This window comes from Mustela erminea, chromosome 19 (genome assembly GCF_009829155.1).
Source record: "Mustela erminea isolate mMusErm1 chromosome 19, mMusErm1.Pri, whole genome shotgun sequence".
NCBI classification, from domain to species: Eukaryota; Metazoa; Chordata; class Mammalia; order Carnivora; family Mustelidae; genus Mustela; species Mustela erminea.
This window is the reverse complement of record NC_045632.1, coordinates 37,684,722-38,261,437: the sequence shown is the minus strand read 5'-3', so window position 1 is coordinate 38,261,437 and position 576,716 is coordinate 37,684,722. Positions and strand designations below refer to the sequence as shown.

General features: G+C 38.9%; 1 protein-coding gene across 3 annotated transcripts; it reads left to right on the top strand.

Annotated features, from left to right (window-relative positions):
* The first annotated feature begins 166,908 nt into the window (after window positions 1–166,908).
* On the top strand, window positions 166,909–564,209 carry CDH8 (cadherin 8). Of its 3 annotated transcripts, none has more exons than XM_032325835.1 (12): window positions 166,909–166,997; window positions 183,430–183,880; window positions 302,682–302,976; window positions 344,992–345,111; window positions 380,588–380,755; window positions 384,312–384,499; window positions 387,890–388,143; window positions 409,792–409,928; window positions 482,122–482,243; window positions 495,669–495,786; window positions 561,706–561,957; window positions 563,345–564,209. In XM_032325835.1, the coding sequence occupies exons 2-12, from the start codon at window positions 183,629–183,631 to the stop codon at window positions 563,836–563,838; spliced, it is 2,400 nt and encodes a 799-aa protein (XP_032181726.1). In that variant the 5' UTR covers window positions 166,909–166,997; window positions 183,430–183,628; the 3' UTR covers window positions 563,839–564,209. The 3 variants fall into 3 exon arrangements, with proteins under 3 accessions (XP_032181726.1, XP_032181724.1, XP_032181727.1); XM_032325833.1 differs by lacking the exon at window positions 166,909–166,997 and adding an exon at window positions 167,713–167,823; XM_032325836.1 differs by lacking the exons at window positions 166,909–166,997; window positions 183,430–183,880; window positions 302,682–302,976; ... (3 more) ...; window positions 387,890–388,143; window positions 482,122–482,243 and having other exon boundaries at window positions 409,837–409,928.
* The last annotated feature ends 12,507 nt before the right edge of the window (window positions 564,210–576,716 follow it).

Sequence of the window (576,716 nt, the reverse complement as noted above, 5' to 3'; positions counted from 1 at the left end):
CAATGAACTAATGGCCTAGTGTATACTTTCCAAACTGTTTATCCATCACTCACTCACTTCCTGTAATTTCAGAGTTATTCTATTAATCATTCAACATTCATAAACACTTGTCGATAAAGTTGTGTTGATTGGAATTCATCTCCAGAGATTTGCAATCTTGAAGAATGTCTTGAAGAACTCTCTTTTCTTCTTATCTTTGCACCTGTGGATAAACTAGGAATGGAAGTCACATGAGTCTGGAAATTCCATTTCAAAGTAGCAGTAATCAAATGTCCTTAATACTACTAAAGCTTTCAGCTGTGCACTGCCACTATTTCACATCAAATCCACAAGCCTGATATGTAAATATCGTGCCTTTTATTATTATTTATTTAAATCTAATTTATTAGCAGGATGCATCTCTGTAGCCTTGGGGTATGAGTATCTTTAAGTTTAATTAAAAAGTCAATTTTGAGTAGTATCACTTCCAATCAAACATAGAAGACAGGAACATAAGTGGAAAACACACACATGGACAGAGATGTGAATCCACAGGAGATAACAGACCCCACCTACCAGCAAGCTGGCAAAACTGTAGGAACTCAGAAAAGATACATGAAAGGCGGCATCTAATTGGAATCCTAAAGCTTTTAATTTTTAAATGTATTTTAAATTGTAAGGGAGAGCCACATGGAAGATACACGCCACCATATAACGTGATTTGTGCATATGCATACCGTTTCTTCTACAAGCCATTTTGAAATCCCCAATGCAACAGAAATGTAGTTCCCCTTCTCATACACCCTGAGACATATTTCTTGATGTAGGAGTCAGCTCTGGCATTAAGCCAAATCCTTTCATCCAAGTATTGGAAAGAGAAAAGTAACCCTAAATTTGAAAAGGATAGATGATTCTTCTTTCCAGTATGCCGAAACAAAATTAAATTGTCAATATTAGGTGGTCGTTGTCAAGGTCATGGAGGGTGGCAAAGTGCGGTCCATTTTTTAATGCATGTCCAGTTTCAGGTTTCATTGAAAATAACAATAATCATCATCATATTATCAACAGCAGCATCATTACCATCACTCACTGCATTGATTTATATCATGCATTTTTGTTGAAGAGAACTTGATATTGGTTTTCTCAATTGGCAACAATAGAATATTTATAAATTTTTAGATGTACTTTTTTTTTAAATTTTTTATTTTTTATAAACATATATTTTTATCCCCAGGGGTACAGGTCTGTGAATCACCAGATTTACACACTTCACAGCACTCACCAAAACACATACCCTCCCCAATGTCCATAATCCCACCCCCTTCTCCCAAACCCCCTCCCCCCAGCAACCCTCAGTTTGTTTTGTGAGATTAAGAGTCACTTATGGTTTGTCTCCCTCCCAATCCCATCTTGTTTCATTTATTCTTCTCCTACCCACTTAAGCCCCCATGTTGCATCACCACTTCCTCATATCAGGGAGATCATATGATAGTTGTCTTTCTCTGCTTGACTTATTTCGCTAAGCATGATACGCTCTAGTTCCATCCATGTTGTCGCAAATGGCAAGATTTCATTTCTTTTGATGGCTGCATAGTATTCCATTGTGTATATATACCACATCTTCTTGATCCATTCATCTGTTGATGGACATTTAGATGTACTTTTAAATGTGAGCTGGAGGAAAATGATACATGCATAGTTTGAATTTATAAACTGCTTTTAATACATAGGACAATGTTAAGGACACGTCTACCTTTTAAAAAGGGTCTTCCAGTCTCTCATTTTACTTTATTATTCTGAATGGGAAGTAGAAGTTTTACTTTGCCAGCTCGGATACATTGCCTACGAGATGGGCCTGGGTCTGATCTTACAGTTATCACAGTGATTTTTTTTCTAGGGTATCATCAATCCATGTTTTGTTTTTTTTTTTAAGATTTTATTTATTTATTTGACAGACAGAGATCACAAGTAGGCAGAGAGGCAGGCAGAGAGAGAGGAGGAAGCAGGCTCCCTGCTGAGCAGAGAGCCCGGTGTGGGGCTCCATCCCAGAACGTTGGGATCATGACCTGAGCCGAAGGCAGAGGCTTTAACCCACTGAGCCACCCAGGCGCCCCATCAATCCATGTTTGATTTAACCCGCTTCTATTTTTGATTTCTTGCCAAACTCTGACCCATTATGACCCTCCAAAGCTTTCTGTATTTGGAGAAGCAGCGGTAAGATGGAATATATGTTCAAACATATATTTTTTACATATTATTTATAGTCAATCTTCAGTTTTCTTTATATCAGGAATCATAATAACAAAGTGCCAATAGACTAAAAAAAAAAAAAAAGAAAAAAAAAGAACATCTGTTTCATGTGTTTTCCATCATGAGGACATTTGAAGTGTGAGATTCTTTTTCTAAAAGATCAACACTTTGAAAATCCTTCTGATGACAAACTGTACCTACTTCCAGATCATGTGGCAGTAAAACACTATTACATAGCTCATCACACCCAGGATGAAGTGTCGGCTGTGAAACATTATGATTTATGTGTATATTCAACATTTGTTTTTGGAGCCAAACTGACTTCTCTCTTAATTTGTTGCGACTAAAATGATCCCTACTTAATTCTCGTTAATTAGCAATCCTTAAATCCATCTAATAATGCAGTTATACACAAAGCATTTGCTGCACCTTTTTTTTTTTTTCCCCTGCAAAAAATTCTCATCAGTGCCCTTCATTACCTCCTGACATCACTGTGTTGTGGTTGTGGACTTGCACACGTTACTGTGTACAGCATGGCTCATAAAGCCTAATGAGAATAAGTTCATTAAATTAATCCCAATAATTAACAAACTTGCTGCCTGCTTCTCAGATGTCTAATTTGTGACACAAACTTGGCAAATGTTTTCAACTGTGAAAACAGAATTGAATCCAAAAAACCTTTTTGAGAGAAGTTGAAATTCATCTTTATTAGAATTTCTTCATCAAGTACACAGTTCCTGGTTACATAGATATCAAGAGAGAGAGACATATCTGCAGTGAAAAATAAAACATGAAAATAAAAAAAAAATAGAAAATGTTGGCCAAGTGAGAGAGGGTTAATGATGGTGATATTTCCCCTCATGGAGTGTTCTTAAAGTGGAAAGAAATAATTTTGTTTTCACATGTCAGTAATTCCACTTCTATGTGCAAAGGCTTAATTCTTTTTCATTCCCAACTGCCACCTACTCCCCAAATTGCTGGTTCAAATGTTTTCCTAAAATGCTCCATTTATCCAAGTTACGTGTTGCTATGACCAGAGTATCGTGACTATGAGTATAATAACAGGTCATTAGTGGTTTCTGCATTCATAAATCAAGGGACAAATTCATTCCTCAAGTGACCCTAAGATTATAGATGTGTTATAGCCATAACCCACTCAAATGAAAAAGTACAAGTAAAAGGGTAGAATACAATATAACACTTCACTTCGTTGCTCTTACGCCTTGTTTTATTTATTTATTTTTTAATGGAAACAAGTCTTTATTAAGTGCCTTTTAATATCAGAAAAATAAAACTCGTAATTCTCTTTACAGCAAATATAGATTATCGAGGCTTTGGCTGTCTTAAGTAAAAGTCCCTTTATCATAAAATAGATGGTTTTAAAGTTTACTCATATTGAATTTATAATCCCTATAACTTCCCTACATATGCATAACACAAAAGTGTGGTAAAATTAGCAAATACTAAACTATATTGAGAACTTACCAGTCTTTGTGGTTTTTAGAAAGAGTACATGCACCTAAATGTGTTGGTTCTGTGGCTTATTAGTTGCAGTGTACAGTGCAGCAAAATACAAAATACATGCTTGGTGAACATTCACCCATATCTGTAAGATAGCATTTAAAAATTAGGTTTCAGTACTGACATTTAACTATTCTACAAGCAATTAGCATTACATCATAATATTGCCATCAAGGCAATTTTTATCCAGAAAATTTTTATCTGAATAAAAAAACACAAAACCATTACTTTTAAACTTCTATAGGAAATGTTATTCTTCAAGTGGAAATAAAAAGTAAAATTTGTCTATTTAGTATTCAATACACATAGGATTTTCAATTTTTTGTTATGATGAGAAAAAAGCTCTTTTGTTTGGGGAAAATAATGCTTCAAAAAATAATTTGTAGAAAAACCCACTTTATATTGTTTTGTCCTTTCGATGCCAGCACAGATTTGGAGAACATACTGAGGATGAGGTTATAGACATCTGCAGGTAGAACGTAAAAGCATATCTTAAGAAAATCTTTCCTTGTGATTGCAAATAGTTTTGAAATGAAGTAAACTGATTGAAGGTCATCGCAGCTGCTTTTGTAAATTATGCTAATGGCATTATTATCCCTCTTTATCTGCTCCTCCCCTAAATTATTAAAAAATAAAAATATATGTATAATGTGCAAGTTATGCCTTATTTTAAATTCTTGGGGTGTGGAACAGATTCTAGCCTATGGTAGTGCTCAACCGCATCAGCTGAATAAATTAGTAGGTAAATCCATAATTTTCTTAAAGATTTTATTTATTTATTGACAGAGAGAGAGATCACAAGTAGGCAGAGAGGCAGGCAGAGAGAGAGGGGGAAGCAGGCTCCCCGCTGAGCAGAGAGCCCGATGCAGGGCTCCATTCCAGGACCCTGAGATCATGACCTGGGCAGAAGGCAGAGGCTTAACCCACTGAGCCACCCAGGTGCCCCAATATTTTTTAAATGAGTTCTAACTACTCTGTTTTTTTTTTTTAATAAGTAATTTTTTCTTTCAATTATATATATACATTATATATGTTATATGTGTTACCATTCCCCAGAAATATACTGTCTCAGTAGTTACTAAACTGACAGTAAAATGTATTCAAATCTCTCCCGTTCAGCTTCTCCTCAGGAGTCCTCCTCTGAACTAATGCTCTTTGGGGTCGTAATTGTAATTGTGTTTGTTGGCAATCCTGTGGAGCCTCTTTCTTTCCTTTTTAAATTATTTTCATTTTTTGTACTCGGCAGGGATCTATATCAGACTTGTTCACATCAAGGAATACTTAGTGGGGCTCTGACTCAAGGAAGAACCCTATGACATAAATAAATAAGAATTATCAACTACTAGAGCAAAATAGAGACGTGGATGACAATGGCATATCTGTTTTAACTGTCTTTTAAAAGATAAAGCTGATGCCTTCATTTATTTATTTGTATCTGGAAGTCTGGATTGGAACAACTATTACGAACCCGGTATTCCTCAGGGGTCTTTGTATCTTTGTGGACTGACTTTGTATAAAAATTAGTCTAGGCACTTAAGAATATGGGCTTTGCCATCAAACAGGTCTCCGTTGGAATCCTGGTTCCTCCATGTGAGCTGTGTGACTTGTCCTTAACTCAGAATCCCAGATCACACAGCCATAAAATGGGGTTATGAATTCTACGGAGCTTGTGAGGTAGTAGAAGTTATTATCATGAATACTTATAAAAAGGTGTTCAATAAATGTAACCATGTTTAATATGACTGTTTAACCCTGAGTTGTGGTCTGTCTTAAAAGAATGGTGGAGGGAGGAACCTGGGGAGCTCAGTCATTTGAGTGGCTGCCTTTGGCTCCAGTCATGATCTCAGGGATCTCGGGGTGCTGGGATCAAGCCCCACATCGGGCTCCCTGCTTCTCTCTTGCTTTCCCTGCTTGAGCTCAATCTCTCTTTCTGTCAAATAAATAAATAAAATCTTAAAAAAAAAAATTAAAGAATGGTGGAACTGCTCCAATCCTATCGGATTGGGGATCCTACTGAAACCCCTATTGGGCAATCCCTATTGGGGAATCCTATTGAAAAAGGAAGAAAGGGTTATGTAGATTGTAAAAAACAAATCACAGTGCAAATCCTAGTTTCGTACTGAGCAGGAAGTCCCAAATTAAACCCCAACTCACGAAGCCCCAGAGTTTTATTAGACAAAAAGAAACTTACTTAAATAGAAGATATGAGAAAACAGGTGTGAAAATCAGCTTCAATTAATTCACGAAACATAGGCTGTGTAAACCAAGGGATATAGTGTAGCTGTATAAAACATGGTCTTTGAAGTCCCTGCAACCTGGATTAATATTCCAGATCTGCACTTAAAAGTCCATGTCCTTAGGCAAATTATTTGACATCTGAAAGCCCCAGATGTCTCATCCAGGGAATCAGAGTAGAATATGCCTCTTCCACTGAAATATTTGAAAGCAGTAAAAATAAATAAATAAATAAAAATTTTTAAAAAGACCTCCAAATAGAAGGAAAACTCTTATGTGGTAAGTGAGATCCATACTTTATTTCTGAATCAAAATTAAGCAACACCTAATTCTCAAAGTTGAAAACCACAAAATCGTGAGCAAAGTGTTTCCAAATAGACCTCACTTCATTTTATTCAAATGAAATTCTTTAAACTGGCATAGCGGTTCTCAACGGGGGGATATTTTGCCCCACCCTGGACACCTGGCAATTTCTGGAGAGATTTTTGGTGGTCGCACAGGGGGATACCATTGGCATCTTGTGAGTAGTAACCAGGGATGCCATTAAATATCCTACAGTGAATAGGGCAGCCCCTCACAACAAAGAACTACCCTGCCCAAAATGTCAATACTGCTGAAGTTGAGAAACAGTGACCTAGAAAAACCAGAATCATCTTCTTCTTCTTCTTTTTTTTTTTTTTCTTAAGGTAGGGGGTGGGGGCGTTGAGGCAGAGAAAGAGGGAGAGAGAGTATATCAACCAGGTTCCACATAAAGTTTCAGAGCCCAACATGGAGCTCAATCTCACAACCCTGAAATCATGACCTGAGCTGAAATCAGCAGTAAGACGGTTAACTGATTGAGCCACCGAGGTACCCCAAGAACAGGAATCTTGTACTGCAGTCTTGTCTGTTTGCAATAAAAATGTTTTCCTATTTCTTGTTTTCACTTTTTGTTTTTACATTAGCATCAGTCTAGCAAAAACAGAAACAACTCTTATTTCTTTAGGTCACCTGTCTGAACTGATTCCATCACTTATGTAGAAATATTTTTCCATTGGATTACTAAATATACATGGACAAATAATCGGACAGGTTACACTGATCTAAATTCTGATTATAGAATATTCATAATCAAGGGATAGTGGCTGTATTCTTCAGAATACTAATTAGTTACAAAAAAATAAAATATATTTAATACTAATTAATTTGCAGAAACTGTCTTCTTTATACATTTAACCCCAGCATCTATATTGATGTAGTTCCTAGCCAAAAATAGTGTTAAGGGGTAAGAGGAAGAAGACAATGAAATTTCAAATCCTGTAATATGTAAAGGACTGTTCAGTGAATATTCTGGACATCCAGGATCCTACCACCTGGATCACAGCCTTAAAATATCCATTTCTCCTCCTGCCAGATTGAATGGGTAGTTTTTGATCCTTTTTGATTCCTTGCACAGCTGTCAAACTGTTTGAGAAGCCATCTCTACCCAAGGAATCTTTCTCAAGTCTCTGTGTCTGTGGGAAGGTGCCTTCTAACTTTGACTCAAACTGGGGTTCACATTTTACTCTACTCTATGGTGATTATACACAATAGGAATGTAACCTAGGACCCGCTGGTCTCAAGGCTCTAAATCCTCTGGCTGGATTGTGACCACCTTTCAGTCTCCTTCACATGCTCCTAGCTCTCTTTCAACAGAGTCTATATGCCAAATCATGGCCCAAATGTTTATCATAAGATGAACACGCCTCATTTCCCCTCCCTGAATCACATTTGTTGGAGAAATGTTGAAGTGTTACTGAATGGTGACATACAGGTGGCTGTGATTTGTGACAGTAATCATATCAAACAGGAAAATGAGAGTAAAATTGTGACTTTTTAAAAACCTGGATTTGAGATAATACAAAGGAAAATGTTACGAGCTCTTTCAGGAGAGTCAGAAAAGGCAGAGCTGAGGAGAGGGTAAGATGTAGATCTCTAGGCAGAACATGGCAGAGGAAATTGTGTGTGTGCAAATGCACAAAACTTAAAAAAACAAAATGCACTGAAAGATTGGCAAAATACTTAAAATTGTTAAAGGGCAAACATAGGTCAGCTAGTTAGGGAAAAAAAAAATGAGACTTGGAAATATAAGAAGGAGAACCAATTCTGAATAGCTTGGTTTCATTCTGAAGGGGGAGTCATGGCACAGATTTTTAAAGGAGAGTTTATAGCACAAGACTGAATTTTCAAAAAAAAAAAAATATCTGATTTTTTTTTTTAAATATGTCTGATTTTTATATGAAGAATGGATTAGAGGGAAGTAAAGCCAGATCCTGGAAGACTAGTTAGTAAGGGAAAAACAGAAACAAAAATGCAGAGTTTTCATCAAGGATTCTTAGTAGGAAACAAAGAGAGAAATTTAAAATAAATAAATATGGAATAAATTAGTTTTAAATAATTTGGTGAATAGTCCTACTTTCTTAGTGTATCTGAGGGATTAGACTTGGCCATGGACATTAAAAAAAATTTTTTTAGTAATATCTGTTGACACTGTTGCTAAATCTCCAATACTAATACTGACGTTTCCCCCCAATATTCTATCTTTGTTTTAAAAGTAGTAACAAAACTTGCTCACAAAGATAGCCTAGACTCACCAGGTCTACTTTTCACAGATGGTCAGTGATACCAGGAGTGGCCATAGAAAGGAGAAAATAGGATGATGTGTCTGTATTTTGGCAAAGAAAGACAGCATTGATTAAATTCTTGTGGTTGAACAGAATACTAACAAAGATTCTCTGGCTCATTTGGAGAGGATAGGATTAATTCACGAATGAGAGGGTAGCTATCGGCAAGATTCCATGGACAGAGAGAGACAAAATGCAGATTATGGTTTAAAAAAAATTAACTAGTGAATGGGATGTTAACCTCCAACTGGGGAAGTAATTGTATTATAATGGTGATGAAAAAAAGCTATCAACCAAAGAAATGAACCTGAACTGAAAGGTTTCTAAATGGCAAGTAACTTTGGTTACCTTTTCAGTCTGTGTGTGTTCCATTGTGTATACTACTACTCTATGTTCTAAAACCTTTGTAAAGAGTAGAAACAGGAATTCTGCAAGATTCTAGCCTTTACTACCTAATAAAGCTTTGTCCCCAGACATCTTGCTTAAGCTCCAAACAGAATTCCACAAACAGGAAAATTCCTGCCTCCCATGTTGGTTTCCAACCAAAGCACCTCTCTTGACAGGTGGAAGGATCAGTGATAACTTTGAAATACTCTAGACATTGACTGACAAGTTGCAGGTTTTTCCAAGTCTGGTTCTTTTTCTACCATTCTGAGCGAGTGCAGGGTTACTTTAATTATGAATCTGAGAGAAAGGAGGAGACTTTGACAGCCAGTTCAAGAACATTCTGGGCCCTGGAGCTCGGTGACTCCACAGAGGTAGTGATTAGAAATAAGTAATGTCACTTCCTCTTTGGTTTCTGTCGTGACTACAGTACAGGAAAAATTGAGTGGTAGAGGCTTCCTGTAGAGCACACCTCTGGGTATCACTATTTAGGTGAGGTTCTCATGCCTTGAACTATAGAATGATTTATTGAGACCATAAACCATATTTTGAGGATAAATGTGTTTTTATTTGCTTTTCCAGTCCATGAAGTCAGCTATGCCCTTTGTCTTCTGGTCTACCAGGATTAGTGTTTAAGGACTTCAAGTTGAAGGAAACTTCAAATAAGACTATTTCTCATATATGGTTTTTCTCAGGAAATTATGCTGGTGTCTGCCACAGAGTAAGGTGAAATAGGTAAATTTCTTAATGGACTTTATTTTTTTTTTAGAGTGGCTTTAGTTTTATAGCAAAACTGAGTCAGAAGTTTCCATATTTCCCTGGGGCCACACAGGCATAACGTCCCCAAATATCAATATCCTGCTTTATATCAGTACCTCTATTTGCAATCAATGAACCTACACTGACACAGCGTTGTGTGTTGTTGTTGTTGTTGTTGTTTTAATGAAACAGAATTTTTAACTATGCTTTCTTTTGGTGTATAGCTCCATGAATTTTAATGCATGTGTGGATTCATGTTACCACCATCAAAATTCAGATAGAGGGTAGTTCCCAAAAATCTCCTTCTTACTACCCCCTCATAGTCACACCCTTCCCTTATTCCTAACCTCTGACAAGCATGGCTTTGTTCTCTGTAGCTATCATTTGCCTTTTCAAGAACGTCACATAAATGGAATCATGAAGTATGGAATCTTTTGTGACTAGCTTCTTTCACTCATCAGTGATGTCTTTGAGAGTCATACAGATTTTTATGTGTTTCACTCATTTGTTCTATTTAATTGCTGAACAGTATTTCATTTTATGGTTGTACCACAGTTTGTTTATTTCCCCCTGGAAGAACATTTGAATTATTTCCAGACTGGGGCAATTATGAGTAGAGGTGTGGTAGGCATTAGTTTACAAGTTTCTATGTGAACATTATATTCATTTCCTCTAGTTAAATACCTCAGGGTAAAGATTGCTAAGTCATATGGTAAGGATAAGTTTAACTTTTTTTTTTTTCCTAAAGATTTTATTTATTTAACAGAGAGAGAGAGGAGAAACACAACCAGGGAAATGGGAGAGGGAGAACCAGGCTTCCCGCCAAGCAGGGAGCCCTATGCTGGGTTTGATCCCAAGACTCTGGAATCATGACCTGAGCTGAAGGCAGCTGCTTAACAACTGAGTCACCCAGGTGCCCCATGGATATGTTTAACTTTATAAGAAACTACTAATCATTTTCCATACTGGCATTTCTGTTTTGCATTCCTGATAGCCAGAGATGAGAATCCCTAGTGCTTGGTCTTCTCAGTTTTTTATTGGTATGTTTGTTTGTTTCCAGCCACCCTAATGGATAGGTAGTGGTGTCTGTCATGCTTTTCATTTATATTTCTGGAGAATGATCTTGAACATATTTTCATATACTTATTTGCCATCTATTTGTACCATTGCCAATGTCTGTTCAAGGTTTTTATCCATTTTTTGTCTGTCTTCTTGGTGTATTGACTCTTATTCTTATGCAATATCCCTCTCTACTCAGTCATTCTCTGACTTCCAATTGAAATGTTGGACCGTTTGCATGTGATTACTAATGCATTTGGATTTGGGTTTAATGCTTAGTTTCTGTTTTCCTTTTCTTGCCTTCCTTGGGCTTTCTCCTTTCATAATACAGATAGTGGTTTGGGATCCAGCACACCAAGAGGACTCATGAGCTTCTCCCATTTATCAACTCTGGGAGGGTGAAGATTTCACAGAGTAATGGCTTTGGGTGTATTTTGAAAGGCTTATTCCTTTTAGTTAAGTTAGCAAATTTGAAGAAACTTCAACCATCAAAAAATACACTTTCTTCAGTTATGAACATATATCAGTGGTGGCTGGTTTGGAATAAAGACTCGAGATATTTCCCAAACATTCTGTATAAGAACCACTAGCTCTTCAAAGTACCCCAAAAGTCACAACAATCACTGACAACCAGATACATTTCTGGTACAAACAGCATAGATTGAAACCCATACCGACTATTCTTGCATAGTAAGAAGAAAAAAAAAAAAAAAGTGGTTCTGAGCAAAGCATTTAAAAAAAGAATGTTACCCTTTTGCCTTTTCTCTGTCTGGAAATAATTGTTCTGGTAATAAATTCTATCACTGGGATGTGACTATTTGTTAAGGATATTATTGTACTTTAAAAGAGGTGGGGGAAATCCTCTAAGATGTGCGGGTAGCAGGTTTTTGTTTGTTTCTCCAGCTCAATTTCATGATTTAGTTCAATTTAGAGAACATTTACAAATCTACTTTTATACTAGGGGTTTTGTCAAACACTAGAAGATAGGCATAAATGTGACATTTTCAGGATTTTAGAATCCTTAATAATTGAGAAGCACGTATTCACCGACTATTGTTTTGTTCTCTCCTGCAACAAAAACTTACGACCATCTCAAGTGAGTCTGGGTAAAAGTGGAATTCATGACTCACAGTCAAGGGGAAATTTGACTTGACTGTGCCTCAAACACTAATGGTTTAGGAGGAATGAATAAGATCACAGTTCTTTGTTTTCCCCATTTCCTGATACCCTTTGCTCTGTGGGGCTTCCGTCTCAAACCCACATCCCTCCTGTCAGGGGACATCATGGACAGTGACAGTGGTAGCGTCACACGGTACTTTAAGGGGTAGCTAATAAAAAAGAGTCTTGCCCAAAAGGTACTGAGAAGAACCAAACAGACCTGAATGAAGTCAAATAACCATCCCTCGAATTAGAGGAAATTGAATGAAGAAGCCATGGTTCCCCAACGAAAGAAATGCTCCTGATCAACTAATAAAACAAAATGCATTACAGATTTATTTTAAAGATTTGAGGGTATTATGGTCATGGTCCTGAATAATCCTTTACAAATTTCTTAAAAAAAGTTTCCACCCCCATATAATATCACCAAACAAAAGGGGGCACTCATCGTATCTTATAATGTGCTCCAACGAATAGTCCTTCCAGAAATTACAATTTTATTATTTTCTTCAACTTCATGATAGGGCAAATATATTTTTAAACACATAAGTTCCATATGTTCTATTCCAATATAGTAAGCTATAAGATACATCTGCACTTAGTGATAAACGCTAAAACTCTTCTTTCAGCTTTAGGCAGTTACTGCTTTTGCCTTGTTTATCTGACATTTTTAAAAAAATCTAAATCAGAGAACTTTATTTAGCAGCATGATTATTCTCAAAATCATGTCAGAGCAGTAACACTGATTCACCAGGTGCTATAAATTACTCCAAGAAGAACTACCTTCCAAATATAAGTCTGTCTTACGAGATGCAATCGTGAATCATGTGTGAATGTCAAAAGGGCAGTGATATTTTAATATGTCTGGGGTGGACAGGATTAATGCAGTGTATTATGTGGAGACTGCAAAGTCATTCCTTACCAGCCTGCTAGTTTGTCATGTGACAATGTCTCTTTTCCATGGTTAATATATTAATTTTTATATGGGATGTGTAAAATATTCAGAAGTGCTGAACTTTTTAATAAGATATTAATTGGTTAAATGAAAGCAATCTATTTAACTCCTTTACACTGTCTATGGAACATGGGACAAACACACACACACACTTCTAACCAGAAAAGAGAATGTAAGAACAATCCTGTGATAAGTGAATGCCTTAAAATCTATGAACAATCAAGAGAAAAAAATGAATTAATTTCCACATGAAACAGATGCATTAGGGTAATTAGTTGTCAATTATCAAATATGATCTTACACTCAACAAAATAGGGATTAAATACATTATGAACTAACAAATTGGTCTGTCGTTTCCCGAAAGTATGGCTAACAGAGAAGAGGGAGAGGGAGGCATAAATAACATTTGTTAATAGTTAAGCACATGACAAAGGAGTTGACATTATGATATACTTAAAGCTTTGTTTAGAATATTTGACTCATATATAAAGTTGTGTGTTTGTTTTTGTTTACTTGCAAATATTTAAGTATCTCTTCCCTGCAAGGTACTGTACTAATTATAGAAGATCAGCAGAGACCAGAGTTTTGCCCTCATAAAACTTACCATACAGTGCACAAATAAATTAAAGGTTAGCTTTGTAATTAAACACACACACACACATGCACATATTGTATATTTTTATTGACTTATAACTGACACATAGTATTCTATTAGTTTCAGTTGTACAACATAGTGATTTGACATTTGTATATATTATAGGATGTTCACAATAAGTCTAATTGCTCTTTGTGACCTTACAAAGTTAACGCGTTGTTACTGACTATATTCCACTTGCACTGCATTCCCATGACTTATTTTAAAGCTGGAAGTTTATACTTCTTCAATCCCTTTCAACCATTTCACAACGCCCAATCCCTCTTCCCTTTGGCAAAAACTAACCTGCTCTCTCTGAGTATAGGTTTTGTTGTGTTTTGTTTCAATTCCACTTGTAAGTGTGAGCGTGTGATTGTCTTTCCCTACCTGACATTTCATTTGTGTGAGATTTCTTTCTTTTTTTGATGGCTGAGCACTATTCCATTGTATTAAATAGACCACGCCTTCTTTATCCTCTCACCCATTAAATGGACGCTTAGATTGTTTTCACATCTTGGCTATTGTGTATTTTGTTTTCTTTACAATAGGTTTTAAAGGATTCTGAATGATCTTTCCTGAACAAGTGTTACTTGGTCTATACCGGAAGCCAGGTGAATGTGATCTCTCCCATTTAGCTACTATTCATTATTGGATGGCAACGAATGAGTTTTGAGATAGTGTTCTGGGGAAGCATTCAAAAGTCTCTCAAAAGCTTCTCCTAAGAACCCTCCTACACTGTTGGTGGGAATGCAAGCTGGTGCAATGACTCTGGAAAACAGCATGGAGGTTCCTCAAAAAGTTGAAAATAGAGCTACCCTATGACCCAGCAATTGCACTACTGGGTATTTACCCTAAAGATACAAATGTAGTGATCCGAAGCAGCACATGCACCCAAATGTTCATAGCAGCAATGTCCACAATAGCCAAACTATGGAAAGAACCCAGATGTCCATCAACAGATGAATGGATAAAGAAGATGCGGTATATATACACAATGGAATACTATGCAGCCATCAAAAGAAATGAAATCTTGCCATTTGCAACAACGTGGATGGAACTAGAGGGTATTATGCTTAGCAAAATAAGTCAATCGGAGAAAGACAACTATTGCATGAGCTCCCTGATATGAGGAAGTCAAGAAGCAACATGGGGGGTTTGAGGGGGTAAGAAAAGAATAAATGAAAGAAGATGGGATTGGGAGGGAGACAAACCATAAGAGACTCTTAATCTCACAAAACAAATTGAGGGTAGCCAGGGGGCAGGGGGTAGGGAAAGGGTGGTTGGGATATGGACACTGAGGAGGTTATGTGCTATGGTGAGTGCTGTGAAGTGTGTAAACCTGGTGATTCACAGACCTGTACCTCTGCAGCTAATAATACATTATATGTTAATTAAAAAAAAAAAAAAAAAAACTTCTCCTAAGATTCTAGACTCTTGTGAAATGATGTCTGCACCATGTTGTTGTACAGTGCTCAGCCCCTTCGATATCTGCTGTGACCTGAACAGCCTAGCCTGCAACCTTGAAGTTATTTCCCTTCCTCTTTCCTGTTGTATGAATGTTTCAGTTTATTTCTAAACTTCTTGTACTTTGTTAAATTCAAGAACAATGAAACAAATTAGTTCTAACTTCAGTAGAAAGCCTTGATATATCTATTTAAAAATATATTTAAAAATATGTATCACCATGAATATTAATAGATCTCCCTCTCTCTATCTCTAGCTCTCTCCTATTTATGTGTATATCTGAGGAAGAAAGGAAGGGAATAGTATCTTTTCATTAGATACTTTGCAAGTAGTGGTTAATTTTCATATACTTCAATCCATGATGCCAGAACAGCATCAAACGATTCCTGTGAGCATTGAATGCCATTCAAAATTTCACCCAAGTTCACTTAGCTAGAGAGTTGTTGAACAGGGACTGATTGAACTCCAGGATTTGAACTCAAGCATCCCGTGCCTGGATACACTCCAGACAAGTGTATCTTTCAGACATCTACAGATTGGTTTATCTTCATGAACTTAACACACCGTTTATCCAACCCCCTAGATCAAGGAACATGGTATTACTGGTCCTCCAAAAGACTCCCTTGTGCTTCCTTCCATCATTTCCCCCCACCCCACAACAGGGTTTTTTCCTAACTTCTAACAGCATCTGTAAGTTCTACAAGCTTTTGTACTTCACATAATTGGAATCATACAGTATCCAGCTCCTTTCACTGAACATTATAATTCCAAGAACCACCCGTATCATTGTGTAGTTGTACCATGTTTTTACTAATTGTTGTATTCCACTAAACATCTGTATGAATGCATTCAATATATGGATGAGGGCCATTTTGGGGGTTTACAACTTTTAACTATTATGGAATGGTGTTATGAACATTCTAGGAAATATTATTAAATAAGGAGTTCACATTTCCAAGGGGTGTATACCAAGGATTGGAACTGCTGTATCATAGAGCGAGCATATGTTCCTTTTTAGTAAATACTGTAAATGACTTTCTTTAGAATTGACTACTGTTGTGGAAAGATGACATATCTTTCAACTCTTCCTTCCTGCTTTGAATATGCCCGTTTTTCTAACATAACGCCTCTCCATAACATGTAATTCCTTCCCTGCTTGGTCAAGCTCATAGTTCTAGGCTCTTAGAAAGATTTTAGTCTCATTACAACCTATTCTGCTGAGTATCTTGCTGTTGTTGCTTTGGTTTTCTGTATGCATAAAGAATTTGTCTGCTCTCCCAATAAGGGACTATGAGTGGAAGGCATTGAATGGCTGAGCAAGAGAAATGAGACTGGAAAAACCTTGGTTATTGAATTACACTGTGTGGTTTTAAAAATTATATCCTACTTATTTTCCAGAATTTTCTTTGCACCTTAGTTCTTTGCTGATAGGCAGCGACTAAGCCTCAGAGGGAATACAGCTTGCTAGGTAAACCGCAAAATTGCATGCTGGGTTGTGTTTCTACAGACTGGGAAAAACTCTGTAAATATCAGCTACTTGAGTCTTCCTGCAATTGAACTTGAAAAAAAATGTGCTTAAAAACATGCAGTGAGGGGCAGCTGGTTGGAAGTCACCTTTCATCATGTTTAAGGAAAGGCTATATCACGGCAGGCGGGTAAAAGCATTGCAGAGTAAAATGTAAGCCAGTAAATTGCAAATATGCAGTAAATTGTAGCTTGCATTCCTTCTAATTCTCACTTCCTTCTACTCATATGCTAAGAATTAAAGACAAATACCATTATATAGCGTAGTGATCATAAATAATCTTGACGATTGATCTGAAGCTATCCTTAGATAAAGGGACACACTCAAGTTACTTAATTCAATTACATGGGTTTTTAAAAAGATTTTAATTTATTTTATTTTAGACAGAGAGATAGAAAGACAGAGCAGGGGGAGAGACAGAGGGAGAGGGAGAGAATCTCAGGCAGAGTCTGTGCTGAGCAGGGAGCCCAGTGTGGGACTATGTCCCATGACCCTGAGATCATGACCTGAAGGGAAGTTAAGAGTCAGACTCTCAACTGACTGAGCCACCTAGGTATTTGCATTTAATACATATAGTCATTTAATTCCAGAGAAAGTATATGTATACCTTGTGTTCTGCTCTCAATTGTTTGGGTTGCAAATTCAGTTCCTTTGATAGTTTAGCCTCTCTACTCTCAGTTTCCATAACAATCTGCCTATTAGACTGATGTTAAGTATTAAGTGAGGTAATCTGAGGGGTTTAGCACGGTGCTTTGCATGGACTCTTACTACAGCTGTTAATGACCACAGCAGCAGAGATGATAACAACTATCCAGATACGGGGCTGTTCAGATGCAAGGCCTTTTTTTGAAAAGCAGTGCTTAGCACACGGTAAGTGGTATATAAGAGTGCGGCATTGTTATTTCTATTATTGTCTTGATGTTGTTTTGTCATGACTATTACTTCTCTTACAATTTTTTTTTAAAGATTTTATTTATTTATTTGACAGACAAGTAGGCAAAGAGGCAGGCAGAGACAGAGAGAGGAGGAAGCAGGCCCCCAACTGAGCAGAGAGCCCGATGCGGGGCTCGATCCCAGGACCCTGAGATCATGACCTGAGCCGAAGGCAGAGGCTTTAACCCACTGAGCCACTCAGGCGCCCCTCTTCCAATTTTTGAAGTGTGACAACTACAGCCATAAGAGGAGACTCTTGGGCTATGGAGATAGTCTCCCCTCCACGGGGGTGAGCCGGGGAAATTCCTAGCATTCATCGCTTGGAGTTTTCTTTCCATAACCAGGATTCTGGCAATAATACTGCTGGGAAGACTTTGAATGGAGTTGCCTTTCTTTTTTTTTTTCCACCACTAATGTCTAGTGTACTCAATTAATCAAAGCACTGCCCTCATAGACAAATTACAATAATAGTGCAAACGAGGTTTTGAGCAACTTCCATGAGCTGGTATTTCACATTAAATGTTCCAGCTCTCCCATAGACGGGCAATGTTGGCACTATCTTCATTCCTCAGATGAAAAGTCTGAGGGTCACAGAGATTAAAAACTTGCCAAAGCATGAGATGAATCCGCATTGTTCACCGAGTATTTTTCCGTTAGATATACTAGAGTTTGCTTATCTGTTCACCAGGTGACATCTGGGTTGTTTCCAGTTTTTTGGCAATTATGGGTGATACTGCTATGAAAATACAAATATTTGAGTATTCGTAAAAAAACGAGTTTTCATTTTTTTTCCTTTGGTACACCTTTTTCTTTTTTTTTTTTTTTAAGGTTTTATTTATTTATTTGACAGGAAGAGAGATCACAAGTAGGCAGAGAGGCAGGCAGAGAGAGAGGAGGAAGCAGACTCCCTGCTGAGCAGAGAGCCCGATGCGGGACTCGATCCCAGGACGCGGGGATCATGACCCGAGCTGAAGGCAGAGGCTTTAACCCACTGAGCCACCCAAGTGCCCCTGGTATACCTTTTTTCTAAGTGAGAGATGCCAAACTCAGAGAGCTACATGTGGTTTAATTTAAATGACATTTTTGAGGGACACCTGCATGGCTCAGTTGGTAAACATTGGACTCTTGATTTCGGCTCAGGTCATGATCTCAGAGTCCTGGGATCCAGCACCACATCAGGCTCCATACCCAGTGGCAAGTCTTCTTGAGTGTCATTTTCTCTGCCCTTTCCTGCTTCTGCTCATGTATGTTCTCTCTCAAGAAAATGGATAAATCTTTTTTTAAGAAATAACATTTGGATGGATGGGAAAACAGATTATTGTGGGTCAGGGTCTGAGAGAGGCATTGAGTACAAAGAGGGCAGACAGGGTGGTATTTTTGGGTGATGAAACTTTCCTACGCCTCGACTGGTTGGTGGTGATGGTGATTAAGCCACACTTAATCAAAACTCATAGATGTGAACACAAAAGGGTGAATTTAACTGCATATAAATTTAAAGAACAGTGAAGAAATAAATAAACACTCTGCCAAAAGACACACCAGTTGGAAATGGCAGAGCCAGCAAGTGAACTCAGGAAGATTTGTCTCCATAACCCTGTCCATTCTGCTACTAATATAGTCCTTCTGTCGAATTTGCATTGCCTTATCAGGGATTATTACAAAATGAGTTATTATTAGAAGGTTCCTCTGTTTGTAGTATAACTACCAAAATGGAATATTTTATATATCATCAGATAGAATATGTCTTAATAAAAACACTGTATCCCTATTTCCATGTATAAATCCACTTTAAGGGTCATCTGGAGTACTACTTGTTTTTAACAGGGAACTGAATAAATTAATGCCTTAAATTTTTTTTTTTTTAGACTCAGAACTTTTTTTAACATTGAAAAATATTAATCAAATCTATTCCAGTATTCCCATCTGTTCCCCACATCAGATTCTAAGATAGCAATTATGACTCTAACTCTATAATACTTTCCTCTCCAAGAACACAGGTTGATGTATGCACCATCTCTTCTTCTAGTCCATTAATCAATAAGCATGCACAGGCACTTAAAGTAATAGTGATGGGGAGTCCTGTTAATACTAAAAAAGTTAATGGTCCTTTTCATCAAGTGCAGGTTAATCAGGAAATTATTTCCCCCCTCATAATTGACAACTATTATAATTCTCTAGAGATTTACTGACATTAACAGGTTGAAATCCCCCTATTATATTGAACAGCAATTTAGAAATCTAAATAGTAGAATAAAAACACAGGATCAGAATGTTGCAACGTTTCCTATCATAAATTGTTTAGTAAATGAACATGCAGATTATTCCAGGCTCACATTGCTTACTTGGATATTTAAAACCACTTAGAAATTCAGTACTTACAATTTATCTATAAATACATTAAACTCTCAAAGAACCTGCAGTATTAATTGTTGACTGGGGATTTCATCAAGCAAACAAATTATTCAGACAGAATAATGTGTGTCCTTGTTTGCTATATTTCCCCAGGAGGTAAAACAATAAATCCTAAACCTTAAAGCCACCAAATTTATTTATCTTCTGCAATAACTACTTTTTTTTTTCTCTTTGGCAATGAACCCAGATGAACCCTGCAAAAAGTAAAGTGCATTGAAATTTGTTGTTTTAAAAAGACAAAATCTTTTTAAAGATTCTAACTAGAATCTGAAGACTCTATCTCAAAGATACGGAGAGGGTCTTTTTTTTTTTTAATCAATGACTTATTTTATATGCCAGAATATTTGACCATGAACACAGAGGGATGAGAAAAAAAGTATTCTTTTGAAGATCTACTATAGGAAATATCACAAGTTTGTAATCAAGTCATTTATTTATTCTTTCTAAAGATATTTATTGAGCAAGAACCCACTATACAAATGATGCATTTAGGAGTCACAAATCTCCAAGACAACATGAGATAGAGACAGAGAAGTTTAGTAGGTAGTTTCCCAATATCTGGAGGTCAAAGATAATTAATGTCCAAGCCACTGAAAACCATTGTGGCAGCGCTTTTCCAGGAATTTCCCATAGTACCTAGATGCCGCAAATGGATTGATTTATTTCATTCAACAAATGACAGGTTCCATTGGAATTTAATGTATTTACTGGTTAATATGTTAAGTCCTATATTTCTGATTTGTTTTAAATATCTAGGCAAGCAACATCAGTCTTGACCAGACTAGAGAGACATTATTGCCAAGGGTAGGTGATTGAAGATTTGAAAGGAACACAATTTACAAAGAAACTTGAGAAGGACATTCTTACGCTGTCTAGCAATTTAGACTGTGTTGTGTTGAGAAAAGTGATAAGGCACTTGAATTAGACAATTCTTAATTTGAATCAAAGCTGTGAGATTTCGTACGGCTGTGAATTGAAGCAAATTACTCAATGCATATGTTCCAGTTTCTTTATCTGTAAAGTGGGATTAATAGAATAGTAAGAGTTCAGTAGGTGTTCTCTAATTTTTGTATTAGCCACAAGTAGAAACACCGTATATGCAACTGACACATGTTTGTGAGGTGGATAGTATTAGTACCTTTTTCCTTTTTTGCTACTTGTCTTTTTACCTTATTTACCTTGTTATCTTTTATCTTATTAACTTTACATTGTTGTTGTTGTTCAAACTAAGGCTTAGTGACATTCTCGAGATTATGTAGTTGTAGGGGCGTCTGGGTGGCTCAGTGGGTTAAGCCTCTGCCTTCAGCTTGGGTCATGATCTCAGGGTCTTGGGATCAAGCCCTGCATCGGGATCTCTGCTCAGCAGAGAGCCTACTTCCTCCACTCTCTCTGCCTGCCTCTGTGCCTACTTGTGATCTCTGTCAAATAAATAAGTAAAAATTTTTAAAAAGAATTATGTAGTTGTAAAGTGATAGAGGAAGGATTGGAACCTAAGCAGTCTGGGGCCACAGACTGCACTGCAGACCTTTATACAACACTACAGAACAGAGGGGGTTAAATGAGATCATTGGTAGGACTGCCTAGTAACCCCACTGGAATATGGCAGACATACAGTCCACTGTATAATATAACTAACAACGAAGGCAATAATCTGTATATGCTATGAATAAGAGACTGCAAAATCAGTTTGAGGAAGAATGATTATGGTATAAAACTGGCCCAAATGTTTAGGGACACCACAGATCCCTCTTTTTATCTATGCCAGAGGTTCCCAATGGTGAGCAAATCTGCCTTTTCCTCCAGGGGACATTTGGCAATGTCCAGAGATGTTTTTGGTTGTCATGACGAGGGAGATGCTATTAAAACTCGAATGGACAGAAGCCAGGGATAATGCAAATTATCCTACAGTGCACACATAGCAGCCATCAACCCTCAGGGCTAAAAAAAAAAAAAAAAAAAAAAAAAAAATTCCAGTCTAAAATATCAATTGTTTCACTGTTGAGAAACGCTGATATATGTCATCTTACAATTCTGATTTGTCATGCTAGGTTAGACACAGGCCCTGTATATAGAAAAGTTTATCAAATTTTTATGTTTACAGAATTATCTTAAAATTGTGTTCACACCAGGATTCCACCAGGGATTCTGATTTTAAAGACTTGGGTTCATCCTAGAAATTTACATTTTCAACAATTTTCACCTTCAGGTAGTTCTGATGGAGGTGTCTCACTGGCCCTGTTTTAGAAGGAAAATCTCCAGTAGTTAGTCTGCTCTCTCCAAACCGTGGGCTAGGAAGGGTAGAGGGTTCAGAAGTAGTCAGCCTAATAATAGCTATCAGCATCAACACCACGCTTCTGTTTTGCTACTACTCTGGTTCTTCTCAGCCAGCTTCCGTATTAGGCTAGCACCCTATCGTTGAAGAGCAAAGACATATTATAGGCAAGGATGTGTGAGCTGTGGTCTGACAAGGAGGTGCTAATAACTCCGCTGAAACTCAGAATTATTCCCTTCTCTCTGTGCTCAATGGGGAGGGGAGAGAGTGGAAACAGGTGTTAAAAGAATTCAGTGTGAAGCCAAAGTCTGTAGTAACGCCAAGACAATATGTGCTTAAGAAAGAAGGGACAGCAGCTGGCACAGGGAGTAGCATAGAAGGAGGCAGAATTGCAGAGAGTTTAAGAGTTTATAAGTGACAAGTATGGAGAGGGATTCCAGCTCTGTGCATTTGAAAAATTTCCCACAGGTTCCTTAAACTCCCTGAGGCAGTCGTTTTCTATGCCAGCGATAGGTTGGAATCACCTAGGGAGCTTTAAAATAAATACCAATATCTGGGCCCCACCATAGGCCGATTGAATGATGATCTCTGGAGATGGGTGCAGAGTATCAATATTCTTTTACTGTTCCCATAGTAATTGTAATATGCAACCAGGGTTGAAAACCACTGCTCGAAATGTTATTTTTGTTCTTGTGAGGAAACCACACAATCAGACAATGCACATGAAGATTTCAGCAAGAGATCTGGGGCTAAGCACACCAAATGTTCGTTGTTGTTGTTGCTATTTTTATGATTGTTATTATTGTTGCTGCTGATGCTATAGTTATCCTAGTACTGTTTCTTATTTTATGATCTTGAGGACCTTCTTCATGTTTGTGTCCTCATCTGTAAAATAGAAATAAGTAAGATTCATAGCCCAAAGTCGCTCTAAAAAATAATGTGATATGACAATTTATTTGATAGACAGTTCTCATAAATATTAGTTTTTTTTAAAACGACTGCATTAACTTGCAATAAAGGGAATTTGAAAATATCCCTAATAAAGATGATGTTCTAAGGTACCAAATGCACAATAACATCCTATGAGAGTAGACGGAAATATTTCCGTCTTTGTGTGTGTTTGTGTTTATCTTATTTAAATTTCCAAATAGTCTTATGATGCATTATGTTTCCATTTAATAAATGAAGAGGACTTCTATGCATCGTCATAGGATTAGAATTTGTACCAGTGTCTCTCATGCTGAATTATGTCCCATCACCAGTATCTTAGTCTGCAGGAGAACAATGGCCTGTGAGATAGAGTTGAATGTGCAACTGAGTGTATTATCATCCTTTTCTATAAGTGATTTGGCTTGGGGGCTGCCAGTCCCACCCTGCTCGGATAGAGTTCTGAGAAGTTGCATGAAGAACCCATTCTTTGTGCTTGTGGTGCATATAGCTATCAAGAAATGGCTGGAAACAATGCACCGAAGTATCAGAGAACACAGGGTCTGAAATTAGAAAGCAGATCACCCAGAGACATTCCCAAGGCCATGTGCAGGTACATTGGCAGTCTGCTATTGCCGTCATGGGTGCCTACGCCAAACTGAGTTAATGGAAAAGAAAAGAACAGGTGATAGAATTTAGTTAGCTTTATTTTTCTCAGACATGACATCTCTGCCTTTTATATGTCATGGTCACTGGCATGGCCCTTGGTTAATGGATTAAATCAGGAACTTCTGGTTCAGAGAAATTCTGAGTCTTATCTAAGATCTTTCAGTCAGCTGGTGTTCAAGAAACCGAGGATGACCTTCTTTGCTCTCTGACATGTAAGGTCCCAGGCTCTGGCTTACTTATCCCTTGCACTTAACTTTGAAACTTAACTTGGCACTTAACTGGGCAATATGCTATGTATCACAACCATGGGTAATATTAACTTAGTTTTAACTTGGGATAGGCACACGTGACCCTACTGCTTTTTTTTGTTTGTTTTAAAGAAATTCAGAGTATTGTCAAATATTTAGAGTATAGTCACCCAGATCTGTCCAAATTTAAGAAAATTTAAGATAGTATACTTCTACACTGTAATATTTCTTTTTTTTTCCTATTTATTTATTTATTTATTTGAGAGAGGAGAGAGAGCACATGAGCAGGGGCAGAGGGAGAGGGAGAAGCAGACTCCTAGCTGAGCAGGGAGCCCAACGCGAGGCTTGGCCCAAGGACCCTGGGATCATGAGCTGAGCAGAAGGCAGATACTTAGCAAACAATAGGCGCCCCTACACTGTAATACTTCTGAGGTCTAGAATAGTACTCTCATGTATATAATAGTAAAAGTGTTTTGATCCTTGAAATTACTATTGGAGGAGGAAAAGATCCCGATCCTCATTTTGCAGATAAAGGAAATTGAGGTTTCAAGAAGCTAAGTGACTTGTTTGAGGTTATTGGGCTTCATTAGAGGAAAGATAGGGTAAAAACAATAGTGTTTACTCCGTGTCTGGAAAGCTTGTCCTAGAAGCACAACTGGACGTGATATAGCAACGTTTTCTTAGTCATATAACAAAACACTAAGTACTGGTAACCAAGGTGTGTATATATATATTTTTTCTATTTAACAGGGAGGTTAGGGAGGTTACCTAGTTATATGCATATCAATTATTTATTTATTCTTGATTTTCCTTCAAAAAGAAGGATGGCACATTAGCCAAAATAAATAATAGCATGTGCCCAGACATGAGGAAGAGATATTAAGATATGGGTACTGCTATGTTGCAATTTCTCTGTGTCCACGTTTCACCTGCCCTTCTTTGACACACAGATGCCTAGAACTCTCTAGAACTCTCTCTCTGCTCTCTCGCTCTCTCTCCCTTTCTCTCTCTGTGTCTTTGACTACCACCATAAGTTAAGGAACACTCCTTGTTTCACAAACTTAAAAACTTTTTTTCCCCTTGTGGTGAGAACTTTTAAAATCTGCTCTCTGGGCAACTTTCATATACAATGTAGTATTGTAATTATAGTCACCGTACTGTACATTACATTTCCAGAATTTATCTTTTTTTTGGTCATCGAAGTATAGTTGACATGTAATGTTATATTAGTTTCAGGTGTATAGCACAGTGATTTGACAACTCTATACATTATGAAGTGCTCAGTGCGGCAAGTGTCGTCACCATCTGTCATCACACGAGGTTATTACGGTAGTACTGGCTATATTCCCCACGCTGTACTTGTTATCTTTGTAACTTCTTTTTTTTCTGACTGGCAGTTTGTTCCTCATCATCTCCTTCACCTTTTTCACGCATCCAGCCGCCCGTCTCATCTTTGGCAACCACCAAGTTGTCCTCTGTATTAGTGACTCTGTCTCTGTGTTTCGTTTGTTCCTTGTTTTATTTGTTTTGTTTTTGTTTTAGATAACATATTTAAGTATATGGTATCTGTCTTTATATGCCCGAATGACTTAGCATAATACCCTCTGGGTTCATCCAGGGTGGTACGAAAAGTTAAGATTTCATTCTTTTTAATATTTTTTAAAAGATTTTATTTATTTATTTGACAGACAGAGATCACAGGTAGGCAGAGAGGCAGGGGGAGAGAGAGGAGGAAGCAGGTTCCCTGCTGAACAGAGAGCCCGATGCGGGGCTCAATCCCAGGACCCTGGGATCATGACCCAAGCCGAAGGCAGAGGCTTTAACCCACTGAGCCACCCAGGTGCCCCAAGAATTCTTTTTTTTTTTTTTTTTTTTTTTATGGCTAAGTGTCTATGTGCCACATCTTCTTTTTTTTAACTTTTTAAAAATTTTTTTAAAATTTCTTTTCTGCGTAACAGTATTCATTGTTTTTGCACCACACCCAGTGCTCCATGCAATCCGTGCCCTCCCTAATACCCACCACCTTGTTCCCCCAACCTCCCACTGCCTGCCCCTTCAAGACCCTCAGGTTGTTTTTCAGAGTCCATAGTCTCTCATGGTTCATCTCCCCTTCCGATTTCCCTCAACTCCCTTCTCCTCTCCATCTCCCCATGTCCTCCATGCTATTTGTTATGCTCCGCAAATAAGTGAAACCATATGGTAATTGACTCTCTCTGCTTGACTTATTTCACTCAGCATAATCTCCTCCAGTCCCGTCCATGTTGCTACAAAAGTTGGGTATTCATCCTTTCTGCGGGAGGCATAATACTCCATAGTGTGTATAGACCACATCTTCCTTATCCATTCATCCGTCAAAGGGCATCTTGGTTCTTTCCACAGTTTGGCGACCCTGGCCATTGCTGCTATAAACATTGGGGTATAGATGGCCCTTCTTTTCACTACATCTGTATCTTTGGGGTAAATACGCAGTAGTGCAATTGCAGGGTCATAGGGAAGTTCTATTTTTAATTTCTTGAGGAATCTCCACACTGTTCTCCAAAGAGGCTGCACCAACTTGCCTTCCCACCACATCTTCTTTATCCATTCATCTACTGGTGGGCGTTTCACTTGCTTCCATGTGTTCTGTTGTCAGTAATGCTGCAGTACACATAGGGATGCGTGCATCTTTTCAAATTAGTGTTTTCATTTTCTTTGGGTACAAACCCATAAGTGGAATTACTGGATTACAGGATTACTGGATTGTATTTCTGTATTTTTAATTTTTTTAGGAACCTCCACACTATTTTTCATAATGGCTTTCCTCATGGTTTCACCAAATTTACATTCCCACCAATAGTACATGAGGATTCCCTTTTCCCCACGTCCTCAGATGCTTGCATTTTTAATCTTTTATGTTTTGGAAATGTTAGACCACAATAGCCATTTTAAACTGCCATAAGAAGTCTTTTAAATATATATATGTATATATCAAACCCACTTCTCTCATCTCTCACACTAGACCCAAGAAACACTTATACGCTTAATGGCGTCGATTTGCAAGGATGATAAATGGGCCCATCTGTCCATACCAACTGGTTGACAAAACGTAAGTGGGGAGTAAGAAAAATATAAAGGCTTTCAGGAGGCTATTGTTTCTACTTTTTGAACTTGGCAGACATTTTCAAGAGGGAGTCCCATATTACAACCAAATCTGACCCCTTTGAAGTATAATATAAGTGTTATGTCTTTTATGTGACTATTACAGCCCTATCTCCAAAATCTCAGAGAATTCTAAAAGTACTTTGGATGTGTTATCTCTTAACCCTTACAACAAACCTCCAAGGCAGCTGGTGTTATCATCTGTAATTTATAGAGGTTTTCATACAGGAAGTCCACAATAGTAGGTGAAATGTGGAATCTCTAATATAAATGGTCTTTGACCCTTAGGAGATAGGAACAGCTCACATGCCTCATGTTGTTATTTTCCACATATTTTATTTTACTTTTTAGCTCGTTTGTAATTTTTAATTCTCCCACAAAACTTTGAGGATACATGTCTGAGGCATGTCTATAGGAGGGAGAGTGGTCATACCCTACTTCAAAGATCATTTGAAAGGGCAGGAAGCATTTGAAGATGAGTCTCTATAGCCTTTTGTCTGTCTGTCAACCATAAAATATTTCCTGAATGTTCTTTACATACAAATCAAAATGCTGAGTCATGGTAAAAACTGACCCGATATAGTTTATAATGTCCTCATTATAGCAATCATCTGTGTGTGAAACATGGTAATGCAAGGAAGTCATTTATTTATTTAACCCACAGATTTTGAATGACTGCTTCATAGGTGACAATTGTAGGACTATAATTGTTATATTGGTTATACAGGGTAATCAGGGATGTTTCCTTCCCCAGAGGAGCTAGAGACATATTTTGTAGTGTGTGTATGCCTGTGTTTTAGGAAAGGGACTGAGATGTTCATACCTGAAACATTATATTTCACTATTATTTTTGGATTCATGGACCTAATTCCAAATATACCAGATTGGGGAGGGGGGGCTTCCCCACTTACCACCAAGCAGTTCCCAGACTCCTGTAATATGTCCGAGAATTCACCTCAGTTTTTACACTCTACCTGGAGACAGCATTATACCCCACAAGTTAAAGTCTCATTCCACAAAGCTACCCTCCACCCCACTCCAGAAGCCATTTGCAAGCCCAAGCTGTCACCTAGGATTCTGACCTGTGAGCTACAAACTGACAGTTCCAACAACTCCCTGATTTGTACTTTTGACCAACAGGCTATAACTCAGAGGTCCCTAGGACCCTGTCCTTGGTTGGATTAATTTGCTAGAGTGGCTCACAGAACTCTGAGAAACATTTTATTGACTAAATTAGTGGTTTATTAGAAGAAGATATAACTTGCAACAGCCAGTTGGAAGGTTCCTCTAGGGCAAGGTATGGGGAAGGGCCACAGAGCTTCCATGTCCTCTCCAGGTGTGCCATTCTCCCAAATCTTCACGTTTACCAACTTGGAAGCTCTCCAAACCCAGTCCTTTTGAGTTTTTATGGAGGTTTCATTATAAAGGCATGATGGATTAAATCATTGGCCACTCATGATTGAACTCAGTGTTTAACGCCTCTCTTTTCCCAGAAGGTTGGGGGATGGGACTGAAATTTCCAATCTTAATCATCATCATCTTCTTCTTCTTTTAAGATTTTTATTTATTTATTTATTTGACAGAGAGAGAGAGAGAGAGAGAGAGACAGTAAGAGAGGGAACATAAGCAGGGGGTTGGGAGAGGGAGAAGGAGGCTTCCAACCCGATGTGGGCCTCAATCCCAGGTCCCTGGGATCATGACCTGAGCCAAGGGCACACGCTTAACGCCTGAGCTACCCAGGTGCCCCAAAATTTCCAATCTTCTAATCACACATTAGAAGCCACTTGCGAACAGCTCCCATCCTTGGCTTTCCAAAATCACCTTATTTAACATAACAAAATGCACCTTTATCATTCTTAACACCTAGAAAATGTCAAGGGTTTTGGACATGACCAAAATGAGAGCAAAGACCAAATACATGTTTCTTATTCGAAATCACAATATCACAAGTATAATTATTTCTTTCTTAAAAGGTGATACAGAAATGTGGAAAGGGCATTTCAAGGAAATCAAACAGTGAGGGAAAAAAACAGAGGTACAGAGATATTGAGGGTCACAGAAGACTTTGGGGGAGAAAATAACTCTAAGCTGAGTCTTTGAATTCAAGTGGTCTGAATCTCAAAGTGTGGCCCGTCAGCAGCAGTGACATCTACTGGGAACTCATTAGAAATGCCAAGTCTTGGGTTCCACCCAGGACCTGTTGATTTTGAAAATTCTGGGAGTAGGTACTAGCAATCTGTGCATTAACATGTTCTACTAGTGATATGAATACAGAATAACATTTGAGAGCCCCTGGGACAGTAGATGTTCAAGAGGCAGGGAACATGTGACTATGCATTGGGTGTCCCCTCACATTCCTCATCTACAAAATAATACCATCTTATTTGGCTTTTGTTAGAGTGGAAGCTGATACTGTAAACAGAAGTCCTTGGTTCAGACCTTTCAAAATGATATTTCCATAAATACTATATTGGTAAATTATTTCATATGCATATTATTGCATATAGCATGCATACCATGTTTTATTATGTGGAGAAATACCCAAGAAAATATAACTATAGATAAATGAGCATATATCTGTGAAAATAGATATATTTATATATACACACATACATAGGTTACAAAGCAATCACCCAAATGAATATTGCCACCTTCAAAGAATAAACACCTAAGACTACCTACTTTTCTACTATAATTTTGTTGTCCAAAAACCTAGATAACTACAGAGCTATTTATGTAGGTGGGTAAGTAGGTAGATGGGTAGGTAGAGAGATAAATCAGTAGGTAGGTAGATAGGTAGGTAGACAGATAGATAAAACCACATATAACAAAATAAGACAAACTTTTGATTTAGTTGGTGGGCTGTGGATATTTTTTGGTAATTATTTCTGTATATTTGATGATTTTCATAAGAAAGTTTTAGAGAAGAAAAAAAAAGTCTATTGGCTTCACCTTTGTAAGCTATCTTCAGAGTGTTTTTCTATGATATAAAAATCAAATTCACTACCTCATTTTTTTTTCAGAGCTTTTAGGTATTGTCTAGTGGCAAAATATCCACATAAGTCATACAACCTAGTTACTTGGAACTTTTTTGCTTAAGACTTTATTTATTCATTTGAGAGAGTGAGAAAGCAAGAGAGGGAGAGAGCACAAGCAGAGGGGGAGGCAGAGAGAGAGGGAGAAGCAGACTCCCCACTGAGCTGAGAGCTCCACAGCGGGCTCAATCCCAGGGCCTGGAGATTATGACTGAAAACGAGAGCAGATGCTTAACCATCTGAGCCACCCAGGCGCCCCTCCTTGGGACTTCCAAGGGATGCATCCTAAACCATTGATAAAGCAGTGATTCTCAAACTTGACTTCATGTTAAACCACCAATTTTAAAAGTCACTGATGCTCCAATCCCACCCATAGAGATTCTAATACCGTCTGATGTGGAACTCAAGCATTGCTTCTTTTAACCTCCCCAAGTTACTCCAAAGTGTACTCAGTGTGGCAAAACATTGCTCTTAACACCGTCCAAAGGCTATTAACATACTTTAAAATAGAATGATTCAATTCAACACTAGGTTCTAGAGATAAATACTTCAAAACGAGTGTGAATGAGTGCTAATCAGAAGGAGAGTCGGTCAGGGGGTGGGATTATGGACACTGGGGAGGTTATGTGCTTTGGTGAGTGCTGTGAAGTGTGTAAACCTGGTGATTCACAGACCTGTACCCCTGGGGATAAAAACATATGTTTATAAAAAATAAAAAATTAAAAAAAAAAAAAAAAAAAAAGAAGGAGAGTCGGTCTGGCCAAGTGGAGTGAGGGAAGGAGACCATTCGTTTAAGACAGGTTATCAATTAAGTTGAAAAGCGTAGCCACTCCACATTATAGTTCTTCCTCTTTTGTATGAAACATGGAGTAGAACAAAAAATAGCTATAAAAGGAATTGTTATGTCATGAGCACAAAAAGCTTTAACAAGTCCTCTTGAAGCAATTAAGTTAAATACCTGAAGGAGGAAAGAAAAGTAATTGTTTAACATAGTTTCAATATATATACATATATATAAACATGTATATATACATATATATCTATATAGAGATGGAAATATATACGTGTGTGTGTGTATATATATATTATATATATATATATATATATATACATACATACATATGCCTCTTGGTTATGCTTTTTCTGGAGAAGCTTGATATACATACTTATTTAATTTTATATTTAGTTATATAAAGCATCAGCATTGACACCATAGACAGGTGAAAGCAAATGTGTGAACACCAGGATTTTTTTTTTTATTTTTTATTTTTCATAAACATATATTTTTATCCCCAGGGGTACAGGTCTGTGAATCACCAGGTTTACACACTTCACAGCACTCACCAAAGCACATACCCTCCCCAATGTCCATAACCCCACCCCCCTTCGCCCAACCCCCCTCCCCCCAGCAACCCTCAATTTGTTTTGTGAGATTAAGAGTCACTTATGGTTTGTCTCCCTCCCAATCCCATCTTGTTTCATTGATTCTTCTCCTACCCACTTAAGCCCCCATGTTGCTTCACCACTTCCTCATATCAGGGAGATCATATGACAGTTGTCTTTCTCTGCTTGACTTATTTCGCTAAGCATGATACCCTCTAGTTCCATCCACGTCATCGCAAATGGCAAGATTTCATTTCTTTTGATGGCTGCATAGTATTCCATTGTGTATATATACCACCTCTTCTTTATCCATTCATCTGTTGATGGACATCTAGGTTCTTTCCATAGTTTGGCTATTGTGGACATTGCTGCTATAAACATTCAGGTGCACGTGCCCCTTTGGATCACTACGTTTGTCTCTTTAGGGTAAATATCCAGTAGTGCAATTGTTGGGTCATAGGGCAGTTCTATTTTCAACATTTTGAGGAACCTCCATGCTGTTTTCCAGAGTGGTTGCACCAGCTTGCATTCTCACCAACAGTGTAGGAGGGTTCCCCTTTCTCCACATCCTCGCCAGCATCTGTCATTTCCTGACTTGATTTTAGCCATTCTGACTGAACACCAGGATTTTTTAACTGCTCCTCCAACTTAATATCAAAGACCAAAGAAAAGATGCACACACCCATTCTCAAAGTCCCCTTCCTTCTCACTGTCTCCTGTCTTTCACACACTCACATTCACACACACAAATATACTCCCTCTCTCTCTCCTTCTGACTTTCAAATGCATATATAAACACGAACACACTTGCCTACACCCCACCACCACATGCCAAAACAGACAAACATCAGTCTCCATGTAGAATAATAAATATTTCCATTTATTCTTTCAAATACTACTTTTGATTAAATCTTGACTCCCATCTGTATTTTTTTCCCTAAGATTTTACTTATTTATTTGTCAGAAAGAGAGCACAAGCAGGGGAGTGGCGGGCAGAGGGAGAAGCAGGCTCTGCACTGAGCAAAGGAGCCCAATGCAGGACTCGATCCCAGGACCCTGGGATCATGATCTGAGCCAAAGGCAGGCCCTTAATGGACTGAGCCTCCCAGGCATCCCTCCCATATGTATTAACATGAAAACATTGCTTTTAATATAGTTTTGATTCCAGATTCTTTGAAGCAAAGATCTAATTTATTAGTTCTTCTGGTTCAAAAATATTAACAGCCTGCTACAAGGACACACATCTGATTTTAAGTAATTGCTTGGCATATAATATGGCATTGGTTGTACATGTGCAATCTCTGTTCTCTCTCCTTATGTGTTTTTGGTTATATTCTTATTTCCCCTGAATCTGAAGATTCTGAACGGTCTTCAGTTGAAGCATATTTTAGTACTTTAGTGACATATTTTACCAAAATTATTAATACTTCATCAAAAATTAGCAAAAAGATACATCTTTGGGTAGTTTTTCTTTTCCTTTCTTTTTTTAACCAGTTATTCATACCTTCTGCTGAAGGATCACACTCCTGTAAGTTTGTTGACAGTAAAGATGTCCACCAGTGTTTAAACTACTTGCTGTAACATGGAAAGATAGAAGAAAATTTTTAAAAGAACAGAGAGATCACTTCCAAAAATATGACCATAGGGAACCATCCTAAGCAGTGCTTTCAGCTATTTCGGGAGAGACATGCTTTGGGAAATTAAAAGTAGAGGAGAGAGGAAAATGGAGTGTAGGTGAAGAAGGGGAGAGAATCATTGTTTTAAGAGGCAACAGAAAAATGTCGTCTTATTCATTCCTTCCTTCATTCATTCATTCATTCAAGATTATTGAGGACATTCTTTGTGAGACATTAAATTATGTGTTCTTGAAAGTTTGCCAAAATCATGTCTAATATCAGCCACAGGTCACATTCTTTTCATAAGTGTTTACTAAGCACCTACTATGTTTTAGGCAAAAGAAGGCAGAACATACTTGAACCCACACATGATATCTGAGAATTTTTGCTTTGATTAGGTATGCTATGAACCACCCCTAATTTTAAAGGTCACGGGCATTTTCAAAAGAGAAAGGCAGCCTAAAATTCTGAAATCCCACATTCCCCAAATCAATTAAGGAAGGACTATACACATGGAAAATGATCCCAAAAAAGTACTGATAAGTTCTGCCACTAACAATCTCTAGGAATAGGGTATGTTAAGTGACTCAGTCTTACATATAGTTGACTCACTCCCCTATTTTCCTAATCCTTTTCCCTGTCTTGATGTTCTTGCCACTGTAACATATCTATTTTTAATCTCAGCCTTCAGAAGGTTAAGAGGAAAAAAGAAATATGAGACTATTTCAGGGTAATTTTGCCTGTTGGAAGAATTTTTTTTTAATTTTTAATTTTTTATAAACATATAATATATTTTTATCCCCAGGGGTACAGCTCTGTGAATCGCCAGGTTTACACACTTCACAGCACTCACCATAGCACATACACTCCCCAATGTCCATAACCCAACCACTCTCCCCACCCCTCTCCCCCCAGCAACCCTCAGTTTATTTTGTGATATTAAGAATCATTTATGGTTTGTCTTCCTCCCAATCCCATCTTGTTTCATTGATTCTTCTCCTACCCCCTCAACCCCCCATGTTGCTTCTCCACTTACTCATATCAGGGAGATCATACGATAGTTTTCTTTCTCTGCTTGACTTATTTCGCTAAGCATGATACGCTCTAGTTCCATCCACGTCATCGCAAATGGCAAAATTTCATTTCTTTTGATGGTTGCATAGTATTCCATTGTGTATATATACCACCTCTTCTTTATCCATTCATCTGTTGATGGACATCTAGGTTCTTTCCATAGTTTGGCTATTGTGGACATTGCTGCTATAAACATTTGGGGGCACGTGCCCCTTCAGATCACTGTGTTTGCATCTTTGGGGTAAATACCCAGTAGTGCAATTGCTGGGTCATAGGGTAGCTCTATTTTCAACATTTTGAGGAACCTCCATGCTGTTTTCCAGAGTGGTTGCACCAGCTTGCATTCCCACCAGCCTGTTGGAAGAATTTTAACACCAAACTTTTAATCTTGATCCACTGAACAAATATTTTAATTATAATAATAGCTAACATTTAATATGTAGTTACTAAGTGTCATGCAATTTACATGCTATATTAGTTTTCTATCGCTGTGTAAAAAATTGCCATAAACTCAGTGGTTTAAAGAACACCCATGTATCAGCTCACTATTCTGTAGGTCGGAAGTCTGGGCAGACTCAGCTGGGTTTTCTACTCAGGATTCTTACAGGCTGAACTCAAACCCTAGGGAAGGATCCACTTCCACTTTCTTTCAGGCTGTTGGCCGACACCAGTTCTTTTCCACATGTCTGTTGATTTGAGGCCCCTACTTTCCTACACTGGCTTATGGCTGACGGCTTTGCTCCTGGAGGACTCCCAAAGTCTTCACTACAGAACCCTGTTCATCTTTCTGTCTTCAAAACCTTCAATAGGGTGTCAAACCCATGTCATGCCTCAGATCTGTCTGATTTCTCCTGCCAGCACCAGGAGAAAACTCTGCTTTTTAAAGAACTCATGTAAGTAGATCAGACTCTTCTCCCTACCCCCCAGTAATCTTCCTGTTTTAAGAACAACTCATTAGTAACCTTAATTACATCTGCAAAATCCCTTTGTCGTGTAGAGTAACATAATCACAGGGGTAACACCAGAGGGTAAAAGCCATATGGATTACTGAGAATCACAAGTACTTTAACTCTAGTCTTTATCACTATGCTATTAAATTAAGTATCACTATTCCCAATTTTCAGAATGATCCAAGGTCACATAATTATTAAGTACCATAGCACTAATTGACCCCAGGTCTTTTCAATTCTAATGCTACTGCTTTTTTTTTTTTTTCCACAATTGCACAATCAACAAAACCTTTATGAATACCTACCTATGCTGTACTATAATCTAAGCCTAAAGAAATGAATAATGCTTTTCCTTGCCCTCCAGGAGCAAAAAAATTAGCAGATTCCTCTTTACTTAATCAGTGATTAAATAATCCCTAATGCTTACTATGTGCTCTTTTAAGAGCTTTGCTCCCATTAATTTATTTAATCCTCACAATAACGTTGTGAAATAACTATTATTAAAATCCCCAAGGTCAACTCAATTGTTATACATGGCAAAGTTTTAATTCCATCACAGGCACTTGGGCTCCAGAGTTCATGTTTTTAACCAAAATATAGACTGCCTTGGAAGGATCCCTATTCAAGTTCTATATTTAGGTGCCAATCAGATAATACAAATGGATGTTCCACACACCACACTATGTTTTGTTTGCAATTTAAAAATCCATTTTTATGTTATATTTCAATGTAAAAGCTCCTTATTCTCGATATGGACTTAATGCTTAAGAATTGTCAATATTTGAAATATCTAAGGCTCTAACAACACCGTGCTCACATTCTTTCAGAGCTACAATCTACAAGGGCTGGATGGTTACCTCCTACCTACCCTTTGATCCAAATTTTAATTTTCCATAATCCCCGCCAATCTCTGTTGTCTCCCATATATTAAAAGAGCTTATTGCCATTAAATATCCCACTAAAACTGTTGTTTTCTTTTAGTAGAGATTTTTTTTCCCCTGTACTTACCAGAAGTGGGAAATCAAGAAGGAGAAATTGGTAACAGCAGACTTTTAAGTCCTCCTCCTTTGATTTTATTAGTTGCCTGATGACTTTAGACATTTACGTTGGTTGGCCACCTTATGTTTTACCTAAAGGCCATTCTTTAATTGGATTTAAGAACTCTCTACCATCAAGTCAAGGAAAATATCGGAATAAGCTCTGTGATTTTAGGGTTTAAGTGAGACAAAGGAGCTATTTCAATCTTAAATTCAGCCACTAGGAGGAGGAAAACTGCTTTCCAAATGTATGTTATTATTATATCTCCTTTTAAACTTAACTTTACATTTTAAATGTTAAATTTAAATTCACGAGTACTTACATCCTCTGAGTTCGTGGTGATGTTTATCATTTGTCTCTGCAATGTTTCTTTGGGAATTAGTCAATTCCCCTACATATCGTCCTTTATTTCTAACACTTATGTTTAATAATCTTTGCGTTGCTTTCCAGAAAGCATTTTGCCCATGAAATTTGAGCTGCATTCAGGGAAAACAGAGGTAGTAACCCAGTGGCAGAATCAGTAGGCTTTATGGCTGAGAAGCCCACGCATTTGTGTTAGATAAATGTCTCCCTACCTGGTTTTTGTTCAGCCATCCACCGATATAAAACCTCACAGCAGCCACATCTGTATTCAGCCACAACTCTTTGTGAAAGGGACAGCTTGAGAACCTATTAAAAATACATTGTTACTATGAGTATTTTGTTCCTCTTTGCTATATAAGCTGAAAACTACAGTAGGTGAGCATTCTATGGGGAAGACCGCTGTTCCTTTTATTGACTTTATAGCCACACAAACTAATAGAAAATGCATTTTATATCACACAGCTGAACTCAGTCACGCCGAACTCAACAGGATGGCATATTTTCCCCACACTTAAGTTGTAAATAGCAGGCTGGTTTACAGTAAATATCTGGGACAATAAAACGTCACTTCTTCATAGAGTTTTATTATTAAAAATACCTGTGTTGCAAATAATATTTAGAATTTTTTACCATGAAGCTAATGTTCATTATAGAAAACGTGAAAGTTCTTAAAAGTCAGTATATAGAAAATGGAAATTTATTTTCTCATATTGACTTTGCGTAAGCAATGATAGTTGTTGTTACTATTTTTTTAGTAATTTTCACTATTCATAAACATATGATTTAATGATTCACTAGCATAAATGTATCCAATACTTTTCCTACTGAAGACATTTAAAGTTTGTTTTTTATTTAATATTCTTTATTTAACCAGTACATCCAGAATAGCATTCCACCATGTACTAAACGTAAAAATAATAAAGGATATGTTTACATTCTTTATTTTACTTATTCTGTGCAATTAAATGGTCATGGAAATTGCAGAATCTTGTGTGAAAATGTGGGAGATATGATGTTAAGAAAAAATATAGGCACAGATGTAAATGTAGACTGACTATAACTATGTCAATCTATTTTTTATGCAAAGGGCAAAGAACTAAAATAGAAAATGGGCGAAAGGAGCAGTGATTTGTTGAGCTGCTAAGATTGTGAGGAATTTATTTTCTCCATTTCTAATGTGATAAAAAAAAAACTGCATAGCATAAAATTTACCACCTTAACAGATCAGCTGTGTTAACTCTACACACCTTGTTATGTCACAGATCTTCAATGTCTTTCATCTCACAAAACTGAAACTCTATATCCATTGAACAAAGACTCCCCGTCCACATCCAGAACATGGTAACCACAATTCTACTGCATGTCTTGGATTTTGACTTATGCTAGGTACCTCATATAAGTAGAATCATGCAGTACTGAGACTTTTAAAACTTTTTTACTAAATATCCCAATACATTCACTTTCTTCTCTCTCTCTTCTTTCTTATCATTTTCCCATCCTTTATTTTGTTTCCTTTAGAAAATATTCACTGTGATTCACATTCCCTCAGAAAATTCTTAGTGTGCTGCTCTGTTTTGTTCCTTCAATTAAAATTCTAGATATAGAGCTATATACTCCTGACTGTTACTACTTATGTTGCTGTTGTTTTGTTAGCAACAGTAGTATTGCTATTTATAACCATTTCAAAGGAAAAATGATTATTCCAAAGATAAATGTTGAATAAGGAACATAACTGTTAACTGATAATTCCTTCTGATTGAGATTCCCATGTATGTCTTTATATGTTTCATCTTCTCATTGGGGGCTTTAATAGCTATCTAAATACTCATATGTGTAGTTTTTACATCATATTTTTATCTTTTTTTTTAAGATTCTTATTTATTTATTTGACAGAGAGACACAGCTATAGAAGGAACACAGCAGAGGAAGTGGAGGAGGAAGAAGAAGCCCCCCACCCCCTCCCCGGCAGAGCAGGGAGCCCGATGCTGGGCTTGATCCCCTGACCCTGGGATTACGACCTGAGTGGAAGGCACATGCCCAATGACTGAGCCACCCAGGCGCCCCTACGCCCCTACACCATATTTAAGTCTACATCAAAACATTTCTGAAAAATCATTAAGATAGTTTCGTTAGGGTGATTACATAATTTATACTAGAAATTATGAGGGCAAGTGGACACTGTCATTAATTATACCAGAAAAATAGACATAAATCGGAACTATCTCAGGCAAACCATGAGGAATGATCTCCTTCACACTTGCCAAAAAACCCCTGTCATGACCTTTGCTTCCTGGTGTTGCCATTTATCAGTGTAAGAAAGCAAATAAATGAAAAGCCATAAAGGGTCATTTTGGCCACCCATTGACTCATTGCATTTCAAAAATACAGTAATACAGTCAGGATTTTTTTTAAATGAAAGGGATGCCTTTTAAGAGTTTTTAAAAGGGTTTTTAAAAGTTTTTAAACTTTTAAAATGCCTTTTAAAAGTTTTACATTCCCTCCAGCACCTGTTCTGAACAGTATTGCCCAATGAGTCAAGAGGAGCTGCAAAGGAAAAGGAAGATGGTCACACATTATAAACAATGAAGTGGGAATAACCACATCCATTATAATAATTTTTTAAAAATCTCTCATTATATGTTCATAGATGTGAGTCAAACATGGGACATTACATAGCAGGTGTGTTTCCAGGGTAGAGGAGGGAAATATTGTTAGGGAATATTGGCGTAGAATTGATAAAATTCCAAATTCAATAGTTTTTATCTAATGTCCTTCAAACTCCAGCCCCATCTATGTTTCTAAATTTGTCTCTCATTTTTCCAAATATAAGCCCCAAAGTAAGTATACATTCCCCTGCTTCTCATTTTATGCCTACTTCTCTTTCTATTTTTTTTTTAATTTGGAAAATCCAAGTTTTAGATGGAGATCACCTTCTCGATTGAACTTTACCCAATTTATTCCATTTTTTTATTGCACCCCTTGTCTCCTCACTTGTCCCACCAACATCCACTCTGATCATGTGAGAGATCTAAGACCTATTGTTCAGACACAACTGCAATTTCTAGAAGACATAATTGACATATGTATACAAGAAAAAATCTACAAAAAATAATTATCCTACTGTTGGAATTTAGGTTATTTATATTTTCTTTCTGTTAGAAAATGTTCCTGAATGAACAGAAGAATGGAGATTCCTACACTACAAAGGAGAAAACTTTACAGTTTCTCCCATAAAAAACTGAGATAGGATCTATATTTTAGATAGAATTACTTAGAAGTCCTGGCTTTGGTTTAAGTTCACATCTTCCATTGATTTAAAATAACTCTTTATGTCTTTTTCACTTTTAGACATAAACATACTCTGATAGGAACCGAGACCAGATACACAACCTTTTAGAACCAAGACTAAGATCTTGATTTCAAAGAGGCTGAGTATCCTCAAATAGTGCTTCTCTTTCACAGTAAAGTAATTAAGATAGGGCCCCAGGAAAGATGAACTATAACAATGTCCCACAGACTACCTTCTCCCCATAGATTTGACATAAATTTTATGATATAAAAGAAGGGGGAAAAGGGAAAATAAGAAATGGGTGGCTATTATTATTATTATATAAAATCATGTATTTTTCACATTTTTTATCCTTCTTTTTCAATGGCATTATATTCATTATATTCAATGGCATTATAGTCATTATTACTTCATTCTGGATTATCATTTATTCATACAGAAGTCCCTACCCTACTTTGGGGGTCTTGAATTGGACTCATCCCTCAGTTAGCTAGGTTAAACATTTCAATTATTTGTTCATTTGTTTATCTTTTTTTCTGGAACGTACATATTGATTAGGTTTTCTGAGTTTTTGAAGGGCTTAGAAATACCTTTGTATCACTATTGTATGTGAATTGAAAATTTCGCTAGGATGAAACTTGGAGTCCATATCTTTGTGCACCACGATAATCAAAATAGTTACTCCATTATATTGTGACATGTAGTGTTGCAGATGGAGAATCCGAGCCAAGATTTTTATTTTTTGATGTCTAATATTTTCTACCTAGCTGTTTTCAGGTAGTTTCTTCTACAAATGGGCAATTTTCCTTCAGAGATACACACTTAGGGTCACCTTGATGGCTCCGTCGGTTAGGCAACTGTCTCTTGGTTTTTGGCTCAGGTGATGATCTCCTGGGTTGTGGGATCTAGTCTGAGTGGGGCTCTGTGCTCAGTGGGGGTGTCTACTTGGGATTCTCTCTCCCCACAGTGGTGTGCGGACACAGGCGCTGGTGCACTTTCTTTTATCCTTCTCTCAAATAAATATTTTTTTTTTTAAGAGAGATACACTTAATGGTCTTGTTTCAATAGTGTTGCCAAATAGTGTGGGATCTTTCAGTCTGTCTATTTGAGTTTGCTGTAGCAAAGGATGATATTCTGTATAAACATTGGCTGGTCAAAACTACCCTTCCAAGGTTCCACTAACTACCTTTCCAAGCAGGGAGGGTTTTCTTTTTTAAATTTTTTTTTTTTTAATTTGAGTATCACTAACACACAACATTACATTACTTTCAGGTGTGCAACATAGTAATTCCACTTCTCTAGACTTACGTTATACTCACTACAAAGGTAGCTGCCCTGTGTTCAGTGAGTTAAGTGAGTTTATTTTATTCAATTAATAAGTGATATAAACTAAGAACTGTTTCTTCTGTTTTCATTTCTGATTATTTTCAGTGTATCTGAGATATTTCCTCAAACTTTTTCTCCATACTCCAAAATCCCTTATTTGTAAAATTTGTGCTGTTAATGTAGCTACCTGTTATAACGTGCTACCTGTAAATATACAGAAAATATATTTAATTCCTTGATGTCTTATTAATCTGTATACCTCTCATCAGCTCTTTTTAACCTCTACACAGTCTTACTGTATATTATCTTTATTTCAGTTAAACCATATTTTCTTTATATTTTATGGAGTAAACAAAACAGACATGGCTGAAATCCATTTCTATTCCCTGCAGACCTTTTTTTAGTGACTATATTTTTCTTCCACTTCTGGAACTCTATACTCATTTTTATGCTAAACATTTCTTTTTCCTTTTCTACATTGGAGTAAACCTTAGATCTTAGTGATCTAGAATGTTTAAGAAATAAAGAAACTTGGTGTGTTTTTAATCATTTCATCTCACTCGCATGCTGTTGGAGCATACTGAAGTCTTAGCTCTCAGAATAGAAATCTTATAAAATAAAGATGCCATGGATCTTGGGAAGCCAGCATGACTTATTACTTCTGAGTGTGTGTGTGTGTGTGTTTGGTTTGTTAATGTTTTTTTTATCATCATCATCATCTTCATATTTTCTGTGGATGGTTGAACTGCAACCATTAACAACTATCTAACTTGTATCTGGAATGAAATTGTACGTTGATATCCCATCAAAGAAATATCTTTTTTTATCTTTGCTGATGCTGTGATGTAGCATCATCTTTTTATGAATTCTTTGGGTCAAGTGTGTACTCAGGTGGCTAGTGATCTCTCCCGGTATTAGGGTAAAACTGCTCTTTCAGGTAACTTTAACGATATTCCAATTTAAAAATAGTTGCATAATTTCCCAGTTGTTCCTTCTAAAAGCACTATCACTTTGGCCATCATTCTAGCCGTGGTGGCAACCATATCTCTTTGAGAAACCACTTCCTCAGAGCCCTTGCCCCAAAGATGGCCTCCTTTTCCGAGTGGGATGCACATTTCAGCATGTCTTGGCTCGGCTCATTCCGGCAGCCACTCAGGTAAATAACATGCTCCCACAAGCCGTCCAGAGCAGTGAGCACAATGTCATAGCTCAATATGGTCATCCCACAGATTTCTAAGAACCATAATGACCGAAGGACATTCACACAGATATTAATCTTAAATCCTCACCTGTCGTCTTCACTTACCCACGGGTGGGTTCTCATAGCTTTCAGAAACCCTTCCATTTACATGTTAGCTGTCCAAGACTCTCTCTCTTTCTCATTCTTTTCAATCAAATACATTTGATACAGAACACTGAATAAGGTATATAACATGTTGATTTAATACATTTCTACATTTTAATACATTTATTGTCCTTATAATGTTAGCTAGCACTTCTGTGAAGTCACACAATTGAGGGTAATTTCCGAGTGGTTCTTTAATGGACTGATATAATCTGAATGCAGCTGAGCAGTGTATGGTTAGATAAATAAACCACTTCAGTTAGAATTGCTAACCGAGAAGGAGAGCAAAATTCAACCTTTAGTGATTTAGAGATTTTTTAAAGATCTGGTGTATATGTATGTGTATATCTATGAATATTTGTGCTTTCTTTCTGTGAGTTTGAAATTTTTTAAGATACTAGATTTTGGGGGCAAGTATTTTTTTTAAGATTTATTTATTTATTTGATGATAGAGATATCACAAGTAGGCAGAGAGAAAGGCAGAGAGACAGAGGGGGAAGCAGGTTCCCTGCTGAGCAGAGAGCCTGATGTGGAACTTGATCCCAGGACCCTGAGATCACTACCTGAGCCAAAGGCAGAGGCTTAACCCACTGAGCCACCCAGGTGCCTCAGGGGTAAGTATTCTATGCTGCTAGTGTTTTCTTTGCTTTTCTTGCTTCCAAAAAATAAGAAGCAAAACTTGTGTCTTAGTGCAATACACTCTGACATTCATTCTTGAAATCTGATATTCTTGGGGTTTTTATCATCCATTCTAATTATTTGTATCCCCTATTTGTGACTTTTTAAGTTGGTACATATAGATGTGGAACTGATTGTGTATATCATTAGACATCTTCAAATAACTTATGTAAAAGATGGGTCACAAATAGAAGAATATTACAAACAATTTGAAACATATTTTTATTAAAAAAAAATCTGTCCCTTAGATTCATAGATTGTTCCAAAAGGAGGATGCTTAAGTCATTCCTTTTAATTTCAACATAGATTCCCATTAAATAAATCAGAAACCTAAAGCCCAAAGAAGAGAAATACCTCCTCCATGTCTACTAACTTATAAATTGGAAGACATTAATCTTCACTACTGATTTATCATTCATTTTTATACCTGACATTAAAATGACTGTAGGAATTACAACAGCCAAATAAACTGCAGTATATATTATTGAAATATATGTGGTCATTAGGAGGAGACTCAGTAAACCTTTATACATAAATCCAGTGGAATGTTATGCAGATAAAAATAGATGCTATAGCTAGTTTCACCCTGATAATTTAAATCCAATTTATATTGTAGATTATATATAATCTATAAAATAGTATAAAATAGTACATTAGACTAACCCCATTTATGAGAATTTTGTGTTTTACACACACATACACACACACACACGCACACACACATGCACACACACACATGCACATACACATAGATAAATTCTGAGATTTTTGTATCCTTAACATTAGTTTTTCTGTAGTGGATATGAAAGAGAATAGTCTTCTCTCTGCTTTATTACTTAATTGTCTTTATGGTTTTCTTCTCTTTTAGAACATTTTAGGGATTGTCTTTCTTAGTTATCCCTGATCCACCACTGCTTGCATATGCTAATTTCAATATCTTTTTTGCATTGAATAAATATATATCAACTGAAAATAAAGTGTATATTTGGGAATTCTGTGTGCATACACACTCTGTCATCCAGTTTCTCAATTGCAGGTTAGAGTTTTTAATGAACCTCATTTTGGAAGGGAACATTAGGTTTGAATAAAAAAGTAATGTATAGCGTTTGTAGAAAGACGTAATTTATAGGGGAGGTGTGCTTATATCCCTACTTCTGCAGTTCTTAAGGAAAAAAAAACCAGAAGGAAGCGAGCTGAATTATTTTAAGTTTTATGTCATAAGCCATGCATTGGATTTACCCTGGAGATTAGCACTTGCCAATAACCATCGGTTTAAATTTATGAGTCCATAGAACTCCTGGCTTTGTATGTAGCAGGAGAAAACTCAATTTCCCCTCAATTGTGTCATCTTGTACTGTACTAAGTAATGTAAGTACCAGCTAAGCACTGCTGACAATTGAAAATCATAGAAAGTACCAAATCTGCTTTGTGTGTGTGTGTGTGTGTGTGTGTGTGTGTGTGTGTTTATGCATTTGTCTTATTCTTATATTAAATTATCTTCAACTTTAAATGGTTGTAAAATACAACTAATGAATTATACTGCCCAGATACTCCACAGTGATCATTTTTATTATTATAGCAACCTTTTCTATCATTTCCATTACTGTGCATGTTTCCCTCATATTTTATGCCAATTTTTTATCTATTGGAGATCACAGACCTTATCATCAGGAAACACTGACAATTACACAGAAGATTCACCAAAATATCAGATAATGACATCAGTTCTTCTTTTTTAAATTGTCTTACATTTTTATTGATCCTTGTACTAAAATATTATTTCAGTGTATTTTTCATTTTTATAGAGCTTTATGTATTACCAAGTATTTTCTTATATGGCATCAAGTTTAATCCTCAGAAACTGTAAGCTTAGTAGATCAGTACTACTGTTGAATTAATGAAGTTGTAAGAACTCAGAGTATGACTCAATGAAAGTCATTCAATTTACAAACTAGCAAAACTGGGACTACAGTCTGTGCTTTTCCATAATTAATAATCACCATTGTTGATGCAGTGCTTAACACTTACAAAGTCCTTGGCAAAGATTGTTTCATTTAGTTCAAAACCACCCTTTGAGGAAGGAATGATTAGCATTCCAAGTTCATAGTAACTGAGGCCAAAGTTGGAGGAGCAGCAGAAATCTTGCTTTCAGGGGCACCTGGGTGGCTCAGTGGGTTAAGCCTCTGCCTTCCCCTCAGGTCATGATCTCAGGGTCCTGGGATCGAGCCCTGCATCAGGCTCTCTGCGCAGCAGGGAGCCTGCTTCTCTCTCTCCCCCTGCCTGCCTCTCTGCTTACCTGTGCTCTCTCTCTCTCCAATAAATAAATAAAATCTTTTTAAAAAATTAAGAAAAAAAGAAATCCTGCTTTCAGAGTCTACTTTGCATAAACAAGAAACTATAAACCTAAACTTATATACTTCTCAGTACTCAATATTGATAATCGGTTAAAACAATAAATAAAGTTGTGGCAGTATACTACTCTGATTATAATATCATTTAAGAAATAAGCCAGTTACTGAAGTGAAGCATAAATACAGAGAAGTGCAAAAATCTTAAGTGTCTATCTTGGGAATGTTTCACAAAGGGGAAACATCTATATAAATATCACCCTGAACAAAAATCAGAATGTTATCATGCTCTACATCTCTCCTTCCCACCCCTAGTCATCATCACATCTCTTTAACAATAACTGTCTAACTACTAATACCATAAATTCTTTTTTTAAGATTTTATTTATTTATTTGACAGACAGAGATCACAAGTACGCAGAGAGGCAGGCAGAGAGAGAGGGAAGCAGACTCCCTGCTGAGCAGAGAGCCCGATGCAGGGCTCCATCTCAGGACCCTGAGATCATGACCTGAGCTGAAGGCAGAGGCTTTAACCCACTGAGCCACCCAGCTGCTCCAATTTTGACTTGATATCTATTGGACTAATACAGTACTTTTTTTGGCTTTGTCTTCTCTTCAGTTTTTTTATTAGACCTGTGCATATTATTGCAGAAAGCCATACTTTGTTCATTATCTTTCTTGTATAGTGTACCAGCATGTGAATATTCCATAATTAATATAACTGTTTAGTTGCTGATGGGCATTTTAGACATTTTTAGGTTAGGACTGTTATGAATAGTATGGCTATGTAAGTTTTGTAATAACATTTTTCACACATATAGTTATATTCCTAGCAATAGAAATACTGAGTCATATTGGATGTATATGTTCAATATCAGTAAATATTATCAAAAAGTTTTCTAGAATAGGTGTGCCAATTTATACTCCTACCTGTATTATGTGAGAGTTCTTTTTCACAGCATCATAATGCTTGGTATCTTCTAGTTTTTAATGTTATTATTTTAGCCATTCTTATTAACACACAATGTTATATTGTTGATGTTAGTGTGGAGTCTTTCTTCAAAATTGGTGGTTATTGGATATTATTTTGGGGAACTTGCCTATGGAAGTCATTTGCCAAGCTTTTTGTGGTTTTGTTTTGCTTTTTACTGAATTGTCTATTTTGTTTTATTGAAATGCAGTTCTTTATTATGGATATAAGAAGAATAAAAGTGGGGCACCTGGGTGGCTCAGTGGGTTAAAGCCCCTGCCTTCAGCTCAGGTCATGATCCCAGGGTCCTGAGTTCGAGCCCCCACATAGGGCTCTCTGCTCAGCAGGGAGTCTGCTTTCCTTCCTCTCTCTCTCTGCCTGCCTCTCTGCCTACTTGTGATCTCTGTCTGTCAAATAAATAAATAAAATCTTTAAAAAAAAAAAAAGAAGAAGAAGAAAAGTTCTGTGTGTGTTTTTATGTGTAGTGTTTTGTCTTACTCTTTGGGTCTTCTTTTTACTCTCTAGGTGGAATCTTTTTATAAGGTGGCGCTGTTAATGTAAATTCTGTACCATTTACTAATTAATCTTTACATTTTACTTAGTTCTTTTCATGTCTTATTTAAGAAATAGAAATCTTAGAACTCATGTTGTGTACATATAAAAATATATGGTGAATTCTCCATGACTATTGATTATAACAGTAATAACTACATTACTGTAATTATTATTATTATTCTCTTTAAAGCCAATAATCATGGAGATTTCACCATGTTTTAACTTTCTGTCTCTCTCCACTCTTCATGCATTTGCCTATGTCCCCACTTCTTGACTAAAGGATATCTCTTAGTATTACTTTCAGTTGTCTGACAATAAAATCTATGTTTTTCATATGCTTTGGAATTAAGAAAAAAAAGTTTTTCTTTTTGTGTGAAAGACATTTTCTCTATATACAGAATTGTAGTTGCTGGTTATTTTCCTTCAGTTCCTCAAAATATGGCATCCCGTTAAATGGTGGCTTTTGTTTTTCTATTTAAAAGTCAAATGTCAATCTTTTTATGACTCTACACATTTCTCTTGTCCTCCTTCCTGTACCACTTCTAAGATTTCCTCTTGGTCTTTGGTGCTCAACAGTAGGACGGTGGTGTGATGGAGAGTGTTTCCTCTCCTGTTTACTCTGCTTAGATTCTGAACCTATAAAGTGATTATCTTTAGTCAGTTATAGAAAATAGCAAGACCCTTACTTCTTTGAATAAAACTTCTGTTGAATTTTTTTAATCCCCCCAGATGGGCCTCCTATGACTTAATATATATTATGACTTTATTTTATTGTAGATATAAGATATAAGAAGATCATAAAAGATATGATATATGATATTTATTTATTGTAGATATAAGATATAAGAAGAAGATATGACATATTGTGTCATTATTTATGATCTAATATATATATTAGAACTTTTCACCATATGCCATAGCTATCTTACACACTTCTGGATATTTGCTTTTCCCCTTTTGCTCGCTCTCTCTCTCTCTCTCTCTCTCTCTCTGTGACCTTTATCCTAGGTATATTCTACCAGTTTTCTTTGTGTTCACTCATCTTCTCTTTACTTGGGCCCAGTATGCTGTAACTGATTTTGCTGTGGTGGTTCTTATTACTAATAATCATTTGTTCAGTTGTAAAAATTCAATCTGAGACTTTTTTTTTTTAAGACTCCAGTGCTTTGGTAAAATTCCCCCATCTTCTTTCCTCCTTGTCTTTAATATATTAATTAATCCCCTTTTACAGTTCGTGTGACAAGTCCATTATCTGGACCAGTTCGCCATCCATCTTTTTGTTATTGTTAAATCCTGGTCCTGTTTTCTTAAGCCTCATGAGTTGTGATCGAATGCCAGATATTATGTTTAAAATGTTGTGCAGGATTTGAATGTCATCTTTCTACAGAGGGTTTTATTATCCTTGACTATTCTCTTGTAAATAGTAAAGGGGAAATTAATACAGTCTAATGAGGGACTTAGCAGACGTACAGCAGTAATTCAAACTTAACAAAGAAAACACATCCATCAACCACTGATTCGTTCCCACTCCCAGTGCCTTTATCTGGATCCCCCTTCATTGACAGAACTTAAACTCCAGTGGTTGTCACAGCACACTGAGATCAACCAAGAACTCCATTGCATATTTCAGAGATTCTTGGCTTGGTTTCTATTCTTGCTGCAGAGCTCAGCTAAAGAATAAGAAAGGTCTCCAGGTGGAACCTGGTACAGAATGAATGACAGCGGTACAGCTGTTGTCTCTGTAAATCTCCTTTACCTCTTAAATATTCACCTGTCAAATTGTAGGGGTCCCCAGGGTCTTTTCACAGTCTTTCTTTAATCTGGTCTTTCACATTTTCCCAGTTGAAGTGTTGATCTTACCAGGTAGTCTACAGTAGACAAAGAAATCCATGGTATAGATATACCTTCCTTTTTTTTCCTTTTGTATTGAAATAATAATTGACATAACATTATATTTGTTTCAGGTATACAATGTAATGATTCAGTATTTGTATTTGTTATGAAATAATCTAAATAAGTCTAGTTAACATTGGTCATATGGTATAGCTTGAATTGCAAATCTTGTGCAATTCTTATACTTTATTTCATGTAATAAATGAGATAGCTATTATATATGCAAAAGATTGTCTTTATGGTTTGTGTTTGTTACTTTCCATACAAACATAAATTTCTTGTAGCCATGTTTGGCTATGTAAAAACCTATGATCTGTAAAATAATGTGTGGAGAAAAAAAAAGACCTATTAAGTTCTAAAGGAGGACTGAATTGGGGATTTTTGGAATGCCCAACTTCAGTTAAGCTCTAAGACACTGCCACTCTGTGGTAACTCAGAGACATAGCAGCATTCTCTCTATTTCTACGGACAAGGATGCCCAGCAAGTTGCTTCTTAATTCCCTTCCTCTATTGTTTAGGAAAGTAAAATATCCCCCATTCACTAGACTCACTTCCCTCCCAATCGACTGTTCCAAGTCTGGAGTCTAGCCCTTGAGGCCTCTTCTTTGCAGAAAAATGAACAGCGGAGTGTTACAGTACCTGAGTCATAGGAGTCCGCATTTAGGCTCTGGCCCCTATGAGTGGTATGGTCTTAGGCTCATTACTCACGCTCTCTCATCAATGTTGTTATATAAAAATATGAATTTTAGCAGGCATATTCACTTTGTGAAAATTCATTGAGCTCTGTGCTCTTGATGCGTGTGCTACATGGTAGCCGAATTAATTTTAAAAAGAGATTAATAATACATATGTGAATACATCTCTTAAAGAATTGGTCTCTGTATTTAAATGTATAACGTCACCTCCTCAGTGGGGTCTACACTGACTTTCCTTCTCAAAATTCCAATCTCCCCTCCCTGCTACTATCCATACATATCCACACATCCATTTCTTTTACTGTTCTGATTTCCATTTTTTTCTTACAACACTTAGCGTTGTCTAAAATGTATAATTGACATGTTGTGGATCTTTTCACATCCCTTTGTAGACTGTAGCTTCATAAAAGCATATTTTTTTCCTTGGTTTATGGTTTTTAAGTGCCTAAACAGTGTATCGCGCAGGACAGGAGCTCAAAAGTATTTGTTGAACACAGAAACAGGAGCTGAACATAATTATCAGCACCTACTGATAGCTCCTATTTAAAGAATTTTCATTATTATCAGGGCTTCTGATGGAGGTTTTTGTTCTCAGATTTTAAATATAGCTTGTGGATGAGAAAGGTGTTGATAAGCAGGTGTCACAGCTTCAGCTATGGAGAGGAAGGGACAGTTAAAACTAGTGAATTGTACACTTTGGAAGGGTAAACTTGATCCTTTGTAAATTTTATCTTAATAAAGCTGTTTTATTTTTAAGTAGAAATTTCTCTCGTCAGAGGGAGAAACATAGCTCCTCCTCCTGCACTAACTCCCTTTTTGACCTGAAAGAGGCATTTTCTCTAGGTCTTAATCTTCTCTGTATAAATTGAATGTGTCCATTAGCAGAAATTCTGAAATCGCCTCAGTTCTTACATGCTGCCCTTTAACAGATGCTGACTTCAGCAGAGATGGGGAGAAAAGAAGGTAAGGTGAATACCATACCACCACATTGCTCTGAACCTGAAGCATATACACTTTAGACAGCACAGAGTTTAGTGGGGAAGCTCCTTTTGGTATCCTTAAGCACACGTACAGACCTGCACAATGTATGTTTCCACCTGTGCCTATAAATATCTTATAATCTAATTTTCTCGGACAGGAAATAAGATAATGAGTACCAGTGTCCTGGTTTCCAAAAAACTTCCCCAGAAGCTGTTTTCCCAGCCCCCAAAAGTGGATGATGGATCACAAAGGCACTGATTCCTCTGCCTGCTTACCAGAGTGTACCTTGGGGGCCATCTGGTATCTCAACGCTTCGCAAAATTAGCTTGTTTTAATTTGAGTGAGTTAGAAAACTCTGTTGTCACAATGAGAGAATGTTCCCATTACCTAATTAACAGGGCTTATTGGAAGAGTGGTAACTACTGAAGTCCACTGAACACTCAGCCATATGGGCATATGAAGTGTGGATCAAACAGGTCTTTTTGTAATTACGTTAATAGTTACTCTTTTAGCTTTCCCTCATTTTCATCTAAGCCCAGTGCAAAACACATTTCCTGGGTTTTTAACAGAGTGTCAAAGAATAGGCACTGTAAATGGATTTGAATTATCAAGGCCACCATTTACTGGACACATGTCTGCTGCCCGGTGGCTAACCCCTTTGCCACTTCCCAGAATGTCCTTCTAGATGCCTCGTCTGAGACACCACAGGTCATCTGCTCTATTGCTGTGGCCTTCTCTCTGCCATATGGCTATGCTGCACCCAACTCCTCATGGTAATATGCTCCTTTGATATACCTTCAGCACAAAACCCCTTGCTAAATAGGAGAGTACAGCATGTATAATTTCCTCATTAAATCAATAGACAAGGTCACTCTGTGTTAAACGGAATAAGAAGCACATTCCCACACGTTATGTACTGGCAGGGAAATATGGTGCACTGACCTTTCAGAATCATCCAAAAGTCACTTCTTAGGCACTTGAACTGGAACAATAAATGGATGAATTTTAAATTTTAGCCCCACATATATTAAGGGACATGATATTCTTTCAGGTTCCCATGGTCTGAGGATGACTTGGTATCAATGGAAGCACAGACCCTTGGTTTTGCGCACAAAGAGTTCATCCTTCCCTGATACCCAGTCCCACAACCCAGTTGTAGATAAAAAGTATTTAAGATTTTTTACTTATTGATTTGACAGACAGAGATCTCAGGTAGGCAGAGAGGCAGGCAGAGAGAAAGGAGGGGAAGCAGGCTCCCTGCTGAGCAGAGAGCCTGATGTGGGGCTCGATCCCAGGACCCTGAGATCATGACCTGAGCCGAAGGCAGAGGCTTAACCCACTGAGCCACCCAGGCACCCCTATAAAAAGTATTTAATAACATGATCACGTATTTCCTCTTCCTAGGTAGTGTACAAAATGGTATGCATACTCCAGGGAACCTGGAAGTCAATCATGTTTCCCCCCCTCCCCATTTTAAAAGTGAGAGAACTGAGTCTGGCGCAGAAGGGAATTGATCTCAAGCCGGACACACTTTGGTGTCTTTTTAGGATTGTCAACATCCTGCAATCTAAGAATCAGCTTTATGCCTGGCAAACAGTAGAGATTCAATGAGTCAATGAATCTTTTTCGTGTTTTTTTTTTCAATGAATGTCTATGTAACACTTTTACATAGGTTAATCATTTATTCAGAGTGTTGACTTAACAAATAAATGTCTGATGAAGTCTGAGGGAGGGAAATCCTAATAGCTGAAAAGAAGATGAACTTACAATATAGATTTGTAATTAGAAAACACGTCTTCCTGCCCAATGCGTACATGCATGAGCTGTCAGTAAACTAAAAGGAGCGCAGGAAACAAGTATTTACAGTCCCTTGGGGCTACTGCTGTACACAAAAGGGAGAGAGAGTGAGAGAGAGAGACTGACTGGTTGATTCTTATCTATATAATTCAGATCCAAATACACTATTTCGTGAAATATTCAAAAATTGGGGATAGTGAGGAAATAACTCTCCTCACTCTTTTACGTGTAATATAGAGAACACATTTGCACATCTTCAGAAAATAGGATCCAAAAAGAGATTTAAAAATTTAAGTTCATATTTTCAAATTGAAAATCATAATATTAAATTCCAAATCCCTACGTATGTGTCTCTCTTGACCTGCGGATATCTCTCTCGCCCTACCTCTCTCCTGATGCCCAACCGAACCAGATCTGAATCCACTCTCCGCTCTCACACTGAAGCTCCTTCAGCCAGAACCGCTGTAAAGAGACCACTTTTTATAGTTAGTTCAGTATCAGCCGTCAATCAGATGCTACCTTCAGTCAAGCTGTCTGTGTGGCTGAAGTCTTCTTTTCCTCTGGTGGTTGACACGTATTCCAGTTACAGGATGCACTGACTGTAAGAAAATATTTAGGACCACACTCAAAGTTTGGGTGACTGAGTCATCATATTTGTCGAATAACCTCCCTTCATATTCCCCCGAAAAAGGGAAAATCTACATTTTTGAAAATGAAATACCCTGACTTATCTATTTGTGCTTTTGTCTCTAAAAAAAGATGTTTATAAGAAGACTCTGAAAAGGTGGGGCGCCTGGGTGGCTCAGTTGGTTAAGTGTCTGCCTTTGGCTCAGGTCATGATCCCAGAGTCTTGGGATTGAGCCCCATATTGGGCTCCCTGCTCAGTGGGGAGCCTGCTTCTCCTTCTCCTTCTGCCACTCCCCCTGCTCATGTTCTCTCTCTCTCTTTCTCTCTCAAGTAAATAAATAAAATCTTTTTTCAAAAATTCTGAAAATGAGAGATGAGAGCCTGCTGAATATCCAGATGGATCCTAAAGGGAAATATTTCTGCTTCTTAACAATCAGGATTGCCATGTGTATGCTTCCCTAGTCTAGGGGTCCCTGCTTATAGAATGGTACATTTATGACAACACTTTTAACAGATGATTATAAAAAATCTTGAGGGAGAGTCTTGGTTTATTTTTTACTAATTTCCATAAAGGACATGGTTTAGTTATTGCCAGAATTATTCTAAACCATATTTTTCCTCCCCAGATGGTGTTCCTGGATTACTCTTCTGTAATCCCATATCATTCCCCATATAGAATAAATATGCCTCCTGTAATTATTTGCTTAAAGATGTATCTCCTGAGGAGTTTCTTTACGTTAAAGACTATGTCAGATTCATCTCTAAATCTTCGATTCCTGCCCCCGATGGACATTGATACATGTTGAATGATTGAATAGGTTTTAATGAGTTAACTCACTTTGAAATTGACTTGACATAAATAAAATATCAACTAGCATTTGGTTTAGAAAAAGAAATGAGTCACAAGAAAATGTAAATTGAGTTAACAAAGTAAGCCTTCATTTGTTCATACCCACATCTGAACAAAACTATCTGTTCGGCCAATAATCAAGTGTATCTCTTCTCAAAATTCTAGCTTATTTAAGAATGTGATGCCTCATTGCACACCAATTTGATATGGCCCATACCCTTCAAAATGAAGGAAGGGCAATGTTATTATATTTATTTTAAATTATGTATACTTATTTTGGGAATAGATAAATTTAGATGGTTCAAAATCTGAAATGTACAAAGAGATACACCGTAAAAGTCACCTATCCTTATCTGTCTCCTGCCACTCAGTACTTGCTCCATAGAAAGAAATGTCCCCAATATATTTTGTATATTTATAGAAGTAGTCTGTGCAAATAAAAGCAAACATATGCATACATTTTTAATAGAGTTTATTCGTTTTCTATTGCTGCCATAACAAATAAAAACAAGGTTAAGACAACATCTATTTATTTTGTTACAGTTTCTTAGATCTAAGTTTGACACGGGGCACACTAAGCTAAAAGGAAGATGACTCCAGGCCTGTGCTCCTTTCTGAAGGCTCTGGGAAGCATCCATTTCATTGCCTTTTCAAGCTATTAGAGACCATCTGCATTCTAGATTTGTGGCCTCCTATCATCTTCAAAGCCAGCAATGCTGGGCTGAATCTTTCTCATGCAGTCATTTCTCTGGTTCTACGGCCAAGAAAGGCCCTCCTTTTAAGGATTTATATGATTTGATTGCACACTTCTAGATAATCCAAAATAATCTCCCCATCTCCTCACCTTATCACATCTGAAAGTTTCCTTCACTATGTAAAGTAACATATGCACCAGTTTCAAGAAGGATTAGAGTGTGGACAACCTTGGGGACTCTCATTCTGCCTGCCACAATGTTTCACGCATGCATACAGATACACAGTTTCATTTTTAATATGGAACAGCACACTGTAATGCTTTCTGCACTTTGCTTTTGTTATACATTATCATATACTGCGGATATTTTTCCATATTTCTACATAAAAGTGTCTCGTTCTTTTTCACAGCTGCATAGATTTTTTAACAAGTGAATATACCATAACTTATTTCACTAGCAACATACTGAAATTTTGGTGAATTTTAAAGTTCTTATTTCTTTAAATAAGTCTTCCTGGCCAGACAGTCACACTTGTGCAATAATTAGACCACTTACTAGCATTTCACTCACTAGAAATATCATCCTAGTAAATGCCTAAATGTTTTTATTAGTTATCATTATTCCTTTTTTAAATGTATAATGCTCTAGGCTCGTAACCCCTTGAAAGGACATCACCTGCCTTTTTCTATTTCTTTCAGGACTTCATTGTTTTTCACTGTGGATTCTTTTTACCCCAAAACCAATCTTACTGGGCTTGGGGAAATGTAGTGGGCATACAATCATCTTCCTTTTTCCTTTCTTTTCTCATTCTGGTTCCATGGGTCCCATCACACTCTTAAGGTCACTTACTTTATAATCTTCCTCTCTCCTTACAGGCCACAGTGGAAGCCATCATTGTTTTGACATTACTTCCTTCCTGAAATAGCAGGCATTGCCGAGTTACCTAAAGTTAACTCCGTCTAGTGCTTTGGGATCAAGGCTTCTAGTCATTCCCCACCAATAATATGATTGATTTCCTATCTGTTTACTTTATGTAATTTTCCTTTTTCAAAATGAGAAACTATATAGGAGCACAAAACAAATTCTTTCTATCATTGTGTAAAGAAGTTTGGGCATTAGCCACCAAATTTAATCACCCGATGAAATGTTATCATCTGGAATCTGTAGACATTTTCCAAGATACTATTTTTTCAAGGCTTCCTGATCTTTGCTAGATTTGACCTTTGATTATTATTTATGAGATCTATCTTTTCTACTGTTGCAGTTTTTTTTTTCCTTCTCTGTCATTTGTTCTCTGCATGCGACTATTTAAAAAGCAGTTATAGGGTTTTCTGAGTTCCTTTTTTAATAATGCAATAAAATAACACCTTCTTTGAATAAAAACTATAACAGGAACAGGGGAGAGAGAGACTTAAGGTTCAGGAGTAAAGAAGGTACCAATTATTTCAAATGTCCTTCTTAAACCATTATTTAATATGGGTAAAGGCTAAAGGGGTACCATAAAAAGTTAGACATTTTCATACATGACTATATACCTACTTCCAAATCATATCCAAAGTCTATATTCTTTTATTTGAAATTGCATTTAAGCAACATTGTATATTGAGCAAATACTATAAATCGAAAAAGACAGACTTGTGCTCTGAAAAAGAAAAATGGAATCCAACTAGAACATTAACTGCTCCGTAGGACACTGAGGTAACCTGGAATAAAGGAATTTGTTTAAAAGCCAACAACTGATACACAGCTACAGGATCTCTTCGCCGTAGATGTAGGGCTCATATTGTTTTCCCTTAACGCTGTTTGTTTTCAAACTGCATGAAGTCTGACTAGACCTAATCTTCAAATCCAAAACACGCATTTCTAACATATTGGTTCAGGTTGATCATATTTTGTTACCAGTGGGGAAAAAGCCTTCCATCTCTATGTGCAGTGAAATTGTGCCACAGGGGATGGCAGAATACAATTAAGGAAGCTAGCGTCAGTTGATACAAAAAGCTGAGGTGTCTCGGCCACCAGAGAGCTGGCAGGGGATTTACATCTCTGGAAGGGGCAGGATCTGTGCCCTTTCTAATCTAAGAGGTTAGCTCCCTCTTCACATACCTGTGTCCACGTCACCTGACACTTCGTGAATGCACCACGGCAGCGTGTGCAGGAGGGCATGTGGAGATGAGGAGATGACAACGTTCTGTCTTTAAAACAATGAGCCCCGCTTGGAAATAGTCTCAGAATTTGGTTCAACTAAGTATGAAAAAGTCCAAATTGAAGAGATTGTGTCATGTGCACTCGCTGCCTTCAGCATCCGAAAGCCGTTAGCTACTAAAAGTCTGACTACTTAGAATTCAAGCCCTATGCAACTAAGAAACTCCAAAAGAGGTAATGAACCATAAATTATTGCCGTTAGATATTTAATACTCAATCAGTATGTGCTCTCTCAAGCATATCCCACCGGCATTGCATTCATTCTGACAGTGTGGTACTGGTTCAATTACTTTGCTCATTTACAATAAAAGATTAATGAAAAGAGGTATATTTTAGTTCACAGAGATTAATTGCATCCCGTACTTTCCCTACACTAGAAATATTCAACCCATAATCCTGATAGCTTTTGCATCAACAAGTGCATGGAAAATTAATAGACTTTCTGCCACTGGAAATCTCAGAGGGTTTTCAGATAGAAATATCCAGGGAAAACAAGATTGAAAGTTGGCTTTGGGCTGCAAATGAATTAATTTACCTGCTTCTTTAAATTTACTTTTATGACATTTTGAATTAACCACCATAAAGATACGTGTACAGTATTTTGTATCTGCACCTTTTTTTTTTTTTGGTCAAGTATTTGCAAAGCAAATTCCCCTTTGAGATCTAATTCTACCAGAGAAAGCCAGGTATGTTGATACTTGGTAGATGTCCCAGCATTTGGGGAGATGTTGTCTATTAACATTTCACAATTTTTTTTTTCTTCAGAGAAAACAGATGCCAGCTATACCAGTACACTTATTTTGAATATTCTTTTAATATAAAGTTATTTGCCACTGGGAAATCCAGGTTTAAAATTTCAAAGTGTCTCTCTGGTAAATAATTCTTACATTTTTACACAAGCTTTGTAAGAGTGGCACTGTTTCTACCAGTGTCTTCAAAATAACAAACAAACATCCCTGCCTGGTGGAAACCTAGAATAGAAAAGGAATTTAAATCTATTGATTCTTATCTACTCTATACTAAGATGTTTTTTTTCAGATTTTATTCGCCTTGATCCTTGCAACAATTTGGTTGTATTGATGTTTCCATTTCTCAGAAAATAAACCGAGGCTTAAAGAAGTGAAGTCACCTGCCTGTGATGGCACAATGACCTTGTAGCTAAACCTGGAGTTGGGCCCTTGTCTTTCTGTCTCCCAATTCTGTATTATGTTGTATAAATCAGATGGAAAAAAAGAAAATTTCTATGGCCCGGTCATCTCTTCTCTAAGCCTACTTTTTTTTTTAATTTTTATTTTTTAAATTTCTTTTCAGTGTTCCAGAATTCATTGTTTATGCACCACACCCAGTGCTCCACGCAATACACACCCTCCTCAATACCCACCACCAGTTTCACCCAACCTCCCACCCTCCGCCCCTCCAAAACCCTCAGATTGTTTCTCAGAGTCCACAGTCTCTCATGGTTCATCTCCCCCTCCAATTTCCCTCCACTCCCTTCTCCTCTCCATCTCCCCATGTCCTCCACGTTATTCCTTATGCTCCACAAATAAGCGAAACCATATGATATACTAAGCCTACTTTTGTTCATGTTTCAAATGGTGATCGTAACATTTACTTGATACCAATATTTCGATGATGCGATAAGGCAATGATTACAGATGAATACTGGGAAAGCGAAAGTACTCTATGGACAGATGAAAATAAAACATGGATGGATTGGGGTTTGACCCTTCAGTCCTGGAGAAACTAGGGTCATGGGCATTGATAGGTCTGTGTGAGATGCTTCCTCCGGTCCAAAGGAACAGATGAGGGGCTCCTCTCTTCCTGTTTATAATGCACTTTATTAATCTATTTCTCAATCAGGGCTATTCAGAAAACGTACAATTGCCGAAATATCTAGTCTGTGTTTTCAGCAGATTGTTCTCCTTTGCTCCAGGAGAGGTGTGTTCCCGTCTACATACCTTGAAGTTTCTTTCTAGAGAAGGAGTCAGCCAAATTTCTGATCCCCATCTCTTATGTACTTTCCAGGAGCCCTACCCCAAAGTTTAGTGACATCATTCCTGAAAACTAAGCTGCTCAGCAGAACTTCCAAGTTTTTCAGTGGCTTGCAAGGAGGAAACTGGTGGACCAGAGATAAATCCACTACATCTGAAAACATGCATAAACATCATAAAAATTAAAGATGAACAAGACTGAATTAACTCAGAGCAACAATTCATCCTCTTTGTTTTAAAGAAAATGCTGCCTTTGTAGCGCCAACCAACCTATTTCTCTGATTTATTTCACTGAATTTATTTTGTTTCTTGGTAGTGGTTGTATTGTGTCAAAAAGAACTGAGCCCTTCCTTGTGTTTCCATGATGTAGGATATTTTGTAGCAGTTTTAAACCAAATTTGCTTCCTGATCTCCTAGGGGAGGAAAATGCATTTCATTTTAAGAAGGTAGCCTAGAAGCAGTGACCACAGAACAGGTGTTTTTATGTTTGTTTTCATACTTATGGGAGTTTGGGATGAGAAAGAACTGGTTGCTTCCCCGTAATTTTGTTGTGTGCTTTACAAATGATGATTACATTTTTATTCCACATAGAAGCTGCCGCGATTTTGAACTCCTTGCATGTTTTGCACCTGTACAAATAATTTGTCTTAATACAGACTTCGTGTATTGTCTTTTAGAACTTCCTATTTAACAGTCATTAGGTATAATACCCACCTGTGTAACCCTGGGCAAGTCTTTTTACCCTCTTGGACCTTAATTTCTTCATTTATGGAATAATGGAATTTGGGCAGACCATGAGCCAACAAACACTATACATCTATTAGGATGTGCTCCAAAGGACCTGGAGCTTAATACTTCATAAAACACAGACTGTGCCTTCAATAACCTGACCACATAGTGAGAGATGGGGGCAAACAAGAAGGACAAACAGAACAGTCATCATCACCACACTAGAGAGATGCACAAGATCCTTGTAGAATACGACGGACAATGCTCAGGTATGATAGATGCAAAAAGTCAGGAAGAGTGTCACCATAAAAGGGTCATACTTGACCTGCATCTTGAAGAATGACTAGTAGTTTGTGGGTCAGTGTGGGGGAAATAGATAATCTAGAAAAGGAAAGCAACAAAAACGGTGATGAAATGGGTTATTTGGGCACCCAGGTGGCTCAGTGGGTTAAAGCCTCTGCCTTTGGCTCAGGTCATGATCCCAGGGTCCTGGGATCGAGCCCCACATCAGACTCTCTGCTCAGCAGGAAGCCTGCTTCCCCCTCTCTCTCTGCCTGCCTCTCTGCCTACTTATGACCTCTCTTTCTCTCTCTCTGTCAAATAAATAAATAAAAATCTTTTAAAAATAAAAATAAATAAATAAAAATAAATGGTGAAGGATTGCATAATGCTATTAGGGGCTGGCAGTAAGCAAGAGGATGTGTTGGAGCAGTTAGGGATTCCAGAATAGGCCAAATCCTGTACTGGCCCTGGGCCTACTGGGATTTCTGAGTTTTATATCAAAATGAAAAGGAAATCACTGGTGAATATGAAGCTATTAGATATTAGATATTACCACAATTTAGTGAACACGTGTTGGTTCTAAAGATTTCTATGATATATTTGTGAACTACTGAATAAAAGTGAAAGCCAATTAAAAGCAAGAAAGAAGTGTGGTAACCACCCTTCAAAATGAGGGTTGTGCTCCAAATGTCTGCGATTTCACATTGATGTAAAATGATCTTACATCTTTTGAAATCTGCATTAGGTAACTTCATATTTGATTTGTAGCAAGTCCCTCAGTTGATGCATGATGAAAACCTGAAAAATTACTTGTATTTGGCCTGAAATCTTCTAAATCCTTGTGGTAGTATACAAAGAGTATTTACATAAATTGTGTTTTCTTATTATAATCTCTAGCCATTGAGTTTGGCTAAAAGTAAATTCATTGAATTTTGACGGGTTTTCTCTTATCTTCAGATTCCTGGGGCGAGTTATTTATTTTGTTTTCTAAGGAAGGTGACTTGCCTTCTTCAATTCTCAAAACTTGAGTCAGCTTCAGGCTTCCATTGCTTCCTAGTTCAGCAGAGAGCTGAAGGATTTCTCCACCTCAGTAACAATATCTCAGGTTATAGGCATTCTCTTGGTGCCTTGACTTTGCCATCGTAATCATTATCTTGGGGTTTCAAGTTACTTTTCTCTGCTCAAAATTTTCTCATCTTGGTATTTAGCATGGTTTCCTCTTTAACACGTATCTTTGTCTTTTCTCTCTGGTCTTCAGGAACCTACCTATGTTTTTAATTTATCTAATATGATACATAATAGGGACTGCTAAATATAGAACCACATGTTGTAGATATATCCTTCTTTTCCCTTTTACTTCCAATCAGTATTTGCTCTTCAGGTTTGACTCAATCATTGTCATTTACAGTGACTTTCAGTTTAAAAAAAAAAGACATTCTCTGGGCACCTAGATGGTGCAGTTGATAATGTATTTGACTCTTGTTTTTTGCTCCTGTCGTGGGCTCGGCGTCATGAGATCAAGCCCTGCATAGGGCTGGAGTCTGCTTAAGACTCTTTCTCCCCCTCAAAACAAATAAATAACCTTTTTAAAAAATCCTCTCTGTTTGTTGGAAATACATTGGTCAAATTGGTTTTTAAATGTATACAATCCCCATGATAAACTGAATGGGGCAAGACAGGAGATTAAGTATGGACAGCAAAAACTGCCCATTTTCTTAGGGGAAAGTTGTAAGGTTATGGAAAAAGCTTGGGAGCTCAACCCCAATTCTTTCATTTCTAATGAGTCTGTGACCTTAGGAAATTCAAATAATCTTTTAATGGAAATACCACTATAAATTTATTTTGTAAACAATTCAACAAAGATTTATTTTTGAGAGAATATGTTTAAAGGGATGAAAAAATATTTACAGAGTACCTTGAGCCCTTTGCTTGACACATATCAGGGAATTGATAATTGGAAGTTATAATTAATTATGTCTTCACTCCTCAGTTAAGTATCAATAGACATTCTTACTCTATAAAAGGAACAATGATATTTTTACCTGATCAAACTTGCAAACTGAAAAGTGAAAACCTGGTAGAAGGTTGAGGATTAAAATCAGGGAAATACTGTTTTAAAAATTGTTGATGGTTCTCTGGGTTCATAAAAGGAAAAGAATAGTTTGTAGAGACTTCAATTTGATAAGCCCTTTTGAAAACTCCCCAGAATATTGCTCTAAATGAAGAAAAAAAGAGAACTCAGAAGTTTGATAACGTGAAAAGATTAATGTCTGCGCACCCCAGTGTTGTTCGCATGGCGAGCTCAAATATCCTGCTCAATGCTTATCGAGCTCAGCATTGGTACATGTCCTTCAACCCTCCCCTGATTGCTCACATGTAATAGTGAATCCAAGTCTGAGTTGTGGTTAATAACAATATTTTAATGCCACCCAGCATGTTAGTATGCTATAGTCTCTAGAAGAAAATGAACCTTCATTATAATATAAATGTCTTTTATACACAGCCTCAACCAGATTCTTGACTACTATTTCAATACATTTATTTCAAGCATAATCAAATTCTGAGAAAATTGGTTGGTAGAGTGAGCAATGACTGAGTTATCCATCCTGTTGAATTTTAATTCATTGTCCTAAGTAAACCTGAAATAGGCGATATGATTAGAGCACAAAGTCAACCACTGAAATGAACATGTATAATTTGGAATTATTTCTATCACAGTGTCTCCCTAAGAACATTATGGACAAAGCAGTTACCAAAGGATTTCACTTTTAGAAGTATCTGAGTGTTAAGAGGGCTGTTGCATGAAGTTGATTTGTGTATCCATGTCAGGACATTGATTCAATTATTCTTTTTAATCATTTAATGAAATAAAAAAATAAGTAATTGCTATTATGTTATTCGTCTTAGTATGGCAATAACTTCTCATGCTTAATTATTCACAGTATGCTTGCAGATACATTATACCATTATAAAAATCCATGAGTAGAACAAATATGTTTATCTCCATTCACAGATAAGAAAATAGATACAGGGACACTTGGTTGGCTCAGTCGGTTAAGCCTCTGCCTTCGGCTCAGGTCATGATCCCAGAGTCCTGGGATCGAGCCCCGCATCGGGCTCTCTGCTCAGCAGGGACCCTGCTTCCCTTCCTCTCTCTCTGTCTGCCTCACTGCCTACTTGTGCACACACTCTCTCTCTGTGTCAAATAAATAAATAAAATCTTTAAAAAAATAAAAAGAAAATAGATACAGAGTAGTGATGACTTCTCTACCTTCTCAAAAGGGATTATTAGATTGGGTGATGCATGTCCCCAGAAATGGACAAATACTGATTTTTTTTTCCTTCTAATTGATGTATAGTTGACACACAATGTTACATTAGTTTCAGGTAGACAACATGTCGCAGGGATGAAGGGTTCTTGTCCCATGGAGTGGAAGAATGAATCTCACCCACATAAAAGGGTGAAATGAAGTGAAAGTTTATTAAATGAAGGTGATAACAGAAAGAAAAGAGAGCTCTCTAGAGGGAGAGGGGTCCAGAATGGGTTGCTACTGAGGGATTTTATGGTCAGTTTTGACCAGGGAACTTGGTAAATATCTCATCTGTAACATTTAAGACAAACAACATGGGTCTGTAACTATCATGTAACTACCTCAGCTATGTTTAGGACAAAGAAGGTAGATTTGAAAGCATCATGTAAATATCTTATCTATATTTAGGACAAACAAGATGGATTTTATGTTCCCTTCTCTCTGCTTACTATCTCCTCTTAACATTTTCCACATATGGGATTTCTGTGAGCCTGGTCCTGTAGCACCCCCGACCTGTCTCTTCCTACCTAGTCCTGTCTGTCCTTTACTCAAACACAGTGCCAACAAGTCTAAATGTTATTCTTTGCTCACCACAAGTATAGCTAACATCTGTCACCATACAACAAACACTGTTACACTATTTTCTCTATGCTATACCTTTCATCCTAGGACTTACTCATTCCATAATTGGAAACCTGGGTCTCCCATTCCCTTCACCCATTTTCCCCATCCCTCTCTCCTTCCCTCTGGCAACCATGAACTTGTCTCTGAAATATTAGCATATGCTTATAGGAAGTACTTGGTTCAAATCACTCTTCTTTGACGGAGACACTACTTGCAAATAACCACACCTGACTGGGAATTATCACTGTAGATAAAACAAAGCCAACATACCACTGAATGAAATGACTTTTAGATTGATTAGCACTCCATCTCCAGAAAGTTAAAATCAGGGCAATAAAAATGAAGTGGTAATATTACTAGAAAGAGAAAGAAAAAAGGACCCGTAAAAACAAATTGTTCCCACAATGGGCACAAGAATAATATGAATTAGAATACACAAAGTGACCTTAACAGGTCACCACACCACAGAAGTCCCGCATTATTGATGTTGGCATACACCATGTCTGAAAAAGAGGAGACATGTACATAGAGCATTCATCTCAACTCTTTGTGTGCATCTGGCCTCTAACAGTATAATTATCTATCAGTTTTGATGTTAGGTAGTTAGGTTAAGTGATTCAGTTCAGTATAGTGAGAATTAGAAACTTGTTTCTTTCCATGCTGGTGACAAAAGGGAAAAGACAGAGTCACCCTGTAAATTGCATGGGCATGGGGTGGGGTGGGGCAGGAGATACTGTGATATAATCAGAAGATTGAATCAAATGACCAAAAATGTTTTCTCATGAGAGATTTTATAAGAAATAAGAGATTTTTAACAGGTTGTAGTTTCTCAGAGTCTGTATTATGTCATTTATTTTATTTTTAAAGATTTTATTTATTTATTTGACAGAGATCACAAGTGGGCAGAGAGGCAGGCAGAGAGAGAGAGAGAAGCTGGCTCCCTGCTGAGCAGAGAGCCCGATGTGGGGCTCAATCCCAGACCTGGGGAATCATGATCTGAGCCAAAGGCAGAGGCTTTAACCCACTGAGCCACCCAGGCACCCTGTGTCATTTATTTTAGAAGAGTAAAGAAATTTTAAAAAATCTTTATGAAGAATTCTGCAACTAGAGAAAATTATAAAAAAGAAAAAAATAAATCCTGAGTTAACGGCTCTAATGCCCTGCCTCCCTGGCTATCTGTAGGTGGAAACTGAAAAGTATAGTAGATCTTGGAGTCAGGATACTTAGGTCAGCCTGGAAACTCAGGCATTTACTTGCAAACTTTTCTAACTTTGGGAAGCTTTACTAAACCCCATTGGGTCAGAATGTTCTTGTCTGCAAACTAGGGGTAATACCAGTGCGTACCTCATAGGACTGTTATAAAGGCTAAGTAAGCTAATATGTTTGAAACTTGGAACAGTGACAAGCATATTGTAAGAACGATAAAAAATATTTGCTGAATGTAATAAAAATAATGAAAATAATAGTAGATAGCAGATTAGGGTATCACTTCCAACTATTCTAAATATTCACTCCTGATTTTTTTTTTTTTTGAGATTTTATTTATTTACTTGACACAGAGAGAGAGAGAGAGAGAGAGATCACAAGCAGGCAGCAGGCAAGCAGAGAGAGAGGGGGAAGCAGGCTCCCTGCTGAGCAGAGAGCCCGATGCGGGGCTCGATCCCAGGACCCTGAGAGCATGACCTGAGCTGAAGGCAGAGGCTTAACCCACTGAACCACCCAGGTGCCCTTCACTCCTGATTTTGATACTAGTGTTATTCATCGCCTCTCCCTGCAATGTCCTTTCATATCTCCTGAGGGAAGGCAATGTTGCCCCACCCATCAGAACTTGTTTTGGCCAAAGAAACGTGAACAGGGCCTTGCAAGCCATTTACTCCAACTTTTAGGTACTTTTCCCTCTGCTGTGATAATGGCATGTCTAAGATAGGGGTGGCTACTATGAAAGTCCATTTCAGACAAAAATAAATATTTGTTCTTATACATCACTAAGATTTTTTTAACCCACTGAGCCACTCAGGTGCCCCCATCACTAAGATTTTTTAAAGACCTCAATTACTCCAGCAAAGTTGACTAATACAGTAATTAAAGAGATAAATAAGTGAATCAACAAATAATAAGCTCTATTAGCATTTATATAATTTTTAAATGTCACCCTTGATTATTTACATATTCAATTTCTGTAATAATCTTCGATTACTTATATGTATAATTGTTAACTTGCCTTTTTCTTTAAAACTTCGCTTATAAATACATTTTTCCCACATCGTAAATAGCCCTGCAAACCTTAGAACTGATAGATTAATTGAAACAGCCACCAGGAGTCTATAAGTAAAAAGAATAATAATAATTACATTAATAAGGTTATTCTCCGATAATGAAGCTACGAAATATGCATATGATACATTTAAACAAAGTCATGTCAAGCCATATTGTGTTGTGTTATGAGGGAACTGGTGACTCTCAGGTTAGTAAGATTTGATTATAATAATATCAAAAGTATTATTATAAATAAAGTAGGACAAGGGATGACACGGAGGCTGAAAATGATCAGTGCACAGACAAGAAATGTTCAGTGTTTATCTACTAGATCTGAGTATGATACTTTGACAATTTATACAAAGGATAAATTGTGTTATTTTGTTGTTATTGTGTTATCCTTTGGATAAATTGTGTGCATCTAAGAACAGTTCCTGAATATACAAACTAGCATATATCTGTGATATCAGTTAACATGGTACAGAAAAAAATGACTTGATAATTTTAAAGAGATAATAATCCATCATGGAATATTTACAAATTCCTGGTACTTTTTGATTCCTATTTTACCTATGTGAAAGTAGAGCATCTTATGATCATTCAGTATCTCCCAAATGTCATAATATTGACTGAAAGCATGGCATTAAGTACACCTCTTGCTATTAAATCAATATTTTTGTAGCATAGTCCATGAAACACTTATGTATAACCATGTGTGTGTATATATATATATATATATATGTATATGAAACTATATATATAACTATATTCATATATATAATTCTCTGAAACTGTGTGTATATATAACCACATGTATGAAACTGTATATATAACTATATACAACTGTATATAGAGAGAGGGGGGAAAGCACCAAAAAATGAAAAAAAAAATAGTAACAATGTATTGGGTTCCTACGGTATGATAGGCACTGTACATAATTATTTGATCTTCTGCCACCATCTTTGGAGTCAGCATTATCTCCACTGGCAAACGTATTAACTGAATCTTAGGGAGGTTAAACACCTTGACCACAATGCATCAAGGAACTGGTTTCATCAAAATTTGGACCTATTGTGTCAAAATACCCATAGCTTTTCCACTACACCTATAAATATGAGATTTATACATAATGGCAACCTGAGAGACATGTCTTTTCAAATCATCAAATCCAGTACATTAGTGTGGAACCACTTCCTAATAGGAAAGAGTGTGAGGTGCTGTGATCAGAAAGTGTACACATCCATTACAATCTGACTGTCACCTGCTTCTCCCAGTCAAACCATTTCATTAAAGTGAGTCATGATTCTAAGGATGTCTATTCCCATCGTTGAAGCAAGCAAAGAAATAACAAGCTGTGATGACCCAGGAACGCATTAGACCAAAAAAAAAAGAAAAAGAAATAAAAAGCTGATACAAAGATGGGGGATATGTATCCATTCTTCTATTTTAAAAAGATCCATTTGGTTTTTTAAAAAAATGTTCCAACAAATAATTATCATCAAAAGGCATGCTGAAAATATATTTGTGTTCATGCACAAAACACTTTAATTTAGAGGAAGAATATTCCCAGCTTCTCTTCTGAGGTGTAATGTAAGTACCCTGAAATTAATTCGTTGGAAGTGTATAATTCAGTGAATTTTAGTACATTTATACAACTGTACCACCCTAACAAGACTCCGGTTTTAAATATTTCTATAATCCCACAAGTTTTCCTTGCCGCCTTACAGTCTATACTCACTCATTCCCCAAGCCTCAGATAAGCATTGATGGACATTCTAGACATTTATTATAAGCTGAAACTTCTAGTATAGTGTTCCTTTACTGTCTGGCTTTTTCAGTTAGCTTGTTTCTGAAGTTCATCCATTTGTAGACTGTATTAGTAGCTTATTCCTTTGTATTCCAAATTGTATTCCATTGTATGAATACACCACATTATGTCTATCTAGTCTTTAGTTGGTGGATGTTTGGGTTGTTTCCATTTTTTGACTCTTAGGAATGATACTGCTATGAACCCTTGCCTACATGTCTTTGTGTGGATGTAAGTTTTTATTTCTCTTGGTTATAGCCTAAGCATGGAATTCTTGAGTCATCTGGTAAAAAATTATGTTTAACTTAAGAAGAAATACCAAACTCTTTTTCAAAGTGGTTGCACCATTTTACATTCTCAAAAGTCATGCGTGAAGGTTCGTTTCTCCACATCTTTACCAACACTTACTACTTGTACATATCAAATAAAGATTTTTGCATCTATGTCATTAGAAATATCAGTTTGTAGTTTAGTTGTGATGGCTTTGTCTGAATTTGATATCAGAATAACACTGGCCTCATAGAAGAGTACAGAGATGTTATTTCCTAAAATATTTAGTGAAGGGCTACTATTTATTTTTTCAGATGTTTGGAAGAACCCACCGGTGAAGCCATCCAGCCCAGACTTTTCTCTGTGAGTAGATAATGAATTCCTAATTCAGTTTCTTTACTTGTTACAGGTCTATTCAAAAGTAAAAGGGTATATGGAGGCATGAGAAGTTGAAGAGGGGTTTTCAAAAATAGGGTAAAATCATGTGCACCTGTATAGAGGCAAGACAGTACTTTACTGGGGGTTGGGTAGGGAGACGGTGGCTGGGTTATGGACATTGGGGAGGGTATATGCTATGGTGAGTGCTGTGAAGTGTGTAAACCTGGTGATTCACAGACCTGTATCCCTGGGGCTAATAATACATTATATGTTAATTTAAAAAAAAAAAAAAAGAAGAAGAAAGAAAGTGCTTTACCTGGATTTAGTATTCCAGATAGTTGGGTAGCCCATAAATGGGATAGAATAATCAGAATAAAGTAAGCCTGTTTTGTTCATCATCTAGATTAAAGGCATTAAAAAAATGTACTCAGTTATCTTCAGTCAATCAGCTAGGTCATTTACTGGTAAGAAATTTATAAGCAGACCATGATATCTGAAAAATCCAAACAAGAAATAAGATTATAAATTAATAAGTAATCATGTTATTGGTTTTTTGACAATGAGAATATTTAAAGGTGAAAATATGAATGGTAATCCAAAACATGAAGTTTTATTTCAGAAGTTGTGAAAGACAGAATAATGGTTTACAAAAGACACCTATGACCTAATCTCCAGAACCTCTAAATATGCTGTCTTACGTGGCATGAGGGACTTTACAGATGTGATTAAAGTTAAAGGTATGAAGTGGAAAAGATTATAATGGATGATCAAAATGAGCACAATGTAATCAAATGAATCCTTAAAATCAGAAAAACTTTCCTGGCTTTGGTCAGAGGTGGCTATGACTATAGACGAGTAAGAACAATCCAATTTTTAAGGTTTTCAAGATGAACAACAAGAGGAGGGGACCAAAGAATGTGGAAAAACTCTAAAAGCTAAAAAAGCAGAGAAATAGATTCTCCCCTAGAACCTCCAGAAAGGGGGTACCTGGGTAGCTCACTTGCTTAAGTGTCTGACTTCTGCTTGGATCATGATCTCAGGGTCCTGGGATAGAGCCCCACCCTGTCTACCTGTCTAGCCCCCTTTCCAGCCCTGCCCTCATCAGGGAGGCTCCTTGTCCCTTTCCCCCTGCTTGTGCTCTCTCTCTCTCTCTCTCTCTCTCAAGTAAATAAATAAAAATCAGAAAGAAGAACAAACGAAAGAAAGAAAGAACGAACGAACCTCCAGAAAGGAATACAGACACTTTGCGGACACTTTGACTTTAGCCAATCAAGACCTGTGCCAAATGTCTGATCTTTCAAACTATAAGATCATAAATTTGTGTTGTTTTAAGCCACTGATTTTGTAGTAATTTGTTACAATGGCAACAGAAAACTAATACAGTGCTATTTTAAAACACATAAAAATCAGTCAAGATGCTTCTAGATTTGTTGTTCAGCGTGGTATAACATACATATAAAACCTGTGATTACTCAAAATATCAAACACCATCAGTAGAATTTTTAGGATCCAGTCACATGAAGTCTTTGCCATCCACTCCCAAGAATACCCAGCAATGAAATTGTGAGTTCATCCATGTCTATGTAGATCTTTCATCTCTTCTGTTAGAGCAACATTTTGCTTTACTCCTTTCACAGACTCTCCTCCCTTGTTTTTCAAAAAAGACCCATTTTCTTTTCTCTGTATCTGTAGTGTGGATTTGAGAGTGGACTGTGTATCGGTGACCTGACCTGACTCTGAAATATCTTTTAAAGTCAGCTATAAGGGCGCCTGGGTGGCTTAGTGGGTTAATACGCTGCCTTTGGCTTGGGTCATGATCTCAGGGTCCTGGGATCGAGCCCCGCATCAGGCTCTCTGTTCAGCAGGGAGCCTGCTTCCCCCCCGCCCCCGCCTGCCTCTCTCCCTGCTTGTGATCTCTCTCTGTCTAATAAGTAAATAAAATCTTTTAAAGTCAGCTATAAGGTACACATCTTCTCATTTCAGTATTTCTTAATTTCTATTTCTTAATTTCTATTTTTTATTTAAGATACAGCTTCTTTGGTCAAATGGTGAGATACTGCCAAAACTATCAGTGATTTTCCCTAACACTAATCCCTGTACTGGTTTCTCGGATCCCCTTCTATTCTTTCTTTTTTCTTTCTTTCTTTAATGTAAAACTCCTCCTCTGGTATCCCTTCCTTATTTTTCTCTTGCTTCATCTTGACCCTACTACACTCAATTTAGCCTGTGGTCATTTACCTCCATATCCTGTCTAATAAGATCACCCAAGATACTTTTTTTCTTTTTAATTTTGCAATAAATTTATTTATTGGATGAGAGATGGGTCATACCATTCAAGCAGCTCAACCAATTTATTGTCTGTAATTCACATGTCAAATGAGAATCTCATATCTGCTAAATGCCTTTTGAACCCCTACCTTACAAAAGAAAAAAAAAAAAAACTTGGTATAATTTTTGCCACCTCTCCCCTACCCAATATGTACATGTCCAATATTGTTACCAGTTCAGTAATCTCTTGTTTTAGTTTCCTCAGGCTGCCCTAACAAGTTGCCACAAGTTGGGTAGCTGAAAACCACAGAAATTGATTCTATCACAGTTCTGGAGGCTGGAAGTCTGAAAGCAAGGTATTATCATGACATGGTTCCTCTGAAGGCTTTAGCCTCTAGCTGCTGGTGTTTGCCCACAACTCTTGGTATTCTATGACCTGCAATTCCAACACTCAAATCTCTGAGGCAGTTACCGTGGGGCCTTCTCCTCTCTGTCTCTTCTGTGTCTTCAAGTCACTCTTCTTACAAGGAAACCAGTCCTTGGATTTAGGGTCCACCTTTCTCTGGTACACCCTCATCTGAATACTGCAAAAAGTCTATTTCCAAATAAAATCACATTCATAGATCTTTAGGAATTAGGGTTTTTAATGATCTATCTTTGGGGGAGAAACAATTCAATCCAAAACACCCCTAGGAGAGAGCTTGGGATTACTCCATGAACTGTTACAAACAACAGCCTGAAGTCAATAGGGGATGGGCTATAGAATCACGTGTGTTCGGAAAGGCAGTATTGAGTGTTCAAAGCATGGATTCTGGAACGAGACTGCCTTGGTTAGAAGGCTGGTGGGACTTAAAAAGGTGTGTGACTTTGCAAAAGTTCCTAGCCTTTCAGTTTTTAGATGTCAGATATGCAAAATGAGGACCACTGTAGGCTCTTTCTCATAGGGTTGTGGAAATTAAATGAAATAAGCACTAAGTCTGACATACTAAATAATAAATATATGATGAGTATTATTAATTTTCCTGAAAATATCTTAGTTGGTTTATTCTTATAAAAAGTATTTGAGCTCTGACATATGATTAGTGTTGTGAAAAATATCAGAGTAATGAAAACAGCTTTGACTTTATCTCCTAAAAATATATCTAGTCCATATTATATACAAATTTAAAATCTACAAAAATTGAACTGTAGTGGCTTTTATTATTAAAGTAATAATTTCTCCAAAATATCCAACACAAATTTTTTTTTGGTGTTCTCCTTTGATCTACTTTTCTCTCTTTCTCTCTGTCACCATCGCTCTCTGTTGGTCGCTCTTACTTTCTCTCTCCCTCCCTTTCTCTCTTAATATGTGATTACATATTACATATATATTTTATAGATGCATATAATTACATTGTTTTATTAGATTGAGATCTGTACTATGCATGGTATTATATATAAGCATTTTTTCCCAGTCTTTACAAACTGGTGAAATGTAATTGTTGGAATTATGTAATACTCTATTAAGTGCACTTATTAAAATTCATTTAATTTTATAGTATATTCTGCACTATATTCTCTCCCATTTGAACACTACTTTAAAGTTAAAATATCTAACATCTTAAGAAAAAGAAAACTGCTATGTTTTTAAGATTAAGTAAAAAATATGACATAAAACCAAGTGAATAGTTAGAGAAAAAGTACTACTTAAGCACCGTCAAGTAACAGAAGTAATGGCTGCTAATTCTAGAGGCTTTGCACAGCAGATAAAGATCACATTTCACATGTAATAAGCAGTTGGGCTAAAGTTAAGCTCTTATAAAAATTTCTTTACATAGGTTTTAAAATGTGTGAATCCATACATTTTTTTTTTCTATGTAGCATGGGCTATTATATATTAGGTAAAAGAATAATGTTGGTTTTATTGCTGTTACATTAAATCAAGTTGCATTTGCACTTCCAGATTATTTTACTAGCGTCTGGATATATGGAAACATAGTATTTCTTTGGATAGCAGTAGAATAAGCAAGAGATACATCTGCAAATTCCTTCGGTTTTTTTTTTTTTCCAAATTTTAAATTACTTAGGCACTTTTATTCAAAACTGAGAGGGAAAGGCACTGATATTTATTTATTATTACTAAATTAAATGTGGTGATGCACAAAAGGAACTTGAAGGAGAGAAGGATCCTTCCTCCCTCTTTTACTCTCTTGTTTCGGTTTATATCCCCCCCACACACACACACCCTTCCCCGTGCCATGGAACCAGCCCTGGACATCAACATAGGAAAGGACCCCAACATAAGAAAAAGACATGTTATATTTAGATACAAATTATTAATCATGCAAGGGAAAAGAAAACTGTTCTATTATGGCAGATGGATACCATGAATTTTATGACTGACTCTATAATTCTGCTGTCAGTCATCTGACATGAAAACTTTACACTTGTCTCTCCTGCACCAAAATTATTGTTCAAGATTATTTTCCCTAAAAGAATGTTACGTGAACTCTTGTATATACTTAAAAATACTTCACCTGTAATTTTTCTAAGTATCATGAGAATGAGTAAGAAGGAAATGCATTGATTTATTGACTTCAACTTTATAGATGAACCTGTGTTTTAAAGAGTCAATGACACTTTTGCCCCTGGGGTGGGGATGGGGAGTTATTTTTATGCTTCTCCTTAACAGAAGCAGAATATGTGAAAGCAGCTGAGCATCTCTTGTCACCTGTTCCAGGTATTTAAATTTATGTTGCTCTTTTTTTCCCCCATGCATAATATATATTTATCCACCTTGGGTGAAAACAACATCAGAAGAAGGGGGGAAAAGAACCAGCAAACCAAATTAAACCAGCAGGATCAAGCCAAAATTTAGTTACACCCAGCTTGATCAGTGATGTTTTATTCATCAGTCACCTGCACTTACATTGAATTGTTTACGCACAGATCTCAAGCATAAATAGCAAATGTACCACTTCATTTTACGTGTGTAATCTCATGGATGAGTGTGGTGCCAGTGATTCTGTTAGATCCCCCTTCAGTGTTCAGGTGCTGCATAAAATTATTTCCTATTAGTTGTATTAAACTAACTTTCTTTCTTTCTTTCTTTCTTTCTTTCTTTCTTTCTTTCTTTCTTTCTTTCTTTTTTCCTGAACAAAGTGAAAAGAATTTTCAGGTGTTTTACATAATGAGGCAGATTATTTCAGTACTTAGGCTACATTAGGAAAGCAAGTTAAGCATGACTGGAAGGAGCATTAATGCATTTGTGTCACCGAAATATTACTGATGCAATTTATGGGCTGTTGTTTTTGGGTTTTGTTGTTGGTTTTTTATTTTCCCCCCAAACTTTTGTGTCTTGTAACCTAAGTATTTCCCAGTATTTCTCCAGTTTTTTTATGGAGCAATTAGAAGTCACAGGGTCAACTAAAAGTATGTGAGCAGCCCCCTTAAGACAGGCTAAGTTGATAAGACATCCATAAAGAAGGAATATTTAAGCAGGAATCTGCAAAGGAGTCAAGACTGCAGAGGTTGTAAGGGAAGAACATACCAGATACCAATAGAGGCATTATCAAGGGTATAGACCCTGAGTAGGGGACCAGGGTGGCATGTTCCCAGAACAGGACAAATACTGGACTATCATTTAACATATTCAGTCCTGCCACATTCCCAAACTGTGCTCTTTACACTACGCCAAGTTGCCTGGGGCCAGGCAGGTGGGGGAACAAAAACATGGAGACGCTATGAGTGCTCTTCCTTTTCCCAAGCAACTGCTTACTATTTTCTGAAGGTCCCTAACTCTCCACTGATCATAATTTTCTTTTCTTTCCAGGGCCTTCACCTACAAATGATACTCAGTTTTCCAGTCTAACATACACATTGCTCAATATTTAAAGGAAGAGAATATCCAGTTGATAATGTTTTATGGGAAATTTCATTTCTAGAAAGAATGGGTAGATAGATGGTAGGTCATCCTTGTTTTAAAACCCATTTTAAGAAATGCATGTCCAGGAATTTTATTCCTGACCACTACTAAGAAATTTAAGTTCACCAAGACTCTACATTATGCATTATTATGCATTATTCATTTCTTTAGTCATGACTAATAACCTCCATCACTGGTTTGATACATTGAGCCTATGAAACGTTTCCTCCTTATTATTACTATTATTAGCATGTTCAGTTGCTTGATTCGAGAATGGTACTATTCTTACCATTATTTGTGGTTTTTATAAAAAAAATACAATATACAGATAATAACATGAATCAATTTTGCTGTAAAAAGTAAGAGATCAGAAAACACATAATTGGAAATTTGTTGGTTATGAGATAGCTTGAAATATGCATTAAACAGCTTATTTTTAAAAATCTAAATGCATTTTAAAAGACTTTGAGGGGTGACAAAGTACAACATTCAGAAGAGTGATATTATAAAAGATTTGTTATTTTCCTTTTGTTCTGTGTTTCTTATCACTCTAAGTAATTTAAGCTATACTTGTAAGACATATTGATGTGTCTTTAGAAGCTGTCAAACTGCTTATTTGTTTACTTAAATAAAAATAAATAAAATCTCTTAGAGTAGCATTACACATTGAACCTATAATAACAACACTGTAGGTAAATTCTAGTACAAAGAGAAGCCACAAATGGAACAAATGCTTTTATATTGAAAGTACTGAGGGAAAAGGAACTTGGGATTAGAAGATCCATACCTTACCCATGAATAAGTAGATTGTATTGTGGCTCATCAGTTTTGCTCGCTATACATAATAACTTGATTTTTCCCCCTAATTTAAAAGACACAATACTATTCAAGTAATTTAAGGTGTAAAAAGAACATCCATGTGGCATTTGAGTATTCCTCTGTATTCTAGACATTGTTTTCAAATTAAGGAAAGTGAATGATATAAGCAGGTGATCTCTGAGATCCTTCCAATTGTGACATCCCCAGATTCTGTATCAAGCCACCCTCTCGAAGATACTGTCTCAAAGAATAAAGACCTTGTTTTGTTTTTGAGCTACTAATTGTTCCTTAGCCATACAACATGGCATGTAGAAGTGGGATACAGCAAAATGCCTTGGAAACGTATTGGGGCATTAGGGTCCTTAGCCCTGCCCTAACAACCCTCCTTATATTACATATCTCACAAAATTCTGCCAGCCCTCATTGAAAAACTGAGATGATTTCAAATTGTCATTCTCATAATATATTATAAATTGCATAAACAATAAATATTGGAACACTGAAAAAAATAAAGATGTTAAAATAAAAAAAATAATTATAAATTTTAATGAGAGATAAGTAAGTTGCTCTTACAATGAATCTTAACAATAATTATAGCCAACACAAAGTGAAAACATTCTCAGCAAACAAAAGGCTCTGTGAAGTCTTCAAATCTTGATTTGTTTTTTCCTTTTTGAAATGTGGAGTGAGTTATGATGGCCACTTGGCATACTTGAAGCCCTTCAAATTGTCAATTCTTTGCTCTTTCTAAAGCTCTGGAGGCCTGTTTTCTCAGAAATGTTTGTTTCTCTCAATTTGTAGCTCTCTGTAGGGTCCCACACTCAGAGCATAAACTAAAAAAATACAAAGAAAAGTGAATAATCTTACCCTAAATTTATTACAAATAGCAATTTAGAAGACTCATTATCACAGTATGAAACATTAAAAAAAGAAGAATCATAATCAAAGAATGTGAAAAAGTGTAGAAAATGTGTGGGTACATATCTATCTAGCTATCTCAACAACATCTGAATGCATGATGTTGTGCTGTTATGCGTGAATCGATAAATACATTTCTGTACTCATTTAACAGTGTGTTATTGAAATTAGGCTATAGTTATAAATACTAATTAGAATTAAATCATTAGAAATGAAATGTGCTCAGCATCTCCTGACAGGCTGCTGTAAATGAAAACACTTAAACTTGTTGAAATTCATCAATTTTTGTTCCATACTTTTATCAGGGTTTTATAAGACAAAAGTGTGGGGTGGGGGAAGGTCCCCGGGCTTCCAAAGACTATAAAATCACATTGAAGTAGATTTTCCTGCAAGTCAAATAAAAAGGAAAAAAAAAAAAAGCCCCTTGGTACTCATACACTGCTGAGTTGGTCGAATTGAGCCAATTCTAATTTTTCAGGGTTGTTGAACTCACCAGGGAGGACTTGAGCAGACAGACAAAGCAGAGTATACTCTATGCGCCAGCTTCAGCAGAATCTAAGTCATTTCTCAGCGTATAGTTTCAACCTCCACATCGTGGGTCTCAGTGTTCTTTTATGCTCTTCATGGGAGGACCTGTGGGCGTCACCGAGGCAGCCCCGTCTCCTTGATAGTAAGAGAGGGACATCAGCTCTGTCCAGCTCTGAGCTACTGAATCTCCGGCCAGAGAAAGACTGACCTTTGATTGATTGCAGCTTCTTCCAGGAAGATAGGAAGTGTTGGAGTTCAGAAACTCCGTGGAAGACTTCAGTGTCTTCCAGGATGGAAGTAGCCGCACAGGGAAACCAGAGAGAGCTGGGAAAAGCGAGGACAGGAGTCCGGGAAGAGGTATACATTAAAGCGTGAGGAGGTAGAATGTTGCTGGAAGAAGTTCGCCAGGCTCTGCCAGGGTTCCTCGGCCTCAGCTCTATTGACATGCTGGGGCAAGTCATTCTTCTCTGTATCTACGTAGTGTTGTTGCACGTGCGCACGCATGTGTGTGTGTGTGTGTGTGTGTGTGTGTGTGTGTTATAGGACATTTAGCAGCATCCCTGGCCTCTACCCACTAGATGCTAGTAGCACTCCTCCCAGGGTGCACAAATCAAAAATGTATCCAGACATAGCCAGACATTGCACACTGTGGGTGTGGGATGGAGGGAAAGGTGACAGACTCTCCAATGGTTTAGAAATCTCCTGTGCTGCCTTACCCACACCTGAGGTTTGGATTAACTACTTCATACTTTAACTTTTAATAATTATGCCCCTTCCTCCCAAAAGTTTTCCCTTACTCTCTGTGCAACTTCAGTGCTCACACCCATGCACATTTAATACCCTATTGTTGGTTCATTCAACAAAAGTGCATTGGACACCTACTAGGTACTATGTACATCCTAGAAATATGGTTGTCAATAAAATTGACTCGGCGCCTCTCCTGAGAAAGCTTCCATGTTTGAAGAGGCAAGAAGACAATCAAATGCATACCTCCAAATCAGTCAGATATTTGTGGTTGCTGGGAAGGAAATTAAGCAGTGATGTGATGAGATTATGACTTGGGAATTAAAGACATAATTTAACTTGAGTGGTCCTGAAAGCTGACAATTGAGCAGACACATGAGCTCAACCAAGCTGAGGAAGCAGAACACAGGAAGAATCTGGACTTATTTGAGGAAGTAAGGAAGGAACTAAGGAAGGCCGGTGGCTACAGTATAAGGGGAAAGGCAGACCCGAGATGAGTGAAAAGAGGAAGTCGAGGCCGGGTGACAGAGAGTCTAGCAAACAGTGGCCACGTGTTAGGTTTTACTTCAGTCGTCTATCATAGCTCTTAATATGCTGTCTGTCCTTGGGTGCCTGGGTGGCTCAGTTGGTTAAGCAACTGCCTTTGGCTCAGGTCAGGATCCTGGAGTCCCAGGATCGAGTCCCCTTGCCGCATTGGGCTCCCTGCTCAGCAGAGTCTGTTTCTCCCTCTGACCTCCTCCCCTCTCAAGCTCTCTCTCTGTCAAATAAATAAATAAAATCTTTTAAAAATGCATTTTATATATATAGATATATATATTAATATATATGTATATGTATATGTATATGTATATGTATATGTATATGTATATGTATATGTATATATATGTATACTCTCTGTCCTTGTCTAGAGACATTGATCTCTTTCCCTTTTTGTTCATGTGGCCCTAAACCATTCATTTTCCTAAAGCTATAAAATGGGTAGCACTCTTTGCTTCAAATAATGTAGGATTCAATAAAATGTTGTGATACTAGGAAGTGTTAATGAAATTGCAGTCACAGCATTACATGCACTGTATCTCTTAATCCTCACAATGTTCATTTTATTCCTACTGTGAGGATGGAGAAAAGACCTTTGAACTCAATGTCAAAGACCGAGTAGGGGACTGGACTGCAAAGAACATGACAAGAAAACAGAGCACTGTACAAAATGGGGCCATATGTGCAAAGCATGGTAATCAAAAATCCCGGAGTAGAGAGTGACGATGAGCAACTAGATATGGCTGGAGTGTCGGGGACATGGAGCAGGAGAAAATCCTAAAGAAATGCATTCTTCTTCTTTCTTTTTATTTTTTTATATTATGTGATCTTGCTGAAAGTAACTTTTTTCTTTGATCCTCAATTTCCTTGTGTATTAAAAGGGGGCAACAGTGCTTCCTCCATAGCATGATGGTGAGGAAGTGTAAGATAATATTCTGTCACAAAGTAAGTTTTAAAAATATTAGACGTGTAGCCAAGCCATATATCTAAAGGATGCTTATTAGTGCACCAGTGCCTTTCCAAGCTCATTTCCAGTGATAAGCCATTACTGTTCTCAGATCCTTTCCATTCTACATTTTGATGAAAGATTTGATTGAGACCACAGATCAGATTTTTTAGATTACCAAAGTTGGAATGGATAGTTAATATACCAAGTGACAAAAATCGTATTTGGACAGGCTGAAGTGATTAAATTTAACACAGATAAATGCATAGTCCTAAACTCCTATTCAGGGGGGGGAATTGCATCTCTTGAGAGGAGACAGATGTGGGTGAACAGCCATTCATATGAAATATCAAAGGGCATATTTGGGTGAATGCACGCTCGTATGAGGTAAGAATGTGATATATTTGCTCAAAAATGCAGATGCAATGGTATTTTAGTAGCATTCATGGAGGTACGTGTCCAGTATAAGGAGGTAATTATCGCACTTCAATAAAACCGAAGAAACTCATCGTAACGACAGAGAATGGTTGGCATGTACACGTTGTTTGAGTGATTGCGTCTTTGAAACTGATGACTACAGTGGTTAGTATATTAATGCTATAAATCTATCTCTAGTTAGTGTCCATTTAGAATGGGAAGTGTGAAAGATTCCCCAGAAGATGTGAAAAGCGGTGCCCTGAAAGGAAATGGAGCCCATGATACTGACCTTCATCCTTTCTTTTGATTCCTGTAATTCCACTCCTGTTAAGGAGGCCAGTAGACCAGTTGGCAGATCTTTTCAAGGAAGCTGACCCTGAATAGCTTGCTTTTGACATATGGCCAATGGAAAGTCAGACTGTAATTCATCTGGGGAGTCTGGTTGAAATGTGTAATGATGGGCATGACATGTACTCAGCAAGAGCGGCATGAACCATACAAGGGAACTGGAAGGCTTACAAAGAGGATGCTCCAAAAAAGAGGGTGCGGAGAAAAGCACAGCCCTCATTTGAAATATACTCTTAGTGAATTTCAAGAGACTGGAACATGTTTTAAGGAAATCTGGGCTTGCTTTCAAAAACAGGATCCATTTATAGTCTGAGGGGAAAGCCACAGGAGGCTCAGGGATGCTGGCTGAGATTTACTTTGAATTCCTTGATTTTCCAAATCTGAAGCTCAAAGTCCAGTTCAGGCCCTGCCAACTACTTGAACCATGACAGGAGTTAAAAGGTTTTTTTATAAGTCCTTGAAAAATGTAACTATAGCTTGATGACTTCAATTCTACAACATCAATAATGGTAACTGGGTTGGGTAATCCTTGTGATACTACTCAGTTTCACTCCCTGGTACAAACTGCATTTGTTTCTTGTTTTGGAAAGGTATTACTCACACAGGAATGATTGTGACGTGATTTATGTAAGACAGTTCTCTTGAAGTCCTGACAGTCATGACTCGCTTGCATTCTTGGGTTGGATTTGACCTTCTAGAGCCATGAGATTTTGCAGGAACACATTGAAACTCTTGTTAGAAGCAGGTACAGGAAATTCTACAGGAAAATGGTGAACACAGAATAAGGACAGGTGCACCACTGACAGTATCTTATCTGGATTCAAGAGATGATGGACGACAGAGAGATTAGGTAGATAGATACAGTCTTCATACTGGGTAGTGATTTTATTTACCAGCCCCTCCCTTTTTTTGGTAGAATTACCCCTTACATCACTCATCACTCATTTCCAGCGAATTCACACTTGCTTTCAATTTCAGAAAAGACTGTTTCTGACTAAACTGGTCTTATCAAAATACTTTTCAGTTCTTTTCCACATGTCAGTGCTCCTTGTTCTTCACTTTTACCCTTTTTATAACACTCCCTGTAATAAACCATATGGCCTGGATTATGGTCCTAATGATCCCCAAATCTTATTTGCATAACACTGTAAAATATATTTCAGAGGTATACCGTGTTATAGTTGCACCATCTGTGACATGAGTCACGGTGGCAGGGGAAGAGAAGGAATAAAGATTTGTGCAAAGGTGATTAAAACCTCCTTGTAGTAAGTGCCATAAATCAATTGCATTCATACGTCATGACTTGGAACCCACCCACCACCCGGCTATAGAGGAGTCATTGTTCAAACTTACATCTAATGGACTGAGACGTGATACCAGCGGATGGGACATACTAGCAAGAACAATTACCCAGGCTATTGAAGAAGTGGCAAGAAAGTAGTGAAGATAAGGATGACAGATCGAATGGCTGTTTTTAGGGAAAAAAAATGATATAACTGAATAAGATAACAATAGGCTAAGGATGAGTAATCAACAATTAAATGCCAAAGCATTGGGGAAAAAAGCAGTTTTCTTTCCTGTGTGTCTCCTTTGCTCTCATGTTACTATCACACCCGCAACACTCTGATACCAGATGTGTGCTGTTGTTGGGTCTTCCTTCCACCCCTACACCAGATAATCCTCTGCAACATCAGCTGGGTAGCCTACAAGAAAACTCAATTCTGACACTGTCTGCCTAGAGATATCACCAGTCGCCACAGATTAAGGGATCAGTCCCATGAGACTGTCCCCCATTACAGATTCAATAGCAAGTAGTAGATTCTCAAGTTACCCACAATTTCTGTCTGATTTGGCTACCAATAGGGGAGGTTTCCATGACCTTCTCCCCCTTATATTCAATTATTTCCTAGAACAGAACTTAGGGAACCACTTACTTATATTTTCTAGTTTATTATTAAAAGATATAATAAAGGATACTAATGAACAGCCAAATGAAAAGATGGATAGGGTGAGTTCTATGGAGGGATCTGAGCACAGGACCTTCTATCTCTATGGGGTTGGGATGTATCACCTCTTTGCACGTGGATAGATTCACCAACCTGGAAGTTCTCCAAATCCCATATTATTGGGATCTTACAGAGGCTTCATCACCTAGTGTTTCTTCCTCTTCACTTAAAGGTGACTTAAAAGACTTGCCTCACAAGAAAAAAATGCATTCCCTTAAGAATCCTCACCCACTTCCCATCTGACACCACCCATTAATCAGTCACAGTTGGTTTGGCTCAGTGTGTGTGTGTGTGTATGTGTGTGTGTGTTCCACTAGGACATTAACAGACATATTGAAAAAGCAGTCAAAATTTACCCTCCCAATGGATTAGCCTTCATGTAGGGCAATGTTTGGGGCCTGGGAAAACAATGATAGGAAAATCAAAGAGAGATCCAGGATATAGGCATATAGATGTATTTATGAAAAGTACAAATGAGAATATCTTTAGCTCCCATGTTAGTGTCCAATAGAATGTATCTACTTCTGCGATAGGCAGAATAATGCTCCCCCCCAATCCAAGATGTCTACCTCCTAATCCCTGGAATGTGTAAATATGTTACCTTATATGGCAAGAGGGACTTTGCACATGCAATTCAGTTAAGGATCTTGAGAAGGGGAGATTATCTTTGTTTATCTGGGTTGACCCAATGTAATCACAAGGCTCTTTATAATTGAAAGAGTAAGGCAGGAGAGTGACCACCAGAGGACTTGAATGAAAGAAGCAGTAATTGGAGTAATGTGATTGTTATCAGGTGGTCTTGAGTTTAAAAATTCTAGAAGCTGGAAAGGACTAGGAAATAGATTTGCTCCTCAATCTTCCAGAAAAAAAAACATGCTGACACTTCGATTTTAACCCCACGATTCCCATTTCAGACTTCTGACTTCCAAAACTGCAGGATACTAAAGTTGCATTATTTTAAGACAATTAGTTTGTGGCTATTTCTTACAGCAGCCATAAGAAACTGACCCAACCATGAAAGAGGCACTAAACAACAAAGTAGACAGCATGACTCACACAGTTGAACTTGGCCAGTTTCTATCATGAGCTATCCCAGTAGTAGAATAATGGTCTTGTGAATCTAGATATTATGGCAGAGACAGAAGTAACATATGGGCTCATTGACTCCCACTCATCAAAGTTTTCTGACTATCACCACAAAATATCTCTGGTGCCATTAACTGAGACCAGCACTAAGCCTTTAGTGTGGCCTTTGTCAGTCAGAACACCAACCAGCCACTTCGCTGCAAGTATTTATATCAAATCCTTCTCAACATGGAAGAGGTGGCAGTTCATCTTTCCTGAAGTTGGCAAATACTCCGAGTATGGGTTTCCCTTTCCTACTTGCAGAGCCTCAGCCAGCCCCATTGTCTAGAACATACAGAGGCTTTGTACCAACAACATGGAATTGCATAACATTGCATCCAACCAAGGAGCGCCTTTAAGAGGAAAAGTTACAGCAGTAGGCAAATACCTTAGGATCCACTGGTCCTGTTACATAGGCAAAATACAAATTATCAGAATACAAAATGAGAAGAATTACCGAAATAGACCTTAGAGATGATCCCTGAATATATAGGACAGCATCCATCAGTACACAGTAAATACCTTAAATCAATGACCATTGTATTTTTCCAGTGTACCAAAAAGACATACTATGTATGTCTGAGAAATATGAGTTGAAAGTAGGAGTGACCACACATATGACTCCCAGTGATGCACTTGGGAGATTTGTGCTTCCTATACTATATCTCTTGTATAGTATAGGATATACTATAGTATATAGTATAGTATAAACTATACTGTATGTCTTGACTTTATAGGTCTGGAAGTACTGATCATTTGCCAGAGGACACAGGCATCACTGCATTCAACTTTTAGCTATAGCTGCCATCTGGTTACTTCGGGATATGTATGCCAAGAAATCAACAATCAAAAAATGGAATTACTGACCTGGCTATGGTGATTGACTCTGATTATCAGGAGAAGATAGGGCTGCTTTGACACCATGAGGTAGCACAGTGTATGTGTGGCATCCAAGAGATCCATGGTCACATCTGTCAGTACCTCCTTGTCCAAATTTCATAGGAAATTGACAAGCAAAGCACCTGTGGCTTGAGAGGAGAATAGTGACTTGGAGATAAGACCCCCCTCAGGATGACAGTCTGGGTCACTTGATACCCAACAAGAAAAGGTGTTAGCCAAGACTGAGTGGGATCTACAATATGTAGTAAAGGAAGGAGATGGTGAATATCAGTTGTTGGCTCAAGATCAGCCACAGTGGTGGGCACCATAGTGCATCCACTCGTATTACTCTTGTAAATTTCCCTAGGAAGTTGGACCAACAAGAATCCTGGAGGAGCCATTTGCAGAACTCACTGTATGACAAAAGTAGATCTACTGGTGCAAGGTGGGCCACCCAGCTGTGTCCCCATCCTTGCACCCCCCAGTTCCCACTTTCAGGTCTGAATCACACACCCTTGAAGCTGCTGGAATTGTTGGTGGCTGAAGGCTCTCAGGGGAATCATTCTCTAGGAGTTTCCCTCAGAAGAAGAGAGCTATCTGACACAAACACATACCTATCCCTGAGATATGCCAACATACAGTGAATGTTCGAGAAGGAGGTGTAAATGTCTCAGCATAGAATAGTTATGAAGATCTGCCCCAACTCCAGTGATTCCCTTGGATTGTGATTACATGCATAGGTTAATGTCTCTTCCTATTCAGGGTTACCTCTTTACTGACTCTTAGATTTTGATCCAAAGCATAGTCCCTAATAAATTTCTTATACACAGACCTCCATCTCTGAGTCTATTGGGGTGAAAATCTGACCTAAGGCTATCTTTGTTCCAAAATCAGTGAGGCAGCTACTGTTTTTTCTTGTTTGTTTTGATTTGTTAATGTAGTTGTGTGAGTTGGAGCAAGAAGTGTGATATGATCAGACTTTAGGACCAGATCAGATGTCATTGTGAATAGACCTTTCTGCCTTCAGTGTAGAAGGAAGAGAAGGTGCATACTGAAAATGGGAGGAGCAAATACATAACTGTGAGGATACAGGTAGAAATCAGTGAGGAGGGACATCTAACCCAAACATGATGGTCATAGGTACCAGGTAGAGCTTCTCAGTAGAAAACAGGACTAAACAGATTGGGGAAAGCTATAAAATTGGAGATTTTCAGGTAGAGGAGAGAAAATGGAGTTTTCTAACAGACAGAAGATGTGTGAAAGCCTCTGATCAAGAGAGGGCAAGTTTTATCACTAGCACTATAACTTGATAGTTATGTATCATTGGGAACAGAAACACATGAGCTGCAGAATGAATGTCTAGGGCAGAGTTTAGACACTCCAGGAAAGGTCAAGTGGAACCATTGTACAGTATTAAGTAGCAGAGAGGTATGATCATAAGTCCCCTTTAAAAAGATCTCACTAAAAGCAACTTAAGAGAACAAAGATGAACTGAAAACCATAGCAAGATTCTCACATAGGTAGGAGGAGTCTGTCATCTGATTAGAGTTTCAAATCAGAAAGAATACTCTGTCAGCTGTATATAAGGGGAACTTACAGTGGAATAGGACATGGAGACTGATAACCAGAAGCAGAGAAATGATAACACAAGAAGCAGAGAAATGATAACACAAAGATGCTTTTATAGATCATCAAAAGATAAAGACTTCAGTGCGCAAGGTGGTAAGATGTACATGAAATCCTTGCCTCATCTGTCAATGCAATTTCCAAAGACTGTAACAAGTGTATCATTAGGGTACAGTGAGGTAGAGGAGGCTTCAGCTGATCCTAAAAAAGAGCTTTGAAACTGAGCTGGCCCTTCCAGATTGTCTCAATTTGAGGCGTGGTGGCTGGGTATCTATACTGCTACACAGATCACTCTTTGGATTTCAAGTTGTCCCCAGAAAGGAAGCAGACACTTGGAGAAGTGGTCAGGATTAGTTTCTTGGTGAGGGACTCAGTCTGGAAGCCATCAGCAGTCTACCCTCAGAGTCTCAGCAGCTGGAGACATTATTTCCTTGGCCCTTACTGGAGGACTTAGGTCTTGCAGTACAGCATCCATTAGAGAAAGCAATTCTGCAGACAATCCCTGGGAATCTCCCTTGAATTCTGCATGGGTTCCTGTTGCAACTTGCGCTCCGTGAGGACTTGCAAAGCTTTCAGTGAGTCAGCTGCTTCCCATTTTCTTTCTGATGTGTTTTGGATGTCGTTACTCAGGTGCTTAGGCACACTTTAGGCACAAACACATTTCCAGCTTCTAGGAAGAAAAGTCTCTATTAAGTATTGGATAAGTGTAATGTTCACTTCTTTACATAGACCCAGCAATTGAAGCTACCCCTTTATTTCCCTGCCCTTTTTCCTCTGCCTCTCGCTCTAAGGGAGAAACTTTTGTCAAAATAAAAAGCAATCTAACTGTAGAAAGCAGAGTTAGCCATAAAGATTTCTCATTGTTATGATACCCTGACCTTTTCCTTTTGCTGTCACTTACTTTTGCCCCTTCTACTTGCATCTAAGGTACAGAGAGAACCAACTCTTTGCACTTCAAGGAGAATGCCTTTCTTCCCAAATTATCACTTGAAGAGATAGAATGATCCCTCTCAGGCTTCAGGCTACTCAGTGGGTTTCAAATAGGAGAGAAGGCACAGGGTATGCCTTCCCAGGATTTTGGCACACCTGTGCACAAGTAACTGGAGGAGAAATGCAAAAAATCGTTGCTAATTAAAGGCATCTGGGAAGTATGTTGAGGTGAATTATCACTGATACTATTTTAAGTTCATAAGATTTTATCTTTAAGGAATTTTATTGAATATAGATTAAAAGGTTCAACTTTGGAGTCAGATCGTTGTGATCTCCAGTTGGACCTCCTTTAACGACTACCTGTATTATTTTGAGCAGATTAGCGAAAACACAGTGAACCTCAAATACGCCATTTGCGCAAGAGGGTTTATAGTAGGTAGCATGTTGTTGGTGTTCTATTCATCCTCTTCCTCTCTGACAGCAAACCCTCCTCCTGCTGCAGGTGTTGACTGCTCCTAGCACACACCTGCACTTTTCTCTAGAGGATTCCCCTTGACTTAGGAGGTCTACCAGGTACCCGGAAATGTTCCCACCCTCAACTCAAGTGAGTAATTGCTCCTGAGATGGGTCTATCCCATTTTGGCCAAAGGATCATAAAAAGTAATCTACTGGGAAAATTTGTCCTCATTAGGAAGATACGGTATATTTTTTTTTAATCATCTGTGTTGTTGTGCTTCCGTGTACTTCATAAAACATCTGCAGTTATTAGAACATATACTGACTGTGAAATAAATATTGAAGCTGTCAGAGCAGACGGAGGAAAAAAATCCTAAAGTTCTTGGTAACATTGTTGAATATTTGAAGCAAACATTCTGGAGACTTTTCTACCACGGTACTACCTACTATGTTAGCTAATGCATGTCATCACTATTTAGGAAGTTGTTTCAAGAGTTGTTTTGATTGCAAGTAAGAATTGTTAACAAATATACTCTTTGTGTATGTGTGTGTATGAGAGAGACAGACAGAGGGAATGGGAGAAAGGGGAGAAGGGGAAAAAGAGAGAGAGAGAGTAGAGGGAGGGATGTTGAGAGAGGAGAAAGAACAGAGGAGATGGGTGTCCTGGCATCCACCTTTTTTCCGTAGGCTTGGTCCCTGAGGACGCCTTGCATTCTTCCCCCGTACACTAATCAACTTTCTCTTTTACTTGAACTCCATTGAATTACGTTTCACTAAAGGGGACCTGAAAGTCTAATATTGATTCATTCATATTTCAAAGTGCTTTGAACAGTTCCAGTCCAATACAGACTCAATGACCATTAGCTATTTATAGCATCTTTAATTATCAAGATAATCATTATATTCTTTCATCTTATTATTCCTTGTGAAACCAAAGTGGGAGTTCTTAAAGCTAGTTTCACATTAGTATCACCTATAAGGCTTTTAAAAATGAACAACGTTCAAATTTTCCACTTCTGTAGTGGAGTAACTTATTCAGGTCCTCAATGTAAATAATTAGGAAACTAGAAAAAATATATAAAGCAACTTTGTCAGTACAATAAATGTATCTTTAGTCTTCACCTTTGGTTCCTGGCACACAGCTCCCAGAACACTTGAAATCTCTAGAGTGATAGGAACATGTTTTGTTCTGCTGAGGTGGCTCTTAACAGGGCCCTAGGTAGCTTCAGATTGGAATCTCGTTGCCAGAAAGACCAAGGCAAGATTAGAGAGTTGGAGCTTTCAGCCCTACCCTCTCATGTCCAAGGAGAGAAGAACTGGAGGTTGAGTTAATCACCAGTGGGCAATGATTTAACCAACAATGGCCAATCATTTAATCAATCATACACACTTAATGAAACCTCCCCCCAAGCCCTTAAATCACAGGCTCCAGAGTGGTTATGGGTTGCTGAATACATGGAAGTTCTCAAAGGACGGTATACCCACAGAGAGTATGCATTCTCTGTGTGTCTTCCTCCATTCCTTGCCCTATGTGTCTTCCCCATTTGGCTATTCCTAAGTTGTATATTTTATAATAAACCTATAAATAAGATGCTTTCTGAAGTTCTAGGAACCTTCAAGGAATTATCACACTTGAGGTGGGGATGTCGGTTCGTTGGTCAGAACTACAGATGGCCACCTCGGATTTGCAACTGGCATCTGAGCCATTTTAGGGACCGTGAGAACTCCCAGCCATTAGTGTCAGAATTAAACGGAATTGCGTGACATCTAGTCGGTGTCCAGAGAGTTGGAGAGCTGGTTGGTGTGGAGAGAAAAAAAAGTAGCTCACATCTTTGGTGTCAGAAATGTGAGTAAGAACACTTCAGTCAGACATTGTACAGCAGGCAACATTGGCCGATACCTGAGAGAAAGGAAATAAACAACTGCCCCAGTGTTTAGTGTTGAGGAAATCTGTAGACCTCATATGGAGAGAAGGAACCCAACAAATGAATATTTTTGATATTAGGAAGCAAATATCAGAGTTGACATAGTCTAAGCTAGCTGCTAGATTCAGAGTACTAGATAGGGTGTAGCTTTGCAGAAAAAGAGCTGTAGACATCTGCAAGAGGCCCCATGGGTCTGTGATTGAATCCAAAATTGCGCACGGGTGGGGGATGATTTCATAAACCCAGAGGTGTACTACCAGAAAAGCTATTAGGTAAACGATTATCAGAGTTCACATAAGTCTGACATGTATTGATTTCTGACCAGACATATTGGAGATTGTTCATTGAACACCAAAAATATCTGCTAGTAGTAGATGTTCTGTGCTTTAATAGTAGGGAAAACCTAGTTTCAGAACAAGAACTGCTATAGATCAACACTAACAAAGTTTAAAAAGAAGCAAGCCTGAGAAATCTCAGACTGACCCACCAGTAACTTCACTGCCATACAAAGCAAAATTCTGCATTTGTTTAAGAGGGCAGCAGAATCCAGATACTAATGTGATATTCACAATGCCTAATGCCTACTAAAAATTAGGCCTGATGGCTCAGTCAGTGAAGTGACTGACTCATGATTTGGGCTCAGGTCATGATCTCAGGGTCCTGGGATTGAGCCCTGTGTGGGGATGTGTCCTCAACACAGAGTCTGCTTGAGGATTCTCTCCTTTTTCTGCCCCTCCCCCTGCTCGTGCTCTCTCTGTCTCTAAATAAAGAAATAAATCTCTAAAAAAAAAAAGAAAAGAATTAAGCAGATAATTTTGGGTAGTCAAGACAATGTCAGGTAAGTGAATTTGATATGCACCCCCCCATGTTCTCCAACAAATTAACAATAAGGGACAGGAACAAATAAAATTATAGAAACTCAAGCTGTTAGCTTTACATGAAGATAGGGAACAACTAAAATTAAAATGCCTGTAACTAGAAAAATAAACACCAAATTCTGGCCAACTTTCTGTGTGTATCCTCCCACAAAAATTTGGAAATGCAAATACAGTTTGGAGAAAACTCTTTTAAAGAGAAAGTAGAGAAGCTATGTTTGGGTCCTTTTTTGTTTTTCTAAAGTCACATCAGAAAGAGAAAGTCCACCCTCTTTTGAACATGCTTAGAGCAAAGAAAGAAAAAAGAAAAAAGGGAAAAAAAGAAAAAAGAAAAAAGGCTTAGAGCATACAGGTAGATCAAAGCAGGAAAAAGGATAAAAATTTTTGTGTGGGCATGGGGAGGGGGAAGGGAGTGAAAAAAAAAGAGACATTCTTTGAAAGCACATGGGAAAGGAAGAAAAAGCAAAAGGAGGAGATTGAGGATTCTGCAAGATAGTTCATGCAACACCTCCTTACTTTCTCAGAAATAAACAAACAAACAAACAAACAAAAAAACCCATATACCTTTCTACTCTGACAGAAGAGGGCACTCTTGAACTAGCAATCTTATACACCAATATACACCAGCAGATCTGACCATAGAACTGCCAGGGGATGAACAACCTTCATCTACTGTGTGTGTGTGTGTGTGTGTGTGTGTGTGTGTTGTGTGTGTGTGTGTGTGTGAGCTTATCTCAAAAAAATAACCTATGTCACACAACGTTCAGAATCCAATTAATTATACTCAAGCCTTTAAGGATATGAAAAAACAATCTGAGTCAGAAATTTTAAAAGTACAAATAGATAAAAAGGAGAAGAATGAAATAGGAATGAATGATCTTTGGAAAGAAATATAAAAAAAAAAATACAGTCATCTTAGAAATTATGACCCAACTACAAAGCACTCAAGGGAAAAGAAAGTATTAAAAAGGCAAAAATCAGTGCAATGAATGAGTTGAATAACCAAAATTGTGTGAGAAAAGAAAATGGTTGAATTGAAGAAAATCAAAGAAAAAGTAACATCTGTATAATTGGAGTATCCAAGGAAGCTAAGGTAATGGAACAAAATTCATATTAAAACTGTGATACGGGGGGTGGGGCGCCTGGGTGGCTCAGTGGGTTAAAGCCTCTGCCTTCAGCTCAGATCATGATCTCAGGGTCCTGGGATGGAGTCCCGCATCGGGCTCTCTGCTTGGCAGGGAGCCTGCTTCCTCCTCTCTCTGCCTTCCTCTCTGCCTACTTCTGATCTGTCTCTGTCAAAGGAATAAATAAAATCTTAAAAAAAAAAAAAAACTGTGATACAGGGATACTTGGGTATCTCAGTCAGTTAAGCATCTGCTTTTGGCTCAGGTCATGATCTCAGGGTCCTAGAATCAAGTCCCACATCAGACTCCTTGCTCAGCAGAGATCCTGCTTCTTCCTCTCCTACCCATTCATTCTGTCTCTGTCTCTCTCAAATAAATAAATCTTTATAAATAAATAAACAACAAATAAAACAAACTGTGGCACAAGAACACTTCCAAAAATAAAATAAAATCCGTATCAACATAATTAAAGGGCCCATTATGTACCTGGAAAAAATGACCAGTGATGATCAACTCTATGATATATTCTAGTAAAAATTATAGTCTATAAAAATATTAAAATGACACTTAGGACTTTGAGCAAATGGATACAGTATCTCACAAGGAAAAAAGGATGAGAGTGACTTTAGACTCATCCAAAATAATATATATTTTTAGAAAAGGGCAAAATGGAGAACAATTTTCAACAAATTGAAGGGGGAAAAGCAGGAAACAAGACTTGTTCTCTTTTCCTTTTTTTCTTTAGTTATTACCAAGAAAGAAATAATATGACAGAATTGAGACCAAGCCTGTCAGTCTTATCAGTAAATGTGAAGGGACTCACTTATGTGTATTTTTTCATTTGATTTACTTATTCGACAGAGACAGAGGGAGAGAGAGATCAGAAGTAGACAAAGTAGCAGGCAGAGGGAGAAGGACAAGCAGGGTCCCTGCTGAGCAGGAAATGCGATGTGGGGTTAAATCTCAGGACCCTGGGATCATGAACTGAGCCAAAGGCAGACACTTAACTGACTGAGCCACCCAGGTGCCCACTTACTTTTTTTTTTTTTTTAAGATTTATTTATTTATTTATTTATTTGAGAGAAAGAGAACATGTGCTAGTGAGGGGAGGGGCAAAGGGAGAGAGAGCGAGGGAATCTCAGCAGACTACACTGAGCTCCAAGCCTGATATGGGGCTTGATATCAAGATGGAGAGATCATGACTTGAGCCAAAACCAAGAGTCAGACTTTGAACCAACTTAGGCCCCAGACACCCCCTAACTCACCAATTTAAAACAAAACAAAACAAACAAACAAACAACAACAACAACAAAAAAAAAAACAGCACCCTGGAGCTAATAATACTTTGTATGTTAATTTAAAATTTTTTTTAATTTAAAAAGAAAAAAAAACAATCTCAATCTGTTTCACAGAGACCCAACTACGTGCTTTTTACTAAGGCATGCTTAAAACAAAGTGAACACTAGGACTGAAAAATCCTACAAAGAAAGGGTTGAGTTGAGACATACCAGGCAGAACAGCCAAACAAAACAATAACAACAGAACAGTAAGAATGCAGCTGCAATAACAGTGATGTTTGTTAAGGAAGAATACAAATCTAAATATAGTGCACATGACAATGCATTTTGATGTAAACCGTCACAATTCACAATGATTAATTATAAATATCTATGTACCACATAACACAGAAACCATCTTTATATAGCAAAAATGAAGAATTGTGGGGATTCATAGATATAAACACCTAGTAATGAATCTTAATATAAACACCTAGTAATGAATCTCAATGTAAACACCTAGTAATGAATCTTAAATAAACTTTTTTCAGTATAAGACATATCATGTCAACTATAAAACAAAGCAAAAGCAGGAATGACCTGTATCAGCACAATCAATATGGATATTTCAATCATTATACCCTAACAATAAAGAATATCACTTCTCAAGGGTACATGGGACATTCATGAAAAGTTAACGTAATTAAAAATACAAAGCAACCAATAATTCCATAAGTGCAGATATTACTCTCTGATCATAATTAATAGTTAAAAATTATTGGGGGGGGGGGGAAACAGGAGAAATCAAGTAAGTTTTTGGTTTTCCAGAAAGTTCTATCAACTATTTGACATAATACAACTCTTCGTAATCTAAGCTTCGAATCAGATGTGCCCTGGCTCTAATTCAGCCTGAAATTATTGGTCAGATGCTGCATTAAGTGAGAGCCACAGCTCCTCTAGTTTTCCTTTATAACTCTGTTAGTCCAAATTTAGATGATTCAGCCTCTTTTAGTTGATTTTGTTATATTCCTTACATTATATAACACACAACAGCCCAATCATCAGTTTTACAACCCAACACTGAGATTCAAACTCGTAATGCTAAAAACATATAAGTGAAATCTCTGAATATGTACTTTTTGAACTGCCAGTTCATTGGAAGTCATCAGGAAGGAAGGCCTTTCTGCCCACTTCATTATGTTGTGGGGGGGAGGGCGGCGCAAGAGATTTTTTCTGAAATTAACTGAAAGGATACTCTAAATCATGCTTCCATTGATGAGAAACTGATATCATGACCTATTGATGTGTAGGTTAGATGGTCTCACCTTCCTTATAAGGAGGAGTCTTGCCAGAGCAGTGTATAGCACACTGAATACCCAGATGGAAAAATCTCATCAAATAACAGAAAATATATTGATCTGTCTAGTCATTCCATCATTCAGAAAAGTGTCTTTAACACTGGCTACACCGGAGGCAGTCTGATTAGTAGTGACCCACCCCCACCCCAATTTTATAAGACACAATTCTTGCCTTTCAATAAGTTATCATCCCACTGAGAGAAACAAATTCAGAGAGAAAGCACTTCAGGAAAATGTAATGGATATTATGGTGGACATATGGCAAACTGAGAGAAATGGTGTTGAGATGGACTGCTTCACAAAGCAGGGGAAATTGAATTTTGTGAGTTAAAAAACAGGGAGAGTCAAATCAAAACCACATTGAGATACCACCTTACACCAGTTAGAATGGCCAAAATTAGCAAGACAAGAAACAATGTGTGTTGGAGAGGATGTGGAGAAAGGGGAACCCTCTTACACCGTTGGTGAGAATGCAAGTTGGTACAGCCACTTTGGAGAACAGTGTGGAGATTCCTTAAGAAATTAAAAATAGAGCTTCCCTATGACCCTGCAATTGCACTATTGGGTATTTACACCAAAGATACAGATGTAGTGAAAAGAAAGGCCATCTGTTCACCAATGTTTATAGCAGCAATGGCCACGGTCGCCAAACTGTGGAAAGAACCAAGATGCCCTTCAACGGACGCATGGATAAGGAAGATGTGGTCCATATACACTATGGAGTATTATGCCTCCATCAGAAAGGATGAATACCCAACTTTTGTAGCAACATGGACAGGACTGGAAGAGATTCTGCTGAGTGAAATTAAGTCAAGCAAAGAGAGTCAATTATCATATGGTTTCACTTATTTGTGGAGCATAACAAATAACATGGAGGACATGGGGAGATGGAGAGGAGAAGGGAGTTGAGGGAAATTGGAAGGGGAGGTGAACCATGAGAGACTATGGACTCCGAAAAACAACCTGAGGGTTTTGAAGGGGCAGGTGGTGGGAGGTTGGGGGAGCCAGGTGGTGGGTATTATGGAGGGCACGGATTGCATGGAGCCTTGGGTGTGGTGCATAAACAATGAATTCTGTTATGCCAAAAAGAAATTAATAAAGAAGAAGAAGAAGAGGAAACAACATTAAAATAAATAAATAAATAAATAAATAAATAAAAATAATGAAGGAGGAAAAAAAGATTTGAGCAATGAATACTAACAATTACAAAGAGAATATTTTTATGCTTAAAAGGAATGGGATACATATTAGTATGTGTGACATATTAGTGTGACACTGAAGATGTCCTTCCGGAAAAAATAAAGATCCATAGAAGTATATGACTTACTGCTAACAGGCTAAATTATTAAAGGTATAATATTACCTGTGACTTTCCTATATATTATTCAAACGAAATTTCTTAATTGTCACATGATTATGTATTACTTTTTTAAACATTCTAGTATGTTGAATTGATGATCAACATTAAATTTTTTTTTAAATTTTTTATTTTTTATAAACATATATTTTTATCCCCAGGGGTACAGGTCTGTAGGAGAAGAATAAACATTAAAATTTAAAAAAAAAAAAACACAAAAAACAGTTTATTCAAATATAAAAAATTGGGAAGGGTATCTGTTAGCTGTTTCTGCAACACTGCTGCTTAACATGCAACCCCAAGTTCTCAGTGGCACACAACCACAAGCATCTATTACTTCCTGTGGACGTGGTTGGCCTGGGTCAAGTCTGATGACCTCAGCTGACTCACTGATACAGCTTCAGGTTGGCTGTGGGTGCTCAGGTCCTGGCTGGACCTGGATGAGTGCTTGGCTTCAAGCACCAGAGCCGGCCATATGTGGCTCTTCACTGGGTGATGTGTTTAAACCTCAGCTGAGTATTCACTCTGGGACTTATGCTAATGGACCCCTGAAGGGAAGCCCTTGCTTAACATGAACAAAAGGGCAAAAGATTGAGCAGAATACATGGTGCCTCTCGGGCTAAAAGGGGAGCCCAAAAATGCCATAGAGTCATGTCACTTCCTCCTAAAATGTATCTCTCCCCATTGGGAGTTTCTGGAAAGTGAACAGAGAGAGAAAACATATAATTCTTCTGTAGGGAGGAAATGAATAACTGAGAATAAATGATTCAATCTACAAGTGTACCCACGGCTGGTGTCATAGCATGAGCCAGAATTATTTTTAAAAACATATAATATGTAAAAATATATTAAATATGCAAATTATAAAGCTATATTAAAAAGATTACATATACCTGTTATTTTAGGGAACCGTTAGCAGTTCCATTAGGTTAAATGGCCTCGGGGGACACTGGCAAATGATAAAGAGAGAATCTGAGCTCTTTTTGCCCAAAACAACATTTAACTTTCTTTTGAATGAATGTTTGTTTAATGGTCAAATATGTTTTCCTTTTTATTTATTATCTCTCTTACCCACAATTACAAATAGGTCTTATTGTCTTCTTCATCAGTTTGACGTGCAGGAAACACAGACTGTGTTATAAGTTTTCAGTAGATGGTGAATCCTTGCCACATCCTAGTTAGCACTGAAATTATTCTTAATAAAAAAAACTGGTGCATATCGATTTGTACCTTATGAGATGCCATGGGGAAGACATGGACATAAATTGGAAATGGAATGAAGCACAATATTTAGGATTTAGACAACAAACCATTTCGAATATAGCAAACACCGCACACTGTTTCGTGAAATGAAAAACTCTGACATCTCTACCCTTCATGGGTTGGTTAAAAAAAATGACACATGAGGAATGCTGAAATATTTAAAACCAGGACAAATATTCTGTTTCTTTCCATTTCTAATGTGCACCAATATCTCTCCCTCTGTATTCTCTCAAAATGAAATTCTGAGTTTACCAACCTATGGAGAAAATTTTATTAACAGTACTGTTAACAGGAAGGAAAGAAAATATTAACTATTTGAGTCTGTGGGAAAGGAAGTAAACAGGACCCTGCAAGAGTCTTCTGTTTATTGTTTTTACATCAAAATATTTGTGTCCAGGGGCCCCTGGGTGGCTCAGTGGGTCAAAGCCTCTGCCTTCGGCAGGGAGCCTGCTTCCCCTCTCTCTCCCTCTCTGCCTACTTGTGATCTCTGTCTGTCAAATTAATAAGTAAAATCTTAATATATATATATATGTATATCTATATATATATACATATATATATGTGTCCAAATGGAACTACTATTCAAAATAGAATCTTACATTGTTGTTGTAGGAAAATCTCTTCATCTGTAATAATAACTTAGAGCTTTCCTATTTGAAGAACTTGAACTGTATATTTGGAAGCTGCTAACACATTTTTTTTTAATCATACGATTTACATAAGAAGTCCTCAAAAAAGTTAGGAAGGGGGCCTTCTGGCCTCCTTCATCTTCAAAATCAGTGACAGCTGGTCAGCCCCTTCCCATACCCTGAAACTCTCTTATCTGCCCTCAGTTTCATCTCTTCTGCCTTCCTCCTCGGGTTTTAAGGATCTGGGGGATTACATTGGGTCCAACCAGATAAGCCAGGATAATCTCTCTATTTTGAAGTCAGCTGACTAGTGACCTTAATTCCATCTCCAATTAGGAATCTTAATTCTATTTACAAAGCCCCTCCATAGCAGTAGCAAGATTAGTGTCTAAGACTGTGTGTTTTTTTTTTAAATAATTTTTTAATTTTTTATTTTTTATATAAACATATATTTTTATCCCCAGGGGTACAGGTCTGTGAATCACCAGGTTTACACACTTCACAGCACTCACCAAAACACATACCCTCTCCAATGTCCATAACCCCACCCCCCTTCTTCCAACCCCCCTCCCCCCAGCAACTCTGTTTGTTTTGTGAGATGAAGAGTCACTTAAGGTTTGTCTCCCTCCCAATCCCATTTTGTTTCATTGATTCTTCTCCTACCCACTTAAGCCCCCATGTTGCATCACCACTTCCTCATATCAGGGAGATCATATGATAGTTGTCTTTCTCCGCTTGACTTATTTTGCTAAGCATGATACACTCTAGTTCCATCCACGTCATTGCAAATGGCCAGATTTCATTTCTTTTGATGGCTGCATAGTATTCCATTGTGTGTATATACCACATCTTCTTGATCCATTCATCTGTTGATGGACATCTAGGTTCTTTCCATAGTTTGGCTATTGTGGACATTGCTGCTATAAACATTCGGGTGCACGTGCCCCTTCGGATCACTATGTTTGTATCTTTAGGGTAAATACCCAGTATAAGACTGTGTTTTTTTTTTTAAAGCAAAGAAGGTATCCTTAGATTCTATCTACCATACTGCTTCGCTGGGATCTTTGTGGATGAAATAAAAGAATGCATATGAAGAGCTTTGTATAGTGGCTGACACACCATAACATTCCATAAATAATAGCTGCCATCATTGCTGATTAATCAATAGAAAATCTGATGTTTGGGTACATTTGACATCAGTCATCTTATAAAGACTGAAAAAGGGGAGTTCAAATTTTGAGAGAACGGGTGTAGATTAAAATCGCTGGGATGATCAGAGTTGGTAATTCATATCAAATTTGGAGTAAAGCTCTTAATTTAGACTTTGAAATTCCAATGTGTCATTTTAAGAAAAGTGTTTCCATAAATAAAAGAAGGCTGCAGACCTTGTCTCCTCCATTTTTTGCCATGTGCCCCTTCCTCATCTCAGTGCTCAGGGATTTCAGCTATAAAATGGGCATGATAAAAACCTACCAACATTAAAAAATAAATAAATAAAGATAAGTACTATGATAGCTTCCAAACAATGAGTGCTCAATAAATGAGTTTCCTGTACCCTTCTCCCCATGTAAAAGAAAGGTTTTGGAATTAAGACAAAGAAACTGTTACTTTTGGTTCATTGATGAGCTTTCATTTTCTTAGGCTATAAAACGGCCATAATTGTTCTGACTTGATAGGGGCATTGGTAGATTAAATTAGAAAGCTCCGTGATTTAGTGCTTACTAAAGTTTCCCTTTAAAAGACTGAAGAATTTTAAAGCATTTCAAAACCTTTTAATTGACACATGTCCATCTGCCAGGTCACCCGTTAAATAATATTAGTGCTCCAATTACTATAATAAGACTGGTTGTGAGACAATTCTGCTCGGGAAATGTGCAGTTGTTACCACAGGGGATTTACCTCCTGTGCTTTTGTTAGAACACAGTCACCTGTAAGCCTTTAGTTGGCAAATCTGAAAAGGCAGTGGCTTGACCCTACTATTTATTAACATGTGTTATCTTTATTCTAAAAGGAATCTTCTATATCTGTGTACTTTGTGATCACTAACAATGTAGTAGGCAAGGTCATGGAAGATTATCTGGGATTTAATGTAATTTGATGTTTGACAATGATAATGAAATGTGTACTGTATTGAAACTTTGCTTGTTAAGCAGGGATAGTTTTTAATCTGGAAAGTTTATTCAAAAAATAATTACAATGCCAAACCCTAAAACCAGAACATTGAAAGAGAAAAATAAAATAAAATAAAATAAAGTAAAATAAAATAAAATAAAATAAAAATTTGTTACTTGATCTGTTGAAATATTTTACAACTTTAGAGAGTATATATATTCTCTTAATGGACTTAACTAACAGTGCTCTCACTTCAGCAGCACATATACTAAAACTGGACTTAACTAACAGTGTGTGTGTGTAATCATATAAATTATGTACCTATACAGAGTGCTATATATACATGTAGCATAGAATTAGTAATGACATATATAAATGATATATTATATGTCAGGAAATAACATAAAACAAATACACATAACTAGTTATAATATGTATAAATTATATATGTAAGTTTTATATATATATATATATACACACACACACAACAAATATGTGTGGGTGTGCATGACAAATATTTGCTATAAGATAATGCCTTGTTAACATGCTATTTCTAAGACTGCAAGTTCTTTGAGGAAGAAGAACTGTAGGAAAGCTTAATATATATTATATATGTTGTATATTATTATATATAAATATATAAATTATAAAATGTATTTCTATATAAATATATGTGGTCATTTCATATATATTTGTATCATTCATATGTGTGTGTATATATATATATATTTGGTCCTTTCAATTCAGGAGAAATTTTTTGAGCATCTGTAAAGGCCAATAAACTGTGCTCAGGTAGACAATAAGTTTCTCCTTAGTGAGGGAAGACAAAAGAAAACATGGACATCCCTAAAGATCCCTGCCATGTGCTCAATAGTTCAGTAGGTCCTTTCAGATGAAATTAACATATCTTCTTATTTACTATTCTTGCCAAAACACTGAGGTAAATACCATCCTGATCTGTCTGATTATACTAATAATTTCCATACTAAACTTACTGGGTCAAAGTGTGTGAACAATTATTTGTTTTTTATGTGCAATGATTTTTTTCAAGATTTATTTATTTGAGAGAGAGAGAGAGAGAGCATGAGTGGGGAGAGGGAAAGAGGAAGAGGGAGAGAGAGAGAATCTCAAACACACTCCCACTGAGTGGGAAGCCTGCGTCTCACATCCCTGAGATCATGACCTGAGCTGAAATCAGGAATCAGACTCTTAACCTACTGAGCCACCTAGGCACCCCCCTTAATTTTAGTAACTCCTGTAAAGGAAACAACAAAGATGTATTTCCAATGTGAATAAGGTTACCTAGTGCTCTTCATTTCAGTTTTGTATCCTTTAAAACCCTGTTGGGTAATATTGATTGATTTCTAGATAGCAAAGGGTCTTTTCCATTTGATTTAAAAAAAAAAAAAAGTTAGTTACTAGTCATTCTCCTTTTACTAGTAGATGTTGTCAAGGTAATAGGGTTTTATTGTATTTGGAGACACCTGTGGGTAATGGTTAGGATAGTATGCCATACAGAGATCACAGGCAATAAACTGGCTTCTGCCTGGGCTTTCAATCCAAGGACATCCCCATTTAATCTAACAACCTGCTGTGTAGAAACTGCTTCCTGAGGTATTCTCACTTAAATGTGGCATCCAAGAAATGTCTTTTTGAAGTACAGCACAGTTGTGTTTTCCTAAAATACTTCTCACAAGGGATGTGAATGTCAATAAATGAGAATATCATAAGAAAAAAAGAAAGGTCTTATTTTAGAAAAAAAAAAATTATTCATGCATTCAAAAAGCATTGTGTTCTAGACCTGTGCTGAGACCAGGGGTCCAGGATTGAAGAAATGAAGAAAATGTGGTCCCTTCCCTCAAGGAGCTTAAAATCTCATAAAAAAGAAATAGCACGTAAATAAGTCATTCTCATCTGGTGGTCAGCAGCATTTACGGCAGTGATTATGGTGTTCAGTAATCCTAATAGAAAGAGCAATCATTTACTAAGCCCATGACCTGTGCCACACCTTGAATTAAATACAAAATGACTCTCCTTGAATGCTCACAGCAGCAGGGTATAGTAGGTCTACTTTGATCATCCGTATTTTCCCGAGGATGAACTGGAGTTAGAGAGATTGACTTGCGCACCTGGAATAATGTGGAGAGGTGGTCGCTCAGTCAGGAACGGAGCCTTTCTGATGAGAGTCAGCGTTCCTCATCACTATGGTGTATGGCCTGAAGGAGGGTGAGATTCTGACTTTATTTAGTGGGGGTATGGGGGCGAGGTTGTTAGTGGTGGTGGCAACGGATGACGTTTAAGGATTCACAAAAGAGTGAGATATCAAGCAAACATTAAAAAAAAAAAAATGTAGGGACGCCTGGGTGGCTCAGTTGGTTAAGCAGCTGCCTTCGGCTCAGGTCATGATCCCAGCGTCCTGGGATCGAGTTCCGCATCGGGCTCCTTGCTCGGCGGGGAGCTTGCTTCTCCCTCTGCCTCTGCCTGCCATTCTGTCTGCCTGTGCTCTCTCTCTCTCTCTGATAAATAAATAAAATCTTAAAAAAAAAAAAATGTATATGTTGGGTGGCCTGGCAGGCTCATTAGGAAATACATGCAATTCTTGACCTCGGGGTTGTGAGTTCAAAGCCCACGTTGGGTGTGGTGATCACTATAAATAAATAAATACACTTTAAAAAATATATTTTTTTTCCAAGCCAACTTACATATGGGCAATTCCAGGTGGAGGAGACAACATGTGCACAGAGGGAGAAGCCTGAGAAATCATGGCAGGAAGAAGACAGACAGACAGTTCTTCACGGCTGGGGAAAGGCGGCAAAAAGAGTAGGTGACCTTACACGATTCTGGAAAGGTAGTCACGTGACATAGCTAAGGCTTTTACATTGGGAATTGTCTTTGGGTGCCATAGGAGAGGCTCAAGCAAAAGAATTCCAGGGTGATTAGGGTTTCAGAAAGAGCTCTTCATACTGATGGAGGTATCAGGCGGACAGAACCTGTGAAAGTGGCCATCCCAAGAAAAAGACCACTGAAAACATCTAGGACGAAATTTACACACGGTGGCAGTGGCATTGGGATGGAAAGGTCAGGCGAGATCAAGGAAGGCCTGATAGGATGTGGGGGGGCCCTGGGGAGCCAGGGATGAGGAAACGCCACATTTCTAACTCTGGAGTCTGGTTGAGAGAGGCTTGGCTATTGACGCAGGGGGGTTGGAAAGCAGGAAGAAGAAAAATGATGACATTTTATTTCTGTCTGACCTTATTAACGGCAAACTATGAGGTTACTTCCCCAGAATGAAAAATGAGAGCTTTCCATCCATTTTATTCCCAAATAAGGGGTAATAAACACCACAGCATAGTCATTTAGCAACCCTCCGAACTGTTGAACTATAACTGACAAGGCACATTTTATCTAAGCCCTGTCTCCTATTCCGTAGGTTGAGGAGCTGTACCTAAACCTGTAAGTTTGTTTACCATATTAGATGCTCAGAGGGATCAATGAAACAAACAAAAAACAGAAACAACAAATACCCCCCAAAGCACATTTGTATCTTTTCTTCACACCTCGATCTTATTGATGAATGACCTTCCTTTCTCAACGTGACCTCCATTTTTGAGAAAACTCCCCATCCACTCCTAGTATCCTCCGTTAGCTACTGGAGCTCTGCTCCTGGCTCCCATTCATCTTAATTCCCTTGACAGTGTTCTACCTGCCACCAAAAACTTCTTATACAAAAAATTTCTGAAGTTTATTAGGCATCAGTCTGCACATTGGCAGATACTATATTTACTGGTTGACACATTAGCTATGTAAAATATCCACTGGGTTTTGTTTTTGTTTTTGTTTTTGTTTTCCACCTGAAGACATTTTGTTGAGAAGTATTTGAAGTAGAAACCACAAGCTTCGTTAGGAATTAAAGATCCAGATAAAGGGTAAGAGTCATTGAGAATCCACTCGGTGCCAGGTGCTGTGTTTCTATAACCTTCTGTTCTCCTGACTCACACTACGAGATTGATATTTTATCCACATGTTTAAGGAGAGGGGCATAATGTTTAATGAGACTGAATGCCTGTTAAACATGCTACATCTTGCTGGGATTCAACTCATTCTTGTGAGAAGATGAAACATCGCCGCCAGGGTTTCAGGGGTGCCTGGATGGTTCAGTGGATTAAGCCCCTGCCTTCCGCTCAGGTTGTAATCTTGGGGTCCTGGGATCAAGCCCCACATCTGCCTCAGCATCCCTGCTGAGCAGAGAGCCTGCTTCCCCCTCTCTCTCTCTGCCTGACTCTCTGCCTACTTGTGATCTCTCTCTCTGTCAAATAAATGGAATCTTAGAGAATGCTAGAGATGACAAGGTAGAGACCTGTCCAAGATGCAATGATGACACTAAAATAAACATTGCTTGTCCCAAATCATTTTACTACTATTGTAAAATGATCATTTCTCCTGTGGTCTAAAAACGAGGCGAGTATTCATGTTGTCCTTTGTCATGGCTCCTGAGTCATAGTCCAGATATTTGTGGAAGAATTTAAAAAAAAATAAGTTTCAAGGGGTGCCTGGGTGGCTCAGTCTTTAAGCGTCTGCCTTCAGCTCAGGTCATGATTCCAGGGTTTTGGGATCGAGCCCTGCATTAGGCTCTCTGCTCTGCAGGAAGCCTGCTTCACCCTCTCCCACTCCTGCTGCTTGTGTTCCCTCTCTCGCTGTCTCTCTCTATATATATCAAATAAATAAATAGATAAGTTACAAATTTTTGAAATCTCTCCCTCACTCATTGTCAAAGGAAGAATGATTCTTTCATCGTATATTGCATGTCAACTACCTTGACATTTTTAATTGTATGGAATTCAGATATTGAGGTATGTGTGGAGACAAGAACATAGAAATACATATAGCAACTCGAATAATCCATATAACAAAATGTTGAGCCAGAAAGTGAAGGAAGAGAGACAAGAACACTGTGAGTTTGATTTAATGATATTTAGATATTTGGGGTAAAGGAAAGAAAAGTCTTCAGTGTGCAGAAAATACTGTGGGGAAATAGGGAAAGCCAATTTTCTGTGTTTAGAATCAGAGATAACTGTCTATCATTTAATTGTCTTTTAAGTATTTTTCATACAAGATTAACATTTCTTTGGTTAGCATCTTGTGAAAAGGTGCTCATTTATTTAGTAGGTGTTATTAATTATATTCTTATAAGATAGAATGAAGAAAAATGAGGGGGAAAATGATAATAAAACCCTTAGAGCCTAAATATTAATTCAGACTTTATTGTATTTTCTCTCTGTGATAAAAAAGAAAATATCTTATTCTCAGAGCTTCAATTTTCACAAAAGAGAGAAACAGAGAGAGAGAAGGAGGAGGAGGGAGGGAAGAAGAAGAGGAAGTGGAAAAGGAGGAGGAGGAGAAAGAGAAGGAATCCTGGCAAGGAAGAGCTATCATGGAGTTCATCAGTCCGGCGAAGTAACGTATTAAGCTGTCTGCCTTATAAATAAGACTTTTATTAAAATGCAGGCAAAATAGGAGAATGCAAATTGTAAATATTAGAATTACATTTTACTATGGCAATTCTATTTGAGAACTAACACATGATATTATATCACTGATTTTACCTTTCATTTTAGATACAGTCTTCAATAAGGTAACACTAGCTTTTCTTATAAGTTCCTTAATTTTGTTCCTTTGTTTCAAAATCAAACATTGATAACTGGCTTAAACTTAGTGAGTGTCCAATGAGCCCTGGGCAAGTGTTGTTTTTGATAGCCATTTTAATAGTTTCCATTACCCTTTAACGACTCTCCACGTATCACTGCTATGGGTACTTTCTTCGGTTTTCCACTGTCTTGTGTATCAGGCAAATCCAATAATATTCAAGTAGTTGCACAAACTGGCATGCTACAGATATGTCTGATGATAGCAAGTAGAAATACTGTGTTGGACATTGAAATGTCAATTATTCCACTGATGAGTAAAAGCCAAAATCTGGCATAAGAAGGGGAATTCAGAGTGCCAACATATAATATGCAAATGGCAAGGGTTTGAAAGTGGAATCTATAAAAATTAAAGATTAGATGATACTTCTGTATGCAGAGAAAATGAAGGCTAGGAGAAGAGATGAGAACTCTTCATGACAAGCTTTCCCAGAGAAGAAACACGTACAGTCAGGAAAGCTTTCCAAAACAAAGAGAATATACAGAAGAATTGCAGAGTTTTAGAAGTTAAAAGGGAGCAATTTCATCATGAAGGAAATTATCACAAAAGAGATGCAGAGGAAAGTTCTGATACACATTTCAAGAAAGTACCTACAAGCATCTGGATAAAGCATCATTTGAGAAAAAATGAGGATATCTACAAAAATAGTCAAAATTGAGGTGTAGTGTGTAGAAGATGAGGACAGAAAGATATTTTAGGGCCAGACAAGAAACATTTCCGTGCCCCCTAGGATAGTCTTCCTTTCCAACTCATTCAATTCTGTATGATCTGTAAGTTTCTTATTAGTGGAAACTTTGAATTACTTTTCAATACAAGAATATTCTAGTATCTCCTGGAATCAAAAAGCAATATGAAATGATTCTAAGATAAAACAAACAAAAGAAAAGCACTCTTTATTCAAGCCAACTTTGGATGGTATATCTCATAAAAACCATAGACTCTTACCTTCAAACTTCAAACTCTATCCCTCCCCCAACTCCACCAGTGAATTGTTGTTAAAGTTTTGCTGCTTGGCTTAGCCACTTCAGAGTCTCATTTTGCCTTTTCCCAAACTAAAATTTCAAGTCTCAAGTTTCCTGTTCAAATTAAAAAAAAAAAAAAATGTCATACCCCTTTCTAACATTTAAAAAAAAAAAACAAAAAACCCACATGTGAAAATATCAGCATCTTATTGTTACAGGGGAATTGAAAAAAAAGAGGCACAAAAATGAGAATTCTTTTTTTCTGTGTTCACTTTTGAGATAATTGAACATGGACACAATGGGAAAAGTAGTAAAAATTACATATACTGTTTCAGGTTTTGAAAGATTAAATTTTTCAATAGACCATCAATTGAACATGTTTAGCTAATTGTCTATGAACTCCCCCTATTGTATTTTTTTTTCCAAATTAGAAGTTCATCATTTCTTTGTTTACATTTTCTTTTTAACTTTTAGGTGATGCACATAAAGGGAAAAGCACTGGGAAGAAAATCAATAAAACTCCGTCACAGTTTTAAATGATCGAACTAATCTTGAGATTTTAAATAAACCACCCAATTCTCTGGCCATCAGTTTTCTAATCTATAATAAAAAAGAACTGGTCAATGCAGTAGTATGTAATTTTAAGGGGTAGTAACCTTATCTACCTCTATGGGGTCAAATATTGGAATTTTAAAAATACATGTGTTTCTCTGCTAGCTATGTCCACAAGTGGTAAATCTCTCTCCAATATACCTCTCCAGTGTACTGAGGAATCTCAGTGTCCCCAACTAAAATCTTAGATCATTCTTCGCTTCCTGTGGAGTTTTCCATATCAGCACACCGAAGATCATATATCTGAGCAAGCTGTGTCCAAGACTTAGACACAAAGTGCTGATAGTTGTAGCGGGTCCAGTGTATCTTCACTTGACTTGCAGGAGCCTCCTGTCCTGGCCTTTGCCCCTGGTGCACAGTAAATGTGTTCTTTTTCTCTTTTCCTCAACCCGGGAACTTAGGGTCTCTGTTCAGTTATCTGAGTCAACAGTGCTGATGTGCATCTGTTAACTGTATTCATTCTGTCAGTACATTCCTTTGGCTGTTTCCAACTCTCTGCTCTCGGGAATGGGCCTCTTGAGCAAGCCCACAAGTCACCACCAACAGGAAGAGTTACATAATTGAGTGAAACTTTAGTTACCAAGTGAACACTTAGTAGAAGAGATAGGCGTTCATCAGAGATGGTTAGCAGTGGACACCGGAGAACAGAAGGGGTTCTGTCTCTAGAAGGTTGGAGACCTGAGCAGTTCTTTTGTCTGCTTAACCAAGCATTGATGAGTAGCACACAAAGAAGCAAATCATCTAGCTGTTTGAGGTCTGAAACAGTGTGGCAGCAGCTACATTTTCCATTGTTTATGCCTTGCTATAAACTTGCTTTCACTGAGAAGCCGACTAATACATAGTCTGAATAGCTCCGTCTTTCTCATTTAGAATGGTTATTAAAGATACTTTTGTAGAATATTTTGAAATGGCAAGATTGATTCAATGAGCACAGGTTCCTAGGAAATCTATACAATTTTATGGCTCCACAAAATGTCATAGTCTGTGATCAGAAGAGAAAGCCAAGCTCTCCAAAACATACAAAGTATCATCAGAGATAATGATCTCACTTGCTGTTCTGAAAAATTAATACATGTGAGATTCTGGGATCGAGCTTCTCTCCCCCCATCAATTTATTGGCATTTAATGAACTGAGACAGCCTGTAAACAATTTTGGGGGGGGACATAGAGGGCTGACCCCACACACTCTGCTTTGAAGTCAGCAATATAGAACATGTAGTAGGAATACAGTAATTAAGATATATTAGTATATTAGATATATTAGTATATCTAAGATACACTAAAGACTGCCCTATCCTCTTTGAACTCTGTCTATCTTAATTATGGCTGATGGAAGAAAAAAGACTAATATATAGATAGAGCTAAGTTAAAACATTTCTTTTATTATTTTTTTAATCTGACAAAGTGAGGTTTACTCTTTGGAAACATGATAATATATTAATATATTTCACCATTTTGGGGGGGCTGGAAACTACACAATGTTAATGAAAGAAATCAAAGAATATATAAAATAAGGTACAAGGGACATAGAGTGCTCATCAATGGAATACACACTTTGTAAAGATGTCACTTCTCCCTGAGTTGGTATATAGATTTAACACAATTCATATCAAAATTCCAACAATTTTTTTGTGGCTATACACAAGATTGTTCCAAAATTTATATGTAAAGGCACAGGATCTATAATAGCAAATGCAGTTTTGACAAGAATACAGTACAAGGAAATCAGTCTACCCAATTTCAAGAATTATTGTATAACTATATTAGTCAAGACTAAGGGAATGGTAGAGTGATGGATATATAGTTCAGGGAGTAGAGAACCAAGACATAGATACATGCTATCTTAATAATCTAAATTAAAAGAAAACTGTTCCTGAATCACTCTGATGATGGTGGTCAATTGAGGAAGGAAAATTACACAAGGAGCAGCATTGGAAGTCAGGATTAGAGAAAGCAGGAAGATCAGAAACTTGGGGAGGTGAAGGGAGAGAAAGAGAATATGATTGATTTTTAGTTTCTGTAGGTTCCCCCATGCTTCTAGAGACTCCTCATTCCTTCCAATTCAATCCCCAAGCTAATTAAAAAGGTATCTTACCATTATTACTGTTGCCACTATCCCAGACTACTGGCAACCACTTAGAAAGACGGATGTACAACCTGAAAACAGTTCAAGAAGCTGAAGAGTAGAGGGTATGATATGAACTGAGGTTTGCTGAGAATTTCAGTGGTCCGGGCCAGGCTTTCACGTTTCCACGCAGAGAGTGAAAGAACAGTAATCTCCCCAGCCAATGTCAGAAGGCAAAAGTACATGACTTTCAGATTTAGAATGAAATTTAGAATTCTGAGATGGCATATATGAGGCAAGAAAACCAGTGCTTTATGGATAGGAGCAAGAGCGAGGGTCATAGATGCGTGAGAGTCTCCTTGACCAGGCCTGGACACCAGCTCTAAGATTCAGTCACCCTGGGCAAGTCACTTAACCTCCCCAACACTTAAAATGACTGTAACAATAACTCTTCTGCAGGACAACTGCAGCAATTAACATACGGCATAGCATTCCAAATGATATACTGAATATTCAAAAATACTTTAGTGATATTAACATAGTTGGGTCTTAATTTTTGTTATTTGTCATTTGGAGGACGTATTAGATGAAGACTTGGAATATCATTTGTAAAAGTGGCACAAAGGTGTGTCCAAATATACAAGATTTTCTTTGACACCTGAGTCACTTGAAGTCCATGAACTGGGGGGTGGGAGGGCGTGTTGGGCATCCCAAGTTTAAAATATCTCATGCTCATGTTTGAACTGTTTCAGTGATTTGCTCGATGCCAACTTTTCTGGATATGAAGTTATTAATATAAACACAGAAAGTAATGATTCGGCCCTCAGAGATGGATCATTGAGATGAATAAATATAAAGTATTTAGTGATTTCCAAAGTTTTAAATACTATATAAATATGTATGATTATTAGTCATATTTTTAGCTCCCTAAGGTGGTAGAAATGAGTTTGAAAGAAATTTGATTCTGGCAAACTAATAACTTTCTTCCACAATTGTTTGCAAAATGTAACTTCTTGGCAACCATTTGGTTTATAACATAAAATTTGCATTAGTAGAAGTAAGAACACAAGTTATTTCTATTTATTAAGTAGCTGTTTGCCAACTGGCTAAAGGAAACCTATGAATTTCAGAGTTTGAGGTAAGGAATCAAAATGCAGTGGCTCTCTTTGGAGGATGTAATTATTTAAAAAATATAACTATTGAAAGATACTCTGTTAAGTATTGTTAGACAGCAAGATACATGCAATTGTTTGTGAAACAGTTAATTAAATTAAGCGTAGCCATTTAACTTTCCTACCATGAGTCCCAAGAATGTGATGCAATTGAAATCAAGGTTTCGCTTTGTTACAGTTCACTGCTGTGAGCTTCCTTGCAATTTCTGCCAAACAAAATGAAATGAATAGAGGTTACATATTCAAGGCCCCTATCTTTTATTCCTTAAAGCTCATCAATATGTAAACCCCTGGGGAGTTAGCTTTCTCAGTTTGTACACCAGGCCTTCACTCATGTGGGGATCACAGTTCAGTGAGTTATGGAAAAGATCCCTGCCATCACTCCCTGCCGTACCCTTGCCACCAAAAAAAGATAAGCTGATAAAATGCTTAGGATATAAATGAGGGAATGGTGGGGGTAAAGCAAAAAGCAGGACAGAAAGCTTAAGATGTGGCAGAAAGTGTTAAGTGGGTAGGTGAGAAAGGTAGATAATTAGGATGTTGGGAATATTTTATATTAGAGATAAAATTCTATACCTTGGAAAAGAAATTACATCACTGTGGACTAAAACTGTTGTGGGAAAGGAGAGAACTTCATGAAGATTTTACATAAAATGTCAATAACTTTCTAGTCTCTTCTCAGTGATTCAAGCTATCTCCCCACCACTTGCTCAACTTCGTCATCCAGGTCCACACCTTGGATCCGAGGTCAACTCATCTTGTACCCTACATCCTAATTGTTATCCCGTCTGTAGGTACTGCAGGTCTAGTTTGCTCTTGCAATGCTCTCAGCCTGTAAAGGGGGTGGCATCCTGAGATAATACCTTATTCACATGTTAATATCCAGCATCTATTAAAGTGGTTAGGATTCTTTAGATGCTCAATGAAGATTTAGAATGAATGACTGAATAAACAAATTAATGGGTAAGAGATAAATGAATAGGTCGATAAATGGAATAAATGGATGGATAAATGGATGGATGGATGGATGGATGGATGGATGGATGGATGGATGGATAGATACATAAGCAGACGGTTGTTTGAGTTTTGGTCAAACAGAACAATCTGGTTGTCATAAAAAATCCAAACATAAAGCATTAAAAAGTAAATATCCAATACTCTAATTTTATTAAAGTCTTCTTCATCATCTACTTTGTTGTTCTTCAAATTCAGGATACTAGGATAAAACTTCTTTCTCCTTAAAATTATCAAAGAAAGAATTTGGGGGAAAACACTTTTTTTCTAATTCAAGAAATATTGAACATCCTACAAAGCCCCTATACTAAGAAAGAAGAAATCAATCGATGCTATCATCAGTGCATTTAAACATAGCTTTTAAAAATGAGACACTGATGAAAAGGAGTTTAAAAGCTGTTCTCTTTACACTATTCTGAAATAGTTGATGTTATTTCATTTTTTTTCTCCCCTGAGCTTTCAAAATACTCATGCTGAGATACTGAGATTGTATTCAGTTTGTGAAATTAGTGACATAAAGCTTCTCCAGCCACCCCTATTATCTAGCACAAAGATGCTAAAGCAGAATTGAAATCCTATTATATATATTGCATTAAATTGGTTCCCAGCGGGGCATCTTAATTAAGATGTGCTTATTACCTGGGTCCAGATTAAGTGGCATGGACTGTATCACAGTCTTTATAATCAGACAGAAAGCAGGGTTAGCCCAGGCCCTGATTTGCTAATGAAGGCTAATGGCCCGGCACCTTCAATGGTACAACTGTGGTGGGGGCTTTTCAATACCACACCAGACACTGTTTTAATTTAACGCTAAGAATGCACATAACCCTATTGCCCTTTCTTAAGTAAATACTTGTAGGTCTTTCAGCATTACTCTCCTAAAGAGAGATTTGCATTCAGATCCTCACTTTATGCTTTCGGGGGATAATACGGTTCTCATACAGAACCTGCAGAAACCGGCAGTTCTTTCTAGTTTGATTCCTCTTCTCTCCTTTCCGTTATACATCCACTCAAACACCCATGGCATCGTACTCCTCCTCACCCCATCTGACATGTCTTTACCTTCTTTTTTAATCTATGCAGAATCCACACAGCAACATATCTAGGATAGACCAAGAAGCGATTTATGATATTAGAGTCAGGATATAATTTCCAAGGTCCTAGTTGGCTAAGAGATTGAGTTTCAAAGTTCCAAGTGGATTTCATGTGTTGTCTGTGATATAGAGAGATATTTCCATGAGCCTATCCATACAACTATGTGGTTTTGCACGTTTTCCCTTTCCTTGTACTAGAAACTCATACCTTTTTATTCTGATATGCATCTGGATACAGATCAGGGGAAGCTCTCTCCCACCTGATTATAAAAAGCAGGAAAAGTAGCTGATGAAAGTAGCAAGGAGGCTTTCTCATCCAGGTGAACACCCTCTGGGTTCTCCTCATCGACCTGTGAGTAAAATCTTACTGACTGCTGTAGTGTTCTTCACTCTTGAGTGCCTAGGAAAACCACATATGAATTAAGTATTCAGCTGGGTAGCAGACATCCTAGGAAACAGTCCACCAAACACCTTTAAAATCAGCATTGCTAGAAGAATCAGCCTAGTTGCATAAATATTTGATGAAGGGGACGCAGTTAGCAGTGCTGCAATAATTATACAGATTGTAATGGTAATCCTCGCTATCAATAATACCTTTGGAGGTAACGGCATTATATACTTCACTCACAGAGAATAATAACAATATTAACACAGTCCTGACACTTGGCAAGCCAATATCTCCCAAGCTGGGCTCACTTGGCAATCAGGACAGCAAGGAACCTTAGCAAACACATATTTTTTTGGCTGTCATTCAGTTACTGGAGTGTCAGGGAATATTTGGCATTTAATGCTATGCAAAGTGTTGTTCCCGTTTGATTGTTGTATACTATATAAGCCTTGGAGCATGACATGAAGTAATTTAACAACTGGAATAACAGGCATTTGGGACAAAACTAATTTCATAGAAAGGCTGATCACACACACTTAACTTGTTCATAAAAATGTTACCTTGTCATATAATACAGAGTTGGAGATCAAGCTATGGGGGGAAAAAGCCAGTTGTGAGAAAATGTCCCTTAATTCTTGTGACAGGAACTCTGTTTTTCACTATGTTATCTTCGCTCTAAGTACTTGGTCTTTCTTGCAACATCTCTGTTCGGTTTCCAAGAAATGGGCAACTAAGTTAGTTAAGTTTGTGTTTTAATGAGCTCTGCTCTATGCTCTCATATAAGGCAGCTTTTTTTTTTTAATTAATTTATTTATTTGGCAGACAGAGATCACAGGTAGCCAGAGATGCAGGCAGGGGGTGGGGTGGGGGGAGGCAGGCTCCCTGCTGAGCAGAGAGCCCCATGCCGCGCTCTATCTCGGAACCCTGGGATTATGACCTGAGCCGAAGGCAGAGGCTTTAACCCACTGAGCCACCCAGGTGCCCCAGGACAGCTCTTTACTTCACTTGGCCTCCTATAAAAGTTACTGAAAATATTCTCCTCAATGTATGAGACACTGAACAAAGACAGAGGAGAACACAAGTAAATAGGCAGAGTATGGGCCACTTCTGAGGACGGGAGTCTACTTTCTTTTCCTGGACCATTTATACAGGTATGGTCTGGGAAGCCAATCTCCTTATCATCCTCATATTTCCAAAGTCACCTCATTTCAGTGTCTGTTGGGGGAGGTGAGGGTTCACCTGAGCCCGCCCAGATTTGCCCACTCTTCAGCACCATGCTGTCTCTCTACCAGCTGGGATGCTTGTCCCTGCCAGGGACTTTTCAGCATGGATGGAACAGTGACATTGATAGAATCCTGTATTTTCTGCCCAGAGTAGAGCAGAGGATTGCAAGTGAAGAAAAGCTACACTTCCCTTTATTGCTATCTTTTTTTGTTTTTTCTTCAAAGACCTGTCTAGGGTTTTAAAATTCAGTGAATCCTTAGAGCATCAAGACTGCAAGTTCCAACTCCCAGTAATATTCTCTATATACCCACTGCTCACCACACTCACTCACAACAACCTAACTCAGGCCATCCTCATCTCTCAGATGAATTACTGTGATAGAACTTCTCTTGGTCTTCTACTTCTCCTTATCCCTACTGTCCGTGATCCATCCCACGGCTGACGTGATCTGTAAAACAAATAAGCCACCCAAATATGTTTTAAAAATTATGTGTAGAATAAAATAAGTGCACATTTAAAATAAAAAAACCAATGATACATAATGTACGGATAGATACAGAACATATCTATCTCTCCCAATACAATGTACACATGAAGAAACAGAGACCAGGGTCTTGGTCTAACTTACTCATTTTTTATAATCCCCAGTAACTGGATCAGTCCTAGCATATTGTCGAATGGAATATACACTTGCTGAATGAATTCATTATAAAATATTCAGTATTCCTATCTGTGTTCTCTGATTTCATAGGAAGTTCTATGTATTATCCTCAGTATTTGGTTCCTGCCCTGTGTCCTGCTTCCTAGTCATGTTTCTCCCCATTGTGAATTTCAGCTAGTCCCCAAAACAAAAGAAAACAAAGCCAAAAACTCAGAGAGATCCCTCTTCTGGACAGTTCATTCTGGGTTTTAGCAATGCCTGCTCCTTCAGAAAACTGTACCATCAGTGTGAATGCTCTAGGTCTCCTGCTTTCCATGGGTAGTTGAATCACACATAGACACACTCCCATGTCAGTAATGATGGGAAGCTTACCTAAGTTCTTCTGAGAATCAGAAACACCTATAAAATGGAAACATTCATTGTGTTTCCCATAGAGAGAAGAGCCAGGTAACACTCTGAAACTAGGGCTTGGAGGAACCTTGTATTTTTAACCAGGGGCCATCTACTTCCCAAATTGAGTTAAAGAAAGAGGATGTTTGTTTCAATACCAAGGAGAATGTCAGTGTGCTATTGTCTGATGTTATCATATTTTAAGGGAGGTTCTGTGATTAAAATCAGGGAAAAGAAATGGTTCTTTAAAGGATATTCATTATATTTTGTCCAATTTTCTGTATGTCTTATATGTTTTGCCATCTTGCCTTGAACCACATGGATCTGGGGAGAGACCACCCCTCCCAGGGCTGGCTATTTGCTGGGAGAAGTGGATAGCTTGCCTGGGACATGCCTTTCATGTGCAGACTGGCTAATCAAGGCCATGCCCTCATCTACCTTCTCATCTAATTGTCACACACCAAGCCAGTATTTCCCCTGCGCTGAACACTCCAGGGGCAGGTACCAGACTACTAGGGACAGCCTCTGTACCCTAGAGCCCACAGAATTATTCAAACTAGCCAATCCTAAACTGTTTACCCTGCTATGCCTAACCTTTCCTGCAGAAACTCCAGAAAAGCCCCTGGCCTCATTTCTCTTTTGCTCCTGCTCCTGCGTGGACAGAATGGTCAGAAATACTTTTCCTTTTTCCCCCTCTTTTCCATGACACTTATCTGTCGGTGTTGGCATTCAGTCACCTCCATAAAAATGAATCACCTCCGTTAAAATCCCACTGGTGTAATTTTAATACAGGGTTCAATCTGGACTATAGTACCTGTTCAGAGCACATTTTCAGGAGTTCTTTAATGAATTAAGTCATATACATATAAGACCTGTGCATGACTTGACCAGGAAACTAAAACAGAGCCAGTCTGTTTGGAGTGGAATGTATGTTCCCTCTGCTGGGACCCTCAAGGAAAACTACTTTTCCAGAGGGGAAATGGGCATGTGATATTCACGTGTAATTCATAATATTGGTTTTCAGAAGTCTCTATTCTCACTTGCATTTGGGTCCCTTTAGGCAATATACCTTTACCAGGTACATAGAGAGTCAATTCCTGGTCTTGGGATCCTGAACTTCATTTCCTATGTCTCCTTTTTTTCTTGTAATAGCACCTTTTCTTGGCCCATTAATTCCACTTTTGACACCTTAACATAAGAGAAGAAAAAAAGCAAGAATTTAGTTCTCCTGCCTAGTCATCGAGTGTTTCACATGATTGATAGAAGGACAGAACTATTCATATGTGCCTGGCAGGAATCAGGTTTGTGCTCCAAGAATCAGGAGATTGAAAGTCAGGAAGGGCCTTGTGATTCATGACAGAGGGTGGTAGGTGTTTGGATGAGTGCTTTAAAAAAGTGGCAAAACATGGAAGCAGGGGGAGGGACTGGCACTGTGGTAATGTTAAAGATTAACCACTTACAAGAATATTAAATGCATTTGTTTAAAGTCATTACAAATAAAACACACTGCTAATATCATGGGACTTCTGTCAACCAGAATATTATTCATTGTTCGTTTGTAAAAGAAATAGAATTTAATTACACAAGAAGAACCATGTTTGGATAGCACTAAGCCTTTTCTTGTATTGCTGATGCTTCCTCCTCGTTTTAAAAAAAACTGCATGGCAATCTAGCTTGACAGATGTGCTAACAGAGATGGATGTGACATTACATTCTGGCTTTTGTTGGAGTCGCTATTTTGAATGAATACAAACGCTGTTCTCTGTGACTGATAGCCTCAACTTTTGGTGTTCCGTGATTTAGTAGATTTCATAGTAAGATAGACCCAATTTTATTTAAGATTTCCAGGCAGTTTGTCTTACTTTTTTCACCATGAATACGTAGTACAGAGATGCAAGTTGGAGCGTGGTCTTGACAACGGGCCAAGACCTGCAAAGTTAGGATTCAGCCAGACAGGCATAAGAAAAGGGGGGGGACCTGAGGCTTGACCCCACACCGACTTAGAATCAGTTCTCTGGGAAGAGACCCATGATGGAGAGTTGCATGCAGAAGGTTTACTGAGAAACACCTCAAGAGAAAATCTGTAGGAAAGTGACTGGAGGCAGAAGTGAGCAAAGAAAGAGGCTGACTGATAATTAACTTGCAACGGAGGTGTCAGAAGAACCCACATGGGGTTCTGAGGCTGGACTGGCCCTTTGGAACTGTCCCACAGTGATTCATGGTGTCTGGGCCCAGTGGGAATGAATTGTGAGCTGTTGGCAGCTCATACTGCGGGGACATAGGGACTGAATGCTTCTACCCAGAAGAGGGGTCTGGGCAGAGCACCATAGTGTCTACAACACTCAGCCTGGAAGTTTAAAGCCAAAGGAGTAGGGGAAGTCAGAAAGCATGCAGAACAATGAATTTCAAATGTGGGGATGTAAACTTCTGAATGAATGATGAATCCCAGATCGTCCTCCCGCAGGGATGATGAAATGCCAAGGTTTGGGAAGAAGAGAGATAGTACTCATGAAATCTTTACCAGGATGAAGGGAGGTGATTTATAAGGGGTGATAGCCTCACTGCAAGACTTTAAAATATCAATTTCTTAAAGGTATTTTATAGGGCTAATAGGGGATGCTGGAACAAAGCTGGGGTAAACAAAACAGATGTTTCATTCCTAAAGCAATGAAGGCTGATTTCATTTGTAGTGATACCAAAAAGCAAAAGATTTTTTTTTTCTTCCTGAGTAAGTATTCCCGACTTGAAACTGAAGTGTTTAAAAGAGGCAAACAGGATGGAGACAAACTTTGATCAAGGAAGCACAAAACCTTCTAGGGCATCAAAGCATTTTAAGCAGTCAGACCAAGGGTTCTTAATAGTGGCACTTACTGATGTTTTAGACCAGATAGATGATTCTCTGCACGAGGGCCTGTACCGTGCCTTGGAGGATGTTTAGCCCCAGCCTAACAGATGCCAGGAGCAATCACCCCTCCCCAAAAGTCTTGGTAACCAGAAATGTCTCTAGACATTATCAAGCGTCTGCTGGGTGTGAGGGGTTTGGGAGAGGCAAAACTGCCCCAGTTGAGAATCACTATCTAAATGCACTGCTCTTCTTTATTTTTGGTGAGGGTCGCCGACGATCCCAGTGTGCACAGAGCTGAGAGGTTTCTCCTGATGTGAGAATTTCAGGGCTAAAGCTAGGCAAATGCCAGGAAACCTCTTTGAGTTGGTCCCACTAAGTCGGCTCTGTTCTGGAGTGCAGGGTGCTGGAAGGAATACGTTGACACTGAAGCAGTACATACCTGAAGAAATACATTGTAATACCCATTTAAGTAAAAATAATATGCAGCAGGGGCGCCTGGGTGGTTCAGTGGGTTAAAGCCTCTGCCTTCGGCTCAGGTCATGATCTCAGGGTCCTGGGATCGAGCCCCGCATTGAGCTCTCTGCTCAGTGGGGAGCCTGCTTCCGCGCCCTCTCTCTGCCTGCCTCTCTGCCTACTTGTGATCACTGTCTGTCAAATAAATAAATAAAATCTTAAAAAAAAAAAAGATTAACATATTGGAAACACCTTTCTCCCCCCTCTCTTATGTAAAATGGTTTTAACTCCCTTGGAGTTGGGAGCAAGATATAGATGTTTAAAAGCCCAGTCTTGGGTCATACTATGTCAGTATTTTTCCATTGTTGTGAATGATAGTCCAACTTACCGAAGATTTGTATCTGAAGAGCCTGTCACAAAGTAGGAGTTAGAAAAACTTCATTTAAATGCTTAGACACATTCCATATCTTGATGCCTCTTCTTCATCCTTTGAATTGTAAATGACCCTTCCAGACAGAATCATTCAAGGGGTGCATGCAGCAGAACTGCCCACCAAGAATTGTCTTCTGCACCACAAATGAGATTCTTACTTCTCCAGGACCACTATAGGGGGACAGGACTGCATTTAACAAAGGTGAAGTCAATGTAATTTTACCTAATCTGGTATAAGATAGTTCACTAAAATTTGATCATATGTAAAAATGGATTTTTACTTGCAAAGAAACAATGTAGTCCATCTAAATAAAATATTTTGTTTATTTTTTATCTTTCTAGTATAGTTGACACACAACATTACATTATTTTTAGGTGTACAATGTAGTGTGATTCAACATCTCTCTACTTTAGGTTGTGCTCACCAGCGATGTAGGCTCCATCTATGATCACACCGTGCTAGTACAGTATCGTTGACTATCCCCTGTGCTGTGGCTTTCATTCCTGCAACTTTTCCACTCCATAACTTGAAGCCTGTATCTCTCACTCCCCTTCACCCATTGTGCCCAGCCCCTACCCCCTTCCCTTTGGCAACCATCAGTTGGTTCTCTATATTTGTAGGTCTGATTCTGCTTTTTGTTTATTCGTTTGTTTTGTTTTGCTTTGTTTTGTTTTTTAAGATTCCACATCTAGGTGAAATCCTATGGTATTTGGAAATGACATTCTATTTAAAAGTTCTTAAGAGAAAATGGCTTCTACAAATAGGTTTTAATGTTCAAAATTCAAACATTGAGGTAAGCCTAGTGATTTGTGACTGACTTTTCAGCAGGGATTTCCCAAATAAATCACATATTTATCCACTGCATTCATTTACCTCAGTAAATGGAGGACACTAAAGAGAAAATGATTTACTCCTGGGCATATGACTACCATGATGCTCTCAATATGTTGGCATTCTAAATATAGTAACAAAACTAACTGAAAACTTACTAGTGAGAGTAAAACTAGGTTAAATATCACTTCTGCTGCTGAAAATTGTTTAATCATTAAACAAACACTTATTGGGATCCTATTGTTTGCTAAGAACACTGTTCGCTGTTGAAAGGGAAAAATCCAATAATACTTGCCCCAGACGATAGCAAATTTGATGAGCACCAATAAATCGCTGATTGCTGCACATTGGGTTATGAGGAAAGATTAATAATAATAATAGCCTTTATTGATCACTATGTATCAAGCATTGTGCTCAATACATTTGCATTTTTATTAATCAAAATAGTCTTATAAAGTAGGTATGACTATTATTAGGTTTTAAATATTAATTTTATATGTGTGTATGTATGTGTGTGTGCATATATATATATATATATATATATCCTAAAATTTTATTTGTAACATGTCCAAGGTCACATGGTTTGCAAATGATAGATCCAGAATCTAACTCCAGAAACTATGCTTTTAACTTCCTTTCTGATTTTTGGCAAAATACCTCTATGATTTTATTTCTTTACTAGTTATAATCTGTTGATGTTTTAAATAGGCAACTGTATCATTGATTTCAACTATTATAGCAGTATGAAGTATATGCACAATAACCTTTCTTGTATTTTCAAAATAAGCCTTAATTTCAAATATTCTATATTGTTCTCAGATCTATTTCTTTATTTGTTATTCAAAAGGGGCGCCTGGGTGGCTCAGTAGGTTAAGCCTCTGCCTTCAGCTCAGGTCATGATCTCAGGGTCCTGGGATCCAGCCCTGCATTGGGCTCTCTGCTCAACAGGGAGCCTGCTTCTCCCTCTCTCTCTGCCTGCCTCTCTGCCTACATGTGATCTCTCTCTCTCTCTGTGTCAAATAAATAAATAAATTAAATCTTTAAAAAAAAATATGAGTAGTCTAAGAAGCATCAGTACTACTATTTGTAAGCTGATGAAAGAAGTTCAGAGCATGCACTTGCCCAAAGTCTCAGAGCTTGTGACTGGGAAATGTGGAATTAGAAGCAGGACATCCTACTCCAATGGGTACTTTATCAAGCCACTGCCTCATCAAGTTGTGAGGGGGAAGAGTAAATATAGCTTAAAAAAAGAGAGATTTGAGCTCACATTTGCCTAAAATTTTTCTTTTATGATTGTGTTAAAGATTCTAGATCTTTTTATGCTATCAATGGGAATGGCGTTGGGTACCAAGCAAAGAAAACCTTCTTGTGGGCAGGAAAATCCCTCTCCCCTTTTGTTCCTCACTAATCAGGGAAAGACATGCCCAAGGTATAGAAGCATGACAACCTTCCCAATGGCTTCCCTTCCTTCCCTGTTCTCTCACTATTAAAGTTCTCCATTGAGTATAAGACCCTATGGTCAGAAAATGTATTTGTTGCTTAAGTTTTATTTTATGTTCAAATAGAGATACTGTGTTAAATATCTGTTAAAATGACCTGGAATCAATTTTGCTTTCCACAAGTCCTCAGCCAGGTCTTCATAAGGGAGGGAGGGAAACAGATCCTCCTTCATGTTCCAAGAGTTCATGGTTCATGGAACACGTCTTCAGAAAAGACTATTAGATGCAGAGGTGAACAAGTCACTGTTTATCTTGTTTGACCACCCCTTGACCTAGCAGTTCGCTATTATATAGAGAGCAGAAATCCTCTTGTCAAACATCTGCTGGGATTTTTTTTTTTAATTTTATTTTGGTTATAGTACATTTTGAAAGCTAAACGAAGGGACCCGTCAAGGTTTTAGAGGACATAATTATGAGACCAGCAAGTGTATTGTTGCAAAAGTGCACTCTAGAGAGGTCAGGGGTTTGACTTATTGTGTGTCCAAAAATCTAGCAAAGTAATTGCCCCATGGTGACTGCTCAGCAAACTTCAGCTCTGTTAGATTGAAATGGGTTTCATGTATCACAGTCAAATCCATTGAATTATATACAGTTAAAAATACTATAGTTATAGTTATTATGTAACTACTATACTTATCGTGCTTTAAACCATATGTAACTGTATATATTACTATCTATCTACGCATTACCATGGTATTACTATATCTAGTACCATAACATAGTTCAGACAGTGATCAGAAGAACTTTGCATCTCTATTGGAAGGCATATTCCCTTTAATGAGTGACAGTGATATAGAGTGGAACAGACAGGGACTTGAGTTTCAGTGTCCAAGTTCTGACATTTACTAACTAAGTGAAGATGGCAACCCTTTTTGCCCAACTGCACTCCCGGTTCCACGCTTGTAAAATTTACCAGCAGACGTTTCTTTCCACATCTAAGGTCTTATAGTAGCTAACCTATGCTCATTTAGTTTTATGATGTGAAACCAGTCAGTCACTTTCCTGACTTGGGAGCTTTCAAGAAAATACTCTAAGCTCTTTATTTTGAGCATGTTGTAGATGAAAAAAAAAAAAAAAAAAGCAATCACCTCCATATTTTCCCCGAATTCTGAGCACTATTCTGCAGATGGCACCATATGTTCTATTTTATAAACTCTGTTTTATTTAGTTAAGGTGTTTTTGTTTAAATGCAAAGTAGTAATTGCTATCAGAGATCTTGAAAGATAAAGCCTCCTTTTTAATAGGGGCTTTGTATTTTCAAAATTAGGGAAGGGGATATATTGACAGGTATATCTAAAAATATAGAAAGAAAAAGAATGGGAAGAAAACAATCACTCATTACCCATATCTGCCACTGGATTTTTTTCCCCCCTCTTCTTAAGGCATTCCAGTCCTTCTGTCAACCTCCGTTAAAGTGGCTGTCCCTGTCAATTGTCTGTCACTGCTTCGTGTCATTCTTAAAAAGACTAGCAAACTTTCTGAGTGACATTGTAACTTCAATCAATTTGCATTTCTGCCACAGTGGAAATTATTTTTGAAAACTTATGCATCCTTCCTAGGCTCTTTGAGGCCTTAATTGCCTAGAATGTCACTTGATCTATAAACTTTAGGCAAGTGGTTCCGTCTGAAAGGAAGTCTGCATGAACGTGAGGAGCTTCTTCTTTCAAAAGATATTTTTAAACAAGTTCTAAAATCCTGCCTGGTACACCCTGTTATGAGACACTGACAACGACCTCTTGTCATGGTCTGTTGAATTATTTTCCGATATTCCAGAATTGGCAGACGCCTCACAGAACCCCATGGTAGGGGCCCCTGGGTTGCTCAGTTGGTTAAGCATCTGCCTTGGGTTCAGGTCGTGATCCTGGGGTCACGCCTGGGATGCCCCAGGAAGCCTGGGGCTCCCTGCTCAGGGGGTGGTCTGCTTCTCCCTCTCCCTCTGCTGCTCCTCCTGCTTGTACTCTGTCTCTCTCTCTCTCTCTGTCAAATAAAAAAATAAAATCTTTAAAAAAAAAAAAAAAAAAAGAACCCCCGGGTAGCCACTACACAGACTTGGAAGGCAAATGGGTTTACAATCATAGATTCCCTCTTCACCAGTCTTGTGACCCCAGGTGCTTCACATTAGCCCTGTTTTGTTTTGTTTTAAGATTTTATTTATTTATTTGACAGACAGAGATCACAAGTAGGCAGAGAGGCAGGCAGAGAGAGAGGGAGAAGCAGGTTCCCTGCTGAGCAGAGAGCCCAAATGCGGGCTTCGATCCCAGGACCCTGAGATCATGGCCTGAGCCAAAGGCAGAGGCTTTAACCCACTGAGCCATCCAGGCGCCCCACATCAGCCCTGTTAACCTGGGCTCCACTCTGCAGAACTGAGGAGTGGAAGTGCCTGACTGATAAGGTGACTGTGTTGAGTGCAATTGTATTTCATACTTGGAACACGGCGCTCAGTCCCTGGCCGCTTGACTCCCTTTGATGCCTGTCTCTGGGAGAACTTGAAGGGATACCTCCCAGGGAGCCCAAAACACGAAGTTCTGAGTACAAGTCATAGGTGCAGTGATGGAAAAAGAGCAACAAGAACAACAACAACGACAAACCCTGGCTATTGCTTCCGAGTCTTGATTTAAAAGATTCTGTTTGCTGTCTTTACCCAATAGGCATCCTTGTCAAACTACATATGCTTCCCTCTTGGTCTCTCTGTCTTCCTATCTCTTCCCACCCCCTTCCTTCTTCCATTCCTTCCTCCTGGCTTTCATGGGTGTGCTTCAGAAAGTAGGTACAGGGAACTGATATAAAGCCATAAACATATATATTGGTATTTACATTTTACAGATGAAGAAACTGAGATACAGAGACATTCAGCTAGAAGGTACCAGGATGTGGGCATAGCCAATAGGCCATTTCTGGCTGGTCTCTGTCACCACCGGGCATCGGTATCACAGCATTTCATGGCCATCCCATTAGTTTCTCTGATCGAATGACACTAAACCTGCACTTTTGTTTCCCTCTTAGGGAAGGGCTGGTTCCAAGCCTAATAGCAGCTATTAACATTCTCATACAAGGTCCTTTTAAAATGTGGGAATAGCTCTGAGATTAATTTCTTTTAAAGCAAACTTGAACTAGCTTTTCTATTGATGCTATGAAGAGGAAAATAGTCTTGCCCAAGGTCGATAAAGAATTGAAAAGTGAGGTTAATAATAAAAGCAGAATTAGAAGCAGTTTCAGTGGTGATATGTCATGTGTAAGCCTATAAAATAAATAACAATTATCACATTAGAAAAATGAGTCTCTTGGAAGGGGAACCGTTTCTGACAACTCTATCTATGTACAACTCTCCTCTGCCTCGCTCACTTTGGGACTTTTATTGACTAAACCAAGGCATGATACTCCCCAGCCCTGTACTTAAGAAGAAGGCTATTTTGTCCCATAAAAACTCAGCAACTAGAGACAAAACCATGCCATTCCAATACACCCCCTTACATACTAGCTTAATGTATTAGCAAATACTGTGTGTACTATGCTTAATTTTATATGAAAAAAAAAAACAGTACTTGCTTAAATATATATATATATGTATTTATAACATGTAACAATAAATTCTTACTAAATAATAGCAGATATTACATACAAGACAATACATAAGTGCTTGTTCTATGTTATATCTCTGAGTCCTTACAACAGGCCAGTTATTAATTATCATTATTGCATTTTACAGAGCAGAAATAGGAGATTGGCAAGGTGTAAAGACATGTTCGGCCTTATGGTGCTGTAGAGAGGTGGAGATAAAATTAAAACTTAGTTGTGTACAGATACCTAGAACTTAATACTAAGTATATATCACCTCCCTGAATTTAGCATGTAAAATATCCACATACAAATTATGTTATTCATTACCACTGGCAGAAAGTCACAATTGGTTTTTCCAAAGCTTGGAGGTGTTATTTCTGAATTTTTAATTAAGTAAGATAAATGTATATCTCAGTATAACTCAGTGATCTCCATTTCTAAGTCATTCCCGCCAAGCACAAAAATCCTGACTGCTTCCTGAGCCCCTTATAATGGGCCTGCTTCTTTGTTCCAGAGCTCATATGCAGTGGTAAACTTCATATCTGTAGTAAAACTGTAGTCCTCCAGTAGGGCAAGCCTCCTATTTTTTTTTAATTAATTAATTAATTTATTTATTTGACAGAGAGAGAGAGAGTGTGTGTGTGCACAAGCAAGGGGAGCATCAGACAGAGGGAGAAGCAGACTCCCCATTGAGTAAACAGCCCGATATGGGGCTCTCTCCCAGGACCCTGGGACCATGACCTGAGCTGAGCAGATGTTTAACTGGCTGAGCCACCCAGGTATCCCTGGCATGCCCCCTAGTAAAGAAAGTCATCTACCCCAAGCTCCTTTTCCACTAGATGTCACCTTTAATGGGCACCTTTAGATTCACGTGAGTGTTATTCGGATTTAAGCCTTCTTATGCATAATGTGACCCCACCAATGTCTCAAGGGCATATCATCAGCAAAGATAAAATGGTTTTTCAGTGCCCCAAATGTATCTGCTTAATTGACGATTTTCTACAGCTCAACTGGTTTGGCAGATGGTAGATGAGGACAGTGGAAGGGAAGTTTGGCAGTTGAACCTGTGAAAATGGCAGTTGTCATTATAAGTTGTATGTCCAGCTGGGTGGGTCTGGAAGCCATTGGAGCAGTCATACCTGTGACTTGATTATATGGTGGACCAAGAAGAATTTCTGGGAAAGCTCATTGAAGTGGAAGCAGTGGAGTCTAGAACAATGGTCTCAAAGTGCTATTCCCAGACCAACAACATCAGCATGACCTGTGTAGTCATTCAAGCCCAGTTCTCAGGCTCCGGTCAAGACCCGTTGAATCAGAAATCTGGGGAACTAGGCTTGGAAATCTGTTCAAATAAGCTCTCCTTGTGATGTTGCTGTGCACTAAACTTTAAGAACTAAGCTTAGTGCCTTGCTTCTCAAATATGGTTGTATTCTTAAATCACTTGGGGAGGTTTTAAAGTAATTACAATTAAGTGAAAATATCTGGAGACAGAGCACAGGGACTTACTTGGTTTTGTTTGTTTGCCCGAGACATTAATCCTGAACTGTCAGCCACCACCCTGTTTGTAGAATACCTAATATTTTTTGACCCACGGTATGAGTCAGACATGGAGTAATTGTTTTGCAAGCCTATCGCACCTTTATGACATAGATACTACCCTGTTTTGCAGATGAGGAAACTGAGGCACACACAAATTAAGTAGCTTTCTCAGAATCCCTGTGTGAGTAAGTGGTGGAGCCAATATTGGAACTGGACTTCGCGAGCTCAGAGCCTGAGCCCTGCACCACTCTTCGGCATCAATCGAGACGCACAGCAGGTAACCAACACAAATTGGTCCTTTTCCTCCCTGCCAACACATCAAGGTACATTGCTCTTCCTACTTTCTTGTTCTTTGGTGGAAAAACATTGAGCTGATGGATTTCCTTTGTGACTCGTCTTTGTAGGAACTAATCACTCCCTCCACCACCACCCACCCAGAAATGAAAGAGATTATTTTTAGAAGGAAAGGAAGGAGGAGAAGGGACCCTGTGATTTCGTGAAAGACCTTAGGGTTTCTGGATTTCAAATGTAAATGAAATTAAAAAAAAGAAAGAAAGAAACTTCGTTAGTATTCTATTCATTATATATACTGCCCTATAATCTTTTCTGTTTTTTTTCCCCTCCATTCCTCACTAACCTTTCTTTAAAATTTTTATTATGAAATATAACCATCATAATTTGCTGCTGGCAAACAGCCTTAATGTGAACAGAAAACTAGTACTCTATTTGGAAATATCTCTTTGATAACACTGTTAAGTAAGTAATCGGCAGCAGTGACAGCCCGATGAACATGGTGGTGTTTCTATCCTGCTCTGGCTGCACGTGTATTTTACCTTCAGGCTCCAGATGGCTACTGGGGCTCTGCCACTGAAGGGTTAGGACTGGGCTCAATAGAATTATTGAGGCTAATCTGAAAGAACAGGGTAAGGAAGAGGCAACCCTCTTTATGTTTATCCTAGAAAAACATAAAATTGATCGTATGCTCATCATGTGTGAGCCTCTGCCGCAAAGTGTCTAATTTGATCCCACTAAAGCACCATGAGGATAGTTATTATATACCCATTCTAAAGAAAGTGAAATAATTTCCCCAGGGTCATTCAGTAAGTGACAGAGGTAGGAGGTACACCCAAAGAGTTTGCCTTCAGAAACTGTGCTTTTGTCATCTTCTATATGGTATAGGCTTCTCGAATATAATTTTCTAGAAAACTCTGTTTTGTTTCTAATCTTTTTAAAAAAGTTTTTATTTATTTTTCAATTTCTTTTCCGTGTTCCAGAATTCATTGTTTAGGCACCACACCCAGTGCTCCATGAAATATGTGACCTCCATGATACCCACCACCAGGCTCACCCAACCTCCCACCCCTCACCCCTCCAAAACACTCAGTTTGTTTCTCAGTGTTCACAGTCTGTCATGGTTCGTCTCCCCTTCCAATTTCCCCCAACTCCCTTCTCCCTCTATCTCCCCATGTCCTCCGTGTTATTCCTTGTGCTCCACAAATAAGCGAAACCGTATGATAATTGACTCTCTCTGCTTGACTTATTTCACTCAGAATAATCTCCTCCAGTCCCGTCCATGTTGCTACAAAAGTTGGGTATTCATCCTTTCTGATGGAGGCATAATACTCTATAGTGTATATGGACCCCATCTTCCTAATCCATTCGTCCATTAATGGGCATCTTGGTTCTTTTCCACAATTTGGCGACTGTGGCCATTGCTGCTATGAACATTGGGGTATAGATGGACCTTCTTTTCACTCCATCTGTATCTTTGGGGTAGATACCCAGTAGTGCAATTGCAGGGTCATAGTGTTTCCAATCTTCTTCGCTTAATTAACAGTAGTTTTGCGGTATGTGTCCTGTGCTAGAGACTGCTGAAGATACTGGGAATTTAGGGGAAATTCATGGTTATACATATTTTGAAGGAATTCCTCACATTTCATTTAACCTACTGAAATTTGTCCTCTACCACACTGGAAATAACCTGTAAGTTATAGTTGGTGTGGAATACACATTTTTTTTTTTAAGATTTATTTATTTGACAGACAGAGTTCACAAGTAGGCAGAAAGGGAGGCAGAGAGAGAGGGGGAAGCAGGCTCCGTGCTGAGCAGAGAGACCAATGTGGGGCTCAATCCCAGGACCCTGAGATCATGACTTGAGCCGAAGGCAGAGGCTTTTACCCACTGAGCCACCCAGGCACCCCAAATACACATTTTTTTAATGACTGCATGTAGAAATGAATACAGGAAGCCAGCTTGGGAGCAATGGACATATAAACATACAACTACTAACACATATGCTAATGATCTCAGCACAGACTACTGTTTGTTCCCCCAAATCCATTCCTCTCCTCTTCCTTAGTAAAGGAATTCCTAATGTTTGCCTAAACTAGTGGTAACCAGGAATTCAATTAAATTTCCTACTCACCTGTAGAGTGAGGTATAGCCATGCAACTCCTTTCAGTTAAATTAATATTAAATGTAGTTGTATGAATAATTTCTAAGAGTTGTCATTCTAGAGAGATAGCTTAGTCTTCTTTATGTCTTCCTCCTCAATGCAGACGTGATGGCTAGAGTTCGAGGGGGCATCTTGGACTGTTAGGTGACATCACAAGATTGCAAAGCAGCAACCTGTAAGGATCCTGGTAGTCATGAAGCTCTCTAATCTCCTCTATGTGGGATTGTGTGAGAGAAATAAATGCCCATTTTGTTCAAGCCATAGCTGTCTGTGTTTTCCTGCCATAAGCAGTTAGCCTAATCTTAATGATTCAGAGTTAAGAAAAATATAGGCATAGTCTTGCAGGAAGACAGATCAGGGAGCACCTAACTTAAAAGATGGCTGAGAATTAGGAAGGATTTCCAAGAGGTGGGACAGAAACTTGAGGAATGAGTAGGAGTTTACCAGCATCCTGGGCGAGGATATTCTTTGAGGAACCAAGATCGTGTTCCTAGGATTCAGTAGTTATATCTGTCTCCAGGCTGCTTCCCAGTGGTGACTTTGGATGCACAGTATCCATTAAAGATTCATTCATTAAATATTTACTGGGCATCCAATGAAGCAGACACAGATTCCGCATTCAGCAGAAGCTCACTGTCCTTCACACACTGGGACCAGTCTACCTCTCTAACCTTGCATCCTGCTACTGAGATGATTTGCATTTTATATGTATTTAATGCATTAGGAGAATGAATTTTCATACATCATGCTTGTTTTGCATCCATGCTGTTATAGTTATCTGGAATTCAGACCAGACAGCAAGGTCTGCCTGCCTCTTTGCCTCCTCCTTTTCTTCCTCTTACCCTCTGCTTCTCTTCCCTTCCCAGATACTTCAGGTGTGAGGGAGGAAGGTAGGTGTGCATGCCAAGTCTAAGGTTGCTGTGTGGTCCAGAACAGTTTGTCACAGTCCACTCGGGTAGAGAAGGACATAAAAATGGGTCTGGGGCATCAAATTTCAGAAAGTAAAGAGTTACTAATGGATGTTGGGGCATTTCCAAAGAACACAGAAGTCTCATTGTGGGGGCTTTGACCCATCTGGGAAAACATGAAGTTCAAAATAGCTAATAATAATAACAAATTGCAGGGGCACCTGGGTGACTCAGTGGGTTAAGCCTCTGCCTTCCGCTCAGGTCATGATCTCAGGGTCCTGGGATCGAGCCCCGCATCAGGCTCTCTGCTCAGCGGGGAGCCTGCTACCCCCTCTGTCTCTGCCTGCTGCTCTGCCTGCTTGTGACCTCTCTCTCTGTGTCAAATAAATAAATAAAATCTTTAAAAATAATAATAATAATAACAAATTGCAGTCCATTGAATAAAATATGAAATTACCAATCTATACTCTTATTTAAATGAGTGAATATACTAAAAGTTTTATCAGAATTGGATGATATATATAGTTTCAAAGCAGCTCCCCATAAGATACTTGTCAGTTGTAAAGGAAAACTGAATACTTTACAATGGAAAATTCTGCTAGACACTGCTTATACCGAGCATTCCAAGTGTGAACATCAGTGCGCCGTGGGACAGAGAGAATCTGGGCATCATGTGATGAGGTGTAGTGAGAACGGGGCTGGCCAGTTTTGTAGGGGTCTTGCCACAGATGCCCAGGCTGAATCTGATCATAATAAATTATCGTATCCGCTCAGATTGAGGGACGTTCTCCAATGTAGTGATTGGAACCTTCAAAAGAAGTAAGGTCATCAAAGGGCAAGGGAAGATATAAGGATGCTTTTAGGTTAAAGGAAAATAAAGAGACACAAGAGATGAAGTCTAGATCCGGGGTGGGGGGTACCTTTGAATCCATGAGCAGAACTTGAAAGGCATCTAAGGACTCAGTGAAACTCATACATAAGTGTTAATTTTCTGGTGGACGCCACCATTCGTGCTCACGGAGAAAAATGCTTTTCTTGGAGGAAATATGCAGTACGGTGTGTGAGGCTGTTGGGGCGTCATCTCAGCAACTTACTCACACACAGTTTTAGGAAACAGAAAAAAATCCACAAAGCGTACATCCAGTTACTCTGCAAGTTCAACAATGTTTTAAAATACGCTGAATAAATACACTGAAAAATTAAGTGATTTCAAGTTTCCTCTGATTCTTTTTAACATACCCTGACACCGAACCCCTTCCTGCCTCAGTTCTCTGAGCCAGAGAAGAGCATGAGTTCTAAATTCAGGTTGAGAAGGGTTTTCATCTAAGACCCACACTATCTGTTTTATTTTCTGTGTGATTCCTGGCAACTTATTTACTTTCTTATCCTCAGTAACCACCTCTGCAAAAGAGAAAACATAGTAGTGTTTGCATTTTAGAGTTGCTCTGAGAATTAAATTAGCTATAGCGTGGCAAGCAGCTCACACAATGTCTGGCACAGAGCAAGCACCGAGTATCTGTTCACTTCTTTAACTGAGCTCGTAAGGTCCCCACATGTACACCCGGAACTCCAGCCACCTCACTGTTGTCTCGCCACCCACAGTAGCCAGCAAGGTACCCCTCAGAAATGCGACATCACTCAGCATCCTCTGATGTGACTCCTTTGATCTACCTCAAGCTTTGAAATTTCAGAGTGGCTGGTAGAAGGAGTACAGACCAGTAGCCAGAGTGCGTTTTTCATCCCAGAACTCATTTGATCCTTATATCCCTCTCTGGGACGTACCATTGTGTCCATTTTACAGCAGAGAAAGCCTCAGGGGCCACAGGTTGTTACCTGTACTTCTGACCAATGGACGATAAGCCCATCCCCCTGCCTGTTCCTCCCCAACCCCCCACCCATCTTTTTTGCCCTGTGACCCTGCAGGAGCCAGAAAACTAAATTAAGTAGGACAAGGGCAGAAAGAGGGAAGATTTGGATCATCTCTGATTCTACCCACACCAAGCTGGCCTAAATAATTAGAGAGATCAAGCTGGGTAAGGTTAGCAAACTTATTTTCAACTGGTGAAAGCAAACTTATTTTCAACTGGCGGAAAATCTTATTTTGTATTCTCCTGATTTGGACATTTACATATCTGTGGATGAATGAGAGGAAAAATAGTGGAATCTGCTTAATTCAATATCTATTGATTGTGTGACGGGGACAGAAGAGCATATTGAAAAACTGTGGCTAGAAAAAAAAAAGAGAATAAATGTTTCTTCCTTGTAACCATCACCCACCATTCATTCCTCTCATGTAGTTATTCTATGCATTAGTTTGCTAGGGCTGCTGTAACAAAAACACCAGGTTGGTTGCTTAAACAACAGAAATCTATTTGCCCACAGTTCTGGAGTCGGGAAGTCCAAGATCAAGGTGTTTATAGGTTTGGTTTCTTCTAAGAACTTCCCCCCTTGATTTACAGGTGACTGCCTTCTCCCTGTGTCTTCCTATGGCCTTTTCTCTGTCTTACACACATTCCTAGTATCTCCTTCTGTGTCTAAATGTCTTCTAATAAGGACTCCAGTCATACTGGATGCAAATCCACTCTGAGGGCTTCATTGTTAAAATGTAATCACCTCCTTAGAGGCCCTATCTCCAAATATAGTCACATACCAAAGTGCCGGAAGTCAGCATATGAATTTTGTGGTGATACAATTCAGCCCACAACCCTGTATTATTGAGTACTTTTTCTATATCCAAGAGTTGGCAAAGTCCTTTCCTAATCAGAGCAGGGTGACTGGCATCTCTGATGTTTTTCATAAAATTTAGCAAAGCACTTTACGTGCGTTACGTCATTTAGGTCCCACAAAGCACGTCTGGGTAAATCAATCATTACCTCTGTGTAGAGAGTGGAAAACAGCCCCAGAGATGTTAGGTAAATTCTCTAGGGTCTCACAATGAAGAAGGAATTCTAGCACAGATATTCATGTTTAAGCCAGCTTTCCTATATTTAGGATCTCATTTTTCATTGCATATGTCCAGAAGTGTGTGATAATCTACCTCGATACCTGGGCTTTGCAAATATCTCATTGATGAGAGATTTCCAGTTAATGTCATATGTTTGTAACTCTGCTCTTCTGGTATTTGATAAAAATATGTGTAAAACTACCGAAGAATAAATTACATATGGTCATATGTACATAAAGTTACAAATGCATATATCTTCAAACATATGGTGATATAATATGCGTATATTTATACATAAGAATTAGCTATTTTGTAAAATGACTAAATTCTTGTCACAGCACAGGACTTGTTCTTTTGGTGAATCTTATTGTTGCTTTTATGCAAAGGAATGAAAGAGCAACTGCAGTTATCACAAGAGAAGCCTATTACTAACTTTTATTAAGGGTTTTCTAAGTGCCTGGGTCTTTGAACATTTATTTGGTTTCATCCTCCCTACAAGTCTTGGAGAATAACACCTTACAGATAAGAAAATGGATTCCTGGAGAAATTAAGTCTGTGGCAGAGAACTTGACTGATATTTTCAGAATCTCCCAAGAGATCCAAAGTAAAGAGAGGAAGGAAGTTAGTCCCTAACAGAAGTGAGCTGGACAAGGACTTCCAACACCCCTGAAAACCTGTCTTCTGACATCTTCCCTGAAGAGGGCAGAACAGACCCCAGAATTAAAAGGGAGCTCTCCACTAAGTAAACAACCCACCAGAGGTGTTAAGATGTCAGTAGGCACAAGCCTGGTAGAGGTTGCAATTTCAGAACCTTTAGGTTACCAAACTATATGGTACATAGACATCAACAAAGAGGCTTATTAAAAAATATTTGTCCCCTGAGCACGTACTCTCAGAAATTCTGATTCAGTGAGTTTTGCTAGTGTCCAGGAATTAATATAGTTTATGAATTCCCCCAGGTTGTTACTGGGGTGGTTAGCCCAATTCTGGTTCATATTGCCAGTATGGTACATTTTGAGAAACATTTATTTGTATTAGTGGGTCTTTACTCTGGCCCCCTATTAGAATCAACTGAAGAGTTTTTCTTTCTTTCTTTTTTTTTTTTTTTTTTAAATTATCATTGCTGTGGACCATACCCAGATTCTCAGTTAATTGGTCTAGGATGAGGCTCAGGAATTAGGCTATATTTAAAGCTCCCTAAATGTTTCTAATGGTTGCCCAAGACGTAGGAGCTGACAGCAGTTTCCCAGATACAATGCAGTGGAGTCAGAAAGATCTCACAGACCACACTGATTCTCCCAAAGCAGGCATCCCAATTAAACCACTGTCACTGAAGATTCTTTTCTCCTGGTTAGGTGTTTTCTCCAACATCTAAAATATGATACTGTTATACTTAAAAATATCAAGTTAAAATTCTTACAATGCAAAATGTTACAGAAATATAGGGAGGTTTGGTGGTAGGCGTTGTTTTTTGTAGTTCTTGTTGTTTTTTCACTAAAAGGGAACTTGGTGAAAAGGGGCTTCAAACAAAGTGGAATTGTCCAGAGGAGATGATCACAGAAAATCACAGAAAAAGAGAAGAATGTGTGACATTTGGAGAAGTCCTACATTGAGCCAGATTCTATGGTAAACTGTTAATATACATCACAGTATTTAATCTTTACAATAATACTATGATATGTACACCATTATTGAATGCATTTTTTAAAAGATTTATTTATTTTAGAGATAGAGGATGAGTGGAAGGAGGGGCAGAGGGAGAGGGAGAGAAGCAGGCTCCCTGCTGAGGGGGCAGAGGGAGAGGGAGAGAAGCAGGCTCCCTGCTGAGCGCAGAGCCCAAAGCAGGGCTCAATCCCACAATCCTGAGATCAGGACCAGTGCCTAAATCAGGAGTCAGACCCTCAACTGACTGAGCCCCCCAGGCACCCCAACTGAATACATTTTTATAGCTAAGAAAACTGACCAAATTTACAGAAAATATAAAATGACCCAATGGGGCTAGAGCTCAAGACTCATGACGTCAGATCAATGGTTTTCCTATTCTAAGACACTACTATTACGGCACACTATTCCCAGATAAATGTGTAGGACGTTTCCACAGGAAAAGAGAGAGAGAGAGAGAGAATGAGTTGGGCTTTGAAATTCCAGTATGATGAAGAAATTCACAGGAATCCAAGTGACAGAAAAGAACTGATCCTGGAGATGCGAATCCCATGAACCAGGACCCTTGTCATGCAGATGGGAAACCCTTCTCCTCGACCCTAACCTCCTGGGAAGAACCAATCCCACTGGAGTCCACATTCTGGCAGGACATGTCCAAAATGTGTGGGTTTCCCCACCCTTGCTTTGTGTTTGTTCTAGATTCATTTGTTCCTTGGTGCAGCTTAAGTGTGCCAAGTACAATACTCCGTACTGGGAACATACAGGTGCCATCGTTACCCTTAGAGTCACCTCCTTCACCAAGAGGAATTGACAAATATGCTAAAGCAATGGAGTGTTTCTATTAAGGGCTATGAGTAAAATAATCTTTGCTCGGACGGGGGTGTGTGTGTGTGTGACAAAATTAGAGGGTGGAAGGAAAGAACAAAGGCGGCAAAGAGAGGAAGAGACAGGGAGAGAAACTGATGTCAGAAACAGTGGGCAAAACCCTGGGCAAAAACTATGGGCAAAAACCCTGCACACTGAAGGCAGGTGCTGAAATATTACACTTCCACAGAGAATCCCCCCATGATTTCCTCTTGACTTTTTGTCCTGCAAAGATAAAGAACCAATAGCTTTGTTAAGCCTTACTGATGACATATAGTGAACCTTCCCTTCTTCGTACATCCACTCAATCCTTCAGAAAATTCCCAATGGGTAAGGAGTGCTTTTTAAACCGCCTATTTTCCTCTGAGTGCTATTATCACAGGCCAATTTCTTTGAAACCATTTCCTAAAAAACATGATCTACCGACTGATAGGGACCTGTCGGTCAATAACAGAAGCTGTGTGGCGGCTATGGGCGAGGACTGCAGGTACACACTGCGTATGCATGTGTTTTTCTCTAGTCTGAATTATTTTGGGAAAATAGCAAAATGCATATAAAGACTCCTCCCCCCGGCCACCCCCTCCCTGCCCCCCGTCCGCCCCCCCAGGTCACTTGTGTAGCTCTCTTCTTCCATTCCAGGAAAACATTTTACTGGTTATTTCTGTTAGGTTGGGGTAATTGAAAGAGATGATAGGAAAAGTAGAAATTCTATTCTCCTTTAATCCATCCCAAAACTTCTGACATGGGGCACAAAGCCCCATAGTGTTTGCTATTCAGCTGTGTATGGTTCAGCAAATCTCCGAAAACATACATCTCTTTATACATCTTCTATTTCACTATATTTTCATTTTGATTGATTTTTATATTTCTTTCTGGACTTTATATCTTGGAGATAAAACAAGCTTGGCACTGACCACTTGATATTAAAGAATGTACTGAACACTTGCTCTTAACAGAAAATTGGATCCGTGATGTGACTATTTCTATTTAATGTCAGGTAGTCACAACTTGTTAAGACCTGCTTTTCTTAAAGCTCTGAAATTGCACTTATAATGAAAATGCATTTTCAGTGTTTGGTGTATGCTTACAGCAGGATTTCATCTGTAAATTACCTATAATTTTCTTTTACGAGGCCGATTCCTAACATAAAGTCCTGATACTGCAATATAGTTTACTTGAATTTATATCGATATGAATTAATAAAAAAAAAATAACAGTGACTGAATGATGTCTGTCGTGTAGCCAACAGTATCACACCAATGTCAAATTCCTGGCTTTGATACTGATAAGTTACATTAGAAGTTACCATCAGGGAAGCTGAGAGAAGGGTACAGGGAACTCTTTGCCCTAGTTGAGCAAATTTCTCTTAATCTATAATTATTTCAAATTTGAATGTAAACCAACAGTAAAAGGAGGAAACAGAGAGTCCTACAGAGTAACAGATACAGACTTTGAAAAAAATTAAATTTATGTTCCTGGCTCCATCATTTAAAAACTGATACTGGGATAATTCTTTGATCTCTCAAAGCCTGATTTTATTCATCTCTAAAATGATAGCCATAGTCTCAGTTGTAAAATTAAATAAAAGTTCTCCAATGAACTTTGTTTTGGAGAAACTGCTAAAAATGGGATGAGCCATGAGGGATACAAGATAAAATAAAAAATAACAACAAAATCTGTGCTAAATTTTTTATGTTTAAGTGTTTCTCTGTACAACGCACTCTGGGCCTTAGGCCAACCTTTAAGTAACCCAACCCTTAAGCCCTTCTATATCTTTGAAGTCCCTACCCATCTGAGTCCCTTCCTATGGCTTCTGGGTGATTGGAGAAGACATGACTAATGCCAAGAAGAGAAATGTAATCTGTCTTGGCTTCCTCTCTTCATCAGAATACCTCCCGGTTGACCACAGGGTCAAGACCCAGACATGTTGGCTAAATAGGTTACCACTCCAAGGCCTCTGATATTGTAAAGGATGCTCCTTTGAATGCCCTCTTTTACAATTAAAGCAGATAATCCATTGTAATTAAATAGTCCATTGGATATCATCTTTTGCGATGATAGTGATCACTGTAACTTCATAATCCTGAAGAGCTAAGAAGCCACAGTTTATTTTTTTCCCCTTGTAATGGTAGCATATAGATAGGATCATCAAACAGCAGTTGGAGAAGGAGGACATTGAAGCTTCCCAGGTTTTTTTGTTTGTTTGTTTGTTTTACTTATTTCTTATCTGGTATTGAATATGCCAGTGCATTTCTAATGAGTATCATGGACTTTTTTTTTAAGATTTTATTTATTTATTTGATAGACAGATTACAAGTAGTCAGAGAGGCAGACAGAGAGAGAGGAGGAAGCAGGTTCCCCACTGAGCAGAGAGTCTGATGTGGGGCTGGATCCCAGGACCCTGAGACCATGACCTGAGCTGAAGGCAGAGGCTTTAACCCACTGAGCCACCCAGGCCCCCCTCTGAGAAGTACTTCTGAAGCTGTATGTCATACTATCAAGGAAAAAAAAAAAAAAAAAGGAAAACCAGCTACAGTAAATACCTTAACATCTCTTCTGTAAATTACATTTTTAAACATTTTATGTACAATGCAAACATGTATAGCATCTTTAATTTCCTTTTTAAAGAAGTTATCCGTCGCGGAAGAATGGATCCCTGCCCTTCATCATCACAATGGACTTTTAGGTCTCTGTGTAGTATTTCCATGTCATTGTTTTCATCTTATCAAATCACCATCAGCTATGGACCAGTGGTTGAAAGTTGAAATTAATGTGACTCCAAAATGCATGTGTTTTTGTCAGTTACGTGGAGATCAATTCTAAATGCGTATTTTTGTCCTCGATTTCCGTAAGTTTTACACACATTGACAACTACCTTCTGAAGCTTTAACTGTGAAGAGTGTTGATGAATAAAATGATAGCTCCCACAAGAACAAAAGAATGCTGATGACATAATGTACGACCTGATGAACACTTGTGATCTTCTCAGTGGACTAGTAGAAGGCCAAGATTCCTGGAAAAAAAGACTATCAGGCACAAGACGCTAGTGCAAAAGTCTTATACAGTGATAAAGGAAAAAAAAAAAATCTTCTCTGATAACTAACAACTTTGACAGTATGAGAGAATCACATTTTTAAGATTATGCATAACTTTGACTTCTTTTGAATGAAGCAGACTAAATCACTAAGACATGGAAATCTACACTTTTACAACTATTTCCTGACTGGTCTCAAATAACTTATTTATCATATAAGTCCCCAGTTTCATCTGTAAAATGAAGGGAATGAAAACAGCTTTGCCAACTTTTGTGTGGGTGAAATGATACCACGTTTCAAAACTGTTCCATATTATGTATAGTATAAGTGAAGTTTTTCCCCCCCAAAAAATATTGAATTAGCTACCTGCTAAATTGATAAGAATATAGTGTCATTATCTTTCCTGTACCATCTCTTGTCTTTAGAGCCTAAAGATCATATAAGAACTTGAAGGGGCTTCAAGAGTTCAAACATCAGTCAGGTTCCTGTCTAAAGCTGTGTGGGTGGAAAGGAAAGATTCTGGGGCTATCAGCAAGTTTCTGTTGATGTTGTTTTTACGCCTCCATGCCACATGGTGTGCTGTTATATACAGTCAGCTGCTATGGCTTGTCTAAGCAATGATGGAGTCATTGTCTAAGCAGTGATGACCCAGATCCTGGGAAAATGTCTTAGAACCAGTGGGAATTGATTCTGCAGGTAACACTTTTTTTTTTTTTTTTAAGATTTTTTTATTTATTCGTGAGAGACAGAAAGGGAGGGGGAGAGGGAGAAGCAGGCTCTGATGTGGGACTCAATCCCAGGACCCTGGAATCACCACTTGAGCTGAAGGCAGATGCTTAACCAACTGAGCCACCCAGGCACCCCAGGGAACATCCTTTTATCAGTGTTTTCTTTGAATTAGCATGCCTCTCACCTTCACAGTTGGAGTGTCCTTCAATCTTCCCTCTCCCAGACCAGTGGTTTTATACCAGGCTGGCATGGCTGTCTGTCCTGGGTGACTCCATAATCATATTTGTATCCATAATTAACATCCATCTTTCCAGACACAGGGAGTCCTTTTCCAAATGTCAGTTTCTATTTTCCTGCTTCTTCCCCTTCTCCTCCTGCTCCTCCTCCTTCTCTCTCTAGAAACACAAATGCTTTCCTCCCTAACAATAGAGCTTTCAAGCTTCTTTTGGGGCCCTGGAACTCAGAAACACCATAGCATACTTGGATTGCAACCATCACAACTATAACTTAATTTAAGAGGTTGAGCTTAAACATCTAACTGAAAAACAGTTTTAAGGTTCCTATAGTGACCTATTTCTAATTTATTTATTTATTTTTTTAAGATTTTATTTATTTGAGAGACAGAGATCACAAGTAGGCAGAAAGGCAGGCAGAGAGAGAGAGAGGAGGAAGCAGGCCCCCTGCTGAGCAGAGAGCCTGATGCGGGGCTCGATCCCAGGACCCTGAGACCATGACCTGAGCTAAAGGCAGAGGCTTTAACCCACTGAGCCACCCAGGTGCCCCCCTTTTTCTAACTTGAAAGGAAAGACATATTTAAAATACCTATGATAAATAAATAAATAAATAAAATACCAACGATACCACCTTGCTTTCCTTTCTTTTGGTAACTGATTATAAGCTGATGGAAAAAGATTTAGGTGTGATGGTTGATTTTATGCGTCACCTTGGCTGGGCCACAGTGCCCAGATACTTGGTCAAACATTATTCTAGATGTTTCTGTGAGGTTTGTTGTCGGTGTTATTGTTGTTTCTAATGAGATTAACATTTAAATCAGTAGAGTGAGGCGGATCACCCTCATATCTTGGATGAGCCTCATCCAATAAATGGAAACCTTAATAGAAGAAAGACCTCCGCTGCACAAGAAGGAATTCTGCCAACAGACGGGCTTTGGATGCAAACCACAGCTCTTCCCTGAGTATGCAGCCTGCTTGCCTAGCAGCAGATTTTGATTTACTAAGTCTTCAAAATCATGTGAGCTAGCTCCCTAAAATCCATCTCGCTCTTTCTCGTTCTCCTCCTCCTCCTCTCAGTAAGTCGATGGATAGATCGATAGATCGATCCTATCAGTTCTGTTTCTTTGGAGAACCCACACTCACCAGAGCATATTTCCAAGCTCTTTATCCCCTAGACCAGATATTTTAAAAAAATCTGTACCTGGGCACATGGCAAAAGATGAAAAGTATATTTATGATAAAACTATCAGCAGCTATAAACTGTTGCTTCTTTTGTTTTTCATGTAGGATCACACACATGTTATGACCCAAGCACCTGGCTTCATATACATCTTGGGATTTCTTCTTACAGAGTACGGTTCAAACTCCTTATAAACATATGGTCTCATCACAACCTAGTCTCACATTGTCTTTGGAAACTTATTTTCCACGGACCTCCATACTGTAAGTGATGCTTCTCTCTCATCTTCTCATCTCTATATGTTCTTCTAGGAGCCCTAGGATTTATTCTCAAACTCTGCAGGTATAGAGTATAGGTGAGTGGGTGGGGATCAACTTTAGAAAAGTCCTACTATCATATGTCTTGGTTTTTACCTGTAATTTTAAATCACATGTGAAGAGAGAATGCTGCCATCTTTTACATGCGTACTGTGGAGAAGCTACCCAAACTGAACTGAAATGACAAAGTAAACGAATCTCTTTCTTCATTTGTTTACAAATTCATTTTCTGTTCTGCCATCTCCCAGTTTAACCCAATTCTTGAGTCTAAAGTATTTGTTGAGGGGCGCCTGGGTGGCTCAGTGGGTTAAGCCTCTACCTTCGGCTCAGGTCATGATCCCAGGGGCCTGGGATCGAGTCCCGCATAGGGCTCTCTGCTCAGCAGGGAGCCTGCTTCTCCTCATCTCTCTCTCTGTCTGTCTCTCTGCCTATTTGTGATCTCTCTCTCTGTCAAATAAATAAATAAAATCTTTAAAAAATAAATAAATAAAATAAAGTATTTGTTGAGTAAATTTTGTCCTATAGCCCCTTAGAATTAAAGTGGATTAGTTTAGGACACCTGGGTGGCTCAGCTGGTTAAGCATTTGCCTTTGACTCAGGTCATGATCCCAGAGTCCTGGGATCGAGTCCCGCATCAGGCTCTCTGCTCAGTGGTGAGCCTGCTTCTCCCTCTCCCTCTCCCTGCCAGCCTCCCTGTTTGCACTCTGTCTCTGTCGAATAAATAAGTAAATAAATAAAGTCTTCTAAAAAATGAAGTGGACTAGTCTATTCTAATTTGCATAGGTTTTCTGTTAACAAAAGAGGGATTTTCCTGACCGAAGTGACTGCAGAGCTCTAGGGAAGATGGCTCCCTACAGTATCAAATTCTACATGAAAAACAAAAGAAGCAACAGTTTATAGCTGCTGATAGTTTTATAATAAATATACTTTTCATACATCAATTTCCCCTAGCCTTATTGAGGCAGATCATAAGATTAGGAAAGTGTCCCTTCAGATATTAATTATAGTACATGGGAATCTCATGGATAATACTAAACTTATATGATGCTTGGATAGTTCAATATTTTCTTTCTCTATTTTTAAAAAATTTTTAACACTAGACTATTTAAACATACTATACTTAACCATAGTTTAGCCAAACTATAATATATATAATATTGATCACTGTCTTCATTGTTTAGCTAAAAAAAAAGAAGTTAAGAAAGCCAAATTTCTTGAAACATATATAACATTGTAATGTTTATTGAGTACTAATTGTGTATAAAGTGCCATGTAGTGAATTCTCCAGTGATACTTGCTTATAATTTCTCTGCACAGTAACTCTGCAAGAAACAAATGTTCTTCAAAGAGACAATTTTCATAGAAGTATTATAAAGTGGACATTCATTGATATAGTGGGCCTTCACTGAGTAACTTCTCCTTCTTGAAAATGCTTGACTTCATTTGACTTATTGAAAACCCTAGCAGATATATCCCAATATACCATTTTATAGATCAATAATCAAGGCTCAGAGAAGTTAAAAAGAACATTGATCATTCACACCTTCATTTAAACAATAATAGTGGGAAACTATTGTTTTTGCCTGGTAGTAATAGGCTTTGTTTTAGAACAGAAAGACAAGTGTCCAGACTTATAACCTTTAGAATCATGTGATTAAGTACTGGTGTTGATCAAGTATTCCTTGAAATAAAATTTGAAGAGTTGACCAACTTGCCATAAAGAAAAGGAACGGCACTGTATGAGAGTGATGAAAATGATCTTCGTGAAACTTGTGGCAGCTGGACGGCTCAGGCAGTTCAGCAACAGGCTCTTGATTTCAACTCAGGGTCTGATCTCAGGGTCAAGAGACTGAGCCTGCCTGCTTGGGATTCTCTGTCTCCCTCTCGCTCTGCCCCATGCTTTCTCTTGTGAACTCTCTCTCCCTCTCTCTTTCTCAAAAACAAAAATTAAAAAGTGATCTTAGTGGAACGTACCCAAACCTCTGTGGCCAGGGGAAGTTTTCCCGCCCAAAATAATATCACTAAAATCAGGCATTAAAAAATATGTAAATGTTAGGTTGAAAAATTTAGACTGGTTAGAGCCATGTCAAAGGTTTACTCTAAGTCATTAGAGAATATTGTATGGCTTTGGTAAACAAAACAAAGCAAGCGAGCAAAAAACTTAGCTGACCTTCATGGTCCACTTAGTTCTAAAAGAGATTGCTCATACTTTTAGATAGAGGAAACAAAACTCTAAAAAATTCAAAGGTTGAAGGCCAAAATTCTTTTCTAATCACATTTTAGAACACATAGGATCCCCATCCCACTTCCCACCAGTTAAGACCTCTGGGTAAAGTCAAATCCCACTAATTTCACCATAGCATATTTTTTCGTTTTCACTCATGTAATTGTGTTTTATTTTATTTATTTATTTAGCCACTTAGAATCTTAAGGCCATCTCATTTTCTAAGGGAGTACCTGGCACTCCATTTTCAAGTCTAGAACAAAGGAGATACATGTTGACATTTCGATGCTCATCAATAGTGTTACCAAAAATAGTCAAGATGTCTCTTCAAAACACCCTATGCCCTAAGCATCCCTGAAATGCCAACTTAATTGTTTCATTCTTTCTAAGCAAAACTATTCAAAAGGTTCAGGGCATCAGAATGGACTACTCGGGCCAAGCTCTGAAAAGCCAGCAGGAAATATAGGAGGTCAGAAAGAATAAAAGCAAGTTATTCACCATTGCCATAACCATCAACATGGTCCCCTGAGTTAACCTTTCTTGAGGTTCTGACCCTATTCTGCCTGGAGAAGATTCCTGTGCAAATGTACGCTACCTCTGATCCTGGTTGTAGCAATAGAGATATATCTTTGGGTAAGATCCAGGAGGTAATGAAATAAGGAATCATAAATTCCATGGGTGCTTATGCCTGCTAACAGAGAAAAATACTGGAGCCTCTGAGTGTTGCAACTGTTTCCATCTGTTCTCTTTATGTGTAACTGATGTAAGAAATTAGTGACTGCCAGAAGTCACTTGGTTTGCAATTACAGTGCTTCATGATATTAGTATAAACTAGGAAAATGAGCTACTCTATTCTAGAATGGAAAGCACAAATGAAGGTGAAAGCTACTTTTGAGTTCCTGTATCACTTACGACATTCTTTGTTATTACCTAAAGAAAGGAATATCTTCACTTTACTTGCAGAGCAGATGGAAAATCCCAAAGACCTGCTGATGAAATATGAAGGAAACTTAAAGAAGACCTCCTGACTTCTCATGAGGGGGTCAAAGGAGTGGCTTTATTTGTCTCTTATGAGTCAAGTGGGTAGGTGAAATAGAGCTTGAAAATTATAAAGCCAGTCCTGTTACAAATTAAACTTTGACCCCCTAGTGCTTGTTCTGCGTCAAAATGAGGTACAAGAATATTCATCCTTGTTTTTAGTCTGACTCTGGTAGGTCACACAATCTGAGGTTCTGGCGTTCATTAAGCTTCCCAGCCAGCAGTATAACCTTCATGTTGATTCAGTTCAACCCTGGGTAAGGCATTTCAGTAAAATGAGTCAGAAAAATGATCTGCAGAATGGGTTTATTAATCACTGTCCTGAATAATGCACAGCAATGATGCTACGGTGAGAAGACACAGAGGCTGAGAAGACTCTTGACAAACCAAACACTTGCAAATATAACTGGTCAGAAAACAAATACTGTGTCTCTTAGAGCACAAGTGCAATGCAGAGTTTTCTGTACAGAATATTCTTTAGTCAACAATGGAAGAAAAATAAAAATCCACAAGACAGGCAACTGTTTTAAATAAATATCTTATCTGTGGGTGGCAGTAGATTTTAGCAGAAAAATGTATGCATTTTGGAGAAAGATGGATATGAGTTTGAATGCCCAATCTGTCACTTACTAGCTCTATAACTAAACAAATCCCACAACTTCTCAAAGTCTAAAATTCCCAATTATAAAATGGAAGTCATCCCAACTATCTCATTAGACCACGGTGGAAATTATATGGATTAATGAATATAAATGCTGGCATGCAATAGGTGATTAATAAATGGTAGTCTGTTTCTTCAGACCATCCACACCTTATATTTTTGTAAGATTTATTGTTTGGAGGGGCCCTGAAATCTAACGGAAGCCGTAAAAATAGTAGGCAAATGCCACTTGCCATTAATTTCTGAAGTTTCACTGATGTCCTCCATAAGTTGTCCATGGACCCCTGGCTTACAAACGATTAATAGATACAAAGAAGGTGAAGGGCAGGGAGCACCTTTAGAGGGTTCTGAAAATTTCTGAGACAATTTAAGGAAAAACTAACAGAGTGTATTACATCAAAATACTTCAACAAAGTGTATTTCTTGGGCATCTAGTTATATGGCAGCTCTCTTTCCTTTTCTGAAATGAAAGACTAGGATGTAAGCTTGCAACAAAGAAACCAGATGCACACATTTGCAACACAACATTTTGTTCTGCTGCACTAAGGTTAGTGCTCTCAAGCTTATGATTGTGGGCTTGCATTCTCAAATGTAGCAACTGCCCAGCTTCTAAATGCACAGAGCATCTGGAAATGGTGGAGAACTGTGGGACCCTAAACTCAGACACTTGGGAAGTTCCTACTCTTGAACGCCTACACTAAAATATGGTGTTTCGTTAGTGTCTATAGATATAGTGTCTATAGATACCTTTTTAAAAATATATTTTAAATTTAATTTAATTTAATTTTTGTGTGTGTTCTAAAATTCATTGTTTATGCACCACACCCAGTGCTCCATGCAATATGTGCCCTCCTTAATACCCACCACCAGGCTCACCCAACCTCCCATCCCCCACCCTCCAAAACCCTCGGTTTGTTTCTCAGAGTCCACATTCTCTTATATTCATCTTTGAAGTCTCCAGACATTAAAAAAAAAATCTTACTGCATATGCTTCCTTATCAAGGGCAGGTAGGAATGTAAAAATTCCTACAACCATTGTTTTCTTTTGGGTTATTATGAAAACAAGTATGGGGGAAATAAGCCCATCTTTATATACAACCTAGTTTTGCATTTATTACAAGGAGTAATTATATTGTTAATAGCTATAATTTCCATAGTTTGCAAAAAGTATTAACTTGGGAATTTACAGAGGATTATTTATAACTATGCTTTTGAATAAAATGTTTCCAACTAAATATTTATCTTAAAATATTAAAATTATTCTTTCAGAGTTTCTAACACAGCTTTGATACTCCGTAAAAATCTCATAAATTCACGTATATATTGTAACATATGGTGGAACAAAAACAACCCCAAAAAAGTCCTTGGTAAAGAAAGACACGAATTCATTTCAGATGAGGTAAACCGGGTTCACACATAACAAATACAAGGACAATATGTCATGTAAATTGATGACATAAAAAAACACTCTTCGTCTTTACTCAGAAGCAGAATATAAAAGTTGAAATAATTTTGCTATCAAAGACCCAATTATTTGGTCGGGTTGGTTTTAAAAGATGCAGGGTGCATGGCTAGCTCAGACAACAGAGCTTGCTGACTCTTGAACTAGGGTTGCTAGAGCCCCATGCTGCGTGTACTTTAAAGAAATTAAAGAGAAAAGCTACTGTGTGCATGGTCCTGCTGCCTCTTTAAGAGTTGGTGGTAAGGCTGGGTGGTGAGAGACAGTAACTACACCCATCGCGGTGAGCACTGTGTAATGTGTAGAATTGTCCGGTCACTACATTGTACACCTATAGCTAATAACATTTACATCAACTGTACTTCAATGACAAAAATCTTTTTTTTTTAATGACAAAAATCTTTAAAAGGAGTTGGTAGCATATAGAATGGCACGTAGCAGCATATAGCATAACGCTGTAGCCCACAGATACTTTGACAAAGAGGTGTTTGCAGCTTAGTCATTTTTAACATGTGCTCCTCACCATGGTGGAGGTGTCGTGCTACAAAGGATCACTGAATGGAAAAAGCCAGTCCTCCCTGGAACGCCTAGTTCCCCACAGAGAAGTGAAGCCTCTCACCATACCTTTAGCCTCCCATGTTGTGGATGGCAGATTTTGTCCTGCACTGATCTTTGCAATTGCAAATAAGGGGCGCTTGGGTGGATCAGTGGGTTAAGCCTCTGCCTTCGGCTCAGGTCATGATTTCAGGGTCCTGGGATCGAGCCCTTATCAGGCTCTCTGCTCAGCAGGGAGCCTGCTTCCCCCTCCCCCCGCCCCGATTCTCTTCTACTTGTGATCTCTGTCAAATTAAAAAAAAAAAAATCTTAAAAAAAAAAAGAAATTGCAAATTAAATATATATGTGTGTCTCCCTAAGGGTGCAGAACCATTGCACCATTGAACCATTGTGGATGGGAGCTGTGTATTCCTTCTGAGGGCATGCATATGCTCCTCAGCAGGTAGGATCACAGATAGCAGGGATTAAAAGCAGTAAAAAAAAAAAAAAAAAGAAAAGAAAAAAATCCAATTGCACATGCCCCTCTCCCAAAAGAGTTCTGGAGAATTTGATGCCTCAGCATAATTCAGATGTGAAGGTTGGTGGGATGGAGGCTCCAAGCACTATGTTGACTATCTCTGCTCTTTCTCCAGCTTCAGCTGTATATGTCATCTGTTCATTGGTACATATTTATTCTGTTCATAGCATATATATTGAACACCTACTATATGTCAGGCACTTTGCTAAGAACTGTGGACTCAAGGATGGTTAAAGGAAAACTGCTGCTCATAAGGAAGTTACAGACTTCTGTTAGAAGACTTGCAAACAGATTTTCAGAGGCTGAGATGGTAATAGTTCTAATGGGAGAATTGCAATATAAACTCACGAAAGGGGCTCAATGACTCACCAAGGGAAAGAATAGGGTTTTGGAAGGTTTTTCAGTGGAAGTGAGTTATGAAATGACAGGCCTTCTCAGGAGATCCCCCTGGAAGATCCAACCAACATTGTCTATTCTGGAGAAATGTATTATCTCCACTGCCATCCATCACCATTCGAGAGACCATGATGATGGCAAAGGCACAGGAAACACATTAATTGCGAAGTTGGTGGTAATCTCTCTAATGACAGGCACAGAACATACAATATGCAACTGTCCATGGGGAAAGAGGGATTGTTAGAGAGAGCATCGTGGAATAGATTGTGTCTGAGTTAAATATTGAATAGGAATTGGCCAGATAAGAAAAAAAAAAAGGAAGTTCATTCCAGAAAGAAGCTCAAGAGACCTGGGCATGTCATATCTCTTTGGTTCCAGAAAGCGCAGCCAAAGTTGCATTTCTCTGCAGGGAAATGCCGATTCTAACCCGGCAGGGCTCGCTGAGGGTCAAGGCTGGGAATTGTCTCCATGAAAACAGCAGCTGGTTTTGGAAAAATGAAGAGATGTAACAGGAAAAACTCAGTGAGATGAGGATCTTTCTTTGGGATCTTTCTTTGGGAAGAGAGGAAATAAAGACATGATTCCCATCTCTATTGCAAGGGAAAGGTGAATCGTCTATAGCTCACAGGGTTTTCAGAAGGAATGAATTAGGTTGACTGGTTCTCCACATGCCTAGGAACTTATCAGCACTTACTAAAAACAGTTTCTCCTCTCCCTCACTCCTCTCCCAAACATTTTTTTTTTCCAGTGAATATGGTTTGAAGACCTCATTTATATGTCTGTAAACATCCTGAGAAAACATACAAAAACTTTGTCAGAAGAAAGATACTGACTGGAAGAGTAGGATGTTGCCTGGTGTAATATATTAGTTTCATTAAACTCATGGCCCTAAAAGCTGACTTATACCAGGCAAGGAAAAAAAACCCAAACCATGAATTTCTTCACTCTTCCTTAACTTTCATGCACGTGATACATAAATAATGTAAAAAGGTGACTTCTGTGCTGGCTCGTTCTCTCTCTTTCACTCATTTCCTCGTACCTTTTTAGAATTCTAAGAGCCTTGTCATTGTATCATGGAAAGAAAACCATGTTAATTGCATTTTCAGGATGGGTAAAAGCTTAACAGTAAGGCTAGTTGGAACCCACATAGTGTTTACCACATCTGGGAACTTTTAAAATGTATTAATTCAATCTGCATTACGACTCTGTGAGTTAACCTTTGTTACTATTTCCCTTTAAAGTTGCAATAAATGGGGGCGCCTGGGTGGCTCAGTGGGTTAAAGCCTCTGCCTTAGGCTCGGGTCATGATCCCGGGGTCCTGGGATCAAGCCCCGCATCAGGCTCTCTGCTCAGCGGGGAGCCTGAATCTCCACCCCCCACCCCCCACCTGCTTCTCTGCTTACTTGTGATCTCTGTCTGTCAAACAAATAAATAAAATCTTAAAAAAAAAAAAAAAGAAAAGTCACAACAAATGAGCAAGATAAGGTCACATATCAAGAAGACTGTGCAGTCAGCACTTGAGTCTCAGCCCCGAGGCTGTTGTGTCTGTGCTTCTAACATTCTCTAGGCATAGAGTCAGGAAAGGTAAGAGACTGGTGTGTGTGTGTGTGTGTGTGTGTGTGTGTGTGTGTGTGTGTGTGTATAAAGGTGGCTGCCTGTGCACTTGGGATGGAGATCAACTGAAGGTAAAATAGCAAACCTGTGTCCAGCCTTATCTCCTTTATCCCCTTCGGTAACCACACACATCTACAATGGAGATAGCGTCCTTCCCACTCTTCCGGTAAGGGATTGAGCTCAGTTTGTCTAGGAGACTTCTCCCAGGCGACAAAGTTGCACACAGCACATCCAGGGTTTGAGCGCAGTGTGTTTACACAGAAGGTGAGACAATAGTACGAGAGCATTGAACAGCAAGCATCACATTTGCTGGAAACGGGGTTCGATTCAGGGAAGGATTTTTTCAAAGAAAGAGTACGTGCATAGATCTCAATCTAAAGAATTAGAAGGGAGGAGCCGTGCTCCGGTCAGAGAGAAGAATCTGAGCAAAGGTAGCCCGGCTTGATGAGCAAGAGAGGGAAGTCCAGTATTTTTCAACACCGAGAAGAAGCAGGGGGCTGGTCCAAGACGAGGAGATGTAGGTAGGAACCAGACATTTGAGATCTTAAAGATACGATAGGGATGGCAATCTGTCCACTGAGAGCAAGAGGCAACCACACAGGACTCTGGAATGTGCTTTGAGCAGAGCGGGGAAGGCTGGGAGGAACAGCCATGCAGTGAACATGAACATATTTGCATTTCTGAAGGTTGACTCTACAGGGAGAGTATCTGGCCTGATGGATGTAGATAAAGCAGGTGGAGAACTCTTGTAATAATGTAGCCAAGAGATGGTGGACCATTAGAATAGAGCAAGGGTGACTGACACAAATGGATATATTTGAGAAATTATAAACACCAGCTGAACTTATGGAGAGATAAGATGGGTGGGTAGAGTGACCAAGAGTCCAGGCTTGGCTTCTGGATGGATGGACGGTGGCATCACCCCCTAAAAAAGAGAAGCCTGGATTAGAACCACCCATATGGCAGGAAATGTGGAATGTAGGAATTCTAGAGTGTCCTAAGAAAAGTATATTTAATCATATTCAAACATTTTGACACACACTCTTACAGGCATTCAAGAAGAGAAAAAGCATCACAAAACAAGCACAGTAAAATCTGGGTAACCTACACCTACTGCAGTCATACAATAGATATAAGAGAAATATTCACTTACTCCAGACTCTTAGCAGCTGATTCACTAACTGACCTGAAACTGAGATTCAGGAAGCATGAATGCTTAAATTCATTTGCACTGAGACAATGTAGACGCTCCCATGTCCGTGGCTCAATTTCCATGTGCAATACTGATCAAAGGGATCATTGTTACCACGAAGAGTCTTCCTACATGCCAGTTGTACAATGCACGTGTTCTTTTACACATGTGGACATTTAGAGGCAGAGGAGTAAAGATATTTCACCTAAAATATGGGGACTAAAAGCCAAGTCCTCCCTAACTTCATTCGATGAGTTTCCTCTTCTTCCCATTGTGCTGTGCCTGATATTGCTGTGGCCCCATCACCTAAGGGAGGAGGAAAATCTCTGAATAAAAAGGAGGGGAAAAGTGAATTAAGGGACAAAGGGAAAGCAAAAAGTGTATTGCAAAATTAAAAATAAGAAAGAACTCAAAGGAGAAAAAAAAAGTCTTGTCAAGAAAGATGAAAGGGAAGAAAGAAAGCAGGAAAGAAAATTAGAACAAAAGGCAAAGAAAACGATTGCAGACGAGCTGTGAGCCAGAAGGGAAGTATCAGAGATGGGATTTTGTGTGACAATGCAGAAGAGGAAAGAAGGAGCGAGAGGATTTGCTTGTATGCATGTTAAAATCTAACTGTTTCCCTTAAGGAGTGAGTATTAGTGTCTCTTTTGATCAGTAAGTCAATGTTTCAACTGTGTTATCACTGCCTTCCTTGTGGCTTTTAATAATCATTCTTGAAATAGAAGTGTTTTTGCCAACATATTGGGAGATGCTCTTCTCACTTGACTGATTATTTAATCCACCCTGAAGCTGTCTGTCTGTCGGTAGGACAAGGTGTTGGTGCAGATTGAAAGCCAAGAAAGCTAAGAACGGTGCTGACGTCTTAGAGCAAATTAACTTACATAATGGCCCTGTCAATCCACCCTCCCCTCAAATTCCATTTTGTTGGTTTAGACGAAACTCCATCAGTCTCTCGTTGGTTTTGCTTTCCTCCCCATGCATCAGTCAGTTATCCCAGCTTCCTCGAACCATACTCACCGCTAGGCATAGATGAGTAAGTAGCCTACGGAATATAAAGAACATTTCCACCCCAGCCCCACAGGAAGTGTACGAGTGTTTTTAGACCAAATGTTTCCGCCCTAGGCAAATCCACATGTTGGATGCCTAACTCCCAGTTAGGTATTTGGAGATGGGGTCTTTGGGAGGCTGTAGATGAGCTCATGAGGGCGGTGCCCGGATGCTATTACTGTCCTTACACAAAGAAGAGGAGACATGAGAATGCTGGCTTGCTCTCTCTAGATCTCTTTCTCTCTCACCTTTTACGGGCCCAGATGCGGGAAAGGCCCTGTAAGCACACAGAGTGATGGGAGCCCCCTGCGAGCTAGGAAGAGAGTCCTCTCCAAGGACCAAGTCTGCTGGCACCTTGATTTTGGACTTCCCAGCCTCTAGAACTGTGAGAAATAAATGTTTTTTTGTTTTGTTTTGGTTTTTTTGTTTGTTTTTTGGTTTAAGCAACACACTCTAAAGTCTTTTGTTATAGCAGCTGTAACTGACTAAGGCAGCACGTAACGTTAGACAAGAAGGTGGCTGTAAGCCAGGGAGCCAGACTGCAAACAAGGAGGTTTTTTTTCTCAGCACTGTAGGCCTGTACTCCGTTAGGACAGAGGGGACTCCTCACCCTGATTTGAGGACATCAAGGAAGGGTCCTAGAGGAAATGAAGTGGCAGAATTTCTCCAGATGAGCCTGGTGAAGCGGGACATCTTGAGCCAAAGGAAGCATGTAAGCTTCTTTGGCAAAGGAACTTAATCTAATTGTCCAATTCGGAATGATTTTCAGTGGCTGTCCTAAGTGCAACCCTGAGATAAGTCTTGGAAATGAGTCCACGCGCAGCCATGATGAATTAGATGTGGCCACCACGGTTACAGGATTTGAGGCGGTGTCTGTGTTAACTGCCATATTCGAAGAATTTACAGAATCTGGTGAGCCCAAGCACTAAGTTCCGAGTGGGTGGAGGGGGAGGTTTACACAGGGGGTACTGGAGATTGGTTAGTAAAGGGAATTGGGGGCAGATAAAAAAGACTGTGGATGTCAGGCTGAGGAAATTATACACTGTGAGAAAATTATACACTCATATATTAGGTACTCACTATATTATGTGTGAAAATCCAGTGGGACCGACTTCATTTGACTTAAGCCTATAGCGATTCCATCCGTACAATTTAGACGCTGTCAGTCACTTATCATTTCCCAAATGTTAACAGTCATTTCACACACTCTATTTTCCCTACTGCATACTGCCTTGTGTGCAGTCCATACTTCCCTAAATACTGTGTTCCCTGATTTCCCAGATCTTTTCTAAGTGTGACAGGGCAGGTATCAGAAATCTCTAAGATACTGCCATGTGCTCGAAATACAGCGGTCACAGTGGAGAGATCGCGGAGGCACAGAGATAGCATGGCCTTCTCACCATAGCTGCTTGTGACTGAGTTGGATCTCGGCGATCAGGCGAGATTTCCATATGTATAAACTGCCAGGGAGAGTGAAGAGGAAATTCTAGGCTAAAGCAAGCAATGATTCAGAGAGTGGGATGACAATGGTTGCTGCTGCCTGCTGGACAATACGTAGTCACGTGTTACCGTGAAATTGTACCCTTGGAATTACAAACAGGGCGTACTAAAGCCGCTGACCCCATCACTCCACTGCGGTGCATTTGATAAACAATTATGTGTACCTGCTATTTGCTGAGCACTGAAGTGGGCTCCATTAAAACATAATAAAAATAATAATAATAATACAATGGAATTTAGAGTGACTGTCCTGGAGCCTATGGCTCTAAAGAAAAAGGAGAAAAAAAAATGCAGTAGAAAGACAGCAGGTCCAAAATGTACAGTCAAATAAAAAGCAAATTTTTACAGTGCTTTAGCTTGGTTCAAGCCCTTCAATTTTCTTGCCTGGACTACTGCAGTATAATATCATGGCTAAGGGTAGGATCTCTGAAGCCAGACTCGTTGTGTGATCATGGGCAAGTTATTTAACTCTCTGTACCTCAGTTTTACAATCTGTGAAACATGAATCATAAGATTGCCTCTATCATAGGGATTTTATGGGCAGTGAAGGAGTTAAAGGCACTTGAGGCGCACTATTTTGTATTTACTATCGTTGGGTTAGTATCGCAGTTACCTCTTAACCGGTTTTCCTGCTTCCCCTTGTCTCTTAGGCCGTCTATACCTGCCCAACTTCCAGTGCTGTGTTTTTCCAGGGCTCTCATAGAGGTGATATACCTACACCTGCTGGAGAGTTTCAGCATGAGAGCAGTTGGATAGATGAATGTTCAGCTTTCTCAGTCTAACAGATAAGGCCCCATGAGCTAGTCAATTTAACTTTCTGGGCACATGACCCTGTAACTCTCCCCTTACATTCTCCCCATGGATCCTCTTCTCCAGTCACACCTGGGTACTTGTCAGAGGAATGAAGTGACTCCCAAGGTTTGAAGGTGACAAGGATCATCAGAGAGGTTAAGTGACATTTCCAAGGATGCTCTCCGACGCCTGAGCCTTCACTGTCTGCATCAGTCCATTCTGCGCGAGCTCTGGAGAGCTGTCGTAGTACCAGCGTCGCGTGCTCACATTGTCTGTCTGTGACACCTGACTGAGCTTTTGAGGACATCTTGTCTTACTCATCTCTGAATTATCTGCACCTGGTACTAAACAGGGAAACAACATGAGAATTAATGCATGCCTGTCGAAACCAGGTAGTCATGTAGACATAGTCATACATGGACTTATTTTTATATTAATAAGACCCTCTCTTCTAGTGCCTTAACGAACCTAAATACTATTACTGCTAAGCACGCATGTAATGCCTTAGCCATTGATGAGAAGTGCTCGTGGTGAAATTTTTTTTTTAATTGTTTTATTTGTACTTAGTTTTCTTTTTATTTTAAAGATTTTACTTATTTATTTGACAGAGATCACAAGTAGGCAGAGAGGCAGGCAGAGAGAGAGGGGGAAGCAGGCTCTCTGCTGAGCAGAGAGCCCGACGTGGGGTTCAATTTCAGGACCCCGGGATCACAACCGGAGCCGAAGGCAGAGGCTTTAACCCACTGAGCCACCCAGGTACCCTCGTGGTGAAATTTTTAAAGGGAATGGCAAGCTTGACAAGGATGTCCGCTAATGAGGGAGATTTGGGCCCTCGCACAAACGGTGTGGACTCTAGCCTTTCTATTTCTAATTATGGAAAAAGACAGATAACATATCAGACTTAAAATTTCACCAAGATAGAGAGTTCTTTGGCTTGTTTCTGGCTTTCGATCTCACACATTAATAAAAAAAGATCCTAACATTGTGTGTGTATTAAACACCATATTATCACATACATTTCATATCCTTAGATTTTTACGTCAAACCAGAAGAAAGATGAAGCAAGAGTTATTTCTCTCAAATTACTGATGAAAAGCTTGAGGTTCAGGGAGGTTGAATGAATAGTGGAGGTGGTAACTACGGAACAAAAAAAAAAGAGGTGAGAGGCGCCTGGGTGGGTCAGTTGATTAAGCATCTGCCTTTGGCTCAGGTCATGATCCCAGGGTCCTAGGTTCAAGCCCCATGTCAGGTTCCCCAGGGAGAATCGTCTTCTCCATCTACCTGCCCCCACCCCCGCTGTGCACACAAGCCTTTCTCTCTCTTTTTCAAATAAATACATATATAATCTAAAAAAAAGAGGTGAGAGTCTCTGCAGACATCTACGTGACATTGACAAGACCACCATAATAGATTAATATTCTCCTCTTTTCTGACTCAATGGGCGGGAAGAAATTCACAGGGCAGGTAGAGAAGAGAATGGGGAGGGTCCCGTTACAATTTATCAAGTTATGACTACCAGGACATCATTTTTTAAAGCCAAACACATGGAAACAACAAAAAAAAGCAATAGCTATTTCACTGTCTAAATGTCCTGCACCTAGTAAGTGACAGAGCCCAGAATATGTCCCAGATTTTCTGACTCCAAACTTGTACATTCTCAAAATGCTTTCCAGAATTGTGTGTTTTGCATCTGGCATCAAAAAGAGATGTGTATGTTTTAAAATTGTGAATATCCCCACAAGAGTACCCAAAACCTTAAGACCTGGCTCCACCACACAAACCCAAGAATCCAAGGGATACCAAACAGTATTTAGTATGTATTCCCTTTTCTATTTCTCTCAATCTCTGTATTTTTTTCTTTTTTTCTCTCCACTTCTCTTTGTCAAAGTGCTTTTTTTCCCCCTTCACACAGTAGAGTGCTAGTCAGTAATTCAAACAAAAGGAAAACATAAATGGTACTTCAGTATTAAGTCCTAGGGGACTTAAGTGATTTATATTCTCTTTCTTCAGCAATATTTGCTATAAAGCTACTGAAGGTAATATTTAGAGGAAGTGGATATTTTGCCACAATTTCACCTCTTAATCCTTAGAGCATTTCCCTGATATCTATCAGCAGTTCATAAAGACTTTAACACTTTATGAGCAGTCTGTTGACTTCCCTTTGCAACGGCAAGGAAAAAAAAAAAAAAATAAACTCTCATCGAAGAGGACTCCACGTCTCCTCAAATGAAATTGGGAGATAAACCAAATAAAATAGGCACAAAAAAATGGAAGTAAGTTTTCGTTGTTTTCACATACTCTGCTCCAAATTTGTACACGGGGAAAATTTATTTGATTTATTGAGTTCAGTCTTTTCTGAGAAAAAGAAATTCCACAGGGATTTTTATCAACCTATGTCGAGGATGTTAACCGAAGATGATGATTATTGTTTCAACATATTAGTGGGGGGAGGCAGAGAGAGATACAATAATATAATACTGTTTGTACCTGAAGACTAAAAGCATTTCTGCTATGTCCACTGGCATAGGTTATACTGTTCCAATTCTTTATAACTCCCAGACCTGACATTTATATTTTTAAGAGTTGATTTTATAGGAAATCAAAGTAGAGAAATCTGGAACATTTGATATTGAATAAAAACTTTAAGCTCAGAAATAGTACTTTAAATGTGTATACCTCCAAGTTTAAGGGGACAATTTACTTGCTAATAGTACATTGAAAGGCTGCTGATTTAATGCAGTGCAGTTTTTTTTTTTCTTCTCTCCAAGCTGCAGTCATTTATGTCATTCTGTGTCAGTTTTTTTTAATGTCTGTACACCATCTGTGTGATATAATTTTTCAATCAACTCCCTTCTTTAAGAATGTAAACATTTGTTTTGAAAGGGAACTTTGTATCTATACCCAAGACTAAGAAAATAATTTGCCCTTGCCATAAATACAAGGTAAGCTTAGAAATAAAATAAATGAATGCAAAAAAACAATGTTCTTACATTCTAACAAGGCACTTGGAGTCCGCTTAAGGCTCTGAGCCTGAGGCCAGCATTTTGCTTGTTAGAGGCCAGCAATGACAGGGAACTGAAACGTCCCCTCTGGACATAATGAGAGGGTTGAAAGAGAAGTGGAAAGCAAGTAACTTTCCCACCAAGTGATTCGGTTATTTATTCCCCATGCCTGTGTCCCGTCGGAATCACCACAGGGGCGCGCCACCTGTAGTAAGGCAAACACTGGGGTCTCCTAACAAGTCTGGTCTGGGCCGCCAAAGGTGCAATTCCTTTTGGAGTCTCACATTCTTCAACTGAAAAAGGGAGATCTTACCTGCCTTTCTGAATGGTAAATACCAATATGTACTGGTTGTTCACTTAGTTGTAGTTTCCGTCAGCCCTCAAAACGGATTACTTTTCCTTCTCTCCTACAAACACAAAGACTCCATTCATCCCTGTCCTCACGCTTTACATATCCTTTCTTCGTATAAAACTCTTCTTAAACTTGTGTAATTCACTCATTTTTGCTAGAAGATTCTGAGGCTTTTGTAGTCCTGAGGAAATCGAATCGTATATCCAGACAGATTCCATAAGGTTATCTGCCTGTTCTAGTGAAAGCTACACTGGGAAAATAAATAGAAAAATGGGACAAAAAATACTGGTAATATAATAAAATACACGTTAGCCATCTCTGTGTAGGGCAAAGTGGAAAGATTTGGAGAGCAAATGAGACTTTGAAATCAAAATGAGACTATGAATTCACATCATTTGGGTGTAAGATCATGGGGAAAAAAAAAATAAGTTCCTCTTCTTAAGGCAAAAACAGCTCTAAAGTCCCATTAGGCTCCTTTAAAAAGGCTTCTTGAACATCAAATATCTTTTCCAAAACACTTCATTGATTTAAGTGTAAATTAATCAGTAATGCATGGTTTCCATTTCCCTTAGAATACACAAGGATTTTTACATCAGATGCAAAATGTCTTTCCTGTTTTCCATCTCCTCAAAATTGGAAAGGGTGCTTTAGGTACTCAAAACTGACTGAAAAGTGCTAAGCCTTGCCCTTGATTCTTGCAAAGCCTAAGTGGTGATTTTGGCACGAGATTTCTTTGGTCGTCTATATGAATACTAAAGGAACAGGCTTTCTTAGAATTCCAAATGGAAAAGAAGTAATTAATAAGCCGTGCGACCTTGGTGATCTTTCCAGACAGCAGCAGAGCATCTCAGGAAAAGATCTTAGATTGGTTTCCCTGGCTTCAACTCTGACTGGATATTTCTGGTTTCCTCATCTGAAAAATGGGGGTACTGGACAGGGTCCATTTATCTTGCAGCTTGCTGTGGGATAGATTCGAGATGATAAATCAACAAAAAGTTATCGAGCATCTTTTCTGTGCTACTGGGGATTCAAAGATAAATGGACAGAATACTTGTCTGTGGTCTTCAAGGAACCTCCTAGCTCTGGAAGAAGAAAGCAGTCTGGGTATCTATGAGAGTTCTATCTTTGGGCTGGGATGACATGTGTGAGTCTAAAGGCTACAGAGACCGTGTACTCTGCCCAAAGGGTCACTAACTTCCTGAAAGGAAACTTGTCTTGTTGACACTCAGGTACTACATTATACAGCACAAGGAGCAGACAGATTCGCAGGAATACTCGATGCCATTATCATCATTATTACTGCTGGTATCTCTACTACTATTATGCAAATCAGCAGTTGGGATGGGAATTATTTCCTGATGTTCACTCTTAATCGTGTCAGTTGGAGGAAGGATTTTTCCCCCCAGTCGTTCAGCCTTAGTCTGTTACCTTCACTGTTCTATTTCTGCTCTAAGAGATTGAGTTTCCTGGTTTTGTTTTTCCTTTCACTGTGTTTTGCTCTCCCCTTTTCTCCCTCTCTCTTTTCCAGTGAAATCTGTTATCCTTGTTGAGCTCCACGTACCAGTCTGCTGAACCATCTGATTTTTCTAATTCCAAATCTGGGTCTATTTCTAGCTAACTGTTGACAATAAGGCCATAGTTATCTTTGCAGTCATATTCATTTATTCATTATCTTAAATAATACAGTTCTTGAACGTTGACTCTGTGTCAGGCTTTGGGCTAGGTTTGCATACACAGATAGGGATAATAGAGTCTCTGCTGTCAAGGAGCTCAGAACCAATCTAGTGAGCGAGGCAGACAAATAAACATAAAATGATAGGACAGTGGGTTTTGCCTCTAGGGGTGGGCAAAGAGGAGTAAAGGTGTATAAATGGGGACATGCATGAAGACTTAAGATTGTAAGTCATATCTGGGAAGAAAAGATCCACCTGGAAAGAAAAGATGGCTACTATTTGTTGAAACGCACCCTAAGAGGGGAAGAAAGCCATTTCTCCACGCTTAGGGTCTGTTCAACAAGCTAATTCCAATTGGATTGCCGGAGTATAGAACCAAGCCTAATGGCAGTTCCAAGCAGTGTCTCTGGGGAGCTTGGATTCCTTTATAATTACCAGAAGCACCTCAGGAACACATCTCCAAATAAACATGCAATCTATGTAGAAACAGTGTTCTTGCTGTGCAAATTCATGATTCATGCTCTAGGCAAGTGTCCTGAAGGAACCACACCATCTTACTCAGCCTGACTCCAACATTTCTGACCCCCGAGTTCTTCTCCTGAGACCTTTCCCCATATAAGGATCTTCAGGCTCTAGGGTCCAAACTCCATGGCTTCCAGATAGTTGAATCTATGAAAAGTCCCCAGAGTTCATCAATGAGGAAATGATTTGGGATTGTCCCACAATTTACAGGATGATTCTCCTCTGAAGCCCTCATCTGGCCAAGGACTCACCTACAAAATGTTCAGAACACTACTATGAAGACTAGTGGCCCATCCTTTTGCCTGTCTAAATTCTAATACTCTCCTGACTTAAAACAGCTTATTTCACCAGAGAAGTAGGCGAGCTCTCCTTCCATTAGGACATAGGCCCTGGCCCTTTCTTTCCTATCATTTATGCCTTGAGAACCCATTATTTCTTCTCTAGTTCATTAAATGCAAAAATATCAGTCCATATTTCTTTGCCAGATCATGAGATTGAAGCAGGCCTCTTTCTAACGTTAGCTGTCTTTCATCTTTTGTTAATTAGGGCAGGGGATGAAATAAGGGGAAAAAAGCCCCACAATTTTAATCTTCAAGAAGGAACACAGTTGCATGAACAAGGTATAAACTGTTTTAAAAAAATGGTGATTTGAAGATGAAAGGCTGATTTTCCTGGAGCTCAGAATGTGTTGGAGGACAGCGGATGATACTAAAGGACGAATTGAGGTCTGACTGAATGCCCTGTGCAGCCACGAGACAGAATTGTACAATTAAGAGTAGCCTCACTGTAGGGATCTTGGATGGATCTGTTCTCTGGCCATCTGCTCTTTTCAGGTAGGTATTGATAGGCTTGCCTGAGAGGCAACTAACATGTATGAGAACTAGACATTTTTTTTTCTTTCACTGCATCCTTTAATGCAACAACTCATCAAGCATGCAATACCTTATGCACAAAGGCACATAAGACTCAGAGTGGTTATAAAACTGGTTAACCAGCTAGCTGGTCTAATTCGCAGAAGCACTTCTGTGTTGAGCCAGGATTTGAAACCAGATCTATGACTCCAAATGTCTTGCTCTTTCTGGCAGGCTTCATACCTCCTAACCCTCAAGTTAACATTTTCAAAGGAACAAGGATTAGTTTCGCTAGTGCATAGACCAATAGATTGTGCTCTGAACTGATAGTGGAGAGATGAGCAAAGCCAATTGAGATTTAGAGAAGTGAAACACATTTCCCTTCACAGTTTCTTCATCTGAAAAATTAGGAGGTTATTGAAAATGATGCAATATATGCCTATCCAATCCCTAGAGTGCCCAGCAAGATATTAAATACTCACTCTAAGAACACTTAGCATAACTCCTAGCACCACTTATCACTTTCTATTGCAGAAAAGTGATTCTAGGTCTTATGTAATTTGGGGGAAGAAAACGACTGGATGAAAAATAAGGTGTTCCCTGCTCGGACACAATGAGATAATTTGGGGGAAGAAGGTCAAAAATATCATTTTGGGGGAAAAAAGAAGAAGAAGAAGAATGAGGACAAAATTTAATAGGCTCCTTCCTTTTAGCAAGTCACATGTATTTGTTTCCTCTGCTTTTGGAGAATGCAAGTCCGTCTTTTAAACCTGCGCTTGAAACGAGTTGTTTCTGTTTGGATTTCCTGCCAGAAGACACCAGAGGATGTTTTAGGGTGCATCCGAAAGTACGAGAGTACAATTATTATTTTTCTTAAGTTGTTGTTTTTATCTGATTCCCCAACAATCCTCATTCCAAAAATCGGCATCACACAAGAGCTGCTTTGAAGGGGCCTCTGGGGCTGCATCAGTGAGCTAAACTCCAGGGTGCTAAAGTAATTCAAACAAGACAAGACAGATTATTAGACTGAGCAGATATTAGGTGAAAGGAGTAAATGTAATCTCAACAGAAAATGAAAGTAGAACTTTATTGGACTGCATTAATTTGGATCTAAGTACCTGAAGTATTTGTTCCCCCCTGTCTTCCAACTTCCTATCTTGAAGATTATTCAGATTGTTAGCTTAATGCTTTTTCCCTGGGCCATATTTATAGGAACAAGTGACAACCTGTCAAACCCTTTAATGACCAAGGATGTAGGATCTGGTGTTGGTGTTTTTTTTTTTTTTTTCCAAGGATGAGAATATATATATTTCCATTATAATATATATATACACACACACACACATATATATAATATTGACATATATTATATATATAATATTTATATATTATATTACCTTAGGCTCATAAGTCAAAAGTCTTACCCAGTGCTTTTCCTATAAAATGAAGACATGGAACTAGATGGTCTCTAAAGGACCCTTTGGCTCGGAAAACATGTGACTCTATGAAACTGAGGATGAGGAAATAATACATCTTCTCACCTCGTAAGATTATTGTTGCAAGGATCAAATAAAAGAGCTGCTGTTTTTAGAAATATATGAAGGGCTATACAAATTTAAATAGTAATAGCAGAAGTGTGCCTTAACCTTGGACTCCAGTACTAAGGAGTAAGCAAGACTTCAGAGGCCATTTGGTTTCATTATTCTCCAAATAGTCTTCAGAATGGTGTTTGTTAGCTGAGCTGGAATCACCTTACTTGCTTTAAAAAACAACAACAAAAAAACCTTCACATTCTCAGGGTTCCTGGCTGGCTTAGGCAGAAAAGCATGTGACTCTTGATCTCAGGTTCATGAGCTCAAACCCCACTTTAAGTGCAGAGATTACTTAAATAAACTAAAAAAACAAAAACAAAACAAAACAATCCCAAAAAACAAACAAAACAAAAAAACACATAAAAAAAAACACATCCTCATTGGAAAGCCAGATTCAGTTGGTTAACCATGGAATCTGAGATCTATATTTACAAAACCACATGCAATTAAAGGTTCTGATTGGTTTGGGAGTGCATAATGTTAAGTTTATTTGATATTACAGTGTGCGTCCCTTCCATAATGAGGTGGTACATTATTTAAAAATAGTTTTAGTCACTTATTAGTATTTTAATACCGAGAGATAGTACTAAGCTATAATTTTGAAAACCCTGGGTTGAAATTGTACTGTTTAACTGTGTGACCTTGAGCAAAATACTTAACTTCTCTGAGCCTCTTTAAAGGATACCAACAATGCCCTTTTCATTCACAGTACCTTAATAAAAGAGACACCATATGTAAAGAAACAAATGGAATGTGTTATAATGTTAGCTCACCTTGCTCTTACCCTCTAAAATATCATAGCTATTAGGGGATTGGTAAAACACAGTGCTGCATAATAATCATACTATTAGTAAATAAATCTCCGAGTTACCTAACAGGTGTTTAGATATTCTACCATCTGAACGGATGCCAATGCATGTTTGTTTACAGGTATCTGCTTCTCTCTCCGAGACTAAGTGTTTAGTGGGTGGCGCTTGGGTGAGTAAAATTACCTTCTGTTATTGTTAGCTTATTTCAAAATTTAGGGAGATATGCCCAAATGTATGTCTTGTAGGAATTTCGCCTTACCATTTAGCTGTATTTATTCACACACAGGCATGTTTGCAAAAGCAAGTACATTTTTCTTCTCCAAATATTCTTTCCCATTTCCTACCATTCCAAGTCTCTGGAGCCAAGCCACTATTTACAATAGAGTTGTTTTAACGACATGTTTATGAAAATACAGATCCTGATCACAGTTTCCCTCTGGACGACCAAAGAGAATTTGAAACCCTGTTAGTAGATGTGAGATAAAAGGCGGGTTCAACTGGATATCATATTGTATCTGAGAAGCTGATATTGTTTTATAAACCTCAATTAGGCCTCATACTACCCCCCTGAGGCAAGAAAGAAGTATTATGCACTTTTATGGAGACACACACTGAAAACCCATGGAGAGGTTAATCAATTTGCATCACATATCTCAGAACTGGGCTGCAGTGAGTTAGGAACAAAACGGAATTTCTTCCTGGGGAGCAACTTACCTTCTTTTATTTGCCTGATTACTACAGTGTATGAAACTTCTGGAAAATTATGATGAATGTTCAAAAGAGACCCCTGAGAAAGGATTAGCATTTGTTTCCCAGTTTAGTAAATGAGTGATTTGTTTTTCATGCAAAAGCAACAGCACCTTTTTTGTTTTGCCAAACACTTTGGTGGAAATGACCCCTTGGAGGAAGGGGAAAAGGGAAAGCAGAGCAATGCAGGAATTAGGAAAGCAATTGGCAGAATATTTCTTTTTCTTTCTTCTTTCCACCTCTTTCGACATAGCAACCTGCGCAGATACTGCACGCTAGAGGGCACTTGAGGTAGAAGGAAAAAAGTCTCGACATTGCTCTAACAGGACCAGTTGCCTTTGCAAGCCGAAGCCGACAGCCTAAAAGCAGGGCTTCCTATTTTCTCCACCGCAGGCTGTTTCTGATAAACGAACGAACAACGACAACAAAAAAATCCTTAGATAGGACTATGCAGCTCAGACTCATCAATAAATTCTGTTCATATTCTTGGTCATGTAGTTTCGTTTCAACTTCTTGGAGCATTTGTCAAATGTATTCTTCTAATACCCAACTTGATCACAGCTCATTAGAACTATCAAATCCATTTGAGGCATAAGAAGAGATATGATGGGCTCCCAGCACCCCCTACCCTCACCCCATACTCCTGCCACCCCTATACAGGGGTCAGGAGATATAAGCCTAAAGGTGCAAATTACAAAGGACGGTAATCTAAACCAGTCTTAGGATCAATTAAATTTAAGTATTATATGTAATAGAGAGTACTGTCTGATAAACCAAACAGCTGTTACCCCATGGCTCCCACTTTCACAGAGGGGTCTGGAATCTTAATCTAGTGGTTGCTCAGTTTCAGAAAACAAAAATGAAAAGACAACACAACAAAAACAAACCAAAAATGCTAAGTGTATCATCTACAAAACCCGGGCTGGCGTATTTGTATAGCTTTGTTCCAGTCGCCTCAAATCTATCTACTGCCCCCTCCACCTTGTGTTTCTGTGCAGAAGCTGGATTGGAGCTTATCTCTTTTCTAGCACCTGGGAAGATGGGAGATAAGGCCATTTTGAACAACTTCTCCAAAATGCTTTCAGCACAGATGTGGTTTTCAGAAAGTGTTTACACCTCCATTTACGGAAAATATAACGGCAAGCTCATGATTAGTAATTACAGTCAATATTAAGAGATCCAGGCCTAATTTCAGGGACAGCTAAATCCAGGAGTCAAGAAACACAGAGCATCACACGTCTGAATACCAAGCTCAGTGATGATTTGACGCCAAGAATCCATCAACACTTCTAAAGAAATCAGTCTAGTTTTTCAGATCCTGTAATAAATAGTGGTGAAGGAATCACACGATTTAGTGTGCGTGCAATTTTCTTTGTTTTTTTTTAAGATAGTATTCTGTCTTAGAATATTCCAAGACAAAAACAATAAGTATTCATAAAATACACCACTTTATATTTATTCTTCTCTCTCTAAATATATATATATATATATATATATATATATATATATCACCTGAGAAAGGAAAAGCCTAAGGCAGTGGTTCTCAAAATATAGCAAGCAACAGAATCCCCTGGAGCGTTTCTTAAAACCCAGATTGCTGAGCCCCACCCAGATTCAGGGTATGAGAATTTGCATTTCTAACAAGCCTCTGAAGATGGGGAGGCAGTGTCTGGTCCAGAGATCAGTGTGAGAACCACTGTAATTGCTCACATTCACTTAATTTGAGCACTAATCACATCTTTTCATGATTTTAGTAAAGAGGCTGATTTAAAACAAACTCTTGAAGAAAAACTTTCCTACATTTACTCAAACATTTACAAACTTCTTAAAACTGCCTTCTTAATTTTTTTCATTCATGTGATTTACTCTCCAATATCAGAATTCAAATTAAGATTTCAAAGTTTCTTTTGCCTGATGCCACATTTGCTACATCACTTCTTACAACCCCTGCCCTCCCCTGCCCCCCCCCCCAAAAGAAGGCATGGTGGTTTTCAGATTTCTTCATTGGGATTTTGTAACATGAAATTTGGGAAAAGGACTCTGCATTCCTGGAAAATATATCAATTGGTTTTACATTTCTGTTTTGGCCTTCTTCATATTTCTTTCATTTAAATTTTTATTTTAAAATACCCCAGGCAGGAATTACATTGTGAAATATTTTCATTCATGGCATTTACACTTCTCAACCCTCCCAGGAGGAGGAAGTCCAGAAATTCATTAATTAATCTAAATTTAAAAGGAAGCCAAGAAACCTACAAGTTCTCACCATTATTCCATGGTAAACACCTGTTTTTGTGTTTGTTTGTTTTTTTTTAGTTTATTTCAGTTAATTATGCAGTCAAATGCTCTACCCCTGAGCTATACCCCCTATTTCAGTTAATTATGTACTGAAAAAATAGAAGAACAAAGGTTTGCATCTTAATGTAGCAAAGAATAGGTATGTTCCATTCTACCATTTTCTGCTCCAAGGAGAGAAGGTGGAGTCTCCTTATTTTTCCCACCTCTTGCCAGGGTTTGCTTCCTATAAGCCAGCCGATTCTTCACTCTCCAACTAGCCAGTCACTTGGTTTACTGTCTGCTTTAGTCACAATTATAACCCAAGGTCTACCATGGTGAAAAAGAAACACTGAGTTTCTCTCCACGTCATTCAACTGCAGTAGAGTCCTTGTCTGCCTGTCACTGAAATCCAGGCTGGAGACATCCTGCCTTATCCCACTCTGAGCCTCAGTCAGCCAAGGTTATTCTGAATGCCATCCTCCCCCCACACACACACACCATCGCCCCCCCCAGCCCCAACTCCTTCCCTGATTACACTCCTGCCCTATCAGATAACTCCTCACCCTTACTCCCCCGCAATGCTCCACAGCACAAGCAATTTCAGTCGCCATTCTAAAAAGCCTGTGTAGCACAGTCCTCTTCCTGCTGGAAGGCTGTAACCCTGGAGAGGATGTTGAAAAGAAAACACTTTCTTAAGGAGTTAGGCTCTCGCCATTGTGACATTACACTGCATCCTATTAAGTGTGGGTGGAATTGTTAAGGAGGCAAATTCCTTGTCTTTCAGCATCCCTGATTATTTTAGAAATATCCTTATAGGGCTTTTTAACATTATCCTAATCCTCTTTCACACTGCTTAATCACCCAGACCTCTCCTAAGAATTAGGAGAAAATTATTAGGAAATTCCTACTGCAGTGCTTTGAGCAGAGATTAGCACACATAGAGAGGGCTACCTTGAATTCTAGTTGCAAAAATCCAATGAAGACAATGTATGGAGCTGCTCTGGGAGTACGTGCAGATAAGGTGAGTCAAAATAAACTCATGTAAACCCTGGGTACCTAAAGCCACTGAATTTTGTCTTCACCTTGTCAAAATAGTTGCTGCTATTTAAAAAAATAAAAAATATATATAAATATATTAAAAAAATATTTTCCTTTAAGAAAATGAGATTTGGGGATACTGTCTAGGTCTACCATTGTGGCTTTCTTTTGAGATGAGTTTGTTAGTTGTGACGATTTCCAGTCTTCAGTTTTACTTTTTTTCAGTAAAAAAGTAAAACTTTTTTAGTTCTCATAAATTTAAGAAAGTTCCCCAAGGAAAGGCATGGACATTTGTGCAAACTGCAAATGAATGACTTAAGCACAACCCAAAATATGATCTGTTTCTTTTTTCCCCCTTGGGATTTCCTGGTCTACCAGCAGTTATAATATGATTGAGGTTTGACTGCTGTTCCTTTTTTCCTTTTTCCAAGATAGAATTAGCCAACTCCTGAATACAAGCAGACACAATCTGAGAATGAAGAGTTGCTTCCTGCTGTGTGTGTGTGTGGGGGGGGGGATACCTCCTGGTTGTCTTCACCTCTCCCTCTCTGAAATAATTCACAAAGTTTTTTTGCCCATAGAATGTGAAACAGACATGAGACTTATAGTCAATATTCTTTTAAGCATTTCACAATGGGATGTTAGATGCAACATACACACAAAAAAATGTCAAATCTGCATAAAACATTATAAGCATATTGTGCCTATTTTCTCATTCTGTTCACTCTGTCTCATTAATTTGAGCCAGACAGTACAAGCTCTACAGACCTTGCTTCTGGTTCTCTGCGCCCTTTCCCCCTCTGTTTCGGCTCTGTCCCCACATAGTAAAACCATTCCCCAGAGCTCACCTCAGGTGCACAGGGCACGGACTAAATCACGGTAGCCTGTGGAGGACAGTTAAACAAAACAAAACAAAAGGATTAGTTCTTCTTATTTTTCACTAATTTTATCAAAGGAAGATCATCCTGGCTGAATATTGCTATGTGTTAGCCTTTACAGGTGAGACGAAAACAAACCAGGATCTCCTCATTTATGATCCCTCCTTCCTGTACTGGTTCTACCCAGGATAGCTGTTTCTCAAGACCCGTGTGGAGTCCATCAGAGGGCTTGAAGGGGCCACAGACCACAGACAGGGCACCTCTTAGTGGTGGCAGAGGAACTGAAAAAAAAAAAAAAAATGGTGCCTGCGAGCAGATCTGGAGGCCAGGGCACACTGAGAAGACCTAGCAATCGCTCCCTTTATTTCCCAAGCAAGTTCTGCTGTTCTTTTCATGCCTACTTACTGCGCGCCCTTCCTGGCTGCCCCTGTGCCCTCCCCAGTCCCATTTCCCTGAAGGAGTGGAAGCCAGGGGTTGCCAGCAATGCGCTCCACCCACAAGACCACGGCACGCCACCTCGGAGCCGTAGCCTCTGAGTAGTAGGCAGCGGTCCGCCAAGCACCCCACTCGGTCCGCAAGAGGCTCTTGGAAATACGAGGTAAGCCGCCCACGCGCACCCCTTGGCCCCGCCGCCCACGGAAAACGGTTGTGGGTCACTGAGACGCTTTTCCAGGCAACGCTAGCCCCAGGGCTCAGGTGAGACTCGGGAGAGGCAGCTGGCGGGTTCCTCCTCCGCGCGCCTCTGATCCGCTGCCAGCTCTCTTCTCCCCGAGCTCGGCCCTCCGCGGGCTGCGCGCACCGCACGGAAGGGCGCATCTTCAGCCGGGGCTCCGGCGGCGGAGACGCGCGGGGCGTGCTCGGGAGCCAGGAGCGAAAAGTTGGGCGCCCACTTGGAGCGGGGAAGCGCGAGCAAGCGCGCGGCAGCCGAGAGGGGAAGGCAGGGAGGGGGCGGGGAGGGGGGGAACTGCTTACATGAATTTCCAAGTGGTAGACCTGCCTCTGCGCTCTGCCCAATGAGATCCGTCAGGGGAGGCACCCGGCTCACTTTTCCACATCACTTCACAGTTACATTTGGCAGGCAGGCGGGCTCGCACGCTGGAGCGCTCAGCCCACAATTAGTGGATTTATTCGGAATCTCCTTGCTTCCTCGAATCTCCTCCGCCGTCGCCGGTCTGTGCACAGACGGTCCCGCGCACGCACCCGCTCGCTGCACTTCGGGCTGCGGATAGCCGGAGCCCAGCGCGCCCGACCCGCGTCCCCACACCGAGCCCCGCAGCTCCGAGAGGCATGAACGGAATCCGGAGGCGTCTGCCCAGCGCGCGGGAACCGCTCGGTGCTCGCCGCTCTCGGGAGTCGACCCCGAGCCCCTGCAGCCGTTTGTGAGCCAGGAGGCTTGGCATTCGCCAGCGCGGAGACCCTCAAGAGTAAGTGGTTTCCCCCTGCCCCTCGTTTTCCTCCAAGCGCCGAGGACCCAGAAAGGACCGTTTCCTTTAAGAATCCCCCTACCCCTTCGGACACCTCGCGAGTCTCTAACCCGCCCCCCCCCGCCTCCCCCCTCCCACCTCCATGGTGGACGCGGGTTCCAAGCCCAGGCATGGGGGTGAGCTGCGTCTTCTTTCTTGATAGGCACAGCTGACGGGGCCACCTCCGGGCTCTGCCTGATGATTTGGCAAACTGCTCCTGACAGGAGATGCTAGGGAGTAGCAAGCAGGCTGTGCCTCTTTAGTTTTTCAGCGGGTCTCCCTCTCTGCGGTCGCCTGGCGATTTCGCCGCCTCGCCAGGCAGGCAGGCGACGCTGCAGCCGCGCGCCTTCACTGCGGGGTCCGTGCGGTGAATGGGAAACACCCGCCGCTGGTCCCGAGGAGGGTGCGAGCCCGAGAGGAAAGGAGGCGCAGGGGCCTGGTTGCCCCTTGGCTGCCTTGGTGTGTATCTCCCGATCCCCGAGGACAGGGAGGGCGACCCCCGCCTGGGGGCTGCGGGCCGCGCGACCCAGCCGCGCGAGCCCCAGCGCGAGGCTTTCCCACAAGTGGCTGCTCCAGCTGGCGAGGCGTGGTGCCCGCTGCAAACTTGCCGGCTCTCGAGCCGGTCTGCAGTCGCGGAGACGCTGGCCCGAACCCAGGCAGGACCCCACAGGCGGTGTCCTTCGCGAGCCCGCGAGGCAGCCCTCACCGAGGCGCCCTGAGCCGGGGACTCCGGACCCTCTCTGCCGGCGCCGGCCGAGCGGGCAGCTGCGCCGTCTGGCGTCTCCGCGCTCCCTCTCTGCGAGCACTCGGGGGGCGGGCCGCGCTCCCTGCCGGCAGAGAGGGCTCTCGCCCGGCTTCTGCCAGCGCGTAACAGGTTCGTAAGGGACCCACTCCCCTTCTGCCAGGTTCCAAGCAAGGCGGGGAGACGGCAGAGACCTGCCGCCGCCAACGCGGATGCCAACAGGTCCCCACAGCTTTTCCTCCGCTTCCCGTGTCTCCAAGACCAAAGCGTTTCCCACCCAATCTGGTAAAAGCCTTAAAGTTTTGTTCTTGTGGACCCTTCCCCGCAGGCCCTGAGGCGGCGGCTCGTGGAGGGGTAGCCGTTCGCCTCCGCGAGCGGAGATGGCAGCTGTTTGCTTGGGTTGCTCAATGCAAGAAATCAAACAGCATTAATTGTTTATTGTTGCAAACGCGCAACATTAGCCCGTAATGGAAACCCAGGCTGGCAGCTGCTCACTTCAGGTCCAGTTCAAGAACAGAGCTTATAACCAAGCCAGCGCGAGGAAGAAAAGGTCCTTCCTTGCAACTTTACCGCCCCTTCCTGAAGATTCCACAAGAGTTTCCTCTTTAAGAGGCACGATCCGACCATCCCTTAGCGCGCCCGAGCTGCTAATCAGATCAGCCGGCTGCTTGCTTTCACCTGGCTTCACGCTGTTTGCGGGCAGACGGCGGGGAGGCGGGGGCTTCGGAGAAGGTATGCGGGAGCTCTGCCCTCTCGGGTCGGGTGCCGTCGCCGAGCCGAGAGGAGGGACCCGGGGTCGGGTTGGGGCCGTTGTGAAGCGCCTGTCCTCTTCACAGTGCTCCTGACGGCCATCTCAATGGTTAACAACCCTCCCGGGGCTGTCACCTCCGGCTTCATTATGGGAGCTTTTCAACTGGAAAACTGTATGTGGGAAAGAGATATTTATGTAAGATTCGAGAGTGGGATTTTCCATCCATTCAACCTCGCCGCTGTACCTCACTGCATGCAAAATGAGCCCTGTCTTTCAGGCTCAACACAACTGAAATTTCTGCCCTGCTGTTGCCTTTCATCAGCTGTGTCCAGTTTTGCAGGCGTTTTTATCTGGGGTGCGCGTGTGTGTGTGTGTGTGTGTGTGTGTGATGTGTAACACAGAGAGGGAGAGAATTTTACCGAGAGGCCTGATACCTTTGAAGGATGTTCTTTAAGGGCTACATTTTTCCCCCCTCTCAAAGGGAGTTCTCCATAATCATCCTGTCCAGACATGTTTTCCACTTCCTTGAGCTCTGTGGCTGAAAGAAATTCTAGGTCTATCCCTCTTATTAAATAATAATACTCATAATAATAATCTAGAATTCTGCTTTAGCAGATTTGAAGATCCCCATTACATGGTCACTTCATGCTGGAGCTGTTGCATGATTTTAAACCACCTTTGGTATATATATATATATATATATATATATATTTTTTTTTTTTTTCCTGGACTCTGAAGAGCGCTTAGACTCTGTTTTCTCTGAAAACAGAGAAGAGCTTCTCCAGCAACTCCAGGGATTGCTTTATTGAGGGCTGCCCAGTGTAGTTCATCTTCTTCATTCCATCCCCCCCCCCCACCAGCCAAATGAGTGTCAGGGTATCCTGTGACCATCACAAATGGACCATATATTTTAGAGACGCTGGCTAATGTTCTCTGAAATTTGTGCTGTAATGCTGTCATTTAAACTTTTACTCTTTCTCTCCAGCAACCTGGATCTTGTATTTCCAATTATTATTACTATTATAAATCACTTCTGCTTTATAATCCACAGTCTCCCCAAACTCTCAAGATTTCATTTGGGTAAATCTCTCTATGCAAGCCTCTTACCGTTTTTTCCCCCCCCTACTGAGTTTTTGGTGCCTAGGATGCATTTTTTGAGTTCTTGAAGGCATTACGAGTTTTGCCAAACAATTTTACAGCAGCCCTCGCTAGAATAGCAGCTCCATTTGCTTGCTTTACGTATATCAACTCTAAAGGAAAGGAGGTCTTTAACCAGAAAGTAACTTTATTGGGGCATCATGGAGAACTCCGTCCAGACAATTCATCTAACGCAACCCCTTAGATCAGTACTGGGCACACTTTAGCCAATGGTGGTATGCTCAGTGTAAAAATAAACAACCCATAAAACATACTCAGCAGGACGGAACAGAGCACATGAGGCAACATTTGTAAAGGGTGTTGTTTGAGTGTACTCATGACACAACATTTCCTTGTAAACTGTGCACAAATTTAAGGTCTGATACTCCTGGCTAGCAGGGAATGTCGGATTTTGGAGCAAAGCAGGGAAACTCCAAAGAATGAGGGTATAAGGATTCTATTCAAGAATTTGTACTTTAGGGTTTTGCTCTCCTGGTTCCTCTCCTTGTTCATTGGTGAGGAGAAAGGAATGCTCGCATAGAGAAAAGTTGGAATCGATACTTCACCAACTGTTCAGAAAACCTCATAAGTAAATTAATGCTTTAAGAAAAAAAAAAAAATCCTTCCTTCTCCTACTCAAGGTGGCCCACCTCCGGCTTCATCAGCATCCCAATCTGAGCAAATTTTCCATGCAAAACGAGAAGCAGTTTTCAGGGATAAAATGGCATTCGGTTTATATTTCCCATCACATTTTTCTGGTCCATCAGCAAAGTTTTGTGTTTGACAAATCAAGGAACGGGCATAATCAGAGTAGCCTTTTAATTATGGATGTAGTCGAAAGTCTCAAGACTTTCTTTTGAAAATGTTGTGCTCAGTGATGCTGCTGATGGTGGCTTCAGTCATTTGATATTGCTTACAAAGTTATTCAGAGAAACAGAAAAAAAAGGCACAATTTTTTTTTTTTTTTTTGGTTTTGTTTTGTTTTCAGCACTGTTGAGTTCACAGCTGACATGGACTAATTTTGCTTTTCAGTTTAGGAAGAGACTCCTAACTTTGGTGTATTATACAACACCCACAGTGTCAGAATTAAACCACGGCTGGTCTTCATTGCTCTGTATTGTGTGTGGTCCACACTCACCCACAGATATGAACACACATGCACATAGATACAGGACATTTACTTCTACAAAACTTCAAAACGTACCTAGACAACTCACTCATTTAATGAGTCGAGTCTGAGAGTTTTATCATGATCCATTTGCCCTTTCGTCTGCCCTGGGTTATTTGATTTTCCCCTCCTGGCTTCTTAAATTTGTACATTGACCAGTGTCTTAAAAAAAAAAAAAAAATTCGGTGCTGGAATTTTTTTCACCAGAATCCCATAATTTTATATTTGGGAAATAGAACAATATTGTGATGGAACAAGGTTGTCCTCCGAATTGGTGGGCCTTAATTAACCAAAGAGCTATTAGTCTTTTCTCACTTAATTCCCATAGAAAGTTGCGATGAGCAGTATATTTCTGCTGAACTGTTGGTTCTTGCCTCTGGAACCGGCTTCAGATATAACCATGAGGAGAAAATTAGTTGAACCTGGCAACTTCAAAAGGTCAGAAAAGAAATAAGTTCAAGGGATGCCATTCAGCTGCTTCTCCCATGTGCTGCCTCTAGCTAAATCTCCCACGCCACTTCATGGCAAAGCAATAGGACCAATACTGTTTCCTTTCTCTGTCGTGTCCTGAGCTTTTATTTCCTGAGTTTTAAATGGCATAGGCTCTTCCTTATCATAAATACCCTCCACCTTCTTGCTTTTAGAAGTCTTGTTATTTTTTAAGTTCTGTTGCTATGTAGAAATATATAGATGTGGTTTTCTATATCTCTTTGGAAAGCATCATAAAAGAATAACCCTTGGGTTGAGAACCTTCAAACTTCCCCACCCTCTCTGCCAAAGACATGCTAAAATGATGGTTAGTTGAGGCTAAGCCCAGAGTTAGTGCTAAGTATACATTTATTTAACGCGTCGACAGTTGGCAAAGACTCTCCCTTCTCCCTTTACTAGGAGATTTTCACTAAAGGCGGGGGTGGGGTAATATCCAAAGTCTGGTATGGTGACTGTCTGCCTCGATTTTGTCCCAAGTTGATCTTCAGATAGAACTTTTCTCTTTTTTTAAATTGAGTTTTTCACGTTCCACAAAGCATAGTTTTCCTCCCTTGAAGTCACTTGTTAAATGCTATGGGAACATAAAAGCGTAATTCAGCTTTGTACAAAGGAGAATGCCTTCAAGACCAGACTTACATCAAGAATGCTATTAAACTGTGCGGGATGCAAGTTGGGTTTTATTGGAGAGAATACTCTAAATTATGGAAGTGTCACATGTGTACTTCCGTGTCCGTACGTAGAAAATAACCGAGGGAAGGACCTTTCTTTCTTTGCTCCTTCTCTCCCTCCTCTTTTGCTGCTCTTTAGTATATTTTCTATTTCAATGGAACAGTTCATGTTAACCTCATGTGAACTGCAAGTCAGAACATCTTAGAAGACAATTCTGTACTCCTCTCTGCCGAGTTATCAGCAGGACTTCTGGCACTCACATGTACACAGACGAAAATAATCTATTATCTGTGGTAAGGTCTTTCTGTGGATGTATTTATTCATATTTGAAGCATGTTGAATATATTGCAAAGGGATAGTACGTGGAATCTTATTCTATAGATGTCATTAAATGAAAATGTTATAGCACATCCATGTTTTATTACATGTTATAATGTAACATTTTCCATGCATTGCTTCTTTTTAGATGGGTTAATGTATAAAATATGATTATTTGATTCCTGATGTGACACAAATAACATAAGTAGGTGAAGCAGTGGTAGAAATGTCATAAGGGAATGCTTTTCTTACGCATGCAAATTCATCTCCAGAATTTGATATAAAGATTACAAGGACACATTCTCCTCCTTATTTCTCTATGGGTATTTCAGCTTGACAAACAATTTAATTTTCTCTGTTCAAGTATTTCCTTCTTCATATTGGGGATGCTCAAAATATGAAAAAGTTAATTTGTACTTATTTTGATTAGAATGGTAACACATATTTGTGTTTGTCTTATTTTTGAATTTCACTAAAATATAGTGGGTGAAGATGATATACCTAGTATACTATGTAGGAGAGCATACTGAAGGTAGTACACTTAGAATCCATATAAACACTTTGATTAATTTCAGGACCTAAGCATTCTACATTATATCTCAGTGTTATTTTTGTCAAATGATTGCTGGTACCCATTCCATCATCTGTGTCCATAGTTCATGGTAATAGTGTCAGTGGGTGGTTTTTAAGCTATAAAGTCTTTTAAACATGAAAGGATGACCGTAAGGTGCGCTCATAAGGGTGGTTCCCACACGGTATAATCTAATTGACAGAATCTTGACTTATTATGCTGGGATACTTGGCTGCATTTCAGGTTCAGTATTACAGACTCTATAGTCTTGGTTATGTGGTATAACTGATTTTAACCATTTCCCCATTATGTAAACGAAGGGAGAGCTTTTGATTTTTAGCCATCATCAGTCATGCCAACATTTACTAAAATAAATGGAAAACATTTGTTGAATACTTTTGGGAGAAGACACTATCTGAACCTAGTCTCTGCTCAGCATTATCTTCACTCAGCAAATTTCTGAATAGTGTTCAGAAATCATTTTGGCCTCACCTTTGAGTTAGTAGGGACTCCCCACTTGGGCCATTCTCCTAAGAAGGTAGATGATTATGAAATGCAACAGAATTTTTTTTTTTTTTTTGTAAAAGTACCTGGCCAATGAAATGTTTGCCATAGAGTGGTTAAAATTGGGTCATAGTGGAATTATACAATACGATGTAGCAGCCTGTGTTTTTCACTGAGTATTTATCAAGTGAATAGGTTCCATGTGAATGTTTAATGCTTGTGTGTTGTCCTCTCAGCAGAAAATAGTGAAAGACAATGCCCTGTGTTCAATGGAAAGAGCAGACATGGTTGGCTCTTGGGAAAGGGATAAAAATACTGCCCTTTAGAAGCTTAATAGATCTATGAAGTAACTAATTGTGTGTTAGCTGTGGGTAGGAAAAACTATTTGTAAAATGTTTAATTCATATCCAACATGGTTCCTTTCTCTCTCTCTCTCTCTTTAAAGAAGAATGGGAAATTCTTTTATTTGCTTGTCTAAATAGAATGCTGGGATTTCCCCCAGTGATATTCACAGCAAAAAATTGAAATGAAGTATTTAAATAAATCGAGTCTTTGTAAAGCACATGGAGTATTCAATAAATGGTGGCTATTACTGGACATTGATAGAGCTTTATATGATTTAGTTTTTCCACAGTCCCTCAAGTTAGAGAGTATGAAACCCAGAGCATCAGTTCCCTCATCAGCCGCAATTGAGATCCATTTCCCCATATCTTATGAATTAAAGGACAGTGATTCAGGGGCGCCTGGGTGGCTAAGTCGTTAAGGATCTGCCTTCCGCTCAAGTCATGATCTCAGGGTCCTGGGATCGAGCCCCACATTGGGCTCCTTGCTTAGCAGTAAGCTTGCTTCTCCCTCTCCCTCTGCTTCTCCCCCTGCTTGTATTTTGTATTCCCACTCTTGCTGTCTCTGTCGAATAAATAAAATCTTAAAAACAAAAAACAAAAAACAGGGATTCAAACTACTTTTGACTCCACACTCAATGTTTTCAACCACTGTGTCATGGAGCTTCCCTTGTTCAGCTCTATTACTAATAGACAAGGGTAAGGTTGATTTCTGTTGGTTACTGTGATTTAAAGCATTTTGGTTCACAACCTTGAGTGTGCCCAGAATGAACTCTGAAACTGGCCTCTGTACACAAAGGGCAAGGAGTGACCAAAGAAAGCAGAACAGTCCCGATTGATAGGTGGCAGTTCTAATACGCAAGGGAACTCACATATGAGGCTTTCTCTCAGGTTGTTGCAAGATGAGTGGATCTCCACAGCTCCCTGCTAGATTCATAAGATTTTATTTATTTTGTAAAGATTTTATTTGTTCATTTGACAGGAAGAGAGAGAAAAGCACAAACTGGGAGAGAGGCAGAGGGAGAGGGAGAAGCAGACACCCTCCTGAGCAGGGAGCCGGACATGGGGCTTGATTCCAGAACCTGGGGTCATGACCTGGACTGAAGGCAGATGCTTAACCAACTGAGCCATCCAGGTGCCCCGAATCTTAAGATATTATATAGCGATCTCCATGGGGTTTAGTCATGTGTTCAGTCCAGGTGGTCTCAACAATACCTTATGTCCTCAACGCTGAGTTCTTGAAGTGACTCCAGGGAGGGAACAGTGGGTAGGATTTAGTTCCAAGGACAGGGGAGTAGATAAGAAGACTTTGAACCCCTGGGCTAGCTCTCTGATCCATTAGCGGTCACATCCTCATGATGCCCTCTTCCAACAAAGGGCAAGCCCATTGTTTTCACTCCTTAGGTCTCTGACTGTTAAGTTTTGAACAGATGATTTAAAGGCAGCAAAGGATGTGTCTTTCAAATGGAGAAGAAGGGATTTAGATTGGTCCTGAAAAATCACTTTGTGGCATTAGTGTGTCTTTAACCAACAAGGGACTTTAATCAACAGTCATGGGACTTCTGTTCATCTTTTGAGACGATCTCAATCCAGTTCTGCCTTAAGAGAGTCTGACAGAAAAGAATCCTATCTTCAACAATTTAACTTCATGATTTCAAGAAAGTTTTTATGAATTAAGGCCGGGGTCTATAACACTAGAAAAGTGGCCTTATCGTGACCCTGTTTTAGTCACAGACCTGGTCATCCCAAGCTGAAATTTCTATAACAAATAGATTAGCTTCGAAGTTGAGAACAAGTTCTGACCCTTTGAAAAGGAGACAGCATTTATTTTGCAAGGGTAACCAATAATTGTGAAACTTTAAAGAGGAAGAGTAGCGTGTCAGTAACAGAGTAGAATTAGTTTGGCGGGTATTCTGGGTGGCAAAATAAACAAATGATATATGCTTTTGGATAGATAAATATCAGGATTAAGGATATGGTATGATACCAAGGGAAAATGACTAGAGGGCTGTGGCTGATGGGGAGATGAATACAGATAAACAACAAATCTAGAATCCTACTCTGTCTGCCAAGGGAATCTGCTCAGGGAATTCTGAAGGCTTTAGAAAAGAGAATTCTCTTGAATTGTATTTGGACACATGCAAGACTCATCCCTCTCTAAAACCCAAATATATCCCTGCCTGTTCTGTTCTCGTCATCCAGAGCTTGGCTTGAATTGCCTGGGCCACACACTGAATCAGGTAGCCGTCTGTGTTTCTGAAACACCACTTTGAATTCAGTGTGCATTTACCTGTTTTGAAGCAGCCTTCTAATGGTTCTAAATTCAAGGTCAGAAACATTTTTAATAGAAACTCTCTGGTCCTGTGTGTCATTTTTGCTTCTGTGAAATATTGTGGCCGCTAAGCTCAGTGGATAATAAAAGCATAATTTCCTGTCAACCACAATAATCTGCTGGATTGAATCCTAAAGTGTCTGTAAAAGCCCATTTTTATTTTTGACTTCACCTATCAGCGTGTGGCTTACCATTTGGAACTTTAATCTACGTTATTTACAAAATCGATGGTGCGATATATTTTTTTGCATAATAACTTAACATATCTGAGCACTGAGCTAGTTCACCTTAAAAAAATGTTGGGGTCAGCAGAGTAAGATCCAGGCTATAATTAGAACTATCTCTAAAATGCGTGTATGAATGAAAAGGCAGATTGCAAGTCTCTTACCCAAGAGAAGGTATTTTCTTAGGGGGAAAAGTCTAAAGACTTTTTTACTTGTAAGAATTCCAGAGAGGCTGTAAAATCTCTTCATCTCACTATCTGGGTGTAAATCAATGCAACAACATTATAATGAAGTGGATTGCTTGGCCAGACATACATACTGTGGTTGGAAAATCTAAAAATAAATTGATTTTTTTTTACCCAAGCTTTACAACCTTGCTCAATTTCTTCTTCCTTGTGTAGAGTTAAGCAGTTTATGTATGTAGTTACTGTTCACAATGTTTATTAATTCTGATAACAGGGACATAACATTTGGTTGCATCTCAGGAATTCCTATAAAGCTATTTTCTGATCACCAAAGAGGACGTAAGCTTTGCCTATGGCGCGGTGCAAGCAGTATGAATAGTATGGTTCTAACTGGCACAGCAGAATCTCGTTTGTCTCCAGGGGGCATCCTTTGCTGACATGAAGGCCAAGTCTCACCACCCCCTGATAGCGTGTATGTGTGTGGGAACAGTCCAGTTAGTGAGACAGTTTCACCAATCTATATGCATAGAGTTTGTACAGGGGAGGGGCGCCTGGGTGGCTCAGTGGGTTAAAGCCTCTGCCTCCGGCTCAGGTCATGATCCCAAGGTCCTGGGATTGGGCCCCCGCATCAGACTCTCTGCTCAGCGGGGAGCCTGCTTCCTCCTCTCTCTCTCTCTCTCTCTCTCTCTCTCTCTGCCTGCCCCCCACCCCCGCCTACTTGTGATTTCTGTCTGTCAAATAAATAAGTAAAATCTTAAAAAAAAAAAAAGTTTGTACAGGGGTGTGTGTGCTGGGGGTGTTATGACATCATGCAAAATCCTTTCTACTCATTCACACCACTAGGGCAAGGGTTCTCAAAGTCTGATGTATGTATGTCCTCCTCTGTCACAGGGATGGTCAGCCGTGCATGGGCGTGGAGGAAATGACTTGGTACCACACCAGTAAATCCTTTGTTATTTTAAGGAAAAGGTCAGAGTTGGGAAGTGATCTTATTTGCTCAAACCCTAGGCTTCTCAAACTGTGGTTCTCAAACCCACAGCATCTGCCCTCATGGGAGACAGGATTAGTAATACAAAGTCACCTGCCTCACCCTGGATTTACTGGGTCATAATCTGATTTGTATGCATATTATGGTTTGAGAAGCACCCCCAGGGCGGGGAGCCAAGGAAGGGACTCTTATGAGGGTTACCGGAGCTGATTGTTAAAGTTTCAGGAACTGCCAGAACTTGTTAGTGGCCACAGTGAGAGCTTAAAATTGGAGGAAGTATTTACATTATGGAAATGGAAAATCAAGGATTCTTTTTTTTCTTTCTGAGAGCCACTTAAATATTTAACAGCATACCCTTGTGTCTAACTGTTGCTGGCCTTCCCTTTTAACAGAGAAATGACCTCGGGCTTTGATAGTATTTAGTTAAGTGCAAATAAAACATTATTTAAAATAATAATCTCTCTGTGCTTTAGTTTGTGTATCCCTAAAATGGGAATGATGATAATAAAGTAATAATATTTACATTATGGTTATTTTGAAGAGGAGGTGTAGATACATGCATAGCTGTGTGTATTCATATAATGTGTGTGTATATAAATATGCATTTATATAATGTATATAATGAATATATACATACATGTATGTGTATATTTATACACAACTATATGTGTGTGTGTATATATATATACACATATACACACACACACATATATACACACACACACACATATATATAGTCTTTCCTGGTGATTTGCCATAGACCTACATATGTATGTGTGAGAGTTGACGATTTAATATTATCCAGACACTTCCTAAGTGTTCACTGTTCATCTTTTTCTAACAAACCATATTGGTTTTCCATTTTAAAATAGATACTAAAAAAATAACTAGGGCTGTTTCAATAAAACTCAAGTAATAGTACAAGTGACTTAATAATTCGGCAAAGTCTGGGGGCACCTGGGTGGCTCAGTGGTTTAAGCCTCTGTCTTCGGCTCAGGTCCTGGGATTGAGCCCAGCCTCGGTTGTTGGTCTCTCTCTGCACAGCGGGGAGTCTGCTTACCCACCCCCCCCACCGCCTGCCTCTCTGCCTAGTTGTGATCTCTCTCTATCAAATATATCAAAATATATATATATCAAAATATATATTTGATCTCTCTCTATCAAAATATAAATAAATAATTTTTATATTAAAAAAAGTTGGCAAAGTCTGGGGGGTGGGTATTGGAGGGCACTAGAAATTCTGTGTTGGGGAGGGTGGTGGAAATGATTAGTACGGATGAAGAAAGGTTTCCATAGAGTAGGGATAACTTCTTCCCAGAGTTCTGTCACCGTCTGCAGGACACTGACCAAATCATTCCTACTTTTTCTGAAAAATGTAGAGTTGGATTAGATTATCACTCATTTGTCTCCCCTACCCTGTCCATGGGATGGCACATATTTCTCTTCCCCCATGTCTTAGAGAAATCAAACATGCTCTTCTCATCACAAAGAACTGGCAGAAAAGAGGGTACCCTAATTGACAGGTACTCTGGAAACCATGAGTAGTTACGCATTCGGTGGGTAGTGAGCAGATGCTTAGAAGATGTAGCAAGTAATGCTGAGGTCCTGGATTAATTGGTGGTCTTATATCTTGTTCATTGCTTGACCTAAATGCCCTTTCACACCTACCTGCTCCCCAGTTGGGTCATTCTTCCTCAACATTCAGATGCCTCTTCCTCCAGGAAGCCTTCTTTAATGCTGCCAAGATGAGTGGCATACCTATCACTGTGTATTTCCCTAACCCTTCTCAGGCTGTATTTCAGTAAATATTGTTTCTGTTTCTTAGTCTGTACCCATTAGCCTCTTCGTTTCCTGAAGAGAAGAGCATTGGCATGTTTGACCCTCTCTAGTCCCTGACAGTTATTATACACGCATCAAATACTTATATAATGAGAGAAGGGGTTGTGTTAAGAAAGAGAATTTTTTTAAATAATTTTTAATTTTTTTTTAAAGATTTTATTTATTTATTTGACAGACAGGGATCACAAGTAGGCAGAGACACAGGCAGAGAGGGGGAAGCAGGCCCCCTGCTGATCAGAGAGCCCGATGTGGGGCTCGATCCCAGGACCCTGAGATCATGACCTGAGCCGAAGGCAGAGGATTAACCCACTGAGCCACCCAGGCGCCCCTAATTTTTTTTTTTAATAAAGAAAGAGAATTTTAGTATATGTGCTGCTGAAGCGAGCACAAGAAAGGGAATTTTAAAGTTAGATTACCTAGGGTCAAGTAATGGTCTGCTCTTTCCTGGAGGTGGGTTTTTTTTGGGGGGGGGGAGGGCAAGTCCTTTAATACTTCCATGCCTCAGTTTTGAACAAAACAGTGTGAGGCACAGTAAGCTTTATCTAACTGTAAGATATTGTGTTAATGGGTACTATTTTTGGCTATGCATATATTCCTTTATTAATACATCCTTTCTAACTAACAAAGCTATTGTATACAATTATTTATATAATTGGGTTTTTATCACTTTTCACCTGATTCTGGTAGGTTCATGTCCCATTCTGTCCTGGGTGCCCCTTTGGTGGCTTCTATCAAGGAAGTGTCTATTATGTGTTTAAAATGGGATTACATTTTCTTATCCCAGAATCATTAACAACAGAGCAGATGCCTGAATATACTTTCACAGTATTTGGCACAATTTAAAAATAACTGTACATTCTAGCCTTTCCTAATTGCCTTAACAAGATTACCTCTTTTCACCCTCAAAATAAACCAGTTAGGTATTATTATAGTTGTTGCTGTTACTGTTGGTGGTTGTCCCCCAGATATGAAACTGGTAAGTGCAGTTCTTTAACTAAAATTCAGTCCCCAGGCAGGCTGATGCTGGAGGAAACTCACAAACCGCTTAGGCTTCTCGTCTTTGTAGCCCTCGGTCCGAGAGAAGGGCATGTGTGGCTTTTGAGCATTCAGGGATGGCCTTCACGCAGAAGGTGAATTTGGAGAGACTCTGTGCCCTTTTTCTTGAGAAGTGTATAGACTGAGGCTACGTGGACAGGATCAGTCTCCCCTTCCTCCCCAGCCCCACCGATACCATCCCACATCTCACCTTCTGGAAGGTTTTGAGTGCCCTGTGTCACTCCTCCTGTAGAGGTCACACAGCTGAACCCTCTGCTCTTTCATTTGACTTTTTTTTTTTACCAAAGTCTCCCAGGGTCAGGGACCACATCAATAGCACCTTCATGGCCTCCCTTAAAAAACAATCACAGGAACCCCAGTTCAGTGAGGGCTTTTCGTAGGTTCCTGCTGCTTTGTAAGATGGTTGATTCTGACTCACTCTCCTGCCTGGAGGAATTATTACTGCCATTTTGCAGTAGAGAAGACTGAAGCTCATAGAACTTGAGTATTCCATCTGCCATGACAGAGACGGCAAGTGGGGGGGAGCTAGAGTTCAAACCCAGGCTTCTCTGCCTCCCCAGCGGAGTCAGGAGCCTACAATGGTGCTCCCCCGCAGTACCCCGGGCGCATGTCTAGGAGAGGGCAGGGTAACCGATGCCCGTGCAGTAGATGCTGGTTAAATAAATAAGCGGTTTGGCAATTCAGAAAGATACTAATACTTGGAGGTAGTTTTATTGAGAACTTTGACATTTTGTTTTAAATCTGAAGCCTGCAAAGGTCTGCTTTCAATGCTGGCACAGAGAGGCGGTCTTGGTGGAAATCTGCTTTCCAGGAAAGCTGGTCTTCCCTTGGTGTGCTGCAGTTCCAGGGAAGTAGAAGACATTGTTCTTGGGCTCTTGTTTTCCCTGAGCTGGTTTCCTGTGGAAAGCTTTTCTTCTCTTCAGTCTACAAAACAAGTGCTGTCTGCAATGGTTCCCCTAGGCACTCATCAGGGTGGGGCTCCTTGAGCTAAACAGTCCTGGAGTGGGAGCTGGGCCCCAGCAAAAGGTGACCAGCCGGTGATTCCTCTGGCCATTTTGTTCCATCAGATACAGCCTGTGTTTGCAGCAGAATGCGAGTCTGCCATTTCAGCTGGCTTCACGAAGGCCACTCACTGGCCCAGCCACTGTTAATGACTTTCTCGCTTTCCCATTCTGAGCCAGAATGGAACCAGGGACCTCGGGGTGAAAGGTTCCGTACCCCATTACGAATTCCCTGAGCCAAACCGATCCCGATGGTGTCTTGAGGAATTATTTTCCCATTTAATCTAATTCAGCAAGGCTTCTCTCCGGGATCTGCAGTGAACATTATTTCTTTAAAAATAATTTTTTTTGAGAGGGAAGAAACACATTTCGCCATGCTGAAGGTAAGCAAAAAAATGTATTTGACACCTCAGGTAATGGGGAATTTTTTGCCCATCCCTTTCAGAATCCCCTCAATTGAAAATTGTATTTTTACCATATTTCATTCCCAAAGGAGCTTTTCATAATTTAAATCTCCTGTCCAACTGTACATTTAGAATGGGAGCCCTGACACCGTCCTGATTACAGCATACATGCCGGACATTACAGAATTTCTCTCTGGGAACATTCTAATTTTATTCACTCATTATTAGCATCCTGGCAGAGAATTGCAGTCTGCACCCCGAACGGGACCGTCCCTTCTGATGCCCTGTGGCAGCTAAGACTGTAAAAATGGGAAATTTCCTTTCCCATTCTCATGTGTAAATTAAAAAAAAAAAATTGACCATTAGAGGCTAGTTTCTTCATACAGCTCAGCATAGAATGAACGAGAACTAACCTTTAAATCGGCAGAGAGAGAGAGAGGGAAGAAGGGAGGAAGGAAGAAAGGAAGGAGCATGCAGTCTCTTCTATGTACTATGTTGCACATGCCCCAACTTGCATTATTTAAAAAAAAAAAAAAAAAAGCGAGGGTTGGTGAGAGACAAGGAGTGAAGGAAGAGAGGGAAGGGGGGTGGGAGAAGGGAAAAAACTTCGGTTGCTTATGTAGTTTGTGGTAAGTGACATAGATACAAAGTAGATACAAAATAAATACTAACATCTTAAAAAAAATAAGAGGATCTATTCCTTCTGACTCCTCAGATCCCGGTTCTTAAGCTCCAAGAGTTTGGGAAATGTCTGCTGTGGTCCCTTTAGGTGCTTTTTAAAAGGCGGTGATTGTGTTCGAAGACCTGTTGCCCTGGACCTTGAGCTCTCTCGTTCTTTGTTTCCGCAGGCAGTTTCAAGGAAGAGGAACACCAATGGATGGTCGTCTTAGAAGAGCGGCTTAGACGATGTCTGTTTCCTGTGCTATAAACACGTGGCAGAGCTGTAAGTAAATGGTCCACACTGCATGATGAATTGGATGGCTGCAGACCGGAGGCAAAAAAAGTAATTGTCTCATTTTCGTGGTGATTTGCTTAACTGGTGGGACCATGCCAGAACGGCTAGCGGAAATGCTCTTGGATCTCTGGACTCCACTAATAATATTATGGATTACTCTTCCCCCTTGCATTTACATGGCTCCGATGAATCAGTCTCAAGTTTTAATGGGTGGATCCCCTTTGGAACTAAACAGGCTGACTGAAGAACAGCGGATTTTGAACCGCTCCAAGAGAGGCTGGGTTTGGAATCAAATGTTTGTCCTGGAAGAGTTTTCTGGACCTGAACCGATTCTCGTTGGCCGGGTAAGCTAAGCTTTTCAGATCCCACTTTCAGGATCTGTTTCTCTTTAGATCCTGAACATCAGACTCGTCAGGATGGTTGGCACACTTAGCTGTAGTTCTTTAGGCCAGATGGTTAGTTACCTATCGGTTTCCTCAGGAGCATGGATAATCCCAGCATAACAGTTTTAAATGTGCACAGACTGCTCTTCTGGTGAAGGCTGGTCTCCCCGACCCCTTCCACCCCATGGGGTACAGGAATACCCGTGGAGTGCACATGCATATACACTTCTCTCTCTCATTTTGTACAAGAAGTCTGCACGCCGAACTTTTTCCCTAGCTTAAGTGTTTGGAAGAGGTGTACTTTTTGCTCAGTTTGAATTTGTACGATCTCAATTCCTAAGGTGTTACTCATTTGGTTTTGTTTTGAGGCCACGTCTCTCTAGTTGCAGGTAGCTTTTTCTCCTTTTTTGTTTCAGTTTTGTGGTGGGTTTGTTGTTTCCGTCATTAACCGAGCAAGGATGGAGAAAGGGAAATTCTTGGTGGATGGTTCACAGTGCTTTGTGCTGTAATTCAGTAAAATTTGCTAGAGGAAACTAGTTCATTCATTGTCAGATGGGATCAAATGTACACAATCAGAATTTCAGACAGTGTCGTGCGTACCTTGTGTCTGCGGGTGGATTTCCATTTGTTTTGTTGTTGTTGGCAGGTTAGACAAATGTTCCTTGTGTAGATAAGTGTTTTCCAGAATGACACCGTTGGTTATGGAAGACGATACATGTTTTTCCCTCAGAAATGTTCATAGGCGTCACACATGGTCATCATAGGTAGAATTCCAATTATAAGCCTGCCAATGGTTGATTTTCCTAAGTCAGATTAAGAAGTGAAACATGCCCAACAGTATTCATTTCCCAAAAGCAGTGATTAAGAAGAAAATAGAATGAGAATGAATATTCATCTTTAAGACCCAGGTTAACTCTTTGTGTTTTCCTGGGAACTTCTGAGTGCATTTCTGCTTCTGCCTCATTGTCTGGCAAAGCGAATTGAGAGTCTCCAAAGATTATGTTTTCTCATTTCATATAGTTAGTCTACTTGGACAAAAGAAACCTGGAGGAGGAGATAGGACGAATCACTCAATATTTATGAAGCCCTTTCTATGTGTCTTACATTCTTTTAGGCACACAGGAGTGTATCAGTGAACAAATCCATGATCTCTGCCTTCAAGGGGCTCACACTCTGGCCAGTGTGGAGTGTGTATTAGGTATTGGCCACTAATATAAGAGCACTTTGTGGGCACAATCTTATTTGATTCTAACAATAGCTTTGCACCCATTTCCGTGCATATAAATGTATGTAATGTCTCTCTCTCTACACACACACACACACACACACACACACACACACAAACAATATGTAATACATCTACACACCTTTTTTTTCAAATGTCTAAAATATAAACATCTCCGAAAGTTTTTTTTTTTTTTTTTGTATGCCTGTTACGAACTCAGGTAGCAGAACTGACTTGAGGCTGTTTATAGTCATGAAGCATCTCATTACTGTGACTGTTGATGTACTCCTTGGGGGAAATGTTAATGTGCTTGACCACAGGGTGCTACCCAGACTCTACTCATGGTGCCACTTTCCATACAGTTTATGTGCCTTCATATGTTTCGAAATGTGAAAACTTCTGAATTTCCAGACACGCCTGGCCCAGTGGACTTTGAATATGGGCTTCTTGACCAGCATTATGTTTTTTTGTTTGTTTTGTAAATACAGAAACTGGGACCTAGAAGGGTTAATAAAACAATGTCATTGAAATTGGAAAAAATTCTGAGCTTTGATCAAGTTGGGGATTTCCAAGGCCATAATTTTACCCACCATAGCCTATCACATTTTAGTAACTAGCTGCCAAGTGTTTAAACCATCATTTGCACTTTAGAGTTCTTGAATACAGGGTGGCCTGGCTAGCTCAGTCAGTGGAGCAAGCAACTTTTGATCTCGGGGTTGTGAGTTTAAGCCCCATGTCAGGTGTATAAATTACTGAAAATCTTAAAAAAAAAAACAATAAACAATAAAATCTTTAATCTTTTTTTTTTTAAGGAGTTACTGAATATGGAGTGCAGAGTCCATAAAGTCCTATTTCCTGGGTGTTTAGAACTTTAGCCTGCCCTCAGGCAAGTCATTTTTCTGCCATAGGCAGTTCTGGGTCTACAAGCATGTGCATCTGTGTGTAATTGGCGAATATTTTTTCACCATGTGTATTAGTTATTTCTTTATGGAAGTACCAGTGTGATAGTATTTTATATAATATAAATAACCGAACATGCAATGCCCAGGAGAACTTTCCATACTTGTCTGAATAGGAAAAGTAATTAAATTGGGGCTTGTTCTGGATTCATAGGAGCCTGATGACTAACTTTAACTCCTTCTTTAAATTAAGTAATAGAGATAAAAGCAAACAGCCAGGCATTCAACATCGATCTGTGACTTCGTAATATTCGAGCAATTCCTTTTCCTTTGAATCACAGAAATGTCAGTAGTGAACCCGAAGATTTTGGAATGGCCAAAATGCTCCTGAGTCTTTATGACTGCTTTTATGGAATTAGCTCTTTCTCCCTCCTTTACCCCGGCCAGTTCACAAACAATTGTTAAATCAGAGTTAAACTTATTTCCTGAAGACATTGTCGCAAGCATTTCCAATCGTACGTATTTCCCCTTAAAGAACAATGCTCCCCCAAATACTGTAGCTTAGCCTTTGAGGCTCTTGGGTGGTAGCGAAGCCCAAACTACATTTCAGGTGACTGTGTCAGCTTATAAGTCAGGCTGAGCGTCGGGAAGATCTGTATCCAGGTGCCCGCCAGTGCTCTGCGGTGTTTTATCTCCGTGCATACCCTTCCACATCCAGCTTGAAACCACTTCATTGCTGAGTTTCTCCCTAGGAACTGGCTCTGGAGCATTAGTTACTTAGGAGCATCCTCGCTCTTTAAAAGACCCTCCTGGGGGTGCCTGGATGGCTCAGTGGGTTAAAGCCTCTGCCTTCAGCTCAGGTCATGTCAGGGTCCAGGGATTGAGCCCTATATCGGGCTCTCTGCTCAGCGGGGAGCCTGCTTCCTCCTCTCTGTCTCTGCCTGCCTCTCTGCCTGCTTGTGATCTCTGTCTGTCAAATAAATAAACAAAATCTTTAAAAAAAAAATAAAAAAGAAAGAAAGAAAGACCCTCCTGTGAGTCAGGATGACGGGGGGCCTCCACGATGCAGGCTGAGGTCATGCTCAAGGGCAGAGCCAGTTTTGGAGTGATTGGGTTTTCAGAGCTTCACACACAACCTCACATTGTCCGTTGTGTGTTTTTACTGTATTGCTAGACAGCCGGTGCGGAGAAAGAACAAGCCCTCAAACATGCGCTCTCCGGAAGTCTGAACTTTGGCTCTGCCACTTTCCGAGTGTTAGCCCTGGAGTAGTTACTAAAAATCTTCAAAGGCTTTCCAAATAAATAAAGTATGTAAGAGTCAATAAAATCATGTCCACATAGTCTCTACACATAGTAATTGTAGCCATATATATATATATTATATATATAATATATATATATGATTTATTATTTTAGAGGGGAAGGGCAGAGGGGGAGAGAGCTAAGCAGACTCCATACTGAGCACAGAGCCCCACGCAAGGCATGATCCCAGGACCCTGGGGTCATGACCTGAGGTGGAATCAAGAGTTGGATGCTTAACTGACTGAGCCACCCAGACGCCCCCATGATTGTATTCTTAATTGTACATGTTTGTAGTTGAAATGGTGGACAGACAGACAGTTACATCACCAGGTGAGCACAAGACATTGAGAGCCCAAAGAAGAATCCTTTCAGTTATCCCAGGTGGATTTATTTTACTTATTTATTTATTTTAAATGCTTTTTTTTTTAAAGATTTTATTTATTTATTGTCAGAGGGAGAAAGAGAAAGAGAGAGAGAGAGAGAGAGCACAGGCAGACAGAGGCAGAGGGAGAATCAGGCTCCCCGCCAAGCAAGGATCCCAATGTGGGACTCGATCCCAGGACGCTGGGATCCTGACTGAGCCGAAGGCAGCCGCTTAACCAACTGAGTCACCCCGGCGCCCCATCCCAGGTGGATTTAGATAGAGGTGATATTTAGGTGTGTTTGGCAAGATGAAGGATGACTTGTCACTTAGGCTGAGATGGGGTAGAGTGGAAACTTAGATATCTTAGTTGGGCAGAGGGTTTATGCTATGTCATGGGGATAGGGCAGGACTACTGAGGGTCCCCTAGTTAGAAGCAACACAGCTATATATTGTTGAATTAAAATGAGGTTGAAAGTCATAGTCACAGAGAAGCATTCCCTGTCCCCTTCTGTCTAAAAAAATACCTGTCCTCTCTCTAATATTTCATATCCTTTGTGCTTTATTTTTTCTTCTTCCTGAAGATCATTATTTCACATATTTTACACATATTCTATCCTTTGCCTGGTTTATGACTTGGCTCCCACTACAAAGCTCTACAAAGAAAAATGATTTTTGTTTCCTTTGTTTCCCACTATGTATCCCCAGAACCTAGAACGCTGCCTACGTGTAGGAAGTGCTCAGTAAATATTTTGCATGAATAAATGAATGAAGAGTTCCTTTATAGTTCACCTAAATAATGGGAGAATTTGCCAAAAAGTAGTATAAACCCAGTAAGATTTAATAAAAGTGGCAATTTTTAGTAAAGGAGACCTTACATTATGTTCATGTTCCCCTTTCATATCAGTATTTTCTAGACCAGCTAGGTAGTTTAAACATTGTTGCTAGTTGTGTCTATGGCCATACCACCCTGAAGGCACCCAATCTTGTCTGATCTGGGAAGCTAAGCAGGGTGGGGCTTTACTTCGCAGGACTGATGTCTGTTTTAAAGTGACATTTGTTTTCAGGACTCTCTTCCTAATGTCTGTCTCCCTGCAGTACTTGGATGGGAAACATTGTTGCTAGTCGTTCTTGGGGCTCCTGGTTGGCTCAGTTGATTAAGTATCCGACTCTTGGTTTTGGCTCAGATCATGATCTCATGGGTCCTGAGACTGAGTCCCACGCTGTGGGCACTGTGGGGGAGTCAGCTTTAAGATGGTCTCCCTCTGCCCCTCCCCCCACTCACGTGAGCTCTCCCTGTCAAATGAATAAACCTTTAAAAACAAATCAAAGTCTTTCTTTGAGTTAGTGATAATGGAAAGTTGTTACAACAACTCTTTCTGAGCAGACTGCCTGATCCCGGCCACAGAGGCTGTGCCCCATCCCAGTGGTGTGAGGCCGAGCAGATGTGATCCCACTGTATTCTAATCCATCTGTGCACTTAGGCTTGTGTTTATGGTACAAGGTACATCAGAACTCTTTTCTATGAATTTCTGAGAAACACATATTAGCCAAAGAGACTCCACTCCTGATACTAGTTCTTTGTGGAACAAGTGGGTCAGAGCCTGTTCTGCACATAAATAAATACTAAGCATTCTGCATTGCTCAAGACCTCCAGCTTTGACTTCCTCTGTCAGTTCCAACACAGAATAGGATAGTACATGGGACCCTGCATCCTATATGCTTATGTGTTCTTATCTTAGAAAAGAGACAAAGGGAAACAAACAAACAAACCCATGATGGCTTTCACAAATCTTGCAACTAAGACCAAAAAAAAAAAAAAAAAAATTATATCCTTTGGATGTAATGCCCATGAGGCAAACAGTTTGATGTCATCATGGGAGCTCTGTGTTGTGGGTCGATTGAGTCATTCTACAAATGTGTATTTTATTGAGCACATACTATCTCCTAAGCATTGTAGCTAGTCGATTCTCCGCTCTGAGCAAATACAAATCCACATGGAAGTAATGAGGTACTGCAGGGAGACAGACATTAGGAAGAGAGTCCTGAAAACAAATGTCACTTTAAAACAGACATCAGTCCTGTGAAGTAAAGGAATCTGATTCTGTGGAAGCACGTGGACGGGAAGCTGGTCTGTTCTATGGGATGTAGAGTCTCCCCTAAGGAAATAGTCTGTGAACTGAGACGCTGGAACCGGAGAAGCAGAGTGCAAGGATGAAAAGAGACAGCATTCCAGCAGAGGCGGCAGCCTGTTCAAGACTGCTGTAAGAGCTGAGGAGAGGGTCAGGGTAACTGAGACCGAGAACTAAGGTTGGAATCTTTGAAATGCGGCACAAAGATGGGCAGGATCTCTTGGAGAGCTGACTTCTTTCTTTTTCACCTTTGCTATGAAACAGCTGGAAGAGAACGTCACCTGGCCTTTCTTGGGCAGTTTCCTCACTTGTAATGGGATAGTGGATTATGAAATTATATTTAAGATACTAATCCCTATGGAACAGGAAAAGAAAGCAATATAAGAAAAACGAGTGTAGCATCTATTGATTTTCTGCCCAGGTTCCTTTAGCTCTTGTTCTGTGCTCTGTGAACCTCAGTTCCTCTTATTGCTTTATTTTGGGAAAAACCAGTTTGCTCTCCAGGTGGTCAGAGATCTAGCCTAAATCCTCTCTCTTACATAAACTCCTCTGCTCTCTTTCCTCCCTTTTCCCCTCCTACCTGGGCTTCTGAGCAGTGCCTTATTTGGATATAACTCTACTGCTGGTGATGCCACATCTATTTATAATTCTCTCCCTCCAAGGCACTGACTCATTTTCTCTCTTTAAATTTGACCTTCTAACCTTCCCTCTTCTCTCTAACTTGGAAATCGTTTGGGTGGTGCTTAGTATGAAGGACACGGGATGCCAAATAATTACACTGTATTACAGTTTACGGTGTCAGCGGCCGGCAAGAAAATTGCACTTGACATGCCATTATTTTTGCTGGCCGTTTGCATGTAAAGAGCACTGGGCTACGCAGCCACAGCCAAATTGTATCCTCGGCCTTGCGAGAACAATTCACTGTCGGTTCCGTGAAGCCTCTGCCTACTCAGACAGAGCCTGTGCACCAATAATTTGGCAGGAATGCAAGTCAGCGTCGCGGGTCTCAATCTGGCGAAACAATGAGAGTTGTCTGCGTCTTGCCCAGTGTCCCGACTTAGAAATAACAGGCGTCGCAGAGCTTTGGGAAGTCTTTTGGCACCGATATAAATAAGTGAAATAATATTAGTCCTGTAGGATCAGCAGAGCCTCTAAATGCACACCCATGCATTCAAATGCGTGCACAAACACACATGGACCTATTGGCTGAGTTCGTGCACGAGTCAAATCCCAAATCATCTCCTTATCCTTTCTCTGGGTAGCTCTAGACATTCACCCTGCTTGCTTCATTCCATGTCTCGAGACCGGGTGAGGGGATGGATAATTTGTGCTTCTCTCTGCAGATACCCCAAGAAGTATATTCACTCAGACTTCTTCAAAGAAGTCTCGAATATATCCTCAATCTTAAGGTCATCTCATTGGGGCAGGTATATTTTCCCCACTTGAAGCAAAGGATTATAGTCATAAGTTGATGGGTGAAAAGCAGATTATGTAATCCTATTTTATGAATAAATGACAACAAGGTAATCAGTATATATAAAAAAAAAAAAAACAGAGAAAAAGAAAAAGGCAAACATCATTGATTTCTACCACAAGTGTGAAGCTAAACCTCATAGGGAAACAAATGGCTGCAGAACCAAGAAGGCTTTCCTAGGATATTCACAGAGCAGAATACTCTGAATCACTAAAAATTATAAAGATTTATGACATGGGGACATGATTATAGCTGAATAAGTACCAGAAATCAGATATAAAATATGTATAGACTATAGTTTAAAAATGCATGTGTGATATGAACATAGTACCTGGCATATATCTATTAAGACATGCATGTGCACATGAAAAAATGTGCACCTGAAATAGTCATTTACAAAAATAATGAACCACTGTGTACTGGTCACTCTGATCATCCATATTTAGAAATGTTCAATATTTTGCTATTTGTTTTAAGTTACTCCCCTTTTGCCCCTGATAACAGCAATACTTTTGATTTTAAAAATTAATGTAGGGGCGCCTGGCTGGCTCAGTGGGTTAAAGCCTCTGCCTTCGGCTCGGGTCGTGATCCCGGGGTCCTGGGATTGAGCCCCGCATCGGGCTCTTTGCTCAGCAGGGAGCCTGCTTTCCCCTCTCTCTCTGCCTGCCTCTCTGCCTACTTGTGATCTCTGTCAAAGAAATAAATAAAATCTTTAAAAAAACGAATGTAGAAAGAATTCTAATCATATTTATAAGCACTACCCATTGTTTCTGACAAAAAGAATTCCCAAATTGAAAAAAAAAATACTAAATGATTGGTATGTAACCCACATAAACAATCAAATAAGTTAATTTGTGATACTGACTCATATTAGTAATACCAAATATTAATAAGGTGGAATCTGTAAGGAAATATACCAATATATTCAAAGATTTTTCCCCTAGTTTATGTGATTGGATTATCGGTTTCTTTTCTTTATAATTTTACCCATTTTATTTTCTAAGATGTGCTATTATTACATTATAAAACATTACAAAATAAAATGAGAGAAAGATAAATGGCAGCATTCAATCATTTGATTTTTCTTAAAATCAGTGCTATCTATTCATAACATATTCTTGGAGACCGTTACTTAGTTTGAATCTCATTTGGTAAATCTAATGGTATTTAAATACTTGGAAGGACAGTATCATCAATTAATAAATTAAAGAGCTAGAAATATTTAATCATTTTTACAATGCTAAGAAGAGAGAAAGCACACAGCCATAGCCTTGCTATATTCATAAATGTACTTAAATGACTTTCGTTACCATGGGATAGACCAAATACTAACCAGAAATCAAGGGTTTATATTTGAACTTGAAATGGGAAACTATGTTTGTAATGTTCAAGTATTATAGTCAGCCTGCATGGTGCTTGTAACTTTTCAATAAATAAGAATAACCTAGAAAAGATTCTTCTGGAATCCTTTTATTTAAGACAGATAAAAGCATTACAGCATTTACAGGGCGATGTGTGTTTTCTAGGCAGTAGTTTCTTTAATATTTTAGCGTTTTCCTTCCATACATATCATTAACCTTAAAAATAAAACTGTCAGATATTTCACCAGCAAAAGATGGGTTCATTCGGAAATAAAAGGGAATTGCAATCCGGGATAAGCAAACTGCGGCCTCACCATAGTGAGTCTGGAGAATAAAGGACAGGTAGCTCTTTTATAGAGGAGAGGGGAAAGCTAGAAAGGCCCTTAGAAACAAAAAGTCCATTGAAGTACACTGGGAGTTAAAGGTATGTATGGTGACTTTTCATTGGCTGCGTTGTGGCACTCCCTCACTGGCTGGGCTCTTGCTAGGACAGGAGGCAATAAGCCTTTCCTTCTTCTGGGGTAGTAAGATAGTGTCCAGGTTCAAGGCCCATCTCTTCCTGTTGATCTGATGTTCACCATGAGTCGCAGGGAGTAAGAGCTTTCCCTGCTGAGACTCCTGACTCCATTTTAGTGCACTTTCCTTTTACTAATTTTTGCAAAATCATTTCCATTATAGCTAACTTTAACTCACCCCCTATAGTCTCTCTCTCTCTCTCTCTCTCTCCCTCCCCCCTTCTCTTTCTTTCTCCCCCCCTCCTCCTTTGCTCATGTATGTTCCAGTCCCTAACTAAGTCTTCGAGTATTTTGAAATATAGTAAAGACAGTCTTGTCCATATTCAAATATTGGAATCTTTAGTTAAGATGTGGGCATGTTTTCTCATTAGCTATGACTTACTCACCTAACATTTCAATACACTGAGGAGTCCTCTTAGATCTTCCATCTGGGAAGAGAAATAAAATTCATGACATTCTTATGGCCAAAAGTGAGGATCTGCAGACCAGCAGCAGCACCTAGGGGCTAGTTAGAAATGCAGAATTCCATTCACCTCCTGTATACCTGATTTACTGAATCAAAATCTGCATTTTAACAGTTTCCCCAGGTAATTCCTGTGCATGTTAAACCTTCAAATCACACACACACACATACACACACACTCTCTCTCTCTCTCTCTCTCTCACACACACACACATTCAATCAATTGTCAGTCAGTCCCAGGATAGCTTGAATCATGCTTTTTGTCCTCTGTATTCAGCCTGAGTAAATTTGGAATACCACTTAATTAAAGAAATGGGTCATGGGGACTGATGTTTGGAAGAGCTCTAGGCAAGGTATTGGGAGGGGGCCACAGCTTCTCTCATTTGAACCCCATGTGGTAGGGGCCCTATGCTATAGGCTGTGACATCAGTTTGCAGCTGGAATTCTCCATAGCTCAGGTGAGGGCAGAGACAAAAGTCTGCACCCCTCACACTGGGTTAGTGAACAGGAACCGTCCCCCTGCTCAGACTCATGGAATCCTTTTCTTCTGCATGTATTTACCACAATGTGGCAGATGTGCTCTGAAATCTGCAGAGTATCAAATGTCACTGGGCTTCCACGGGAGACAATGGCAGAATCCAAATGAGCCTGATCAGAAGGGCTGAGGGATATTGGGAAACAGCAGGGAATCAAACACTAGATGCATATTTCTATTCCTCTCTAATCCTAAAATAGCCCAGCTGTGTTGCATGGATCTCTTTTTGGTGTGAATCTATGAGATTGATAACATGTTGTGGGGACACCAACGTGGGGGAAAAGAGGAGGTTTCTAAGTAACCAAAATACACGGGTCATATCTATTGAGTGTTTACTACATGGTAGACGCCCTAGAAAGTTTGCTTATTAGGGCCTCGCAAAACCCCCGAGGAAGGCATCATTATCCCCATTGCCAGATGGGGAGAGCTCAAGGGAAGAGTTATTTCTGTGAGCAGTTACAGGTTAGACACACAGTGAGTACGTGATGCAGCCAGGAGTCAAGCCTGGACGTGGTGACCCCAGAGCTTGTTCCTGTAACCATGGCAACACCTGGTCTCTTTTGAACCCCATGTGGGAGGTGCTCAGTGGGTTCAGCTGCCACCCCAATTTGCAGATGAGAAAAGTGAGTCTCACTGAAGATAATCAAGTTGTGGTCTCATGACTAGAATGTACAGTTTAGCAGGATTTGAATATATGTTTAGAGATGTCTAACTGACGGCAAAATCACTATACTGATTCATCAGCATGCATCTCTCTATGTTCTGCTCATGGTAGAGAGAGGCAGCATAAAGCCCCTGAGCAAAGAAAAATATCCTTGAGGCTTATGCATGTGGTGGCTCTGTTCTATTTCCTTTATAGAGAGGTGAAATTGCCAGTTTGGGTCTGAGCAGGGCTGGTGCCCCCTACAAAGTGATTTGTGGGTTAGTCTCCTAATACAGGGGAGTGCAATATCTGTCTTCTTTGCATTCTCATTTTTATATATACATTTATAATAATGAGGATAAGGAAGGAAGAGAACAATAATGGAGAGAGAGTAGCAGCAGAATATTTGTACTGACCACTTTAGGCATCTCGCTTAGTGATGTAAATGTATTTACAGATGTTATTCTCACATTTTGTAGATGAGAAGATTGAGACATTTGCATTGAATTAAATTTCCATTGGTTAGGTGATGGTGGTTGCAATGACTCTAGCTTTTTTTTTTTCCTGAGTTGGGCAGAGTTCTGCATGATTTGAGCTGTAGCATTCCATTAGAGAGCCCACTGGAAACGTTGACCATGACTGGGCAATTTTGTGGACTCTTCTTAAAGTGAGAATCACAAGACAGTGGAACAAAGAGTAGGATGGTTGAGTGGAATAAAAAATAAAATCGTGTACAGTAGACAAGAACTAAAAGAAGACAAAAAGCTTATACCCTCTAGCTGCTTGAACTAATTGTGTTAATGCTCAATAATTTATTAACAGTTCCCTGTACACTTGGAAACTGAGCTGATGGACAATATTACAAAGGCTCCAGAGGGGGGATCTATAATTTACTTTTGTCTCCACGGTGACTTCCCTGATTCCTCTTGCAACTGCAAGGGTCTTTCTCCAAATAGATATGGGCTTCTCTGTTTCCTCTTTACCTCCCAGCGTCTTACTATGGTGACCTTCCTCTAGACAGTACCGGTCATGTCCTTTCGCTACCCGTGCACTTTGGCCACTGAGAATAATTCCCTTGTGCCTTTAGCAGATTCTCTGAGGAGAAGTAATTTGGTGAGAAAGCAAACATGGCTATTAAAAATGACCAAATCCTGTAACTCCTTGAAGCAAGTCAGACTCCCTAGCCATTCAAGGGCTTTATTTAGAATGTGGCAAGGTTATTTATAGTGGAGTTTTCTTTGCTTTTATTATTTTTTTTATGTGCTTCTGGGAATCTGAAAGTATAAATGAATTTCTCGTTGCAGTTTGCTTTCTGTCATACTTGTGCGCGTGTGTGTGCTCATCGTGTGTGTGTGTGTGAGCCCTATTATGTTTCTCTTAGAGCAGTGTTGCTTTGCCAGAGCTCATCCTCTGATTGTGTCCCTGCCTTTGCAGGAACATTTACAATCAGCCTTGTGCGGTGTTTTCAGAAATCATTAGACATTTGGAATGGCTAGTTCTATTGATCATAGCCACTATTTCTCTCCTTTTCTCTGCTTTTCCTGTCATTAAACTCATATGTAAAGTTCTAGTTTTTTTGTTTTTTTGTTTGTTTGTTTGTTTTTTAAATAGCTGAAACCAAATTCCACATCCCAACTAGACTATGGGGAATGCATTTCAATGTTTGTGGCTTTTTCTCCATCGCACACGTTGAATGAGAGACCCAAGTTGAAGCCAGAAAAAACCAACAGTAAGCCCAGAGGAGCGCCCCCCTCCCACGGGCGCAGAAATACACACAAACAGAAGGAGATGATCTGATGGGTTCAGAGAGATACAAATGTAGAGCCACGCAGCAAACAGGGCATCGGACAGAATTCTGAATTACAGAGAAAGTCACATTACAAATGGTTCCAACCCAAGAAAAGAGCCTAGACAGAAAACAGAAACCGAGAGACTTTCACAGGAGCCAAGAATTTAAAACCACACCGAATCAGAAACAATGAGGAAAAAATACAATAGAGGGAAGGGGAAGAGGAAGAGAATCGGGCAAGAAGGATAGTGGAGAGAGAGAGGGGGGAAGGGAGACGGAGATGGAAAAAGAGAGAGTGAGGAAAGAGAAAAGGATTTTGGGTCCACTGAGTGATTTTTACTAGGAAGAGACTAATTTCTTTCAGCCCCTGGACAGATGGGCTTATGCATACTTTTATGGCACTTCTGATCACACAGGTCTGCTTTTTTTTTTTTTTTTGACAAGGAGTGTGTTTTCTTTCTGACACATGGCATTCGCTGAGTAACCATGGCTGGCAGGACCGGGGATGAAGTCAGAACAATTTGAGTGAACCAGCAAACACGATGATCTGCTTTCTAACCTCTCCCAGAAATGTCCTTTTGGCTTTTAAATTTATACACTTTCTAGCAATTGGTGCTAGAAACTGAATGGTGGCCATTTTACCTCAAATCAGATACACTAAATGAATAATGTCTTTAAATGAGATCATCACATAGTTTATTCTGATAATTTGTTCTTTTTTTTTTTTCCCTTAAAGATTTATTTATTTATTTATTTATTTGACAGACAGAGATCACAAGTAGGCAGAGAGGCAGGCAGAGAGAGAGAGGAGGAAGCAGGCTCCCTGCCGAGCAGAGAGCCCGATGCGGGGCTCGATCCCAGGACCCTGGGATCATGACCTGAGCCAAAGGCAGAGGCCCCCAACCCACTGGGCCACCCAGGCGCCCCCTGATAGTTTGTTCTGATATGCACTAGTTTACAAGAGAAGTGGGAGAGTGGGGACAGAACTAACAGATAAATCCTGGGACCAGTTTCATCTTCTGTAACTCTCTAAAATTATGGAGCGGGCTTCTGAAACATTGGAAGAAAAGAATATTTTATTAGAATTTTTTTTTTTTGAAGTTTTATTTATTTACTTCTACAGAGAGAGTGCACGATAGAGTCTGCGCTTGTAAAAGAGCATGACTGGGGGCTGGGCAATAGGAGAGGGAAGGGAAGGGTGTTAAAGCAGACTCCCCGCCGAGCCCACCATGGGTCTCGACTCCAGGACCCCGAGATCGTGACCCGAGCTGAAACCAAGAAGAGGATGCTTACCTGAGTGAGCCACCCAGGCACCCCTAGAATTTCTATGTCTAGTATAGAAATGATTTAACTTATGTATTTACCTTTAAATAATCTAAAATGTCCATGCAAGGAGCTATGTTTTCTCTCTCTGCTCCTTGACAAAGACCTTTGAATAATTATATTCTTCACAGCTTAAGAAAAAGTAGGCAAAGTGAAAGATAAAGGATGTGTGTTCCGTAGGACCAAGGAATATGACACCTGGTACCTACCTCATCCCTTCCAGGATCTACAGAATCATACTTAGCCTTCACTGAATCCTGTGAGATGGAGCTGTTAACACCCCTGCCTCTGCCTCCCACCCCCCCCCCCACCCCTTAACAGATAAAGAAATTCAAGTTCAGAGAGATTTCGTCACTGTCCCAGAATGGCCGGTACAGTGGGGAGAAACGGGTACTGGAATGCAGAACGAGCTGATTTCAAAACCCGGGCTGCTTTCTGCCTACCCTGTTCCACTCCTACCCTCCCTTTATTTGGTTCTTCCTTATGTTTCTTGGATGTGCGCTTACGGAATATGGAAAAGTTCTTATTTTGACACAGCACAGTTTGCTCTTACAAATATTTCTTTTGATCCATCCAGTAACCCAGGGGCCCAAGGAGGGGTGGCGGAGACAGCACAAGACCCACAGGAGAAACCAGGGCTTCTGACACTTTGCTCAGTATTTATTTATTTATTTCTTTTGCTCAGTATTTAATGCCACACTGCCTGCTCAGAGTCCTCGGTGAATCACTGAGCATTGGGGAACATGGTTGTTTTTGTATGGTAACTCTTCTCCACTGGAAAGTGGGCTAAGGGTCCATGCCACTGCCCTGAGGTAGGAGAAGGTCTGGATAGGATTATTATTATTTATTTATCTATTTATTTATTTATTTATTTATTAAGCATTCCAGCCAATCCTGTGGTTTATGTGGTCTCTTAAATCCAAGGACGACACTCTTTCCCTACTGGTGCCGGCAAATGGAAGACTGAGAACTCGCATGAGTCAGAGTCATCATCTCAGGGGGTATTACAGAAGGAGGCTCTCAAAAGCCTTCAGTGCCTTTTGATTTCCTATAGATTCACATCATTTCTGGATGATGCGTAGTCCAGGCCTGGAGACCAAGAATGTTGGATTCCTTTGTTAATGTTTGAGGAAGTCCTTGGCAGTGGAGTTTTTCTCTAGGAATATTCACCAGGCTTGGATTTGGGTGGGCGAAGGTAGGGCAGTTCTGTGTCCCTTGGCATTACAAACCCTGGGATACAGTTTGATCCCGTGACCTGGCCAAAAAAAAGCTTTGCTGTATTTACAAAGGAAATCAGCTTGCCTGGGAACTGCTGGCTAAGATGTGACAAGAAAGTGAAAGTCTGTATCTGAGGCTTGGATCTCTGGAGAGAACTTTTGAGGTAGCTGAAGAAAGCATGCCTACCTCGGAGTTGGAGACATCGAAAGAGTCCTTGCAAATGCAAAGTCCTCCTGTCTGTTCCTCTGTAAGTGCCACAAGGTTCTGGCCTTTTCTTTGAGACTTCATAAAAGTGTCAGCACAAGAAAAACTTCTCTAGCGCATGAAGGAAGGGGTTAATTCTTTGTTCATTCTCCCTCCAAAACTAAGCCTTAATGTGCCAAATGCAGATTTTTCAATTTGAACCTTCTTCCTCTTAAAGAACTAGTGTTTTCTTTCTTACAATTTACTTTTCAAGGTATATCGTTTCACCCAAGGCCTATTCTTTATGAGTTACAGGCTTGGCTTTGCAGCTCCAGGAGAAATAAACACTCACGCGAACGCAGAAACACGCGTTTAACACAAAATCAGGAAACAATGTTTACCACCAATTTCTGAAACCTCAAGCAGGTTTTCAGCACAACTTCTGTCTTTTTTGTTATAACCACAGTGGTTAGCCTGTTTTTCTCCCGTATTTATTCCTGAGATAAAGAGCTTTTTAATGGAACACTATACCTTGCAGTACCTTTGTGGAACTCTGCTAGTCCAACGTTGAGGCTTGTTTCTTTCCAAATGAGAAGCAAGCTAGCCTGGAGTATTGTGGTTAGGAGCTTCTGCTCTGAAGTCAGACAAAGTTGAGTTTCAAATCCTATTACAGCAGGCACACTCTGTTGTGTTAATTCTGTTAAGCCTCCGTTTCCTCATCTAACAAATTAGCTTGTAGGATTATTTTTTTTTCCCTCTAGGGATTCCCTAAGCAATGGGTGTGATATTTTGTTCACTTAGTGGGGACTGAGTATGATGGCAGTTGTGACTGTCCTAAGCATTTCACACCTTGGAATATTTTGTGTCATTAAAGCTCTAATTGCCATTGCCTAGAACTTTTTAAAGTACTGTCATTCTGTGCCCATATGTTACTCCACTGTAAAGTGACATGCGGTTCTGCAGTCCTCTCTAGAGCCCTCTGAAATCCAGTGTTTTATTTTTCCAAGTCTGAGTCACCTACACTGATGAAACACTGAACTTGAGGCAGGAAGAAATCTCGCCGAGTAGAAGGAAGAGTGGCTCTTTTTTTTTTTTTTTAATTAAAGATTTTATTTATTTATTTGATAGATCACAAGTAGAGAGGCAGAGGCAGGCAGAGAAAAAGGAAGAGGCAGGCTCCCCACCTAGCAGAGAGCCCGATGCGGGGCTTGATCCCAGCCCCCTGGGATCATGACCTGAGCCGAAGGCAGAGGTCTTAACCCACTGAGCCACCCAAGCGCCCTGGAAGAGTGGTTCTTTACCAAGAACACTTTGTCTTCCGAAGTCCTAGGTGAAAGGATGGGCGTAAATGTTACTTGCTATTCACTACACAGGAAGAAGAAAATTCAGAATGAAGTAATGGATACCAACATTTCATCATATTGCTAGGCAAACAAATGTAGTGCTTCCAAATGTCACAGTACCAACAAAGTGATTACTTTGAAGGTCGCGTGAGGGAACAGGTTAAAGATGTTCCCCAACTTGTGACTGTCAACACTCAGGAGCCCATGTAAGTGGAGAGTGATGTTTGATACGAGAGTGTTGAGTTTGGCCATGCGGCACACCATCCTGAGATGAGCACGGGTAGGAGGGACCATCTTCCTTTGAGCTGTGTAGGAATAAAAAATCATTCTATGCAAAAATACAGACAAGCATTACAGAATGTTGGCATACAAGTATAGAATCATCACCATCATAATAGTATGAATGGCAATATTACATCTATTACACCTGGATAGAAGGCCACATGAAAAGAAGTCTATTAAAACATAGGTGATAAAAACTATTACGTTGCAGTAACTTAGTGCTGTTCAGAGGCTGTATTCTTCCATAGAAAATTTTTAAAAGCCTCATTTTCGAACTCTTCAAAAGGTTACCAAAAAATCTCTACTATTAAATATCTGGGATTTATTGAAACAGAAGCTAGTCTACAATAGCACATTTTATAAATATTGAAGGGAAGGAACCTTTAGATTCATAATTAAATAAGCATTTTCTACCCTCCTACACTTGCGTGCTACCAAAACCTCTTATCTACTCAAATTATTAACTTTCCCAGTAGTAATTATTGTGCTGATATGTCTGATAAAGACATTTTTAGGGCAGTTAAATCTATGATCTAAGTGGTATTATAAATTCACCTAAGATTTGTACTGAGCGTTGTTTTTATGAAAACGAGATGTTTTATAAGAAGAAAGCCATCTTTAGACTAATAGTGTATCACATGTATTGCAATTTCCATTCTGTAGTTCTCTATCAAGGAAAATAGGAGATGTGACTGCTGTTAATAAAACTAATGACTCACATTTGAACACTTTCATGCTAGCACTAGAAAGAATACTATTTGATGCTCACAAAATCCTCATAAGGTATATACTGCAATATATTTCAATTTGTAGGCATAAACAGACTTAATGAGGTTGTATAATTTGCCTGCAGTCAGCCAGCTGAAAGTAGCTGAATCAGTTTTCAAACATGAATGTATTTACCATCAAATTTTGCCCCTGAATGTTTGATAGATAGTATCTTATAAAAAAGTGAAAGTTGTTAAAGTAGTCACATTATGTCATTTCATCAAACACCACACAAACACACCCAGAATTTAGAAACTAAGACATTCCACAGGTTTATTTACTTTTTACTTTCAAAATCAATACAGTTGATTAATGTGTGATTCTGCAGTGCTGACAAGTTATTGGGTAAAAGTAGATTAAAATATTTATTCAGCAGCATTTATTGGGGTCATACTATGTGCCAGGGCCTTTGCTGAAATGATTAAGACACAGGCAAGGACTCTGGATGACAGAAACATTCACTTTGAGAAACAAGATAGAAATATTCATCAGGGGGGCTATTTGCTCTTTAAAACAACTTTCCCTGTTTTTCCTGTAAGATCCACACATTTTCTTGCTGACCACATTGCTACCCATTCACCTAAATTAGCCAGATTTCACGTCACCTCTGGGAAAGAATTAGCAATCAAACCAGCTTGAAATAGGAAGAATTTCTGTCTTCCTGACTCTTAACAGAGCACATAGCTTGAAGCTAGTGCAACTTGCTAGTCAGGAAGAGAGAGGATCACTATGTAAATCATTATCACTGACAAGTTAAGCCTCCAGTCAGAAGCAGAACGTACAGTTTGTATCTTTTCCTCAGGCTATTTGTCTCCACAGGGTAGCTTTTTGAAAAGAAGTACTTAGGGCAGGTTGAGATGCACACACATCCACATAAACATACACACACACCGTGTTACTCTCATGTCACCTCAGATTAACTGAATTCCAAGGTTTAGCTTACTCTCAGGACTCTTGATACCCACCTCTCTATCGTAACCCAGAAATCCCAAGTCGATAAGATGAATTGAAAATTCCATTAGGAAAGAGTTGGAAATCATTTGCCTATAGGTGGTCACATCTTCTGTCCCAGCCTAACTTTTGTTTCATTCAACTGGATTTTGTACATTTCAATACTAGATCTTGTTGTCATCCTGAAAGTAAAATTTCTTTTTCTCTGTTGCCTATGTAAACGAGTACAGAATTTCTCTCTAGCTCAGTGAATACACAGTTACTATATATGACCTTGGGGGAGTCATTTAACCTTCCAGCTCTGTTGAAAACGTTGATTGAGTTCATAGGAAATTGGTAACATTTAGAATAGTGCATATTGGTGCTAATTGTTAACTATAATAATGATAGTAAAACAAATTATTCATATCTACCAACAAATAACTATTATTACAGTTACTACTAGAATTGCTATGATTGCTAATAAAAATACCTCAGAATTTGTATCTCCAGATATTACATAAGAAAAAAAAATATATTAACTTTGCTCAGCAACCATGTGATGAACTGAGCTCAGAGAAATGAGAAGATTTCAGCCAACTAATTCAACTAAAATGTGAGCCAAGGGCTGTATCTTTTTTCTGTACCATGACGACTGCCACAACCTCATTCGATTTTGGTTTTTGGCAGATTTTGGGTACACAGTAAAACTTGATTAATTGAAATATCTGTGTATCATTTTTGGTAGAACATAAAAAAATACGCAGCACTAGTAAATACTAAACAAATGCATTTTCTGTTTCCTTCTAGCTCTCTCTCTCTCATAACATTTTGAAAATTGATCTACTCTAAAGATGTGAAGCATGAACTGTCTTAAGCCATGTGTTTCCAAGATAAGGAGGGGGTTCCTTATGAGCTTGTTATTATTATTACTATTTTTGGAAAACATATTGAACTCATGTCCTCACAGTATGCCAACAATCACAATATGAACATCAGAAACACATGCAAAGCTTTATGTACGTACATTAGCTTTGTCCAGAGCCCTGTTAAAAAACAAATTCCAGCTGAGTAAATTTTAAAGATCATGAATTGGGCAGTATCCCATCTTGCAGATGGAAAGGAGCTCCAAGGAAGTATACAAAATGGAAGACTTTTATTGGCAGAAGAGAGTGGGACAAGGAAGTTACGTCAGTAAAATGTAGATTGGTGCTATCAACGCCACTTTCTGTTAGGGGATGGCAGGAGCCACTAGGACAGATTATTTCATTCGTGCTGACCAGGGATTCCTGATTGACAGGTTTAAGATTCCATTTTTGGGAGAAGCTGAAACTGTCATTAAGTCCCCGTTTGGTGACATGAGACTTAGCCTGACTCTATCATGGGTCTGTTGTCTTTTTTTTTTTTTTTTTAATAGTCCTTTAAAATCATGATATTTTCCTGCCACTTAACATAATTCTCGTAACAAACCTAAAAGTTAGGTGTTAATACTTTAATATATTCTTTGTGTCTGGGTGGCTTAGTCAGTTGAGTGTCTACCTTCGGGTCAGGTCATAATCCCAAAGTCCTGGGATGAGCCCCACATCAGGCTCCCTGCTCAGTGGGAAGCCTGCTTCTCTCCCTCTTCCACTCCCCCTGCTTATGTTCCCTCTCTTGCTCTCTCTCTCTCTCTGTCAAATAAATAAATAAATAAATCTTTAAAAAACACTTTAATACATTTTTAATGATAAGAAATGCATATACACCAAGAGGTTGGGTAAATATTCCAAAAAGGTGAAGACAGGTCTAGATCTGCTGATATCTGATATGCATCTGTCTATCTCCAAAGCTTTGGTTCAGTCATCATGCTGTTTATGCAGAATGAGCCTATAACTTCCATGATTTTCATGATCCTTTTACTCAGAGTTTCTGCCTCTGGATCTCAACCCTGTATTCGAATAACTCCCCATTGTTAGATGCACCAAGATTTTGGTGGAGTTGTGTCACACATCCAGACTCACCTGACCATGGAGAAGCTCATCCAGCCTCTCTGAGCTCAGTTGTTGGCTGTTGCTGTTTGTTCATTTTCCATCTATAAAATATTTGCTCGTTTTACATTTTGCACTAAATAAAGGTGCATAGGAGAAATGCTGGCAGCGTATCTTGTAAACAGTAGGCACTCGGTAAATGGTAGCTGCTCTTTTTCTTTTTTCCTCACTCTTCTGATTATTATTAATAATCAGATCATGTAGAGGCACCACTAATCATTACAAGTTTCATCCTTCTAAGGCTTTGCTTTGGTTCTGTTTGCTAATGAGACTCTTGGACTTAACTTAATTTATCTGCTTTGTCATGCCCCAGTATCTTAGTTTTAGTTCCACGTAATATTTTATCCTCCTGATTTCTTAGAACTAAATCTCCCCCCCCACCTTTATTGATTTCATTAAACCTTTCTGCACAATGAGTCATTAATTTAAAAGTTGTAGTCTTAGAGAAAACAGTCTTTGGAACCAGATACTCAAAGTTTCAGTCCTAAGATAAGGAGGAGGGTGCTGAAGGAAGCAGAGCCTTGAATTTCTTTCCCAGATGATAGGTAACTTTTTTGTCAGTCTCAGTGCTGCTATCCATCCCAGATGTCCTTTGATTTATGAACTAAGGTTTTGGTATCTCAGCCTTCTCGGTAATGTCAACCAGATGACGGGCATGATTCATTTATTTACAAGACGAGAGCTTACTGGGGGCTTGGAGGAAGCAAGAAAGGGCTACACTGCCATCTATACCCGCTTCTTCTGTGTCCAGGAATTGGAGGGGCTGGTTGAACACCACATGGTAGACCAGGAATTCTTCTATTTAGACAATTCTGGTTTAAAATGCTGATTCTGCCATTGTATCAGGACTACCCAGAGAAACAGAAGCCATAGGATGGGTTGAGGTATATAGAAAGGGATTTATTATGCAGTATTGGCTCATGTGGTTGTAGAAGCTGAGGAGTCCTGCTATCTGCTGTCTACAAGTTGGAAGCCCATGAGAGTCACTGGTGCAGTTCCAATATAAGCCCGAGGGCCTGAGAACCAAGGGAGTCAGTTGTGTAAATACTAGCTCAAGTCTGAAGTCCTGAGAGCCAAGAATGCTGCTATCCTGGGGCTGGAGAAGATGGATATCCCAATTTAAGCACAGAACAAATTTACCTCTCCTTCACCATTCTGTTCTTTCCAGACCTCCATGGATTGGGTGATGCCCAGCTACTTCTTCACTCAGTCTCTCCCAGAAATACTCTTCAAATACACCTAGAAATAATGTGGGGGGGGGGGTTTAGTTGTCTTTTTTTTTTTTTTTTTTTAAATCTGTAGGCCCTTATGGGGCTTGAACTCACGATCCTAAGATCAAGACTCTATGTTCTACTGACTGAGCCAGCCAGGCACCCCCAGAAATAATGTTTTACCTGCTCTCTGGGTAACTTAGTCAAGTTAACTGACTTTTTGGTAACTTAATCAAGTTCTCAAGTCAAATTAGCCATCAGGGCCACCAACTAGTCCTGTATTCTTATGCAAAAAATCTGATCTGTTTGAACTTCAGTTTACTTAACCTGTTGAATGAGATGACACCTTTGTAGAAATTTGATGTACGGTTATAGTTACGATTTGCCATAAAGGGCCACATTTTATTGTGATATAACTTCAACTTTGTTAGGAAAGTTGGAAGAATAATAAAAAGATCTCCCTTATGTTTACCAGTTGTTTACATTTTTGGTCCACTTATCATTTGTGATGTATCTACCTATGCATATTCTGTTTTTCTTCTGAATTATTTGGGAGTAATTTGGGGACATTTTTTCCATTACCTTAAAACATCTCAGTATATTTTCTAATCAAGGATGGTTATCACGATCAGGAAATATAACATTGGCACCAGATTATTATCCTATCCATAGCTATCAAAATTACAACATTAGTTTTCCCAACATTGTTCTTTTTTGGATATTTGTATTTCTTGGTCTAGGCCAAGATGATAAACTGTGGTTCCTTGTAATATCTTTTTTGTTTCTTTTGATCTGGTACCATTTTTCATTTTTTCCCTGGAATTTATATTCTTGAGGAATTATAGGTTACTCACTTTGTACAATGTTCTTCAATTTGTGGATCTGATATTCCCTTGTGAATACATACATGTTACGCATTTTTGGATGAAAACCCTGGAGAAGTGATATTGTGGTGTTCTTAGTGCATGGTATCACAACCTGTGTGATACTGATTTATCCCAATATTGATGATGCTGCTTTGCTCATCTGGTGAAATCTTTTCAAGTCAAGTTTCTCCCCTGGGAAGCTACTGTTTTCCTCTTAGTAATTAGTAATTTGTGGAGACATCCTGCATAAAAATTTTATTTCTCATCAGACTTTAATAGTTGTAGCATCATTGGCGATTTTGTATCTCCTTTGTTGTTTGCATATTTGTTAATTGGCATTCTACTCTAAAGAAGTTCATGATCATTTGACAGCTGTTCTCTATTAGAAGAAAAGCACAGTAGGAACAGGAGAAAATAAAGGGGTATAATAGTTCATAGGCCTTAAGTGCCTACATAAATAACTGGGATATGTGATTCTGACCAATTATTTTGATGGCATGTGTGACAGAATACAAGTAGGGCCTCAAAGAAATTTGCATTATATTCTCATTCCAATAGGATGTCTTCGTTTTACTTCAGAGGGCATACCACAGGGCAGGGTGGTAGAATAATGGGGAATCCTTGACAGTTGGCAAAGGAAACTCTAAGAGACTCTACATTGGAGAGGGTGGATTTAGTAGTAGAGATTTTATTCATTTATTTATTTGAAAGAGAGAGACTGCACGCAAGTGAGCAAGTATGAGCGGGGGGAGGGGCAGAGGTAAAATGAGAGAATCTCAGGCAGACGTCGAGCTGTGCGAGGCCCAGTGCAGGGCTTGATCTGAGATCGTGACCTGAGCCAAAATCAAGAGTCAGAAGCTAAACCGACTGAGCCATCCCAGTGCCCCTGGATTCAATATCAGAATTATGAATGGTTTTAGAAAAAACTGTATCTTAAGAGCAAAGAGATTAGACAATGACATTGTTTTTAAAAATATAAAAACCCTGGGGCACCTGGGGGGCTCAGTGGGTTAGAGCCTCTGCCTTCAGCTCAGGTCCTGATCCTGGGGTCCTGGGATCAAGCCCCACATCGGGCTCTCTGCTCAGTGGGGAGCCTGCTTTCTCCTCTCTTTCTGCCTGCTTCTCTGCCTACTTGTGATCTCTGTCAAATAAATAAATAAAATCTTAAAAAAATATATATATATATAAACCCTATGCTGATGAAATACTTGTTCGAAAAGTATTAACCTCATATGTGAAATAAAGCAAAGTGGGGATTAAACTTCCTAACATTTCAGGATTGTTTGAATTTTAGAACCCATTAGGGATCTAACAGACAACCTTCATTGCCATTGTATGGTTCAGTTTGTCTTTTGGAAATTATTTCACAAATTACCACCATACCATGGGTTTAAGTGAAAATATTCCTTATGTCTTGGCAATGATTTTATCTGGGTGTGTGTTTGAGGGAAACTTTCAGACTTTAGAATGAAAGCTGTTATAGCTTTAGGATATATTAATATTATATGACTTTATATATTCCCAAGGAAAAAACTATTATAGATGAGCGTTCTTAAATGTGTTGTCTTATGTCTCTTAGGAATATACTGTGGCTCTCTTAAGAAGGGAAAGTGCGAGCACCTGCCTTTGCTTCTCCTGGGCACAGGTTGACAAGAGTCTTTAAGTGTGGTCATTCTTGAGGAAAGCAAAATTTGCCTCCACATTCAGTGTTTGCCCCTTCCTGCAGAGGCAGTGGACGGACTGTGTTGTACAACTAGAAAGCCTGATTCTTCCATTCTGGGTTCTGCCTCAACCCTGATGCTGTTATTTTTATCCCTGCTTCTGGGGATTGGGTTTGGGTGATCTGTCAGGTCCCTTCTAGCTCAAATAGGCCCAAACTAAGAAATAGAGAACACACTAGTAAATATTTCCACAGGCCTTGAGTTTTGATGAATTTATCTACAAGGATGGATTAGGTTTATTTTTCTTTGTCTTGAGGCGAAGGAGACATATGTCTTTAAAGCTGCCTAGCTGGACTGTCTTTTCAGCATGATTTAAGAACACAGGAAACTTTCACATAGGATTAGGATCAGTATGAGCCTAGGATTTCATAAATTCTTTTTGGAAGGTGAGGAGATGAGAAGACCAAGGGTAGGTGGATTATGTCCACTGAGTTGGGCAGGTAGGATGAGCGCTTTTGAGAACTGAACGCGTGTTTTCCTCTGTCTTTCCTTATATATCTGTTCATTTTGATTGAACAATCGTGAGAAAACATATTGTTGAATATAATTATAGGCACTCATTCTGCCCAGCTGAAGGGGTTCTGTTCCAGTTTATCTGAAAGAAGAATGAGTCCTATAAAAAGTCAAAGGGAACTCCAGCGCGCCTTCCCCCAACAGAAGCCCATCTTGGTCCTTAGCATCTGAGAATTTGATGATCATTTGTGGGAAAACAGGAATTGCTTTGAGTAACCTCTAAACAATTGGTTTGATTTAGTTTTCCTTTTTTTTTTTTTTTTTTTCCTACTTTCTTTATTTTCGCTTTAGGTGAGTTCAAACCTGAAATGCTATCTCATTCATAATCATCTGTCACAAGAAGTGTTTCCAATGTCTTACAGAGCAGAAGTTTCTTTTGTATGTATACTAGACCTATTCCCTCTTTAATAAAACTTCACCCGTGAGTGCCTTGGCTGGGAACAAGAGAGCTAGCATGATTTCACATAGTAATCACCTTTTTTGAAACTTGGTTCATTTTTCTTAATCTCCCAGGGACCTAGGGTTAACCTTCAGACAGCTCTGTTTGCTGGAAGTAGGTATTGTGGGACACAATTAGAACTTCAATAAGACTGCAGAAGGAAACAAAAAGGGGAGAGGTGATATTTTGCTACTTTTCCCAATGGGTGGTTGGAATGTGAGAAGCAAAATGGTTGTAGGAAGATAGGTGATGTGAAAAATTGAGAAAAATACCTTAATACAGTGCTTCTGAAAGTAGAGTGAACCTCATACTTACATAGAGGGCTTGCAAAAGCAGAGCGGTGTGTCCCATCTTCAGAGTTTCAGAAGGTGGGCGGATACGAGGATCTGCCTTTCCAGTAAGTGCTTGCATAATGCTGATGGTGCTAGTCTGGGGATCACACTTCCAGGACTGGGGCTCTAATAGACTCATGAACAGACTGATTTCAGTAGCTTTTGTCTATAATAGAGCATTCAATTGGAGTCATCAAGCTTTGTGCATTTTATTAGTCATTCAGTGAATTTTCCTTGGCCTGTAATAGGTAAATTGTGGCTTATGCCCTGTGGATATAGAGATTAATAAGGCACAATCTTTGCATCCATGGAGACTGATAGTTAGCTAGGGGTGATAGTAAGGAAATCCACAATCTCAATACAGCATAGTAATCAGTCTAATGGAAGTTCGTACTGGTCACTGTAGAAACATACAGAAGCTGTGCCTGAATCAGTTTCCACCCAGGACCTGTGGTCCATGTAAGATTCTTGGGAGTAGACATCCAAAATGAGTTTTGAACACCATATAAAATCTGTTAGGTTGAAGTGCAATATTAGAAGCAAAAGAAAAGAATTAAAGGCACAAATGAATGAAATGACCATGCAATTTAATCACTTCCCACCCATGAGTTTTGCCTGGTTATTCTTATGGGTTTTCAATTTACTATGTGATAGACTTGGAGGGTGAAGTCAATCACTGAAGATAGTAAGCAAAGGAGTAGTAAACATAAATTTTTATAATGGATGACTAAATAAATTATGATAGTCCATTCTTTGGAATACTACACAGCTGTGCAAAAGGACATGGCAGTACTGTATATATTATGGACTGGTCTTTTAAACAAGATAGAGAATAATGTTCAAAGAAGAATGAAAGCAGTATCTGAGCTCATGTATCCTTGTGTGTGCTTTGTATATGGAAAGAGGTCCATACACAAATGTACAAAGTATGGCTTGTTATCAGTGGTTGCTTCTGGAGAGAGCAATTAGAGGACAGGGAACTGCATTGGGAAGGAGACTTGATGCTTTGCATGCATTTTTATGTTACCTATTTGACATAATTTTCACATGCACATTTCATTTTTGATATTACCTTATATAGTTATTACTAAAACATTTTTTTAAAAGATTTTATTTATTTAGCTGAGAGAGAGAGAGCGCACAAGCAGAGGGGAGAGGGAGAAGCAGGCTCCCTGATGAGCAGGGAGCCCGACATGGGGCTTGATCCCAGGACCCTGGAATCATAACCTGAGTTGACGGCAGATGCTGAACCCACAGAGCCAGCAAGGTGCCCTACTTCTACAACTACTAACAAATCATTTTAGAGTAAAAAGATCACTGTTATAAATGTTTTTAAGAAAGGATGCTAGGAAGAAAGGTTGAGAAGGACGAACAGTTGCTTCTTCTTTTCATTTATGCCTTAAGTATGTTTAAATTTTGAAATGACCTGGTGACAGGGTATATAGACAGGAAGAAATTGATTTGAGAAATTTATAAAACCCAGATGTTTTCTAGAGTCACTGTATACACATAAAAGTTTATTTTTGAACTGTGTGTATACACATTAAATAAAATCTGTCTTCCCCATCAGATGGTATGCAAACCGAGGGCAAGGGGTTTATTTTTCTTGTTCACTTCTATATCCCCAGTACCTCCTGGGTAGGGGCTCAGTGAGTATTGTTAGATGAATGACTCCCAGAGCTTTAATTCCTTGCCCTTATTGAATTTTTATCTCTGAACCAGAGATAAAACCTTACTTTGGGTTAGAGCCCAAAACTTAATATATTTCTTTCTATTGTAGAGCTCCAAACAGTATATTGCTTTATATAGGAATGTCTCCTTATCTGTGGGGGATATCTTCCAAAACCACCAGTCAGTGCCTAAAACTGCAGAGAGAACTGAACCCTATGTAAATTATGTTTTTTCATATATATGCACACATATGGTCAAGTTTAATTTATAGACCAGGCACAGTAAGATTAATAATAAAATAGAGTAATTACAACAATGTATTTTAATACAAGTTATGTGAATGTGTGGTCTCCCTCTCTCTGATATTCTTTTGCACCATATGCAAGCTTCTTCTTGTGATAATGTAAGATGAAAATGTCTACATGATGAGTTGAAGTGAGTGAATGATACACGCATTGTGACATAGCAATGGACGGCTATTGACCTGATCATAAGTATTGTCAGAAGGAAGATTATGTGCTTTGGACCTTGGTTGACTGCAGCTAACTGGGACCATGGAAAGCAAAACCATGGATTGGGGGACTATTGTATTTTGTTTCCTGCAAAGACGACCCTCACACAAAAAGGCTTTTTACATGTATTTTGCTGGAAGCAGGTGGTTGCAGAGATACGTTCAATATATTGACTGGCCAACAAGTTAGAAAAGCAAAGCATTAGGCACCCCAGTGTTTCTTAAGGGCAGCTTGCATCTCCAAAGTGGTAAATAAATTTTGGGATTGCAGTTTCAGGAATCAGATTACGTGAGAAAGTCAGAGAGAGTGTGTCTTGGATAACTCCCTGTTTTCTGACTTTTCTAAAATGGTTGAAAGGGCAAGAAAAAATAAAATAAGGTGCCCTACTTCTTTGTTGAGCAGCCCCTTTGTCCCTAACTTGGTGGCTTTGGGCAAAACTCTCATTCTCTTGGAAACTCTGTTGTCCTTGCCTGTAAAGTAAATGATGTTAGATCCTTCATCTGTCTCCCAATGTCAAAGTGATACATGTGAAAACATTCTGTACATACCCCCTCACGGCCCCCCTGTGCTGCAGAAATTTAAGTCACATCATTGTCTGCCTAAATTGAGTCTTTGCACATTTGCATTAGGTGTTAAGAGCCGCTCGAAGGTTATGATCACTTACGTGCCTGCTGCTTTGGGTTTCTGTGGGGGAAATGAGAGCAGAAGTTTACGAAAAGGAAAATGTGTAGTACAGACGGAGTGCACAAAAGCGCCTCACACTCCGCCGGGCAGATGGTGGTGCCTTAATAGATGTGTTTCCTTCCCTTCCGCCCCTGCTTACCTAAAATGTCTCAGAGATGCTAACTCTGGCGGTCGGAGAAAATTGGATTCTTGAATTTGCCAAGCTGGTTTAGGGTAGGAATATATGATTTTTATCGGAGTATTGTTAGTGGAGACATATTGTTAGTGAAGTCACAGAGGCAGGGAGTCAAGTCCCGACTCTATTTACGATTCTTCCGTGTATGTGTTACCTTCTTGCTTGACTCTCTGCTTTTTCTGTCTGCAAAACGTGAATACCTTCCACTTGATCAGAATGTTCAGAAGGGTTGAGCTAAGATATGTAAATTACTTGTTAAAGGATCTAGCGAATAATAGGTAAATTGACAAACAGAATACGTGGTATTAACACATATAACCTGGATTATGGCCCTTTTCCTAACTTGTGGTCATATCCGCTGATGATCACACCCATGTGGGAAGATTTGGATTACTGCTTCACCAGGCCACCGCGAAGTCTTTGTTTCCCTATCTTATGATGGAAGAATACTAGGACCCACCAGTGATTCTTGCAATTTAAAGAGATGGTATACACTGCTCCTAGTTAAAAAAGCCAGTAATTTCAAGTACACCAATGGACCTGTTCTTGTCCATCTCTGGAGACTTAGCTGGTGTCTAACTAGCATGAGTTTCTAAGAGCACTAGAAGAACAAAGAAGGCTGCATTCGGGATCCTCTCATTCTTGGACAGGTAGTATAATGTCCTTGGATCCTAAGTTTAAAACAGACAGCAAAAAAAAAAAAAAAAAAAAGCGTATCCTTAGCACAATCTCAGCGGAAAATGGGAAAGGCTTAATTAATGTTTATAGAGGGCTTCCTTGTTTGAACAGGAATACAAAGGAAGGAATGGAAACAAGCATGTGCTTTTCATTCCCTGAGCTCTAATGCAATTCAGTACAGTTAATTTATTTCAACATCTCCCTGTTCATCATAGGAGCCAAGGATGGCAGTCTGAACACAGCACTGATTTGTAGCTGCAGGGAGTGGGGCTTTTGGCTACACAAGCACATCTCTGAAAAAGATGTTCCCGGAGATTTGAGATGGGGCCCTTGGCACTGGTTTTATCTCTGGATGTGTATATTGCTCTCCCAGGATCCAGATGCTCTGCCTTCTTTAGGACATCTCGTGGAAGTTGCTGTGAATCTTAATATCTTCCCACATCTGAGGAGTTCACCATTCCATCAAAGCTGGCCGCCCAAACTCCAACATCAGCACGTTGCCACTTATCAACCTCCCTGTGCGGGGAGACTCATTTCAATCAATCATGGTATTGATTTATCTGGACTATTTTGAATTACTCTCTTCTTCTAAAAATAACAATGCATCAATTGCATGTATCTCCCCTTGCCAAAAGGGTTCATATGTGTGAAAATAAAGTTTTGGCTGCCCTTTTATTTTTCTTCTGTTTTATCTTTCTCCTTCCGACTTTAGAGATTAGAGCCAGTCCCTTTGCCAGTTCACTTCCAAGGGTTTGCAGAAATCTCCTGCTACTTGCAGGTCTCACTTAATCGAAGGACCTTTCCCTGTCTGTGAGCCCAAATACAGACCAAAGGAAGAATTGCTAGAGTGTTTTTAGGGAAGCTGTCCAAATCTTGTCTGTACCCTGACCTTTTTATTTTATTTTATTTTTTCTTGCCAAAAAAGCCAATTCGTTTTGGAATGAAATTTTACTGATGCGGTGATCTCATTTGTGAATATTATCGGCCTTAGCAGCTTTGTTGATGTTGCGACTCAGCCTAACGTTGGGTTTTCCTAGATCACATTTCAAAAATTTAAAGGGATTTGAACCACAGAGTTAAAAATTGCTGACAAATGATTGGTTGACAGCCTTCACTACTTGTTTAGATTAATAACGGAACATCATTTAAAAGCTTCCCATCAGGGCACCTGAGTGGCTCAGTCCCTGAAGTGTCTAACTCTTGGTTGTGGTTCAGGTCATGATCCCAGTGTCATGGGATCGGAGCCCCAAGTTGAGCTCTGTGCTCATCACAGAGTTTGCCTGAGATTCTCTCCCTCTTCTCTCTGCCCTTCCCCCACATAAATAAATGAACAAATAAATAAAATCTTATAAACAACAACAGCAACAACAGAGAACAACCGCTTCCCATCCAAACTGAAGAATTCCCATCGAATTGTGTTACAACTCTAAATTTTTTCACATGTAGTTCATTGTGTTTTGTGTGTTTTTTAAATTAACATATAATGGATTATTTGCCCCACAGGTACAGGTCTGTGAATCGTCAGGCTTACACATTTCACAGCACTCACCATAGTCCATACCCTCCCCAATGTGTGTTTTGTGTTTAATAGAAGATGGTCCATCCTCTGAAGTTGTACTTCATGAAGACAGGCCAGGGGTGGATGCTAGATTGTTACTAACTGCTACATGCTTTTGGGAGTGGTTTCATATTGTTATCACAAAAATATTTACAATTAAAATGCAGAACTTGGTTTAAAGAGCACCTGTTTAATCAAGGACCGAAGTCAGATTTTGTAGATGCCGCTCGGTGAATAGCTGCCTTGCATACCAATTCTGTATGGTGGCTCTGTTCTTATGGAGTTTTTTCTCATTAGAAGATAATTCTTTGTAGAACCAGGGATTAAAATTTTAGGACGGATATTTCTATACTGGTGGTTGTTCGGGCACTGAGTTAGGTATTTGTTTTAATATAACTTGTTATGGGTGAGCTCCTTTCTGCCTTTAAAAATAATTTTGGGGGAAGGGGGCAGGGAGAGGGTGGTGGGGTTATGGACATTCGGGAGGGTATGTGCTATGATGAGTGCTGTGAAGTGTGTAAACCCAGCGATTCACAGACCTGTACCCCTGAGGCTAATAATACATTAAATGTTAATAAAAAAATAAAATTAAAAAAAAATTTTGTTTGGAGACATCTTACCTAGAGGAACAAGAAGCAGGTAACAGCAATGTCCTGAAGCTCCTGCGTGTTGTGATGATGGGATGTTTTTGTTGATTGAGCAGTATTGTTTTCTAAGAATAAATATAGGGTAAATTGATCACACAGATCACAGCTCTGAATGTTAGGAAGTCAGAGAGACTTGGGCCATTTAGTAGCAATGTAAACTTAGGAAATTTACTAACTTAAATTTTCTCTATTTGGGAAGTTATGAAAATTATATTGCATACCTCACAGTGTTATTGAGAAAATTAAATGAGGCAATTCATACAAAGTGCCTGAAATGAAGTTAACACTCAGTAAACGCTAACTATTAGTGTTATGATTAATATCCAAACAAAAACTAAATAAGGGGAACAATTTTCAGAGACTGAGTATTTTTGCCAGTCTAAAACACCAGACCGATTAGAATCTGAGTAATAAGGAGATTCATGTTTTTGACATCCTATTGTAATGAGAGAAGCAGAAGACTGTAAAATTAAAAAAAAAAAAAAAGCTAGATAATATATATCTGAGTCTGAGCTCCACTATTTGCTAGCTAAGCTTTACTTTTCTACCTTACCCAATGGGGGTAACAATCCTTGTCTCTAATGCTTATGGTAAGGAAGAAGTGACATGATGTTTCCAAAGTGTGTGACCCATAGTGAAACCCAATCTATTGGTCTTTTAGGATTTTATTTATTTTTTATTAGAAAGAGAAGAAGAAAGCAGATATGGGGGAGGGGCAGAGAGAGAAGGAGAGAGAGAGCAGAAGACTCCCTGCTGAGCACAGAGCCGAACTTGGGCATTGATCTCACAACCCTGAGATCATCACCCAGACGACCAACTGACTGAGCCACCCAGGCAACGCAAACCCAATATATTTTCAACCCCTTATGCATTCTCCTATAAACTCCTTGTTATTAATTAGCACCACAGGTTAGATTAATACAATGGAAGGGCACCTGGGTGGCTCAGTGGGTTGAAGCCTCTGCCTTCGACTCAGGTCATGATCCCAGGGTCCTGGGATCAAGCACCATGTTGGGCTCTCTGCTCAGCAGGGAGCCTGCTTTCCCCACCCCCCTGCCTGCCTCTCTGCCTACTTGTGATCTCTGTCAAATAAATAAATAAATAAATAAATCAATCTTAAAAAAAAAAAAAAAGATTAACACAATGGAAACACCTTTCTCCCTCCTCTCTTATGTAACATGGCTTTAACTCCCTGGGAGTTGGGAGCAGGATATAGATGTTTAAAAGCCCAGTCTTGGGTCATAATATCTCAGTATTCTTCCATTATTGTGAATGATAGTCCCACTTACCTGAGATTTGTATCTGAAGAGACTGTCACAAAATAGGAGTTAGAAAAACTTCATTAAAATGCTTGGACACATTCCATATCTTGATGCCTCTTCTTCATCCTCCGAATTGTAAGTGGCTTTTCCAGACAAAATCATTCAAGGTGTGCTTGCAAGCTCTTCCTCAGCTAGTGGCCCATAGAATCCATGACTGGGCAAGAGCGCCTCCTACATTCCCTCATCTGACTTTCTAATCCGTCTTCACATACGCCTGGACTCCGGGCCTCAGGGCACACAGAAACTTCCCCTCTACTTCATGTAACCACCTCCAAACCCATTACTATGGTGACTCCGTTTGGACACACGTCTCCGGTTCTGGCTGTGAGTCAGTTCTCCTGATTTCAGGTTTGGGTCATGCAGCACTTTTTATCAAACCTGTTAAAGAACAAAATTCAACCGAGTAAACTGTAATGACCTCATGGGCTTTATTCAGTGATTTATGAATTGATCTTCCAATCCAGCAGACAGAAGGGAGCTCCAAGGAGTTGTACAATTCAGGAAGGTTTTCCAGCCCAAAGTGAGCAGGAAGAAGAAAGTTATACTGGGTATTTATGGGTGGATTAGAGCAGCATTACTCCTCTTATATGGAAAGGGAAGTCTTGGTGCCAGATTAGGTCATTTGTGCTAAGTAGGCAAGTGCTGATTGGTTGACCTGGGTTTCCTTTTTTTTGGCAGAGCAGAACATTAAAACTTAGTAAAGTTTTTGTTTGCTGAAGTAGGGCTTAGCATGGGTGACTCCATCTTGGGCCCAACCTCATTATTTTTAACACCTGAAATAGTCCATGTTCTTCCTTTTGTTTATAGGCATACAATAGACGTTCTGGTCATTTATAGCTATTGTAAGATGAATAAAGAGCCCAAGAAGATAATGAGTTTCTAATCATTAGGTGAATACAAAGATCACTTATCCTGCAAGTTACCCATGGATTCAAATATGAAGGGTAAAAAGACGTGAAAAATTTGCATATGGGAACTCTGAGGTGAGCTTGAACCCTTGAGGCTGTTGTGATTTTTTTTCTACTCAGTACACCTTTATTTTTTCAACCGTTTCTCTATTGGAATGAGGATAATTATATTTAGCAACAAAGAGATTACTTGTAGAGATTTTTCAAAAAATCCAAATGTAAAGGAAAAACACTGGAAATCAGGAGACCTTGCTAGGTTTATTTTCTTCAAAAGCAAATCGGCTATCTTTTGTCATTCTTTTGTCATTCTGTGTTAAGGGTCTGAAACAGGATCACCGGATAAAAGTTTCTGTGATGATGGAAATGTACTGTGCCTGTGTTTTCCAGTGTAGTGGCACTGACCACTTACAGTAGAGGTGGTGTAACTGAGTAACTGAGTATCCCTATTTAATTTTAATTAATATATAATTGTGCTCATGTGTCTAATGGCTACAGTATGGGTTAGTTGCAGGTCCAGAATGTAAAATGGCATTGTCAGAGAGATAGTAAACTCCCAAACAGTATTTCAGACTACCCCTGCAGAGAGACTGCAAGCTTGCCATTTATGGAGGATAGGGCAGAGATTGTTAAAAGTCTCCACATTGGAAAAGATAATCCTTCTTGGAGAAGAAAACAAGGTATGAGTGGTTGCACTGACACACATCAAGACTCGCAGTAAAAGGAATATAGATTGTGGCATTGGCTCAGTGATAGCGAAGTTGACAGTACGACTGGATTAAAGGGGCCAGAAGGAGACAGTGCTTATACCAAACCTTCCTGTATACAACAGAAATAGTGTTATAGGTCAGTGATCCAAGACGGGCCATACTTGATAAATAGCTCAGGGACAGTTAATTGTCCATATGGGGGAAAAAAGATGGTTTCCTATTTTAAACCATCTCCTCCCAAATTAATTTCTGGTGGATAAAGGCCTTAAGGATGAAAGGTATTTGTATTGGAAGAGAAAAGGGAAGATACCTATATGACCTTTTGGTAGGGAAGCGTTTATTAAGCAACAAATAACCTAGACCCTAAAGGGAAAAGTGAAAAATTTTCACTGCATTAAATTCAAGAACGTTGACTTGGGCATCATTAGGTCAGAACAAAGTGAATGGGACGAGGAAAGCTGTCTGTCACATGTGACTGACAAGGGTTTTCATCAAACTATGTACCCAGTACGGTTAATAAGTAAAAGAACAAATAAAAATGAGAAAAGATGCGGAGAAAGAAACATGCTACCTTTAAGCATCTTAGAAAATGTTCAGTTCACTAATCATCAAATTAAAAATTATAGCTAAGTCGGGGCACCTGGGTGGCTCAGTGGGTTGAGCCTCTGCCTTCAGTTCGGGTAGTGATCTCGGAGTCCTGGGATCGAGCCCCTCATCGGGCTCTCTGCTCAGCGGGGAGCCTGCTTTGCCCCGCCTCTCTCTCTGCCTACTTGTGATCTCTGTGTGTCAAATAAATAAATTAGGGGCGCCTGGGTGGCTCAGTGGGTTAAGCCGCTGCCTTCGGCTCAGGTCATGATCTCAGGGTCCTGGGATGGAGTCCCGCATTGGGCTCTCTGCTCAGCAGGGAGTCTGTTTCCTCCTCTCTCTCTCTCTGCCTGCCTCTCTGCCTACTTGTGATTTATCTCTGTCAAATAAATAAATAAAATCTTTAAAAAAAAATAAAAAAATTAAAAATAAATAAATAAATTAATTAAATCTTTAAAAAAAATAAAAAATAAAAATAAAAATTACAGCTAAGTAACATTGTGTACCAACAAATCGTAAGAATTAAAAGTTGAACAACATCAAGGGATGAGGATATAGAGCAGAATGAGTTCTCATAACTGATAGAGACTGTGGGAGCTCATGAAATTGTTTCATAAAACAATGTGTACTGTCTTGCATATTTTTTTTAAAGTAGGTTAAATTGAAGCAATGGATATGTTGCTATTACCTAGCCATTTTCTGGGTAAATGCCTTAGGAACTCTCTTTTACACATAGGCCTTGGAGTCTAAGGCAAAGGTATAAATCTGCATTGTTGATAATGTTAAAAAAAAAATGGGAAGAACCCAAATTTTCACCTACTGTGAAAAGGCTAGATTAGGTATTGTCTTTCCACAATTTGCCGGAAATGAATGAAAATGAGGGAAAGCATCAGCGTGAGTGAATCTCAGCAATAGAGCTGAGCAAAAAAGCAAGACACAGAAGCATTTATGGGTTAATCTTAAAAGAAAAGGCATGTTACATGCAGCATTCAAGGTATTAGTTATCTTTATTGTTGAGAGAAGGGCATGCTGTATTGTAGGTTCATATTTAAGGCTTCAAATATATTAGGACTGTTCCATTTTTTAAAAGATTTTATTTATTTGAGAGAGAGAGAATGCTTGTGTGAGTGGGGTGGGCAGGGAGCAGAGGAAGAGGGAGAAGCAAGCTTCCCCGCACTGAGAGCAGAGCCACAGCAGGTCCTACCCCAGGCCCCCTGGAGATCATGACCTGAGCCAAAATCAAGAGTTGGCTGCTTAACCCACTGAGCCACCCAGGTTCCCCAGGGTTGTTCTCTTTTTTCATCTGATTAATTCACGAATGCTTCTTTTAGTATTATTCTTTAACCTGACTTTATATATTATAATGTGCATGCAGTGAATTTATTTCACCATAAAAGTGAGCATTAAAAAAAACAAAAACAGGAAACGATTTTATGGTAGCATACATATTGCTTTATACACACACACATTACCAATTATAGAAAAGTTCTGGCCTCCCTCATTAGCGAAAGGTGTGCAGGTACAGGTTTTTTGTTTTGTTTTTGTTTTTGTTTTTATTTTTTCCACGTTTCGACTCTGAGTTCCTGGCACTCACATTTCTGTCTTAGTAAATCCATTAATTCTTGGATGTTACCAAACTTCAGGATCACGTAGGGATAGCTAAAATTGCTTGTGTTGTATAGAAATGAGGATGGTGTGTGTTCATGGAGTGCTTACTATGGATCTGACACTTTTTAAAGAGCTTAGCACATAGTAACTTACTGAGTCTTTACAATAGCTGGAAAGAGAGAAGAGAGCATTATTATTATTCGTCCACTTTTACTGGTAAGGAAGCTAAAACTCAGAGGTTTTTGTTTTTTTTTTTTAAGATTTTATTTATTTATTTGACAGACAGAGATCACAAGTAGGCAGAGAGGCAGGCAGAGAGAGAGAAGGAAGCAGGCTCCCCGCTGAGCAGAGAGCCCGATGTGGGGCTCGATCCCAGGACCCTGAGATCATGACCTGAGCCGAAGGCAGAGGCTTTAACCCAAAGAGCCACCCAGAAGCCCCTAAAACTCAGAGTTTTAAGAGCTTGCCCAATTTCCCTTAGCTGGGCGAAGAGAAAAGACTGCTTCTCTTGCAGGTGATATGATTTCCGGGGGGGGGGAACCTTCAGCTATTTACAATAAAAGGACTTACTGTACATACGCCTTGTGACTTTTGTATAAGGAGTGAATTTGACAATTTATCTGTTCAGTAAATATTTTTAAACTTTTACCATGTACCAGAAATTATTCTAGAATATGAGGGCACAGGGACAAGAATATTAAAAATAAGATAATACCCTTCTTTCCTGAAAGCCAGCAGTAGGGTCAGACAAAAGGAAGGGACAGAGAAGGGGATGGAGGGAGGGTGGAGAGGGAGAAAGAAAGAAAAACAAGGGATTATGAAGGAATTTTATGTTCATGTCACCAACAGAGGGTAATTAAACAACCTCAATAGGACAGACTAGGGCCTTTTATTTTCTGTTTCCTCATTACTCCAAAACCTGAGATTTTTTTTTTAAGACTTTATTTATTTATTTGACAGAGAGAGATCACAAATAGGCAGAGAGGCAGGCAGAGAGAGAGGAGGAAGCAGGCTCCCCGCTGAGCAGATGTGGGGCTCGATCCCAGGACCCTGAGATCATGACCTGAGCCGAAGGCAGAGGCTTAACCCACTGAGCCACTCAGGTGCCCCAACCTGAGATTCTTAACTTACTCTATTACTTTCCAGTTCCTGAGTCAGATATTCTTTATGCTGTCACTTCTGCCTGGAATAACTGAATAACTTTTTTCTTTGCCTTTCCATCCCCAGTGCACACACAGTCCCCACCACTACCACCACACCGCACAACCTTTTAAAACTTCAGCTCAAAATTTATGCCTTTTTCTTTTTCTTTTTCTTTTTCTTGAAGACTTTCCTGGCTTCCTTTAATCCCCGAGAAGAGTGGATGAGTTTCTCTGGTTCTTATTGTATTTAGAGATGGGGAGAGAGACAAACTGGCTCCCTATATTGTTCTAGAGTCCCTTTTTTTTTTTTTCATGGCCTCATTGATATTGTGGAAACCCCATGTTCAACTTTAGATTCCTACGGACCACTTCCTGGAAGCCCAGGGAACTAAGAAATTTAAGCCTTCTTGAGAAATAGAGGGAGGGAACAATATTGAATACGTTTGTTACAGTTATAAGACATGCTGAGGCAGCCTAATAAAGGCGATATCATGGACCATTATCACATGTTAAGTAGTGAGAGTGGCAGGTGCCTCGGTGGCTCTATTGATTAAGCATCTGCCTTCGGCTCAGGTCATGATCCCAGGGTCCTGGGATCAAGTCTCCCACATTGGGCTCCTTGCTCAGCAGGGAGCCTGCTTCTTCCTCTCCCGTTGCCCCCCCCCCCCCATCGCTGCTTGTGCGCTCTCTCTCGCTCTCTCTCTCTCTCCAGAACTCTCACTCTCGTTCTTTCAAATAAATAAATAAAATCTTTTAAAAAAAGTAGCAGTAGTGGTCATGCTACTACTGGCTACTGTTTGCCTTCCTCCTTAGACTTTACCAAATTCTTTCACTGCTTAAATAATTTTATATCTGTTGCCAGAAGGCATAAGCCATTGTAACTAATACTTCCTTAGTGCTTTCCACGTGCCAGGCTCTCTGCTACGTATTTTGGAAATAAGCTCTCATTTAATCTTCGGCTTAGGTAATATTATTATCCCTACTTACTGTATGGACAAAGAACTGAGCCACAGACAGATGAGGTAACTTGTTCAAGGTCACCCAACTAGTAAATGGCAGAACTGGTGTTTGAACACTGATCTTCCCAAATATAGCTTTTTTGGTTGTGCTTTTAGACATTTTAATATCTCGGAGGAGAGTATGTCGGTACGATATAATTTTCTGCTTTAATGTTTTCATAAAAATTTACATAACTTAGACACTGTTCTAGGCCAGGACTTAGGAGGTGGCCTACTTGTCTAGGAAGGGTTAAATAGTAAATACCATGGGCTCTGTTGCAACTAACTATTCAACTCTGCTGTTGTAGAGTGAAAGTAACCATAGACGTAATGTGAAGGAATGATTGTGCCTGTGTTCCAACACATCTTTTTTTCTTTTTTTAATTGTATTTATTTGATGTGCTCGCTTCGGCAGCACATATACTAAAATTAATTGTATTTATTTGAGAGAGGGAGTGTAGAAGCTCACTTGTGTGTGCCGCTGTGCACCAGTGTGGGGGAAGAGGGTGGGGGAGGGGCAGAGGGAAAAGCAGACTCCGCACTGAGTGCCTAGCTTGATTGCAGCTTGGGGTGGGGGTGGAGTGAGGCCTCAGTCCCAGGGATCATGACCTTAGTCAAAGGCAGGTACTCAGCTGCTCAACCTGAACCGACTGAGCCATCCAGATGCCCTCCAACAAACTTTTATAAACAATAGGTTTGGCAATAGTTGGCATGAGGGTAGTAGAATGTGGTCCTTGGTTTGAGGGGCTTTATAAATACTCCCATAACCCCTAAAAACAAAAACAAAACAAAACAAAAACCTGAAGTACCAATGATTCTTCAACAACATGGATTTGAGATGCATAGCACCCATTAATTACTAGTTTTTTCCAATAAATATGGTATAGTACTACAAATGCATTTTCTCTTCCTTGTGGTTTTTTTTTTTCTTTTTTTCTTAAAGTTCTTATTTGTTTACTTAATAGAGAGAGAGAGAGCACGCACAAGCAGGGGGAGCGGCAGGCAGAGGGAGAGGGAGAAGCCAACTTCCCACTGGGCAGAGGGCCCCATGTGGGGTTCCATCCCAGGACCCTGGGATCATGACCTGAAGTGAAGGCAGATGCTTTACCAACTGAGCCACCTAGGCGCCCTTCTTGTGATTTTTCTAAATAACATTTTCTTTTCTCTAGCTTACTTTGTTGTAAGAATGCAGTATCTAATACATATAATATACACAGTATGTGCTTATTATTTGTGTTATTGGTAATGCCTCCTATCAATAGTAGGCCATTAGTTCAGTTTTGGGGGAGTCAGAAATTAACTGTGGATTTTGTACTGCGTGGGTGCTTGTTGGTGCCCCTAAGTCCCATGTTGTTTGGGGTCAACTGTATTACTATTATGATGGCAATAATTTAAGGAACTGAGGTAAATGGAATGAAAGTGACTTGCCCAAAGTTACACATTTGGTAATCAACGGGAGGAGGTTACACAGTCAGGAGGACTGTTTTCTTCACTATGTATGTGATGCTACGGGCATTTTGACCCAGAGATTCCATATTCTGAATCCCTGAATTTAGGGAACAGTAAGAGTGACTCGTGAGTCACTCTCTAGTCCCAGGACACTTCCTTGGTTCCCTGTATGAAATCTTGATGCTGTGAGCCCTTCTAACATATATCCCTGTTTCTATCCTTGCCTTCTTCTCTTCCCTGGAGAGCCATGTGCTTTTCCCTCTAGTTCCTACAAGATTGCAACGCCTCATTATACGATCCTGAATGCCTTCTGCCACCTTTTAAGGCTCTTCTTTCTGGGTCTCTTCTCTAGTTCCTATTTTTGGGTTGTCTCTGGTTGGAGTGGATCAAATGGTGTACATCCTCTAAGTAAAATCTCTGTAGAGTTTAAAAGGAGAAGAAAGGCACATTCCTGGATGCTAGAGTTAACCATAAAGGAAGGTATAAACTGTAAATTACTCTGCCTTGAGGGTAGTATTTGACAAGATTCATCTCAATTTCTCCAGCAGGCGTTATGGGATCTAGTATGAGATAGATGCTTAATGCATATTTGTGGAATTAACAAATGGCTTAATGTCTTCTCTTATTTGGTAGTCTTAAAGCATTTCTGAAACCATGGGAGTAGTCATTGATTAGAACAGTGGCTGACTGTATGAGTACCTGTAATTAAATATTGGGGACCCTTGAGAAAGTCCCTTCTGTTTCCTCATTCTATCTAGCAGATGACTTCATCTCTCTCTTTTTTTTTTTTTTCATTTTTAACAGATTTGTCGGTATAATTAATATATAAAAACTGCCCATATTTAATGTATACAGTTTGATGAGTTTGGACATATGGACATATGCCTACACTTGTGAAACCATCACCATGATCAAGGTAATAAAAATATCAATCACCTCCCATAATGAATTGAAACAAAAGAAACCAAAGAACCATGACTGACGTTATAAAAGAACCTGAGGGTGAATAAAACAAGCAAATAAAAACAATGTAGTCATTCATATTCCCTGTTTTCTATTTTGGGGTTGGTACACACATTTTTTTTTTTTCTTTTGTGCCTATTCCAGTTGATTGGTAGAGGCTGCTTGGGATGTTAGGTTTAAAAGGATGTTTAGGCTCCTCCTGGCCCTGTGAGAACAGGTGCCTTGGTCAGTGAGGGATGTCTGCCTTGTGTGCATGATGGTAGGAGGCACCCATGCAAAGCATCTGTTGATCTTTTCTAAAATTTATGTTGTTCTGTAAATAAAGGTTTTTATTTTACTAATCAAAAAGAAAACCTTTTATTTAATGGCGTACCCTGTATGGAGCTGGGCTTTCATTGTGTTTGTCAAGTTCTTTTTTCACTCTGCTTATGTCCCTTGATCCCCAGGGGATGAAAGGAGCCTTTTATCCTAGTTCCAGAAGTTCTGTATAGTGTCCCATCTTTAAAATCTGAAATGTGTGTTGGCCCTAGCTGAGATTTATTGCAGTGCCTATCTTACTGAAGACATGTGTACTTTGGGTCCAGCGTTCCTGGCTCTGGCTTTGGACTGGGATTCTTTATTTCTCTCAGCTTTTTTTTTTCCTCCCCAGTCTAGAAGAAAATTGCTCTTCAAAAGTTTGAGGAGAAACCAGAGCAGTTTTGGATGGGTTAGAAATGGGGAAAATGGCTCATTTCATGAATAAATATTTGCCTGCGGTTTTCCACTTTGCAGACTCAAACAGGGATTAAAAGGTAAAGATTGGCAGGAGGGAGGTGAGGAGGCTTTTAGGCAAGAACCAGCATGTGTGCTCTAGCCCCACACACAGAGATTGCAATTTGCCCTTTGTTAAAGTAAAATCAGCTATAAGTAGCCCTTTGTAGCTACCACTGCAAAGGGCCAGTCTAGTGGTAAAAGCATAGGCTTTGAGCCAAAAATAGCTGAATTTGGATCACTTACAGGAGATGTGAGCTTGTGCAGGTGGCTTCTTGTCTCAGAATGTCAGTTTCCTCATCTGTAAAATGGGGACCAATACATGTAAAGTGCCATGTCCAGAGCCTGAAAGGCTGTAGATAATCGGCAGTAAAGCTTGGTTTTCTTATTTTTGCCATAAATTGATGGGCTATGGCTAATTCTAAGCTAATCGAAATTATTCAGTTTTAGAAGACTAGTTTGAAGCAAACCTCTTTGGGCATTTTATTGGATAGTGTGTTTGCTGTACAGAAACACTACCACCACCACCACCACCACCACCACCACCACCATCTCCATTGCCCCCATCACACCACCACCACCACCGTCTCCATTACTCCCATTACCACCATCACCACCACCACCATCTCCATTACCCCCATTACCATCACCACCACCAACACCGTCTCCATTACTCCCATTACTACCATCACCACCACCACCATCTCCATTACCCCCATTGCCACCATCACCACCAACACCACTGTCTCCATTACCCCCATTTCCATCACCAACACCACCACCATCTCCATTACCCCCATTACCATCATCACCAACACCATCTCTCTTACCACCATCACCACCACCACCATCTCCATTACCCTCATTACCACCATCACCACCACCAGCATCTCTATTACCCCCATTACCACCACCATGAACACCATCTCCATTACCCCCATTACCTCCACCACCACCACCACCACCACCACCATCTCCATTAGCCCCCTTACCTCCACCACCACCACCACCACTGTCTCCATTACCCCCATTACCATTACTATCACCACCATCTCCATTACCTCCATTACCATCACCATCACCACTATAAAGCAACAGCAGCAGCAGCAGCAAAACTTGACTGAGCAGGTATAGTCAGGGAGACAGGTCTTAGCTTTTTTTATTAAATTTTATAAATCAAGGAACTCATGATTTGGGCAGAGAGAAATTCACACACACACACACACACACACACACACACACAATATACATTATGAGAACATTATGTTTCAGAAATACTAGGCTGATATGCTCCCTCAAATGCTGGCATAGCTTTTGAAGTTGTATGAAGATTTTAATAGAAGAGCAGAAGAAAATTTGGGAGTAGGCAAAGATAGTATGGCTTCCTTGCCAAAAGAGAAAGAAATTATAAATCAATAGATTCTGGACTTAAACTGAGCATGGGTGTAGGTGGAAAATCTGTTTAACGTATTGGCACATTCTACATGATTCCGTGCTGCAGTGACAATTAAAGCAACAACGAATATAGCTATAATAAAAATAACAATCACTAAAGCCAGTATGTCCTGAGTACTTACTAGTGCCTGGCATGTGCCAAGCCCTTTAATAGGACTCTAAGAACCTATGTGTTGTGGTTATGCAAGAAAAAAAATGAGTTAATAAATACAGTTTGTCCATGGACATGGAGATCAGAGTCTGGTGGGTCCAGTTCAGATGTCATGCAGCAGTGTTAAAGACAAACGTAACCCTAAATCTTATTCTCCATTTCTGTAGCTTTAACCTTAGATAAGAGGAAACTTCTTCTTCTTTTTTTTTTTTTTAAGATTTTATGTATTTATTTGACAGAGAGAGAGAGAGAGAGAGAGAGAGAAAGAGAGATCACAAGTAGGCGGAAAGGCAGGCAAGTGAGAGAGGAAGGGAAGCAGGCTCCCTGCGGAGCAGAGACCCCCCCCGATTGTGGGGCTCAGTCCCAGGACCCTGACATCATGACCTGAGATCATGGCCTGAACTGAAGGCAGAGAGGCCCAACCCACTGAGCCACCCAGGTTCCCCAAGAGGAAACTTCTTAATCCATTCACTTAACCTTGCAAAATTTCTTATGGGGATCCTAGGGTATTTTTCTCACAAGGTGCATTGTTTGGTTTCAGACAAAGAAATGCTTTCATTACGGTTATTACATTTGAACTGATTTCAGTGACCCTTTACATCAAACTTAACTTTCTCATAGATAAATATTTGTCATCTCTACAGTTTAGCCATCATGTTTTTTGGAAAGTAAGGCTAGGGAAAGAGGCACTTTGAAGTTGTTGGGAAGAAGTCTTTGAGATGAACGGTCTTGGAGAGATGGAGAATAATACCTTCGTATTACGGTATTTTTTTCCCCCGTGTTTTTCAAGATTTGGCCTCCCTGGTTTCCTGCCTCTTGTTTTGTTTTGTTGCTTACACAGACATTATTGAGCATTTATTATGCTCTAGACACTGCTTGGGGCTGGAGAATCAAAAACAAAGTGTTCTTTCTTCCCTGGAGGAGCTACCATTCTAGCATTTTTCAGGTTAACTGTTGCACGAGTGGGAGAAGATAGTAGAATCCTCGAGAAGAATTTAAGTGACTATCCCACAGCAGTGAGAGTTCATTTTTTTTTTTCTTTTTTAAGATAAATGTTGCCTGAATGGCAACATTTGGCTGTGTGCTTTTTGTTACAATTCTGGCTTCTTATGATGTTCAAGAGCCCATTGATTGCATGTGCTGTTAGATGTTCTGGATTTATACTGGATGTCAGTATTCCAGACTATTTTCTCAAATGGGTTAGTGTGCTTTTTTTTTTTTTTTTGGTATGTATTTAATTGTTTGCTGAGTGAAGCTCCCCATGAAAAAAGACAGTTACCACTGGCTTGGATAATGAGGAATTATGCTTACAGGCCATTGAGTTGCTCACGCTCTCCTAACTCTGATTTGCAGTTAAGGTTTCCATCAGTGTCCGTTATGCAGTAGTTAGACCCTATTGTGTTCTTAATGTAATTGTCACCAAATTATAAGCTCTCATTCTCAATACTGTTTCTATTCTGGAATTCTGATTGATGACAAAGGAAAAATATTTTCCATTGGTTTCAGCAGGAATAATGGCAGATGATCAGGAAGTTCACAGAATCCGTGAGAAATCCATTGACTGTCATTCAGATAGCACATTGAGATCCTGACTGGTGCTCTTTATAACAGTCCTGCTACTCTCCCCCCAACACTCATTCCTGGAAGTCTGGAATTCATGAGTGGTGGTAGATTTCCAAGATATGAGGAGAAGGCTCAGAAACTGTGCAGCCTGAGAGAGAGAAAGAGAGAGACAGACAGACATAGAGAGACACAAGGTTAAAGAAAGAAAAAATGTGGATCTCCTGCAGAATCAATCTGGCCTCTTATATTACATACTACGGCCTTAGAACTATGAAGCACAGAGGGTCTATTACATATATAACGCTACAGAAAATTTGCAGAATGATTTTCACTCCTGTTTTACCAACCAGAGGATTTAAGCAACTTCCCTGGGTTTGTACAACTAATAAAAGGCTGAACTAGGTTTTAAATGTAGTATGTTTCAGCATGACCATCTGCCTGAGGAGCTTTCAGTCATGCCTTAAGCAAAGAATTAAGTAAGAGTGCCACCTTAGCAGGCAACTTGGAAAAGGGGTACTTGTGTTCAGGCACTGGAATGGACTGACTCTCACTTCAGTAAATGATGTTCACATGAATTCTGGTCTGCATTCATTAAAGGAAAACTACTGCTCTTTGAATTCATGTTCCCAGTTTCCCTCAGTCCTTATAGATCAGATATCTGCTGGAGCTCCTTCATTTTGCTGTCGTATACTCAATGGAACTGGGTTGGCATGAGGACTTGATGAGGGTCAGATGACATGGGCCAGATGTTCTCCTTCTACGTGCTAGCTCCATGACCTTCAGGAAATCAGTCTTCTACAGTCTCCTTATTTCCTCTATAAGTAGAAATAATACCTTTCAATGGAAAAAGCTTCATACATGCAGGGCCAGATCTAACTTCATGAATTGTGAATATTTAATGAATGAGAGAATGAGTGAACAAATGATGAATTCATTTGTTAATTCAGTTACTGGTGATGAAACTATTTACCTCACTAAAAGTGTTTTGAGAATTTTCTTTCTTTCTTTTTTTTTTTTTTAAGATTTTATTTATTTATTTGACAGATCACAAGTAGGCAGAGAAGCAGGCAGGGGTGGGGGGTGCGGGAAGCAGGCTCCCCGCCAAGCAGAGAGCCCAATAGAGGGCTCGATCCTAGGACCCCGAGATCATGATGTGAGCCAAAGGCAGAAGCTCAACCCAATGAGCCACCCAGGTGCCCCGAGAATTTTCAAGTGTCAAATGTCAAATGATAGATATTGTTTTCTGGTGTTGTATTCATGCTATTTGATCATTTTTTTTTTTTACATTTTTAGACATTTATTATGTTCACTGCTAGTGCTCCTTACAGATTGTCTATGACAGGCTGGTCCCTTTGTGTGGCATTACTGGAGCACGAGGAACAGAGAGTTCACTCACCTAGAAATTAGATGGAACTAGAATTTAAGTCCATCTTCTGTATTCATGGTCACTTTTATTTTTTCCTATCCTAGCATTCCATATCTGACAGTAAATGCCACAGTGGTATAGATTTTCTACTTTGGACTCGTAGCGTCAAAATGCTGAGCAGCCTTTTTCTTGTCAGGAGGGTGATCGCATTTTTTCCCCTTCTTTTTTTCTTTTTCTTTTTCTTCTTCTTTCTTTCTTTCTTTTTTTTTTTTCTAAATGACACTTTTCTAAATGACACTTTTTTTCTAAATGACACTTTCTACCCCACCCCACAGACCATCACAAAACCTTGATGATCTAAAGGAAGACAAAGAGATTTATGGCTTCTTGAGATTGTCTCCTGCTTCTCTGAGAATAAAATGAAATTCTTTGTACCACACTTCAATATACTTGACATCTTTTATTATTTTCAGGTCATACACATCTTTCTTCCTATAAAGAGAGTCATCCTACAAGCATTCATTCATTACTCTTAAGGTCATGTCAAAAAGAATCATAGACTTATTGTCAACACACTCAGTGTAAAAATACAAAATCTTTTTTTCTCCCCAAATCCTCTGTATGTTCTTATCAGGAAATCAATGTGCTGATGGGGCACTGAGGACTGGGAGACTTGGAGAAATTCAGTGCACTTTGCCATCTGCCCAAGCAGATGGAGTTGGGATTGAGTGCTCTCACTCTGATCTCAGATCTGCTGGGTATTATCATCTTGGATGTCGTAACTCTTAGACTTACTGCCCATGAAAAAGGTACCATTTAAGATGCTGGGGAAAAAAAAAAAATGTGCAGAGCATACTTTGCTGTTATATGGCTTCTATGTTTTCTATACAATTTAATTTATTGTGTGCTTTGGAATTTTGTTTATTTGTTTGTTTCATTTGAGTCTGGTTTTAGATGATCTACAGTTTCTTTCTTTTGGGTCAGGTTTTAGATTTCCCGAAAGTTTCATTACCAGCAATAACAGTGGCACATAATATTCTGAGTGGTTCAACACTTTTAGAACTGGGAGTCTTTGATGTCACCGTACTTATTACATCTTTCCCCATATTAGTTCTTGATGTATGTGAGCTGTATCCTGTACTGTGCATTGCCAGGCTTAACAGAGTGAAGGAGATGCTGTTATATACCCAGATCCTCATTCCTGACACAGGTTGGTACCCACCCCTGTTCTCATGGTAACACCAGCCTGGTTCAGAGAGGGGTATCTATGCACTTAATACAAAATTCCACTGTCTCCTGGGTGGCTGTTGTCAACCCAGTATATGCACCATCCATTTCCAAAACTGTTTAATTGAAAGCCAAATACATTTTCTCATTTCATGAATGCATTTCTTTATTTGGTTCTGCTGTTCCTAGCCTCTTGAATTATTATGTATAAGTGTCAGCTAGGCCCATTACTAGCTGCATTATTCAAGTTATTTACCCTCCCTAAACCTCAGATTGTTCAATTCAAAATGGGACTAATTATACCTACACCATAAAACTCTTGTGATGGTTAATACATGCAAATTGCTTACTGTATTTTAGGCACTGGGCTAGTGACTCACCAGATGATGAGTCTGAGAATTAGGCAAAACTGAAAGACGAGACTAAGGAGATATATGGCAACTATGGACTCTCCAAATACATGTGCTGGGGGCGTTAGGATATATGGATTTTTTAATATAAACAACTTAGAGAAGTGTCATGTAAGTGTGGAAGGGTTGGATTCAATGTACAAATTATAAATCTGAGGGCAATGTAATCTGCAACTTGAGACTGAGAAGTTAGATACTTTCCTCTAGATCACTTAGGAAGCATCTCTCCTTATTTAGTTTCATAGCATCATTTTCATAGACTACACTCCAGTTTCTTAGCAACCTATGTATAATTCCTCTGTATTTTTGCACATGTGACTTTATGAGGCCATGGGCTATGATTTGAAGAGGTGGGTAGGTTCTAGGGAATCTTATGTATATATGATTAACTCTTCCCTCAAAATCAGAAGACGGTAGGAAAAGTGATGTCCGTTATCACTGAGCATTCATGGCGTTCCATGGAAAGATTGCAGTCAACCTTGACTGGGTCATATTTCTGCTCACAGTAAAGTCTTATTGTCATAGAAAAGATATTCTGAACGTTCTAGGAACCAAACCCAATTAAAAAAAAAAAAACAAACAAACATAGAATGAAACATACACACAAAATATGTTTTCAGAAAAAGTACCATTTTTTTTTTTCTTTTTTTGCTACAGAGTGGGGGAGGCACAAATCTCCAGCTACACAGCTGACCTTGGCATCGCTCTCTACATCTTCACTAAGCCTTCCATGGTCTGTGGGAATAACATACGATGCTTATACTGTCCTACCCCAAACCAAATCACTATGCAAATAGAATATTCCTGCACAAACTCCTCACGGAGTTTGAACAAGTTGTGTTCATGTCCTCTTATGTTGATGCCTTCCATTCTTCTTGTTTCTTTCATGGTTCCAGGAAGTCTGCATTTTTCCAGTTGTTGCTGTTTTGTTCGTCATTTTTCTATGACTTCAGTAATCTCTCTTCAAATTCCATTTAGGGAAAGAGACATTCTCCAGTTTTGCCTGCTTGAATTCATTTTTTTCATCCTTCCCTTGAGTTTGGATTTCGCTTACGTCATGAAAATACCCAAATGCGCATCTTTAAACCAGATCTCACTTTTAAGTTCCTAAACTACATGACTAGTGGCTCCACCTAAACTTCCGCATCAGCATGTTGAGCTCAAATTATCTTGGTGCAATCAAAAGTACTTGAATTATGGTGTCTTCTGGACTTGGGAGAGAAGTCCAGCATCCTAAATTTAGTGATGGGGTGACCTCGTAGAAAATCATATGTATTGTGTAGCCTGCTTAAAATGGTGATGATAATACATGCCTTAAAGAAATACTTTGAAGATCAGAGATGCTGTGGATAAAATATTGAGCAGAGGGCCTGGCACAGAGTGTTAAAGGAGGTTATTGATATCACCCTTTCAGTACCATACATGCATCCTAGGGAAACAGCTTAACTGGAGGCTTTGAATCTCTGGGTCAAAACAGTGTTATCTGGAAGGTAGACCCACATCTGATTTATGGTCTCATATCAAAAGGCAGGAAGGTACTTCTATGCATTAGTTTTATATTCAGGCCATTGCATCTAAAAAAAATGTAATGTAGGGGTGCCGGAGTGGCTCAGTTGGTTAAGCATCTACCTTTGGCTTAGGTCATGATCCCAAGGTCCTGGGATCCAGCCCAGCATCAGGCTCCCTACTCAGCTGGGAGCCTGTTTCTCCCTCTCTGTTTCCTTCTGCTTTTTCTGCTGCTTGTGCATGCTCTCTCTCAAATAAATAAATAAAATCTTTCTTTTTTTAAAGAATGCAGTATATAATAATGGTGTCAGGAGTGATATCATACAAATCCTACCCAACCAATGTCCTGGTATGCATTATAGATTCAGTCAGTCTTTGTTAGTTAATAAATGCACTAGAAAACACATATATCTGGATTATTATCTGGCTCGCAAAAGTATAGGCTGTTACAGCTAGGAGAGAAATCAGAAGGTTATTCAATACATTCTGCAGATAAACCCATGTAGCATCTCTCTGCACTCTGGATATTCTTTACTGGATTTCAAAATAAAATGCAAACAATGTTTAAGGGACCTGCTACATGCTAAGACAGGCAATAGCTCCATTACCCAAAAACAGTGTATGATGACATTTCTCATTTAGCAGTGACTCAGAGTCATGGACATTGTGAGCAAAAACACACAGCCAGCAAGTGTCTAACTTGGGATTCAAACCCTTGCCCTCCGTATTATGTGCTATGAAATCTGTCTAGATTCACAATTTACGTTTTATCCTGCCACGTCACCCAGGTCAATTTTAACACTTCAAGTCCTTGAGGGAATATACAATCTACTCAGAAATCCATTCAGCGATGGTCCTGCTGCTGGAGCTCCCTTCATGTAGTGATTTTTTCCCCTGTGATTGTGTCTGGTTATGTCCGTAAGTTCTGAGAACTTTCTTGTCACCTGCCAGTCCTCACTTCATACCGTTCACTCTGCCACTAGGAAGTCTATTTATTGTGAGTCATTTGTATCATTACTGCACATTTGAGGGCGAGGGAAATAAGGCTCTTGACACAGAGGAAAACAATCACCTTCCTTTTTCTTTCTCCTTAAATATATAATGCCGTGTGAGGAGGTTAGCCCAGCTCCTTTTTGTGTAAATCCAAAGCCAAGCTTCGTGTTTGTCAAGAATCTTGGACTTGTGATGTACTACTGTGGTCTTTTGCCAGGAAAAATAGTCAATGTGTGGTACGGGGATATGCGCAGGTGTCCCTCATCCTTTCTTGGAGTGGTGGAGAGCTTGTTTGAGAGGAGCAGCCTGCCCCCTGGCAGGCCACATGCCGCTTTCTCAAGCAGCACTAGAAGAAACGAACTAGCGGTGGCTGACGTTTGGGATGGGCAGACTCCCTCCTGCCGCTCCGAATGGGAATGCGAGCAAAAGCTGTGGGGGCCCGGGCCAACCCTGACAGAAACAGGTTTTTAACAGCATGAATTTATGAATCCAGTCAATGCAAATGAGAGTTTATTATGCTTGGAGTCTAAAAAACGATGCCTCATTTATTAAATTAAGCTGCAGAAATTCTGTTCAGATAATGTTAAATGATAGTTTTTACTCTAAAAGCTAGGCTTTTCTTCCAGTGATTCTGTGTGTCTTACAGGGTTATTTTGTGCTGTGCTGAAGATGAAAGAGAGAGTCGGGATTTGGGGGTGGGGGGCCCTCTGTGACGGCGGCAGTTATGCCCTTCCCTGCTTTGGGTCTCACAGCCGTGGAGATACCCTTTGTCATCTTTTAAGTGGGTACAGTTACCAGAGCTGTACAGTGTGGCAAAAGAGACAAGGAAGGGAGATTATGACATGTCATTTAGTAGCCCAGTGTAAACAAGATGGGGAGAGAAGGCTTTAAGGTACATCTAGATAAGTGTTTCTCACAGAGCAGCTCTGGGCCATAAGCAAGAATTCCTATTCATTCATTCGTATATTCATTCATTCATTCATTCATTCATTCATATATTCATTCATTCATCATTCAGAGATTCGTTTACTTGTTGGGGAACTCATTAAATTAATCTGTGTAAAGCAGATTCTGCCAAGTAACCCTTATTCTAATTAAAGAACTGCTAATCTTAAAGTCCCGATCTCAGGGCACCTGGGTGGCTCGGGGGTTAAGCCTCTGTCTTTGGCTCAGGTCATGATCTCAGGGTCCTGGGATTGAGCCCCGGCATTGGACTCTCTGCTCAGTAGGGAGCCTGCTTCCTCCTCTCTCTGGCTGCCTCTCTGCCTACTTGCGATCTCTGTCAAATAAATAAAAAATCTTAAAAAAAAAAAAAAGTCACAGTCTCTATTTAAATCCAACTGTGATATAAGGAATATGAATATTTTAACCCCAGCATGAGAGTTCTCACTAGGTTACTAATGATCAGTATCAACATGTTAGGAGGGAATGTGGTGGGGTTAGAAATGGAAAGCTGAAGTCTGTATACACTCTTTGAGATTTTTTTGGCATGTTTATCTTTCACTGACTATATGACTCAGGCTAATATTTTATTTCTTCTGAGACTGGTTTCCTCCTCTCCAACTTGAAAAAGTCCTTATGTATTTGCATGATTGCTTCAATGACTAAATGAGATAATGCATGTAAAGATCCTAGCTCAGAACTTTGTACATGGTGGTTGCTTTAGAATGCCATTCTTCTCTCTACCTACGTCCTAAAAATTAATAATTGCTCATTGTTTATATCTACAGTTTGGAACATAATTGATTTGATTGACTTCGTTTTACTGGTTTGACTCAATGTCTTCTTAGTGTTCTTACCTGTCATGGATTTTATAGTGATAAGTTAATTATATACTTGGATTTTTAGGTACTCTGTGTGCGTGTGTGTGTTTCTGAATAACCACCCTGTTCTTCTTTTTTTTTCTCATTCCCAGATTATATCAGCATACAGGTTGCTTTGCTCTCAAATTACTACCATGCCATGTCTCTATAAAGGAATCATAAGAAATATGTGGACCAGGGCACTCTTTTATATTCCTCTTTTCAAAGCCCACATTTTCAGCGAAGAGGTTCAGCCTAATAAGGCCCTTTGTGATAAAGCCCATGAGCATGTGTTTTAATTGATCATTCTTCCTGAATTTTGCAAACATGGTTTTTCATCCTGGGAAGCCAATTTTGCTAACCCTTTAATAGTGTCACATATGTGATCAAGGCATAAGGTGTTCCAAGAACAATTAGCTGTTAGGATTCAGGTGTAAACAGAAGGATAATTCACAAATGCGTTCCCCATGCATGTTATGCTAAAGAGCCACTGCAAGTGAAAAGAATTAACATACGTTATGGCCCATTTTCATGAAAGTGCCCTCTTGCAAATTAGTAGACCTAGTCGGAAATGTACAGTCAGTGCTCCCCAAAGTGCACTAATACCACCTCTTACCCTTGTCGGCATGTTTCATCAGGAAGGCACATGGCTGTAAAGCGATCTTGTGTATATATTTGTTTAGTTCTTACTTTTGTTCTTTTGCATTTCTTTTACTTGGAATTAAGTATGTTTGTTAGCGGGAGGGAGGAGTTCCATGGTGCGGCATCCACCTCATGGGAGCTCATTTCAGAATTTTATATTTAGGTTTCCAAGAGCCATGACTTCAAGAAAATTGGGTAAATACTCAACTTAGGATAGTTTGCTGTTGTAAACTTTGGGAGTCATGAGTGGGTCTTTCATTGGAGACATATAATAAATATGTGGGAAACGAATGAGCTGTTCAGGCCTTGTGCTGGCTTTGGGGGTTCAACAGTGACCATATTGAAGTGACTCCAGCCTTTATAGAAAGGTAACTTGTTTTTGGTCTTGGTTCTCCTACGAGAATGTAAACATATTAATAAATTAAGCATCAGTATGAGAAGTCAGCTGAGAAGGAAGGAAACAGGGTACTGCCAGAAAATACCAAATGGGTAGGGAAAGTCTACTTGAGATGGCTTGGTCAAAAATTGACCACTTTTGACATTTAATTAAACCATGAAGCCCACTCAAGGGAATTTGCTTGTGTTATTTTTTCTATTTTGAACACTCTTGACCCCAACCCCAACTCCAAAAGCTAGAGAGAGAGAGAAGTGGACAGAAGTGGGGAATGGAAATTGTTTCACACATAAGGAACAACATGCAGCAAAGGCCTTGAGGAAGACAGAGGTGAGAAAGAACCAGGTATATAGGAGGTACTAAAAAACTGCTGTGGTAGAAGTCAAGATATGCAGGCCAAGTAGACCACTGTAAGGAGTTTGGACTGTATTTTCCTGACCAGGAAAGCCGTTAGAGGATTTTAGGCAAAAAAGGATGCAAATTAAGTTACAGTTAAAAAAAAAAAAAAAATCCATCTTCTCCAGAGCAGCAGTGTGGTATAAGGAACAGAAAGACAGCGTGTAGATCATCTGGAAGGTCAATATTTAATGCAGGGGAGAGCAGTGATGGTGTTTATAGAGAGGGTGAAGGCAGACATTGGGATCACTGTGTGTTTGGGGGCAAACTGAGACCCTCAGAGGGCAATAATTTGCCTAAGGCCACTGACCCAGTCAAGAGTTGGTCTAGGATTATAGCCAGGTATCCCCCCCCAAACCCCACCCAAATCTGTGCTCATTGTAAATAGGTGAGATTTGAAGGACTTTTTAGAGAAAAATGCCCAAGGGTTTTATTGTGTTGCCACTGGCTACCTCTTGTTTGGTAGAGATAAGCCAGACAGAAGGGCTGTAAGCAAGCTTAAAAGTGTGTTTCTAAGTACTCGTTTACACATGATTTGTTAGAAGATGCTCAGTTAAAGAAAACAACAAAATTTCAATGAACATTGATGGTATATGTGGTTCCTTGAATTTTAGAATCTGTGGGAGTTTGGGAAACACTTTGGACCTTGGGTGATTTGTTCTTTCCCAGGGCATTCCCTCTTAGTTTTTGTTTGTTTGTTGTATTGTTTTGTTTTCCCAATCCTTATCACAACGGAGTAGAAAGTCTCAGTTTATGGTTAGTCTTTAGTGAGTGTTTTGAGAGATTAACACCTCCCTGGGCCTGAGGCCCCTTTTCTCTTTCTTAGTGCCTTTGGCAGGCGGCAGCATCTAGACCGAATTTAATAACATTGCTTTGTTTTCATTGAATTTATTTTTATGATTACATTTATTTATGGCCTGTGATATAGGTTTTCTGTTAGAGTAGTGATATGAGTAAAAAGTCAATTTAAAGACAAAACCGAGAAACGTAATAGATGGTACACGTATGTCACAAACAATGAAAGAGTTTAGATGCCTTATGTCCACTACTTCCCTAATAGTTACGGTGACCTAGTGGGACCATGGAGGTGGGTATGCTAGGGGCCAGCTTCCTAGGTCTTCCCTGTCCCCCCATTCCTTTCCCACTCACGACTTTACCTTTCACTCTGGGAGATGAATCCATCTCCTTGAGTGCAAGGCTGAAACGACCCTGATCTTCAGAAACCCGTCTCTTTATGGGAGTGGCGAAGGGGGAGAGAAGGAAGACTTATTTTCATTTTGCACAATTTTATACAGGTGTCCCATTTTGCCACATCATACCATACTTTCTCTCTCACACACACAAACAGACAGCACACATTCCGTTTGGGGGGGAAATTACCGGTTTTAAGTCAAAGCCCTTTGTGTCCAATGGTATGTGAAGCCCTTGAGTACAGCAACCTCAGGCTAGCTGGTCTCGTCACAGACGTGCTCGGCCCTCTTCCTGGAATAGCAGGTCCTTGCTCATCACGTGATGGTAACAGGAGAAACTGCATGTGGCGTCATCTGGGGACATCCTCATGCTTGTTCCTCTCCCCACCTGCACGGAGGATTCAAGGCTCACCCACTCTTACCTGGTCACTTAGTACTTGCATTTTTCCCACTTTCAACGGTGACCTACTGAGTTTCTGCTCGTTTGCTCGGCACCGTTCCAGGTATAGGGATATGGAAGTGCGTGAGATTGTCTGACCTAATACGATTTTGGTGTGAAGGAGACCATTTCTGTTTGAATGGACGAGAACCATACTTATTTATGTCAGTACTCTGTATAAGGCAGGGTTGAGAGAGAAAGAGGGATGCAGTTCCTGGATCCTTCCGTGAAGCGGAAATATCATTGCAGAGACTGGAATGGAAGAGCTGTGGGATTCTTTCCCTGAGGTGGGAGGAGCTGGGCAGGTGTGAAGTGAAGGGCGAGCATGGCGTGGGATCATACAAGAGAGACAAGAAGAGAGAGGGGCAGGAAAAGCCCCAGAGGCAGAACCTCAGACTCCATGGAAAAAAGACTAAACTGGGAAGCGTGTGATAGGGGTTTGCTTCCACTGGAGATTTGCAGGGGGGAGAGGCCCGTGATCTGTTTTGTGGTTTTGAAGAGATCCTTCTGTCTTTTTCGAGGGGGATAGACTATAGGGGGAAGCAAGGGATAGAAGCAGGGAGCCCATTTAGGACACTGCCCTGATCGTCTTTGAACTTTCATCTTAGAACTGTAAGGAACGCAGATCTTCAGAGAATGTGCATAAGGAAGGAGAGCTAAGTGAGGTGGATGATGCTAAAGTTAGCACAGAGAGCTCTGGCAAAATATTTTTTAAAAATAAGGAATGCAGGGGCACCTGGGTGGCTCAGTGGGTTAAAGCCTCTGCCTTCGGCTCAGGTCATGATGCCAGGGTTCTGGGATCGAGCCCCGCATTGGGCTGTCTGCTCGGCGGAGAGCCTGCTTCCTCCTCTCTCTCTCTCTCTGCCTGCCTCTCTGCCTACTTGTGATCTCTGTCTGTCAAATAAATAAAATCTTAAAAATAAATAAATAAATAAGTAAGGAGTGCATTCCTCATCTCGGCCATAAGGATCTGTTCATTCAAGCCTGGGTCTGATGATGCATAGTAAAGAGGATGCAGGGAAGAAGGAAAACAGGCAAGCATACTCGATAAAAAAGGGGACAGCCGTCTGAATTAGCACGAATTTACCCATTTCTTCGGTTATTTATGTTGTGTTTTCTTTCAACGTTGGAGTATTTTTGAGCCCTAGGTTATAGGTTCAGTATCCCCCGTGCCGCCCGATTTAGAAAAAATACTCATTGAGTATGCTGAGTGAAATAAGTCAAGCAGAGAGAGTCAATTATCATATGGTTTCACTTATTTGTGGAGCATAACAAATAGCATGGAGGACATGGGGACTTAGAGTGGAGAAGGGAGTTGGGGGAAATTGGAAGGGGAGTTGAACCATGAGAGACTATGGACTCTGAAAAACAATCTGAGGGTTTTGAAGGGACGGGGGGTGGGAGGTTGGGGTACCAGGTGGTGGGTATTATAGAGGGCACGGATTGCATGGAGCACGGGGTGTGGTGCAAAAATAATGAATACTGTTATGCTGGAAATAAAAAAAAAAAATACTCATTGAACGTTTATTGTGTGATACGATGTGGTAGGCTCTGTGCTGAGGACAGAAAAAAAGGCAATATGGCTATTGAACCCCAGGAATTCATATTCTGCAGAGACGGGGCTGGCTCCGTATACATGCAAGTTGTGGAATTGCATGAGTCTCTGTTGAGCAAAAGAACCCTATGGCTGGATTATTTGCTTGGCCGTTGCTATCTTGAAATTCTTGATATTGGTACGTGAAATCCAGTGAGACAAAGGAACATGCAATGTAAGTGGAAGAGTTACACGGAAGAAAGGAAAATAATTTATCTTTTAGTACCTAAGTGACACTTTCTTCCTGCCCTTTTCCCCTACCTTTTCATTTTGCACCGGGCACCACGAATTAGATCGCTGATCTTGCAGCCAGGCATGTGGGTGTATAGGCCAATAGCTCTCGCAGACCATGACTTTTCCTACGTGAGAGATATCTGTGAGGAGGAACAGAGTAGAAGCTCTTAAGTCAGACAGAGGTGGGAGGTGCCAGTGGTGGAAGAAAAATGCTTAGGGACAAGTGAGAACATAATTGGTTCTCGAAGGAAAATCAGGCCAAACAAGAGAAAATGTAAGGGCCTATTCAGGCAGAGTGGCCCCACCCTTGTTGAACTGCCATTTTGCTGTTTATGCAGTAAAACTTAAACTGACCCTGCCCCCCCTTCCCAAGGGGAACTTAGTAACAAAGTCCAAATACAAGGGCGGGTCAGGCCAGGTGGAGACATCCAATCATTGGGGCACGCATACTGCCTCCCTAGCTACCAAGGAGTGTGGTCCCCGCCTATTGGGGGCCAATTCTTACCAAGGTGATAGGCTAGTGCAGGTGTCTACTATAGGGTGAATTGTAGTTCAATTGGCCACCCGTGTGTGACCTAGCATGACTGTGCAGCTTTCTCTGTGTATTGCAATCTCATTGGCCACCTGTGTGTGGCCAGGCTCAATGACATGGCCTTTGCTCTATAAAAGTTAGTCTGTGAGGCAGGGAGGGGTCGCCCTCTCTGTAAGGGGTGGCCCCGACTGGTCTGTTTGACGGTCGGTTTGATTCTTGATGCTTGGTGCAAATAAAGCTCTGCTTGACCTTCGCTTTGTATCAGTCTTGCTCCTTTGACCATGGACCCATTATTGGGGGGCCCAACATTGGGGACCCAACAAAAGGACTTCAGGCAGACAGAGCAAACAATGTGTATGAAGGCTAAGAGTTGTGAAGAACCTGTGCTTGGGGATTTACAGTTGTCATTAAGGATGGAGTCCAGGGAATAGGCCAGGGATTATATCGACTGGAGAGGCAGCTGGAGAGAAATGGTCAGACTCAGATCAGGGCAAGCCTCCTGAGTCACACTGTTAAGTAGGGAAGCAGATTGTCTCTGAGATACTGCTGTTGGTAGACAATCTCTGATGTCCACAGAGTATCAAAGGTTTTCGAGGAGAGTGACAATTGTTATTACGAAGTATTCTGTGGCACTCCTTGTGCAAATCTTTTCGTGTGCCTTTCCTGCCTTGACAAGATTGGTTTGAAGGTTGCTGTTCTCTATCCTGGATGAAGAAACTGGAGTTGAGTCTGAGTCACTCTTCCGACAGGTAGTCTTAAAGAGATTAAGGGAGAAACTGAGATTCATGTCAAGTATTTTGACTCCAGAGTCCATGCTTTTAACCTTTTATCTCCCATCCCTATGGAATGGTAAGTAAACAATGATGGTGGGAAAAGGCTTTGACAAATGGACAAAGTTTGACGTGAATTGTAAGGATCTTAGAATATTATTGTGTCGCTGTTATGGATGAATGTGACAACACTGTTTTCTTATAGTGATATAGCTCTGCTTTGTTCACCTGTTTTCCCACATATCACAGCACTCCTGTAGAGAGATTCAACTTTCAGATAGATCAAGAACTCTCATAACTTCAGACTTATGTACTTGGTTTTCTTTTGTCTGGAGAGCACTCTAAAGCACTCTTTTACTTAATGCAGTCTCTCAGGACTTACCTGAGCTCTCTCCAGCCTCTGGAATATCCCCGGCCTCATGCAGACTGGTTTAGTTTCCCTTTTCCAGATTTCTTTAATGTCCTGTCCTTTTCTGTCTCTTACCATCCACATAGTTTGCTCAGTTTTCTTATCCTTTCCCACTATACAGGAGTTTCCTGAGGCTAGAATCTGTTTTCTCCCTGCGTGCTCTACTCAGTCCCTAGAACAACCTGTAATATAGACAAGGAGTGATTACATTCTGGCAGGTGTTGTCTTCACTTACCCAAGCAGAGTTCCTCATCTAGTAGAGCACCCAATAGTAACAGGAAATTGTATTGAGTGCCTGTGATAAGGCAGACACTGTGCTAGTTTCCGGAACTTTCTAGGTGAAGGAAGAGACATGGTCAAATGAAGGGGAAGAAGAAGAAGAAATGATTTTAAATATGGCGGTCAGCAGAGGTGGGGTAATACTCCAGCTGTAGCCTGAAGGTCAAGGACCCCCACCCCCCATGTAAAGATTCACATGGAAAGTCTTTCATACACTGAGAAAATATCAAGTTGAAAGGATCTGAGTTACAAGAAAATTTGCCACACTCAGAAAGCCTGTGTGGCTAGAAAGAGCAAATGAATGTGTGTGCACGTGTGAGTGTGTGTGTGTGTGTTCAGGTATCTACATACAGTCTTTCACATGTATTTAAGTGAGTTTGTTCATTCCCATCCTTAAATCCTATGCTCTCCTCTTTTGTACCTGAACGGAATGGCTACTTAAATAGTTTGGAGTCTCTTGAAGTCACATTAACTGGTGTTCTTTTTCACAGAAATGGTGAACCTGACAGATAGGGAGGGTTTCCAATCTGTTCCTTTTAAACTACACTTAGCTGCTGCTAGTGGCTCTTAAATCGACATTCTTTCTGGCTTCCTTGAAGGGAACAATCAGATAGTCAGTAGGTGGTCTTGCTTAGACATTTGAAGCTTTATTCTTAGACAAATACTACCAGGATATGCTTTGATTCCTGAGAGCAGCTAGAACCTTTCAAGGGGTGTGTGTGTGTGTGTGGGTGTGGGTGGGTGTGTGTGTATCTATATGTCTAAGGGGTGGAGAAAAGGACTATTAACTTGGATCTCTTGAGTCTCTGATTGGGTAATTAAGAATCAATTGGCCAAAACCTAATTTTGAATGTCTAGCCACTTGCACTAACTTGCTTTTGCTGAAACGATAGGCCGGGCACTATTACATTAACACCTCATCTACTCTGAAAGTCAGAAATACTAAAATACCCAAGTACACCTCATGTTTTCCATGGAGGGTCTGTTGTATTAAACACATGCACTGACTCCTCCACACTTCCTAGCATGGGGACTGACCTAGGACCATGACTGTTTCGGCCGTAAGGGGAATGAAAGTGGATTGGAGAGACAATGCAGGTAATCATGTAATGTTCTGCCTTAAGGGTCCTCCAACCCCTGTGCAGGCTGGACCTCCTGCCTCAAGTACTTAAGTCCATTCCCATGGGTGCAGAGTGCAACAAATCAATCCCAATAAAAACACTATTGAAATTGGAATGAGTTGTCCAGAACTGAGCATTTCACTTCACTTTTATTCTTTTCCCTCTCCCTTCTTCTGTTTTTTACTTGAGAAGTAAAATAACTTCTTCTTGCCAAGGAAGTACAAACTTGGTAAGCGGCATCATAAAAATGCTGTTCAGGGACTTGGTATTTTTACTGTAAAAATAGATACTGCTTTGTGCTTATGCAAACTAGGCTTAATTTGCCCTCATAAAATAGAATTTGCATTACCTTGGGTCTGCTGTTTGGAAATTAGATAACATTAAAGTATATAATAAAACACAATGTAAATTTATCTCTTCTCCTTCCTTTTTCCAAGATGAATTTTACTAGAGTCTAGTGATTATTTGAGTCCGTTCCAGACATTTTCTCTAAGTTTACCTTAAGGTTTTGCTGTGCGTGGCTTCTTTTTCAAAGACTGTCTTGCCTGCTTTAGAGCAAAACAAACAAACACTTCTGCTGTTCAGGGAAGACTTTCAAGGAATAGGATCAAATGGGATCTACTGTTTTTAACTCTCAGCGTGTAGATATTTATAGTTAAAGGACATGCGCGTGTGGGTGAGTGTGTGTTTGCCTACGTGTATGTTTACGTATACTTTTTGGGGCCACTAATTTACAGAACTGATAACGTTAGTCTAATTAAAATACGCATTTGGACATCTATATTAGAGAAAGTTAAACACATTTTATCCATTTATTAGTGTTCACATATTTATGTGAACACTAATAAATTTAACTTAAGTGATCACGTACAATTATTCTTAAGCTTAATAATGGTGTTAGTGTAGAGGAAGGGGCTTAAATTCCCCTTCATATAGGACTCATTTCTACTCGTTGGTGGGTTTTTTTTTAATTTCTTATTTTTTTAAAGATTTTATTTATGTATCTGACAGAGATCTCAAGTAGGCAGAGAGGCAGGCAGAGAGAGAGGGAGGAGGAAGCAGGCTCCCCGCTGAGCAGAGAGCCCGATGTGGGGCTGGATCCCAAGACCTGGGGATCATGACCTGAGCTGAAGGCAGAGGCTTTAACCCACTGAGCCATCCAGGAGCCCCTACTTGTTGGTTTAAGTGTGAAATACCTTTTGTTCTGTCTCACGGGGCAGCATTGCTAATAGCACTATGTGTATTTGGGCACTTGTGGGTCAAACAGTACTTCCAGTATTTAAATATCTCCCAGGGAGTCAAATAGTTTTGAGTTTTCTAGGACCCTTGTGAGATACATTATTACAAGATATGAGGCATTGTAGTGGAGATGGTTTGATTTCCTAAGGAATATCAGGATACACTTCCTGCGAGGATTTTCCTGTTCCAAGTTATCCATAGGTTTTTGCTGTCACTTTGCCATCACCTTACGGTTAACTCTTTCTCCTGCATTGTCAGTCAAAAAGCAATAACCAAAAACCCAAAACCTGAACAACAGTAACAACAAAATAAAAGAAGACAAAATGAGAAAGTTGGTGAAGGCTATGTCTGTGTAGTACTAGGACATCTGAATGAAAAACAAGAATCCGCTTGATTCTATGAATGTGCATATTTTGCAGTGCAAGATAGCATGGTCTTTATTAGGTGGGATTCCATTTCTTAGTCACTGTGGACTTGGTTATGTAATTTCCCTGATTCTCTTTTAGTTCCTCATCTGCAAGAGGAAGCCAATAACTAGTTTGGAAAACTACGTTGAAATACAGTGAAAGTTATCGGTGAAATGCAGTTAGCCTTTAATACTATTACCCAGAAAAAGAGTGAATATTTATAAATGTGTACATTGTTGCTTTGATGTTTCCTTTCTCATAGTTCAAGATTGGGACTGAATTTATAACAAAATCAGTTAATTATGTGAGGTTAAACTGATTCTCCAAAGTATTTGTGTTCTGCACATTTGTTGAGAGCATTTATCATGATGCAAGTTTAGTCCTAAGGATTAGGGATACAAAGATTATTAAGGCTTTGTCCTGGTCCTCGTAGAAAGCACAGTATTGCAATCAGTATTTGCGCTGGAGCCGGGGGAATTTTTTTTTTTTTTTAAATTTTACTTATTGATTTGACAGAGAGAGACACAGCGAGAGAGGGAATACAAGCAGGGGGAGTAGAAGAGGGAGAAGCAGGCTTCCCGCCGAGCAGGGAGCCGGCTATGGGGCTAGATCCCAGGATGCTAGGATCAGGACCTGAGCCGAAGGCAGAGGCTTAACCCACTGAGCCACCCAGTCACCCCTGGGGGAATTGTTTTGACATGAATCTTGAGAAGAGGATGTATAACCAAGAAAGACAAACATCGTATCTTTTTTTCTTTTTTTTTGCCTTTTAATTTTAATTCCAGTGTAGTTAACATAGAGTGTTAAAATAGTTTCAGGTGTATAATATATTGATTCGACACTTCCATACAATGCCCTGTGCTCATCGTGAGGAGTGCCCTCCTGAATCCCCATCAACCTCTTTTACCCATCCCCCACCTCCCTTACCTTCTGGTAACTGTTTGTTTTTTATATGTAAGAGTCTGTTTCTTTGTCTCTCTCTTTTTTTCTGTACTCATTTCTTTTGTTTCTTAAATTCCACATACAAGTGAAACCGTGGTGGTATTTGGAATGGTATTTGTCTTTCTCTTACTTATTTTGCTCAGCATTATATTCTCTAGGCCCATTCATGTTGCTGCAAATGGCAAGATTTCATTTTTTTTTTTTTAAGATTTTATTTGAGAGCAGAAGCAGTGGGGAGGGTCAGAGGGAGAAGAAGCAGACTCCCTGCTGAGCAGGAAGCTTGATGTGGGGCTCCATCCCAGGACCCTGAGATCATGACCAGAGCCGAAGGCAAACGTTTTACAGACTGAGCCACCCCGGTGCCCCAAGATTTCATTCTTTTTATGGCTGAATGGTATTCTGTTGCATACATATAGCACATTGACTTTATCTGTTCATCAGTTGATAGGCACTTGTGTTGCTTCCATCATTTGGCTATTGTAAATAATGCTGCTGTAAACATAGCCGTGCATGTATTCTCTTGAATTAGCTTTTTTGTGTTCTTTGGGTAAATACCTAGTAGTGTGATTGCTGGGTCATAGGGAAGCTCTATTTTGAACTTCTTCTTCTTCTTCTTCTTCTTCTTTTTTTTTTTTTTTAAGACTTTGTTCCTTTATTTGACAGAGAGATAAACAGAGAGAGATTACATGTAGGCAAAGCGGCAGGGAGAGGGAGAGGGAGAAGCAGGCTCTCCACTGAGCAGGGAGCATGATATGAGGTTTGATCCCAGGACCCCGGGATCATGACCTGAACTGAAGACAGCCACCTAACTGACTGAGCCACCCAGGTGCCCCATTTTGAACTTTTTGAGGCACCTCTGTACTGTTTTCCATAGTGGGTGCAGCCATTGCATTCCCACCAACAGTGCAAGAGGCTTCCTTTATTCCCACATGCTCGCCAGCATGTGTTGTTCTTGACAAATACCTTTTTTCTCTTTCTTTCTTTCTTTCTTTCTTTCTTTCTTCCTTCCTTCCTTCCTTCCTTCCTTCCTTTTTTTTTTTTTAAGATTTATTTATTTATTTGACAGAAATCACAAGGAGGCAGAGAGGCAGGCTGAGAGAGAAGACAAAGCAGTCTCCCTGCTGAGCAGAGAGTCCGATGCAGGGCTCCATCCCAGGACCCTGAGATCATGACCTGAGCTGAAGGCAGAGGTTTTAACCCACTGAGCCACCCAGGCGTCCCTCTTTCTTTTTTTTTTTTAAACCTCCTTTCTCCATAGTAGATAGATGAGAGGTAGACAACCACCTTAGAATTGTGCCCTCCTGAGTTATGGGAAATCTGCTATGAAAAGATTTCAGCTTCGTGGAATCATTGAAAAGGTATTCCAGATTATTTCCTTGTGTCCGTTTGCCTCACGTCCCAGTCCGTACCTTATGCTTAATCATAGAGGTGGTGTGATTTGATTTGCATTTTGGGAAGACCATGCAAGACACTACACATCAGTTACTTTTCATTGTTTATAGGAGATTAAATCCTGAGGATCTGGTAGACATTGCCTGATTTTGCCCCTGTCTGATTGCATGATCAACCTTCTGTAGACCGTGAACCCTCCTTGGTGGTATCTCTGTCCCCGCCATACTGGCCTCCTTTCATTGCTAGTGTTTACATGGGTTGTTTTCTCTGTGTTTTTACATGGGCTGTTTCTCCTATGTTGAATTCACTTTCTATGTCATCCCAACTCCAGATTGTTAACTCCTAGCATTTATGAAAATCTCAGTTAAGTATTTATTTCACTTGAGAAGCCATCCCTAACACCCTTCCATGAAGCCAACTGTCTTTATTCATTTTCAGATGATATCCCATGCTTATCTTTTGTAATAGGTAGCAGTACAAATATCAAAAATAAACGCAAAGCTTGAGTAAAGCCGTAAGCCTGTCCCCCAAATCAAACTGTGCACTATTATTTTCTTGGTGTTCACCATTATGTCCTTCTACCTAACACAGTGAGGGAGCTCAAAATATATTTATTTTTGAATTAATTATTGAATGGAATTCCCCTGTGATATTCTTCAGCTGTGGTACTAGTATTTTATTTCTGTTTAAAAAGCTCATAACAGAAATTATAGTTTATTGGCTTATTTTAACTCGTATTAGTAAGAACAATTTTCACAAACTTCAAAAAAAGACCTTTTATTTCACCAGACACTTATTAAACATCGGCTCTCAAGAACTCTGCTTTGGAAGCCACACAGATGAACAAGAAGACATGGCCACTGCCTTCAGGGTGTCTAATAATATTCAGTAACTGATTTGGGGTTTATTCAATTTCTCTCTACATCAAAGGTTTCTACGAGGTTATGCAATGAATGAATTCCAGCAAAGTTGGCAAATTCCTGTGAAGCAAATCCCATTTCCCATCGACTTCCATTATTAAATTGGAAATGCATTTCCTCTTGTGAGGACCTGCTGTATTCTATTGCTTCGCACAGTGGCTCATTGGGAAATCGTATCCCTTTAAAAGAGTAAAGAGAAAAGGAGGAGCGATAGGCATGGTAGGAATTGTTAATGTCCTATAAAGGTGCCACAGTTAAAGGATAATGGTAGTTTATTTTTTTATTTTTTTTTTTTTAAAGATTTTTATTTATTTGTTATAGAGAGAGAGAGAGATACAGAGCGCAAGCACAGGCAGACAGAGTGGCAGGCTAGAGGCAGAGGGAGAAGCAGGCTCCCTGCCGAGCAAGGAGCCCGATGTGGGACTCGATCCCAGGACGCTGGGATCATGACCTGAGCCGAAGGCAGCTGCTTAACCAACTGAGCCACCCAGGCGTCCCAAGGATAATGGTAGTTTAGAAGCTCTTCCTGGCATTTAGCTTCAGTATAGTAAGATGTGAGGCTCAGGAGAGACGAGAAGCAGGACCTTTTGATTTTGGATCCCCGTTTTTCCACGCTAGTCGAATGATCGAAGGCAGTTTACTGAACTTCTTTGAGTTCCATATTTCTCAAGTGTGAAAAGACAATATGCAGTCTCTCATAGGTGTACTGAGAGGATTAAACTAAGCATATGTCTATTGCTTAGCATAATACCGTGTACAAAGGAAGCAGTCATTCAAATATATTTTCTGTTTATTTTAATAATAATTACTAAGACTGGAGTGTGGAGTGTTAGTGGCATAAAGATTTAAAGAACAAGAAATTATAGTTGAACTGGTGTTGGGGAAGAAAACAAGAAAAAAAAACATAGTCTCACATCTTGATGTTATATTTCTTTATATTATCATTTTTGGCACGAAGCCATTTGAATCAAAAGCAATAGGGGGGAACAGACACCCGGTTACACTCCCCATGGTACTCTGCACTCGTGTCATTTAATCTTTTCAACATCGATTCACTCAACAAACAAGTATTGAACTCCTATGCACATTTGCTAAATAGAGCAAGTCTAGCTCCCACCTGCAATATTTCCCTAAAGGTGTCTTTCTTATGAAGAGCTCCTTCTCAGCTAAAAATAGCCTATTCCCTGTCTTATCTTTACTACTTTCTCTCAACACAGAAGTCAAAGAGGAAAAGAAAAAATCCATTTGGGATCAAAAGGCCTCGCTTTCTGTATTACAACCTGTATCACTTACCAGGGAGTGTGCTGGGCTCAATCCTTTATAGACAGAAAGTGCTTCATCAATAATTTTGCTGTACAACCTCATTTACAGGTCCCGGCTGTCTCGGTTTTAGGATTATTCAGCCTGTACATGCTGTGAGAAACCAGGGAGCAGGAAACGTCAGTGTGATGTGGTTCACAGGGCTGAAGATGTCTTAACTCTAATGTGTACCCAACTGTATCCTGTGAGGTATTAGTAAGTGTCACATGAGATGGTCCCAGTGTTGGCCACAAAACCCATGAGTTAATTATATTTTAACATGTTCCTTTAACAAGCTGACTTGTGTACCTCCAGATCAGGGATAGCATATAAGGTGAAAATAGCAGACATTTTTTCCAAGATATATCGGATTACTTTTTGTATATGGCATTACTTTTAAAAATACCCATTTTATCCATGGAAGGAGTTTACGCCCCTGCCCCACTTTTTGTTAAAAATATCGAGAGGGGAGGGGTGCCTGGGTGGCTCAGTCGTTAAGTGTCTCCCTTCCGCTCAGGTCATGATCCCAGGGTCCTGGGATGGAGCCCCACATCCAGCCCTGCGTTGGGCTCCCTGCTCGGTGGGAAGCCTCCTTCTCCCTTTCCCACTCCTGTTTGTGTTCCCTCTTTCGCTGTGTCTCTATCAAATAAATAAGTAAAATCTTTAAAACAAAAAGAACAAAAAAAGACGTGAGGAGAAAGAATTTTTTTTTTTTTTTTTAGGATTCTATTAATTCATTTGACAGAGAGAGAAGTCACAAGTAGGCAGAGAGGCAGGCAGAGAGTGAGAGGAAGCAGGCTCCCTGCTGAGCAGAGAGCCCGATGCGGGGCTCGATCCCAGAACCCTGAGATCATGACCTGAGCCTAAGGCAGAGGCCTAACCCACTGAGCCACCCAGGCGCCTCAGAATTTTTTTTTAAAAGATACTATATTGAACAATAAGAACATACTTATCTGTAACATATTCTTGAGAAAGATTAAAAGTTATAGCATATTCTTGAGAGGGATTTTAAGTATGCATTTAATACCTATTGTTGGGCTGCTGATTATTTCAGTTAGCACAAGACAGGTTCTTTGACACTTGGAGCCCTGGTTGTATTATGGTTACACATTGGGAATATTTGGTGAAGAATAAATGAATAGCGTGTCTGCTGCTAGAGAGGCACGGTGCTAGATGTTAAGTTCTGGGTGTGTTCTAAACCCCTTTTGGGTGTTTCTTCCAATTTCAAGAATTTTCTAAACCTAAGTGATTTGATAGGAATCATCAGAAAACTAAGAGGTCAGAAATTCTGAGAAGCTAATTCTTACAGAAACACTTAATTTAACGCTTGTATGCATATCTAAATGTCTCCCTGTTTTATTACATTATTCTTTACAATGTCAGCTCTACCCAGACATCTTCTTAGGTCTTCCCCCAAAGTGGTGTTATGAAGTCTAGCTTAGTTGATAGTTAACTGATTTCCAGTTATTATCACATGGCTTTCTTTTCTTTTCCTTTTTTTTTTTTTTAAGATTGTATTTATTTATTAGAGGGTGAAAGAGAGAGCATGAGAGGGGTGAGTGTCAGAGGGAGAAGCAGACTCCCTGCTGAGCAAGGAGCCCAGTGTGGGACTCAGTGCCAGGACTCTGGGATCATGACCTAAGCGGAAAGCAGAAGCTTAATGGACTAAGTCATCCAGATGCCCCATCACGTGGCTTTCTCATTGACCAATAGCTTTCTCAGTTGACCAATAGCAATTCCACATTGAACTTTAAATACATTTTAATACTGTTTGACGTGTATCTTAAGCATAGACATAACTTGTAAGACTCCAGAGTAATGAGGAAAGCTTTTGCAAGAATGAATTGAAATAAATATGTAGAATGGGGGGGGAGTATATCCATATATTAAGTCTGAATAGGAGCATGTTATTTCATTTAGAGGAAAAATGTTCTATATTTTTTCTCAGATTTATGATACCTGAAAGTCCAATTCTATTCCACTTTTATTTTCTCCTGACTCATATATTTCAGGAGGAGAAAATTCAACCCAGAATGAGAACTCCTTGAAGGCAGGGTCCTTGTTTTATTCATCATCGCTCTATGTTAATTCCTCTGGAAAATAATAAGGACTGAAAATGTTTGTTGAGTCTGTATGACTGAAAAGGAGCTGAATCTGTCCTTGAATGATACAGTTACAAAAATACGTGCTTGGGGAATGATCAGCATTTTCCTTGACACATTCAATACACTTTTTATTCATACTGTTTAAATATTAAAAAAAAAAAAACCTCATTACCTTACAGAATAGCATTTGCCTGTTTCCTCATAATCATTGTAATAATAATCGTACTCAAGCCTAAAGTCAAATATACTTCAATTTAGAAATAATATCTACAATAATATTCCTGTTTGGGAAATAAATGATGGTTTGGAGTTGTTTTGATACTGTTTCTGAGTAATCCTGAAATTTATGGCTTTAAGAAACAAAGAGCTATTTCACAACCCCCTCAGCAAGAGAATATTCAGTAAACTAGTGGAAAGACTGCTTCGATCACTGTGGAATATTTCAGCCAGTTAATAGTGTTGAGCATGTATCTAGGAACTAGACAATGGGAGTTGGTCTGTTTTACCCTATAGTCCGATACCAGATTTCACCTAGATGGTCAGTCGCTTGTCTTCTTGTCTCTGAATTCTTGACGTAAGATTGTTCTGCACTGGGGTGCCTGGGTGGCTCAGTGGGTTAAAGCCTCTGCCTTCAGCTCAGGTCATGATCTCAGGGTCCTGGGATGGAGCCCCGCATTGGGCTCTCTGCTCAGCAGGAAGCCTGCTTCCTCCTCTCTATCTCTCTCTCTCTGCCTGCCTCTCTGTGTACTTGTGATCTCTATCTGTCAAATAAATAAAATGAAATCTTTAAAAAAAAAGGAAAAAAAAAAAAGATTGTTCTGCACCATCCAAGAGAAGAAGAGGTTTTACTTTTCAGTTCAGCTCATGTATATTAAGAAACCAAGTTGTCCAGATCTAGAGTCTGCGGATGATACTGTTAAGGGCTGTGCCTCCTTAGGCAAGTTCCTTAGTGGCACTGAGCTTTGGCAGAATCCTTGTTCTCCCTAAATTGCATCCTGTCTTCAGGACAAATAGGGCTAATGTGTGTGAGAGAGGGAAAGGTGGAAGAAAACCAGTATACTCTACATACTTACTGTGTACCAGAGAGTGTCCCTTTACAGACCTCACCTTCCTAATCCATTAAATGAGGATGCTGGTACCTACCTACTTCAAAGGAGAAAATAGATGCTTGGACAAGGAGCTCCTGTAATCTCTTCCAGAACCGTGAGGCAGGCCTTTGTGCTGGAGGGTGTTTCACTTCCCTGTGTGTGTGTGTGTGTGTGTGTGTACATGTGTGTGCAAGCCCACACATGTGAATACTGGGGGGGGGTGCCCCTTAGGTTGTGGGGGCTTCAGAGTAATAAAATGGGCTCACATTTTTGAGACGCCTTTGACAGGCAGTGTTTTTGAAGATGCCGAAATCCATTCTGCCCATGACTTATTAAAAGGAAGGGAAATCACAAAACATCCTTTGATTTAGTCACGTTTCTTTTCACATTTGCAGCCATTCACTCGACAGCCTTCCCAAGGATTTAGAAGAAAAATAGGAGGAAATAATGAAACAAAACAAAACAAAAACAAAATCACCATGTCTGCGAAAGCTGTTAGAAAAGCCTGGTTTTCTGTAAACAGCCCGCTCTACCACCTTTTAGCAAGAGTTCTCTGGATTCACACCAGCTGCTCATTTCTAGTCCCCCCCCCCCCCCCCGGGTCTCGGAATAGCTACTTTTCCTTGCAGTGAACTGCTCAGGCTTTGCAGATGACTCCCTGAGTTTGGAGTTTGGAATTCCCGAAGAAGGTGTGAGACCTCCTCGCCTTTCTGCTCTGCTCTGTGCCTCCTTCTCCGTTTCCTAACTCTTAGACAAATTTAGCCTTCATGGCTAACCTTTGAGGAGGATGTTCCCAGAGACTCCTGGCGCCTGGGAGTTTGGGTGACCTTTGAGAGTAAGCGTGAAGGCATAAGGGGGGTGGATAAACTTGAATCCCTGACTTTTATCATGCACCTAGGTACACAATGAAATTGACTTTTCAGCAGGAAGGATGGAGGCCCAAGTCTCCTGCCACCTACTGCCTGTCCCTGAGCAGTGACAACAGTTTTAATGGAGAAACTGACTGTGCCCGTTCAGATGAGAATTCTGTTAACAAAGTAGAACACATTTCTCATGTACTGTTGTGTTTAATCTTTATAAGGATCCTGTCAGGTGGGTATTTTCATGTCTTATTTAAAAGCAATTTAGAAAATGTTCAGAAAGCCTAAAAAGTTGCTAATATCCCATGGCTTATAGGAATAAAACCTCATTCCAACCCAGACTGTTAGACTCAAAAGCCAGATTGTCTCCCTAGTGGACAGTGGTGTCCGATCCTCTGTTGTAATAAATCTGATGAATTCACTGTTTTATGAAGCTGTTTTGTTTTGTTTTGTTTTTTAGTGGGGGGGGCATTTTTTGGGTCTTTCCTTTGCCGTTGGTAGAACTTTAATTTTATATATGTGAACTTAAATATAAATGTATATAAATACATAACTATATATGTTTATGTACATATAAAATATGTAATGTGTGTGTATGTACGCACACACACTTTTTACTTTCTTTCTTTTTTTTTTTTTTTTTTATTCTTGAAAGACTTCTGGAGTTTGAGAATCCTTCTTTAGGTAATGAGGAAGTCAGAACCATGCCTGGCACGTTTCTCCTATTTATTGTGCATTTAGAGATACCATTCTCTTTTAAAACGTCAATGCTGGATATAGATGGGATTCATTTAATATAATTAATTAATGTATTTAATATATTTAATCCTCACAACTTAATAAGTTAGCCACCAACCTCATTTTTGTTTTAAAAGGAGAAAGAGGAAACTTGAGTAATTTGGAAAAGGTGACACAGGTAGCGAGACATAGTCAAACCACCATTTCATGTATCAGATGTACAGCAGCCCCTCCTCCAGCAGTGTTTAGCAAGGAAAAACTGAACCCATGGAATAGAGGTTGATTTTTCTGTAGAAATATCTTAACCCAAAGTCAGCAGGAATTAGAAATTCTTGCTAATCAACAGTCAGCCTCTTTAGCTCATGTCTTGTCACTCTGTGCATTTCATTGGATGGTTGGTAACATTTACTGGTCACCATTATGGTAGAAAATGTGACCTTACATGCTTTATCCCCACTGTTATCTCATTCCAACCTCACAGCAGTCTTCTGACATAAGGGAAAATGCTCTCAAAGCTTTCATTATTCTTGTAATAGAAGAAGATGGTTAAGTAACTTTCCCAAAGACCTACAGTTCATGTATAGGGAAGCTGGAAGGCTGACCTCGTAGCCTGCCTTGCACAGCCTGATCTTAGAGCATCTCCTCTCCACCATCACACTAGGTTGTGTGTACTCTGTCTACTCCTATCTACTTACAGTATTCCTTCTCAGGCTTTGGTAGCACTCTTCTTTGGTTGACACTATCCCTGATTCAGTTTTCCTGGATTCTCATCTAACTATGTTGCTTTGACAATTAGATCAGGACTTCAGTTCTTCAAAAGAGACCCTCTCTGATGGTCCGCCTGTAGGCTGCATAATAGTTCCCATAATATAATTTCATTTTCAATGCTATATTATTAATATTCTGTTTATTATTCTGCTACTCCTGTTAGATTGTGTTACCTGAGAAAAGGGGCTGTGTTTTAATCATATTTATATTTTCCCTACTCAACACAGTACATGGGAGATACACTGTCATTCAGTAAACATCTGTGGAGTGCCTTGTATGTCGAATAAATCCAGTTCTGATCCTGGTAAAGTGAGAGATTATTTGGCATTCATGTGAACAACTGGGTTTTGTCTCAGAGTAGAATGACCACTCTATCAAAAGCTCTGTACCATTTTGACATGAAATTGATCTGTAGACACCCATCCTGAATCCCAAAGTAATGCAAAGAACAGAAGATATCCTCTGAATTTTACCTTTCTCATCTGGAATCTTGAAGATGGAAATACATCTTATTACCACCATGTTTGTTGCCAGTCACCTGTAATCTCATTCATCCATCCATTACCTGCACCTGATATTAGTAAGATGCTCTTCTAGATGCTGAAACAGAGTGATAAAGACAGAGAAGTCCTCTACTCTCATGAAGTTCATGTTGTAGTATTTGAGGTTGGGGAGTAAGAAAACAAACGAGATGAAGCAGTCATAAAATATGGAATGACTGGATGATTTAATTTTGGGGGTTGTTTGGAAAATCTTTGCTGTTGATGATTTTTCTAAAAAAATTAATTAAATGTAAGTGGCATACAATGTTCTATTAGTTTCAAACCCACAACATAATGACTTAGCAATTATATACATAGCTCATTGTTCACCATGGCAAGTATACTTACCTCTGTCATGGAACTGATGTGCGTTTTGTTGTTGTTGTTGTTGTTGTTTGTTTTGTTTTGTTTTTTAAGATTTTTATTTGAGTGAGAGAGAGAGAGAGAGAGAGAGCACATGCAGTGGGAGTGGCAGGGAGAGGGCGAGGGAGAAGCAGGCTCCCCGCAGAGCAGGGACTTGATCTTAGGACTGTGGAATCCTGACCTGAGCCAAAGGCAGTCACCTAACCAACTGAGCCACCCAGGTGCTCTGGAACTGGTGATTTTTTTTATTAATTATTTTTATTATCAAATAATGTATTATTTGCCCCATGGGTACAGGTTTGTGAATTGTCAACCTTACACACTTCACAGCACTCACCATATCACATACCCTCCCCAATGTCCATAACCCAACCACCCTCTCCACAAACCCCCGCAACCCTCAGTTTGTTTTGTGAGATTAAGAGTCTCTTATGGTTTGTCTCCCTCCCGATCCCATCTTGTTTCCTTCCCTACCCCCGACTCTGCCTCTCAAATTCCTCATATCAGAGAGATCATATGATAATTGTCTCTGTTTGGTTGACTTATTTCGTTCAGCATAATACCCTCTAGTTCCATCCACGTCGTTGCAAGTGGCAAGATTTCATTTCTTTTGATGGCTGCATAGTATTCCATTGTATATATGTATGTGTGTGTGTGTGTGTGTGTGTGTGTGTGTGTATCACATCTTCTTTATTCATTCAGCTGTTGGTGGACATCTAGGTTCTTTCCATAGTTTGACTATTGTAGACATTGTTGCAATAAATATTTGGGTGCACGTGTCCCTTTGCATCACTACATTTGTATCTAATTGCACTCAGTAGTGCAATTTCTGGGTCATAGGGTAGCTCTATTTTCAATTTTTTGAGGAACCTCCATGCTGTTTTCCAGAGTGGCTGCACCAGCTTGCATTCCCACCAATAGTGTAGGAGGGTTCCTCTTTCTCTGCATCCTCTCCAACATGTCATTTCCTGACTTTTTAATTTTGGCTGTTCTGACTGGTGTGAGGTGGTCTCATTGTGATTTTTATTTGTTGTATTTCCCTAATGCTGAGTGATATTGAGCATTTTTTCATGTGTCTGTTGGCCATCTGGATTTCTTCTTTGCAGAAATGTCTGTTCATGTCCTCTGTCCATTTCTTGATTGGATTATTTGTTCTTTGGGTGTTGAGTTTGAGAAGTTCTTTATAGATTTTGGATACTAACCCTTTATCTGATATGTCATTTGCAAATATCTTCTCCCATTCTCTGTGTTGTCTTTTGATTTTATGGACTGTTTCCTTTACTGTGCAAAAGCTTTTGATCTTGATGAAGTCCCAATAGTTCATTTTTGCCCTTGCTTCCCTTGCCTTTCGTGATTTTCTAGGAAGAAGTTGCTGTGGCTGAGGTCAAAGAGGTTGCTGCCTGTGTTCTCCTCAAGAATTTTGATGGATTCCTGTCTCACATTGAGGTCTTTTATCCATTTTGAGTCTATTTTTGTGTGTGGTGTAAGGAAATGGTCCAATTTCATTCTTCTGCAGGTGGCTGTCTAATTTTCCCAACACCATTTGCTGAAGAGGCTGTCTTTTTTCCATTGGACATTCTTTCAGACTTTGTTGAAGATTAGTTGACCATAGAGTTGAGGGTCTATTTCTGGGCTCTCTATTTTGTTCCATTGATCTATGTGTCTTTTTCTGTGCCAGTACCATACTGTCTTGATGATTACAGCCTTGTAATAGAGCTTGAAGCCTAGAATTGTGATGCTACCAACTTTGGCTTTCTTTTTCAGCATTCCTCTGGCTATTCTAGGTCTTTGCTGGTTATTTGTTCCATTTCTTTCAAAAAATGGATGGTATTTTGATAGGGATTGCATTAAATGTATAGATTGCTTTATGTACCATAGACATTTTCACAATATTTGTTCTTCCAATCCATGAGCATGGAACGTTTTTCCATTTCTTTGTGTCTTCCTCAATTTCTTTCATGAGTACTTTATAGTTTTCTGAGTACAAATTATTTGCCTCATTGGTTAGATTTATTCCTAGGTATCTTATGGTTGTGGGTGCAATTGTAAATGGGATTGCAACCTTCATTTCTCTTTCTTCTGTCTTGCTGTTGGTATATAGAAATGCAACTGATTTCTGTGCATTGATTTTATATCCTGGTACTTTACTGAATTCCTATATGAGTTCTAGCAGTTTTGGAGTGGAGTCTTTTGGGTTTTCCACCTAAAGTATCACATCTTATGCAAAGAGTGAGAGTTTGACTTCTTCGTGGTTTCAGATGCCTTTTATTTCTTTTTGTTGTCTGATTGTCAAGGCTAGCACTTCTAGTACTGTGTTGAATAGCAGTGGTGATAGTGGACATCCCTGCTGTTCCTGACCTTAGGGGAAAAGCTCTCAGTTTTTCCCCATTGAGGATGATATTTGTAGTGGGTTTTTAATAGACGGCTTTGATGATATTGAAGTATGTACCCTCTATCCCTACACTTTGAAGAGTTTTGATCAAGAAAGTATACTGTACTTTGTCAAATGCTTTTTCAGCATCTATTGAGAGTATCATATGGTTCTTGTTCTTTCTTTTATTAATGTATTGTATCACATTGATTGATTTGTGGATGTTGAACCAACCTTGCAGCCCAGGAATAAATCCCACTTGGTCCTGGTGAATAATCCTTTTAATGTATTGTCAGATCCTATTGGCTAGGATTTTGGTGAGAATTTTTGCATCTGTGTTCATCAAGGATAGTGGTCTGTGATTCTTCTTTTTGGTGGGGTTTTTGTCTGGGTTTGGAATCAAGGTAATGCTGGCCTCATAAAATGAGTTTGGAAGTTTTCCTTCTATTCCTACTTTTTGGAACAGTTTCAGGAGACTAGGTATTCATTCAGTGTTTGGTAGAATTCCCCTGGGAAGCCATCTGGCTTGGGTTCTTGTTCATTGGGAGATTTTTGATGACTGCTTCAATCTCCTTACTGGTTATGGGTCTGTTGAGGTTTTCTACTTCTTCCTGGTTCAGTTTTGGTTGTTTATATGTCTCTAGGAATGCATCCGTTTCTTCCAGATTGTTAAGTTTGCTGGCATATAGTTGCTCATAATATGTTCTTATAATTGTTTGTATTCCTTTGGTGTTGGTTGTCATCTCTCCTCTTTCATGCATGATTTTATTTATTTGGCTGCTTTCCCTTTTCTTTTTGATAAGTCTGGCCAGGGGTTTATCAATCTTATTAATTCTTTCAAAGAATGGAACTGGTGATTGTTTTAAGCTAAGATATGAATGACAAGAAGAAACCAGCCTTGGAATGATAAGAGGAATTAATGGAAATGCCTTTAGCAGGGAATACAGAGAATTTGCTAGGGGAACAGAAAAGAATTTAGGGTGGATGCAGAGTGGTGAGCTAGGAGTAGAGTGTATGAGATAAAGTTGGAGTATAAGACCAAGTTCAGGTTAACAGGTTCTCATGAATTGAGATAAAGGGATTTAGCTTATTTTCTAAATGTGATGGTTTGTGTTAAAGAGTTTTAAGTGAGGGAGGCACAACATGTTTATATATATTTCAAAATGATCACCCAGTTTACAATATGCAGAATGAACATTAGGGAAGTAAGAATAGAAGAGGGAGATCATTTAGGTGACTCTTATGTGGTCCAGTCAAGGGATGATATTTCATTGGTCTGAGGATTTGAGTCACAATGGAGATGAGAAAACCAGGATAGTATAGGGATAGGGATGTTGAGAGAACAAGCCAAAACTTCATTCTGTTTGGATGTAGGACTTATGAGAAGAGGAATCAAGGAAGACTTGTAGGTTTTTGCTTTGAACAATTGAGTAGATGATACTACCATTTACTAAAATGAGGAGCCAGATTATGGGCAGGGGTGCATTCAAGGGATTGAGAGTTCTGCTTAGGTCATGTTAGCATTGAGTTCCTTTGAAATATTCATGTGGGAATGTCAAGCAAAATGTCAGATATATGAGCTTGGGGTTGTAGAGGAAAGTCATTCATTAAACATGCACATTTTTCTGTCACTGACAATGAAGTTAGGATGAGATCATCTAAGAATAGTGTGTAAATAGAGATAGAAGATTGAGGAGACCACTGTGGGAACTTCATCCTTTTAAATTCTGGAAAAGGCAGGCTCATCAGCAGAGGAGAGGAGAAGCTTGAGCCTAGAATGTGAAATGCTCTAGACAGCAGGAAAAAGAAGGTGTTTCGAGAAGAGCATGACTCTTTGTTTTATTTGCTGTTATCAATATTTTAATTAGAATCATTTTGAGTCAAAGTTGAACCTATTTGAAAACAGTCTTTGAAGAAATCTTAATTTCCCAGAAGAGGGGAAAAAAAACATTAGCCACGTTCATGGGTCATGTCTCTGGAAGTTTCACCATATAACTGAATCTGTCTTTTAAATCTTCATATGCATAAGATGAGAACTAAAGATGAATGTAGTCTGCCTCAAATGCTTATTTTTCTTGTGGATTGTGGCATAATAATTTGAAAACAGTGTTGTAGTACTATCAAATTACTGCATATTTTTCTTCGTGTCAAGTTCAACTTGACTGAATTTTGTATGTCTTTAAAATGATGGAAGATTAGTATGCTCACTTTTGATTCCCATATCTTCCAACATTTTATCATTATTAACATTACTGTTATTTTTATGGTTATTGTTATGCATGTGCTTTGCTTGTCTTTAAGATGTGAGACTCCTTAAAACTTGAATTTGTAATTCTTGAAAGATCGACAAAGACGGGAAAGAGAGCATCTCTTGGGGTGTTCCATATGGCATCTTCTTGCCATGAAGTTGTTGTTGAATCAGCTTTGGTTACATTAGACCCAGGGAGGCTTCAGGGATTCCAGCATCCTGTGTTCTGGGCCTTTTTAAAGATAAAAGAACCCATTAGCACAGTTCTCCCCAGCAAGGCTGTAAACTCTGGCCCTGGTGAGGAGCACACATATTCAGAAGCCAATTCGGGCCAGTAATGAGATCTTTAATGTGCAAATAAATATTAGATAGGGCAGGGAGCACAGTATGATTCGATCCTGTGGTGACTCATTCATGTTGATGTGCACCATTTGACGTAAGAAAGATGTAAAAGGAGATAAGAGGGGCATGTTTTATTTTTAATAGATTCTTCATTTGTGTAAAAAATCCAGAAATTATTCAAGAAATATAAGTCAAAGACTGATTTTTATTTTCCCTTTGCTGTTTATTATTTTGGATGTGGTAAAATTGGTGAATGAGAAGCCAGGCTGAGTGAGGGGGGTGTACCCTTCTTATGTGAGGCTGGAAGAGAAGTATTGGGAGGAGGGACGATGGTTCGTGAGCCAGGCATTTCTGGCTTGAATCCTGGCCCCATCACATAAAGTCTGCGTGCTCTTCGGTAAGTTTCTGAGACTCTTTGAGAGTCAGCCTCTTATCCATGCAGTGCAACAAGTAATCCTTACGTCCCTGGACATGGCAGATATTTAGTAAGTGACAGTTATCTATTTTTTTTTTTAAAGATTTTATTTACTTATTTGTCAGAAAGAGAGAGAGAGAGAAAGCACAAAAACAGGCAGAGAGGCAGGCAGAGGCGGAGAGAGAGGCAGGCTCCTTGCTGAGCAACGAGCCCGATGTGGGACTTGATCCCAGGACCCCAGGATCATGACCTGAGCCGAAGGCAGCGGCCTAACCCACTGAGCCACCCAGGCGTCCCAAGTGACAGTTATCTTCAATATTGTTTCACATCTTTCTCCAAACCACTAACCGGTTAGCCTTTTCCTCTAACTTTACATGTAGCAGGAGAGGCAGATCTATTTGCATAGCCCATCATTTTCAGATTATAGTAGGGCTTGGTATTTAGTTCTTTGGTATTAAAGTCAATTACAATTGATTTATTAGCTACTAGAAAGGTGCAATATAAATAATAAACTTGAAGGTTATAGATAAATTATGTTTTTAATTGGCATGCTAATAAATTATAATGTCATGTTATGAGGTGAGTAGCTGAATTCTTCAGACATCAGAGTAAAAGTCACCTGGTGAAAATGTACCCAGCAATGGCATAAAATTAAACTTAGCTGTCTGAATAAAATATGCCGAAGAGGAAAAAATAATCCTTTCCCATCTCTATAGATAGTTTATTTGAATTTGGAATGATGTCTATGGATATATACTTTCATAAATCTGGAAGATCCAGAAATCATTCCCCCTTCCCCAGTTAGATAACAATAAACTTCCCCCTCAAAACTTTTTTTTTCTCTTGAAGTGAGTAAGCTATATTTTGTTTGCAAATATCTCCCGAAGTTGGAATGTGTGGCTTGAATCTTAGTAGAAGAACTTGAATTGTTATGATAAATGGAAGTATTTTTCCCCTACCTTTTCATGTTTCTGGATTCAATGCCAATATTCTTATTGAAGCATGATTCTAAGAAGTGCTTGGTATTTGACAAATAGCATCACCTCTGAGAATTGAGAAACTCTGAACCCAAAGAAGGGTTGAGTAGCTCATCCTGTCTGAGGCCTTGTCTAATTTCTTCACTTGCCTTTTTTTCTGAGTGACAGAAGGAAATATTTATACAGTACAGCTACCTATAATAGTATCCCGACTAACATTTATTAAATGCTGACCAAATAGCTTGCACAAGGCTAAACATTCACATATATTATCTCATTCAGTCTTCTCAAACAACCCCAGGAGATCTGAACTACCATCATCCCATTTTCAGAGGAGCAAATTGCTTGAGGTCCCACAGTAGATAGATAACAGAGCCAAGGATACAAGCAGTCTATTCCATGCTTAACCTCAATTCAAAACTTTGCTGCTTTTTGATGAAAACCCCTTGGGGATAATAATCTTTGGACATTTGAATGATTTTGCTCCCCTGTGATTGTCCAAAAGAGGTTACCAGGCAGAAGCACTTCATGTTTTTATTCCCAGTTTAGCTATTTGCTATTACCTTGCATTTTAATATTACTCTTCAGATGTATTATTTACTAACTGCAACCTTTAGGAGGTTTATTTGCAATTCTTAGAGAGGTGGCCAAGGTACAGAGCCTCTGGTTCTATATCATGCAGAGCAAACAGAAAACAGAGATATATATCTTCTTCTGCAGGCAGAGAGAGACGCCAACGGGAGTAGTGAGTTGAGGAAGAGGGCTCCTCATTAATATCTAACTGAAAGGAGTGAATACTTTTAATTTTATGGTATTCTTCTCCCTGAATGAGCTACTGCAGTTCTAAAATGACTAGTAGAACATGGAAATCATGTATATTGTAAAATAAGTATCATTTGGGATAACTGAGTAATTAATTCATTCCTCATCAGCTTGTCTGTAGCTACTGATGTATTACATAGATGTGCGCTTTATTAGGACTCGGTGAGATAGGCACTCAGTGAAATCATTTTATATATGATTAGGGAATTTTTTTAAAAGAAATTATGCATGACTTTATCTCGATGACGCAGTGTGAGGTGTTGTACTTTTCCAGGGCATCAGTGAAATACGGAATTGTACTATTTGTCTCTTTTAAACCAATTTAATTCCATTACATTTAATAATATTTAGTACTTATGGAGCATCATCTCCTTTCAAACGGAAACATGAACTGCTGTAATTAATTCTCCCAGCACTTCTTCAGGCTAAAAATATAAATAGACATAAAGAAAGCAATTAGGAACAGGTATGCCCTTGATAAAGGAAGGGAACACAATCGGAGGTTCGGCCTCTGACTCAGGACTCCTGGGTTCAGTTACTGCAGGTAGCAGGTTTTTTTCCTTCAGGGAGGAAGTAGTGTACTTCATAGAAATTGCAGCCCATACCTGAAGCCTGATTGGTTGTGAGACAATATCTGGGTCCCTTCTCTGTCATCAGTGAATGTTCGAAAGTAGGTGACATGGTGGTCTTGTCTCCATGCTGAAATGCTATGTTTTTTTTTTTTTTTAAACTCTGTGAAGAAGTGGATGACCAGGTATCTGCTGTTCACTGTCTCTTCTGGCTTATGCCCGTTTTTCAAGGTCTGAGAAGAAGTGTGTATGTGGGGTAAAGGGATATGGAAGCCATAGAGAGTTAAAAAAAAAAAAAAATGTTTCTTTGGTCACTTGGTGTCCTACCCTAAGAGTTATCATCTCTCAGGTAAACTCTAACTCAAATAAGTCAGTTTGATTCTATCTAAAAGATGAACCTGAACATTCCTAATTGTCCTTCAGTAGTTTCCTTCTGTCCTCAGGAAAAAAAAAAACAAAAAACAAACAAAAAACCATGCAAGATCCTTCTCATGGCATAAGACATGTCATAATAAACAACTCATTATTTTTAATTGCTGAGTTTTTGAGGACTGTAAGTCCAGAACTGTGGTTTAAAGTTTCAGAGATATATGTATACTAGTTAAAAATTCAGATTTCATAAAGACCACTCACTAATTAAAGTTGGGCAAGCAGTGCTCCAGCAAAAACCAGTGTAACATGATTTTCAACCCTGAATAAGCATTAAAATTACCTGGGTGGCTTTAAAAATATCAGTCCCTGGGTCCCACCATAATCTACTAATTTGGAATTTAGGGGAAGGGTACCTAGGCATTGATATTTTACAAAATCCCCTAGAGACAGATAACTTAAGGTTGCCTCCAAATTTTAAAACCACTTCAGTACAGTAAAGGGTAATTTTACTTAACAGTTAAAGATAAGGACTAGGGAATTAGACAACCCTGGGGTTTTTCATGTGTTCCTAAATGAATTTCTAGTTTAGTATTTGTTTGGAGACAGAGCAGGACATTGAAAATGATCACAAAAGTAGGAACCCTGGGGTAGACCTCAGGTTTGCCTTTTTGTCTTTTACAGTCTAGCTGCTGACCTCCACACTGTATCTCACTCAGCAAGACAAAAGCCTTCTGATTAACTGCCTTTTTCTTCCTTAGTTACCAATAAGGAAATAATCCATTAATACTTGAACATTCCTCTTTGGGAGGCGGATCCCAAGTGACTTCTCACATTACTCTTTCCAGGTATAAATATCCTCTTCCTGAAGGAATTGTGATAAATGTAGTGTTACCCATCTTGTTCCGAAAGCCAATGATATTTTGTCAGTGCTTCTCTAGTAGCCATAGTTATGAGGATTAAATAAAGCAACAGAAATACAGCATAATGTTAGACATTGTTAAATGTTAAATACACATTGGCTGTTGTCATTATTTTTATTTTCAGCACTGTATATCTAATTACCTGAGTGCCTCATAACTGATTCTCTTATTACTCATTATTTCTGAAATACCATATTCTCCTAGCACGGAAATATACAAAGTAAGAGCTAATGCACTCTAAGTATTTAGAATGAATTGGGCACTGCTTTAAGTCTCTCTATATATATGGCGTATTTAATTTTTATCCCTATGAGGTAAGTCTTACCCCCATTTTAGAAATAAAGGCACGAAGTCACTAAGAGGACGTGTACCTTTTTTTTAAGGTACAGCTAATATGGGGTGGGTTTAGGGTTTAAACTCAGGAACTCTGATTCCAGAGCTTGTGCTGTGAAACTTTACAAAACCTATTCTCTCATCCTTCTAAGATTTAGCTCCCAAGTATTATGACTAAATAAATGCATTATAGACATCTTCCACTTCTAAAGAACAATGATCCATTTTCTCCACTGTCTCTTATAATAACTAAAAATGTGTATATGATACTATACTGTGGGAATTCCTTTTTCAAGGAACACATAGTCCAGTGGAGGAGCACATATATGTTCTGAGTTGGGTGTGTTTGGTACACAGTAAAGTACCAGGCATATACTAGATGCTCAGCAAATGTTAACAATCGGGCCAAAGAGACACATGAACAGTGAACTCACAGGAAATAGAAATGATAAAAAGTCCAAGGAATAGGAGGTTTCTTCTAATTCTCTAATCAAAGGTGTTCAAGGATGAGTTGCTAGTCAGGATAGAGATGGAGGTGAGGAGATTTAAATGTATATTTTCCTTCTTTTTTTCTTAATGGAAGAATAGTTGATACATAATGTTACATTAGTTTCAGGTGTATAACAGAGGGATTGGACAACTGTGTGCTTTATGCCCTGCTCACCACACGTTAGCTACCATTTGTCATGAGACAAATTTGGTGTTTTCATTCTTGATGATGCATCACTAAAGTCCAGACCTAGTTCTAGTTATATATTTGCAGTGACACGCCACTGCCATTCATCACTTCTAAATTCCTCAGAATTCATCTACATAAAGCTGTATTTGGGCCTAATGGAATTTTAATGAAAACGTATACCTTACTTCATTTCATGAAAAGTAATACGACGACTGTATTTTTCTAGTTATGCCCCATACATACACATCTTAACGTTTACTGATGCATTTAAAATAGAATAATTATGTCCTGCTTCTACATTTGTCACACTAGCTTAAAGCATATAGACTGCAACTGTTTTGCTTTTGACTCTTCTGAAGTTAGCCTGCAGAATTTTGGCACACTGTCATCAATGACGTCATCCACGGGGAAATCCGTATGTAGTCATCTCCTCCCCTCTGATGTAAAGATGCCATTCCCTGTGGCCGTGGGATTTAATGCAAAGAAATGACTGGATACTTAATGACAGTGTTAACAAATTCAGCATGTTCCCAATAGGCATTCCTCCTGTCTGTTTCCTATCTAGACTGCGTACTGTGGACGTGGTGCGGGATCTAACGTTGGAATCATGTCCTGCAGTTGCAATTATCGTGCAGGAAGCTGAAGCTCACATTTTTATTTCTAAAAAGCTGCAGGTGACAATCAGACTTAAATTCTCTGGTGATCTTAGTGCTAAGGATCATCTGATAATTCTACAAGCATGTCTTGAATATCAACAATATGCTAAGTCTTGTATTCAGTGCCAGAGATACAAAGATGAGTGGGATGTGGATAGTTCATGTCCATTTTGGAGGAGGAAAAGAGTCATGGTACTCAGAGTCAGGGAATAGTAACTGTAGCTTCCCTTGAGTAATTGCTACATACTAGAATTTTACCACCCAGAGTTGATGGCAATGTGCCAAAATTCTGCAGTCTAACTTCAGATCCAGCCTGAGCACAGTTGATGATTTCTGCCCCAACATAAGCCATACTATCTCTACAGTCACAGGTTTTGATGTGTTCATTGCCCTTTCCATTCGGAGAAAAAAAGGAATCCATACATTTAAAAATTTTCCTCTCTATACAATTTAAAAATTAATTAGTGTATCTCTCTTTGGAAAACACAGACCTAATGCAAAATATGCTAGACCGTATAAAATCTTAAAGTAGGAGAAAAAAAATCCTAGAACTCTGTCCCTTTTGGTACATGCAGAAGTTGCAAAAAATAAATACAAAGCAAAACCCCAGGCATGTAAAGTTAATTAATATCCCCAATAATATTTTAGCTCAATAACTATTTCTTCAATTTTACCATGCCTCTCTATTTTTCCTGTCACCACCCTAAGCCACATTTCCATCCTCCTTTGCCTGATTTATTTCACAATTTTTAAAATTTAATTTCTAAAAATTTCTTCCCTGAGTTCAAGATCACACTCTTTCAATCAATTTTCCACAGTGAAGTCTGAGTGATATTGTTAAAACACGTATCTGGACATGTAGTCTCCTGCTGTAAATCCCTCATTAATTTCTCCAAACCCCTTTGGTTAAAAGTCTAGTATCCTTAATATGTCTAGAAGATGCCCACAAGCAAACCACTGCGTATAATTTCAGCCTCTCCTCTTGACACTTTCCTCATTATCCTCCGTTCCCCAACCATGCTGGACTTATTCAGGGTTCTTGAAACTATTCTACTAATGTTGATCCCTTTATTTTGGTACATGGTGGGGTTGATTGGAAAGAAAAAGAGCTTTAGTCCTAGATTTAAATTTGTCTGTACAATTTCTCTTTGTCTATATTGGTGTATATTTCAAATGGAGATGAAGAGGGTCTCACTCTTAGGGTCATTATGAGTAAGAAGGAAGACAACTTCCTTAATAAATGGAACATCCTTCTTCTAAAGGCAATTGTGTTTCATCTTCACCTTCCAAAGAAGAGACTCCTGCCTTGCCATTCTGAGTGTGTCTAATGGGTTCCTTAGATTATACCAGTGTCACCTGGGAGCTTTTTAGAAATGCAGAATCTCAGGCTCCATCACAAAATGTTGAACCCAAATCTGTATTTTGACAAGGTCCCCTAGATAATATGGGCACACACTGAGATCTTAGTTTCCTGCAGGAGATTATATTTCTTAGCTAGTGTTTTTTCTTTTGGAGAATTCAAATCAAGCCATCATGTCAAATAAAATATATGTCACTGAGGGCAGGAGATATCTCTGACTTATTCATTATTATATCCTCAGGGTTAGGAATAGTACAATCAATGACAGTTTTTAAAAAGCACGAGTAGTGGGGCCCAGAAAACTAGGACTCAGTTTTCACCACTGTGAACTACTGGTAGATCTTAATTCTGATAACTCTTAGTTATTATATAACAGTGGCATAATATTCAAGGACTCTGTATATATCAAAACTCAGATAATTCCAGATTGATTTTCCCCAGGACATAAATATGCTCCTGTATGGAGAATATTTTCAGAAGCACATATATACACATCTAATATATTTTTGGAGCACAAAATCCAAAACCCTTGAATTGTATTATCTGACTTCATAATGCCTTACTTATTTCTTTCTAGCATTCTCTCTAATAGATCCCAAGTGTTCTCTTCTAAATTAATAATATATTTTGCCATGGAGATATTTAGTACTTTTTCATTATATTTTGTAATATCTCCTTTTTTAAAAAGATTTTATTTATTTATTTGATAGACAGAGATCACAAGTAGGCAGAGAGGCAGGCAGAGAGAGAGAGAGAGAGAGAGAGAGAGGAGGAAGCGGGCTCCCTGCTAAGCAGAGAGCCTGATGCGGGGCTGGATCCCAGGACTCTGGGATCATGACCGGAGCCGAAGGCAGAGGCTTTAACCCACTGAGCCACCCAGGCGCCCCGTAATATCTCCTTTCTAACTTAGAATTTAGTTGATTAGATATGTATGTGTTGATTGCTTATTGGGGTATGTGTGTGTGTGTGTGTGTGTGTGTGTGTTCACCTCAAATCCCAGGACTGCACATTTAATACTAATGATTTTTTTAAAGTATATTTTATCATTGCAGGTTTCGTTTTTGTGCTATTTTTTATTTAGCATTTATTACTATTATCGTAAGCAAAATCCCTCGTGAACTTTTTGATGGATCCAAATGGTATTGTGGTTCACAGTTACTGATAGTGGAAAGTGAGTGCTTCTCCTACCCAGAAAAAAATTGCACAGCAGTGTGATGAGAGCCCAATACAGTTTGTCCCTTACCCAGCCTGCCCCCAAACTGGGTGATTCCCAATGAATGTCAGAAGTCCTCATTATTTCAACTTTTATTTTCATTTTAAGTGAGACACCATATATATATATATATTTCAAATTGGTATAATTGAACACAGAGAAAAATGCTGCAGTAAGTACTGTCTTTGATGTGAGTCCCAGCAACTTTAAAAAATTCAAAGGTGTGGTTAGATGTACATTTAGCAGGTAGCAAGTCAGGCCCAGCAGGTAGCAAATCAGGCTCTTTTGAAAGCTTGCAGTTTGTCTCTTGGGCTATTCAAGCTACGTGATGAAGAATAACATTAGGAATTTCATTGAGGGTGACATTTAGGGCCTTCTCTTTTGTTTTGTTTTGTTGCAGTCAAATACCTAGAGACCGCTTTTCTTAACTAGACAAAATTGTAGCTAGAAAATCCTTAATGGTCCATGGAGAAAGGAGTGATATAGTACAAAGTCTTGCTGTAGTTGTTATTTTAAATCTGAACATTATTTTACCAGGATCAGGAAAGAGTTTATGGTTTCTTTTTATGGAATATAAGGTCCACACAGTTCTCAATACATATTCTAAGCCCAAAGCAAGTGTCTCCTAAGGTTTGTGAATGATGAATCCAAAATTCCAAAGGTCAGTGCAGGGTTGTAAACATACATTCCTTTTGGCATTAGAGAAATAAGCTGGTTTTAAACATTTTTCAAAAGTGCATTGACGAATGGGCAATCTACATGTACCATAAGCAAAGGTCAGTGACTTAATGTGCTAATTACAAAGCATCTTAATCCTGATCTCAAATTGGAATAAGTCTTAGCAACAGTTGGTTAACTTGCATCTAGAGATGATATGCATTTGAGTGTAATAAAAATGAATTTCTCATTTAAAAATATATATGTAAAAATATATATGTGTGTAGTCTTCTCTCATTTTAGCTATTTCAAATTAGTGATTTTTACTTGCATTATTCACACTTTTTTTTTTAAACTTTTAACATTTCTCTTTATTCTCAGTTCTATGTAAAATCTAAGTAAGTGGTTGTTTTTTCAGCACTCATTTGTAATCACCACTGTGATATAATATGATTAATGACTGCCCTTCTGTTTAAAAACTAGGCCTATAGCGTATAGATATATAGTGACAGGGATGTGTTTTGTTATGGAACACAGCCACTCAGCAAAGGGCTTTGCAGATACCAAGCTGACTTATTATTACACTTTACTGCATTTCAGCTTTTGTCTGAGTCATATAATAGACATGGTTTTTTATGTATTAATCTAGTAATTGATGACCTTCTTGCTAAAATGAAGGAATCCTTTTGATTAGATCTTTCCTCTTGGTGGACTTACTGGAAAGCTTTATTGGGAAGCTCAATACAATAGGTTTCTTCCCAAGAATCTCCAGTCTCTGCAGGTGAACAACCCACTGAGTTGAAAATGAAAATACATAGCTTGGAAAGTTTTTGTTGTGGTCACTTGGTTAAGAACAGGAGTTTGGAATCAGGGTGGTAGACTTGATAATCAAGTCAACTAGATGTGTAACCTTAGCCTCACTATACCCATTTGGAAACTAAGGCTCAAGATGCTTGTATGAGTTTATACATATTACATAGCACACAGTACAGTAACTGGCAACAGGTAAAAATCTGAAAACCAAAAAGCAAAGCAAACAACAACAAAAAATCAACCTGTAAGCCCGGTTAGAGAATTCTCTGATATATATAGCTCCAAAAACTGTTCTGCTTCTTCATAGGTGTCTCTTTGCTAAATCTACCAGGTACCATATTGGCCCTACCTATGTCGGCATCTTACAGCATAGACAGAGAAAGTATATTTTGATGAAGTGACTTCTACAACAGCATCCATACTTTGAACCTCTTTAGAGAAGTCCTATCACAACCTTCGTAGAGTTTCTAAAATATAATGCTATTTCATTTGCTCATTCAAAGGGAGGCTCAACCTTTCCTATCGGCTGTTATTCGGTTCATTAATATTGGGGTGGGATCAGAGGATGGAGCCCCTCAGTGGGTATGTAGTCTGTCTTCAGTAGAGGTGGATAAGAGATAACAGGAAGTAATCGGGGGGGAGAGGTGTGTAGAACACAACAGATGGAGTTACGTGGAACAGTCAAGAGTCATAGTAAGAACAAGCTCTCTTACCAGTTTTTGAGCTGGCCAAGTTCCTTGAGGAAAGAAATAGAATTATCAGTGAAACGTTTGTGGTGGGTAGTAGCCTGTGCCTTTGGTGCATATGCATTTGAATACCTCAAAAGCAAGTTTACCATATTCACCCAAGCGTATTAAAGCTTAGCACAGATGAAAATACAAATCTATAAGAAATAAAACCAAAACATAACCTAAAAGCAATGACAGGCTTTCATAAACTAATCATAGTTGAGAACCAAGTCTTATTCAAAACAAATAGGAACAAAAGAGATCGTTTAGCCAATTTGTAAAATTGCAAATAGATTTCCTATATACATTTGTCAGTGGTGGGGCCAACAGGTTGACTCACGGCTGCCTGGCATCCATTATGAGGTATAGAAGCTGATTACCAGTACACATCAGAGTAGCCATAAGATAAAACAAACCAGTTCAGCTCAAGAAATTTGGTTACTGGCTCAGCATTGGGAATAGTTATTTACACCTCGCCATTTTCTCCCTGAAAGACATTAGGCAATGGCATGAGTAGCATCCCCAGCTCTAGCCAGGAAATAGCACACCGAGGTGTTTCATAAGGCTTTTAATTTCTAACATTCCTTAATGTAGGTCACGAAAGTGCAAATGTCGCATGTACAGTGCAGTTCACTGGAACTAACTAACTGTACTAAAGGGAAGGGGTGGTCTTGTGGAGCGCACTGCTTCCGAATGTCTCAGATGTTCCTCTGTAGTTTAGAGGAAAATCACAATCGTTCAGAGCAACGATTTTCAGATATTTTTAAATCGCCTTGCTTTCTTGTCAGACCACGTCTTACATCAAAAAGCATTTAAAATTGAAATTTTTGAGGCTCCCGCATTATGCTTGGGGCCCACGAAGGTCCACGGGGTTCCTCACGCTCCATCTCCTCAGGTGTCCTGACGTCGTGCCACGGACCCTGCCCCTGGCACAGGGTTGTGCTATATTTTTATAGATACGTAATGCCTGTGACTTAGCATGTGCATGTGTGTGTGCGCCGGCGAGCACGCACGTGTATGCTTGTGTCTAAAGAAAGATTGGTACAAGTAGAAGTACAAGAATGTTGGGTGAACCCAGACCTTCACCGGTACCTTCCACCCATACTGTTGTCAGTTAACAGATACCTATTTAATATAAATCTCACACAGACTCTGAGATACTATTGTTCCTGTTGTGATGTAGAAACTGAGGGTCAAATAAGTAAAATGATTTGCTTAAAGTCACACGATATTTAATCACAAAGCCAACGTTGGGGTTGAGGACTGACTTCAAAATCCATAACCTTTCTTCGATACCATGTTGTTGAATTGGATGGCGAGGCTAAATGCTGAGGCACTCAGACCACAGGTGCTCCTGCAATGCCTTCTAATGCATCTGTTGGTTTTTTTTCCCTTTATCCTTGAAATTGTCATAAAATGTATTAATGGCAGAGTTCAATGGCAGTAATTAGCCACTTGAAATAAAAAGTGCGTAACAGATAGGACCTTTGTAGCCATTTTCCTCTCCAATCTCACCGTTAACTCGGCACACCCTCGATGCCAGTTTCCAGTGTGTCTACTATAGTTGCTGTTACTATTAATGAGACTTACGGGAGTTCACAAAAGAAATAGTGGAATCTATTAAATGAAAATTATGGATCCTTTAATAATGCTTCCTTGTGAGTTAGCATACTGCATCCTGGTGGTGCCCTTTGCAGAGCCAACCATTGTTTAAATGCTGGGTCATTTGTGGGCATATGCTCCATCTGTCAGGCGTCACAGAAACCTAAGGACATAAAAAGTCCTTCTACCACCTAATGGTTTTCATCTGTTTGGTGAATTCAGGAGTTGACCCTTTAGAAGAGATAGCTAACAAGGACACAGATCAGGGTGTTAATTTGGAAGGTGTAACAAAGACAGGAAGCAAAACTGTGTATAAATTAGCATGAAGACTTTGGAAAGGAATGTGAACTTTTATTGGAAATTAATGGGCTGATATCAGGCATACTTGGGTTCAAATATCTGTTCTCCTGTTTGTTGTCTTCTGATTTAAATAATCTATCAAAGGATCAGTTTTCAATAAGGGTTCATTCTATTTCTTTCTCCTCATATTTAGGGCATAGATTTTTTTTTTCCTACTTCCAAGGAGGTATCAACAGATTTCAGAAGAAAAAATAAATAGAATACTTATTTGAAATGGAGAAAAATGTTTGGAAGGTGAAAAGTGATTGTTAAGAAATACACACACAGGAGGGTAGGAAAAGAATAAAGGAAACAAGATGGGATTGGGAAGGAGACAAAACAGAAGAGACCGTTACTGTCACGTAACAAACTGAGGGTGACCCGGGGGAGAGGGTAGAGAGAGGGGCGTGGAGTTATGGACACTGGGGAGGGTATGTGCTATGGTCAGTGCTGTGATGTAAACCTGGCAATTCACAGATCTGTACCCCTGGGGCTAATAATACATTATATGTTTATAAAAAAATAAAATTAAAAAAAAAAGAAACACACACACACACACACACACACACACAGGCACATGTAGCTTTGGAATTTTGGAATTGCAGACCAGAACTCCATGATTCTGCTTCTTACTAGCTTGTGTGTCCTGTAGTAGGTGATTTAACCACTCCATGTTTCAGAGTTCTCATCTATAAACTGTGAATAATAAAAACCATCATGGAGAGTAAGGATGAAAATGCATATGTTAATCACGGAAGAGTACACGGCACATGGTAGGTTCTGTGTATTCACCTGATTCTGCCATGATCTGACCCAATCCTCGTCATGGTAGTCACCTTTGAAATAATAATGTTAGTGATTTTGTGCTTCTTTGCAGCAAGCTTCCCCCTCGCCCCATACTCCATTGAGAATACTTCAAAAGCCAAATCATTTATGGGGTAAACAGTTATTTACTGTGAGACTTAATTCTAACATTTTATTTCATGACATCTCTCTGCTGAGGAACAATATATTGCACTTCTGTAGAAGAAAATCCTTTTAAAATTTATGTTTTATGGTGCTTTGAAATGCATGTGGGATAATTCTTCTGTAATTAGGCAAGATGCATTAATTATTTCCTAATGAGGTCAGATGAAGAAAAAATAAAAATAAAACAAAGGAAATGTAGTATCGCATTATTTTCTTTCTCTAACTAAAACCATCAAAAGCACATGCCTACCAAGGAGAAATAATTATTCTCCTCCAAATGGTGGCTTGGTTTGGCGAAAGGTGAGCCTTTTGATTTTGAGCTATTATTCAGTGTTGTCTATAATAATACATTATTCCATTGAGATGTGGTCCTTACTGGGATAAGGAGAAATTGTGAGTCTCCTGATTGCTATTAGCTTTTCTCGAGGTTCTATTAAAACAGCGAGAATAACAAAAAACTTCTCTGCTCTTTTTTGTGTTTTGTCTTGTTATTTAATCAGCCTGGCCGTGTCTGATAGGCATTTGACAGGGTTTCCACCCCATGGTCTCACCTGCTTTAATTGGACAGTGGCAGTTTTCAATTAGTGTAAGCTCAGCTCCTTGGACTGCCTTTGCAATTTCTGTCACACATATATTGTAATTATGTGTGTACCTCAATGTGTGAGACTATAAACATATGCTATATATTTGAATAAGAGTGCTGTCAACACTTTATTTTAGAAGTGTATTAATTATGACTGAATAATAATGTGGATACTAATGCAGAGCTGTATCCTGTTCCTGGTTGATATTTACATTACCAAATGCATCTCATTCTCAGAAGAATGAATTTTAAAGTAAGGAACAATTAGCAACTCTATGGAAATTGTATATTAAGAGTGCCTTACAAATAATCCTCCTCAAGACAGCTAACAGCTCTTTATTTTAAATTGTTTCTTTGCCAAAACAGGCAGCGATGTTAAAAATAGAAGGCTGAATTGTATTTAGAGTTGCAGCAACTGAAGATGAAATGGCTAGATAAGATTTTTAAGTGTGTAAAGCTCTTTTTTTAATGGAAACTAATACCCATTTATCTTGATTATATTGTTCCATCAATCACCAAGATTCTGTATATTTATGAGTGCAGTTTTTGAGAGTGATGCTCTTTGACCTTCACACGAGCACACACTGATGATGCCTGGGAAGGTGACTATTTTCAGCAACTTTCAGCAGTCAGGGTAGATGTCAGGGGTGGGAAAGGGATTCCTTCATTCAACATGCTAGGTAGGGGTGCCTGGGTGGCTCTGTGGGTTAAAGACTCTGCCTTCGGTTTGGGTCGTGCCCCGCATTGAGCCCTCTGCTCAGCGGGGAGACTGCTTCCCCCTTTCTCTCTGCCTGCCTCTCTGCCTACTTGTGATCTCTCTCTCTGTATGTCAAATAAACATATAAAATCTTTAAAAAAAAAAAATAAAAAATAAACATCCCAGGTACTTGTGTATCTAGGTGAGCCATTAAATTTGGCCTGATATTTAGTTCTGTAAGAACCATAAGAATCTGTTTCGTCCCATAACAAGAGGTTGGGATTGGAAACTGTGTTGGGCATACAGCAGAAACACTATAAATATTTGTTGGCTGTATTTGACAATAGACTATATGGACAAATATGAATACTCTATTTCTATGTAAATTAAGTGTTTTAATATTCAGGACATGGATGTCTGAATGACCCTAAAAAAATGCTTAGAACCTAACATTGATTATTCCTGGCAAAAACAACTTGAACCATTTATTAAAATTAGCATTGTCTTTATTGGATAAAACAATTCCACCTAGAATTTTTCAGGATTTAAAAGAAAATCACAGAAATACATTACTCTTTGATTTCTTAATCAATGCTTCTCAAAGTGTGCCTGGACCAATATTAGCACCCTGGAAGCTTTTTAGAAATACAGTTGCTTGGACCCCAACCCCAAATTGCTAAATAGCATCCTGAAATCTGTGTATTTACTTATGATTCCGATACTCAGTAATGTTTGCCCTGCTCAAGGCTATATCTGAAAATTTGTTCATACCTCTTTCCTCTAGCTATCTAGATAGATTGCCAGGGTTTTAGGATAACCCAATATATTATTAACCTGAAATTTCAGATGAGTGCCCCCTGTCTCAGAAGGATTGCTCTAATGTGGAAATTATCATTAAATTTGCTTCAAATAATGACATGTTGGGCAGGGAACTTGAATACGCTAGCTTTGTGGTTTGTATTTGATGTATATAGTATTTCATTTAATATTCACAAAATTTCACATAGTTCATTTCCCCATTTGTACGTGTCTTAAATTGAAACAAGATGAGTTTGCTTTTCCTGTGGTCGTATATTGCAACTTCCAAATCTAGGTTTTGTGATGTTAACCCTATAATTTTTTTTTAAAGACTATGTATTTATTTATTTATAAAACATTTTACTTATTTATTTGACAGAGAGAGAGAGAGAGTACACGCAGGGGAGCAGCAGAGGTTGCTGTGGAGGGAGAAAGAGAAGCCAGGTCCCCACTGAACAGGGCACCTGACTAGAGTGCAGTCCCAGGATCCTGGGATCATGATCTGAGCTGAGCCAAAAGTAGACTCTTAACTGACTGAGCCACTCAGGCGCCCCTATTTATTTATTTTATTTTATTTATTTTTTTTAAAAGATTTTATTTATTTATTTGACAGACAGAGATCACAAGTAGGCAGAGAGGCAGGCAGAGAGAGAGGAGGAAGCAGGCTCCCTGCTGAGCAGAGAGCCCGATGCGGGATTCGATCCCAGGACCCTGGGATCATGACCTGAGCCAAAGGCAGAGGCTTTTAATCCACTGAGCCACTCAGGCACCCCTCTTTATTTATTTTAGAAAGCAGGCAAGCAAGCAAGTGTGGGGAGGGGCAGAGGGAGAGAGAGGATGGGAAAGAGACTCCCTGCTGAGCATGGAGCCTCAACCTGGGGCTTCATCCCAGGACCTTGAGATTAGGACTTGAGCTGAAATGGAGAGTTGGCTACCTAACCTAAGGAGACTCCCAGGTGTCCCATATAATTTTTTTTTTTTTAATTTCCAATCAGCAACCTCTGTTTACATTACGTTTAGCCTATGTTTAACATAATTTAAAGTTATACTAGTTTTTCTTAAATAAACTTTATTAAGGTATAATTGTATTAAATTTAGCTAAGTGGTTCTCAAATTTCTTGGTCATAGGACATTTTTATATATATATTTTTTTAAAATTATTGAGGACTCCACAAAGCTTTGATTTATGTGAAGTGTGTTTATTATACTTGCATATTTGCCATTTTAGAAATTCACACTGAGAAAGTTTAAAGACTTAAATCACTTACAGATAAAAATGATAAACCTATAAGTAACATTTGAATGAAAATAACTACTTTTCAGCAAAGAATCCTGAGAAGACTCTTACTGTTTTACATTAAAAAATTCTCTTTGATTTCTGGGTTAATAGAAGATAGGTAGATTCTCCTATCTACTTCTTTTTTTTTTTTTTTTATTTAATTTATTTTTATTTCCAGCATAACAGTATTCATTATTTTTGCACCACACCCCGTGCTCCATGCAATCCGTGCCCTCTATAATACCCACCACCTGGTACCCCAACCTCCCACCCCCCGTCCCTTCAAAACCCTCAGATTGTTTTTCAGAGTCCATAGTCTCTCATGGTTCACCTCCCCTTCCAATTTCCCCCAACTCCCTTCTCCACTCTAAGTCCCCATGTCCTCCATACTATTTGTTATGCTCCACAAATAAGTGAAACCATATGATAGTTGACTCTCTCTGCTTGACTTATTTCACTCAGCATAATCTCTTCCAGTCCCGTCCATGTTGCTACAAAAGTTGGGTATTCATCCTTTCTGATGGAGGCATAATACTCTATCCCCAGGGGTACAGGTCTGTGAATCACCAGGTTTACACACTTCACAGCACTCACCAAAGCACATACCCTCCCCAATGTCCATAATCCCACCCCCTTCTCCCAAACCCCCTCCCCCCAGCAACCCTCAGTTTGTTTTGTGAGATTAAAAGTCACTTATGGTTTGTCTCCCTCCCAATCCCATCTTGTTTCATTGATTCTTCTCCTACCCACTTAAGCCCCCATGTTGCATCACCACTTCCTCATATCAGGGAGATCATATGATAGTTGTCTTTCTCTGCTTGACTTATTTCGCTAAGCATGATACGCTCTAGTTCCATCCATGTTGTCGCAAATGGCAAGATTTCATTTCTTTTGATGGCTGCATAGTATTCCATTGTGTATATATACCACATCTTCTTGATCCATTCATCTGTTGATGGACATCTAGGTTCTTTCCATAGTTTGGCTATTGTGGACATTGCTGCTATAAACATTCGGGTGCATGTGCCCCTTTGGATCACTACGTTTGTATCCTTAGGGTAAATACCCAATAGTGCAATTGCTGGGTCATAGGGCAGTTCTATTTTCAACATTTTGAGGAACCTCCATGCTGTTTTCCAGAGTGGCTGCACCAGCTTGCATTCCCACCAACAGTGTAGGAGGGTTCCCCTTTCTCCGCATCCTCGCCAGCATCTGTCATTTCCTGACTTGTTGATTTTAGCCATTCTGACTGGTGTGAGGTGATATCTCATTGTGGTTTTGATATGTATTTCCCTGATGCCGAGTGATATGGAGCACTTTTTCATGTGTCTGTTGGCCATCTGGATGTCTTCTTTGCAGAAATGTCTGTTCATGTCCTCTGCCCATTTCTTGATTGGATTATTTGTTCTTTGGGTGTTGAGTTTGCTAAGTTCTTTATAGATTCTGGACACTAGTCCTTTATCTGATATGTCGTTTGCAAATATCTTCTCCCATTCTGTCAGTTGTCTTTTGATTTTGTTAACTGTTTCCTTTGCTGTGCAAAAGCTTTTGATCTTGATGAAATCCCAATAGTTCATTTTTGCCCTTGCTTCCCTTGCCTTTTGCGTTGTTCCTAGGAAGATGTTGCTGCGGTTGAGGTCAAAGAGGTTGCTTCCCGTGTTCTCCTCAAGGATTTTGATGGATTCCTTTCGCACATTGAGGTCCTTCATCCATTTTGAGTCTATTTTTGTGTGTGGTGTAAGGAAATGGTCCAATTTCATTTTTCTGCATGTGGCTGTCCAATTTTCCCAGCACCATTTATTGAAGAGGCTTTTTGCCATTGGACATTCTTTCCTGCTTTGTCGAAGATTAGTTGACCATAGTGTTGAGGGTCTATTTCTGGGCTCTCTATTCTGTTCCATTGATCTATGTGTCTGTTTTTGTGCCAGTACCATGCTGTCTTGATGACGACAGCTTTGTAATAGAGCTTGAAGTCCGGAATTGTGATGCCACCAACGTTGGCTTTCTTTTTCAATATCCCTTTGGCTATTCGAGGTCTTTTCTGGTTCCATATAAATTTTAGCATTATTTGTTCCATTTCTTTGAAAAAGATGGATGGTACTTTGATAGGAATTGCATTAAATGTGTAGATTGCTTTAGGTAGCATAGACATTTTCACAATATTTATTCTTCCAATCCAGGAGCATGGAACATTTTTCCATTTCTTTGTGTCTTCCTCAATTTCTTTCATGAGTACTTTATAGTTTTCTGAGTATAGATTCTGTGTCTCTTTGGTTAGGTTTATTCCTAGGTATCTTATGGTTTTGGGTGCAATTGTAAATGGGATTGACTTCTTAATTTCTCTTTCTTCTGTCTTGCTGTTGGTGTAGAGAAATGCAACTGATTTCTGTGCATTGATTTTATATCCTGACACTTTACTGAATTCCTGTATAAGTTCTAGCAGTTTTGGAGTGGAGTCTTTTGGGTTTTCCACATATAGTATCATATCATCTGCGAAGAGTGATAATTTGACTTCTTCTTTGCCGATTTGGATGCCTTTAATTTCCTTTTGTTGTCTGATTGCTGAGGCTAGGACCTCTAGTACTATGTTGAATAGCAGTGGTGATAATGGACATCCCTGCCGTGTTCCTGACCTTAGCGGAAAAGCTTTCAGGTTTTCTCCATTGAGAATGATATTTGCGGTGGGTTTTTCATAGATGGCTTTGATGATATTGAGGTATGTGCCCTCTATCCCTACACTTTGAAGAGTTTTGATCAGGAAGGGATGCTGTACTTTATCAAATGCTTTTTCAGCATCTATTGAGAGTATCATATGGTTCTTGTTCTTTCTTTTATTGATGTGTTGTATCACATTGACTGATTTGCGGATGTTGAACCAACCTTGCAGCCCTGGAATAAATCCCACTTGGTCGTGGTGAATAATCTTTTTAATGTACTGTTGAATCCTATTGGCTAGTATTTTGTTGAGTATTTTCGCATCTGTGTTCATCAAGGATATCGGTCTATAGCTCTCTTTTTTGGTGGGATCCTTGTCTGGTTTTAGGATCAAGGTGATGCTGGCCTCATAAAATGAGTTTGGAAGTTTTCCTTCCATTTCTATTTTTTGGAACAGTTTCAGGAGAATAGGAATTAGTTCTTCTTTAAATGTTTGGTAGAATTCCCCCGGAAAGCCGTCTGGCCCTGGGCTTTTGTTTGTTTGGAGATTTTTAATGACTGTTTCAATCTCCTTACTGGTTATGGGTCTGTTCAGGCTTTCTATTACTTCCTGGTTCAGTTGTGGTAGTTTATATGTTTCTAGGAATGCATCCATTTCTTCCAGATTGTCAAATTTATTGGCGTAGAGTTGCTCATAGTATGTTCTTATAATAGTTTGTATTTCTTTGGTGTTAGTTGTGATCTCTCCTCTTTCATTCATGATTTTATTTATTTGGGTCCTTTCTCTTTTCTTTTTGATGAGTCGGGCCAGGGGTTTATCAATTTTATTAATTCTTTCAAAGAACCAGCTCCTAGTTTCGTTGATTTGTTCTATTGTTTTTTTGGTTTCTATTTCATTGATTTCTGCTCTGATCTTTATGATTTCTCTTCTCCTGCTGGGCTTAGGGTTTCTTTCTTGTTCTTTCTCCAGCTCCTTTAAGTGTAGGGTTAGGTTGTGTACCTGAGACCTTTCTTGTTTCTTGAGAAAGGCTTGTACCGCTATATATTTTCCTCTCAGGACTGCCTTTGTTGTGTCCCACAGATTTTGAACCGTTGTATTTTCATTATCATTTGTTTCCATGATTTTTTTCAATTCTTCTTTAATTTCCCGGTTGACCCATTCATTCTTTAGAAGGATGCTGTTTAGTCTCCATGTATTTGGGTTCTTTCCAAACTTCCTTTTGTGGTTGAGTTCTAGCTTTAGAGCATTGTGGTCTGAAAATATGCAGGGAATGATCCCAATCTTTTGATACCGGTTGAGTCCTGATTTAGGACCGAGGATGTGATCTATTCTGGAGAATGTTCCATGTGCACTAGAGAAGAATGTGTATTCTGTTGCTTTGGGATGAAATATTCTGAATATATCTGTGATGTCCATCTGGTCCAGTGTGTCGTTTAAGGCCTTTATTTCCTTGCTGATTTTTTGCTTGGATGATCTGTCCATTTCAGTGAGGGGAGTGTTAAAGTCCCCTACTATTATTGTATTATTGTTGATGTGTTTCTTTGATTTTGTTATTAATTGGTTTATATAGTTGGCTGCTCCCACGTTGGGGGCATAGATATTTAAAATTGTTAAATCTTCTTGTTGGACAGACCCTTTGAGTATGATATAGTGTCCTTCCTCATCTCTTATTATAGTCTTTGGCTTAAAATCTAATTGATCTGATATAAGGATTGCCACTCCTGCTTTCTTCTGATGTCCATTAGCATGGTAAATTCTTTTCCACCCCCTCACTTTAAATCTGGAGGTGTCTTCGGGCTTAAAATGAGTTTCTTGGAGGCAACATATAGATGGGTTTTGTTTTTTTATCCATTCTGATACCCTGTGTCTTTTGACAGGGGCATTTAGCCCATTAACATTCAGGGTAACTATTGAGAGATATGAATTTAGTGCCATTGTATTGCCTGTAAGTTGACTGTTACTGTATATGGTCTCTGTTACTTTCTGATCTACCACTTGTAGGCTCTCTCTTTGCTTAGAGGACCCCTTTCAATATTTCCTGTAGAGCTGGTTTGGTATTTGCAAATTCTTTCAGTTTTTGTTTGTCCTGGAAGCTTTTAATCTCTCCTTCTATTTTCAATGATAGCCTAGCTGGATATAGTATTCTTGGCTGCATGTTTTTCTCGTTTAGTGCTCTGAAAATATCATGCCAGCTCTTTCTGGCCTGCCAGGTCTCTGTGGATAAGTCAGCTGCCAATCTAATATTTTTACCATTGTATGTTACAGACTTCTTTTCCCGGGCTGCTTTCAGGATTTTCTCTTTGTCACTGAGACTTGTAAATTTTACTATTAGGTGACGGGGTGTGGGCCTATTCCTATTGATTTTGAGGGGCATTCTCTGAACCTCCTGAATTTTGATGCTCGTTCCCTTTGCCATATTGGGGAAATTCTCCCCAATAATTCTCTCCAGTATACCTTCTGCTCCCCTCTCTCTTTCCTCTTCTTCTGGAATCCCAATTATTCTAATATTGTTTCGTCTTATGGTGTCACTTATCTCTCGAATTCTCCCCTCGTGGTCCAGTAGCTGTTTGTCCCTCTTTTGCTCTGCTTCTTTATTCTCTGTCATTTGGTCTTCTATATCACTAATTCTTTCTTCTGCCTCATTTATCCTAGCAGTGAGAGCCTCCATTTTTGATTGCACTTCATTAATAGCTTTTTTGATTTCAACTTGGTTAGATTTTAGTTCTTTTATTTCTCCAGAAAGGGCTTTTATATCTCTCGAGAGGGTTTCTCTAATATCTTCCATGCCTTTTTCGAGCCCGGCTAGAACCTTGAGAATTGTCATTCTGAACTCTAGATCTGACATATTACCAATGTCTGTATTGATTAGGTCCCTAGCCTTCGGTACTGCCTCTTGTTCTTTTTTTTGTGTTGAATTTTTCCGTCTTGTCATTTTGTCCAGATAAGAGTATATGAAGGAGCAAGGAAAATACTAAAAGGGTGGCAACAACCCCAGAAAAATATGCTTTAACCAAATTAGAAGAGATCCCTAATTGTGAGGGGGGAGAAAAGGGATAAAAAGAGGTTCAAAAAGGAAGAAAGAACAAAAAGAAAAAAGAAAAGAAAAAAAGAAAAGAATTAAAAAAAATAAGAAAAATATAAAAAAGAAAAAATATATATATATTAGATAAACTAGTAAAAAATCGTTAAAAAAGAAAAAGGTAACAGTTAAAAAAAAAAAAATTTACCCGAAGGCGAGAAAAGAAAAAAACAAAAAAATGAAAAAGAAAAAAATTGAATTAACTACAAGACTAAAAAAAAAATCACAGGGAAAAAGCCATGAGTTCCGTGCTTGGCTTTCTCCTCCTCTGGAATTCTGCTGCTCTCCTTGGTATTGAAACCGCACTCCTTGGTAGGTGAACTTGGTCTTGGCTGGATTTCTTGTTGATCTTCTGGGGGAGGGGCCTGGTGTAGTGATTCTCAAGTGTCTTTGCCCCAGGCGGAATTACACCGCCCTTACCGGGGCCGGGGTGAGTAATCCGCTCGGGTTTGCATTCAGGAGCTTTTGTTCCCTGAGCGCTTTCCGTAGAGTTCCGGAGGATGGGAATACAAATGGCGGCCTCCTGGTCTCCGGCCCGGAGGAGTCGAGAGCCCAGGGCCGCACTCCTCAGTGCGCCCTCAGAGAACAGCGCCCAGTTACTCCCGTCTGCCTGACCTCCGGCCGCGCTCCGAGCTCTCCGAGCCTGCGACCAGTTCAAGGTAACACCGAGCTGTGAGCTTACTGTCGGCTCTGTCTCTGTAGCCGGCTTTCCCGTTCCAATACCCGCAAGGTCTGCGACACTCAGACACCCCTGATCCTTCTGTGACCCTGTGGGACCTGAGGCCACGCTGAACCCGCGTGGGCTTCGCCCCGGTTTAGCCTCTGGAGCGATGTCCCTCAGCGGAACAGACTTTTAAAAGTCCTGATTTTGTGCGCCGTTGCTCCGCCGCTTGCCGGGAGCCGGCCCCTCCCCCCGGGGTCTATCTTCCCGTCGCTTTGGATTCACTTCTCCGCCGGTCCTACCTTTCAGAAAGTGGTTGTTTTTCTGTTTCCAGAATTGCTGTTCTTCTTCTCTTCGATCTGCCGATGGATTTTCAGGTGTTTGCAATCTTTAGATAAGCTATCTAGCTGATCTCTGGCTAGCTGAAGCAGTCTCAGCCTGCTAATTCTCCGCCATCTTGACTCCTCCTCTCTCTCTCCTATCTACTTCTACATCCAGTCTGTTGCATTAAAATATATGGAGAAAAATCCAGCCTCAAACAAATATGTAGTTGGAAAGACATGGTTATTTGGATAATCTTTTCAGATAATTATAGATGTTTTTCTTTGATATCACACCAAAGTCTCCACAAATGGGAGTGTCTGAAAATTCAGTTTCAGTGTGGAATCTGAACCCATATCAATACATTTCTATTCTCTTCAACATTGTCTGTTGGTTTCCCTTAGGTTTAGAATGGATCTTGGCCTACTTATAATTTTCTTGCATTTGGAAAATATTGTTTCACTGAGCTATTATATAGATCATCCCAATTTTATTATAAAATAATAAAAAATTTATGTCAAAGAGTATCATCAGATCATTAATCTCACATAAAATCTTTAAGTATCTTGAAGCTTCAATCTCACAGAGGCTGATACAGATTTTCTTAAATTCACAGATTTGCTTTAAAGCTCAAAATCTTTCATGGACAACAGATACTCTTGGTTATCTTTGAAATAATAAGCTAATTTTGTTTATAAATTTTAAAATTATATTTTATAAATTATAAATCTTTAATAAAATATATGGTAAGTACTCAAGTCAAAATAATTTGTCTATCATCTGTTCACATAAAAAGTGGGGCTTTTCAGCTTGCAACTGAAGCAATCTATGTGATATTCTTTGAGTCCATGACCATACCTCAGCATGGAGCAGAAGTGCCTTATGGGTATTTCCCATTCCTTCACATAGAATACTAAAAATGTGTGCTCAGATTTGAGATTTAATAAAATTAATATTTTTGTACTGTTTCATCAAGGACATTTTTAAGTGAAACTGGCTTTTTTTTTTTTTTTTTAAATCCTTAGAGTATGTGGTAGTGAAGAGTTACCCTGCCTCTTAGCATAGATTGGTGCCGCTGTCTTGATGGGTGCTGATATGGCCAACAGTTTTTCTTCCATTATACTTATACTCTCCATATAGGTGTCAATACAGTAAAAAAAGCAAATAACTTTGACCACCTGGAAGGGGCTCAGAAATCCCCAGAGGTCTGTGGACCCAAACTTTGAGAACTTCTGCTCTAGCCCTTTCTGATTCTCAGGTTCAGAGTGCTGACGGAGGTGTTTCCTCTTGAGGTAGGAGAGATCTCACCAGTCTTGCACCTTTGCTTCTTCCCAGAATTTTTCTGGTACCTTGATGACAAACACTGGCCACTTTTAAATATAACTATAGGTGATTAAATCACCAGGACTACAGCTTTCATTCCAATCTACCCAGTTTCCCACCATTGCTCCAAAATTGACAGGTTACACACACACACACACACACACACACACACACACAGGGTAAATAATTTGTGCAATGCTGACCTATAAGAAATCTATTTCAGTACATAGTCTCTTTCAAAGAACCTTCACTCTTACATTCAAAGGTAATTAGAAAGCAACATATTTCTTTAATATAATCACTCTATAATATGCCAAAGTGAAATCTGTATTTTATTGTTAAATGAAACCACTTAGAAACCTGGTTTCCTTCTGGTATCTCTGAAAATCTTTCTCATAAGTTCTCATAAGTTCCCAAATCTCTTTTCTCAAATATACCAAAATTGAAAGTAAATAAATAATACACGAAAAAGCTAATCTTTTTTTCCAACCCCCACCAATGTAAACTCTTTGTCACTTTGATTCCCTCTCCTGTCCACATTTATTGCTTCTGTATTATTAGCTCTTGAACTTGTCATTGCAAATAAACCACCATATCTGATTAATAGGAAGAAGGTCAAAAGAACCATTTGATCTACTTTTAATGGCCTAAGACTCCACTAGGCCAGAAACACTTTTTCTCATGATCAAGAGGGTGAAGATGTTATGAATACATGTACTCATTATAGTTTCTTACCACAAATACATTAGAAATACTAGGAAGAAGAAATTAGGTGGGTTGGAACTTTTTCTTATATTCGAAATTACATAGCACCCATTATTATTATTTTTTTAAAGATTTTATTTATTTATTTGACTGAGAGAGAGGTCACAAGTACGCGGAGAAGCAGTCGGCAGGGGGGTGGAACAGGCTCCCCGCTGAGTAGAACCCGATGCGGGGCTTGATCCCAGGACCTTGAGATCATGACCTGAGCAGAAGGCAGAGGCCCAACCCACTGAGCCACCCAGGTGCCCCCATAGTACCCATTATGATGCTGTTGTGTTATCAGTGTTGTTGAATGTACAAAGGAAGGTTGGGGTTTTTGTTTGTTTGTTTGTTTTTGTTTTTGTTTTGTTTCTTAAGAGAGGTTTGGTTATATGGTCATTTGAGTAAATATTTCCCACTAGGAGATTCAGATTTGCAAAGTGTTATCTTATAATTCTCTAGCTTGACACTGTTACTTTGCAAACGCCCCATCTCACTTCCCTAGCTCTACCTCCTAGCCTTACTAGATTGTCCGAGAGCTAGGGCAAGTTCTCTCATTTCCTCTCCCTGGGGAGGTTTCTATCATTAGGCTCTTTCCCACAGGGGCTTTTGGGGACCTAGGACTCGGAGGTGTTCATTAGGTATCATAGGTTTCCAAGTTTATTCAGTCTAGGACTCTGTTTCCTACTCTGTATGTACCTCAGAATTGATGACCCCTACCTTGACCGCAGTTCTCATAAGCCTCTTCTTAAGCAAACAGGTAATATGTTAGGTGCCTGTTGTTAAAAAAAAAAAAAAAAAATCCTTAAACAGGTCTTCACTTTGTGAACAGTAAAGTCTTTGGTTTCTGATACTTTTATTTTTCTTCCCCCATGTTCGATTCTGGAATACAACATTAAAACAATAAAATGAACGTGAGCTTTTTCTGAAGAAGCAGATCGACTTGGATTCAAGTCTTTTCGCCACTGCTCACTATATATGACATTGAGCCATGACTTAATAATCAAATTTTCCCTTCCTTCCTTCCTTCCTTATTCCTTCCTTCCTTCTTTCAAGATTTTTATTTATTTATTTGACACAGAGAGAGAAAAACACAAGCAGGGGGAGTGGCAGGCAGAGGGAGAGGGAGAAGCAGGCTCTGCCCGGAGCAGGGAGCCTAATGTGGGGCTTGATCCAAGGACTCTGGGGTCATGACCCAAGCCGAAGGCAGACACTTAACCATCTGAGCCACGAAAGTGCCCCTAATTTTCAGTTTCTTAATCTGCAAAATGAAGAGTCCAGTATGTACTTCATAATATGTTGTAACACTTAAATGAAATAGGAAACAAATGTATCTAGTGGAAACTCATTGATGTTCTTCAAGACATAGCTGGATAAGTAAATGAATAGGTTTTCCCCTTATTTTATAAATTAAGGAAGGTATAATTAGAAGGGGCAAAGTCGGTAGACATATGATATGTAAACTTAACCAACATTTCAACAATTCTATAACTGCATTGATTGAAAATAAGGTGTTAGTGTTCTGTTGTTGCTGTGACAATTTGTCACAAACACAGGGGCTTAAAATAAATGAGTGTATTATCCTATATTTCTGTAGGTCAGAAGTTCAACCCAGATGTCACTGGGCTAAAATAAAGGTCCCTGACTGTGTTCCTTTCTGATACCTCTAGATCATCTTTTTCCTTGCCTTCTCAGTCTTCTAGAGATCACCCACATTTCCCGGTTAGTTTTCACAGGCAGCAGGCTTGAATCACTGACCCTTCTGCAGCCTTGTCTCCCTCTGACCATAGACAGAAAGGGTTCTTATCAAATTTTTTTTTTAAGATTCTATTTATTTATTTGACAGAGACACAACGAGAGAGGAAACACAAGCAGGGTGAGTGTCCGATGTGGGGTCGATCCCAGCACCCTGGGATCATGACCTGAGCCGAAGGCAGATGCTTAACGACTGAGCCACCCAGGTGTCCCAGGGTTCTTCTCTTTTAAAGATCCATGTAATTCGTTTGGGTTCACCTGAATAAACCAGAATCATCTTCCCATCTCGAGGACCCCAAATTAATCACATTTGCAAAGTCTCTTTTGACAGGTAAGGTAACATATTGATAGGATCTGAGAATTAAGATGTGGATATATCTGTGGCGACTTATTAGCGTTCCACAAATGGAATCACAGCCTACTAGGAGTACAATTGCAAGTCATAGCCACCATTTTACATAAGTAGGGTATCAAAGATAAGTGGCTAGGATGCCCAAGAAGGATGAATTAGTTTACTAGGGTTGCCAAAATAAAACAGAACATGCTGGGTGGCATAAACAACAGAAATTTACTTTTTCATAGTTATAGAAGCTAAAAGTTCAAGATCAAGGTTTTGGCAAGTTTGGTTTCTGCCGAGGCTTTTCTTCTTGGCTTGGTCATTATTCAAGGGTCCTGGGATCGAGCCCCATTTTGGGCTCTGCTCAGTGGAAGGCTGCTTCTGTGTGCCACTCTGCCTGCTTCTGTGCTCTCTTTCTCTCTCTCTTTCTGTCAAATAAATAAATAAAAGCTTTAAAAAAAATTTTAAAAAGAAAATGTGATAAACAAGGGTGCCTGGCTGCCTTAGTTGGTAAAGCATGTGACTCTTGGCCCTGGGGTTGTGAGTTGGAGCCCCACATTGGATGTAGAATTAACTTTTAAAAAATTGTAAAAAATGTAATAAACTATTTCCATAAAAATTTCCCATTATTATTATTATAGGAGACTTACAGATTTCCAACAGCTTTATAGATCCGTGGTATGAAATCTGAGGGCATCTTAGTTTTCAGATTTTCTTTTCAGGTTTTGTTGTTATTGCTGTTTGGTACTTTCTCAATTTCTAGGCTTTGTTAGTGGAATGGAGACAGATTAGAGAAACACACAGTCTGGCAATTTGATAGTATGTTGGGCTCCATTTTCAAATCTTTGCTATATGGATAATGGTACTTAGGAGAGTAATAGCTTAAAAAAGCCAAATTTCACATACATGCCATCCTTATAACAATCCGAGATAGTTTTTTTGGGGGGGGGATAATGTTGCTGTTCGTCTTATTACTATTTTAACAAGAGGAAACTAAAATAGAGAAAAAAAAATTTTGACAGCACGTGAGCAAGATAGAGGGAGACGAAGAGAGAGAATATTCTTTTTTCTTTTTTTTTTTAAAGATTTTATTTATTTATTTGACAGACAGAGATCACAAGTAGGCAGAGAGGCAGGCAGAGAGAGAGAGAGAGGAGGAAGCAGGTCCCTGCTGAGCAGAGAGCCGGATGCGGGACTTGATCCCAGTACCCTGGGATCATGACCTGAGCCGAAGGCAGAGGCTTAACCCACTGAGCCACCCAGGCGCCCCGAGAATCTTCTTTTTTTTAAAAGATTTATTTATTTACAAGAAAGAGAGAAGGTTGTGGGGAGAGAGGGAAAAAGAAAGAAAGAGAGAGAATCTCTCAAGCAGATTCCCCACAGAGTATGGAACCTGCCGAAGGGCTTGATCCCACAACTTGAGATCATGACCTGAGCTAAAATCAAAACTTGGATGTTGGGGCACTTAGGTGGCTCAGTTGGTTGGGCTGCTGCCTTCAGTTCAGGTCATGATCCCAGGGTCCTGGGCTCAAGCCCCGTATTGGGCTCCTTGCTCAACCAGAAGCTTGTTTTTCCCTCTCCCATTCCCCCTGATTGTGTTCCCTCTCTTGTTGTCTCTCTCTGTTAAATAAATAAACACACAAATAAATAAATAAAGTTGGATGTTTAATTGATTGAGTCAGCCAGGTGCCCCTAACAGAGAAAACTTAAATGACTTGTCCAAGATCGTATCTAGTATAGTAGTCCCCTCCTTATCCACCAGGATCCATTCCAAGTCCCCTAGTGGATGCCTGAAACCTTAGATAGTACCAAACCCTGCATCTACTGTTTGTTTCTGTACATACATACCTATGATAAAGTTTAATCTATAAAGTAGGCACACTAAGAGATTAACAACAGTAACAAATAATAAAATGGGACAGTTATAACAGTATGCTATAATAAAAGTTTTGTGAATGTGATCTCTCTCAAAATACATGGTACTGTGCTTACCCTTTATCTTATGATGATGCAGAAGGATGAAATGCCTACACAAAGTGAAATGAGTGGCGCAGGCGCTGTGATGTAGTTTTAGGCTGCTATTGAGGGTCTGATGATCGGTCAGAAAGAGGATCATGTGCTTCAAGACTCAGAGTAACAAACCAGGGAGAGGAAAATTGGGATGGGGGAACTACTGTATTGTGCTTCAGACTAGGTCTTTGGATTCTCATCTGTCTAAAAGGAATTTGTGAATATGTTCACTTGGCAGTCCTCTCATCCACTCTTTCATGCACCCCTACATTGTCCAATAAAACCATTTCCCTACCTTTCTTCTTTTAATTTTCAACACTTTTATCCATTCACTCATCCAGCCATCAGCCCATTCATCTACCCATTGAGTTGTCATGGGCGAGACTTGATATTGTGGCTATTTCTGTTAAATCTGGACTTTGATCACGATCCTCTGTTTTCTTAACAAGACTTTGAACGAGACAGTTTGCAAAAGCTCAAGGGATAATACTGGGCAACACAGCTCAGTTATTATTAGGCATTGTGATCACAGAAAAGGATGATCTGCCAATGTCACACCCTATTTTATGACCCAAACTAAACTCTAGGTTCATGTAGTTCCTTTTAAACTTCATTTGCAATGTTCTTCCAAGGTCACAGCATTTTGATTATCCCAGTCTCTTTATAAATACAGAATTTCAGAGAGAGGAGATGACTGTCATTTGGTTATCCACTGTGTTCTTTCCCACTGTGCTCTTGTCAGTTATTTGGATAACAAGATACATCCTGTTTAGCAAGTAATTGTAATTAGCACATCAGAAATCTAACTCGTATTTTTGACTCCTCTTAGTTCTCTGGTTAATCAAGTTCTTTTGAAACATAAAGAACATTGACATGACGTTTTTGTAAGATTTTCCCCTTTTTCCACAGTACAACTGAATGTTCCACTGTAAATTGATCTTTTGAAAATACCCTGGATACTTCAAATATCCATATTTGTTTAAGATCTACTTGTTTTTATGGCTAATAATCCTGTGTTTTTTTTTTAACTCTTATTCACCTTGCTTATATTGTGTATTATCACATTGTATAATTATTTGACACAAAAGTTCCCCCTTTCATATCTCTGTGTCTCTAGCCATCTATCCATCCATCCATCCATCTTTTCTTAAAACATTATTTATAGGGGCGCCTGGTTGACTCAGTGGGTTAATTCCTCTGCCTTCGGATCGGGTCATGATCCCGGGGTCCTGAGATCGAGCCCCACATCAGGCTCTCTGCTCAGCGGGGAGACTGCTTCCTCCTCTCTCTCTGCCTGCCTCTCTGCCTACTTGTGATCTCTGTCTGTCAAATAAATAAATAAAATCTTAAAAAAAAACAAAAAACAAAAACATATATATAAAATATATTTATGTATTTATTATGTATATTTATGTATATATACATTATATATATAAAACATATATATAATGTGTGTATATATATATATATATTTTTTTTTTTTAAGAGAGAGAGAGAGAGCATGAGTGGGGGAAAGGCAGAGGGAGAGAGAGAGTCTAAAGCAGACTCCAAGCTCAGTGAAGAGCCCAACTTAGGGCCCCCTCCCTCTCACAACCCTGAGAAGTTGATCTGAACTGAAATCAAGGGTCAGATGCTTAACTGTCTGAGCCACCCAAGCGTCCTCTACCCATCTTTCTAATTAAGATAGATAGATTTTTTCCAGAACATTAGTGGAGTGATTGTTAATTGTTGAAAATTAAGTATGTACCAATGATTTTCACATGAGAATCTCTTAGAGTTTGTAGTTGAACTTCTGAGGACTATGTCTTGTTTAGTGTAGGATGGGGAATAGTGCTCTGAGACAGAATAATTTATTATGATTTCCCAAAATCAATCTTTTAGTGAGAAGCTCTGTGGTCCTTCTAGACTGCCCACTCAGCAACATGTCCATCTGTTCCTTTATCCATTGGTGCATGGTATTTAATGTGTGTTGGAATCTAAATAGAAGATGGCTTAGACTCTTACTCAGCCTACCCTTTATTCTATTATTTCCTTTATCCATGAATTCTCCAATAAAACCATCTAGCTACGCATCCTCCTTTCTGTGATTATCCATCCATCCACTCGTTCATCTGTGCACCTAAATCTAGTTTTAGTAATTGGTCCACTATGACTATTCACCCACACTCTGGCTCACACTAGCATTTATTCAGTGATCCAATGCCTAGTGACTTCTGTCCCCCTAATTCTAGGCTTACAGTTATCAGGTAATAAAAACAAATCTTAAAATTTTATTTGTTGATTATACCTCAATAAATTTGGGGGAAAAAAAACTTCCAGATATATTGACTATCATTGCTTATTTAATGGGTGAGTAAGTATAAAAAATGTGATTTTCGAGTGCCTTGCCCAATGGATGAGTTTCGTCCCAGATCTCATTGTATTTAACTCAAGAGATAGCATTTTTCTTTAAAGATTTATTTATTTATTTATTTATTTATTTGGCTGACAGAGATCACAAGTAGGCAGAGAGGCAGGCAGAAAGAGAGGAAGGGAAGCAGGCTCCCCGCCTAGTAGAGAGCCTGACATGGGGCTTGATCCCAGGACCCTGAGATCATGACCTGAGCCGGTGGCAGAGGCTTTAACCCACTGAGCCACTCAGGCACCCCAAGAGATAGCATTCTTATTTTTATTATAAATCGATGTTGTCTGTTGAATTCTGACCAGAAATACAATAGACAATACCTACCATTGTAATTCTAAAATACTGTCTTCACAAGAATTGACCTTATATGCATTTTTACTTTGATATTTTAATTCCTTAAAGATATCATGCCTGTATCAGCATTAATTTTGTCACATTTTAGTCATTACAAAAACCCTAAAAGTAGGGTATTAAAACTATTATTAAAATCTTTTACAAATAAGAGAACTGAGTTTTGGGGATGTTAAGTAAATTCCTGAGTATTGTATAGTTTTTCCTAATCTAGCTCTGTTCCTCATCAGCCCCTTATTCTAGACTCTGCAATCTGAACTACTACTCTACAAATCTTTAGTTGCCTTACAGAAACATACTGACTTCCAAGCCTAAAAGATTTAATATATTCACCAGGCTGTTATCAGCATACATAAGAAAAAAAAATGTATCTAACAGAAGGGAAAAGGGGAGTCCAATGTTTTGTTTTGTTTTGTTTTCTTGTGATTACTTAAATGTTGGAGACTCCAACTCAGTACTTAAAGGGAAAGAGAAAATCTGAGAATGTAGAAGTTCAGTGTTCTTAGAGCATTTTTAAGACCATTTTGGAAGATGAGCTCAGTTAATAAGCTAGCTTTTATATGATATCATTACAAAATTAATCCATCTAATTCTTTCTCTGAATACTATCGGTAAGGATGATTTGACTCCTACTGTGTGTGGATCTTTATATAAAGGCAAATTTTACTCAACATGATAGCTTAAATATTTCAAATACTATTTATCATCAGCACATTGCTTTAAAAAATGGGAACCTTCTTTATTACGTTTTGACAAAGAGATATGGATTTACTGTGGCACTGACACTTCATGTTTCCAAACCTATGAAGTCTAGACTGAAGATGGAAATTTTGCCAAGGTCATGAATGTTGGCTTGGGAAGTCTCTTGGCAAAAAGCCTGCCAGCCTCCTGTTAATATTCTCCTTTTGCATTCCTCTTTAGTTGAGTATTCTGCCTTTCTGGGTCTATGTCTATTACATTTCAAACTTTTATAGGATGAATTAGTTCATAAACTGTGCCTGTCCTGTATGGTTTCTTACACATGGCTGCTAAATGTGTACATTCAATATTTTCATTCAGTAACAAACTGGTGAAGCTTTTCTGTTCTGTCTCCTTCTCTGCTAGGAAAATGGAAGGTACCCACCTAACTACTTACATGCTCCTGGAATGTAATGATCTCTCTGGAATTATGCTAAAATGTATATGTTCTAGAATCTGATTTACTGAGTTACATCTGGATCTATCACTGTCAATTATATGTGCTTGAGAAAGTCACATGAGCCCCTTATCCATGTAAAGTATTGCCAAAGTGCAGGATGTTAAGATAGGTCTTGTGTAGGACACCCGCCCGTGAAATTAGACTTTAATGAGCATTTACTATGTGTCAGGTGTGATGCTTGTTGCTGGGTACGATGTTGAATATTATATGTAGACATCCTTCCTGTGTGGAAATGATCGATCGATCTATCTATCTATCGTCTCAATTCAAATGAGTAGTTCAGGAAATGCATTTCATTTTCTGACTATATTTTTAGATCCTTACAGCCAAAGAAAGGAGTTCACTTGGACTTGCTTTTAATTTTCTGTTTCTCTAGACACCAGTTCCCATGGCCAGTGCAAGCTGTTCAATACTCATACCAGCAACTGACAGAAAATGCAAAGAACACATGTCTGAGATATAGATGGTATATCTTTGGCTGTGGTGGTGCTGTAGGAAAATAATATTTTGTGAAGAACACAGGGTGCTGTGTTTTGTTAGTTTAATCAGACTAACTGTTAGACTGTCTCTTCTTTAGCTTTTTTACCTCTTAAGACACGCTTAAGGGTAACTTGGTTTATATTGAGAATTACTTTGAAAACTGTTATTTCACTGAAAGCTTGTTTCCTCAGAGTGTGTGATCACAAGAGTGTTTGCCGACTTCATCTTAGGAAATGTTGGGGTGCTGTTCTGCCTATTACCTAACTTTAATCCCTGCTCCTTCTTGGTGGGGAGAAGTTTGGAGATATGAAAAGAACCCTTATGCCCTATTGCTCATTCTCTTTACCTGTCCTTTCAAGCTCCTAGCAGCCTAAATATGTTTCTGATTTCAATTCAAGTTCTGCATTCTTATTATCTTGGAGACTTAGGCCAAAAACTTATATTGTGTCAAAGTCCCTAATGCCATCTTTGATACAGAATGGTTGTGACCAGGATGAGATTATCAGTCTGCCCATAGCACAGTTTCTCCCTGACAGGCATGGTAGTAGATACAGAGAAGACAGTGCTAAGATGTAATTTGATTCAAGAGTGCTAAGCTTGCTATCTCCTCCAAATGTGAGCAGATTCATGAAAAACAAGGATCAGTAAGTGACAGTTTTATGCTTCATTGATCCCCGTTAACCTCTTCAGGTTCCGAATGATGATGATGCTTTCTTAGCTAGCAACTTGGATATTTCTCAAGAGCAAGATAGGAAAATGAGACACCCTTCCATGATGTCGTTCTGGATAGAGTAGAATTTCAAATGAAGCTCTGATGCCAGAGCTAACCGATTTTCAGTTGATGAGGAAGTGATGAAGAAGTAATTTCCCCTGTAGTTCGCTCGATTCATCTGTCATCACTCACTCTAGAGAAAAAGGTGGCAGGATGGTAATTAAATCATCCTCTGGCATTCAAATAGGCACTAAGAGAAGAATCCATCTTCTCTAGACTCTCTTGTCCCAAGAGGACTTCAGTGTTCTGAGGGGTCCTGTGTGAAAAGGTTGAAAAGTAATCTGAACTATTTTTTTGACAGCTGCCAAAGAGATGTGGTTGACATTGAAGACTGGGGTGGGATGGAGTGGGGGCTCTTGTTCTAAGAACAGTGAATTCTTCTATCACATAATTGTTATCTATTATCCATTTATTACTGATCTGCTACCCATCCGTCCACTCATCCTTCCATCCACATGCCCATCTACCATGTCTTAGTTCTTATGTTGGGTGCGAAAGGGGAATACATACTCCAGGGCTATGGATTTAGAGTAGATTTGATTTTAGATCACTGGACCTAATCGTCCTAAATTCCTTTCTCTCTCCTTTTCAATCATTGTTTTGAACGTTGAATGAGAAAATGTTATTTTCTCCTTTTCTTTCACATTGACTTTACTCCACAAAAACTTTCTGAGTTTCCGACAGTATGACAGACACCTTACTAGGCAGTGGAAATACAAAGGAAAATGCAAATGCAAATGCTTCTTCTTCCCTTGACTTTTGTAGTCTAAACTCATTTTAATTGGGGGGTATTATGCAAATATATGGAAGATGGTGAGGGTGTAATTATACTGATACTCACAATTCAGCTCAAGTATGTAGCTGTTCTATTATGATCCCTGAAATTGAAGACTTCATGTACAAGACTGGGATCACTCTTTGCACACCTGACACTCTCTGCTTCTGCAGCCGGCCTGTCAGACCAGAGGGATTAGAGTTTTGTCTGGCTGTAGACATGACAGGTTTTGGGTGTCAGGCTGAACTCGAGAATTAAGCTTTGTTAATTGGTGTCTAAGTTTTCTCTCTGACCGCTTCTCCCTCTGTTGCCTGCAAGACCTTTGCTTACAGGCACACACCAACCTCTGTAATGTGACTAAAACAAAATTATGATAATGTCAGGCTCTTTACCAAAACCTTGTGTCTATGGACTCTTGTTATTTTTATAGTCAAATCTAAACTCCATTTGTTTTCAAAACTCTGTGTAATCTGGCCCTTGCCTTGCCTTTTATTCTTATTTTTTGCCACATTTTCACTCCTTAACTCAGTGCTCTAGCCATATTAAATCATCTTTGCTTTCTCTAACAGTATGCTCTGTCTTTTCTCTGGATCTTTATCTATATTATTACCTGTGGCTGGCATGCATCTCCTCCCTTCTTGGAGATCGGAAGTTTTAATCATTACTTCTTTGGGGAGGCCTTTTCTGTCCCTCCACACTCCATGTTATGAGTTAAGTTAAATTTCTGTGTGCTTTCATAGCCCTCATATCATAGCCTTTAGAGCATGCATTTGAATCTAGGAAATTGACTCTAAAGCTTATGCTGTGAAGATTGCCACTTGCTGATAGTGCATTCTGTGGAAAAGTTGCCTAAAAATCTCTGAATCACAGTAGTTTCCTTGCTGAAATGGAGAAATGCCATCTAGTTTTCCTGTGAGAATAACATTGCATTTATACGTGTAAAATGTTTATCAGACAATAATAATTAGTAGCAGTATATCTACTTACCTTAAATTTTCTGTTTGTGTTTCTCTCCCACTAACCTATGGGTCTTTGAGAGCAGGAACCATATATGTGTTGTTTGTAAACATTCTCTGTTCATATTTAGTAAATGAATGAGTGAGATCTTTCTGTACCACGACCTGGCCAACAAGTCATACCTCTCAAGGAGGATTTGTAGGTGTCCCTTATCCTACGTGCTCTGGCCCTTGCAAGAAGTCCTCACACTTCCGATGATGCACAAAATGTGAAAATTTGAGGATATCTTTTGCACCATAATCTCACAGAGAGGGTCTTGGGGTGGATTAATCAGTAGGAACAGGGAGGCTGCATGGAAGTGAGCAGGTTCTGACAGACTTACGTGACGAACAACAAAGAAAACAGCTTGTCTTTGAGAACCTTGAGTTCTTTTGAGAGAAGTCCAGACGTAGAGTCTTAGGAACTTTTGCTGCCTGCAAATTACTAGTCTTGCATACCCACAAATCTTTTATTTGTAAAGTCAAGTTGGTAACTTGAATAACCATGTACCAGTATGTATGTGTGTGTGTGTGTGTGTGTGTGTGCACACGCGCACGCGCATGTGCGTGTGCGCTACAAGAATAGGATGAACAGACCTGGCGATTCACGGACCTGTACCCCTGGGGATAAAAATATATGTTTATAAAAAATAAAAAATTAAAAAAAAAAAGAATAGGATGAACAATGGGATGGACCAAATAAATAGAGAAACATAGTTTTCTGTGTTTCAGAAATACTATCAGCCAGGATCTGGATTTGACTGAGATTTGCTAAAAATGAATTTCCTGAAGAAAGAGGGAACAGTGTTTACAAAAGGTTTTTTGTTTGTTTGTTTTGCTTTTGTTTTGTTTAATTTTTCCCATTTTTTTTCAGGATAGAGTCTTGGGGAACTTACTTTCACTTGAGTTGCAACTAGGTTTCTAGCTGTGTTTTCAGAGAGTTGCAAATGGTTGAATGTGATATACAATTAGTTTTACTTACTGTACCCTTACTTTGTCTACTCCTTTTTCTCCATTTCTTGAAGAGATTATCTCAGATTCCAAAATCAAATCTGCAGAGTAGATGTTTTATCCCTAAATTATAGGCAAAGTAACTGAAGCTCAAATAAATGCATTCATCTCTCCCATTTCATACAGCTAGAGACCTAAATATTAGCTTTGTTTTACTCCTTCAGAAACCCATGCTTTCCCCTTCTTTTCCCTCAGTAACTTTTAAACACAAGGGACCATAAAAACCTGAATTAAGACTATATGCAACTTACTAATCAGAGTCTATTGATAAATGTAAAGAAAAATGTGGCACAGATAAGTTTCAACACAAATGATTACACCATTTTGAATGACTTGAGTTGTCGTAGCAAAAATGCTGTGTGCAAGAGTTCGCCATCCTGGGAGGCCTGGGTGGCTCAGTGGGTTAAAACCTCTGCCTTCAGCTCAGGTTATGATCTCAGGGTCCTGGGATTGAGCCCCGCATCGGGCTCTCTGCTCAGCAGGGAGCCTGCTTCCCCCCTCTCTCTCTGCCTATCTCTCTGCCTACTTGTGATCTTCCTCTCTCTGTCAAATAAATTTTAAAAAATATTTTAAAAATATTAAAAAAAAAAAAGAGTGATGCATCCCAATACCTCTGAGTCTCAGGATTGCCTTGCATGTGGATGGAAACCTCTATGAAGGATATATTATTCAAATATTCTTTTTTTAATAAAAATGCTAATGGAAATGTTAAAATGCACATAAATTAAAATGATCATAAATTAGGATTAATATCATATTAATGAATTATAATCCCACATTCATTAAGATAAAGTGGCATTTCAATATTTGCTCTTGTTAATAAATTTAACACAATAAATGATAGGGATACATTTGGAGATTCAATAAATATTTGATGTAATCATATGCTCTAACTTTTTAAAATATTCAAAAGTTAAGTAGGAGATCTAGATGCATTTGGATTCTTTGTTGCTATTTTATATCTTTTTTATATTCTTTTCTTTTCATTTATTGAAGCGCTAAATACAATTTAAATTGGTGAAGAAAGCAATAGAGCCTGTTCTGAATAAAAGTGATCCCAAGAGAACACAATGTCTTTTGAGTTTCTAGGAGTTTCTTACCACACAGGATTTTTTATTTTTTAAAGGAACAAGTATTTGAAATCTGAAATCTTACGGTGCAGTAACTGGACGCGCGCACACACACACACACACACACATACATACATACTGAAAATATGTGCATTAAGCACCATTTTACAACTATAGTTCAATGAATTTTTCTTTTAAAAGTGAAAACTAGAGTATGTATGTTTTTGTTTTATTTTAGTTTTTTAACAGGAGTCAACAGAGTATAAGGAAGATGTAACATGTGTCAGGTAGAGCAGGTGTTGAGTACATTTTTGTTGCCCTTGTAACTGAACTAACATGAGTTTGACCCTTGGTGAGTCACAGATAAAAATTACACCAGGTGATGTTGTCGCCCAAGTGAACTTTATTGTGGATGCCACAGGGAGTAACCAAAGCTGTGACTTCTTGAGCAAGGGTGAATGGGTTCCTTGTATTTAGGGTTAGGATGAATTTTTAGAAAAGGGAGTCTTGTCATCGGATATAGAGGTGAAACTTAGGTTGCACGCATACACCTTACAGAAACATGTATATCTATCTATACATGTATGTTACATAAATGTAAAAGTTACATAAAAGGTAACTGTCAGTCACTCTGTGGGTCTCTCCGTGGTCCACCTGTGCAGGAGTGCGTCAGGGGTTAGTTCATACTGGGATGGGTAGTCTCCATCCCCGGAAACCTCCTCCAGGCAGTTCTTATCGCTTGAGTGGTAATTTTGGTTTCCATCGTGGGATGTTATGCCCCTAAGGTCTTTTGCCTGAGTTAAGAGATGAGTTGGAAAGAGAATTTAAGGAAAAATATAGAACAAAGGTCAGCAAGCTGGGAAGCAGTAAAGGTCAGGTGTTGGAGTCTAGCTGGTCACACCTTGACCTGAGATGAATCTGTATTTCTCTTGTGAAGTTTTGATTGTCTACGTGGGTCCCTTGTTCTGGCCTCAGTGCTCTTCTCTGTAAAATGGGAATAATGTTCCTGGCCCAGAAGAAAAAAAAAAAAAAAAAAAAAAGAAGAATTATACAAATCAAGAAAAAAAAAAAAAGTCCTGGAGAATGTAGGATCTTAATATGCATCAGATTGAATTATTTTTGTTTTTATAAATGTAATAGGTAGATCTAAGTTGAATTCTGGGTCTACTGTGCTTGACTCCATCAAATACAAACCTTGGAAGGGTTATTATGTACCTTGTCAAAACTCACTTTTCTCGTGTTTCATGTGAAATATTTTAACTCATCAACTTTTGGAAAAATTAAGAGAATTATATAAGAAACAAATCCCATAGTTCTTGGCGCACAGAGAGTGTGATCTGTTAAAGGTAGATAAGATGAACTTTAAATAAATGTTTAATAAATGGATTTTAATATATGTGCTGCCAAAGTGAGCACTAAATAAATGTTTAATATATGGGAAAAATACATATATTTTTGTGTTTTCCTCTTGATCTTTTTATCATTCTAAATGCATGTCAATTTATACCAAACAGTTCCGAGTACTTTTAAAAATTGTTATGATGTATATAAATTTCATTGTATTTTCTTTTGATTGATGTGCATACAGTTTATAAACTCTGTGCACAACTACTGTTAGTCAAAGTTGATGAAGTTAAGATGAATGTAGAAAGAACCAACTTGATATTCAAATAGGAGGTAGTTAAGAAGTAACTTTGCAACAAAGTAACCAATGCCACTTTTCATTTTAGTTGCACACAGACCTGGATCCTGGGAGCAAAAAAATCAAGTATATCTTATCGGGTGATGGAGCTGGGACAATATTTCAAATAAATGATATAACAGGAGATATCCATGCTATAAAAAGACTTGACCGGGAGGAAAAGGCTGAGTATACTCTAACAGCACAGGCAGTGGACTGGGAGACGAACAAGCCTCTGGAGCCTCCTTCTGAATTTATTATTAAAGTTCAAGACATCAACGACAATGCGCCAGAGTTTCTTAATGGACCCTATCATGCTACAGTGCCAGAGATGTCCATTTTGGGTAAGTATGCTTCCAATTTCACTGAACTATTAAGAGTCATCTTTAAAATAGCTGCTGGCATCAGGGTTGGTGTGTTGCTGAATAAAAGACATTTATTACCGTCTTATCTCTCATTTGCATTTCCAAATCCCCTTTTTTGGCCTAAGTTCCACAGCTCAATAGCTTTAGTCCCTTAGTAATAGGAACTGACGAAGCAGTTTTATTAAAATATCTCTCCTTACAACGACAGTACCTCAATAGGCTGAATTTGTATTCCTCTCATAGACTTGTAGTTTGAGTATTGTTACTGAGATGGATTTATCAAGATTTGTTCCAACATGCCAGACTAATCCTATTGATATTTGCTTGATGTTTAATTATTTGTTTGTGTATATTCACATGCAGATGCAGTGCATAGAGAAATAGAAAATGGTCTAGATCTGTAGTGAGCCAGATATGGATTGAGCTGGTGGGTCAAGTCAAGAGTGAATTAGGAAATCACAGTTGCCAGAGACTTCTGTAACTGAACTTTTTGTAAGAACACTGCAGTCTCGGATGTCTCACTCTTACTTCTGCTGAGGCAGTGAAATGTACATTTTATTTTACAGAGCAGTGTATATTTCAAAACACGATTTTCTCCCTTTCTTTTTTCCTTTTGTGGATATGCTTATCTATCCTCAACCCCTGGCTTTGGTCTAGGAAAACCCCTGTTCCCAGACTTTATACTATAAGAGGAGGGGTTTTAGAGCTCTTCCTTATCTGACAAGAAGAGGCAAGATCCAAAATTCAGAATATAAGAGCACAAGAGTCATTCTTAGGTATGTAATATGTACCCTACTTTGTTTCAAATAGCATTTAGGACATCCTACAAGGTACATGTTGTGCGGCAAAGTCTAGTAAATTAGAAGCAGGGGAAATGATGAGACAAATAAAAAACACAAGTAGACATATAAGTTGAAGGCCAGAATCAGGTAAATAGGCTGGCTTTATTTGGTTTCTTTTCTTTTAACCTGCAGTATGACTTTGGTAAATATACCCATTGCAACAGCGAATGAGAATTGATTTCAGGTCTTCTTATCTTACCCATGTATTTCTCCTGCCAAGATTCCATCCACTTTGCCTATATCTTCTGCAAGGAATTCCAGATTTTTGTTTGTTTGTTTGTTTTTGTTTTTTTGTTTTTAATCAAAATCCAGTTGCTCTTCTACAGCTGGTTGAAATGACACTTTTTTGTAGGGAAACGTCTATGGCTTTGGAGCAGGCAGTAAACTTTCTGCCTTCACCATCCTAGCAGAAGAAACCCACAAATGAACAAAAACATCTCCATGTGTATGCTCCCTTGAGAGTCTGACAGGCAAACAGGAACTTTTTTCCCCCTCTCTTCCTTTTTTCTTTGATGAACTCATCTAGGGAACAGAGTTTCCCTAATTCATCTTTTTTTTTTTTTTTTTAAATCCAGATGAGACTAAGATGTTTTAAAGGACTATTGATACCTACAGTGCAAACAGAACACTTTATCTTGTCTGTAAACAATGAACTGTTGATTTCATCTCATCGTTGTGATTTCTGCATCATAATGGCCACATCTATATCTTTATTGTAAATGTGTCAGACACTTCCATTTCTATGTGATATGAGTCATATACCTGATAAATATGTTGAAAAAGAAAACCCCCCAAATTTCGCAGACTTCAAGATCGTTCAGCCAAGAAAAGGATATTAAAGATAGTACTAGCTAATGCTGTGTATAAGTATTTACCTGTAAATATATATGCATTTTCCCTCTATTTAAAAGATTTTTCTTGATAAGATAAGAGCAAAGGAAATAATCTATTCTAACATACACAGTTATTTAAAAAAAAAAAATGTGTAGCTCGTGACATCTCTTCTAAAAACCTGTGGTTTGTGCTACACTTGAAAGTGTGGTTTTTGAAGTTAGATAGATGGAGTTTTGAATCCTGGTTCCATCCCTTATTATCTGGTTGACTTTGAAGTTCGCGGAGGTTAAATTATTGCTTATTTTCCCGAGCAACAACGCAAAGAAAATAATTTCCATCTTGCTTTCATTGTGTGAGAGCATACAAGGAAAGGTAGGCCATAAAGTAACTAAGTGTTCAAAATTGGTTGTTGTTGTGGTTTTTAAAATTATTTTTATTAACCTATTTCCCATGTTACCTTTGGACCTTTCCTCTTGTATTGATTTTATGCATCGGGTGCCTGGTTTCTGTTTGACTTCAGCCTCTCTGGTTAAAGGAAGCAGAGGCAGCTGCACTATTTTATTGTCAACTGTGAATTATTCCCTTCATTTCTCATGAAGGTGAATATCAGGAGGAAGGTCAGTTACTATCTCCTTTCTCTCCCCATTACCACTGTTCTCTCTCAGCCTGTCTGTTCCCTCCCCTCCTTAGTTCTTTCATTTTTCTTCCTTTGCTACTGCAGAAATGCCAGCACTTGCACCTGTACGCCCTGAGGAATGCCAGCAAGGACTAGGGATTTCATTGTGCAGAAAGTGAAAAATAAAAATTCTAATTGAGAAATTTTACCAATATTAAATTGAAATGAATGTGATGTTCAAAAACTGTCTGCCAGTTGACAAGCTGTCAAGACAAAACACACATATATATTTGCCCAAATGGCAGCCAAATTATTTTAGAAATATCTTGGAGTCTGGAGACACAGCTCTTTTACATTCTACTGTGAATTTCAGAACTTGATGAGAATTCACTTTTATAGCAATACCACATAAAGAGTGGCATGTGAGCTTCTCTGATTTTTTTTTTTGAAGATTTTATTTATTTATTTGACAGACAGAGATCACAAGTAGGCAGAGAGGCAGGCAGAGAGAGAGAGAGGGAAGCAGGCTCCCTGCTGAGCAGAGATGCCCATATTGGGGCTCGATCCCAGGACCCCGGGATCATGACCTGAGACTAAGGCAGAGGCTTTAACCCACTGAGCCACCCAGGTGCCCCAGCTTCTCTGATTTTAACTGTGAATCCCACACTAGCATTGTTGAAGTTGGTTTTTGTTTTTTTTTTTTTTTAAGATTTTGTTTATTTATTTGACAGAGAGACAGCGAGAGAGGGAACACAAGCCGAGAGAGGGACAAGCAGGCTTCCCGCGGAACAGAGAGCCCGATGTGGGGCTTGATCCCAGGACTCTGGGATTGGGGCCGAGCCAAAGGCAGATGCTCAATAGCTGAGCCACCCAGGCACCCCTTGAAGTTGGTTTCTTAATGCACATTTGCCTACACATACTGAGTTCCAGACAAAATAGATATTTTTAATGCCGTTGTGCATTGGCATGAGGGGTGTTTAACCCTGGCCATATGCCTACACCTGTGTTCAGATAAAATAAACTTTTATTGAGTTGAAAACAGAATCTCTGGTTATTTGGCTGCAGATTTGCCTTCTATTTGTGTAAGTGACATAATCCTTATAAGCCTTACTTTATCTGTATGGTGTGCACAGTGATCGCTCCTTAAGTAAATACGTTTGGAAAAATTCAGTGATTATATTTGAAGTACTTGGCAGAGCATAGAGTTAGTGACCAACATGTATTAGTTTCTTTATAGCCATCCATTTGTGAATTACTTCTACTAGTAAGATTCAGTAAACTGATATGAATGGCTGAGTCAATGAAAAATTTCTCAGCAAGCCTTACCTTTATATTTCAAAAAGTGTGCATGTTGGAATGAACCCTGTTTTATTCAAAAGGGCATATTAGCAAAGGCAAGTGTGAAAGAATGAGAAGCCACATAGTGCTTAAGCTGGTAGGCATTACTGTGTTGTAGAGTACACAGTTGCTTAAAGGTAACGAGGTATTTTTAGTTTTCTCTGAGATTCGGGGCTTTTCTAATGATAATCAATGTATATTAAAAGGGTACTATATGCCAGAAGCTGTGTTAAATGCTTTTAATATCTGTGGCAACCCTGTAACATCAGTACTGATATTAACTTCCTTATATCTCATTATTTTTAATCAGAAAAATGGGGAAAATAATAGCTAATCCAAATCCAGATATTAAGTGGAGGAGCTGGGATTTAAATCCAGACATCTGGCTCTACCTCTCATGAGTTTAACCAGTATGCCGTACTAATCTTTGATAATATCTCCAGAGACTTTTGTTTATACGAGTACTGCGCTTCTGCTGCATATTTATAATAGTTAATATTTTTCCAAGGTGGAAGAGCACTTGAGGTCAACATACTTTGCAAATTAAATCAAAAACTAAGATGGCATTTGGAAAGGAAAAGTTTGTAAAGTATGACACAATTTTCAAGATAGGCACCTAGGCATTTGAAAAGTGTAACAACACTATATCACATAGAAATTCAAATAACAATAAAATTAATTAGGAGCCATGGGGTGAACACTGGCTCTTAATACAATAAAGATAAAGACTAAAGAGAGTGATTGAGATTGACTCTAGATTTCCTGGTTGTGAATGCAAAAGGAGAAGGAGCATTCCACAAAAAACATGTATCAAAATATTAGAAAAAAAGTTAAGTTCATTATCTTTGAATTGGAATGCATTTAATCTTAGAGAATATCTCTTGGTCTTAAAAAAAAAATAAAGTCAAACATTCATTCTTAGAGAAAAGGGGTAAATGGAGTTCCATAGAATTTATTTTTTCTTGAACAGTTTGAGATTGCGTTGTTGACTTGATACACCATCATCATGGAAAACCTTGGAAAGTCCTTTCCACATGAATGCTTTTTTCCACAGCCATCATGATCAGAAAATTTATATCAATATACCACTGCTCTTGAAAGCACAGACTTTGGTCAATTGTCTCCAATTTTTTTTTTAACATTAAAAAGATCAAATTCAGGACTGCACATGGATTACCATTGTTTCTAGAATGCTTCCATCTGGAATGATTCTTAAGTTGTTTCTTTTATGACCTTTATCCTTAGAGGTTATAGAAGAATTAATCTATAGAATTCCTTAGTTAGGATTTGTCTGATGTTTCCTTGAGATTAAATCTAGAATATGCATCTTTGGTAGTGCTATCACAGATCACATTGATTTGTATCAAGTGGAACAAGATTCTGATTTATTCCATTATTGGTGATAATAATTTTGATAATAATTTCATTAAGGTGTCACACAACTGTATGCATCCACTGTGAAGTTTTTTTCTTCTTCTTCTTTTTGTAACTAATGACAACTTTGTCAGCAGATACTTTGCACCTAGGTAAATATCTTATTCTTCATCAAATTACTACCCCTTCCCCAATTTTAGCATTCATTGAGGTTTCTTGGCTGAATTAATTATTACCATGACAGCTGCCACATGGTGGTTATACTAATTCCCTCATTCCATCTGCATTTATTACTTGACATTCTTCTCTAGGGAAAAGCTTGCTTTTCTTCCCATTTATTTGCTTGCATATTTATTTATATTAGTTTGGGCTTTTAGATTTCTGTGATAATAGTTATGAATATCACTTATACCAGACTTGGCCATGACATGCCCTTGAAGTTGATTCTATGCCCTATTGACATGCCTCTTCATCCTTTGGGTATAGTCTTATCACTGGCCAAAATGTTCTAGGCTTCTTTTGTACTCTCCCTGACCCAGCCCTGAAATTTGCCATTCATTCACTCATTCATCTATCTGTCTGTCTATCTATCTGGCTAGCTATCTGAAGGACAGCATGAGCAGAGGGAAGAGGCAGAGGGAGTGGGATTAAGCAGGCTCCCCACTGAGCATGGATTCAGGCACAGCACTGAGTCTCAGGACCCTGAGATCATGACCTGAGCCACAACTGCTTCAGATACTCAGCTGACTGAGTGTCCCATGGACTTTGCTAACTATACAGAGACACCAGGTTCCGTCTAAATGCGACTGGTATTATGGTGCCAGATTCAGGATATTGGTTGTATTTATTGCTACAAATGTGTTGCTACTCCCAAATATTCTCAGTGGACAGAATAAAGTAATGAATGGGGGCATGTGTATACACACACACACACACACACACACACACACACACACACACACACCGATCTCTTCAGAGTTGAATGGTGTTCCCGCTAAATTTTGTCTGCCCAGGACTTTAGATTAGGGTCTTTGCGGATGTACTTAGTTAAATGGAGTTAGATGGAGACAGAGACTGGAGGTGCGCTCCCCTAAGGAATACCACGAGTTACTAGTAACCGGAAGGGGCAAAGGGAACATCCTTCAGAAGCAACGTGGGCCGGTCAACACTTTGATTTTGGACTCCAGAACTGTGAGAGAATAAATTCTTGTTGTTTTTAGCAACCCAATTCGTGAGCATTTGTTATGGTAGCCAAAGGAAACTAAACTGCTATCTATCTTTTGAAAACCGTGAGTTCATCTCTTCACCTTCAATCTAAAGCGACACCAGAGGGTTCCTTTTATGTATGTATGTATGTGTGTGTGTGTGTGTGTGTCTGTGTGTGTGTGTGTGTATATATATATATATATGGTTTTTTTTCCTCCAACAATAGGAAACCCGAGTTTCTCTATCCTCAGTATATTTATTATTTGGGTCACCCTTCACATCCTGTAAAACAGGATTTCCATTTACTCTGCCGCTTAGCCCCCTTTCTCTCACACAGATGTTTACCTACTGTTGTATTCTCCCTCCATCTCCCTCCCCTTACACAGATTCTTCTCACCTACCCACACGTAATGGCTTTTGTACTAAATTGTGCAGTTGGCACACAGATAGGAATGGAGGCAGGATACCGTATAATACTCCTTACTTTTATTCTCCTATATACCTCGATTGTTTCTTATGGTATAATAGACCTGTGGCAACATTTTCCAATCTATATGCAAAATAAGTTTATGAAAAGGAAAAACAAATTCAATTGATAAACACTGAATTAAAGAAAAAGAAATACTTTTTGTGCTTCCGAGTCTTCAAAGTATTAATATATCATAATTTGATAAATTATGCTTTTATATGATCCCAGGAACTATTTTTTTTATAAATATGTTGCAGCACTAACATAGTTTTACACTACAAAAGCTTTACAAAGGCATGTCTGATGAGAAGATATTTTTGATTCTATGCAAGGCCACATGTTAGTTTAGCAGGTAGCTCAACAGTCAAATTTGCAATTTCTGAAGAGTGAATTAAAAATTATGATGACTGTAGCTTACATGGATTAACTTGTTATTCTTGTCATTGCCCAGTACTCATTTCAGTCACCCATAAAGAAGATCCCAAAGTAAGAGAGATTCATTTTCATATATTTTTTATTATTGAAGAAAATTTTTGTCACATAAGCTTCAAAGATCAAAGAATGTTCATACTAAAAACAGTCTCAAACCTCAGATTCTCCTTTCTTATAATTTAGAGGTCATAGATTTCTTTCTTTCTCTTGGCGAGATTTAAAAAAAAAATTGGTACCATATCTCTATTTTAAAGAAAAGATGCCGAATAAGGTGGAAATACGTATCTTGATGGATTTGATTATATTTTTTTGTCTTGTTTGATTCAGAGTGATGAACAAAACTGAAATTCTTTAGGAAAACATGGGTGAGAAATCATGGGGATTGAAATAAATACTCTCAAAAGAAATCCAGCTGCTCTCTACCTGATATAAATGCCTGTAACAGCTGTGGTTCCAAAACTCTAAGATGACGTGAGGATTGTGTAGTTTCTGTTTTGCATAAAGAAGCTAACCTTCATTGGGGATACATATTGGAAATACTGAAATATTCTTCAATCAGTAAGTCTGAACTTATCATAAGGAAATTTAAAATACTTCAAAAAAACTTTGTATTCTAGGTCAAGGGTTGAGAAACCAAGGTAGGGTTAAACCCAGATAATCTGATGATCCTGTTTGTTGTCTTCCTTGTCTCATTGCTCTCGTATGAGAATTAATATTTTAGGACTCAACATATTTATTGATTCCAGAGGCAAAAGGGCAAATCCTCCATAAGTTATTCAAGCCATGCTTGTGTCCAGAGCTCTGTGAATTAGCATCAACACCCACCGTTTGATGAGGTTTTTTTTTTGTTGTTGTTGTTACATTGACATTATAGGAAATCATGAATTAAAAGGGACCATAGAGCAAAAGCTTATCGAGTTCGGCCTTTGCCCACATTTGCCTGTTAGAGAAATGAAGCAGCTACATGTCAGGACAGCTCCGAAACACGCATTTGTGAAATTCTGAAGTCTTGGCCGAAAATGAATGTAGGACACCTCTGTCAATCTATTTTTGGTGTCAGCATGCTCTTCTCAGAGCCTTGCCTCTTGGAGCTGGTCCTGGGGATTCCTTAGTGTCTCTATGCAGGTATGAATATTATTTAACTTCGATATTTGTAGCGATGGGTTTAATAATAGTATTTCCTGGATTTACTGGACTTTAAAAATTACCATTTGATTTTTTTTTTTTTTAGGCCAAATGGCCTTTATTCCTTGGCTGATTAGCAATCACACTTTTATGAGATATGTGTTGTTTTTTTCCTATTCTCCTTACCAATAGCTTCACAGAGAGAAAAACAGTGAAATTTGTATGGCAGGATAGCTACATATATAGATCAGCACATAGAGTTATACATAAAATATGGTAGAGCTGTTAAAAGAAGTAAAGGATAAGGCTATTTAGATTTGTATAATGTAGACTGAATGCAAAAAGAGATAAAAGTGTGTATGTATGTGTGTGGGTACTTGATATATAATTAGATATAAAACAAGATAAAAAATAGTTACATATGAGACCGGAGATGAGAATATACTGATCATTTCAGAGATGTTGCCTGTTGCAAGAAAACAAGTTTTCATCCCCTGTGTCTGGATTTGAAGAGTTAAAATCTGTATAACCATATTTGTGCCACTGTTTAAGATGATTTTATTCATTTTCTTTTTGTCAGTGAGCATGACATCAAGGAGTCTTCCCTTTATAATCCTGTCAGATTTTTTGGTTCTCATCATTATCTAGCAATTATGAATCTTTGCAAGCCACAAGAGTCATCTGAGTTCAAGAACTACATTTGGGGTGGGAGAAGGATAGAGTGGGTTTGGAGAGAAAGACCGCAGAAGTGAAAGTGCTGTTTTCTTCACATGGTATCAAGAGAACCTACTATCAATAGGATTTATTCCTCTTCATGCTAAGCTTAGTCACCTGGCTGAGGTATTACTTGATCAGGGTGCCTACTGTAAAGTTAGTTTTCCCCTCCTTTCCACATTGTACCCTTTAGAAAAAAGTCTCAATGTGCAGCATGTATTTAAGGAGTGGGAAGTTATGCTTTCCCCTGCACACCGCATAATGACTCTACTCATGTGTATTTCTCATACACAGGGCATTTGTCTTCTTTCTTTCTTTCTTTTTTTAATATTTTTTATTTATTTTTTTAAAATATTTTATTTATTCATTTGACAGACAGAGATCACAAGTAGAGAGGCAGGCAGAGAGAGAAGGGGAAAGCAGGCTCCCCGCTGAGCAGAGAGCCCGATGTGAGGCTTGATCCCAGGACTTTGGGATCATGACCCAAGCCGAAGGTAGAGGCTTAACCCACTGAACCACCCAGGTGCCTCTTTTCTTTCTTTCTTTCTTTTTTCTTTCTCTCTTTCATTTAATCAATATATACTCAAGGGTTATTTATTTTACACTTTGGTTTATAATCCAATGCAGTTTTACTTTCTTGCCCAACTTATTTTTTCAGCTTTGTCAACTAGGAGACCTTTTAGTTGTCTCCTGGGTTCCTTTGACATCCATACATCCACCCATCCACCCATCCATCCATCCATCCATCCACCCATCCACCCATCCACCCATCCACCCACCCATCCATCCATCCGTCCATCCACCCATCCATCCACCCATCCACCCATCCACCCATCCACCCACCCATCCATCCATCCGTCCATCCACCCATCCACCTATCCATCCACCCATCCACCCATCCATCCATCCGTCCATCCACCCATCCATCCATCCATCCATCCACCCATCCATCCATCCTTCCACCCATCCATCCATCCATCCACCCATCCATCCATCCACCCACCCATCCATCCTTCCACCCATCCATCCACCCATCCACCCATCCACCCATCCATCCATCCACCCATCCACCCATCCACCCATCCATCCATCAGTCCATCCACCCATCCATCCATCCATCCACCCACCCACCACCCATCCACCCATCCATCCACCCATCCACCCACCCATCCATCTTTCCACCCATCCATCCACCCATCCACCCATCCACCCATCCATCCATCCACCCATCCACCCATCCACCCATCCACCCACCCATCCACCCACCCACCCTTCCACCCATCCACCCACTCATCCATCCATCTACCCACCCATCCACCCATCCACCCATCCACCCATCCACCCATCCACCCACCCATCCACCCATCCACCCATCCACCCACCCATCCACCCACCCACCCTTCCATCCATCTACCCACCCATCCACCCATCCACCCATCCACCCATCCACCCATCCATCCATCCACCCACCCACCACCCATCCACCCATCCATCCACCCATCCACCCATCCACCCATCCATCCATCCATCCACCCATCCATCCATCCACCCATCCATCCATCCATCCACTCATCCACCCATCCACCCATCCATCCATCCATCTACCCACCCATCCATCCATCCACCCATCCACCCATCCACCCATCCATCCACCCATCCACCCATCCACCCATCCATCCATCCACACATCCATCCATCCTTCCACCCATCCATCCATTCATCCATCCACTCATCCATCCATCCATCCACCCATCCATCCTTCCACCCATCCATCCACCCATCCACCCATCCACCCATCCATCCACCCATCTACCCATCCACCCATCAACCCATCCACCCATCCATCCATCCATCTACCCACCCATCCACCCATCCACCCATCCATCCATCCATCCATCCATCCATCCATCCACCCATCCATCCATCCACCCATCCACCCATCCACCCATCCACCCACCCATCCATCCATCCATCCATCCACCCACCCATCCATCCATCCACCCATCCATCCATCCATCCATCCATCCACCCATCCATCTATCCATCCATCCATCCATCCATCCATCCACCCACCCATCCACCCATCCATCCATCCGCCCATCCACCCATCCTTCCATTAACCCATCCATCCATCCAACCTCATCCTCTTCCTCCTCATCATCAGTATTTTGGTTCGGATTTTAGCACTTATTTACTTTCTTACTTTCTTGAACTTCATGGTGTTCCAGGCTTATCTTATATAATTATCACTGTAATTCTAGAATTAACTATTTCTCCAAGGAGTCCTGGTTCCTTTTGTTGAGGTCTCAGAAACCAAGAGGAGTGTTACTTCTAGGTTGCCTTTGCTTCTAGGCCCTCTCAGCTGGTACAGGGAGGACAAATAAATGTGGATACACTAATTTATACACTAAAACACACATATATATATACATACATATTGCACAAATATACATGAGTAGTATCTTAGAGTATATACTAATAGTATACTCATCTATGTATTAGAATATTAGTATGTTAGTGTGTTAGGGTGTGTGTGTTTATAGTGTACTTATACACACACACACGCACACACACATACACACACACACACACACTTAGGTCTGCTCCTTCCCCCCTACTACATTCAGTAAGTTTCAAAGTATGTATACAGTATAGTTGTATTATTTTGTCAAAGGTTTTGCATTTTATCCTGGGAAATGTGGTCATCCTAATTTTTTTTTTAAAGATTGTATTTATTTATTTGACAGACAGATCACAAGTAGGCAGAGAGGCAGGCAGAGAGAGAGGAGGAAGCAGGCTCCCTGCTGAGCAGAGAGCCCATGCGGGGCTCGATCCCAGGACCCTGAGATCATGACCTGAGCCGAAGGCAGAGGCTTTAACCCACTGAGCCACCCAGGCACCCCGCAGACATCCTAATTTTAAGCAAAAATTTGCATATATTGAGATTCACTTACTGTGCTATGAAGTCTAATGATTTTAACAAGTACATTGTGCCATGAGTCCATCATTACAGTATCATACAGAATAGCTTTAGTACCTTAAAAATATCCGTGGAGTTTTACCTATTAAACTTCTTCATTTCCTTACGTCCCAGCAGTCACCGATCTGTTCATTGACTCTATAATTTCATCTTTCCTAAAATATCATGTAAAGGAATAATATAGTTTGTAGACCTTTCCTTTAGTAATGTGCATTTACGATTCATCCACGTTTTTGCATGGCTTAAGAGTCCATTCCTTTTCATCACGAGGTAGGATTTTCTCGTATGGATTGCCATAATTTGTGTACCCATTTACTTATTGAAGGATATTTTGATTGTTTCCAGTTCTGCATGATTACAAATAAAGCTGTTATAAGTATTCAGATACAGGCTTTTGTTTAGAAGTAAGTTTTCAATTCAGTTGGATAAATATCTATGAGTGTGACTGCTTGATCATATGGTAAGCTCATATTTAATTTTGAAAGAAATTCTAATTGGTTTTGCCAAAATACCACAAAGCCCTATCTATAATCTATAAAACACTATAAAGATATTCCTCTTTGGTCATCAGACAGAACAATGGTAGACAAGCTAGAACAGAAAGCAATCAGTTAATATACAGATGAGCTTAAGGACTTGAATGAGTTCCAGGGATCACATTATAAGCAGGAACTATCTTAAAACGCTGTCAGACCTTTGGGAAAAGCTACCTAACAGAATTTCTTATCTTTCCTTTGGTCTGTTCAAAATGAGACCCCTGATTCTGTTCTTCAGCATTGTGTTCATGGGCACTGTTCCCTAGCTTGCCACTAACAGCCTTACTCTGCCTATTCTTGCTTTTGAAAACTTGTGCAGAAAAAGGAATGAGTACCTTATAGTCAGTAACCCCCTTTAGAGACCATACCTCTGTCAAGGCGGCAGTGAACACCCTGAGTGTATGCCTAACTGTGTTTTATTTATTCTCAACTAACTGTCCATCTCCCCAGTGACAGTATGGATAATTAGCAGTCAGTTTATATAAGGTTGTTTCCATTCTGGAACATAGGTAGACATTTGATCAGATCTAATTCAATTAGTCTCAACCCCAGGTATTTGCCATGAAGACAGAGAAGGTGTGGAAGTACTATCTTTCCCAGTAACTCAACATAGAGATAGGTGAAACCATGAGGCAGACGTCATCTTTTCATGGTATATTTAGAGAAATGGAAAAGCTACACTTCACAGTGCAGGGAAGTACATGAAACTGGTAACAAAGCAAGAGACTGTGAAACTTCTCATTGGATTCCTTAGTCCCTAGTTGTAGAAACATACTGAACCTTTGACAGTTCCCATCTCTGGCTTCCATGATATTCCATCCATCCATCCATGACACCCCCAAAATGGGAGGGTCATAATAATGTTTCTTAAAATCAATTGTCTCTTAAGAAGTAGAAAATTGTCCTTTGCAGGCTGTTTTTGCCTATGAAAAGAAGTAATTGGAAGGATACAGAAGCATTTTTTGTCCTGGATATGTAAATAGTGCCAAGAGATAATAAATATTTATGCCCACCCAAATGATACGCTGTTTTTTTTTTTTTCATTATATAGACCTAGAGAATAGACCATCGCTCTTGTGTCTTCCCCTTTGAAAGAACTTGGCTCTTCAGCACAAGGCATGGTATGAGTCATACATAGTGCTTATCTTCAATAATATAATAAAAGAGGAAGTTTTGTCTTTACCTGGCATCAACTGCTGTCCATGTAGAAATAATGAACTGAAATGTTATATTCTTGGGAACGTTTAAACCCGAATTGGGGATGGGCTATCCCTTCTGCCAGGCTTTTGAAAGGATCGTGCATCTCCTTCTCCTAGAGAGAAGGAATTGTTTCCGTTCAGTATGATAAAAGACTCTTGATGTCAAGCTCAATGTCACTTTTCCATCCATTTATATTCACAGATCCTATTAATGGATGTAAGATAACCTACAGTCTTCTGTGCTTTGTTCTTTTGAAAATTACTATTAAAGAAACACGGGATGATCAAGACTGAAAACAAAGGACAAAATTCATTCCCCAGTATGACTTTGTTGTCCTTTTTCTCACCTTGACAGAATCATCTGAATAATGTTAATCACCCCAGGATCCTTTTTTTTTTTTTTTTCCGTATTGTTATTCCTGTGTAATTATTAGGGCTGCTGATACCATTAGGTGACGATGAAATAATATTAAACAGTCCCCGCACATCTATGTATATGTAACAAGTTACAATGTTAAAACTGAATGAAAGAAGTGCCAGGATCCATCTTAGGACTCATTCTTGCAGTGTCCAACTGCTCCAGGAAATGTTGTGCAGGTGCCCTGTGAGCGCCGTGTAGGGGGAACCGCCCAGCAAGAAAAGTAAGACCCTGTGCTGTGAATCCAGCACGGTCTCCCCTGCTTCACTCTGCACTAAGGGCATCGGTAAGTCAGAATGCTTATAAGCATGGACAACAGTTCTTGTTCCTATTAGGCCTTTGCACATTCTCACCTTCTCTTGTCCCTGGTATGTATTTTTAAATTATGCATTAAGGTGTAATATCCGCAGAGTAAACTGCATATGTCATAAGAGCACATGCTCGCAAGCTGAACAGATTCATGTCATTAGCACCCCCGTTAAAAAATTGGAATAATACTTGCCTTGCAGAATTCATACTTCGGCTTCTTTCTGTCACTGTGCCCATAAGAGCAACCAGTATCCTCACTTCTAAAATTATAGCACTTTGCCTCTTTTGTACTTTATATAGGTGGACTCATACACTTGATTTTGTGTCTGGTTTCTTTCTTTCAATATGGGCTTAAAACCAGTTCTACCAAATTTATAAGCTACATGAATGAGTCAGTAAATATATTGATTTTTATATTCATTTATCCTGTTGATTCCTCTCCCCCTTCTCTTTTCTATTTTTATTCTGGTGTTAGAAGGTAACTGTACCTTTAGATATGTTATTTTGGGTCTCCTTTTGTTATGTACCCCGCTCAAGGCAGCCAAGGGGGAATTTCCATATCAGGACCAGAGTTGGTTTAGTCTGCATCTCTAGGACAAAGAAGAGGTCTCTCAAGTGCCTGAAACAGATTTCACTTATTTCCAAAAGGAATTTATTTAGTAAAACTACCTTTATCCCAGGGGTACCTGGCTGGTTCATTTAGTGGAACAGGCAACTCCTGATCTTGGAGTCGTGGCTTTGAGCCCCATGTTGGGTATGGAGATTACTTAAGAAAAATAAAAATAAAAATAAATAAATCTTTAAAACTATCTTATCCCAAAGGGAGTGGGGGGGAATGGACATTCTGTTCTTTTTTTTTAAAAAAACTCACCCCCATTTCTCTATTTTCTCTAATGTTATCATCAGATGCATTTAACAAACGTTTATCGAGTGCCTTCATTTATAGACTGTGAAGTCACAGCAATCAAACTGAGTGCAGATATTAAGAACAAGTGGTAAGAGTTCACTCTCTGGAGTTAGCAGGCCGGGTTGCACATCGTTGGTAGTTTCATTAGAGCACCAAGCTTGCCTTTAGTCCTTTGAAATTCGCCTGTATCAAATATTATATTCACCTACATGGAACATGTCATGTTAGAGAAAAGTATTATAATTTTATTTATTGATATAAATTATCATTTAAAAAGGAAACTTTCTTGGGGCACCTGGGTGGCTCTGTTGGTTAAGCGACTGCCTTCGGATCAAGTCACGATCCTAGAGTCCCAGGATCGAGTCCCGCCTCGGGCTCTCTGCTCACCAGGGAGTCTGCTTCTCCCTCTGACCCTCTCCCCTCTCATGCTCTCTCTGTCACTCTCTCTCTAAGTAAATAAACAAAACCTTAAAAAAATAAATAAAAAGGAAACATTCTTTCCACTATATCATGTGACATAAATGCTAGATAAATATAATACTAGATAGATATAATGAAATAGATGCCTAATATTAGGTAGCTACAACATAAGCTATATGTAAATATATTAAAGTCAGTAGCTATTGTATAGACATTGTTGCCTGCCAAAGGCTTTTATATCTTTTTTTTTTAAGGATTTTTATTTATTTACTTGACAGATCACAAGTAGGCAGAGAGGCAGGCAGAGAGAGCGGGAGGGAAGCAGGCTCCCTGCTGAGCAGAGAGCCAGATGCGGGACTCGATCCCAGGATTCTGGGATCATGACCCAAGCCGAAGGCAGAGGCTTTAACCCACTGAGCCACCCAGGTGCCCCCAAAGGCTTTTATTTCTAAGCCTTCTTGCTCCTTGGTATATAGAGGGATATTTGCAAATATCCGAAAGCTGTCAAATGCATACTAGCATAAAACTGAGATATCCATCAGCATAAAAGGAGAATGCAAGGATGTACATCTGTCACTGTGGATTTGAAATTAATTAATGCTGATTCCTTGCATACTTAGAGTGCCCTGCTGGAATGCTCCTCATATTTTGGAGAGCAACGTGTCATGCAAAAATGCATGTGCACATTTTGATATATGCCAAACCAAGGACATATATGATAAATGTTCTCTCTTAACCATGCCTGCCTTCAAGGGGCACCTAATTTGGCAGGGAAGGTAACCTGCTTTCTCTGAAGGCTTGCCAAAGATGAGTGGAAGGAGTTTCATAGCGAAACCATGGAGGAGGAGGACCCAGAGATGTTAGGAGAGATTAGCAGGAATTTTTTGTTCGCCTGAGATTTGCATGGTAGGGTATCCACTAAAATTTCATGTTGGCTTGTGACTCAGAGGAGCTGCAGCCATTTCTTAAGATCTTTGGACCTGATGAGAAATAGGCACATGATATCATCTGCTCAGAGTAGGTTAGAGTCTGGGCTGGTAGGACTTGTAGGCTCTGCTGAAATATCCATTCCTACAAAATGGAAAACATTTTAGCATCATGTCTGCATTCGTAGGCCTAAAAAATCCAGTGCCTACAAGCCATTAATATTGCACTCAGTGAGCAAGCCCCTGGATGAATTTAAAGTATGTGATTGTTTTAAATATTTGGTGGGATCTTTTACCTTATAACCGTCAAGTAAAACACACCCGATCAGAAGATATTTCAAGATATCATGATAAAAGTGAGCTATTGCTGTGCTGTCAGCAATAGTGAAAAAGGTCGTTTTGAAGCTGCCTTATCCCCCACCTCAGAGACAAGAGTCATGTTAGATTTTGAAGGGACGTCCTCGTTCTAACACATTAGACTTGGCACTTTGCTTTGAACAGAAAAGACATTCCTGATTAACTTTAAGATTTGCCTGATTCTTTAGATGTATCCATAGCTCTTTAAGGTCTACAGAACTTCTGATACCATAGAAGCCAATTTGAGCTGGGTGGGGACTGCTTAGATATGTCGGATTCAAGGTTAGGCTTAGGTGTGCTTAAAGAATATAAAAATGTGCTTCCCTGTGTCTGATGGAATGCTTCCTTGAAATGTTCAAAGGTAAATGCTCAGGCTTTGAAGCCAGACGGTGTTTGAATTGTGGATCTTCTCCTAACCACTAGATGACCATGGGAAGGGAAATTTCCTCTCTGACTCTGGATTCTTTTTCTTTAAAATGGGATTTAAGAAGGAAAAATCATATGAAGGATAAAATAGTCTTATTGGCATGTAGCAAGTGTCAGTTGGCCCAAGCTCTGAGGCATAATTCCATGTTATGATAGTCACCCTGATTGGCCTTCTAAGTCAACATGCTCCTGAATTCTCTGAGATCAGCATCCCTAAAGTTGAGTCTTCTTCCATATTTATGGTTTAGGTTATATTTTGAGAATTAAGCTAGTTTATTTGTTTAAATAATTATTCTATTACCTTTTTTGCAGGCCATATCTTCACCGTTTCTGTGATGCTTCCTACCCATAAAAGAATTTTTGACATCTAATTTCTAAGTTTTCTGCTGAGTTCCAGGCCTGTAACTGAAACTGCCCATGTGACATGGATATATGGGATTGAGGGGCATTTTTAACGACCAGCACATTCAAAACTAACTTAATGGGCTTTTAACAGTGGTAACTTATTATCTCATATAGCCTGTGAGTCAGGATCCATGTGGGAGATCCAAAAGTCCTTTTAGAACCTTATAGAGTTGCATTCAATGTTTCAGCCAGGTCTGAGATCTCATCTGAGGCTCAACTGGGCAAGCATCCCAATTCCAAGGTCTCATGGTTGGTTATTGGCAGTGATGAGATCCTTGAGGGTCTCAGTTTCTTTCCTATCCAGTGACCATCCTCCTCTCCTGGCTGCATGGCCTTCCCATGTGGCAGTTCAGAGCAGAGCGTGGCAACTTCCTTCTTCATAGTCAGCAAGAGAGTCTCTGGCATAACAGCGGTTACAGTCTCTTGTAACATCATCTTCCTCTGCGCCCATCACCTTCGCTGTATTTTATTGGTGAGAAGGAAATCACAGGTGCTATTTGTTATTGATCTCCTCCTCTGTGGTTCTACGGTAGAAGAGTGATTATTTCTAAAACAGGGCTTTGAGCATAGCCATCCCTTACCACATACCCTTGTGTGTCCTCCCACTGCTCTTAGAAATAAATGTGGGTGGATTTTAACCATTTTTACAGTGAAGAAAGGTCACCTTCTACTTTTCCACTCTTGCATCTTCTCTCACCATCCTAGTCCAAGGAACTATTATATATCACTCAGACTTCTGTCTGGCTTCCATACTGCTTGCTTGTCTGCATTCACTATTCTGTGACTGCGAATGCATTCTCTGATTGTGACATATTCCTGCTTACTAAGCTTCAGTGTTTCTCCATTGCACTGTAGAGCTAGTTCAAAGTTTATAACACAGGGCGCTTGGGTGGCTCAGTGGGTTAAGCCTCTGCCTTCGGCTCAGGTCATGATCTCAGGGTCCTGGGATCGAGTCCCGCATCGGGCTCTCTGCTCAGCAGAGAGCCTGCTTCCTCCTCTCTCTCTCTGCCTGCCTCTTTGCCTACTTGTGATCTCTCTCTGTCAAATAAATAATAAATAAAATCTTTAAAATAAAAGTTTATAACATAAACTGATAATGCTCAGCACAATTTTACTCTGCCTACATCCCCATGTTTTTGAGCTGTTGACTCTGCCTTATAGCCTAGTTTTTGTCCCTCATGTGTGATGGCCTCAGAGTCTCCACACACAACCTTGATTTTGCCTAGGAGGGTCTGTCTTTCAGTTTCACATAATCCTCACTTCCTCCAAGCGTGTTAAAGACTTCCTACCATTCTGTCTTTTCTTTCATTCAATTATAATTTATTAATTACTTGTGTAGTTATCTGTGTTAATCATAAGATGGAGCCTTTGTTTCTAAGTTCACTGTTATCTTCCTGTGCCTAGCAAGACTTAAACACAGGTATCTCAGAAAATATGTATTAAGCCGAAAAAGGAAGATAGGACCAAAATGAGAAGCAATGTTCTCTCTGAATATTTCAATTGCAATTAGGGAAACAGACCAAAGACCTTCCTGCACGGAGGTCAAGGGTGACAGAGAGATGTGTTGTCCTGGTCTGTGGAGCTAAGAGATGTAGTGGACGAGTCTGGGACAGGCTCAATAAGGACCAGACACAGTATGTTCCTGAGAAGGTAAGGAGCTGTTACAACTGATAGCACTCTAGGAATCCTGTATCTTCGAGAAACATGAGGCATTTTGGTATTGGAATGTTATCAAGATCTGTAGTGCCTCTCAGAGTGACAAGGCAGTTGATCTTGAAATGTGACAAAGAGGGAATTTCTTTCACATGATACTGTGTCTTCGATCTTCCTGTATAAACCAAACTGATATAGAAGTGAGGAAAGTGCTTTCTGTTTAAAAGAGAGGATGCTCATGGCCTCCTTCATTGGTTTTTCTTTTGCTATTCAAGTTTCTCTCTCCTATTTTTTTTAAGCTTTTATTTATTTATTTGCAGACAGAGATCAGAAGTAGGCGAAGAGGGAGGCAGAGACAGAGAGGGAAGCAGGCTCCCTGCTGAGCAGAGATTTCCCCAGGCGGGGCTTGATCCTAGGACCCTGGGATCGTGCCCTGAGCTGAAGGCAGAGGCTTTAACCCACTGAGCCACCCACGCGCCCCTTCTCCCTCCTATTTAAAAGAAATCCATCTTAAACTGTAACATTCTTTCCCTTAGTGATTCAATATAAATGAAGTTTATTTATTATTTTCTTTTTCTTTTTTACTTTCAGATTTATTTATTTTAGAGGGAGAGAGAGTGTGTGCGTGGGGGGGAGGGGGCAGAGAGAGAGAGGGAGAGAATCCAAGCAGACTCGCTGCTGAGTGTGGAGCCTGAGACAGGGCTCTGTCTCACAACCTCGAGATCACAACCTCGAGATCACGACCTGAGCCTAGATCAGGAGTGGGACACGTAAACCACTGAGCCACCCAGGTGTCCCGATTTATTACTTTCTTTTGGTTTCTGGTCATTGGAGGTAAGGGTATTGTGGAGAGCTGGGGAATAATGATTTAACAGTCTACTATCGAGGAAACTCATTTGTGTGGGATTTAGACAATGAAATATAAGAGACACTCTGTCATCTTTTATTTTTCCCTGGCTTTAGGAACTCAGGCAGGACATGGAGGTGAATATATTAATCTTATTCACGTATAAGGGATCAAAATCTTCAGATGGCAACTAAGATAGCCTCTTATCAAATAGGATTTAATGTACAACACGAGATGCTACCTAGAGATTCAAATGAGGGGGGCAGGGGACATGAGAACTCTGGAGAGAAGGTGGTTGATCTGGGAGACCGCTCATGAAACATGCAGATTTGGATGTATTCTTTCTCTTCTCTGCACATCCAGTTTGTAATTTTTGTTTTTAAGATTTTATTTATTTATTTGACAGACAGAGATCACAAGCAGGCAGAGAGAGAGGAGGAAGCAGGCTTCCCGCTAAGCAGAGAGCCTGATGCGGGACTCGATCCCAGGATCCTGAGATCATGACCTGAACTGAAGGCAGAGGCTTTAACCCACTGAGCCACCCAGGCACCCCCAGTCTGTCATTTTTAAAATGATATTCTTTCACTCTTCATTAGAAAACTAATGTATGTGGAGTAATGACACTTGGGAGACCTTCAGTAACTGTTTGTTAAGAAATAAGAGTATCACCTACAAAATTCCTGGGCTCGTGTCTTAAACACACTGGGTGCTCAGTGAATCTGTGGTGTGGACGTCATTGTTATCAATATCCTTATCATTACTGCTGCTGAAGACCGACACTACTCTAGGCAGTTTCACCTGATTTGACATGCACACACATCTATGAGGCACTTTTTTTTTTTTTTTGTATCAAGTAAAGACAATACAGCAATTGGCTAAGAGTCTTACAGCAAATATGCAGTGAGTTTGGGATTTTATTCTTTACAGTCTTACCACAAACCCCCTAATCTAACTAAAACATTCTGTATGCCCCACTGGAGTACAATGTTGTATGTTAAATATATAGGTCTATATATGTATATATATATATACATATATATATAGTGTGTGTGTGTGTGTGTGTGTGTGTGTGTGTGTGTGTGTATTTAGCAGAATAACGGCTGCTTTTAAGGTAGGTATGGGTTCATTCACTTCCTGCTGTCCCCAGACTAAGGCCTTTGCAATTATTTTAAATACCTAAATCCTGGGACGCCTGGGTAGTTCAGTGAGTTGATCCTTTGCCTTCTTCAGCTCACGTCCCAATTCCAGGGTCCTGGGATCAAGTTCTTCATTGGGGTCAGTGCTCAACATAGAACCTGCTTCTCCCTCTGCCTGCTGCTCCCCTTGCTTGTGCTCTTTCTCACTGACAAATAAATAAATCTTAAATTAAAAAAAAGAAGAAGGAAAAAATAAATACAGAAATCCAGGTGAGGAAGTCCGAAGTATTTCTTCCATTTGGGCATAATTTATTCGGGGTGCTCTTTGAACATCTTTTTCAGGGTATTTTTTTCTAGGAGTAGAAAATGAAACTCATTGCTCAGTCTTTCATCCTTCATGAATGCACATAAAAATATATTCAAAGAAAGATCCAAATTCTTCTAATACATGACCAGGTAGTCAGTTATGTGAGGGCATGATGGTTGCTCGCACACTAACACGTTGCGAGAGTGATTTCTACACAGAAAGCACGAAAACATATTTTGGTTTGCAATTATTTTATTTTTTTTTAAAGATTTTATTTATTTATTTGACAGAGAGAAATCACAAGTAGACGGAGAGGCAGGCAGAGAGAGAGAGAGAGGGAAGCAGACTCCCTGCTGAGCAGAGAGCCCGATGCGGGACTCGATTTCAGGACCCTGAGATCATGACCCGAGCCGAAGGCAGTGGCTTAACCCACTGAGCCACCGAGGCGCCTCTGCAATTATTTTTTTTAACTGTGACAAAACCTTCATTCTAATCCCCCTTCTTCATAGTTTTTAACTTAACTGTTTATGAATTGTAGGTTAATGCCGTGTCTAAAAAAATGTTCTCATAATCCTTGAAGGAAGCAAGAATCTCTAATATTTTACCTCTTTTTTGCACACATTCTGCTTCCACCTCCCTCTCTCTGTCACTCCCTCTCGTACTCTCTCGTTCTGTCTCTCACACACACACGCGCTCCTTCACCCTTCACTCTGTCTATATGTTCCAGTGTGTGTGTTTGTGTGTGGATTTGTGTGATATATACTGTCTGAGTTGGAGGGAAAATGCTGCTTTCTTTCCAAATCAAAGAGAAAAATGCGTCGAGTCTGGAACAGCAACAAAAATAGCTGGCTTGACTCACAGTCTCTCTACTCTGAAATATAAATTCTATCCTGAAGGGAATTCTCTTCTCTGTCTAGTGCATTCTACTCTCCATATATACACCCATAGTGAAATATGTGCAGATTCGAAAAGTCTTCATAGGAACATGAGAGATCATTAATTTTGTATTACCTTGGTAAAATTGGGGGCGAGAAATTATTTATATTATGGGCTCTGATTCAAGGTAGTTCAAGTTCCAAAGGATTTGAGTTTTAGCAAATGCTTACGAAGCCTCTGTTTTAAGAATTCCACATTACTGGGCACCTGGGTGGGTCAGTGGGTTAAGTCTCTGCCTTCGGCTCAGGTCTTGATCTCAGGGTCCTGGGATCGAGCCCTGCATTGGAATCTCTGCTCAGCAGGGAGCCTGCTTCCCCTTCTCTCTCTCTCTCTGCCTGCCTCTCTGCCTACTTGTGATCTCTCTCTCTGTCAAATAGATAAATAAAATCTTAAAAAAAAAAAAAAGAATTCCACATTACTCCCATTTACTTCTTTATGAGTTTGTCAGTTCCAACAGCAATATATGGCACTGGGTACTCTTGTTCTAAGAAGATGATGAAATTATTTCTTTATGGTGGTGCTTAAAATAATTGTGTTTGATTTCAGTGGGTTTTATAAATGTAGTAAAAAAGGTGTCTGAAATGGCACATCATTCTAATGACAGAGGGAGAGGTTTAGATATAAGAGAACTGATGCTGACTATGTAAATATGTATTACAACTATCTTTGGGGATGCCTCAATGTTTGTGTGAGATTTTCACCTGTTGTGCAATAGCCTTGTCCATCTCTCCGATCCCACTGGTTCTCCATGATAGTACAGTCATGTAAATAAAGCAGGTAAGTATAGTAGACTCAGAGATTTATGATTTGCCTCAAGTCTGCCTGTTCCAGCTCTTATTCTTTATCAGCCCCACAGAAGCAGCTTCTCTCTGCCAGATGGAATTTCCGTGTGCTTTCCACCAAATCTAGGATAATGCTTGGATCAGAAATGAGGGGCAAGGGGACAGACACAAATGGAAAGTTGAAGCTAACTTGCTGTTGGTGGCTGGTCAGCACATATTCATTTACTAAAGAGAGAGGAGAACATCTTTACCTTGACTACATGTGTAATGAGGCACCTGGGAGGCTCAGTGGGTTAAAGCCTCTGCCTTCGGCTCAGGTCATGATCCCAGGGTCTTGGGATCGAGCCCTACATTGGGGTCTCTGCTCAGTGGGGAGCCTGCTTCCTCCTCTCTCTCTGCCTGCCTTTCTGCCTACTTGTGATCTCTGTCAAATAAATAAATAAAATATTTATTAAAAAAAAGAATACATGTGTAAGAGGGTTCTTTTTCTATGATCAACATTTCTTAGTCCTTGCTTCTTCTTTCGTTGCCTGAACAACTGTGTACAGAGAAATGAGCTAGACACAAGCGAGCAGGGGCCATTTCCCTGACAGTGGATTCAAGCACGCCTAGACCTAGTTTTGAAAGTTCTTTGAAAATTCTCATAAAAGCAAAATGTCTAGGATTCTTAGTCAGTCTAAAGCCCTGAAGTGGGTGGGTGCCTTGGGTAATGAATGGAGACCACCAGGAAGTTGTCATTGAGACCCTGAAGTCTTTTAAGATAACGTGGGAGCTAGGAGAGCAGCAATTTTCGTTTCTTAAGGGATTTGTGAAATTGCGTGCCTGGAAATTTATGCTTATTTAATTCTTGTTCAACAGCTTTCACAAAGTATATAATTTTAATGACTGCGCTTAGCTGTATTATATTAATTTTACAGAAAAAAAAGTATAATTAACATGAACACTATACTGCATCCTGTATTTTTTAATTTGCCATCTTAAAAAAATGTGGCTATTCTGATCACGACACCCTACCATTTGGTGGTAAGATACCATAATTACTGGAAATCATTGGATGAAAACAGGAGATTCATGACTTTATCCTTACTGACACTAACTAAAAATGGATCACATATTAAAAGATTAAAAAGTATGCTTAGATGTATTCCCAGTTTTGGTATTTCCTGGACAACCTTTGAATGCAAGGAGGTTCGGGGAATTTCTCAGTCTAATTTTCTATAAAATTAGAATCTTCATAATTGTCTTACATTACTCAGAAGGTTGTAAAGTTATAAAAAGAAGTTAAAGCATTATGAACACATTATATTAGTGGCTTATTTTTTCTTTTTCAAGATCAGAGATGTTGATCTGGTGTAATAGTACTGGCTTCCGTAATTTGTGCATCAGAAGAACTTGGGGAATTAGTTAAAATAGTTTCACAGCTTCACCCTCAGAGTCTATGATTCAGTACATTTGGAATGAAGCTGAAAATTTACATGTCTAACAAGTTCTGGAGGAGGCTAAAGCTGCTGGTCTGGAGACCACACTTTGAAAACCACTTGCTCCGTGGGTGACTCTAATGCCAGATTTCTCAGCTTGGTGTCCCCGGTAGTGTGCAGGGAGATTCTGAAAACAAAATAAGAGAGGTATGACACATCTTTCCGAGGTGCTACCAGAACATTTGCAAAGCTATTTCATATCCTAAAGAAACAATGTTGATGTATTAGGGAATGAACCACAGAAACAGCATGACATAGTCTGAGAAAAACACTAAGCCTCCGACTTGTTCCAAGTTTATAATTGCCTGCTTCTACCTGTGAAAGCTGTCACCTGATATGACTGCCCACCTTCCTAGAGATTTTTCAAACATGTCCACCCAGACATCGTAAAATTAGGGGTTTCCGCAGGGCAAGTGCTGTGTCTTATTTATCTAACCTTGAATCCCTAGGTTCTAGTGTCATGTCTGGCAAAAACAGAGGCTCCCACGATCTGTGTGGTCTTAGGCAAGATTTCTTGCAAACTGTCTTGTGTTTAGTTGCCCCGTAAGGAAAATAAGAACAACGGGGAGATAATATTTTAAGTTGGGCCTGTAATATTGATTCAAGACAATATTTGATATTTATGTATATATTTAATATTATGTATTTATTATTTATTATTTAATATTACAGATTTAATATTATGTATTTATTATTTAATATTTAATATTAAATATTTAATATTATGTATTTATTATTGTGTATTTATTATTTATCAAATATATAGTAAATCTACTGAGAACTTACTGTGTACCACCCAAGCATTTAATTACCATAAATAGGCAAGTTGATGTAAGCCATTCCATATGAAATTCTTTGGGGGGACCTGAGAATTTCACATATACCAGTTTGTAGTTCACTTCTTAATTAACTGTGTGGCTCACAGTTCAGAAAACACTGCTACAGAGGTTTTTATTCCTTTCAGAGGCAATGCCCGCCTGGGGGATATGCCAGCCAATAAAGGTAGGGTGAAGCATCCAGCCTACTTCAGGATTCTTTGTGGAAATTAAAGAGTCTAGTGGATGCTTAGGATTGTCTAAATAACTAATCTTTTGGTATTTATATAGCAGCAACTGTATTCATTATTGATTTCCATTAATAAAAGCACACATTCATACAAGCTACACTCTAATTAGAGAGAGAATTAGAAGTGCCTAATGCCTTAGTCCTACCAAAAAATTACAATATATGGGTTTAAATATTTACAAAAGTAAAGTGTAAGCTGTTATCTTTGGCAGTTCTGCGGGCTCTCCTGGAGGCTGTTCACGGGGTTTGACCCCCTCTCGGTCCTACATTGTACTCACTGCTCCTTAGAATGCAGGTGCTAATTAACTTCTTAACACTTTTTGCACAGTACTAAAAGCCCAGCCTTCTTACATCTGTGCCTTCTAAGGTGTCTCTTTGAGTTACCTACTAAAAAGAGGAGCACTGCCCACGGGGAGTAGGTATTACTTTTGTAATTAAAAACTTGAAATAACATATAACTTTCAAAAGGGCATAAGCCCCTCTTCCTCTTCCCAACTCACAAACAGCTCTTTTCCGCGGGGCTCGTGTGTGGTGAGGTGGGTTCCTTGTTCTCTCCTCTCATTCTGAGTTGGTTTCCAAGGGGTAGGACCTAAGCCTCTCTCTGCATCTTAAACACTACTTCTCTGGGGATTCTGGCTCTGATGAAGGAATCATTCACCCAGAGCAGGATTCTTCTCAAACTGGACACCTTTCTCTGTTTTCTGACATACTGTGCTTTGTTTGATAGTTTCAAAATATGTCCAGTGAGTGTCTCTCCACATTCTGATTCTCAAATAGCAGCTAAGTTCTGGATTTTTTTTTAAGTCCTATAGGAATAATATAGTACATATCACATAGTGCATAGTACATAGTATGGTACATATTCCGCAGTACCTAGGGCATGAATCACTCGAGAGTGCATCATTCCTGCCATCTGCTGCCAGTCAGAGTCAGCTTAGGATTGTTAAATCCCACATCTCTTGATTATGGGAACCCATGGCAGTGACCTAAACATTTTAGTTTTGTTCTTTTCTTTTCATTTCCCTTTTTCTTCTTCTCTTTTTTCCTTTCCTTTCCTTTCTTCTTTTCTTTCTTTTTTGAAACAGTATTTTCCTTTGTTTGTTTTCATTTTGTATAGCCAATTTTATCTTCTTTTTCTTTTTTTCTATTTTAAGGTTTGCTATTATAACTATTACCAATGATATTGTAAATGTTTTTGTTTATCATTCATTTATTCATTTGTGTATTTATTTACTTGTGTGTGTGTGTGTATTTATTTTTGAGTGAGAGAGCAAGCAAGGATGGAGAAGCAGAGGGAGAGGGAGAGAAAATCTTAAACAGGCTCCATGTCCACTGTGGAGCCCAACACAGAGCTTGATCTAAGGATGCTGAGATCATGACCTGAGTCAAAATCACGAGTTGGACGCCCAACCGACTGAGCCACCCAAGTGCTCCTCTAAATGTTTTTTAAATAGGTATTCATTTATTCTGTCAGCATGTAGGAAAAAAAAAAAACACAAACAAACAAAAAAAACTTGCTCATGTTTTGGATTCTTTCTCTAAGATAACTTGAAAGAGGTGGAATTACTAAATCAGATGTTTGACTACATCTATATATCTAATCTACATTTATGTATCTACTTACCAATTATCTATCTCCCTACTTATCTCTGTATTAATAATTTATTCCCCTTAGTATACTAACTACGGGGGTAGTTGCTATTTTAATTACGTAACAAATGTCCATATGGAAAACATCTGTAATTGAGCAGATGAATGAATTGAAAACAAACATTTATTGGGTACCTATTTATTCTTATCCTTTCTCAGGAAGCTAGAAGTCATTTAAATATAAGTTTTAGGGTCTGTGTGAAACCTAAATGAGATAATCCAATCAAGTAAATACTTGGGCCAGAAATATAGTGGTTTCTTTATATTTGATGGTAATGATCATTATCTAACTAAAAGGAAAGACGAATATTTGGAAGTAAGAAAGGGCCAATGACAACGAATGGGAAATACAGAAGTTAAAATGATGTGGAATTCTCTAGAAATTCATGGATTTTCCCCTTTATGCTTTTCTTTTGAAGGAATGTCATGATGAAGTTTGTATTTAATGACCATCCAGATTCCTAATTATTTTCCTGGGGAATCTGGAGAGCCACTATAGGTAGCTGCACATTCTATATGAAATAGTGTTTTGAAAATATTTCTCTGGAGAATTTAAAAACAAGAAAAGCTCAGATTCCACTGTTTTTAGACATATCCCAGTGCTCCTCATTTCACATATTTATACTCAAACATGTACAAAATCCTTGCTGCCACATTTTTCTTTCTGCCTAGAGAACAGCTGTAAAGATATTAATTGTGCTTCAGTTATAAATGGATTGCCAGAAGGGACAGAACGGGTTGTGTATCTCATCAGCATGCCCTGTCTGGTATAAATAATGAGACAGGAACTTGGTAAATTGGAAATTTGTGATAAAAACGAGATGTGATATTATAAAGTCCCACCAGTTCCTTCTTTGAACACATTGATTTTTAAGGCATTCTGCAGGACTGCTAAATCAATGATCGCCTGTCACAAAATGTTGGTTAAAGGGGCTCTATTACTGGGGTCAACTACAAATTAGCCCAAAGGGTAAACACAAAGGTAGTATAAATGTTAAAAAGAAAAAAAAAAGTCACAGAGATTGTAAAACAGAGTTGGAAAGGCACAGCTGTAAGAAAATGTATAGTTATTTCTCCCATTCTACCTAAAATTTTTAACTATGCTAAGTAGGAAGCACTGAAGAGTGGAAATATAACTGAATTGAATGAGGTACATTATCACTTCAGTTATTTTTGAAACAGAGTTGGGATTTTCTTTGATGTTTCTTCAAATTCTCTGTGTCTTTCAAATCTGCTGATTTTCACATTTATCTTTTGTGAGCACCTCACAAAGCTACTATTTCCCAGCACGATATCATGATTAAAATTTAAACAAGCCTAAGAAAAAATATTGATATTTCCAAATGTCTTATACAAAAAAATTGATGCAATTTGACTTGTTTCTTAAATAAAACCCAATTTTGGAAGAGTTCTTAATTTAATGTGATAAAAATCTGGGAATAGAATAAAAAAAAAATCACCTAACTTAAGGTCAATATTCTGAAATCACAAAATACACTTGTCGTCGAGCTACCAGTCGTGTCATGTCATTAGGGGAGGTTGCATTTCCATACCTCCAGTCTGCCTTACACCTTTCACTAGGAGCCAGTCTTCTCTGCACACACACTACTTCTTGACCTAAATTATAGCCTGTGCAGTGAAGTTTCTTCCTGTGACTCTCCTCATTAGACTGTGAGCCCTCTTCAAAGACCATGGAAGACCTGTATTCATTTTTGAAATCTCAGGGCCAAGCATGGTTTGATGGTGTCCAACAACCAATAAACATCAACAGAGTAAGGAAAAGGAACTAAGGAAGGAAGAATAAAGAGAGAGAAGGATACAAACAAAAAGAGAATAATACGAAAAATTAATTCGGTTTCCTCCTACTGTTTTGTTGGACTATTTAAAGGTATGGTCCATGTCAGATTCAGCATTTCATCTTCAGGGCTAGAAGCATAGAAGCATAATCGGTTTTTCTCTGTCTCCCCCTCTCTCCCTTTTTGTTCCTCTTTCCATTCTCTCAGTTTGAAAAATACTCAAGATGTTGGCAGATTCTTAATCATTTTTTTGTAAACTCAATGCCTAGTCTTTCACATATTCTTTTATTTTTGCCAAGACTTTAATTAAGGCAGGTAGAATTTTTGATACATTTTTTCCCCCAGCTCTCTCCGGGCATGCATGTATCAAGGTCTCCCTACATTCTTCTAGTATTTGTGTTTCCGTGCTATAGTCTGCTTATTTCATGTGACCACATTTAACTTCTTCATGTACAACTGTAGAAATCTATTTTTTTCTCACACATCTTTTAATATGACCTGGAGGAAAGAAAACAGGCTCTTAACTACCATCCAAGAGTTCCTTCGTTCAGGAATGAGCTGATAGCACCAGATCTACAAAGGATATGGTTAGGAATTGACCTGGGTTGACTGGATTTCAAGTCTGATATTTAATTTTCTTTAAGGTGAAGTCTTCTTGCCAAGGCTGGTTATTTGTAAGGATCATATGTGTGTGAATTTCTTACTTGTATGGTTAGGTTTCCGACCTATGGATAATCTTGACTATTTCTGTTAAGGTGTTGGAATTTCATTGTTGAGCTGTCTGGGTTTAAGGAAAGAAAAAAAGTGAGTTAGAATAGTATCTCTTCACTTACTGACTCTATGCCTTAACACATGTATTTAGCTTTGTTGAGTGCTGGTCCCCACACTTTTGAGTGTCTTGGAGTCAACAGTATCAGCATAAGTATATCTGGAGTGTAAAAATGAGTGAGGAACAGTAAAGGACACTGCGTAGAAAGCATGTAGCTCCCAGTTGCAGATAATTTAAAGTCTCACTGTCCTTGTCCCAACTGGAATATGAAAATAGGACCAGTGATAGCTTATTTATTTATTTATTTGTCTAACTCTGTTAGATTGAAAGTCGATGTGTTTATAAAAAGTAAAATTTAATTTAAAATATACTACTACCAGAATATAGGTATGCCCCCCCCCCCTTTTTAATACAGTAAAAGAAGTGATGGTTTTGGGTCAGGTAGAACTGGACCTGAATGTCCACTTCTTAAATTAAGAAATGGTGATATTCTGTGTCTTAATCAGTCAGGGCTGATATATCAAATTATCACAGACCAGGTAATAATTAGCGCTTATTTCTCATAGTTCTGTAGGCTGGGAAGTCCAAGATCATGGTGCCAGCAGATGCAGTATCTGGTGAGAACCTGCTTCCTAGTTTGCAAGTGGCTGCCTTCTTGCCATGTCTTCACAAAGTGGAAAACAGAGAGAGAGAGAGAGGTTGAGACAGAGGAGCCAGCTCTTTTGTTTCTTACGAGGACACTAATCCCATTATGAAGGGCCACCATCATGACCTGATTACTTCCCAAAAGTCCCATCTCCTAATACTATGCCACTGGGGGTTAGGATTTCTGCATATAAATTTGGGAGGAACACAAAAATGAAGTTCACAGTAGCTTGTTGGTGACTTTTTTCTCCCATAGGGATTAAAGAACTTCTCTATTTAATGGTAGTGGATCATCAAGCAAGAGTGGCTCAGGTTCAAGAAATGCTTTCTTGAGTCATTTTCTTAGAGTAGAATTTCCTTAAACACCTTCTGGCAAGATAGGTAGAGAGTCCTTGTTCTTTGTGAATCATAGGGAAATCCAGAAAGATTTACTCATAAGAGAGAAAGGTCTACCAGACTTCCAGCTCCAGCAGCATGAAAGGAGAGGTTAGCTTTCCTCCACCTTCTTCCATCCTCTCCCCTCACCCATCTCTCCAACCGTGGCCACTGCTGCTGCTTTTTACTGTCAGATGATTTTGTTGATTCATGCTTGAATTGAATCTCCTAGTCCAGTTCTTTGCCCAGAACTATGCTTGCCCAGCCCAGAATGTAGCTTTGGGGCTACTCATTCCCTCCATGATGAGCTAGACTTTGATGCCCGATTTTGAGACCTGATCTCTTAGAGATTTGCTTTCATGGTTGTGACAGCAGCCTTCCTCGATGAAGGACTGTTAAACCCAAAGAGGCTTCACTTTGTCACCCATAGAACGTTGCATCATTGCCCTTCCTCCTTTTCCCTGGTAAAAACACTTTCCACCGTCTTGCCCCTCAAATGAAGTCTTCAGACCATCGGTACTTCTACAGGAAATTTTCTTGAACTCATATAAGGGTTTGATGTCATACTAACTTTTGTTTATAGCCACAGGAGTGGGCCGATCTTTGGGAAGAAAAGAGCCTGACTTCTCTCCTAAGAGGAGGAAAAATCCCTACTGTTTCTTTTCTAATAAATTTAAAATATGAAAATAAGACAAAACAATGAAAGCAACAAATCGCTCAAAATATCAGCAGATCAACCTACTCTTAATCTTTGAATGTGTCTTCCTAAAGAAAATAACCATGCATTCAATTAGTCATTTATCTATTTGACAAATATTTATATCACTTTCTGAGATGCTGGAGAGAAAAATAAAAACATTAGGCTGTGTTCTTTGCAGTTGAAGATCTAAAATGCAGAAACAGTGAAAGAGATACGAAGGCGGGAAACCTCCATCACTGGTTTTAAATACAGGTTTTATCCCTTTTTGTTTGAATGGAGATCATCTTTACAGATGCTCAAAGGCTTGTTGCAAAGATTAAAAGAATGAATATTTTATACCAGGCATTGTTCTTAGTGCTTGTACCATTAGGAAATGTAGAGGTATGCCTATGCTATGAACTAAGGATGAGGCCACATTACAGAGGAATGGGTTAATTCTGGAGAGGTGGATTAGATGGGAAAGTTGAGAGAATAAGAATGAATATTGTTTTCAAGCAGCTTTCACTCTGCAAGGGAAAAATCTGTACCCACCGTACTTTATATATGAGGGAAGTAATGCCCCCAGAGAAGTCAAATGAAATATTTTTAGAGTGCAGAAGCGGTAACAATTCAGCTTGGGGACCACTAATTCTTGAACCCGAGTGTGAATGAGATAGGTAGATATGTTGGGGAGTCATAGGAATGTACTTACTTGAATTGGGGGGAGACAAAAAAAACGTTGGGAGAATTAGAAACCTTTGGTGTAAAAGAATGTGTAAACCCTATTCTAACATTCTGTTTTCCTGAGATAAGCTCTGAATTTATCAACCTCTTTCATGGGGATTTCTTGATCTGTGGCCCTCCCTCTGAACTTTGACTCAGCATCAGCCTTGTTCTTAAATGTAATCTTAATATTTATGCCCCCTCCTCCCAGAAGCCTTGCTTTCTCTATGTAGCTGCCCCTCCCATGTTACTCACCACCATTCTTTCCCCACAGCACTGGATCACATCATTTGTCACTCATCCCATCATTTTCTGGCCTCCCACTGCTCTGCCCTTCAAATAAGCAAGAATCTTCTAACTGTAAAGTCTCTTGGGTACCTAAAAGAAGGCTTGGCACTTAGTAGAAGCTCAGTAAAAATATACTGTGATAACCAAGGGCCCAAATAGGCAGTAAACCCAACTGTTTTCCATTTTAACTACAGATTTCATGGATAGTGGCACATATAGAATGACATATTTTGGGTAACTTAATGCATATCTTTTTAAAACTATTCTTGAAACCAAAGGTCTCTAATGATTGCCCAGTTAAGCCTGTTTTTGTCTAAGACTTTGCCTTCTCAATAGCTCAATTCATTTGACCAGGTATGACATTTGATAAGAGAGTTAAGCATTTTGTCTTTCAGTTGGGGGGCGGGGAAGTAACCATGTGAGGTGATGGATGTCTTGATTAATTTCATTGTAGTAACCATTTCACAATGTCTGCAGATATCAAACCATCATGTTGTGGACCAATTTAAATATGTTACAATTTTTTTGTCAGTTACATGTCAGCAAAGGTTGAGGGGGTGGAAAGGAAGGGGTTGTAGTCACAACCACAGTACTGCCATTTTTAAGTGTCTTGGCTTTTAACTAGAGAATTCAGCTCCTTCTACAAGAATAAAAAAATGAGCGAGCAGCCACTGGAGTGGTTATAATTTTATTCTCATGCCTCTTAAACTCAAATTCATCCTTCATCAAACATACATAAAGTAGCGTGCCGTAGAAAGCTAGAGGTGCAGCTCAACACAGTGTCCCCCACCCAGGGACTACTGACCATCATCCACAGGGAGCAGACTCAGAATATGAAATGGGTGGTATTCCCTTTCTTATATTAGGAAACCGAGTCTCATAGGTGTTGAGGAAAAAAAAAATCCTTGGAGTGTAAGAGTGACATGTCATTAACGTAGAGTATGGATCTCAGTCTGATAATAAGAGGATGTGAACAACACTTCTGACATTATGAGTGTAGCATATACCTGTTTTCCACTACATCATGCCGACGACTTCTGGAAATACATTTAACAAAGGTTTGCAGTTTCCTGCAGTACAGTGAAACCATGTGAAAATGTGCCAAAATGAACTTCAAACACTCTTGGGACAGAAACTCTGACTGCTGCACTTTCTTGTGCCCTCCAAGTCTAACTTGGAGCTCAGCCCACAGTACCTACTATGCTAATAGCCTTTGTGTGAGTGAATGAATGAGTTCATGTAATAAAATACAATGAAGGAAGCCTCCACCTACTGCGGTCCTGACACTTTGTAGAAGGCATCTGTGGAACCCCTGGTAGCTTAATTTTGCAAGGTCAGGATGGAAATAGCCGGCGGTCTAAAGCATAATGATACCCGTTTACTTCTTAGGTATTTATAGGATTTCATTCCATAGGTAACGGATTAGCAAAGGCTTGATCGCTGGGAATAGGCAGCTTAAGGAAAAAAAAATATACTTTTTTGGGTCCCATTGTGTTATAAGAGTTATTCTGATTCTGAAAAGGTTTATTTATGCACACAGAACTGTAAAACAGACAGCTTATTAGTTTTCACAACCAGACTTCCAATCGTCCTCATTATCTGTTTGCAAAAGCAGTGGGTAGGCCACCATCCTGCTCCTGTTTGTGAGAAATGCAGAAGGTACTTTTCTCCCGTGCATAGTAAACATGGCTGAGATTTTACAGTTACACGTTTTCATACAATATTTTTCACTTCTGTCACACGACGCACATTACAGATGTTCACTGGAATGATGCAGGGGTGAATGGAAGACATCTGTGCGCTCGCGCATTTTCTGAAGTGTTTAATTGTTCCAGAAAGTTTCGGGCTCCTTTTATAAACACAATGTTAAGTGTGTATGGATGTTTCATTAAGTTACAAAACTGTTTATACCTCTAAATGCTCCAGAATAAAATATGGAAATGGAATTTTATTTCCCCAGTTTATGTCCCGAATCGTAGAGCCAGAGAAATGACAGGATGCATTTCCGTGTGGTCCGTCCGCCTGACTGCAGTTAAGAATCTGTCCCTGTTCCTGTAATAAATTCAATTTGGAGCATGTAGAATTTGGCAGCAACATTTTACTACAGGCTGAGAGCTGGCACATGAGAAGAACACCCAGTGAGCAATGGTTAGGCCTTTGCAAAAGAGGATGGAGGGGAAAGAGATTGTTTAGGATTTCATTGTGTGGTATATGTCTTAAAGACTGGTTTGTGAAATGAAATGGCAAACCCAGGCTGCCTTTGCCTCCTGCTAATTGGCTTCTATAAATTGCAGGATTGGGCACCAAAAAAGAGAAGGGTTTCATCTTCTGTTGTCACCCTGCCTATAGCTTCCCTAGTTAACCAATAGTTGTTCAGAGCAGCAGTTCTTAGAAGGAAGTAAAATCCTGTCTTCCTGCTTACACATGGTATATTTCACTGTTTCCCTCAGAAGTTGGTTGAGAAAGAATTCTCCATATATAGGGTTAAAAAACGCAAGCCATACATTCTACTGATCCACGGTTAACCCTCCTCAACCTCCAAAGATCCCCGGAGGCGTCCCTTCGAGGTTTGGATACTTGACCTGTGTCTTCTATAACGAAACAGCAAAGCTGAACAACGAAAATACCTACCGGTAGGAGTTAGGATATCTTTGCACTGGGAGGATTTGCCTGAGGCCCTTCAGGAGTGAGTAGGGTGGATGGTCCATTGGGAAGATGTCAGGAAAACTACACTGGCTGCCTGCAATTATTCTGAGCTTTTCTGTAAGCATGTCAGGTCTGTGTTCTGTTGTTACTTGGGGGTGGGTGGGGGTTGAGGGACAAAAAAAAAAAAAAAAACAAAAAAACCCTCTAGAAGTTGCATCCCAGTCATGCACAGAGGCATCCCAGAACATGTTTCCATAAAAGTAAAAAATAATGGATTTGGCATGACACACTTAAAACATCCAGGGCCAGATGCTTCGGCTTCTAGTAAGCGATAATTTAAACATCAACAAGTTATGCGGGCCTTAAGAAATTATTACTCGGCTAGTCAACAACCAAAAAAGGTTGTCATGGCAACACCTGTGTCCCCACTACCTCTTGCGTTGCCTAGGACTTGGGAGAATGAGCCAGGAGGATGAGGGAAGGTGGGCTGAGGGTTTAGTTTTATTAAAATAACGAATGCATGCTGCATCATTGCTGTGACCCCTTAGGCCTCTGATCTTTGGAATGTGTGAATGTTTGAGACATTTGGGGATGATAATGCCAGATACTCTGTCCACAGATGGTACACACTGAACTTGGATCAGGGTAGCCAGAAGGTCAAATCAAAAGTTGGAAGATGGTAGCAAGAGGCCAAGAACATAGGCCTTTGAATTTCAGTGATTGCAAAGGTTCTGCTGCTTTATTTTCCCACCTGCTAAGAGAATGCTTATTCTCTGAGAATGTATTGCAAATGACTCTTTGCAAATGGGGTTTGTGTTCTTCTCATCATAAGAGTTTTAGCTTTTCCAGTGTGCACATTTTCACGCTGCACCAAACCTTTGTTTTGCTGCTCAGGGTGTCAGCACCAGCATTTTTCTTTCTGAATAATGTGCAGAATTGGTGTGCTGACTTGCTCATAAAAAAGTATAGTCTAGCTAACAGAGCTGCACTACCTAAACCCAACATCTTATTTTCCCGAAGGCCTTTCATCTTAGTTTGTCAGCAAACTGGAACCTCTAACCTGACAGTGTAAAATTTTTGATGGTTAATATTGCTTGTAGTGTTTGCTGTCATTATAGGGGGAAGATGTGTGGGTCCTGCTGCTAATGGGAGGGAACCTTCAGGTGTGGCAGGAGGCAAATGATACCACAAGCCCTCTGTTAATTAAAATCCAAGCACACACTGGCGAATCTCACTTAACCAAGAAACTAAACGCAGAATAATGGGCTTATTAAAAGCAGAATTCACCTTGGAATTGACGTATTCCTACTTGAATTGATACTAGCAGGATGCATTGTGGTGACAGGGATCATTTTTGTTGACAACAGCTGGAAATACAACAGCTATATTATTATAATTAGGATCAGCATCAAGTTGGATCATAATAGGGGCTTTCTTAGAGAAATGGCACAGTGTCAAATTTATAGTCACTAGCTAAATGAGTCTCTTGTATCCTCGACAAAGGGACAAAAACAGTTCCAAATGAAAACACAAACAGAGAATCCTGTTGTTATATTTCCTGGGTATTACGCAGGGCCCTATTTATCACACACCAACACTTGCCGCTTTGAAGAAACATTATCCTGCAAGGTTTACACTTTTCAATTTGCCTCTGTGGTCTGCATTCTGCATGCATTTCCATGGAGAAGCCTACACCACAGCTTGACTAGAAATCTTTTCTGCTGCAAGATTAACCTCAAAGTATCCATTTTTCCCCCCTCTGGGTAATCACTTGACAAATGCATGCACAAACCCTCTGCACACATCTATTCCAGGGTACAGGTGCATCAACAGCCTTGAATCACTATTAGGAGAAATATTGTCCTTGACGGGAAGTAGTACTGCCTTTTCATTTCCAGATGTCTCGAGTTGAAGGATGCGGATTTCCCGGGAAGCCAAGCATCAGGCAGAAAGATCATGGATGAGGTTGTGGGTAAAAGCTTGCCTTCGCTGTGCTGCATTGCCTGGCAGAGTAGTTCATCTTGGCAGCAGTGCGGGATTTGCATGGGCTGAGAGATATGGCATTCATTAGAATGACACCTACCCAAATAACATCGAGGAACTTGTGCTGGTGACTTGCCCAGTGCCTGGCCTTGTGCTTGCTACATCAAAGCCCATTTTATTTTTGAGCCCACAGCAAATTTATACCACAGAGGAAACTGACAGGAGATGAACTAGATGGGAGAAAGTGAGATTCTGTGTGTGTGTGTGTATTTGTGTATTTTCTAATACACATAATATGCATATAAATACAGGGATAGTAAGCTCCCAGAAGTATCAAATGTCAATGACTCTTCATTAATTTTTCTATAACTTATTATATTTCACTATGTCAACAAGCCTAGGAGTTAGCAGTTACTATCACTTTCCTTTTTACAGGTTAGAAAACCAAAGCTTAGAAAAGTATTGTTACTTTGGCCAAGGACATAGGACTCATAGAAGTTGAAGATGGATATAAAACAAGTGCCCTAGGGTTGCCTGGGTAGCTCAGTCAGTCGAGTGTCTGACTCTTAATTTCAGCCTGGGTCGGCTCAGGTTGTGATCAAGGTTCTGGGTAGAATTGGGCCCCACATTGGGTTCTGTGCTCTGTGCAGTATCTTCTTGTCCCTCTCACTCTGCTGCCCTGCCACGATAAATAAATAAATAAAATTTAAAAAATAATAATACAAGTGTCCTGGTTAAAGACAATATGACTCCAAACATATCTTCTTAGTCATTTGTCTCTACTTAATGTTATCTCATTTGATTCTTACACAGAACTTGAAGATGTGCAAAATAAAAAATGATTGTCTTTGTATGTGTTAAAAAAAAAAAAAAGAAAAAAAGAAAAAAGCTGAATCACAGAGCCTGGAAATGATGGAAACCTGGCCCATGACTCCTGCCTCAGTTTTGTAATGTCGTAGGACAATAACATCAAGTTACAGTAATCGGTGACCATAGGATCATCGTCAGTCTTGTAAGCTTCCTAGGATATACCCCCAACTTCCATTTAAGGCGTAATCCCCATGGGCGTTTATACAATTTGAATAGTTGAAAGAAAAAAAATGCTTCATATATAAACAAATCTGACGAACTCTTCAAAGTAATTAATGTTTCTGGGGGGGAAGTGTGAAGTGAAAAGTTAACACTGTCCAGGACCTGCTACGGTTGTTCTGAACTTTGGCTTTGACTAAGAGTTGCCTGAGAAGATTTTTAAAAATACTCCCATCCCCGTCTTGCCACCCTGTAGATCGGACAGATTCCCCGAAGATACTGATATTCATCAACCTAGATTCTAAAACGTAGGCAGAGTTGATGTCATAGGCTTCAGACGTGGTCATTTGTGTGCTAAACCTCTGCGTATGTTGTTTGGTTTAACCCTCACAATAATTCGGATATGTATTGTAGATTTGAAGTTGGAGGCTAAGGCCGGTTAAATGATCAGCCCAGAGAGATGGGTAATTAATTGTTTCAGCGTAGGTTGGAAGCATTCCATCTGCAAAATGGTGACCCACGCGTTCCTCTGCCCAATCATACCCACGGCGCACATATACGCAGTGATTCTGTCATTCAGAAATCTGTTTGATTTATTTATTTTGTCTCTGTGAAGTCATTTCTCAATTTAAGTTACCCACTAGCAGATAATTTTTGTGATGATAGGAATCTCCATTTGTTCACCTCTTTGTCTCCAGGGCCTAGGTAGGGAGTGACTAGAACAGAATACTCACCCTCATTACCTTAACATCACACTTGACTTTATTTTTCTGAAAATGTGTTATCTCGTTATGGGGGGAAGATGTTTCTCCTAAAAAAACGTTAAACATGCAAATCAGCTCAATCGAGCAAAACAGATGTGTTGTGCTCATCTCCAAGGAAGAGTTCACCCTTTCTCACCAGTCTCTGAACTATGAGCTCTCAGAAACTCCTGAGTCGTTTTCTTACTCTTCATTCTTTTTTTCTTTAACTTTATCTTTTTCAGAAAAATTGCAGAGAGTTATGTATACCCCTCACCCAGTTTACTGGCTTTTGAACATCTTATGGAACCTAAGTGCCAGGATGAAAACAAGAAAATGAGCCTTATTGTTAAGGTTTTATCACCCCCTAACTGGACTACTGCTGTAACATCTTAACAATCTGATCTAACCCTCAGTGTCTCTGGCTCCACTTAAATCTGGGGGCACTGATAGAGGAGAGCCCACAGCATGGGCTTGGGTCTCTAACTGAAATATCATCTCTGTTTCCTGCAGGTTAAGCCAACACTCCCCATCTTGGGATTCAAATGACTCCTGCATTTTGTGCTCCAAAGTTAGCTTGATGATTGATTTTTCCAGTCATTATCTCCTCTTAATATTTACTTATTTCCCTTTCTTCCTCATACTTGGAAGGTTTTCCTCCAATTCTTCTCATTCCCACATGATATTCAAATAACTCCAAATATTGTACTTTCCTGTGTGCATCTCTACCAGCTAGCTGACGAGTTATTTGTAAGAGCGAGTCTTTCTTTTTTTCTTTGACATTGTTCCCAGTGTCTGATGGAATGTGGAATGTATTATACAACTGACATTTCTTTCTTTCTTTCTTTCTTTCTTTCTTTCTTTCTTTTTCTAACTGTAGATTTTGTAGAACCTCTGAATCATCCTTCTGAGTAGAAATTTCCAATTTTACAAAACTGTCAGCTTCTCAACCAACATTATTACTACATTTTCCTGTATAGTGACCATAATTCAAACCCTTGAAAGTATTTTGATTGGCACGATCTTGCAAAAGCTCTATCCTACTTCGGTAGACAAGGAGGTCTGTGGCTCAGACCCACCCCTACCTCCATGCTCTTTGGGTTGAAAAACACTCTTCCCCTGTGCTGCTTGAGAGTGCTGATTGTTGGCATCTCAGGGCTGACGATCACCCAGCCGAGGAGAGCTGCCTGGCCCAAGGCCAAGGCTCTATTCTTAGAGGGGTTCCTACATCCAGTAACTGGTCAGTACTGGATCTAACGGTCTGGCACCATTTCCTCAGTGACCATCCCATTGGTAGGTTGTGCAGTGGAGTCTGCGACTGCAAAATGAATCACAGCCCACAGCTCCTTCTGCCCAATATGGACCTGTTCGCCCCCCATATCATTTAAAGAGAACTCCCCAAAAAAAATTCTGCAAGAAATCTATGTCAGAGTCTACTTGTTAGGGAACTCATCTCTGACACTTACTGTTTGTCATTCAATCATCAGATTATTCGCGTGCCCATTCACTCAGTCATTAATATGTTTGATAATCATTATGTATCTGACACTTACTGGATGAGGGACACTGCCTCTGCCCTCACAGACCTTGAAGCCTGTTACCGCACCAGACATATCCAGTTTCTCCCAGTTTCAGCATATCCCAGAATTTCACACAGTCTCTCAGACTACTTTGCCTTTACTTATGCTTGACTTATTGCTTGGAATTCCTTCCCTGCCCTTTCTCCTGGTTAAACTCTACCTGTCTTTAATAATGTAACTCAAATGCAGTGTCTCTCAGGAAGTGGTCCCTGACCCCACCCTGTCTGCGGAGTAAATGAGAGATCCAAACATGGCGCTATGGCATTCAGCTGATTTCTGTATGCGTGTGTGTCTGTCCCCTCCTCTAACCTTCCACCACCAAATGGTACACTTCCCAAATGTAGATTTTATCTTCGTATATATACTTCACATCAGGCGAGCTATATGTGGACAATGGCTGAATGGATGAGTGAATAACAAATGGAAAATGAATCTGAAAATAAAGGTTTGACTCTGTTATCCATAAGGCCTAATTTCCTAAACATGCAGATTAATTGGTGGTTCCAATCACAATTTATATTCTGAGGAATTAGATGAAATGGATAAAATATTCCTCTGATATTTTTGTGCAGTTTTTTCAGCAGCCATTTTTTTTTTCAGGTATATTGTAGTTGTATTTCGGCAAAACTTAAATGCTACATATTGTATCATATTATTAACCTGGTGTTTCTTGTTTCTTTGATATGTTTCCTTTTCATATTCTCCAAGCCCACATGAGTCTGAAAGGTATCTTTAAAATGAAAACTACAAAGGATTCTTGAGTAATATAGATTCTAAAAGGGTTATCTTTATATAGTACTCCAACCTGGCAGTACTCTTCTTTTTAAAGACTTGGATATTTTTGAAGTTATGACAGAGTAGTTTATCTCCACATTTTTTAAGAGATTTCTTTTTTTTTTTTCTTTATTCCCACACATGGATTTCTGTATGATATGCTTGGCAAAATTTAGCTCTTGGCAAAGAATAATGTGTTAATTATTATCTTTTTCTCTCCCTCTTCTTTCTTTTCTTTTCTCTTTCTTTCTCTCTCTCTATCTCTCTCTCTCTTTTTTAGGTACGTCTGTCACTAATGTAACAGCTACTGATGCTGATGACCCAGTTTATGGAAACAGTGCAAAGTTGGTTTATAGTATCTTGGAAGGGCAGCCTTATTTTTCCATTGAGCCTGAGACAGGTTTGTGGCCTAAATTTTGAATTCTATTTACCATGTTATTGCTTCAGGGAAACGCTTTTCTTGGGATTTGGATTATGAAATGTTATGGTTAAGTACTTCACTGCCTGTATCAATAATATTTGAATGTGTTATTTCTGTGCAGTGTGTGGTACATGGCAAGCCCAACAATCATTTTGATACCGATTACAACAAATCGAAGACCCTTTGTAGAATATCACCTGTTTAACAGATGGCCTGGCACCATTTTTCATCCTGGGGCAGGGCAGCGGGGAAGGCACTTATACATCAGGCACACTGAAATACCGGATTTAAGAATATAGTCAGTTGCTTATTGGCTGTGTGATGCTTGGCAAGTGACATTTATAAATCTTTTTAAGTTTCAACTCCTCTGTTTATAAACTGGGTATGGTATCTATTTGCTAGAATTATGATGAAGATTAATCAAGTAATAAACATCAACCATATATAGTCTATGACATGTGGTAATCTTTCAATGGACAGATACCACTAGATTTGCTATTAGATTCCTTACTCATAAATCAGGATCCTGGGACGCCTGGGTGGCTCAGTTGGTTAAGTGGCTGCCTTCGGCTCAGGTCATGATCCTAGCGTACTGGGATCGAGTCCCACATCGGGCTCCTTGCTTGGCGGAAAGCCTGCTTCTCCCTCTGCCTCTGCCTACCACTCTGTCTGCCTGTGCTGGCATGTGCTCTCTCTCGCTCTCTCTCTCTCTCTCTGACAAATAAATAAATAAAATATTCAATAAATAAATAAATAAATCAGGATCCTGATGTCTACCCACTAGAGTTCTTTATGGAGATCGTAGTAATAGTAGTAATAGTAGTAGTAGTATTGCCAGTATTAAACACAGTCAATGTCCTGAATCTGGTGGTATAGACTTTAGAAATCATTAAGTTATTTAAAGGAAAAAAAACAAAAACTTTTTTTTAACTGATGAGGAAGATAATTTCATAAAATTATAGTTTTTGCAAGTTTTCTTCTTATTGTTTAACAATGTATTAAAAGAGTAAGGCCACTTTCCCAGACTTTCTATAATCCTGTGGGATTTTTGGTGGTACATATTGAAAAATATGAATTTTTATTTTGTATCTCTCGTTTAGTTTGCAGATTTCCAAATTGAAAAATTCAGTAAACAGCTGCATATACATATAAGTTCTTCAATTTATGAGTTTTCAGTATTATTGAGATAAATTTCCATGTCTTACCATTAAGTCAATTATTAATTAAATTAAAAATTTAAAGCCTCTCTTTGCTTTTTTTAATTCAAAGAGTAAAATCCTCATGCATTTAAAAGTGAGAAAAAGTACGTTTATATATAAATAGGTCATGGCTTGAAATTGAATTTAGATTTAGAAACAGGAAAGAACACTTCTAAAACACATTAATTAGGGGCATAATTACATATTCTTCCTCAGTGAAGAAGGAAATCTGTCATAAACTTCATCTCCTTTGGGTCCCTTGATGACCCTAGGGGAAGTGACAGAGAAGATAGTCAGCTAAGAGAGAGAGACAGAGAGAGACAGAGAGAAGTCTGGACATGTCCTCTTGGCTAACATCACAGTGACCGAATTGGGAACAGACATGGGACTCATATCTTGGTCCTTAATTTCAAAGTTGTCTTTGAACCTCACTCTCCCTAGGTAATAACTATGGTATAAGGGCTTATGTAAAACAGAAATTGTTGATTGCTTAAGTGGAGTTAAATCATTTTCTTCTTTGCTCTTTGCCTATTTCTTCACTTGTATCTTTTTGTTCACCAGGCCCAGTGTAATCCAGCAAAAATTAACTCAGCATTCACTGTGTTCTAGGCATTGAATTAAATATAAGGAGAAAAATTCACAAAGGCTAATGTCAGCCTGCGAATATCTCAAAATCCATTTTAGAAGACAGGCTTTTGCTTTCAACATAGGCACAAGGAAGCATGGTGATACCATTTAAATAATTGATATATCAAAAATAAATTGCTTTGAGGTGTAGATAATAAAAACCCCCTACTACGTCAGAGAATTTGGGTACTTGAAAATATCTCATTGACATGTACGTCAATATATGTTTCATTGACATATATTGCCATTTGCTTAATCAAATGTCAGCCACATTTAATATTTGCATTTTTACCCAGCATCATGAGTATCTGTCTCAACATACATTTATTTGAGCTTTATCATTTCTAATATGAAAGATACAAAATTATATGGTTTATATTTTAGGAGGTGAATTCTGATATTATTGTGGGAAATGTAATAGGGAGAAATGATATGATACTTGAAGAATATATGTAGTAATTGTTTAAATATTGGTTGAGTGAAGTTGTGATTTTTAGTTAAAGCAGATACAGTGCAAGGAAATAGAGGTTAAATTAAAAAATCAAAAATCAGCCTAAGTTCTTTTTTTGTAACATAAATATGGACAAGTGAATTATAAATATTTTTGTGTAAATGACTTCATAATTATACTTGTGTGTGTTGAAATGGAAGCAGTGTAAGTTGTTCCTAAAGAATCTAAATTTTACTCTATCTGTGAGGACTTTTTTTTCTCTCTCTCTTTTTAAAGATTTTATTTATTTATTTGAGAGAGACAGTGTGAGAGAGAGAGCATGAGAGGGGAAAGGGTCAAAAGAAGTAGCAGACTCCCCACTGAGTGGGAAGCCTGATGTAGGGCTTGATCCTAGGGTTCTGGGATCATGACCTGACCTGAAGGCATATGCTTCACTGATTGAGCCACCCAGGAACCTCAACTTTTCTCTTTTAAAAAAATTTTTTTTTGAGACCAGTATGAGTGTGTGTGTGTGTGTGTGTGTGTGTGTGTGTGTGTGTGTGGTAGAGAAGGGCATAAGTGTTATGCAGAAACAGATTAAGAACAGTTTAAAAATTTTTTATATTGAAAAATATAGAAAAAAATGCAAAGATCAGGGAGCATTTGGTTTTTTTTTTTTATTTTGTAAGCAAATGGAAAATAAATACACTTTCTGGTGACCAAAAGATGTGTATCCATTACCGTGTCCTCTGAAAGACATTGAGACAGAGTTAGGAGAGCGAGTGGCTTAGCAGGTAAGAACTATAAAAGATAAAAGAAGCACTGTCTTAGTTCTGGCTGCTATAACAAAATACCTTAAACTGGGTGGCTTATAAGAAACAGAAATTTGTTTCTCACAGCTCTTGAGGCTGGAAGTCTGAGCTCAGGGTGTCTGCATGTTAGAATTCCAGTGAGTGCCAGCTTCTAGACTGTAGAGGGCTGACTCTCTATATCCATGTGGAAAGAGAGTGAGCTAGCTTGCTGGCTTCGTTGAATATGAGCACTAATACTATTTTTGAGGGATTTACTCTCACAATCGCAGTGTCTGTTAAAGCCACTGTCCCCAATTACCATCACATTGGGAATTATATTTCAACCTGTGAATTATGAGAGGGACATAAATAACCACTCCATAAGGGGCATGCAACAGAATCAGGTGGGGAAACACATCTCACTGTGATGCAGACCTGATAGCCAAGCAAGTTAAGGGGAAAGGAAGCTGGATAAGGCAATGCGTATTGACAGCATCTTGACCAAACCCTTGGGTATTCCTGGAGCAAAGGTTTCTCTTAGAAGATGTCCCATATGTTATGTACATGGCCAGGTTTGAATACAGTCTTAATCACTCTTTGTCTCTGATGTGCCTGGGAAGAGTAGTCCTCAGCTCAAATACTAAAACTAATCCTAAAGATGATTCAGCTGGAAGATGTCAGCTAACTGCACTCTTCGGCAAATTCTTTGAGACCCCAAGCACAGTGGGTCTCTGTGGCTGTTGCAACATGTGGCAAACACAAAAGAGTAAATAAATTTTTGTCCTAGCAAGTCAGTGAGTGTGAGGTTTCAAACAGTAATATGCAAGATTAGTAGGTGTTTGGTAAATTATTTAGTCAAAACCCAATAGTAAGAGTATTAAGGAGTGCACTTATTTATTTTTTAAAAAAGATTTTATTTATTTATTTGACACAGAGAGAGCGAGGGGGAGAGAGAGAGAGAGAGAGCAAGCGCAAGTTGGGGGGGATAGCAGGCAAAGGAGAAGAAGGCTCCCCACTGAGCAGCTTTTAATCAAGTCTCTCTTGTCAGTTTGATCATCAATTTTGCCTTGGCCATTGTATCTAAAAAGTCATTGCCAAATGCAAGGTCATATAGGCTTTCTCCTATGTTCTAGGAATTTTATTGTCCTGTGTCTAAGAAGATTTAGGTCTGTGATCCATTTTGAGTTAGTATTTATGAAGGATTTAATGCCCATATTTAAGTTCTGTTTTGTTCTGTTTTGTTTTTGCATGTGGATACCCAGCATCATTTGTTGAAAGGATTATCTTTGCTATACTGTTTTGCCTTTGCTCCTCTGTCAAAGGTCAGTTGACCTTATTTATGTGATCCCATTCTGGGTTTTCTGTTCAGTTTCATTGATCTTTTTTTTCTGTCCTTTCACCAGGATCCCACTGTCTTGATTACTGTAGCTCTGTGGTAAGTCTTGAAGTCAGGAAGCATCTGTCTTTCCAAGTTTTTCTCCTTCAGTATTGTGTTGGCTATTCTAGATCTTTTACCTCTCCATACAAACTTTGGACTCCGTTTGTTGATATTCATAAAATAATTTGCTGATATTTTAATTGGGATTGCATTGTGTCTATAGATCAAGCTAAGAAGAACTGACATCCAAATGTCATTGAGTCTTCCTATCCATGAACATAAACTCTCTCTCCATTTATTTATTTATTCTTTATTTCATTCATCAGAAGTTTGCTGTTTTTCTCATATAAATCTTGTATATACTTGTTAGATTTAAATTTAAGTATTTCAGTTTTGGGAGGTACTAATATAAAAGGTATAAGGTTTTTAATTTCAAATATATCATTGTTACATAGGAAAGCATTGCCTTTTGTATGCTGCAGCCTTGCTGTATTTGCTTATGAATTCCAGAAGGTTTTGTTGTTGTTATTTATGTCAGTTATTTTGGATCTCCTGCATAGATGATCATGCCATCTGTGAACAAAGAGTTTTATATCTTCCCCCCCAATCTATATACCTTTTATTTCCTTTCCTTGTCTTATTGTGTTAGTAGGGACTTTGACAATGATATTGAAAAGAAGTGGTGAGAAGATACATTCTTGTCTTGGACCTGATCTTAATAAGAAAGCTTTAAGCTTATCATCTTTATGTATGATATTTTTAGGGTTTTTATGCATAGTCTTGATGGAATTGAGAAAGTCCTCTTCTCTTTATAAATTTTTAAAGATTTGTTTATTTATTTTAGAGGGAGAGGGAGAGAAGGAGTGTGTCCCAAGGAGACTCTGTGCCAAGTGCAGGGCCTGGCATGAGGTTAGATCTCATGACTCTGAGATCATGACCTGAGCTGAAGCCAAGGGTCTGGTGCCTAACTGATTACGCCACCCAGACACCCTTCTTCTGTTTCTGTTTTATTAAGAGTTTTAAATCATGAATAGGTGTTGGATATTGTTAACTGCTGTTTCTTTGTCTGTTGATATGATCACCTGATTTCTCTTTTTTAATCTGTCAATGTGATGAATTTCATTAATTCATTTTTGCCTGTTGAACCAACTTGGCATATCTGGAATAAATCTCACTTAGTCATGACATCTAACTCCTCTACATTTTTGGGATTCAGCTTGCTGATATCATATTGAAGGTTTTGCATCTGTGTTCTTTAGAGATAGATATTGGTCTGTTATTATTATTTCTTGGAATGTCATCTGACTGTGGTATTACAGTAATGGTGGCCTCATAGAATGAGTTAAGAAGCAATTTCTCTGCTTCTGTCCTGTATAAGAGATTGTAGAGTATTGGTATAATTTCTTTATTAAGTGTTGGTAGAATTTACCAGTGAACCCATCTGGGCCTTTCCTCAGTTCATTTTTATGTGAGGATTTTGGCCTTACCAGTAACAGTCAGACTCATAGCTGTAATGATCAATATTGTGACAGTGAACATTCTCTCAGCAGGCTATGGGACTTGAACATATTTATGATATTTATAAAAAAAGATTGCCCATTGGCAACTGTCATCAAGTTCTTGATACTAGAATATTTTTAATAAAAAGAAACCAGAGCATAGGAGAGCAAAAAAAAAAAAAAAAAATCCCACATGTGTCTTATTTTATCCTCAAAAGAATGCTAAGAACAGAACTGTGGACTTTGGAACAGATAAGTTCTTCCATCCCCTTACTTGTTACATTTCAGCCTAATAGAATTATTTTTTGTTGCCATAACACATCAATCTCTTTACCTCAGGGAGAGCTCCTTCTCTTGTTTCAGATATAAACTTAAGATTGCAGAGAGATTTGCTATTTGTTCTACGTATTATCTTCTTTGAGCTTATCATAGCCAGTAATTATCTTACACATTGACTTGTTTGTATTTTTAAGTTCTACTGCTGGAATGGAAAGTCTGTGAAGGAATGGAGCTTGTCAGATTTGTTCATTTGTACATCCCTATGCCTAACAGAATTTTGGACACATAGAAGTCCTTCTGTAAGTATTTTAAATATGAATGTAAGAAAGACAAGGAAAGGAAAAGAAGCATGGAATGAGGAGGCAGGAAGGAGTGGATTAGGAGAGAACAAGAAAAAGCTCGCCATGACTCACAGAGCTGTGTCACGAACCAGGTAGGGAATCCAGCTTGGTTTCCGCTCTATATTCCTTCTGTGTGTTCCTGTGGTGGGAATAACCCTGCTGTAACCTCAGATGTAGCTTTGTTGTGGTGGTTTGTGAGAGTCACTTAGAGCTAAAATTCATGCCATTTCCACGTCTCACATTATATCTTAAGTGTATAGCCAACACAATGCGATGCTTAAACTTGCAAAAATGAGCCTTGGGACGGTGATGAACTCTCACTCAGATTTAGTTCTAGATCACATGTTGAGATAGAAAAGTTAATGGCCAACACACAAGGAAAGAATGGTTATAACCTATCTTCCTACTCCAGAGGTCACTGTGATAATAATAATAACAGCAGCAGCAACAGCAACAACAAAAACGAGCGAAAGGAAACTATTTTTGTGTTTCTAGAGTTCTTTAGCTTTGACAGAGCACTAAACCGAACTGTAGAGGGAAGAATTTCTTCTCCACTCCGCAAATGACAGAACTGTGGTTCAGAGAGAGTGTAAGGTAAAATGCTTTCTCCATCTACAAATAAAATTTCCTGTCACATTACAACAACAACAGGAAGAAAAACAACAACAAGAATATAAACAAAAACAACCCTAATTTATTGAATACTCATTATGTTGTTGACATTTTGCTAACTGGGTTTGCATGTATTATCAAATTTAATTTATTGCATACAATATTTTGAGATAGTTTCTCATGTCATCTCAGTTTTACTTCTGAGAGAACAGAGGGTCAGAATTGATAGCTTTCTTACACAAGGTGCTTGAAGCAAGATTCAAAGTGAGTCTGTCTGATATCAAGTTCCAGTTTTTCAACAGTCTCCTATACACCCACTTCACTACCAAGTATTGTAGCTAATCCCTGGGGCTATCATTGGTTTAGAAAGGGACTTATAAAACTTTGAAGCAGGTCCAGGTATACAACATACCTAGACATGGGAGGCAGTTTAATGTCAGAGAAGATGTGAGCAGTAGTAATTGCAAAATGAATTGGCATTTTTTAATGAATAGCTTCAAAAGGCTGAAAATAGCTAATTTGTATTTTGTTTCCCCCTCGATGCTACCTCCAATACCATGTTTTCTTGCAACATTTTGGACATAGGGAGGAATGTGGCATTCATTTAAAAAAGCATTAATTTGAGGACAACCATGAGAACACACTTGCAGTCCATCCTAAGTGATTGAAGATGGAAAGTCTAAATGAAATGCAAGGAAAGTGAATAATAAATGCTTAATTATCCAGAGAAACCAGGGTAAAGTTGCAGGATAGTCTAAACTTTGCTCCAGGCAAGAAAAAGTATGAAAAATGACCTGCTTAAAAATAAACTAACTTAATTCATTGACCTTTTTTTTTTCTTTTGAAACTCAGAACATTGTTCCTTATTGGATACAAATAACATTTGTCTCAGTAGAACCTGTACAAGTGAGCTAAGGAAAAAATACTCTTTGGGGGAAAAAAAATCCAAGTAATGGATGGTTCTCTTTTAGAAAAATCAAGATAATACATGGAGTCTTCATGGAATGTCTTCATGGAATTGAGTCATTTTTATGCACTCTGAATCGAAGTGATAAATTGCAAACATACAGGATGTCTTTTTTAAAAAAAAATCAGTATTGCATGGATTATCATTTTTCCTGCCAAGGGGACTGGCCAAAGAATATTCTTAATGCAGATCTTTGAGAAGAAATATTCAGATAAATTCAAGCAGACCAATAATTCTAGAATATGCACTGATAAGTGAGAATGTCTTTGCAATTCACATCAATCAATGGACCGTTACTCAACCACCAAAAAAAAAAAACTCTTACCATTTGTAATGACCTGGATGGAACAAGAGGGTGTTATGCTAAGGAAATAAGTCAATCAGAGAAAGATAGTTATCATACAATTTCAGTCATATGTGGAATTTAAGGAACAAAACAGGATCATAGGGGAAAGGAGAAAAATAAGACAAAATCAGAGAGGGAGAGAAACCATAAGAGACTCTTAACTCTAGTAAACACACAGGATTGCCAGAGGGGCGGTGGTTGGGGGAATGGGGTAACCGGATGAAGGGCATTAAGAAGGACACGTGATGTAATGATGAATCACTGCACTGTACCTCTTAAACTAATATTTTACTATATTTTAATTGAGTTTAAATACAATTAAGTTACATTTTTTAAAAAGTTGCTAAAATTATTAAAAATATATATTTAGTCAATGTCAACACTGATAGGTCATGTGCTAGGCATCAAGGGTGCCATGTTGTGTATGATAAATCCTAAAAGGAGATATATATGGGTAACTTAAATGGTCTGATAACATAGAACACATGCCAGATTTTATGATATAGGAATGAAATGCTAACTAAGTAAATGTGAAGAAAAAAGAACAATGGAGACTTTTTAAGGGCAATGACACCAAAAGCCATGTTCTAGAAAAATGCACATTTTTTTTCAATGACTGTCTTTTCTTTTTTTTTTTTTAAATATATTCAATTAACCACTATATAGTAAACAATTAGTCCTTGATGCAGTGTTCAGTGATTCATTAGTTAAGTGTAACAGTCAGTGCTCATCACAGCATGTGCCCTCCTCCATACCCATCACCTTGTTGCCCCCTCCCCCCACCCTCATTCCTTCTGAAACCCCCAGATTGTTTCTTAGGGTCTGTATTTTGTCATGGTTCATCTTTCTCTCTGATTTTTCCTCCTTTGAATTTCCCTCCTTTCCCCTGTGGTCCTCTGAGCTATTGCTTATGTTCTACATATGAGTGAAACCATGTGATAATTGTCTTTCTCTGTTTGATGAACTTCACTTAACAAAATCCCCTCCAGTTCTACCCATGTTGATACAAACGCTGGGTATTCATTGTTTTCTAATGGCTGAATAATATTCCATTATGTATATGTACCACATCTTCTTTATCCATCCATCTGTTGAAGGGGATCTTGGCTCTTTCCACAGTTTGGCTGATGTGGACATTGCTGCTGTGAACATTGGGGTGCATGTACCTCTTCTTTTCACTACATCTGTATCTTTGGTAAATACCCAATTGTACAATTGTCATAGGGTAGCTCTATTCTTAATATCTTGGAGGAACCTCCACACTGTTTTCCAGAGTGGCTGTACCAGATTGCATTCCCACCAACAGTGTAAGAGGTTTCTCCTTTCTGCACATCCTCGCCAACATTTGTTGTCTCCTGTTTTGTTAATATTTGCCATTCTAACTGGGGTAAAGGGATATCTTATTGTGGTTTTGATTTATATTTCCCTGATGGCTAGTGATAGTGAACATTTTTTCATGTGTATGTTAGCCATTTGTATGTCTTTTTTAGAGAGTGTCTATTCATGTCATCTGCCCATTTTTTGACTGGGTTATTTTTTTGAGTGTGGAGTTTGAGAAGTTCTTTATAGATCTTGGATATCAGCCCTTTATCTGTAATAAAAATACACAATTTAACAAGCGATTGATGTGGGATAGGGGAAACTTACATACAGCCTTACAACAGGAGGAAATGAAAGGGATATGAGGCTATAAAAAATGGATTTTGGGGTGATATTGAGAAATTAAGTAGTTTTCACTTACTGGCATCAGTTTAGTATTTGTTTTTCCTTTAAGAGCTTATCATGTATAAAATAAACTTCAATTAGAATTTAAAAATTGAAGCTCCCACTAATTTTCTGCATGAATTTGGATGAGTACTATCCTCTTGGGACTAAGTATCAATCTTAAAAAACAGTGATATAAAGGCCTTTTCCAGTCATTAATAATATTGAAGGGAGGGAAGCATATATTCCATACTTCATCTTAGATCTTTGCAAACTAAGAACATCTTTAATTACTATTAATTTTTATTTTTATTGAATCAGGCAAAATACACTTTTTTTTGATAGGACATTTCCACTTAAAACAACCCAAAGGGTTTGTTTGCATTAATGGTAGATAGAGGAATACCTCAGCAATATTAAATACAAGACACATTTCTATTAAAGCTGCTGGATTTCTGAAACTAATAATATACTATATGTTAATTAACTGAATTTAAGTAAAAAAATATATATATATATACACACACACAAAATTAAGAAAAAAATACCTGCTGGATTTAGAGTTAAAATTTTGACTGCAAGATAGGAGTGCCATGGAAAGGAGGGAAGCTTGTGCGTCCCATTGTCTAGGGAAGTTATATCATGAGGGATAAAGATTTGTTCCTAAGCGCTGGCCAAAACCTGAGGCATCTCCACCCATCACACAGCCGAATTGCTTCTAAAAACTCCAGAATACTCTAGATCACACCTTCCCATGAAGTTGGTGGCCAGTTAGCAGGGAAGGGGAAGACCAGCTTCTTCTTCTTCTTCTTCTTTTTTCTTTTTAAGATTTTATTGATTTATTTGAGAGAGAGAGAGAGAGCATGAGAGGGGGGAGGTCAGAGGGAGAAGCAGACACCCTGCCAAGCAGGGAGCCCAATGTGGGACTGGATCCCAGGACTCCAGGATCATGACCTGAACCAAAGGCAGTTGCTTAACCAACTGAGCCACCCAGGTGCCCCCAGACTGGCTTCCTATGTAACATATGGAGTCTCTTCTCAGTCTCCTGGAAGGACATGGGGCTCTCCCTGGAGAAGTCAGGCATGAAGCCAATAGATAGGAGGATTAGAACAGGAGCCAGAGAGTAGTTTTCTCACCTGTGGGGATATCCACCTGTTGCACTCTTCATTCAGTTTATGTATTCTTTAACAGTGGAGTGCATAGATTTCTATAATTTTGGAGAAAAGAACACATGCAGAGAGACTTCCCTTTTCAAACATAATGCACATGTGCACACGCACATGCACACACACAGATATACACATTCAGAGCAACTAAAGAGGGAGGAAAGTATCAGCTTGTGAGTCTGATTGTTTTGGTACAAAAGAGAGTAGAGAGAAAAATAGCAGCCTTTCTTATGTTCCTTCTACATTTCTGGTAGGAGAACCACCAGTCGATCCCGAGTAGGGATTACAGGCAGCAACAAACTATATGCCAGGGTCTTCACTCGTTAATTTAATTCCTGTATCATGTAATGTAGCTATTCTAAGATAAATTGCTAATTTATCTTAATTATATTTGAGGATTTTGAGATTTAATGGTATGCCAAAGTCAGACAGGAAATAAGTGTTTGGTACACATAGTTCACAAAAAATATTTTTTGGACAAATAGATGGATGAATAAATCAAAGTGTGTCATTCTACCTGTACCTAAATTTAAACATCACTGGGTTGATAATGATGACACAATTTTAATTTTAAATATCCAATAGATCATTAATCAAATCTAATCAATATTTAATTTTAAATATCCAGTAGATCATTATTCAAATCCTAGCCTTCCTCAGTTTCACTGGTGATTAAATTCTCATATCCCTGTGAGTGTGACTGCTGGTGCTTGCATGCACTAACTTAACAATCATTTATTTTCCTTCTTAGAATCTCCTGTGAGAGGTAAAGTAGGTTGAGTAAGTATTGTGGTCAGATTAATTGTTTTATGATTACTAAAAATAATCTCTTTATGTAAGCACAGAGAACAATTAAATATATTTGGCTAAATTTTTTAAAAGATTTTATTTAATTATTTGACAGAGATCACAAGTAGGCAGAGAGGCAGGCAGAGAGAGAGGAAGGGAAGCAGGCTCCCCACTGAGTAGAGAGCCAGATAAGGCGCTCAATCCCAGGACCCTGGGATCATGACCTGAGCCGAAGGCAGAGGCTTTAACCCACTGAGCCACCCAGGCGTCCCATATTTGGGTAAATTGAGAGTAATGTTGTATCATGTTACTTATACCTTCGGACAGTTTTTAAGTCCAGAGGGAGCTGTCCAGTGCTGACCATAACTGAGGTTGAAGGGATGCATTTTTAGAGGAACCATGGCCTTTGAATGTGCACAGAGACAGAAGGACTATGAGCCACACAGACTCCTCCACATGTAACTCCTGCTGTCACACTGGGGTGCTTTGGGATGGATTTAGGTGGAAACCAAAACAAATGCTTATTCCCATTGACATCCATTCAACTTGACCAACCAGCTAACATCAAGGATTTTCCCCAGCTTACTATGTATCATGTCCCTATTGAATTAAATTGTAACTTCTATCTCTTTGGTGATATTATTTTTGTCCTTTGAAATATAGCTTTGAGTTTTATTTGGACTAGTTCAAAATGACTTGATGAAGGACAAAGCTGTGTTTGCACTCATATTATAGGAAAGAATGGTTTATCTATGAGTGTCAAAGATTAATCAGTATCCAAGAGGAGTACATTTTGACAACCCTTATATTAAAAGTACACATATATACATGTATGTATGTATATATATATATATATATATATATTTCATATCTGGTGTTTTTGTGTAAGGGTAGCAGTAAGGTTTTATTTATAGTACGGATTTATGTGTATATTCTAATTCTACCCCCCATCCTTTTGGCCTAACTCTGTATCTATAACACAGTATTTAAGATTACCTAAGACTATACTAAACATATCACAAACGTTCAATAATTATTTTTAAATATTGTGGTAAATACAACTTTAGATATAGCTCCCTTCAAAAGGATCATTTAATGTTGAAATGTCCCTTCAAAAGGATCATTTAATGTTGAAATGTCCTAGTTTAGAAAACAGAGCTACACATCATAAAATTTTGTCTATAATTATAGATATATATGTATTTACATTATATAATTAAATGTAGTTAATAATGACAGCTCTCTCATTTAAGGCAAAAGTAGCCTCTGACATAGATTCTGATGCATGAATAAGAATTCACTAAGTGTCTGGAGGAGAAAGAGGAATATACAAATACTCCGTTTCCTTGTAAGTCATATTTCAGAGACATCCCTGTGGAAATGATTTCCTCTGGGCTAAAACAGGGGAGATCATTTTTTTTTTTTTTGAGAAAAGCAGTTAAATAAAGAAGAATTTCAGGCATGTATGTGAGGATCCTGTCTAGTATTCACCACACATCCTCGTTCCTAGCACTATGCCTGCCTCACGATAGCTGCTCAAGAACATATTACAAATGAACCAATAAATGTAGAAGATGAAGTCAAGGATGAGCATACTTATAAAATGGGCATCTTCAGGAGGATTTTGGTATTGTCAGTTTTGGACTACGGGGTATCTGGAGTTTGAAAAATGGCAACTTTTAAGAAGCTTCTATCGCTGTGCTCTCTTCTCGCATCTACCATCTATCAGCATCTAGTCATCGGATTCCTTAAGAACAGTAGGTATGACATTGCTGATAACAGACCAGTACAAAAGGATGTGCCTGTAGATACTACCTAAGAAAACCCCACACCACCAATGCATCCTTTTTAGATAATTTGTGCCTCCCCTTCCAGAAGTAGTGACCTTGGACTCATTATAGTGGCACATATCTCTGGACATTGTAGTCTGTTCAGAAAATCAAATGGGGGCCCTTGGGTGGCTCAGTGGGTTAAAGTCTCTGCCTTCAGCTCAGGTCATGATCTCAGGGTCCTGGGATCAAATCCCCCATCGGGCTCTCTGCTCAGTAGGGAGACTGCTTCCCCCTCCTCTCTCTCTGCCTGCCTCTCTGCCTACTTGTGATCTCTGTCTGTCAAATAAATAAATAAAATCTTTGAAAAAAAAAAGAAAGAAAATCAAATGGAAGAAGGTACCATTTATTGGTCATCTGGTTTATCCATTTCTCATAGCCATCTTCGTACCCATGTGAAGTGGGTGCCATGAACCTTACTTTACATAAAGGAAATAAAAGCTCTAAGCAAATTAATTTCTGGAAGATACCCAGGTAGTAAAAGTCAGAGCTTATTTCCTGACCTCATCTGTCTGATTTAAAACTCTGCTGCATTAGGCTTTCTATCTCCTAAATAGAGAGGGTTAAGGTAGAGGGTGGGGCAGGGAATGATGAAAAGTCAATGTGTTCAGAAAAAAAAAAAAGAGAAAGAAAGGAAAAGAAGAGAGAGACTATAGTTTCATGCCCTCTTTTAGATTAACATTTAAATTCAGTAAATAAATATTTATTGATCACCTCCACTCTCAGGGACAAAATGATGTATGAGGTAGACATGGCCCTGACTTCATGGAGCTTATGGAACAACTAGAGAGATGTCAACATAAATAATTATGTTATAAATACATCAATTGGATATTTTCTTATTCATTGTCCAAAGTGTCATGAAAAAAAAATATGTAAGGGAATGAGATAATTGATTTATTATTGTTGTTGTTGTTGTTGTTGTAGTAATTTGAAAGATAGGCTGAATTTCATGAAAGGGAAGTGGAAAAAGAGCATTCTTGAATAATGAAAATAATTGTTTTTTTTTTTTTAAATAATTGGTTTATATGAATATGATTGTGGATGGTTCTGGAATATTGGATAAGGAGTTTATTTATTTTTTTTAAAGATTTATTTATTTATTTGACAGACAGAGATCACAATTAGGCAGAGAGGCAGGCAGAGAGAGAGAGGAGGAAGCAGGCTCCCCACTGAGCAGAGAGCCCCATGTGGGGCTGGATCCCAGGACCCTGGGATCGTGAACTGAGCTGAAGGCAGAAGCTTAAGCCCACTGAGCCATCAACGTACCCCTGGATAAGGAGTTTAAATAGAGCTACTTGCAAAAAATCAGTCTCGGGGCGCCTGGGTGGCTCAGTAGGTTAGAGCCTCTGACTTCAGCTCAGGTCATGATCTCAGGGGCCTGGGATCGAGTCCCACATCCGGCTCTCTGCTCAGCAGGGAGCTTGCTTCCTCCTCTCTCTCTGCCTGCCTCTCTGCCTACTTGTGATCTCTGTCTGTCAAATAAATAAATAAAATCTTAAAAAAAAAATCAGTTTCAAGAGAATCAGTCTTTAAAACCAGGGGGACTTTCCACTTGGGGCAAAACACTGATTCAGAAGGAATTTTGAGTATAAGTAGTGGTCTTTATTCCCTTACAGTTAGAAAATTTTGTGGCCATAATTTGGAAATAAATGGGTACTTCTACCCATCCACATTTAATGAATATTTATAGAGTAAGTGGATTTTTCAAATTTGTATATCCTTGACACTGTGCTTAGATCAAGTGAAAAAGATAGGAGTTTTGAGTTTTCATAGGCAGGGACTGAGGAGCATGTGGGACTATATAAATAAAGGGAAAATAAACATTTTTAATGGTTTTAAAGTTATACTAGAGTCACTTCACAATTTGTGATTATGTATAATTTCCCATTTATTATGAGCCAGGCTGTTTTATATGACCACAAGGAGCAGCAATATGGAATTCAGTAAATTAGTGATTTTAGTGTTCATAAGGTTAACAGGGTTGAACTGGTTCGTAAATGTAAGGATAGCCATAATTAGATTTTTTTTTTATTTTTTTTTACATCTGGAGAGTTTCTTTAAAAGTAGTTTCCATGAGTGGTAAAATTTTATTGCGTGTGACAGAGTACTATTGGAACTTTCTTTTCCATCCCATTAACTTTAATAATGTTGCTGTGGTATTATCTCTCTTAACAGCTACCTTTGCACTCTGACACCTGTGGATCTCTCAAAGACGGGAATTGAGATTGCCTAATTGTGCTATTTAATAACAAATACATTCAAGGGCTATACATGGAAATGATAATAATGACCATATTTACACGATGGAACAAAATGCAAATTAGATTCCCTTGCTCTCATTCTCAGCAGAGTATAAATTAGCAACCCCAGACACAAATAGTAATCATGGAAAACACTATGTACTAGACCTTGGATAATAAAGCTAGGCTATTTAGCAGCTGAAAGAGTTGGGATCAAACCTCACTGGTCCTTAGTTCCTTTTTTTACAAAAATGGGGTCAAGCAAAGAGGTAACCCTATATAGTTCTTATAGGAACTTATAGGAACTTCAGAAACTTAAAATTTCTTACAGGAACTCTCTTACAACTTCAGTCAAGTCATCTGTGTTTAGATGACTCCACACCAAAGTAACAATCTTAGCTACCAACTTCATAACTTCCAAGTCCTATTTTTAAAAATCTTTTCCCTTATGAAGTAATGGTTGGAGCAAGGATTTGTGAATAATCAGATATCAAGGAAATGTTTACAAGTATGGTACTAGTTGTGTCCTTTTTCTCACGATGTGTCTACCTATCTACAGTTACTCTATGATAGTCAGAAGGAAGCAACCTCACCCACCACCATGTACCATTTTCTGCCCACCAAGGGTACCAAATTGCAGTAATAAAATATTAGAATTGTCATAATGGAATCTATTCTGAGATGACATCACTTCTTTCTGTCACATTTAAAAATAGATATGGGGGGAAAACACATTTAAAAACAGCATTTGTCTTATTTACATTTCATATGAACTCTAAAGTAATGTGCCTCCTACACTCTGAAAGATAGTTATTGAAGGCTGTCATCTAAAGCAACTGAAAAATATGCTGAAAGGAAGCCAAAAGACAAACAAAATCTTGGTATTACGTATAAACATTTATTTATAACAAAGCTGAGCCTCCAAAAGGTCATCGTGTTTCTGGGAAAAAGAGGTTCGAGGTGGTAACAATCTGTTTTAGAATTTCAGGGGAGACAGCATGGTGTATGAAGTCCTGAAAGTGAATTTGGAGTCAGAGTTAAGTTCCACTGCAGTCTCCAACCTTTAGTACTTTATGACCATAATGAAGATATTTTATATCCTTGAGACCCTATTCTTTATGCCTTAAGGGTGAATGATTGTAACTACTTTTAGATGTGTTTGAAGATTCACCTTGAGATAATATCTGTAGTGTGCACAGCACACAATTTCTATTGAACTCTTCAAGTTCCCTTACCTGACCCAGTTAGAATTCTCATTAAAATGCAGTTACCCAAATACCACCCCCTTGGATCTTGCATTTATCCATATTGGGTCATACCAACTAAAACTTTTTGGTAATGTGGGCCATTGACTTGAGAATGGATTTGGGTAGAAAAATGAGGTTTGTTCATGTTTGAACACACACACACACGCATATATCCTTCCCTTATTATCTTGGTGGAGAAGCCCTAGAATGCAGGTCCAGGAGGCTCAGATACATGTTCAGATCCCTGAGCAACTGATGAGGAAATGGCATCTTCAGAGCCACTTACATGAGGGCCTATCTTTTCCATATTTTTTCCTCCACTCGTGGTTGCTGCATTGACAAAGGATTGTCTGCCTTTGTGCTTGACTACCAACACCTGTCTCTTAGTCAATTTGCCTCATTCCTCCATGCAACTATTTCAATAAATGTCAGGGTGCTGAATTTTTACATGTGCAAATATTTATGTAAGAGGGAGAACAAGCACAACAGTAATTTGATCCTAAGGTATTCAGAATGTTTCCAGGCCTACATTAATTACACCATGCAGCTCCGTGTTAAGTAGAACAGTACTCTTCTGGCTTTTGAGCTTTCTGTGGCCAGAATTTTCCACAACAGAAAGGGAGACGCGGAGAAAATCAGTTCTCAACTAGGCCTCCGCACATCTTCAGAAGAGGTCCTCAGATAATAATTTACTTGGATGTGTCGACTTTTATATGGGATTCCTCACAAGTTCACATGGGGAAGAAATCATTCATGCGTTGGCTCATTGAAAAATGCTAAAATATATTGAGAGACTCCTACCTGTCAGGTACTGTTGTAGAGGCTGATAAACATCAATAAACAAGACAAGTCCATTGGTTTATTTTCTGCTCCCACTGGAATGCATGTGGGCAGAGACTGATAGCTAGGTAAGGAAGAAAGGGTGTGTCAGCCAAGAGTGGTGATTGTTTTGTAATGTCTGGACAGGAAAACCTCACTGATAATTTGACACTTGAGTGGAGATCTCACAAACATGTTTTTACAAAGAGAGGGTCAAAGAGATGAAGTGACTTGCCCATGGTCCTACTACCTATGGTGTGCACCTGGAATATAATTGTGATGAAAATGACTTCTATCTGGACTTATGGTTTTTATCAAAGTGTTCAGGGGACTAAACAAGGGATTCATCATATACATTTTGGAATGAAAAAGATTAGAGTAGAAATACTTTTTACAGAAAATAGAATGCTTAAAATCTCAGTCCATTTGACAGAGGGGCAGGTCAGTTAGACATTTATTGAAAGCAAATTTGTTGCATCATGTGTTATGATAGAGAGATAAAGTGATAGCAGTGTTCAGAATAGAAGCGGATGAATTTGCATTTTATAAACATTTGATCATGCCTGCCTTTTCTTTTGGGTTTTGGACTATTCCAGTCTGGAGAACTGTACCTCCTTTATCTTTGTGTTTCCAGAGCCCAGGACAGTATCTGTTTTCTTAGGGGTGCTCTCTCAATGGCCATTGTTTGAATGACATCATCTACAATTTTGCAAAGATGAGGAATTAAGAGAGTGGGAGTTTGAGGCCTGGCTTCTTTACTCTGGCTCTGCTGCGGGCTTGCTAAGAAATTAAAGTTAAGTTGGAGAGTCTTTTTTACAGAGTTAACATAAGTGTGGAAGACGAATCAGGAAGAAAGAAAGGTTGATTTTATTTATCATCTTCCTGATCCTCTTACATGAGGCTTCTTTGGAAATTAATACCACTCACACCAGAAATGGACCCTTGGAATTTCCTCCTAATAACAGATCATTTGCATATATGAATCTCGTGCGGGTTATGAAATTTTATTCAAAGTCACCTAAAACATAAATGTCAGATTTGAAGACAAATTTATCCCTGCGTCCTAGTCCAAAAAGGTTTTCTGTATCATGTGATTTCTCTTAAATACATTGTACTTGTTCACACCCAGAGGTTACTTCTAGAGATGTTATTTTATTTAGTATAACCCTGCATAAAATGATCTCATGCCAATAGTGATGGTAAGTTTCTCAGAATCAGTGGCTTGTGTTCTTTGTGTTTTTGGAAGATCAAAACCAAATAAACATACAAACCTCAGTTTCTTTAGTTACCATAAGCAACTGGTTGAGAGTTTGAAAGGAGTTATCTTTCACCTACTCTGTGAACATCTTCTGCAGAGAATCTCAGTGCAGGCCCTTTGACCAAGCCTCGTGCTTAGCAGGTAGGAGGTCATCAATGAGTGCGTATTGAATCAAACTGTAGGAAGTAGACATCTAGAGAAGGTAAAGCTTCAACATTCATTCATTTATGCATTCATACCAAATATATATTCCCATAATATGTATCTTCACTTAGATTTGTGGGAGCAAAGCCATTAAAAAGAACACATACGGCCACAAGGGAGGAAAAAATGGAAAACAAGAAGTGATTGATAGGAACCAGGAAGAGAAAGAGAAGGAGTGTCATGTAATTGTTAAAAATGTAGAGCAGGAAAAGAAGATGTACTTATTAGTTACAGTTTTTTTTTTTTAATTTTAATATGGAGAATAAAAATCATGAGCCACTTAACGTATTTGAAGAAACAGGTCTGATATAACAACTGTCACAAAAGGAACACTAGATCCATAAAAATCTGCTCTTACTAATCCTCTGTATGGTAACTCTATTAACTAGAACATCTACTTCGCTTTCCATTTCGAGTGGTTTTGCCTCTGGCTTGCCTCCTAGGGAGGTCAGACAGCCTCCAGTTAATACAAGTCTAATTATCTCTGTCCTGGAGGGACATAGAGATCCATTCCCCTCTGCTTGCTTCTGTATGATGGGGCATAATCATACCTAGATTTCAATATTCACAAATGTTCTGACTAATCATTGTTAAACTATGGCCTATGTATATGAGCACTGCTGATAAGAGCTCTTACAGGTGACGTATGTCTGTCTCATTTTTTTTTTTCCTCCTGTAAGGTAAATTTCACTGCCCCAGCTTCTTACAAATTAAAAGACTGAGGCTCAGAAAGCCAATGAGTTGTGAGCCTGATTGCCCTGTTTTGTGTAGCTCTGCAAATGGCAATGCATTGCCCAGCTTTTGCACTTAGAATGCAGGAGTTGTGAAGTTCGCCTGCTTATCTGTGTTCTCCACCGTATTCATAATACCTGAAAGAGTGTTTGATGTATAGGAGGTCCTGGAGAAACATTTGTGTAATGACAGATTTTTTTTTTTCCTTGTCTATTACTTTGCCACACTATTTCTTCTCCCTATTCAATGCAGAATCGTGCCCAGGGCATTTTGTGCCACCTGCTTTCTTAGGTCTATGAATGGGAGCTGAAAGGTATTGACTTGAGTGCAAATAATTTTGGGTGGGGAAAGAAATTTACATGAAAATAATAAAGCCCAGGATAATAAACAAGAGTGAGAAGGTGAGGTGAGTATTACTTACGCCAGTGGAAGGGGCTGATGCTGCCTCTTGCACAGACTCTGATCTGATTAAGAGGGAATCACGCAGCAGCATTGTTCATGAAGACACAGGAGGGGAGGAGGAGGAGAAGAATTCTATTTTGAGAGAGAATGTGAAGGCAAAGAGAGAAGTCACTCTGCTGGGAAGAAAGAGCCTGCATCCCCAAAGAAGAAGGTAGGAGGATTTCAAAAGCAGAACTTGGCGGAATGCAACAAAGAGGTCAAGGAGAATGTCGGATTGAAAGGCACAAAAGGAATGGTGGGAAGATTATCCAGGGATAGTTGTGAGAACTGTGCCCTTCGAATGATTTTAAACAAATCCAGTTGTCAGACTCTTGAGTGATTCTAATACGTATCTCCCCTAGGTACTGGAACACTTTTCAGTTCTGTACATCCCAGTTTTTTTTTTTATCAGTCTTTGACTGACAAGAAAAATGTAGCAGAAGCTCAACAGTGGTAGGAAACCCTACAGTATTTCTTTTAAGCCCAATCTGGTTCCTGATTCTTACTTTAAAGGAAATTGAGGCAAGTTCTAGGCATATTTTACGCCCATTGTGACAGCCACCATAAATAAAGGAAGACCCTGTCTTCCTGGTCAGACCCCTTTCATTGATGTCTCTGCCCTATGGTAAGGTAGTGGAACCAGATTGTTGCCTTATGTTTCTGAAGTCTTGGGTTCTGATTTGTTGAGTAGGAACCTTAGTCACTCACACCTAGAGATCATGCAGTGTCATTTGTTGCTGAAAATGCAATGACCTATGGGGCAAAGGCTTGGTTTATGAATGACAAATTTCTGTAACAATTTGAGTTGGAGGATTTAGTTAATCGGGAAATTTTATTAGCAAAGGCCAGTGTCTTGCTGTCTGTATTGTACAGATCCTTCAAATCAAGGTTAATGGGTCACTGGAAATTCCCTGAGTGAGGTCAGAGTTGGTTTAGCATGTCTGGGTGAGGCATTATGAGAAGAGGAACAGCAGTGAGTATCCCTCAAAGCCACCAGGCAGACTTACCAAGCAGATCACTCTGAAGTTAGCAGTTAGTGACCATCTAGAACCTCCAAAGTGTAGGACAGACAGGTTGGTATAATGGAACAGTGGGTCTATCACTGTTTCAAACACATTGAAATTCATGGAATATAGATAGTTTAACTGAGACCACAGAGGTTCATGTTTCTTCATGTTTAGGGGGAACCGTAATAGTTACCTAACTGGATGGTCATGAAATATAAGGAGGAGGTGATGATAATTACTGTAATAGCTAAGCAGGTGACTGTGTACTCTTTCTCGGTCAGTGCACTAAGCACTGTATCTACGCATGTATCCAGCACAAAGAAGGCTCAATAAGATACAAAGTATAGCTATTTTTGTTATGAGTGATCGTCACAATCATTCTGCGACAGTGTGGTATTGCTGGTAGTAATAATACTAGGGGTAGTAGTAGTGATCAGCTAATTACTATTTTATTATTGGCCTAATATTTTACATGCCTTATCTGCCTTCATAATCATCTTAAGGAAAGAAAACAACAACAACAACAACAAAAACCCATGGGGTAAGCACTATCTCTAAGTACCATAAGGGAAAACAAGAGCTCCAAGATGTTAAGAAATTGCTTGGGTTACTTACCACAGTAAGGGAAGGGGCCAGAAATCAAACCCATTGTCTGATATCAAATCCTGGGCTCTAAAAATGCCCCGTTCTCCTTGCCTCTGTTGCCAGACCTGGAGCCGTACCACATCAAGTATCTGACTGAGTTCTGGGGCCAGAAAGTTCCAAGGGAGCATGAGTGGAATCAGGGCCATTTTGGCATTGGAGGATGATATCATTTCAATTCAATTTTGTTTTCAGTGTCTGCTATGGTCCGTGAACAATGTTAGATGTCATTACATGTAATGTCTGTTAGGTGTTTCTGTCTCTGTGTCATAGACAAAGAGACTGACGTTCTGGATGGAAGAGAGAGTTGCTTCACTTTACTGAGACTCAGGTGTCAGTCCTGGCCCCATGTCTACCAGGCAACGGTACAGCTTGTGCTTTATCCACCGCACAACCCTGGCTTTCTCATCTGCTTAAGTTCTCAATTGCTAGGAGAAAGCATCCAATTTTTTAGTGACTTTCACTTTGCTTTTTTAAACCACCCATACTTATTATACGTATAATTAGTTATTGGAATTATGGCTTAAGGAAAGAATAGTGCCATCATGCTCTTCACAGAAATAATTCCACTTGATTGAGGAGTCCCTGGAAGTGTTTTCATTTAGGGGGAAAGAAATTTCACCTTAATTCTGAATAGGAATAATTGCAAGTATTTCAGTGTAACTCAGAATTGGCAATTTGAGTAGCATCATTTATTGGCTAGCCATGTGTTGATGCTATAAATGGTGGCCTGTGCAGAATTATTTAATAGAAGAATCCAGGAGCGACAGAAAGGACAGTCCCTATGCTGAAGTCCCTCTGCACAGTGGGTGTAAAAATACAGAGACAGGATATCATCGTTAATTCACATACAGCTATTTTATATGTTCTTCCATAAGGAAATGGGCACAGACGAGGCTGTGATCCACACAGTGGGGTAATTAAGAAGTCATAGTTACTTAGTCAAAGAATATACTGCTTTACGAGACAGGAAATTCACATATAAGGAAGCAATTTGTACATATTGAGACACTTGAATGATCCTCAGTGTTCTGATTTAAGGCTTTCAGGCTTGCTGTTCTCTTATAACAGTTTTCAGACACAAATGGGGAAGGTCAAGTTGAGGTTAATATATAAAGTCTATGTGAAGTAGTCATGTCTGTCAAACAGATTCATGTTAAGATGCTGGAATAGCATGGAAGATTATTAGACAAAGGTCTTCATAAGTACTATGTAGAGGGTTTTTTTTGGCAGAAGGAGAGTATATTACCTTATTAACACATCATAAGTAAGATTCCAGAGACCCAGATTTGGGTCTTTCTTCAACTACAGTCCGTGTGGCCTGAAACCTATTTCATTGCTGAAGCACATTCATAATCCCTAATATTCGTGGAATACATATTTTCAAGTTAAGTTTTCCTATGAATTATTTTAGGAAAAATCAGATACCATCTCTGTCTATGTATCTGCAGATATATGTGCCAAGAGAAATAAATAATACTGTAATTTAAAAAATAACAAGTTTTACTAGGACATCATTGGTAAATGATGTAGATCAAAGCAATGTTTTTTCATGAATTCACCTTCAATTAATTCATGAAATGTTACTAGGATACCTAGCTCATCAGTATCATCTCCTTTTCTGAGTAATCCTGGGGATATCTGAAATAGGAGAGCACTGCACCAAAAATTTACACTGAGACATTGAATAAATACAAATGTCAATTATGAAATGGGTAAAATATCTAGAGAAATAACAAGAGCCCGTAGGATCTTTAATCTGAAGAACACAGTCTCCTCACTGGTGTTCATTGAAGGGTGTTATGCCTTAACTCTTGGCAAACTGATCACAGCCCTCAAGATGATACAGATCCTCCATGGAACCTTGAAGGCAGTAAGACTTCGCTTCGAATCTTGACACCCTCTTCTTCACTAAGTGACTCTGTTACATTATTCTTTATTTTGTTACTCATATTTTAGTTAACATACAGTGCAGAATTGGTTCCTGGAGTAGAAGTCCGTGGTTCATTGCTTACATGCAACACACAGTGATCATCACAACCACTGCCCTCCTTAGTAACCATCACCCATCTAGCCCATCCCCCCACACCTACCCCCATCAACCCTCAGTTTGTTCTCTGTCATTAAGAGCCTCTTATGGTTTGTTTCCCTCTCTCCTTTATGAGTGAGATTATATGGTATTTGTCTTTTTCTGACTGACTTAATTCATTTACCACAATACACTATAGCTCCAGGCATGTTGTTGAAAATGGCAAGATTCCATTCTTTTTGATGGCTGAGTAATACTCCATTTGAGATACAGATGCAGGTATAGACACACATCACATCTTCTTTATCCATTCATCAATTGGTGGACTTTTGGGCTGTCTCCACAGCTTAGCTGTTGTTGATAATGCCGCTGTAAACTTAGAGGAACATATGCCCTTCAAGTCTGTATATTTGTATTCTTTGGGTAAATACCTAGTTGTGGAATTGCTGGATCATAGAGTAGTTCTATTTTTAACTTTTTAGGGAATTTTCATACTGTTCTCCAGAGTGGCCACTCCACTTTGTATTCCTACCAGAAGTGCAAGAGGATTCCCCATTCTCCACATCTTTGCCAACAACTCTTGTTTCTTGTGTCTTAATTTTTGCTGTCCTGACAGGTATAAGAGATATCTCATAGTGGTTTTGATTTGTATTTCCCTGATGATAAGTGATGTGGAGTATCTTTTCATGTGCCTCTTAACCATCTAGATGTCTTCTTTGGAAAAGTGTCTATTCATATTTTTTTCCCGTTTCTTAACTGGATAATTTGGTTTCTGGGTGTTAAGTTTGGTAAGTTTTTTATAGATTTTGGATACTAATGTTTTGTTTTGTTTTGAAGATTTTATTTATTTATTTGACAGACAGAGATCACAAGTAGGCAGAGAGGCAGGCAGAGAGAGAGAGAGAAGGAAGCAGGCTCCCTGCTGAGCAGAGAGCCCGATTTGGGGCTCAATCAAAGGATCCTGAGATCATGACCCACGCCGAAGTCAGAGGCTTTAACCCACTGAGCCACCAGGCACCCCTTGGATACTAATGTTTTATCAGATATGTCATTTGCAAATATCTTCTCCCATTCCATAGGCTGCCTTTTAGTTTTCTTGATTGTTTCTTCACTGCGCAGAACCTTTTTACCTTGATAAAGTTCCAACTGTACATTTTTGCTTTTTTCCCCCTTGCCTCCAGTGAGGTGTCTAGTAAGAAGTTGCTATGGCCAAAGTCAAAGGGGTTTCTGCCTGTGCTCTCCTCTAGGATTTTGATGGTTTCCTGTCTCACATTTAGGTCTTTCAACCACTTTGAATATATATCTCTTTGTGGTATAAGAAAGGGGTCCAGTTTCACTTTTCTACATGTTGATGTCCAGTTTTCCCAATGACATTTCTTTCTTTTTTTTTTTTTTTAAAGATTTTATTTCTTTATTTGCCAGAGAGAGAGAGAGAGAGAGAGCGAGCGCAGGCAGGCAGAGTGGCAGCAGAGGCAGAGGGAGAGGCAGGCTCCCCGCTGAGCAAGGAGCCCGATGTGGGACTTGATCCCAGGACGCTGGGATCATGACCTGAGCTGAAGGCAGCCGCTTAACCCACTGAGCCACCCAGGCGTCCCCCCAATGACATTTCTTGAAGGAACTGTCTTTTTTCCATGGAATATTCTTCCTTGCTTTGTTGAAGATTAGTAGACCATATAGTTGTAGGTCCATTTCTGGGTTCTCTCCTCTGTTCTATTGACCTTTCTGTTTTTGTGCCAGTAATAGACTGTCTCGATGACTACAACTTTACAAAGTTTGAAATCTGGAATTGTGATGCCTCCAGGTTTGTTTTTCTTTTTCACAAATGCTTTGACTATTCATAGTCTTTTGTGGTTCCATACAAATTTTAGGAGGGTTTGTTCTAGCTCTGTGAAAAATGCTGGTGATATTTTGATAGGGATTGTATTAAATGTGTAGTTTGCTTTGTATGGCATACACATTTTAATAATGTTTCTTCTTCTAATCCATGAGAATGGAATACTTTTCCACTTTTTTGTATCCTCTCCAATTTCTTTCATAAGTGTTGTATAGTTTTCAGAGTACAGCTCTTTTACCCCTTTATTTAGATTTATTCCCAAGTATCTTATGGTTTTGGTGCAAGTGCAAATAGGATGAATTCCTTGATTTCATTTTCTGCTGCTTCATTATTGGTGTCTAGAAATGCAGCAGATTTCTGCACATTGATTTTATGTCGTGCAACTTTGCTGAATTCACGAATTCGTTCTGTCAAATTTTTGGTGGAGCCTTTTGGGTTTTCTACATGTAGTATCATGTTGTCTGCAAATAGTGAAAGTTTGACTTCTTTCTTGCTGATGTGGATACATTTTATTTCCTCTGCTGCTTTGTAATTGTATCTAAATGCCTCTGGTCTCTGAGACATGACAATTATCAACATTGAGTGTTTCCATAGTCCAGTGCTGATCCCCCAAAGCAGCTAGAAAAGCCCCCAATTACCATTTTATTTTCTGTTTCTCTTTCTTCCTCCCTCTTCACTCCCATCTACCTTCTCTCCTCTGTCTTGTATTGATTCTCTTGTTCTCTCCTGCATTTGTCCATTCTTATTATGTGCAAGAATTGTGTTTGGTTCTGGGCATGTGAGAATGGATGAGACATGGTTCCTGTCTCCAATGATTTACTATCGGAACAGGTTGAAATCACGAAAGTAAATGGTATGAGAAAGCGGCTAACAAAGGTGTGGAGGATCAAAAGAAGAGAGTAAGTAGTTCTACCTGGGAAGGCGTCTCAGCCTCTGAAACGTCAGAGTGGAGCCTGAAGGGTTGGATGGAATTTTAAGAGGTCCAGTAAAGGGCAAGGGTGGTCCAGGCTACATGATCCACACAGTCATGAAGGTGCTAAAGTCAGTGGAAGAATCTGAAGAAAGGTTAAGTGTCTGGGGAATCAAGGACATATGCTATGCAGAATGTTGTAGGAAAAGATGAGTTTAGATACAGATCATGTAGAGATTCGAATGCCAACAATAAATTTTGTCTGTCATCTGGAAATCACTGTGGGGACATTACTATTTTGAAGTTGATGTGGGACGTTTATGCTTTGCAGCACTGTTGAATATCATTTTTGTTTCTTATTTTTTAAATAAAGTAAGTTTATTTTAATTATTATTACCACTAAATTAATAACTAAATTTCACTTACATACATATCCATGTATGCCTTTATTTATAAAATGTAAATACAAAACTAAATATATATATACATATATATATCTGTGAGTATACATATGTGTAAATAGGTCTATGTAAAAATAAATGTAAAATATATATTTACATATATCTCTGTGAGGGCATCTTTATCTGTATTTATACCTATATATGTATAAAGTAGGACATTTGGCTTTTTACTTTTCATATAATAAATTAACTTTAAACTGTTGTTGGTAGTTAATAACATTTTACATATAATATCAGTAAGCCTCAGGGAGTTTAAGTGATTTACTCAAGATCACATGGCTGGTAGTATCAGATCAAAATAATTTCTCATTTGTATAACCTCCAAGTTCATGTTCTAAAACATATACTCCTCTGCTTTCCATAACACTGTGCTGAGAAATTTGGGGGAGGAGGCAACCTTCAATTCCTTCACCAAAACACATCACATTATCTTTGTTTATATTCTTTGGCAAATTTTAAGCACATAGAGTAGTCAATTCATATTATTTTCAAAATTTAAGAATTGTTGTAAACATTTTACGTTTCTATATATCTATGTTTATAAACATTTATGTTTATGTAACACAATTTTTAACATCAGCTTAACATTGTATACCTTCGATCTGTATCACCTTCACCACTACTTTAGTATTTCCCAGCTGTTGCATATTTCAGTTGTTTGACGTTTTAACAAAAATCACACAAAAAAGTGAATATCTTACTCTAAAAATTTGAGATGTCTGGGAAAAGGAAAATTTATAATTTTCTTGGAATAAATTCTTAGTTTTACAAATATCAAATCAAAGTATGTAAGTAAGATTTTGATTGCTGATACATTTAACTCATTAGCTTTAGAATTATATTGTAGTATTTGACAAAAGCATGAGGGATATATGAGAAATCTAGTTTTTCCAAATCCAGACCGTTCTATTTCTCTATCAACCTATCTATCATCCATCTATCATCATCTCTCCAGCTAACTCAGAAGTTATAGTCACAAAGAAAGGGAAATGCATAATTTTGAATATTAGGGAGGGAAAGAGTTTTCTAATGGTTCACTTTGCCCTTTGTAATACATCTGTGCAAGTTTAACATTATTGCAGTTATTATTCTGACACTGTTCTTCAAGGAGAAGATGGGCATGTGTTGATGCATCTCTGATTATACGTCCTTTACCCCTCATTCATGGCAGCATACGGTTAGCAGAAATTGTGACTACAATATATGGTGCCCCAAAAAAATTTGTATCACTTAATCTCATCAATGAGAGACCAATTTCCCACAGATAGTAAAATGATAATTGCACATTGAACTGGCAAGAGTTTTGGGGAATAACAAAGCTATTGGTTTCATAACCAGGATAATGTGTTCAACAAGTCCTATTCAAAAGAGGAGTCTAGCACAGCATTTTATATCAACTGCTGTCTTTGAACGGCACAATCTGGGAGACCCACAAAGAGTGAATTACAGTAATCAGGCTTCAAAATGACAAAGGAGTTAATCAGCATCTCCTTGCCTTTCTCGTGAAGCCTCTCAATCTGGTGATATCACAGAAATTATAAAAAGAAGCCTTCGTGATGGATACAAAATGCTTCTCAAATGATAACACCAAAGACAATGGTAAACACACATACGGACACACACACACACACACACACACACACACACACACACACAAGTCTTAAATTTTGAGATGACTGAAACTGGATTCTCATCAGAAGTCCTCCCTGGATAATGAGACAGAAGGAACAGCTGTTTAGCACTTAGGAAGAACTAAGTGCTAAAGGCTAGCCTAGGACTTAAATTTTTCAACCACTGCAACAGGGAAATCTCCATTTGAATGAATAAAGTTAACATAAAAGCATGTCTTTTAAATACAGGTGAATCGACCCACAGTAGGGTAATGAATGCCATTTTCAGGGCAAGAAGATTCCCCCTTTCCCTCCTTAGTTTTCCTACCAAGGGTTGCCTCCCATTTCACACCTTCCAACCCCACTCTCCAGTGCCAGGTTCAAAATCCCCATTGAATTAATTTCACTGAATGAGAATGGGTTCCCATTCATTCTCATGAAATTTCTAATGAGAGTAGCTTTTCAAAATGAAAACTCTTCTAAAATCTGATAGTTCACGTTCCCTCTTCTGAATTTACTTCACAGGTTATGCTTTTGAAGACTCCAGCAGGACAGGCTTTTCCTCCTGAACACAAACTGTGTTTTTGTTTTGTTTTGTTTTTCTTCTCCTCTGAATCTTAGACCTCCTATTTTCAAGGAAACAAGTTTGTCCCAAGGATGTTCCGTGTTTTTTGTTTTTTGGTTTGTTTGTTTTTGTTTTTTGTTTTTATCCAAGGGTAACCTCGGTGAAGGGCCTCCGTATAAATACTAATATGGTTACTGAGTTGGAATTTTCTAGACATCAAAGACAAAAAAGATGTGATATTTTCAATTGTATCAACTCCAAGTCAGTCCTGATATTACCACGTTTAATTAGCAAAGTTGATTTTCTTTTTTGTGAGGCTGTTTATCAAATGCCTACATCAAAGAGTTTTACTCACTGCCCCCAGAAGAAAGCGTTCTGTCATACTGCTTGCCACAAAACTGAAAACTCTAATTTGTTGCCAAGTTGATATAATGGAAGTTTAAACACAATATTTAAGCTTCTAAAAACGTTGCTGGGCATTGAAAATGTGTAACTATGAGCATGTGGGAAGACGTGAGCATTAATCTTCCTTCACCACTTTGGTGGCAAAAGATGGACGCAGTTCTTGTCTTGGGGAGTGGGAAGCTATTTGAAATCAGCACCCTCAAAGCTGTGTTAAGGCAGTTTATTTTTAACAGAAAGGGTGCAGGGATCTCTTATCGACTGTTTTAAAATAAAAGTTGAAAATGGATAAAAATGCTATTTAACTGAGGATTTCTGTAACTTTTTACATAGGTCAAAATTTTTGACTTCTCAAATCTGAGAAGAAAAATAACCGTATTTTCTGCTTTGTTCGAGGTGGTATTTGATACCAAACAATACTTCTTTTTGACTTAAGGCAGTTCTCTCTTTTGTCTATAAATGAAATAGCCTAAAGCTTGGGAGAACATGTGAGCCAAAGCAAATAATTCAGGGGAGAGGTCGAGGCAACTTTTAAGGCAATTTTCTTATTTTAAGAGTTTATCATCATATTGCAACATCTATGTAGGTGAAATGATCTGCCTTTGCATAAGAATTTTTAAAAAAAGATTTTAGTGACATGTGTACAAATGACCCAGTACGAGGAGAAAAATGGGAGGGCCAAGGGCACTTGGGTTTTTCCTAGCATGCTTTTATGGCTACAAGGTAACAGGAAAAATGTTCCAGAAATTCTGTCTTGAATTTTCTAATGAGTCATTGCTAGTTGTGAGGTTGAGACTAGAGGCAGCTCAGAAAGCAAGAGCTGTTTATTATACAGTTTGTACCGTAGCCAGTGAAGTATGCTGCATGCCCTCAAGAAAACTTGGAGAGACTCCTTGCCTGCCTTAGAAATCAGAAAACCCACTCTTAGTGTTCTCTAAGAAAAGAGAAAGTGTGAAGGCTTCCATGTGCAGCTTTCCAGCTGGGTTCTCTTGAGCAACCTCACTTAACTGGATAGCTATTATTCTCTCTTCTCTGATGGGGAAGTGAATACCTGCCCGGCCATGTCAAGGGGTGATGTGTTGCCACACTGAAGTACTTTTGAACTGTAGATGTCTGTGAAGAATGACATGCTGGAAATATGGTTGACCCTTGGATAATGAACCAGTATCCTAACCATATTTTTTAGAGTCTTGGCAGGAACAGGGTGATTAAGGATAATTTAATGAAGTAACTGTTGACAAAAGCTTGGCCAGGTTAAGGGAGACCATCAAGGGATAGTGAAGTAACCCAAGGCTAGCCAGCAGAAGAAGTGCCATCATCACCCCTAGGCCTGAGACAACAAGGGATTGGGGCCGCTATTGGACAGTAGAGTTTTGCTCTAGCAGTATCTGAAGATAATAACCATAGACTGGCCCAACATATGATTAGAGTATTTGGAGAGTTTGGAACTTCAGCAGCTACATCCTCGCAGTCTCCTAGGGTAATGTATGTTGGTTGAGTCTAGTGTAGAGTCAGAAAGTAAGAAAGTCCATGGGTGCCTGGGGGCTCAGTTGGTTGAACATCTAACTCTTGATTTTGGCTCAGGTCATGATCTTGGGGTCATGAGATCAGGCCCTGCATCAGACCCCCCACTCAGTGGGGAGTCTGCTTGGGATTCTCTCTGTCCCTCTACTCCAACTCCCACTTGTGCTATTTCCTTCTCTCCCTTTCTTTAATGAATGAAATTAAATAAATCTCTAGTGAATGAATCTCTAGTGAATGCAAGAAAAGAAAAAGAAAGAGAAAGAAAGAATTCATGGAGGCAATCCATAAAGGTCACTCTTCCATGCCAAGAGCAGGTGGAAAATGCAGGAAACTGGCTCTGAGGGGTGGAAGGCAATAGGAGAATGTTTAGCACTGTAACCATCATCCAGATAAGCATTAAATAAATTCTGATTGGGAAGGAAAAAGTGAAAGGAAGAGAGCACAGTTGGGTAACTAGAGTATGCCAAGAACTTTGCATGAGTTCTCTCACACAGTCTTAGCATACCTACAATGGGAGGATGATTATTGTTTCCGTTTGACAGGGCAAGGCATTGAGTCCTGGCAAATTTAATCATTTGTTCGTGGTCACAAAGCTAGCGAGTGGGAGAATAACATGAGAAACCAAACTTGTTTGACTTCAATATGAAGGAGCATTTAAAGGGGACTCAAATGTGTCAAAAGATATGCATATTTGGTAGTATGAATACCGTATACCTTGATGGTAGAAAGCATAAATGTTTTTGTAATGGGTGGAGACCCATGGAGCTCTGCTTGTCCCATTTAAGCAAGTCCTTCCACCATAATGCGTCTCTAATATTTTGATGTAACTCATAGACATTAAACCTAGGTATGTTATTATAACTGATCCTCAAAACTATTTTAATTCCAAGTGGTTTAAAAGACATCAGATGGTTTTATTTGTTTTTAATTTAGTCTCTCACAATATATTTTTTTAAATGATAGGAATAATACATAGCACCCTTCTCTGGGTCTGAGGAAATTGTAAAAATTCTTCTTCTGAAATAACCTCAAAGGACTCATGTGTAGACTTCAACCCATCTTCTCATTTTGGGGAAAAAAAAAAGAGCAAAACCAAAAATGCTGTCTTCCTTGGGGAATTATATCAGTTTCCTCTGATTATTAAATGTTGTGTGCCAAATTCCAAAGTCCAGTGAATGGCTTAGTTCAGGATGACCTTCGAATGTGATGGTACCTAAACTTAACTATGTTAACTATGTGTAACTATGATGGGAATAAAACAATTTTCTAATCTTTTCTTCTGGAATTGGGCCCGTATTGGAGATATGCTGAGTTAAGGAGTATATAACCATGGCAGAATAGCCAGATGGGCCTCTCATTGTGCTGATGGTGAGGTATTGTTGTTACTGTTGTCGTTTTTTGTTCACGTTTGTTTTCTCACATAGTAATCTAAGTTTGCATGATTGTTATATTTCTGTTTTCCTCTTCTTCCTGTTTTTGTTTATCTCTAAGTATGGTCTATTGAGTCGCATTTTGATATGATCAGATCTTGATTATATTGCAAGATATTATTAAGTTGCAATCAATGTTCCCAAATAAGTAAGGTGATTTAACCAGGGCTCCCTGAATGTGAACCTCAGATATAAAAGGGGTGTCCAGGGGTAATAAAGTACATTGGAACTAGGAGTTCTTCCCAAAGCCTTGCACGCTCTCTGGGTGGGTTAGGTTTCCCTGGGCACTTCTTGTACCTTGCCTGCTACTAGAATCATTCAGGGGTGTGAACTCTTTGCACACCTTTTACGGACAGATGATTTAATTAGAGCTTAGGAGTCCAAAGGAAAAAACAAACAAACCATGATTATAATTTCAGAAATGGCCAAGAGAGTGGCTCATCCTCAATTTGAATTGAATTGAATTGAATTGAATTGAATTGAATTGAACCTGGGGTTATTACAAGGGGAGAATTCTCTAGTCCAGACAGTTTTCTTTAACTTGAGCCAGAGGTCTAACACTTATCCATTCAATAGGAAAATTGGGGGCTAGTCACAATAATTTCTGTTAGGGGATTTTAGCAATATAGTGGTGAGAGGTGTGTTTTCTGAGAGAGGGTTAAGTGAAACTGTAGGACACAGAAAAAATACAATAAAATCATCGTAAGAGATCTAGTCATTCTTTAAAATGGGAAAAATTGAAATAATTGCAACATCTGTTGATATGGGAAAGCTTAAGTTAACTGATAGTCTATTCATCAATGAAGAATTATGCAGCTATGAGAAGTAATGAGTTGGATGTCTATATGCTAACAACAACAACAACAACGAAAAGATCTCAAAGATAATCACTCTGTGATAAAAGAAAGTCCCAGAAAAGTGTCTACTGTATCATGGCCACATTTGTGGTTTAATGTTCATACGCATATACGTACATTCGTATGCATAGACATATAACGGCTTTGGAAATGTACCCATCCAAATGTTAGCAATATTTATCTATAGATAGGAGAGTAGGGAGAGGGCTAAATAAAGATTTTTAAAATAACTTCAGAAGTATCTACACATATTTTGAATCTTTAAGAAGAATATTAAATTACTGGTGAAATACATAAAAGAAGCAGATGGATGAAACCCTGAAAATATATCAAAAGAAAAACACGAACATTTTAGCACTGATGATATTATGTTATTTTGTACTATTTTGTACCTCCTTTCTCTCTGTCTTTTCATTTTTTTCCTAAATTTTTGTACAATAGAGAAAATGTAGCAATTAAAATATAAATGTGGTTGTATAGTACGTTAGGATTTAGACACTTGCCTGTATTAATTCTGATTGGTGTTTTATTCATCTGTGTTGACCCTAATAATGTATTTATTTCTTTCATCTCTCTGATATATTTGTGAGCTTCAGAATAATTTATCTTTGACCTCAGAGCCTTCAAGCTATTTATGTATTTACTCCTCTTGTAGGGGAATTGGAGTCTGTGATAAATTGTAAGATTCTTTCACTTGCAGGGGTTTCCTGGGTAGATGAGGCTATGTTATGATTTATACTTTAATTTGGTAGGCAAGAGTATGCCATTCAGTTTACTTTCTAATATATATCTTTGCAAGTTCTCTCTCTTTTTTTGATACACTCTAAAATGTATTTTTGCAAGTTAGCCATTAATGCCTCTGACTAAAATCTTTCTCAGTGTTGGCATCACAGATGCACAGCAGTTAAAACACAAAAGAGAGGTGCCTGGGTGGCTCAGAGGGTTAAAGCCTCTGCCTTCAATTTGGCTCAATTCATGATCCAGGGTCCTGGGATCGAGCCCCACATCGGGCTCTCTGCTCCGCGGAGAGCCTGCTTCCTCCTCTCTCTCTCTGCCTGCTTCCCTGCATACTTGTGATCTTTCTCTCTATCAAATAAATAAATAAAATCTTTAAAAAAAAAAAAAGGCAAAAGAAAACAGAAAATTATCTGAGTGGGGACTTGATGTGTGCACCTGGGTATGTTTGTATGTGTCTGAGAGAGTTGTGTGTGTGAGAGAGTTGTCACATTCAATTTGAATGAACCGTCTGTCTGAAAGTAATTCTCCCATTTTTTCTCCCTCAGCAATTATAAAAACTGCCCTTCCCAACATGGACAGAGAAGCCAAGGAGGAATACCTGGTTGTTATCCAAGCCAAAGATATGGGTGGCCACTCCGGTGGCCTATCTGGAACCACGACCCTTACAGTGACCCTTACTGACGTTAATGACAATCCTCCAAAATTTGCCCAAAGTAAGTGAGTTTTCTGCACTGGGTGAAAATCTCCAAGTATGTTGTGTTTTCATTTGAACTTATGTCCTGATTTTCAGCAACATTCAAAAAACTGATAGGAATCATTGAATGCTGATTATATGCAAGGTATGCCAATTTATTATTTATATATGTAAATATGAATATATAAAATATGTAAATATATAAAATATAAATATGTAAATATATATTTATAAATTATATATATATATATATATATATATATGATAAACCAACTCTCCTGCTATTTTGGTACTAAATGTATCTCCATTTTACAGATTTTAAAGAAGTTGAAAAAATTTCCAAATATTAAATGTGTAATAAATAGTGGAGCTAAGTGAAGCAGGGTGTCTGACTTCAGGATGTTTGCTTAGTTCTCTCTTTCATGGTACCTCCCACTAAGAACTTGACAGAATGATTAAAATGTACCTCAGACAGGGCGCTATCGATAATCCCACTTTGTTGGATAAAAGAAGCTGATCTCTGTAGCGCTTGAAGGGGGAAAAGCAGATACGCGATATACTTGCTGCACAAATAAGCTCTCCTCCTTCTTGTGACTTCCTGTAGTTCCTCCCACAGCCATCAGCGGTCACCGACCCTGCTCTTCCCTACTAAAGCCATGCTCTGCCTCAGAAGCATCTCAACAAAATTTTAGGCAGCCAACATCCATGAACCGGGGAGATAATCATTATTTCCCAACTTTTCCAACTTGTGAGCACTTATCCAAATAATCTGACTGGATGCCTTGGGAAGGCCTTTCTGACACGGAGACTCTTGAGAGACAAACGATGAATAGGAATTAGCTGGAACAAAGCTAAACCAGGGGAATGGGCGGTGGACGCTGTAACTGGAGGAAGAGGTCATCCAGAACCCCATGAAAGAGGGGTGTATGGCCCTGGATGAGAATTAAAAGAATCTCACTCCCATTGGAGTCTAGAGCATCTGGAGAGTTAGGTTAGGCAGGAGTTGGCCATACTTGGGTTTGGTACCATTTTAAGTACCGTGATCTTTTTTTTTACCCCTTAAGATCAGTGGGAAGCCATTAAAAGGTTTTGCATTGTAGGTTAAGTCATAAAATTGGATTTCAAGGAAATCAGAGAAAAGGAAATCTTGTGACCGTCTTACAAGTGTTCTCCGCACTGCAGCCGCTTAAAGGGTGTTTGTAAACATTCATGTAAAAAGTGAAGGCAGGGCTGGCAAACAAGGGTGATCTCAGTGGAACTGGAGGAAGTGTACAGGTGTGACGGATGCTTAAGGTTTAATGATAACAAAGGTCTAAGGATACATTGCATTTTCAGTCACACTGCGGCCATGAGCGATTACATGCCTGCTGATGCTTTTTGTTCAGAGAGGGGATACCACAGGAGAACTTGTTTTTGAAGAGAGAAGAGGAGGGAGAGAATGGAAGAAAGAGAAGGAGAGAGACACATGTGGGGCTTGAAAATGACACATTTGAAGTATCTTTGAGAATTTATCTGCAGAACGAAATTCCAAGGTAGAAAGATCAGAAGGGATTCATTTTCATTAGTAATTTTAGAAATTTCACTTCTGGCCATGCATAAATCAGATAACAAGGCTACCCTTTTTAACCACATTGTTGAAATGGAGAGTACTGTCTTTCCCATCCTTTCCCTGGTTCTTTTATTTGCTTTCCAGCGGCCATTATAGTTAAGGCTGTAATATGCAACTCTTCTTTCTCCAAAAATGATGGTTTCAATTCAGCGGTGGCAGGTGAGTTTCATTAGCTAGTGTTCCCTTTCTTAGGGGTAATAACTATTAACGATGATCACACTGATAGAGATGATGAGTGAACAGAATAGGAATGGATAAACGTTTCGTTTGCTTGGCTTCCCAAGGCGCCCTGATGTAGGACCCGCAACCAGGTGAAGCTCCTTGCTGGCTTATTTACTTAATAAACATACCTAGAGGAACCATCTCAAACCTTACCTGCTATATAAAGTTCAAAGAAAATAGAATCATTATACCAATTATGAAAGAATTGGGAGACTTGGTATTCAACGTGTAGATTTTCAGTGCGACCTTACGGTGAAACTATTTGGAAAACATTTTTGTTCCCCAGTCCCATGATTTCATGATTCTAAGAGACACTTTTATCTCATCATTCAATAAAAGTGTGTTACTGCCGAGGAAAACCTTACGCATCCTCTGAAATAATCTAGTTAGATTGTTTGTCCAAGGGACTCAGTGACTGAGTTCTGACTAGAATTAGGTAATGTTCTCCAGATTTAATTTTTCCTTTTGGTTTATAGCTCATCGAATATTTATCTTTTTCCTCTTTGTTTTGGTTGTAATGGGACTAAAACTTCCGGGTTGTCTTGAGTTTGGGTTCCCCAGAAACAGGCACTGAGACAAGAATTTGATTATTAAGTAGTTTGTCTTGGAGATGATCCCAGGAATCACCAGTAGATGAGTGAGGATGTGTGAGAGAGGTTAGAGAGGCAGGAAGTACATTATCAAGCCAGCTATGACTGTGCGGGTCTGGAGCTTTATCCAGGAAGCTCTGAAACACTGTAAATAAAGCAGAAGAAATAGCTTGATGTTACCCTACCAGAGAGGGGAGGAGCCTGGGATTTTATATCGTAAGTGGTGCGAGTCTTTGAGGGCCGCTTCCGCGAGGGCATTAATTTTCTGGTAGTTCTGGCCTGACAGGCAGTGGGTAAAATGGGTTCTGAAGGCCAGAGGAAAGCCTCAGGCAAAGAAATGCGGGAGTTGGCAGTTAGATGTAGGGCAGGTGTGTACAAAAGTGGTAATGACCAGGGGTTATGGTTGCTCCCCTCCGCCAATGAACTGAGGGAGACCAATACACCAACTAAAGCGATTTGAGTAAAAATGGGACGAATACCACTAATTAGACACATTTTACTGGCCCCATGGGAGAATGAACGTACACTGTAATTGTATTTTGCCTAGAGAGTTTTGGAGGTAAGGATTTCTGGTCTTCAGAGCAATGAGGACTTTAGTAACAGGAGGGCTGTTTTATGTGTCTGAACAGCTTGCTGCAGGGCACAGCAGAAGTTTAGTAATTGGATTTTATCAAAAATGGTCTACAAGTCTGTAAATATAAAGGTAACTTCAAAAGTGACTTTCAGTGTGTTACACATTGCATCTTTCTGTGCTGAAATTAGCTTCATATTTTATGTTGGGCAACAATGAGTATCCCCACGGGCAGCCTGTGTGATTATACAGCAAATTAGAAGGAACACTGACGTAGACTCACTAATATCCTGATATAACTCTGCTCTAAATATACATTTGGTCAACATATGGTTGAGTACATTTCATATCTCAGAAGAGTCTCGAAAAGAGATCACTTCTTCTTCTGGTATCTCTTTGTCTCTGACTCATGGAAAGGATTGCGCATTTTGCAGCAAAAGGGATACTTTTGTCTTCCATCACTGTGTTCCTAATTTCTATAGGTGTGCTTAGCACAAAGAAAGTACCCAATAAATATTTGCTAAATGGGTTACTAAATGAATGGAATTGGTGCCATGCTCAGTGTTTCTCTCTTTTTTCTAAGGTCTGTATCACTTCTCAGTACCAGAAGATGTGGTTCTTGGCACTGCCATAGGGAGGGTGAAGGCCAATGATCAGGATATTGGTGAAAATGCGCAGTCGTCCTATGACATCATCGATGGAGACGGAACAGCACTCTTTGAAATCACTTCTGATGCCCAGGCCCAGGATGGCATTATAAGACTAAGAAAGGTAAGCTCAGGGTTTGTTCATCTTCCAGACAACTCTTTGAAACTCGAGTTTTGAAGTTTATAGGAGTTGGGTGAACCCCTTATCTGTGAAAAAGTAGAGCCCTTTTTGCACCTCATATCCTTGGCCCCACTTCCTGTTTCAGCTAAAGCCATGCCAGCCAGTCGCCATGGTGTAGGTAGCTTCGTGTATGCCCCATCATATCTCTCTCATAGATGCCCCCGTGGTCTTCCCTAAGCTGAAGGAATTTGTTCAGCTCCTTTCTAGAGCACTCCAGTCACAAAGGGGAAGTCAACACTCAGAAGGTAAACCTCAAGCCATGAAGGATGTAGATTGGTAGGCACTTCTTATTCGTTTTATTTTTTTTAAAGATTTTATTTATTTATTTATTTGAGAGAGAACGTGAGCAAGAGAGACAGAGAGCACAAGCAGTGGGGAGGGGCAGAGGGAGTGGGAGAAGCAGACTCCCCACTGAATAGAGAGCCCAATGTGGGGCTCGATCTCAGGACCCTGAGATCATGACCTGAGGTGAAGGCAGGCGCTTTACCAACTGAGCCACCACGGTGCCCAGCAATTCTTATTCTTTGGAGACATTATTCTGAGGCATATTTTCTATGGTTCTTAAGAGGATTCCCAGTAGGAAGAAGATTCAGTTGGCCACAGAGTTGGCAAGTTCCGTGGCTTTTAATCCTTCTCTGTAGAGCTCTGCCCATTTCTGCACTTCAGTTTCATGGAATATTTCCACAAAATATATTGCAGATCCCTGAGTCTTTATTGCAGACTCTGCTTTCAGGAGAACTCAAAGATAGACAAAGCAGTCCACCTTAGTCATTCTGGTCAGCTCCAGCACTAGAAAGGTGGAGCCAACCCTGCTCTCTTTGGGTATTCAACACTATGCATCAAAAGTCCAAACATTATGGTAAAGGAAGCTCATCTTTGCTTTGCTCCTGCGAGTGGAACTACCATTGGAGAAAGAACTATCTCCGTGAATAGTACAGATAATGTACCGCGATTTGCATCTACTTTTGCCAGCAGCCATTTCTTTTGTGATAGATGTGAAAAAATTTTGTACAGTATTTCCCGTATTTATCTATCATCATGACATTTGCATTCATAAAAAATTGTAGAATGCATTTCATTGTTTTGTGGGCATTGGCATTTGCATGGAAAATACCCTTTTGTCCTCATCATGAGTATTTTTTTTTCAATATTGTTCTTCATGTCTTTTTCACAAAATAGTACAAATTAATTTCAGTTAAATATGTTGGCTCATGAATAAGAAGATAGATGGCCGAGCACACTGTTGGGAGCCAACAGTTCTTTGTCCGTTTTGCTCAGCATTACATTCATGTGATTCCAAGCTTACTGTCTAATTCTCTCTGTCATGTGACATAGGAATCTGCTTCCAGTGCTCATGTCCTCAGAATCCCCCCTTGGAGACATGGTGACAATGGGAACCTGGAGTTTTCTGGATAAGCTTTTATATACAAAATCAATTGTTTAAATTAATTTTGAGGGGAAAAAAATGGCTGCATTTATTTTAACTCTGTGTAGAGCAACACAAGCTTTCTACCTGGCTTGAGTTTAGGTTAAGAGTTACAAAGTATTTAAAAACTCATGTTTAAAATAGAGTACAGTATAATTATACTTGAGTCAATTATTGAATAACCCAGAGCCACATTTTCCTTGGCTAATGATTCCTAATGTCATTTTTATTGTTATTATTAACTGCCATCCTTTGCTACCATAAGGTGCTTTTATAAACTGAAGCAATTAGCCGTGTGTTGTAGTTTTATTCACTGTTATTCATAAACATGGCGCTATATTCTACACATTTTGACACCAAGAAAACCATGTATTTTACTGTAGAGAACAATGTGTAGGGAGTCATATTTCTACAATTCATGGATCTTCTTTTTTTGTCTTATAAAATCCCAAGGACACCAGGATGTGTTTGTATACATTGTTATTATGTGGAGCTAAGACGTACACAGAACATAATCTGCTATACTTAACAGTGTTTGTGAAGAATTCGAAATTACAAAATTGTTACAGCAGGGGTGATTGGCAAATTAAGAAAATGCTGATGTTGAATCCTCTATTCATAGGTGCATGTGCCTGGTAATTTCAGAATAGACAGGAGAGTGAATATCTGCCTTGTTTACTAGAAAACATTTCCCCCAAAAGCCAAGTCCCATTAGAACTGAATTCAAGTAGAAAAATCAACCCCAAATTTTGAGAAAAGAATACATATTTAAGCTTGTACGGGGGTTCTGGAAGAATCCACTAATGCCAGCTTGTCTTGCAGTTTATTTTTTTTTAAATCTGCATTGCAGATTTAAAGTTCTGTTTCTTATGAAGATTTGCAGCGCACACCTGAATTGTCTCTCTGAACCTTGACAGACGTTTATTCTTGAAAGCTGACATATTAGGAGTTGCCAAGAATTACACTGTAAGGATTCTGATACGGATGGGCTTCTGAGTGTTCAGGGGACCTGCTTTCTTCTCTCTACCTCTCTTTACCTAGATCATTAGCTAGAGTCTCAGGGGCTCTTAAGGAATGACGTATTAATATGTCAGAAATATTGTCAGTAATGGTGCAATGAAGTAATTCCAAATGGCTTTCAAGTGGTTGGTGGAGGCACAGCCAGACCTAGTTATCTATATATACTGCTTTCACCCTTCCTTCTTCTAAATATAAACACAGAGAAACATGCATCTGCGTACATATTCCCTTATATGCTCACCTACTTCATAGCCCAGAACTTACAATAGAGACCTTCTAAGAATACCCTAAAAACTAATCAACCTCAGCTCAGCCCCATGATCAGTAGAGCAGCGGTGCTTTTGGAAGTGAAATAAGAAAACACTCGTTGTTGGGATTAGTGCTAAATTATGCTTTATAATGTCTCCTTGGACTAAACAATGATTATTTCTAGTTCTTTACATTTCACACACTGTTGCAGAAATGATAAAATATTCTTCCCAGATAGAGATTGTGTTCGATGCCGCCTTATCTCCTACCAGCAGAGGCCCGATTAACGGGCTGATTGGTATGCGGGTCATACCACCACTAGTAAAATTTTATTATGACTCTGAAGTGAAATTTTGATGGCACAATTCATGACTGTGAATATTTTGTGAATTCCAAGTGAAATGAGCAAAACAAAACAAAACAATAGGAGATTAGATTCACTGAGCTTGTAGAATAAACAGATATCAATAAATGCCTGTAAAATTTACAAGTTGAGTCTGAGGGAATGGAGAGTGATCCCATTAAGGCCCACAAATGGGCTTAAATGCACATAACTATCATCTATCAGCATTAGACTCATTTGTTCTTGCTGCTGTGGTCATTAGTGGGAAACATTCATCTTTGTCATTTCTTAACAGCCTCTGGACTTTGAGACCAAAAAATCCTATACTCTGAAGGTAGAGGCAGCCAATGTCCATATTGACCCACGTTTCAGCGGCAGGGGGCCCTTTAAAGACACGGCAACAGTCAAAATCGTTGTTGAGGATGCTGACGAACCTCCTGTCTTCTCTTCGCCTACGTACCTCCTTGAAGTTCATGAAAATGCTGCTCTGAACTCCGTGATTGGGCAAGTGACTGCTCGTGACCCCGATATCACCGCCAGTCCTATCAGGTATTTCTTTTTTAAAAGGCTTACAGGCGGCATTAAAGGACAAGCACATCAGTACTTAGTGCAGTTATGTGTACATTCTGTGTGGTTGTCTTTGGTACTATGCTCACAGGACAGAGGAATTCTGGTGAACACCGTGTGTGTGAGTGCGTATGTGCGTGCCTATGTGCATAGGGACGCCTGTTCACTCATGCCCACCCCAAGCTACGTATAGTACCCAGAGCCAGGAATATCAAGGTGAACGAAGTTATTGCAGCTTTCAGAGAACTCATAAAAAATGCAAAATTGCATACGTTTTGCAGTGCATCTGAGTGAATCTTTTATACTTTCTCTGCTTGATTGTGTATTTGGGTATTTTTCCCTAGCATTGGGCAAGTATTGCTGGTTTGTCTTCTTTCTTTGTTGAGAGTTAAGTGAATTATATATAAGAATTTTAGGGCCATGAGGCGATTGTCTCAGTGCATTAAGAGGCCTCTGTTTTATTTCTGTGTTTGGTGTTTGACTTCGAAATTATTTTCTTATCACTTCATGGACATTTCTGATAGGTCAGCATATCTGGATTGGTACCTTTTAGACAAAGTCTTTCTCTGCCATTAAAAAAAAAATCCTTTTGTTTATACTTTCCTGGCTCAGATTTTTTTTCCCAAGATGAAATAATCCTTTATTAAAGTTTTTCTGCCTTTTTTAGAAGTGAGGCTCAGCTCTGTTTTTCTTTTTGTTTTTTGTTTTTTTTTTCCCTTCCTTTGAACTGTGTACATCTTTTCTCTTGTGCCAGTCATCCAAATGACAGTACAGGTGCTCAAGCTAAATAGCTTTCTTCTGAAAGAACACGAAAATCTATAACCTGTACACTGGTCTCCAAGGGTGAAGTGTTGGCTAATGATGTGTTTGAGTGTGGATTTCAAATATTGTCTTAGAAATGCTTGTCAGGAGAGAGAGAGAGAGACAGAGAGAGAGAGGGAGGAATATAGTTTTGAAGAAGTATCCATTCTTCATTTGTGAATTAGTTGTCAGTTCATCCCAATGTATTGAAGGGATATACCGGATACTCTAATCAAGGAAACTCCGGCCATGTGAACTTTCTGGAAGTTCTGTTTATTCACTTCCTTTTTATGTACTAAATTCCCATTACTCATAAGGGTGCTGAAACTGTGAGACAGGAAGTGAAACCCACAGAACAGGCAGTGCCCCTGGTAATTTTAGTTAGGGCAAAAAATGGTTCTTTTCAGATCCAGAAAAACTGGTTTTAATACAAGCCACTTCAAACCCCAGGATAATGTTAAGTATATCCCAAAAGGATACAAAAAAAAAAAAAAAAGTTTCCCTCGGGGCACCTGGGTGACTCAGTGGGTTAAGCCTCTGCCTTCAGCTCAGGTCATGATCTCAGGGTCCTAGGATCCAGCCCCGCATTGGGCTCTCTGCTCAGCAGGGAGTCTGCTTCCCCCTCTCTCTCTCTGCCTGCCTCTCTACCTACTTGTGATCTCTGTCTGCCAAATAAATAAATTAAAATCTTGGGGAAAAAAAAGTTTCCCTCAAAGGAGCACAATCTCTAAGAAGATAAAAATCTCACTTAAGGGTTTTGAAAAATGGTCAGTTGTCCATTCTCAGTTCTAAAGAGGTTCAGCAAGCCTTAGCCACACAGAATGCCCATATTTTCCCAAGAGAACTCTGTCTGTTAAAGAGCCAAGTGTTGAAGACAAGGTCAGTAAGTATCCAGAAAACGAGATGGACACGGTCATCCCTTTTCTGACTACATGTTGAGGTTATGAAATGGCTCTAGATTGAAATGCTGATCTATAAATACGGGCAATGATATCTGTTGAATAATGAATCTGTCCTGTTTTATGTTACTGCGTTTTCTCTGAAAGAACACAGACAGGAACAATTGCCACTTTCCTCGCATCTCCAAGCATGAGACAGAACAAAGGCAGTGAGTAAGATGGGTTCAGTGGAATGACAGGGCCAGTTTTAACAGTGGATTTGACAAGAGTTTTACTCTTTTCAGCAAGGGACACAAGACGGGTTCAGGAATATGCCAAGCTAGGGGCGCTTGCTGGGGTGGGGGGGGAGGCTTCAGATATTGGGGTAATCTCACATATACTCCAAACATGGTATCCATAGTGGCCCTGGAAACAGACTTCCAATGCAGGGACATGGTCTAAATCAGCTAGAGATGAGAACTCAGGAACTTGTCATTCCCTAGTGATGGCAAACTGGACTTACAGAACTGGTTAAAAATCCAGGTTTTTGATTGCTGACATAATTTTGCACGTTTTGTTATCTATCCATTTACTGATGCAAACATGGAGATTTACTGACACTGTTTCCAGTACCCAGGGAATCCAGTGATGATTGTCTTTGTCATTAATTGTTGTTATTATTACTGTTGTTATTTTTGTTATTACTACTGCTTTGAAATTAGTTTATTTTTTTAGAAAGGGAGGTGGGGAGGGGCAGAGGGAGAGAGAGAATCTTAAGTATGCTCCATGCCCAGCTGGGAGCCTGATGAAGGGTTCCATCTCAAGTCCCTGAGATCATGACCTGAGCCAAAATCAAGAGTCGGACACTCACCTGACAGAGCCACCCAGGCGCCCCAAATTCTTACCACTGCTTTGAAAGGCTGGAGAGGAATCTTGAAGCTGCTTAGCAACTACTGCCCAGCTTAGGAACGTTTTGTTTTCAGGCAAACCTAAAGGGGATTTAAGACTGTGTTACCAGGAGAGGTGGATAGATAAAATAGCATCTGATGACACGGACATGTCTGTGCCTCTGATAGATTAAAAGCAAGCACTCGTTCCTTGGCATCTGTGGTCGCCCCCAAAGAAGGGGTGAATACTGTTTCAAAGCATTTCATTATAGGGTTCTGATGTGCATGCCACTCGGAAGGCAAGTCCCACAGAGGTCTGAATGCAGGGGGATTGGCTTCATGGGATGAGAACGTAAGAATCATGAACTGCGTGTTTCAGCGCCTGTTCTGCTTTTCTGCATTTGTTGCCCACCCCCCGACCCCTCCCACAACCCCACTTCTTTGGGTTATAGAGAGCAGCTTTCGTCTTTCTTTGCACAATTGGTTAATTTGAGTAGAAAATTAAATTTCCTGACTAGCCAGAGCAATGCATGGTTCCTTATGAGTCTAGCAGACAGATTTAGAGCCATTTAACCTTTTTAAACAGAACTAAAGGACACAGATATTCAGGGAATTACCGAGGAACAAATAGCTGTGCATTATTGTCTCTTTAGAACTGTTGTATGTCGTATGCTGACAAGAATGCACCCATCTTTCAGGGGGATGTTCACTTTGCCATCCAGCAAGAAATAGGCATTTATTTTGGCATTTGCTGTGTTAAAATATCCAGTCCTTTATTCGTTGATCAACTTCCCCTAAGGCTCAACTTTTGAGAGCATATCGTCGAGCTATTTCCAAATAGCATGCATTTTAAAATTCTTATACTTAAACCTATATCTATACCTATAACTGTACCTATACCTCCATCTGTACATTTATCTTTGTGTATATTTCCTTCCAGGAGAAAATAGACAATGACATAGGGAGTCTCACCTTCTCCCTTCCAGGAACATTAATCAAACATTTGCTACTTTTTGGGGTGCCTGGGTGGCTCAGTGAGTTAAGCCTCTACTTCAGCTCAGGTCATGATCCCAGGGTCCTGGGATAGAGCCCCGCATCGGGCTCTCTGCTCAGGGGAGAGCCTCCTTCCCTCTCTCTGCCTGCCTCTCTGACTACTTGTGATCTCTGTCAAATAAAAAAAAAAAAAAAATCTTTAAAAAAACCTTTGCTACTTCTTTTCAATGCTTTATGTATCTCAGTAACATCGAATAATGTGGGGTAAAGTATTTAAAAGATGTTATGCTTTGAACTTATGTAGACTAAAATTTGAATCCTTTCATTGCTACTTCCTCCAGTAGCTGGTCTCTGGACTTCTCTGAGACTCGGTCTCTTCTTCTGTATTTTGGGATAATATCATGTCCCTCACAGGGTTAATGAAATAAATAAATTATCAAATTAAAAAATGGAGTAGCTATTAGCATTGCCATTTAATAAAACCGCCATCTATGTATATTGTAAATGCAAATGAAAAATCCAGTGCTTATTTTTTTAATTTTTTTTTATTTTTAAAAAAGATTTTATTTATTTATTTGACAGAGAGAGAGATCACAAGTAGGCAGAGAGGCAGGCAGAGAGAGAGGAGGAAGCAGGCTCCCCGCTGAGCAGAGAGCCCAATGTGGGGCTCGATCCCAGGACCCCGAGATCATGACCTGAGCCGAAGGCAGCGGCTTAACCCACCGAGCCACCCAGGCACCCCTCCAGTGCTTATTTTAACAGAGATTCTTCTCCTAAAGGTTGCTGACTATGTAGCATTATCTGTTTTTCCTGTAACAGTTACTGGCTAAAACAGTTTATTTAGCCTCAGTTGGTGTAATCTACCCCTGCTGCTGTTGTGAATATTGTTCCTAGTGACTGGTCAGGATGCAGCAAGTGTGCTGAATGTACTCATTTCATTCCCTAACTCCTCTCCTGTAGGTTAACATACTAATTTCCTCAACTTAGCAGATGAGGAATCTATGGATAAAAAACTTAAGTTGCTGGGTAGCACACAAAGAGTCAAGAGTGGAACTGTGATGCGTACCTAGGTTTTTCTGACGGCACAATGTCTTATCTGCTGTCCCTCTGCCACACTTTCTTTCCCTGTGTTCTCAGGGACGTCAGCTATGTCTCTGCTTGTTGGAACAGCTTAGCAGGACCAGTTTTGGGGTTTTTAAAAAAGATTTTATTTATTTATTTATTTATTTATTTATTTATTTATTTATTTGACAGATCACAAGTAGGCGGAGAGGCAGGCAGAGAGAGGGAAGCAGTCTCCCTGCTGAGCAGAGAGCCCGATGTGAGGCTCGATCCCAGGACCCTGAGATCATGACCTGACCCAAAGGCAGAGACTTTAACCCACTGAGCCACCCAGACACCCCAGCAGGACCAGTTTTAATTGAAATCATAAACTACTCATTTTCTAAATGGCCTCATTCCATTTGGGATGCATACCCACAAGAAAAGAAAATATCCCAGGTCTGTGGAATTCACCAGAGCATGGATGCGAATGCTCCTGGCTCCACAGTCCAACCCCTTTGTATGGGTTTTGTTGCTATTGGCTGTAAACCCAATTGTGATTAAGGAGGTAAAAGAAGAAAGAATCTTCTAACAATAGCATAAATCAGATCAGACATTGTGCTAAGTTCCTATTATGTATCATTTCACTTATTTCTCATAAAGACTGCAGTGAAGTAGTCTGTATGATTTTAGTTTCCAGAGAAAGAGCTGAGGCTCTAAAAGGTTGAGTTCCCTGTGTGTGGTCATAGAGTAGGGGGTGCGGGGCCAGGATTTAAACCTAAATTTCTTCTGACCATTGCTACCGTATCTATGCATGCTTTGCTTGTTCTGGCATTTTGCATGAGGGGTGGGCTGAGGACAATTCATGTTTACTGAGCCCATCCTTTGTGACAGACACTTTGAAATGCTTTTATATGCAGTTAACTGTTTATCGATAAGGTAAAAATTTTCAGCATAACCTAAGTGTTAAAATATCATCCATTGCCTTCCTGTTAACCTGCTGTGGCTCATTTTTTTCCCCTTTTAATACATTTATTTCAAGTGTGTATTTGGTGTTACCATGGTGTTGAGATGATATGTGATGGTTGTTTTTAGGCAGTTGCTTCCTATTTCTTTCAGAGCATGAGCTGCTTAAAATAAAAGTGGGGGCGATGGCTATTCAGCAGGCAGAGTAGACGGACACATGACCATGGTAGCCACAATGCTCTGTTGTCCTAATTCCTCTCCTGAATGTAAGCGCCCACTCAACATAAGAGATTGTATTTTCTTCTTCCTATTTGAACTCGGGCATTTTTACAATTCACTGCAGTTACCTGGCTTGCTGTTAATGAGCTCTTTTCCTGACAACACTCTCCTTACGTTCCTGATGTCCAGCGATGCAAAAGTGGGAATATTCCACACTGTTGAGAACCTCACATTAATTTAGAGTGTAGACTGTGTATTGATCGACTCCTCCGTCTTCTGGTAACTCCTGTATTTGGTTAGGACTTAGTTTTTGTCTGTTTTAATTTAATTGTACTTATCATTCGCATTATTTTTTGGTGATAAGAACACTTGACACCAGCTCTATTCTTTAACAGATTTTTAGGTGCATACTATAATATCTGTCATTAACTCTAGGCACAGAGCCGTACAGTAGCTCTCTAGAACTTAATCCATCTGTGTAACTGAAACTTTACACCCAATGATTAGCGACTCCCCATTTCCCCCTGCCCCCAGCCCCTGGCAACCACTGTTCTGTGCTTTTACGAATTTGACTATTTGAGATTATCTCCTGTATGTAGAATCATGTGGTACTTGTCCATCTGTGACTGGCTTATTTCACTTACCATGATGCTCTCCAGGTTCATATCTGTTGTGGTGCAGCATAGAAATTCCTTCTTTTTTTTTTTTTTTTAAATATTTTATTTATTTATTTGACAGAGAGAAATCACAAGTAGATGGAGAGGCAGGCAGAGAGAGAGAGAGGGAAGCAGACTCCCTGCTGAGCAGAGAGCCCGATGCGGGCCTCGATCCCAGGACCCTGAGATCATGACCTGAGCTGAAGGTAGCGGCTTAACCCACTGAGCCACCCAGGCGCCCTAGAAATTCCTTCTTTTTAAGGCTGAATCGTAGTTCATTCTATCTATAGGCCACATTTTCCTTATTCATGCATCTGTCGACGGTCAATTACATTGCTTCCACATCTTGGCTGATGTACAGAGTGTTACAGTGAACATAGGAGTGCTAATCTATCTTCAAATCCTGGTTTCTATTGTTTTGGATAAATACCCAGAAGGAAGATTGCTGGGTCCTATGGTGATTTGATTTTAAATAATTTCGTAGGAACTCCCATACTGTTTTCCACAGGCGCTGCACTTCTTTGCATTCTCACCACCAGTGTGCAAAGATCTGGTGCACCGACGGAGTCCTTTTAAAAAATCCTTAAAACTTGGTCACTTAGGTTCTGCACATTTTTAGGCAGATACAAGTTTGTCTCCCAGTTCAGAGGCACCAAGTCTTCAAGTCATTGTTCCAAAAAACTCACTGTACTTGCTAATTCAACCACCAGTAGTTAATGCATCTGTGAAATCATCCATTCAGTCGGATAGCTATTTATTCATTATTTTTTCATGTGTGCGTGTGTGCTAAAGGATTTATTTATTTTGTTGTACAACTAGTATCAGCATAACTCGGGTTTTCCTAGGGAATTTCTGTAAAGACAAAGCCTCTGCCCTCATGGACCTTATTGTACAGTAGGGAGGATGCTGCATAGCCATGGAAAACCCAAGCTCTTCACATTTATCTAATTAGATACGTGCTCTCTAAAAATGATAAATAAAGATAGATTATGGAACTTGAGGGTCACACCGAGGGAGAAGTTTCCTAGTTTCATAATGAATTTGAACAGAAGCAACCAAACCATAGATACCCAATGATGCTAAGGTGGAAATACCCCACAGTGTAGAGACCAAATATTAATTTGGAGAGGGGACTGTGTGTATATAATTTTTTTCTCTCATCCTCTCTTTCTCTGTTTTTCTAAAGAAATGCGTTGGGTAGGAAAGGGCTCCTTTTTCTCCTTAGAGGAATAATAAATAATATGTGATGCAGGGACCTTAGAATCCTGGGACTAGCAGAACCAGATAATATTATTTATTAAAGCAGTTAGAACAACCAGTAGAGCAATTAGAGGCAAAAAGCTGAAAACTTGTAGATGGAATTTTTGATACTAAAAGTGCATGCGAGAAAATGTTAAAATGGTTTCTTTAGGCATAATAACAAAAGCTAGAATTAAATTAAGCAGTAAGAAAGAAACAGTTGGAGTTCAGTGAAATATAATAACTGATTCATAACTAAGGGGTTTATTTCATTATAAGTGGCTCTAAACAGCATCTTCACTTGCAGTTGGCTCCAAATTGCATCTTCCTATAAATTTTCCATATAGAGGCTGCAAACCAATGTTTAGCAAAAATATTTTTTATATCATAAAAGTGCATTTATGCCTGTTAACTTTGAAAAACAGATACACACTGCCTTTCTCCAAGAGCAGCGTCTCCCTGTGTTCGCAGGGACACGATTGGGGGATTAAAGATACTGTGGCCATGTCAAGTCGAACCGCAGTTTCTTTGCACTAGGACTTCACAGGAATGTTAATTGGCTAAAGCGTGTCGCACTTTATAAGAAAGAGAAAACGTAAGCGGCGCGTTCCATCTTGGAACTTTGTGTGGTTTTGCAGAGCGTCTGGATTGTAAGGGAGGACCCTCGAGCTCCGTGCTGGTCGGTGCTCTAGATGAGAACGTGTTGAGCATTGCAAGGATTGCAAACCTTATTCCTCTATGTTGAACAGGATATGCAGCTCTTTTGTTACTGTATGAGTCTACCACCCCCCCTCCTTTTTTTTTTTTTTTCCTTCTGTAGGACCCGCTTAAGGGAGACTCATGGCTTTGGCGAATACTTTGACTCTATTACTTAGGCCGGGGGCCATTAAACTATATAGCCTGTGTGCCAAACCTGGCCTACCACCTTTCTTTAAATGGAGTTTTATTGGAACACAACCATCCTCATTCTTTTTATGTCCTATAATGGCAGAGTCGAGTAGCAGTGACAGGGGGTGTACGGCCTGCTGAGCCTAAAATATTTGCTTGACAAAAACATTTGCCAACCGCTACCCTAGATGGATTGGGGTCTGGATATTCATCTGTAATTTGAATAGCTAGCTCCCATATCATTCCGGAATCTTATGTTGTGTCAGAAACTACCTACAGATTAAAAAATAATAATAATCAACATTTTTTAAATCTGCAGCAGTCAAAGAAATTCTCTGGATGACATTCCAGCTGTATGTGATGGAAGCGACTTCTCCCAAGCTTTCCCGAGAGCCCCTGGGACATTGGTCCTCATGGGACCCACGGCAGAATATACTTACGTTGAGTCTGCCAGAAAAGTCTGGTTTTGTTTCGTGTAGCTTTGGGGCCCATCCTCCTAACTACCCTACAGGCTATGAACGGGCATCCTGAAAAATGCCGTGATGCTTTACCTGCTTGAAGTGAGGAATTTACTTGTTTCTTGCGTGAGTTGATTATAAAACACCATTTTTTCCCTCCATTCTCCAGACCTCATTGATGACTACAATAATACAGGGTTTCTAGAATACAGGCTGGTGACTGCCTTAGCCAAACCCTGGTCTCTGCATTTTGAGGTCTTGGTAAATTCTCTGAGTAGCAGTATTTCTGTATCTAAAAATATAAAATGGCATGAAGTAGAAATTCACTTGGAGGAGGCCTGCTGTATGTAGTATGTTCCACACACTCGGACATGTATCCTCTGTTGTGAGACTCGCTATTCAACTAGTGATACTGGAAATAATCTCTGGATTTTCATTCGTGCCTATTTGGTATTTTGTTTTATTTTATTTTAAGATTTTATTTATTTATTTGACAGAGAGAGAGAGATCACAAATAGGCAGAGAGGCAGGCAGAGAGAGAGGGGGCAGGCAGGCTCCCTACTAAGCAGAGAGCCCGATGCAGGGCTCGATCCCAGGACCCTGGGATCATGACCTGAGCCGAAGGCAGAGGCTTAACCCACTGAGCCACCCAGGCACCCCACCTATTTAGTATTTTAATATAGTGCCCTGCACAGATTATCTCATTTAAACTTCATGACAGTAACTGTATGGATTACATATTCTATTACGTATTCTATCGCACTTACCAAATTGTTACAGGCTGTTTTCCCTGGGAGTAGATGCGAGTCTGAAGTACAGGGTGTTTGTTAGGGATCAGCCCCCATAAATGGAAGGGGACAAAAAGCAGGATGAGCAGGGGGAGACGTCTAACAGCATACAGTTCCTGCAAAAGCTTGGCCCAACCCAGTGGGTCTCTCAGGAATGAATGTTGGTCATCAGAGGAGTCCTGCCTCAGGCCAAAAGGACCTTTATCCCTCTGCTTGCTTAATCTCCAGATAAACTCTGGAGCATAGACTCTCAGATTGGAAGGAGTGCATAGCTGAGGGCTTCCTGCTGACCCTTCCGCACACAGCTCAGGCATCCTTCCTCAAAGGAAGATCTGCACAGCGTGTCTTCATGTCAGTCATGGATCAGAGCTCCGAGCCTCTTTATTAGGGAAGTAATTTGACTAAATTCATCATGCTAGCCATGTAGTTCCCAAACCCGTGTTGGCACCACACTACAGTATCTTCCTTTAGGCAAGTAGATACTTGTTCTGCATTTTGACATACAGACACCGAAGGGCCAGATGGGAGTGCTGAAATGCTCTCCGTGTAGTATGGCCGTAGTTATCCAAAACCATGAGGCTGCATGAATTTATAAAATATGTTACAAAATATTTTAACCCATTGAGCCATGCAGGTGCCCCCCCTTTTAAAGATTTTATTTATTTATTTGACAGACCGAGATCACAAGTAGGCAGAGAGGCAGGCAGAGAGAGAGGGGGAAGCAGGCTCCCTGCTAAGCACAGAGCCCGATGCGGAGCTCTATCTCAGGACCCCTGAGACCATGACCTGAGCCAAAGGCAGAGGCTTTGTTATAAAATATTTTAAAACAAGTGATCTAGAGTCATAAAAATAGCGAAAAATAAAAGGAAAATTCTGATCTTGCCTTTAAAAGTTTCTGTGGTTTTTTGTTTGTCTTTGTGTTTTTTTTCTGATTGGTGAAGTCTTTGTCTCCTCTAGGGAATAAAATTTGATAGTAATGTTTATATTCCGAGAGAAACAAAGATGCTTGTGTAGGCTGAGCAGTGTTATCTAACATTGTTATACTCATAAGGCAAAATAAATCCTCTATTTTGCATCCCAACAAAGGGAGATTGACATCCTTATCTGATGTTCAAATATTTATGGGAGTCATTTCAACCGAGCCTTTATTTCTCCTTATATTTCTACTCTCTGATTTGACACAAGGTATTATACAACCTTGCTGTTGATAAAGGACAATCAGATTTGACTTTGTGTTACAGAGGAAAACATAATATTGCATATTTGAGAAGAGAAGGTGTTAAAAATGGAGAAATGCCATCTCTATCCACCTATCAAAAGTTTATTAGCTTTATGCTATGTGTCTGGAGCCAGTTTGCTGGGGAGTGAAACCGTTCAAGTTGAAGTGTCTTCCAAATGTGCCTCGGGATGCCAATCAAGTTTGGGGATGGTCTGCTGAGGTGTGTGGCTCCACAGTAAATAAGATTTATGAAAGTCCTTAAGATGGGTCACAGCTATGGGAAATATATTTAATACTGCAGAAGACAGCAGAAGACCTAAATGTCCTTCCAAAGCCAAGGGTGTGAAATTGGAGATAACAGATATGGAAAGGGAGCAGGATCCAGAGGGTGGTGAAGTATGGGAGATGTGCTCACTGGAGAAAGGGGAAACCTGTCTGGATCACCTTTATTAAACATCAGGTACATGATAGTGGACTTTGCACTTGCTTACGTGTACAGGACTACGTTAGACCATGTAGGCAGGCATTGTGTTTAGGGATGAGTACTTTTGATGAGAAATACTTTTGTCCCACTAGAGAGAATTGCATCTGCTTGACCACTGGAATGATGTGCTTGTATTAGTAGTATTATAAATCAGATATGTAAACAAGGTATTTCAGTATAAATGCATTTCCAGCCCTTAAGTGCTAGGGTTTAGTGTAAGTCTTTAGCATGTACTAAATGAGCCTAGATTTACTAAATGTCCAATGAAATTTTCACTGCGTAGATAACTTGATGACATGAAAAAAATACCTGTTTTGGTCTAGTTACGCACTACTCTTAGTATTCCTTGGGGGTGCATGTTTTCCATAAACAATTCTTTCGTTTTTTACAGTAAACAATTTTGACCAAAATTGGAAACTATTTAGTCAAATACCACTATCCTCAGAGCTATGTGACATTTAATGTCAGATGCTATGGTCAACTTTATCATTGGGGGGAAAATGTGTATTATCTACATTTTGCAACCACGGACATTGAGAGTCAGGACAATTTATATGGGTTCCTCAAGTCATATATATGGAGGATTAAATAAGAAGTTAATATATGGGGTTTAGCAGAGAAGCTGAAAATTAGGAAGGCCGTGATAAATATATTAAATATATTAACCTTAATCTTAACCCCAGGCATGTTCCTATGGTCCAGACTTTTTTTTTTTTTAACTTCATACTATCTCTATTTTATTCTTAATGTAGCCTCATCAACTTTGAATATCCTTTCATATAGTCTATATGTTAAAGGACATTCTTCACTCTTCAATTTCCCCTGAGAAGAGGAAGAGGCTGGAACCCGTTTGTAAGGGCATTTCTTCGATATTCCTCCATCTCCCTTACTTCCCACATCCAAATAATCACTATATCTTGTTTATTTTACTTTCTAGACTCCAAAACCATCATCTGTAATATGTGCACTCATGAAAGTCCCATCTGCCTGCCACCAGCCCCTTGATATCCACACAGGTGCCAGGCTAATCTCTAACCCACTTAGAGCTGTGCTGTCCACTAGATTAGACACTAGTCACATGTGGCTCTTTGAATAGAGAAAAAAATTCATTTAAATTAAACAAAATACAGATTTCAGTTGCTCTGTTCTACTAGCTAGACTTCAAAGGGCTAAACAGCTACATGTAGCTAGTGGTTACCACATTGGTAACTGTATTGTGGTACACACACACACACACACACACATACATATACATATATACATATATATATGTATATATATAAAAACCACATTGGCTCCTGTATGTAGAACAAATATGTAGAGCATGTTTCTACATCACAGAAAGATCTCTGAAATTCAGGTGTGGTTTAAAACATATGACTTTCCTGCTGTATTTCTTCAAATGGCTCCCCATTTTCTATAGGTGAAAAAAATCCCTCCACTCAGTTTCTAAGGCTCTTTGTGTTGTATCCCCTGATGTCCTTCCCCTGTCAAATTTTGAACTTCAACTACACCCTCCTTTGTTAAGGTCTTTAAGCACAGAGAACATGTTCCTAACTCAGACTTTTCATATTTTCTCCTGCTTTTGATATGAATAATTTGTAATATTTTATATATCTCATCCCTTTTTGTCTTCATCGCTGTAAGCTTTGAAAAGACTTACTTATTTTCATTGCCTTTCTTCACCTGTAGACTTCATCTATATGACATGAGCCCAAGGCCATACCTGTCTTGGCACCTAACATCATGCCTTGCACGTAAGAAATACTCAATAAGGAGTGAATGAAGGTAGAAAGTTAAGAGCTGAGATGGAAGGGAAAGATGGGAAAGAAATGATCGAATGCTCATCTGTCAGACCTGAGCTCTCCCCACACTAGTATAGACCTTTATTTTTTTTAATATTTATTTTATTTATTTATTTAATTTTTTTGCGTGTTTAATTGCATCATTGTGTTTGTTTTTTTTTTGTTGTTTGTTTTTTCAATTTATTTATTTTCAGAAAAACAGTATAGTCCTTTAATTTTTATGCTTTCCTAAATAAACTCTCAAGATTTTCGACATGCTTTTTTTTTTTTTTTTCGTCCTGCTGGGGATGCTGTCCTTACCTGTTCTACTTGGAAAACTCCTGTGCATTCTCATTCTTCCTGTCCCCAAACAGATGCTACATCCTTTTGGTATCCTCTCTGATCCCCCTCACTCTTTCCCAGGCACATTCGGGCTTACTTACTGCAGTGTGAGTATTACTTCGTTACGGAGCCTGCCCCTTTTCACTGTCAACAGTGAAGTCACACCAATGTGTCCAAAGAAGAGAGTATTCAAATGGTTAGCATCTCACTTGCCTAAAGGAACCAACCATGAAAACCTTATTGAAATTAAAAGAAATAATAAAAATTTTATTTTTAATCCCTTCACAGTGTACAAGACTACATTCAGTTTTCCCCCCATATTTTTGCTATCATGTCGTATTTAGAATTTTCAGTTAGGAATGATTATTTTGATGATTCAGAAAATTAGAATTTCTCCAAAGATATTATGTAAATATTGAAGAATTAATCATGAATCAAATTTTATCTGAGATTTACACTAAAGAATTATTTTGTTGTTGTTCTTTTGGTTCTTTGGCTGCAGAATGTTACACATGAGATTGTCGCTTTAGGTCTCTAGTTTTTCAAGATATTAATGGAACAAATGACAAAACAAAGTACATGCTTGGAAAATGGAATCTCATAAGAACCGAGAGATTGAGGAACCTGGGTGGCTCAGTGGGTTAAAGCCTCTGCCTTCAGCTCAGGTCATGATCCCAGGGTCCTGGGATTGAGCCCCGCATTGGGCTCTCTGATCATCGGGGAGCCTGCTTCCCTTCCTCTCTCTCTGCCTGCCTCTCTGCCTACTTGTGATCTCTGTCTGTCAAATAAATAAATAAAATCTTTTTTTAAAAAAATGACAGATTTAGAATCTGAACTTTCTATATTTGATCCTAAATAAAGTAAAAGGTACCTAAGCATGATTATGTTGGGTGAATCTGCTTCACTCTTTAGGTGAAAACAGCAAGTTGAAATATGGTAACATTCTGTCTCTCTCCCTATGAACACCAAACACCAGAATCTTTGAAATATTTTGTTGTGGTTTAAAAATACCTAGATATTTGGCAGAATGTCTTCTAGAAATAATGATAAAGACTCAATGTAAAACCACTTTTAAAAACCGTGAGGAAATTTAGAGCACATTATCTAATTTGGGATTCACTTTAACCTTTAAGAGAAGGCAATTCTATTGTTCTCATTTTTAGGTGAAGAAACTGAGGGTTGGCTGTATAAAGTGGCTTCCCAGAGAAGTTAGGAATAGAAGGGCCATTCCCTGGGAAAATCATCAGGTGTTTCACAAATATTACAGTGGAAAGAGTATAGTCCACGATAACTTTTTCTTAGGAAACCTGTTATCAGTTTATCTTGATCTGATGGTTAAAGTCTTCAGTGTAGCTGCTCATGTATACTCCCCAGTTTATCCTATACAGTTTCCTCCTGTTGTCCCAAAGCCACTGGCAATGAAAATGGAAGACTCCCTGATTCGGGATGTTTGTTCTAAAAATCCTTGAAATATTCCTTTTTTTTTTTTTTTTTTCTTTTTAAGACTTTATTTATTTGTCAGTGAGAAAGACAGAGAGAGAGCATAAGCTGGGCGAGAGACACAGGGAGAATCTGGTTTCCTGCTGAGCAAGGAGCCCGATGTAGGACTCAAACCCAGGACCCTGGGATCATGACCTGAGCCGAAGGCAGACCCTTAACAATTGAGCCACTCAGGCATCCCCTTAAAATGTTCTTAACATTGTTACAGACCAAGAAGCAGTAATCGAACAGGGGACAGAGGATCTCAGTATGTAGTGTTGGGGTGGGATTGGAAAGAGAGGTAGGAGATATGTTGAATATGTGTATATAATACTTGAATATGGACCACAAAATACAAACACACACTGGGGATTTGTACCAATAGCAGTGTTGATATGAAATATAAGTAGTTGAGCTGTTGTTAATTGAAGAAAAGTATAACTCAACTAAAAATGGTTATTTAATATCCGTGGAGCTGCAATGCAGAAGAGGATGCCATTTCTCAACCCAGGGATATCCATGGTCCATTTTGAGCTCTTCTTAGTCACTGCACCAGTATTATCTTCTTGTATTTACTTCTGAACTCTGCAGGCTACTCTTATTTGGGTCAACTGTGACATCAGTTTGTGTTCATGGTCAGAATACAGTAGATTAAATGAGTTTCCAAACAAGGCTCTGTGCATCTAGGTAGGAATTTTCTTGCACCTGTAGCCTTAATTTCACAAAGTAAGATGACGAAGTTTTTACCATTTACTTCTAAGACCTACTCCTGTAGGTTAGTGAAACAGTAATCTTGAAGCAAACCAGGGAATTTGTTGGAATAAAATGAGAAAGTTTGAATGGGGCTTCTAAAACATACTCATTGTACTAGATGGAGAATGTCTATTTCCAAAATTTCCATCATTAGGATTGATGTTATCATGACCCAAGGAGCCCATTTTTTCACATGCCATTTCCCACTGTGTTAATAAGAAGTTCCTTCTTAATCTGGCAGGAAGATGAGTCTCCAAAGTGTATTCTCTTTTTCTCAAAACGAGATCTTTTGTCTAACACACTTGAAGTAATTCTGCAAAGAAACAGCAAATCCAAAACATACAAATTTTAAAGAAATTAGAATGAAGACTTCAATACCAGAGGTACGGATTCTGTGACTCTGAAGACATAAATTAGAAAGCTTTGAATTTTTCAATAGATAGAATATGAACCAAAATCGTTCTTTCTCAGTTTTTTATTCTTTTCCTATCCCCATTATTCTTTTCCCTTGTATCTCTTTAGCACCATATTTCACTTTTAGTAAAATCCACGCTTGATAAGTATTTGTACATCCTTCCTACAATCCATTGTTGAGTAACTGCTATACAAAACCCAACCAATGTGCTACTATGATACAGGAATCAAAAATTTCTCCTTGTCCTAAAAGAGTGAAGGTCTGGCAGATGTGTACCTAGAGAAGATGGAAGGAACGCCCTTAAGGAGAGGAATGACTCAGACCACATGCAGAAGGTTCCCCATGGATGAGCCGAGGGCTGTAAAACCAAGGACAGCCTTCGATTTCATCAGCTCAGAGTCTTTGCTCCATGGAAGTACATAGAGTAGGAGATATTTTGAAAGAGGCAAAGACAGGTATCAATAAACCTTACAGAGGGTTCTGGGCTATCTCTCTAGCGACACATATGAATTTCTGCCTTTCCTAAGTCTACTAAAGGATGTGAGTGATAGTCCTTATTTGTATATTTCCACTTCTAGAAATTTGTGTCTGCAGTTAATGCTCAGCTTAAAGGTGTCTCTTACAGATTGAAGAACTGACTTACCATTTATTTTATTACTCATTTATTCATTTGCCTAATGTGAGTCATTTATCAATTTACTGCAAAGCATCACTCTCTGAAGAAGATATCTTCTCCTATTTAGAGAGGAGACTATGAGATCGTGAATAGTTACCTAATTTCAATGAGATTCCACCAGTGAGAGCCTAATGGAGGTTCTTGGTTTCTCTGATTATGCTTCTTCCACTTTATGTGCTGCTACTTAGACACAGACAGACAGACAGACACAGGGAATCCCAGGAAAAAGAGAGGCTTATGGATCTACTTCCCAGGTATCTAGCCCAAACAATCACATTCTGTGACTTTACGTAGGACACTAGATTCTAAAATCTTATTTGTTATTCCAGGTTTGCTTTCTCAACCCATTCTAGTTTTTTTTTTTAAATTATTTTCTATTAATTGACTTTAGGAAAGAGCCTCTATTAGTTCCTTATTTAAGTATTTATTGCTGCTGATGTTACTATATCACACGGTGGTATGAGTGATTAAGAGGAGAGGGGAGACTTTGGGGTTGCTGCAGTGGGTGGTGGAAGCTTAGAGGACCAAAGGAGAGCAAGCTGAAGTTTTGCAGCTAAAGATGAAGTTGTGTGGCTCTGGAATGTGTGTGTGTGGTGGGGAGGTGGGCCAGAGCAAACATCTTCTGAGAACATTCCTGAGCATGGTATGCTTTCATTTTTTCTTTTCTCCTAATGGAATCTTAAGCTATGTAACCCATTTTAAAATTGTTTAAAATGTAATTAATTTTAACTATGGTTAAAAAAAAAGATAACATTTGGGGCACCTGAGTGGCTCAGTCAGTTAAGCGGCTGCCTTCGGCTCGGGTCTTGATCCCAGGATCCTGGGATCGAGCCCCATATGGGCTCCCTGCTCAGTGGGAAGCCTGCTTTCCCCTCTCTAGCTCCCCTGTGCTTGTGTTCCCTCTCTCACTATCTCTCTGTCATAAATAAATAAAACTTAAAAAAAACCACGTTATTTAATATTAACAAACGATTGAATATGTCCAGGAAATCTTTGAACCTGCAGTAGTGAGTTCATGAGACAGAGAAAAGTTTGTGGAAAAATAAACACCTAAACTAATGATGCCAGAGATGCCAACATCATGCCCCCACTTGCTCTCTCTTTTCAGCTTTATTTTTAATCACTTAAGCTGGCATCTTCTGTGTGTTTGCTTCTACTGCTAGGAGAACTCAGCTTCACTTACTGAGGGACAGGAGAACCAAGGGGTGAAAGGGATGCTATGTTGGACCTGAGAAAGGGATAGGGAGTCATCAGGAGAAACGATGTTATCATGTCCACATAAGTGATGATAGCAGTACAGATGTTTAAATATAGATTTATTGAGCACTTACTATGTGTCAGGCCCTGACACAAAAGTGCTTTATATGCATTATTCATTAAAGCCTCACAAAACCTATTATAATTTCCATTTTACAGATTAAGTAACAAAAGCACAGACAGACTAAGCGTAACTAAGTCACTAAGACTTGGCATGACTAAGTCACACCTTTGTAAGTGATAAGGTCAGAACATGAACTCAGACAGTCAGACTAGGACCCAGGTTCTTTATGATGAGATGATGAATTTCTGTGGAGCCAATGGCAGAGGACTTTCCTGGTAGCCTGAGAATAAACAGCCAGAAACCCAGGCCATGCCCTTAAGCAAAAGAGCAGAAAAGAGTTTGCTAGAAAGTAAAGATGGATTAGAAAATGTATCAGGACATGTTGGGCATGTGGGTGGCTCATGGGTGGTTAAGCCCCTGCCTTTGGCTTAGGTCATGATCCCAGGGTCCTGGGATCCAGCCCCCATCAGGCTCCCTGCTCAGTGGGAACTCTGCTTCTCTCTCTCCCTCTGCTCCTTCCGACTCCCCACTTACGCTGTCTCTCTTCTCAAATAAATAAATACAAATACAAATACAAATCTTTATTTAAAAAATACAAATCTTTATTTAAAAAAAAACCTATCAGGAGGTCTATAAAGAAGATGGGAAATGGAGGCTTCTTATTCTCTGGTTTTCCGGAGAGGTCTAATTCCTTATTTTATTTAATAAATCATATTTCCTTTGATCTATTTCACGATATGAAAGTATATATAATACACATATAATAAATACATATGTAATATAGATTATATTAAGGCATTGCACATATATGTATATAATCTAGGCATCTATAATATGTTGAAGGTGATTGTATATTAAAATAAGAAAAATAATCACAATTTTGAGTTCACAAAATTGAGTACATAGATGACATTTGATGATGCCACTATCATACAAATGATGTGAGAGCCCCTGATCCCTGATACTTAGTGGTCTGCACTCACGTGTGTTGACAAAGCATGCCACACGTAGCATCTCATCCAGTCCTCACAACAATCCTACTATCTAATACTAACATCATCCTTATTTTTAAAAAGATTTTATTTATTTGAGAGAGAGAGAGAGTGAGAGAGCGCACAAGCAGGAGGAGGGGAAGAGGGAAGCAGACTCCCCGCTGAGTGAGGAACCCGACGTAGGACTCAATCCCAGGACCCTGAGATCATGACCTGAGCTTAAGTCAGATGCTTAACCCACTGAGCCACCCAAGCACCCTATCATTCCTATTTTATATGTGAATAAGGTCACCCTTCCTGTAGCTAGCTGGTATAGACAATTCAGAGGGAATCAAACACGAATATTCATTCTGGTTGTGGTATGTACTGATTAGGTTACTTAAAATGTCCTCTAAGGGTTTTATTTTTCTTTTCTTTGTTCCATAAGAAACCAAAGAGAAGAGGACAGAAGAAGGAAGAGGCACCTAGCATTGTTCTTGGTTCACATTCGGTGTTGAGTGCATGCTTGGTGATGATGTTCAATCAGGATTTCTGGGATGTTTAGCAATTCTTGGGAGCCTTTATCATAAAGTCTGCTAGACACTAAAATGTCTGAAATGTCTACAGAGATAGCAAGGTGCTTCTTGAAATAGTCGAGGGAGACTTTAAACTGAATTTCAACAAAGTCATTTCTCCCCCATCAAGTTCCTCCCGTTGTGTAATCTCGTAATGTTTTGACATTCTTACCTGTGATCTTACCAAAGGGCTGTATTTATAGCCTATTTTATAAATTCTTATGACTCACTCCATACAGTCTGTCATGAACTGGAACTTTAAAAAATGAGAAAAATATCTCCGCCTCTGTTAGAGCGATGAGTTTTAAATGACGCCCCAATGTTTTTTCTAGTTTTCTGCTATTTATAAACTGTTAAGAAAGGGGCCTTCTCTATCACCTTCCAAGTGGAAAGATTATTAAAGTTTTGTGTCATCCAAGATGGGGATTATGCTGAGTATGATGATGATGATGATAAACACGTCTCTAGCAATTTTAAAACATATCTTAGAGACTGATTTATGCTTTATTCTTAGTCGGCCACCATAGCTGACCAGTAAAAAAAATTGAGGTTCAGTGAATATATCCCCAAAATAGCAATACATAAATAACAGATAGGATGACTGTCTTCTCATTGTATCATCGGCTGAGAGCGGAGAGAGATCCTGTGTGTCCTCCTTTTTAAATAAAGCCATTAATCCCATCATGAGGGCCTACCTTCATGGCCTCATCTTACAGTAATTACTCCCAAAGACCTCATTTCCTAATACTATTATTAGGATTTTAACCCATGAATTATGTGGCTACACAAACATTCCACGCACAGCACCCTTCCTTCATTCTGTAAGAAACTAGAGAGAAGGACAGAAAAAAGAAGGGGCATCTAGCACTGTGCTTGGTCCCTGATAAATGGTCCCTGTTTCCATTCTATCCTGTTTTAGTGGATCTCACTACTTATGGGCCAATTTTTCTAAATATGCCTCCGGTTTCTTAAGACACTTACCTTATTGGCTTCAGCATTCCATAACCAAAACACAGATCTTGATGTATAAAGAGAATAGCAATAAATGTTGTGAAAAAAAAAATAATTATTGCGTTATCTTGATGCATAGTGTTTCTTAATGATATCTTATCTGAAAGAGTGTTCTCAAAAGAGGAACGACTAACCTGTGCATTTAAAATTGTTAATTTCGTAGACTCTAGTGTTGTAAAGCTGCTAAAATACCCATTCCAACTTTTAAAAATTATTTCCTAGAGAACCAGCAACCATCTTATTTCTATGGACAGAAACCAACAGGAATCCTCAATATGTACTTTCCTTAACATGAAAACAAAATATTCAGCAGCAACAATAACAACAGATACATGTTGTCTAGGCAAATAGGTGCTTAACAGAAACACACATTTCTTTGAACTGCCGTAAATAACATGCTGCCTAGCACCATCCTGCTTTGGGTTTAAGTTTATTGTTTTATGTGATATTTTGTGGCAACTGCTAATTATCATAAGATGTCCAATAAATGTGATGGATTGTCCAATTAACTCTTCATCAGCATCCGTTTTTGAAGATGCTACCTATTGAAACTGATGGCAGTTTATGACCTCCGTGTTGCATATGTAGCTAATTACTCCTTGGACAATAATTATTAAGTTTCTTGTGCCGCATTCAGTCATTTTATTTTACAAATTATGATGCCACCGAGTTTCTCAATCCATTTGACTTCACAACTATGGCTCTCCAAGGATTACTAAAGGTCTGCTGTGGAATATATGGATCACATAAACATTGAAGTAGATTACAGATGTGTCTGTTTTGTAGGTTTTCCATCGACCGGCACACTGACCTGGAGAGACAATTCAACATTAATGCAGATGATGGAAAGATAACGCTGGCCACACCACTTGACAGAGAATTAAGCGTATGGCACAACATAACAATCATTGCTACCGAAATTAGTAAGTGCCTGGGTTTAATTTCTTCCTTGTCGGACTGGGTTCAGTTTATGCCTAGGAATCACATGGTTGATGTGATCCCTGTTTCCATCAGATATTTTGGCATTGGAACTTATTTTATTGTTCCCAAGGAGTCTTTGAATCAATTATCTCCAAAAGAAATAACCTGCCCAGTGGTAAATGACCAAGGATCGCAATATATGTGGAAAGGAAGCATTCTTATATCCAAATACCCTTATCTCACATATCCATTATTCAGCCATTAAAGATAATGTTTTTCACATTAAAATAGGGGGAAAGATTGAGTATGAAAGGTTAGATTTAAAAAAAATAGAACTCAAGAATTCTGACTATAATTTCAGTAAATGGGCCAAACATAAATATTACATATAATACAGAAACTACTGTTCGTATATGTAGACCACATCCGTCCTATTCACATATGCAGACACAAAACATAGAAGGAAACTTCATACTGTCAGTACACATTATTTTGGATAGATAAAATTACAGATGATTTTTTGTTTCATTTTTAGAATTTAGTGTAGTTTACACAGTAACCAAGACTAAGACTGTAACTTGAGTATAATCGTTTTCATAAAATACAGGTGAAAAGGTAAGCTTTTTTTTTTTAAGAGGATTTTGCAGGATTGTTGAAGTAACATATGTTTGTCTTTCAATTTTCAGTGAGCACAGTTGCTTTGATTACACTAATGGGCACTACTATTGAGTCTCTAAACCAGTAGCTATGTGGTGGAATTTAGTGCTACACCATCTTTGAGAATTTGCCCTCTGCCTCACCAATTTTTTGTTATACAAACACATGCCAAAGGAACGTAATACTCATTTTATTTCCAAACAAAATAATTTTTTTTGTGTTATCTGATGTCCTTCTTTCTGTAAAGGACCTGATAAGAACTTTACAGTTGACACAGGTTCAAGGGAGACAGTCAATTCTGAAAGGAGTTGGGAATCTAAATAAGGAAATTAAAATCAACACTAAGAAGACTTCATGAGTATACATACAGTATAGAGGGGGTAGATGACATAATTGTCATGTGGGACATGTCATGTGGGACCTAAAATCTTCTCTATACTCTCTCTAAAATCTGCTCTGTGTTTTCACAGCTAGTGTAAGAACACAACAAACATCTCTGAGAAACGTGATTAATCTGTGTGTAAAACAAGAATAAGCCATGCCTTTAGGAAGGGCACAGCTTTTCCTTGTTCTGAGATATGGGGGAAATGTCCTCCATGGAGCCTTATTAAAAAACAAAACAACCAAATGAAAATGTATTAAAAAAGTGAAGATTTAAGATGAAGAGTATCTGTTTTTATATAGCAACTTTGAATGCAAGCAGAGAAAATGTAGCATTCAGGTTAATAAGAAACTTCAACCCTACCCAATGGATGGTTCTGGAGAGAGGATGAACTTTGGAAACTCTGGTGTTTTTCTGGTTTAGGAGTAGTATTCCCTTCCCCCGTGCGTTATTTTGGTCAGGTTTTCCCTCGTTAACAGCACGGGATAGAGCAAACAAACTATACTGCTTGGTAACTGGTTTATTAAAAAGGTTAACTCCAGACAGGTAAAGACATGAAGTTTTTATAATTTACAACGTTGAAGCCACATTATTGCCTTAAGCCTCTGAGAAAAACTGTATACATTTAGATTGCTTTAGGGCTTTATAAAAATGCTCTAAAGGATCAGAGCTTTCTTTAAAGTACGTAGGCAGTAATTACTTTTTAAAGAACCTCCTCATACTGAATACAGCCTAGTTGAGTTATCCTTAATCCGCGATACTTTTTTTTTATGAGATGGATGCCTTTACTTAATATTCATCAAGGAGGTCCTAATTATAAGGATCTATGGTACTCCATTCTAAGGAATAAAAATAAATGAATGCGCAGAGCAGGTGGTTAAGAAACATCTCAGGGACAATACAGAAACAAAAGACTCGTTTGTAAGGAATCACAGACAAGTAAGGAGGCAGACACAAAAGCAGATGCTCCAAGGTAATGAGCTGTTAATTCTGGGGTGACAGGGTACCAACCCAAGTCTGTGGAGACATTCATTTGCTCATTCACTCAATAATTATTTATTGAGTCTATACTACTTGCCAAGCACTCTTCCAGTGACTGGGGATATAGCAGTGAGCAAAAGAGACAAATCCCCGTTCCTCTTGGAGTTTTCCTTCTTGGGGCTCCTGGAAGCACCTGCGTATGAAAGGGTAAGTTGAAATCTGCTAGATATCCATAAAGAAAGACAGAGGGGTTAGGAAGAAGGTGATGCGCGTTGGGAAATCCAGGCAGTTCCGTGTTGATGGTATGGAAAAGTACGGTGATAGAAAGCCTCCTATGAATGCAGGATTTTATTTATTTATTTATTTATTTATTTATAAATATTTTATTTATTTATTTGACAGAGATCACAAGTAAGCAGAGAGGCAGGTAGAGAGAGAGGAGGAAGCAGGCGCCCAGCTGAGCAGAGAGGCTGATGTGGGGCTTAATCCCAGGACCCTGAGATAATGATCCAAGCTGAAGGCAGAGGCTTAACCCACTGAGCCACCCAGGCGCCCCGCAGGATTATATTTAAAAATGAATCATGATACACATGAAAAAAAATAAGCCTTTATATGTACCCATAAAATAATTAGGTAAGATCATTTTTAAAGTGGTAGAGATTATTATTATTAATGAATACAGTGTAATCAAATTATAAAAATATATCAAAACTTAGACCAGATGAAATTTTCTTCGTGACTTGAGATAAATCACTCAAATATGTCCCAGATTAAGCTTTACAGTTGGTTCTATGTAGACAATAAATACAGAATGGCTCTGCCCGCATAAAGACTATTGGCTTGTCTATGAACATTTTATTTTATTTATTTATTTTTTAAGTCTTTATTTATTTATTTGACAGGGACAGATCACAGGCAGAGAGGCAGGCAGAGAGAGAGGGAGAAGCAGGTTCCCCGCTGAGCAGAGAGCTCGATGTGGGGCTCGATCCCAGGACCCTGGGATCATGACCTGAGCCGAAGGCAGAGGCTTAACCCACTGAGCCACCCAGGTGCCCTTGGAACTGTAAACTTAGATATCAGTCTGTTCTTCTTGGGATGTTAGCCTGTAACCTTCTTAGTACCAGCAAGAAAGAAAGTATATAAAAGAACTTGAAATTTTAGCTGTACAATACCAGCTGAGGTGGGCATAAATTTAGGAACTTTAAAAGTACAATTAAGCCATTTTTCCCCCTAAATCATAAAAGGAAGTAGAACTAATAAGATCACAGAGAACGTAAGAAAAATTGAAATTCCATGAAAATGGCTGAGAATCGTGTTTGACTTGGTGTTATTATTTAGCCCATCGTGTAATGTTTATCTTCCAAAGCCACACACCATGTCTTGGGGAAAAAAAAAATATTAAAGGGAGATTTATTGTGTTTGGACGAGTTGAAGATTTAAGCCGCCCAGGACAACAGAACCCTATAGGGGTTCTAATAAAGATAAAGAAATACACATTCCAGAGAGTACAATTTAAAATTGTACTCTCTGGAATGCCATCTCATCAGCAAAGATTTAAACGAATGAAATAAAGCTTAAAAAAAAAATAAAAAGGATCTTAGGGACGTCCATCTGTCATCTCTTAATGAGAACGGAGATGTCGGCCTTCATCCTCCTGTGTCAGATTCCCTGAACCAAAGGCGGAGAGGCTTCACTGTGTGTATTACACACGTATTGCGGCGGTCATAGATCGAGCTTGCCATCACGATCAACAGGCTCATCTCATTACATGAGCTGGCAGTTAGCTCGCTGTCCCTGTGCTAACCAGAGATTAGGCTTGTAGAGCGAGTCTCCGCTAGGAACAATCCCATTGTCTGCAACTTCAGTGCGCATCTGCTTCTGTTTACGGCGGAGGTGAAGGGTTAAGGTAGGTTCCGCTGACAGTTAAACACTGAAAAAGTATTGTGTAAGCCCTACGATGCACCAAATTCTCCCAACACTCTGAGAAATTAGGTACTATTAATATAATTGACCCCTGAACAACACAGGTTTGTTCTGCATGGGTCCACTTAGTGGCAGAATTTTTTTTTTTCAGTAAATATGTTTACCATACCATAAATATATTTTCTGTTCCTTCTGATTTTCTTAATAATATTTTCTTTTCTCTAGCTTGCTTTATGATAGGACTGTGGTATATAATACATATAACATACAGAATGCCTGTTAAAAAACTACTGATGTCATCAGTAAAACTTCTGGTCAGCAGTAGACTATTAATAGTTAAGCTTTTGGTCAGTCAAAAGTTATGCATAGATTTTCAACTGTGCAGAGTCAGGGGGATCGTGGGTGCCCCTAACTACCCCCCACATTGTTTAAGAGTCAACCATATGCCTTTTTCAGACAAGAAAACATAACACAACACAGCTAAATAACTTGGCCAAGATTTCACAGAGAGCAAGGGCTGGTCGAGGGGGCAAGTTGGGTAGGCGTGCCATTGACCTGCTGATGACATTGTTCTCTTCCATGGAAGAAACCTCCCTTATAGCCCTTTCCTTTCAAACTCCTGCTTAAATTGGGCCTCCTGGACTGCCACATCATTTGCTGAAGCAAGTGGATGAAGTTGTTCCTTTGCACAAAGCAGAAGGCTGGTTGCCCGGACAGGGGCGTGGGGGGGTGGCGGGGCGGGAAGAACAGATACGCACCAACCACATCAGTCCCTGCTGTTCTAGCGTCTCTAAGCAAGGGTAGGAGGATAGCCTCCTGCCCAAAGCAGAGTTCAGACTGGGAATCTGTAACTATTTTAGAGATCAGGAAAATGAGGAACAGAGAATAGAGGACACACAGTAGTGCATTTTAGGGGACAGCAGTTTTAGGTGAAGATCACAGAGAACGTGTCTTACGCAGCTGACCTGGATCACCTCCAAGGAAGAGCCCTGGCATCAGGCCAAGACCTGCTGCATCAGAAACTCAAGGTGGAAGCTCAGGAACCCACTTTTCCTGAGCTCTCCCACATCCTCTCCACCCCCACCAGGTCCCCCATCAGAAGTTCCTAAATATCTAACAATGCCTTGAAGGAAGACAGAAAAAGCGACGGTTCTGTTGTTAGCTTTTGTCTTTATTTGCTGTCCTTCCTGTGGTTATTAGGTGGCATCTCCCTGGGCTGTGATGTGGCTTCAGGTCCGTCAGATGATGCATAGGTTTCCTCTAGGTTGAACAGGGTGCTAAGACCTACCTACCAGAGCAGCGTGATTAGCAACACAGCTGTGGGGGACATAAAGGACACTGGGGAACCATGGGGAAATCCACTTGCTTTGAATAGTCTTTGCAGGGGTTTTTCAGAGGCATTGAATGCCAATTTTAGAGCAGAGAAGCTGGGATGTGAGGTGGTACGGGTGGAAACCGCTGACCCTGTGTGCTTGGGAGCCGGCTGCTGGCACAGACAGAAAGCACTACTATTGGCTACCTGAAGGTATTTTAAAGCAGGAAGCATATAATTGCCCATTAAATTAATCTCTTAGAGTTAGTGGTAATGCATTGCTCTGGCCCACTACGGTGGGCTGCACACAATATTGCAAATGAAGCTTTTCACTAATGATGACTAAATCTCCCCGGGAAAACACTAGTTTGATAGCACTTAAGAAATGTTGGTTTGGTTTTTGTTTTGTTTTTTTTTTCCCCTGGCATAAGGCCCAGTTGCCAGAGTAATTGCTTTGTCCAACCCAGGATACTTAGGAAAAATATATCTGTATAGCTCATTGTTCAGAGAAATCTTGTGTCCTGGAGTTGGCCATGTCTGTTGGCCATATGACCTCTGGCAAATTATTTCTCCTCATTCTCTCTCAGTTTTTGCATCTGTGGAATGGGAATCAAAATTATTCTGTAAAATCTTGGGTGTAGTGAGAATTGAATTGAAAGTAATGGTACCAAACCTATTAGCTCAAAACGCATCTATAACCTCTAGAAACTGATAAATTATTATTATTAATGCAGCCCTAATCCTTAATTTAAATATATATTATTTGGTTTATATTGTATGTTACTCCACCTCCTCTTACAACAACAAAATTGGTAATTGCAGTCTGTGGGTCTTTGCTGGGGAAGCTAAACATCTTCATTGCACTGACGAATAGGATAGGTTTGTTCACTGCCCTTCCTTTTGTCCTTGGTTCAGGACAGTAGACCGCCTGCTGGCTAAGGAAAGGCCCTCACGATGAAGCAGGCACATTTTTGGAGAGCCTGCTTGGACTAAAGACTTCAAATTTTGTATCAAGATCGTTTGCAAAATACTTAATCTCTTTCTCTATTGCCTGTGGCATAATAGAGGCTAGAGTTTCATTAGGATCAATGCTGTTCCCTAGTGTAGGATGGAACAGAAGCAGATGAAGGGACACCAGATTACTCTCATAGAAGGGAAAGGGACCTGGAAGCCTGGGGTGGACAGTGAAATTCAGGTGTCGGGTGGCTAAGGGTCTCCCCAATAACAGGCCATAGCGATAGGACTGAGAATGTAGTCCGTCGTCTCAGACAAGCACACAAGTGCCATAAGGTGGAGATCGGTATTGTTAACAGCAAGGTGATAGTGAAGGGATGTGGAAAATAAAATATGTGAAGGTCAAGGGGAAGCTATAGGTTCCTGGAAAAGGGGTCAGCATCCAGTTCCCAGTTCTCCAGAGGGAAGGATTGGAATCAGTGTCATTCTGCACTCCAGGAAGTGCTGAGGTGTGCCGGATGAGTATCGATCATTGTGGGGACCCGCACCAGTTTTATCACATCCTACACAGCCACTCCAGTTCTTCGAGTACTGACTTGGGAATTTCCCCCCAATTCCACTGTGTTCTGCAGCCATTCTATCGGTATCTTCCCGCAAGTTCTCCATTGTTTTCATCTCTCCCCATCTGTTGCTCTGATCTACTTTAGAAAAGCATGCCTATTGAGACTGGAGATGCGGATTTTAACCAGGAACTTCTTTAGGATGTCACTGGGACTAAGAGCCCCTTAGTCCTGACGTAGAAAAAGACAGGAAGTGAGAGGTTTCTGTCCCTGTCTTGTCCTGGTCTCATTATAAACCACCCACCCCAGAGCCTCAACAGTAATTGCAGACGAAGGACAGAAAGGAGGTAAGCAGCACACTGGCCACTCAGTGCTGCTCTGAGGGTAGCAGATAAGGTGGGGAGGGGGATGCGGAAGGCCCTGGATACAGATATATACATGGATTTTAGAGATCAGATAGTAGTAGATTGATTAATCTTCAGGCTTTGGTTTCTCTGGGGACAGAGGAGTTACAGGGACTCGGGGGGAAAGTGTAGTTAGTTATCAGTCTGGAAGTCAAAGAGAACAAGGGAGAATTTTAGTGACCAGGCTTGTAAGCCCCGCCTCTGTGATGGAATCATTACTTTTGTCACTTAACCCTGTGGGCAAGGTACTTACCTTCTCTCTTTGGTTCAGTTTCCCTGTGTGTAAAATGGAGAACGCCTTGGTGTACCCTCAGACGTATACGATGGCGAGTAAGTATATTTAAGTGGTGACATTGTGCTGAACAGTGTAAAATTGTTAATGGACACAGGACCGGTTCTGAGTTCAGGTTCAGCTGCCTGCTGGTTTAAAGGCAGACATGAGAGGGGTGCCTCGGCGGCTCAGTTGGCTAAGCATCTGACTTGATTTTGGCTCAGGTCATGATCTCAGGGTCGTGAGATCAAGTCCTGTGTTGGGCTCCATGCTGCGCGTGATGTCTGCTTGACATTCTCTCTCCCTTTGGCTTGTGTGCGTGCATGCTCTCTCTCTCTCTCTCTTTCTCAAATAAACAAATAAATATTTAAAAATAAAGGCAAAGGTGGGAAGATGGTAGGGTAACGTTCTGAAGAACATCATCCCAGTCCAGGTGAAGCAGGAGGGTGTTTTTTGTTGTTGTTGTTGTTGTTTCTTTAAAGATTATATTTATTTGAGTCAACACAAGAGAGAGCATGAGAGAGAGCACAGAAGTAGAGGGGAGGGTCAGAGGGAGAGGGACAAGCAGACTCCCTGCTGAGCAGGGAGCCCAGCACAGACTGGATCCCAGGACCTTGGGATCATGACCTGAGCTGAAGTCCGATGCTTAACCCACTAAGCCACCCAGGTACCCCAAAGCGGGAGGGTTTTTATTTTATTTTATTTTTTTATTTTACTTTTTAAGATTTTGTTTATTTGAGAGAGAGAGAGAGAGAGAGGTGGGGGGAGGGGAGGAAGGGGAGGGGGATATTCTGTCCATTCCACACTGAGGGCAGAGCCAACCTGGGGCTCAGTCTCACCATCCTGAGATCATGACTTGAGCCCTAAACCAAGAGTCTTTGAAGCAAATGAGCCACCCAGGTGGCCCTGAAGCAGGGTTTTTTGGTTTTTTTTTAAGGGGAAGCCACGGGATATTGTAGGGGCAGCCCCGTGCAGAAGCTCGTGCTCAGCGGTTAATCCTTTGTTCTTGCAAGGCTTCCAGATTCTGCCACTCTACCGGTAATCAAGGCTCCCAGGTGTTTCTCAGTAAAGAACACCCCTGCATCGCGAGATACGCATGCTGTTAAGGCAGTCCAGACTCCTCCCTCTGCACCAGCACTGAGAATTCCAGGGTGTGTGGAGTAGGCCAATCTGTGGTTGCTGTTTTCATGTGCTGTCAGGCTTTCTTGTCTGGGAGGTCCGGTCCTCTGTTCGTCACCGCCAGTCGTCTGCACGATCTCAAGGGAAGCAGGTTAGTTCTGCCAGGAACTATGGTGTGTAGGGCAGCAAGCAAGGAGTTAATAATCCTGAAGCAAGTTCACCTTTAAGACTGGTTGTTGTGCTGTGGTGTTGATAATAATGGCAATTCAATATTGATTAGTTTAACAGTCAAGTAAACATCACTTTTATCATATTGTATGATTAAAGAGGAGGTACCCAAAAGGGCCTTGTCATCAGCAGAACCACCTAACTTCGTTCCAAGGATCTACCAAATTGTGAGTTTGTTCCCGAAGTTTCATCTTGAAATTATTTGGGGGAATGTAATTTTCTACATGATACATCCTGGGTAGAAGTGTCCTTCCTCGGTCAGCCCTAAGCATCCTGGCCAGGCTCTCAACTTGAAAAGTTCCCTAAGGTCATGGGCACTGCTCGCACTACTTTCACAGCAAGTAGTAGTGGTTATTTGAAGTTTTTGTGATACTGTGTTTGTGTTATTTGAAGTTTGTTGTAAGAGTTAAAGAGAATAATACAGATAAAGGGTGTCAGACAGAGCCCAGCACATAGTAAGTAAGTAATCAGTAGCGCTGTCTTCCCTCTCTTGGGTTTTCCCCTTTCCTATCCCTTCTCTGACCTCCTCCAGATTAACCTCAGGCTAAACCTGGTGCTTACCAGTTCTCACATCCCTTGTCATCTCCTTTGTCGGACAGCTAAACATTCTGTTGGTCACTCAATCCGGCCCCCTCCATTTTTCCCAGCCACTTGGGCTTAGGGAGAAAGGAGACCAAAGTGGTCATAGGAACACGGTGACTAGTATTGGTTTCCCTTTGTGGCATAATAAACCGTGTCTAAACTTAGCGGCTTAAAATAGTAAGCATGCAGTTCTTCTGGTTTGAATTGGCTTTGCTAATCTTTCTGGTGGCTTGTTGGGGGAGGCCTTACCTGTGTCAAGCAGGCTGGTTAAACCAGGTGCCGCAGGGGGCCCAGCTGTTCTCTGTTCCATGTGTCTCTCATCCTCTGCTGGGCTAGCTCAGCTTCTCTGCCAGAGTGCTCAGTGTGCAAGGCACAGCAGAAGAGCAGAAGACTGGTGAAGAAGCACTTCTCAAGTCTCTATTTGCATCACATTTGCAGTTGCCTCACTGGCCAAAACATGTCTATAACCAAGAAAAGAGGTTATTTTCTTTGGTTATTTGGGGTGGGGGCACCTGGGGGGCTCAGTTGGTGAAGCGTCTGATTTTGGCTGAGGTCATGATCCCAGAGTTGTGGAACTGAGCTTGTCCTGGGTATGGAGCCTGCTTAAGATTCTCTCTCTCTCCTTCTTGCTCTGCAAACCCCTGCCCCCCGCCACTAAATAAATTTTTTAAAAACTTGTGTTTAAGAAAAAGAGGTTCAAGGAGTGGAGGAACAATAACCACCTCCTAAGAGGAGGAGTTGAAAATATGGCCATTTTTTCCCTCTCTCTTTTTAAAATGTAATTCATGCCAGGATGTTGAATCTCCATATATGCGACCGAGAAGTGATCATGATTTCTAGCCTGTGCATAGACTCCCCTCTCTTTCTTCCAGAATCCTCAGTATACTACACAGGAGTCCAAATTCTTTGCTCCGAAGCCCTACCTATCTAGGAGAAAGGATTCGACATAGTATCTCTGGTAGCCATCAACTGGTTAACTGTGGGTTTGTTTGGTTTGGGTTTTGGTTTTGGTTTTGGTTTTTTTAGAATTTGAACAGTAAACCTATTGGTGCTCTTACAGTGCTAACAAGAGCTTCTATGTAAGTGTTAATAAGCATTAACTGTTACTGTTACTACCTCCTGATAACCAAACTGAGTCAGGTTTCTTTGTTGTTACGTTCTCACAGATCCATGCTCTTTTCCTTCAAATGACAGGGTAAGCTTATACATGACCACTTGCTTGCATATGGCTTTGAGAACACCTTCTGAAAGGAGAAATAAGTGAAGTCCTTGTTCCCATGAAACAATTTATTACTGCTTTATTATTGGTCACTGTTTTATTCTGGGAGCCTAACCTAGTACTTGGTGCTCCCAATAAATATTTGTTAAATTCATGAATGAGTAAAGGAAATGAGGTATTAATACCACTGGAGAGTATCCTGATGAGTTCTGACTCTAAATGCATACTATTAATTGAGGCGTGAAAAGGATCTTTGCTTTAATATATACCACTCAGCTCTGTGTTAAAAGTCGCAGGCAGACAGGGGAGCCTGGGTGGCTCAGTGGGTTAAAGCCTCTGCCTTCGGCTCAGGTCATGATCCCGGAGTCCTGGGATTGAGCCCCACATCGGGCTCTCTGCTGAGCAGGGAGCCTGCTTCCTCCTCTCTCTCTCTCTCTCTCTCTCTCTCTCTCTGCCTGCCTCTCTGCCTACTTGTGATCTCTGTCAAATAAATAAAATCTTTTAAAAAAAAAAGTCTCAGGCAGACAGACATACATGCACTATGGCTTTCTGGATTTTCTGAAGTTCTGCTTTCCTCAGTGACTGAAGCTGAGACATAAAGGTCAAGAAGAATTGTGCTCTCCTTATATGAAAACTGTGGGCCATTGACTGTGTTCAGAGGGATGCATTCCCATAGAATATTAATTAATCTTAGGAGTCAGAAACCATGAGAAAGGTGCTGGCAGAGGGGAGCCCCAAGTCCCCTCTCATTCCCCAAGGAGCCAGGCTTCTAAGAAACTTTATTTCTCTTTCCTTCTGAGCCTTAAGGCAAGCCCTGAATAATGCCAGCCTACACTTCATTACCCAGCAAGCCTGTTTATCACTTAATCTGATCTGTATTGAACAACTGGAAGCGGGTTACAAAGCAGCAAAGCCAAGAATGAAAATGCAGCGTATTTTCTGATTACAGGAATCCCTAATCCAAAGCTTAGAAACTGGGTCTAAAAATAGGCACCGGTTCTGTCTTTATACACCCTCACCCACCTCGTATTTCGGTGCCAGGTCGGGTGACCCTTGAGCCAGATGGTAGACATTAAAGCTATGGCCCCTTGCTTCCATCTCATTATGGGTGGCAAGGCATTGGTTACACCCTACCCTTACTTAACGCTGGTGATACTTTCTGGTTCCTGGAGTCTCTGTGATACAAGGGTCCACCTCCCCTGTGACCCAAGGCCAGAGGTTCTGCTGTTTTGCGCTAGGATGTGTTGCATCTGCTCCTTTTATGACTGCCCATTTTATCTACCCACAAACTCTAATCACCAAAAACCAACAAAAACTAACATCCTTTTAGCACCAGATTTGGGTCGGGCATTGAGTTGAGTGGTTCACAAGCACTGTTTTGTTGGAGCCCTACTGAACCCCATCGAAGAATGGAGAGGAAGTCCTCTGAGTTGTGCAATGATCACTCCATGCCTACATAGCTAGAATTCAGAGAGTCTTGCCAAACATAAGGCTTTCATATTCTCCTATGTATGACTTTTCGTAAAGTTTCAAAAATGAAGAAATACCCAAACAGCTAGGGTTCAGCTTATTTCAGCAAGTACTCCTCGTGCACCTACCGTGTTAAGAATTGGGCACTTGGAACACAGTAAGACATGACTCCTTTCTCTTTGAGCCTTAATAGTGCGTCCCTAAAGTGAAGAGCTTTTCTCTCAAGCATGCATTTGAAACTCGAATGTATCATTTCCTGAAAAGCGTGTAACTGGGAGCAGGGTGAGACTTCTCCATTGGGCAGGGAAGACCATGTTCTCCGGGAGGGTTCCTTGCAGAAGGTATATTTTCATCAGGATCATGAGTAACCATAGGCTTTTTGTCAGCCTTCACAAATAAAGTACATCTTGATCAAGCAGAGGAGAGTTGAGAATATCTTCTGGTGATGAGAGAAATCAAGAGGGAGAAGAAGATACTGTTGGAAATTAAGTGAAGCAAATTATGGTTGGCTTCTGATGACAGAGCAAGGAGATTATCTGACTCTGTTTCCGAGGGGCCCATCATACACATTATAATACCAAAATAAGGAAAACCTAGGGCACAGAATACAAAAATTCAGATTTAGGAGAATAGGTTATTGGAATGGAGAGTCTAAGATGTGGAGAGTGGAGGGGGCAGAATATGGCTAGGATGCTGGTTTTTGTTTTTAATACCAGTGCAGTTCACATACAGTGTTACATTTAGTCTCAGTGATTCACACGTCAGTGATTCACGCTTCCATACATTCCTCAGTGCTCATCAAGATCTGTATACTGTTTAATTCCCTTCATCTATTTCACCCATCCCCCCCCCCCCGCCCCTGCCCAAGGCACCTCTCCTCTGGTAACCATCAGTTTGTTCTCTGTAATGAAGACTCTGTTTTTTGGTTTGTCTCCCCCCTCCCCACTTTGTTCGTTTGTTTCTTAAATCTGACATGGGAGTGAAATCACCTAGTATTTTCTTCCTTTGGCCCATTTCACTTAGCATTATACTCTTTAGATCCCTGCCTGTCGTGGCAAATGGCAAGATTTCATTCTTTTATTATAACAGATGCATACTCCATTGTACATATGTGCCACACCTTCTTTGTCCATTCATTTAGTGACAGACACTTGGGCTGCTTCCACAACTTGCGTATTGGAAATAACAATGCAGTAAACATAGGGTCGCATGTATGTTTGTGAATCATTGTTTTTGTTTTCATCGGGTAAAATACCAGCTCGTGGAATGACTGGATCCGACGGTAGTTCCGTTTTTTGACTGCCATACTCTTTTCCACAGTGGCTTGCACTGGCTTACATTCCCTCCAACAAAAGACGGGTATTCCTTTTATCCATCCTTGCAATGTTTGTTGGGTGTTTCTTTCTTTCTTTCTTTTTTTAATTTTAGCCATTCTCACAGGTGTGAGGTGAGAGTGTGGCCTTGATTTGCATCTCTCTGACAATGAGTGATGTTGAACATCTTTTCATGTGTCTATAGAACATTTGTATGTCTTCATAGGAGAAAATATCTGTTCATGTCCTCTGCCCCCCTTTTTTAAAATGAATTATTTGGTTTTTTTTTTTTTTTAGTATGTTGATTAGTATCCATCCTTTATGTATTTTGGTACTAACACTTTATCAGATATGTCATTTGCAAATATCTTCTCCCATTCCATTGGCTGTCTTTTAGTTTTCCTGGTTTTCTCCTCCACTGTGCCAAAGCTTTTTTTTTTTTTTTTTTTTTTTAAATGTAGTCCCAGTAGTTTTTTAAACTTTTTTTTTTTTTTTTTTTTTTTTAAGTTTTTTTTAACAGACGGAGATCACAAGCAGGCAGAGAAGCAGTCAGAGAGAGAGGAGGAAGCAGGCTCCCTGCTGAGCAGAGAGCCCGATGTGGGCCTTGATCCCAGAACCCTAGGATCATGACCTGAGCAGAAGGCAGAGGCTTTAACCCACTGAGCCACCCAGGAGCCCCAAGTAGTCCCAGTAGTTTTTTACTTTAGCTTCCTTTGCCTCGGGTGACATATCTAGAAAAATATCGCTACAGCTGATGTCAGACCAATTACTGCCTGTGTTCTCTTCAGGGATTTTTAGGATTTCAGGTCTCACATTTAGGTCCTTAATCCATTTGGAGTTTCTTTTTGCGTATGGTTTAAGAAAGTGGTCTAGTTTCATTCTTTTGCATGTTGCTGTCCAGTTTTTTCAACATCATTTGATGAAGAGACTATCATTTTCCCATTGTGTATTCTTTCTTCTTTTGTGGAAGATGAACTGCCTGAGGTTTCGTGGTGGGTTTTTTTGGTTTTGGGGTTTTTTTCCTGGGCTCACTGTTCAGTTCCCTTGATCTGTGTGTCTGTTTTGGTGCCCTGCCATGGTGTTTTGATTGCTAGAGCTTTGTAGTGTAGCTTGTAATCTAGGACTTAGACACCTCCAGTTTTGTTCTTTTTTAAGACGGCTTTGGCTGTCTGGGGTCTTGGGTTCCCTACAAACTTTAGGATTATTTGTTCTCATTCTGTGAAAAATGCTGTTGCTATTTTTGATAGGGAATGGATTAAATATGTAGATTGCTTTGGGTAGTATGGATATTTTAACAATATTTATTGTTCCAATCCGTGAACATGGATATCTTTCCATTTGTGTCAGTTTCTTTCTTTAGTGTTTTCTGTTTTAAGAGTTCTGGTTTTTCACCTCCTTGGTTAAGCTTATTCATAGGTATTTTATTTTTTGTAACTGGGACTGTTAATTTCTCTTACTGCTACTTCATTATTAGTATATAGAAATGTAATAGACTTCTGTATATTGATTTTTGTATCCTGTAACATTAGTGAATTTATCAATTCTAATGATTTTGGGTGGCATCTTTAAGGATTTTCTATCTATGGTTTCATGTCTACTGCAAAGAGTGGAAGTCTTACCTTCTTACCAATTTGGAGTCCTTCTCTTTTTGTTTGATTACTACAGCTAGGACTTCAGTACCATGTTGAATAAAAGTGTTGCAAGGGGAAATCCTTAGATTATTGGTGATATTAGGGGAAAAGTTATCAGGTTTTTGTTGCTGTTCTTATATATCATTGAGTATGATGTTACACTCAATGGTGGGTTTTTCATATATGGTCTTTATCATGTTAAGGTATGTTCCCTCCAAATCCACTATGTTGAGGGTTTTCATCACGAATAGGTATAATTTGTCAAGTGTTTTTTTCTGCATCTATTGAAATGATCATATGGTTGTATTTTTTTCTCTAACTATTATGATGTACTGTGTTTATTGACTTTCAAATATTGATCCGCCCTTGCATCCCAGGGAAAAATCCCACTTGATTGTGGTAAGTGATTTTTTTTTTTTATTGCATTGTTGGATACAGTTTAATATTTTGTTGAGGGTTTTGCATCCATGTTCATCAGAGGTAGTGGCTTGCAGTTCTCTTTTATTGTATTATCTACCTGGTTTTGGTATCAGGGTAATGTTGGCCTCAGAGAATTAATTTGGGAATCTTGCTTCTTCTGGTTTTTTTGTTTGTTTGTTTTGGTTTTGGTTTTTTCTTTCTCTCTCTCTCATATTTTTTTTTTTTTTTTTGCATAGTTTAAGATTAGGTAGTATCTCTTCTTTAAATATTTGGTAGAATTTACCTGTGAAGCCTTCTGATCCTGAACTTGTGTTTGTTGGGAGTTTGTGATTATTGACTAAATTTCATTGGTGGTAATAGGTCATCTTTCATTCATTATTTATTACTGTTATGGAATATGATAGGTATTGGTTATTTCTATTTCTTCATTTCAGATTTCTTTTGAGTCCCCCCACCTTTTTTTTTTAATGAGTCTAAATATATATAATTCTTTTTCATCTTTTTAAAGAAGCAGTTGCTGGATTCAAGATTTTTTTGTTTCTTTTTGGTTATTTCTGCTCTCATCTTTATTATTTCCTTTGTTATGTTGGTTTTTGAGTTTTAGTCCTCTTTTTCTAGCTCCTTCAGGTATAAGGTTATGTTATTTGAGAGTTTTCTTCTTGAGGTTGGCCTGCATTGCTATAAACTTCCCTCTTAAATCAGCTTTGGCTGCATACCAAAGATGTTTGGACCATTGTGTTTTCATTTTCATTTGTCTCCAGGTACTTTTTTCTTTTTTTTTTTTCATCTCCTCTTAGATTTCTCTTGACCCATTCTTTGTTTAGTACCATGTTATTTAAACTCCATGAATTTGTGTTCTTTACAGAATTTTTCTTGTGGTTGATTTCTAATTTCATAACCTTGTCAGAAAAGATGCATGGTAGGATTTCAGTCATTTTGAATTTTTCAAGACAGTTTGGTGGCCTGTATATGATCTGTTCTGGTTTAAGTTCCATGTACACCTTGAAAAGAGTATGTATTGTGCTATTTTAGGATGGAAAGTTCTGAATATATCTGTAAAAGCCATCTGGTCCAGCAAGTCATCCCAAGCCACTCTTTTCTTGTTGAATTTTCTGCTTAGATGATCTGTCCATTGATATAAGTGGGGTATTCAAGTCAGTCCATTGATGTAAGTGGGGAATTCAAGTCCCCTACTATTACTGTATTATTAATGATTATTTCCTTTATGTTTGTTATTAGCTGCTTTATGCATTTGGTGCTCCCATGTCAGGTACATAAGCTTTTACAGTTGTCATATCTTACTGGATTATTCCCCTTGTGATTATATAATGATTTCCTTTCTCTCATATTAAAGCCTTTGTTGTAAAATATGTTTTGTCCAATGTATTACTAACCCAGATTTCTGTTCACTTCCATTTGTATAATGAATGTTTATCCTCCCTTCACTTTGAATATGCATGTCTTTAAGTCTAAAATGAGTATCTTGTATACATATAAATGAGTTTACTTTTTTTTTTTTTTTAAATCCTGTGACCCTATTTCTCTTGGAGCATTTAGTCCATTTACATTTAAGGTAATTATTGCTAGGAGGTGTATACTTCTTGCCACTTTTTTACTTGTTTTATGGTTTTTTTTTGTAGTTCTTCTCTGCTTCTGCTCTTGATCTTTCTTCTCCCAATTAGTTGGCTTTCCTCAATGATGGCCTTGGATTCACTGCTTTCTTCTCATTTTTTGCTATTACTGGTTTTTGATTTGTGGTTACTGTTGGGTTTTTATATAACATGTCATGCATATAGCAGTCTGTATTAAGTTGATGATCACTTAAGTTTGAACCCATGGTTTACTCCTCCCCCTATCATGTTTTAAGTATATGGTGGCATACTTTACATTCATTTATTTTGTCAATCCCTTGAGTAATTTTTGTAGATACACTTACTTTTAGTGTTTTTGTGTTCCTACTTTTTTTTTCTGCTTATAGTCTTTCTTTTCTGCTCAGTAGATCCCTTTTAACATTCTTGTGGGGCTAGTTTAGTGCTCATAAATTCCTTTAGCTTGTGTTTATCCAGGAGACTCTTTATCTCTCTTTGTGTTCTGAATGATAGCTTTGCTCTATACAGAGTATTCTTGAATGCAGGTGTTTTTTTGTTTTGTTTTGTGTTTTTTCCTTTTGGTACTTTGAATATATCATGCCACCCTTTCTGTCCTGAAGAGTTTCCATTAAAGTATCAGCTATTAGCCTTACATGGTTTCCTTTGTATGTAATAGCTTTCCTTTTTCTTGGTGCTTTAAAAATTCTCTTTATCTCTACTTTTAAGCCATTTTAAGTACTATATGTTTTGGCTTGATTTTTGTTGAGGGCTCTCTGTGAGTACTGGATCTGGGCTTTTCTTTCCTTCCTCAGATTAGGGAAGTTTTAAGTTACTATTTTTTTCCAAATAAATTTGCTGTCCCCTTTTTCTCTCTTGTCCTTCTGGGATCCCTATAATGCAAATGTTGCTGTGCTTGATGGTGTTACTGAATTCCCTATTTTCATTTTTACTCTCTCCCCACCCGTCCTGTTCAGCTTGATTGCCTAGCATTACTCTGTCCTCTGGGTTTTTGATAAATACTTCTGCTTCCTCTAGTCTACTTTGTTTATTCTATCGTGCATATTTTTAATGTCAGTTATTGAGTTCTTCATCTCTGGTTGGTTTTTTCCTATATTTTCCTATATTCCTATATATTCCTATATTTTCTCTCCTTGTTAAGGGTCTCACTGATGCCCTCCATTTTTCTCTCAAGCCTAGGGAATACCTTTATAACCATTTCTTTAAGCTCTCTAGCAGACATATTAGCTTATCTTGATTTTATTTAACTCTCTTGCTATGACTTTATGCTGATCATTCATTAGGGACATACTCCCCTCTGTCCTTAGTTCTCCTAAGTCTGTATTTCTTTGAGTTAGGAGAGTCACCTATGACTCCCTCTTTTGAAAGTAATGACCTTATGAAGAAGAGGTTCTGTAGTGTTCTGTTGTGCAATGTCCCCTGTTTGTCAGAACCTGGCACTTTAGGGGTGTCTCCTATGTGTGTCTTGTCTTATGTGTGTATTGTGGCTGCACTGCTCTTGCCTTCAGTCTAATTGTCTGTGATGGTTCTTTTTACCTGCTAAGATATGGCTTGGTCCCTGTGGGTTAGTGGGCCAGTTTGGGGCCACCTTTGGCTTAAGTTGAGTCAGACCAGTTGTTTACCAGAGATGTAGTAGCACCAGACTACAGGGCGCTTTCTGGGGAGGGCCTGCAGTCTGATCTAGTGTTTCCCTCCAGCGCACTGCCAGTTTAGCAGTCAGACTGCTGGCTGTGGTTACCTTCCCTTCTCTGTGGGGCATGACACCTTGGACTGGTGCTGGGACCTGTCAGGGCTGCCTGCATGTTGCTGGGCTGTGGCCCTGCTTAGGTTGGGGTCAGGTCAAGGGTGTATAAGGGGAGGCAGGTGTGCAAGAGAACATGACAGGCAGAGCAGTTGTTAGCAAGTTAGGAAATGAGTGTTGGCTGGTTGTCACAGGTGTCCCTGTGCCTAGGCTGAGGACGGGGGGGGGGGGGGCAGAAATGATGCTTGATAGCGCCTTTGTTCCCAGAGAAGTCTCCCAAGGATCCCCACCCCTCCTGTACACTTTGAGAATAGTAAACAAATCTCCTTCTCATCTACCTTATGTGTTTTTCAAACTGCTGCTTCTATGCTGTGTCCCCACAGGGCTGCTTGTCAGGCTACCTCTGAAAGGGCAGGTATTCATTTTCCATTTGCTCTGTGACTTCTCAGAGCCATGTCTAAGTCATTTTTAAAGTTTCAGGTGTTAAGCCCTGCTGATTGTAAGAACTCTTAAATTTGGCCCCTCTGGTTTTCAAAGCCAGAAGTTATGGGGATTCATCTTCCCCATGTGGGTTCTCTGTGCCGAGGGTGCTTGGAGTAAGGGTCTGTGTTTATCTCCTCTCTGTGCTAGTGGCATCCGTCCTTTCCATTGACAGTCCCTCTAGCTAGCTCCCAACCATATCTCTGTCCTTTCTGCCCTCTTTCCTGTGGTCTTTTCTCTGTCGTTATCTGTGAAGGGTCTGTACGGCCAGTCTTTGGCTCATTTTCTGGGTTACTTACACTGATGTGAGTGTCACATTGTTTTATCTGGGGGACGAAGTGAGCCGAGGCTCCTACTACCACACCGTCTTCCTTGGGAGTTCACTCTGATGGTGTTTCTGGAACTTTATTGGGGATCAGAATCACCTAAAGGGTTTGTTAAAATTTCTGGGCCAAGAACTTGTATTTTTAACAAGTTGCTATGTGAGGGATGCTGCTGAGCCAGGGACCCCACTTTGACAACCACGGCTCTAATCGCTGCAGTCCTAAGTCAGAGTAAAACTGAAGCTGCATTGGAGTTGGCATCTGATGAAAACTAATGAGCAGAGAGGAGAAGCAAATACTGTTGGTGGTTGTAAGCCTTGGTGATAAGTATGAAAGTAAGGATGTAATTAAAAGTGCTGTGCTCACTGTATGCCAGACAGTGTTCTAGCTCTTTCTCTGCCCTTTATCACATTTAATTTTCACAATAACTCTTTAGGTTTGAACCATCAATTCTCTACTCAAATTAAGAAATTATTCAAAGTTCAAGCTCTTTGGAATTAGGTGGCTGAGTTTGGGTTTGATCTTAGGTTTGTCTGTCTCTTTACCCCCAATCTGAACATTTAACCTTTGCCCTCTTGATAGCCTAGATGCTATTGAGACATACCATGATGCACATTAACAAATCAGGGGGGGAAAAAGGCTTATCCCTTCGAAACTTGAAGAATCCACAGCCTTTCTTTAACCAGCTTTTTATAAAAGAGATTCAAACACAATAGGATATCATTATTAGGCTCTCACCCCCTCTAACGTAACTGAATGGGGTAAGTGTAGGGAGGTGCAGATGTCACACATTGACATCTGTCAGTGATACCTCATAAAGGCATTTGTATTTTTAGGAACCTCCAATTGCTAACTTTAAAAGAAATTAAAGTCTAAATGAGGGGCTAATATTATAGTTTGAATGTTCCTGCAAACCCACTGAGATAAGCTTGGAATGAGGAAGTCTGCTCCACACACCCGCTGTTGTAATTTGACAATTAATGCTTAATCATAGGTTGAAGAAGGAAGATGTGAAGTAAAACCAGTGATGACAGGCCAGGAATGGAAAAGCGTTGACTTTGCAGTCAAACATGATTCCAGTGTACGTTCCATTAACAACTATCTACTTGAACATAAACAATTTCCTTGACTAATCAAATTTATTTACTTACTGATTAAAAGGAAACTAATACTCAGTAGGGAGCTAAAACTCACTTAGTTGATACAGGAAAAAAAAATCCATATTACATTATTCTTATATTTACTATAAAGATATAAACATAAATTTACTGTATTTTATTATATATAATTGTATTATAATGGAGTACGTACACAGTTAAACAGTATAAATATATCCTGTATGTTTTCAACAGTGGTACTAATGCTAGAAGCCTCATCATTTGTTCTTTGCATTGCACTATTCTGAGCATGATGATTAAGAGCCACTAATTTGTTAGAACCTTTTCTCTCAGCTTTGTTTACTTGTTTAGCAAAAACAAAAGGAACAACTCTAATGCACTGTAAAAAAAAAAAAAAAAAAAGTTCCATTTGAGCTTTTTTGTGCACCCCCCCCCTTTTTTTTCCTTTTTGCTGGCTTTTAAATAAGGCTTGTCATTAGATCGCGTGTTAGGCACAGTATCCAAATCTCTTTGCCGGTTCATATTTGAGTATCTCTGGATATAAAAATACCCACACTGAGCCAGCATTTGATTTCCTGCTGAACTGTTTTTCACATTTCCAATATAATTATGTAGCAGTTACAAAGAAACAAAAACTGAACTCCAAAGAATACCATAGAAACCCACACTTGTTTATTTAAGAAAAGATATAAAAAGCATCTAAGACAGAAACTGATGTGTCGGGTGACTTCTCAGGGAAACTGATGCCTAAAATAAATCTGAACATATCTGGATATTTATCAGTAGTGATTAGTTAGACATGGGTTTTAAAAGGCAGTTAGATATTCCACAGATGACTTCTAGGATATAAATAGGAGACCTCCGTGAATATGGGAAATGCTAAATTAAATATTTATTTTGTCTTTTTTTTTTTTTGGTCTCTCATGGTGTCCATCTTAAAGAGGTTTAAAGTCTAAAAACATAAAGACTAAGTGTACCAAATAGTTGTTGACTGAACACACAAAACATTAGTGAGTCAAACACGTTTTGGCCTAACACTGCTAAGCACTGTGGTTCCAGGTTGTCTAAGCTCTAGTTGCCATCCAAGAGGTGGCGCTCCTCTAGTCTGGAGACAGTTCTTGGATTACAGTCAAGTCATCTATTGGAAAGAAACAGGAAGCATCCAAAGAACACATAATGAGGAAGAAATGAGTTCTATATGATCCTTTCTTTCCCCAGTGCCCTTCCCAGTGAAGCTCAGTGTGACTTTGGGACAAGTGAAGGAAAAAAGCAAGGAGGTTACAAGCAAAGGAATTGGCATGAATCCACCCAAGGTGTTACGGGAATTTGAGGATACAAAGAAGGGATTGTTGATCTTGGCCTGTTTAAGTCGTGGTTATGGTGGCCTCCATTGTAGGTGCATCTTTTTTTTTTTTTTCATAAACACTTAACATTTATTACAAAGTTATACAATTACTTCTTTATTTCTTATGGAAAGAGCCTAGATGTCCATCAACAGGTAAATGGATAAAGAGGATGTAGTATGTATGTGTATAGTATATGTAGGTGCATCTTATTTCCACTTCGTCTTTCTGTTGTACTTTAGAAGGCCAACAGGAACATATAAATGAATGCCCAAAGTATGTTTTTTGGCAGCAGAAAGGCTGGAGGTGCTGACTGGTTTTTGTTTTTGTTTTGGGGCGGTTTTTTGGACATCATAAGAATTAGGATTTAGGAAAGTTGCATGGACACCAAGAAAGCAGTGGGTAGTGTACCAACTCTATTATGATCTCTGTTGACTTTGTCTAGATCTGCAAGATTGAATGATATGTGATGGTGACAAGGAGATAAAATAGCATTTGAGATACTACCAAAACCCAAGCAGAGTGCTACTCTTGGTGTGCAAACCCTTGTTTCATTACTCTTCATTACAATGTTGAGATGGATGTCTCCTGAGTATTGTTTCAGAAGTGGGCCAAGGGAGATCTAGAGAAGTCAGGAATGTATATAAAGTCATCCACCAGACTTTATGGCAAAACCTGAACTCTTCATGTTCCTAATGAAGTGTGGCCTACGGTCAAATATCCTTTGAAAAATATGAATCATAGCACAAATCCTCAAATATGTCAATGATGGCAGGCCTTGTACTAGATATTATACATAGAGGAACAAAAAGCCAGGGGAAATGAACTGCTTACAGCCTATGTGAGAAGAAAGGCATAAAAACAAATAATAGTCTTAGGATAGTGCATTTATTTTATTAAGTGTATTTTTAGCATGAAATCTGGCTCCCTGTCATCTTTACTTGATCTCTTTTTTAAGGTTCACATACAAGAATTACTGTATCTGCAGTAGGAACGATGATTTTTTTTTTAAGATTTTATTTATTTATTTGACAGACAGAGATCACAAGTAGGCAGAGAAGCAGGCATAGAGAGAGGGGGAAGCAGGCTCCCCAGTGAGCAGAGACCGCCCCCCCCCATGTGGGGCTCGATCCCAGGACTCTGGGATCATGACCTGAACCAAAGGCAGAGGCTTTAACCCACTGAGCCACCCAGGTACCCTGGAACAACTACTTTAAAGGGCAGGATAAAATCAGTTGGGGAATATAGGTTCAATTATTGGGTCCAGTGTAACTGTAACACTGAATTTTAGAGTTCTCTATAGAATGTGGATGAAATCAGGCAGTTATTAAGTTCTCTTTCATCTGTGGTAGATGCATCTTTGGTGGCCGCAGTGTAGCATGATCATGAAGAGTGTAGGTCTGGGGACAGAAGGATATGAGAAAATAAATTAATTACAAAACTTTTAAGTCATGTGCTGTTTAGCGAAGTACTCATCTTGTCTGAGCCTCAATTTCATCACTCGTATGTGGATAATAATTTGTTTCTGTATGATTGTACAATGCACCTACCATAGTGCCTAGTCTTAAATAGTGGAATAATTGAAATATATGGGGGACAATTCAGGCAGCAAAAATCTCTTTTTCTTCAAGGCAGCATAGTGAAGTCCAAAGAGTAAAGTGAAGTCTAGACAGACTTAAAGTCTCTGGGGCATTTTTAAGGGGCTCACTAGGTCAACATATGTTTAGATAGCAAGATACTATTTGCCTGACTAGAGAGTGGAGTTTTTTTTTAGTGGCTGTGTGTCCTATATTGATACCACTGTTCAACAGCTAATGAAATGTGTTTGTGTATCACTGTGTTTTGAAGAAAAATGTAATTATAACTTTTTTTTAATATTTTATTTATTTATTTGACAGACAGAGATCACAAGTAGGCAGAGAGATAGGCTGAAAGAGAGAGAGGAAGAAGCAGGCTCCCTGCTGAGCAGAGAGCCCGATGTGGGACTCGATCCCAGGATCCTGGGATCATGACCTGAGCCGAAGGCAAAGGCTTAACCCACTGAGCCACCCAAGCACCCAGTAATTGTAACTTCCAATTGGTAAATATTGACAGAGAGAACCTAGTAACATTCATTTTTAAAAATAGAAGCTTTTTTGGTTTCCTCAATAATTGTTTTAGTACACAGAGGCCCTGAGACCAAATTGTTTAAGAACTGTCTCTTTAGGAAGGCATTTATTTTCTCAACTGGTGTGAGATGTACTAACAATAAAGATTGTTACTATCTGTTGGATCTCCTGTTGATAAATTTATCACCTGCAAAAAGTAGGTTGGATATTGAAAAAAGGAGAATTCTGGGTATATATAGCAAGAACTCAATAAATGCTAGTCATTGTTAAAGAGGCAAATGGAAAAATCAAGGTAGTCCTGATGGAAATAGTTTAACAGTATAATGTACATCTGTATGTTCTCATCAAATAAGGATGCCTTCTCGCGAGGCAAAATTGTTTCAGGCCAGATGAAAACTTGACTGCTTCTAAATCTCTGGTATGGCTGTTTCAGAGAACTAGATGGGCAGGCCTGGAGACTTATGAGGGGCGTAGACCCAGAGCCTGTGATACGCCTCCTGTTAGAGAGAAAGAGAGAGATTCCCTAGTCTCAGGGCAAGACTGAGTGTTGGTGCAGGGATTAGCCCTGTCTTTGGGAATAGACACATGACCAGAGCATTCGGCATTCGGCCACCAAGATTAAATCTTATACCTACCACAGGGCTCTCCGTGTTTTTTAAGCCCTCCTTTTTTTCTGATTATTTTGTTCAATTATAGAAACAGCTGCTGTAAAATACGCTGGCTCAGATCAGCATCATCGTCCTCAATCACTGCCCTCCCCTTGCTTCATGAGATTCCCTTAGGGCTCGACCCAAGCGTTTGGACTAGAGTTCCTCGTGTACTTCACAAAACTTGCCTCTGTGGCCGTGAGTCACATTACCAACATTGTGTAAAGGAGAGCAGACACACAGATGCTTTTTGTCTCGAAGATTTCAGGGCATCACCACCAGTGCTTGGGATAGCCGGACTTTGGAGCTACATTTGTCTGACTACATAACAGCTGCCTTACCCTGTGCTACGCTGTAAGACCTTGGGCAGACATTTTAGTTTTGGTTGTAAATGAACATATTAGCTTTCTGTTAAGCAAGTCGTCTCCTAAGAGTTTGGGTACTGTGTGTCTGTGTGGAAGAGTTCGGGTACTGCGTGTCTGTGTGGAAGCGACATTCACTTCCGGAATGTGGTGCTCATACACTAAAGTTTCTGTTTCTGCAAAGGTGAGGACAAAACCCTAATTCTCTGTGGACCTAGCAAAGTGAATGACACTTTGGAAACCTTAGTCAAAAAATTGAAGGCTTTGTTGGATAAAGATAACTTTGGCTTCCAGATGTCATTTCTGCTAGTAATAGGAATTCCTTAGAGTACTGTAGTATATTTCATAAATGGATCCTTTATTCTTTACCACATCGAAAACTTGAAATAAAGGTAAATAGGCCAGGGCTGATAATACCATCCTGTATTTTAGGTGATACAGGTGAAGGTCGGAAAGTTTAGGTTGTTCCCTCAAGATCAGTAAGCAAGACCATGCATTTAGTGATCCTACGACTTTTCATGAATTCATGATTAGAGAGTGTTCCACTAATACTCATTTTGCAAGATACTCACCAGATCCACTCTAGTAATACAAAGTATGACAGTGGTAACAATACTAGCATCTGTGATTACACAGTATATTACCATCAAGTTTGTGGAGTAGTTGTTTTACCTAGGAACTGTATGAATAATTTCATAGACACTTAATGAATCATGTAGTCATCATCTCGGTGAATACCTTGAACAATGTCAGCTTTTCAGAAGGAACAGAATTCAGAATGTGCAGGCCTCCATGCTTCACAAGGGAAGCAGAGCGCCCATTCTCTCCTCTCTTTCTGCGGACTGGCTTCTCTAAGGTACACAAATGCATTTCAGGAGTTGTGTATGCTTTGCAGTTCAAAGGGATGGTCCTTACTTGACCTGAGGCTCCTCTTCATAAGTAACTCACACCGACAAATAACTAACTATTGTAGTTCAGATTCTTTACCTATATTATCAGGATAAGAAACCGGGAAGTAAATAGGCTGTATTATCCTCAATTTATAAAATCAAACCACAGAGAAGTGATTTCTTCAAGATCACTTAGTTGGCAGCTTAGGTACATAACATGTCCACCACGTCTGTCTGTATTGAGACGATTTCCAAGTCAAGATCACATGGGCTCCTTGCAGATTTCAAGATTTATTCTGGATATGCTCTGGATATGGAGTGTATCCTTTCTGTCATTGTGTAGAACGAGCCTGCAGTTTCTCCAGGAAATATACTTAATTTAAAAAAAAAACAAAACAGGTCTGTTTTTTACAACACAGGTCTGTTGTAGTAATAGTGTCATGAGAGATGTGAATTTCAGATCATATTTTAAAACAATAAAGTTACTTCCTTTCATTATGGTTAAAGCCTAAAAGGCAAAAAACAGAACACTCTTGGATTAATCTTGCATTTTTCAACAATTATATGCCTCTAATTATGTGATGCCAAAACATCTGGAAGGAAAAGTGAAAAATTAAATCAACCGGCATCTTCCCCATATGTAGCCAAGCAACAGATGTGGGGGAAAGGCTGCATGAGTATCTCAACTAATTCAATGAATTTGAGGAGAACTATACCCTAATTGTCCATTTAGTAAGTTGCTAGAATCATGGATCTAATCACCGTAATCTCATGTGAGGGTTAGGTGCCAAATGGTGTGTCAGCCCACAGCATTGGAAGATCCTACCTTTTTCAGTTTCCCAATTCTCAGTTGTGTTCATTTTCTTTTTTTGAGAATCAGTTTCTCGGGCATTTTTGAGATTTAGAGATGTGATTGCAGCACTTAAACTGCAACTTCTTTAGAAATGGCATTATTGCTACAGTCTCACATCTGCCTTATTCACAAAGGTTGAAGGGTTATGGTTCTACAGCAAATTTTATTTGAAGAATCTAATAGAATAATGGTGATTTGTTAACTTATCCAGCTTATAAATCTTAACAAATATTGCATTAATCATTGAAACTCATTAATCCTTACGGCTTTATCGCTGAGGTATGTAAAGAGCAAGTAATAATGAGACTCAATTTTCAAGTGTAGAAAACAAAATAAAATGACACAGAAAATAATTTTCCCAAGACAGCAGCAAGAACCTTGTCCAGACTACTCCATGTCAGTCATTGCTGAGTCGTTTTGAAAATACTACAAATATTAGCTATTTCACATTTAAATTAAGTTTTTTATCATGTTGTGTATGCATTTTTAGATCTGTACCTATGTTGTATACATGACTGTGGAAGAGGGAAAGGAATAGTTTGTATATATTAAAAGGAGCATGGGAGAACTGAGCAAGAATTCAGCCCGTATCTGTCTACATCATGCCACCCATTACCCTCACCCAAAATGTGTCAGGTGCCACTTCTTTCTCCCCCAATAGTTCATAAAACAATAGACCACAAGGACAGAGAATCTCTGGTATATTTCGGTGTTGAGACCATATGAAACGGACAGCAACATTAATTTTCTTGTTTATGAACATGTATAAGAGTTACTATGCTGCATCAGTAATTGGACATGAATGGTCAGCGATTCATGTAGGTGGTAGTAATTAGTCTTGGGTTTCCAAGGAGAAGCACATTTGGAGCCATCTGTGGGAGAAAGATAAGTACTGAAGTTGGGTCGCGGTCTGATCTGAGTCTACATCTCCTTGTGTTCTGTAAGGATTCCACCTCCTTGTACTACCTTTTCTCACTTCTGTCCTCAAAGAAAGGAGTTCCTGGCAGATAGCCTTTTGTCTGAATTCGATCAGCCACTTTCTAGCTGTGTGACTCTGAAAAAGTCACCCCATGGTGCTGAGTTTCAGTCCCTTCTTTGTGAAACGTGAACGTTACTATCAATGTCATAGGTATGTTGTGTGACCTATAGTAGAAGGGCCACCTGCTGAGCCCCCAACCCCATGCCTGACCCATTAAAGCTGACAATTAGATAGATTCAATTCATTTGATGAGTACGTATTCATTGTTGTTTATTATGTTCAGTTAGTCACCATCTAGTACATCATTAGCTTTTGATGTAGTGTTCAATGATTCAATAGTTGCATGTCTCACCCAGTGATTCTTACGTATTCATTGTGTAATCTCCAGAGGCTATCGAGAACTAGAACATGATGTTCAATAGTAGTTGCTATTATTAGCAATTAAGGAAGGTCTGTCTTGGTCTATTAGCTGTTGGTTTTGCTCTTACAGATATAAACTTATTTTTATTTCACTTCTGAGGATTCCTGAAAACACACAGAATCCTAATCTATTCTCTAACAGCTTTGAAGCATTTTCCAGCCATGCCTCCCTACTTTTTCAACAAAAGGATTAAAAGCAAACGTCCCCCACCCCCACCTTACCTGGAAATCCCCAAACCGTTTACTCAATGCGAATTTTGCTATTTTCTTGAAGTTCAACCCTAGACATAAAAATGGTAAATGATTTTTTCCGCTGTCAGTTGTGCATTCAGATAACACTCGGTGCTGTCCGCACTCTCCCACAGAGCTGACGTTGGGGAGGATAAATATGCAGGAAGTCCAGTCGGAGACAATCAGACATTTCCCTTTCTACTGGAGCTCCCAACAGTATTATTTTACAGCTAATGTGCACTCTGTCGACCTGGAGTCTGTGCCCTGTGATGCGCCTGGGAAAATCGATGAGAGGCCTTGGGGAGGAGGAGGAGAACATGCAGACACTCTACCGTCCTGAAGCCGGGGCATCCTGGGTGGTAGAGCTGAGGGTGTGCTGTTCATGACATTCCCTGTTAGAAGCGGTCAGCAATCAGAACCGTCCCCCAGGGCCTAGTGCGTGGAGAAAGCCTGGACAGCGTAGCACACTGCCTAGGAACGTGGGCACAGGAAGGATCCAGACCAGGAGGATCTCTCCCGTGGTCCTTTTATGTCCAGGGCAAGCTCAAATCCTAGGTGGGCTGGTTAGGAGATGTGTAATTGAGGACAACTTGTTGAACATTCCTGCCTCGGCAAGAAGATGGTGCCCCAGTGTTCTCACTCTCCCAGAAACAGAGCTGCATTTTTGATGGAGCCCACGTAACAGTTGAGCAAAGGATCTCGGGCACTGCTTCTCGAGCTTTAGTGTATCTATCAGTTATAGGGACATCGGGTCACAACGCACATTTGGATTCTCTATGTCTGTAGTGTAGATTCTGCATTTCTTCTAAGCCTCCAGGTGACGCGGATGTTGCTGGTCAGTGGACTCTGAGTAGCAAGGCTCTATTCAGAGTATGTTTAATAGTTATTACAAAACCCTAAGTTCAGCTTGCATTACATGTACCTGGAGAGTTGAAGGAACCGCAGATTACTGGGCCCCACACTCAGAGTCTGAATAGTTGGGTATGAATTGGCAGGCTTAGAACTGGCATTTTTTGTGAGTCTCCAAGTGGTACTCCTACTATAGTGTGGACCATAAACTGAAAACCCACTGATGTACAGCAGTCCCTCCCATATGTGAAAACTTACAATAATAGTTGTGAAAATAGTCTTTTCTCAGTCTTAGATGAGGATCATCAGGGAGTTGGGTTTGTTTAAATTTTTATGTTCATTATATATTGCCATGCAATTGCAAGAAAAAAATATGACAAGTTCCTATGTATGCTTTGTACGTCTTCTAGTGGTAACGTCTAGAACTGTAGTATAATAACACAACCATAATATTCACTGATATAGTCTATCCACCTCAGATATCCCCAGTGTTACCTCTGCTGTGTGCATGTGTGGGTCTGGAATCTGATGAGTTTTAACTTATGTATCCGTTCATGTATACACCACCATGGTCAAGATATAGGACAGTTTAATCACACCCGAAAGGATTTCTCATTGTACTTTTATAACCAAAGCACTTCCCTCCCAAGCCACACTGCCTAGCCGGAATTCCTGGCAATCAGGAATCTGCTCTCCAGTTCTATAGTTTTGTCATTTCAGGAGTGTTTGGTAAATTGAATCACACAATATATAACCACAAGGAAATTTTTCAAGCTTACGAGTGCCTGGGTCTCACCATTGTATTCTGTATTACAATACAAGAGCCATTAATCCATATTTTCTAAAGCTTTCCAAATGAGCCTAATGCTCCGAGTTTATAATTTCTCTCCCCAATAAATGAGGTCTTTAATTTGAGGGGTTGTTTACAACTGAGAGGCACATACAGATCTATTCCCCTTTTCCATGGCCAAAGACACATAGGTGACAGAATTGTTGAATATTGAAGCCTTTTAAAATGAGAAATCTTGCTGGAAATGCATTTTGACCCTTCCTTAAACCCTCAGTTTGTTATAACTAAATCATCTTTGGGCACTTGGGCTGTCCCATAATTTGGCTATTGTAAATAATTCTGCCATAAACATAGGGGTGCATGTATCCCTTTGAATTTTTTGTGCCAATACTGCATAGTGCAATTGCTGGATTATAGGGTAGCTCTATTAATGTTTCTGAGGAACCTCCATACACTTGTCCATAGTGACGTACCCATTTGCATTACCAGCAACAGGGCAAGGGGTTCCTTCTTCTCTACATCTTTACCAACACTTACTGTTTATTTTTGTTATTTTAGCCATTCTGATAGGTGTGGGGTGGTTTAATTGTGGTTTTGGTTTGCATTTTCCTGATTTTCATTTGTGGGTTTTTCGTGTTAAATTGTTTAAGATCTATGTTTTGGATATACTTTGTATTTATGTATTTTATTATTTGATTGAATATCATTTGCCTGGAATTTCTCCCTCTCCATAGGTTGCCTTTTAGTGTTGTTGATTGTTGCCTTTGCTGTGCAGATGCTTTTTATTTTGATGTCGTCCCCGAAGTTTATTTTTGCTTTGTTTCCCTTACTTTGGGTGACATACCTAGAAAAATGCTGCTACAGCTGATGTCAGAGGAAGTACTAGCCGTGCTCTCTTCTGGAATTTTTAGGACTTCAGGTCTCACATTTAGTTCCTTAATCCATTTGGAGTTTCTTTTTGTATATGGTTTAAGGATGTGGTCTTGTTTCATTCTTTTACATGTCGCTGTCCACTTTTTTCAACATCATTTTTTGAAGAGACTGTCATTTTCCCATTGCATATTCTTACCTCTTTTGTGGAAGGTGAATTGGCCATGGATTCGTGGGGGTTTTTTCTGGGATCACTATTCTCTCCATTGATCTGTATCGGTTTTTGTGCCAATACCACGATGTTTGGATTACTCCAGCTTTGTAGTATAGTTTGGAATCTGAGACTGGGATACCACCAGTTGTTTTTAAAGATTGCTTTGGCTATTTGAGGTCTTGGGTGGTTCCCTGCAAACTTTAGGATTATTTGTTCTCATTCTGTGAAAAATCCTGTGCATTAATGCTGTGCATTGTATCTGTAGACTGCTTTGCTTAGTATGGATATTTTAAGAGTATTTGTTGATCTAACCCATAAACATGGATATCTTCATTTGTGCCATGTTCAATTTCTTCAGTGTTTTCTAGTTTTCAGAGTTCAGATCTTTCATCTCCTTGATTAGGTTTATCCCTAGATATTTTACTTTTGTGTGTGTGATTATAAATGAGAGTTTTTTTTTCTAAGATCTATTTCTGCCATTTCAGGGTTAGTGTATAGGAATGCTATGGGGTTTTGTACATAGATTTTTTTTTTCCCATCCTGGGACCTTAATTAATTCATTTGTTCAATTTTTTTGGCACAATGTTTAGAAATCACTCCATGGTGTTCTGTCACATGGAAATAATAAGTCTCCCTTTGATGCCCTTTTTGTTGTGTGATTGCTGTAGCTAGGACTTCTAGTTCTATGCTGAATGAAATTGGTCAGAGTGAACTTTTTTGTCTTGTTCTTGGCCCCAGGGGGAAAAGCTCTCAGTTTTCCCCCATGAAAGATGAGGATAGCTGTGGATTTTACATATATGGACTTTTATTATTTTGAGGTCTATTCTCTCTAAACCTACTTTGCTCAAGGTTTTTTTAATCATGAATGCATGTTAGTGAAATGCTTTTTCTGCATCTATAGAAGTGATCATACAGGTTTTATCCTCTTATTAATGTGATGTATAACATTGATGGATTTGCAAATACTGAGCCACTCCAACATCTTGAGAATAAATTCTGCTTGACTGTTGGGAAGGATTTTTAAAAATATATTGCTGGGTTCACTCTGATAGATGCAAAAATCTTCAACAAAATACTAATGCTTCAGAGACCTTAGTGTGTAGGGGTTTTTTTGGTAGTGTCTTTGTCTGATTTGGGTATCAGGGTAATGCTGGCCTCACAGAATGAATTTGGGAATTTTCCTTCCTTTTCTCTTTTGTGGGATAATTTGAGAATAGGTATTAACTCTTCTGTAAATGTTTAATAGAAATCACCTGGGAAGCCATTTAGGTCAGGAATTTTCGATTAACGATTCAATGTCATTGACAGCACTTTGTTCAAATTTGTTACCACCTGCTTCAGTTTTGGTAGTTTGTTTCTAGGAATGTATATGTTTCTTTTAGATTGTCTGATTTGTGCATATAATTTTCATATTTTCTTATAATCCTTTCTCTTTCTGTGGTGGCTGCTTCTCCTCTCTCATTTCTGATTTTGTTAGAGTCCTCTTTTTTTTTTTTTTTTAATGAGTTTGACTAAAGTTGATCAATTTTGCTGATCCTACAAAGAATCAGCTCCTGATTTTATTAATCTTTTTAAAAATTCTTTTATTTCTGCTCTATTCTTTATTATTTCATTGCTTCTGCTGCTTTTGGGTTTTTCTTTGTTGTTGTTCCCGCCACCCCCCCCCCCCCACCCCCGCCGCCAGCTCCCTTAAGTGTAAGGTTAGGTTGTGTGGCATTTTTCTTGCTGTAAACTTCCCTCTTCAAATAGCTGTTGCTGTGTCCTGAAGGATTTGGATCATTGTGTGTCCATTTTCATATATTTTTTGATTTCCTCTTTAATTTCTTGGTTGATTCATTATTTAGTAGCATGTTATTTAACTCCCGTGTCTTGGTGCACTTCCAGATTTTCTTGTGGTTAATTTCTAGCATATTAGTGTTGTGATTTGAAAAGATATGTGGAAGCTTGTTTTGTGATCTAATCTGGAGAATGTTACAGGTGCACTTGGAAGGAATGTGTATTCTGCTGTGAGGATACAAAGTTCTGAATATATTTGTGAGATCCATCAGGTCCAATGTGTCATTCAAAGCCCCTGTTACCTTGTTGATTTTCTGTTTGTATCATGTGTCCATTCAGTGGGGATGTGAAATCTAAATTCCCTACTATTGCATGACTATTGATTACTTTGTTATTAGCTACTTTGTGTAGTTGGGAGCTCCCATATTGGTTGCATAAGCATTCACAATTGTTTTTAAAACATTGATTTTATTTAGAGAAAGAAGCATGAGTAAATTATAAATTTGCAATTTGAGACTAGAAAATTTCCTTTCCTCCACTCCTTTCTCTTCTTAAACCTTAATAATATGAATTCTATCTTTACCATTGTTGAAATTAGTACTAACCCACATTTAATGTGTTAAGTGTATGTGTGGTTTTTTTTTTTTAAGATTTTATTTATTTGACAGAGATCACAAGTAGGCAGAAAGGCAGGCAGAAAGAGAGGGGGTGGGGGAAGCAGGCTCCCTGCTGAGCAGAGAGCCCGATGCGGGGCTCAATCCCAGGACCTTGGGATCTGACCTGAGCCAAAGGCAGAGGCTTTAACCCACTGAGCCACCCAGGTGCCCCGTATGTGGTCCTTTGATAGTATTAGGTTGTCTCAGGTAATTCTGTTTACATTACTTGTAAAAATTTGGAAGTAGGATGTCTATTTTAGTTTGAGTATGTAATATTACCTATTTGCCATATTAGTCATAATTTCTAACTTCAGAAGGGGATGTGTTAAAATTCTTGCAACAATCTGTTACTGCACTATAAATCATCCCCAAACTTAGTAGCTTTAAACATTAGCAAGTAGTAGAGTTCCTTGCAAATCTAAGTTGGGCAAGGCAAAACGACAAAAGCTCATTTCTCATCTGCAGCATCAATAGGGGCGGTGGCTTGACTGGGACTGGCAGATCCACAGCGCCCCCTCAGATAGCTGGGAAACTGATGCTTCTTTTAGTTTCTCTCAATGTAGGGTTTTTTCAGAGCGTAGTTTAATGACAGGGATCCACTGTGTCTAGATTCCAGGAATACCCATCCAAAAAGAGATGGAGAGTGCTATCTACTGTTTTTTTTTTTCTTTTTTTAATGTCTGCACACCTCGAACACTGACAAAACTTTATTGCATAAACAGAGCCCAGATTCAGAGGAAGACACTGAAGGAAGAATCTAAATGATGCCGTGTTTAAAAACTACCACAAACCACCTCTGAACAGAAATTATTTAATTCCTATTAAATAGTATCCATCTCAGGATTAAAGACAGGTATGCTTTTGTGAGTCAGATTCCTAGAGTAGTTCTCCGTTGGAAGACCGGAGAGATAAAGGGTAAGTTCCATATAGCCACCATATAGTGGTATAACATAAGGATAATTTCCACAGTCAGCATTACTCAGATGGAAGTTACATAGCGAATACTCGTCAACAGCAATTCTTCAATTCACCTGGGCGTATATCACTGGCATATTTATCTAGTACTGGCCGTAAGGACTGATTCTTCTAGACTATGGACCCCTCTGAATCATTCCTTTTTTTTTTTTTTTTTAAATAAACTGTGTTTGTAGCTAAGAAGATTTCTTCTCCATCTCCTTCCTGCTTATAAATGTTTCTGGCAGCCTCTACTAGACTCTAGTAGCCTCTCTTCACCATTTTTCTTAGTCAAAGCCAATACATTTCTTTCAAGGAATTTGTAAATTTCATTCAAATCCTTTGTAATCCACTTCATCAGACAATAGTTACTCCGTGACCTTCACAACCTAGGGAGACCGCCATGGTCAATGCTCTTATTAGTCTTAAGAGAGAAAATCTGTAAAACATGCTCTGTTTTTATAAAACTGACAGGGGTTTTCATCTCTGAAAGTTCTCATGAGGAACTTATGATATTAACAACAAAGGATCACGTTGTTCCCTTCTGAGCTTTGTCTGTGGAGGGAGACATCTCTTAATTTACAAATTATTTTCCTTAGGAGAAAGTAGAAATGAAAAACAGTTTGTTTTTAAATCAACCACCTTGGTAGAAAAGTTCCTTCTTTAGCTAATTTATCTCCCTTTTCATTTTATTTAGGCAGAGAAAACATATGACCCCCCCCACACACAAAAAAAAATCCACCTCTATCTGGAATCTCTTAATTAGATTGCAGATATTAAGTTCATTTCCTTGTTTTAACATGACCTCCAGGTAGCATAGTGAAAAATCTAGCCACTGCATACATAGGCTTCTTTTCTCTGACTTCGAATACTGGGTGCCTTGTTTTCTTTACTGGAAGACCTCATCAACAGCCTCCTCATATTCTTTAGTCCTTGGACATCTTTCCTAGGCCCCTTCAGGAGTTTACTAATGGTCTTCTATTTCCCCCGACCAATGCCACAAGTTGTAAATTGTAAATTTTTATGACAGTAGTGCCTTATAAAATCTGTCCTGATTACCTACGTCTATGTTTGAAAAAACAAAAAACAAAACAACTTTGAAAATGTAATGTTCTAGAACAACCAACAGTGATTTTGCTCAAAAATGTGCAATTCAGCAAAGCTCATCAAGGTCAGCTGGTCTCCACAGAATGTCATACTAGGGAGGACAGCGTGACTGTAGCTGACCATCAGTTCCAAAATGGCTGACTCACCTGGCCAGCCAGTGGTTAGTTGTCCTCAGCTGCCTTTCCAAGTGGCAGTTTGGGCTTCTTCATTGCCTGGAGTCCATAGCAGATAAAAATCTGGCTGCTTCCACTTCTAAGACTTGAGTCGAGAAATCGTCACAGTGTTATTTTCATGTACTACTGATTAGTAATATTCTGTCTGCAAGGGACGGTCACATATACCCCACCTTGCACTGGGAGGCTTGTCAAAGAATTTTAAGGCCATGTTTCCAAACCTCCATATTTACTTGCACCACACAAAACCATGGCAATATGAAGACAGGTAAGGTAGACTCAGTACATTTTAAACCTTAGTATGAGCTACTAGTTAAATACATAGAGTTGAAATCCAAAAACTTGAGCATTCTAAAATCTAAGCACTCACCTAGTTTTTCTGTTTATGAAACACCTTAGAGACATTCTTTTTGTTTTTTCTTTGGATAAAATAAGTCCTTTTTTTAAGGCTGGCCTTTGCAATCTAGCCAGCGATGTGACCTTGGGATTGTTCTATATCCACTGAAGCTCCTTTTATTTTTCTGTAAACGAAGAATATTAATAATATTTGTCCTACTTAAGTGAAAGAGAAGGGTGGCAAGTAGTAGAGACAATGTATTGGAAATGGAAAAATAGAATGTACATATTAATGCGGGTCTATATTTCCTTATAGTAAGGATCTTTTAATTTAGAACTCTAGGCTCTTCTACTAGATATTCAACATAGTGAAGTATGGGGGTCTGCAGGGGCTCAATTACAGGAAAGATGGTTAAGTGAAGATTTTTTCAGGAAAAGATGAATTTAGGCAGACAACACACTGGAGCTATGTTTGACAAACTTCCAAGAAACTAAGAATCCCCAGCTCGTAGATTCTTACTCACTGGGACATTTTCGGATTCAGTTTTATATGCTTTTTATAAACACCTCAAATAATTTCAATATGAATGACTTATAGAGCACACGTTGGGAAACAGTGTAGAGGGGGAATGGTGAAGAGAAGTAGAACATCAGAAAAAACAGGTTCTCCATTTAACTGATATAGCACATTATGTTAAATATGATACTACCATATAATTCCTATCTTTAGATGAGAATTTTGATCTTGGTATTACATATGGAATGCACAATTGCAACACTTTGGCACTGGATAATTATACATTACGGTGTGTGTGTTGCTATGGCCTCCTGAAGTCTAGACAGGAAATTCTCATAGTGATACTTGGGGACTTCTTTTCTAATGATTTTCTGTGCATTGTTTTAACTGGGAATTTCTTGAAAAGCTTTTCAGTGGTTATAGAAAGTAAGTTTGCAGAGAAAGGGGACAATAGATGAATTCAGATTTACTGTGAATATTTGGCAGTAGAAAACTTTGCGTATAGATTTTATGGACTTAAATGTACACAATGTCCTTGTTTTGAGAGCATGGAAATAACCTGACTTAAAAACCTCTTCACAAAAATAAAATTGGTATTTTCTCTCGACTTAAAAATGTGCATGGATAGTACAGATAATACAAAAGAAATGAAAGAAAAAAATCATTAAAAGCCGTATGATTTTGTCCACAACCTGGAGACAACCGCTGTTAACACCTTATATTTCCATTGGGTAATTTTTCTACAAGTTTAACTCTTCCTAGATGCCATTAAGATCACCATATTCCCCGAAGCTATTCTATAAAAAAATCTTTAAATACATCTTACTCATGCCTATACTTTGTAGGACTACATTATAAAGTATGTAAATTTTTATTCCATATGAGAAGTTAGATGTTATTATCTGGTTATGAAATGTTCAACTAGGATAACAAACATGACACTACCATGAATACACACAGAGAAAATACAAAAAATCAGAATCACATGGATCAATCGAATAATTGTTTTCTGATTGTTCTGGTTATTTTAATTCGGAATTTTAAGACCAGTCCTAACCCAGTGATAGAACTCTCTCTATAATTCACACTTTTCCCTGGGCTTGAGCTTATCTGAAAACCACATCCTAACTCTTACAAAGTGAGCCCAACATGAAACTTTACTTACAAGGAGAGTTATTGCTTGCTTGTAGCTCTCACCTTGACTTGAGCTTCAGAATCACTCTGTTTTACCTTAAGAAAATATTGTCCTCCTGGTAAAATTCTTCCTTTGACTCAACTGTCTGATCATTCAACTACTTACCCCTCTGCTTATTAAATTTTTATTTACTTTGGATTTAATATGCATTTATTGACTAACCATTATATATAAAACACATAGCCATGTTTTGTGGAAAGTGTGGAAGAAATCAAACAACTTTATCTTTGAGAAACTAAATACTATCCAAGGAATGCAGAGGGATTTTCTATTTGGAAACCAAGGTTCAGAAATGTGAAAAATAAAGGCAGGGCTCCCAACAAATCCTAGTTGTAGTTCATATATCTTGAATACAATTGTACTGATTTAATTTGCTCTATGTAAACACAGGGTAAGAGTATATAATAATATCTAGTATGACACTGGATAGATGACAGACCTGAAAGCCCTCTTTATCATTACTATATTTTCTGTGTACCTTAGAAATGCTTTCTGATATTGTACATTTGCTTCCAATTGCTCCCTTTTGGCTCCATGAGCAGAATTTGAAACCATAATGTGTAGTGTTTATGTGCTGATCATAATTTAAAGATCAAATATATGTTTAAATTATGAAATCCAAACTTATAATTTCATATTTTAGAATGGATATGAATGTATCCTCTACAGGTCTCTTTATGAATAAAACTGTTCCATTGAGGCATTATTCCTTTAGAAATATCAGAGTATGTGGCTACGATTTAAACACTAATTTTTCCTCCAGCCCAAACCTACACTGATGCCTTATGGCCTCTCACACGTCCATCACACACGGTGGGGGTGGGGGTGGGGGTGGGGGGCAGTGTCCTACCTTGGGCCCTTTCCTCATGACACTTTTTCTTGCCTTGAATATCCTGTCACTTCTCTTCAGTTCCAAGTAGTTCATTCCCTTCAAGGTTCAGATCAAGTATTACCTCCTCAATGTTGCTGCAACTAGATAGAAGTTCAGAGAAGGCAGTAAGGATCTCATTTTTAAGTCTACTTATTGGTACATGTGCCTTCCACAGAGAATCGTCAAGGGCAAAGACTGACTGTATCTCACACGTCTCTGTAACCCTCATAGCATACCAAGTATTGCCTTATAAACGACTACCAACTATTTATGGAATTGAATACTTGTTGGATGCAATGCCAAGGTTTTAACCACCTACTTAAAATACGCTGAGTACCATTCAGAAAGAGAAAAATAAATCAACATGTCAAGATTGGGGGGAGGGGGAGGGGGCATAGGCTTATTTTCTGAGGTGGGGATGGAGAAGAAAGTTTTCCTAAGCATATAAAATATCCTCTGAGAACACAGCAGTTGGGTGTGTACTTTAAAGTTAATAACCCAAGCCTAATTCTTTGTTAAAACCTAGAATAGTTTTGCCTTACGTTATCTCAATTCAGTAATCAAGAAAAGGATGTTGCCTAATTCTCTTCACAGTCTGTCACTGTTACGTGTGAGTCTATTACTACCCCTAAGAAAATAATTTTGTTTGCTAACCATCCAGAAATCTGATTGAATACTCCTAGATGGGAGCCATCCTCTCCCTTTAGAATCATTGCAATAACTGTTTTCTCTGCCTGGAATATGCATCCTCTTGCTGTTGTCAAGGTTAACTTCACGTCTTTGCTCTACCAAGCCCTACCCTTACCCCTACCAGTACCACCTTTTGCTTACTCGACTGGATTTGTTTCATCAGCATTTCATTCCTTCTCGCCTACTGTACGATTTACTCATCATGTCTATTATTCAGTAATTCCTTCCCAGGAGGTTCTTCTGCTGTAAATTATTAACTCCCCAGAAGCAAAAGTATCTGATAATACTAAGCCTTTGGTAGATATTTATTGGATGAAGGAATAATTGATTGGATACTGAACTAAACATAAAAACCAAGACTAGACTATTAACATTTGCTACTTGTCTAAAAAATATTGCCTTAAGGGGCGCCTGGGTGGCTCAGTGGGTAAAGCCTCTGCCTTCAGCTCAAGTTGTGATCCCAGGGTTCTGGGATCGAACCCGGCATCAGGCTTTCTCCTCTCTCTCTGCCTGCCTCTCTGCCTACTTGTGATCTGTCTGTGAAATAAATAAATAAAATCTTAAAAAAAAATATTGCCTTAAGACCCGAGTCTGTTAGATAATTAACTGCTGGTATAACAACAGGCTTAGTCTTCAGGGGCATCTTCAAATATTTAGACTGCAAAGTTTATTGCAATTCAGTGTAATTTCAGAAATTTTGACGGGAATCAAGCCAAGAAAGAAGAAATGTCGCCTGCTACATGTGAACAGCGCACACATTACTAAGGGAGCCTGGCCTTTCATTCTTGTCACTACACTCCCTTTGTGCAACTACCCTAGAAATCAACTTCTGACTCCTCCTACTCACTATGTTAATGCCCTGTGCCCACGGAGACCTTTTTAGTACAACAGGGCTCAGAATGTGATAGGAGACTGCTATTATCTAAGATAAAAAACCATTGGCTTAAAGGAAAGTAGATAAGTTTGGTTTTTTGTTTTGTTTTGTTTTGTTTTGTTAGCAGAGAGAAGGTAGGCTATGTGTGGCAAATTATTTTGGCCCAGGTAGTAAAAGAAAATCCTTTCTTCTAGTATATGGCTTCATAACTCCATTTCTAATGGTATCTATATCAAGCTCACATTTAAAGCCAACTGTTGTGTAACTGCAAGAGCTATGTACTTTGGCATGAAGGATACATGAATTTTAAACCCTGTATTTTATCAGTATTTGAGATCGTTTTCTATGCCTTTGTGTTGCCATCTGTATAATGGATACGTACAGGAACTGAATAAACACTGAGCATCTATCATAAGCTTCCTTTTCCCCCGTCCCTTTCTTTGCCTTCATTTTTCCATGTTACTTGGAAACTACACTCATTGTTATTCATATGATGAAATGATTTGTTTAACTGCCTTAATACATTAGGCAATTAATTCTTTTTAGTGTTGAGCAAATTTCAACTCTTTCCTGAGAAGAAATTATAATGAAGGTTTCTGTGCAAGAAATAAAACGTTACAGGATCTTTTTATTCTCCCGTAGCTATAAAAAAAAAATCACCTGGGCAGGCATTATGTGAAATTGCAAAATTCTGATTTGTTCTTATGTACTTAATTAGAAATAAATGTGGAAGTTGAGATGAGAAACTACACCGTGGAACACATTGGTAGAGTTGTTCTTTGCTTTTGTGTTTTGTTTTTTACACTACACAATTCTGAAAGCGATATCCTCACTAGTCCAAGGAATCTGTAGGGGAAGGTCCTGAAAATATGTATAATAAGTCAGTCAATATGATTATGGGAAAAACAGTACCGTAGTGCTGTGAAGGCACGACCTGTAACTTCAGTGTAGGAACAAGAGGATGTAAACTGATTGTAACAATTCCTAGTTTAGTTCACTGAGTGAAATCTAGATATAACTTTATTCTGACTCATGTTTTCCGACATCAGTTCAGTAAACAGCAATGACTATTTTAAATGAATGATTGGAACATCTATTAAAAACTATCTCTACATCTCCCATTGGATATTTCACCTGTGTGTACCACCACCCTGTTCTGTGACTGCATGCTTGCAGTGGTTAGAAACACACTACCTTGGGAGACTACTTTTTCTCCTGAATAGCTGTAAATAGGAAAGAAACCACTTTCCTAGAAGCTGGAGCCAAATGTGCCTCCAGGTCTAAACAAGTCTTACTTTTTGCCTAGTAACATGCAAAGTTCTTAAAGCGGGGGGGTGGGGGGGGGAGGATGTTCATAGGATGTGCTTTCAGTTCCCTGGAAGAAAGGCTATGGAGAACACTGTGGAATTAGGCACTGAAGTGCCAAGACCTCAGCAGAATTTGAGTGAGGAACGAGGTAACTTGAATGTTTGAGGCAAAATTCTTTGAAAATCCTTTAATTTGCTTAGTGTTTTCAAATTTGATTTCCTCTAATCTTCCCCATTACCTTCCCTAGATACATATTATCTTGACTTTGGGGAACTTACCAGATACAGTTCTCTAGGCGAGATCCAACGGTGAACACAAAGGACCTAAAATGCCTACCCAGATGGCATTTACATGGTTTCAGCGATAACCAGAGTTTGCCAAATTGTAATACCTGCTTACTGATTGGCTTAAAGTGTAAATTACTAACAGAGGGGAGAGGAGGACAGATTCTTTCTTCCTAGAAAAAGATCTTCACAGTGTTATCAAGGGTGACAGGCGTGAATGTCATCTTCTAAACCCTTACTAGATCCACGGTATAGACCGAGGAAGATTCTTAAGGTATTTTCTCACCATAGTTCTGGAGTCGTTTGACTTTTTTTTTTTTTTTTTTTAAGATAATAAAAGCTTTTGAGCGCTAAACCAGACCTACTCCGTCAAAACTTACAAAAATTTCTGATATTCTGAAAGTCTCATGAAAACTTACCTTTTCATTATAGATATTTCAAATGAAGTTAATTTCCATTTTTTCTCTGAATGGTGGTGTCAGTTTGAAGAGCCAGAATTCACTAAACTCATGTGTCCTCCATAGAAATGCAGTTAGGAAAAAAAAAAAAGACATGTTTCCCTCAAAATAGGCTATACCCTAGTTACAGCATCACTGGGTACGAGTAAATGGGACATCTTTGACCTTTGGAAACCATTACTCTGATCACCCCTGTCCTCTGCTGAGAGTAGATACAGTTTTTTTAGCAACCATCAAGAAAAAAGGAGCCAGTCTCATTTCATTTCCATATTGGGAATAAATTCAAAGGTTCAAATTGTTAGATTTGTAGGTAGAGAAAGAGAATTGATCAAACTACAGAAAATAGAAAAAGAAGGCTCCCACCCCTGGAACTTGATACGACACTCCTCTGCATTGTTTGGAAGCAGAGGGGAAAAGAAGTTGGATGGTAAAATGATACCTAGAAGCCCTACACACTTTCCAATTTTTCTTCTCTTTACCAGGCTTTATGTTTGTTCTTAAATGTCACCTCTACCTGAGAGCACACCTCCTTTAACATATGAATAGAATATGTGTTTGTTTTCTGTTTGGTATTTCCAGTGCCTGGAAGAGTACCTGACCCCTACGAGGTACATAGTCAATGTTTGTTGAGTAAGTAGAAGTTGGACGAGTTGCTTTCAAAATTTACAATTAACATTTTAAATGTTTGAGAATTCGTTTTGACTTCTCCATAAGATTATGTAAAAATGAAACCACTTGACTATAGACTAAGTGTGTACTAAAGACCACGTCATTTCAAGATGGCGATGATGACAGCATGCTCATGTGGCAGGCATAGATCATCAGTGAAATAGGGATTGGGTTTTCAAGTCCAATTTCACTATGGTCACTAGATAAGGCTTACATGAAGAGTACTCAGAGCCTAGATTTCAAGTGTACACATTTTTCTAACACATGATGGAGTTCAGAAATGCACTAAAGTGGTTTTCTCTACTGATTGATTCAAGTCCTTTGATGGAGAAAATCTACATCAGACGAAATTATATTCTAAGAGGGATGTTCCAATATATAGGGAAAAATGAGTTTGCTTTTAACCCACAGAACTTTCTTCCAAGACCTTCCCCAGTCATGCCGGGTCATGTCTGGAAGGGGACCACCACAAGCAAGTGGATTATTTGCAACAGCAAAACGTTAGATGCTTACAGTAGAATTTAGCATTTTGCTTGCAATGCATTTCTCTTGCATCTTTGTTTCTTCTGCTGGTTATGTTAAGGAAAAAAAAAAAAGAATTCAGTTTTGTCTTTGAACTGATTTGTTACAAATGGAGGCATTTCTGTAGCACCTAAGGCTTTTTGCCCTTGTTGTTTTTTGGGGGCTTTTTGTTTGTTTGTTTTGTTTTTTGTTTTGTTTTGTTTTTACTCAATTTACGAACGTCTGGAAAAATTTTCCTGGGCACTATTATTTGTAGTTATTATGCCAACAATGAAGATTGCAATATTGGCCGATGTTCTCTGACTTTGCCCTAACGTTTTGAAATAAGCTTGACACTGTGTGTCCCTGTCAGCAAATTTTCAGGATCAATTTACTGGGCCCAAGAAGAGTTGATTAACCTTCCTTTAATAGGATAGGTATTTTAAAAGTGAGTTTTGTGAAACTGGTCCCTAATTTTTACCTATAACTGAGAAAAATTCTAGACATTCTGAGCTTTATGATGCCATTCTATACAGGTGTTCTGTACTGCCACTGCCAATACAGTTAGAAAAAAAATAACAATGCCTGTTATGTACAGATTTACATATTGCATCCAATAGATCATTGGAAGTTTCAGTATAAGAACACATAGTATGTTGTATTTAGTTACCTTTCTGATACACTTTGATAGATGATCTTGTGGATGCCAGCAGTTGGACAGAGTAATGATGTGTAGATGTAGGTATATCTGCATTTATATTCACCTACGCAATCCCTTCCATGTTAACATCTGTGAATAAATCAACATCCATATTTTATTTACATGACACTGGTGGTAGGTTATACTACAATCATTTCAACCACCTCTGCTAACTATTTGAATTATGTATTTGCTTTATCATATATGCTATATTTTGGCTGACTGTTGAGTATAGCATAATTTACTGTGGCCATAGCAGAGACTGGGCAAAGACAATCTCTAGATCAGTCTGGGTTTATAGTCAGAGCATCCATTCAAGATAAGACAATTTTAATTACACTTTACAAACTCTGCTGGTCACTAACACACAGATTAGGGTCATTTAATAGTACTATCTTGCTCTTTGTTCAACAACTACAATGTGACTTACAGTTTAATTTTTAGGAGGAAATAATGGAGTTAGCGTACCCCTCTATGATGGGGAAAAACACACATCTTTCTTAATAGCTTATGTCTGACTAACACTCCCAGTGATAAGCACTATAAAGTTAGGGGAATCACTATTTGAAGACAACCAGTACTGAGCCAAGATACCAGAGAAGAAACAAAGTGAGATGACTCCTAAATTTATCTCCACTTACTCCCTTCAGGGCATTAACTGATTGAGCTCACAAGGCATAGAAACCAAGCAGAAGTCAGTGACCTGGAGTTTATCATGGTTTCATAGGACTATGGAGATAAAAGTTAGGAGTTCAGGGTCAGCACAGTGTCTAGAAATCAGAAGGACAAGTCTATAGTGAGAAGTAATTGAAGAGAAGAATCAGAGCCTTATGGGTTACTTCCTAGAATGCATTGACCAAATCGTAAGACATACAGGAGCAAGATGACTTGCAACCCATCAGAGGGCATGCACTAAGAGGTTAAGACCTAAATAAATACTCTAACTACTTCAGTGAAAAGGATGGGCTCTAGAAGTAAGAGACAACCAGAAATTAAATCATCCCCCACAAATTCTTACATCTAGTCTTGACAGCTTCAAGATTTATCCCTATGAGGAAAAATCAAACCCTCTCTGAAGGAAGATAACACCTTTTCATATCTTCCTATTTTTAATTTTCAAATTATAATTTTCAATTCACATCATAAAATTTCCAAAATTCAATTAAATCAGGCATGGCATAAAAGAAAATCAAACCACCAAAACTCAGAAAACTGATGCAGAAAAATATGAAGGTTGTACTGGAATTATCAGATGAAGACCCAAGAATAAATATGGTTAATATGTTCTAAAGAAAACCAAAGGAGATGGTAGTGAGCTAGAATCCATAAAAGTAAGCAAAGGAAGGTACAAAGCTTAAAAAAAAAAAAAAAAAGCAATCACTAAAATAGTATAAACAGAACAAAAGACCAGCAGAAATATGGATAGAAAGCCAGATTTGGAATGGTTAAATTTTTAAAAATTCAGGAAAAAGCATACAAAAAATGATTAAAAATTGGTCCTCCTAAGACACAAGTTATAGAAGTCTAACATATTAGTAACTAACATTCTAGAAAAAAGCAGAAGAGGGAAGAAGAAATAGTCACAAATCTTTTAATTGGGCAGAAGACCTCAAGCCATGGATTCAAAAACTATCAATTAGACACATAAAAATAATTTTGCTGAGAAACAAAGACAATGAAAATCTTAAAATCTGCACATACTGTCTCCCCAATTGAGATATTTAGAATTCAAAAACTGACAGCTGATTTTATAGCAGAAATTGTGAAAGTTAGAGGGGAAAATAGCAAATTAAGAGTACAAGGAAAATAAATATCAAAATTGTGTATCAAGAAAAAACTTCAAATGAAAATGTTTTTATTTTGCAAAGTACTTAGTATAATTTATCCTCAGTAGTTTATTGCCAATAATCGTCAAAAAAGAAAATGTTCTTCAGACAAAAAGAAAATCAGCCTAACTGGCAATACAGTAATGTTGAAATGTGGGTAGAGAAAATGGAACTTTTACTATTTCATAATAGAATGTCTTGCATGTATAAAGTAGATAGAGATTTAAAATCTTTAACAAAAACGACCCAGAAACAATCCATTTGAAAAGTCCTCACATTCTACATAAAATTTTTAAAACATTAACTTTCAGGAAAATGGCAGAGTAGAAGCACCTTAAGCTCACTGTATCCCAGGGCTACAACAAGATAACCCTCACCTTAGTGTATTTAACAGAAAGACCCGGGATTGGCAGAACAAACTGTACAATTCAATGGCGCGAAGAGGCCACATTAGAGAGGATAGGAAGGACAGACATGATAGGGAGCCCATGTCCTGTAGGACAGTACAAGTGAGGTGAGGGAGAGAGCCATGAACCAGAGGAAGGGAGAAACACAGACCCTCACACAGGGCAGCCCACATGGAAAAACGAGTCCCTGTGAAGTTCAGCTTTGAAAACCAGAGGGTCCAATTTTTCTGAGTTCTTAATAACCAGTAGGACATAAAATCTGGAATTTTAAATATTAGTGACCTCATCAACATGCTGCTCCAGTCCTGGTGCAGCAAGGCTCTTCCTGTGGCTCTCAAAGCGTGCTACTGCCAGTCCCCAATGCTATAGAACTACCACAAAAACTAGGGAATATATACCACCTCTTCTTGATTCATTCATCTGTTGATGGACATCTAGGTTCTTTCCATAGTTTGGCTATTGTGGACATTGCTGCTATAAACATTCGGGTGCACGTGCCCCTTTGGAGCACTACGTTTGTATCTTTAGGGTAAATACCCAGTAGTGCAATTGCTGGGTCATAGGGCAGTTCTATTTTCAACACAATGGAATACTAGGCAGCCATCAAAAGAAATGAAATCTTGCCATTTGCAACAACGTGGATGGAACTAGAGCATATCATGCTTAGCGAAATAAGTCAAGCGGAGAAAGACAACTATCATATGATCTCCCTGATATGAGGAAGTGGTGATGCAACATGGGGGCTTAAGTGGGTAGGAGAAGAATCAATGAAACAAGATGGGATTGGGAGGGAGACAAACCATAAGTGACTCTTAATCTCTCAAAACAAACTGAGGGTTGCTGGGGGGAGGGGGGTTGGGAGAAGGGGGGTGGGGTTATGGACATTGGGGAGGGTATGTGCTTTGGTGAGTGCTGTCAAGTGTGTAAACCTGGCAATTCACAGACCTGTACCCCTGGGGATAAAAATATATGTTTATAAAAAATAAAAAACTTAAAAAAAAAAAAACTAGGGAAAACCCACAAAACAAGAACAAAATGGCAATAAACACCTATCTTGGCCACAGCCCGTATGGGTTAGTGCTGCAAGCCTGGCAGTACACACACAGCCCCTATAGTGGCCAGCACCCCTCCGAAGTAACTCCTGCCCTGCACAGAGGAAAAGATAAACCACATACACCAGTCACACAGGCCACACCAGTAGACTGGAGGCACTGAACTAGTCTGACTATAGGTCGTGTCCACCAACCAAAGCTCCTCAGGGAACAGTGGAGGGAAAGGACCCTACAGTAGGGCGCTACTCCATCTCTGACAAACATCTGGTTGGGCTCCACTCAAGCCCCAGGCATCCACAGACAGGTCCACTAACAGCACAAAGACCAAATGCTGCCCATGCCAGGCAAAGAGATCCATTGCAGCTGACTGCACTAAAGGACAAAGTGGCTCATCAAAAGTAGGGCACATGAGCCACACATAGGGGATACCCCTAAAGCACCAGGTTCTGATGTACAGGGGATACTATACAGTAGGATACTACATGGCTTCTTTCTCAAGTCTACTCCTTTCCAGTGCAGGAGATGTAGCTGTATTTCCTAACACAGAGAAATGGACACTGAGAGTTAGACCAAATGGGGAGATATCGAACTATGGCCTGAATCACAGAACAGGAGAAAACAAGAGACCTAGGTAAAATGGATGTAAGTGATAGAGAATATAAAGTTGTGAGACTTGAGTAAAGAGTGGAGGACATCAGCGGGACAACTACTAAGACATGGAAAACATAATAACATCAGATGAAAAACAGTAGATGAAATTAAAAATACACTTGATGGAGTACATAGCAGGCTAGACGAAATAGAGGGATGAATTAGTGACCTGAAGGATAGAAAAATGGAAGTTAACCAAGCTAAACAAAAGGAAAAAAAAAAATACTCAGGCAACACAAAAATTCAATAGCAAACTCCGTGACTCTGTGAAGCATAGTAACATATGCACTATAGGGAATCCCAGAAGAAGAAGAGAGAGGAAAGGGGGCAGAAAATGTTAAAGAAATAATAGCTGCAAACTTCCTAATCTGGGGGAAATATCCAGATCCTAGAGACAGAACAAATCCAACAAATTGAATGAGGGCCACAGCCAGACATATAGTAATTGGCATGGCAAAAAGTAATGATAAACAGACAAACCGTAGGAGACTTTTAATCTCACAAAACAAACTGAGGGTTGCTGGGGAGTGGGAGGTAGGGAGAGGGTGGTGGGGTTATGGGCATTGGGGAGGGTATGTGCTACGGTGAGTGCTGTGAAGTGTATAAACCTGGTGATTCACAGACCTGTACCCCTGGGGGAAATAATACATTATATGTTAATAAAAATAACTTTAAAAAATTTTTAAGGAAAAAGAGACAAAAGTTACACACAAGGGAAACCCCATAGGCTATCAGCTAATTTTTAGCACAAACTGTGCACGCCAGAAGGGAGGCTTGATACATTCAAAGTGCTGAAAGGGAAAAATCTGCAGTCAAGAATGCTCTATCTTGCAAAGCTATCATTCAAAATAGAAGGAGACATAAAGGGTACCTTCACTCTACCCTTCAAGAAGTATTAAAGGGGATTCTTCCAGAGGAAAGCAACCACATACATGAGAGAATGAGTGTATCTGTGAAGTATGTAAAATATGACAACATGGGTAAAACATGGTAGAGAAAAGGGTAAAGAATGAGCTCAAACTTAAGTGACCATCAACTTTAATACAGAGTGCTGTATGCAAAAAATGATAGGCCAAAAACTGAAGAAAAATGAATCCAAGTGCATCTCTGAACAAAGTTTACTAATTGTTAGGGAAGACAGCAAGAGTACAAAGGATCAGAGAAAAACTGTAGAAAAACCACAAAACAAGTAACAAAATGGCAATAAATACCTATCTTTCAATAATAACTTTGAATGAAAATGGACTCAATGCTCCAATCAAAATACATTGGGTGAGAGAATGAATTTTTAAAAAATAGTAATATCCATGTATATGCTTCCTAATAAACTCCTTTCGGACCTGAACCCACCTGCAGATTGCAAGTAAGGGGGTGGAGAAACATTTACAATTCAAATAGACATCAAAAGAAAACCAAGGTAGCAATACTTAAATCACACAAAATGGATTTTAAAACAAAGACTATAACCAGACAAAGAAGGATACTATATAATTGTAAAAGACAATCCAACAAGAACATGTAACAATTATGTATATTTATGCACCCAACAGGAGAGTACCCTACTTCTCAGAGGGAGGTTTATAGCAATTCAAGTCTTTCTCAAGAAGAAAAATCTCAAATACAACCATAACCTCATACCCAATGAAACTAGAAGAAAAAACAAAAAACAAAAGTCCCCAGAAGGAAGGAAGGAAGGACGTTAGAGCAAATAAGTAAAATAGATACACCATGACCACCACTACCAACAACATCACAACAGATCAGTGAAGCCAGGAGCTGCTTCACTGGGGAGGGTGGCAGCGGGGGGGGGGGGGGCACGGCGAGTAACAAACCTCTGGACAGACTTATTAACAAAGTAGACTCAAATGAATAAATTCAAAAAGCAAAGAGGAAACCGAACAACCGACACCAGGAAAATACAAAGGGTTGTAAGAGAATACTATGAAAAATTGTATGCCAACAAGTTCAACAACCTGGAAGAAATAGATAAACTCCTAGAAACCTATCATCCACCTCCCAAAGCTGAAGCAGGAAAAAATAGAAATTTTGAACAGATCAGTTACCAGCAATGAAATTGAATCAATAATCAAAAAAACTCCCCAAAAAATCAAAACCCAGGACCAGACGGCTTCACAGCTGACTTCTTTTGAGCATTTAAAAAGAGTTAATATCTCTTTTTTATCAAATTATTCCAAAAAGTAGAAGAGGAAGGAACACTTCAGATTCATGCTAGGAGGCCACCATAATCCTGACAATAAAACCAGACAAAGACATCACACAAAAAAAGAGAACTATAGACACAAAACAGGGATGTCCACTCTCACCGCTTTTGCTCCACGTAGTATTGGAAGTCCTAACCACAGAGATTAGACAACAACAAAAAAAATCAAATAGAAAACATCCAAATTGCTAAGGAGGTTAAACTTTCCCTATTTGCAGATGACATGGTGTTATATAGAGAAAACCCTAAAGATCCTCCAAGAAACTATTAGAACTGATAAATGAAGTAAATATGCAGGATATAAAACCACTGTACAGAAATGTTGCATATCTGTATCCTAATAATGAAGCAGCAGAAAGAAATTAAGGCAGCAAGTCCACTTATAATTGCACCAGAAATAACAAAATGCTGAGATATAAACCGAACCAAAGAGATGAAAGAGCTATGCTCTGAAAACCATACAACACTGATGGAAGAAACTGAAGACACAAATAAGTGGAAAGCCATTCCAAGAACAAGTATTGTTGAAAAGTCCATACTACCAAAACAACCTACAGATTTAATGTAGGTTAAATAGACCTACAGCATTTTCATTTTCAGTCAATAGACCACCAGCATTTTCACAAAACTGGAAGAAATAGTCCTCAAGTTTGTATGGAATCACAAAACACCCTGAATAGCCAAAGCAATCTTGAAAAAGAAAAGGAAAAATGGAGGCATCACAATTCTGACCTTCATGTTATACTACAGAACTTCAATGATCAAAATGATATTGTACTGCACACACACACACACAAAAGATACCTACACCAACAGAACATAATAGAAAACCTAGGAATAAGCCCATAATCATAAGGCCAATTAATATTTGACAGAGGAGGCAAGAATATGCAATGGAAAAAGTCCGGCACAAAAATAAATTCAAATGCATTTGGGACCTATATGTGAGACCTGAAAGCATGAAGAACCTAGAAGAAAGCATAGACAGTAAGTTCTCTGATCTTGTCTATAGCAACATTTTTCTAGGTATGTCTCCTAAAGGCAAAGAAAATAAAAGCAAATGTGAACTACTGGGACTACCTCAAAATAAGAAGCTTCTGCACAGCAAATGAAACAATAAAACTTAAAGGCAACCTACAGAATGGGAAGAGATATTTGCAAATGACATATATGATAAAGGGTTAGTATCCAAAATATTAAAAAGCATATACAACTCAACACCCAAAAACCAAATAATCCAATCAAAAATGGGTAGAGTATATGAATAGACATCTCTCCAAAGAAAACCTACAAATGGCCAACAAACATGAAAAGACCCTCAACATCACTGATCATTAGGGAAATGGAAGTAAAAGTCACAATGAGGTATCTCCTCATACTGTTAGAATGGCTAAAATCAAAAACACAAGAAGAAGTTATGTTAAGGATATAGAGGAAAAAACCCTTGTGCACTACTGGTGAGAATGCAAAGTGGTGCAGCCACTGTGGTAAACAGTGTGAACATTCCTCAGAGAGTCAAAAATAGAACTACCCTATGATCTAGTAATCACATTACTAAGTATTTGCTTTAAAAACATAAAAATACAGGGATGCCTGGGTGGCTCAGTTGGTTAAGTGTCCCAGTCTTGATTTTAGCTCAGGTCATGATCTCAGGGGCTCGTGAGATCAAGCCCCGTGTCCTGCTCTTCACTGAGTGTTGAACCTGCTTAAGATTCTCTCTCTCTCTGCACTATTCCAGCCTGCTTGCACTCTTACTCTTTGGCGGGGGGGGTGGGGGTGGGGGAAGGCCCACACACACATGGTATGTGCACACCCACACACAAACACTAATTCAAAGGGATACATGCTCCCCTGTGTTTATGCAGCATTATTTACAATAACCAAATTAAATAAGCAGCTGAAGTACCCATCAGTTGATTAATGGATTAAAGGGTATATGTATACACACACACACACACACACACACTCTTTATATATGTGCGATGGAGTATTATTCAACCATATAAACAGAATGAAATCTTACCATTTGCAGTGACATGAAGCTAGAGAGTATGATGCTAAGAGAAAGACAGATACCGTATGACTTCAATCATATGTTAAATTTAATAATCAAAACAAATGAGCACTGGGTGTGGTGCAAAAATAATGAATACTGTTATGCTGAAAATAAATAAAAAATAAATTTTAAAAATTTTTAAAAAAAAGGAAAAAAAATGAGCAAAGGAAAAAAAAAGGCAAGAGAGACAGAGATAGGTGGTGCAAAAATAATGAATACTGTTATGCTGAAAATAAATAAAAAATAAATTTAAAAAAATTTTTTAAAAAAGGAAAAAAATGAGCAAAGGAAAAAAAAAAAAAAGAGGCAAGAGAGACAGAGATAGGAAAAAACCAAGATACAGACTCAACTATAGAGAACAAACTGATGGTTACCGGAGAAGGGGTTGGTGAGTGGATGGGTGAAAAATGTGACGAGCTCTGGGTGATGTGTGCAACTGCTGAATAACTAATGTAGCACTGTATGTTACCGGTACTGATAAAATAAAATTAAAAACTTCTAAAGACATCAGCGTTCTGAGAGAGCCAGGATGGCCTGAGGAGACTGAATCTTTGTTCTTGGAGAGAGAGCACAGGAAATAGGTTGCAGGAATCAAGCACAGAAGCAGAAGTTTGAAAAATCACCTGGAGCCCAGGGATGTGGGAGTGGTTTACTAATCTCAGCGCATCGATGTGAGGCACAGATCCTCCCAAGCCTTCTCCAGGAGCAGAGGAGCTGGCGGGTACCATTTCCCATCCCCATGCCCTAGCATTAACACAGGACCACCCGGGGTATAACCAGCGCAGAGCCAATACTTGCTACCGAACTTGCTTACACTGCACCACCACTGCCCCCACTTCTATGGACATGCCCCCTCCAACTGGCAACCAAAAAATGCCTGATCCAATAAGGCTATCGTTTAGAATAGAAGGAGAGATAAAGAGTTTCCCTGGGGCAGAGGTGGGGGGTGGGGGTAGGATTGAGAAGTTTATGACCCCAAACTATCACTACATGAAATGACAGAGGGGACTGTGAGTGGGAAGGAAAACCCTGAGTAAGCCAAGTCCAAAGCAAAAACGCAGTAAAAATAAGTTTATCTGTAAAAATCAGTTAAGGGACAAACAGGGGGTTTTGGAGGGGAGCGGGGTAGGGGGTTGGGTGAGCCTGGTGGTGGGTATTAAGGAGGGCACGTATTCCATGGAGCAGTGGGTGTGGTGCATAAAGGATGAATTACGGTTCACTGAAAATAATTATTAAAAATCAGTTAAGGGACTCAAAAAATCAGAGTGTAAAGTATGATACATTTACCTAAAATTTATGTGTGTGGGGGGTCAGGGGAGATGAGTGAAGTATGGGTTCAAACTTAAGCAACCATCAAGTTAATATAGATTATAATATGCTTAGGATGTTATATATAACCTTAACGGTAACCAAAAATGAAAAACCAGTAATAACAAGAAATGAAGAGAAAGGAATCCAAAGATACTACTAAAGAAAGCCAACTAATTGTCAGAGAAGACAACAAGAAAGGAATAGAGCTATAAAAACAAGCATAGAACAAGTAACAAAATGGCAATACATACCTATCAATAATTACTTTGAATGCAAATGGACTAAATGCTCCAATAAGGGGACACTGGTGACAGAATATTATCAAAGCAAGATCCCTCTGTATGCTGTCTGCAAGAGACTCCGTTCAGACAGAAAGACATGCTGATTGAAAGTGAAGGGATGGAAGCATTCATCATGCAAACAGATGTGGAAAGAAAGCCAGGATAGCAATACTAACATCAGACAAAATAGATTATAAACACTGCAAGGAGGCACTAAGGACGTTATGTTATAAAGGGAAGAATCCAGCAAGATGATAATTGCAATTGTAAATATGTATGCACCCAACCTGGGAGCACCCAAATACATAAAGGAGTTAATAACAATCATAAAAAGAAGTGATCGTTAGCAATACAATAATAGTAAGGGGCCTTAACACCACATCCTTCATCTATGGACAGGTGATTCGTGCAGTCGACAAGGAAACAGTGGCTTTGAAAGACACCTTGGACCAGATGAAGCCAACAGATTTCTTTAGAAGTTCCCCTCCTAGACAGCATAATATATATTCTTTTCAAGTGCACAAGGTATATCCTCCAGAATAAAACACGTATTAGGCCACAAAAGAAGCAAAACAAATTGAAAAAGACCCAGGTTATATTGTGCATCCTTTCCAAGCACAATGCCATGAAACTAGAAATCAAGCACAAGAAAAAGAGGCTGGAAAGAGCACAGGTACAGGGAGGTTAAGTAACATGCTACTAAACAAAGGTTCAACCTAGAAATCAAAGAAGAAATAAAAAATTATATGGAAAAAAATGAAAATGAAAACACAGTAGTCTAAAATCTTTAGGATGCAGCAAAAGCTGGTCTCAGAACAAAATTTATAGCAATACAAGCCTACCTCAAGAAGCAAGAGGAATCTGAAGCAACAAGCCTTACATCTAAAGGACTTAGAAAAAGAACAAACAAAACCCAAAACCTGCAGAAGGGAGGAAATACAGATTAGAGCACGAACGAGTACAAACTAAAAGGAGAATGGGATGGAATGGAGTGGAGTAGAGTAGAATAGAAAATCAATGAAACCAGGACCTGGTTCTCTGGAAGGATCAACAAACTGATTAACTTTTACTCAAATCATCAAAAAAAGGAGAGAGAGAGAGAGAGAGAGAGGACTCATATTCAAAAATAACAGAGTAGACATAACAACCAACATTACAGATACAGGAGAGATTATGGGAGAATATTATGAAAAATTTGATGTCAACAAATTCGACAACCTGCAAGAAACGGATATTCCTAGAAACATATCCTACAAACATATTCTTAGAAACATGTCACCTGCCAAAGCTGAAGCAGAAAAAATTAGAAAATTTGAACAGACCAGTTACCAGCAATGGAATTAAATCAGTAATCCAAAAACTCCCACCGAGCCAAAGTCCAGGACAGACAGCTTCACAGCTCATTTCTTCCAAACATTTAAACGACAGTTAACATGTCTGTTTCTCAAACTACTGCAGAAAACTGAAGAGGAAGGACAACTCCCAAATTCATTATGAGGCCAGCATTATCCTGATACCAAAACCAGATAATGACACTACTTAAAAAAAAAAAAAATTATAGGCCATGATCTCTGATAAAAACAGATGCAAATATCTTAAGTAAAATACTATCAGTTAACACAGTAATACATTTAAAAAAATAAAAAATAACTCACCATAATCAACTGGGATTTACTGAATATTTATCAATATTTGTAAATTAATCAATGTCACAAATGACGTCATTAAGAGAAAGCATAAAACCCGTATGATCATTTCCATATACACAGAAGAGGCACTAGACCAACTACCACATCCACTCATGATAAAAACCCCCAACATAGTAGGTTTAGAGGGAACAGACCTAAACATAATAAAGGCTAGCTACAAAAACCCCACAGTGAACAGCATACTCAATGTGGAAAAACGGAGAGCTTTTCCCTTGAGGTCAGGAACAAGATAAGGATGTTCACTCTCATCACTTTTACTCAGTATAGTAATGGAAAGTCCTAGACACAGCAATCAGACAACAAAAAGAAATAAATTGCATCCAGACTGGTAAGGAAGAAGAAGTAAAAGGTCCACTATTTGCAGTTGACATTATACTGTATAGAGAAAACCCTAAAGATTCTACCAAAAAAATGGCCACAGTTGAGCAATGAATTCAGTAATGTCACATTATACCAAATCAATGTACAAAAATCAAATGCATTTTTATATGCTGATAATGAAGAGGTAGAGAAATTAAGAAAACAATCCCATTTATAATTGCACCCAAAATTATAAAATGTCTAGGAATAAACTTCACCAAGGAGGTCAAAGACTTATACTCTGAAAACTAATAAAACACTGATGAAAGCAATTGAAGACACAAATAAATAATAAGACATTAAATACTCATGTACTAGAAGACTAATATTGTTAAAATGTCCATATTGCCCAAAACAATCTATAGATTTAATGTAATCACTATCAAAATACCACCAGCATTTTTCACGGAATTGAAACAAATAATTCTAAAGTTTGTAAGGAACCACAAAACACCCCAATAGCCAAAGTAATCTTCCCCCCCTCTTTTAGAGAGAAAGAACAGCAGGGTGGTGGGGGTTGGGACAGAGGGAGAATCTTAAGCAGGCTCCATGCTCAGAGTGGAACAGAACATAGGGCACCGTCTCACTACTCAGCAGGACCTGAAATCAAGAGTCCGATGCTTAACCTACTGGGCCATCCAGGCTCCCAATAGCTAAAGCAACCTTGAAAAAGAAGAGCTAAACTGGAGGTATCACCATTCTAGACTTCAAGTTCTACTACAGAGGGTAGTAATCAAAACAGTGTGCTACTAGCACACACCCACACACACACACACAAATTAATGGATGAATATATCAGTGGAGCAGAATAGAAAGTCCAGAATTAAACTGACAATTATATGGTCAGTTTATCTTTGACAAAGGGGAAAAGGCTGTCTCTAACAACTGGTGCTGGGAAGTCTGGACAGGTACATGCAATAGAATGAAACTGGATGAATTTTCTTTCATATCGTACACACAGATTAAGTACTTATATGTGGTACCTGAAAATAAAAATCCTAGAAAAGGCCACAGACAGTAATTTCTCTGAATTTGGCCATAACTATTTTTTAAATGTATTTCCTAAAGCAGGGGAAGTAAAAGCAAATATAAGTTGTTTAGACTACATCAAAATTAAAAGCTTTTGCGTAGCAAAGCAGACTATCAACTAAAAGACAGCCCACTGAATGCCAAATGACATAGCCGATAAAGGGTTAGTATCAAAATATAATAATAACTTAAATCAACACCCAAAAAACAAATAATCCAGTTAAAAAAAAAAAAAAGGATGGAAGACATGAACACATAGTTCTCTAAAGAAGAAATGCAGATGGCCAAGAGACACATGAAAAGATGCTCACCATCACTCATCGTCAGGGAGATGCAAATCAAAAGTACCATGAGACATTGCCTCATGCCTGTCAGAATGGCTGAAATGAAAAACAACAAACAAGTTTTGGTGAGGATGTGGAGAAAAAGGAACCTTTTTGCACAGTTGGTGGGAAAGCAAATGGATGTAGTGACTGTGGAAAAAATTATGGAGGATCCTGAAAAAATTAAAAATCAAACTACCCTATGACCCATTAATCACACGACTGGGTATTTACCTAAAGAATACAAAAACACTGATTTGAAAAGCTATATGCACCCCTGTATTTTCTGCAGCATTATTCACAATCGCTGGATTTTGGAAGCAATCCAAGTGCCCACTGATAGATGAATGGATAAAGAAGTATTTGTGTGTGTGTGCATATCTATATACACACTTCTATTTTATATTTATAAATTACATATAATTCATAATTTATACATATATATAAATAAATCAGCCATAATAAAAAATGAAATCTTGCCATTTTCAATGACATAGATGGATCTAGAGAGTATAATGCTGAGTGAAGTAAGTCAGAGAAAGACAAAAACCACATGATTTCATTCATATGTGGGATTTGGGAAACAAAACAAAGGGAGATAAAGAGACAAACCGAAAACCACACTCTTAACTATTGGGACCAGATAGTTACCAGAGGTGAGCTGGAGCAGGGGATGAGTGAAATAGATGAAGGGGATTAAGAGTACACTTATCTTGACGGGCACTGAGTAATATATAGAATTCTGGAGTCATTATATAGTAAAACTGAAATTAAAAAACCCTGTTACCTATACTGGTATTAATATAAAAAATATGATATTTAAGCTTATAACTAAATATTAATAGGAGTCTATGTAACTAATTGGTTAATGGGGAAATGGAAAAAATTAATCAATCCAAAAGAACATAGAAAGGGAAAATAATACAGAACTGATGAATGGAAAATATAAAAAATTAAAACCCATTCAATACGTGCTCTCCTTAATACCCACCACCTGGCACGTATTGCATGGAGCACGGGGTGTGGTGCAAAAACAATGAATACTGTCACGCTGAAAAGAAATTAAAAAAAAAAAATTAAAACCCAGATATATAAATAATCACATTAAATATTAGTAAGCTACACACTTTAATTAATATTCTTTAGTTTTCAGAACAGAATAAAAAGCAGCTAATATTTGAATCACATTTTTTATCTACTCTGATAATTTTTTTTTCTTTTCCCTCACATTTTTACTTAAATTCTGGCTAGTTAACAAATACTGTAATACTGGTTTCAGGAGCACAATTCAGTGATTCATCACTTAAATGTTAACTCCCAGTGCTCATCATAGTAAGTGCCCTCCTTAATACCCAGCACCCATTTAGTCCATTCCCCGGCCCCACTTCCCTCTAGCAACCCTCTGTTTGTTCTCTATAGTTAAGAGTCTCTTAACTCTTAACTCTCCCCCCCCCCCCGCCTTGTTCATCTGTTTTCTTTCCTAAATTCCACATCTGAGTGAAATCAATCAAGGACACATAAGGACTGAGCATTAAAGGACGCTCAATCATGCCAGTTCAAACCAAAGCAAAGTAGTTCAGCTAAAGAGTAAGAAGAAAGAAGTATTACCAAAAATAAAGAGAAAATTTTCATAATGATCAATGATTAAATTAATCAGGATGATAGAAAAATCTTTTATTTATATGTTCTATTTCCGAAGTATATAAAGTTTTTTTTTAAATGGCAAAAACAAAGGGAAAAATAAAACGTCAGAGGTAGATGAAAAGTTTAACCCCAATTCTACTAATCAAACAACTACCCCCCACAAAAAAACCCAAAACAACAACAAAACAACAAAAACAAAATTATAAGGATAGTGTTTTGATATTCTCATCTGTAATCTCTTCTAATTGAAAGGTCTAAAACACTGCCCTCAAAATTACAGAACGTGTTCTGCTCAAACATACTTGAAATATTTAACCACAATGTCTAGAAACTGGGCCATAAAACAAGTCTCTACTAGTGCAGAGTATGCTTTTCTACCACAATGGAATTCAACCAGAAAAAAAAAAAAAGCAATACACACACACACACATGCACAACTAAAAGTATCCCCAAGTATTGGAAATTAAGCCATACACTTTTAATTAATCCATGGATAGTAGAATAAAATCACAAAGGAAATTAGCACATTTTAAAAATCAAAGATAACAGAATCATGACATGGCAAACCTTGTGGGACATAGCTAACAGAGAGGCTAGAGGAAAAAGAGTCTGAAATGTCTATACTGGAAAAAAAAGAAATGCTAAAAGTCAGTTACCTAAGCACCTGCTTCCATAGGCTAAAAGTGAACAGAAATCTAAAAACTAGGAGAAATGGGGAAATAAATATAGGATGGGGGTGCTTGGGTGGCACAGTTGGTTAAGCATCCATGTCTTGGTGGCACCTGGGTGGCTCAGTGGGTTAAGCCTCTGACTTCAGCTCAGATCATGATCCCAGGGTCCTGGGATCGAGTCCCACATTGGGCTCTCTGCTCATCGGGGAGCCTGCTTCCCCCTCTCACTCTCTGCCTGCCTCTCTGCCTACTTGTGATCTCTCTCTCTCTGTGTCAAATAAATAAATAAAATCTTAAAAAAAAAAGCATCCATTTCTTGTTTTCCACTCAGGTCAAGATTTCAGGGTCTTAGATTCTAATTCCACATTAAGCTCATGCTCAGCACAAAGTCTGCTTGAGACCTCTCTCTCTCTCTCTCTCTCTCCCTCTCCCTCAGTCCCTCAGTCCCTCCCCCGACCCCACTCTTGAATGAATAAATCTTTGTAAATAAATATAGGAGGGAATATAGTGAAACTGGAAACAGATACTGTAGAGAAATTCACCAGAAATAAAAGCTGTTCATTTGTAAAGATGAATAAAGTTAACTGAATCTTGCAAGGAAAAATAGAAAAGGTACAAGTTACCAATATCGGAAATGAAGAAGGAGACATTATTACAGACTCCATAGATGTTAAAAAGATAGTAATTGGACAGTATGGACTTATTTATGCCCACAAGTTTTAAACTACGTATGACAGAGGCTTGTAAGTTAAAAATGTAGTCTTTGCAAACTGGCATAAATACCAGAAAAGCGAAAAAAGGTTTTTCACTTTCTCTACTGAATAAAATGAATCCACAATTACTAACTTTTAATACAAATCACCATGCCCAAATAAACCAGACTCAAGCTTCCTCAGAGAGAAGTAAAAGACAGAGCAGCTTCTACTTCATGTCCTGAAGCCAGACTAATCTTAATGCTAAAACCTGATGAGCACATTACAGAAAAGGAGACTAAATAATCTGCTTCTCATAAACAAAATTCTGCATAATTTATTAGCAAATCAGTACCACTAATATGAAAATATAATACTATAACCAGGTAATACAAGGTAGGCTATAACATTTGAAAAAAATCTTATTAATGTAAATTAAAATATTGAGAGAAAAAAACTAAAATCCTATCATCCATCTCAACAGATGCAGAAAAGATTATATATTCATCTCTTATTCATGAAAAAAGCTCTCTGCACCCTAGAAATAGGGGATTTAATCTGATAAAGGGTAGCTACAAAAAAAAATAGCAAATATGAGGTTTAATGGTACACAAGAGAGAAAGCTTTCTCCCTGTAATTGGAAATGAGATAAAGTTGTCTACTACTGCTACTTTATTCAATTATACTGAAGATTTTAGCCATTACAGTAAGATAAAAGTAACAAATAAAAGTGAAAATATCGGAAAGGGAGAAATAAAGTTGTCAATCTTCACAGACAACATGATTGATCGAAGGCATAAAAATTAAAAAGAAATCTGTAGTTAAACTCTTAAGTTGACGTGATTAGAGTTCTAAAATACTCAGACATTATTTTCTAGTAATAGGGAAAATGAAGATACTACTTAGTAAAAAGACTTCCAGTAAATAGTAACACCATCTAAAGAAGGATGTAAAGGACCTTTGAACAGAAACCTACAAACCATTAGTAAGAGAAATTACAGAGGTGGTGTCTCCGAAGAGAGTGAAAAATCAAACCAGACAGTGGGAGAAAGTATGTTGATATCCTATGTAACAAAGGACTCATATTCATAACATATAATGTGCATATCCATTAGGAAAACATAAACACCCCATTATAAAATGGCAAGAACCTGAACAGGGACTTCACAGAAGAGGCTATCCAAGTCGCCATCTTACCATCATAGTTTCTTAGCATCAAATGATCAAAATTTTGCAGGTTAAGAAAAATACAATATAGTTATGTATCTTGACAATGACTAACATTACAAATGAGTAATAAGTAACTGGCTGTACCAAGTGTTCTTCTAGACCTGCAGTGACCTGAACTTCTACACATTGCTGGTCAGAGTGTAAAGTAGTATATCCACATTAGGCAAATATTTGGACACATACACTTAAGTTGAAAGACTGTATCTATCATCTTTCACTTTATTTCTAAGTACACAAGATAGCTCAATTCATGTATCTATGCACCAAAAGATATACATAAAATATTTATAGTAATACTTTTCAAACAGCCTGAAACTGAAATACCCAAATATCCATCAGTATGAGAAAAAAATAAATTGTGGTATATTTATTCAAATTATTTTCCCAACCATGGGGAATATGTGCTATAGTTATAAACAACTATGGGAATCATTTTGACAAGTAATACTATATTGAGATAAAGAAGCCCATGTGTATAATAATTCAATATTTATAACATTCTGAAGAAAGCAATTTAATGTCACATTTAGTAAGAGAAGGGTTACTGTAAGAGTCATAGTGACTGGCATGGGGTACATGAGAGGCTTTGGGGGAGTTGGTACTGATATGCTGGTATATCGATCTGGAAGCTGGTTACAGGGGTTTGTTCATGTTATAAAATTCTACTGGAATAAAATCTTAAGATTTATATGCTTTATTGTTTGCATAGCTGACTTCAAGTACAAAAGTTGACCCCACACCAAAAACTTAATGGAGTCATCCCGTTTTTTGTTTTTGTTTTTTTTTTTAATACGGCTATTATGTTTTTATATATAAATTCACTAATAGAAAATTTCATGATAATGGAAACATCAAACCTTTTTAAATATTGTTTATTGGTTTATTATGGTCATATCGCTTGAGAAGAAATTCATACTGAAAATATGCTACTCTAGGATTATGTTTTAGAAGTTATATATTTTATTAGTTAGTTTTGTGTCTGTTTCCTGATTTGTTGGTCACAGTGCCCTGGATTCCTGTTCAGCTTTACCACTTCTTAGCTTTGAGTAAATAGGGACAAGATGATTGGAGTCTATAATATACCCTTATTTTAGACTGATTGGATGTTCAAGAATGGACAGTTCTTTACTACATAGATATTTATGTTATACAGATTGATTTCAGTGCTTACATTCCCTAAGATCAGATTTACATCTGAGAGAAGTATCTTCACAATAACCCAACGAAACCCAAAGAGTACGTAACAGATCATGCAACAAAGGCTGGAAAGTTGACAGTATTAGTTTTCTTCTCTAACGAAAGTGTATTTGGTCTTCTGTGCGTGCATGTACATACACATGTCTGTATTGGGGCACAACTGTTGTAAATTGGTACTGAATGAACATTTAAACGGAATATTGGCTACATCTTTACTTTAATCCCTCTCTAAGTGTGAGTCCCTCTAATTAAGATCTGAATATATAAGAGATTTAAACTGAATTGCATTGTCAAAGTAATTTCAAGATACTCGGTCCCAATAATCTTGAATCAATCCTATTTGAAATAATTAGAGGGAAAAGAAACACCACTGAGGATTGGATAATAGAGGCATAATGCAATTTTGTTAGCAGAGTAGATTGAGAGATTTTTTTGCCAAGATGACTTAGGTTACCAAAGAGGACATGGGAGTTATAAACTCAACACAGAATTTTATTTCCTTATCTGTTACATCTGGGAGAAAGAAGAGTTGTGTAAGAAAGCTAGAAACATGTATTTGGGACACTACCAGAAAAAAAAAAATCAGTATTTAAGTTACAGATTGGGCAAAAACAATACACAGTAGAACCCAGCAGCATACCTCAAATGAAACAAACTAAAACCACACATGTATACACACATACGTGCAAAAACAAAACCAAAAAGCATGCAGTCAATAGAGGAAACCAAATTTGTAAGCCTCAACAACCAAAAGTAAAGTTTTATAACAGATGTTAATAGAAAAATGGAAAGTGTAACAGTTATCTTCTCATTAGTATTGACTTTTCATTTATAAACAGTCGTAGAGGGGCGCCTGGATGGCTCTGTGGGTTAAAGCCTCTGCTTTTGGCTCAGGTCGTGGTCTCAGGGTCCTGGGATCTAGCCCCACATCAAGCTCTCTGCTCGGCGGAGAGCCTACATCCTCCTCTCTCTCTGCCTGCCTCTCTGCCTACTTGTGCTCTCTCTCTCTCAAATAAATAAATAAAATCTTTTAAAAAATTTAAAAAAAACAGTCATAGATGTTTTATGTGTTTCTTTATGTGACCATTAAACTTTTACATTTAATAAAAATACAGAATCCAAGAGGTTCAAAAAGTTAGTGCTCATGTCAGTGGTTTGAAAACTTTTCCCCGTGGCGTCAAAATTTTACAACCATAAACCACTTAGTTTTAAGGACCTCAACTCTTGATCTGACAAAAAGGATCATGAAGGTTACTGTAGATAGTTAGGAAAAGGGTAGAGTGGAGAACTTGCCATGTGATTATGTAGGACTCTGCAATTTCCAGGTTCACAGAAGATGAATGTAATAAATAAGGGAGCTGTGCATTTTCTCCCCATTCGGAGAGCACTAGAAAATGCTGTAGCCAGATAGCGTGCTTTTTAGCAGTCAGGAAAACCAAAGGTCAGTGAAGACTTGAACCAAAGTCATGCTCAGGGATCATTTTCTCCAGGGAGTTGAAACCATTGTGAAATATATCTAAGTCCACAACTTCCTCAGGCAGAGAGAGTGCTTCTCTCCCTTTCTTGAGAGCACTACTATTTAGGTAATAGAAAAGTATGACTTATAAGATTTATTTGATACTAAAGCCCCCATCTGACTGAAGTTCCAGTGTAATTCGAAACAACTCTGTAAATAGGACAGATTTTTAAGGAGTAAAATAGAATCCCTCCTCCTCATAGTCTGGCTTGCTGAAATTTTCATAATACTACGACGAAAAATTATGGAAATTCTGGTGGTCAGCTGCTCCCTTGATGCATTTTAGAAGGCAGACATTTCTTGGTATATATGGAAAGGGGTCGAAAGACTGTTTGAACCAACCCATCAATACTGTTGCCATGACAGTGAAAGGGTAACACACAAGAATAATATTGTCAGGAGAAAAACCCAATATCCCCAGGAGCATTTCTAACCTGCTGGTATCCATTGGTTAATTATATTCTAGGCTGTTCCTATTTAATAACCTATAGATTGGTTAACCATCCACCAGCAATTTAGAAATTACCGTATCACTGATGGGCATAATATTTCTCAAGAAGTTTTTTCTTTAGCCACAAGAGAAGCAAAATCTGCGGCTGAAATTATTTTCCAAGACATTCTTTCACATTTTCCTCTGTTTTGTTTCACATTTCCTAACTTGCTATCTTTTCTAGCAAATATTCAGTTCCTATAATCTTCCTATTTTATAAACCTCCACCGTGCCTCTCATCTCTATTCAATTATAAATTCTCTTATTTTGCACTCCCCTGTTGCCTGTAATTTACTGCTTATGGCTTCCACCCCTCTCCTTGTAGAGGGCTCAAGATTTCTTTATGGAGCCCCACCAGTATATCTAAATTTGTCAAATCATATTTTTTTTTCTGTTATAGCCTGAAAAAGAGAGGCTGTTTATTTCAATCGATGCCTGCAAAAACAGCTCATGGAAACTAGTTAGAAGCATATCCCCAAGTAACTTAGACTTGGCAGTATTCCATTACCTTTGATTATAAAAGGGCAAAATTAATGGGCAATTCATGACTCTCTGTGACAGAGAGGTGACAGGAAGTCAGTACAATGCAAATGGTAGAAGTCAAGGAGTTGTTTACACTAGGTGCCGGTTCATGTTTTGTGTGTGTGTGTGTGTGTGTGTGTGTGTGTGTTTCCCTCCCAACGTTATGTGAAAACAGTCTGACTTCTGTGGCCAGCTGAAACAGGCTTTTCCTTCCAGACCACTGTGTCGCATCTCTTCTGTTTAGAAAATTAATCTTTAATGAATGCTAATCAGGTTTCTCATTATAATATCTTTAGATTTAATGTTTGTGTATCAGATGAAAAGCAAACATTTTGGGGCCAGTCACAAAGGACATGAATAATTTCCTCAGAAGCTTATCTAATTAATTTTATTGCTCTATAATATCTTTAAAATTTGAACTGCCATCATTTCATTAGTTTAGATAAAAGTGAATCTTCAGCACTTAAATTGGACACGTTCAAGAATGTCAATCGTGCATGTTCATCTAATGTAGTAGATGAATATGGTAACACCTTTGGGGGGTACTTGGGGGCCATGACACACTAGTTTTTGTGCTTCTTTTATTGTTTCTCTTCTAGTTTAAACAGTTTCAAGAAACCTTCGGTCTAATTTTGGGATACTCATATACTTAAAAAAACAAGATAAAACGAACCCTAACTTTTCTTGCCTGTCTGCTTTATGCTAACATTTTAAAATTGTAAATCTCATCAAGAATATTTCAATGGCTTGACCATAATCACACGATATAACCCATACTCCTCAGCATGTAACAGAAGACTCTTCCCGATTTGGTCTCACCTTGGTGTCCTGGTGTCCCCACCAGTCACTTCTCTGGAAACACTCTCCCCTGGGGCTACTGATTTATTGGTGATGGCACCCACTCTAGGCTTCTAGGCTTTCAGATGTGGCTCTGTCTCAAGGATTTGTCCACCTTTCTTCACCTAGGAGACTTCTGTTCATTATTTAAAGCTAATTCAAAGGTCATTTCCTTGTTTAAATCCTTCCTGTGACTGTAGGACTGTGTCTCCGCCTCCTGTGATCTTCTGCAGCATTTTGTAAAGGAGTATTTTGCAGGACAGATGAAGGTGTCAGCTAACCCTTATAATGCTAGGGTCCTGTGGATTACTTGCTTATATCTGTGCTCAGTAACAGGGAATACAAATGAAATTATTTACTGGATAACTAAAGAATGATGAAAAAGGAAATGAATGCATAACAAAAGGGTGTTATCAAACATCTCACGAGGGAGTTATGAGCTTTTTAAACATCCTTGAGCTTTTATATGTTGAAAAATGAATTGAAAGAAGCTTGGACAAGTAAATCTCACATATTCTTGTTTTTTTCAGACAGGAACTGGTTTGGGAAGAGTATCGTCCTCTTTAGTCACAAATGGCCTAGTATTGGGGAAGAGGGAATATAGTGGTTTAAACGGTGCCCCCCCCAAAAAAAAAGTTATGTCCAGGGTCCTGGTCCTAACCCCAGAAACCAATGAATAGGCTATTTGGAAAAAGGGAGAGAATTTGCAGATGTAATTAAATTATAGATTGTAAAATGAGATCATCCTACGTTACCTGGGTAAGGCCCTAGGTCTAGTAACCACTGTTTTTATTAGAAAAGTAGAAGACATGGTAAGAGGAAGAAATATCCCTGTGAAGACTGAGGCAGGGACTATAGCTCTTCAGTCACAGAAAAAAAGAAGTCCTTGGCTCCTTGGATGGTCTCCACCAACTAGCAACCACCTCCACTACTTTGAGATCACCACTTGGGCTTCAACTTTTCCACATTCCTATAAAATGCAATTCATTCTTTCTGAAAGGTTCAGAGCCTATCCTGCCCATGCCTGGACCGAATGACTGAGCCATGGCTCTGATGCTTCCTTCCTAGGGACACTCTGCCTTAGCATTGGAGGGTCCTGTGTGTGGGGGTAGAGGGTGTGTGAGGTAGTGGGGGGAGTAGACTTGAGTCCCCTTGGTTCACTTCTCTCAGCATGAAACTCTCCTTATGCACCACCGAAGGAGGATCAGGGCCCAGGATTCTCAGGGATGCTTGGTCCAATGTAGAATTAGGTCACAATAATAGGGACTTGGTGGAAGAAACTTAGTCTCAGCAACAGGGATCTGAGCGGGATGAGAAAGGCTAACATCCCGCCTCTCTTGGATATAGAGCCCTTGACTAGAAGCCTAGTCAAGAGGGGGAGAGGGAGAGGGAAAAGGAGAGGGAGGCCTGCGTTCTAGGTTGTGTTAGTCCGGAAGATAGTTCTCAAGTTCCTGACCTCTGAGAGTGGGCGGAATAAGCAAGGGTTGCTTCCAACACCACAAACTAGCTTATCAATGTTTTGTAGATTTTCTTGAATAAATGTTTTTATTTGCCATATGCCCTTAGGACCTTTTTCAAAGACTTTAATTTAAAATATACTTTTTTTAAAAACACATTTTTCCGGGAAATGGGATGGTGCTGTTCCTCATGCTGGCATGCCCCAAGTCAAAACAACAACAACAACAACAAAAAAACAGGGGTGCCCGGATGGCTCAGTGGGTTAAAGCCTCTGCTTTCAGCTTGGGTCATGATCCCAGGACCCTGGGATCAAGCCCTATATCAGGCTCTCTGCTCAGCAGGGAGACTGCTTCCTCCCCTCTCTCTGCCTGCTTCTCTGCCTACTTGTGATCTCTGTCAAATAAATAAATAAAATCTTTTTAAAATAAGTAAATAAATAAAATAAACACACACACACACACACACACACTCCAAAGAATAAAACCCGAATTGTTTGTTAAAAAGGCTTTTGAAAAGAGATGTAGTTTGGGCTGAATCTTAAAGGAGAACAAAGAATCAAAAGTTATAAAAAGAAGGGATTAGGCTACACTGTTAGTTAGGGTTAACTGTCCAGTATGTTTTATGCAACCACAAAGGTTACAGAAATTCTGTCTTGTCATAATCCACTAGCATATCCTTTTTCAGTGCTTGAGTATACAGTTCAGGTTTTCTTTTAATCAGGCATACTGTAAACAACTAAATTAAAAGGAAGTGCCTAAAAAGACATCCAATTCAACTATCAAAGTAAGAAGAAATTTAGTAAATCTGGCCAATTATTAAATAAATGTAAAAAAATATACCATTGCGGTAAACATAATACACAATGTACACACCATGAAATTCTTTACAGTTCTGAGCAGTAGATTCCAAATTGAGTTCTGGGTTTTCCACAGGCCAAAACAAAGAAGAAATTAATTTTTTGAAGATTTTATTTATTAGAGGGAGAGAAAGAGATCACGAGCAGTGTGGAGGGGTAGAGGGAGAAGCAGACTCCCCATAGAGCAGGAAGCTAGATGTGGGGCTCCATCCCAGGACCCTGGGATCATGACCTGAGCCCAAGGCAGATGCTTAGCCAACTGAGCCACCCAGACACCCTACAAAGAAAAAAAAAAATCATCATTTCCCAAATGCCCACTGTTGATTAGATTACAAGATATTGTTTACTTGTGGAAGCGCAAGGACAAATTAAGTATCATAATCGGAAGAAACTTCTTAGTCATTCATGAGGTTCCAACAGTATGAAAATGACAGATCCCCATCCCATGTCACTTCTAACAAACAAATCAGAGTGATGTTTTCCAGGGTTCTGAGCCCTGGGATAGTTAATACCTCCTTATCCCTGACACCACATATGAGGAAAAGGTATCCTACTCTAATGTTCAGAGTTAGCCCAATAAGCAGCTCATGCAGCTTTTATCTTTTGTGCTGGAGTCTTACCACCTGTCAGCCATCTAGTTATAAGAGGGGATGCCTCTTTTTTTTTTTTTTCCTCCCAAAGCTGAGATCAAGAAAAGAAGAGAAAAGAACAGATTTAGCATAATTATCCCTTGCCCAAATGGTGAGGAAAAAAAAAAAATCAATGTATGCATGTTTGCCTGTCAGGTGTGTGTGCAGCAGAAGACAGAAAACAAAGGGTATCAGTTGGTAGACTTGACCCAGTCAAACATTGCCCGTAAGTCTGACTCAACAAGTTTAGCATTTTCTTCACTCTCCAAGGAGCAAGATCGTGTTCAGGGAGAACAGCTTTTCCTTGTACTTTCCAGTTCTCAAAGACTGTGCATTTATTTTTCCACTGTCTATTCTATATATGTAGTTTATTAAGCCTATGTTGATCGTTGGCTCTTTGTTAATTGAAGGGTAGAGAAAACATTATAGAAGGCGCCTATAATCATTTAAATACACAAGAGTTGGTCTAGGATGTGGCAATGGATGTTATATAAATAAATAACTTCTCAGTAGTTTGTAGTGTTGAGATACAGAGAACTACAAAATAAAAATTAATCACTTAAAGGGACTCTGCTTGGGTACAATAGTACCATGAGTAAATACAGGGAATTTAAATTGTTCAGTCTCTCAGGGAGGCTTGCAGATTATTAGTGCAATTCTGGCAATGTTAAGGATATATCCACTTCGGCATTGGGTAGTTGGACTCAACACTTAAATAAGTGTTCATCCATGAGATAAGCATTTATAAGAAACCTGTATGTGTTCTTGAAGAAATAGCAGTGATTAGTTACCTTAAGCAAATATATTTTGTTTTGGACTTCAGTATTATTCTGTGCAAAGGCCTCATGTTTGGGAGATGAAAGCTACATGTGGGGGTTAATTTTTAACTGAATAATATTGGTAAAGGCATATGTTCCTTTGAATGCCAGTCTCCCCACCTAAAATAGGAGAATCACATTGAATTGAATATAATTCATAGTTCCATATGGTTATAATTCACATAGGATTGAAAGAGATATACTTCCAGAAACATCCCACTGTATAGACCAAATGGTATGCATGGAGCTCATCATGTTGACAGTTACAAAGGACAAAGGCTAAAATGCCCTTGACTGTGTGCCTCATATTATCTGAGCACCTACTGTCTTCTCTTATTTTTAACGGTTCTAAAAATAAAGTTCTTCATTTTCTTTCGGTTTTCTCCAGAATAAAAGGAGGTTAACTCACTTGTTCAGGATCACGTAAGGACTAGAAGGCAGAGCCAGCACCCTAAACATTGCTGTTAGGTGCATACACTGCATTCCCTTTTATTCTCTAGCAGCTGCTGTTCAGCTCATGGTAAGGCTAGAGAAGAAGCATAAATCTTTAAAGATATAATTGTACTTTATTTCACATACCTTATACCTTATTTGTCCACCTTAAACAGGTGGATAAGGCACAAAATATAACTTCCCTCTCTTAGGATCATTTAATTTTTTGAAACTTCCCTTTCTATTGGAAACGAAGAGGTCCATGGTTCTTCTCTGAATTAAGAAGAAGAAATTCACTTATTAGAGATAAGACGGTAAAAGAAAAGGGGTTTATCAAGTGAGACATTTAAGGCCATGGGCTGGATTCTGGGGAAGTGAGGTTATGTTCCACGACTGAGGCGGCGTGAATTCCACCGGGTACTATCTATCCATCCATAGTTAATCCCATTAGCATACTGGAGAGTTGCCATGCTAGTTAACTAAATTCAAATCTTGTAGCATTGCCAGTGGGTTCAACCAACTATAAATTTAGAACACGGCTAAGATTATTTAGTGTGTACTTTAGAAGTATTTTGCTACTTCACACACACAAAAATGAGTATTTGAGGGGTTTAGAGCTCTGAATTTAATCAATTATCACAAAGATCACTTTGATACATCAAATGCAAGTCTGTTTCTTCATATTCAAAAGCCACGCACATCCCCCTCTTGGCTTACATATAAATATTCACTGCCACAGAGACACAAATAAATAATTGGCCATCACCAGTGCATTCTGTATAATTTACAAGAGATCAGAAGATTATTACATGGTACAAACTGTATTGCATATATTACAAATGAAAAATCATCACATGGCCAAAGTCAACAATGTATTAGTTAATGCACCAGATTTCTGTGCGTGTGTGTGTGTGTGTGTGTGTGTGTGTGTGTGTCTATAACTTTTAAAATTTAAGGATTTAAGGATTAGGATTATGTATTAAATTCTCTGCTGTTGGAATTGACCTGGAAAGAGGAAAAGATTATTATCTGTTTACACTGATGAAAATCTTTATGAAAATGACAATATTAAAATTACTTAGGCTTATCTTACCAGAAAGATCCCAAGGTCAATTTTTGATTAAAAAAAAATAGAATTCACAAGAGGAAGGATTCCCCATCTTTAATATTGTCTTTATCATTGTTAAGGAATCGCTGGACTGGACACCTAGGCCTTTTCCTGGGTTTTTGAGGTTCCTCTTTAACATATGGCCAGTCAAATAGGGTAGGAGCACAAAAATGGCTTGAGTTCTACCCAAGATAAACAAAGAGAGTAATCTTCGTTGAGTAGGGCTTTTTTTTTTCTTTTGTGTAATGCATTTTATCATTTAAAAAAAGCTTTCTTCATCAGGGAAATCTCTAAGTTTTTCAGAGATGGTCTTTGTCAAGCTAAGCTCCAGCAAATGGTGTTTGAAATCATAATTTATACTTAAGCAGTCAAGCACGTGCTGTTTTTTTTTCTTTTCCCTATCGAGTGGTCAGTTTCCATCATCACTATGTTGAAAACACCCTAATTAAAGGAAGTTGAAACAGACACACATGCTTTCCAGAAGAAAGTTGAGTTGCACGTTAAAAATGAAGTACCCTCAATGCTGATGTTATTTTTTCCTTCCCATAGGGAACCACAGTCAGATATCACGAGTGCCTGTTGCTATTAAAGTGCTGGATGTCAATGACAACGCCCCTGAATTCGCATCCGAATATGAGGCATTTTTATGTGAAAATGGAAAACCCGGCCAAGTAAATATCTCCATGTTGTTAATGCTGAATATGTTTGTATACAACTGTCTCATATCTGATTAACCTGCATTCTAGTGAGCATCTCATCATTTACGGTCTGCAAAGTCACAGGCAGGAAACATCCAGATGGGAACAGAGAAGGAGCATTTTTTTTCTTTTGGAGAGGTTAATTCTCTCTACCCTAGACCACTTGGGCTTCTCAAGTTCAACACCCTGCTGTGCCATGAACCCAGAGCCAAGTAACAATCTTAAAGTCTCTCGGGCTCTGGCTAAAACAGGGAGGTCTTAGAGAGATGGGGACAAAAATTTTAACCTTCTTAGGACAGAAAGCAAGAGAAAAGCTCACAAGGAGCATGTTTATGTTTCATAACAACCCTAAGAGCCACACCTAAGAGTGGAACCCAGGAAGACCCGTGGTAGAAAGTGATTTTTGCAATCTGTAAAAATGCAGATGTATTTAGATAAACATAGGATGAACGTGAGTTAGACGTGCAAGTGAAGCATCTGAAAATTGTGTATTGGTGAAACTTTTTTTTTTTTTAACCTTTCTTATATAGCGTAGATAGGGACACTGTAGACAGATAAAAATAGAGAAATAGGAACGAAGGAAGGAAAAAGGAGAAAGGGAGGAAGAGAGAGGAACAAAAAAGACAAAACCTGCTCTACTCTGAATGTCAAAATGGAAATAGTCTATGTAAAGTTCTAAAAGCACAAATGTAATAGATTTATTTTAACAAGGTGCCAAAGTACTGTATGTTTAAGAAATTTATCGTTTTTCAACTTCCTAATTTATTTCTGGATGGTGACATTTTAATTTAAATAAACAGCAGCTGACAGCTTGACACTGGAGTTGTTAATCCAACTATTCTTGGGCCTCATGTGGGTGTTAGGAATTAAACTTACTATTTGCCGAGTAGCTTACCTGACAAGAGTCAGATTTTTTTTTCACCTACAGAAAGGAATAGCGCTGTAGCCCTATACTTTTATTTAATTATTACAAAAGATCAATGTGTTACCCTCCTGTGATACAGCGGACATTTTCCCCTACTCTACTCCCCTATATCCCAAGGATTAGCTTCATTTCTGTTTCCCAAAGTAAGACACGAATACATGTGTGTGTACACACACACACACACACACACACACACGTACAGCTAAAATTCTAGCATTCAAACTCAGTCATTTCAAATATCTAGATGTCATAAATACTGTTAGCAAAATATTCACTTTCAGGGGCACCTGGATGGCTCGGTGGGTTGAAGCCTCTGCCTTCAGTTCAGGTCATGATCCCAGGGTCCTGGGATCGAGCCCCACATCGGGCTCTCTGTTTGGCAGGGAGCCTGCTCCCCTTCCTCTCTCTGCCTGCCTCTCTGCCTACTTGTGGTCTCTGTCAAATAAATAAATAAAATCTTTAAAAAAAAAAATTCACTTTCAGCAGTGATAGGCTCTTAAAAATATTCTAACATTAAGTTTCCTAATTTCATCATGTGGAACTGCCCACTATCATGTCTGTTGAACATTTTCATTTATAATCTTTTGAGGGTAGAGTGTATGTGTATATATATATATATGTGTGTGTGTGTGTATATGGCAGTAATTAGCACTTGGCTAAGTTAGCAGATCGAGTTGACAGAGTTCGATCAAAATTTACGCAGGTTAGTTTCAAGGATATGGTTGTGTGGACCCGATTGCTCCTGGGGTGATATAGCCAATCAGAGACTTACAAGCCAGACATTTTTGATCATACAGAATCTGTCAAACACTTTAGAATTAAAAAAAAAAAATCATGAAAAACTCATCACACAAGTTCCAAGAGTCAATGGCATTGATATTTCAAAAATCCCACATTGGCTTCACTTGTGGTATTGACATATGCATGACTTTGGACCTCCAGGAATCTGGAGGTTTACCCTGTGGATTTTGACTATTTCCAAGGTTTGAATGATTCCTCAGCAGTTCTTACCCTCAGGAAAAAAAAAAAAAAAAATGCATTGTTTCATCATCTTTCTTCTGCACGATCAAAATAAAAAAAAAAAGCAGTTCATTCTTTGTTTTATGATTTTTGCATATCAAAATGAATGACTCATTCTGTGAAGAAATGTTTTTGTTGTGTCTCTGTCCACTGCCACTACCTTATCCTCAAGTGAATCTGTTAGGAATGTTTATCAGAGTTCATATTTCCATAAAGAGATCAGATTTTTGACTCCTCACATAAGCTTTGGACATACGACTGACTGGTTGATACACAAGAAGTTGTTCACACAACTCCTGAATTCCTTGCATCTTTTGTGCTAGTCAGAACTCATGTGTGACTCATTACGCCATTCCCAGTTCACTTTTAATGGCTCAAGGATCTCCTTTTTGTATTTAACCTTTTCTAAAATGCCTATGTATTATCGACACCAAATAGTGTTTATGTAAGTTCAACACAGATGCATTTTCAGTCATCTCTCAGAACGGCACAAAACGACTTACTTCATTCTGAAATCAGAATATTCATTGTGAGGTGATCACACACTGATGAAAAACAAATGTCAATAGTATTCGCACTAAATTCATAGTTATATCGGTATTTTCAACTATTACTGTTGGCTTTAAAACAGCCTCAGGGAAAGGAATGTAGGGACTCTGAAATGTCTGGTTTGCCTGGAAGGTATGGATTTAAGGCTGAACTCAAAGGGGATCAGCGGCCTGACAAATGAGGCAGCTGGAGATTATTAGGAATAATCAAGGGCAAGCCAGTAAAAACCAGTCTGTAAAGACCTTCTGGACTGAGAACACCTCTAGAAAGAGGTTTTTGAAACCTCTCACAAAATGAAAGCCAGTATCCACATGGACATAGAGAATTCTACTGTGCTTGACTAATTTTGTTTTTTTTCCCCAATGAACACACTCATTTAAACAAAGAATCAAGTAAAATAAAAACTTTAACAAGGAAGGAAGCACGCCACTTTTCTCCTCTCTATACATAGACCTCCGGGACAGAAGGCATCTGTCCTAGAATTGTCATAGGTTCACTTTGAAAGTAGAATTGGAATTCCTATCTGCTTCTCCCACCTTTTATGTCTTAAGAGTAACAACCACCCATGACAGAAATAGTTCAGAGGCCTCATTTGAAATAATCCCTCCATTACATAATTAAATGTTAACATGGTATATACTATTCCTAGTTACTTCTATTAAAAAACCACTTCCCCACTAGGTAATGTATCTCAAGTCAAAAGTTTTAAGATGACTTTAGTCTTCTTAACTCCGTCACAGCAGGATATAATCATCTACAGATTACTCGACCCTCAGTTTAACAGGAGGAATAAGAGTCTTTCCACTGACTCTTCTCTAATGGCCAAGACAGAAATGACGTTATGGATTAAAGATTTCAAGATTAGAAAGCAAAATATGTAACAGACAGCCCATGTGTCTGATAGGATGGTAGGTTTAGGTCCGTCAGTAAATACTTATTAAACACAAACTATGTACCAGGACTTGAGAAGGTACTGGGGATTTAGTGGCAAACAACACCCTAAACAACAGTCTTTTTCCCTTCTAGAATTTTCTCTCTGGCAAACACGTAATAACATTAGAAATGATAGAATTGCGAGAACATTCCTCAATTCCTCTGGGCAGAAAGGAGGCTGAAGAGCTGAAGGGAAAGGGAGCTCTCTTACTGAAAAACCTCTTACTATAGGACCCGTCCCACCAGAGACAGGAAACATCTATCAAGAGCTGAAAAGGAGTCAGCTGGGGATAAACCAGGTTCTCTCTGAAGAGAATGGTAATCTGGCTGGACGGGTGGAGGAACAGGTAACAGCTGTGGAGAAACCAGTACCTTCCTTCCTTATGCTTGACAACAGCACCCTCGGAACCAAACATGAAAGAAAAGTAGAGAATTTTAGTGACCAGTGTGGGTCAGAGGGCCTTCCATAACTCCTACCGCCTGTCCCCTCACTAGGGTCTTTCTGGGATTTTGTTTCAGAGGCTAACCCTTTGTTTACCATACAGACCTAATTAGGATAACTTGCTCCAGATGGTTCACTGATGCAACGACTACACTGAAAATGCTGCATCTCCAGGTGTGAGTCGAAGTCTCTTATTTAGTCCCAGAGAATATTTCCTTGTTTGAGAACTAGTTAGATGACAGACTGCTTCAGCTCTTTCTTCCTTCAGGAAGGAGCTTCCCCTTTTACTATATTTAAATCCAGTGGCATATAATTGGAGATTCATCACCCTCTCTAGAATCCCGAGGCTTGCTATTTGGCATCGAGTTTATTATGTCTGGACTTAAAAAAACAAAACAAACAAACAAAAAAACACAGCTCTGGTTTACTTTTTAAAATTCCTTTGTCACGGACCAATACTGTAACAATATGATGCTTGCTTATCTTAGGGATATCATAGGTCCAGTTAAAAAAAAATAACATATTTCTAGATATGTATCTAGCCAGTGCTTGGCATGGAATGAATATTCACAAAATTTTAGAATCACAGTTCTAATTCATTTCATTCAGCAGTGACAAATATTTCAATAACTAGTTTCTCAGATATTACCATGGAAACCCTTGTTTTACTCACAGACACACGGTGCACAAACTAACCTTTTCAAATGAAAAATCATTTGTTGAACAATATTTCTTGTGCATCTACAAGATGCTAAGTATTGTAATATGACCTGGGGAAACAATGTAAAAAGAACAACAACAACAAAAAAAAAGTTCTCTCTAATGGAACTTAATGAGGAAAGGGCTTATTAAAAAAAAAAAAAAAAGGTAGAATGAATCCATAATATAATTTCAGTTTTTGAAAACTGGATTGAAGGGAACATGAGCACAACTAGACAGGGGAACAAAGAAAAAGCAGAGATCTACTTGATATAGTGTTTTCAGAGAAAGCCACTTTTTAGGTGGGTATCATGTGAACTAAAACTGAAAAAAAAAAAAAAATGGAAAAGGGCTAGGCATTCAAAGCCTGGAAGCAAGAGCCTTCTAGCCAACAGGATAAGCTTGTGCAAAGACCCTGAAGGTAGAAAGACCTTGGTGTGCTTAAATAATTGAAGACCTCTGTGGCTTAAGTGTAATCATAAGAAGAATGCAATAAGCAAAAGACTGAGATTGAATGAAAAGGGTCCTATTTTGGATAACATGTACACACACACACATACACACACACACGCAATGAAGCAGCAAAAACAGTTAAAGGCTGTAACTGCAAAAAATGGGAGTAGTCTGGTCGAAGGTGGGAGCAAATGAGATGGAGATAAGAATGGTGAAAGCTGTATGCTTACATGAATGATGTAATATAGCAGATGCCCAACCTACAAACAACATCGCTGCTTCACAGGTGTGATTGCAGATAAGCGGGCTGAGGCTAAAAAAGGGTGAGGGACTTCCCCAAGGCCAAGAAAAGCGGCATAGGTAGGTTTCCCACGTCCTTGTACTTTCTAGGATCTTCTATGCTTCCCAAGGAAGCCAACTTTGAGACTCTGTTGCGTCACTTCTTAGAAATAAGATTCTGATTAGAGTGAGCATTTTTTTTTTAGGTTTTATTTATTTATTTGACAGACAGAGATCACAAGTAGGCAGAAAGGCAGGCAGAGAGAGAGGAGGAAGTAGGCTCCCCGGCAAGCAGAGAGCCTGATGTGGGGCTCAATCCCAGGACCCTGAGATCACGACCTGAGCCGAAGGCAGAGGCTCAACCCACTGAGCCACCCAGGCACCCCAAGAGTGAGCATTTTTCAAAAGGGAAAAAAGTCAGGTCCTATGACCAACAAAGATACTTGATCCATAGTCATTCCACAAAATCTCCAGTGAAAAGAACCAAGAAGTTAGAAAGTAGAAATTATCTGTTATAAATGCCAGCAATGAATGAATTCGCTACTTTATTTTTAAAATTTCTGTTGGTTTTTTCCTAATAAATGTGGAACAGTGAATCAAAAATACGTCATTCTATAATACTCATGAAACAATAAATTTAGGAGATTTAATTTTAACTTCCCTGCCAGCAGGCATCTTTCAGGATCTATCTGCATACACAGAGGGAGACAGGATTGATTTTTAAGACAGATGAAATTGATGACCTCAACAAAATGCATAAAGTACTATTTTCATTTTGTGGGGGTGTCGAGTAAGGAGATGGTAAATTAGTAGAATGCATAAAATGGTATTTGAAAAAAAATCATATGTAACAAAACATATTTCAAGATAGTCATTAACCAAAGTATGACTTTTAGAGCTCACCTTTGGCAGAGGGGAAAGCATAAGTAAAAAATGCAGTGGAGGGGTTTGAAGCTAAAACAATCAAAGTGTGAGCCACAGCTGTGCCATTTACTAATTTTGTGAACTTCCGCCTTAAGGTCTATTAAACTCTCATATTTTAGAAATACCTGGTACAATATCAAGTGCATAATAAATAATTGTAATTACTATCAATATATATTTTAACTAATCTCATAATCTAAAAAGCAAAATACACCTCACTCATATTGTTTTGTTATTTCATTGTTATTATTATATCTGCATGAGTTTGATTTGGAGCAAAACATTATAGTCTGTCAAGGGTCAATATAACGGAAGACAATCTAGTTCCCTGTATTGGGATAATTCTTCCTCTGATAATTTCCAAGTATATTATTTATTAAGGGTGAAGAGAGGGTTTGTATTCCCCGCTATGTATTTGTGAGTTATTATATTTATTTTTTCATATAGACTGGAATCCAATGACAGGAACACATACAATCCGAACCTTTTTGTGAAGTCGTGTTTGCAGCTGATGTATATATCAGCTGAATCTCTTGTATGGTTCCAAATTCCATGGGTTTGATTCTGGCCCCTGACCTCAACAAGATCAATATTCCACAGAGAAAATGGTGTCAAGGATTGTTTCAAATTCTTGATCTATTTCATGCAAATATATTTTCTGTTTTATTTTCAACCTGTCAGTTACTGAATAAGAATTTAGGATAGAAATAAGGTGGGCACATGTGTATGCTTCTTTCCATGTGATTTTAGAAGTCATGTGGACACCTTTTTGAAGATAGTAAAATTGACACTCGATAGTAAATGGCCTTAGGCCTCGGCTTTGTGCTCATGACATAAACTGGGTAACACGGTACTGAGAGGAGCCGACATGTTGTTGGAACGGCAGAGATGCCCATGCAGATGACACAGTAACCACCCGCTAAGGGGAGACAGTGCCTCCGCAGAGAGGTGGAAATCTTCCAAGCCTTTAAGATTCAAATAAGTTTTGAAGGATAGCGTTTCTCAAAGTGAGTGCCTGAGAAAAACGTGTAGGGTATAACACATTGATATATGGGCAGCGTGCGGGGGGTGTGTGTCTGTGGTTTACCTAATAAGAATGCAAAGCACTGAATTAAACAAGTTCACAACATCTTCTTCTGCTTGTTTTGTTTAAGTGTAAGATTCCTTTGCATTTAGAAGCACATATGAATCACAAGAGGGCTGTGTCGTCTTGGGCATTTAGCAAACAGCTGATTCTAGAATCTTCACAATTTCCTTCAGAGGAAACTATATAATAGTGGTAAATGGAATCCAGTCAAAAATCCCTCTCTAGGAAGATAAACGGTGCCTCACATGTTCAGCCTAGAAAGTGATGTTTATGATGGTAAGGAGACATCAGGAAGCAGTCCTGTGAAGTCGTATCATGGAAGATGGAGAAAAGAAATTGAAAGGAGCCTGAGACTTCTCAGCTATATTAGAAAGTGTGGGTTCTACCCGATCAGTGGAGTTTACAAAGAAGAGCAAGTAAAGGAATGTTTTAAAAGAGTAATTCAGAGGTGCACGAAATACACATGAAACATGCAGAGTCCAGAAGGAAAAGGACATAACAAACTGGAAACCCCAAATGTTGTATAAACACATTCTTCAGGAGCCCTTGCTTTGCATCATTTTATCTCAACTTTGTTTTGGGAAGGGAGAGAGCAGTGAAGGAAACAGAAACAGAGGAAAATGTCAGAAGTTCCACAAATGGGTTTGTGAAGGCACAGCCCCCAAATGTCTACCCAGAGGACTGAGGACTTCACTAGGTTTTAAAAGAGACTTATCAGATCAAATCTATATCCTCCCGTTGTATTTTCCATAGGTCAGATGGTATATGCTCTGAACAGCCACCTAATGGTTTTTAAAGAAAAAAAAAAAAAAAGTCACGCGAAAAAGGGCGGAGCGGGGCATGGGAATGGGAAAACACTCTGGGTAGAAAAAGAAAAATCTTGGTAAAGATTGGATTACCATGCAAATTATAAAGCAAATCTCCAGGAACTATCAAATAGCTATGAATAGTGCTTCTGTTTGAACTATAGTATACAGTTTTGAAATAAGGGAGGATAATTGGGTCATTGTATGGATTTTAATATAATTTCCCAAATTCCAATACTTCCTCTTTTTTAAAATTTATCATCATTGTTATGACTTTGATTTCCCTTGTGCATATAACTTTTATCTTCAAGGGCCCCTCTTTTAGGGGCGGTTCTTAACCTATTTTGTCTTATTTCATTCAGTTATAGAAATCACTGATAACCTGATAATATGGCCTCTCCTTCTCCTATATGCACATATATGAATAATTCCACTTCACTCTCAAGTTGACAGGCTCGAACCATGTGACAGTCATTCATAGATCATCCTTTCTTTTCCCAAGTTTAAAACTCCTGCTCTAAGAAACACAATTAGTATTTCAAGAAAGCTAATATTGATTATCAGCAGTAAGCTGGTAATAACGGGCAGAAGAATAAATAGAAAACCACAAACGATGCTGTCCTTCCTGCAGTACCTTTGACTCACTCTCATTCAACCTGCTTTCCATCACCTTCCAACTCACACCACCCACAGAAAGATGTGCCAAGAAAAAAAGAAAATTAGGTTTTGTCTGAGAAAGTGACAGCATACTATGATTGTAGACCCCATCGTGGCTATCAGTGTTGAGAGTTCCTGGAGCACAGATGTATATCACAGAAGTCTGGAAAGCATCCCAAAAGCTGCAGTAGTCCCCTCCTACCTTGCCCACACTCACAGGGGACTATGATGTCTCAGTCTTCTTTTTGTCCTGCTGTGTGTCAGAATCAAAAGGGGATCTTTATCCCTGGAAAGAGCAACAACAAGAATGCATGAGGACATCCTTATTTGCTCTCCAAAATACTGAAGGTCTAAGCCCCAATTTAACTGAAATACACGTGCAGAATGTACGAATGTCAACAAGAACTGGAGGCAGCCTGATGGACTGGGGCAGGAGGATGCAGGTAGTTTGTTATTAGATCTGGGATCAAATGTTATGTATCACATCTTTGGTGTACTAGGTTCCCATATGTCTCTTCATACATACTTCTCAAGGTTATGTTAGAAAATTAGTGCTGATGCTAAAAGATGCTGACATCATTCATTCATTCATTCATTCATTTGTGCAAAACATATGAAATAGTTACCACGTGCTGTTCTTACAGCAGTGAGGGGGGCAAAAATCCAACTCCTCATATATAATCATGCCTGGTTCTTAAAAACAAGTCAATGAATAATATCTATGGACTCTTATAGGAGATTTCTAATAGATCCCATGACAGTTTCATGGCTCTAAACAGATCAGATCATCAGAAATGTGTTTGCTGGATGCTTGCCTGGCAAAAAGTTAATAATGACATGGGTACTCCACTGTTATTAAATATTTTTGAATTAATGTAAAATAGTCTAAAGTAAAGTTTAATCATCTCTGCTAATGAAAAACCCAAGTTCGGTATGAGTCTTTTTTTGGTAAAATAGTTAGAATTATGATATGGCCCCATAATTCTCAGAATTTTTCTTTTTTTAGTTTCATGACTTAGAAAGGTTATTTCATTTCAAATTAGTAATCTCAAGAAATAGAATCGAGTCCGCTCCCTAGAATTCCAAGTATGGCCCTGAAATTCATTTCCTTATTCCAACATTCCAGATATACTTTGTTTTTCAGAAAGTTTTTATGTAAACTTTCAGCTTCCCTTGAAATTAATCCACAATAAATGATCAAACATTAGATTTTTCAATTGCATCCTAAGGCTGATAAAAAGGAAAAAACATTTAAACTAAATCCTATCTATGTACTCCTAAAAATCTATGACCTTCCCAGAAATTTTTACATCATCTCCTTAAAATAGTTATCCAATAAACTAACAGTTAACTGATGTCATAGTAGCTCACAGGGGGAAATGTGTGTGATTTTCATTTGCCATTTACTCAATGTGCCTATAAAATCTGCTTGTGTGGAGGTGCACTTCCTTGAATAAATCTGTTTTTTTCTTCCATTGTTTAAACCTAAGTGTGTTCAGATGCTATTACATCAGTGAAAATTTCAGCCTTTTAGATAGGAGTATCTTAATGCATTTTAATAGCATAAAGTCCTTTAAGTGATTTACCGTGCGTCCACTTTTAGATAAAATGTCTAGACAGTAGCCATCTGCATTAAGATAAAATGAAGTGTCAAAAATGGTTTAAGCCAAATTCTTAACTTGTTCATGGGATATGTGGAAGTTGATTTAAAGAGTCACCATTTCATCACTTTTCCTCCAACACATCACGCACTGAGAGCTTAACAATACAAACTCTCCTAATGAATAATAAGGAGGAAGCTGTAAACACCCATCTTCTCCCTTAACTGAAATCAGTTCATCTAGGACTTCAGCAGGTTTCAGAATCACCTAGAAGGCTGTTTACAATGCAGATTTCTTTTTTTCTTTTTAAAGATTTTATTTATTTATTTGACAGACAGAGATCACAAGTAGGCAGAGAGACAGGCAGAGAGGGGGGAAGCAGGCTCCCCGCTGAGCAGAGAGCCCGATGCGGGGCTCTATTTCAGGACCCTGGGATTATGACCTGAGCTGAAGGCAGGGGCTTTAGCCCTCTGAGCCACCCAAGCACCCCTACAATGCAGATTTCTAGACCTCACCCCAAGGCTTTCTGGGTCAGTAGGCTGAAGAAGTTGCAAGTCTAACAGAGTCCCTGGCTCAAGTAGATGATGAATCAAAGCATATTCATTGCAGGTGTAATGTTTCAAAGTTTAGACCAAACTTCTGAGATAATGGCATGACAGGTAATTACATTCCTTTACTTCAGGTAAGCTAAATTGTTGTATCTTTTGTTTTGGTCCTGGTGGCTAAACTAATGAAATAACTCACGTAGATCCACTTGCCAGCAGGTATGAGTGTTTTTCATGCAGATTACTTAGAAATATTAGAAATGGTATCCACAGAGGAGCTCTATCCACTAAATACATCATAAGAATGCATTTAGTCATGAATGATTTTCACCCCAGGATAAATGAAAGTTCTCCTTTCGTTTGCCCTTCTTCTCTTGTGCTGACACACTTCGAGAGTTACTCTTTCAACTGGTGCACGTGGACAGAGGAGTCCTTTTGAAACAAAATTGGATAAAGGGAGCAGGGAATGTTCCAGATGCTGAAAAAGAAACCCACTCCCCCTTCCCCGCCCTGTTCTTTATAACTGTCTCAAAGAAGTTTCCTGTCAAATTCCTCTCTTAAATATTTGGACATGTAGGTGAGCCATAAAAGAGTTATTTGTGTGTTCCCAGCTTCTCCCCTTAGGTTTCCATTCTTTTGTTTTTATAAAGCTAGAAGCCCAGGGCATCTCTCTGCACTTAAATGTCAAGGCAATGATGCTAGGTGTTCAGACAGAGTAAATATCATTATATTGGCATCTAATCTGATGAGGTTAGGGAATTGTTTGGGTAACAGAAGCTGGTACACTTCTCATGGGGCTATGTCATGAATAAATGGTGGTGACTCTAATAAAACAACAACAACGATGATGATAATAATATTCATTAAACATTCACTAGGAACCACATGCTCTATGAAGAGACTGACATGAATTTATGTCAGTTGTCAAAACAGCCCTCTGAGAAAGGTGCTTTTTATTTGCAATTTTAGGAATACAGGAAAACTGAGTTTTCAGAAAGACTAAAGTAACTCTCTCAGTGTCACGCAATGAGTAAAGGGTAAAACTATGCCTTCTATCAGGGCTACTCAATTTCAAGCCCATTATATTGATGACTACCTCACTGTCTTAATCGTAAGTTCTAGTTCACACTTTTTTGGGTTATATTGTTACTCAAGCTAAGCACGACGATAAGATATTTTACAAGGTCCTTAACAAAAGTAAAACACCTACCAGGTAGAATATGTCCCAATTTAAAAATGGAGAAATAGAAGTTGAAAGAAGCTGTGTCCTTTAGGTCTCAACTCTTCATATAGTATATGCTCAATACAAGGCAAAAGTCACAGCTGTTCAATGTTGTTCTTACAATTGTTTAGGTGATGTTACGAGACAAAGATCTCCTTCACTCAAAAAGAAATGATCCTTTTTTATTTATCTTCAATAAAATTGGCAAAGTTGAATGGGACCTAATTGTTCAAACAGCCCTAATAAATTAAATATCATCATTACGTTCATCTAAATTCACAAACCTGGGAACATTTCCCTGTTCATTCTTTTTTATGGCCAATCTGATATCACCTCAATTGTCATGCTTTGCGGACATTTTTTGGGGTAGAAATTATGTTGTAGTTATTACAGTAGTAGTATAAACCATAAGTTTTACCACATTAACTGGTGTCCAGTGTTTCATATTGAAGTGATTAATATCACAGGATCATAAATATGAATTATTAAGCTGATCCTCTGACATCCCAAGAAACAACTTAGCGCTAAGTTAATGCAGCTTTGCAAATGAAATAAGCACATTCAACCAGCACCGATTCCAAGTATGTGTATCTATCCAAACAGTTCTCTGCACAGTGGTAATTCTCCTAATCCCTATAATTTATTCATCTCAGGATACACTCCAAAGCATTGTTTGCATGTGTTAACCACTCGCTTTAAAAACAGTATTCATTATTGGGAGGGAACAGATGCAACTCTTCAGAAAGGTTTGTTGCAGTGATGTTTGTGCCGAGGAACATTCTATTTGGCAAACATTTGTAGCCTGATGAGTAAAATAAAAGATGCATTTTCAGGGTTCAAGATTTAAATTCTTTACTTCCAAGATCCTCCCAAGGGCCACACTACAATCACTGTAACAATTCCAAATCTCATTATAGATGCCCGTATAGACTCAAATTGGAAAGAAAACCTGTAATTACCCAGTGGACTTGTCAAATACTCTTAATTTTGCTATTTTTGAGCCACAACCACCAAGTGGACATTAAGGTAATGACCTTAATTTTCATCAGTTTATCAAAAACTGAGGTTTTAATGCGATAAATGTTTCTCCTTGTTCTTGGCACAAACCATCCACAACAATTCAGAAAACTGAAAAAAAAAAAAAGAATTTCTTGGACCAAAGTATTAATCCACTAAAGAGATGTCCCTCAGCTTTTAGAGGCGGTATAAGCCCTCTGATGTCATCAGAAATGCTGATGTCGAGTTTTATGTTACAGGTCATTCAAACAGTGAGTGCCATGGACAAAGATGATCCCAAAAATGGACATTATTTCTTATACAGTCTTCTTCCAGAAATGGTCAACAATCCGAATTTTACCATCAAGAAAAATGAAGGTAAATATATTAGCCCTGTGAAACAGGGTAGAACATAAATTGGAAAATTAGGTGTTGTTTCATAATTTGACTGAAAATATCAATAAAATAATTTTTGTTCACCCAAGAGCAGTTGAAACTTAGCTTATCGGCCTAGTGGCTTGGTAATTACATCACTTCCTCTTTCCAATATTGAAACAATAGATAAGAAAACTATTAATGTAAAATTTAATTTTATCCTAGGGAATACCTCAATCACCTTACTTTGAAGACTGAACAGTAAGATTTAACCCCTAGGAAAGCTCCAGGAATTTTGAGATACTGTGATATCTGTTAGAGAAGGAACTGGCTTATACTTCGCAGTTGTTAAGTTTTAATTGAATGTTTACCAAGTCTTTAGCGAAAGCCTATCCTAATTTTGCCTGATTTGTGGGTACACATTAGAGGTATTTGTTTTAAGCCTGTACCAACTTTGATGATAGCAATTAGATCAGGAAATCCTTCTTGAAGGACACTTCTTATCAGTATTATTTTAGAGCTAATATAAACTGATTTTATTGTTAAGTCTTTCACTAGTGGAAGACATTTAATCCATTTCATTATTTCTTGAGAACCAAGTTTGGATTAACTGTTTCCCCTATTGTCTATTACATGTGAAGGTCATAGATCTCTTTTTTTTTGTAAGTCTATCTCATCTGTACATTTTTGTTTCCTATGCTGTTGTATATTCAACAAGCATTTTTCACTGTTTATTTTGGCCCAGGTATAGTTAAGTCTTAGTTTCAGCTGTTTTGAATGATTAGGAAAATAAATGGATTGCCTTAAGCTGTCTCCCAGCTTTACTATAGGTGTTTTTTTGGATTTCTGAATGGTCTCTGTAAAAGCTATACTCAATTAGAAGAGTAAAATTTGGTTCATGACATTTGTTTGGGTTATTTGCTATGTTCTGTTTCAAGGAGGTAGTGAATTTTGCTAACATTTCATTTATGAAATAAAATAACATTTTATGACTCTTCTTATATATATTATGGCCTTACCTTTTAACATAATGCTACCTAATTCTTTGGGGATGCTCTGATAGATACGAATGCATCACCAGAAATGAAATGACTAACTCGTTTTACAGATACTACTCATTGAGCTGGCTTCCATTATTATACACATGAAGGAGACAAAATCCTGTTCTTTTGTCTCAATAATGGGGTAGTCCTTTGTTAGCCTCCCTAACTAGGAATTGTACTCCAAGTATATTGTCTTTGTTTGTTTGTTTGTTTGATTAACCACATTTCTTTTTTATGGAAGTCACATGAATATGTCTAAGATGAAAGGCAACTCAGAAAGCCAAAACTGGGCTCTAAGTCTGTGTATAAGTGTGACCCATCCTCATTTTGACTGTGAGTTAATAGGTATCAGTCTTTATTTTTGCATAGGCAATGCCCTACCTTTAAAAATTTCCTGTGAAGAAATGTTTTCCCATCCCATTCCAAAGGTTCTGGGTTTCTCAGCATTTTCTGTGCATGCAATTTCAAGATATGCCTGTAAGAGAAGTATAGCCCATCAAAGGCACTAGATAGGCATGTGCTGAGTGAGTGAGAGGCTTGGGTGCCAGAGAAAGTGTAGTTTTATACTGTATTAGCTATGCCCTAAACCTATGAAAGGGGAGATTTTTGTCTGACAGTGAATGAATTTTGTGTGCTTACCCTAAATTTTAGAATCAGTAGAAAGTAAAAGTTTATAAACCTCTTTTTGCCCTATCACACATGGCAATAATCCCTTCAATAGATTATTTAAAAGACTGTGTGTTATCTGTTTTATTTTGAAACTACAAAATGGAAGTTATACTTTTATGTCACAGGTTTGTGTGTGTGTAAAATAATTGAAAAAAGAAAGATGCCAGGTGTTGCAAATATTTTGTGGAAATCACACTCTCTGCGCCACAATTGTTTATTTTAAATTTTGTGTTTATTTTGCCAAGAGTGACCACATAATTTATTATGGGATGTTTTTTAAAGTGATAGGGGTTGCAATTTATATTTGTTCCTGGAAAAACATAACCAGGACTATCTTGTGAAAAGCAGGACATATGTTCACTGTGATTCTGGATTTAGGATCCAAACATTCAGCATCTCCATAGAGTAAATCATGAGCCCAATGGTCTTTGGAATAGATGTGTATAATTTATACTCTATCTTCCTTTTCCTAAATCAGAAATTTATGAATTTTGCTCTTTAGACCTCAACCTTTTTGGCATCTGGATAGTTACTGTAAGACTGGGGGGGAGGGAATGGTCCCTTCTTCATATGTAGAAACAATTAAAGTAATGAGAAAAGGTTGTCAGATTTAAAATGGTGGAGATATATAGGTAAATAGATAGATAACCAAATATTTTGTTAGCCTATTACCCATTCCCATTCCCTAGTAATGACAACAACAACAAAAAAATACAAATACAAAAAAGTCCAAATACTAGACATTATTTATTCTTAAACTATGGTATATTCTATGTTTGAAAGTTGGAGAGAATTAAGTAGTATTATTATATTTAGAATTTTTTTTCTCTACATAAGATGGGCTTTAAAATGGGCATTAGCTGATGTTTCTGCACTGACAGTGTCATGATTTGCAAGTCCCAGGGTTAAGATTTTTGAGAAAGTCAATATATCCAAATTCATAATTGATGGGTAGATAATTCCCCTGTTTAATTAGATCCTTATAGGAGATGGTTTTAGTATTTGGCATTTTCTGAGGAACTTGTAGCCACGTCTTTCAACTTAAAGTTACTGTGATCTTTCTCCTCCCTCATACAGATTGGTCCTTCTGCAATTTTTAGCAGACTAATTCATAATCAAAGGCAAAATGAGATAGAAATTAGCTGTCTCTTATCTCCTACATGGTTGAGTGATTTCACAAATAATTCTCTTTCTGAATATATGAGATTCACATTTCATCCAGGTTAGGAAAGCAACCTTCAATACCGATGAAGGTGAAAACAAAGGTCAAAGATATGATGAGTCATGTATATCATATATAGACACCAATCACAGCACTTTGATTTTCATCAATTATATGGCCTAGTCATTGGTTTCTCCATCTTCCAGTTGGGGTGATTTTAGAAGCAAGAGGAGTTTTGCTGACCACATTTCATATTGGCTTCCATTTTAACTGTGAAAATGGAAGATACTCTACAATTAAATAAAACAAGACAGGGAAGATAAATGGATCTTTTACAGATACAGGACGATCTTGCTTGCAGAAAATTTCAGATTTCTGCCAGAAACCTGATCTTCTCCAGCCTGCACATTGTTGTTAAAAGGTATGACTAGAATTGCCAGAAAGCAGTCTGCTCAAATGGGAGTCTTTATGTTTTTCACTGAATTACTTGAATCATGTGTGTAGAGAAATGAGAAAAAACATAAAACCCTGCTCCCTAGAGAGGACATTATGGAAAGGAAACAATTAGACAGTATACTTGGCCTTAATTACAACTTGGTTACGCTTAAGAAAAGACACCAGGGATCCAGGGTACTTAAAGGCACTAATTTTTTTTTTAATTAATTTTTTATTTTTTATAAACATATATTTTTATCCCCAGGGGTACAGGTCTGTGAATCACCAGGTTTACACACTTCACAGCACTCACCAAAGCACATACCCTCCCCAATGTCCATAATCCCACCCCCTTCTCCCAAACCCCCTCCCCCCAGCAACCCTCAGTTTGTTTTGTGAGATTAAGAGTCACTTATGGTTTGTCTCCCTCCCAATCCCATCTTGTTTCATTTATTCTTCTCCTACCCACTTAAGCCCCCATGTTGCATCACCACTTCCTCATATCAGGGAGATCATATGATGGTTGTCTTTTTCTGCTTGACTTATTTCGCTAAGCATGATACGCTCTAGTTCCATCCATGTTGTCGCAAATGGCAAGATTTCATTTCTTTTGATGGCTGCATAGTATTCCATTGTGTATATATACCACATCTTCTTGATCCATTCATCTGTTGATGGACATCTAGGTTCTTTCCATAGTTTGGCTATTGTGGCATTGCTGCTATAAACATTCGGGTGCATGTGCCCTTTTGGATCACTACGTTTGTATCCTTAGGGTAAATACCCAATAGTGCAATTGCTGGGTCATAGGGCAGTTCTATTTTCAACATTTTGAGGAACCTCCATGCTGTTTTCCAGAGTGGCTGCACCAGCTTGCATTCCCACCAACAGTGTAGGAGGGTCCCCCTTTCTCCGCATCCTCGCCAGCATCTGTCATTTCCTGACTTGATGATTTTAGCCATTCTGACTGGTGTGAGGTGATATCTCATTGTGGTTTTGATTTGTATTTCCCTGATGCCGAGTGATATGGAGCACTTTTTCATGTGTCTGTTGGCCATCTGGATGTCTTCTTTGCAGAAATGTCTGTTCATGTCCTCTGCCCATTTCTTGATTGGATTATTTGTTCTTTGGGTGTTGAGTTTGCTAAGTTCTTTATAGATTCTGGACACTAGTCCTTTATCTGATATGTCGTTTGCAAATATCTTCTCCCATTCTGTCAGTTGTCTTTTGATTTTGTTAACTGTTTCCTTTGCTGTGCAAAAGCTTTTGATCTTGATGAAATCCCAATAGTTCATTTTTACCCTTGCTTCCCTTGCCTTTGGCGTTTTTCCTAGGAAGATGTTGCTGCGGCTGAGGTCGAAGAGGTTGCTGCCTGTGTTCTCCTCAAGGATTTTGATGGATTCCTTTCGCACATTGAGGTCCTTCATCCATTTTGAGTCTATTTTGTGTGTGGTGTAAGGAAATGGTCCAATTTCATTTTTCTGCATGTGGCTGTCCAATTCTCCCAGCACCATTTATTGAAGAGGCTGTCTTTTTTCCATTGGACATTCTTTCCTGCTTTGTCAAAGATTAGTTGACCATAGAGTTGAGGGTCTATTTCTGGGCTCTCTATTCTGTTCCATTGATCTATGTGTCTGTTTTTGTGCCAGTACCATGCTGTCTTGATGACGACAGCTTGGTAATAGAGCTTGAAGTCCGGAATTGTGATGCCACCAACGTTGGCTTTCTTTTTCAATATCCCTTTGGCTATTCGAGGTCTTTTCTGGTTCCATATAAATTTTAGCATTATTTGTTCCATTTCTTTGAAAAAGATGGATGGTACTTTGATAGGAATTGCATTAAATGTGTAGATTGCTTTAGGTAGCATAGACATTTTCACAATATTTATTCTTCCAATCCAGGAGCATGGAACGTTTTTCCATTTCTTTGTGTCTTCCTCAATTTCTTTCATGAGTACTTTATAGTTTTCTGAGTATAGATTCTGTGTCTCTTTGGTTAGGTTTATTCCTAGGTATCTTATGGTTTTGGGTGCAATTGTAAATGGGATTGACTCCTTAATTTCTCTTTCTTCTGTCTTGCTGTTGGTGTAGAGAAATGCAACTGATTTCTGTGCATTGATTTTATATCCTGACACTTTACTGAATTCCTGTATAAGTTCTAGCAGTTTTGGAGTGGAGTCTTTTGGGTTTTCCACATATAGTATCATATCATCTGCGAAGAGTGATAATTTGACTTCTTCTTTGCCGATTTGGATGCCTTTAATTTCCTTTTGTTGTCTGATTGCTGATTCCTCTAGTACTATGTTGAATAGCAGTGGTGATAATGGACATCCCTGCCATGTTCCTGACCTTAGCGGAAAAGCTTTCAGTTTTTCTCCATTGAGAATGATATTTGCGGTGGGTTTTTCATAGATGGCTTTGATTATATTGAGGTATGTGGCCCTCTATCCCTACACTTTGAAGAGTTTTGATCAGGAAGGGATGCTGTACTTTGTCAAATGCTTTTTCAGCATCTATTGAGAGTATCATATAGTTCTTGTTCTTTCTTTTATTGATGTGTTGTATCACATTGACTGATTTGCGGATGTTGAACCAACCTTGCAGCCCTGGAATAAATCCCACTTGGTCGTGGTGAATAATCTTTTTAATGTACTGTTGAATCCTATTGGCTAGGATTTTGTTGAGTATTTTCTCATCTGTGTTCATCAAGGATATTGGTCTATAGCTCTCTTTTTTGGTGGGATCCTTGTCTGGTTTTAGGATCAAGGTGATGCTGGCCTCATAAAATGAGTTTAGAAGTTTTCCTTCCATTTCTATTTTTTGGAACAGTTTCAGGAGAATAGGAATTAGTTCTTCTTTAAATGTTTGGTAGAATTTCCCCGGGAAGCCATCTGGCCCTGGGCTTTTATTTGTTTGGAGATTTTTAATGACTGTTTCAATCTCCTTACTGGTTATGGGTCTGTTCAGGCTTTCTATTTCTTCCTGGTTCAGTTGTGGTAGTTTATATGTTTCTAGGAATGCATCCATTTCTTCCAGATTGTCAAATTTATTGGCATAGAGTTGCTCATAGTATGTTCTTATAATAGTTTGTATTTCTTTGGTGTTAGTTGTGATCTCTCCTCTTTCATTCATGATTTTATTTATTTGGGTTCTTTCTCTTTTCTTTTTGATAAGTCTGGCCAGGGGTTTATCAATTTTATTAATTCTTTCAAAGAACCAGCTCCTAGTTTCGTTGATTTGTTCTATTGTTTTTTTGGTTTCTATTTCATTGATTTCTGCTCTGATTCTTATGATTTCTCTTCTCCTGCTGGGCTTAGGGTTTCCTTCTTGTTCTTTCTCCAGCTCCTTTAGGTGTAGGGTTAGGTTGTGTACCGGAGACCTTTCTTGTTTCTTGAGAAAAAGCTTGTACCGCTATATATTTTCCTCTCAGGACTGCCTTTGTTGTGTCCCACAGATTTTGAACCGTTGTATTTTCATTATCATTTGTTTCCATGATTTTTTTCAATTCTTCTTTAATTTCCCGGTTGACCCATTCATTCTTTAGAAGGATGCTGTTTAGTCTCCATGTATTTGGGTTCTTTCCAAACTTCCTTTTGTGGTTGAGTTCTAGCTTTAGAGCATTGTGGTCTGAAAATATGCAGGGAATGATCCCAATCTTTTGATACCGGTTGAGTCCTGCTTTAGGACCGAGGATGTGATCTATTCTGGAGAATGTTCCATGTGCACTAGAGAAGAATGTGTATTCTGTTGCTTTGGGGTGAAATGTTCTGAATATATCTGTGATGTCCATCTGGTCCAGTGTGTCGTTTAAGGCCTTTATTTCCTTGCTGATCTTTTGGCTTGGATGATCTGTCCATTTCAGTGAGGGGAGTGTTAAAGTCCCCTACTATTATTGTATTATTGTTGATGTGTTTCTTTGATTTTGTTATTAATTGGTTTATATAGTTGGCTGCTCCCACGTTGGGGGCATAGATATTTAAAATTGTTAAATCTTCTTGTTGGACAGACCCTTTGAGTATGATATAGTGTCCTTCCTCATCTCTTATTATAGTCTTTGGCTTAAAATCTAATTGATCTGATATAAGGATTGCCACTCCTGCTTTCTTCTGATGTCCATTAGCATGGTAAATTCTTTTCCACCCCCTCACTTTAAATCTGGAGGTGTCTTCGGGCTTAAAATGAGTTTCTTGGAGGCAACATATAGATGGGTTTTGTTTTTTTATCCATTCTGATACCCTGTGTCTTTTGACAGGGGCATTTAGTCCATTAACATTCAGGGTAACTATTGAGAGATATGAATTTAATGCTATTGTATTGCCTGTAAGGTGACTGTTACTGTATATGGTCTCTGTTCCTTTCTGATCTACCACTTGTAGGCTCTCTCTTTGCTTAGAGGACCCCTTTCAATATTTCCTGTAGAGCTGGTTTGGTATTTGCAAATTCTTTCAGTTTTTGTTTGTCCTGGAAGCTTTTAATCTCTCCTTCTATTTTCAATGATAGCCTAGCTGGATATAGTATTCTTGGCTGCATGTTTTTCTCGTTTAGTGCTCTGAAAATATCATGCCAGCTCTTTCTGGCCTGCCACGTCTCTGTGGATAAGTCAGCTGCCAATCTAATATTTTTACCATTGTATGTTACAGACTTCTTTTCCCGGGCTGCTTTCAGGATTTTCTCTTTGTCACTGAGACTTGTAAATTTTACTATTAGGTGACGGGGTGTGGGCCTATTCTTATTGATTTTGAGGGGCGTTCTCTGAACCTCCTGAATTTTGATGCTCGTTCCCTTTGCTATATTGGGGAAATTCTCCCCAATAATTCTCTCCAGTATACCTTCTGCTCCCCTCTCTCTTTTTTCTTCTTCTGGAATCCCAATTATTCTAATGTTGTTTCGTCTTATGGTGTCACTTATCTCTTGAATTCTCCCCTCGTGGTCCAGTAGCTGTTTGTCCCTCTTTTGCTCAGCTTCTTTATTCTCTGTCATTTGGTCTTCTATATCGCTAATTCTTTCTTCTGCGTCATTTATCCTAGCAGTGAGAGCCTCCATTTTTGATTGCACCTCATTAATAGCTTTTTTGATTTCAACTTGGTTAGATTTTAGTTCTTTTATTTCTCCAGAAAGGGCTTTTATATCTCCCGAGAGGGTTTCTCTAATATCTTCCATGCCTTTTTCGAGCCCGGCTAGAACATTGAGAATTGTCATTCTGAACTCTAGATCTGACATATTACCAATGTCTGTATTGATTAGGTCCCTAGCCTTCGGTACTGCCTCTTGTTCTTTTTTTTGTGTTGAATTTTTCCGTCTTGTCATTTTGTCCAGATAAGAGTATATGAAGGGGCAAGTAAAATACTAAAAGGGTGGCAACAACTTCAGGAAAAAATGCTTTATACCAAATTAGAAGAGATCCAAAATCGTGAGGGGGGAGAAAGGGGATACAAAGAGGTTCAAAAAGGAAGAAAGAAAAAAAAAGAAAAAAGAAAAAAAAAAAAGAAAAGAAAAGAATTTAAAAAAAAAGAAAACACCTAAGAAAAATGTAAAGAAGAAAAAATATATATATTAGATAAACTAGTAAAAAATCGTTAAAAAAGAAAAAGGTAACAGTTAAAAAAGAAAAAATTTCACCCGAAGGCGAGAAAAAAAAAAACAAAAAATGAAAAAGAAAAAAATTAAATTAACTGCAAGACTAAAAAAAAATCACAGGGAAAAAGCCATGAGTCTTGTGCTTGGCTTTCTCCTCCTCTGGAATTCTGCTGCTCTCCTTGGTATTGAAACCGCACTCCTTGGTAGGTGAACTTGGTCTCGGTTGGATTTCTTGTTGATCTTCTGGGGGAAGGGCCTGTTGTAGTGATTCTCAAGTGTCTTTGCCCCAGGCGGAATTACACCGCCCTTACCCGGGGCCGGGGTGAGTAATCCGCTCGGGTTTGCTTTCAGGAGCTTTTGTTCCCTGAGCGCTTTCCGTAGAGTTCCGGAGGACGGGAATACAAATGGCGGCCTCCTGGTCTCCGGCCCGGAGGAGCCGAGAGCCCAGGGCCGCACTCCTCAGTGCGCCCTCAGAAAACAGCGCCCAGTTACTCCCGTCTGCCTGACCTCCGGCCGCGCTCCGAGCTCACCGAGCCTGCGACCAGTTCAAGGTAACACCGAGCTGTGAGCTCACTGTCGGCTCTGTCTCTGTAGCCAGCTTTCCCGTTCCAATACCCGCAAGGTCTGCGATATTCAGACACCCCTGACCCTTCTGTGACCCTGCGGGACCTGAGGCCACGCTGAACCCGCGTGGGCTTCGCCCCGGTTTAGCCTCTGGAGCGATGTCCCTCAGCGGAACAGACTTTTAAAAGTCCTGATTTTGTGCGGTTGCTCCGCCGCTTGCCGGGAGCCGGCCCCTCCCCCCGGGGTCTATCTTCCCGTCCCTTGGATTCACTTCTCCGCCGGTCCTACCTTTCAGAAAGTGGTTGTTTTTCTGTTTCCAGAATTGCTGTTCTTCTTCTCTTCGATCTGTCGATGGATTTTCAGGTGTTTGCAATCTTTAGATAAGCTATCTAGCTGTTCTCCGGCTAGCTGAAGCAGTCTCAGCCTGCTACTTCTCCGCCATCTTGACTCCTCCCCCAAGGCACTAATTTTTTTTTCCTCTTCTTGATATCTCCTTTTTGAACAAATTTCTATTGATAAGGACCACACTCGATAGGTGTAATTTTGACAATTAATTTAAATAATGTCAATGCTGACTAGAGCTTTGAAATAAATGTGGCTTGGGTTATCTCAATGTCCATGACATGCTTACCTGTTTAGAATATAAATCATGCTTTGTTTTGTGAGATTTCTATCTCAACAGACTGGCCAGTTTCAAGCAGTATGTGTTTTATGTCTTTTTATCCTCTGGAAGCATCCCTTGTAAGAACAATTATTTTAAGACCTGGTTACCCTATCTGTACTATTAGGATAGAAATACCTATTCACCCTCAAATATGCTGTGATAGATATGTGTAATCTATCTGCTAGACATCTCTTAGCATAATGTCTGGCACATAAAAAAAAATTCATCAGTAAATGAGACAAAATCCTCATTAGGTTAATCTATTAATTCCTAAATTCCCATGCTATGTTCCATCTCCTCTGGCTCATTGTTCTCAACCAGGTCTCTTTGCATCTTGAACTCTGTTAATTTTTGAATGTTGTACAAAGTGGCCTCAATGGTAGCTTTGAAAACCTTCATCCCTACTAGAATGCACTACAAGAAATCTGCTTGGCAACGTGTTGCAATCTAAAGAATGCTGTAATAGAAAGATATAAGAAAAAAAAAGGAGGAGGAGTAAAAGGTGGGAAAAACTGAAAATATTTACGGGTCATGGAAATAGCTGTAGGATTCTTGGATCTGGTTTTGAATATAAAGGCTTTCTTTTCTTTCTCTCTTGCCAAAATGAAACTCAGCTTTCTCCACACAGTAGCTGACCCCAACTTTCAACTCAGAGGGATTACTTTCCATTCTGGTATATCAAGTTGTTTCAAACACCCACAGCCTCCTCACACACATACCCCGTAGAATCATGTTGCATGTTCCATGTCGGACTGGAAGATTAAAGGCAATCTTCCTTTGCTCTTTTGAAGAAAGTCAACCTATCTCCTGTTGCTCTTACCGCAAAACTGAAATTTGCTGCCTCCAGGTGGATGTGAATTTCCCTGATCCCAGGCCAGCCCGAGGTGGCCCTCTGTCCTCCATCTTTACTGGGGCAGAATCTGCATGCCTGCCTGGGCTGGACTGAGGATATGGGTGCTGAGGCAGACAGAGCCCCTCTTTCATCCTCCTTAAGACAGCGGTGCCCCATCTAGGCAGAACTGGACTTTAAAGGTCTTCCTGATGACCCAGAGAGCAAAGGTAGTCCACTTTGTAAGCAAAATGCCCTCTTTCTGGCCACCTGAGACATCCTTGAGTTCTTCATCACATGAGGCTGCTTTGACGCTAACACAGGACTTTCCAAAATAACATCTTTCTTCCTCAAGCGGCCTTTACAAAAGCCTCCATCCCTCAGCCAGAGCCAAGCCATTATTGTTGGGTTTCCCAGGCAACCATACCTAAGCAACAAGTGAAAATCGTGTGCCTGTATGAGTGTGATAATGAGTACCTACATGTGTATGTTTGCAATATGGTGACCCTGTCTTCTCTGCTCACATAGAGGACTTTCCCACAGCACCACACAGCACCACACAGCACCAAACACTGACTTGAGATCTTTTCCATATAAGTCATCATCTCTGACCCGTATGAAGCATGGTACTTTTCCTGGATGTTGAATCATAAAAGGTAGAACTCAATTTGCATGAAACAGGAGGTCCAACTGGGATCCCAAATACGCAGAATAGCATTATGCATACATGATCCAAAAGGCTTCTGCTTCAGTAATTCATAATTTATTGTTTATGCTTCCAGCAATGTTCCGTTGATAAAAAGCCATTTATGTTTCATTTTGTCGTCTAAACTGTAATTAAGGATGATGTGCAAGCTAAGAAAAATAGATAACAGATCTGTACTTCCACTCTCCAAGTTGCATACGATTGTGGAGTTGGTTCAGAAAACTAGATTTTCTTTGCTTCAATAGTTTCAATAAAACTCTTGTTATTTTGTATAGTCTCCATATCTTTTTGGATTGTTTGTTTTCTTTCCTCTTTTAAATCATAATACAAGAGTGCTTTCAGAAGTTAAGAATTTCCTTTGCAAATATTGAAAATCCTAAAATTATTGCTCTGTTTGGACATAACACTGCTCTGAGTATTTTTTAGTGTATACTGTGGGAGACAATTTAATTCTAGTTTAGTGTATACTGTGGGAGACAATTTAGTGTATACTGTGGGAGACAATTTAATTCTGAGATTACAGACTACTGGGCATAGATTTGTATGTGCGGTTATCCATCTGCTATTCAAAGTTACAAATTGATTTAGAGCCTCTCAGTCAATTTGCTAACTCCTTTCTGGTCTGTATAGAGCATTCTAATTCTCACGATTTTTGAAAGAGAAAAACCAAGAGATAAATTGGTATATGCTTAGTTATCTTAAAGTCACCTTAGTTATCATAAAGATGCCTTAGGACGTAGAATCTTCTCTTTGAGATTTTGCTTTCTGAGACATTTGCTTCAAAAGAGAAAAACAGAAAAATAAAGGGATCAACTGAACATTAGCAAGAGGAGAGAGAATTACTCAGAGAAATGTTTTTTTATTTATCAGATCTTGTTTGGACCACTTTCTTTTTTGTGCCATTAAAAAATAATGCTATTGACTGATTTAGAATCTATTTGCAAGCGTAAAAATAGGTCTTGGGCTTTTGTGGGTGCCAGATAAACATGACTGTCCTTTTGGTAAGCACAGGCAAATATTAAAAATTGAATGTGGAAACAAAATGAGCTGTCAGTCGACGCATATTCTCCTTTTCTAAAAAAGTACTAAATGCAGTTGACAATCAATGTATCTCCTTTCAGCATGGAAGTCTGAATTAATTTTGAGCACTTTTTGGACACAACAGAGGCATACGTGACATTCTATCTCAGCATGTGACCTGAATAACACACATCATGTCCTTTGGATCCCTTGGTTTATTAAAGTGGATAGAGAAAGCAGAGAAAGAATTTGGAAACAGTAAGGGGGATACTCACAAAGATAAACGTATTAAAAGTTGACTTGGGAAGAATTAGAATGAAGAGTCAAAGAGAGATACTGTGGAATATAGAACAGCACAAGCTTCATGGTTAAGAGTATTTAGCTTTGAATCCTAGCTCTTTTGATTATGATCTGTGAGAACTTTCACAAATAACTGAATAATCTTGAACATTGATCTATAAAATGGAGACAATAGGGCGCCCGGGTGGCTCCGTTGGTTAAGCGACTGCCTTCAGCTCGGGTCATGATCCTGGAATCCCAGGATCGAGTCCCACATCGGGCTCCAGCTCCATGGGGAGTTTGCTTCTCCCTCTGACCCTCTCCCCTCTCATGCTTTCTCTCACTCTCAAATGGATAAAAAGGTCTTAAAAAAAAAATGGAGGCAATAATTACCCATATGTTGTTTTGAATAAGAAAATACTAAGTAAAAAAAAAAAAACAAAAAAACAAAAACAAAAACCAATGTGCTAAGTTCAGTGTCTGATAAATTGAAGGTACTCAATAAAAAATAGTTTCCTTTCTCTCCTTTCTCTTCTACAATTTTCTTGAATCTCTCTTATCCTGCTGCAACAAACCCACACCCACAACCCAATGCAATGAACAAAAACATAAGCAAGGAAACTAAAATAAGGAATTTGGGTGATAAGTAATGCTGTGCTATTTATCTGCCTCCTATCTAAATGCCCAGTGATTGAAAATGTCTGTAAACACCAGCCATGAGAAAGGAGAGGAGACATGGTAAAAAAGACTATTTGGGGGACTGAAGTTACTCTTTCAATGCAGACTTCATTATCATTAAAAATCGTCAATGGACAAAAATCTTAGGTCTCCATAGAACTGGGTTTTCTATCTGCTGATCCAGTTGCACACAGCTCTATAAATATGGGCAAATGGAACATCTGGGAGTTGATAGAATGATAGAATTTTATTTATTTATTTATTTATTTATTTATTTGCCAGAGAGAGAGAGAGAGAGAGAGAGAGAAAGCGAGCACAGGCAGGCCGAGTGGCAGCAGAGGCAGAGGGAGAAGCAGGCTCCCGGCTAAGCAAGGAGCCCGATGTGGGACTCGATCCCAGGACCCTGGGATCATGAACTGAGCCGAAGGCAGCTGCTTAACCAACTGAGCCACCCAGGCATCCCAAATGATAGAATTTTCAAGCTAGGAGCACCTTAGCAAAACAACAACAACAACAACAAGCCAGATTGTGAAGATCTTAAATGCTAACTATGGAACACCAAGTGGTTTTTTGTTTGTTTGTTTGTTTTTAATCAAAAATGATGTACTTTTTAAAAGGTGAAGATGAAGGGTGCTCTCTCCCTAATTTTATTATCCATCATTCTCTCCCTTAGACCTTGTTCTCATCTTCTGTATCCCTTCTACATCCTTAGAGTTGAACATACAAAACTGATGATGATTTTTAAATCCACTGCCCCTTTCTTTTATCTAGAGTACACATCTACTGGTCCCTCCATTTTCTATGTAGCTAATTCCCAACCTTTTGTAAGAACTCAGGTTCCGTTCATCTGTGAGCAGAGCAAGGAAATATTTGAACAGTGGCTATAAAGTGTGTTTTCTTTGCTTTTCTCTATAGGACAGTGTGGTAACTGCTAAGGCAGAGACGTGGGTCAAGAAATGTCCTCCTCATTATCCTCGAGAGGTTATTCACAAGACAGTATATCCTTATTCACTCATTCATTCACTGCCTATTTCTTGAGTGCTTACCCTATGCTAGGCAATGTCCCAGAACTGCAAACACAGCTGTGAATAAAGTAGACACTCTTTTTGTCCTCACTGTACAGGAGTTTTTGTTCTCACAACTCAGACTTCTACTGATTTGAATTCACAGCAAGGAAGGCTATAATTTAACATGGATTTTTGTCATATAGTAGAGAAATTCAGATGCTAACCTGCAAAATACTATGATTTGGGGAGGAATGATCACACACATTCTAACTTCCATACTGTTATAAACAACATTCACTCTTAGACCTTACCCAACTTGTAAAACTGGCCCTACCTAAAAAAGAGTTTCCATCTTTACAAAGCAATGGGCTGATAAGAGTAGAGATCTGCATCCACAGTCATGGGTAGCTAATTCTTCCTAGGAGTTTCAGATCGCTGTCCTCACTACGCCTGCCCTCAGACAAGTTGGACCACACCACTCAATGTGCTTCTGGCTATAGTCAGATCATGATGGTGAGTTCGTTTCCACATTCAGGGTGGCCCATAGGCATCTCTGTGATTTGTAGGGCAGCACTACCAGTGAACCAGAGCTAGTGATTCTCTATCTTTGCAGGTTTATTAGAATCCAGTATAGTTTTGATCCAAGCTCTGTTATACATCATGTCTTTTCCAGTTGCCATGCATCTTGGTTCAAATACTTGTTAGTGACCTGGCTTTAGCTAACTTCCTGTGTTTAATGTTTACTGAGGGCCCCAGGCAACGAGAAGATGGTATTATGCTGCTTTTTGGGTATAGCACTGGGTTCATTTTCTTTCTGTCCCTAAAGTGCCACCAGAATGAATGTCCTGATGCACTTCATAGAGAAATATAGTAATTATGTAGTAATTGTTGTCCCTGGACCATTCGGGGTCACCCATTGCCTCTGGTTTCATCCTTCTAGATTGCTTACTAAAATCTCCTCCCTCTATTGCTTGAATATATTATTCTCAGCCTTTGGACAGCTGTTTATCTTTGGGCTATCTGAGAAAAAAAAGTGCTATCGCACCTGGTATGCTGAGCACAATCATCCTTCTCTGAGTTTCTTGCTTTCACTTGGCCAGACCGTCATCGCTAGTTCCATCAAGGTCACACTGATCTACTTCTCTGTAGACATAGCTTCCTCTCCCGCAAAATGAATGCGTTAGTGTTAGGGAGCTAAGGGCTCACCTATTCTAACATACTGTGTGTGTACACAAGTGGTATTTGGAGAAATAGCACAAACTTTGAAATCAGACAAGTTCCACAGCCACCAATTAATGGACATGCGACTTCGGCTAGAGCTTTTAACTTTCTGTAACAGACGGTGTTTGATAATGTTAAAATGAAATTGCTGTGATAAACAAATGAAAGAATATAGGATGAACGCCGAGGGCAGTCCTTGGAACTTACGGGATATTCTATGTACTTTGTCTTCTTTATCATCTTTCTCAAGGAATAATGCATATAGAAGTCATCTTTACACCAGAAATTATCATACCAAATCTCATGCACACTAAAATACTATGTAGTATTACTAAAAGATATGTGTCTACAATATTACAGGTTCTCTTTCTCAGTATGTTTGGGCAGAATTCTGGACATATTAAAGAATTTAATCACTCCCATACATCAAAAGAACTCAATAAGCATATGAGACATGGGTCTAATAGCTCAGAGTTTGGCAGCCTTGCTTATATTCTATGGCTGGAGATAGGACATGTAAGAGTTTTATAAAGGTATTTAATTAATGGATTAGTTTTGATTTATCAGGAAGTTCTTTCAAAAGAGTAGGGCTTGAATAAAGTTTTATAGAAATGAAAACACTGTTATATGCAGAGGTACATATTATAATTAAGGGATAATGGTCAGATACACAAGGAATCTACTTCAAGGGACGATAAGGAATGGCCAAAGATGTTTTAAAGACAAATGCAATGAAACATTTTGTGGAGATCCATGAACTCTATTATCGTAAGACTTTGCTTGGTTTGCAAAAAGACATTAATAATGTGGCTTTTAGTGTTTTAGTGTTTTGAGTATGCATACATTCCTAATGTTTTTCATAGAATAATAGAACATTTAGGAGGTTTTAAAGGACACACAGACATACACACACACAAGTGCACACACATTTACTAAAGGAGCTGGGAAGTACATTGATATAAACATACTCTCTGGAAAAGTCTGCTCAGTGCATACTCTCATATCTTAAAAATGAAAAAAAATAATAATTTGGCTATGTTCTGACACATATATTGTGAAATGACACAAAATGCCTTTCTTATAAATGTTGGTAGGCTAAAGTTCAACAAAGAAAGTTTTAAAATGGTTAGGGGAAAATTATCTAAAATTCATTTTTTCCCCAAAATAAGATGACCAAAATGTACACAGGAAATTATATGAAGTTCACATTTTGGTTGTGTAAGAGAGAGACAAGAAGAAAATCTATGTCCCTCTATTAATCCTGCCTTTCTGTCTTTCGAAAATATGTATGTCTACCAAAAACGGATGTTTAATTTTGCAAGAAGTTATTTTCGAGGAATATTCTAACATTGCATAGAAATATGATTGCTTATAAAATATCTTTAATTGGGAAATATAAAAAAAGATTATAAAAATTAGAAAGTATGCTTACATCTCCGCTGAGGATTTTATTTAGAAGTTCTGCAGTTATTTTAAGATAAGTGTGTGCTCTGTTACTCTGCGTAGGTTATATATCAAATTGCAAGGAAAAAAAAACCAAAAAAACAATAGCTCAAGTTTTTCTAGCACCTGTTATTTCGTATCATTTATGGTGCGTCTATCTATCCATCTGTCTCTAGAGGCATACACCCAGGGTAAGTGTTATCATTGCCATGTTGCAGATGGGGAAACTGAAGCTCAGTTATTTTAATTGACTTGCCAGGCACAGAATGAGGCTCCCACATTGCTAAACCTGCATTGTCACCAGTAGCACTTACGCCTCTCAGAGCCTCGCACGTTACTCCTAGAATATTAGTCCATCAAAACTGTTGGTATTTTACGTATAGTTTTCAAACGCTTGTGGTTCCTTTTCTCAACCTATAGAAGACCAGAAACTACCAGCTAAGCTTCAGAGAAGATGGTCACAGTATCAGTTGGGTAAAACCTGGCAACTCTAATCTGATGTCTTTAATATCATCAAATACACAATATTGTTAGAGAGGTACACCATTAATTTCTGTCCGATTAAGAAAAATAACGTTCCAATAAAAAGCTACAACACAACATGCCCTCAGCTATAAGATGTCACCTTATTTCACAGATATTAAGACATTAAAAAAAGAAATACACACGTGTGTTGGAATCAATGAAATACAGTATTTCGAATAATAAATCTAAAGGAGAACTGGCAGGGCGAAACTAGAATTTCGGTATAAAAAAACAGTGCTGGGTGCGAAGGTGAGGTAGTCTAGATCAACACTTTGCCATGTAGAGCGGAGTACTGTACAAACTATGAGGCCTAGTTTAAAAAAGCACATTTTCAAGGGCAGTCATTGTTTTATTATATTACTCACTTGCTTAATCCCTTAATAGAATGCCTTCCAAAATAAGCCAAGTGCCATTAGCAAGGAATTACTTATTCATTTCTCTCAAAAGCATAATTTCCAAGGTTGGAACTGCAGTGTGCGAATCTAAAAATCCAGGCCTGGGCTGTGCAGGATCTTCCTGGAAATGCATTAGTGGGGTGCGTGCTGGGTCTTGTTTATAGATTCAGAGTAGGGAGGGTTCGCATCACCAGTGCCTCCTCTCAGGGCCTTCCCTCCTCAGAAGGGTGATGGTAGCCTAGAAGCAGTAGAGAACAGAGAAGCAGCAAAGGTTTGGGGTATTGTAATTCAAGGGGACCTCGTCGCCAAGTCTGTGAGACCTGGAGGAGAAGAGAAGAAAACCGACATCGGGTAAGGACGGACTCGAAGGGATCACACCGGCTCTATAAAACCTACCCTGAAGTGCACCCTAGACTTCAGTCTCCTGACAGCAAAGGGGAGTAAGGATGGTCAAATTAGTGAGGAAGGTAGAGCAGCAGGAACTTCCACAAAGTTAAAAGCCAAAAAGAAAAAGGAAAAAAAAAAAAAAAACTCACTGCTGGGGAAATAATGCTCCCACCTCTGGCTCTCCTTGAGAGCCGTGCCCAGCCGACGTGCTCATTATGTGGGCAGAAGGGGCTCCGCTGAAAGGCCATGAAGAAGAGAGAGGCACAGTAAGAGGCGGGGAAGTTATCAGTATTTTTAGGAGATGTGGTGGAATCTAGGAAACCAAGGGCAATGAAGTCCATTATGTGCTTGCTAAGCATTCCCCGGGTCCCTGCAAACACCACTCTTTTAAATTGGTGCTCGGCAGCAATACCAGCCACCCTGCAAGGGGGGGGGGGAGGGTAGGTGGGGAGGCTGAGCCTCCAGCCGTACTACATGCAACCGTGTGTTCTCTTAGAGGTCAGAAAGCGAAGATGTCATGATGCAAAGAAAATCACGGGGAGGGAGAAAGCGTGGGCTCTCACGATGGGGATTCTGTTATCCCAGATCCCACACAATCTTTATCTTCCTCATCCTTCTAACATATAAAATATTCTCAGCAGCAACAGTGATGAAAGTGAGCGACGACAAAGACAATTGTCCAAGGATGGGGAGGCCGCGTCCCTCAGGCTGAGTACAGGCCGGGCTCCGTCCCTTGCTCGCGGATCTCCGACGAGCTATTGCCTTCCTCAGCCTGGGTCTTCTCTTAAAACAGATGCATCCAGGCGTCACTTACAGTGTTGCAAGGAGTTTTTAAAGATTATGCAAACTGAGAGTGTAATACCTGGGCTCAAAGGGGAGATAAATACATGGCGGCGGTGTTTACAGCACGTAAGAGGCTGGTGAATGAATGCATGTGTTTCATGTACATTCCCACAGAAGAGCTGGTGAAGAGCTTGTCGTCCAAGTATTAGACAGGAAACACTAGATGGAGAGCGTATATATATTTATTAAGACTTAGTTGCTTGCAAAACAAAACAAAACAAAACAAAAAAAACCCTTACTCAAACTATCTGAGCTGTAAAGGTAAATGGGCCCAAATAACAGAAGGTCTAAAGTTTAAGTGTCTTCTTTTTCTTTTTCTTTTTTAAATATTTTATTTATTTATTTGACAGAGATCACAAGCAGGCAGAGAGGCAGGCAGAGAGAGAGGAGGAAGCAGGCTCCCTGCTGAGCAGAGAGCCCGATGCAGGACTTGATCCCAGGACTCTGGGATCATGACCTGAGCCAAAGGCAGAGCCTTTGACCCACTGACCACCCAGGCGCCCCAAGTTTAAATGTCTTCTCTGATGACCATGTGGAAGGGCCCCAAGGATACTAGAGGCCTGTGTCTTTCTCTGGTACTTTCTCTAGTTTCTTTCACTGCGTTAGCTTGCCTTTCCTGCCGCCTCTTTAAAGTGAAGGAAAGAAAGCTTGTGGAAGGATCAGGCCTGAACAGATCTCAAAACCTGGTATATTTGGATGAGAGACTTTCTCTATCCTAGGCTCCTTGTCAATTCCTGTTTTTTTTTTAAAAAAAAAAAAAAAAAAGAGGCCACGTTCGGGCTAGGAGACAAGGGCATGACTCAACTGAGCTCTTCTCTGTGTTTAGGGAGGTGAGATAATGCTCAGGGCCGCTGTGAACAGTTTTGTGAGCTGTCCCCTGTGCAAGGTCCTTGGCCCTGGGATGAGCAGCCATTGAAAACCTGTCCATTCTCCCCTTGAGAAGCTGTGACCCCAGCGAGGTCTTCTTTCTCTCATTTTCAGAAAGGCTTCATTTTATCACCAAGCCCCTGAACGCTTTGAGGCTGGAGCTGCGCAAAGGTGAATCCATCTTTTAATTCATACAAATGCAACTTTGGGCTAGCCGCAGCCCGAGATCTCTATGGGCCCGCCTAGGGAAGCCCCCACCTTCCACAGAGGCAAGCCACTTGATTGACAGCTCCGTCACACTCAGAAGAAAGACAGGAAGGTCAGTTAAAAAAAAAAAAAAGAGGTAGGCTGGAAGAATAAAGAGTACAGGCAGGATAAGAAGATGAGAGTCACCAACAAGCCAGTGGCATCAGTGCTGTGAATGACCTCAGCAGAGGGATTCCTTCACTTCCCTTGGGAAGCTTCTCGGTAAAGAATGACTCTCCCTGTTCAGAAAGTTATGAATTGCAGTTGTCTATTATGTGACTTACATTGCATTACATTGCAATATGTCACTGTGAGATGTGACATAATATAATGTAAGTGACAGGCAGCTAAAATTTTATAGCAAGAAAACTTTTTTTTTTTTTATATCCAGGATCTGCTATCAAATTTGATAGCAGCTATCAATCCATTTTTTTTTTTCCTGCAGATAGATCAAAAATTTGATGTTCATGAAAAGCAGGTCATTTTGAAACATCCACAAACACTTCAGTGCCTGCACAACTCAGTTACCATAAATCAGTTAAAAAAAACAAAGCCAAGCATTCCAAGAGATACATTCGTCTTGACTCAAGTTCTGTTCTTGCTTTCCATGACCAGTGCAATATTATTCTAGGTCGTGAGTTCAGTTTTCTTCTGGATATCATGAAGAAGTGAAGATCAAATAAGTTATTTTAATGCCTAGATCAGACCAGTGGTTCACAGCTGAGGGTACTTTGGCAGTCCAGGAGCCACTTGGCGGTATCTGGAGCTATCAAAACTGGGAAAGTAGAGGGACTTTACTGGCCCCTGGTAAAGGTGTTGGTAAAGGTCAGAGAAGCTGCTAAGCATCCAGGGACGCATAGGAAGGTGTCCACAAGGTCATTCAGTCAAACGTCTTGGCAATACCTCTGATCCCAGAAGCCACTGTTTAATTGGCCTAAAAATGGTCATAACCTAGTCCAAAAGTGGCCCAAGTAAAATTCTGATGAATCTAGAATGAGTTTTTTCCACTTGCTCCATTCTCAAGACAGGCCATGCTAATGCATTATTTAAATATTCAGCTAATTCTTTTGGGCTTAAGGGGGCACTTAAGAGAATCTCCTTGCACATCAGAGTCGACTGGGAATGTCATCTACTAACAGCCTCACAGAAGGTTCTACAAGGAGAAGAAGGCCAGATTTTTGAGGTCTAATCCTATCTCTATTCTATGTTTGAGCGTTTTTGTAAAACAAAGAGCCCCACCCCGCCCCACCCCACCGGGGTCTTAGCTACACTGTGGGCATCTGCATAAAACAGAAATCCTCGACTTTGTTATTGTTGCTGTTTTAAAAAAGGAATTTTTGTATTGCTTTTGTTAAGCTACATTTTTCAATGTACCAGAATTATATAGAACACATAGATATAAAGACTCCACGAATGAAACATAGGTGAGGGATAGGACCAGACACACTGTCCATTTCCCATCGCCTTCTCACTCCAAATACAACAGAACCCAAGATAGACTTTGAAAACCCAACAATGCAAAAGGCTCCTTCTAAGAGTAAATTCATTTGGTATTATGAATCATGCCAGGCAAAGACCCAGAAGAGTCAATATAGCCCATGCTAATACTCACTGTGGAGTGTGGACAGCTTCCTCAACCTTCCCCTTTGCTTTCAGATAGGCACTTCTGAGAACAAAGCAGACAATAATCCATTGTCAGTGTTTATGTGAAGCTGACAAAGAACTCTATCTAGGATTCTCATCTGCGAAGAGGTAGAGTGGCACTAGCAAAAAGAACGTAGGTTTTAGATGATGACAGATCCAAATAGGAATCCTTGCTCTGCCACTTACTAGCTCTGTATGTTTGGGTCCATTATTTAAGGTCTGAGTGCTTCTGTTGCTTTATTTGTGAGGTTGGGTTAATAATGCCTATCATAGAAGTGATTTTAAGGATTAAATGTGATAATGATTTAAAGCATTTACACAGAGTGTGATGCATAATAATAGCTATCATTTATCGACTGCTTAGTAGGATAATTGTAAGAATTAGAGATAATGTGTGTAAAGTGCCTGACATGTAGAAGATGCCCCATATATAATAGCTGCTGTTACTATTCAGCTTGAACGCACAATGAGAAAAGTCCCAGAAACATTTATAAAATGGAGTTGGTTTAATTTCACTTCCTTGAATCATACCTCATATACCTCTTCCCCTTCTTTATGGCACAGAATCTCTAGGCAGCCCCTGGGATTTCAGTGCTCAACTTCGGCACTCAATAAAGTTATCTTACACGTAACTCATAACAACAACAGGATCTGAGGATCTACCTTTTCTTTTTTGGGGGGTGTCTCCATTTTGCCAATGAAAAAGCAGAAGCAAGGGCCAGTTAAGTACCGTAGCCAAGGTCAATTAAACACCAAGTAGTGAATCCAAGATTTAGGTGAAGGCAGTCTGCTCCAGGACTCTGGGTGAATCATATAGTTGAGTGTAGCCAGACAAAATCCCTCTTAATAATGGTATCCAGTAATGGCATAAAACAATAACCCTTTAATTTGGTCCCGGATTCTGTGCACCAGCAAGTTTTCTGCTATGCTTATCTTCATAGTTCATCTGGTCGGGGCTAAGCTTAGCTTGTCTCACCGTGGTTCACACCTGTCTGGGACTTTGGCTCAGACAATTGGGAGCTCATTCCCCATAGTTTCTCCTCCTCTAGAAGGTTAATTTGGACTCAAGTGGTATACAGTTTCCTCGATTTAGAGCAGATTCAGGTTCTCTTGATTCTTAGGCTTGTAACTTGTACAATGCTACTTTCACTAAATGCTTTGACAGTCACAAAGCCAAGCCACATCTGGGGTTGTGAAGGAAGAGTCTACTCCATGACAGAAAAAGCAATAAATATTCCGGGGCCATTTTCTGCAGTCTACAATGTCTACCTTCTGTCCAAAAACCCTCATATTCTTCTCCCATTTGATACATGCTCACCCCTAACCCAGGACTCCCAGAAACCTCTTACAATTATACCATCAGTTTGTTATGATCTGTAACAGATCTGAAAGCAGACAACATTCTCAGTTTCAGCTTCTCCCAATCAGGAGACTATGAACCAAAAAAGCACATTATCTGCACCTCATAATCCTAACATATATAGTGAAATCTCAAGAAAGATAACTGGACTAGAGATTCACATTAAAATAGGAGAGAAATGTTAGATAGAAAGAAGGCACCGGTCTCTACTGGTAGCTACTTTACAATCCACCCAGTTACCTGCTAGGTCCTCTTACTCCAAGGACAGGGAATGAGCATGGCTCCCAGTTCTCTGTTGACTACTGCCTTCAACTCTGCCCTCTAGATTCTTAGGCTATCCTTGAGAAATCATTTATTTTCTACAAGAACTATTTCATGTTTTCCGCTGAATGTCCTTCTTATCTGCTAGGTATCTGAAGCTTCTCTTTGAACTACAACTGTTTTAGTCCATTTTAGTCCATGCTGTAGATGTTGTAAAATTGTCTTGTAATACTTTGTAGGTTTACCTTGAGTTTAATCAATAGCTGCTACTAAGGAGTTCATAGTTTCCTTGCTGATTTTCCTGCATTTGCTGGAGGTTTCCTGACCTCTTTCCTAGATCTGCACCAACCTTGTCCCAAAGCTTTTGCTTATATGTTATTTTTTGTTGTTGTTACAACAACCCCTTTTTAAAGTAGCCATTTCTTCATTATTTGGCTTGTCTATGTAGCAAACTAACTCAAAACTTAGTAGTTTAAACAATAAACTTTTAAAATTTCTTACGATTCCATATATCACCTGGATGATTCTTCTTATAATGCTATTTTAGCTGGGGCTCATGGTCTAACATGGCTTCCTAACACAAAGGTTACTTGGCTTAATGTTAGGTGAGCAAGAGGGATGATTTTAACAATGTGTATCTCATCCTCCATAAGGCCAGTCCACACTTGTTCACATGGTGTTGGTTACAGGATATTAAAGTGTAGGGAAAAAGAACACAGACCAAATACTGATGCATATTTTCTGTTGCCCATTAGCTCAATAAGACACATGATTAACTCCAGAGTCAGTGTGGAGTTCACCAAATGGTTAAATTATGGAGAGAAGAATTATTGCAGAAATATAAAAAAAAATGTGTAACCAATCTACTCATTACTCAGCACCAATTTTCTCCAGAAAGAAATAGATAAAATCATTCTATAGAGCAATACAAGTGTTTCTCCTCCTCCCCCTCCCCGCTACCTCTCCCCCCTCCCCCCTTCCCTTCCTTCTTTTTTGGTTGGGGTGGGGGCTTCTAACAACTTTTTGTTTATAAGTGTTTAGTCTTGTGACTATGGCCAAAATCTCCGGGAAAGCAAGACCTAGTCTCCTTCAGTCAAAAATGAACATTTTTTTCTCTTCTTAGCTAGCAACATTGGGACATAATCCAACTCATGTACACATATACACACGCGTGCGTGCGCACACACACAACCACCTGGGGGAATTCCAGCACAGCCAAAAAGGTATATGCATACTCTCTTCACACTCTCTGAAAAGGGAAATACTGAAGAGCAGTAGTACAGTATATATATTTTTTATACAGATAGCTATGCAAGAATCCATCAAACTGCAGTAATAATGCATAGCATGAGTGAGTGACTAAGAAAAATAGCTAGTGGTCAGGTTTATAGGCGAGTTCAGAGACTTAGATAAAAAAATCTCTAATTGGGAAGATCTTCATAGGGTTGACTGTCACATTTGCCTTTGGACACTGAAATTCATGTCAGCAGAGTGACAGTCATAAAAACATTGTCTTCTCCCTCCAGAGAGGGTGAACTTTCCCTGCTGTTTGCCTGGCTGATAACAGGTTTATGCCTATTGTCTAGCATTAGAGCTGTTAATAATCGCCTCTTATGTATCCAAAGTATTTGGATGATAACCTCTAGACTACATTTTTATACCTATGATAGAAAATCACTGATTTTATTATATATTAATAATTTCCAAGTAGATAACAATGTGCTTCTCTTGAACATTACTGAATCATCATCTGAACAGCAAAAATATTCAGTGACTGTCCATGTCTAGCAAGGTAGTCAAGAAGGTGGTCAAGGTGGTAATGGAATGTTCACCAAATGGTTAAATGCATATAAGTTGCGCATTTTTACTCTTATCCAGTATGTTTTCAAAGAGTGTTATGACCAAGGACCACAGAAGAAATCTTTCACACATTTTTCTTTTATTCACCCATTCATGCACATTTAACAAATGTTGACTGATTTCCTGTAACTTATCAGGAACCAGGTACTGTGGCAAATATGACAAATACAGAGATCATTTTCATGATCCATATCCTCAACAATGCTGTTGGAGTTTTTACTGTATCCTATAATTATTGGTCTCCTTGTCTTAAGTCTGGGGTTTTCAGAGGGTACAAGATTACAGACAAAGGGATCCCAATAGATCAGGTAAGAAAAGGTGTTAATGAAGGGGTTAATGAAGCTTCGTCTTAGAGGGATTACCAGACAGAGAAAGTAAAGACTTAGTGGTGCTTCCATCCAAGAGAACAAAGCTGGGAAAGAAAAGACTGCATAGTAGTATAATGTATATATGTGCCAAACACAGTGCCTCATAATGTGAATAGCATGGGTATACCTGTGACACATGTATACAAAATGCAAATGAGGCCCTTTGCCTTATTAGAGTCCCTAAGTGTAGAAAACTGATGATCAAGGCAATGAGATGAATAGGCACAGAGAACTTGAACACAGAAAAGAAGTCCTGATGCTCGATTCTGAAAGAGGTAACTCTGGGCTGATTCTCCAAAGAAAGTGTACTTAGCAAAGGTGCATGACTTACCCAGGTGAGTAAAAGTGGGACTCATCCAAGACAGAGGAACTGCTTGGCTAGATAGCCATATATAAAAGGAGAACTATAATCTCACTGACACTACTAGACTATACAGTGAACGGGCATGTAGGTATTAGTAACTAAAACTGAGGCTAAAAGGGGACCCAGAAACATTTTGAGGAATTACAGAGTGGAGGTGGTAAAATAAGAAAAAAAAAGGAGGTAATCTTTATTATGATTTTATATACTACAATCAGCCTTGAAGGAGTGCTTACCCATAATAAAGTAGTCCTACTAGGAAAATAAAAAATCCCAGAGAATTCAAATATGAGTTATACAGATCTATGAATTCTATCTCTTCATCTTCTTTACTGAACAGTGTTCTTAGTATAAACATATGATCCTTTTAATAAACATGTTACTTGGCACAGAAAAAAAAATAAACCCAATAGAAAGACCAAAAGCTGAGAGATTAATTTCAAATGTTTAATCAATAGCAACTGTAAAGGTATGTGAGCTTATCGAAGGAGCATAAATATTTTACAATTCCCATTCCTGCAAACACTGACCAAACTCTGCAGATCATATCATGCATATTGATGAGAATGGTTTTCTGCCAAACTTCCTTTTGCTTATGTGAAATGGGAGAGCTTATATAGATGAGAGAGACCATTTTAGGATCATCTATGTGCGAGGAAAAACTCACTTAGCAAGGAGGTTAATAACTTGAAACCACTGTGCCAAACAGTTCCAAGGTTTCAGAAAGTCAATAATGACAGAATTGCAACAAAGATCAATAAAGAATCTAAGATTCTGGACAAGAGGGAGAAGTATGATTAACCTTCAGAATCTATCTTTATATTTCCTTCTCGACAGTGGTCCCAAGAGTTAGATCCCTACTTCAGAGACTCTCTTGACCCAGGCAACTTGATCATCTTTAAAATATAGATATTGTGCTACCCAAATGCCAATGTAAATCCCCTATGGCCCATTATTCAATGTATGTCCAACATACTTCCTTGCTCCTTATAAATCCTGAAAAATGTCAACTTCAGTGGAATGGTGCTAAGTATACATAGTTTAACTGGGTAACTAACATAAAGGTAAAATTCCTAGTCACTGATTCAGAAGGCCATCTCCATTAGTGGCTTTCAGAGCCTGGTTAGATGATTGGATCTCAATATAACATGTATTAGTGTATGACCTTGAGCAAGTTAGTTAAACTCTCTAAAACTCCATCCTTATCTGGAAAAATAGCATATTAGCAAAACTATCTTCAGAGAATTTTGTGATTGGATTATGAAATCTTCAGATGGACCCAGTAAATATTTTCTCTGTATCAAATTCTGGCTATTTTTATCATCAGAGAAGAAAAACAAAATCTATAATCACAATGAACACTAGTATAAGTATTGCTTCTTGAATAGAAGTATTGAAGCAATGGTTTCACTTTCCCTACAAAGATACATGAGGAGGGGCGTGTGGGTGGCACAGTCAGTTAAGCATCCAACTCCTGATTTTGGCTCAGGTCATGATCTCAGTGTCCTGAAATTAAACCAGATAATGGGCTCTGTGCTCAGCACGGAGTCTGCTTGAGATGATCTCTGTCTGTCTCCTTCTGCCCCTCCCGCACTCATGGTCTCCCTCTCTCTCTCAATAAATAAAATCTTTTTTAAAATTCCATGAAGAGATACTATTAACTTCATTTAAAAGCAACAGAATTTCAGGCTCAGTGAGGGTGATGTTAACTGATTGCCCTAAGTCTCAAAGCAAATGCGTGGTAATTCCTTGGAGGGAGTAGAATCCTACCTCACGGTGCTGGGCATGGTGGGTAGTTCACAGGAGGAAATGGGGCTTGAAAGAGTATGGGTAACTTAGTTGTGTGCCTCTTATCAACCAGGTACTTTATATATCTTATCTCCTTTTAACCTTAAGACGGTCCTAAAAAGTAGTTCTTACTTGCTCTACCTAGTATTTAGAGAAACTTGAATGGTGTGAAGGAACTTTTCCAAGTTCACAGAAGACCTAGGACTCCATTGCCATTTACTTTGATTCTAAAGCCTTTAGTATTTCATTGAGAAATCATGTTTGGGGTAACAGAGACAATGCCCGTTTCTTAAACTGTAAATTGAAGAGGACGACCATACCTCCACATTCTGGGGCAATCTACCAGCCCATCTGTCAATAAATCTTCATCTGTCCAATCCCTGCTTCTGGTTTTCACCCCCTGGATGCTATACTTTAGGCTATCACATATGGAGGACATCAGAAGAATGGGGCTTGGGAGTAAAGAGGTAAGCGATACTTGGAATTAAAAGTGAACATAAGCTCACAGAAGGTAATGCTTCTACCCATCAAACCCTGAAAAACAACTGTGGGGCTTTGACTGAAAAAGTAAACATAGAGTGGGTTTGGGATATCTTAGATCTTTGAAAACTTCACTTTCAAAATGATAAGAAACACTGGAATCGATGCTAAGGGTGGCCCATCAAAAAAGGTGGAAAGAAGGAAAATGCTCTTTTTAAATAGGTTGCGTTTTTCTGTCAATCACCCTGAGATCCCTCAGTACAAAGTATTCCCTGTCTGGGGACAGAGTAGAAGGGAATTCACACTGTTCAAATCGCAACATCCCCATTGCCATCTCAGTGGAATCATTCTGCAGAAACCCAAACCACAAGGGGATACTAACAGTTACTTTCAGACCTCAGGAGTGCTGCATTGGGGGTTATCCCAGACAGTTAAGTGCATTGCATTTCCTCCAACTGCTCAATGACCCAGCAACAGCATAAGAAAAGAAGCACTCAAAAAAAGGAGCAAAACTCTTCCTTTTGAAAGTCCTTTGAAAACAAACTGCTTTGCTGGCAAGTCTGAGCTCTGCAGGAGGTTAGGGGCAGAGAGAGATTTGCTGCTTCTCTGCGTGCCTTGAGTCCTTCGATTCATAGCTAAAGAAAGCTGGGGTCTTTCATAAGAGTTTCCAAGGGCACATATGCACTAATTACATGCTTGGCTTGCCTCTGACCTGAATGAACAAGACGTCAGTTAGTTGCTCTGGCAGAAAGGTTGGCATGATGGAGGCAATGCTGGCATGTGACATATGAAAGGAGTAAGTCAGCCCAAATAGGTGAGTTGCCACCTTGCTTCTTCCTTTCCTGGTCCAGCATAATTGGGAAGTTCCTTTGGGAAAGGGGTTTCAAAATGTTTGGAAAACCAGTTCTGGGAATAGAGAGCCATAGATACAAAGCCCTCTGTGCTCATTTGAGGAGCTGTCAGTAGCCTCATTTGCCAAAAGGGACTGATAATGTTCTTCACTGTAACATATGGGAACTGCTCGAAATGTTGCATGATAGAAACAAATATGATAAGGCTAAGTGAGGTGAAGGTTAGGAAGGACCCACTGTTGTTCCTGGCATAGTGATTACACATACTCAGTAAAAGTCATTAGAATTCACTTATGCTAGTACTATTAGTACCTCCATTTTCCAGATGAGAAAACTTAAAACAAGAAAGGTTAAGCAACGTACCTAAGGCAGTTGGTTAATAAACACAAAGCCATGGTCAAACCCAAGTGGTCTGATTCCGGAATACATAACAGACACAGGGTGTTAGTAAGTGTTTCTTACAGTGTAAGATTAGGATAGTAACTCCTGGTGGGAAGGTTGTGAGAACTCATGGAATCTAAGTATACAACATCTTGTAGGAGGGTTAAGTTGATAGTCTCTTCATGTAATCGAGGCCTTCATAATACACAAAAACAATGCTAAATTCACAAGAACAATGCTAAAACTAGAGGAATCCCAGATGCTCAGTGCTACTACCAAAGAATAGAAGGACTTCTAGAAAGTTACTTAGACTATCTGAGCCTCAGCCTCTTGATCTGTAAAATGGGTAGAAGATGATACATCTTCATTCACAGTGAAGATGATTGGATAAAATCTATGTAAGGACAGTGCACATTAAATAAGGAGATGACTTTTATGAACTCTATAATGTGACTGAATTTTTTGGCTTTGAAATGGGGTGAAGACAGATTTGCCAAATTTTACTCACAATCGTACTCCATCACTTTTTTGTTGTGGCACGGAAGGAAGAGAGAAAATAAGCCAGACTAAAATGAATCCATTTAAGCCATACCATTAAGTGGTTCATTTAATCTATCCCCAAATTAAGGAAAGCATCAATACCATTTTAAAGTTTATGGTACTGAGGGGAAACAAAACAAAACAATGTACTTTGAATCCAACTGTATAGTTAGGAAGCGGAGGAGCCGGTCTACAGGATCCCACCTAAAACCCACGGTCACTGTGCTCTTCAAAACAGCCTGGTCACAAACATTTTATTCCCTCTTCTTTGAAAAGCTATTTGGTTAAACATAGATTCTGCTTTCAAGCCTCAAAAGGACACCTACGTATATGCAGAAATGTCCTTGTAATTTCCAAGCACATTCTGCCTAACCTAAAATGCATTAACTCTAATAAATATAAAGAAACACAAAACCCCAGCCCTGTTGAGGTTTCCAGCTGCAAGACTTCCAATTAAAATTTTCTCCTTTTCTTTACTCAAGTAACATTTCCAGCATGGATAACAATTTTACTGCGACATCTTTAATACCATTAATGATTTGATCTTTCTGCAGAGAGCTTAAAAGTCTGCGGAAGACAGAGACAGACTCGAGGTAGGTAGGTGGAAGGTTACACAGCAGGAGTATCTAGTCATCTGAACATAATAAAGAGAGTGCACCAGAATTAAAGGAATCAGATGAGGGGCATTTACAAAGTAACACTTGAACACAAACCAACCGCTGATTTTTTTTGTTTTTAAATAAGATCTTTGGAATGAGAAAGTGGATTTTCAGTATCTCTTTGGTTTTATTTTCACAGGCAAAATCAAATGGTTAGATGAGGCCATCAGTACTGGGAACAGTGCCCTGTACAGAGTAGGTGACTAATATATTTGTAAAATGAGTAATTTGGACCCAAAAAAAAATTCCTGCTGTCATAGAATGAAGTGAGAAGAATGGATCCATTCCTGCCTGAATAGTGATAATTATTTAAATAATTATCTAAACATTTAGATCATCGTGGTGTTCATAGATGTGTCTTTATTTTGGCTTTGAGAAATCGGATTCATGCATAAAGAAATACCCCAACGGAGTAAGACCTTTTGCTTCAGTGACAAGTAAAGGCTGGCATGTTCACCTTCAACTTCCACAAATTAGATCATCTGGGGGGCTGGAACATTCATCTTCCATTCTACAAACACTGAAGCTTTACTACGGCCTCAGAATCTTCAGCTATAAAGTCATTTAAGGCATAACTGCTGCCTTCAAAGGAATTTACCATTGGACTCCAATGAACACAGTAGAATTTAATTAACCTAGCTTCTTTCTCAGGTGATAGAGCATGTCCTGCTTTGGTTTAAAGCCACTGATTCTAAAAGCCAATGCTCATCTTCCAAGGGAAGTATGTGCGGAGCAAGGTAGACTCATCATCTCCACTGAGAGAAGAGAAAACATAGGAAAGATAAGTAATTGTCGTAGTAGCAACAACAATGATCGCTATCTTTATTATGCATCTGGTCTCTGTTAAGCCCTTTATATGCCCTGTCATGTTATCCTCATTATTAGAATGTGCAGTTACATTACAGTTACATTATCCCCATTTTACATAAAAGGACAATGAAATTTCAATGTTCTATAAAGTGTTATAGAAACTATGGAACGCTAAACGTAAGGTCTCTTTATTATTATCTCTTTGACTTCATCTCCTTTTACTCTGTGACTCCCTTCGCTCCAGCTAACCCCCAGTCTGACTTCCCTCGTGTTGTACTCACGGAACTCATCACAGGCACGCGTGCCGGACGGTCACTGAATTTACTGTCCCCTCTTGACACACTCCTCACCCCTCCCCCAGCCCAGATATCCCATGATGGACTCCCTCACCAGCTGCCTCCAATCTACTCCAGTGTTGCCTTCACTGAGCACACTTTTTTTAAAATTTTTTATTTTTTTATAAACATATATTTTTATCCCCAGGGGTACAGGTCTGTGAATCGCCAGGTTTACACACTTCACAGCACTCACCAAAGCACATACCCTCCCCAATGTCCATAACCCCACCCCCCTTTGCCCAACCCCCCTCCCCCCAGCAACCCTCAATTTGTTTTGTGAGATTAAGAGTCACTTATGGTTTGTCTCCCTTCCAATCCCATCTTGTTTCATTGATTCTTCTCCTACCCACTTAAGCCCCCATGTTGCATCATCACTTCCTCATATCAGGGAGATCATATGATAGTTGTCTTTCTCTGCTTGACTTATTTCGCTAAGCATGATACACTCTAGTTCCATCCACGTTGTCGCAAATGGCAAGATTTCATTGCTTTTGATGGCCGCATAGTATTCCATTGTGTATATATACCACCTCTTCTTGATCCATTCATCTGTTGATGGACATCTAGGTTCTTTCCATAGTTTGGCTATTGTGGACATTGCTGCTATAAACATTCGGGTGCACGTGCCCCTTCGGATCACTACGTTTGTATCTTTAGGGTAAATACCCAGTGGTGCAATTGCTGGGTCATAGGGCAGTTCTATTTTCAACATTTTGAAGAACCTCCATGCTGTTTTCTCCACTCTCCTCCTCAGTTCCCCAAACCTGCTTTATTTTTCTCTGTAGCAATTTTCACCTTATGTGATAACTCACTGGCCAAGCGCTTGCATCTAGTTTTGTTCTCCATACTAAGTTGGATAAAAGTTGTAGTTTGTTGGTGTTCTTTTTTGTTGGTGGTGGTTTTTTCCAGATAGGACCCTTTCTGGACCCCAGAGAAAACAAACCCTTGGCTTTCAAATTCCCTCTGTTCCCAATTCAAAACTGTGTATTAACTATTTACCAAAGTAACAGAAATCATTCTGGGTATTTAAAATAGGAAATTTAACACAAGGCAATGATGACAGAGATGAGTTTAGACGCTGAGAAGCCAAACAGGAGACAGGGGGACACCCTGAAGATTGGCAACAGAAGGAAGTTACTACAACCCCAACAAAGAGAGACAAAGGGAAGACGCAAAATTATTGGAACTCAGAGTTTACTAGAAAAGTTAGAATCACAAAGGAAGCCAAGGGAAGGGAGGGGAGACTGAAACCACTGAGGAAGGTCAGCTGCTGCTACAAATGCCCACCTTGAGGTAGACAAGAAAGGGGATGGATAACTTAGAGTCCTTTTCTCCAGCTCTCTAATCTCCAGCCACTATCTCCCATTGGTTGAACCCAGCCCACTCTGGGTGACACAGGAGCTCTTGGGTCAGCACCTCTCTCAGCAGAGAGCAAAGCAACTGACAGTCAGGAAATGAATCTGAGTACAAAGCAGTCAGATAACTGGCACAGTTGGAGTGATGCATTAGGCTTCAGATCGGTTCTAAGACCTCTTGTGAGAGCCCCTCAATGCAACTTGGTTCCCTTTATTACCCAGCATGTGGCACAATTATAATGTAAGAAATCTATGTGATTTCTGCATGTAACTATTGTTGCTGTTTCACTGCATCTGCTGCTAGATTAGAAACTCCATGAAGGCATCTGAATCTTTTTCTTGATCTGTAATGTCCAGTCCATGGAAAAGACTTTCCAGAGTTGTTTACAATAGATACTGGCAAATGGATGAGTGAGAGTGAATGACCCAAGATTTAGCAACATTGAGGTGTACATACACTGTATCATCACATTGCAGTAATCCATTATTGATTTGAATTCCATGATTCCACCTGGTCTTCTAACCCCAGAAAGGCAAGGACATTCAATTTGATCTCAAGTTTTGAAGCAGGTGTTACTGCTTACTCTCACGGCATTATCATTCATGCCAAATCTACAAAATCCAATGTATTTGTGGGGAAGTAGGAGGGAAACACAATAGAGAAGACACGATTCCACGATGACACAAACCATTTCTGTTGAACACCAACATTGTTGTGGTGATCTCATTCTGAAGGGACAGTATCCTCAAAGATCACTTTGCTTTGTGTTTCATTGGTTTTTCTGCAGCTTTGCAGCAGGAAGATTAACTTGATCTCAAAACTTTTCTGTCTATAAGGCCCTTCATGGGAGGACAGCTGGAAGTTTTTGACCATGAACCAGACTAAGATATGAACAGATGCAATGCACTTTAGGATGAAAAATATTCAGGTCATCACCTCTGAAAAAATTCTTAATGATCCCCTAGAATGAAGGAGATCCTTCATCCTTTAATACTTTTAAAAAACTCAATTAGTATATCTTCCAAGGGCCCTTATGTCTTTATCAATTCTGGTCAGACAATCTTTGATTGTGGCTGGGTGAAGCATGCCAGAGATGGAAAACCAAATTATAGGTCAGTGATTACCAGTGCGACACTGTCTTTGGGGATGAACACACATTATGTCAACTGTTACTCATTTGAAATTATAAATGGACCTTTGAAAGGTCCATGAATTAAATCATGGGTACCATTTACTGACTTCAGGTTTTGTGCTGTACTCTATTCTTTGCATATATAGTACTAAATCTGGTACTGCTATTAGTCCTATAGGTTATGTGAGTATTCCATCATTCAAGTAAGAGAATAGAATTTCCAGGATGTAGAACACCTCCCCTAAGTCCACAAAGCTAATGAAAAGCAAAGATGTAATTAGAAAATACCTAGGTTATTTTTCAATGTTTCACTATGGAAACTAACAAAGTACATAAAAGTAGACAAACCCTCTTACTAAACTCCATACACGCATGTCTTAAATTTTAACAACTGTCACCTCATGCCCAGGCTTACTTCACTTATTTTCTTACCACTTTCCCCACTTCTGTTTCTTTGAAGCAAGTCCCAGATATGATAGCATTTGTCCACATTTTAATATATTCTGTATAGGCTCTTTTTTAATGTACTAACTTTTTGTACACTGTATGTAGATGGAATAACTCAATGTGGAACTAGCTATTAGTGGGAAATGTTAACTTACTCTTTTTTTTTTTTTTAAGATTTTATTTATTTCTTTGACAAAGAAAGAGACAGCAAGAGAGGAAACACAGGTAGGGGGATTGGGAGAGGGAGAAGGAGGTTTCCTGCTGAGCAGGGAGCCTGATGTGGGGCTTGATCCTAGGACCCTGGAATCATGACCTGAGCCCAAGGCAGACGCTTAACTAACAGAGCCACCCAGGTACCCAACTTATTTTTCACTTTGAATTATCACTAGCAAACCACCCATTTCAGCCCGTAAATGGATGGGCAGTCATTGTTCCAAAAGTTAAGTAAGGTCATTAGAGATGTTCTCTTGGTTTATAGGGCAAGAACAAGAATTTACATCGAAACAAGTATACATCAAAAACACATCTGTCGTATTTTCCCTTCAATGCCTTTGTCTTTAAATAAGGGTTGTGGGGAAAGGAGAAGAGTAATCAAGGAAAAACACTGTGATTGTAATGAACTGCAAGATTTAATTGGAGATATTGTAAGAGGAAATTTTGAAGACCTGAAAAAGATTCAGCTGTAAAAACATGGTAACAAAAGCAACATAAGAATTTAAGTATTGCTTCCACATGCTGGGGTGGGTATTGAGATCTTGGGAAACTCCTGTTTAAAAGTAAGAATGCAGAGCAATTAGCAGAAAATCAGCATATGACAGCTCTTGGGAGTCTTTTGGAAACCGTTTCATTTATCCTCGGATTTTTAATATTTTCCAACTCGAATTAAAAAATAAAATAAAGTTACCATTTTTTCCTAATAAACTCTCAATTGCTTCTGATCACTAAAAATTAATGAGCTGTTAAATGTCCACAGAAATTGTTTTTGGTCTTAAATGGCTTCTGGTAAAGGGAAAATGCTGTAACTCTTTTCAGAAGATTGGCTTAGATTTCCCTTTTCACAAGTTAAAAAACGAACAAACAAACTAACAAACTGAATAAGCTCCTTCCTATTGTAGAAGAGCAAGTTAAACAGTAGAACCTACTTACTGAATTTTGTAAATATCATTTTTTTTTAAATGTGGAATATTTTAAGAGCTTATCCTTCTTTACTTGGGGAGATTATTTTCCCAGAAATTCACTGAAGATTTTGATAGTTTTACAAGACATTACCCCTACTGGTAGAATCATCCAGGTTTCCAATAGGATCCTCCTAAATTTAGGAGCCAAATATTATCAGATGTCAATCCATGTACAGTGTTGCTGAAAGGAACATTCTATAGGATAGGTCTTAGGGCCATGACTGACTTTGCAACTCTTCTTCCAGTCTTCAAAGGGATAATATATATGGCTCTCTTATGGGAATGCTAGTACAAAAGTGAGAGTATCATTTTTCATTTTCAAAATTTTAAGTAGCTTTTTGAAATGTAATATATATTCCATATAATCGGTCCTCCCATTTTCTGATTCAATACCATGATTTTTAGTAAATTTACAGAGTTATATCACATAACCACCATCTAATTTTTTAATAGTTCTATCACCTCAAAAAAAAAAAGACAGATGTGCTGATATGGAGGCTAAAATGCCATCCGACTACCTTTCCAGCGCCAATCAGGTTTTAATACTCCAGGATGGGGAGTTGTTGCAATTCATCCACTGATGTGTGCTGCCATTTTCTAATTTGTATCAAGTGGCAGCTGAATGTGAGATCATCTTTTTTTTATTTTTTTAAGATTTTATTTATTTATCAGAGAGCGAGAGGGAGCGCGAACGAGCATAGGCAGACAGAGTGGCAGGCAGAGGCAGAGGGAGAAGCAGGCTCCCTGCCGAGCAAGGAGCCCGATGTGGGACTCGATCGTAGGACGCTGGGATCATGACCCGAGCCAAAGGCAGCTGCTTAACCAACTAAACAACCCAGGCTTCCCGAATGTGAGATCATCTTAAAAGAACTCCCACTTCTAGAAGGACAGAAGGACCCACATAGAATAAGCCTAAGGGTTCAGTTTGGGAACCTTCAGGAAAAGGCACAGTTTACATAAAAGGAGTTCAAGTCAGAAGGGTGGCCAGTGGGAGAGTCTCTGAGGAACACATGAAAAAGCCCAATAAGCAAAAGTACCACACTTTACCTCTCCCTCTCACAGGGCACCAGTGGCAGGTTGTAGCTGTATCAGCCATACGAGATTATACCCTTTTCCTTGGTCCATGTGTCCCCTGGGCAGCATGGAGCCGTCAGAATCAGGTATAGCAGATACCCAACTGGAAAAGGAATTGGAGGGTCAGAGAGGGAGGACAACTAAATACTCCACTCTGGGAAGGCTATCTTCCACTCCTAGAGCAAAATGAAGTGTGGGGGAGGCAGATGTCTTAAATGAATTGGAAAAATTTTGCAGTCTTTACTGAGATATAACTGACTTAGAATAAACACTCTTTTTAAGGGCAGAGGCCAAAAACTTTGACAAATTTATACACTATGTCGCTATCATATTTTCATCACCCTACAAAGTACCCTCATCTCTCTTTACGGGCAACCCCTTGCACACAACGTGGCACCAATGAAGGCACTTTGTGGGACCCTGAGATTATCCTTCATTTTCTTATATGTTCCGTGTTATGTTGTTAGTGAATAAAACAATTTTTATTATAATCTTAGAGTCTGCATGTCTTTTACATTTTGTTTGATACTAATTTTTTTTTTGCCTTAATTTTTCTGTAGCAGCATGTTGAAAACAACACTGCTTGTTGTTGCTAATGGTTGGAAAAAACTACACATATTTTTCAACATTACGTATGATGTTAACTACAAGTTTGTATGGATGACCTGCATTAGGTTGAGGAAAATCTCCTACTCACAGCTTACTGATAATTTTTTGTAATGAATGAGTATTAGATTTTGTCAAATTCATCTATTGAGATGATCCTGTGGTTTTTTCCTCCTTTATCAGCCTAGTGAGTAATTGTCAGAGTTAAAAGAAGAACAGAACTGGATTCTTGGGAGTAGCACCACCGGGCAATGTCATTACCATTTGTACAAATTGCTGAATTCAAATTGCTAAAATTTTCTTAAGAATTTTCCCATGTAGGTAAACATGGGAAAAAAGGTACTCTGCTTCTCCTCTTTGTAGGTATCCCATGAGACCAGATTTTTAAGATTTCAGGAATTGGGGGAGCTGGTTGATAATGGGTTGTTAGCTTGAAACCAACACAGCTGAAATATCTACATCACAAAAATTGGCAAATGGTAAAAATGAGTATCTTAAATTGGCAAATGCTAGATATCATTACCTTAAATTGGCAAATGCTAGAAATCAGTATCTTTCTGCTTACCTCAGAAAAACTGGTTGTGAGACATTTAACTTCATACAACTGGGGATATTGATATGTAAGGTGTCTGGTGTGGGTTTGCAATAATTTTGCTTGGTTTAGGTATCAGGATAATGGTGGCCTCATAAAATGAATAGGAAATGTTTTCTTTTTTTCTATTTTATGGAAAATTTTGTGTAGAACTGGTTTAATATTTTCCTAATCTGTGTGGTAGAACTTACTAGCGAAGCCATCTGGGATTGTGGTTTTCTTCATGGTAAGCTTTGTAATTATTAGTATAGTTTCTTTCATTGAGATAAGACTATTCAAAATTTCTGTTCCATCTTGAGGTGGTTTCGGCATTTTCTGAATATCAAGAAACTTATACAATTCATCTCATTCATGGACTCTATTGTTATGAAATTGTTTATATCACTGCCTTACTTCATACCTCAAATTTGTAATTTGTGTTATTTCCTGACAAGTCTAGTCAAAGTTTTATATTATCTTTAAGATTTTATTTATTTACTTACTTACTTATCAGAGAGAGAGAAAGAGAGGGAGCAAGCATACACAGAAGCAGGGGAAGGGGCAGAGCGGGAGCCCTATGTAGGGCCTGATCCCAGGACCCTGAGATCATGACCTGAGCCAAAATAGTCAGATGCTTAAACGACTGAACCACCCAGCACCCCTATAAGTTTTATTGATCTTTACAAGTAAATAATTATTTCATTTTATTATATTTATACTTTCTGTTTATTGCTCTTTCATTGATACTCATACCTTTGTTTAATTCTTTCATTTATATATTTGGACTTAATTTGCTCTTCTTTTTCTTGTTTCTTCAGATGCAAGTTAGGTCACTGATTTTAAGATTTATGTCTAATATAAACATTTAACACTTTAAATTCTTCTTAGATATTTCTCTACTTCCAACCCACAGATTTTGATGGGTTGTGTTTCCATTCTCATTCAGTTCCAAATATATTTTCTAATGTCCCTTGCAATTTCTTCTTTGACTCACGGATTACTTATTAGAAGTGTGGAGCTTTATTTCCAGCTTTTTGGTGAGGTTCCACATACATTTTTGTTATTGTGCTCTAATTTAATTATTTCATGTCAGGGAACATAACTTGTTTATTTCAAGTTTTTTGCAATAGAACTTTTTATGCCTCAAAATGTAGTCTATCTTTCTGAATAGTTTAGCTACATTTGAAAAGAACATATATTTTTTCTTCTGTTGTGAATGGAATTTTCTATAAATGACAGGTTATATACTAAAATTATCAAGTTCAGGTATTCCGTAACCTTACTGTTTTCTTCCTAATGTTCTATCAGTTATTGAGAAAAGGAGTGTTGAAATCTCAAAGTATTATGGGATTGGTCTACTGCTACTTTTAATTCTGACCCTTTTTGTTTTATGTATTTATAGTTGATCATCACATATCAAACCTTCTTGTTGAATGACCTATTCATAATTATGAAATAGGCTTCCTTATCACATAATTTTCATTGTTCTAAAATTTATTTTTTTATTTTTATTTTTTTTAAAGATTTTATTTATTTATTTGACAGACATCACAAGTAGGCTGAGAGGCAGGTAGAGAGAGAGAGGCAGAAGCAGGCTCCCTGCGGAGCAGAGAGCTGGATGCGGGGCTTGATCCCAGGGTCCTGGGATCATGACCTGAGCCAAAGGCAGAGGCTTTAACCCACTGAGCCACCCAGGCACCCCTAAAATTTATTTTGTTTGATACTAATATGCATTCCACTTTTCTTATTAATATGGCTAATATTAACAAAGCTTTCTTATGTTAAGAGGATTCATAATATATTTTTTGAATTTTTTTCTTTTTTATCACTTTCCTCAATCTTTCTCTTTGCACACATTCTTCCTCTATAGTACTTACTCCTACAAATCCAAACACTCCTCTTTGTGTCTTCAGCTCAATGAGACTGTAATTCTCTCGTTGGGCTATTCTGAAGTTGAGAGCTTTCAAATTACATTGAACAGTACATTTATTTATTTATTTATTTTTAATTTTTTATTTTTTATAAACATATATTTTTATCCCCAGGGGTACAGGTCTGTGAAACGCCAGGTTTACACACTTCACAGCACTCACCAAAGCACATACCCTCCCCAATGTCCATAACCCCACCCCCCTTCTCTCAACCCCCCTCCCCCCAGCAACCCTCAGTTTGTTTTGTGAGATTAAGAGTCACTTATGGTTTGTCTCCCTCCCAATCCATCTTGTTTCATTGATTCTTCTCCTACCCACTTAAGCCCCCATGTTGCATCACCACTTCCTCATATCAGGGAGATCATATGATAGTTGTCTTTCTCCGCTTGACTTATTTCGCTAAGCATGATATGCTCTAGTTCCATCCATGTTGTCCCAAATGGCAAGATTTCATTTCTTTTGATGGCCGCATAGTATTCCATTGTGTATATATACCACCTCTTCTTGATCCATTCATCTGTTGATGGACATCTAGGTTCTTTCCGTAGTTTGGCTATTGTGGACCTTGCTGCTATAAACATTCGGGTGCACGTGCCCCTTTGGATCACCACGTTTGTATCTTTAGGGTAAATACCCAGTAGTGCAATTGCTGGGTCATAGGGCAGTTCTATTTTCAACATTTTGAGGAACCTCCATGCTGTTTTCCAGAGTGGCTGCACCAGCTTGCATTCCCACCAACAGTGTAGGAGGGTTCCCCTTTCTCCGCATCCTCGCCAGATTCTGTCATTTCCTGACTTGTTTATTTTAGCCATTCTGACTGGTGTGAGGTGATATCTCATTGTGGTTTTGATTTGTATTTCCCTGATGCCGAGTGATATGGAGCACTTTTTCATGTGTCTGTTGGCCATCTGGATGTCTTCTTTGCAGAAATGTCTGTTCATGTCCTCTGCCCATTTCTTGATTGGATTATTTGTTCTTTGGGTGTTGAGTTTGCTAAGTTCTTTATAAATTTTAGACACTAGTCCTTTATCTGATATGTCATTTGCAAATATCTTCTCCCATTCTCTCAGTTGTCTTTTGATTTTGTTAATTGTTTCCTTTGCTGTGCAAAAGCTTTTGATCTTGATGAAATCCCAATAGTTCATTTTTGCCCTTGCTTCCCTTGCCTTTGGCGATGTACCTAGGAAGATGTTGCTGCGGCTGAGGTCGAAGAGGTTGCTGCCTGTGTTCTCCTCAAGGATTTTGATGGATTCCTTTCTCACATTGAGGTCCTTCATCCATTTTGAGTCTATTTTTGTGTGTGGTGTAAGGAAATGGTCCAATTTCATTTTTCTGCATGTGGCTGTCCAATTTTCCCAGCACCATTTATTGAAGAGGCTGTCTTTTTTCCATTGGACATTATTTCTTGCTTTGTCAAAGATTAGTTGACCATAGAGTTGAGGGTCTATTTCTGGGCTCTCTATTCTGTTCCATTGATCTATGTGTCTGTTTTTGTGCCAGTACCATGCTGTCTTGATGACGACAGCTTGGTAATAGAGCTTGAAGCCCGGAATTGTGATGCCACCAACGTTGGCTTTCTTTTTCAATATCCCTTTGGCTATTCGAGGTCTTTTCTGGTTCCATATAAATTTTAGAATTATTTGTTCCATTTCTTTGAAAAAGATGGATGGTACTTTGATAGGAATTGCATTAAATGTGTAGATTGCTTTAGGTAGCATAGACATTTTCACAATATTTATTCTTCCAATCCAGGAGCATGGAACATTTTTCCATTTCTTTGTGTCTTCCTCGATTTCTTTCATGAGTACTTTATAGTTTTCTGAGTATAGATTCTTAGCCTCTTTGATTAGGTTTATTCCTAGGAATCTTATGGTTGGGGTGCAATTGTAAATGGGATTGACTCCTTAATTTCTCTTTCTTCTGTCTTGCTGTTGGTGTAGAGAAATGCAACTGATTTCTGTGCATTGATTTTATATCCTGACACTTTACTGAATTCCTGTTCAAGTTCTAGCCTAGCAGTTTTGGAGTGGAGACTTTTGGGTTTTCCACATATAGTATCATATCATCTGCGAAGAGTGATAATTTGACTTCTTCTTTGCCGATTTGGATGCCTTTAATTTCCTTTTGTTGTCTGATTGCTGAGGCTAGGACTTCTAGTACTATGTTGAATAGCAGTGGTGATAATGGACATCCCTGCCGTGTTCCTGACCTGAGCAGAAAAGCTTTCAGTTTTTCTCCATTGAGAATAATATTTGCGGTGGGTTTTTCATAGATGGCTTTGATGATATTGAGGTATGTGCCCTCTACCCCTACACTTTGAAGAGTTTTGATCAGGAAGGGATGCTGTACTTTGTCAAATGCTTTTTCAGCATCTATTGAGAGTATCATATGGTTCTTGTTCTTTCTTTTATTGATGTGTTGTATCACATTGACTGATTTGCGGATATTGAACCAACCTTGCAGCCCTGGAATAAATCCCACTTGGTTGTGGTGAATAATCCTTTTAATGTACTGTTGAATCCTATTGGCTAGTATTTTGGTGAGAATTTTCGCATCTGTGTTCATCAAGGATATTGGTCTATAGCTCTCTTTTTTGATGGGATCCTTGTCTGGTTTTGGGATCAAGGTGATGCTGGCCTCATAAAATAAGTTTGGAAGTTTTCCTTCCATTTCTATCTTTTGGAACAGTTTCAGGAGAATAGGAATTAGTTCTTCTTTAAATGTTTGGTAGAATTCCCCCAGGGAAGCTGTCTGGCCTTGGGCTTTTGTTTGTTTGGAGATTTTTAATGACTGTTTCAATATCCTTACTGGTTATGGGTTTGTTCAGGCTTTCTATTTCTTCCTGGTTCAGTTGTGGTAGTTTATATGTTTCTAGGAATGCATCCATTTCTTCCAGATTGTCAAATTTATTGGCGTAGAGTTGCTCATAGTATGTTCTTATAATAGTTTGTATTTCTTTGGTGTTAGTTGTGATCTCTCCTCTTTCATTCATGATTTTATTTATTTGGGTTCTTTCTCTTTTCTTTTTGATAAGTCTGGCCAGGGGTTTATCAATTTTATTAATTCTTTCAAAGAACCAGCTCCTAGTTTCGTTGATTTGTTCTATTGTTTTTTTGGTTTCTATTTCATTGATTTCTGCTCTGATTCTTATGATTTCTCTTCTCCTGCTGGGCTTAGGGTTTCCTTCTTGTTCTTTTTCCAGCTCCTTTAGGTGTAGGGTTAGGTTGTGTACCCGAGACCTTTCTTGTTTCTTGAGAAAAGGCTTGTACCGCTATATATTTTCCTCTCAGGACTGCCTTTGTTGTGTCCCACAGATTTTGAACCGTTGTATTTTCATTATCATTTGTTTCCATGATTTTTTCAATTCTTCTTTAATTTCCCGGTTGACCCATTCATTCTTTAGAAGGATGCTGTTTAGTCTCCATGTATTTGGGTTCTTTCCAAACTTCCTCTTGTGGTTGAGTTCTAGCTTCAGAGCATTGTGGTCTGAAAATATGCAGGGAATGATCCCAATCTTTTGATACTGGTTGAGTCCTGATTTAGGACTGAGGATGTGATCTATTCTGGAGAATGTTCCATGTGCACTAGAGAAGAATGTGTATTCTGTTGCTTTGGGGTGAAATGTTCTGAATATATCTGTGATGTCCATCTGGTCCAGTGTGTCGTTTAAGGCCTTTATTTCCTTGCTGATCTTTTGGCTTGGATGATCTGTCCATTTCAGTGAGGGGAGTGTTAAAGTCCCCTACTATTATTGTATTATTGTTGATGTGTTTCTTTGATTTTGTTATTAATTGGTTTATATAGTTGGCTGCTCCCACGTTGGGGGCATAGATATTTAAAATTGTTAGATCTTCTTGTTGGACAGACCCTTTGAGTATGATATAGTGTCCTTCCTCATCTCTTATTATAGTCTTTGGCTTAAAATCTAATTGATCTGATATAAGGATTGCCACTCCTGCTTTCTTCTGATGTCCATTAGCATGGTAAATTCTTTTCCACCCCCTCACTTTAAATCTGGAGGTGTCTTCGGGCTTAAAATGAGTTTCTTAGAGGGAACATAAAGATGGGTTTTGTTTTTTTATCCATTCTGATACCGTGTGTCTTTTGATTGGGGCATTTAGCCCATTAACATTCAGGGTAACTATTGGGACATATGAATTTAGTGCCATTGTATTGCCTGTAAGGTGACTGTTACTGTATATTGTCTCTGTTCCTCTCTGATCTACCACTTGTAGGCTCTCTCTTTGCTTAGAGGACCCCTTTCAATATTTCCTGTAGAGCTGGTTTGGTGTTTGCCAATTCTTTCAGTTTTTGTTTGTCCTGGAAGCTTTTAATCTCTCCTTCTATTTTCAATGATAGCCTAGCTGGATATAGTATTCTTGGCTGCATGTTTTTCTCGTTTAGTGCTCTGAAAATATCATGCCAGCTCTTTCTGGCCTGCCACGTCTCTGTGGATAAGTCAGCTGCCAATCTGATATTTTTACCATTGTATGTTACAGACTTCTTTTACCGGGCTGCTTTCAGGATTTTCTCTTTGTCACTAAGACTTGTAAATTTTACTTTAGGTGACTGGGTATGGGCCTATTCTTATTGATTTTGAGGGACGTTCTCTGAACCTCCTGAATTTTGATGCTCGTTCCCTTTGCTATATTGGGGAAATTCTCCCCAATAATTCTCTCCAGTATACCCTCTGCTCCCCTCTCTCTTTCTTCTTCTTCTGGAATCCCAATTATTCTAATGTTGTTTCGTCTTATGGTGTCACTTAACTCTCGAATTCTCCCCTCGTGGTCCAGTAGCTGTTTGTCCCTCTTTTGCTCAGCTTCTTTATTCTCTGTCATTTTGTCTTCTATATCGCTAATTCTTTCTTCTGCCTCATTTATCCTAGCAGTGAGAGCCTCCATTTTTGATTGCACCTCATTAATAGCTTTTTTGATTTCAACTTGGTTAGATTTTAGTTCTTTTATTTCTCCAGAAAGGGCTTTTATATCTCCTGAGAGGGTTTCTCTAATATCTTCCATGCCTTTTTCGAGCCCGGCTAGAACCTTGAGAATTGTCATTCTGAACTCTAGATCTGACATATTACCAATGTCTGTATTGATTAGGTCCCTAGCCTTCGGTACTGCCTCTTGTTCTTTTTTTTTTGTGGTGAATTTTTCTGCCTTGTCATTTTGTCCAGATAAGAGTATATGAAGGAGCAAGTAAAATACTAAAAGGGTGGCAACAACCCCAGGAAAATGTGCTTTATCCAAATCAGAGGAGATCCCAAATCGTGAGGGGGGAGAAAGTGGATAAAAAGAGGTTCAAAAAGAAAGAAAGAAAAAAAGAAAAAAAAAAACAAAAAGAATTAAAAAAAGAAAATGCATAAAGAAAAGTATAAAAAAGAAAATATATACATTAAACTAGTTAAAAAACGTTAAAAAAGAAAAGGGTAAAAGTTAAAAAAAATTTTAGCAGAAGAAGAGAAAAAAAATGAAAAAGAAAAAAATTAAATTAACTGCCAGACTAAAAAATCACAGGGAGAAAGCCATGAGTTGCTTTGCTTTCTCCTCCTCTGGAATTCTGCTGCTCTCCTTGGTATTGAAATCGCACTCCTTGGTAGGTGAACTTGGTCTTGGCTGGATTTCTTGTTGGTCTTCTGGGGGAGGGGCCTGGTGTGGTGATTCTCAAGTGTCTTTGCCCTAGGCAGAATTGCATGCCCTTACCAGGAGCTGAGTAATCCGCTCGGGTTCGCTTTCAGAAGCTTTTGTTCCCTGAGCGCTTTCCATAGAGTTCCAGAGGACGGGAATACAAATGGTGGCCTCCTGGTCTCTGGCCCGGAGGAGCCGAGAGCCCAGGGCCGCCCTCCTCAGTGCGCCCTCAGAGAACAGCGCCCAGTTACTCTCGTCTGCCTGACCTCCGGCCGCGCTCCGAGCTCACCGAGCCTGCAACCAGTTCAAGGTAACCCCGAGCTGTGATCTTACTGTCGGCTCTGTCTCTGTAGCAGGCTTCCCGTTCCAATACCCGCTTGCTCTGCGACACTCAGACACCCCCGATCCTTCTGTCACCCTGCGGGACCTGAGGCCACGCTGACTCCGCATGGGCTTCGCCCTGGTTTAGCCTCTGGAGCGATGTCCCTCAGCGGAACAGACTTTTAAAAGTCCTGATTTTGTGCTCCGTTGCTCCACCACTTGCCGGGAGGCGGCCCCTCCCCCTGGGGTCTATCTCCCCGTTGCTTTGGATTCACTTCTCCGCCGGTCCTACCTTTCAGAAAGTGGTTGTTTTTCTGTTTCTAGAATTGCTGTTCTTCTTCTCTTCAATCAGCCGATGGATTTGCAGGTGTTTGCAATCTTTAGATAAGCTATCTAGCTGATCTCCTGCTAGCTGAAGTAGTCTCAGCCTGCTACTTCTCCGCCATCTTGACTCCTCCCTCCTGAACAGTACTTTTAAAGTATAAAATGACATGTGTCAGTCTATGTCTCAGACTCTCAGACAATGAGATGTCTATTAAAATTCACCAACAATGTTGTAGAATTTCTTCCAAGGACAATAATCCAGCTGGGCTGACATTCCTAGGAAAGAAAGAGTAAAATTTATGTATAAACAAGTTATACTTGTCATAGGTGTTTTGGTACAATAATAAGAACAAAAATAGGAATGCACGGCTAGCACCATCAAAGAAATATGTAATATAACTAGCATTCTATTTGAAAGTTGTGGGGGGATGTTATGTATTCTTCCTAGAACAATCTTGATTCAGTTGGAGAAAGAATTGGCATAAACTAGACTACTTTATTAAAGTGAGCTCTCTACTGATGGATAGAATGCATCCTAAAATGACACAGATAAACCTTCTTAGAGAATTCTCAAATTTTCACCTTAATTGTTGGAATATTTGTATTCCCAGTCAGTTGAGACACCTACAAGAAAGAAAGAGTACTCAAGACAAAAAAAAAAAAAAAAAAAGAAAGATATCTTTCAAATGATACTAATGATCTTGAGCTAAAAAGGCTTAAGGATAAAATAGGAAAGCAATGCAATTTAACATCACCTACTGTGTGCATTGGACACTGGTGATATAACATGTAAACGTTCAGTGGACAGTCTTCTCTTTAGGAACCATCATCAGTGGATTTTCTGAATCTGGCTCAGAGCTGTAGCAATTTCCTAGTGGTTCTTGGCTTTTTCTTAGGTGATATAGGCAGCTATGAATCACTGCCTGTGATTGAGATAAAGCCTCAAGCCAAAATCTGAACTGCCAAAACCAATGACTGTTTTTTTGGTTTTTGTTTTTGTTTGTTTGTTTGTTTGTTTTAAAGATTTTATTTATTTATTTGACAGAAATCACAAGTAGGCAGAGAGGCAGGCAGAGCAAGAGGAAAGGAAGCAGGCTTCCTGCTGAGCAGAGAGTCCAATGCAGGGCTCAATCCTAGGACCCTGGGATCATGACCTGAGCTGAAGGCAGAGGCTTTAACTGACTGAGTCACCCAGGTGCCCCAATGACTGTTTTTTTTAATACTAATTAAGTGCAAGTTGTCCTTGGAAGAGCCTTCCTCCTTAACACATATCTTCTCAGTCTTTTATTTTATCTTTTACTTTATATTTACTTTATATTCCAACTTTGAGGCTTTCAAGTAGAAATTCGCTGTAGAGTATAAAAGTATAAAATCTAGATATTCTGAAAAGATTACAGATCTTTGCTTCATTTCAAGGTTAAGGTAACTGATAGCCTTACATGTATTAATAAAAACTATTATTATTTTAACGTTTATGAACACTTTACACATGACATACCCTGAAAATACGCTGCAGGTGGAAAAACACATTTGTTCCTCAAAGACCTTCTGACCCTCAGCTCCTTAATTAGTACTTTAGGTACAATAAGAGTATTTGCTGTGACTTTGGGGAAATTATTTTAAAACGCAACTGGGTAAGGAATGAAATTGGGATGCAAACAGAGTTAGGAATGATTCCAGAGCCTGAATATTATCTGATATTCAGAAGGATTCTGAAATAATACATCCTAAAGAAATTATACCTAAGGTAAGTTATTCAGGAATCAGAATGTTGAAAATGGAATAAATCCCCTTCAACTTCTACTTGTGAAATAACACCTCTTACAGTTCCAAAAGGTGGAGGATTTGGTGGTAGGGATCTTTATATCACTGTCCATTACCAGAAAATACTATGTACCCACTGTCGACGGGGGATGGCGAGCTTGGAAAATCAAATATCATCTTGAGAATATTTTAAAAGACTCATCAAAAAAAAATTCCCTTTTATTTTAAAAGAAAGTATTAAAATGAAATCATGCATGACTTCAAAATGTATTCAGATTTCTCTATAGTGTATAACAATAGGGAATTTTATCAGATTACATTTTCAATAAGAAGAGTTTGAATGAGTTTGATGTGATTTCTATTTCAATCATAAGGGTGACCTACACAGGTATCTTCTTCTTCGATCATTTTATTTCTGCTCTCTCCATCTGTATTTTAACCTGTTAATATGTGGGTGAATTTGAGGAAAAGCAAATCAGTTTGACCTTTAATGTAAAGTCATTTTTGTATGATCCAAACAGTACTATTTCCAATACTATAAAGAATGTGGATTTTAAGATTCAAAAGCACGTGCCATTCTCAGCAACCTGGGAGGAATGATAATGTGACCACTGCTTGAATGATAATTTTATCTACATAACTGCCTTCCATCCTCATGCCTTCACTGTATTAAGACTTCTGCCCAAAGATATATGTTTAGCCAAGCTGTTTTAATATAACATATTAAACTTTAAAATGATTCAAGGACAAACACTGGACTCCAGCGCGCGGTAGGATGCTGCACTTTCCTGCATCTTTCCCTCCTTCTTTAGTAGCTATTTTACCACTAAGCCAGAAAAGGAGGAATTATGCAGGAAAATTGCTATCAGCTGCTACCCCTGCTGGATTACAGAACCCAGAGCATAATAGCTTCCCCAGTGGAGCCTCTACGGGCTTGGGCCAAGCCATTAACCACTGCAAACACCTAAGGGAAGAAATGGAATAGAGTAGAATGGCTTTCAGGCATCCCAGAAGATTTTTATGCAAACAAAATTCATTTGAAATGCAGATGTCCAGGGCCTATCCCCAGAAGTTCTTATTCAGTTGATTTAAGGTAAAATCCAAGAACAAGCAATATTTAATGCAGTCAGATATCTGTATCTAAATTATTGCCTGAATTTCAGAGTTGGCTTCTGTATGTGTTAATTTTTGCTCAGATACAAGCTGATAATTAAATGGCTTAAAATCTGCAATGTCAAGATGGACCGGATATATCAGTGCCTAGTAGATAATAGACACCTTATTTTTAAATAAAAGACCAGGGACCACGTTTCTCTTATTGCATTCTATTTTTGTAGGCTTAGATATATTTTGGACTTCACAAGGTTCTGCTTGCATTTTTTTTTAAATTTTTATTTATTTATTTATTTGACACAGAGAGAGAGATCACAAGTAGGCAGAGAGGCAGGCAGAGAGAGAGAGGGGGGAAGCAGGCTCCTTGTTGAGCAGAGAGCCCCATGTGGGGCTCGATCCCAGGACCCCGAGATCATAACCCGAGCTGAAGGCAGAGGGTTAACCCACTGAACCACCCAGGCGCCCCTCTGCTTGCATTTTGAATCTCTTGTTACAAAGTGATTCACCTTCACTGATGTCTATCATGTACTTATTCAATGGACCAATTAAACCATTGTATTTACTTTATAATTTTAATTATAATTTCTTTATAATTTAATCTCCATTACACCTCTGAGTTAGGAGGCTGTTTCTACTGCCTCTTTCATAAATGACGTAGTAAATTTCCAGCTAGTTACTGAAGGATGGCCAGAACTTTCCTACATGGAAAAGAAAGAAGTGAGGTTATTGGATGTGAAGGAGAGATGTATAAAATCATACAGCCATAAAGATGATGCAAGGAATAGAACCAAGAAAGGGATTTTTGGGAATGGGAAGGGATACAGGTTAAATATTATTAGTTCCATTACTGAAAGATTGAATTTGTGTTACTGACCATCCAGGTATATATGCCCAGTAGGTAAGTAGAAGAGACATAGGGTAAACTTTTAGAAATATTGTCTGCGGGATGCCTGGGTGGCTCAGTTGGTTAAGCAGCTGCCTTCAGCTCAGGTCATGATCCCGGCGTACTGGGATCGAGTCCCACATTGGGCTCCTTGCTCGGCGGGGAGCCTGCTTCTCCCTCTGCCTCTGCCTGCCATTCTGTCCGCCTGTGCTTGTTCTCTCTCCCTCTCTCTCTGACAAATAAATAAAATCTTTAAAAAAAAAAAAAAGAAATATTGTCTGCTATTTGAAATCAGATAAGTGAACCAGATTCAAATAGTTCATAAAGAGGTGTTAAATAACAAAAATTTAACTAAGGAAATATGAAGATCTAATTGGCTTTATTCGATGATTCATGAATCAAGCATCATCCCATCTAGCAAATAGAAAGGAGCTCCAGAGAACTCCAGGAAAGAGAGTTTTTTTAAAATCAGAGAAGGATCCAAAAAAAGGAAATTATAATCAGAGAATGCATTGCTAGGTATACTAAGGGAACAGAAGTTTCTAAAAATGGACTACCTCTTCCTGGTGCTGACCATAAAGCTCTAGGTTGGTTGGTTAAAAGGTGGCAGGGCAGGGAACGGGGCAGGGCGGGCGTTGGGAGGCAGATGAAACTGAACTTCGCTTAGGTATCAAGTCTTGGTTTGCTGATGTGGGATTTTAACACAGTGACCCCATTTTGAGCCTATAGGTTTCCTTTAACAGAGGTTAGATGAAAAGGCTGAGGGCAGAATGCTACTGAACAGAAATAAGGAGGGAAAAGATGGAATGTCATTCTTTGTATTTCTGTCTTTCACAAACAAGCTCTGTCTATAATCCCAGCCCACAGTCACCTCCTTCCTTAAGGCTTCCTCACATCTGTATCTATGATGGTAGAAGGATAAGTCAAAGTACAGATGGCACAGTGGACCACAGGGTATGGAAGGACAGAGATCACAGTTAGAGGATGGACCACCAGCTGACCGATATTTTGGCTAGGTATATGCTTTCTCTCCCTTCTGGTTCAGAAGTTCCTTGAGATCAGTAATCACATCCTCACTTAACTTAGTCACCTACCTGTTTGCTCATTCAACAAGGATTAGTTAACATCTTGTCATGGAGACTTCTTCTGGAATGTCACACATGATGAACAAAATGTTGCATTAATTAAAGAAGACACTATCTCTGCATCCAAGGATTATTCCATTGGTTAGACAGAAAACCAACATATCTGACTATACTGCGGCACGCTAGGTGCCAAGGAAGACTTGCGTCTGACAGTGATATCTTGAGATAATATGCACTGAATAAGTGAGGGCAGAATTCACTGAATTTACCAGTGTAGGTCTGAAATAAGACAGAGACGTGGATGATGGCAAGGGAACATGGATTTGCGCCATTTTGGGTGGCTTTCACTTTACATCTTATTTTCATATGTGCAAATTCAAAACATTTAGGGAGATGATGGTATCTAACAAAGTGATGAGGATATTTGACCTCTTTCAGATCAAAGGAGGTTAACTAGATAAACTACTGTTGGTAATTCCTTTCTTTAATATCTTCAGCTCTCCTTCCATTCACTGTATTAAAGGATTTCAATACCTTAAATGCAATATGTACCTCACTTAAACTGCTATTCCAAAACTGCCTTACTCTCTGGTCCAACTACCATATATATCAAGTATGTTAATGAGCACAAATTTGTCAGCTCCGGTGCAAAATGAATTAATCAGCTCTAGTGCAAAATCAATTAATCTCTGACACTCGGTTTCTTAAATATTTAGAGAGATCTACTCAATCAATAGAGATGTGGTGGAAAAATCTCTCTTGACAATGCTAGCTTTCCGATGTCTGGTTTTATAACAATTATGAGATTGTTTTCTGGAATCTTCATAAGAAATTCCACTAAGGGCCTTAGTATTGTTTTGTTTTTCTTTCCTAAATAGCTAGCACACCACCCCCCCCAAAAGTAATTTTTTCACTTTTTCATAAATCCAAATAGATAAAAATATTCTTTCCCCAATCTGTTGATATTTATAAAAGCTTTAAAATTTCCATTCAAACAAAATAGAAACTGATTTTTGGTATGTTTTTGTTTTTGAGGGTTAGTTAATGCAGGTATTTCTGAAGTAAAATGAAGGTCATATAAGTCTTCCTCCCTCAAAATTCCCCAGTGCCTGGAGTAAGATAAATCTAATTTTCATCTAAGCATTAAGTGATCTGCATAAGTTTCATGGAGCATTTTGTGTAAGAGCAAGTATGTAAATCGAGTACAGGGAAATAATAATCAAACTCAGAAGACCTTGGGCAGTGTGATTGTATCGAGCATAAAATTTGGACCCTGTAATACTTATGCTTCTCTCTGGCACCAAAAATAATCATTTTCTAATAATTAATTCATGGTTATATTGCACTACACTATACCATGCTGTGCTGTTAGGTGGACTCTCAGGATTGGGTTTAGATCTATATGGTTTTGTGCTGAACACATTATGATCCTTCTAAAACACTAAATTTTCATCTGCCAGTGGCCTCAACCATTTAGATTTTCCTTGTCTCTGATAAAGGTGTCATGGAATGGAAAAACCTCCTTCCACACGGGTTCTCTTTTTTATCTTCTCCTCAAGCTTTAATATCACCATCCTAGAGCTCATTTCCTTGTTTTCCAAGGTGACTTTTGTTAAGATGACAAAGTACACAATAAGCCTTGGATTTGGCTGTGATTCTCAGGTGCCGGCTGAGCAACCTTGAGCAAGTCACTTCATCTTCCAAGAATACTGTTCCTCATATGTAAAATGGGAATAAGTATATCCTTCCCTGCCTCTGTATATCCTATTCAATCAGATTTACTAATTCTATTAGTTTATTAGGGATGCCATAACAAGTTACCAGGAACTGGAGGTTTTAAAACAACCAGAGATATATTCTCTCACAGTTCTGTAGGCCAGAAATCCAAAATCAAGGTACTGACGGGGCCCTACTCCCTCCAGAGACTCTAGAGGAGAATTCCTTCTTTGGGTTTTCCAGCTTCTCTGTTGGCTTGTGGTTACATCATACCAATGTCTGCCTCTGTGGTCACATCATACAATGTCTGTTTCCTTTGCTCTGTGTCAAATTAACCTCTGCTTTGCTCTTCTAAGAGTTCATGTTTTGAACTTAGTGCCCACCAGGTCATCCCAGATGAATTCCTCGTCTCAAGATACTTCATTTAATTACATTATCTGTAAGGACTCTTTTCCAAATAAGGTAACATTCACAGATTGCAAAAAGAAAAAGGACTTGGATCTGTCTTTTTGGAGGTCACAATTCGGACCCTTATACTCAACACCATCTTCATATAATCTAAATTTGTTTCCCTCTTATATTAACAATTGAAAAATAGTTCATGTAGATTCTTAAAGAATTTTAGAAGATGCTTAACTTTTACAGGCTACTTGATGAATTGCAAACATAGCCCAGCCTCTGTGCATTTCCTCTGCAAAAAGAAAACCATGCAGATATTTATAGAACTGTAGTATTGTGTGGTTATAGCGGAGTAAGTTTTTCTGTTAAAAAAGTGTTGATTCATTCTACGTGGACTTATAGATTGTTGACCAAACATGGTTTGGTGTTAGTCTAGGAACTTCCAAAAGAATTCACACTGATTTTTTTTTCCCCTCAAGGCAAAGTAAACCTTGGTTGGTATTTTATGGCTAGATAGATGTTATTATTAAATATTAGGAAATTTGATAATGAGTTAACACTTGATAAACATTGATATTATGGACATCAGGTGGTATGATGGACAATCCAATGAGACAAAAAAAGAGTAACAAATGATCTAATTAGGTGGTTCAGAATATTCAGTTGCTTGTTGCAGATTTAGTATGTTGGTACACTTTCAATGAATTATGTAGGAAGTTATAATGGGACTGGAGGAGATTGGCTTCACAGAGTCTTAGTTTTTATTAATTCATTGCAGCCTGATTGTTTCCAACAAGACTTAATGTTTAGAGTAAAAATGTATACATGAAATATAGATGGTATGATCTTCATGCTCCTAGATATTAGGTATTGTATATACATATATCTATATCTAATTTGCTGAAAGCCCGTAGATTTGGTATCTTTATTGCTTTGTTAGGTTTCTAGAAATAAACAGCAGATACAGCACAATGATAAGAACTTAATTAAATCTCTTGTCCAAACCTACTGAACAGAGTGCCAGTTCCCCCTTTGTTTTGACCTTCTTGCCATTTTCATTCCATTTTACTTAACCAAGAAAATTTGAAATGAATTTGCAAGTCAAATGCCAGGAGACATTGCTCAAAAAGACACAACATCTACTGATCTTCTCTTCATCTAGTCCTTTTGTCATAAATATTTGTCTGGTGAATGCCTTCATTAACTCTGGCTCCTTGTTGCTTTTGCCTGCATGTAAAAGAATAAACAAAAACCATAGCTCCATCATTTCTAATAGATGGGAGCTAGGCAAAATAAAATCTCTGCACCAGGGCAACAATAACAGATGAACTACAGTAAAAAACAATAGAGAATTTAATTTGCCTGCTTTATTTTATCTGGGGGGAAGAAAAAGGACAATGAGGAAAGAACATGGGATATTTAAATAATAACAAGAGTAATGACCTTTCTTTTTCTACTAAAAATACAGAGAAAATAAATGGAAGGAAGGAAATGAGTTACGACTGTGGAAAAATTACACAAATAACGTTAAGAAATAATCCAAGTAGACGCAGTCTATCTCTTTAGATAGACTTTGTCTTTTTTATTTTTCATGGAGTATGCATTCGGAATTGATTAGGGACTATGATACTATTGTAGTCTGCTCAGGCTGATCTAACAAATACAGCAGACTGGTGGCTTAAACAACAGACATTTATTTCTCACAGTTCTGGAGGTTGGGAAGTCTAAGATCAAGGTGCAGGCAAGGTATGTTTCATTCTGAAGCCTCCACTGCCTGCCTGCTTGTAGGGGCCACCACCTTGCTGTGTGCTCACGTGACCTCCTGTATACGCAAGGGTGAAGAAAGAGAAGCTCTCTTGTGTCTCTTCTAATAAGCGTAATAATTCAAGGCCCCACCCTATGACCTCATTTAACTTTAATTACTTCCTTGTAGGATCTGTCTCTAGATACAGCCAAAGTGGAAGTTAGGGATTCAACGTATCAATTGCAGGTGGGGACAGGAGCCTAATCCTTCAGTCCGTAACAGTACTTACTGGTTTATTTACAAAAGGAAACTTTTCTTTTCTTTTTTTTAAATGATTTTATTTATTAATTTGACAGAGAGAAATCACAAGTAGACGGAGAGGCAGCCAGAGAGAGAGAGAAATAGGGAAGCAGGCTCCCTGCTGAGCAGAGAGCCCGATGCGGGGCTCGATCCCAGGACCCTGGGATCATGACCTGAGCCGAAGGCAGTGGCTTAACCCACTGAGCCACCCAGGCGCACCCAAAAGGACACTTTTCTTATAAGGGTATCAGTGTTCCATGAAGGAAGGTCTTTTGATTGCCAACTCCAAATGATTCAAAGACTGAATATTAACAATCAAAAAGACATCCCTGCGAAACTAACCATAGGAGATACTAATTCAGACTTGCACCTCCCTCTGAGTATAAGACTAAGTCATACAATTTCAGCTCAGTAAAAAGGAATTCTGGTGCGTACCTCTTTAACATGATGGTGGTTCATGTATGTTGGGTTTCTGAGATGGTACTTCAGAAACTCTTCCCCTCAGGCTTCTCTATTTGAATCTAAGCATTCTTAGTTTATTGCTCATGTTACGTGATAAGAGTTATGCCCAGATTAAGACTTCAAAACCATGAGTATTTCTCTAAAATTTTCATATAGACTCAGGCTATATATCCTTTCCAACAGCCTAAAACCGAACCTTCTCATGGACTTATTCTGAATCATATACAGTTCTCTAATTCCCTATGACAAAATAACATGAAAGGAAATAAATATAAGGCCCACAAAATGGGGCTAATGATTACCTAGTCTTTCATTCACTTAACAAATATTTGCTAAGTACCCATTATGCATCTTAAATTGGTTATTTGTTACTTAGAATTTCCTCAGTTTATGTCTGCATCCCCAGGGTCTATCACATCCCTATTACTATATTACTTTTTTGTAATAAGTGCTTTGATGAAAATATAATTTTTTTTTATAAGATTGCATAACAAGTCTGGGGCACCTGGGTGGCTCAGTCAGTTAAGCATCTGCCTTTGACTCAGGTCATGATCCCAGGGTCCTGGGACATCAGGGTCCCTACTCAGCAGGGAGCTTGTTTCTCCTTCTCCCTCTGCCTGCCGTCTATCTACATGTGCTCAATCTCTCCCTCCATCAGATAAATAAATGAGTAAATAAATAAATAAATAAAAATGAATATCTTAAAAAAAAAAGATTGCATGACAAATCTATCTGGGCAACTTGGGTGCAGTTAGTAAAGAAAATGATCCATAAAAAGGAAAAAAAAGGCATTTAAGCACAGACATAAAGAATGACATAAATATTAATTCAAGTTAGGGCTAAGGGAGAGTAGACAGATTACCAGGCAGAAGAAAGAGTAATGTAAGTGCCGAGGGATGAAGATCCTTGACTCATAAAATGCCAGGATGGTTAGAACACAGAAGATTGGTAGGACAGGAAGCAGGAGAATGAGGCAGGGGCTAGACCATGCAAGTCACATGGGAAGAAAAAAATCTATTACAGAAATTCTTAATGGACTTAGCACGCTTCTAATGTACAGTGAGTTGATCACTTCCTTAAAACTGAAACATTCCAAATAAAAGTGGATAAAACAACCTGACCAAGGTTGTTATGAAGATCTTCACTCTGTGTCAAGTCCTGTGCTGAAGGCTGAGAACAGAAACTTGACTAAGTCTAGTCTCCCAAGGGGGTTAGACTTTAGTGAGATAATACATGCATTTTACTGAGTATTATCTATTCTCTCTACAAGGTCAAAACGATTGCATAAAAATTCTAAGACCTTAATTTTAAGATGGCTGTTTTTGATACAGTCTCTAACAATTTTTAGTAAAGCTCTAACTAATCTGGAGGAAAGAAATGGCAACAACTGAGCATATAAGTGAATATATTTATTTATCATGAATCTATTATTAGAATCTGAAAGGAACTTCATGCATAATGGCATAATGTAATGTACTGCCTGAAATTAAACAAGTCTATACACCTACCATTTATCTGGTCCCTATTTTACTATTTATTTGGAATAGACCTTGTTTTACTCAGCCAAGGAGTAAGGAACCCAGGGATACCACTATTTGGGGAATACTGTCATTTGAAGTAGGCCTCTGCTGTTGGTCCACTTTAACACCCCACCAAAATCAACATTCAGTCATAAGCAGAAACAAATGGGTTTGGAATATGAAGCAAGATTCTGGAAACGGAGTCCTTCATCCTCGTTGGCATAATGCTCAGAAGCAAGACATTCCAGGAGGAAGAGAAAAATGGGAAAATCCTTAAATGGAGGAAGTACAGAGAATACAAATATTTGACTATTTCACTGACTAAGACTATCAAACAGCCAGGTGATAAGGTTAAGATACGTTGCTACCATCTCAATGCAGCACAAACATTGCTTTCCACCTGGATATTGGTCCTCCCTCCAGAAAGCCAAATGCTTCTGTTCTACACTTTTCTTAAATAGATCTTGGCATAACACCCTTGTTCCCCTTCCCAAACCTTGTTTTTATAAACTCAATTTCAAGAGATTTAAATTTAAAAAATCACGACATACATGTCTATGGGCTTTCAGTGATCACTCTTTTTTCCTCATAGATTTTCCAGTTTTAGAAAATGTGTTTTCTCCAGTAAGTCATTATCAGGATATGCTCTTCTGTTAGCTCAAAAGGAAAAGGTAAATGCAGTAAGTGCAAAAATCAGGAGCAGAAGCCATGAGGATAGACTAGGTTGCAATGCAGAAGCAAGACTCAGAAGGTGGAAATGCATGAAAATATGAAGGACTGAAAAGGTTTTCATTTTTTTATTTTATTTATTTTTTTTAAAGATTTTTTATTTATTTATTTGACAGACAGATGACAAGTAGGCAGAGAGGCAGGCAGAGAGAGAGGAGGAAGCAGGCTCCCTGCTGAGCAGAGAGCCCGATGCGGGGCTCAATCCCAGGACCGTGGGATCATGACCTGAGCCGAAGGCAGCGGCTTAACCCACTGAGCCACCCAGGTGCCCCTTATTTTTTATTTTTTAAAAAAATTATGTATTTATTTGACACAGAGAGAGAGACAGCAAGAGAGGGAACACAAGCTAGAGGAGTGGGAGAGGGAAAGCAGGCTTCCCGCCCAGCAGGGAGCCTGATGTGGGGCTCCATTTCAGGACCCTGGGATCATGACCTGAGTCAAAGGCAGATGCCCAACCAACTGAGCCACCCAGGCGCCCCTGAAAGGAAGGTTTTTAAATAATACTATAGTATAATTGAATCCAGGTTTAGAGGCACCGAACAACTTTTTTATATAGCTGCCTTTTCCCTTTGCATCACTGGAAAGAAAAAAAAAAAAAGCAAGAAAAGAAAAAAAACTAAGGAAACAAAAAGAGTGCAAAGTAAACATGATAACAAAAAGTGCCTTCCAATAAACACCATCAATCATCTTAACGTTCAAGGTCAAAAGCGGTTTTCTTTTTGGGAATCAAGAACAAGGTACAGGTGTCGCCATAATTTCTTATGCTCAGAATTGTGTTAGAGTGTTGTTAGTATAGTGCGATAAGAAAAAAATTAATATAGGCATTTAAGACTGTAACTTTCCCTCTAAGCATTGCTTTAGCTGCATCCCTTGCATTTTGATTTGCTCTATTTTCTTTTGCATTGTCTCACAATATTTTTCTAATTTCCCTTTTGATCTCTCTTTGACCCAATGGTTATTAAAGAAAGCACTGTTTAATTTCTATATATTTGTGAGTTTCCCAAATCTCTATTACACACATCCAATTCCATTATGGTCAGAAAACACATTTTGCATGATTATCCCTTTAAATTTACTGAAGTTTATTTTACGGTCTTGCAAATTATCTACAATGCAGGATGTTCCCTGTGTACTTAAGAAGGATATTATTCTGTTATTGGTGAAAGCAGTGTTGTATAGATATCTCCTTGATATAATTGGTTTACACTATCTCTTAAGTCTTCTATCTCCTTTATTTCTGCCTAGTTGTTTTATTCATTATTGAAAGTGAGAAACGGAATATCCAACTATTACTTTCTAATTTCTAGATATAATATCCTCAAGAAAATATTACATACTTAACATTTTATACACTGCTTTTTAAAAATACTTAAGAAGAAAACTATGTATTCTATCTTTCATAATGACAAAATTACTTTTCCTGATGCTCTTTATTTTTAATGTGGATTTGAATTACCATCTGGGGTTATCTGCTTTCAGTCCAAAAAGAAGTTCCTTTAGTGTTTCTTACAAGGCATGTCTGCTGATGACAGATTCTCTCAGCTTTTGTTTACTTTCAAAGTCCCTATTTCATATTCTTTTTGTTTGTTTTGGAAAGAAAGCTTTGTTGAATATATGATCCTTGGTTGAAAGTGTTTGCTTTAAGCACTTTGAATATGTTTGTCCCATGTCCCTCTGGCCTCCATTATTTCTATAAAACTTCAGTTGTTAATCTTATTGGAGGGGGGGTCCTTTATAAGTGATGAGTCAGTTTCAACTAGCTTTAAAGTCTTCTAAAGTCCCTGTCTTTGGCTTTCTTTTTTTTTTTTTTTTTTACCATGATACATTGTTTGTGAGTCTCTTTGTGTTTACCTTCTTTTTCAAAATTTTTCTGCAGTTGTCAGATTTTTTTTTTTCTTTTCTTTCTCTCCTGATATTTTTCCTTCACATGTGTTGGCACATTAAATAGTGTCCCACTTTCTTCTTCGGCTCTGTTCATTTTTCTTCATTATTTTTTTCTCTCCATTCTTCAGGCTGCATATTTTCTATCCATCTGTCTTCAAGTCCACGGATGCTTTCTTTTGCCAAATCAAATCTACTGTTTAGCCACTCTAATTAACATTTTATTTCAGTGATTTTATTTTATTTCAGTGCTTAACTCCAGAATTTCCATTGTGCTCTTTTAAAAAATAATTTCTGTCCATTGAGATTCTCTATTTGATGTGACATTATCACCATATCTTTCTGTTTTCTCTTCAATCGTGATTTATTTTAGTTTATTGAACCCATTTATAATGGCCCCTTAGAAGTCTGTTTAATCTGGTATCTGGTTGCTTTCATGAATAGTTTCTTTTGTCTTTTTTCTGGTATATGGGTTTCCTGTTTCTTCATATGTCTAGTAATCTTTGTTGGAAACTGGACATTTTATATAATTTATTATAACTAATCTGGTTATTGGCTCCCCATCCAGAGCTTGTTATTGCTATTTGCTTATTGACTGGCTGGATTATGTTCATTAAGTCTGTTTTGTCTCTGCAGTATTAAGTCATTGATACTTTACCTCAGGGGATCCCAGCTTTAGGTATGCCCAGTCACCCTAGAATGACCCTGGTGGTTTCAGCAGGGTCTTCTACGTCTCTTTTCCTGACCATGCCCCAGGTGTTAAGCTCCACTAATTGCCAGATGATTTCTGTTTTCAATTTTGGGGCCAAGCTTGCTCTAAAGACTAATCCAATCAAGTCTGCACTCCTTATAGTGTATTTCTGTGGGTCAGTGTTGCAGACTTGTTCCGCCCAGATAGGTTCCTCCCCCAATCGCTGTATCCTCCCTCCTCTGCTTGCAAAACTGTAAGCCACTGACTCTATAGGTGAGTTGCAAACTATGATGTGTTTCTCTGGGTGAAGTGTTTTAGATGATGAGCACCTGGTGCTGGGGGACAGGAGCTTTAAGTCTTTTTGCCTTGCCTCTTCCAGCAGGTAACCACTGCCTTACAGGCAGAGCAAGGGCAACTGAGGCCCTATATTCCCAGTGGAGGCCTGCCCAGGGAGAACCTCTACTGCACAAGAACAGGCTGTGAGAAAGAAAAGAGCCCTCTCTTGGCTGCACTCACCCAAAATTTAGTTTCAACAAAAGATATCTAGGAGTAGGATGAAACTGCATCATGTCCTAGTTTCTGGCAAGACAGTCCTTTATCTGCTAGCTGAGGGGAGAGAGATCCCTGTGTTCTTGGCTGAACCAGTTTATAGTAGAATTTCTGACTCACAGAACTGGGAGAAGGGAAGGAGAGTGGTTTCTGCTTCATACACCGTGATTTCACTCTTCTTACCAACCTTTGGTAGATTCTCTTGGATAAATGGTTCTTCATTTGCTGCTTGCCTCCAGGACCATTTCTAGAGATGTTAAATGGTTTTCCTTGTACAGTTTTTAGCATTTTCACAAGGGAACAGTTCTGTGGAGCTCCTTACATTGTCTTGCTGAAGTGAAACTCTGTGATGAGACATATTTTTATAAGTAAAAAGAAAGGTTTAGAAGGTTGTTAGAATTAAAATTAATGCATAAAACAACTACACTTTAGGGGCACCTGGGTGGCTCAGTGGGTTAAAGCCTCTGCCTTCGGTTGAGGTCATGATCCCAGGGTCCTGGGATCGAGCCCCGCATCAGGCTCTCTGCTTAGTGGGGAGACTGCTTCCCCCCCTTTCTCTCTGCCTAACTCTCTGCCTACTTGTGATCTCTGTCAAATAAATAAATAAAATCTTTTAAAAAAAGTTTATTTTTAAAAAATTACACTTCATACACCACCAAGAATGATTTGAAATTGCACTACTAAAAAGGTAATATTATCAAAGCAACAAAATACAGTGCCAATGATAATTCTAACAAAAGATGTGAAATTCTCTTGTAGCTAAAATTAAAAAAATATATTGACATATATTAAAGGAAATAAGGAAACTATCATCTTGAAATGGAATACTAAAGATCATAAAGATGCCAATTCTCTCAAAATTGACTTATTTTTTAATATAATTTCTACTCAAGTTCTTAGAGGGATTTCTATAGAACTTGATAATCTGATTCTCTATTTCTCAGAAATCAGCAAATGAATAAGAATAGCCAAGATACTCTTGAAGAAGAACATGATGGGAAGAATAACCTCATAAACATCAAGATTTAGTATAAAGTTTCCATATGTAAAAAACATGATCTTGATGGGGGATTATAAAAACAGAGCCTTGGAACATAATAGCCCCTAAAAGATGAGGATACACAAAAATTTGATTTGTGAGACACTGAGTGTTGAAGAGCAGTGGGTAAGGGGTAAGTTCCTCAAAACATAACCTTAGGAAAATTACCAGTACAGAAAAAAACCCAATTCCTTACAATGACCTAAATGTGAAGATAAAATTTTAAAAATATTTTATGTAATTCACAATTTTAAAAATAAGGCTAAAAACACTAATCTAAAGGACATTGACAAAATTGACTATATTAAATTAAAACTTTTATGAAGTTAAAAGAAGGTAACATAAGTTTTAAAGAAACCAACTCCCAACTTTATAGAAGATGTGCAATACATAGAATAAAAAGTATTTCAAATACAGGAATTTGAACTGTGTAAAACTGCTGGTATTTGTTTTTTAAATGTTTACAGTAATAACAGTATAAATACAGTATATTTACAGTATAAATAAAGTAATAATTTCATGTGGTATAATAAAATAATTCAAGTAAGTAAATAAGAAATATAAACACCAGTCAACAATTTTTTTTTAAGTGAGTAGGTATAGAGGGAATTGACTTGCCTGAATGTAGCAGGTAAAATTTGGCAAAAATGTCTCACAGACTTCTTCTACTTAGTCAATAATTTTCTGTATGTAGGAGGTTAAGAACATACACATATGCCAGTTATAGTAAAAATATGAGTTTAATGGTAGACTCACCAATGCTTTTTTTTTTTTTTTTAAGATTTCCTTTATTTATTTGACAGTGAGAAGGAGACAGTGGGAGCAGGAACATGGGCAGGGGGAGTGGGAGAGGGAAAGCAGGCTTCCAGCCCAGCAGGGAGCCTGACGCGGGGCTCCATCCCAGGAACCTGGGATTATTACCTGAGCCAAAGGCAGATGCCCAACCTACTGAGCCACCCAGGTGCCCCCCACTAATGCTTTTCTAAGCACTAAAGAGAACAGGTTTCTTTGACAATGAGCAATATCGCAGCCGCAGTTTCTAAATTATCATTATAGACTGTTTTAAGGAGAGAATATGCAAAAATAGTTTCCCATATAAATAATGTCAGCCACAAAAAGACAAAAGCCTCGTTGTAATTTTATTAATTGCATCCTGAGGAACAATTCCCATCTTCTGTTTTGAACTATAGTATACGAAATCACCCACAAATGTTCCTTGCACTAATTAACTGTACTCAAACTTGTCACACACTTTCTGAAAATAAAACATGGCTATATATTCTCTATCTGTTGTGAGATAATGTTCTCCAGTTTTTAGCTTCATGGTATTTCCTTCTAGGTCATGGAAATAAAGATAACTGGATCATTTGGTACATTACTGTGTACCTCTAGCAGAGACCTCTTTTCACTCTTCAAATTACTAAATAATGAGGCAAAACCAGAAGAAGTTCAGAAAAAAATAATGTTAACACCATCTGAGTGTTTTCCTCTTTGCTTAATAGCAAGGCACTGCAAATACACTTGTATCTCAAACAAAAGTAAATATATTTTATACATCTATTTTGGGGAATGACTATCATTTTTTTTCCTGAAATTTTGATATAGCACTACATGGTACAGAAAATTTAACATTTATTTAAAGTCATTTGAGTGGAATATCTGTTCATGTAGTTGAGTGTGCTAGAAGCTAGAGGATACTGATGACCAAGAATTGGACGACAATAGTTGGAATCTCTGCTTAATATGCAGCAGTGAGGTAGCCAGGTTTTCTAGGATCTACAAACTGGCCAATATATGAAAAATATATCCTAACTGAAATAATCCTTTTGCTCAAATAACATTATACACATTAACCGGTATTATGTTTGTGTTTATCTAGAATATCAGTAAGATAATATGTTCCCATTTTGAATAGATATGTCTTTCATTAACCAAAATGAGAAAATATTAATTAATCTATACAATATGACTGCAGTTCATGAACTAGGCATGAATGACCACAAAAATTTATTCTGGGGACAAAACTCTGAGAACCATAGGGCTAGTATGGGTCCAGTCTCTCCTCACTGACAAGTTTTACCTTGAACTGAAATGCACCCTTCAGTATTGCTTAAATGTCTTAAAGTATTGTCTAGATGACCAATATATCTTTCCATATTAATTAATACACATAAAATATAACATCTGCCTCTTATAACTTCATATAACTTCTCATTTTATTCTTATTTGTATAACCACTACAGGCCTTCTCTATAGAATTTTAATATATGTGGCCTATCGCCTCCAATTGGCAGTAAATGGGACTTTTGTTATATCTTAGTTTAAATGCTCAAGGGCATTTGTATGCCATGTTGTTTTATAATCCTTCTCTTAATATAGAGGTTCCTCTGGGGCACCTGGGTGGCTCAGTGGGTTAAGCCTCTGCCTTTGACTCGGGTCATGATCCCAGAATCCTGGAATCGAGCCCTGCTTCAGGCTCTCTGCTCAGTGGGGAGCCTGCTTCCCCCTCTCTCTCTGTCTACATCTCTGTCTACTTGTGATCTCTCTGTGTCAAATAAATAAATAAAGTCTGTTAAAAAAAAAAAATACAGAGGGGGGCACCTGGGTGGCTCAGTAGGTTAAGCCTCTGCCTTCGGCTCAGGTCATGATCTCAGGGTCCTGGGATCAAGTCCCACATCAGGCTCTCTGCTCAGCAGGGAGCCTGCTTCCCCCTTCTCTCTCTGCCTGCCTCTCTGCCTACTTGTGATCTCTCTCTCTCTCTCTCTGTCTGTAAAATAAATAAATAAAATATTAAAAAAAAATACAGAGGCTCCTCAACCTGCCTTTCATATGTGGTGAAATTCTGTCCAGTCAATTCTGCATTGTCAGGATAAATGAGAGAAAAATAAACTTATTTATGGAGGTAGGAGTTGATCACTGTTTTCTGAAAGGACAGGTGAAAATTATTTTTATAAAATAAATCTTCTGCATTTACAAAGTGATGGTAAAATGTCCTCAGTTCATCATGGAGCCCCATTTATTCAACATATCAGGGTGTGAATGTTTTGGTCCATGCTAGCTGGGGAAGTGGGGCGAGGGTAGGGGGAGAAAGAACCTGAGTGTCCAGCGAAGTTGGGATGGTCTTGAGTTTTGCAGAGGATTTATGAGCTAGAAAAACAAGCGTTGTCTGGGCAGCCATTTTGAAATGATGCAAACTATTGTTAATTTTCGCTTTTTCCAGATAATTCCCTCAGCATTTTGGCAAAGCACAATGGATTCAACCGCCAGAAGCAAGAAGTCTATCTGTTGCCAATCATAATCAGTGATAGCGGGAATCCCCCTCTGAGTAGCACCAGCACCCTGACCATCCGGGTCTGTGGCTGCAGCAGTGACGGTGTTGTCCAGTCTTGCAATGTCGAAGCTTATGTCCTTCCGATTGGACTCAGTATGGGCGCCTTAATTGCCATATTAGCGTGCATCATTTTGCTGCTAGGTACGTATTGCCTTCATCGCTTAATGGTCATCATTTTTCTGGTTCATAAATGACTAAAAAATAGGATAGCAAAGCAAATCTGAACCCCAGTCAGGTGTCAGCATTCTTTTGGGGAAAAGGTACTTTCCTGCACGTCTGTAAGCTTTGACGTCACTAAGGAGGGGTGAAGGAAAAAAAAAAAAAAAGCTCTGTGATAGCCCACATCCAATTGGAAAGGACAACTTGGTGCCTTTTTCAACGCCATCACCAGTGAAGAGAGAATATAATGGTGGTGGAAGTGGGAATGGACATTTCTCTGGTTACAACAGCATCTATTCTATTAAAAGCCCTGCAGATCTGATGTACACCAATTTACTACAATGGGAGGTGCTCATGTATCCAAAGTACTCTTTTTTTCCCTAAATAATGTACAGATTGGATTGCTGAGTCCATCCAAACACAAAGTTTGGTGAGATAAAAAGAAAACAAATAAGCGATTTTTTTTCAAAATTACATTGTGTTCCTCAGTTATATTCTTGATATCAACATCAAATTAAAATGAAGATTGCAAATGAAGGAGAGATATTTTTGTAACTTTCCTCTTAAAAATATCTATTTATGAAAATGAGATTAGAGTAGGAAGATATGCACAAGGAAAATTAGACCTTATCCTGTCCTTAAGTAAAGACTACGTCTGTTATTATCTTTCCATTTGCCACCTGTCCTGTTCACCGAGTGTCCAGATTAACATTATTTCTAGCCATATTTTACCCCATGAAAACCCATGAAGTTTGATTTGGCTTGTTTCCCTTTGCCCACCCACAGGCTTACCTTCCCAGACAGAGGAGTCCCAGCTTTCCCACAAGACAAGAAATTGTCCATGCCCATTTCATGTTCATCTTGATAATATCACTTCATCTGTGAATGAAGATTATTTGATTGGAGAGAGTCTTGAAGAGCTGATAAGACACAAAATATACTAGATATAATTAACTCTGCTCCTTTTCTTTATAGAAGAAGGGCATGGAATCAAAGGATGTTATTAAATGGCTTGCCTGAGAGCCACAGCAAGTTAGTTATTTTATCTGTGCTGTTTTCTATTTTGTGCCATTTATTCTAGAGCTTCTAACAGTATTACATGCAGCTTTCACCATGGATAGATGCAAACTTACTCTTTTAACCCAGCCTCATCACCATTTAGTCCACAGAAGCAGCCTGGAATCATATGCATTCAGAATCCAATCCCCATCCTTCAGACAGGTGTCTAACTTAATTCCCGCGTGAATGTTATTAAGGCAATGGCGCTCTCTCTTAACATACACGAGGCGGTGCTTGTGAAATTATTTGCAAGTCAAGCTAATTGTTATTTCACTTTTTTTTTTTTTTTTTTTTTTTTTTTTGCCTCCAGTCATCGTGGTGCTGTTTGTAACTCTGCGGCGACATAAAAATGAGCCCTTAATTATTAAAGATGATGAAGATGTACGAGAGAACATCATCCGCTACGACGATGAAGGAGGAGGGGAGGAAGACACGGAGGCTTTTGATATTGCGACTCTACAAAACCCAGATGGAATTAATGGATTTTTGCCCCGTAAGGATATTAAACCAGATTTGCAGTTTATGCCAAGGCAAGGGCTTGCTCCTGTTCCCAACGGTGTTGATGTCGATGAATTTATAAATGTGCGTCTACATGAGGCAGATAATGACCCCACTGCCCCGCCATATGACTCCATTCAGATTTATGGTTATGAAGGCCGAGGGTCTGTGGCTGGCTCCCTCAGCTCCTTGGAGTCCACCACCTCAGACTCAGACCAGAATTTTGACTACCTCAGTGACTGGGGTCCCCGCTTTAAGAGACTGGGAGAACTCTACTCTGTTGGTGAAAGTGACAAAGAAACTTGACAGTGGATTATAAATGAATCAGTGGAACTGAGCATTCTGTAATATTCTAGGGTCACGCCCCTTAGATACAACCAATGTGGCTATTTGTTTTAGAGGCAAGTTTAGCACCAATCATCTATAAACTCAACTACATTTCAATGTTGAACCAAAAATTAATAATAAAAATAAAAAGTATATGTTAGGAGGTTATAAATCTTGTGGAGTGTGAATTAAAGTATGTGGAGTGTCTAGAAGTCTTTGGATATTTGATATGTACCTAACCACCACAGACAAAGATTGGGATCCTGGCTAATCCTTAGAGCAATGGTTTTTTTTAAAAAAAAAAGAGGAAAAAATCCAAATTAAAAGGTGCTTTCTTAGAAAAATGGACCTGCAAGAAATGTGCTGCTGATACGTGTCTTCTGCAAGGATTTTTATAAATGCAAATGGTTTTTTTCCCCTTCACCAATAAGGATCCCGCCACAAATGATAAAGCAATACTTGGTCTGCTGTACATGGTGACTTTTTGGAGTTTTGGGAGGCCTCCTAGATTATACGGTACGGTGACCACACATTGTACATAACTGTTGGCCCCACTCATCAGAGACTGAAATAGCATCTTTAAATATTGTGTCGAGCCTTAAAATATTCACATGTTCCTAATCCATTCCAGGGTGGGGATTGCCAACTCAGTGGTGGGAGGAGAGAAATCCCATTTAAACAGGCTTGTTTTCTGGAAACAGGATTACTCGTTCCCTCCGCTTCATCTTCTTCCACAAGGACACAAAGGTCAACTGTATCACACAGTGGACTACATAAGAGACAGATGGTTTTATTGCTAGCGCGTGAATTTATTTGTTTAATCCTCGAAATAAATATTTTATTGATGTCCATTAATCCTTTTATTTATTAAGGTTGGTAATCTATAGATTAAGGGACTATATGGGAAAAAAAACCCTAAATTATATCCATTAATAAGCCTTTAGATTGTTTTATATAAATATATATATATATATACACAATGAATGTTTAATACATGTACATTTCGATGAGGTGAGTATGGCAGGCAATATTATTAAAGGGGGAGCTAATAGTCTCTTTAGAGTAGAAAGTGTTACTGTGGCTGGTGATGGCAGGAGCAGCATTTTCCCAGAGAAACTTTTGGACTGTTTTCTATTTTGTTCATAATCCTAGTATTTGGTGTTTTTACTACAAGCACAAACATCTGGAAGTATATTGATTCCTGTGACTATTTAAACTCTAGACTTTTAGATACCTACACAATGCCCTGCCCAATAAACATGCTTCAAGTCCCCCCGGCCCTTTCCCCCCACTGTTTTAGAGCAGGAACTGGTTTGTACATAATTTTACTGCTTTTGTTTTTAGCCCTTCTCTCCCTGATCTTCATGGTGATACACAGAACGTCTTAGACTCCAAAAAAAGAACAGCACTAGAAGATGTGAGCATATTCCATTTGTAACACAATCCCGCCATGTAGAAGTAGAAAATGTATGATAAAAATCAAGTACTACATGCAGATCATTTTAATTTTCTACTTTGCTTTAATGCAATATTGTTTATTTACTTCATGTATTGTATTCAGAGAAACTCCTGTATTGTTTCCTACTTTGTGAAATATATTTTTATAAATACCTTTGTTGTCACTTTTCTTTTCTAATCAAATGAAGATCTGTTAAGAGAGACACCACCTCTAATTAGAATTCTAGAATGTTCAACTAAATCATCCCAAGGGATCACTTGGATTTCTAAGAGTCTTTATTATAAAGAAGCGGAGAAGTGAAATGACCTGGCGGAGATCACACAAGAAGGTACCAGCGAGAACATTAAAGGAACTTTGTGTATGGGAAGGCTAGTCCAGCTGTGTCTGTGGGGTCCTCCCGACAGCAGAAGCCGAAAAGAAGTTAAGAGTAAAAGAAAAAGGAAGCTGGAATGAGCAGGGTAAGACTTCAGCAGGGATACAGGTCTAAGACTTGTAGAGGTAAAGTGATCAGTGACCAGGATTTGGCAACAGAGATCTAAACTGCAAAATAGATCTGACCAACTACTGCCAAAGGGGTTCTGAGTCAAAGACCGCCCAATGAGGGATCTCTTATTGGGGAGAAAGTAGTTGGGGTCTTAGTCCTTGGCTTGGGCTTGCCTGGGAAGATCAGGGCAATATTTATATGGTGGTTTTTGTGGGCAGAAGAGGATGTCTCACATACTAATTGCCTAAAACTTAACTCAAATTTTACTTTGCCCAGGAAGGGAGAATGAAAGTGTTAATCTATTGGCAATTTACTTAGCCACCACGCTAGCATTTTGTGCTTTTAAAGACCCTTTAAGGTTTTGTAATATGGAGTCAAGTAAATAAATAACACTTTGTTCAATAGTACCCTGCCTTTAAATAAAGGTCTGAGGCATGAATGCTGGTGCGCCCAAGCACGGGCACACACCCATCCACCCCTTGTGTTAAGCTCTTCGTATTTTGGCAATAGAGTTGTTAGGACTTCCTCAGCCTCTAAGATAGTGATGGGATTCCCAGCCTTTTTCGGGATTTGAGTACCGGATGCTTAGCTCTTTAAATAAGACATCTCATTTTCTTAACCTAATCTAAGTGACTATTTTTGTCTACGTTGTTTTCTCTCGCAGCAATACTGACATATCTCTTACAAACACACGTGCGGCTATTTTTCAAATAAAATGCTTATTCATTCCACGGGCATTTAAATGTAACTGTAGGTCTTTATTGGGTCCTAACTATTAGTCATTGTCCATTCTTGAACCTTAGCCCTGTGTGAGGTTTCTCTGCCTCAAGGAAGAGAACTGTTGAGTGGGAGCCAAGTGAGACAAACTTCTCTCCCTTTGCTACCTCACAACTCAAAGGTCCTGTCTGGGGAACTGATGCATTCCTGGGTGATTGGACACCACATGGAATCAATTCAACCTCAGCCCTGTCTATTATTTGTGAAAATCAAATTACAAAAATATCTCTAATAAAAAAAAATTCATGTATGTATACTATCGAGTATTAAGAGGATACTCCTTACAAAACCTTTTTACGAGTACAGTTATTATAAAATTAAGAATACTTTATGATAGGATGATTAAAATATTCTAGAAATTATACTCAAGTATTAACCTGGCTACACAGAATTGTGATTTCTGAAATATAAATTTGACAGTGAACATGCTTTGGAAAATGGTGTGGGTATGCATTTGCATATATATAAAAGAAAAGAAAACTTAGATCCCCTGGCATCACCAGTGGAATCAGGATGCTTGGAAAGAGCCAAATGTGTTTTTTGGAGAGTTTCCTTAATCAGATGCTTAAAGGAAGAAAAGTCTCTGCATGAGATCTGGAAATCTCCTAGGAGCAGCCAGATTCCACACTGAGACTCAACAGAGTTTTGGGCTGTGCTGTGGTTTGGAGACGGAAAAGCGGGTGCTGGGAGCTAAGTAGCCAATTACTCTTTATAGCCACATAAGGACTGGAGGCAAGTAGGCCCTTCCAACAAGTTGTATTATGCGATCACTGGCTTTGCAGGGAATCTCACGAATGTATAACCTTCTGATTGCCTTTTTGATTGAAAGTTCCATCTGAGATCAGGACAGTGCAACCAGTAATAAGATTTCAAAAAATCCCATCACTGGCACTGTTGGAAAGGCTGAGCATGACTGAAATCCCATCATTGTCAGTCAAAAAGATAAGGTAACAGTGGGCATCGCTATAAAAGCTATATAAATGCACAATTTAAACCTGAATATCAACATGGAAAAAGAATATATGTTTATATTTCTATTTATATACACACATATGCCTAATAAAGCTACTGGGGTTAATTTTATATTTGTCATTTTTCATCCCACAATCCCACACTACCAAAATCCTGGAAGGCTGTCTCCTTATTTTCTATGAATCTAACCTCAAATTGGAAAGAAATTGGATTAAAAGTAAGTAGTTTTCCATGCAAGTGTTTATTTGAGAACAAAATAACAGCTCATAATACCTGGGACTAGAATGAAATACATCACATCGTGAGGCTAGACTAAGATGTTTTTGTATTATTCTGTTTTCATGGAGAAAATAATTGTAGATGTGTTTTCAACATAATAGTTTTTAGCATACTTTTATTTCTCTCAATTCCAGCACTGTTTTATTTTCTAGACAAAGTTTCTCAGCTAACCAAACAGTGTATGCCTATTGTTGCCACTGTGGTTACTGCTCATTTGGTGATTGTGGAAGAGAGAAATTCTATCAGTAAAGTAGCGACTCATTTTTATTATTTTCTTCTTGGTCAATATATATATATATATATATATGACATGATATACTGTCTTTTTCTTGTTTTTGTTTACATGATATACTCTTTATATTAAAGATATCTAGTCCTAGTGTTTATGACCCAATCCTAAAATTAAGGGGGCCATGCAATTTAAAATCTCCCTGACTCACTCTGGTTTCTCTTCAGATCGCATAAATCTTTCGCCTTTTTAAAATCTCCCTGACTTGATCCACTTTCTTCAAGAAAAGAATTGTGTCTCCTACATATATTGAACATCAAGCATCTCAGGAAATAAGCTATATATTTGGTACAGCAAGATTAAAGGAGATGGCATCTCAAAACGTATTCTTTCTTTTATAAATGAATGAGCTAACGAACTCGTCTAACCTAATTGTCAAAACATCCCCTCTCTCTGGTCTTGTAAATAACATTTTGAGTCTAGGTTTAAACTTCGATTGGTCTGACATTAAAGCCCATAACTTTCAACTAAACAGCATTCTCTGTAATTCTAATGTAAAGCTTGCAATGATAAGAAACAGAAACCAAGTTATGTAGATACGGGAGAACGGCAGAAAAAGTAAGTGACTAAGCAGGATCACTCAAGTCTTCATAGAGTCTCCAAAAAAGATGGGAATGAAAGAGTGAGTGGAACAGAAATCACAGCTTTTCAAACCTCCGAAGCTCAGAGGGAGAAATTACAAAAAGATGACATTACAGATTCTGGACCTTTAGAATATTCCTCATAGGACATGCCAGGTGTGCCTAAATTGTAGTGTGTTTTGTGGGTGTGAAAAACAAGGCAAAGAGATGTGTTAAGGAATTTTTCAGGGCAAAATTACTCATCGAAGAAGTAGGAGAGACAGGAATTGAACTCTGGCCTTCTTGCTTACTACCAGGATCCCGAAGTTGTGTTTTTGTGTATATGCACCACCCCTCCCACTTTATTTACATGAGCTTAATCTAGGTCACCAGGCTAATGGACATTTTCTGGAAGAGTCAATATCTGGGGCACTCTTCTTCCAGCTTGAGCTACCTGCCATCATCTGACACACATCCTCAGTGTATTATCTCCCCCAGGTACTTTTATTAGTAGATAGTTATCTCTCCATAAATGACAGAAGGGTTGTTAGAAGTTATAGCACAGGATGCTGTCTGAGGAGAAAAACTGTAGAAAACAAAGGCCTCAATGAACCTCAATATCAAATAACAAAAGAAAATAAGTGATCACTGAAGATAAATCTTAATTCCTTCTGATCTCCTCTGCACATGCAAAGCTATCCAGAACCATCCCGTGAGTCTTCATAAATATGGGGCAGATGTGAACAATTATTTTCTAATTGAACCCAAGAATTTGGAACTTGTGATCATTCTTTCTTCCTCATATATGTTTTCCTAATTACAACTTCCCACCTAATTTTTTTTCTTAATTCAACCTCTAAATTTTGACAACAATTCTGTATTTGTGAAGTCTAATTGTTACATAAGTGAATGGTTTATCTAGGGTCAAGGGAAGAGCTATAAATAACCATACTGCAAATAAACCAAAAAAAAAAAAAAAAAAAAAAAAAAGGAGGGGGAAAAAGAGCTTCCTAAATTTATTTTCTACAAAATTTGTGGTATGATTGTAAAACAGTTATCTTGCCTTTCTAAGACATAGACTCTAATTGGATACATTATAGAAGCAAGCAAATGAATGGTAAAACATTAGGTTTGTCTCTGCTACAGAAAAGATGAACAGGTAGTTTTATCAAAGGACAGAGAATTCATATCTAACCCTGCCAGTGCACCGTATCCTGCGGGAGACTGTGTTATGGTCAGAGCTTATCAATAGAGTGGGAGTATCAATAAACAATGTAAAACTAGGATCCTGGCACTTGACAATGAATTATGCTGCTGGGCTAGGAGATCTCTCAGTGGACTTTACTACTCATGCTTTTTATCACATGAATTCTCCAAGCAACAGAACTTCCAATACCCTTCCTTATTTTACAAATAGTTGCTTGGATTTCTCACAAATCTGGGTGCTGGGAATACAGCAGTCAGCAGGACAGGGAGGTCTGTTTCTTCAATGGCCTCATGGCAGAGGAGAAATATAGATGAGTAGAAATAAGAAAAAAGGAAATGATATGATAAAACACAAAACAGATGGGAAATTAAATATTTTACATAAAACGGACAGGGTGATATTCCATTTGTCACATGAAGTTGCCGTGAGAAAAGGAAACCCATCAAGAGTCTTGGAAAAGTGTGTTCCTTGTTGTGCTGTCCTAAACCAGTGGACATACACAAGAAATGAAAACGAGGCACAGATCATACTGGATGAGGGTAGAAGTGGCAAAATATGATGTGGAGAGGAGTCGGAGACCATGTCATCCAAGTCCTTTTCACCCAGGGCAAGAAGCTCAGATTTACTTCATGTCAGACAGGATGTGATTGAAGGGATCTAAAAGCAGGGAGATGACACAATCTGGCCTATATATTTAAAAGGATCACTCTGGGGGCCTTTGGGTGGCTCAGTGAGTTAAGCCTCTGCCTCGGGCTCAGGTCACGATCTCAGGGTCCTGGGATCAAGCCCGGCATCGGGCTCTCTGCTTTGCAGGAAGCCTGCTTCCCCCTCTCTCTCTGCCTGCCTCTCTGCCTACTTGTGATCTCTCTGTCAAATAAATAATAAAAAAATAAAATAAAATAAAATAAAAATAAAATAAAAGGATCATTCTGTTCTCAAATGGAAATGGATTATAGGAGACAAAGATGAAAGCGGGAAACCTAGATAGGTTTCACAAGCACGAGGTTATTTTAGTTTTGACTACTGAGGGGCATAAGAAATGGAGGAAAGTGAATCCAGATATACTCTGGATATAATACTAGGAGTACTGGCAACGGCACTGGACGTGCAAGATGAAGGAAAGGCCCATCTAAGGGGTAGCTTCTAAAGTTTTTCAGCAACTATGTAATTAGTGGGGCCATTTAGAGGGACTGGGAGACTGGGAGAGGGTCTAGTTATCAAAAACAGACATCCTGACTCCTCTATCTACAACAGAAGGGATAACAGAAACTAGAGTCACTTAGGGGCCCCTGGGTGGCTCAGTTGGCTAAGAGTCTAACTTTGGCTCAGGGATCTGGGATCTAACTCTGCGTCGGGCTCCCTGCTCCGTGGGGAGTCTCTTTCTCCCTCTGCACCTCCCCCCTGCACACGTTTGTGCACAGGCTCTCTCTAAAACAAACAGAGTCACTTAGAACTTCCTAGATGGCATGTATAAGGGGCTTTGAGAAAGTGTTGCCACATTTTGATTCTTCTGTATATCAATATTTTAATCAATACAAGTCAAAAGTGACATGATTAGTCTCAGGCAGAAAAAGTCCAGCCAGACTGATTTTATTTTTTTTTAGCTTTCTAGAGATGGGAAAAATAAAAAGGCCCCATATTAGTGAGTTCATTTTTGGCTGGAGTAAGATGCATTGATTCATGTTTTTTAATGGAAATGAGGAGTGATAGTCTGAAGTATTTATCTAAAATTATCTTAAAGTGGGGGAAATGGTCTATGCAACTTTGTATAAAAACATCATATGTTATCCATAAAGCATTCCTGAGCTGCATCCTTTCTTTCTGGACTGAACACTAATTTGCAAGGGAAGAAGTGGTTTAGTCTTTGGTGGTTAAGTTATTTTAACATATATGTATCAGGGAAAAAAAAAAAACACAGACTCAAAAGTCTTGTTTTGTTTATTGCCACTTACTGATAAAGTTCATCTGGCTGTTTGGAAGTTGAGGAGATTGGCTTTTAGAAGATGTTGGGTGCATTGAATTGAAGTGCTATCAGACTGGAGAGAACCATACAAAATAAGTATAAGAAATTCTTACATAAAAAACAAATTGAAAAGGATGCACCTTCTTTGTTAAGCCCTTATTATGTTATAAGCCCTATACTAGATGTCATGGGGGTTGGTCAAAGATGATAAGATTCAATCCCTCTCCTTGGGAATTTCCAGTCTTCTGTAGTAGCATGACACACTTTTTTTTTTTTTAAATCATAGCACTGTGTTCTGATATAGATGTTTTTGCACTTCCAAATTGCTATAAGAATATGGTATCAAAATAATTAATGTTTGTGACTTCAGGGAAAGATAGAAAAATATTTATTGAACTACACCATGTAGAAAAAGTTATTTGGTTTAGTCACTATGGTGAGAGATGGGACAAATAAGCAAAGATAATATCACAAGTGAAAAGCAAGAGCCTAGAGCAGAGTGCATCCTAAAACCTGGCAGAGATAAGCCAAATATTGAAAATCACAGACCTATATATTTTCCCTATAGAAATAACAGTGCAATCTAATGTATATTAATAAGTAATGCCCCTTACTTTAACATGGTTCATCCTAAGAATATAACTTAATATTATTTAATGGAGTATCAAAAATAAAACTATTGGGGCACCTGGGTGGCTCAGTAGGTTAAACCTCTGCCTTTGGCTCAGGTCATGATCTCAGGGTCCTGGCATGGAGCCCTGCATCGGGCTCTCTGCTCAGCAGGGAGCCTACCTGCTTCCTCTTCTCTCTCTCTGCCTACTTGTGATTTCTGTCAAATAAATAAATGAAATCTTTTAAAAATAATAAAAAAGTGAAATTATTAATGAACATTTCAATAGATGCATTAAAAAAAGTCCAAGACAGTTCATGACCTGAATATTCATACCCCCCCCAAAAAAAACCCCGGACAAATATGTAATAAGCACAGATGGGAACTTCCTTAAATTGATGAAGGACAATCTATCCAATTTTAGTAGCAACTGAAATAGTTAATAGATAATTTATAAGGTATACTCTCTTAATATGGAGATAAGAAAAGAATGGCTCACTGCTTTGGTTCAGTATAATATTGGAAGTCTTGGCTACCACCATTGCACAAGGAAAAGCAATAACAGAAATAAAAAATTAAGATTTATGGGGGGAAAAGATAAATGTGTCCATATTTGCAGAAGATATTGCCATAAACAAAGAAAAATTATCAGAATAAAACTATTAATTACCAAAACAATAAAATTAATAAAACAACTATTAATTAACTACTAACCAGAGAGTTTATCAGTACAGTAGATTTAAAAAAGAAGAATTTAAAATGTTAAATGTGTCAATTATTTAAAAAATTAATCTGTAACTGCTATTCCATTGCAGTCAAAATTAGAGTAGAATTTTGTGATCAAATCAAATTTTCTTTCAAATTCAATTTTAGTATTTACTGAGCTCCACTTTTTAATATAAAATCATGAAATCATTGAAAGAATACATTCTTTGCACTACCAGATAAGAAGGACTTGCTACCAACCTGTAAAAATAAACCAAGAAAACAAAAATCAAAAGAAATTAAAGAAACAAACAAACTATGGCATTCCTGTTGCAGTACCCTGGCCAGTAATCAAACTACTAAGTATGACAAAAAATACAAATGTAGAAACAGTAAGCTACTACTGTAAATTCATAGGCTCTAAAATCATGGAGACAGCTAAATGTTGGTGAAAATATTAAAAGTGAGAAGCTTCATCTACTTCATCTATCTTGTGATCCTGCTCTGAAATACCAAAGTCAATACACCTGACGTTATTTGTTCTTTTAAAAAAAAAAAAAAAAAAAAAAAAAAACAAGATGCTGAAGGCACTATATTCATCTATACAAGGAAAATAAATAGAATAAATACTAATTATGATTATTTAATAAATACCAAGGGTTACTATGGGGTCTTTAGAAGTAATAAAATAAATGCACATAAGCCAACATATATCTATTTTGAAAACAATGTCAAGTGAAAAGACAAAATACAGAATGAACTTTATGGCAGAATAACATCTGTATTAACTGGAAACACAGCCACACAAATATACATTTCACAGAGGATATTTATTATTGTACTATGGGAGAAGAAAGAATGGCTCAATTACTTTCACTTGAGGTTCATAAAAGTAAATGAATACATAAATAAAAATAAGAACTTAAGTAATATAAATGTGCTTAGGGAAAACAGTAAACAATGGATATCTTGGACTCAGCATCAGATAGAGGAAAGGGAGCAACAGAAATAGGTTGAGTGGTCTGGTTAGCAAACTTCATGCATGCTAAGGAGACCAGACATACATGGAAACTCCCACCTATGGACTTTGTTGTACAGAACAGGAACTCTTATCATTTTAATAAGTATTCTGTCTAAAAGTCATATTTTCAAGTATATCTCACATTTAGTGAAATGTCCAGACTACCCATCCCCTTCTTAGGGGGTCACAATCCACATTCACAAACTAAAGACTCTTAGAAATCCTACTATAATGACAACTTCTTAATTCATCATAGGATTTCTCAACTGTAATTATGTTCTTGTTTTGTTTTGTTTTACTCAAACACCAACTTCATCTTTGCAGATACATCTACATGGTAAAATAGAATATGAGCATTTCTACTGGAATCAACAAACAGGATATTTAAGAAGTGAAAGGATATGGTCAAATCTAATCTAATCCCTTTCTTCTTGATGGAGACATATTAAGGCTACCATCTTCTACTTCTTGAACATCTATACTGCATATGGCTCTGTGATAAGTGTAATTAGGAATAAAACAGTACAATAAATCCTAGACCTTATTCACACAGAGATAATTGAAGAAAGAAATTTAACACATGGAGATAATTAGGTGATGTGACCTACTACATAGGACAGCATCTAAGGAAGTGATAAAATGTGGGGAAGCTGTCAAGTCAATCGACATTCAGGAAAGAAGAAGTGCAAGGAAGGTCATAATAACTAGAGAAAACCATGTGCAAGAAGCAAACTTGTTTGTTAGGCTTCCTTCCTTATTTAGGAGAGAGGGACTGTAATCAATTACCTTCCATAGGGCTATTTCAATGGTCTACTGGAGTGTCTTGATCTCTAATCTTTTCTCCCCTCAATGTTTAAAATTTTCTATTATCGAATAAACTTCCCAAAATACCACATTTAAGTACCCATTGTTCTGCTACTAACTTAAATGGCTTCCTAATCATTTTCTCTTTTAATATTTTTTGGTGGAGTCAATACATATTTGTAGAGCTTATTAGGCACTACGTCTTGATAGAACAGAGTCCCCCAAAAAAGAAACTTTCAGGCCGATGGAAAAGGCTAAGTGAAAAAAGAGGACTCATTATATTCAAGGATGACCTCCATGCCTGCAAAATCCATTCCACTTACTCATTAAAACTCTTCTCCCTTTGCTTTTCAGGACACAATTCTCCCTCTTAATCTCCTTTGCTGAAAATATCCAGAAATGCTCTTCCCACTGGCACTCGACTTCACACATTACATTTATCTCCCAGGTTCCATTTTCAGTGGTGGGTATGTGATCGCAAGGTCAGATATGAACAACCCAGTAGTTCGGCAGAAGTTCTGATAAAGGTGAAAAGGGTAGAGAGTGCATTATTTTATAGATAAAGAAAATAGTCCTCAAAGGTTCAAATGTTGGAGATGAAAAATATTTAAACCAGTTCAACATCTACATTGTCTTTAGATGAAAATAGTTATGGGGGAAGGTCTAATAGAGTATTAACCTAATTTGACCTCGGTCATATTTATTGAACATAGAAATGATTGAGTACTTTGAGGGAAAAAAGACTCATATGCGACAGTTTTTATATTGTATGCCTTTAAACATTCAATTGTCTTTCTTGAATTCATGGTCATCCTCTGTAAAATGAAGGGAACTATAGTACATCACTTGCTTTTAAATAGCACTTCCCAGAACACTGTCCGATTACTGCTAATGGAGGGGATGAAGAGAAGCATCCATGAGCAGTGTCACAGACTCCCCACCACCACTATGCCCACCATTTGCTTTTAATCCTCCAAAACTTGTTATATGTGTTGAAATTTCAGGTAAACTACACTTGAAGGAAACTTTTTTTTTTTTTGGCTGAAAATCTTCATGAACAGTTTTGCTCAACATCTTTCAAATTTCCCTTCTTGTATTTTTTTTTCTTTCTTTATTTATTTTTAAAGATTTTATTTTTAAGTAGTCTCTACACTCAATGTGGGGTTTAAATTCAGCATCCTGAGATTAAGAGTCATAGACTACCAACTGAGCCAGCCAGGTGTGCTCTACCTTTCTTATAGTTTATAAGCTGATATATTTCATTTAAAAAGCTGTACATTTAAATATGGCCAATAGAACTCCATGAAAAAAAAAAAAAGGTAGAAAAGTCATTTTGAAATTTTCTTAATAGGGTAAAGATAATACCAGAATACTCACTTCCGTGCAAAAAGGACACATAGCTTTTGATCTGTAACATTGTCTACAATTTCAGAGAGATCATTTATATATAGGAATGCAGGTATTGCTAAGTTGTCTTTGCTACCATATGACGGACTTGAAAAGCTACAAGAAATAAAGTTCAATACTATTGATATTTGCAATAGAAAGACGTGTTTCCATATCACAGTACTTCTACCTTCTGGAATGTTCCTGAAAGGTCTATGTTGAGTAGATGGAGCAGTAGTCTCTTAGAGTCTGTTATTCACATAAGTTAGGCTTATAAATTCTAGGATTGTGGAAGGTAGAAACTAATTTTGCCAGCTTTTTAAAATTCATGGTGGTTTTAT

Bases quoted from the DNA above. Each gene is read 5' to 3' on its own strand.
- CDH8 (XM_032325835.1), top strand. From the start codon at position 183,629: ATGCCAGAACGGCTAGCGGAAATGCTCTTGGATCTCTGGACTCCACTA. The intron at 380,756-384,311 runs GTAAGTGAGTTT...CTTTTTTCTAAG, and splicing joins TCCTCCAAAATTTGCCCAAA to GTCTGTATCACTTCTCAGTA. The intron at 482,244-495,668 runs GTAAATATCTCC...TTTATGTTACAG, and splicing joins AAAATGGAAAACCCGGCCAA to GTCATTCAAACAGTGAGTGC.